General features: G+C 38.4%; 2 protein-coding genes across 9 annotated transcripts; one reads left to right on the plus strand and one right to left on the minus strand.

The window, feature by feature from the left end:
• The first annotated feature begins 147393 nt into the window (after positions 1-147393).
• Positions 147394-416106, plus strand: OXR1 (oxidation resistance 1). 8 transcript variants are annotated; one of them, XM_084509713.1, is made up of 17 exons: positions 147394-147456; positions 183675-183754; positions 279728-279924; positions 352234-352316; positions 359675-359782; positions 360898-361017; positions 365625-365777; positions 372300-372484; positions 375868-376658; positions 380005-380173; positions 383066-383228; positions 403212-403292; positions 406584-406709; positions 407428-407580; positions 412695-412790; positions 413366-413439; positions 414095-416106. In XM_084509713.1, exons 2-17 carry the CDS (start codon positions 183738-183740, stop codon positions 414228-414230), a joined length of 2652 nt encoding a protein of 883 aa, XP_084365839.1. In that variant the 5' UTR covers positions 147394-147456; positions 183675-183737; the 3' UTR covers positions 414231-416106. The 8 variants fall into 8 exon arrangements, with proteins under 8 accessions (XP_084365839.1, XP_084365838.1, XP_084365840.1 ...); XM_084509712.1 differs by lacking the exon at positions 147394-147456 and adding an exon at positions 273757-273922; XM_084509714.1 differs by lacking the exons at positions 147394-147456; positions 403212-403292 and adding an exon at positions 273757-273922.
• Positions 416107-420862: 4756 nt separating this feature from the next.
• On the minus strand, positions 420863-429856 carry ABRA (actin binding Rho activating protein; the record flags this gene model as incomplete). The annotated part of the gene is made up of 2 exons (XM_084509720.1): positions 420863-424475; positions 429105-429856. The coding sequence occupies 2 exons, from the start codon at positions 429854-429856 to the stop codon at positions 423998-424000; spliced, it is 1230 nt and encodes a 409-aa protein (XP_084365846.1). The 3' UTR covers positions 420863-423997.
• Positions 429857-576716: the final 146860 nt, after the last annotated feature.

Here is a 576716-nt window from a genome sequence, read left to right on the forward strand (position 1 = left end):
TTTTTTTCTTTTTGGTTCAATATTTCCCAACAGCTGTCTGGGAGGCACAATATGTGGTGTTCGTGGGAAGTGCTACCCAAGACTGAATGGCAGGGAGCTCCTATCCCGACAGCTCCTCTGCCATCAAAACAAGGCCAAAATATAAAAATTATGGGGCTGGTTGGACTCACCAGAGACTGTCTCATCCATCCTGCTGTCCCAGAATAAATCATCTTTCCTTGTGTTGTCTCTGACAGAAGTTTGCCTAAGAGATTTTTTAGTTATATAAAACACTGTGACCTTTCTTGACAGTCTGTTCCCATATCTTCACCCTTAGAAAACTTTTCCTAATATTTAGCTCTTTGTGTAATTCAGGCTAATTACTTTTTATCCTATTCATCATGATTTATTCCCTTTTACACTGAAGCAACCTCTGTGTACTTGTTAACCTGTTCCCATCAGTCTTCATTCATTCTTCATACTAAATACACCCAGTGTATTCAATGTTCAGTATTAGGTCACCTTTTCTAAATATTTAAATATCTGATTTCCGATTGTTACTTTTACTTTAAAAATTTTTCATTAAATTACACAGAATAATCCAGTTGAGGTCTTACCAGTGTTGAGGAGATCAAAAAGATTGACACAATGCACCTTGCAGTCTGTGCTCCTGTTTGTCATGCAAGATTTACAGGTTGCCTTTTCTACAGCATGTCGTTGTGGAGTTTCATTTTGATCCATTGTGTGGCCAAAACTTTTTATGAACTATCATGAAAGCAGGCATTTCTACTGTGCATTTGTGTAGGTGAACATCTGTGCCCAGCTATACCTTTTACTAATTCCTATTGAATTTCATCATTTTTACTGAAGTCTGTTTCTCCGGGGTTATGTGATCATGGAGGTGCCATGCTGAGCAGTAACAATGAGCAGAGGATATCATCCTGGAGAAAATCTGTACCTTGCAATGTGCACAACCACTGTTTCTCAGCTCAAGGCTCTTGTTAGGCCTGCTGCTCTTTGCTTTTGGAATAAAAACTGTAGTGAAAATCATTTCCTTCTATTCGCATTTGAAAAGTGAATCATTAATAGTTGGTTTGTCCTTCATGTCTGTTCCTATTTCCTGAATATTAGTCTATGTTATAAGAACTAATCAAAATTTTGTTCTTTCCAATTATAACTTGTCTTTGAGACAAAAATGTTTGTGGGAAAAAAAAAATAAAAAAAAATCTGTAAGGATTTTCCAGATCTTTGAATGACAAAAATTAAAGCTAAAATATATCCATAAGCATTTAAAAATATTTTGTGTTTTATTTTGTTTTGATTTTTCTAGTGAGAAAATCTGATTTGCTAATCAGGTGTAATTATGATTATTAAATATTTTGAAACTTAAAATTTAGGGTAACTCACTTTATACTCCTATTCTTTTTTTCTTTTTTTTTTTTTTTTTTTTTTTTTTTTGACATTTTACTCATTTTAATATGATACAATTATAATTTAATATAACAAAATCAATTGCCACCTATTTTAAAATTTTCTTCATTTGCATTTTACTATCTTGTAACTTTCAAAAAACTTTTGGTCTTTTGTAAAGTCTTGGTGAAATGCAATCTCTTGCTGATGAGTTGGCCTGTGAAGGAAAGGAGCAAGAGTGCTGTGGGGTGCCTGCCAGCAGCACTTGCTGGGCAGGGGCTTGTCAGAGGCTCAGCTTGCAGAGGCTGAGCCCCATCTTGTCAAGTGTTCCCTGAAGAGTGCTGCATATGGATGGCTTTGGGAGTGGGACAGGGGCCAGCTCACATTTGTTGCTGAGAAAGGTCAGCCAAGAAAAGTGTAGAATTGGTTTGGAGAGGAAAAGGGTTAAATGTTCCAGCTGTTAACAGCTGGGGATACTCAGACCCAAAAAACAAGTAAGAAGGAATTACAAAACAAACACCTGCCCAAAGGGGCTAGAAGCAAAAGTAGTGCAATTGTATTTGCATTTCTGGTACATGTTCCAATTTCTAATGACCCATATTGTCATGGCTTTGGGAATGACTGATTCACACAGAAGGGTCCCCATCATTGTCTAAAGACCCCAGACACTATTTCTGGCTGCTAGGATATTTCTGAATACCTTACAATTTGTGCCAGGCAGTACTTGTTTCCAATCCCCAGCCTGACTGAGCATGTCTGTCACTGAATGTGAGCTATCCCTTTTGGTTTTGGATGAGCTGTTCCTTGGTGAAGACTCCATCGCACTGTGGACAGCAAACACTGAATGAGCATATCAAGAATTACTGCCCAAAGCTCGTCTCAAGCACCCAGCATCTTCTTCACATCCTCTGAAGTCAGTGAGAATAAGCTGTTTTTGCTGCTTTGAGCTTAAATTGTGCATCCTCTCGAAGTTCATAAAATCTCTGTGCATAGGTAACCACTCGTGTGGCAAACCCCCTGCGACTGGGACGTCTCAGCTTCAGCGAGAGCGAGCCTTCAGCCACAGGAGGGCAGCAGTTCAACGCACTGCGCTGAAGCCAGCAAAATACGATGAAAGCAGCAAAAAAAGTGATATTGGCAAATATCAGCCACAATATCAGCCTTATTCCTTCTTCTTCCGCAGTGTCTGTTACTATAATGGGGTGCTCTGAATGTAGCACAGCATTGTTTTTAGAGAAGTTGCAGATTAACTTTTTTCCTGTGTTTCTCAAATTATATATATATTAATGTCAACTTCATAAAATGTTTTTTTTTTTTTTTTTCCTTTCTTGGTATGCCATGTGTAAGAGATGCACACACAATACTGTGGATGTGCTCCGTCAAGGTACATTTAGCACTGCTATTAATTTTATTTCTACTGATTCTCATGGTGTTGATGATGGGCATGTGACAATTTATATCTGTGTTTAAACACTGTTTTTATTGGTCTATACAGAATGAAAAATCTTACTGAAATGAATTTATTAAAACTAAAAAGTATTAAAATGAAGTCTTAGAAGCAAAAGGAAGGTTATGTTTACAGAATATTGCAGACAGAAGCAGGAACAGGGCAGGATGTGTTCCTTGATGTTCACTCTAGGGCTCCACCTGTAGCTCAGGTAAACTGCCCTCATCCCACACTGACGAATAGAAATCCCTGGAGAATAGAAATCCTGATGCCCTGGTGCAAATGAGGTCAGGCTGTTTAGGACACACATGATTTATTTTTTCCAGATGTAACTCCATGGGGCGTTGTTACTATGGATTATGTACCAAGCACATGGGCGTGCCTGTGTCTGAGCCACCAGCATGCAGCAAAACTGTGCTAAAATGTTGCAAGTAGTCAAGACTTTTTTTCCTCAGGTTCTTGTGAAAAGTACTCAAAGCCCACTCTTGATTAAAGGTTTGCTGCCAATTACTTGGCTTGACTTCTACACTTAAAAGTGTAAACATAGCTGGCAGTAGCTAAAAAACAAACAAAATAGTTTAAGAACAACACAAGAAAAATATTACTTTGTGTGTCTGTTCCATGAGAAGTAAAAATAGTAATTTTTACTTTGCATTTTTAGTATTAAAGGATTTTTTTCTATTCCTTAGTGTGGCATCATTGCAATGTCCCTGGAGTCCAAACTAATATTTTTATGGCTAACTAAGCCATGTCTAGTCTCTGTTTGTTGTTGTTGTTGATGATGATTATATATTTTTTAATTGCTAAATTGGGTTTTGGATAGTTTGTGAAGGAGTCCACCTCAGGAAGCCTCAACTGCATGCAGTTTTGCCCATCGGTGGGACGTTGTCCTGAGCAGACGTTGCCCAGTCACTGCTTGAATTGAGAAAACAGCCTGCTAGACGTTTTACTTCGCTGGTTTTACTACTGTAATTATTAAATGTACCCACGAGATGGTGCTGCTATCCTGCGGGTGAGTCTGTTGAACTTTGTAGCGAGGCTAGAAACAGGAAAAAGTAGAGGAGAGCTTGGGTCAGGAATATGTCAGAGAAGCTGAATATATTAACATTGCACAGCTGCTGTATTTTTTGACAATTATAAATAGATTTTAATTGCACTGAACAGAACCTTGGTAAAAATATCTTTGTGGCAGACAGTAGAGCATAATAGACCAGCATCAGTATCTAACACATCTACAGGGGAAGCCTAATAGCAATTTTTAAATATCAAATTCAACCTTTCAGTTTACAACAAAAGATTCCATTCTAACCAGATCTTATCTAGATTAAAACTGTCCATTGCTGACCCAGCAATAAAGAAATACTACTATTACAATGAGAGGATACAGTGCTTTTTTTTTATTGCTTGTTTGCCAATGGTCAGGAGGAAAGATGAAGTCACTTTGATGTAGAAACTAATGATCCACTGTTTTTCAAGAAGATTGAAAAACAACCAACCAAAAAAGACTACTCTCTTTCTGCCTTCCATATATGCAGCTTTGAGGTCATGGTTGTCTTCCTGTAATGTATCAAAAACTTCATAAATACAAATTTAATCCAGCAGAAAACAGTTGATTTAAACTGGAAGAGATTAACCTGGGCAAAGGATATGTGGGCAATGTCACCAGTGTGCTTTCATACCCAGCAGAGCTGCTGAAGCCTGCCAGTTCCTGCACCCTTTGTCAATCTCTTACCCAAAGAGTCTCCTCGTGCTGGTGGCCAGCACAGGTCAACAAGTTGTGCCTCTGTCCTAGTGGAGCAGAGGAGATCACAATTTCACAGCCTGTGGCTCAGTATTAAGTGCCACCTCCTGGAAGCTCTCAGAAGGGGGAGAAATGAGCTTGTGCCCTAAGCAGGGAATGGTTGCCAACCTGCCCCTCCCAGACTCATCAAGGCAGAAATTTGGCAGGATGATTGACCTTGGTATGGAAATGTCTGAGAACTTCAGCCACAAAGAAAAGGAACAGAATGGGGGCACTTCAGTAATTCATATAGTGAGAAATGTCTTTACTATTTAAATGCATAAGGGAGCCTAAAGCAAACAATGGCATAAATTACAACAGCCCAAACAGCAACAAAAATCCTTTATCTACTCAGTGAGGTGGCTGAATTCACAACCGCTGTGCAAGGGTCACCATGCTATGAAAGAGGTACAAATCCCATGCCAGTCACTGTGGGCAATCTGCTACAGAGAGATGGACAGGAGCACACATTTTGTTTTGTTTCTGAACATACAAATGAATGCAAGTATTAGACATGCTAGAGGCCTATGAGCCATACTCTGCCTTGTGCAGTGAGTAGTGCCAGAAAATTGTTTGCATATGTTAGCTTCAGCCTACAGAAATTAACGCTAAAATCTTGCCCAGTGTGCCCTGGATAAATAGGATAAGGTAACCTCAATATTTGCAGTGTTGTGAGTTGGTTTCACACTCATCTTGGGCAGTATATAGAGAGCTAAAAATATCAAGATTGTTTTACTTCATGATATAATGTATATAATTTCTTTCACAGGCAACCAGAGAAGTAAAAAGATATCTGGTACCTAAAAATGTACTTCATCCAAACTCCAAGAATCAAGAGGTTGCAAAGCCTACAGGACCCTTCTGTGTGAACTTTGTGAGCAGACTTACAATATAGAGTGCAAATGCTCACATGGGAATGACTGAAGTTGTTTATCTGTTTTGGTTATTTCAATACAATGTCCTGATTTTTTAAGTCCTGAAGACCTCTCAGGTATCAAAGGAATCTACAGAAGCTTTAAACCCCTGAATGGAGATATGTAAAAATTGCTTCATAACCTTTATGTTTCTTACTAGAAGTAACACGTTTGTTTTCTGGTCTTGTAGCTCAGCTACTGCACTTTGGGAGTGGGGAGGAGGATGCACGAGGGGGTGTTGTTGTAGTTTTCTTCTCAGAGCACAATCTTCCTAGTAATTAAAATCATGTAAAGTAAAATTTGTCAGTGTATCAACTACACAAAGTAAGTTCTAGGCTATTTGTGCAGACTTTATCTTGATTAGGAAATCTTTGATCAATAACTTAGCATAACAAACTCCAAAAGAGAATGAGTAAATTTACAATTCTGCTCAGTGTGCTAATTTTATCAAAACCAGGTAAGGATCTTCTTTTGTGGATACATCTGTGGTGCTCTGAGGTTTCTCAGTGATCTGACTGTGCCCCCTAATCACTCCTCTTGACCTATAACTCACCTGGTACAAAGTTGGTGCCATTTCCCTTGAAGTGGCCAGGACATACTGACAGCTGTGGGATTTGTTTCATGTGTGGCTGCTGCCAGGTGATTGCACTGCACCATCATAGCCTTCTGCAGAGAAGCACAGCTACGTCCTTGCCTTGCCTGATGCATCCAAACTGTACAGCTGCTATTCCCTCCCACCTCCCAAGATGGACTTTGAGGGACAGAAGAACCTGAGGATGTGGTTCAGGAGAAGGTCAGTAGTACTACCTTTACTGTGTGCAGGTTGAGGATCTTGAAAACTCTTAGTGCTAGACCAGCACTATTTAGTCCACTATTATTTTACTATTATTTACTCCACTGCACTGGCACTTGTGTAACTGTGGTAGTAGCAGGACCTAAAAACAAGTTTTTTTTTTTTGTTTTTTTTTTTTTTTTTTTTTGGTTTTTAAATTCTTCCCTAAGTCATTAGCTCTGACGTTTATTAGGTTATTTTCTCAAAAAATAATTCCTCAATGTAGGTTTATGTTTCACAGTATGCTAGTCATTAACCTTTGTGGTAATGTGCAGAGTTTGAATTTCTAGGATATATCTCTCCAATGGAAAAAGGTGGCAAATTCGTGTTGGTATTTTCCCAGTATATCTCATGAAGTAATTACATTGCTTCTCATGTTTCTGAACAAGAATGGACGATCTCAAGGTTTCAATGTTATACTCAGTTGACAGTTTGGCATTTTATTTTTCTGAAAGTCATCCTGAGCTTCAGTACAAACTTGTATATGTTTACCCACATTCAAACCTACTGAAAGCCTTTCCTTAGAATGGCTGTCAGGTCTTTCACACTAAAAAGTCTGTTATCCCACCTGCAGGCAGCTGATCTTGGGCTGCCTGAATCACAAGGAAGGAAAGATTTTAAGGTACTAATCACAGAATTATAGAATGACTTGGGTTGGAAGGGACCTCAGAGATCACCCAGCTACACCCCCCTGCCATGTGCAGGGACACTTCCCACCAGACTAGGTTGCCCAAAGCCCCCTCCAGCCTGGCCTTGAACACCTCCAGGAATGAGGCATCCACAGCTTCTCTGGGCAGCCTGTGTGACTGCCTCACCACCCTATGAGAGAAAAATTTCCTCCTAACATCTATTCTTAATTTCCCCTCTTTTAGTTTAAAACCATTCCCTCTTGTCCTTTCATTATTTGACTAAGCAAAAAGTTGCTCTTCATCCTTTTATAAGTCCCCTTTAAATACTGTAAAGCTGCAATAAGGTCTTCTCCTCAGGTTGAATAGCTTTCTCAGCCTGTCTTCATAGGAGAGGTGCTCCAGCCGTTTGATCAACTTTGTGGCCCTCCTCTGGACATAGAGACTAATGAAGACCCAAAGACTAATGAAGTCTTTTAACTTCTGTGGGGTTTTCTGCAGACCACTGAGAATGATCTTGCACATTACCACACAGATTAAAAGTTACATGTCCCTTCTTGAAGACTGGTTATAGGGAAAAGCATTTCATATTGAGGGTCCTGGGTAGGGGCAGACCTTCCTGTCCTGTTGAGCAGGCAGACCACCTTGCAGTCAGTAGAGCCTGCTGCTCTACACCCAGAGAGATGCTGTTCCATCAAGGTTATGGCAAGTGCTGAGCCTCAGGTGGCCTTTTGGTAGAGATGCAGACAGAATTTTTCTAAAGCTCCTTCCTCTCTCTTTCTCTCTCTCTTTTTTTTTTTTTTTTTTTTTTGACTCTTATGTTCCCTCCACATATTCAGAATCTTATAAGAAGTGCTTTTGTCCAGCAAAGCCACCTAAAATTGAAGGGTTGGTTCCTCAGGGAGAGCACAGATTTTGGCTCTCCTAACCTATGGGATAAGTACTGTAAACATGAGCCTAGTAGTATTATCTGGACAACATTTCTATTCTTCAAACAACGAAGTCTGAAAACATGACAGCAAACCCTGCTTACTTCTTTGAGTAGGTAGACTTAATCATCTTATTGCTCTGTGAGCACTGCAGCTCTAGGAGCAGTTGTGGCTAGAGGTTTCTGCTGTATCTTCAACTGATGAAGATCCAGTCTGAGGAGAGAGAAAATTCTAATCCTACTTTCTGATTACTGCTTGCTTTTGACTAGAATCTCTGTTAAGCACTGTCGTCTTTGAGTGCCCCTTCTGGGTAGGAGCCCTGTAAGCCTAACTCAAGTCAAGGTGTCTACATGCAGGCAGCCTGTGGGCACTTAAGCTTTCGCTCTTGTCCTAGAGCCAGCTGAGCACAGCTCTTGGAACATTGGAGCCCCAGGGTCTGCTCCCAACAATAAATCAAGGAAGGTATGGGCTTGAACTAGTATTTCCTCCTTCCAGGCAAGTTTTGTAACCACTGTGGCATTAGTTAAGCAGGAGAGTGACTCATACTCTTTTGCTTTCCCTTTGCTTATAACTTTGCTAAAAATTTTGAAAGGTCTCGGTGTTGTTATGCGGTGGATTGAAAACAAATTATGAGTTCTGGAAAATTTTCAGAAAACAGAATCTGTTTTCCTAGGAGCATTCTTATGAGAGCCTTTGTACTGATATCAATTTAAACACATTTTGAGTTTTATTTCTTATCACAGCCTTTTCTCCCCTTGGGAATGACAGCAAGAATTGTAAACTTCTAGTTCTTAAAAATGGAAGAATTCCTTCTTTTCTCATGTTGATACTACCAAACTATGACACACATGCTCTTCATGGATGTTGCTCTGTGCTGCTGAGATTCAGAGGCAAGTGCAAACCCATGGATTTTGGTGGAGTTATTCTGTATTTACAAGAGTTTGTCATTTATCTGTTTTTATGTGCCTGCTTACTCATGAAAGAGACATTCACTGAGAATAATGCAATAATTCTCCAACTTGCTATTAGGAAAATGCATTTAATGATGCCCACAGAATTCATAGCTCCCCTTTCATATAGCTTTAAGCACTGTGGTTTGTTGATTGTTTGTTTTGCTTTGTTTGTTTTCTTTCATAGAATCACAGGGTCACAGAATGATTTGGGTTGGAAGGGACCTTAAAGCCCACCCAGTTCCAAACCCCTGCCATGGGCAGGGGCGCATCCCGGTAGGCCAAGTTGCTTAAAGCCCCATCCAGCCTGGCCTTTCATCCACAGCTTCTCTGAGCAACCTGTGCCAGTGCCTCACCACCCTCTGAGTGAAGAATTTCTTCCAAATATTTAATCTAAATCTCCCCTCTCTTATCTTAAAGCCATTACTCCTTGTCCTATCACTACACCCCCTGACAGAGTCCCTCCCCAGCTTTCCTGTAGGCCCCCTTTAGGCACTGGAAGGCCACTGTAACGTCTGCCCGGGGCCTTCTCTTCTTCAGGCTGAACAACCCCCACCTCCCTCAGCTTGCCTTTATAGGAGAGGTGCTCCAGCCCTTCAGTCATCCTCATGGCCCTCCTCTGGACTAGTTCTTTCACGTACTTCTTGTGCTGGTGGCCCTAGACCTGACACAGTGTTCCAGGTGGGGTCTCAAGAGAGTGGAGTAGAGGGAGGAAGATCACCTCCCTCAACTTGCTGGTCGTGCTTCTGTCACTTATACCAATGGTTACCACCAAGAAGAAAGGTAATTAAGGTAGTTGGAACAAGCACACCATATAACCATATCTAAAAAAAAAAAAAAAAAAAAAAAAAAAGTATTTCACACTGTAAACAGGATGTCTGAAAATTGAAATACACTGATAGTATTTGCCAGGAAGAAGTTTTTTTTCAGACAGTGCAAAACAACGGTGTATTGGTGTCAGTCAGGACTTCAGCATGCTATTGTGAGATATGGAAACACTTCATTATTTAGTAAGCTAAAGGCAGGATGCTAAAAGAGAAATATGTAGCATGCCAAAGTATAGAAAGGCACAAGGATTACTCTAATAATAGTTGTGGTCCTTTGTCTGGCTCAGCTTGGTAGCTCAAATCCACAAACTCCTCCACAAGGAAGATCTGAAATCCTTTCTTAGCACCTAGTTAGTGTTCATTAGTCTGCATGAAATGAATTTGTGATTTCAGTTCCTTTATAAGTAGGTGGGAGTTGTAGCCTGTGAATCTGTGGGCTAACAGGTATGTCTGACTCAGGCTCTCTCTTCCACAGCTTCCCATACTGTTGGATATCCAATGCTTATTTATTGGGCCACTGTCAGCAGCAGCTTATAAATGAGTGCTATCCACCCACAATGAGGCATAAATGTTAGAGAAAGACGTGAGGGAAAGCATATATTTCCATGGCACAGGATTACCTTTAACAACCAAGCTGCAAATGCAGCTTCACTGGCTTTCCTCTGTTGAACACATCACAGATTTGCCAACCAAATGCGTAGACAAATGGCATCCCAGCATGTGAAACTAGTTCTGTGCTATGCTGCAGATTTATAAATTGTATTTTGTGGCCAAAAGGCTGTGTTTCAAACTGCAGGTGTGAGTGCTCCTCCAGGACCATAGGCAGTCTACAGCAGGGCTCAGAGTAAAGGATCCCACCACAGGCAGCACACATCACCAGGGCCTGCTGCTTTCCAGGGCTGACACCTTTCCATCACCTTTAACTTCACTGCAAGAAATTAAAAATCAAAGTAGCAAAGCATATCATGTATGTTAACTGTCCTTTGCAATATCTGCAGAACATGACTTGTATTCAACAAGCACGTGAAGTGCCAGGCAACACACAGCTGTAGATATAGCTTGGTCATTACATTTTGCAGGAGACAAGACAGACACAGATGATAAGCTCTCATTTAGAGCCTTAAGTTAATTATCATTTAACTTCTCTGCATCATGTTCTACATCAACTAAAAGGGCAAAACAAAAGTGAAATAACACTGAAGCATAAAAAAAAAAAAAAAAAAAAAAAAAGTGGTATTTTGTTGAATATTTTCCCAGGGAAGTGGTAATAGCACTGAGCCTGCCAGAGTTCAAGAACCATTTGAACAACTCTTTCAGACACATGGTCTGATTTTTTGGGTGGTCCTTTGGGGATCCAGGAGTTGAACTTGATGATCCTTCTGGGTCCCTTCCAACTCATATATTCTATGATTCTATGATAATAATTTCACCATGGTTCAGAATAAGGTGATACTTCAGTTTTTATCTATAGCTGATCATAGACATTAAATAAGTAGATGTACATGAAAACCTATTTTTCCTGTAGCCATATTCTAGCAATATTCTAGGTGAGTTTTTTTCACTGTTGCACTACTTGCACTGGTAAATAAATTACATTTCTTCAGTTAAACTCAAGTGAGTATCAGTACTATATTTAAGGTTGCCTGTATTGGCAGACTGTACCATGAACCAATGGGACCTGATAATATGGTATCATTTTCCACTATAAATTCTGTGATCCTTTATAACGCCAAGGAAATCGGATGAGTAGCTGGGTCAAAGAGATAATACATTTCATGCCTAAGGAACCATACACCTACATAGATTTAATAAAATTTTAGACAAAAATGATGAATCATCTAATATACCCAGAATATTTTAGTGTTTCTTCTTCATTTTTCATTTCTATTTAGTTTTTGACTTGATGCAGTCAAAATTCTCAAAAATGATCAATATTTTAGCAACTGAAACTCTGAAAAGGTAAGATGCAGTGAAGATTGTAATCACATGAAGAAGCCATATGTTAGAAGCCATATTTGTGAAGCAACTGAGATTAATTATTAGTAAACCTTATGCCATGTTCATCATTGCACAAAATTTAAATTGCCTCAGTAACTTGTTGCAAGCAATAAAACCTTAAAATTCCACTAAGTTAAATGTATGTTTAACTGGGCCTGTTCAGCCTGGAGAAGAGGAGGCTGAGAGGGGACCTCATCGCGGTCTACAACTTCCTCGCAAGGGGGAGTGGAGAGGCAGGTGACCTATTCTCTGTAAACACCAGTGATAGGATCCACGGGAATGGTGTTAAGCCGAGGCAGGGGAGGTTTAGGCTTGACATCAGGAAGAGGTTCTTCACTGAGAGGGTGGTTGCACACTGGAACAGGCTCCCCAGGGACATAGTCACTGCACCAAGCCTGTCTGAATTTAAGAAGCGATTGGACTCTGCACTTAGTCACATGATCTAAACTTTTGGGTAGACCTGTGTGGTGCCAGGAGTTGGACTTGATGATCCTTATGGGTCCCTTCCAACTCGGGATATTCTATGATTCTATGATTCTATGTTAACTGAAAGACACCTTCATGCAAGTGTTGGTAAGGGTGCTAGAGAAAAAGAAGTGTGCAGTCCCAGATATGTGGGGGACTAATATAGCTGTGTTGCAGTTTTAGTTTAGGCTTCTGAGGTCCACTTAAATTATATTTTAGGTACTTAAACTCCTCTGAAATTCCTGGTTTAACAGAGTTGTTACACATTGGAACTAGGCCAAAATATGTTTTTGGCATCCCACTATATTAATGAGGGTCATCGCAGTGAGACCAGTAATTTTTCACCCACTTGATCTGGAAGGAAAAATCCAATTCACTGAATTAATTAATAGTTCCCAACCTTTTTGAAATACAACAGTTAAAGTATCTCTGACAGCAATTGATATATAATTATATTTAATTAAATGTTGTTCTGTTGATCAGTGATGCTGCATGTTAAGTATATCAACATGCTCATTAGACAGGTTTTATCGAAGAGGTTTATTGTTAGTATTGTGGTTTTTTTTTTTGTTTGTTTGATTTTTTCTTGTCTCCTGGATACATTTAAATTAAGGACTCCATAAGGCAAGGCTGCTGCATACAGTGAGACCACAGCTTTCAGTCTAAGTCCTATCTTTTACTCTCTTCTTAACAGGTGAACAAACTGAGTGTATGGAGCACAGGATGACATATTAATCAAATTCACAGATGAACTAACTGGGAAATGCTGTAAAGCAAATGTATATATGGAAATCTCTGGAGCTTGGAGTGATTTACTGTAAATTACAAAAATATATTAGTCTTAGCAGACTGTAGCTAGCTAGAAATAATAAAGCATGCAGAAATGTACACATCCCAGAAAGAGACGATAGTAGAAAGCAGCTCCTCAAAACTACCCCTGGCAAGACTGGGTAATGTAAATACCGCATGCTGGGGAAAAAAACTAAAAAACTAAAAAAAAAAAAAATAATCTTGAATTGTCTTTGAAGAAGCGTAATTTCAAAACAGAAGAAAAAGAGTTATCTCTATACATATGTCGTGGTTTAACCCGGCTGGCAGCTAAACACCACGCAGCCGTTCGCTCACCCTCCCCCCTCCCTCTCTGGGACGGGGGAGAGAAATGGAAAGTGAAGCTCGTGAGTTGAGATGAAGACAGTTTAATAAGACAGGAAAATAATAATAATAATAATAATAATAATAATACAATGATGATAATAGTACTACTACTAATAATATGTACAAACAAGTGATGCACAATGCAATTGCTCACCACCCGCTGACCGATGCCCAGCTTAACCCCGAGCAGTCCGGCCCCCTCCCCCCGGCTAGCCACCCCTATATATTGTTTAGCATGACGTCAGATGGTATGGAATACCCCTTTGGCTAGTTTGGGTCACCTGTCCTGGGTCTGTCCCCTCCCAGCTCTTACTGCACCCCCCCAGCCTGCCCGTTGGCAGGACAGAGCAAAGGCTGAGATGTCCTTGGCTTAGTATAAGCACTGCTCTGCAACAATTAAAGCATCGGGGTGTTATCAGCACTCTTCTCATTCTAAGCCAAAACACAGCATTCCACCAGCTACTAGGAAGAAAATTAATTCTGTGCTAACTGAAACCAGGACATCTATCCACCCCTTATTCCATACCATTTATGTCATGCTCAGGTTACACTCTTTTCCATACATTCTAATTAGTCACCTATAGTAATCATGGTAGTGATAACATACAGTATAATATACTATTTAACATGGTGCAATTCAGTTCATGGGCTATTCTCACCCAGTATTAAATCTCCTTGAGGTACACACCGGACCTCTCCATTCTTTTGCATCACCCACCAAGTATATCCAGGTCCCTGAGCGAAAACAATTCCACGAATAGGTTTGCCTTTTCCTGAGGCAGGAGTAGCCCAGACTGTTTTACCCAGCATATTTTTTACATGCACTACAGGAACTTTATCCCCATCTACAGTACGTAACAGGTTTGATTGGGCAGGTCCAGCTCGGTTGGTAGATCCCCTAGTATTGACTAACCAGGTGGCCTTTGCCAAATGCGTATCCCAGTTTTTGAACGTCCCAGCGCCCATTGCTTTCAAGGTAGTCTTTAACAGGCCATTGTATCGTTCAACTTTCCCGGAGGCTGGTGCATGATAGGGGATGTGATACACCCATTCAATACCATGTTCTTTGGCCCAAGTGTCTATAAGGTTGTTTCGGAAGTGAGTCCCATTGTCTGATTCTATTCTTTCTGGGGTGCCATGTCGCCATAGGACTTGCTTTTCAAGGCCCAGGATGGTGTTCCGGGCGGTAGCATGAGGCACAGGATATGTTTCCAGCCATCCGGTGGTTGCTTCCACCATTGTAAGTACGTGGCGCTTGCCATTGCGAGTTTGAGGGAGTGTGATGTAATCAATCTGCCAGGCCTCTCCATATTTATATTTCAGCCATCGTCCTCCATACCAAAGAGGCTTTGACCGTTTGGCTTGCTTGATTGCAGCACATGTTTCACAGTCATGAATAACCTGTGCTATAGCGTCCATGGTCAAGTCCACCCCTCGATCACGAGCCCATCTGTATGTTGCATCTCTACCTTGATGGCCTGAGGTGTCATGGGCCCATCGGGCTATAAATAATTCACCTTTATGCTGCCAATCCAGGTCCACCTGAGCTACTTCAATCTTAGCAGCCTGATCCACCTGCTGGTTGTTTTGATGTTCTTCAGTAGCCCGATTCTTGGGCACATGAGCATCTACGTGGCGTACTTTCACAGCCAGGTTCTCTACCCGAGCAGCAATATCTTGCCACAATGCAGCAGCCCAGATAGGTTTGCCCCTACGCTGCCAGTTGTTTTGCTTCCATTGCTGTAACCATCCCCACAGGGCATTTGCTACCATCCATGAATCGGTGTAGAGATAGAGAACTGGCCATTTTTCTCGTTCAGCAATGTCTAAAGCCAGCTGAATGGCTTTCACTTCTGCAAACTGACTCGATTCACCTTCTCCCTCAGCAGCTTCTGCAACTCGTCGCGTAGGACTCCATACAGCAGCCTTCCATCTCCGATGCTTCCCCACAATACGACAGGACCCATCAGTGAACAGGGCATATTTCTTTTCATTCTCTGGCAACTGGTTGTACAGTGGGGCTTCTTCAGCACGACCCACCTCCTCCTCTGATGATATCCCAAAGTATTTGCCTTCTGGCCAGTCCATGATCACTTCCAATATTCCTGGGCGACTGGGGTTTCCTATTCGAGCCTGCTGAGTAATCAGTGCAACCCACTTGCTCCATGTAGCATCAGTTGCATGATGCGTAGAGGGGACCCTTCCCTTGAACATCCAGCCTAGTACCGGTAATCGGGGTGCTAGGAGGAGCTGCGCTTCAGTACCGACCACCTCCGAAGCAGATCGAACTCCTTCATATGCTGCCAATATCTCCTTTTCAGTTGGAGTATAGCGGGCCTCAGATCCTCTGTATCCCCGACTCCAAAACCCCAGAGGCCGACCTCGAGTTTCCCCAGGTTCTTTCTGCCAGAGGCTCCAGGTGGGGCCGTTCTCCCCGGCTGCAGTGTAGAGCACATTCTTTACATCTGGTCCTGTTCGAACTGGCCCAAGGGCTACTGCATGGACTATTTCCTGCTTGATTTGTTCAAAGGCTTGTCGTTGTTCAGGGCCCCATTCAAACTCATTCTTCTTACGAGTTACTTGGTAGAGTGGGTTTACAATCAGACTGTAATTTGGGATGTGCATTCTCCAAAACCCCACAACACCTAGGAAAGTCTGTGTTTCTTTTTTGTTAGTTGGTGGAGACATAGCTGTTATTTTGTTGATCACATCCATTGGGATTTGACGACGTCCATCTTGCCATTTTATTCCTAAAAACTGGATCTCCCGTGCAGGTCCTTTGACTTTATTTTGTTTTATGGCAAAACCGGCTTTCAGAAGGATTTGGACTATTTTCTTCCCTTTCTCGAAAACTTCCTCTGCTGTGTCACCCCACACAATAATGTCATCGATGTACTGCAGGTGTTCAGGAGCTTCCCCCTGCTCTAGTGCAGACTGGATCAGCCCATGGCAAATGGTAGGGCTGTGTTTCCACCCCTGGGGCAGCCTATTCCAAGTATATTGGACTCCCCTCCAAGTGAAGGCAAATTGTGGCCTGCACTCTGCTGCTAGAGGGATGGAGAAAAATGCATTAGCGATATCAATTGTGGCGTACCACTTGGCTGCCTTCGATTCAAGTTCATACTGAAGTTCCAGCATGTCCGGCACTGCAGCACTCAGTGGTGGCGTGACTTCGTTCAGGCCGCGATAGTCCACTGTTAGTCTCCACTCGCCATTAGACTTTCGCACTGGCCATATGGGACTATTGAAAGGTGAATGAGTCTTGCTGATCACTCCTTGGCTCTCCAATTGACGAATTAGCTTATGGATGGGAATCAGGGAGTCTCGGTTGGTGCGATATTGCCGCCGGTGCACAGTTGTGGTAGCAATTGGCAGAAGACTCTCTGCGTTCTAAACGACTTGAATTTCTATACCATATTTTCACCTTCTCTACAGGGGCAGCTTGCACTGCTACTGCTCGTTTCTCTGACTTTGTTACAGGGTCTGCCACAGGGGTTGGAATGCCCTCTGCAGGGTCAACTTGCACTGCTACAGCTCGTTTCTCTGACACGGCCACAGGAGCTGGAGCGGCTACAGGAGCTGGAGTTGGAGCTGGAGCAGTTGCAGGAGCTGGGACTGGAGCAGCAGTAGGAGCTGGAGCTGGAGCGGCTTCAGGAGCTGGAGCTGGAGCGGCTTCAGGAGCTGGGACTGGAGCAGTTGCAGGAACTGGGACTGGAGTAGCGGCCGGAGCTGGAACTGGAGCGACTGCAGGAACTGGGACTGGAGCAGCTGCAGGAGCTGGAGCTGGAGCAGCTTCAGGAGCTGGGACTGGAGCAGTTGCAGGAGCTGGAGCTGGAGCGGCTGCAGGAGCTGGGACTGGAGCGGCTGCAGGAGCTGGGACTGGAGCGGCTGCAGGAGCTGGGACTGGAGCGGCTGCAGGAGCTGGGACTGGAGCGGCTGCAGGAACTGGGACTGGAGCGGCTGCAGAATCCACCGTAGGGGTCACAGTGGCCGTTGGATCTGTCACAGGGTTTGGAGTGGCCGCAGGGTCTGTCACTAAGTTGACAGCAGTATCAATGGCAGCTCGATAGGCATGAGCCAGGCCCCAGCACGTTACAATGATTTGTGTTACTTTGGAACTGCCAGAATCATTACACCTTTTTTTCAAGCATTCTGCCAGTTTTTGAGGATTTTGCCATTGTTCAGGGGTGAATTTCCAACACACTGGGGGTGCCAACTGCTCTAGATGCCTGCCCATATCCACCCATACTCCCTGCCACCCACAACTATACTGCCTCCGGGCAGATCTCCGGATGAGCTTCCTAAGAAGTTGTTTAACTTTAAGCAGAACTTGAAGTGCATTCAGGAGGCAGAACAACAGGACTATGCTGGTCTGAGTATCCCAAGGATATTCAATATCTTGGAGAGCTATTGTAATAAACTCGGAGGATAAGAGGGTGGTGAAGGAGGAAGGGAGAGTGATCAAGGAGGGTACAGGGGTGGTGAAGGAGAAAGGGAGAGTGATTAAGTAAGAAAAATTATCTTCCCCTTTCCCCTCCACAGATTGACTCCCTAATGAAAAAAGGCAACAGATACAATTGCTAATAGTTTCCAAAATACAGTTTCCAAAGTATAGAATCGAAGATGTTACTGAGTACAAATACCAGGTTAGAGTCATGGCCAGATATTTCATCATCTCATAAGCCACTGATACAACACACAGTACCATAACGGTCTGAAACCAGGGCCCGGAGAGGATAAACAACATGACAGAGAGCACATACGGAAAATAACGTGCTATAATACTCAATTTGGAAAACAGGCGCAGCACAGTTGAGATTAAAGCAATCAGCATTATGACAAGTGACTATTAAGCAGGTCTAATACTTATACCAATTTTAGTTTAACACACTCTGGTCAGATCTGCCGTTATCTCAACCTTTCGAGCCCCACGTTGGGCGCCAAAAAGACTGTCGTGGTTTAACCCGGCTGGCAGCTAAACACCACGCAGCCGTTCGCTCACCCTCCCCCCTCCCTCTCTGGGACGGGGGAGAGAAATGGAAAGTGAAGCTCGTGAGTTGAGATGAAGACAGTTTAATAAGACAGGAAAATAATAATAATAATAATAATAATAATAATACAATGATGATAATAGTACTACTACTAATAATATGTACAAACAAGTGATGCACAATGCAATTGCTCACCACCCGCTGACCGATGCCCAGCTTAACCCCGAGCAGTCCGGCCCCCTCCCCCCGGCTAGCCACCCCTATATATTGTTTAGCATGACGTCAGATGGTATGGAATACCCCTTTGGCTAGTTTGGGTCACCTGTCCTGGGTCTGTCCCCTCCCAGCTCTTACTGCACCCCCCCAGCCTGCCCGTTGGCAGGACAGAGCAAAGGCTGAGATGTCCTTGGCTTAGTATAAGCACTGCTCTGCAACAATTAAAGCATCGGGGTGTTATCAGCACTCTTCTCATTCTAAGCCAAAACACAGCATTCCACCAGCTACTAGGAAGAAAATTAATTCTGTGCTAACTGAAACCAGGACAACATATTACTTGATTTGGCTGTCTTTGAAGGCAGACCCATGGAAGCAAGCTGACAACCAGGTGAAATGGTGGAAAAAGCTCTAAGAGAATAGGCCTCTGGGTATAACAGTTCTGAAGACCATGACTGAAATTTATCCCAGCTGACGTCTGAAGTGAAATCTTCGCTGGGAGGAGGAGAAGTAAACTAAGACAACTTAAAAAAAAAATAGCTTGTAAAGGATGAATTCAGTCAAAAGGAAAAGCTATACTGCTATCAGAGACTGAATCCCTTGATTCCTCTGTCTGTTGAAAATTGCCTGTCAATTAGCTTTAATCACAATCTTTATTCACAGCCTGTGCTGCACACATTTTGACAGTTCATGTAGTCCTTATGGCCTTTTCAGTTTCCTATTGCAACTTGAACCATTAGCATTTTTCTGATAGAAATACTGCATTTTACATCCTCTCTGAACTCGCTGTTCTATTTTTAGTGGTGATGCAGTCGCACATTCATGCTTTTGTTCTATATTCAAGCATTTTGTTCTATGCTTTATTATCTTGTATGAGTGTAAGTCATATATTCTCTACTGTCAATAGGATCCATGTTTTCCTGTTTCCATGTTTTCCATGTTTTCCTCTCTTAAGTAAGGTGATGTTTCCAAAAGACAAAGACCACAGGGCCACAATGATGGCCTGAGGGAAAATTCCCCATGCAGTTCTGTGAAACTTTCAATTTCCTGTTGCAGAAATTGGCCAGTAAAGCCCATATTCAGCCTGTGTTTAATCTGGACCTGTGTCTTGCATCTGTGATGTATTTTTTGCATGTGGGAAAACTCCGGGTCCATTCAACAAGTGAGATGAGCTGAAACAGTCTCACTCCATATTTGCATTCTCTGTTCTGAAATGGAACCATTTGGTGTGCACTTTATGCCTACCCACTTCTGAACTGGACAGGGCAACCTTTACCTTGTCACTAACAAGTTCTTCTCAGCCCTCTTACAAGAATGAAGCCCTAATGTTCCCACCTCTTCAATTACTCACACATACGAGAGCTAATCATAGGGACAGGCAGTGAAATGACAAGGTGGTCATAAGAGTTCAAAAAGGATGAGATTTTTGGCATGGCTAATCACAATGTGCTGGTAAAGGCTATTAAAAGGTGAAAGGTCATGCATCAGGGTGATATCTCTAATATGGGGGTTGAGAAGACCTCATACCATAGTGCAGTTTATTCCACATTTCCTTTTTGCTGAGGAAAGGAGATTGAGTTGATCTGGTCTGATCTATTATCTCCATTCCTCTGTAACAGGATAAACTGAATAGCCTCAAGCCTGCCTATGTCAGCAAAGGGAGAAAAGGATTTTACTTCGCAGCCAGTTATCTGAAGAGCTGTAACTAAGGCTGGATATCTGTGTCCCCTCATGCCACATTATTGACGCATTATCTTTCTTAACAGGTGAGTGTTTGTTTGTGACAATGAGGTTCCAACAGCTACTGCAATGTGATCTTACCCTGGAGAGCTGCGTACTCTGGTGGGAGATGTGCTTTGAGAGAGAACAAGTATAAAGCAGTAATGATTGGCTTGGTCTGGATAAATAGAGGTTTCACACTTTAAACTAGATGTACACTGAAGAAGTGTCATTGTGGAGCCTAATTGGATTGAACAACACTTTGTCCTCTCCAGGGAGATAGTATTGGATGATGACTTCCACCAAAACATCATGGTACCCCATGAAGTCAGAGGCTGGTCTCAAAATCTGTGATGCTGAGATTCTGTTCTGGGCTACCTGGGAAAACGCTTTCCAATTATGAAGTTGCTGGATATCCTAAAGGCCTAAAGGACACCTACTCCAAGGAGATGGCCAGATAACAATAGGTGCAACCAGTATTTTGACCACAGTTTTAAAGTAGTTCTAAAATTTCATTACTTTATTTAAGACCCCCAGCTAAAGCAAGATTTATCAGTCTGCAGTGAGCAGCAGGTTCTCATAAGAGCTCAGCAGTAAGCAGACAGCAAACTGCATTACTTGAATGAAAAACTAAAGTGTCATATAAGCTCTACTCTATTGGAAATGGATTAAAACAGAGCCTGTGGCCTTCTCACTAAATCACAAAAGAGACGTACTTCTGTGAATACTATTTTTCCCCAGTTTTTCAAAGGAACAGCTCCTACTAAAAAAAAAAAAAATTGATTCCTTCTTTCTCCACATAGCTTTCTTCCATATGAGACAAAAGTGTCTCCAGGGGACAGAGAGGCCCAGGAAAGAGCTCTTGTTCATGCCTGGGGATTCAGGATCAAGAAGGCTGTGCCCTCTTTCCAAGCAATGATGCCTGTTGAATATTCTCCGTTGTGAGTATAATCCCCAAAGCTAAGGGAGTACTGACGCCATTTCTCCCCTCTCTGCCCTCAGCAAGACTGAACCTCTGGAGAGGATATACAGTCATTATGTTGGTCATGCTAATGTAGTGCCTGCAAGAGGAAACATTCTCTTGAAACATTAGTAAAGCTTGCAGAATGGTGATCAGCAAGTGAAATGTTGGAGAACAACACTTCCTGACTCACCAGCAGTGCTAATGCAATCTGATGAACATCTACATTTTAAAAGACAAAAATAGTTTACAGACTCTTTTGAAGTCTACAGGCTTCCAACCACAAACACAGAAACACCCCTTTAATGTATCTTTATCAGTTTTGCCAGCTGAATGGTGAGATGATACTGGGCAATACAGCCAATAGAAAACTGTAGCCAGGTCTTCAATGACTGTTCCATCACAGTACTAAAGTCTCAGTTAAAGTGTAAAGTTCAAAGGTGATATGACTGCATCTTTGTGAGATCTTTCATGGGAAAGGGATGTGCTTGATAGTGTTTTGTCTTACATGCTCTCTCACTGCTTAGCTGCAAAAGTAGCTGGTAGTTCAGGTATTATTTTTCTGCATATGGATTGCATCAGATTTTTCTGATCTCTTTGGCTCTCATCCAGATGGATGAGTTTTGAAATGGATTTTTCTGGCCTGCATGATTTCATCTTGAGCTGAATGAAAAGGTACAAATATCATTGAACAAACCCGGTTCTCGTTGCTTCCCTTATCTCCAGATTATGATGGCTTTTAGACTTTGTCAGGGTCAGGCCTGTATTCTGTCTGTGGCCCAGCAGTCTTAATTTCAAACTAAGTGGATAACAAATCAAAAAATAATGTCGTATGAAACAATAAGTGATAGCAAAATCCCCCATTGAAAATCAAACTTTTGCTTATGATGTTTAAATCTCAGAGCTGAAACAGACATTTACCCCATTCTCTTTTCTGTCCTGAGTATACATATTATCCTTCAGCTGAGATTTTTTTTATTGATGAAAGTTTATTTAAAAAGACTGGATTCTGAAGAAAGTCCAATTTATAAGATAAGTCATATTCAAGCTCTAAAAATATTGACAATATTTGATTCTGATTTTGATTTTAATCATATGTTTCCTCTGTATTCTGTTAGTGAACCATGTCAACATATATTGATTTACATATGAAAAAGCAAAGTACTGATTCATGGTAAAGGTCAACAATGTTGAAATAGGTCTTACTAGCATGCAAACCTAATAGTTACTGTGAGTAGACTGTAGCACATTTAACAGGGTGAAGAACATGAGAACATGTATCTAATCTGCTGGTTTTGCCCTATCTCTCTGTCTGCAGTAACTGAACAAACAAATAAATGATAAAAATCACACCAAAATGTTCATCTACTAGCAAACAGAGTGAACGTCTAGTTCCAGAAGAAAATACTACTCAACCAGTAAGGTCTTAAAAGATAACATGTAAAGAAAAACAATAAAGAAAAATTAATTTTGAAATGGATGTATTTCCTTACGTGACAGGGCATGCTCTAAGGGATAATATGGGGAGCAGAATTTGACTATTATAAAATTTCCTACACAGTCCCGCTTGACAGTCCTACCTTGAACCAGAGCGTGGTCTGGCTGGAAGCACAGCTACATGGACATGGTCGGTTGGAAAGCTGCTCTCAGAAGTTTGCTGTCAAAAAGGCATCTCAATGGGGTCCCAGGGGAATACATCTGGAGACAGAACTATTTGATGTTTTCATTAGCCACCTGGATGATGGAAGAGAAAGTATGCTTATGAAATTTGCTGACAGCTCCAAGCTAGGAGAGATGACAAGCGGTATGAAGGATGGGATCTGAATTCAAAATGATCTTAATGCACAGGAGAGAGGGAGAGAACACAGAGAGAGAGAGAGTGGGAGAGGCAAGAGCAAAGATCTACATTTAAAGAAGAGAAAGAAAGTGAATAAATACAAAATGAAGACTAAGTGGTTAGACATTATCCTGGCAGGAAAAGATATGGAGCTAGCAGTGGATTGCAAACTGGCTGCAGATCTGTCTGCGTTATCATTCTGTCACAGAAGTGGCAAGTTATAGACTGGGTGCTATTAATGGTAGAGACAAATAAAACTGAAGGAAATCAGTTATTATTACTCATGTTAATATCTCAAAAAGATTCTTCTAAATACAGGTGAAAGGTTATCTGAAGATTATTCAGTTACAGCTTTCTGCATCTCAGCCAGCCTTTTATACCTGAAACATCCCTATGGAAAAACAAGGATAAAATCCAGTGTTGTGTTTATGCTCAGTCCTGTGGAAGTGATGCTTCTAGCTTCCATTTTGGAGTCTAGTTTTCAAGAGTATATGCAGCTTGGAAATATAAAGAGAAAGTGGCACTGAGGTTAAAGAAGAGCTAGTTTGCCTGGCATACTTCTTCTCTTCTGATTTTTGAATCCTTTCATTCCTGCCACCCCCACACCTGCCACTGTCAGTACTTTAAACGCTGCTTTATTGCAGCTGCGTCATCTCTTCATCCCTAGCAGTCCTGATTTAACCTGCTTTAACATAATAGGGCAAATATTTAAAGCTAGTTTAGACTTGAAGAAATACTACTGAAGTCCCTTCAGTACTTCCGTTAAGAAGAATGTAACTCTGCTTTTAACATGAATATAATTGCTTTATTATTGTGTTCTTTTCCCAGAAACAGACATGTTCAAATCTTCTCAGTGTCCCATTAATCTCTAGGTGCTGCTCATCTTGTCTTTGTCATTCAGAAACTGGGAGTCGATATGTACTTGATAGTGACATTCATATTCATTGTGGCAGTTGAGAAAAACACATCACTGCACTATATGGCTAGGTCAATTTATTCTCTGTATCACTAAAAAGGTATAAAGCAACATTTATAACCTTTCTGCCTTCTCTTGTCTACAAAATGGGCCTTGGAGATAATTATGAATCTAGGGCAGGTAAGGCATCCTGTTTTTCACCATTTTAATACTATATGCAGAAGAAATTATACCTTCATCTATTATCTAGTGTCCCTGTGTGCAGAAGCTGAGAGGTCAGTATGCCTGACTCATCACAAGGAATACGCCTTACTGTTTTTGTATAGAACTGCAACAATTTATTTAATCTATAAAGAGCTTGCGCTTAAGAAGCTCTCAGCTTGGCACTTGTGCTTGGAGTAAGCATGTATTTATTTTGTATTCTTGATTATTTACTGGCTTAAACATTGATGTGCAGAAATGGTAGAATTTGATGTATTACTAGATATTATTGATCATGCTATAACTTGAGAAGGGTCAACAACCCGTGGTAAAACAGAACACAAATACCTAGATAATTCAGTCTGAGCCATAATATTTTTTCACATGAGTTCAAAGTACCTTCCTAGCCTTTTCTAATTTTCAAAGGGACAGAAGGCAGGCCAAGAGTCTATGAGGTCAAGACACTTACCCTACCAAAAGTCAGGGAGGCTGATAAACTGAACTTGTAAGGGAATGTAATAAATGGCTCAGTCTTCAAAATAGGACTATAATTACAGTTTATAATTTATTAAAGGAATAGAGGTAAGCAAACAGCACTGGATGTGCCGGGAGTCTCTGCTCCACCAAGACGCACACCAGTTACATCAAGCAGCTGATTTTTATGCTCCTAGGCTAATACATATTCATTACTACTTCTAAAAAAAAACAAGGTTATTATAATTAGTTTCCGGAATCCAAACCCTCCTACTGGAGCATGCGTATCAGTCTCTGGTGGTCCCTCTGGGGGTCTCTCGTGCTGAAGGCTCATAGTCTTCCTCCCTCTTGTCCTTCTCCTTTGTCCAACTTGGCTGTATGTCAGAGACTTGTGCAACATCCCCTGCAAGCTTTGTCTTTTAGTTGTTCTTCAGCTGTCCCCGTCTCCTTAATCTCCTGGCCAGATATCAGAGACTTGCATAGCGTCCCATGCACTAGTCATAAGAGTTTGCAGTTATTCTGAACTCCCCCAGATATCAGAGACTTCAAGGAAAAGCCTACAAATACATTTCCCTTCAAGCTCTCTATTGACATTAATTGCTAAAACATTCCTCTGCAAGATACAAGAATTATGTACATTAACCACTCTGTTTTTCTTAGACTTGTGGTTATAAAAGAGTATGTAAGACAGAAGGTCACATTCACCATACCATGCGGCCCTAGCACTGTTCCATACTGACACGAATCCGATGAACATATCTCACAAGAAGAACCTATATAAGAATATAAAACCTCTAAGTAAGGTGTTTGTCTTCATGCTGTATCTGGAGATGGTCCTCTCCTAGTAATCTATAAGTACATACAGGTAAGTACTGTCATAATACTGGGGCAGAGTTAGCATACTGTGTGAAAATTATTCCATAAAAGTTGTTCTTACAGTTTCATTTTCTGACTTACAGGATTATGCTCTGAGCACAGGACAGCACACTGTGTAATTTACAAACAAGCTGTCCAGCCTTTGTATGAAGTGGTCCTTTCATTGTGTCAAGGGTCCTCATGAAGTGGAGGACTTTAGAAGAAACACATGCAAAGTAGGTGAGACTGAAAGAAGTATGTGCAGTTCCAGCTCAGATCATTCTTTGTCTGTATATACATATCAATATATCAATTTATATGAAATATCCTTGCCTTTTCATCTATAGATTTATTATTTTGAAGGAAAGGCATGCCACACTTCCCTGTCAGTACCCTGTTCTGTCACATTGAGTGACATTTTTTTTAGAGATCACAAATATGTGTTCAGGTTCTGTGGCAGACCATCATATTCCTGAAAAAAAGAAAATACAAGAAACCGTGGTTATGATAGTTTTACTGGTGAGCAGCAGCAGCAACTCCTGGCTCAAATCTTAACAAAATAGTAGCACTTCTCTTTCATTCTCTTTCACCTGTCTCCTAATATCACTGGCCAAAGTTATCGTGTTTTTTAATCATCATTTCTGACTCATGGCTGTCAGATTTATCTGTTTGCTTGGCTGGTGTCTTTGAATAATGGATCTGGAAAAATGGGTAAAACATGTTTCTCATTCTGTAATGTACATTATGTGAAAGACCTCTTTAATTTTAGGTAACCTGCTGTCCAAAAGTAATGAAATGACCTTATCTGTCAGTTGTGTATGTTTTGTCTCACAGAATATTTTCTTCAAGCACAGAAGTGATGGATATATTTACAATGTCATCACAAGAATTGATGCACAGAATTTGTTTTGACTTTTCCGGAAGGTCTTGAGAAGGATGATGCATTAGAAATCCACTGAAATCCACTAAGTTTAGTAGGTGATAAAGATGAGAAAAAAAAAAAAAAAGAAAAAATTTTTTTCCATCACAGACATGATTATGCTGTGGAAAGTGCTCCATCCTCTATGAGTTGGTCTTACACATGTAAGCAATGGGTCTTGCTTGAGTTGAAGTTTTGTATGGGTTGTCCATCAATAATAATGATCCTTTCGGTATTTGTGGCTATTTTTACTTTTCCTCTTAATGTACACTTAAGTGGAGACATACCTTTCCATGAAAAGCATATGCTAAGGTACTGACTCCACACATTTAGGTTAGTAATAGAGAGTAATTGAACAGAATTAAGAAAGTTCTTATTTTCTGCACTGCCCAAAGCAGAGTCCTTAGAGGAGCTGGAAGGCACTGACATTAAGATGAATGCTTCTGAAGCCCATTTCTCAGTCCTGAAAGAAAATTGTATGATGACCTAGATAACCTGGCTCAAAAATTCATAATTATGGAAACTTCTGCAAATCCACTTACCTAAGCGACTTTAAATCCCTGTACACTAGTTAAGAATCTGCATATCATTTGTGGAGCTATTTTTCCTTCACAATTGAGTTTAAAATTCAGTGTCTTCCCTAGTTCTTCATCCATTTCTTCTATGCATATGACAGACAATAGCAGAGCTCCTTGTCTTTGGCCTTGCTTTCTGCACAGTCCTTGTCCATAAAGGGTTTATTCTTTGAACCTACACCCTGACAAAGGCTGTACTCAGATAAATTTCCTCATAACTAGCTGAAATATTACAGAAATTACAATAGAGAAAAATTCACAGCAAGCAATGAGGACTTTTATATTACAGCCTTCCCAAGGAAGAAATTCATGCTGCACACAAGAGTTAAAATTGCTCTTAAACAATGTTTGCTAACCTCCCTTAAAGAGTGTACAGAGGGAGAGTTATGGTATTGTAAAAACATCCTTCATATTGTGAAAACAATCCTTCTGTCTGCCAGATCAAATTTTATCACAGCTCCCCCTTGCAAATAAATCAAAGCTATTCTCCAGTAAAAATAAGAGGTCTAAATACAACTTAAAGGATGCTACTCATAATTACAAGCTGCCATATTTGGATTCAGGGAATTGATTGTTTTGTCAAAGTAGGATCTGCTGCTTTTCTTACTTATTTGCTGAAGTGGCAACAGCTCTTAACTGATAGACCAGTATATTTCAGACACCTACAGAAAATAAATCTTAAAGTTTTAAAACTAGGAAGTACTTTACCCAAAATGCTCTCCAAATCATCCAACACAATCCCAACAAAAAACACAAATCAACTATCAAGAATAACATTGAGGAAAATATTTTAAAAACATCTTTTAAAGGCTAAACAATAAAATCCACAAACAAGAATATTTAACAACCTTTTTCTATCTCAACTGAGTTGTTTTTTGTTTGTTTGCTTGTTTTTTTTTTTTTTTTTTTTTTTTTTTTTAAATATTGTTACTATGTTTGAGCAAAATTAAAGCTAAGCAACTGAAGCAATATTATGTGACTCTTCAGAATCAGTTCTTTTTTGGTTTACATCTAGGAAAATACAAAAATAACTAATGGAAGATACTGCCTACAACATTTTCAGTTTCTCTGTGTAGGCAGCACAGATCTTCTCAATACAACAACTATTTCAATAGTTACCTATATACCTAGCCCTGTATATAAATTCATATTTAACTACTGAGAATGCCATAACTTGGACCCTTACCCAGAATCAGAATTTCAGTATGAACTCTGTCCTAAATGCCTGATGATGCAACATTTTTTTTTTTCCTTGTTCTGCTAGACAAGTCAGCTCTCCAGGTTCATGTTCTAACAGGAAAATGTAGGGAAACCTACACTAGGTTTCTGAAACTGCTTCTTTTTTCTGTAGAACAATTCATTTTCCCAGTCTCTTCCAGGTGTCTCATGTTTCTTCTGGGTTCCCAGCAGTACATCTAGAATGCTGTGTTACTCTATAGACAATAAGTTTCACACAAATAATAAAATGCTGATCGTACCAACTTCATACTGTCCTGAAAAATGAGAAGTGGAGGAGAAAACAAGAGCCGGCCATCAGAGAAGAGCAGGACAAGTGGTGAAAATGCTACTTATCACAAAGGATCACAATAAAAAACAATAATATTTTTTTTTTTTTTTAAAGTTTTGATAGAAACATTGCTGACATTTGGTTTTGGTAAGAAATAGTTTGTCTGATACACACCTGGACAAATATATCTGAAAAAGACCTGAAAGATAGCATATTAAAAGATAGAGATAATGGATTTCAATGTAGGCAGTGGGAAAACTCTCTTACTAAAATATGTTTAGAATATGTTTAATTAACTCAGGGCTAGAATTTAATTCAATCAGTGTGTCAGAGTGGGATTTGCATCTCTCTATAGAACTCATAGCTAGAAGCTGATCAGTGGGCTAAAAGGTCATAGGGAACCCCGGGAAAAATATGAAGATGGTCTTTGGATGGTTTTACAGAATCATTGAACAGCTTCGGTTGGAAGGGACCTTAAAGATCATCTCATTCCAACACCAGTGCCATGGTCAGGGACACCTCCCACCAGACCAGGTTGCCCAAAGCTCCATTCAGCCTGGGGCATCCAGGGATGAGGCATCCACAGCTTCTCTGGGCAGCCTGTGCCAGGGCCTCACCACCCTCTGCGTGAAGAATTTCCTCCTAACATCTAATCTAAAACTCCCCTCTTTTACTTTAAAACTATTCCCCCTTGTCCTATCACCATCTGCCCAGGTAAAAAGTTCTTCATCTTTTTATAAGCTCCCTTTATGTACTGAAGGTCTGCAATAAGGTCTCCCTGGAGCCTTCTCTTCTCCAGGCTGAATATCCTCAGCTCTCTCAGCCTTTCTTCATAGGAAAGGTGTTCCAGCTCTCTGAGCATTTACACAACCCTCCTCTGGACCTACCTGAACAGATTCGCATCCTTCTTGTGCTGGGGACCCCAGTCCTGGATGCAGCACTCCAAGTGGGGCATCACAAGGGCAGAGCATAGGGGGACAATCACCTCCTTTGTACCTGCTGGCTGTTCTTCTGTTGATGCATCCCAGGATGCAGTTGACCTCCTGTGCTATAAGTGTGCACTGCTGACTCAAGTTAAGCCTTTCACCCACCAGAACCCTCAAGTCTTCCTTTTCAGGGCTGCTCTCAATGAGTTCTTCTTCCAGTTTGTGCTCATGTCTGCACCCCAACCCAGGTGCAGTACTTTGCACTTGATCTTGTTAAATCTCATTAGGTTCATGTGGGCCCACTTTGAATGGCATCCCTTCCTTCTGGTGTGCTGACTGCACCACTCAGCTTGGTGTCATCTGCAAACTTGCTGAGAGTGCTCTAGATCCCACTATCACATTGATAAAGATATTAAACAGCACTGGTCCCAAGACAGACCCCTAAGGAACACCACTCCATCACAGGCCTCTACCTGGACATAGAGACATTGAATACTACTCAGTGAGGCCCTTAAGCCAATTTCTTATCCACTGAATGGTCCGTTCTTCAAACCCATCTCTCTCCAGTCTGGAGACCAGGATGTCACATAGCATCATGTCAAAGGCCCTGCAGAAATCCAAGTGGATGACATCAGTCAGCCTTCCCTTGTCATGTGAAACAGTCACTCCATCACAGAAGGCCACCAGATTGGTCACGCACAATTTGCCCCTGGTGAAGCTGGACTGGCTGTCTCGGGTCATCTCCAGGAGGATCTGTTCCATGATCTTGTCAGGCACAGAGGTGAGGCTCACTGGTCTGTAGTTGCCCATGTCCTTCTTTCTACCCGTTTTAAAAATTGGAGTGATGTTTCCCTTTTTCCAGTCATCAGGGACTTCACCTGACTGCCAGGACTTTTCAAATATAATGGAGAGAGACTTGGCAACTACATTATCCAGTTCCCTCAGGATGCTGAGCTGCATGGCATCGAGTCCCATAGACTTGAACCTGTTCAGTTTCATCTGGTGGTCCTAAACCTGCTCTTTGCTTCCAGTGGGAGGGACTTTGCTCCCCCAGCCCTCATCTTAACGTTCAGGGAAATGAGAGATGTGGGAAGCCTGACTGGTACTGAAGACTGAGGCAAAGAAGTTGTTGAGTACCTCAGCCTTCTCCATCTCTGTTGTTACCAGTTCTTCCTTCTCATTTATCAGAGAGAGTACACTCTCTTTAGCCTTTCTGTTCTGGCCAATGTACCTTATGTGTTTACAGCATTAGGATTCTCTAGATGATAGAAGACAAATTGGATACCAAATTAACAAATCTCACCAACTTCATAATTTTGGAAGAACTACAGTACTTACTCAGACTATGTTGATTTTTGGCCCTTGTGGTTTCTTGCCTCCCCACCTGCATGGAATTGTATCTTTTTAATCATCACTCAGATTGCGATTTTGTTCACAGAATGGTTACTTGAGAAATGACTCCCACCAAGAGAGGTTATTTCTGAGTATCAGATTCCATGCCGTGAGTGAAAGTAAGATTCATACATATTTAGCTTACTGAACAAATGTACCTTTCTATGTAATGAGTAGTTTGAAAGTTAAAATAAAACCATATTTTAACCATTTTATAAAACCAACTTATAAATCCTGAAAAGAGTCAACAGATAAATTTACATAAAAGGTATCTTTCATGTGTATCACCTATTTTAGAGGGAAAGATGCTACTTTGCATTTTACTATCACAAGATAATCAATATTAAATAGTAAAGTTCAAAACACTTGAAAGCCTGAGAGATTTCCCAGTTGTGAACCAGACATGGGATCCACAAAATCTATACAACTTCAGAGTTGCTTGGACATTCCTTTTATCTGTTCTTTGATAGCATTATGTTGAGGAATGGGGGAATGACGAAATCTGTACACTGGGATTAATTTTGATACTTGAACCTGGAGTAGCTATTTAAATAGTGTTGATAGAAAAAAGAAATGGTCATTCTACTCCTTTGTGATATTTCCCCTTTGTCCTATTTATATATTGTAGTCCTGTCTCTGTGCACAAATGAAGTGTGGCGGTGATAAGACTGATGTAACACTGATGTTAGAAAGCAATCTGGAAGACTTCCAACAGATTCAGGTAATCAGGATGCAGCACTTCACGTGTCAGTTTGCAAAGCCTAATTCTGCTTTTCCTACAGTGTATACACAGTGTACAGGATGATGCGTAAAAGTGCTGTGGAGAACCCAAGGGTGGCTGATGCTGTGCAAGTGTGTTCATTTAAGTAATGTACAAGTAGAGTTGTTGCCTGGTCCTTGTGCCTCTTTATAAGTGGAGTGTGGATATTTACAGCAGCCCTCTGATGGGTAGTATAGCTGTGAAAAAAATATATATTTCACTGGTTAGGCATAGGCCTGGTTTTGTAAGCTCAGTACTAATACTTCTACATGAAGGACTTTGGTTTTCTTACTGACATCTCAGTCACACTGATTCTTGGCTGCTATGCCTGCCATTTTCCCTTGTGCTACAGATCACGTACTTGTCAGCTGTGCCTTTTGACTCCAACAACATTTGTGAAAAGTTGCTCATGTAGGATGTCAGGTACAAAACTCAATGACTTTTGATTCACTGCACTGCCATGCTGCTGATGTTGGTTCTGAGTGTGCAACCCAAGAAAGACACTTGATTATTAACAGCTTTTCAACTGGATTTCTGCTCCACTGACCACGTGGTTGAACCTACTGGAGAAATAAATGTTGGGTTAGCCTTAATCTTTAATTGTATCTGCCGTTTCTCCTGCAGCTTTGCTGGAGGTACACCTTTCTCACAGGGGGCTGCAGGGGTATGGTGCTTCAAGATTTTGCCTGTTCTGTGGACATATTGACAGTGTGTGCTGTCTCCCTATGCAGTAAATCACATCGGACAGCAACACAAATCACCACTAAAACTGAAAATAATTCTTACTCTAATAACAATAAATAAATAAATAAATAGTTATTTCAAAGCCTTTTCAAAAACCTTTCTGAAAAGGCTATCTTTGGATATCCCTACACAGCACAGAGGTAAAGCTGGAGGGCCAACTTGTCAGTGTTTCTAAAGAAACCCTACAGTGAAACTTCACATCTCACTGTGTAGCCAAGCTTGTTTGATTATTTGCCATTTAAAAGAGAATTGAACTCAGTCCCAGTAAATGACTCAAAATAAGTTCCTCTGCATCTAGCATTCAAGGAAGTGATTTAACAGTGAGTTGTAGCATGCCAAGTTGGCTCCATCCTCACACTGATTGAGAACAAATCCAGTGCAACAAGAAGGCCCCATGCCCTGGGACAGCCATGAGGTGACAGGCACCACACAGGCTGCTGGCCTGCTGGCCCTTCCCAGTCCATGGCTGTCAGCAGCTGGTCTCACACACAGGTGGATAAAAGCTGACTTTCAGATGTTGGGTCTGGCTGATATGATGGCCTCAAGTCCTCTGGTGTTTTATATAAATACATCATAGCTTGCTAGCATTAAGGTGACAAGTCCCAGCTTTAAGTTGGGTTGGTTTTTGTTTGGTATCTCCTAATCAAGGGTTATTCCTGCATCTGATTCTGTCATCAAGATGGTTTACTTCAGTTTTTAGACTAATTCATATTTCCCTAAATTTCATTACCCTTGACTGTAATTTTTCAAGCTGATGTTGAAACAGCAATCAAAATGCAGTAGATGTCTTTACAGGTCAAGGCTTATTTGTGAAGTGTCTGTTTAAGTCATGCTCCAATGCCATCTTGATTAGCTAATTAGAGACAAAGTATCTTACAAAATATATTTCATTACTATTAATTACATCATTGTATTAAGATGCAACTGATCCATACGACAGTGCTCAAAGATGATTAATTTCTGTGTTAATCATATGAAAGCTGCTTAACAAAGATCCATATGAACTATCATCTCCCTTTTCATTAAAGTTGTCAAATTCAATTATATCTCAGAAACATTATTATTTATAACTGTCTACAAAATAGCTAAGACATTGTAAATCCAAATATCTTATAAAACCAAAATACTGAAGAGGCTCTAAGTCATTATTTCATTAGGATGGAGACACTATCATTAGGTTCTTTCAGTCTAATTCTGTGTTTGGGGGAATCAGTGTAATTTTTATTCCTTTTGTTTAAACATAAAGCCTTGAAATTGATCAGGGGAACAGAAAGTCTTTCAGATGAGAGGAGCCTAATAGAACTTGGGTTATTTAGGTCAGTAAATAGAAGGCTGCAATGGGATATCATCGCTATTTATACGAGGGAAATGCAGACCACAGAAAGAAAACAATTTAATCTAATGGACGATGTTGGCAGAAAAACAAATGTATGTAGACAGGCCAGTATTACAGCTAGGATGGAAATCAGAACATAATTTCTAAATTCAAAGCATCAGGGGTTTGAAATAACTTTCTAACCACTTCAGTAACCAAAAAAGCCTTACTTCTAAGATGGAACTTAATTTATGGAGATAATTATCTGATGTTATTGCTAGTGATAGGAGAGTAGACTTCGGAATTTGGAGATGTTTTCCAGTTCTGTGCACTAGATTTTCATATGAAAAGATAATGAGATTAACCACAGAGACTAGGTGACGACCAGAAGAACAGTGACAGGCCAACAAGGACAAGAAACGAGCAGGGAGCACACCCAATCGGCACCAAAAGAGAAGGATCAGACCAACCATGGTGCTGGTTTAAAAAATTTAAAAAAATCAAAGAAAGAATCCCTCTCCAGAATGCTATGTGGACTAAGTGCATGATCATTGCAGTTGAACCTATTCTTATTCAATGTTATTTCCTAACTTTTAGAATAGAATAGGTCATTTGGAAGGGACTTCTAAAGTTCATCAGGTCCTACTACCTGACACCTTCAGGACTAACCAACAGTTAAAACATATTATTAAGGGTACTATCTAAGGTACTATCTATACTCTTCACTGTCAGGCATGGGGCATGCACCCATTCTGAGCATAGTCTGGGCTTCTGGAGAAGCTGGCTTCTGGGCCAGCTTCTGTGGAGACCAGTGGATAGTGTCTGAGTGTGTTCAGTGCTAGAAAATGTCAAAGTGGATGGAGAGTGGGAAAAAAGAGAGCTGTGAAAGAGGTTTGATCCATGGAACCAGGATCAAGACCAATGTTATGTGTCAGTACAGGGCTTGTGTGTGTGTGCACGTGCATGCATGTGTGGTTGACACTAGGCCTTGCTATGGGCTTGACCCACACATTGTATACCTTACACTCTACAGGATTCACCTACCTCTAACACCACCTTTCCATAGTCTAGTTAGGTTCCTTAGGGTTTGTTATCATTGTTGTCATTGGTTTACTACATTAACTTTATTTTGTTTGCCACAACATTAAATTCCTTTTTCTTTTTTTTTCTTATATCTCACTGACAAAATGTGGATGGTTTTCGTAGCATTTTGCTTAGGCTTATGCTTCATCATCCTTTTATTCTACTGTCAGTGGTTGCTACAATCCATGTCAGGAAATGATGAGAAAACATTTTTAATGAGAAGGTCCTTGTTTTTGTTAAGAAAGCTAAAAACTTTCTCTTTCCTTCCAGTGCTGGTAATACTTTTCATTATTTTTTATTTACGTTATATTGTTTTAAAATCTCTGAAACTTCTTAGAGAATATAATCTTTAAGAAGAGTATTTAAGAAGAAAATTTTTTCCATTGAAAAACACTGACCCAAGTATCATAATCCTCTTGGGTATCTCTTAGAGGAAGTATCGATGGACTTGTTTGACTCCTTAGAAGAAGTGAGATATTATATATTACTAATTATGCACATTGGAACTGCAGAATGAAGCCTGTCCTTTAACTTGCAGACTCACACATGATGTTTTCATATATCAAAGTGAATGGTAAGCATGGATTCTCTTCTTCCAGTATTTTCATCCCACTTTTATCATTTAGTCTTGGAGTTTTATCTTTATATAAGACTGACTGAAACTCTTACCTAAGTGTAAATGGGGCAGATCTCTAGTTTCATCAACATGGTTTCCTTTTCATTTTCTCTAATAAGGTCTTCATCATTCTGGGAACCAATGCACCAAATACTGTTTAATATTATGTTTGCTTATCTTTGCCTTCTGGAAAGAAATTCTGGGATAGTGGCTCAGCTTGAGTAAACCACCCCAACTGACTGATGTGAGTTAGCCAGTTGATTTGAACCAGGCGAGTAGCTAATGATCCAAGTTTCAACAACATGCAGACAGAGCTATCTACTGAAAGAAGTGTATCTGTTATCTTTGATGTCTGAAGACACTTTTGTCTCTCTTCCTCTGCCATGTTTCACTACCACACCAGTAAGGACAGTCTTCCTTATGGTATTCTGTGATTCTCTCCTACACTTTTGTAGAAGAATTAGCCCATCTCTCTATTTTCTTCTCACAAGATGTCATTTGTTATTAAATAACAGCCTTGATATCCACAATAAATAAAGCCCTGTGTTTCAGACATAGGGGAAAAAAAAATTGATCAAACAAACAAAAACATTTAACAGAGACTAGTAAAAGAAAGATTTATTCTACTTCTCTGTCAGCCTCCAGCTAGGGATCCCGAGGTTGCAGCTGCCACTTACAGTTTACTCCCACTGAGAATAATGATAAAAGTCTTCTTTAAAACTGACTTGGAAAGTAAAACTTCAGCTGCTTCTTTTTCATAATATACTGAAAAAGTCTGATATACTCAGATATTTGTCACTGAGTCTACCAGATTTGAAAAGTGTGGTAATTACAAGAGAAAACCTAGAAAACTGGGTGAACACATCTAATGTCTTCATACATTAAAAAGATGCATTTAAAAAAGTACTGAGTTTGAGTTCAGCCAGGAGACTAAAAAACCTATCTGTATAATCAGTCTGCTATTGTCTGTACCTGCAGACAACCTTATTAGTAACTCAGTCATTCAGAATGAATATTCAGAATTTTCCCTTTGATTTGATTTTAACGTAGAATGTAACCTTTCCATATTTCTTTCCTCATATATTTCATCAATGAACAAAAGAATAAGGCATCATTTTTAAATACCAGAGGCAAATTTAAAAAAATCAAATTTCTTTCAGCTTAATAGTCTGTCTATAAATAACTCCTGTCTTTCTCTTAATGCCTTCCTTCCAGACTGGTCTTTGTTCCAGGTATTGCAACTGGACATAACAACACAACACCACTTAGTGTTTAGAAATACAGTTAGAAGAGGCACTGACAGAGACAGAGGACAGAGAAAGAGAAATGAGACAACAAGATTATGAAGGATGTTGAAAATAAAATGACTCAAGTTTATTCTGACAAGACAAAATCTGATGTGTAAACTCTAGACTGATTTATCTTGGTCAGAACCCTGACTAGGTACCATACACATGGCATATATATCTGTACTTATGGTCAACACTTCGTGAGTTTATACAGAACATGTATTTAGGGTATACCACCAACCCTACAGGAATTTTCCTTGTGAGTGTTCACATCATTTGTAATGGGGTAAACATCTCACATGACATTCTTCTAGACAAATTGCCCAGCTGTGAGATAAACAGGTTCACGCTATCCTGAATGAGGAAGTGGCTCAATGGTAGAGATCAAATGGTTGCAGTGAATGGGGCTACACCTGGATGGCAGTCACTAGTGGTGTGCCCCAGAGCTCAATTGCAGGCCCTGCTCTGTTCAACACTTTTATCAGTGATCTGGATGCATGAATTAAATGCATCCTCCATGAGTTTGCTGACAATGATAAATTGGGAGGTGCTGTTGACTCCCTGGAGGGATGAGAAACCTTACAGAGGGATCTAGATTGGAGCACCAGGCAATAAGCAATAACATGAAGTTTAACAATGGTAAATCCTGGGATCTGCACCTGGGATAGAGTAATGCTGAACACAGGTACACAGTGGGAGACGAGTAGCTGGGGAGCAATTCTGCATGAGTCAGCAGTGTGCTGTGGCAGCCAAGAGGGCAAATCACATTTTGGGATGCAGTAGCCAGCTGGTCAAAAGAGGTGATTATCCTGTTATATTTAACAACATGGAATCATAGAATCACAGAATGGTTTGGGTTGGAAGGGACCTTAAAGCTCATCCGGTTCCAACTCCCATCCAGGGGCAGGGACACCTCCCACCAGAACAGGTTGCTCAAAGCCCCATCCAGCCTGGCACCTCCAGGGATGGGGCATCCACAGCTTCTCTGGGCAACCCATGCTGGTGCCTCGCCATCTTCAGAGCAGAGGCTCACAGACAACCTCACCGTTCTCTACAAATTCCTGAAGAGGTGAAGTGCAGAGGGAAGTGGCAGTCTGATAAGTTACTCCCTGGTAACTGATTACAGGATGCACAGGGAAAGGCACAAAGCTGCACTAGGGGAGGTTCGGACTGGAGATAAGGAAAAATTCTTTACCATGAGGGTGGTCAAATTCTAGAACAGGCTTCCTAGCAAGGTAGTTGATGCCTGTTCAAGAGACATTGGAAAATGCCCTCAATAATATACTTTAACTTGTGTTTAGCCCTAAAATGGTAAGGCATAACTAGATGATCTTTGAAGGTCCCTTCCAACTGAACTATTGTATTGTATTGTATTCTGTTCTGTTCTGTTCTATTCCATTCTGTTCCATTCTGTTCCACACATGCTGCAGGTTAAGAGCCTGAAAATAAAGAAATTCACACATGATTTGATGCCTTGAGTAGTTAATACAAAAATGATGTGTAGACAGCACCTCTGGATTAGGCAGTCCCTCAGTTGCAAAAAATTGGGTATAAGAAGACTGTGGAAGAAGCACTGCATTTTTCTCTGCTCCAATAGCCTCTGGCAACAGCCCTGGCTGCAGCCTGGGCACTGGACTGCAGCGACAGGTATGAACAGTGCTTACCTGCTATGTCTGCTTACCTGCACACCCCAACAGAGAATGCACAAAATGCTTCTTCACTGGAAAGGAGAAGAAAAATGTCCTACAGATTATGGATGATTATGTTGAACAAATGGTATTCTTCCAAATTTAAGGCAATTTACTGAATACTTAACTTTCTAAAAAAGAGAATGCCACTGACCTTTCCCTTTTAATATATGAGGCCCCCAACCATGTCTGAGCTTCTTAAAATTTAATTGCACTAGGGACCTCATTATTATATTACATTCCAGCATTGGTGGACTCTGACATTAACTCAAGAGAATGATTTTTCAAGCCATAAGATCTGTGAGAATAATATCTTCATGTTGGGAATGGAAAGAATTGAGAGAGCAGCTTAATCACATACCTCCAAATAATCAGTTTTGATTTTTTTTTCTTTTTCAAAAAGCCTGTCCTTGTTAAGAGTTTTTGCTGTACAAACTAATATGAATTGTGGCAAGATTTTTTTTTTTTTTTTTTTTTTTTTTTTAATATATGTAGGTACTTTCAATAGTACCTATCATCTTTTATTATATATTCTTCAAGGATACTATCATATTGAAAATTCTCTTCTTATAGATTTAGGTAAGATAGCTTTGATTCTAAGTACCTAATATATCTCTTCTAAAAATGTAGAGAAACAGACTGAACTTAAAATAGGTTCTAGTTCCTCAATAAAATAAACACCTTGCACAGACAAGTAACAGATGAATAAGTTTGTCGTTATGGCAGACTTTTTCCATTTAATTATTTGTATGAATATCATTTCATGTTCTGAATAACATTAAAATAAAATATGCACAATAGCAATTGTTATTTTTCCTATTTACCTCATGCATTCCTGATATACAAGAAGAAGACAAAAAAATCATCATTTAGAGGTGATAGAACAAATTGTCTAAGAATTATCCATAAAATGATATATCAAGACAGGAAGCAAAAGAACATTTCATTTTAAAAGTGTTGTTGTTGTTGTTGTTGTTGTTTGTTTGTTTTTGTGTGTGTTTTTTTTTTTTTTTTTTTTTTTTTTTTGGGGGGAGGGGTTGTTTGTTTGTTTGTTTGTTTGTTTTTCCTGTGCCTTCAAAGTTGATTGGAAAGCTTCCCATTGAAAACTGACATTTTGCTTTCTCACATAACCTTGCAATTATATTTCTTAAAAAATAACTCTTTTCATTCATTTCTTATTTGCAAACGAACTAGATTATTTACCCCAGCAAACACAGCATGTTGCATTCAGTTGTCATCCTACGTCTCCTCCTGCAGGCTGTTCCCCTCATTTTCACCAAACATATTTTTGAAGTGCATATATTTACAAACTCTTATATCTTCAGTTGGCATTAGATACCACCTAAGATTGTTGATAATTCTTCTAGTGTTTACTGTCTGATTTCCTTCTGCACTTCACATGAGAAGCAACACTAACTCTTAAATCAATGAGCCAGCACGGATGATGTGGTCTATTCAGTGTTACAGTGTTGTTAAAAATATATTCCCAGAGGAAATACTACAAGTAATATTTTTTCTTGTGCTTTGATTGCTTTTTAATTATGTGACTAGTACTCAATAAGCCAAATTTTACAAAGATTAATTTCTCTGTATTTACTGCAACCAAAATTTTTCTTGGTAGCCTGCAATTTGCCTATCAAATGCTTTAGATGTGTTCACATTAACGTGAAGCAGTAAATTATTATTAAAATAAGTGTAATTACAAGAGAACACCAGCATTAAACTTTATTAACTGTATACAGTTTTGCTCCATAAGCTAGTAGATGCCAGCAATCAAAGTCTGAGATGTTCTGATATGTTTTTCCTCATTTCCATGCCAAGACTACTGAACAAAAGAAACTAATGAGATTTGCTAGCCATAATTTCAGCTGTAATGTTTGTTTTCAGAAATATATCTTGCCATTAAATAATTTTATGTATATTTAAATAACTGAATTAAGAAAAAAAAATCTTTTCAAGGTAATGTTGTTTTGTGTGTGGATCCCCAAACTTGATTAAGGAAGGCACATTTGATGCCTTCCATCTATCACTGATTTGCACCTGCCATCAGCAGGCGCAGGAGCTTGCAGGCAGCTGCCTGGAATTGGCTCTCTCATATTTCAAACAGCAGGAATCTTCTGGCATTTGGCCATAGACTCACCTTTGTAATGACTGAAAATCCACATGCAGTCCTACTGCCAAGATGCCTCTGCCCATGACTTTCACTTCAAGTCTCTCCAGAGTAGAGGAAGAGTGAGAAGCCTTTTTGTATTTCCTAGGTAAGAGATGATGAATGGAAAATACCAAACAGGTATTCAGAATTGTACCAATATCCAGAAGAAAAAGCCTGGTGATAGTGGAAACTGAGCTGAGCAGTTGAAAAAGGTTGGAAAATGTACTTGTTGTTATACAGATACTTTCCCAAAATAGAAAATATCATGAAAATATCTTCTGTGTTAACCAGAATCGTGCTGCTTTCATTGTCTGCAAGGAGTTTACCTGGCACATGAAGCAGCTCACTTGCTGAACTGATCATTGACACTGCTTTTTTCTGTTAGGAAATATTGTTTGGCACTCGTTTTGGCACTTGTTTTGGCACTAACTGGGAAAATATCAATTGTACTACATATTGAAAAATCCCCAACTTGCACTGAATCTCAAATTCTTCCCTTTGAATCAAAGAACTCCCAAGTAAGATATATACAGTCAGGAAATTTAAAGCAACTATTAGAATTGTGTACGTCACTAGACTGTGACTGATAAATCAAGTATGACTGCAGTGACCTCCTCAGAGCTTCTCCTGGATACTATCTTTCTCACTACTAGAGCCATTAATCAAAGATGTGACGCACATATCTCTGCATAAAACTAGAAATGAGTCAGCCACTATAGATATATATGACTCTTTGCAGATGCTCTGCCACCACTGAGTCGTGACTTGAACAACCAACTGATTCAAAGCTGCACATTATTTGAAGTATTCTTTCGTTGAAGAAATCAGTAGGAACCTTGTTCCTAGTTTAGTTCCATTATATAACATGTGTCGGGTGCCACATATTGCGGCACACAGATACTGCAAGGATGAAAATATGAATATGTGATTTTGCTTTTCTTTCTCCTCCTATTTGCAGATGAGATAATTATATATGTAAATTTTAGATGTCTCTGACAATGAGAATTTCAAGCTGTTGTTAAAAAGCACTTGATTCTTACAATGATAAGTTTTTCTTTTTTATCTCTCAGTGTCTTCATTAATAGTGGATACATTGTTAATAAAGACATTGAAAAAATGGAAATTTTGGCTATGGGATATAAAGGCTTTCACACACTGATCAGATATTTTATATGCAAAAGAGGTTATCAAAGGCTAAAAAGTGGTACTCAGTCATATTACTTTAACTTTCTAACAGTTCAAGTTGGACATTCAGGATCTTTCCATAATCAGAGGCAAGGTATCCCATGGAAACCCAGTGAGCAATTTACTCATTACGCTTATTTTAAAATTAAATGAAATACCCATGGATGTATCTCTCAGTTGATTATAACTTTCTCTAGACTAGACACTTCATTTTTGGACAGCTAAAATTAGTTGCCACGAATCCTAGCATAGAAATTACAGAATATTCAACCAATGCACTTACTTGGAATAGAGAGTTAGCTATGCAAACAGGAATACTGTTTTCTATATACTAATATTTTATCATCTAGAATGAACAGAGAAATTCTAAGGTTTTTAATAGTGTCATCACTGATTAGACATAAAGACGGGTACAACATAGGATTCAAAATAAACACAGATGCTCAATAGGACGTACTTTCACTACATTCAGGGAAGTATCAGTGCTATTAGACAAGCTAGTTAGTATAGTGCGTATAAAATACTCCATAGAACTCTGGTCCAGAAAGACAAATCCCATTGAAAAAGAGGACTGGTATGACTGGGGAAGGTAAGAACTGGTGTAAGGAAAGTATGCTAGAAAATATTTATTAGTTTAGCAAGTTCAAGGCTGCCTATGCTATCTTAACTAAGAGACAAAGTTGGCATATAAATTTATGCATTTATTTAAGCTGAAAATTGAAAGACTCATTAACCACCTATATATTTGAACAGGTCTATAGAAGTAGTTGTTGGGACCTAGCAATATTACCTGTTTTAAATGCAGCTAGAAAAGCCAATGGAAAAGAACTCATGAGGCAGCTGTGTGAAGTAGCAGGGGACATGATCTAATGACCCTGCTAACCTGCATTCCTCTTACTTATCTTTTGAACACATTGGACTTTTCCTCACTTTCATGTATTATTAGGTATTCTGTGTTTCAGAGAGATCAATGAAGAACAGCTGCTTTGTTCTCTGCAGTGAAGTTTTTTTGTGGCATAAAATTCCACAGACAGAACACCCATAGTGAGACTGCATGCTGTTAATAAAAGATGTTACGTATCTAACATTTTGTTGTCATAACTACATCTAGAAGTCAGGATGCTTTTGCTGCTTTCTCATTTTTATCTTTTATTATTATTATTATTATTATTATTATTATTGATCCAAAAACTAGAATTTGCATTTATTTTTTCATTTCTGAAAGTTATCAATATTTTCTCTTTTCTCACATGAAAACAAACAAACAAACAAACAAACAAACAAAAAAAAAAACACAGGATTTTTAAGGATTCACTCATCTTTCAGGAACACAGGCATGTTCTTACTTCCCAGCATGCCCATATTTCCTTATGTCTTGTTTTCCTCTGTTTAGGATGATGCAAGTTTTATAGGACTCCTATTCTTTATTTTTAACTTAAATTCTATATCTAAGGTATCAAACAGTAGACCACATGGTTAACTCAAAAAAGATATGTAGATTCACAGTCTTCAGGTATATAATAATTCAGGTTAGTTCTGGAGTATCAAAGCCACAGCAAATGAAATTTGAGGTGGCCCCGTCTAAATGAAAATGCAGTTCCTTCTTCCCATGAAGACCACAACCCATGTTATCAACAATCTATTCATTTATTTTTCTCCATGAGGAAAGAGTAATCTTCCAAGAGGCAGCTTGCTGAGAAATTTACCTGAGGTATTTTTACTTTTTTCTTACATGGCATGATGCCTGGAAGTCTGGCAATGAAATGTGAGTTTAAACTAATAAAGACAAACTGACCAAGTGTTTTTAATACATGCACAATAATCTCTGCTCAACAGATGAAGCTTGGTTGTTTGTTTCTTACTGTACAGGACAGTGCAGGTTGGTTTGCAATTGATTTTTGAGCTCTATTTCCAGATGCTGCCATAAGTGCAACATTTAGGCATGGGCAAATCACTGTCATTCCACTTTCCTCTTCGCTCACAGGTGCACGGCTCTCTGAGGACAGAGTTCTGGTGAGGTCTGGCAGGTTATTAAAAATTAAGGCCCTAAATTGATGAAGAAAACATCTCAGACATGGGCTGTTGGCACTGATGAGGTTTGTAGCAAGCCAAAATGAAATGGTAAATAAGGAACAATTTGTTCTTTTCCTACCTTTAGTGTCAGTCAAGGAATTGCATTAGTTCTGAAGGTGATAACTGAATGCCCTGGAAGTGCAGAAGCAGCATTTATTTATTTAACTATTTACTTATTTATTTATTTGGCAAGGGTGAAGTATATCTTTTGCACTGTTTTATAGACAATTCCTTAACATGTGATCCTAAAATTAAAAGTCTTGCATATACTGCTCTTAATTTATCTAAATAGCATATGTTCTGAACATGTTCAGCTACTCCAGAGAAATAGGTCCTTTTTTTTTTGTTTGTTTTTTATATATGTTTTAAAACTAGTTTTATATAATTAAACTGCAGAAACACAATCCAAATGAATGGTGATATGTATTTTAACATCAAAGATTTGCAGATCTTTTCCGTTGACCTTCTCTTTAATTACTTTGTCCTTTGGTAATAAAGTTAGCCAGAACTTTTTATTGCAGAATATTTGTACAAGATTAAAAAAATCCCCAGGAACTTATACACTGTCAAGAGTAAATTAATATTCTCCTTCTCCTTCTGTAACTGGAAACATGGCAACTGAGTCAAATATTAGTCTGTAACATTGTGACTTTCAGTAACAGACTTTAAATGTAATTAGTGTGCTTCAAGAATCCTGCAGAAGATCTTACTTCTAAATTTTAATAAAATTCAGAGAAATATAGGTGATGTGGGCATTACACATAACTTTTTGTGGACATGACTCTCTGGTATTCTTTCACCTTTAACACAAAAAAAACATACAGTCACAGAGTATATATATACAAAAGAAATGCACAGTAATGAGAAATTTTAAAATGTTAGAATAAAATATGTGAATATGAATGGAAATCAAGAAACATTTTAATTTTCTTGCTATATCTATAATACTGCCTATAAAAATCCTTGACTAAGTCTCGCTCAGTTGCAAGCTGTAATACTATCTGTCAACTAGTCCTGTCTTACTCTCCTGGGATCTAAAAGTTTTAGGCAGTTCCCTGCTTGTCCTGATACACATTTCTTCCCGTGAAACTTTGCAGTGATCCACTTGTAGGTTGAGCACTCACTAGGTCCTGTGAGAATTGGTATGATGAGGAACGGGAATGATCTGACAGCAACCACTGAGATATAGCTTTGGTACAGTAGCATAGGGGCTAGCAAACTTCTTAACAGGAAATGAGGATTTGTGGTGTTGACATCACTAAGGGGAGAGGTTTGGCATGCACATTGCAGGAACACACCCTAGTCACCAACCAGGGCACAAAATGAGCAAAAGCCTCTTGGACACCTCCTCTAACTGAGCAGCTTGGGTTCATAAGGCCAAACAAAAATGTCCTGAAAAAGATCCCTACCTATCTAGGGATTCAGTCATTGAGAGGTAGTTGGTTTTAAGTCGGTTTTTACTTGGTTTCCTGGTGAATGCTGGGGTCTCTTAATGTCTATTCATCTATTCCCCAAACTCACTAAGTATGATGGGAGAACATGCAGTCAGGGAATGGAAGAGTGGGTTTTGCTCTCCATTTCAAAAAATGTAGTTTGTCTTCACAACTTTATTTTAGCTGCCACTGTCATAGTCTTTTAAGATAAGACTACTTGTTCTACATCATTCCTATTTCATTTGCCCTACATATGTACTGGAGAGCAAAACATTTTGTTCTGGAAACTTTGGTTTAGGACCCTGGAAACCTGGATTCTATTCCTACTTTTCTGTAGTAGTGGGCATGATTATGTCACGATGCACAAACAAGGGGGCTACAGCTAGATTTATCTGTTCAATCAGAGATTCTGCACTTCTTAGTATATAATTTGGATACTGTAACATGCTTGTATATACTACAGCTCATAGTTTGAAGGAGTTACGGTTAGCTTCTTTGCTTTATTTTTTTGTGTCCAACTTTCTATTCATAGTTCATGAAGGATTTAGAATTTGTAGGTAAGAAAAGTTAAAAAATTGATTAATAATCTTGTACTTAGTCCAAATATATCTATTTGAATCATATATAAAAATGTTTAGGTCGTAACCTGTATTAATTTAAAGAATTGGTGCAGTAAATTGTATCTACCATAAAAACAACATAGGTTACTCACACAAGGATATTTACATAAACGTATTTGATGTTTATTCCAAAAAACACCAAGGAATATTTATTAGAGTGGCATTTTTAGCCATATCTATGAAAGTCTCATAAAAAAAAAGAAAAAGAAAAAAATGCATTATTCCACTGATGTTACTGTTAATATGTTCTTCAGACAAAGGCATAGTTACACCCTTTTCAGCTGCATTTGTTTAACCTTAATTTGCAATAACATTAAAATAAAATAAAATAAAATAAAATAAAATAAAATAAAATAAAATAAAATAAAATAAAATAAATAACCTTTCTTTGATAAAATTATAAAATTCCTATCTTCCAGCCAGAGGATCATTTCCTGTTCAATCAACAGCAACAGGCTCACAGTCAAGATTCTATTATGCATTTTTCAAGGGCTTTTCCTTGAAGATTACATGTAAGTAGAAGCTTTTATAAATTTGTCAGTTAGTATCAGAGCAGTGTTCCACATTAATTGTCTTTGGAAAAGAAAATTTATGTCTATGAATACATAAATTATAGCTGCCCTATCAAACACACAATTTGAATCTGACAAATAGAGCACGGTGTTGTGTTTTAACCCAGAAGGCAGCTAAGCACCACACAGTCATATGAGGACAGGTTGAGGGAGCTGGGGTTGTTCAGCCTAGAAAAGAGAAGGCTCCAGGGAGACCTTACAGCGGCCTTCCAGAACCTAAAGGGGGCTACAGGAAAGCTGTGGAGGGACTCTTGATCAGGGAGTGTAGGGATAGGACTGTCAGGGAATGACTTTAAACTAAAAGAGGGCAGATTTAGATTAGATCTAAGGAATAAATTCTTTTTTCTTTACTCTGAGGGTGGTGAGGCACTGAAAGAGGCTGCCTGGAGGTGCTTAAGGCCAGGCTGGATGGGGTTTTGGGCAACCTGTTCTGGTGGGAGGTGTCCCTGCCCCTGGCTGGGAGTTGGAACTGAATGGGTTTTAAGGTCCCTTCCAACCCAAACCAATCTATGATTTATGAATCTATGGTCACAAAAACTTTGCTGGTTAATCATAGTTTTACAAGGGGAAGACTCTTACATAACTGTAATAAAAACTTGTGATCACTAAATCATCAAAGAACATAGCTGAATCCCTTCAAACAGAAGGGATTCATCTTGTTCTTATTCCAAGATAACATTATAATATTAAATTCTAAGAAATATTTTCAATATTAAATACTACCCAGGCTTACGTAATACAACCCATGTTGAGATTATTGCTGTTTTCCTTAAAAGAGACACAGTAAAAAATCTTCAGTGAGCTGACATTGCATTTGAAGTAGGATCATAGTGAAATGATTTATGGCAAGATTTGTTTGAAATATTGGAGCTGAATACTCTTAAAATGTTGTGGTAAAGTTAAGAGTTTGCTCACGTTATTGTTTAGTTTTTAAAAAGCAGAGGAAGATAAAAAAAAAAACAGTATTGTGATTAACACATCAGACTGCAATTTGGGAGATTGGAGCTTGACTTAGGTGTTAGTTATTGCCTCTGTTCTGGATTCTTTGTTAGGGCCTTTCTCTAACCCTTTTTGTGTCATACCCATTTTAGTTGTAAACTCTTAAGAACAAAGATACTTTCTTGCTGTGTGTGTGTAAATTAGAGTTTGTAATAAAGCTCTCATCCTGACTGGTCCCACCAACACTAGGATGTCACAAGAATGTGTAATAATTTTGTTACCATTAGTCTGAGTTTCGTGTTTTCAGTGTCATATTTCATATTTTTATTTGTATTTTCTATTGATCTATTACTTGCAGTACCCTGTTTCTTACTTGGAGTTCTTTCTATAGGTCTTGTCAGGAGCCTTCTCAATTTACCAGGTCTCACAGACTAATGGCCTGGGATTTAGGCTGCAATGGGAAGATGTAGAGGTACCACAGCCACTGGTTCTGGAGTTTGAATTATCTTGTCTGTGTTCGCTGCAGAGCTTGTGTAGTCAGATATTCATCTGAAGGGAGTCCCTGAAAAATCTGAGATTATTGCAGGAAGTACTTCTGAGGTGAGATGGGGATAGAAATCAGAAGCACACATAAGTATTCACAGTTCAGAAGTGATTGCACAGGGACAATCAAAGCAAACTATTATTTTAAAACAGCTCTAGGGATGTTAAAATATTAGAAATAAGACGATTTGACCTTAGTGCAGTGAAACTCTGAAATGCAGTTTTAAGGAATAAGAACTTTCCAAGAAATGAGGTCTGACAAGACATCTAATCTCCTGTGAATTGATACCATATTAATCTAAGAAATGCAGCATATTTCAGCGGAGGTAATAGCACTTACCTTTTCAGAATGCTTCTCACATTGGGTCTGAGCCAAAGGTCCTTTGAAGTCAATGGAAGTTTTCCATTTTTAAAACTATGTATTATTAAAAAGTATGTATTATGAAATAGGCAGAACTAAGTGAAATAATAGATACAGATTGTGACATTAAACTTACAATTCCTGCTTTTGGTAAACCTCAAAGCACTTAATTCTAACTTTATATTACTCCTCCCTGAATAATAACACTTCCATGCAATTTATTTGCAGAGATTAAGACTGGAACCTCTTGATCTGAAACATAAGCTTCTATTGCCTGAGCTGGCAATTCAGAATTGCTGCATTTCTGACACAGACAATTGCAATCTCTTAAGTTATCCAACTCACTAGATGTACTTGAGCCAGGGCCATGTATACAAGGAGAATGGCAGGAAAAAAGAAAAAAAAGAAAAAAACAAACAAACCAAACCAAACCAAACAAAACAAAACGAAAAAAACAAACAAACAACAACAACAACAAAAAAAAAAACAGAGATCTATACCTGTCCAAAGGATCTCTTTCTGCCCATCAGATCATGGCTGCACCTGGTATGACATGGGTCACATACATTATCCATGTTAGTTACATGTTGTACTGCACAGGTTGTTTTGGCAGATAAATTTGCTTTACATTAACACCTTGGTAGCCACATGGTATACCCTCAGGTGCACCACTGTTTTGCTTAAAGCAGGTTCCTTCCTGATGGGACCACAGTTGAAGCTGAAACCTCTGGAGAAACAGATATACACCTGTAGTGTTCAAGGAGACCTACAGAAAATAAGTTTCTGTTTGTCTTTTGACCTCAATTAAATGTTCTTCTTAAGGATAGCATTGCACATTTGTTTCCTTACTTTGAGATTTGAGATAATTCTGCCTGATTCCCTAATTAGCTAAGCTGAATGTATGAAGTAGCAGTCCAGAGGGGAACTACCTGTTAAAATCATTAAAATTATTTCAGAAAGTTTTTCACAAGAAAAATAAATGTAAGAGAAAACACTAACTTTTGTTCAAAGCATAGACCATATACTTAAAAGCTAAGGAATTATTTATAATACCTGCAAAAGACTAGACTGAAAGAAATATAAGAACTCTGTTTTTGCAGCATTCACAATGTATGTAGGAAGAACTTTTCCATGCAGTAGCTCAGGATTTTAAATATAAACCTAAGTAAAACTACTAGTAAAAACCTAACTAAAGTTACCTATAAAAGCCATCTTTTTTTCTTTTTTTTTTTTTTGAAATTGTTTTCTCTAATAAGAGTGACTGCTCATGAAGACAGAAAGCAATATTTTAATGAGGATAGGTTTGAATATTAATAATTAAATTTATCACCTTCCACAGGGTTTTTTGTTTGTTTGGTTGATTGGTTGTTGTTGATTTTTGGTGACTTTCAAGGATCACAAATTTCATGTAATGGAAAACAAATCACACCCATCTTCTTCCATGTCTTGTGTAGCTCTAGGTACCAGTAACTATGAAAATTTTCTTTGCTTCTCATTATCATATGTAAGACTTCCTGTTGCATATACCATAGCTCTTGGAAGTGGTAGCAAAAGAATCCCTATGTTAGGAACATGAGTGGGGCTTCATATCCTGGCAAAGTATCACATTGGATGACATTTCACTGTGATGATAGGAAGAGTGTGAAGTCTCTCTGTCACTACACTGACCTGAATACTTACAGTACAGTGTGTGCTTAATTGCAGTAAATGAACTTGCATGCATGCTCTGTCTCTATATTGTCTTACTTCTATTGGAGAACTAACATTTTCTTAAGAGAAAAAATGTAAATATGTTGTAGAGGTTTGATTTGTCTTAGGTAATTTTTGTAGACTTTATTTAGGTCTTCATGTTTCAGTAAGAGCAGAACTCCGGAAAAGCAGAGGAGTGAATGCAGATGGAGCTGTGATAATCCTTTCACCCAATTCTGAGACTTTTTAAAGAAACAGTGGGAGAAAAAACTGTGTTCCTGCTGTCCAATGGTGAGAGGACTGTAGCTGAAAGGGCTGGCAAGCCATCAGCTTTCACAAGCCCTAAAGTCATCAAGCTTTAAAGACAAGCAATATTGCATGTTAGTTAGTGGGCGATGTCCAGTTAGATAAATCAACCTTGCGTCTGGAGAGTTAGAAACACTCTGTCATAACAGTTATTTTTAAGTGGCTACATCAAGCTACTGGCAGTATGACTTGCATATAGTCATTGCACATAAAGGCCAAAGCCCCAGCTGAGCCTGACTCCAATAGCAAAAGAATTTTAAAAACGACATATCATATCTCCCCATACAGGAAGACTAAGCTAAAATCTGAGAGACTTTTCCACCTTCTCCTTTAGATATTTCTACAGATGATATTTGAAGGAAGGATTCTAATCCAGCAGAACCAAAGCTTAAAGACCTAGCTATCATTTAATCCAGAATCCAGTAGTTCTTACATCAGTTGAACACTTTCTTAGTGTAAGAAATGTTGATGTTATTTCATTTAAACTGTCAGCAGATACTAAGGCTATGTTGATAAACGCATTGTGTTTTTTAGTTTTCAGCAATACTATTCCTCATGATGATGTTCCTATTATACTGCCCTTGTGTCATATTCTCTTCAGACTGGCATCGTAGCAATGACCATCCAAAATGACAAAGAGAAATCTTCAAACTAGTGGGTAGCAAAACTTGTATCAGGAAGATTTGTGTTCAGCTATGTGGCCTCTAATTTAGTTTATATCCTTCCATATGTATCTAACCTCTCAGGATATGTGCTTTATATTACAACTAACACTTATGCCAGGCATCCTAGACCACAAAAAGACTTTAATGAAGGACAGAATTAATTTGCCTCCAGCATACCACTAATTTGACTTTAACTTGAATTGTCTTGTGGGAATTCTGCTTGCCTGGATAAAGTCTGAATTTGTTTTGCCTCCTTAAGAATATAGCATAAAGAAAAAGTGCTACATTATATAATATCAAACAGCTTAACTACTACATCTAATTATATTAAAGACTAGACTACTGGAAGTAATAACACTTCAAATATAATTATAAACATGAAAGCAAATGAGAAGCAGCAACAGTGCTTTAGACTGTGCTGTAAATACCCTTGAAAAACCCATTCAGGCTACATTTTGTAGGTCATACTATAAATCATACGTGGAGCAAACCTCCCCGGAGAAAACTGTCAGAAGTGCCTTTAGCAATTGTTGTTGCCTTTAGCAGCAGTACTGCCAGTTTTCAAACAGAATAGAAGTCTGAGTTTCCTTCCTTCCCAGTTCAGGGAGGAAAGTTTGTCTAAGTCCCCTGCAGTCTAGTTTGAAACGTTCAGTTCTTCACAAGGAAAATTATTACAAAATTTGAAAGATGAAGTTTGAATCTTAAAGATTCAGATCTTCAGATGTGAAGATTAAGAAAAACTACCAAGTAGGCTGAATCTTTCAGTAGACTAAGTATTGCACTTGCGTAGTAGAGATAAAAAATCTACAGTTCAGCAGCTGTAGCTGTGTGGGCATAAATACCCCCAAGTGATGGAGAGACTGAAGTCTTGCAATACCTGCCTGGCTTCTTTAAGAAGAGGCTTAATTCAAAGAGAAGCAGAACTACCAGAAATAAAATAAATAAATAATAAATAAATATATATTTAAAGTTTTATTAGAATTTATTCCACCAAAAAAAGTGGCAAAATGTGCTAATACATGATACATATCTAGTAAGAGGTGGGACTTGAACTTGATATAGAAATATCTGGTGTATGTTGAATTTCTGGAGTGTGTACAAATTTAATTAGAGATGTAGTAAAAGCATAACACATGGTACGTAAATGGTCTGGAGGAGGAAAAGAAAATAAACATGAATTAGAAGTTGAAATAATTCTTCTCAGATTTTATTCTCTTATAATCATCCATTCTATATCTTATTTTTTCCCTAGAATTTCATTTCTACAGGTATTTACTGTCACGCAGTTTTCACTGAAGCCACTTGCAGTCTGTATTGGTTCTGTTTATTTCTGTGTGTTCTTCACAGGTGTTCCCAGGAGTCTTTCATTCATCATCATGGTCTGTGACATGCATTCACTTTGCTGCATTTCTATTTTCACAGCCTTTCCTTGTTGTACAAGGAAAGAAGCAGTTGGTGTCTTGCCTGTTTGCCTGAACTCTTCACATGATATTTCACACTGCAAACAGGGCATCTGAGGGTACAGTCAGGTTGAGCAGGGATGGGGCTCCTGCTCCTCCAAGCTCTTGAGCCTGCCTCAGACCCAAGCATGGATTTGTGAACAGGCAGCATGACACTAGCCAAGCCAGGCAGGAATTGAAGTTCCACTGCAGGCCTATGCACTGTGTAGACACATCAGTTTAGATGTGAGAGTACTGGAATTTATATGACCTGTATACTAGGCTACACCAATAAAAAAATTATATCTATCCGTGTTAATTTGGTATCATTTTTAAGGGATTAAATGAAGATGCATAACTGTTCTGACAGACAGCTATTTCAGCATCGAACAAGTTGCCATATCAGTGAGATAAATATTTATTTAATTTGTCAGTCTCAGTGAGAACAGTCATTGTCAGCAATTTCAGAGAGAAACCTATGAGTATCGTGCACAAGGATAAATATCTTCCTTGCAGAAGAGATGTATTTTTTCCATAGGTTTTATGAAATTCTGAGTGTAGCTGAATTTGGGTGACAGGTGTAATATTATAGTCACTGTGATATATGAATGTAATTGGAAACAAATATAAATATTTCATTTAGATATTGTTTTATTCCTTTTAAATCAGTCTTTTTTCTTTTTCTTTTTTTTTTTTTTTTTTTGGCAGTTACTCAGTATAACTGTCTGCATTTGAACACATGGATATGTGCTGTATCTATATACATTTTAATAAATATGCTGCTTTTGTGTTCCTTTGTTCCTGAATTATAAAAGATAAATATCACTGCTGAATTAACATTGTTTGTAGGATTAAAAGAATGTGACCTTTTTTGCACAATGTTTTGCTTTCTGCCATTTTTTTCTTCAATATTGATCCCTTTCCTATGCAAACAACTACCAAATTTGGAATGATTTTAACAAAATATTTAACAGCAAATATTAACTCAGTGCAGAAATAATAAGAAAAGAATTAGTTCAAACCACAGATGTTTAAAAACTGAGTTGACATTATTTTATTTTATTTTCAAACTCCTAGTGTAGTATGCACACTTAGAGAACCATTCCCAGCTACCATCCATTAGGTGAAAACTTTGTGAAATTTTAATCACTGATTCCTGTTATTCCCACTATTGTGAAATATTACTGATTCACTTTGAATCATCTTTTGCATTGGTTAGGTACAGTGACCAAAAGGAAGAGAATTTATTGAAGAAAAAGAGCTGCAAAATTTTTAGCAAAGCTTTTATTCAGGAATTAGAAAGAATTAAGTTGTTCCCTTAACGTACCAGGAGAACAGAAGTTGTTCTTCAAGCATTAGATGTTCTTCTGTATTTAATCACAGGTATAGAAGAAAGACATAATCATGGCTTTACAGAGATAAGGTTACTTGGAAGTGGTCTTATTTTGCTAATTCCTCACATATAAGAACTCAGCCGACTCCTTCCCAGTTCTGAGCCAGTGTGTGGCAGATTGCCTGGTGTAGAAACAATATCGGGGCATAAGGCTTTATATCTCCAATTTGCTGCTGGTTTACACCAGGAGAAGATCTAACCTGCTCAGGAAATGTGACCTGGCAGAGGTGACTGATAGCTGCAGTTCAGCTCTTTCAGAGGACTGCAGCAACAGAGGGACAATGGTTTACTACTTTAGAAGTTTTATAACAGCCTGGCTTTATATGTTTGTCTTGCAGTTTCACAGTGAAAATATTATTGACATCTGTTTCCTTTACATAAAAAGTGTTCTCCCATCATGGCTACAAAAGACAAAAAATGAATCAGTTCCCCAGGTAACCATCAGCTAAAGCTTACATGTCGAATTTATTCCCAGTAGTTTTGCAGGGGTGTTGCTGTGTTAAATTCCATGTTGCTGTGTTAATTTCCTGCTTTATTTTCATATACACAGATGAGAATCTAATACCCAGAAATAATTTATTTATAATAATTTCATTTATTTCTTAATATTTAAGAAAACAAATGATTATGAGTCACATAAAATGAGATGTCATTAAAAATATTTTGTGTCAAAGCTACTGTGCTAAAGCAGACATGTTTATGTTTATATCTTTTCAAACACTTACATGTATTTTAAACTCAAAACTAATTTCATAACACTGAACTTCTAATAACAAGAAGTGTGACTAAATAAATTTGCATGCTATTTTAGTTGCTAAAAATCTCTGATGTTCTTTTAGATATTATAGGTACCACCAACAATATAAAAGCAGAGTTTCTGAAACTGTTCATCTGTTCAACTGTTTCCATTAAGAACTGTCTGCCTGTTTCTAGCAAGAAAAAATATTTGTGTATTGATTATTGGTCTAATATAAAATGTAACTGAATCAAAAAAATAATTTGGTAAGAAGTGTGTGTCCAGAGGGAAGTAATTACACAAATACATTTGTACAAATCCCCTAAATCAAAGCAGAGTCAGAATTTAGCAGCATTTCTCTCCCTTGTTTTCCTGTCTCTACTATCATATTGGGTTGTTATCCTCAGATTCTCTCATATAAGCTCTCATATAATTGGGATACACTGCTTTCTATCAGCAGGAATCCATTTGGTCTAATTGATCTATGAGTCAGTGAACTTTACATAGACACTGAAAATACGGAAAAGTCATGAGACAGTGTATGTGAATAGCAAGAAAGGATACAGAACTCTGGTCACAAATAAATTGGACAATAATAATGTGGTGGTGTTTTTTTTTTTCTTATCATTTATTCCTGCTGAGTTTCCTATTAAACTTTAATGTCTTATTAAGGAAACTTCAACTGTAAAACCTAAAGTTAAAAATAGTTACTAAAATAAAGCTTACAAAAATGGCAAGACGTTTAAGACTACTTTTATTTCACTTCAACATATAGTATGAAAATAATTATTCAACATAATTGTGTCTCCTTAAGTGGAGAGCAGTGTTTATGTTACAGTATATGATTAATTAAATTTGTTCTAAGATCTGTTTTATCTATATTGACAGATATAGATACTTTCACAAAACAGATGTACAGAGATTGGCCTTGAAAAGGTTCAGATTCTACTTTTCATCATTTTGTTGTACTTTTCAGACTTGGTTTAAGAAATAGTGAACTGCTGCACAGACCTAAGTTCTTACCTTCTCGTTATCTTCAAAACAGCAGTACTGAAGAGTTCAATTATTTTGTCAGGATGTCTACATTAAAGAGTATGATTAAATTTTTCATTTAAAGATCTATGGATGTTCTTTAGACATTTGACTGAAGACACGTTTTTCCAATTTTTATTTAGAAAAGGAAGATGAAGAAAATAGCCAGAAGAGGAAAGACATAGGGTCTGTCGTACTCATTATTGCATGTTTTCATATATCACAGTTGAGTTCACATAAGAGATCCTAACATACCACGACAAATAAAGTAACATTTTTATAAATTCAAAGCTATCAGATGATGTATGGATTTAATAACAAAACAACAAGACTTCCTTTTGTCTTCATGTCAGGAATTATGCAAAAGTATGAGGTATGTTCAGATTCTGGCTCTCCTGACGAAAAAGGAATATTAACCCAAACTTGCAGTCTCCTCCTAAATACCACTGCTCATTTTCCCCAAATGTAACAGCAGGTCAAGCTGAATATTAGCTAGAACTCTAGTCAAAATGATTTTTAGTGACAAAAATCTGTGTAAGTTTCCTTTTAATCTATTTTCTCTTGTTTGCAGTAAACCTAGATTTGAGAGAAATGTGATCATTCAAAAGTCAAGAGATACTACACCCTCCTGATATTTTAATTTTGGGGAAGGGCTTCACACTCACTTCTTTAATGAGGATACTTTGCAATTTATAGTGTTTTTCCAGCTTCCTACAGTGATAATTTTAAACAAAGTTTCAGGTGAGGTAGGGTTACCTTTAATACATGAAAATGTGTTAATGATGGTGGATACAGAGTCTGAGCTTCTATTATTCTGTTCCAGCATCCTGGGAAATTTTCAGCTGCTCTGAGAAAGTGTCTGTGAACAACTAGTGATTAATCATTGTTTCTCACAGACATACATCTAGGAGGCTCACAGAAAAGCACTGTAGCAAAGCCAGAGGAGGAATACACAGTATGTGTCTTTGATTCAGGTCTTCTGGGGAGCTCCCTGGTTCCCAGATTGTCTTGCCAGTTAATTTTCTTCCTAGTAGCTCGTAGAATGCTATGTTTTGGCTTACAATGAGAAGAGTGCTGATAACACCCCGATGTTTTAATTGTTGTAGAGCAGTGCTTACACCAAGCCAAGGACGTCTCAGCTTCTTGCTCTGTCCTGCCAATGGGCAGGCTGGAGGTGCAGTAAGAGCTGGGAGGGGACAGACCCAGGACAGGTGACCCAAACTAGCCAAAGGGGTATTCCATGCCATCTGATGTCATGCTAAACAATATATAGGGGTGGCTAGCTGGGGGAGGGGGGCCAGGACTGCGTGGGGTTAGGCTGGGCATCGGTCAGCAGGTGGTGAGCAATTGCATTGTGCATCACTTGTTTGTACACATTATTAGTAGTAGTACTATTATCATCATTGTTGTTATTATTATTATTGTTATTATTATTATTGTTATTATTATCCTGTCTTAATAAACTGTCTTTATCTCAACTCACGGGCTTTACTTTCCTGTTTCTCTCCCCCATCCCAGAGAGGGAGAGGGGAGGGTGAGTGAACGGCTGTGTGGTGTTTAGCTGCAGGCTGGGTTAAACCACGACACAGATTTACCTCTCCCAACCCTTCAACCAAGAATACTCTCTAGTGCCAGAGCTTGGAGGGGGCTTGCAGGGCTGTGCAGGCATATGGACAAGGCAGGCATGTGGGGAAAGTGTTTTACAAGCACTTTCCCGGGTACTGCAAAGATGGGTGGAATACCTGAGGGTGCACAATGCAATGTGCAGGGATCTTGGGCAGTCCAACTCCCCCAGATGCTCCCAGTTTGGGTGGAAAGCCCCAGCCTGGGGTGCCTTCAGTGGCCCAGTCCTCCCTGGAGGATGCACCATGGAGAAAGCAACACCTGCTTCAGGCTCACTCTCTCTGCCATAGGAGTCACTGCTCCAACCCAAACAACAAATCAGGGTGATGATCAACTTAGCTACGGTGAAATAGTCCTCCACTTGCTGCATCATACTCAGATGGAGAAGGGACAAACCATATTATAAAGCAGGTCCTAGTGCCATCGAAGTTTGAATGTATATCTCTTGCAGTATCACAGCTGTCTGGACACATCCTCTCATGCTTTCTAGCAGATTTCTGTAAAAGTAAAGGTGGGAGACAACTCAGATGCTTTGAAGGACACCTATTTGTCACTATTTGTCATTTAGAGCTATTTGTATGTTTATGCTGACACCAAGTATTGGCATATTTCAAGTGCACAGACAATACGTACTGCCTTAGCCCCTACTTTTCTGACTGCTGAAGCTGAAATTCAGGGCATACAGAGATCACTTGCTGCAACATTGTTGTTAGGCATTGGAACGGGCTGCCCAGGGAAGTGGTGGAGTCACCATCCCTGGAGGTCTTTAAAAGACGTTTAGATGGAGAGCTTAGTGATATGGTTTAGTGGAGGACTGTTAGGGTTAGGTCAGAGGTTGGACTCGATGATCTTGAGGTCTCTTCCAACCTAGAAATTCTGAGATTCTGTGATTCTGTGATAACATGCCAAGCACTAATTTCTGAAATGCATCTGACAGCAGGAAAAAGTGTTTTCCTCATTTTTATGTGTACGCATGGGTTTCAAATTACAGACCTTTTGTCTTGTGTTAGTAGGACCACAGAAAGCAGGGGTATTGCAAAGAAAGTATTTCAACCACCCTGGTAGCCTGGGGCTAGTCATAGAGGTGCAAGATGCATCTTCCTCCCACTTACAGGAAAAATATTGATTCAATAAATAAATAAATAAATAAATAAATATGATACACCTCAGGGGAAAAACAGAAAAAATATCCGTTCATAAAGTACCTGTTCCAGCTGAACCAAAATAATCAATCTCATAGGTGCCCTATCCCACAGCCTGCTGGGACTGTGGATGAAAGGAGACAGTTTTTAAGTTAATCTGAAACTAAAATGAGTAAGTGTTAAATAATGCTCTAGTTCCTCTTGGCTTGTTTCAGAGACAAATTCCATTTTAAACAGTTAAATGATTACAAGCTTTGAAATTAAATTTCAGGATGAATAATTAAGTAGCACACTCCAAGTGAGAGTCTGTGAGAAATCACATTCCCTGCTCTAGAAACACTTAGAGTAATAGATACAGGAGTAGATTGGTAACACACTTCTTATTAAATTTAGTCTGTGTAGAATGACTTCTCATATATTACAGTCAACAGCACACTGAAGTCAGCTGCATGTTTTATATAATTTAGGCTAAGATTAATGACTCATAAGGATAAAAAAAACTTCAAAACACCATTTGAAAATTAAGTAAAAGATTTCTATGGGAAGTAGACAAAAGTATGACCATTTATATCTGAAGTGTATTTTTATCTGAGCTATATGAATAATCTAGGTCTTTTTTCTTTGACTAGAAAGCTGGAAAAATCAATGGAAAGAATTATTTACATGTTCAATTTACATGCAAAATTGTTCCAGTTTAAGAGAACTTTTTATTTTTTATTTTATTTTTTTTTTTTCCTCATGGTAAAATTCACACTATTTAATCACGGAAGTTTAAATAAAAGCAGAAAAAAGGTGTAAATCAAGAGTTACCTTCCATCTGTTCCCTTTAATGTCACTCTTTTCACCTGTGATATGAGAGAGTATGTTTCAAATTCCTCTTCAGTAAATACAGAACATGGTATTTCTGGGAATATGCTATATATTATATATACATATATCCTTGCTATATAGATGACTCTCCATTTCTTCCAACATTGCTCCCTGTAGTGGTAAATATTCCCAGAGTTAGAGAAGTTTTGGAGGCAGAAGACTTGTAGTCTAGTCCACATTTGGAGAAGGAAGGAAGGAAGGAAGGAAGGAAGGAAGGAAGGAAGGAAGGAAGGAAGGAAGGAAGGAAGGAAGGAAGGAAGGAAGGAAGGAAGGAAGGAAGGAAGGAAGGAAGGAAGGAAGGAAGGAAGGAAGGAAGGAAGGAAGGAAGGAAGGAAGGGAGGAAGGAAGGGGGGGAGGGAGGAAGGAAGGAAGGAAGGAAGGAAGGAAGGAAGGAAGGAAGGAAGGAAGGAAGGAAGGAAGGAAGGAAGGAAGGAAGGAAGGAAGGAAGGAAGGAAGGAAGGAAGGAAGGAAGGAAGGAAGGAAGGAAGGAAGGAAGGAAGGAAGGAAGGAAGGAAGGAAGATTTGCTGAAAAGACTTTTACCTTGTTCTAAAATGGAAATGATTAATCCATAATAAAGCAAATACTGAGCACTGCAGGCATTTTTGCAAATTGTCTAATAGATTTTTGTGTGATTTCAGTAGAATTTTGGCACAGGAAGATGAATTTAAACCAAAGAGTTTAAAATTTAACCTTTCAAAAGGATGTTGGGCAACAAGAAAAATTAATAGAATTTAAGTATATATATATATATTAAATATTTAGTAATTGATGTTTGATGCCAAGAATTTGCTTTTTTTCATGTGCATACTTTACTTAAACTTTGGAAAGTAGTTTCCATGAAACAATGTACTTGCCAAAAGATATATTCTCACATGATGCAACCATGCAAACTACCAAGAAATTTTTGGTTTTCACACGTTAAAGTTATTTGTTTTATCCTTGCCTTAAATCACATAGATATTTCCAAAACTCCCAGTGATCAGCCACATTCCAACAAACCACCAAACATTGTGTTAAGTCTTTTGGGACTACTACTTGATATTACTACACCTGCAGTCCTACTACTGCATCTAGTAAGCTTTCAAAAAGGAGTGCCTGAGAGAGCAAGACAATGAGCATTGTTAAGGTGAATAAATTTAACTAAGAGCCATATACATTTCCCTTAGATGCTAAAGAGTTACATGTTATTATAGCAATGATGCATATCTAAATAAGCAGCCAAGCCTATAATTCCTAGTGCCATAAAATAGAAAATCTAAGACCTCATAAAAGGCCAGAGAAACACTGTCATTCAAAACACATTTCTTTAAGGTAATTTCTGCAAAAGCAATTCCTTTTGCTACAGTAATTCTGCAGTCTGCAGAGAAAGTCATACTGAAGATCTCTCTTCCAGGCTTAAAAATCTATAAACACCATGAAACACCCTAGTGCCAGGTAGCAGATGCTCAGGAAAGTATCCGTAGCTGGAATTATTCTGTGTTGTTCCATAGAGCAATATACTCTATGTTTGGTGGCACCAGGTCAGCTGGTGATTAAAATTTATTCAGTATGTGTAACTCTTTCTTGGCATCATTATCAGTCAAGAAAATTTTCACTGCTTGTCACTGGCTTTACATGAGAACTGTGTATGATGACTGAAACATAGTAGAAGAAACAAACATGAGGGCATAAGTAAAGCATATTTCTCATAATTCATACGTTTATTGTCTTAAGTGTTTTCATGAAATGCAGTAGTCTTTCTGAACCCATGCTGTAAAAACAAACAAAAACAAAAAAACTTATTTGCAAATACAAAACAAAACAAACAAAACAAACAAACAAACAAAATTACCTTTGGTCTTCCATACTGGAAACCACACTACCCAATAAACCTTTTCAGTGGACCAGTAGGATACTGACCTTTTCTTCTATCTTTTTCTTTTTTTTTACAAGGTCCCATAATCATGAGTTTCAGAACTATGTCAACCCATCCGGAAATTAAAGTTGAATGTTTTTGACCCAGAGATTACTGAGTTCAGTGACTTTTATTGGTTTTGGATTGCACTCAGATCCAAGGAGCAGAAGGATCTCATTATGTGGTCCAGATTTTCAAAAGCTCACCTCTCATTAAAAATTAAAAACAGTAATGAAGTTTTCAAAAGAGTTTAGCATCTTATCTACTGAGCTGTTTAATTAGTCTGACCATAAGTGTCACAATGGGAGCTTCTGGGCGCAGAACAGATTTCAAAACTGGACTTTAAATTATGATCATATGTCAGTGTATTTCCCTGCACATTTATTGGAATGAATAACCTATATCATCTCTGCTTGTCTCTGAAGCAGAGCATTTGTTCCCATGCTTGATTAGAATTCAGCAAATATTGCTCCCTTCAGTCACTATAAAGAAAATAGGAGCAGACTTTTTATTCTGGTGTAATATTCTTGCATATGAGATTCATAATCCAATAGAAGTTTTCCAGTTTCAGTGGCCCATTATTGGATATGTACAGTTTTTCAATAATATAAAGGTAACACATTGAACAGATAGTTACTCTTTCAGTCATTAGGCAGATAATGCCACTATGTCTATTCTACATTTTTTTCATTTCTACAAAGTGTTTACTTTCATGTATGTATGCAATGCACGACTTCCAGAAGGTAACCACTAATTTTGTTTAATCGAAAAATAAGACTAGACCCCAATTCCTGTCATAGAACAAGAATGTGTTTCAGAAATAGAGCAAATTACTTAGTTCAGGTAGTAATCCAGTTATGAAAAATTCTCAAAGGAAATGAAAGCTTGGTTTCATGCTGACAGTCCACTAAAGATGGAAGACAGTATTTTTTTATAATGCACTGGAGAGTGTTTAGCAGGGAAAGCATGTTAAATAATGTCAAAACTATTTATTATTTCAGAGTGTCATTAATTAAGAAAATTGATTCACATCCTACTAAAAAAAAAAAAAAATCCCAGAAAATGTAAATGAAAAACTGAACTCTAATATGTGAGTGCAGCCCTGCCAGTGAGCAGCAGCATGAGCCAACAAATCAGGGCAGAAACACGAGACTACAAACTATGTAAGGTACATCTTAAACCAAAATGGCTCGTAGGGCTACTACAGTAAAGGCCTTTATTTTCCACAGACAAAAATACACAAAGGCACGATACAGTAAGTATTCAATTTATTAAACCAATGAATCACACCTCTTCAACTCCGGCTTCAACATGAGTTAAAAGCTAAAATTCACAACTACAGATCTACAGTTGAATTCCTTAATGACTCTCTGCCATGACACCCTGGAAGGTCTTGTTGTACTAATTGACACACTAATTTGTAAAATAAATGCAAAAGGCTGTTTTCCTATTAAGACTTTGCAGACATAGGCAGATGTTCACGCATCAGAAGTAATTCCACTGATGGTTTATGTTTGCTGCCAAAATTAAATTCCATTACAGTTAAATTTTTAGGCATTGAATTTTTTTCCCATTTGTGACTATTTTCCTATAGCATATTTGCTTTAGTTTGCATCAGCAGAAAACCCTGCATATTGTTTGTATACCTAATAAAACTAAAATCTGTTATTGTTGGCATTAAATGTGTTTTCTGACTTCATAAAAATAGCGATAATTTATGTTACAAGTGAATTCCATTTCTACATTGCAAAATTAAAAAACAAACAAACAACAACAACAAAAAAAACTGTTACCAAAGACTGTTACCAAAATATAATTTGCTTAGCTTTTCATTATTGTGGAAATAGCTTAATGCAGTCAGACATTTTAGGACTAACATAACATTTACAGACAAAACAAACTTTTTACAGAATAAATGCATTATTGTTGATATTTTTTAATACGTTTTTCACTATGAATGTTAATCATTTCAGTTGCAGATTTCTAAATCTTAAGTTCAGCTAAAATATCAGGCTTCGATTATCAATAGCAAATGCAAATCCCTACCTGAGAAGCCGCTTCAAAAAGCAACAACAGACTGAGTTTTAGGCTTCCGTTCAACATAGTTCAATAGAACTTAAAAATACTTAATTTCAAAAAATTACTGTCCAGCTTGCTTGTGCTATGTTCTTATTGTCTACATCTTAAGACTTAGAAGACAGAGGTACTCATCGCTACCATACACTTCTGAAAGTAAAATCAGCCTTGATCAGCATCAATCTAGAACCACTCTTTTTCCAAGTAACAAGTCTACAGTGTAAACAGGGCAGGACGCACTGTGCAGACAGTACAGCATGCAGCACTTCCACAAGAGCCATGCCCAGAATTCTGTACATAGTGAAGGCCACCCTTCCTGGAACTTCTCAAGGTCTGGAGCATCCACCTGACCAGAGGAGAAGGGTATCATCTCTTCACAATTTGCTCATCAATATCTACAGAGGGGGATTTATTTACGGAAGTATAATGCTCAGAATCCCTCTTGCAAGGAATTGAAGAGCATCTGTACCTATAGACAGCGTTCATTGCAGACTAGCAGTGATTTTCAAGTTAGTAATTTTGATTGGCTAAGTGCACATATTCTGGATAATGAAGCAATTATCTATAATCTTGATTGATCCCCACCACAAGTTCAGTAGTTACTATCTATCAATCAACTTGTTGCTTTAGGGAATCTTTGCGCATCAGTTTTCTGGACTCTACAATTAGCAAGGAATGGCAACCTAGAAATGCATAAATCACTTAGATACTGTTGTAAAACCAGCAATCATTTCAAAGACACTAATAAAAAAAATCCCAATGTAGCCATGCTTAGATTATATAAGTGTCTGGCTCAGATATGCAGCTGCTCTGAGAAGAATACTCTATTTTTACCAGCAGTGTGTGTTCCGCAAACAATGACATTCTGTCATGGAAATAGATTAGTCTTTCAACACAGATTTTATATACAAACTTAAAAAGCAGAAAAGTCTTCCTTGTCATCTCAAGTTCTGACATACCAATAATCAGAGGGATATTTATATCATATTATTTTTATTATATTATGTTTGTTTGTTATGTTATGTTTATGATATGTTATGTTATGTTATTATGTTATGTTAAAACTTACACTAAAAATTAACATCCCCCAAATGGTCACAGTGTGTTCTCCTTCAGACAGTTATCTAAACTCTCAGACTTCTATACGAAGGAAGACTTCTTCAAACCAGTAACCTAAATGGAAGTAGAATGTCAAAGCAGCAAACGTAATTTGCAAACACATCCCAAACACATCTACAACTTCCTCGTAAGGGGGAGTCGAGAGGCAGGAGACCTTTTCTCCATTAACACCAGTGACAGGACCCGCGGGAACGGGGTTAAGCTGAGGCAGGGGAAATTTAGGCTTGACATCAGGAGGGGGTTCTTCACAGAGAGGGTGGTTGCACACTGGAACAGGCTCCCCAGGGAAGTAATCACTGCACCGAGCCTGTCTGAATTTAAGAAGAGATTGGACTGTTCACTTAGTCACATGGTCTGAACTTTTGGGAAGACCTGTGCGGTGTCAAGAGTTGGACTTGATGATCCTTAAGGGTCCCTTTCAACTCAGGATATTCTATGATTTTATGATTCTATGATCCCCTCATCTACTACAGTAAAAACTACCCACACAAAATCATTTACATTATAAAACCTACACATGAATTCTACAATTGGATTTTTTTCTTCTTGCACCAAATACTGTCATGGAAACTCTCCAAATAAAATCAAACAATCCTCAAGCAATAAAATGAGTTCTCACAAATACAGTTACAGCAAACAAACTCCCCAACTCTCAAAAAAGCAGCCAAACCACCTCCAGTCTCTCAGTATTGATCCTCAGGAGAAACCCACAGAATATAGAGAAGTTTGACTTCTAAAGACAGTTTTTCCAGTTGAATCTCATTAGACTGGAGGAAACATTTTTCTATGGCACATATAGGATTTTCCAAACCCTTTTTGTGACAAATCTCACGTTGTTCCAAAGACACAATCCCAAAATCCAAAGAACACCAAGTCCTATCTTTTCTCCAGAGATATTCTCAACCTGTCATTTCTCCTCTCTGTAATTTTACAGTATATTTGCAATTATCTCAAACCTTAATAAGCTTGATGTTTGCATCGGATATTTTGTATGTCTAAAAGCTTTTGTTTGCCTTTTTCCATTAAAAATATTACCATCTCCCTAATAGCTTCACTTCTGCTTCATACAGCTAGTAACTAATTATTGTCTCACTTTTTGTAACAGACCTCCTATGTTTTAGCATAATTTCCTGTTTTAAAGAGAATTCAGAGGGACTCTCTTCAGAGCCAGGATTTTAAATCTTTCTCACTGCAGGCTGCAGAAGATGTCACACACAATATCTTTCTGTACCTTAATAGCATTTTCAGCTAATCCATTAATGACTGCCATGATTAAGTTTTTGTAACTCAGACCAATTCAATTTACAACCCATGTTTTACCAAGTAAAGAAACACTTTTTCTTCTGGCTTATTAGAAGGGGTCTACAGAACTCTAAATGGTGCTGGAAATTTGTAAATCTGAAGGGAGGCTGGGATGGCTCACAAGAATAACTGTCGCAGACACATTAAATTCTGCTCAGTTCAGTCAATTGAGTTTGATACAACTCTCAAAACCCTTTCATGACATTAAATACATGATCCTTGTTTATAAACAAAATCTGATCTAAGCATTTACTACTGACTGCATGAACACTGTAATCACAGACCAATGAATTTACTCCTACATTCATCTTATTTGAGAAAGTGTGAGGAGAAATCACATGAGAAGAAATCACAAAGCCCCACACTTCCAGTCATCTGGGGAAGCCAGGCTGATCTTCTGACTGGACACAAGATGGCAGAGCTTGCCAGTGGAAGTAGCAAAGCCCTTTCGAAGTTTTGGTTATGCCTTCTATATGATTTTGGAGGTTTGTCATCCGCCTCTGCAATGATTCATGGGAATATGAGTGGCCTTTAGTGACTTACTGTGAAATCAGATTTTTGTTGCCACATCTGTGCACCTAATCTAAAGAAAATTGTTTTATAAGCCAATTTCTCAACCACTCATCTATTCAGATCTGATATCAGAATTGTTTCCATCAACCAACCAACTGATGCTTTAGACAGTTAAAAGGCAGCAGGAAAAGAGGAAATTTTCTTATATCTAATATGATCTTTTCCCTTTTCAAAAAAAAAAAAAAAAATAATAATAATAACTCAACCCACTTCTTTGATTTCTTAATAAAAGTACCTGTTTCATTTAACTGCCTTTACAATTTCTCCAGTTGCAACAGCATACAAACTTTATAAAGTATCAAAAGGTGAGATCCAAGAGATGAAGATTTTATTCCTAATTTCGTCAACGACTTGCTAAAAGGACTGACACCTTTTCCAGGTGAGCAGTTTGCTCATTTTAGAAACACCACTATATAAAACAATTGGAGGCTTACTAACATGAAATGCTGTGTAAATAATTATTATATTGGCCAAAGCATGTGTGATAAAAGTAGTTGAATGATTCATTCTATAAAAATCCTAGTGATAGCAATTTTACTTTAAGATGAATAAATTGACTTAATGCTCTAATGAGTTTAAATGTTTAAAACTCCTAATGAGTTTTAAACATTTAAAACTCATTATTTCAGATGTATCATATTCTAACATGATACATTTCAATATTAATTCTTTTGATTCTGGAAGACATTTTCCAAAAAGCCTAAGATATCCCTGATTATTTTGCCAATCTAGCTTTGGACATCCTCAGGGGTAAAGATTTATAGATCACATATCAATTGACAATCCTATTCAGGTAGAGGATGATTACCAGAAGGAAAAGTATATTGCATAGGCAAAATTCCAAGTTTGTGTTCATTAAATTCTTCTCTGTGAATTTGTTACTCAGAGTTGAATGAGATCAAAATTAGAATGTTCATTAAAATTTATCAGATTTTTCAAACTAAAAGAAACAGTGATGCTGTAAGAGAAAAATCGATTAATGGATAGAAGAAGGATACAGAAGAAAATATAATTGCTTTCTTAAATCAGAATTCTCAGCATGAAGATGGTAATATGTACGGTGCACTTTTACCAGGGAGCATAAACATTGTAAGGAGCTAATTACATAAAAGACAAAAAAAGAAACTTGTAGTATACCGTATGTACATTTTTAATGTATATGTGGTATAAGTAGAAATACCAACTTTTAAGAAGATAAAAGATTACGCAGTCTTGATGATGCTAGACCAGACAAAAAAAATGTCTTTTACTACAACAAAGCAATTTAGACAAAAAGGTAAACATTTTATTCCCTTTACTTACCTGTATTTTCTTGTTTGCTTGTTGTTACAGCTATTGAAGCTTACAAAAGAATCTTACCTTGTTTTGAACTCATCCATGTGAGCAGACTATCAACAGATAATGACAAGATGTGTGTGAAGAAACATCATGCAATTCAGATAATTTGTTTTTGTGAACTTGGTAGAGAGATTGGGAAATTGGAATGATGTTCGATCCCTCATGGAATCCTTTCAACATAGTGCAGGGATTAACTACCCTAATTTCTTCTGTCTTCCTCATTTGCTCAAAAAAGAAATATTTGGTTGTTTCTGACTGTGATGACAATATTGACATGGATATGTACCAAACCTGGAGACTAACCAAACAAAAAAGAGTTATAAATCATCTGCTTCTTTCAAAAAGAAAAGTTCAGTGGTTCAAATTAGCAGGCTTGAACAGCTAGTTTACATGCATTTTGTTATACCTTTATACCTTTATCATCTTCTTCTAGTCCGAGGTTGTCTTTCTTTTTTTTTTTTTTTTTTTTTTTTGAGAAAGCTATTTTACCCCTAAGAGGTACATTAAGCACACTCTCAGTTAACTCTGTAGCAAATGCTCTTCTGCAGACCTTCAAACCAGTCTCATCCAGGAGAGGGATTTTCCGGTTCAAGGAAGGAAGTAATTCTGTGGCTCTTCAGGAGCTTTCAGTCTGATATTAATAAAATTAAAGCCATTACAGGATTGAACTAAGTGTTTTTTCAGGTTTTCTTGGCAGAATTGCATTTGACATAGCATAAATATTGACATCCAGACATGACATTTCTCTGAGAAATCTCTAAGCTTTCAAAGATGTATACAGAATATAAAATTTATACTCCACACACAGTTCTAATGTTTCTCAGAAAATATATCTGGTACTAGGATACCTCATTTCAAGCAGAATTTGCTTTGTCTTTACAACTCACATATTTAATCTTCAGTTCTGCCAGTTTATGAAATTGCATTAGATTGGCTAGTAATTCCCAGAGAAAGTTTGCTGCTGGAGTCCCAGGATATATGAAAAATTCCTCTTGTTAAACTATCTTCATAAATGAGGGAGACAAAATAAGTTTTATTGCACCAGTAAATAAATACATATGAACCCATCCTCTAAAAGATAAATAAATAAATTCAGCATCATATTAAATAGGAAACTTCTTGGAGAAATTCCATTGCAAGTGTTCAACTTAAAGAACATAGAGAATGAGATTTTATTAGAAGGTTTCTACAATACTTCTTAAATGAAAAGATGAGTGGACCATGGAAACACTGATTTTTTTTTTATTCATTCACAATGTTGAAGAAGGGACGGCTTTTTCCCCCCAGTGTCTGCCCTCTGAGGTGGTGTTAAATATTTTGGATGGCCTCAAAACAATCAGGTCTGTAGTAGCCTTTATTAAATACACTATAACCTCTCAGTTCAACTTTTGCCTGTCAATAATTCTTTGTTTCGTGTTTTTCATTGATCTCTATTCTTCCAGACCACAAAGTCTCTGCCACTATTAATGGAAACCTTATGTGCTTGGGAGCTGGTTGCATTTGCAAAGTCCCCCATAGCCTACTGAGATCATTTTTGTTAAGTTCTGTAAGTCATCAAGTCTGTATTATTTCTTCTCCAAATAAACATACAATGAAATCACCCTCTTCAGACTGTATTGTTTCTAAATATCGAACTAAAACTTCCACAGGTATAATTGACTCAAGAACTTGATCCCATGCTCATGTGATGGTACCACTTGCTTCCCTTACAGAGCACATATTGTTAGGAAGAAATCTGCCTGAATATTGCTCAGTTACTTTATTAATTTCCAAAGGGAAGGCTGCTTTTTCCTTGGAGAAGCAAACAAATGTGGAAGAATTTGGCCTACCCTTCTAGATAAAAATAATACAGTCGAATAGTTTATTTTAACAGGTATGATGACCACAACCACATTAGGAAAACCGCTAAGTGATATTGCATACATTAAACTGCCATTAGCAGTGACTTTAAAATAAAATAAAATAAAATAAAATAAAATAAAATAAAATAAAATAAAATAAAATAAAATAAAATAAAATAAAATAAAATAAAATAAAATAAAATAAAATAAAATAAAATAAAATAAAAGGAGGAAGAAACATGACAGTAACACTGTTGTTAGTTCCCCTTGTTGGTAGCACAGTTTGCACTGAATTGGTTATCACAATTTCAGGAATGAGTGTAAAGACTTTTTCTCCATTCTGCCTATAAAAATGACATTCACTCATGTAATTACTGGCTTCTAAATGAAGCTGTTTTAATCTAATACAAAAGTGAAATATAAAACATGGGCCACCAGGAGTATCTGTGTGAGACTGAATGTGAGCTGTAATTGGAATGTGATTGCACAGCTGCTGAATAGGGCTCCTTGTTTCTTTGAAATGTAAATATAATGTAGAATGTTGATTACATTACAATTACAAAAAGAGGACAAGTGATAATCCTAGCATTTGGCTTTTAGTGATTATTTCAAAGACTCTCTTTTCTCACTGGAAATTGTAACATGCTTCATTGTGTGTAGGAACATATTCTATGGATGATGAATAACTCAAGCAGTGTAAGAATTTCTATCACAGCTACCTGTATATATGCACACACACACACACACACGTATGTAGTAAGTTCTAAATTCATTAGTAGTAGAGATGGCAATGCAAATGCTTCGGAATTTATCAATAAAGTAAAGTATTTCATGATGTTTCTGGGAAAGCAATCTTCAAGAGATTCTTTCCTCTCTAGCAAGAGCATTCGTTTTCCAAAATTTCCCGGAGTCTATTCCTATTGAAATCCACTCAAGGGCACTAGAGGATACAGGTAGAAAATCAATTTTGTGGAATAGATACATCTAAATGACAGCTGAATCACTGCTTTTCATCACTTCATATTATCTCCACCATTGTGGAACAATTCACATACCCAAATTACTAATGAGAAATAATCTCTAAAGAGCATTGCCTGTATATGTGCCTCTAAGAAACATGATATAGATTGAGCTAAAATGTGTTATTGCTTACCTTCAAAACATAAGCATAATACTCTACTTGAGCAATTTGATTTGGGTGTCTTTTACTACATGCAGAGTTTCTGAGAACAAGATCATACACTATTTATGAGTATATAACAATCATTTACACAGTAGATAGGCAAGACTATGATGATATAAGGCTAAGCATCAGTTTCTTCACCACCCTGAAAGAAGCACTTGAGGAATGCTTACTGATGACTGATGGCTGATGAGTCAGCAGGGAACTGTTGGCTTCCATCACTTTTTTTTTTTTTTTTTTCCTTATGATATGATTTTATAACTTTTCTTTACTCACATTTTACCTGAGTTCCTGGCTTAATAATATTAGCTCAATAATCACTTCTTCTTTGTTTCTAGTTTCCTTCTCTCTTACATGACTTTAACTTACAGATACAGCTCAGAAATATTTTCCTATTAACAGCTTCAGGTAATTCACGGAACTGAAAAAGATTAACACAAATCGTACACATTCAACTATGCATTTTTCTGATACTGATAAGAGTTTTGTAAGCTACTGGGTGGATACTTGATATATCTACCATGCTTCAGCTGCAGATGACAGCTACCACCTTTGACGTTATAATACAATCAATGTCTACATACAGAAATGAAAATGCAACATGACTCCTACGAAGGCCATTAGGCTGTTAGAAGCAGGCCTCTGAAAATTCTATTCTACTGCAATAGTGAACATGGTCCACTGAAGATTAACATGTAATACAAAATTTACATCTGTATTAGACATACAGATTTCATGTATAGGCAATGAGTTATGTGATACACTTATATTACATTCCTGCATCACAGCAAAGGTTAACTTGCAGTTACCAGGAGAACAGGAAAGGAAAGCATGCTAGTTCAATGAATCACTTTAAGGATAAAAATATATGCTTTAAAAAGTACATATGGCTTTCAGATGACAGAAATGTCCAGGAAAAAGAGTTAATGGTATAAGTGAGACAGCACCAGCTGCATCAGAGCCCTGTAGCTAGAAAGTAACATTTGGATTGGCATAATTTATAAAGAAAAAAAAAACGGCATGAACATTTGATAGACTTTCTGGTGCTATAAACAAGGATGAGAACTACTGAAATATATATATATTAATTTGCCCTGGAATACTATACTGTGGGTAGGAAGCAATTCTGAAATGGTAATTATTATAATTACAGAATATTCGTTTGACATGATACCCACTGTACTTTGTGCCAGTTTTTCTATTGCTACTAAACTCAAATACAGTTTCTACAGAGCAGCTTTCTGAAGGTAAGGTATTAACTGCAACTGAGGGCTTTATTGTGCCTAAACAGAATCAAGCTATGTTTCTTAACATGGGCATGCACTACCAACAGAAGTGGTAAACCGCCCTAACTCAGGAGATTTCTACAGTTGGAGAGAGGGCAGCTCCAGAGAGCTCCTCTTTGGCCCTATTGCTCAAGAGGACCTATCTGAACAGTATGGCAGAATAAGCAAATCAAAAAATCAAACATCCTTGAGAATACACTGGACATAACTCTTGCATGAACAGGTGCAGCATTTGAGAAGACAGAAGAAAAAATCTGGATTTTTGAAGGATCTGTGTCTTCAGTGCCTGAAAAGCCTAATGCAACTGTGGGATATATGAAGAGGCAACAGCCTAGAACCTAAGGGTACCTACACTGCATTTCAGCAGCATATGGCACTGTTGACGTCATTGCTGGAAGACTGCTTTCTGTTAAGCTGTCAGCACTTCGGAAGGGATATTACAAAAGTAAATGACGTTCTCAAGACAGCTACAAGGATTATTAGAAGAATGGATAATTTGCTTATCAATTCCTTTCCCTTTTCCTATTCCTTTCGCTTTCCATTTCCTACACAAATGAGGAAAAAGATGCAGTTACTAGAAGCTGAAGTCAAGCAAATCCAGGCCAGGAATAGTAGTGATTATCAGTTGGTATAACTTCTCCATACACATGATCATTCTTTTGACGTATGAAATCTTGAAATAGAACTTAGATTCACCCCACCTACTACCTCAATAACTGAAGTGCTTAATTTAGGAGTTTTATAGTAAGTAAAGAGGAGTAATTATCTCCAAAGGACAAATCAGATGTTAGAAAGCCTGAATCACTAACATTTTTTTCTCAATTTATCAAAAGTTCTTAAACTGAGAATCTTAGATGCTTAAAATTCAGTAAGATAAATCAGGGTTTCACTCTCACAAGTTAACTTGCACAACTAAGTGAATTAAGTTAACTAAGTAAAGAAGAAATTAGATGAAAACAAAGAGAAGAACAGGAAACAAATGGCTATGAAGAGAAATAGAAAGGAGGAAATATATTTATAGTAAATATACTGCACTGCTGCCACCTTCTTCTAAAAAAAACAAAACCAAACTTGCCTCAGAAATGATAATGATTGCTCTTGAGAGTCAGTGGACTCACGAATGGAAAGTTATTTATTGGATAAAATATTGTACATTTAAGTAAATAAGTAACCTGGAATGCATCATTTAGTACAAAGCAGAAGAGAAGATTATATTTTTACAGATATCTGAAAACCAATTATTGCTATCTTTACACTCATGATTGGCTATATGATGCCAATTGATTTCAATGGGTGTGAGTATCATTGAATAAATGACTGCATTTTTTATATAAGGCTGTCTAAATGAGGTCCCGAACCAGTTAAAAGAGCAGATGAGCAGATGCATGATGGAAGCCAGGCTTTGGAGCAGAAAATATAGCTTGGAGTGGGGAGTGGGGAGGAGGAGGGAAGATATGGTAAAGAAAATGAAATGCAAGGAAAGAAAATGTAGTCTTGCAAAACTGAGTTGATGCTGATCCTCAACACAATAAAAAGATGTTATTTTTACCCCATAAAATGGGGAGGCAAAATGGAAGCAAAAACTGTTTAGAGTGCATTCATAGATATTCTGTACATCAGTGTCTTTAGCATGTATTTGAAAGACTAAAGCTAACTATTCCTCCAGTATTGACATTCACCAGAAAGTTGGTCTGTTCAAAGCAAAATGAAACACTATTTCTCAGCAACTAAAAAAGAGAAAGAGAATTAAGTAGATAATCAGATCTAATGGACATGAAAATAAATTAAGATATCAGGAATCCAAAAGAAACATCAAGAAGTGTACATGCTGCACTGCATAGCCAGAAGGAAAAAAAAAAAAAATAGTAGGGAAATCACATGCTTTCAGTGCTAGAAGATGCACAAATTCGTCCAAGAGAGATAAAGCACATTGTAAACACCTGACCATTTCAATTATGCAAATCTTTGAAAATAAACAGCTTTCAGAAGGTATTTATATAGCTGTGGAGGTGATGATAATGGTAGGTATCAATGATGGGCAACAGACTTGTGTATTTCACCAAAATTTCATCTACAGTCTTAAAGACAGGCTCATCTGACCTGAAAAGTAATTAAGGGTTTCTGCACTACTAAGCATATACATATTTTCATGACTGTGAGGAGGATGTTATGTATGTAAATGATCATATTCATTTGAAATTTCCCATTAAAAAAAAAAAAAAAAATCATTCAAATATGGAATTGGTAAAACCAGCTGGCATAAAATTCAACATTTTCTTTATATTGACATAGCTACCTGAGTAGAATTTGCTGTGCTAAGAACTAGATGTTGCATACCATCTCCAAAACAGTTGCACTTTAAAGACATTGTATAGATTTATTTGATACCATACTTTGGAGTGTATTATAACTATGTAAACTATTGCAAAATATTCAGTGGTAGCCTGAACTCCCCATTTGTTCTCACAGCAGTTTTATAGGCTGTTACAGAGTCTGATTCTCTATCTTATGTCAAATAAGAAATGATTATGCTTGCACATCTATGGAGACAAATATTGAAATGTCATGACAAATTTATAGTCTTGTGCACAGTCCTTACAATGTGCTCACTTGTGATGTCCAGTTGCACATTTAGGGAACTGTTTCTACAGTTATGGGAGAATGATCATACACTGAATTCCTTTGCTGTTACCTATACTGTGTTGCAAACAACTGGGATGCAAATCTGAATTTGGAGAGGTCTCCTTACTCTGGATTACTCTGAATCTCTGTTTCAGGTTTCTCACACTGACAGCCTGTTGCAGACTATGCAGTAAACACAATTCACATCCCTAACACTAATTAGGTAATTCTATCATGCTCTCCTAAATGCAAAAATAATAGCATCTGAAAATACACTTTAAAAAGTGCTCCTGATTTTAGGATTTAGCTGATAACATAGCAAAGAGTCCCACTCCTAGGAACAGTTCCCTGTGCTTTTCTCTTTTCTGGTGTGGTTAAAGAAATTTGTCTCTGCTTCCTGGCTTGTACTTACCATTAATTTGTTCTGATCACTTCAAATATGCCAGTGTTATTGTGTATCAGCCAATGTCTAAATTTCTAATTTGTCCATAGACACAGGGTTTTCATATGCATACAGAATTTTATACAAGATAGTTTCCCCACTGCAGTTTCAGAAAGATGCTGTGTCATGCAAAAGCTGTAGAAAACTGTATTCAGAAGAAGAAGGTTTTAGTTGTGGAGGACAGAAAAGAAAAAATACTCTATCTCAGTATTACATTGTTAATATTCATATTCTGTCTAGGCACATTCTTATTAGCCCATGATAAAAATAGAATAAATATAAATGTGTTAGGACATATATCTCTTCTGGTAAATTCAGAGTAATGGTAGCATTAAGTTGTTATTTGTGAAGAACGCTAAGTGCTAAACCAACAAAGGATATGTTTGCTGTGTTTCTACAGATCCAGTCTCAAATTAACTTTTTGGACAAGTAGACTTTTAACTTAAAACTCTTCATGTGATCCAAAGTCAAAGAAGACCCTGCCTGCGTGAGGTTTAATTCACACTTTGAGTCCGAAGTAGAAATTCACACCTGTAAGGAAGCAAGGGGGGGGGCGGTTCTTGTAAACTACCCATAACTGAGAGTATGAATGCTCATCCATGTGAGCCCTGAAATATACGGAGAACACTTCCATCAGCAAGTTTCAACTGGAAGACAGCAATGAACACAATAGGGGCTGTTTATGAAATTGCTTTTAGCACTTCTCAGTTGTTACTGCTTTCCAGATGAAGTATCTTATCCCCACTACTGAACACAGGAAGCAAATCAAGAAATCACTGGTCTAAATCATCCAAGGTAGAATTAGCTACAAAACATTAACTCCTATGTTAGTTTATATATTCCTATATGAAAGACATACAAATATGTACATTAAAAATATATATACATGTATTTTACGTGTGTGATATAAACATTATGGTATACACTATAAAGATCTCAAGAATTAAGTAAAGAAGTTGTCTTTGCAACACAAAAATAAAATTATAATGCTTTCCCTTTTACATCTCCAAAATCTGGTTAACTCCTTAAAATTGTCATTAAAACACAAAAGCCCTTATCACAAATGCCTAAAAGCATCCCTTCTATCTAGCCTGTTGACTGCACCACAAAGCTTGGTGTCATCAGCAAACCTGGGGAGGGTGCACTCAATCTCACTGTCCATGTCACTAACTAATAACTAATAACTAATAATATTACATAGTGCCAGTCTCAGTACTGACTCCTGAGGAATACCACTTGTTATTGATCTCCCCCTGGACATTGAGACATTGACTGCAACTCTTTGAATGCGACCATCCAGCAAATTTCTTACCCACTGAGTGGTCCATCCATCAAATCCATGTCTCTCCAATTTAGGGACAAAGATATCATGCAGAACAGTGTTGGATGCTTTGCACAAGTCCAGGTAGATGATGTTGGTTGCTCTTCCCTTATCTACCAGTGCTATAACCCCACTGTTGAAGGCCAGATTTGTCAGGTATGATCTGCCCTTAGTGAAGTCATGTTGGCTGTCACCAAACAAGTCTTTATTTTCAATGTGTCTTCGTGTAGTTTCCAGGAGGATCTGCTCCATGATCTCTCCAGGCACAGAGGTAAGACTGACTAGCCTGTAGTTTCCTGGGTCTTTCTTTTTTCCCTTTTTAAAAATGGGAGTTATGTTTCCCCTCTTTCAGTCAGTGGGAGCTTCACTGGACTGCCATGACTTCTCAAATACGATGGACAGTGACTTAGTACTTCATCCTTTGATTCCCTCAGAACCCACAGATAGGACCATCAGGTTCCATGGACTTGTGTACTTTCAGGTTCCTTTGACAGTCTCAAACCTGAAGTACAGATGTTCAGGAAGAGAAAGGACTGGTGAGCTCACTGGTGCTGGCAGGAGCCAGCTGCATTTCCAAGTCCAGTCACTCCCCAAGTCCAGTCACTCATCTTTGGTGAATAACTCAGTCTGCTTTCCTCCATCACTAGGCAAACTGGGGAGCAAAGAAAAAGCATTCATGTCAAAATGAAATGTGTTTTTGTTGGTGGTGTTTTTTTTTTTTTTTTTTTTGTTTGTTTCTTTGTTTTTCATTCTTTCTTTGTATATAAAAGAAGGTTTCGTCATACTTTTAAAACTTACACTTTTAATATTTATACCCTTTTAAAAACTGAAAATGACCCTTCCATTTCAATGATGGAATAATTCTTTTGCAAATAAAAAAATTCAACTGGCTAAGTATAAAGAAATTATATCATAGCTGTTACTGAATGAAAATCAATGTCTGTACAGGGTGTTCAGCAGCCTAATAAACAAACTCTCCAGCTAGTTTGTGCTGCAGTTAAATGATTTGAAGTAGGTGGTTAAATAACAAGCAAATTGGAAAAATGTGATTTATTTTTTTTAATACAGTGCTGTGACATATACCTCTGAGTATGTTGATTCAGATTTGTAATGTATGCACCTATACAGGCAACACAGAAAATGAACAAATTAATCAACATACACACCGAGTGCTTCCCAGTGAGATGCACTGGAATTCATTAGTTTAAGGATATTTTGATGAAATTATACTGTGTTCAGCAGGTTAGAAAGAAAAAAAAAAAGCTCATGCCTTGTTTAATTGTTGGAGTGTAGGATGTCTGTCTGTTGGCACATTTTCAGTCATAACAATTAACTTTCCAGGTAACTTTTCCTTTTATTTCTTTTAGAAGATGATAATTTGAGGCTGGGAAATAAGTAATTTCATGCTTCAAGTGTAACAATATATTGAGACTTCTTATCCTCTCCTCACACTAGGAAATGTGCTGTTATTATCAGACATGGTGCAGGTAATGCTTATTCACAGTCTACTCCTGCTTATTCACAGTCTACTCCTGCTAACTTATAAAGACAATTTCCCTGATGTCACTAGGTTTTGACATTTAAAACCACGATTTTTTCATTCCATTGCAAGGTGACTGATAACATTAGGATGGATAGCAAATGTCTCAAGTGAAATGAATGTTTTGTAAACTGCAGCATTAGTTTAACCATGTCTTTGATATTATACAATTAATCCATATTAAAAAGAAAGCCACAGCCTTTGCCTGCCTAATCATAATGATTTGCTTCTCAAAAATGATTAATAGCATTTTAGCTCCTGGAATAATAAAACTGAAAATAAGACTAGATTTTTATTTCATTTATAGTAATTGTATAACAGAATATTGTTATGAAAAAAGCAAACAAACAAACAAACAGACATTTCTACAACAGAGAAATAAAATAATTCTTCTTTGAGTATATTTCCCCTGAACCACTGATTTTGTCTGATTCTCTTTCCTTCCAAAATATCAAATATTATTTTCATTTCAAAATATCAGAACAATAGGCATGAGAAGAAACAGGTGTCATCAATGTGCAATCCACCTGTTTGCTGACATCTGTGGCATCACATTATTATATTACTTGCTGTGACAAAGTCTATGTAGGCAACATCATATGATGCTCAAAGTAGAGAAGAAAGAAAGAAAAAACAAAACTTTTGATTTGTTCCTATATTATACTTTTACCCAGAAAGAAAATGTTCCTGTGTTTATACATATAGTGTATATAAATAAATACAACTTGCTGCACTGCTGGGAAAGTGCAAGGGATTCTCCCCCCTCCCAAATTAAAAGAACATTTTGAGAAACATAATCTGTGTAGCAAAGCAGTTGTGTTAAGCACAGGGAGTCTGCTGCAATGCAGTGAATCAAGCGTAGCTGACAGATCGGTGGAAGCACAAACAAACAGTTGGTTGTGTTGACATTCTTTCTCTAATGTGACTGTTTTTTTCTGCCTGTTAATATTTTAGCTGTGTAATGTTCAGATCACAGCAATCAGGAATATGTGCCCTCTCTAAGTATTTAGCAAAAGTCTTCATTTCATGTTTAGTCATGTATTTAACTTGTTCGTTTGCACTAAATTAAAAGAGAGAGAGAGAGAGCTATAATAGTAGTCTACTAGTTCAATGCTTTGGGTCAAGGTTTCAGTAGCTTTTTCATGCAAGACTCTGCTTATTGCTGGGACACCTTCTAAGAAGAATCACGGTTTGAAGTCAACGTTTATTTAGTGTTAGGGCCCTGACCCCAGAAAAGGGGACTGCAGTATGTTTTGGAGTTCAAAGATCAATACTATGTCAGTAGACCAATTTTACCTATTCCCCTGTATCACATAATAACACTGACTTTTTGATAGTCATGTAGGAACGTGAACCCATTTGTCATGACTGCTGAGCATTATAGCTGATTTTTTGTGTATGTATCAAGTGAAATTCCTTCTCTCTACATGAAAAACAAGTGCCTGCATTTCTCCTGCTTGTGACATATCACAAGTGACATGCCAAGGTGGTAGGGACATTGACATTTTTGCCCTCAACATAACTGTGTGTGTAAAACACCAGTTAAGTCGCTATCCTCTCAGATCTGTTGTCATCAACCATAAGCCTAGAGTTCAAAGCCATCATCAGCAAGGAGAGGGGTGACAGTCAGTGTCATGACTGCAGATTGTGCAACCTCTGTGTGCTCTTACATATCACATAAATCTGTCAATCTGTTGGAAAGGCTTGATGTTATTCCTTCTTTCTCTACTTCCTGACTTTGTTGTTGTTGTTGTTTTAAGAACATCAGAAAGGGTTATGTTTCAAAAGGGCAACTTCTATGGAACAATCTGGTTTATATCTTTCTTAAAAAAAAAAAAAAAAAAAAAAAAAAAAAAAAAAAAAAGGATAACTATACTACTATACTACCAGTTTCTCCTACTGTAAAATTATACTGCTGAGTTACATTTTGTTCACAGACACAAGAAGAACAGCAGAACAGTATGCTGTATGAAAAGATCAAATTCATCACAGTTTCCATACTACCACAAACCTAGAGATAAATCTAACTGCAGCTGTAAGCATAAGCCTAAAAAAAACCATTATACTAGTCAAGACACCTCTGGCTCAGTACCTGCAGTGCTTCATCACTAAAAAAGGGATTGAAAGGTCAAGGAGATGAGGAAGATCTTGTTATGTCAGATGCACTAGATCTTCAAAGCCTCACTTTATCTGTAAGAGTGCAGTAATAAGACATATCAGTTGTTCTACCTGATCTTTCCTCGGACATTTCTGGAAACTGTCTTTATACTGGCAACTTAAAGTTTTTCATCTCTTATTTTGGCTGGTTTTAACCAATGCGTTTTGTAGGCATTTCTCCTAGAGCGACTTTTAGTCATTTTTAATCTTTGAAATTTCTGTGTTATTTTTGGAGCTTTATAGCTCAATTTTGTTTCCATTTTTACCTCTATTCAGGCTAGATGATGAAATGTTTACTTCCAGCTTCAGAAAATCCATTAACCAAGGTTCTTCACCTTGAATACAAACTTCTGGAGTTGAGGCCATGCTTTCTGTTCAGTCCACTACAACACTCATTCTACCTCCCCGCATTTCACTCATAACACCACGAGCCTTGATCTTGGCCATTTTCCTGGAATAACAATTCAATTCTGCCTTCATTATGGACAATTCTTGATTTGGAGAGTGTTTTGTAAGGTAACCTCACAATGCATTATAAAATATTTGGCCTGGCCAATGTGCCCTGTGAGTTAAGGCCTGGAACCAGATACATTCCAAACTTACTGACACATATAGCCACAAGTGAACAGTGTAGTAAAACTCTGAAGCATCACTCAGCCTCTTCTCTTATGATTGCAATTAGCAATTGTCCCCAAAAGAAGGCAGACCATAGTATGACCATAGACAGAGTATGTACCAGATTTTTCAAGCCATCAAGATCACTTTGGCCTATTTATGCTGTAGAAAGTGAACCTGCAGCACACTATGATTCATATATTCAGAATTCAGAAGCAACACAGATGTTGTAGCTTCAGTTCTGTGCAGTTGTGAACAATATACTACATTAAATAAACCAGTAGCCTAATGAAACCTGGGATTTCTTGTGTCTATTTTTGTTGATTCCCACATGATATCCTTGTCTCTAAACTGGAGACACATAGATTTGACAGATGGACAACTCATTGGGTAAGGAATTGGCTGGACAGTTGTCCTCAAAGAGTTGCGGTCAACAGCTCAAGGTCCAGGTGGAAATCAGTGACAAGTAGTGTTCTTTAGGGGTCAATATTGGGACTGGCACTATTTAACATCATTGTTAGTGACATGGACAGTGAGACTGAGTGCAATCTTTGTGAGTTTGCTGGCACCATGCTGTGTGGTGCAGTCAACACTCTGGAGGGAAGGGAGGCCTTCCAGAGAGGCTTGGGCAGGCCTGAGAGGTAGGCCTGTGTGAACCTCATGAAGTTCAACAAAGCCAAGTGCAAAGTTCTGCATCTGGGCTGGGGCAAACCCAAACACAAATACAGGCTGGGCGGAGCATGGATTAAGAGCATCCCTGAGGAGAAGGACCTGGGGGTCTTGGTTGACAAGAAGCTTGACATAAGCCAGCAATGTGCACTTGCAGCCTGTGTTGGGTCTGTCTGAGCTGGAGTCACCTTTTCCCTGCAGCAGCCCACACAGTGCTGTACTCTGCACTCGTAGCTGGAACAGCACTGATATCACTCCAGTGTTGTGTCTATTGCTGCATAGTGCTGGCACAGCATCAGGACTCCTTCCAAGCCCCCAAGAGCCAGCGGGCTGGGGGTGGGCAAGTGATGGGGAGGGGACATTGCTGGGGCAGCTGACCTAAACCAACCAAAGGGATATTCCATAACACCTGATGTCACACTCAGCAATAAAAGGGGAGGCTCTCGTGGCGGAGGGGGCTGTTCCTCCTGAACAACCACTACGCATTTGAGGCCCTGCTTCCCAGGACGTGGCCGAACACCGCTCGCTGATGGGAAGTAGAGAATAATTTTTCCTCTCTCTGTGCTTCCACGCGGACTGATTGCTTCTTTTGTCTCTGTTTTTTCCTCCCATTCCCTTTCCCTTTAATTAAACCTTTCTCATCTCAAACCTCGAGTTCTCTGTGTTGTATTTTCTCCCCCTTCCTCTTTGAGGAGAGGGGGAGTGAGAGAGCGGTTGTGGTGGAGCTCGGCTGCCCACCTGAGTAAAACCACCACACAGCCCAGAAAGCCAACCATATCCTGGGCTGCATCAAAAGCAGCTTTGCCAGCAGGGTGAGGGAGGTGATTGTCTCTCTCTGCTTTTCTCTTGTGGAACTCCACCTGGAGTGTTGGGGCCACCAGCAGAAGAAGGACATGGAAGTATTAGAATGTGTCCAGAGGAGGTCCACAAAGATGATCACGGGGTTGGAGCCCCTGTCCTATGAAGATAGGCTGAGAGAGTTGAGTTTGTTCAGCCTGGAGAAGAGAAGGCTCTGGGGAGACCTTAGAGCGGCCTTCCGGCGCCTAAAGGGGGCTACAGGAAAGCTGGGGAGAAACTCTTGGTCAGGGAGTGTAGGGATAGGATTTTCAGGGAATGACTTTAAACTTAAAGAGATTTAGATTAGATATAAGGAAGAAATTCTTTACTCAGAGGGTGGTGAGGCACTGGCACAGGTTGCCCAAAGAATTTGCAGATGCCCCATCCCTGGAAGCATTAAAAGCCAGGTAGGATGTGGCTTTGGGCAAGTGGGAGGTGACCCTGCCTATGGTAGAGGGATTGGAACTTGTTGATGTTTAAGGTCCTTTCCAACTGAAACCATTCTATGATTCTATGATTTTAGGATTCTATTATTCAAGAAATCAAAAAAAAAAAAAAAAAAAAAAAGACATATAGCTCTCTGTTCACCTTTGTAGACCTTGTAAATGTACATTCACTATTCCCCAAATCCATGACAGAGAAGAATTAATAGGAGATAGGATATCACTAAACTGATGCTGTAGAATTTTCAAGCATAACAAATAATGCTAGCCTTCAGAGGTCCTTGTGAGGAAAAAAAAAAAAAAAGTGATCCTTTACCATTATCACAGAAGCTATTAGCCCATTTTACAAATATTTGTACTTTTTTTCCTCACAGTCATGCCAACGAACACATTATATCACTAGCTTTACTGTGTTCAACACCTTCTAAACTCCCACTAATGACTATGGTAAAAGTCACGCTTCAGGGTGTAAATTAATCACCTACATTTAGAGACTGAGAGAGAATCAATAAAAACCTGTAGTACTGTCTACTTTAACAAATTTATTTCTAAACACATCTCAGCTCATTTTGGCTGGCTCTAATGAAAATTTTCACTTAAAGTTTGCAGCTTCTTTTCCCCAGACCCTTTTTCCCTTGCCTTTTTTTCCCTAGGGCCCTGAGTGTACCCCTGGTCCCAGGAGCACAGCTGGTGAGCAATGTGCCAAGCCCAAGGCCATCTCCTTTGCTCAACAGGAGGTAGCTGTATCTCCACCATATTTACGTTCAGATTGTGAGTCAAGAGGTGGGAGAGCAGCTCCACGGAAAGGGAGGCAGGGGTTCTGGTTGATGGCAAGTTGAATACAAGTCAACAGTGTTCCCTGACAGTCAAAAGGGCCAACCATATCCTGGGGTGCATCAGGCTCAGCACTGCTAGCCAGCTGAGGGAAGCAATTGTCCTGCTCTGCTCTGCACTGATGTGGCCTCAGCTCTGGTACTGTGTGCAGTCTTGGGCACCACAGTATAAGAAGGACAAAAAACTATTAGAGAGCAGCCAAAGGAGGGCAACAAAGATGGTGAAGGGTCTAAAGGGCAAGACATATGAGAAGCAGCTGAGGTCACTTGTTTTATTCAGCTTAGAGATGGCTGAGGGGAGGCCTCTTGGCAGCCTAGAGATTCCTCACAAGGGGAGCAGAGGGGCAGGTGCTGAACTCTGCTTTCTGGTGATAGTGATAGGACTGAAAGGAACGGCATGGAGCTGCAACAGGGGAAGTTCAGGATGGGCATCTGAAAGAGGTTATTTACCAAGAGAGTCATGGGGCACTAGAGCAGGCTCCCCAAGGAAATGGTCACAGCACCAAGCCTGTCGGATTTCAATAAGTATTTGGACAACGCTCTCAGATATATGGTTTGATTTTTGTGTGGTATTGTGTGGAGCCAAGACTGTGGCTCAATGATCATTGTGGATTCCTTTCAACATAGGATTTTTTATAATTTTGTGGTTCTATGATTCCTTGATTCTCTGATTCTGTCACTGGCCTGGACCTGCTCTCTAGGCTTCACACTGTAGCCTTGGAGCATCCCCCTCACTGTAGACTGGCTGGATGATCAGCAGGGTCATAGTATATAGTATTTTTCTATATGGGGAGAAAATATTAGAAACTATGAGGTAAATTATTAATCCACACACATCAACAATTCTAAAAGTCAGAGTTCTAAAAGAGTTCAGTCAGTGATATAACTACCTCAGCTTTCTCCTTCTGTTTTGTCAGATGCTAGAAGAAAAGCTAGTGAACTGTCATCCTTAAAATGAGTCTTCTTTTTTACTCCTTCTTTTGAAAAGCTTATTCACTATTTCAGTCAGTAGTATTCAAATGGATAAGAAACACAATCCTTGCAACACCTTTATGATCTGCTGAAGTATTACAGTTCCTATGCTAAAAGTGAAGAAGTGAAATAACAAAATCTAAGTCTTCACAAATACTTGGAAAGTTTTGGTGATGTTATGAAATTTAGTCTAGTGCTTGAATAAGGCAATTCCTACTTTTTCTTGAACAGCCTGCATGTTTCAGCATGCAGTGTGAGCCAGTAGATCACCAGAGGCCAGGCCCTTTGGGGTGCCCTTGGGGCAGGAGGGTAAAGCCAGACAGGGCTCATCCCAGTCCCAGATAGGAGCAGGGCAGCTGGGGACAGCTCCAAGCTTGAGCTTTCAGGCACCTCCCTGGGGACAGGGACACGCTGAGGCCATGAGAGGCCACGGGGCCAGCTCAGCAGGGCCCATGTCTGGGAAGGGCAGGGCTGTGGAGGAGCTCTGCTGCAACCTCCCTGGGACAGTGACTTATGGGCCCAAGGGCTAGCGTGGGATCCTGGGATCTAATGAGCAAGGCTGGGGAGCCCCGAGGGGTGGGCAGAGACAGTAAAGCTTATTAGTGCCTTTAGGACTCTGACACAATGATTAATTAGTATAGGCTCACCTTTTAAATATAGTTCACTTTCCCTCGAGTTGTATGGAATTTACTAAAAGGAATTAAACACTTTTAAACTGAAGTGCAATTGATCTTTTTATCTGAAACTGCTGATAATTCTTTTTCTACCAGATGTTGGCATATTAAAGATTTTTAACAACCTTTTGCTAAAGGAAATATTTTGAAGGCTTTCTTTAGCACAGATTTTTAATTTTTTTTTATTTTTATTTTTTTTTCTGTTTGGAGTATTTCAATTTATGTTTCTGGAAGGCATTCTGAAAAGTTCACAATTTAAATATTAATAGTTTTCTTTTTCTTTTTCTTTTCTGAAAATTCCCACACATTTTTTGGTTTCAGGTACTAAACTGACTGTTCCACTGGATGGTGGTTAATAATCATTTCAGCATACACAAACCAGCCACACAGATGGATTCTTTCTGAGTTCTGCATTAACAGAGATAGAGAAGCAGTGGATGGCTGGTCTTTCTGAGTTCTGCATTACATACTAGCTTGTTATTTAATTTACAGGTATTTCTAGAAAACTGTTTTGCATCAGCCATGCTGAAGTATTAAGTCATTTTTTTTTTTGTTTACTGGTGTTTTTTGGAATTCAAATCACAGCATCAGGAATCACAGATTTCTGGGCATCTCATGCAACCAAATGGGAACTAGACAAAAAAAAAAAAAAAAAAAGACATGGTGAATGAGAATAGAAAAGCAAACTGCTACGGGCCCAGTGCAGGAAGTAAAACTGGATTTGCAGTTCAACTTCACAGGATGTAATTACCATCTTTTCTCCAATATTTTTGCCTATTTCCTCAGGCTAGAGGAATTATGCTAATTCCTCTTCAATGTTTTTATAAGTGATTTGGATGTAGGACTAGAAGGTGTTCTGAGCAAATTTGCCGATGACACCAAACTTGGAGTGTGGACTCAGATGAGGGTGGAAAGGCTTTGCAGAGAGACCTGGACAGATCGGAGAGCTGGGCAATCACCAGCCACATGAAGTTTAACAAGAGCAAGTGCTGGGTCCTGCACCTGGGATGGGGCAACCCTGGTAATACGTACAGACTGGGCAACAAGATTCTGGAGAGCAGCCCCACAGAGAGGGATCTGGGGGTTGTGGTTGACAGCAGGTTGAATATGAGCCAGCAGTGTGCCCTGGCAGCCAGGAGGGCAAGCCATATGCTGGGATGCATCAAACACAGCATTGCTAGTCAGTTGAGGGAGGTGATTATCCCACTCTACCCTGTGCTGGTGTGGCCTCACTGCGAGTACTTTGTGCAGTTCTGGGCACCACAGTACAAAAAGGACATGAAACTGTTGGAGAGTGTCCAGAGGAGGGCAACAAAGATGGTGAAGGGCTTAGGGGGAAAGACATGAGGAGTGGCTGAGGTCACTGGGCATGTTCAGCCTGGAGAAGAGGAGGCTGAGGGGGGACCTCATTGCGGTCTACAACTTCCTAGCAAGGGGGAGTAGAGAGGCAGGTGACCTATTCTCTGTAAACACCTGCGGGAATGGTGTTAAGCAGAGGCAGGAGAAGTTTAGGCTTGACATCAGGAAGAGGTTCTTCACTGAGAGGGTGGTTGCACACTGAAACAGGCTCCCCAGTGAAGTAGTCACTGCACCAAGCCTGTCTGAATTTAAAAAGCGATTGGACTGTGCACTTAGTTGCATGGTCTAAACTTTTGGGCAGACCTGTGCAGTGCCAGGAGTTGGACTTGATGATCCTTATGGGTCCCTTCGAACTCGGAATATTCTATGATTCTATGATTCTATGAAATTATATTACCTGACTACATGACAGTGCACTGTTCCGTCATGGTGACCTGGAATTCAGATCCTTGTAAACAAAGCACTGTCCTCTGTTTCTCTTACATAGTGCTTATTATCAAAGTCTTGTAGAGCTCACATTGCTGTTTCAAGGACATTTTGATATGTACTGATAGTATTGATAGTTTTGATAGTATTGCTCCGCTTCAGATTCAGAACTAAACACTGAACTGATTGAATTGGCTGTAAATAAAACCTGTATTTGGGGGACAGTATTCCCCAAAATCTCTTTGCATTTTTTGCCATTAGCCTTGGAAAGATTGTCTGTTGATGAGCACACAGAGCCAAGCCCAAGTCACAGTACCCTGTTAATAGACAAAGAGGCTGTCTGATCATGCGTAAACCCATCATTGTTGTCTCACATAATGACTGGTGCCTTCAGTTTAACAAATCTGTGACTGTCTCTGTCTTAGCTAGTCATAGTAAGGTCTTGTTCTTTTTTCTCTTTTTTGGGCAACACCTAAGTTTCTTTATTTGCAAGTGTTTCAACATTTAGGAGGCAAATAGTAGGTTTAATTTCATTAGTTGACAGAACAGAATGTCAGAGAAAAATATAGGGAAAAAATCAATAACAATAAATTATCCTTGTGTTCAGAAGATGCAAGAGGTGAGTGAGTACATTCAGCATAATTTCACAATGATATTTTCATTACAGCTATAGGTTTCATAACTACACTGCTCAGAGAACCTGGACCAGAAATAACTCCAAGTAAAAGAAGATAATTTTGGTTTGTTTTTGGGTTTTGTCCAGATCAAAATTTGCTTTGCTCCTCCAGTTATTTTTTACCAAAATTCAGTTCTGGCTTCTGTGGCAATGATTCGCTTTTCCCTCCTCAGTACTGTTCTTCCGTTCTGCTTCTTGTGTTTAAACTCACTGATTGTCATCCTATGCATCCTTCTTCTTGACTCCATGACCTCAGTGATCTTTTCTGCAGAAGCCAGTTTGGTGGCTCAGCTGATATACATCTCTGTCTCACATCCTATAGTTAGACACAGTTGTCACTGTGGGCTCACCTAGACGTAGGCAGAGACAGGGTGTGTAGAAAGCTAGATCTTTTCTGCTGTGATTCTATCATTTTCATTGGAACTACAGCACAACATCATTTAGTTTTTGTGGTCCATACAGAATCAAAGAATCATAGAACGATTTGGGTTGGAAAGGACCATAAGGACCATCTAGTTCCAAACCCCCTGCCATGGGCAGAAACATCTTCCACTAGACCAGGTTGCTCAAAGCCCCATCCAACCTTGAACACTTCCAGCGATGGGGCATCCACAGCTTCTCTGGGCAACCTCTTCCAGTGCCTCACCACCCTCAGAGTAAAGAATTTCTTCCTTATATCTAATCTAAATCTCCCCTCTTTAAGTTTAAAATCATTCCCTGACAGTTCTATCACTATACTCCCTGACCAAGAGTCCCTCCCCAGTTTTTCTGTAGGCCTTTAAGGTACTGGAAGGCAGCTATAAGGTCTCCCCAGAGCCTTTTCTTCTCCAGGCTGAACAACTCTGGACTTGCTCCAACAAGTCCATCTCCTTCCTCTGTTGGGGGCTCCAGAGCTGAATAAACCAAGGAAGTCTCAGATAGGACAGATTTTGTGCATGCCAGTTGGCTCAGTAGTTCTGAGGCCTTTCCCACCCATCTTCAATATTAATTTCCGAAAAGAATAAATACATACAGATCTATAACGTCTTATTTCTATATTGCATTCATTGTTACTGTACCTGAATTTTTCACTGTGCTTTTAATAGTTCTGTGTGGTAAAGAAGTAGTGTTCTGTTGTTCCCAGTACTGTATCAGTGAAAAAAGTACAGAAAAGTAAAGGGAGGTTTGTTCAGGTATTCAAACAGGGAATTAGTCCCTGCAGAGAGATGGACTTCTTTACAGGGAGTTTCAGACAGACCAGGCTAGGTTCCTCTATAATTCCTCCTCCTGACCTAAAGAGCTTCACATCAATGTTTTCACTGTTTTGAGAAGAACCTCTAAGGCACTTCAAATACTAATTCTTTACATCCCAGGTCAGGCATCTAGATTGCCAACAGAATATTAAGGGAATACTACACAATAACCTTATGTAAATTAGGCACAAGAAGAGCTTAAAAAAGGTGTGTGGTTTGGATGTACCCAGAGGACTTGGGTACTTTCTATCCATTGGATTTCTTAGTGAGCAGCCAGGGATTTTAAGTTTTCTGTTTGTGGTTTAAAGAGGACATTTCAAGTACTATGCAGGGACTTATTAACAGGGGATAGCCAAGCCCAGAGATTTTGCTTCCCTTTAAAATGCCTTTAAAACAGGCACAGAAAAGTAAATCATTGTGTCATCTGCTACAGAATTGTGAATCCAAGCTTGAAATTTTAAAAAATAAGTATACAGTGGAAAGAATCAACAGGAGGAAAAGCTGAGCTTATTTGATTATCTAACTGTTAAGTTCAAAAGCTACAAGAGTCTATCCAAGAATTGTGTTCTTGTAAAGTATTAGAAGGAAGCAAAAGGGAATCTGCCCTTCTCATAAATATGAACAGGAAAAGCAATTTACCTTCATACTAAAAAGATATTGGGTTAGTATTTATTTCTCTTTCTCTAGACTTTTAATGATATAAGATCTTTTCCTAGGGTTATTTTTAAATATGATCTGCTTGAAGGCAATGTGCTCAGTCCCTGGGTGGGAAATCTGCTTCATTTAAGTCAACAGCAATCTGTACTGCTGATTAAAAAACAAGTGCTGATGGGCTTTACAGGGAGTCTTATCCATCTTGCCTTAGCTAAGAAGTTGTTAGAGAAAAGGGTGCTGGGAGGAGGGGAAGGATAGTGGACAGTGCTTTATGAAACACTGAACAACAGCAACAACAACAAAAATCATCATTTCTGTGTACTTAAAAGTTGTATCAGTGTGGAAAACTGGCTCTGACAAGAGGATTTCAAACTATTTGATGATTGCATATCCTGGTAATTCAAATGAACTTTGTCACCACTGCCAGTTTCAATGGAGTCTCCAGCAAAGCACAGATGGTATTTCTGAATGAACAGATGATTATGCCAAGAGAATATTATGCTTGGAAACACATTTTATTGATATATGTGTAAAGCTCTTAGAAGGACAGCTATGGAAAAGAAGACCTGTCTCTTTATGGAGCACATGAGAAGAATGAGAATTCAAAGAGTATCTAAAAGCTAAAGAACATTCTTCAGTCCTACTTACTGGGAATTAATTGGAAAAATATCCAGAAGTACTAAAGATTAAAATGGTACTGTAATTAATGAGAACCACAGGAAGATGTGTGAACAACAATTATTCTGTAATCTGTATTTATCTAAGCCAAAAAGAGATTGTGCACTAGCTATTGGATTTCTGAACAGCACGAGTGTGGAGTCATTAGGACAGGGGCCAAATTCCACTTTGATTCTGAGTATAAAATGATTTCAGTGAAGCAAAAAAATAGTTATGCTTGTGGATGTTTACAGAATCACAAGCCCAAACATATGTCCCTCACTGTGCTGTAAATTAATGGGTTTACAGTTGTATAAATGCATTGACTCAAATCGAGTTCCTTCTGATTAAACAGCTGATGTGGGTTCACTGACTTTAGTAGAAATGCCGTGACTGTAAACCAAGGATGATCTGATTTGATGAGAAATCAGAAAAAGAGGTTCATGAACTTTTGGATTATTAGGTTTGAAAATGTTCACTTGGTACTTGATATGGCTACTTCAGTGTAAGGCTGATAACAACTGATTTGGATTCTATGACAGTTTTTAAACCAAAGTAGCTCCTGCGAGCTCAGCTGGCACCTTCTGGTGACTTCAAGATGTTTTATGTAAAGGGTGAAATGTATTGCAAGATTTTTCTCTGAAATGAGATATTCAACAGTGTATCTGGCAGGGCCAAATCACAGGTGTCAGCCTCAGATTTTTATATACATTTGCTTGATCATAGAGATGAAGCCTTGTATGCAGATGACCTTAGTGTAACAGCACATTCTCTGTCGCTTAAAGGAAACTATATTCATCATCAACATAAGAGCTAAAATAATACATGTCACTCAGACAACACTTACCCTGATGCCAGTAATGAAAAGGTACAAGAGGTTACCTGAACTATTTACAAAGTTCTTATGTGTTCAGTTTCCAAATGATTTATGAAATCTAGAATAAGCAAGAGAATTGGATTATAGTAAGAAATAAAAAAAAAATAAAATAAAAGGTTTTATGTTTCTTTTCCAATGAGAGACAAATGCATATTCTAGTAACATAGAAGGAAAAGAAGAGGTTAGAGGAATCTCTTCTTCACACAGATGCTCCAGGTTCTGCACTTTAATTTTTTTGTGTTATTAAATGGAATGCATGGGTCAGATTCCAACTCCATTTCTGCAATTCAATCTCAATGCCAATAAAGTCATATTTGTGCAAAGCAGTGAGACATCATCCACAATCCCATTTTGTATGTGTGAGATGAATACATTAGCCTCTCAGCAGATGTCTGTGAATTCTTCCAGACAGAGCATGTCTTGGGCTTTCAGGAACCATTTATCAAAAGAAACTCTGAATTGTCTTCAGTTCTGTAGCAATCACTCCAGGGGAGCAAGTGCTAAATGGTTTAAAGATAGGAGGGAATTGTAATGCAATCTATCCCCAGCTCCAAGTACAGTGCCCACTGGTTTATGTAGCACATTGCTTAGGACTTCCTGTCACTTATTCCTTGCTGCTTTACAATGCCAGACACGTGTATTTTTACATATTATTTTAGAAAATATTCTTTTGAGGCAGTAGGAAAAAGAAGGCGTGGAAATTGTATTTTCAATATCCAGAATTATTCAGTAGCTCTATTTCTTATGTTACTTCTCTGAATTCTACCATTTTGAAGTGAGAACAGACAATGGAAGTTAAGAAAAGGGAGATCTGCATTATGGAAACAAGGAAATGTTTCATAGGGTTCTAACTAGAACTTTTTAATGAAGTATACAGAAAACTATGAGGTAAGAGGTTATTAGAGTTCAGATAGAGAGATTCTGTATAATATTGGTGAAATAATAGGTTTATAATTTGTGGGTTTAGAACACCTCCCACTGAATAATATCAGAGCAATGTGCATACCTAAACTCGTGAGGCCTCCCAGCAGTCTAGTGCTGTAGATAGCAAACCTAATGGGCTATGTTTCTCCTGCTGATGTAGGATAAAGGCACACAAGTCAATGAAGAGGTGAGTGCTGAAGCTCACAGAAGAAAACAGAAACAAAGAAGCAGAGAATGCCCTGAGTTGGAAGGGACCCACAAGAATAGAGTACAAGCCCTGGGTCCACAGAGGACCACCTAAAAATCAAACAACGTGTCAGAGTGCATTGTCCAAAAAAAAAAAAAAAAAAAAAGTCAGACAAATTGAACAAGTAGCAATATTCTTACTGTGGATTTTCATGGAGACAGAACATTTTCTAAGTGGCTGATAATAGTGCTATATTTTACTCTTTAGAGATACCATTGCAAAAACAGTATGTGGGGAATGTATAGTGAGCCATCAGAAAAATTGAAGCCTGTAGATATCTGGAGGGCTCTGGTCATATTTATTGGCAGTCATTTAGAGAATAAGAGACAGCTGCTATAGTACAAAGTGAAATTTCAGTATCTTTCAATCAATATATTTTAAATAAACGAGGAATGTATAAAGTCTGAAACAGAACAAAAAGGCAAGTTCCTTCCCTAATCCTTATCAGTTCTGTCTCAGGACTGTCACAACCACATTTCTTAGGTATTTGGTGAACATGGCAGACATCAACTTCTAATGGTACAAGTAACAGTCATAGTTTATTTTTACTGTGTACATTGTTTGACAAAGATAAGACAAAAATAATCTAAGAATGGCATTGCCAGGCAAAGTTGTACATCCATATACTCAGAAATGTGCATTATATGGAAATGTCAGGAAGGCTGTCATTCAGAGAACTATAGCCTGTACCCAGTCCTTTCCAGTGTCTTTTTTACCCATTTTCCAGTGCAAGTTCACAGCATCAACTGATTTTGGTGACAGTCATAGAATTAGTGTTGATTTTGTTGTGAACAAATAAATAGTAAATCAAATTTTTTTGTCACTTTATAAAATTAATGTTAATGCAATATGAAATAATAGCAATTTCTTCTGTAGATGTATCTTACTGTTTACATACATAATTTCATATAGATAATTAACATATATCTCTGAATTTTAAAAATAAATTTGTTCACAGAAAAAGTTACAGAATCACAGAATCATCTAGGTTGGAAGAGACCTCCAAGATCACCTAGTCCAACCTCTGACCTAACACTAACAAGTCCTCCACTAAACCATATCACTAAGCTCATATCACTAAACGTCTTTTAAAAACCTCCAGGGATGGTGACTCAATCACTTCCCTGGGCAGCCCATTCCAATGCCTAACAATTCTTTCAGTAAAGAAATTTTACCTAGTATCCAACCTAAACCTCCCCTAGTGCAACTTTAGGCCATTCCCCCTCGTCCTGTCACCAGGCACGTGGCACAGACCAACCCCCATCTTGCTACAGCTTCCTTTAAGGTACCTGTAGAGTGCAATAAGGTTGCCACTGAGCCTTCTCTTTTTCAGGCTGAACAATCCCAGCTCCCTCAGCCGCTTCTTGTAAGACTTTTTCTCCAGACCCCTCACCAGCTTCGTCGCTCTTCTCTGGACTCGCTTGAGCATCTCGATGTCCTTCTTGTAGCGAGGGGCCCAAAACTGAACACAGTACTCGAGGTGCAGCCTCACCAGAGCCGAGTGCAGCCAATCACTTCTCTAGCCCTGCTGGCCACACTGCTTCTCATACAAGCCAGGATGCTGTTGGCCTTCTTGGCCACCTGAGCACACTGCTAGCTCATATTCAGCCGACTGTCAACCATCACTCTCAGGTCCTTCTCTGCCAGGCAGCTTTCCAACCACTCATCTCCCAGACTGTAGCTCTGCTTGGGGTTGTTGTGCCCCAGGTGTAGGACCCAGCACTTGGCCTTGTTGAACTTCATACAGTTGGTCTCAGCCCATCGGTCCAGCCCATCTAGATTGTCCTGCAGAGCCTTTCTACCCTTGAGCAGATTGACACACACACCTACCTATGCTTAAGTAACTACCAGGGGAAGACAATATCACAAGTAATTTAAAAATATTGCTAGTACCAAGGACTAGTGTCCTAATAAAATATCTGAAACAAGAGTCAACTCATCTGAAGGATAGTGATCCCAGTTATTTTCCACAGTTTTATATGTAATTTTTTTAACACAGAAAAACATTTAATCTGTACACTTTTAGGTGTTGTAGTAGACAAATGTAGCCTAAGGGCAGATATTTTCTGTATAAGAACAATATAAGAACATCGTTTAATTTATTTTCTGACCAATCCTGTCTCTTTTGTGGTCTGGAGGAGACACAAAACAAAACCTGTTTATTTTACACCAACTTATTAAGGAGATTGGGAGCAAAAAGGTCTGAATCCTTCATCCAAAGTTTGTATGAAGTATAAAGAACCATCCTATAGAGAAGGAAAAATAACAAACTGTCTTTGCTTAGTGAAGAGGAGAGAATCGACAGTTCCTCTAATAAACTTGTCAGAAATGAAGAAGATAAAATTTTCTTACAATGTAGTTTCTGCTAATATTGAGTGGAGTATCTGTGAAAATGGATGTCAGCACTTGCTGTAATCATAAATTAGTTGTTTACTTTTTTGTTATTGGTGGTACTTTATTCTTTTTGTTTGTTTGTTTGTTACGTTGCTGTTTGTTCAAAAAATGGAGATGAAGGCAAGGAAGGGTTGAAAAGCCATTATCATCAGGTCTAGCACTAGTTGTGCTCAAGTTCTAGTGAGCTCATGTGGTGCTGATAGGTCAGAAGAATGTCAGTGCATAAGAAGACTTCTAAGAACAAGGTCTCTATTTAGGAAGCTCACCAAATCTAATTGATCTGGACATGTTTGTTTGGAATTTTAGTTGATTAAAATAATAATAAATAAATAAATAAATAAATAAAATATTAATAATATATATAAATAATAATAATAAAATGTACCTATGAGGTACAAAAAATAACAACACATTATTTTCTTAGGAAATTAACATATTAGTTCAATTTAGTAGGACCCACTCTGATTATTACCTTATGTGTTTTTTTTCCTGAATTCCTATTTCCTATTTCAACCTCACGTCAAGAAAACTGATATTAATTTATAATTAATTGATATGAATTATTGGAAAGCTAGGCTGTAAATCAAACAATATTAAAATATAATATCTGGTCAAAAGGTCTAAAGTGAAATCCCACTTTCTGATTTTTCTCGCATCAACGAAGTAGTGTACTAAAATGTTGACTAAGCAAAACACCTTCAGAATTCAAATGCAGAGGATACTGTTTATATATTTGGAGAGAATGAAGCTATGACTGGCGTTAGATTTTTTTAAAAAATAAATAAAATTAAAAAAAAAGCTCTCTAAAGTGAAGAAGGTAGATGTTGTATATTGTTGCAGTAGTGTTTACCCAGTTTTAACAGTGACCTAAATATAAATTTGGGACTTGACAGTAGATTCTTTGCTTTCCATGAACTCTTCTTAAATGTGATCAGCAATCAACTTAATCAATGAAGCATTGATTTCACAAGCAATAGATTACTTAGATTCTCAGATAATGTAGTGATTGGGGATTATATTTATTTCATCAATTTGTGTTTGTGCTAGAGAAGTTTGTGCTTCATTTCCACTGTATTGTGAAAATATACCAAATACCTCAGGTTATATATATAAAAATGATGTAAGTGTATCAAGTTGTAACTTTGGCAGTCCAGACTTACTGAAAAAAATATTTTCATGGTGCACTTAGCTACACGTAAATCTCGAAAACATACATAAGATATCCTTCCAGAAGTCTTTGTGCAATTTGATTTTAAGAGATTAATGATCTGCTGAATATGCTGCAAATATTTATTATTAGCAAACTAACATTAACCAAGGAAATAGATGTTTGAAAATGCATACTGTTATTTTATAATTTTAAAAAGCAGGGCTCCCAGTTAGAATTAAATAATTAAAAATGAAGGATGGGTTTCCTTACTTGTTTGCAAGACCAGGACTTTTCTCATGACAAATAATAAAACAAAAGCACTGAAACAAAACTAACTGTTAAGAGTTTGAGTTGTTCATCCTTTGTGGAGGATCACAAGCAGGTGATTACATGTAAGTATGAAAAATGGGAAAACAAAGCTACAGTTTTAGAAGCTCATGGAAGGAGAACAATCACCCCTATTAGTACCTCTGGACACAAGAGTTATGTCACTAAAGTAGTACTGGCAGAGCAATATGCTGGAAATATTAGGAAGTAATTTTAGAAAGGAGCAGTATGATTTAGGTCCATTGACCTCTTTTTTTTTTTTTTTCCGTATCTTAGCTTTGATATGTTCTCTGTTTTTCATGGTTAATATTCAAGAGCCATTTATGATTTATATCAAATTACACCACACCTTCACACCTCTCCCTCCTTCTCCCTCCTCCCTCCCCCCCCCCTTTCTTTTTTTAATTCATCTTTGTCATATTCTAGCCTGGTTTAGTAACATTTATGCAATCATTCAAACATTTCTTTTTTTTGTTTGTTTGTACTTTTCAAAAACTTTTAAAGTAGTTGATCGTATTGATCTTGAGGTAGTATAAAACCTATATATATTCACTAGCATAAAACCATCACATTTCAAATAAGAATACAAATGTCAAAGGATTTTGCATTGCAGAATGTTGTTAATCAACAATAGAATAAGACTGAAATTTTCAAGAAGAAGGGCTGCACTATTCTCAGAAATACCAGTTCTGGACAAAACTGTAATTTAGGGAGAAAACTTATGTTTCACACACACAGCTCATGATAGCAAAATTTAGAGTTGCTTATTGCAACAAGTTCTGCTCATTTATATTCCCTGAAGCCTTTATACTGACTTAGGTAGTGGTGAATCAAGCCTTGTAGTGACTCAGGGAACAAAGCTGACACTAATAAATAAGAATTGCTTGTTCTTTCTTTAAGTAAATCTTTCACTGTTTCTCTTGAATGTTCACAATGAAAGGTTCTATGGATCTATGAGCCTGATTCATTGGTAAATTATGTCAGTTTAAATCAGGAACACCAGTATTTCAGGAATAATAATAGTAAAACTAAAGTAAAAGAAGGAATGTCATCTTGGCTTAAACTTAGAGAAGTTTGTAAAACATAATACAAGGGCAAAAATACCATTTTAACTTTGAGGCCCTTCTTAAACTAATGACAGAAATAGATCAGCCACTTTGGCCTCATTTATTTTTTCCTATAGGACAAAAAATAGATCTCAGACAATAAGTTATTATTATCTTATCTTTATTTCTTTTCTGTTGAATGTATTAATTAAACCATTTTGTTTTGTCTCAGAATTATCTCTTTCCCTCTGTGGTCAATAGTTGCTATATTCTTATGTAATCATCTGTAACTGGGCAGTTTACATTATTCACTACATAAAATTAGCTCTATCTGGGCAAAAATTCTGGCAAAATTGACACTCTCAAGACATTGAATGCTGTGTCTGTGATTTCAAGATATTTCTAGATATTTCTTAGAAGTAATATTTAAAAAGATCAGACATAACAGTTCTGTGAACTCATGACAGATCTGTACTGAGGCCTTGTAGCTGGCTCAAGGGCATTCGTACTAATTAGTCTGATGAGGCTTTTAGCATCCCCAGTGCTGTTGCTGAAGATAAGAAGCATTAATCATCAAGCCAGATGACCTGTTCTTGTTTAAGAGGTAAGAATGACTAATACACATAACTAAGCAGAAGAGACAAAGAAAAATGACACAATAACTATCTAAAGACAGAACAGCAAAATTATGTTTTTGTGTGAAACGGACCAGAAATATTCAAGTAATACCTGCCTGAATTTTTAATATAATTTTGAATAATTATTTGATCCCTCCCAAAGTCTAATTGCATGACAAGTGAATATTAGAGGAAATGGAGGTGGGATCTTGATCTCAGGAGTAGGAGTCAGCATTTTAACCCAAATATGTTTGTAGATTCTAAATAATGTTCGGTAGCTGTTAAAAGTGCTGTTCATTTTTCTGCTAAAAATTTCCAATCACTGAAACACAATGATGCTATTTGACTGATGTGAATCTTGCCACATTTGACCATGCCATTTATTTGAACTAAAGAAAATAATGCTGGGAGGAACTATGAAAGGTCATCTAATCCATCTTTTTACTCCAGTGTTCCTTTTATCCTGGACAGTTTCCCAGTCTACATGACTAATTCCTGATTTTACCAGTTTATTATTTATGTGAAATAACAAAACTAAATTAAAGAAAATCTAACATCCTTTTCAAAACTCTGGTTATTTCTACTCCTATGTCTTTATATTTTTTACAGATAATAGAGAGTTTCCAAATTGAAGCAGTCAAGACCCTGGAAGAATTAAGAGGTAAAAAAATAAACAATTTAAAATGCTGTTTTTTAGTCTGGGTTTTACAGACTAAAACCCAGGTGGGGGCATGGTGGTTAGTTGTACCAAACAGAGAAACTAGTTGCACAGAATAATTGAACCATTTTGGGAAAGAAAAAAAAAAATCACTTCCTCTGATGGTTCAGATTTCATACATCCTTTAAAACATGTTGCAGTGAGGTTATAAAATCAGAATATATCTTTTAAACAGGACTGAAAAGAAATGAGTCTGTGCTTTTTGAGCTTTGTGAACTTCTGCAGTGTTCCCATCTACATTTACTGGGCACAATTCAGCATTTGTACGTGTTCAAACATTTGAGATGCCCTAAGTATCTCAGCTGGTTTCCAGCTACATCTTAGGCAGAGTACCAGTCTCTGTACCAGGTCCAGCATCATTTCTGCCAGCTCCATGCAGATGTCTTAAAAAGCCAATGGTATCTCAAATGGCTGTAGACTGAATCCTACCTACTGTGTTTAGTTGCAGCTATAAACCACAACTCATGTTAGAATGAAAAATGGCCACCGGGTGTCACTGGAAGTGTATGGACAGCACATACTACTTCAAGCTTTTTGCCATTCTTAAGGTAGGAGTTATGGAGATATTTCACATTTGTCTTATGTGTGGTCAAGGTTTGACAATATTTTCAGTAGCGAGGAGATCTGATCCTTCTCTCTATATATATATCCTTCTATACAATACTTTAGTTTAGGAAAATTCTCTGAAGTTCAAAGATTGACAGCCTCCTTCTCATGTCTTCTCTTTGACCCATAGTTGCTCAGGTAGATGGACTCCCAACAGTAGTGTCATAATTTTGTTTCATCACCGTGTGTAAAATAACAGTGATCCCACAGCAGCCTGACAGTACTTTACTCAGTGCTCACCCTTAATTGCAGGAGGTTTTTGCATCCAACTTGCTTCCCTGTATGCTACAGCTTTCTAGGAACTTTGTTCCAGGAATACAAAGAGATTTTGTGTGTAGTCTGAAAGGCTTTGAAGACAAATGTCCTTTACATATCCCTCATAATATTTTTAGGTACCTATGTGTCTTTTCAATACACAGTTATATATGATATATATATGAATAACTGACAATTATTGTATAGTCGATTGGTATGACTGAGTCATACCAATAAACATATATCAGGAAAAGTGGCATTCATCAGTAAATCATGAACGATCTTTGGGCTAGTGTAAATGAAACAGTACAGAAGTATGCAGCAGTTCAGACCACCAATGCATAGAAAAGTCTCTCTTCAACTCTAGGAGTTAGCTCCTTGCCTTTATTAATTTTAAGAGTAAAAACATATGGTTTTGTTCTTGCATGAGGCAGATTCTATACAAAACCCTCTTCTATACAAAACCCTCAATGTAGGGGCTGTTGAAGTCTTTTCAATTACATGATTAGCTCCTCAATGATCCGTGGCTAATAAAGTCTTTTAGAATCCCTCTTGACTGGTTAAATCTCAAAAGTCCTTGTGTCTGCTTTAAAAAAAATCCACAATTAAGTATATATATAATCATTATAAAAAATATTCCTGTACATATATATATATGTATATATATGTACATATATAAACAACAAAGACGGCAAGAAAAAGAATTAGGTCTCATGCTGTGGTTAATATGGCGTGAAAAAAGTAATAGATAGTCCTACCCTTCACTGAACCCATTTTCATTTGGATTACAGTTTGCCTTGCTCACCATTCTGGCTGATAAACTCAGAAGTACTGACCTACTGCTTAAAAGACCAATGAAAGATGAGAGGTGAAGAATATAGAAATACGAAGTGATAGTAAGTAGGCAAAGGTTGAATTTCAGTGTAATTGCACACACAAGGCAAGATTTTGTTTTCCTTGTGCTTATTCTTGCTCTTAAATCTCTCTATATGTTTCCGTCAGTGAATATTCTGTAAGTAGTGTGGCAGATATCTAGGTAACCTATAGAATAAATGCAGTTATGTTCTTAAGGTTAGGTTGTTTGGACTGCTGCCAGTCATGTGGCATGTAATGCATGCTGACTCAGGTGACACAAATGAATATAAGTTACAGCCCTCTAGCCTTTCTGGTTAGGTCCTCTGCTGACCATATTTTCCATAACTCTTTCTTCCAAGACTTGAAATAAGAACCCCTGACTGAAGTTCTTGTCTCAGTTTGCCAGTGTCAATATATTAGTGTCCAAATGTACTAAGTAAACCCACATAAATGTGGGATACATAATACCATCTTATCTGGGGTACAGATTTCTGCTTTGGTAAATTAGCTTTACATTTGGTTTATTGCCTCTGCAATGTAAAGTGAGTGTTCCTCTTTAAATAGAGTGTATTTAGAAACCATGGGTATAATCTGTTGTTTTACAAGCTGACTCTATTGGGGAGGTCTGCTTTCTGAAGGGCAATGTATAATTAATTCTCTGTTTTATAAAAAGGATTATTTTAACTGAAAAATAATGTATTTTATATAAATGATTCAGCTTCTGAGAGCAGAATCAAATTAATCTAAAGGAGGGTCAGGAGTCCTGCTTTCCTTCTGTATGTCTATATATTTTCATACAGTTTTCCTTTCAAAAATAGTGAAAGGTTCAATCTGGGTTAAATGGCATAAAACTGGATTTTTCCAGACTTCTTGGTACACTGTAGCTTTACAGGCATGCTCTGCAACTATGAAGTTTTGATTCCAATAATAGTAATTCCGTAGATCATCTGCAGTTTGTGCACCATTTAATATGCTTCAACAGACTCTTCTCTTCTTCTGTAAGTTTTCAAGTAGAAGAAGGAAAAGGCAGAACCTCTACCTTAGGACAGTTCCTGGTCTGTCTTTCTCCTTATGGTTTTCAATTTAGGAGGCTGCCGCACCTCTGCCAGTCATTTCCAATGTTAAGGTCATCTCTAAGGTAACCAGAAAAAAAGGAAATAGAGCAAAACAGAAAAGAGAGAAGGACCGACAACTGGGAACTTGTGTAGAAAACTCTTGTTAACATAGAATATCTCTTGCATTAACAGCTACACAAATTTATTTGTGCTCATGTTCCATTAAAACATGTTAAGGAAGTCTAAAGGGGACAATTCTCTTTGTGTTCTGCTGTAAATGAAGAGTTACTCTACAAAAACAACATCCTCATGAGGGGGAGTGGGGAGGCAGGTGACCTATTCTCTGTAAACACCAGTGATAGGACCCGCGGGAATGGTGTTAAACTGAGGCAGGGGAAGTTTAGACTGGACATCAGGAAGAGGTTCTTCACTGAGAGGGTTGTTTCACACTGGAACAGGCTCCCCAGTGAAGTAGTCACTGCACCAAGCCTGTCTGAATTTAAGAAACGATTGGACTGTGCACATGGTCTAAACTTTTGGATAGACCTGTGTGGTGCAAGGAGTTGGACTTGATGATCCTTACGGGTCCCTTCCAACTCTGGATATCCTATGATTCTATGAAAATATAAAGACTCAGCTGGTATAGTTAGGCATAGTATCAGTCACAAGGAAGTTTCTCAAGAAAAAAAAAAAAAAAAAGCTGAAAATGAAACATTTTAATTCCTTCCAGATTATTTTTTATGTGAACTGCCCAATAGTGGTTTGTAGTTTTTCTTAAAAAAAAAATAAAAAAAGAAAGTTAATATTCCTAAGAAATCTTTGAATACCAAAGGCAGCCCCCTCCCCTCCTTCCCACCCCCCCAGCTTGGAAGGCTGTATTTCTATTGGTTTGCTAGTGGGCTCCTTCAATAAACATTTTACTTCATTGGAGATGAATGGGAAAGGTCCTTTGATCCTAAATTATCACCAATTTTGAACTCTTTTCATGTGCTATGTCTTATTCAGGAGTAAAAAAGAAAAAATAAACATATCCAGGATAGACAACACCTTAAGTTCATAGCATACTGACTTTCCTCACTATACAGTGCTCTAAGGATAATGGCCACCATGATGAAATACTTGTCATCAGCTGTAGGGGTAATACAATCAAGGAAATGCAGAATTCACATCCCAATGATAGCTGAGGCTTATTCTAGTGAAGTGGCCCACAAGAGTAATTTTTTTCAGAGGTCAGGCAAACCTGTGTGATCGAATTTGTATAATTCAGATCACGGACCTGAAATCACATCCTGTGTCAGTCTCCTAACCAAAATATTTGAAACACTAAACCAGGCAACTGCCAGTTTCAGCTAAGCAGTTTGTTGTCTTATGCATATTTATTGCACCATTGCTCCCCCCTCCCCACCCCCCCCACACACATACGTCATTAATTGATGTTTTAACTAGTAAGACACAACCTCTTACTTCCACTCCTTTCTCATTTCCTCCCTTTCTGCCGCACATGTAATTGTTACCTATACAAAGCAGAACAGGCTGAATGGGCAGAAGAGAAAATGGTCCTGCTTAGCACAACCAGTTCTCTTGGGTTATGGGAAATTGAGGCTCAAATTCTCTTTCTGAAAATGGATTTGGACCTGTATCTCCAGTGTTGTGGGTGACTGCTTAGATTATTCAAAGAAGCATGCCTACAATGTGCTAACACATCCAGCATAGTCATACAGGTCTGAGCTATGGGTTAGAAATGTCTGCCCTACTTACTGAAGCTGTGATGCTGAAAAATCTTGCAAAAACCTGCACACACATAAAATGAAGACATGGAGTAAATGGTAGTCTTTTCTGATAGTGTGTAAGAGAAGAAATAGAATGATTATTTATTTATTTATTTAGATGTAATTGTTATATCACTACTGGTTACACCTAATCATGTGTTTAGTAAAGTTAAGAAGCAATGTCAGTGGTCTACAGGAAGTAAATATGTGTGTTCAACTATGTAAGACATATAAATAAAGTTGTGTGCTTCAAATCCATCTGAAACACAAGAATATGCCAAAAGAGCTCTGAAGAGCCTTGTTACCCAAGGCAGGGAGGACATCGACCAGTAGAAACAATGATTATTAATATAACTGATTAAGTAGTTCTGCTGCTGGTTGTCCTGTTCCCACCCATCTACTAAATAAACCCCTGACTTGAAAGGCAGGCTGTGAGCTGGGCTCTCTTGAAGTTCATGTGATTATAGCTAAACTTATCACTAGAAGAATGAGATTGGGTGTTAATTAAATTTTAAACCAGTTAAATAAGCAAGAGAATGCCTATTTTGAGAAAACTCTTTTGGACTTCTGAGGTTTCACTGTGAGCCATGGCTCTGAGGAGCTTGTAAGGTAGCATTTCAGTAGCATGTTAACAGCCTGAACCTAAGCTAACAGCCAAATGTAAGAAAAAATCCATGCATCTTCCTCCTTTATCTTTGTTTTCTTGAGTCAAAAAAGGCAAAAAAGAAAATAAATCAAATGCTGCAGTACAACACGTGACTTACATAAGGAATGGGTAAGAACAGCAGAAGATTTGAACAGCACAGGACAGATGTGAAGAATTCTGAATGAATTATAATTAATAATTGAATATAATTAAATTATTTATAAAGTAAATGGATGATTTACTTGTGTGTAAACTTGAGTGACTTGTAAAAGGAAGGTGTTAACTATTACAGAATCTCCAGGAAGTAAGGAAAAAAAAAAAAAAAAAAAAAAAAAGGTTGGTTGGTAGGTTGTGTGGTTTTTTTTGTTTGTTTGGTTTTTTTGTTTTTGTTTTTTTGTTTTTGTTTTTTCCAATGAAATGTTACTCTTTTTGGAAGAAAGTTTTTTCAAAGGAGTCTATCATCTTGAATCTGTCATTCAGAATGAGAGATAATTAACACATAACATTTAAGGAGGGATATCCTGGAAAATAAATCAAGTTGAAGCAGAGCTGTATGCATGTTCAGAAATGCATTGCTATGCTAGAATGTTATCAAATCAACCCAGCTACTTGTACAGTAAGACTTCCATTCAGTGTTGTGCCAGCCTGTTGCATACCATAGCAGTACATAAGGTAAGTCAGATAAGTGCAAGATGGAGGCAGGAGAGCTGAAAATTCCGAATTCATAAAACAGGTGTCATTTAAGAAGTTTTTGTTTGGAGTGTACAGGGAACACCACTTCCTTATTGGTGTTCCCTCAGCTCTGATTGCAAATAGATAGTAATAACTGTAGAGCATTTTCAATTCAGCACTGAAGAGTGCCATTTCAGAATGCATTTGGGAATAACCTTTTCTCACTTTAATCCTTTTTGAATCCTTTCTATCTTTTTCTATTTGATCTACCTCAGGCTTTTTTTTTTTTTTTTTTTTTTTTTTTTTTTCCTTATAAGTGCTTAGGAACACACAAAGATATAACTCAGTTACAGAAAAAGATTTTCACTCAATACCCAGTAGGTAGCTATGCCAGTTTCATAATACTTGTCCATGGAGGTGATCCAATCCAAATGTAAGATGGAAAAGGCATTTTAATTATTTAAAAAAAAAAGGAAAAAAAAAAAAAAAGCTGCCTGATAAGCACAGACAAAAAATATAAAGTAAAATAGAGATTTATAGGTCAGGAACAGACCCATCCTCAGAAATAACTCTTTGCTAATTTGATGTCTTGAGTAATTTCACTGATGATGTATCAATATTACCATTAGCGTAAGATGTTAACATTAGCACAATGCTACAATTGTATTGCTATCTGAATCTGATTTAACTTTCGTTGAAGTCAATGGTAAGCTTTTCCTTAAGCTCACACAAGCTATTGTATGAACAAGCTATTGTATTCTATATTGTAGAAGAAGTTGAGTAAGCTGTTTGAATTGGATTCACCTAACCTAATTCTAGAAACCTAAAAGTTCAGCATCATATAAGCAGCATGCCTATGCTTTACTGTAATGAATGGACAAATGCTATTGAAGCTCCAGAGCATGCTTCATTATATATCACCTTCTGCTGCTTTCGAGCTCAGTGTCTAGGAGAAGTGGGAGGAATCACCCACTCTTCTTCCCTTGACTACAGTGAACCCTCAATAATCACTGTCTTGAATTTCTGCCTAAGTTTTAGATGACTAAAGCAATACAACCATGTCATTGTAACAGTACTTTTTTTTTTCTTTCTTTTTTTTTTTTTTCCTTTTGGACAGCAGAAGAGATAGACAAACAGTTTTCATATTCTCTTTGGCTTGTCCAGCTACAAGAGATGAACAGTATGAAGTGGCAGAGAGGCTGGCATTAGAAAAGCAACCAATAGTAAGACTAATGTTATGGATTCTAATGACTTTTTATTATTATTATTATTTATTTACTAAGATGAAGATCATCAGATAATCTCTTTCTTGGCTGCCAGTGGTACCACTTACCTAAAATTTGTGATGATATATAATGTAGAGTTATCTCCATATATCTCACATCCATTACTCATGGTAAAGCTCTGTGTAACACAAAGAGAAGGTTGGTAATAAGTCAAGTTAGTAACGTCATATCAATAGTACGCCTCTAATTAACAAGTGAATGACTGCCAAACTCTGCAAATGGAGTCGACAACAAATGGATCTCGCCATCTCTCTCCACTTATTTTATTACCGGATGGAGCTATCATAATGCATTTCCCTGCAACTCTACAGTCATGATAAAGGCCAAAGTAAAAGTGAAGGAAAGCCTAAAAAGGGATATTAGAGGTTTACTTGGAATAGAAAATCTTAGCAATTTTTCTGCCAGACATATGCCAAAGTAAAGTGCTGTGATCAAGAGGTGATTTATAAGGGACTTTTGTAACAGATGTATAGATTCAACTATAAAGTTTTAAAACAATATTATTAATGCTTTATATGTCCCTAGGGCAAGTCTTTCCTTAAGTCTGAAATGAACATCATTTAAAGCACACAGTGGAAAGGATAGCAGCATGGAGGTGTGAGACAGTAGGGGCTGTAATGCCAGGATTATCACAGTCGGCTTTGCTTTCCTCCACCAGACCCTAAACAGGCAGAGCCATACATGAAGCTGAAAACAGACAATAGATGTTTTACTGCAAAGATAATGTAGGAGCTTACATTAGAAGCTCCCTTAGTCATAGAACATACTGAAAAGAACCTTAAATCCAGGCAAATTTGGATGTGCTGAAAGATTGAAACACTGTAATACCAAGATAATTAAAAATATTTCCCAGTCATTGCTTGAAACTTTTCTGGTAATAATCAGTGATGTCCTAGATCTGATGGAAAAGGTAAACCATCAACAGGAGACAGGGATCGTATTTTCTCCCCATTCCTCTTTGAGGAGGGGGAGTGACAGAGCGGCTGTGGTAGAGCTCGGCTGCCCACTTGAGCAGAACCACCACAATTGGATACATGGCAGAGAAAATTAAATAGTGTATTTTCTTCAACTCAAATATTTTTAATGTGTAAAACACAAGGTTTCAACACTAGATGTAGTCAAATTCAGCCTTATCTTCTTTATACCCATTGCACCCCCAGCATAAACTAGTATCAGTACTGATACTTCTTTAAAATTTCTGTTTTGTATTTTTCCACTTAGTAGACATCCCTTTTTACTGTAGTTTTATATTTCCAAAACCTATCAGGGCTTCTGCTCAATATTGTGAAACTGATCTGTAAATCTTTATTCTGGTTTTGAGTACTGTGCAACAGTAAGCTGAAGACTTTCAAGTACAGCATTCTTCACCCAAGTCCCAAGGGATAAATATGCTTAATACATGATCAAAATCTTGTGCTATTTTTTTTCAGTGTGCTTCTGGCTTTTGATTTAATCTACAGAGAGAGCAGGCTTTTAGAAATGATGCAAGCTGACAATTGATGTCTAGCTTATTGACATTTAGAAGGGTAATAGTTTGCTGGCAGCTTGTCCAGAAGAAGTTTCCAAAGCCTGCCAGTGCAAACATCACCCAAAACTGAAGGCCAGTCCTCAAATGTCACTGGTAGAACATAAGCAGATGAAAGGTTATCCTAATTAAAGCTGTGTTGGGATAGTTCAAGACTGTTAAAAGGAGGAAAAGAAATATTGCAAAAACAGTCTAAATAAAATCTCTGATAAGAAAGGTGTCATATTTTTTTTTCATTGTTTGGAAACAAAGAATTAAAGACATATGTTTTCCCTTTTATTTTCACGTACATTTCTTTGAACCTGTATTTATTGGCACACTAAAAAGCTCTTTCTAAGTTATTGAAGGCATAGAGTATTTTTCCTTTCAGAAAAATAATTTCCATTTGGGAAATTCTTGGCAGGTCTTGCAATAATAAGCAAATATTGGCATTATAGAGAGCACCAGAAGAGACTGCATAAAAAGGCTGTGTGCAGGATTAGTGCAACGCCAAAAAGAGGACTGACAGCCTCTCTCCCTATTTACTGTTGTGTTGGATCCCTTTTCTGTGTTGAAATAAAATCTTACTATTGTATATAGAATCATCTGCCTCATCATTCCCATCTTCTTGTAAATAATTCTCTTCAGCCTCCAGAAAACTGTGTGAATGAAGCTGTTCTGACATTACAGTATGAGGGTACTGTTTAAAAATTGTGCCAACTTCAAAAATTCAGCATCAGTCTAATGATCTAAAGAGCCATGGCCTAAACAGCAAATAAACATTAGGGAAAATCCTGCCTTGGTGGATGCATCAGCCCATGAGTTCCCCACTGTGGACAAAGATATTTGGCTACTTTCCCCATGTTTCTGAACTCTACAGAAGGGAGAGAGGAAACACCCTATAGACTTCTGTTGCCTCTTTTGAAATCTTGTGTTATGAAGAGCTATGAGTCACCATTAAATATGTGAGCTGTGCAAGATGAGAGACATCTTTTCATGGCAGCCCCTTTTCCTCCTCCCCAGCACAGCTCCCATGTGAGTTTCTGTAACTTCCACCACATACTGTTACACTTACAAAGAGCTGCCACTGCAAGAATCGAAGTTTTCTCTGCTGTCAGGTAACTGGCATGTTGGGATGAGCTCCAGATAGGTCATAGAAGAAGTGAAGTTCACAGGATAATGAATAGTAAAAAAGCAGGAGCTCAAAAAGGGAACAGAGATGATTGAACACTCTCTGCACCAACAGTTTTCACATACTAGTAGTTGCTGTCAAGCCCTCGGTATGAATGAATGGTGTAGCAGCAGCATTCAGAATAATTAGAAACATAAAAATATGTGGTTTTGCATTCATATAGCATGATTAGATAAAAAGGAGCAGTTAAGAAACATTTTAGCAGAGTGTAGACTAATTAATTCCTCACCACTTCTTCTCACCATGTAGTGAGTATGCAGGAAATTCTTTCTGAATCATACCCATTTCACTCAGGGAGAGAAGAATAGTAGAGCATTGCTCTGTGTAGGGTTTGAGTACTGATTACAAATCTATGTGCCATTTCTGCTGGTATTTTAGGTCTTAAATAGATTTTTCAATGCATACCAGTCTGGAACAAGTGACTCCAAAGTTACAGAAGCCCCAAAAATGATACCTGAAATGTCCTGAATTTAACCTCTGAAACTTTTATATTCCATTTTAAAGCTCTAGCTGTATTCTCAAGAAAGTGTTATTGACATCCACAGAGGAGCTGTTTCCAACCTTCAGTTAACTTTTAAGCATATCTGCAGTGTGTAACACACTGTTCTTCCCATTTCCAGTGTGTTTCACCATGAGCAAACATGACGATTCTTACTTCCCCTCTGTTTCTCTGTCTGTGTCCTATCAAGTTTTCCTTTTCCAGAATTTTCACCCACCTCCTGCCAGATCCATTTCCTCAGTCTTTTCCACCTGCTGTGAATGGGGTCTCCCACAGCTTCACCTCTGCTCAATGACAGAAAGCTGCAGTGAGTCCCTTCTCACTTTCCACAAACCATACCTAAGTGCCAATGGTGTCCTTATCCAGCATGCTATTGAACAGAGGGAACTGGCCTTTTGGTTCCTTACCTTGCTGCTCGTGGAATCTGACGCTGCTTCTATGTCATATGCTATATGAGAATATATTATAAGAAAATACGTTATATTTTCTTCAGAAGCCCCTCATCACTTGGTCAGCCACCTGCAGCATCAAGGCAGAGAGCACTCAGCAGCAAGAGTAGCACACCATAGCTCTGTGGAGTATCCCCAGACCTTTCCATTGTTCTCTCAGTCTTCCTAAAATCTTTTGCTTATTCACAAAATCCTTCTTCATTTATGAGGATGGCATCCATGGAGTTAAGAAAACATGAATTTTACATGTTACAACATTTTACACCAGACCTGCTTTGAAGATATTAGAAGTGCAATTTGATTCCAGAGCTTTGTCTTCCTGCCAAAATTCCACCTTCTTCCTCGCCCCCAAAATCCGGAGTTGCTTCAGACCTCACAGTTATATTTTTATGGACCTTTCTATATCCTGTTTTGGATCAGGGATTCACAGCACATTTTTGTCAAATATAGGTCTGCTGCCTACACAGTGACAAAACATTTGGATATTTGTCATAAGAGTCATTATAGGAAGGTGCTTAAAAAGACTATGAAATTAGGACAGAAAAATATTGCCAACAAAACCTGTTCATGTAATTTGGAATATCAAGCTGTATGGGATTAGACAGCCAACAATGAAGATAAATTGCTCATTCATTGGCTTTTACTTCCATTTAAAGATAGTATAAATACAAGACAAATTCTGAGCTTTTGGATGAATGACCCACTCGCAACAAATGTAAGCCAGAACCCCTGCACCCTTTACTTAGAAAAGATGAAGGAACTAGAGAGGTCATTTATGTGATAAGCAACAAAATTAGTTCACAGCAGGCTAGCAGCATGATCTCTCTGTGGATTTTGCCATGAGCCTGAATTAAAGCAGACTGTTCCTATTGTCACATTATTTGGCTATTTTTTTCCCCCTCTCAGAACTTGATCCAAAGATATTTGCAATTACTTTTGCAGAACAATCCAACTCCATCCCTTTGGAATTCACTCTTTCTTTCTTCATACATTGTAAGAACAGTTTAGGGCCTGACTCCAGACCTATTTAAAACAACAACCAGTTTCCATCTCATATCAAAAGGATCCAGGTAAGTATAGAAAGATTTGTTTCAAAATATATGTTGCTATTATTTTTATGAGAAACTAAAATCCTCCCTTAATACCCAACCAAATTGGAATGACAGCTATTTCATACATTATACGGAAGAGCTGGAAGTATACCAAAGGACAGAGAAGTTTATTTTTCAAAAATACTTTCTTGCATGTCCTTTCTTCTGTCAGTTCAGAATAAATTAGAAAGTGGAAAGGCAGTAGATAGGTCTACAGTACTATTGAAAAACTAGGAATAGAAGGGATCAATGAAATGGTGGGATAATGAATATGAATGTCATCTGTATTTAATTTGCAAAATTAATAATATAATTAATAATTTATATGAATTTATTCTTTGGTGATACTTCCCAGAAAATATTTATTCTGCACCTGATAAAAGCTGTCACCTACACAACTTCACCTAAATCCATATTGTGAAGGAAAATAATCTATTTTCTCATAAAAAAGCTGGTAATATTTATTAAGGTTGCCTGACAATTTCCATTAAAAGCCCCTTTCTCCAACTGCTTATAACTTTGTCAGACTCTCAGCAGTTGCCTGCCAGGTGCTACTTCAAGATTCAGCATTCTTAGAATGTTTCATTCAACATAGCTCGGTCAATTATGAAATTAAGATTGTGAACGAACACCGATTTCCTACATGGAAAGTTTTATAACAATACTGTTCTAGGAATTGCTTTAGATGAAATTTAAGATGGAAGAAAGTATTTCAGTACTGGAGGGGATTTGCATGCAAATTCGATGGAGCCAGTCTGATATTACCACTTAGGTGCTACTGCAGTGACAGGTAATTTCTTAAAACCACGGCTTTGCTTCTAGAAAAGATTGGGCTGTCAGAAGTAAAACAAGTGGTCTGCAATGATCTTTTTCTTTCCTTTTTTTTTTTTTTTTTTTTTTTTTTTTTTTTTTTTGTCCCCATAGATCACATTCCATGACCTTTTTTATTCTTTTCATTTTACAGTGATCTGCCCCTCCCTGTGTGGATATAATGAGAGCGATCTAGACAGACTGACAGAGCTGTAGCTCTTGCATCCACATTGGGTGTTTGGCTTTCAGATGAGTTCCTTTCCTCAGGGACACCACAGGGCCCTGTCCCAGCCTCTTTAGCTGAGAATTGAACACATCATTGCTAAGCAATCCAAATTTAACTCACACATAGCTGCATATGAATCTGGTCAACAGGCAAAAATTACAGGGCTTTGTACATGTGGACGTGCTACAGCCTGCTTCTGAAGCCCTTAGTGCCTCTTTCATCAGTCAGCCCAAACCGACCTACTGGAGTTCGTAATTGTGCTTCCTGTGGTCAACTTATATGCACTCACAAGCACAAAGATAGAGAAAAAACTATGGAAATGATTCCTATTGGAATACTGAGCATTCTTACAGGTGTATACCTCCTCTCATTCCGCCTCTCCAAGATACCTGTATTTGCAGGTCTAGGCCTAGCACACTGCTTGGCCTTACCAGCCCTTGAGCTGCACTTGTTTTTCTCTACATGTGTCACAAGCTATGCAAAGCCCACCTTGACTGGCAGGCTGGGCTGGCAAGGGATGACTTTGTGAGCAGGAAGGAAGAGCAAGGAAGGATTGTCCCTGGCTTCACACTGAGGAGATCTGCATTATCTCCTTCCTAATCACCAACTCCTGCCCAGTGGAGCAGTGTTCTGCAGGGAGCTGTGGGCAGCTTCAAGAAAGGCTGGTCAAACTGAGGTCATCCAAAAGCTGATGTGAAAGGCAAGGGAGGAGGAAGATGTCTGATCGGCTGGGGCAGGTGAAGGGGCACCATTTGGCCATGCTGACCAGCTGGGGCTTGGTGCTTAACAAAGGTTACTTGGGGATCACATATGAATACTGTGTGTGTGTGTGTTGGGAGGGGGAGGGTTACACCTATGATCAAACGTGCTTACCTGTGCTAGACTGATCAAAAATCAAGTAATCATGTTTCCACTATTGGGAGCTTAATGGCATCATTATTGATTGTCCTGTCACATGTGCATGTGGTAAGGTGATCTATCAGACCTGTGAATCCTGAAACTGTAAACTGATCCTCATCATGAGACAAGTTACCTGCTGTGAAATGATGTAGGTTAACACAGGTAACCAAGAGAAAACTGTCCATGGGCAGAGGTAGATGGCTCCTGTCAAGTAACCAGACTGGGTGATGCCTCCCTCTTATCCTCCAGAAGCAGCAGGGCACCAGGAAGGAGAGCTGGGGCCTGCCTGCCCATCTTTCATTTTCTGGCTTTGGGCCATGCCAGAACACTAGTACATCAGGTATCCAAGTACAAAGCTGAGAGGAAAAGAGGTTGCTGTGTCTTTTTGGTGAGAAACGTATGCTCTCATGGTAGTTGTTTCAGCTGTACCGTCAAAATAAAAAGGGAAGAGAGAATATGTGTCAAGACTGGAGAAACTGCAACATGGGCAATGTCACTTTAAAAGCTACCTTTTCATGTTGCCCCCTGAAGCCATTTATTCTTCTGATATGTTGTTTTACACGCTTTATAGAGAGTACATATATGAATTTCAATACTCAAATAAAAAGAAGTGCCAGAGAAACTGCTTCTTAAAGCAACCTTATTCCTGCTATTTTTGTTTCTTTGCTTTCTCTTTCTTTAGACTATGTAATTTTGATTTGTGTGGGATGTTTTTTTTCACTGCTTTCAGGTATCTGCCTTTTATTACATGCATTATGCTACCCGTGTACAGTGCAGAAAATAAGTATGTTCAAAGTCTAGTCATCCTGTCACAACAAGGACTATCTGTTACGCAAACAGCTCCAACCAGTTGCACTTGAAGGCAACCCGGTCAGATGGCTGGTATTTGTAGTGCTGTCAGAACCACAGTACTGGGCTTACATTCAAGCCAGCTTAATTGCGTGAAGTAATTAGCTGGGATTGTAAGTGTAAGCAGAAGTTGGAAACTAATTGTTTAACAGGTCTCCAGAACCTTTTATTAGAGGAACCAACAGATGTTAAAACAGTCCTATACCTAATATTGATTTGTTTTTCCAGCTGGTTCTTACTTAACCGTGTCTTATGATACATCAGTGAGTCAGCAATATATTATTTATGAAAGCAGGATGCATTTAAGTTATATTTAGAATGCAAGCATATCTTACTAGAAATATAATATTTAACAGCTCGTGCAAGGAATACAGAGCAGAGCAATTACTGCTTATGAGCCTTGTTCGTACAAGGTGAAAGAGAGGGTAGTCACTTATATGCTTGCATAGAGAATGTAAACTACTGCCAGAGTGAAGAGGAAAGACTTTTTTTTTATCTTCCTTGGTGTTTGTGGCTACAGAAAATACACAAATTAAGAATTTTTGTTTTATAAATGACTAGTAATGAAATGAGATCTTTGTCATTGCTGTTGATGAAATAAAACCTGAGAGCAGAAATCTTGCAGAAAATATTTCTGTAATTAAAACCTCTAGAGGTGCTCAGCAATACAATTGCATCTTCCTACTTGTGAACATTACCTAGAGCTGGCAGGGATTATTCGACATCAAGGGTAATACCTTCAAGCTGTTTCTTGCTGCTTAGAGGAATGTTGGTGTGGATGAATGAGATCTGGTCTGGCAAGTGCTGTATGGGGCAATGCAAATGCATCTTTCCTTCTAAGAGAATTCTTCTGAAAAGATTATAGACAGAGGGAATCTTCGTTATCTTTGGAACCTATATGTTCCTGTATGTTTCTGTTAAGACAATCTCAACATTTAATGCCTATTTTAAACGTGTGTATTGGAGAGTTAAATATATATTTTCCTGATATGTGTCAAGAAATTCCATTATTGAAAATAAAAGACAATGCTATATACGGATTTCAAAGCAGCCAGTTACTGGAAATGATCAGCGTCTAGTAAATTCCAGCATGAATTATTCACTAAAATAATACCTATGTAAAGTAACTTTACATACTGCTTCTACTGATCGATGTAGTTTAAAATTAGTTTTACAAGAGTACAATTAGTTACTCATTAAACAGATCACTGATGCTTTGAGAGAGGATTAAATACAGGATAGCAATTCTTTAAAGTAGAGTCTTCGATAATTAGAAGGCACGCTGTAGAAGTATCTGTTCAAATTAATAACATGGTAAGTTATATCTCAGGAACACGCCCTCCTGAGGGGAGACTGCAAACGGGATGGAGCCATTTTATTTTCACTGGTGCCCAGTGCCAGGACAGGATGCAATGGGCACAAACTGAAGTTTATGAAATAACACAAGAGGTTCCCCCTGAGCACCAGGAGCACTTCTGTGCTGTGCGGGTGATGGAGCCCTGGCGCAGGCTTCCCAGAGGCTGTGGGGTCTCCTCCTTGGAGCCCTTCAGAAGCCACCTGGACGTGGTGCTGGGCACCCTGCTCTGGATGTGGTGTCCCTGCTTGGGCACGGGTGGAACCAGATGGCTTCCAGGGGTCCCTGTCAAACTTAAAACAATTCTGTGATATTATCCTAGGCTTTACAACAGTAGTTCTTTCTTTGTACCTTTTATCAAAATTTAACTTTGGTCTGACACAATATACTAAAATTTGGGGTAGAGGAGTAGTTTTATTTTTAATTAAGAAAATGTACCCATTGTTGGACAGAAGCCAAGTGAGACAAGTGAAAAATGTTGTTGTTTTTCTTGTAATTAAATAAATCTGTCTGTAGAATTTCAAAATGGACCTGAAAATTGTCACAACAACCTTTGCATCAAAAATGTGCCTTTGAAAATTAGTCCAAACCTATTCTAGTTACAAACCATTTTTGTACCTCCAATATGCTCAGACTGACAGAGCTACCTATAAATTGTCTGGGAATTTAATATCACCAGTCACACTCTAAAAGCAACTGACAATACTAAACTTCTGAGATTTAGAGTTCTTGGAGCTATCATCTATTCTGACTTCAGAAGGGCAACTGGGAGCAAGAGACTCTTTCCCCAGGACACTACTCATCTCTTCTAACCAGATCAAGAATCACCTTGAAGAATGATGTCTTATATAAGTGTAAACAAGGTAAGACTAGTAACTAGGAGTAAAGGGGCAAATGTAGGATATAGAAGTATCATAGACTTAACATGTGAGAACCTCTCCTAGAGATAAAGCCTTTTGAGGGGGTGGAAAAACTGACAAAAATGGTGTTCTCTCATCTCTTGCATGTAAATGAAATGGAAGTTTTTCTCTTCTTGAAGGAAAGATATGTGTGTGCATATACACACACACACACATATACACACACAAATCCTGTGAAATACTATTTATCAGTATTTCATGCGAGGTGCTTTTCTGTAGACACTCTAGGGAAAAAATAAATAAATAAAAATAAAACTTTTAGGCTGACACTTTTTTTAACATACATGAAAAGTTGAAACAAAATTTGTCACTAAGGAGGTGGTCATAGGGTAGATCAGTTGTTTCAATCAGTGCTGGATTTGGGAATGTGTTGGGTATTTTGAAAATATCTGTACTGAGGAAGGGGAGAGAGACTTTCAGAATTTACTCTGAGACCCTACTAAATAATGCAGAGGATTAGATTCATGCTTCAAGTCTGTGATCAACTTCACATAAGTCATGGCAAAAGTACAGATTTGCGTGAAATGTGTCAGGTATTGAGAACTTAGCTTTAAAATAGGTGCTAGATAAATTTACTAGCGTAACTACTGTAAAGATGCTCTGAACTAGGCATCTGTACTTGTATTTTGATAGCATTAACAGAATTTTAACTTCCTGTAAATATCAAGTTCATACTAATGCACTTTATTGTCAAAATATAGCTTATTACTATGCAAGGTTAATACTTGTGCTACAAAGCTTACCAGGCTTTTAAAAGTAAAAGTGTCATCCTGACAGCAATGTAAATACAATCTTCCCAAGTCTGACTCTGAAATGTTAGTTTTGCAGTGTCTGTTCTCATATTTTAGTTGTGCTTGATGGAGCTGAATGGTAGTGGATAAACTGCTGATCTTTCATCTTTGGTTCACTGATTCAAGCTCATGAGTTGCTGAGTAAAGTGAAGGGTTTTTAAGGTCAGGCCCTATTGTGTAACAAAGAAAAGTTGCTTGTGCACAAATGTCTGCACATAAACTGTCTCCAGACAGAATAAACACAAGGGGTCCCTACAGATTTTGTCTTCTGGATACTGGTCAGTACTGAAACTCCGTTATCCCTGCTCCTTCAATGCTGTTCTCTGCAGTGTGTGCCAAAGCTATAGCAAGTATGTTGACTCTGCTGCAGTCATACTTGCTTCCTGCTGTAACCCTATCATTAAGTTATATCTATATTTTCTTTGGTAGCAGTGTTTGAGTTCTTAGCCAAAGGACTTTTTTTTTTTTTTATTTTTATTTTTTTATCTGTAGAGTTAAAGCTTTGGGGGAACCTGAAATCATATCAGATATGCTTTTGCTGAAAGTCAGCATCAAGACAAAATGAAGCATAAGAATTCCTCAATGTACATTTGCAACTGGACAGCATAGCATCTCACAAACATGATGCACATCCTGCCATCCCTCAGTCTGACCCAAACCACTCTCAGGATGCCCTCCACGGCTCTTCAGTTCCAGTTCTTAGCTCCTGCTCCATAGCAATACTGTTGCCTTTCTATTAAGCAAGCCTAGGTGAAGAAGGAAACAGTGCCTTCATCTCCTACTCCACTGTTGCTTGAAAAATTAACTACTTCTTCCTTCCCAGTTAAACTACAGGGTTAGAGAAAGGCTTGAGCCAGAATACTGGGTATAAAGTAGGTGTTTTGAAGGAGGGAGATGAGTGATCAAAGCAAGATGTGTGTTGTACACAGTGCTTTCAGACCATGGGGACAAGTAAAAGCTGGCTGTGGAGGGTCATACTTAGGGCCTTCTGCCAAGGCCCTTGCCTTGCAGGAACAGCCTCTCCTCTCTAAGTCCAGATGTGCAGCCACCAGGTGTTAGATTTTGCCTATGCAAAACTTTGCCTGAACAGTCATTTGAGACAGGGAAATTCACCATCAGATCAGATTTGCACACTTTTGTTCTACCTGCTATATTCTGTGCTGTCCTAGGCAGTCAGTAATGCTGGCATTCCTTCAGCCAGTGGAGATGGGACCAGGGTGACCAGCAAAATACATATGCCTAAAATTCATTCCACTGCATCTTTACAATTTGTTGCTAATGCATGTCTCCCTAGGTCAATCACAGGGAGATCTGGACAAATAAATATACAATGTTTTTCTGTTTGCTGTCTTGGATGGTTTAGGTGCTCCACCTCCTCACAAGCAAGAAGTTAGTAACATAAAATAGTGAACATTTATCTATGCTGATGGAACTTATCCTCTGTAGGACTTTATCATCCCTATTCAGTAAACTGCAGACCACACAGAAGTTCTAATAAAGGGCCAAAAAAAAAAAAAAAAAAAAAAAAAAAAGAGCAGTGAAGCATCTGGACTCTAGATTTCACCTAGGGAAAGTCTTGACAACTTCTGCTTTAGTGGAGTCTTGTGGGAACAGATCTAATAGCAGTTCTGCTGAAGCTAAGAGACCCCCACAGTGTGTTTTGCATTATACTATGCAAATCACTATATGATAGTTCTTCAACAGGAGCTGTACAGAATTGTTAGGGATATGAGAAGGAAAGGAAACAAAGACAGTTCACCTAGGGTGCCTAAGTAAACACACAGATTCCAGCTTGTTCCCATTTCTTTGCAAGAACAGCAGACTTGTTCATCCCCACCTATGCTCTTCAAGGAGTTTGTGTGACCCGTAAATATCTTGGAGCCTTCAGTCTTCTCTCTGATGGGAAGAAGGGAGCAAAAAGTTTGTCCTGTTTGTCCCTTCAAAAGGAAAAGAAGGAAGGTGGTGATAGGAAGACACTCTGCAGGACAGCTGTGCCCTTTGCTTCTGCCGCAGCCACCAGGTTGGGTGTAGTTGTTCCAGCAGAGCACAACTCAAGCAAGTGTCACTTTGACTCCCCTGGCTAGGGAAGGGGTTTGTTATGGAGTTCTGTTGAAAATTGATGCTGCCCAGTGTCACCATCATTCATGGAGAATCATCACCTCCTCAATTGATGGTCTCGTATCATAAATACAGCTTCAGTCAGGCAGCATGTTGATGCAGTCACAAAGTGTTTTTCATTGAAAAGTGCTACATTAAGTGTATGATGTATCACTGTGGTTGAAGAGCCATGTGTGCATGTCCCAGGCAAGCTTCACACAGATGTGGTTGTGCATATGAACATAAGTTAATAGACCTTCTGCCTGCACACCACCCTCCACTCCAGCAGAAAACATGGTGCCACTTCCAAAAATGTTATAGTACACATAAAGCACACATCTCACAGTAAAGCATGTGGATATTTTCTACCAGAGCACCTATGTGGATCATAGACTGTGTTAGCAGTAGTCAAATCTGTCAGCCCAATGGAAGTAAGGCAGCTGCAGCTTCATGACTCCAGGTCTAGCCAGTAACAAGGCTGACCATATTTATTTCTCTCCTCCCATATTATTCTCATGCTCTTCTCAGAAGTGTGCTTCCTGTTCAAGGTGCAAATGCATCAAGCAGAGGGGAGGGAGGGATTTGCACACAAATCTGTCCATTACTTAGATGCATTCGCACGCCAGCCCTTAGGAGCAATAGCTCAGGAAAAGAAGAAACTTAGAAAAAATACCTCTACTGAATTAAGCTTTTAGCCCCTCTCTTCTCTAAATTTCATGAACATTGCAACAGAGGTATCATTTTTCTTTTTCTGTGCTCTTGTGCAGCAAATGCCCGAGGCTAAAAAAGCACAGGACTTACAGAGTACACATTGAAAGCATATTACAGCACAAAATAGTGTGAATAAGAGATTTCCCACATAAAGGTTCCAACTATTTAGATTGATTTTCTTTAAATCTATTTTGCTATTTTTTTAAACCACATTGACATATATGTTTATTCTTTGATATCACACCTTACTCCATTCCCTAAATTAATGCTGGCAAGCTAACACTTGAATGGAAACTCTGTCTTCCAAGCTGCACTGAAAGAATTCTCAGGAAAAAAAGAAAAAAAGGAAAAAAAAAAAAAAGAAAAAAAAAAGAAACTAAAAAAAAAAAGAAAACTAACCAATGTGACAGAAACCTCCAAGAAGGACACAATGCATGAGAGAAGACTCAGAAAGTTACAGACCTGTTAGTCTAACCTTGATCACTGGAAAGTTATGGAGAAGATAATCCTGGATGTTACTGAAAAACATAGCTCTATTTTTTAAATAAGAACAAAGCTAATATCAGGCTGAGTCAACACGAGGTCATCAAGGAAAGTCCTGTCTTAGTAATTTCATCTCCTTCTACACACAGTCACCTGCTTAGAGGGTGATGGGATGGTGGTGGATGTAATCTTTGTGGATTGTAACAAGGCATTTAATACTGGCATCCTTCTGGACAAAAAGTCCAAGTGTGAGTTGAATAGGTTTGTGCTATGCTGGGTGATGGACTGGCTGAACAGTAGAGCTCAAAGTGTCATAGTGAATGGGGCTACCTCCGAATGGGCTCAGTTCTAGGGAAGGCTCTGTTCAAGACTTTTATCAGTGATCTGGATGCAGGAGTGGAATGCATCCTTCATGAGTTTGCTGATGATACTAAACTGGGAGGTGTTGTTGATTTCCTTGAGGATTAAGGGGCCTTGCAGAGGGATCTAGACAGATTGGAGCTTTGGGCTATCAGCAATGGCATGAAAGTTTCTTTACTGTGAGGGTGGTAAAATACTGTAACAGGCTTTTCCTAGAGAGGTGGTTGTTGCCCAATGCTTGTCAGTGTTCATTTGGACGATGCCGTCTTTAATATGCTTTAACCTTTGTTTAGCCCTGAAATGGCCAGGCAATTGGACTTGATAGTCTTTGAAGGTTCCTTCCAACTGAACTATTCTAATTTTAATTCTAACTCAAATTCTAGTTTTAAGTGTAATACTCTGTTGGTTATTGTTGCTGCTTATTACTTGCCATTATGAAAACCTTTGTGTCATTCATAAATAGTTTGTGACATTTTTTCTTCCTTTCTTCTCCACAGAAATGCTAAATAGTATAGATCTCAGATCATAATCCCTGTAGGAAACCTTTAGACACATTACCACATAAGCATTTTCTCTTTACAACTGCAGTTTAAAAGCCATTAGTTAGCAAGTTTTGAATCCATTTAGTGTTTTCAGGCAAAGTTTATAATTGTGATTCTAGTTTCCTAATAAAAATATGAGATGCTAGGGCAAATGCCTTACAAGATTTAAAAAAAATAACACACTACTGATATTATTTGTCAGCTAGATCTATACTCTAAGAAAAACATCAAATATTTTTGAAAATATTTATTTTTCATACAATGAAGTTGGTATTAGTAGAGGGGAATAAAATGATTTATTAATGATGTTGTCCAACATTGTATTATTTGCCTAGGACTGAGTCTTCATAGGTTGTTTGCCCTTTTAAAATGATGCCTTAAGATATGTATTTTTCCTGTTTTAAACATTATTGATAATCAACCTACATAGCCAAGAAAGCTTATTCGCAGATAGTTTTCAGTGGCTACAAATGCATGTGTTTGAGACCTTCTGGTTTAAATACATACATATATATATAAAAGAAATAAATAAAAGCAAATCAAGCAGTCTACTGATTTACTAGCTGCTGTTTTCACATTTTTCAGATGGTTGGAATGGAACTTCTCACTTCCACTCTTTAATCAGCTTAGGTTTCCTTCCTAGATGTTCATTACTGGGTATGCTTATTAAAATCCACTCTACTTCTTGTCTGTTATTACAAATCTTTCATCCACCAATATATTCAGATATCATATCATACATCACATTCATATTTGGCTTTCTGAAACAAACACATCATGTACAATTATTTGTGTCTGTGTTTCTGTGCACAGATATGTGTAATAACATATTGCATTATTAGTAAGGACATAGAATCATAGAATCATAGAATATCCTGAGTTGGAAGGGACCCTTAAGGATCATCAAGTCCAACTCTTGACACCGCACAGGTCTACCCAAAAGTTCAGACCATGTGACTAAGTGAACAGTCCAATCTCTTCTTAAATTCAGACAGGCTCGGTGCAGTGACCACTTCCCTGGGGAGCCTGTTCCAGTGTGCAACCACCCTCTCTGTGAAGAACCCCCTCCTGATGTCAAGCCTAAATTTCCCCTGCCTCAGCTTAACCCCGTTCCCGTGGGTCCTGTCACTGGTGTTAATGGAGAAAAGGTCTCCTGCCTCTCGACTCCCCCTTACGAGGAAGTTGTAGATTGTGATGAGGTCTCCCCTCAGCCTCCTCTTCTCCAGGCTGAACAGGCCCAGTGACCTCAGCCGTTCCTCGTACGTCTTCCCCTCCAGGCCTTTCACCATCTTCGTAGCCCTCCTCTGGACACTCTCCAACAGTTTCATGTCCTTTTTATACTGTGGTGCCCAGAACTGCACACAGTACTCGAGGTGAGGCCGCACCAGCGCAGAGTAGAGCGGGACAATCACCTCCCTTGACCTACTAGCGATGCCGTGCTTGATGCACCCCAGGACACCGTTGGCCCTCCTGGCTGCCAGGGCACACTGCTGGCTCATATTCAACTTGCTGTCTACCACGACCCCCAGATCCCTCTCTTCTAGGCTGCTCTCCAGCGTCTCGTCGCCCAGTCTGTATGTGCAGCCAGGGTTTCCCCGTCCCAGGTGCAGGACCCGGCACTTGCTCTTATTGAACTTCATGCGGTTGGTGATCGCCCAGCTCTCCAACCTATCCAGATCCCTCTGCAAGGCCTTTCCACCCTCATTTGAGTCCACAACTCCTCCAAGTTTGGTGTCATCAGCAAACTTGCTCAAAATACATTCTATTCCTACATCCAGATCGTTTATAAAAATATTGAAAAGTACCGGCCCTAAAATGGAGCCTTGAGGGACCCCACTGGTGACCGCCCGCCAGCCTGACACAGCCCCATTTACCATAACCCTTTGGGCCCTGCCCGTTAGCCAATTGCTCACCCATCGTATGATGTTTTTATTTAGCTGTATGGTGGACATTTTGTCCAGTAGGATCCTATGGGAAACTGTGTCAAAAGCCTTGCTGAAGTCCAAAAAAATCACATCAGCTGGTTTCCCTTGGTCCACCATACATCTTATCATAAAAGGAAATCAGGTTAGTTAGGCAGGACCTACCCTTCACAAACCCATGCTGGCTGGGACCAATGACTGCTTTGTCCCCCAGGTGCGCCTCAATAAGTTCGAGAACCGTCTTCTCCGTGATTTTACCAGGCACTGATGTGAGACTGACAGGCCTGTAATTGCTAGGGTCTTCTTTCTGACCCTTCTTGAAAATCGGCACAACATTTGCCAGCTTCCAGTCTACCGGGACCTCTCCAAATTCCCAGGATCGTTGAAAAATAATTGAGAGAGGTTCTGCGATGACGTCCGCCAGCTCTTTCAGCACCCGGGGATGAATCCCATCCAGACCCATGGACTTGTAGGGATCCAGGTGGAGTAGCAAATCCCGCACACGTTCAGGGTCGGTTGGGAGTTTGTCATCCCCACCGTCCCGGTCCTCCAGCTCAGGGCACCCTGGGTCCCGAAGCCCATCATCGGCATTGAAGACAGAGGCAAAGAAGGCGTTAAGCGTCTCTGCTTTGCCTATGTCATTGTCTGTGAGGAGACCTTCCCTATCAAGGAGCGGCCCTATGTATTCTTTAGTTCTCTTTTTTCCATTCACATATCTAAAAAAATCATTCTGTTTGTGTACAACATACATCATCAAGGCACGATGGCTTGCCCATAAGCTCTGCTGAAGTTTTGTTCTGCGATCAATTCCTCTTCATTTCGTAGTGCTTTGAAGTGGCACTCCAATATAGCCCGTTGGCTCGAGGAGGCCCAGGTGCTGCAGGCAGGGTGCTGAGTGCCTCATTAGTAAGAGAGGTAGAGCAAGCAGCACACTGTCACTGAGAAGTAAGCACTTGTGCTAGACCTTCCACTGCAGCTCCTAACACAGTCATGGGCTTGGTCACTGTAGAGCTGTAAAAGCATGATTTAGATGACAAGATATCAAAAATATAGGCCTAAAAAGGCCCAAAATAATATTGCAAGAATATTCCAAAACAGATTAATATTAATTCCTAAAAATAGATTATTTTGTGCTATTATTGAGTTATTTTCTACAAGCAAAAATATGCAGCTTTAAATTGCAATAGCTGATGGGCAATGTATTTAAGTTGCTATTTCCTTATTTTGACAGCAAGTCTGACTTTTACCTACAGTATTTAAAAAGAGAAAATGATTGGCTGAGGAGATGAAAGAGGACTATGCAACACTGCAAACTTAAACACACTTACAAACGGGCAATGGAAGCTTTCCCTTTTATGTCTGGATTTAGAAGAATTGTAGGCAAACAGCTGAACACTTCACTTGCCTTTGAGCATTTGAAAGCCTACCCTGTAGGATTCAAATAGATACGATAAAAAAGGCTCTTCTGAGTAAAAACTAAAGATTTTGTCTTTGTCACACCATTATGCAAAATGTTGCCTCCCTTATGCTGCTTTTAAAAATATATAACTTCATTCATCAGGCTGGGTTTCTTTGTTTGTTTGTATACATGTATATGCTATTGTTGCATTTTTGATTGTTTTTGTTTGCTTGTTTCCAAAAGAAAGTATGAACTGTGGCCAACTACATTTTTATTTAAAATATATATATATATATCTATTTTACTCCAGACAAACACACATAATGAATAGCATACCAAAACTACTGGTACAGTAATTTATACAGAAATCAAATATACCACCATTACATTATTTCATACATCAGAGGTTTCATCATTTTTATTTGAACAGACAAAAATATCATTAAAGAATACATTTCTGTATTCCAGAAAAGAAATAAGGCTCAATTTATTTATTTTTTTAAAGGGGAAGCACAGAGGTCTTAGAGTAGCCATGAAAAGGGAAATATTCTGTATATTAGCCGAAACAAAACAAACAAACAAAAAACCAAATAAAAACCAAAAACAAACAAACAAGCAAACAAACAAAAATACCCACAGATGATCCCTCTTAGATAAATTTCACACCTAAATCTGAACTCCTTTATTAGACAGTGTGACACCAAATCTGGAGACTTTCCTGCATCTTTCTCTGTTCTCTGTCTAACTTCCCACTGAATTGGTACATCCAGATTACAACACTGGAAAGTGACAGCTTGCTGAAATGCAGTGTTATTAACTCTTCCTGCACGTGCATCAGTCACACAAATCAGCATGACCTGTACCTTCTATTATATGCTTTAATTTGGAGGCATGCTGCTGAGCTCCATCTTTCACTGCATTTCATACCCAGGTTTCAGATAAAACAATCTAATCAGCTAAACAAGATTATATGGTTACTGTAGCCATAAAACATGAACATTTGATCCCTACAGGATTTCTCTATTAAACTTGTTTCTCTCATTAATCTTATTGAAGACTGTTCTACAATAAAGAAAGGATGTAATCTGCCACTGACAAATTGCTTCAGACTCTTCAATCCCCATCTCTTTGTTTTCATAAGGCATTTTCCTCCATGTTTTTCCTGGTTACTTAAAAACAATCTGAGGGAAAATAGGTTTTCTAGATCTTTTCACAAGCTTGCATAAAACTGCAATGAAGGCAATTAAAGTACTTTTCACATATTCTCAGTTATGTCTTTTGAGCTTTTAATTTCCAAGTTATACACTTCCCTTAATTCTATATATTTTGGTTCTGCTGGTAACTTCTTCAACATAGATTCATAGAATCATCTACATTGGAAAAGACCTTCAAGATCACCAAGTCCAACCATCAGCCTGACCTACTGAGTCCCATCACTAAACCTCGTCCCTTACTGCCACATCCATACATTTCTTAAATATCTCCAGGGACGGTGGAGATATTTAAGAATTATACAGAATTAAGAATTATGGGCTGCTTCCTAGGCAACCCATTCCAATGCTTGACCACCCTCTCCATGAAGAAATTCTTCCTAATGTCCAATCTAATACTCCCTTGGTGCATCTTGAGACCATTTCCTCGTATCCTATCACTTGTAGCTTCAGAAAAGAGACCCACACCCTCACTGCAACCTCTTGTTCTTTTTTATTATCCGTGTTTGCTGATAACAAGACAACTTCCAAATAGCAAGTTTTTAGTCACTTGGCTTTTAAAAAAGCTGAAGTGCTGAGCTGGGAAAAGTCAGAGGAGAGTAGAATCTATTGAGTCCAACATGCTCATAGAGATTTGTTTGAAATAGCCAAGGACAAGAAATACCTAATGTCTCTGTTGAATGCTCTTCTGTATGCTCATCACTTTCTGAGTAGATTCAGAGCCTCTTTCCCATCTCTCAGCAGAGTGCCCTGAGCACCAGGGACGCTATGATGTTCTGTGGTAGGACTCCCCTGCAGGACTATTTCACTTGCAGGCAGTAATTAGATACCCATCTGGTGTATGTTGAAGAGAGCAAGTCAAAGTGAGCTTTACTCCTCAGCCTGCTGATAAGGATTTTTTTTGCAGAAATGGGAGAAACTTGTGTTGTGCATTCTGCTCCAATACTCGCTCAATCTGAAATACTTGTGGATTCATTAGATACAAGTATTTCCCTTCCCAGATGAATACTGTTGTTAGAGCAGTGAGTGACGTACACACTTTCACTGAATAGTCCATTGAGCTGTTGATTATTCCATGCAAAATAAAACAGCTTCTGCAAAAGAGACAAACACAGTACTTCACCTTAGAATACCCAGGAGCCTGATTGCTGGATGTGCTGCAGGGAAGTGGGAGGTGGGGATTCAAGGGCTTTCAGGCAGATGAGGCAATTAGACCTTAGATTTTTGGGTGAGTGCTCAAGCTGCTTGAAGAAAGGAGAGATGACATCTCCTCTTCTAGCTGTATTCTTGTGTAAAGCCCAATCTGTTAAGTTTTTAAACCCTCCCTTCCCCAAATAAAAGAAACATTCATGTCTGTGAATTCTGACAGGACTTGTGTAAGGTAAACTCGTTGCATTGGCTGGAATATACTTATGGTCATTGCCAGAACTGATCTGCATGTATAAGGAACTCTGCTATGAAAAGGCATTGGAATGGGCTGCCCAGGGAAGTGGTTGAGTCACCATCCCTGGAGGTCTTTAAAAGATGTTTAGATGGAGAGCTTAGTGATATGGTTTAGTGGAGGACTGGTTAGTGTTAGGTCAGAGGTTGGACTAGGTGATCTTGGAAGTCTTTTCCAACCTAGACGATTCTGTGTGATTCTGTGATTCTGTGAAAAACTCAGGTAATTATGGAGTTCAGACATTGCCAGAATATGGCAGTAGCATGGTGAAAATCATTAAGAACAATTTTTTCCACTTGGTGAATGCTTTTATTAGAAGCCTTCCTTCATTTCACATTACTCTAAGTTCTAAACTAAGAAATAAGGTAGTAAAATGCTATTTATTCCTACAAGGTTATTGTAAAGCACTGAAATATTATAATCATCCAGATTCCATAATACATATGATAAATATAAATTTCTAGTTCAGAACCATTCCTTGTTGAGAACCATATGTTTATTTGAAAGTTTTCTCAAGGAATTTGTATTGATACCTTCTAAACCTTTGGTTTGATTTTTCTCGTTTTTGTTAATTTCAAATACTCAAGAATGCTTTATCTAAATATCAACATGTCTATATCTCTTTACGTATACATATACAAATAAATATATTCCAAATGAAGTTCAACCAAATGTGTTACTAAACATCTGAAACAATTTCATAGGCTTCTGACTAGAGTAGTAACAAACAATTATACCTCTATGAATCCGTGCCCAACGGAAGCGGCTGCTGAGAATGATGCTCAGAAAAACAATTTCAGAAGTTTACAAAATCATATATTGTGCTAGCACATTCTTAACACATCTTAAATGTGTAATCTTCCTCTTGCAATCTGTTGGTGTGTTGTGGGGGAACCAGATAATTGTGCTTCAGCTATCAGACCACCTCACCAGTCTCCACTTACCAGCCACAGGTTATTCTCCTTCTTAGTAGTGAGGATACCCTGCTACAGCCAAGAGTGCAGCACAGGGTGAAAACAGTTCATGTGGCCATATTCTTTCTTCACACTGCTGAGGGGATGCTGCAGCTCAGAGCTCTAAAATGTTTTGTCAGCCTAACTGCAGAAAGCATCTCTGCACTGTCTGGCTTCAATTAAATTTCTTTGAAAGGAAGCTTTCTTCAAAACTTCCAAATCAGAAAAGTGCAGACGTACATTAAAGGTAGTTGTCAAAATAAATGTAAAGTAAAAGGTGACCTTATCCTTACTGTGATACATCTTCTTATATAGCATTCATCTTTGCTCCATCAAGTGTCTGATTCACATTCCTGCAGTGGATGGCACTTGCTAACTGCAGTGTTCCAGACAGCTGAGTGAACAGATTCACTATTCCCATCAGTCACAGGGAGATGTTCTCCTGAAGCACAGACTTTTTGTCAGAAATACACTGGGTTTTGTTAGCAATCTGATTAGTTGTCATTGACTACATTCAACGGAATATGTTATCTATACAATGTGGTGTTTTGTCCCCTTTGAAAGCCAACATCTTTCTCTTGAGAAGCAGCAAAGAGTGTAGTGTGGAAATGGAAAAAAGGACTCTCTTTTATTCTCTGGTTCCATGAAACTCCTTAGTGGGGATTTTTATCTTCACTTGAATGATAGGGTAATGGATCATCTTCAGGCATATTTCCTATTTTATCAGTTCTCCGTGGGCAAGATATCTACATTGTCACAGCAATTCAACACATATAAAGGAGTTAAAATTATATTTCAGCTACAGGGATAAATGTTCAGATGTCCTTGTGTTTCCTCTGAGTTTCTTATGTAAGTGAAATTTATGCAATTGTGACCTTGTTCTGTCCATTTCTTTCTGTCTATGCTTTTTGATAATTTCTAAGGCAGGGAGATGGCACCAGTTTAAGAAAGGTGAGTTTTATGTCACAGTCAAGCAAAAAGACAAAGGACAAAAAAAAATGTCTGTAGAGTCGCATGATTCTCTGACAAATGCCAGAGAATCCAGAAAGGAGAGTATAGTTATAAATTCTGCAAATGACAGCAACTTTTTCATTTGGAAACTCATTCTTTAGTTCACAGTAGAGAATCTGACCAACAGACACAAATCCATGGGAAATCAGGTTTTGTATTCTACTTCTGGACTATTTGATTAATTTATTTTGAACATTTATGGAAGAGTATCATTAAAAAAAAAAAAAAAAAAAAAAAAAAGATATTTAAAGAAGGTTGGAAAATAAATGACAAAAGCAAACAAACCAACAAACAGTAATTTCCATTTTGGTTTTGTCTGAATGTTATAACAAAGAAGTGTTAATATTAAATTTGTACTTTTTTGGTTCTTCATTGTTATGTACACTCTGTTTATGGCCTGCTTGGATCTAGCTGTCTAGGACTAGATTATCTTTTACACAATTGAAAGTTTTTACATAAATTGGCTGTAGTGTTTATTAGTGTTTACATAGTGTTTATTAACTGAATTTGAACAGTGCTGAGAAAACATTGGTGCAAAGAACTCTGGAGTCACTAAAACACATAGACAATAAGATAACTACTGAATCTGTGTTCCAGTAATATCAAACAATGAACTGAAAATTATGATAGAGAGCCATTGCTGAGTGAAGGCCTAGTATGTAACAACAAAGGTTTGGGTTTTGTTTTTTCCCTGAGTTTAACACTGCCCAAGTAACACTAATTTGACATGCCTGAAACAATACCAGCTTTTGCCTTCATAAGTATATTGATATACAGCACAATTATGCTTTTTCCCCTATAAATTTCCCGTACAAATGTTCTGATGTCCAAACACAACAGTCCCCCAGATAACATTAGCACTCAACCATAAGCACTGCAATAGTGCAACAGTGCCTCAACAGCATGGTAATAGCAGGAGCTACCTGCCCTAGCCTTCTAATGCCAGTATCCAAAGCCTTCTGCCCACATGGTGTCTTTTAAGGAGGACACTGGTAAAAGTAATATCACATGCTTGTAGAATGACAAAATGGTATAGGTTGGAAGCAACCAGAAAGATCATCCAGTACCAACGCCCCTGCCATGAGCAGGGGCACCTCCCACCAGACCAGGTTGCTCAAAGCCGCATCCAGCCTGGTCTCGAACACTTCCAGGGATGGGGCATCCACAGCTTCTCTAGGCAAACTTTGTACTCCTAGCATATCAATCTTAGTGGTAACTGACATTTCTTGCAGTGAAATTTCTGGCATTGCCTGTGTTTAGATGACCAGAAGACCTCTCTCTATTTGGGAGCACCATCTCAGTTTTGAATGAAGTATCCTGTTGTCCTAGAACCAGATTGCAATCCACCTTTCATTCCAGAATTAAAATATAAACCTTGAAAGCTTCTTTCTTTCAGTAGGCCTGGATATTTACAGCTCTCAATAGTTCACTGCATATGATTGCTCTAAAACAACTAATTAGAAGCCCATTTTACATGTATATACAAAAACGGAGAAATGAATGCTATTCTTACACAGAATTTGCTTAGGAAAAAAATGCAGGCTTTCATTCATGACAGTCTACATTAAAGCATTTCTTCTTTGCTTTTGCTTGTGTTTAGAGATCTCATTGTCTCTTCATCCACACTGTGTTTGCATGTTTTGTTTGTTTGTTTACATGTTCTACAGAAGGAAAGCCTTATCTACTATGTAGTGAATCTTCTTGTTAAAAATATATAAGAACATAACACCACTACACTGGGATCTTACAAAGGTTCATTTGAAAATTCCTCCTAAAGAGATTGCCCAACTTCACATAAGTCTGTGGCTGAGTTGGTAGTAGACCTCCAATTCAGAGCTTGAGGCTGTGAGACCTGGCAATGCTCTCATACCTTCCGTTTGCATGACACAAACTTCTGCACATAAAATGCTAGGCCATTCTGCAGTTTATTGAAAATTTGCCCTTTCATTGTATTAATTCAGTGAGATGGGTATTTTAGATTTTTTATTTTGTACTATGCTGTACACCAGGGGAAAAATGCCTGTTCCTGAGAACGTCTGTCTGTTGGTTCAACAGAGCAAATGTTAAAGCAAACATCCTAAGCCTTCATCTCTAGAGAATATCTAACACAACTGTAGGCTATAATTAAAATTTGCAGCAATGTTCTTAGGAGATAATATTTCCCCATCAATTAATATACTACAAAAAAAAAAAAAAAAAAAAAAAAAAAAAAGTTAATCGGACAACGAAGTATTCATACAATTGTGCATCTGTGCTCACATTGCCGCAGTCTATTTATCTTCCGATAGCTCTTGTAGGAACCCTGCTCTACAGTACACAAGTGCCTTGTCATTAGTTACATATCACAGAATCACAGAATCACAGAATTTTCTAGGTTGGAAGAGACCTCAAGGTCATCGAGTCCAACCTCCAACCTAACGCTAACAGCCCTCCACTAAACCATATCCCTAAGCTCTACATCTAAACGTCTTTTGAAGACTTCCAAGGATGGTGACTCCACCACTTCCCTGGGCAGCCTGTTCCAGTGCCTCACAACCCTTTCAGTGAAGAAGTTCTTCCTAACATCTAGCCTAAAACTCCCCTGGCTCAACTTAAACCCATTCCCCCTCGTCCTGTCACCAGGCACGTGGGAGAACAGGCCAACCCCCACCTCGCTACAGCCTCCCTTGAGGTACCTAAAAAGAGCGATAAGGTCGCCCCTGAGCCTCCTCTTCTCCAGGCTGAACAAGCCCAGCTCCCTCAGCCGCTCCTCGTAGGACTTGTTCTCCAGGCCCCTCACCAGCTTCGTCGCCCTTCTCTGCACCCGCTCAAGCACCTCGATGTCCTTCTTGTAGCGAGGGGCCCAAAACTGAACACAGTACTCGAGGTGCGGCCTCACCAGAGCTGAGTACAGGGGGACGATCACCTCCCTAGCCCTGCTGGTCACGCTGTTCCTAATACAAGCCAGGATGCCGTTGGCCTTCTTGGCCACCTGAGCACACTGCTGGCTCATATTCAGCCGACTGTCCACCATCACTCCCAGGTAATTCATCCATCCTGTCCATGCAGTTGGGAAGCTGTGCTGTTTCACAAGAACAGTATAGATGTCTAACTCAAGGAAAACAAGACAGGCTCCTTTAGCATATGTGTGTGGTGGTTTTACCTTGATATCCAGCTGAACTCCACACTACTGATCTCTCATTCCCCCTCCTCAAAGGAAAAAAGGGGAGAAAATACGATGGAAAGGACTCAAGGGTTGAGATAAGGACAGGGAGATCGCTCAACAATTATTTCACAGGTAAGACAGACTCAGCGTAGGGAGATTAATATAATTTATTGCCCATCACTAGCAGATTAGAGCAGTGAGAAACTAAAAGTAAACTAAGAACGCCTTCCCCCCATCCACCCTCTTCTACCTCCTCCTCCCCAAGTGGCACAGGGGAACAGGGAATGGAGGCTGCAGTCAGTCCCTGACACTTCGTCTCCGCTGCTCCTTCACGGTCCCTCTCTGCCTCTGCTCCCCGTGGGGTCCCTCCCATGGGATGCCGTCCTTCCCAAACTGAGCCTGCGGGGGCTGCCCACAGGCAGCAGCTCTTCAAGCACTCCTCCCACACGACTCTGTCCCACGGGGTCCATCCCCTAGGAGCAAACTGCTCCAGCACGGGTCCCACATGGGTAGGAGGCAGGTTCCCCCCAGACCCCCTGCTCCTGTGTGGGCTCCTCTTTATGGGCTGCAGCTCCAACCCGGGGCCTGCTCCACCGGGGGCTCCTCCATGGGCTGCAGTGTGGAGATCTGCTCTATGTGGGACCCATGGGCTGCAGGGGAACAGCCTGCTCCACCAGGGGCCTCTCCACAGGCCACAGGGGAACTGCTACTGCGTGCCTGGAGCACCTCCTGCCCTCCTGCTGCACTGACCTTGGGGGCTGCAGGGATGGTTCTCACTCCTCTCTCCCAGCTGCTGTGCAGGGCTTTTTTCCTTTCTTCAATCTGCTCTCCCAGAGGCCCAACCAGCATTGCTTACTGGTTTGGCTCTGGCCAGCAGCAGGTCCCTTTGGAGCCAGCTGGAGCTATCACTGCTCTGACATGGGGCAGTTGCTGGGCTCTGCACACAGAGGCCACCCCTGCAGGCCCCCTGCTACCAAGCCATTGTCATGTAAACCCAAGACAATATCTTAAACCTGTAACAGCAAAATGTGGGTATGTCTAAAGTGATGCAAAGCTCAGTTCAAGCCTCCTCTTCAGCAGGATTTTGAAGCCCACCATCCACCAATGCAACTCGTTCCAGTAGGAGCTTCCAGTGCCCCAGAAACCAAGAGGTTTTTGTACTGTCACACACTTCAGCTGTCTATGAGGGTTTCTCCTATTTCCTTTCTGTTGATAGTGAAGTATTAGGAGAGGGACTGTGAAGTAACTTTCCTGGGGGATCTGCAGCAGGGGAGGTGCCCACTGGAATGCCCATTTATTTGGTTCAAAGGGAGCTAAGACACTGGTTGCAGCTCCACAGCAGTGGACAAACTTTGAAGTCACAGTCCCTTTGGTTAGTGTGAACAAGAGATATGGTAACTGCTACATTTAAATTCCAACCTTCAAATTTTCACTGACAAGAAAAAAGCTCTGAGCTCTTTCCTCTATCTAGCATTAAAAACCATCCTAGGCTTATAGCCTTTTTCTTCATCTGAGCTTGATTCATTAGCCCCAAGACAGGGGATGCCAGCCAGCCCTATTCCCCTCAAACACTTTGTTTTTGTAGGATTTTTAGCTTGAACACAACACCATTTGACTGCAGCTTGCTTGCATTCAGATGGCTTGGGACATGAGTAGATAAAGGGCAGATCTATACAAGTCCTGTGCAGAGAACTACTTCTTGAATAAACATGCTTGAGTAAAAGCTGTGAAGGAAAAATAAACCACTTAAATATTGTGTTAGCAGAGGATATTTTCCTTCTGCTAGAAAGCACTGAGCTTAGCCATTGTCTTAAATACCTCATCCCAGAGGAGGGTTCATTCATTATTCTGCACAGCATTAAATTTTAGCTTACCTTTCAGGAACACAGCTCCTTTATACCTCTCCCTGGCATTTCTCACTGGTTTGCTTAAGTGTTTCCCTGCATTACTAATATCATCCTCAGGCTGCAAGTGAAAAACTGGCTGCTTCCAGTGAAAAACTTCTTACGGGAAGGATGAGCACCTAACACAGGGCTATGAATTCTGGTAGGCACCTTAAGAATGTGCATGTCCCACGTACACATGTTGAAATACTCCTCAGCAGCTTAGCTGAGGAAGTATAGGAAACCCATATTGGAAAAAGGAATTTAACTTTAGGTCATGTGAATCCCAACTAAAGCCCTGAACTAAAGCCAACTAAAGCCTCCCCCCCCTTTATTTATTTTTTTTCTGTCAGCCTATTATATTCCAATCCATCTGACCAAGAAAATATGTGTACAAATATCACAGAATATGTAAAGTCTTACAGCAGTCCTCCTAATCAGGGTTGCCAAAACTGTTTGCTTCTCCAGACCTGCTTCAGACTGCGTGAGATGATGTGGTCACCTGCTCAGCTCCCAGGTTAGGTCCCCAGGTGCTAACAAAAGCAAAACTCTCCTTTCTGCTACATGCCTAGAAAACTGCAGCAAGGCCTACGTTTTCCCAAAACTTTCCCAACACTGTAAGAAAACAGTCAAAAATCTCATCTCTTGTAATATGGCTGTAAATAAGGAAAGAAACATTAGTCATAAAGCATCTTTCTGTCTCTTGCCAGTAAACTTGATTCTTGCTTTTTTTTTTTTCTTTCCCATTTTTTTTCTCTCATACTCTTTGTAGTATGCCTTTTTTATCCTTCAGAAAGTTCTAATCTTAGTTTTCTACCTTTGAAAGTTTTGAAAACTGAAATTATCCTCTTCATTGTATCAATAAAGCATTAACTTCACAGGCTGACTTAATGGGATGAAGTCTGTGTAACGTTTACTAACCATATAGCATAGAGAGACAGTGAGCCTTTCTCTTCAAATTCTTTAGCAGGAAAAAAAAATAGTTTCAACCTCTTCAAAAGTGATTTAATCTTAAATGACCCTGAAATAAGGTTGACCTAGTATTTAGTTGTGCTTTTCACATCTTTACCTGTGCAGCTTGGCATAGATATCTAAGACCACCCAACAAAATCAGAAAAAAAAAGGTGGCAAAGAAAAACTCAGGTTTAACAAAATCCAATGAGTGATGATATGTGATATTAAAAATGTAGACATAATGAAGAGGAGAGCCGGGAAGGGCTCATGTTATACAATTAAAAATTGACAGAATTTGTTATTCATTTGTCTTGAATGAATTTCTTTTCTGCTAATAAATGTCAGTATTGATGCTCACAAACTTAGTTAGGAATTCAGTGTGTCAGCCTGTGCCCAGATGAAAAATGCTTATTGCATTTACCCTTCTACTGACTTCCCTAAAAGGATCTGAAATAACCATTTTCAATTACAGTTATGGCCAAGTCTGCACAGGTGTGTTTTACTTTTTTCGTTTCATGAGTTCTGTTAAAGAACAGTTTTAGCTTGCTGTAAGATTATAATTTTAGAAGACTAATATATATATATATATATATATATATATATATATATATATATATATATATACAGGAGCACATAAGAGATTCACAGTTTAGCACAGAGATCCAACAATGGATATTTGAATTCCACCTACTCATCTTTGCCTCTCTTCTGTTTCCCTAGGTCTCTTTTTTGAGAGAACAATGTATTGTAATTGTTTAGTGTGTGTATTGGAAGAGACAAGAATACTACTAGGAGAAAGGTTCTAATTGCATCGAAAATTTGAAATTTTGAAAATGAAACTAATTTGATAATTATGTCAAAATAACATGGGAACACTTGGAATTTTTGTAAAAAAAAATGCTCCTGTCTTATTTTTATCAACTTTTACTGTAAAATATCATTACTGTTTCTAAAAGGTTAACCAGCTTTGATATATTACTTGCCTTTGTGCAAAATGAATTCCTAAGGCAAACAGTGACTGGAGCTTTAGAAGTGCAACTTTGGAAAAAAGTTTTTATCACAAATACTGTTCCCTCACCATTTTATTGGTTTCAAATTCCAGACGGTTCTGGGTGCACTATTTGGGAGAAGACAGCTGACTGACAATTTTCACTTTTCTGAAGCATTCACCATTTGGGGAAAAACAAACAAACAAGCAAATGAATACCTAGACCTTAGATTTATCCTTATACAACAAAGTGCTTTAATTCTTTGTTAAATTTGTCTATGTCTACATTAACAAGTAACTTTGCACAGTGTGGGTAGATAAAAATGACTGGTGCTATGGTTTCTCCCAGCTCCATTATGTGTAGTTTGGGGTTCACTTCAGGTTGGGTAGTTGGGCTTTACATGGTGCTCAGAGCTTTTGGAGGAGCAGGTATCCCACAGACTTTGGCTCCCTTGACTGGGATCATTCTAGGAAATCTCCTTCCCCCTTTTTTGTCTGTTATGCAGAAAATAGTCACACATCTGTGTCCACATCAAAACTGATGCCATCCCCTCCATCTCTCTTTGTGCTACTTGTGAGCCATTCTGTGGTACCTGATGTTCTGTCCTTCTGAGTTTGGACAACATGTACTGGCTGCAGTGCACTAGGAGGGAGGGATGGCAGACTTTAAAATGCAATATCTGTACAGGGGAGTTAATGTGTATGAACTGGCTCCTATACCTCCTGCACCTCTTTTTCACTTTGAAAAAAGGAAAGGAGTAGAAAAAGTGTCAAAGTGGTAAATAAGTTTTTCAAGACCACACCAAATTCTTATTTCTTGCACATGTGATTCATCAGTTAAATCATCCAGGCCTTTGACCTCTCTGGGTTCTCAAACTATGAAGAGGCTGAGAGCCACGTTCAGCTACATTTACCAGCTCCAAGGACATAATCTGCAAGGACAGCTACTCTGGATCATTGAGACAAATTTATGGACATTCTGGCAGGCTTTGCCTGAAGGATCTATGATACTCTTCTGCAATTCTGGCTTTGAGCCTGATATGGAAACTGTTATTTTTGTTTGTTTTTTTGTTTTTGTTTTGTTTTGTTTTGTTTTTCAAAGGAGAGGAGCATTCGCAACATTTGGGTGCCCATGTACATGGTGGGAGATGCAACACACTTTCTGCTTCATTAGGGCAGGAGGCTTTTGCCTAACATTTATTATATTCAAATTTACCAAGTCCTTAATAACATTCAGAGCCTTGCAAGGGAGACCCTCAGCTTTCAAGACAGACAAGAACTTTCCTTTTTTAGGTTTTCAGGAGAAATCATCTGTCTATGAAGTGCACACGTTTTTGGCTGAAATACTGTATTTAGATGGGAAACATGTCTTTGCCACCTCCTGACTTTCAGTCTTTCTTGTTTAAGTGAGGTTAAAAACCCTTCAAACCTATTTAGTGTCACCCACCTGTGAAGTGGGATACTCAGCTCCCACCTGCATTAACTGGCCAAAAGAACAGCTAGTAGGAATATCCCATGCTGGAATATACAGCCAGGGTATTTACTGACTTAAAATGATGAGGATTTCACTTCAGTTTTCTGTGCACTACTGTGGTGGTTTTCATCAGCTGGACAGCCAAGCTCCACCACAACTGCTCTCTCACTCCCCCTCCTCAAAGGGAAAGAGGGAGAAAATACAATGCAAAGAGCTCGAGGGTTGAGATAAGGACAGGGAGATCACTCAACAATTATTGTCACGGGCAAAACAGACTCAGCATAGGGAGATTAATATAATTTATTGTCTATCACTAGCAGGCTACAGCAGTAAGAAACTAAAAGCAAACTAAGAACACCTTCCTCCCATCCACCCTCTTCTACCTTCTCCCCCGAGTGGTGCAGGGGAACGGGGAGGCCACCCGCAGAGGCCAACCCTGCAGGATCCCTACTACCAAAACCTGGCTATGTAAGCCCAATACAAGTACCAATAGATAACACAGGAACTACCACCTAGGTATTTTATCAGCAAATATAACAATTTGAGGTTAAATTTGTAAATAGTGTTAGGATGGTAAATAAATTGCTTAAAATAATAATAACAATAATAACAATTATAATAATGTCACCACTTTGATGTAGTGCAAGCTTGTTTTGAACCTTTTGCAAAGCTCACAGGTTCTTTTGAGACTGCACATTCTTGCATCTTCTTAACAGAGAAGCAGAAAACCAAAGTAACAAATTATATATGATTGGAATGCAGACGGAAAAACATAACTCTATTAAAGGCTATAACTTTAAGACAAAAATGTGCAGCGAGATTCCAGTATGCTTTATAATTTATAAGAATGAAACTCTTGATTTATGGTGTTGGTATTGTATATAAAAGTTTAATCACAAAAGCATTTCATTCCCAATTCTTTCCCAGAGTTGATAAATCTCTCAGAAACTACAGTAATACAATTCCTGAACACAGCTGCCAAAAAGGTCAGAAACACAGAACAGGAAAGTCCTCTTTGTTCAGTGGGTTCAGACCCTGATAGTATAAGCAATCAGGTCTCATAATCCCTTCCGTGAAATTTCCTGAATGTTATTGCTTTGTCATCTTCTTCTCATTTGCATTGTGTATGTATTAATAGATAATTTCTAGACATTTGCTCCTCTGCTAACTTTTGCCTTCAGAGAATGAAGTTTATCTTTCCATTGTCAATAACCATTCGTGCTAGGTATCTAGGGAGAGTGATAGCCTCTCAGCCTCAGTTGTACAAGGCTAAAGAAGTCAAGCTGTTCTTTTGGCAATGTGAACTCTCCATGTCCCTGGTAAAACTTTGCAATATCTGTCCCACTTTAAATCACTTGCTCTTGTCAATGGGTGAGTTGGTTATAGGACTCTCATCTGTGATTGTAGGCGAGAATACCTGTTAAGTGACTATTTCCATCACTCTTCATTTCAGACTTTCGTCCCCTGATATATTTCCTACAAATATGTCTGTTCCAAAGTAACTCTGAGCATGAGAATTCTTAAAAGAAAAGGAATATACCAGAAATAACATGTTATCTGGAATACTTGCCGGTGGTCATCAAATCATGCATAAAAATAGCACTCTGCATTGGACCTCACAAGTAAGCAAGTATTGAACACAACTCTAAAATGAGTTGACATTTTTATAAGAGGTTTAAAAATCTTATAGATTCTACACTTAACTTTGACCATAACAGCAAAAGTTACACCTCAGCTTCTTGTATATAAACATTGTTTGAGTCAACAGTAAATAGTGTGTAAAGTTTTAAAAGATAAACAAGCACTGCATTACCTCAGGTATGTATTTTATGAAATCTCATGAATTTCCTATCAGCTCTATAATCACCATTCTTGGAATTTACAACACTCTAATTGGTAATTGGGTATTACACATCCAAAAACACAATTAAAGGGTTTTTATTTAATATTAATATTTACCTAACACAGGTAAATAATATACCATTAAAGATACAAGCTTAATGCTACAAGAATCAGATGTGTATTGAAGACATTTCATAGATTAACTTATTTGACAAAGGATCTAAACTCAAATAAGCACAAAGATCAAACCACTATCAAAATAATTTCCATCTAGTAAATGTAGCAGAAAGAGTGGTTAAAAGCACAGCTAAAAATATCAACTGTGACTCAGAACGTTTGAAAATCCACAATAAAAACAGCCAGTAACATGCACCTGTGCCCCTTTTACTTGTTGTAAATGCTTTGTCTTCATTTTTGAAAGAAACAATTTGCAATGCGGGATCTGAAAGTCTAAGCTGCCAGAAGTTTCTAACCTGCTGAGAAACAGCAGGTTTCTGCTGCAACAAACAAAGAAGCAAATGGAAAAACAATCAGAGATTCTGTTTGTATTGGCTTAAATATTGCTTAAGTATATGCTATAGTGCACCACTAGTAGCAGTCATTTGTCTGTGTCATTCGGCAGAGCAAATATGACGGGAACAAGTGTTCGCAGCAGCAGCAAACAGTGGGATGGCCGCTTAGCATGCGCACATTTGTTTTGAGGACTGTATCAAAAACACTGGTGTAGGACGAGAAAGAAACTTTTAAATTTGGGTTGAATGAAAGAAATTTCTGTATTTTTCTGTCTTTCTTTGCAACACAGAGCTGAAAAACTCCAACCCTTTGGAATTTTGAATCTTTTTTTTTCATATATAGACATTTTAAAAAATAATAATACCTATACTTATAAAAAAACAAACAAACAAAAACAGGTTCTGTAATGTCAAGATCAAAATTTAGAAGAGGCTTTTTTTCTGTTTTCAGATAAAAGAAAACAAAGGATTTTTTTTGCTAAAAATTTCCTGAATTTATTTTAGCTTTTATTTTATTTTATTTATTTTTTTTCTTCTTGTTAGATTTCATGTTTTCTTCCATCACTTCAAAGAAAAACATAGAAGATTTTATATTTTATTTGGGCTACTTCAGCATTTTTATAGTAGTGGGATAATTCATTTGTCAATTTATGCATTTTTCTAGTCTAGAATCAAATAGAACTGGAATAGAGCAAGAATTTTTCAGCATCTGGGACATATTTATATTTTTTGATGTCCATTTTGCAATCCAATTTTTTTAAATTTCTTTTCTTTTTTTTTTTTTTTTTAACCTTCAGACAGGAGTGCACTGGTATTATTATGCTGCCTTCACCAGATAAGGAGGACTATAATCCTCCTGATCCTCAAAATCTGTCTGGTGGTCTGTGGCATCAACAGCAAAAATCCCACCACCTTGGTGCATTGCCAGTAAGCTCCCAAGGACATCTATGAATTGCATAAAACACATACAAATAATTCTGCCTCCTTTTGGTGAAATTACCAAATCTCAAGCCAACTCTATCACAGTGATTCCAGGAGTGAAGTACTTATGGGGAACATCTGATCAGGTAGCCAGAATCCTTCATTTTCATTAATATATGAACAAACCATGAGACATACAAATGTTTCATGCACTTTTAATGCCTTCCTTGCCCTCTAACGACCTCCATGCTCCTTCACATTGCTGTTGCTGGGAACTAACACATCATGATGCCTAAATACAAATACTTGTAATGGAACTTCATGTCACATACCTTGACCAGCTATTTCAGGCAGCCTATGTATTGTTATACAACAGCACATATCCTATAGATGTGACTTGTGACTTGAATTTAAATTTTGCATGTATTATTAAACCAGTTTGGAAGTAGTTTACCTTTTAGCTTACTGCATCTTTTTTATTTTTCTTTCAGAGTTAAAAATGCAGAGATTGAATGTAATACTTAAGAAGTTTTGTTTGTTTGTTTGTTTTTATTATTATTATTATTATTAAGTGGGTTTTAGCTTGTTATTTTTGTCTTGTTTTCTTTTTAAATGGTTCAACCAGTTTTCTAGGTAGCTTAAAAAACATATTTCCCAGAGCTAATTGAAAATTCATAAGGCTTTAGCAAACACTTACATGTCTCCCTTTTAGGAGCATATAACTAATTATCCTCAGAATAGCATCTGTGAGTTATTGTTAGTGTCAGCAAGGTGGTTTGTTTGTTCGGTTGTTTTTTTGATGAAGGCTATTGAAGTCCTTTTTTTTTTTGGTTTTATTTTTTACTAATGGGTTTTGTTTCATAAATCTGCTTGGAAAATGCATGTAAAGAAAGTTCTTAATTAGTTGCAAATAATACTTTCAGCTTCACCCTTTGTCATAGTATATTGCCTGTTGTTTATTGGGATCATGCCTTTTTAAAACGCTTGTAGATGACTGCTGTTAATTTGAATTTTTATGGTGTAAGACATGTTATTTCTGTGAAATCACAGATGATCTCAGCACACTTCTGCTCTTAATACTGACTTAAAGAAGGCAGACAAAGGGTCAATCAAGCCAATGCAGGTCCCTGGCCTGGCTTTAGTGAGCACCAGAAACGTCACCTAATCTTCCTTTGTAAACACCATACAACTTGTTTCAGATTACTGAGAGCAGCCAAGGGGCTGTATTAGATTAAATATTGATCCTGAAGTAGTATCCTGCACTTCTCTTTTTTGTTTTTAATAGCAGCACTAATAGCACCCTGCTCTTACCGCTGCTCTCCAAGAGCCTGATGCTTCCGGCAGCTTGCTGGTGCAGAGTGCTCCACACACACACTTCTTCCCTCATTACAGATCTCCTATTCTCTACCTATCTGGGGTTTTACAGCATCTACTGCAGCTTGTATGCCCTACAATAATTAAATAATACAAGAGTTATATTTTTGTGTTTTGCAGAGGTTCACCTACACTGATGTTGAAAGAAAGCTAGAATTGATCTATGATTTTTTTACTATTGAAGAGTAAAAAATCTTTCTGAGGCATTTATTACATTTACATAGCAGTGTAAGCCTGTAACTGTGTTCATAACACATTGCTCAATTATTACCGTCTTTGAAAACAAAGCAAATTAATCTCACGTATACAAATCTGCATAATGTGTGAAAGTAATGCACGAGAAGAATGAGTTTCCTATACAGTACTGAAAACAGCATGCACACAACCTTACAGTACAATGTTTACCTCCAAGCCCCCAAATGCCTGGCAGAACTCTCAGTTAAAGAAGTCAGAGTTGGATATTTAAATGGCTATGGGAAAAACAAAAACAAAAAACTTCAAAGCCCACAGAGGACAGTAAAATGTAGATTACTGCAGACTGACTGGGAAAAAGCATTGATTACAGCAAAGAACATTTCTGAGGGGAACATGGCCAACAAATTAAAAATGCTGGAAATACTGATCTAAACTAAAAATACATTCTGTATTATTCCTAGGTTAGTATATAAGGTTATTTTCCTTTCACATTAATATGAAGTCAATATGAAACTCACTGTTTGAAATTCAGCTATATTTTGAGTTGCTTCTTATAACAATTCCATTTCTTACACACAAATCCTTTTTTAAAGGAAGATTTCAGAATCCTCCACTGGGCAAACCTTGCATTGTCAGGGCATTTTCTGGGTAGCACTGGCAGGATGAGCCCTCTCTGCTTTGCTCTGACTTAAGATCGTCCAACAGGAGGCTGTAGAAAATAGCTGGTTTGTTGTGTGCCTTCTTATTAAGGAAAAACTCCTGCTCAGATTGCCACAGACACAGAATGACCTGTTGGCAGCAGAATGGTTTTTATCCATGGTCATGGAAGAAAAAAAAAAAAAAAAGAGAGAAAAAAAAAAAAAGGATACCAGAAAGAGAATGAACTTGTAGAGACAGGTGGATATCTAAGGATTTCAAACTACTCATGTCCACTGGCCATTTTTTCTGGGCAGTCTGGTAGCAGAGCCCCTAGGATGGTAAATGGAGTGGCTAATCAATGGTGACAATCACCAGTAATTCAAGATCATGGGAAATGGTTAAATTCTTCTTTATAAATCTTCTAAATGTCCTTATCAAGATATCTGTGTGTTCAGGCCTCATATGGGAGATAATATTTTGATCACAATGAATTCCAGTGCAGAGAATGCTATTTTTACCATACCTCCAAAGGCCTTTGCCAGTCATGCTTAATGAATATTAATAGTGAAACTGGGATTTTTTATGTAACATCCTGGTTTATCAGGCTTTTTGCGGTGTTACCCTTAAATTCCTAACAGCACAGCAGCACAGCAGCACACCATTAGCTACCTCTATGATAAATGATGTGCCTTGTGGATCACATACAGTGTAATTTGCAACAAGTGAATCACAGGTATTATCTAGCCTGGTGCGCTGCCTCCAGCAGTGACAGAAGGAGACACTATTTGCAGACAGTATATCAGCCTAAGCTTTCTGTACTCTGTTCACCTAGTACAGAGTACAATATTTCACTCCAAACCCACAGCTTGTGCAATCCACGTGCTGACGGTGCACCCCAGCCTCTCCATTTCCTGCTTATATACCTGTTGTCTATGATTTTTTCTAATTGTTTTTGGAACCTGCTGATGAGGTCTGCTTACAGAGCCTCCCTGGGGGTAACAGTTTTCTGAAGGCTGCTACCTTCTGTGCTCAGGGAACAGGGCTGGAAAGTCCTTTATTTCAGCTGCTTTACCCTTGTGTTACTTTTACTGCTTTTCCCTAGGACTGTGGAATTTGGTGAATAATCATTCTCATTCAGCTTTTGCCTTACTCACTGCTTTCACAATGTTGTAAACCTCCGTCATGTGCCCCCTCATGCTTCTCTCTCCAAACTGAAGAGTCCAGGCCTTTTGGTGTTCTCCTCACAAGGCATTTGTCTGCTCTGTCACCTTTCTCTGTACCTTTTCTAGCTCTGTCTTCAGGCTTGCAAAGAGCAGCCAAGTGTTCCCTTCTGCTCCTGATGAAACCAACACTTCACGGGCTCTTTGACTACTGCTGCACACTGCTCTGCCATCTGCAGAGAATGCTCAACAGTGACTCCAAGAGCTCGTTGTGGCTGGGCTGTAGCTGCCAACTCTGGGTTCAGTTTCATGTACGCGTGGTTTAGACTACTTTCTTCAGATGCATTATCATATGCTTTGTGCCTCCTTCACAACTCAGATGTAGTTTTTGAAAATTATGACAGATACATCCTAATGCAACCTGATATACATTCTAAACCAGGGGAGGTTCAGGTAGGAAATGAGGAGACATTTCTTCTCAGAGAGAGCAGTCAGACCAGGGATGGGTTGCCCAGGGAGGTGGTGGAGTCACTGTCCCTGGGGGTGTTCAAGAAGAGGTTGGACGTGGTGCTTGGGGACATGGCTCAGTGGGTGACATTGGTGGTAGGGTCATGGCTGGATCAGATGATATTGGAGGTCTCTTCTAACCTTAATGATTCCACAATTCTGAACAGTATTTAAGACACTCCGTATTTTTCCTCCTAATTCTCCTAGTTGGGCTCATATTTCTCACTTTTCTCTCACAATTGTTTCTGAAGGAATTTAATTTCAGGGTCAATGTAAATGGATGGCAGGCAGGGAGGGAAGATATATTCTTGTTTAGAGACCTGAGATAGCATTGGGTCAAAACGAAGATGCCTCCTCACACACTGTGGAGAACCATTCATCCAGTCTTATTTTTTACTTCCTAACTGCAATCCGAAAGCAATGATTTGTAAAGTAAAACTGTTCTTCTTCCCTGGACCACAGCAGGATACACGCTGATCACACCAGCCGTTCTGCTACTCTGAGGCACATGTCCCTTTTGGGCCTCAGCCTGATAGCTGGATTCTCCCTGTGCATCTCTCCTTTCTTCTGTACCTAGTGACATGAGTTTTGATTTGGTGCCTACTCCCTGTAGTGTTTAATTTAAAAGGATGTACAAGAAATGGTCACATAAATGATCTTATACCTATGCATGTTTTTCATATCTTCACTAAACGTCCAAGTTATATACCTCAAAAAAAAATGTTTTTTTTCCTGTATTTTTTTGTAGTACAAAATCAAGCAGGAAAAAAAGAAATTAAAAAAAATTAAAAAAGCTTCTGTGCTTGACTACACTAAATTAACTATGGCAGTAAACTTGAGAGGTGGTAGTGCTGGACTGTAGCTGTGAGTAAAGAAGAGAGAATCTGAATGCTGCTCTCAGGGAGAATGAAAACAACAATGAAATCTGAGAGGACTGAGGTGAATGTATGAGAGCCAGAGCCAGCCTCTGGCATGTCAGTGTCTCAGACCATCAGCAAAGCAGAATTGTTGGAGATGTATCTGAAACACAAGGATTTTATTAGAGCATTCCCAAGTCATATGAAGAAAAATTTGTACAGTGCTGTGCTATTCATGGAAGCCAACGCTGTACATCCTCTGCATGCTGAGGAATTGTTCCTCTTCTGCTGCCTGATAGGGGCACAGCAGCACAGTAGATATTTAAATCTTTGTTGCTGTGTAGGAACAAAATGCAGCTCGATGGATATTTTTGCTGAGCAAAACTGGAAGAAGAAAGAAACAGCATCCAGCTTCAGATGGGTCTGCCTCGAAGTAATTCAGAGTTCACTGGTTGACACAGCAGCTTCTGCCACCACTCACTTGCTAATGTCCAATTTAGTAATTTGCATCTGGGTTGATAATGATGTCTTTTGAATGCTGAAGTTATAAGAACTTGTTAGCTCAGGGAATTTTTATTTTTATTGTATTTTTTTTTTTTTTTTACAATTTCATGCAATATGCTCATCTCCTCTCATAAAAGCAGTCAAATTTGATGCGTTCTGAAGAGGTTGCTGTAAAACACAGAGAGATGTACGAATGATAGCATAACTAGACCTGATGATAGACCTGAAGAAGATAATAAGACATATATATATATATTTTTTTTAAATCTATTTTTTTCACTATAGTTTTAACAGAGATGCTTGTTCCCATGATGGACAGTCTTCTGCTCTCCCTAGACAATAGCAGAGTCCCCAGCTGGAAGCTACTCTCCTGAGACTTGGGACATCTTTTGGTCTCCCAATTTATCTAGAGCTCTGAGACGGTGGTGAAGGTGCAAACAGTTTTAGGAAATTCTCCAGAGACTGCCTGCTGCTTCTGCAGAGCTCCAGCTGCAGCCAGAAGAACGTTAGCCCTCTTCTCCCAAATCTGAGCCTGCACTCAGAAAAATGCCTATTCTATGTCTCCTGCTGTTTATCTCAAGATCAATAGCTCCAGGATAAAGAACTACATAATATTTGTGCTTTTTTTTTTTTTTTTTTTTTTTTTTCATCATTTTGAACATGCTGCATAGCTTACAACTTTTTACAATATATAGCATGAAGGCTGCAGTTAGACATGGACTACAGAATAAAGTGTGCATCTCACTGCTTACAGAGAACACAGGAGGAAGAGACAATTAGTGGACATGATTCATTCCCTTCTAATACTATAATCTTCATGACATCATCTTTTGTTTCTTAAAGTACTGCAGCAGCGTTGCCTACACAATCTTGCCTAATAATCTATCCCATTGTATGTCAGTCTGTTAGGAAAATTACTTCCTTGCTGTCACTTTATTTGACATCACTGACAAGCAGTGCTTCCTTTCCTGATTATGCTCACCTACATGTAACTAAGCATTTTTTTTTCTGCAGTAGTTTTTACACATGGCTGTCTTAAGTTCTCTGAAACATTTCACATTAACTTCATGTGATTTCCTTATATGCTTAGGGAAATAAATTAGCTTTTTAACGTGGTAATCTTGACACACTTTTATAAGTGATGTTGTCAAAGTATCGAATCCTCATTTTGCTGTCCAATTCTTTCCTGAGTGAGAACTTGGCTTCAGTACTGTAAAGTTTTTGTGCAGTGCCACTTTTCCGCATCTGTAAAAGCAGAATTCAGCAAAAGTCTGAAGTTTAGCTAGGATATTATAATTTTAGGCTTTGTAGTATGTTTATAAATTTAAAACAATGTGGCGTTGTCATGGTTATGCTTTCTGGTCTTTTAGGAAGGCAGGAAATCGTAAACTGCAGCATCTCAAACACATCAGAAACTCCCATTCACAAATATTTGGTGGGCTTTTAATTTCTAACAATTATCTATGGGTGTTAGGCTTGAAACACATTTTTACTTGAGTGAGACCACCTCTCTTCTGAAACAAATCCTAGAAGGGGCCCCATCTTCGCTATTTAAGGGGAAGCTGCGTGCCTGGGACCTGTCACATTCTCACCCGACTGCTCTGGGCTTCACTGGAGAGCTGGCATGAGCTTGAACCTCACCCTAAAACCTAACACCTCGGGACGGGACGGGGATGTTTCCTGAGAAAAGCTGCGTGGAAACCCCCCCCGCAGCCTCTCCCGCACTTTCTAGACGCCGTTTCTGAACCCGCCGCTTCGCGGGGTGGCGCGACTGTGAGGTAAAACGCCTGGCCGTGAGGTAAAACGCCCGGCCGTGAGGTAAAAACGCCCGGCCGTGAGGTAAAACGCCCGGCCGTGAGGTAAAAACGCCTGGCCGTGAGGTAAAACGCCTGGCCGTGAGGTAAAAACGCCTGGCCGTGAGGTAAAAACGCCTGGCCGTGAGGTAAAAACGCCTGGCCGTGAGGTAAACGTGCCCAGCCGTGAGGTAAAACTGCCCGGCCCTGAGGTAAACGTGCCCGGCCGTAGCCGCGGCCCTAACCCGAGCAGCCCTACAGGCGATATCGTTGCGGGGCCAAACGCACCGCACCGCACCGCACCGGCGGCCCGTGGCCCCGCAGCCTCCTCAGCCATCACTAGTGCAAGCAGGTTCGCCTCTGCCCCTTTAAGCTCCGTCTGCTTTTTTTTTTTTTTTTTTTTTTTTTTTTTTTCAGCGCCTATTTTTAGCTCATCCTCTTGGTAGCATCCAGCTCTGCCCCCCCTGTTTCTCCGCTCTCCCCCCGCTCCTCATCCTCCTCCCTTCCTCCCTCCCTCATCCCCCCTCCCCTCCCTCGGTGGTAGGTTCCGCGCGGCAGACGGCGGCTCGGGCACTGAGCATGTCCGAACGCGCTCGGCAGCAGCAGCAGCAGCAGCAGCGGCCGCCGCGCCGGGGCTCGCGGGGCGGGAGGGAGAGCGCGCGCCGGGGGGCCGCGTGAGGGCTGGCGCGTGCAGCAGCAGCAGCAGCCTCAGCAGCAGCCGCCGCTGCCGCCACCTTGCAAGTAAGTTTCTGCGGGGCGGGAAAGGGGAACGCGCGCGCGCGCGCGGGGCGGCGGCGCGTGCCGCGGCGGTTGGGCGGTCGGGTGGGTGCCCGCCCAACCGCCGCGGCACGCGCCGCCGCCCCGCGCCCCTCAGAGCGGGGCTGAGGGGAAGGATGTGGGGTGGTGGTGGGGGGGGGGGTAGCGGCGTGTGTATGCGGGATATTTCAACCTGTCCGTCAATAACAAACACCTGACTGTGCCCCAAGTTTATTTATTTGCTTATTTCCCCCTATAAATAGCGTTTTCTCGTGCCTTTTAGAAACGCACGTCTTGCCCCCGTTCCGTTCACGCGCCGAGTCGGTCTGAGTGCTGTTTGATACTCGGGGGTATAAAGTTCCTCACTTGGTGTTGGAACAGGCGCGTTTTACTTCTTATTTCCTGCGTGCTGCATGGGAAAGGGCTCCAGAAACTGCTTTCCTGCTCACCGGAGGCTTGTTGTGGTTGTTCCCAAAGTTGTACGAAGGCAGCCATCCAATTAAAATGATTTAATCCTAGGAATGGGAATTTGAGGAGATTTCTGTGAAAATGAGCAACGTTTATGAGCCTTCTGCTTCTTGGCATGGAAAGGGCTTGACTTGAGTGAGGGCCACCAAGGTGCTCGCGGTGGACAGCCTGTGTTAATTTTCATTAGACCGTTCCGGGAGGTTTTCTGAGTTTAACAACCTGACTTCTGATGCTCTCGCAGGCATGGTGCTCTCTGCATGTTGATTTGGATTAGCTGGGATGCTCACAGCGATGAATATGCCCATAAACTGAAGTGTCTGCAGGTTAAAACTCGTCAAAATCTAGGTGTGTTTCAAAGTAGTTAAAGACCCGGAACCTGCCAGCCCTGCTGCGTTATCGTCTTGGTTCTGTTAATTAGTGTTATGGCAATGGAGCCAGGAAGACTGCTGTGTGATTGTTTCTGTGTGTCTGCAGCTCTTCCCCTCCCCCAAATGAATTAAAAATAAATCCCAAGGCAGCCCCCCGTAGCAGTAAGATGGGCATCGATCTGTGGGTTTTGGAAAGTCAGCGAGTGTGTGCGCCTGGGATCTGACTTGTGCACGAATAAGCTGCTGTCCTGTCTGCTGCCTTCTTATGAGTCTGCAATAACGGGGGGAAAAAAAGAATTCTTGAGTAGGTGCCTTTTGCCTGCTGCACAAAACCATAAGAGAATGCAGCAGGAAAGAACAGGCTGTGTTACCTGTGTTGGTGATGTTGTGAAAAATAAGGAGGGAAATTTTTGAATGTGGCAACCTGCCACCTTTTTCTTGGAATTAGATTTGAGCTGAATTAATAATAGTATGGATTTTAAAAATAAAATTGCTCAAAATGTCACTGAGCTTCAAAGTCTTTGGTTAAAAAATGGCTTTCCATATGCTTGTGCAGTAGTAATTTGTTTAGTAGGTGCCACTTGTGTTACATTTACTGTTCTGACATTTCAATACCTTTCGTTAGGGCTCCAGAGCTCATACAGATAATAGAATTATTTCAGCATCCTAAGCAGATAAGTATTCTCTGAAGTCAAAACATAGGCAGGTAGAGCATATAAGCGTATCCTTAGCATATACTCTGTGGTGTGATTCCTGTAGAGTCTCAGTTGATTCTTCATCTCTTGTCCAAGTTTGAGCCCAATTAATGGAAATGAGAAAATTATTTGAGTGGCAATGGGGTTGCATATTAATTGTTGGAGAATGGGAGAATGCCTAAGTAGCAGTTGCAGTGTTTGCACATAGTTATTTTTCCCTTCAGGCAGAAAAAAAAGTAGCTGTAGTTTTCTTTCTCAATGCACCTTTTCCCTTCAAAACTCTTATTTCCTTAGATTAAATGAATAACGGAAAAATATCTGTCTTTTTTTCTTTACTTTTTGTAATAAGGCATGTCATCTCACATTGCAGGTCATCTTATACACGTATTCCCCTAGGACTCTAAATAATAACAGAACCATGGAAAGTGATGTTATTTTTTTATTATTATTAATCTTGAATTTAATTACAAAATATTAATAATGCCATAGGAAATTTCATAGGCAATTAATTCCTCTCGGACTGTCAGCATTACCTTTCAGCCGTTAATTCTTGAGAGGGTCTCTCAGCTTCCCTTTTTGTTGACGAGTTACTTCAATTTCTTTCTTCTTCACCCTTTAGTGAGCTACTGTTGTTCCTTAAGTTACTATAGTGAAAATATTCAATGAAGCATGTTACTGGAATACACTGGGGAGGTGACAACCTTACAGAAGCAAACAATTATTGCTAACAAGTGTGGTTCAGTGTCAGGTTAACATGAGATTGCTGCATGTTCATGAATGGGTTGAATAAGAACATACCAAAATTTTTGTTTAGCAGAACTAAGTACTTAAATCCAGGATGCCTCCCTTGTCTACTATGACAGATATCCTTTAAGGTAACGTGCCTTTCTTTGATGTGTGAGCAGAGACTGTTAGAGGCAGAAGGCAGTTTTGGACAGGAGAAGAATTGCATGTTTGCCGAAGCTCATGGTGAAGACCTTCAAGTGTTCAAAAAAGCCATTGCTGCCTTCAGTTCATCGGTGTTGTTTTGTGCCAGGAGCAGATGCTCACGTGGTGGGTGCACTGCCGCAGCCAGCTGGAAGTCTTGCTTTTATTCTAGCATCTGCTCCTACCAGCTTTACTCAAGATTAAACGTAGATATAGGGAAGGTATCTCCTTGATATCTCAGAACATGATCCGGATGTGTCATACAGTTTTCATCCAAGATAGAAAGTTATTGAACCTTCAGGTCAAAATCTTTCAGACTGTGCAGAGCCCTTTGTCCCTGAGTGAACTGATCTGTGGCTGCAGCAGTACAATTAGCAAGTTCCTCCTGAACGTCAGGCTTCTGTCTGCATCTCTCAATTACACACTGAAGCAGGAGATCTTGGCCTCCTGGCCGTGCGTTCTTACAATGCACTAGCAAAACAGAGAGAGGAGTACTTGCTCCTTTTCTGTGTGTGTGTTACTTTGCTGCCTGTGAAAGGAAGGATTTGGCGAGGAAGAACAAGCTGGGGAGGAAAAAGGAAGGTAGAGAGGAAAACATGTAGATCTGTTAATTTTCCACAGCTTTTGAACTGAGAACAAACTGGAGTTTTGGCTCCTTAACTCTTCAGTGACACAAGAGGAAAGGACCTTTCGGCTTCTCTCTGTTCCTCCTCAGGAATGCACTGAGGTATCTTTACCATTTGATGCTGGAGATGGGAGCAAAGGGAAGAGAGGACAGCTGCCCGTGAGCTTCATATGTGTACATATATGAACAGAGCATATAACAACCCATTTGTCACAAAACAAGTGATTGTATCTTCTCTGGGGCCCGTGTAACAGTGTCCACGTAGTCCAGGGATGGCAACATAGAAAAAAAGGATTCTGAGCAGAAGGGTAGAAAGGTTCCCCAGCTGCTTCTTTATTTTCTCTTTGCTGGACCCATTGTTTTCAGTCTTGATGGGTGAGTCTAAGCCAACATGTACATTTCTGGTAAGTTTTTATTCTGGGAGGTGTTTAGTTCCATATGAGGGGTGTTTCCCTCATGGAGGGAATGGTTCATGAACTTTGGAAGCCTGTCTGACTGATTTTTAAAACAGAGTTTTAAAATAGAGTTGAACTTAAAACGGAGTTGAACTTAAAGCTTGTGTAGGAACAATAGGATTCCCCCAACACAACTGTAAGTATTATAAAACCAGAGGGACACGTGCAGTGACTTTCCCATGGAAAGTTAGTGCCCTAACAAAACAGAACATAATGTGCTTTTTAATGGTGAAGTAGGAGCAAGTTTTTTAATACTTTGCTATTAAATCTATCAGTGATCAAAAGTGAAAGATGGATGAAAGCGGAAATTCTGAACACCCTAAGCAAAGCATTATTTTCTTTCTTCATAAATCATTGTGATGCATGGCCCAGACCAGGCGCTGTGTACTTAGCTGCTGGGTAATATCAGCAGTAAGAAGCAGTCCTTACAAGATGCATCTCTAGTGTCCTCTGACCAGTCTTGAATAGCTTACCGAGTTGCTTATACAAGCCCAAACCAGAACTGCTTACTTCAGCAAAACTACCTTTGACATCGATAGAAATTTCCTGAACTTTGTGGGTTTTTTTTTGTTTGTTTGTTTGTTTGTTTTTTTCCTAGAAACTGCAAATTAACCCCTCTGTTTCTCCCCAGTATAATGTTATTTAAGCACCTGATGATGATTCACTTGCCATGAGTGAATACAAATGATGCTTTTTTTTTTGTGTTTCTGTTTTGGAAAAGCAGAAAACTAGACATTAGTCTGTATAGAGATGATAGTTATTAAAGGAAGACGTTTTATTTAGCTTTATGCAATATTTCATTTTTTTGGAACTGCCTGATGCCATAGTTGGATTTCAGTGGGGTTGTTGGCAGAGCTTAAGCTACGTTAGCTAAATCAAGACCTTTTTTTTTTGGTGGAGGATGGTAACCTTTTTAGTGTGTGAAGAAGAGCCTCAGTCATGTAAGATTCTCTTTATAGTTCACACATTCTTCTGTAATCAGTGGCCAGAGAGCAATGCTTTGGGTTTACCTGGGGTATATTCTGTTCATCTTTGAAGGCATAGTTGACATCTGTGCAATCATGGGTATGCAGTACTTCTTCCTGAGCATGGAAAGCAAATCCATGGCACTTCTGAAGCACAAAGTGTTACCCCCGTTAGTGTAGGTACCTGGTTCATTCAGCAGTACTGTTTGAGCAGACTTTCATTTTGAAATGTGGTTTGCCTTCATCATGCCCCAGGATACTCAAGAACCATCTTGTCTGCCTCCAGTGGGTGATCTCATCCATTAAAACTTGAGTCTGGGGATGTACATTCCTCTATGTATACAGTTCCCTTCCATTTCACTGTAAAGTTGAGCTCTTGAAACAGGAGGAAAGAATCAGCTATCTCCTTTGCACTTGTGTATAAAAAGCTTCTGAGACACATAATCATGAAACAAATTCATAGGTAAAACATAGTTCACTTAAATATTCCTACAGATAATAGGTATCAAGAAACCTTCATAAAATATGGCATGCACATGAAGATAAGACTTTGATACTATAAATATGGACTGAACAATTTTTTCTTAAGGCATAACACAGCCAGATTCCATCGAAGTATGTTCTAAAATAGTGGCAAACATATTATTTGTTATTCCTTAATCTACACTTAGCTGTAGAAATGCTTAGTAATCAATCTGAATATTTTATAAATGCTGTAAGAGCATACTAAAATGTTAGTATTTATAAGTCGCTTTGGTGAAATTGGATTCACTCGAGTCCTTATATTTACTTTGTGATTTTAAATTATTAATATTGTTATTTCAGAAATTGATATTTATATGCTGTTGATGTAAAAATCTGTTCAGTCATCTGCATGTCTGGTAGTTGAATTCCAAAGTGTCTTTCTTGTTTAGTCACACTGAAAGGTAGGACAGCCATCTTGTTGACACAAGCACGTTCCGAGATGATTAATCGGTGATTGATATATCACAGCTTCTCCAGCTTCTGAGAAGGAAAGCTGTAAAAGCTTTTAAATCCCCTTTAGAGAAGGAAACAGTTCTTATCCAGGACTACAAATAGTAATACAAAGGAAAAGAGTTATGTTAGGAACCAAAATAAGTTTGCCCGTTCAAGTTTTATTTCTCCTTTGGAATCTTATCGTTAGTCTCTGTGGGTTTTTTGATGTTTTTCTCTGGGATTATGGCTATATTTTTCTTTGTTTCTTTTTTTTTTGTTCTTCCCCCAAGAGTCAGTCTGAACACTGTCTGCACTGAAATGTTACTGCCAAAATACCAATAATAATTCATTAGTAATCTAATCTCACTCCTAGATCAAACTTCAAAACCCTTGTGGTACTTTCTGCTTGAATATTTTTTGAAGAGTTTCACTAATTTATAGTGTGGACTTAACCACCTGATGGAAGTCCCATACATGCATTCTGTTGATATTAGTATATGACCATAGCAAAAACAAACAAACAAATAATAAAAAACCCTCTATCTTTGCATGTATTTTTCATATGCTAGGAACGATGATAGTAGCAGGAATTGGCTGGTCCATGTGGAACACATGACTGTGAAACTCTTTTCCATATACAAGCTGGAATACCTATTTTTTTTTTTCTGCATTTTCTTTTTTCAGTAAGATCTCTCTCATCTGAAAGCTTTTAACATGATATGCTTCACTAGGAAGTCTTACCTGAAGCAGTGAATTAGACACTCCGAGAGTGGAAACAATCAAATAGTGATGTGAAAGAAATCATAAGGAAAGGTTTAAAGTGGAATTACCATTTATTAAAGCTCCAGTGCTCAGTTGATGGTCTGCTTACTGCTTCCTACTGTCTTGCTGTACGCTGTACACTGCAAGCTCTCTGCAGTGTAGCGTGCATCTGCTTGTAGAGGGCTGAGTACATTCAGCTGTTTGTACAGAAATAGGTTTATGCTTATCTTCAAAATAAAACTGTTAATACAAATCTATCAAATTCAAGGCCCTGGATGTGAGATTGTTTTTAGTGCATCGTCCATAATAGCTGCTTTGCATACTTTCCTGATGTAACCTTGCATGTTCTTTATTTTCAGGATGTATGTGAAGTGTTGGGTCTAAAGCAGCATCACTGTGCTGCGTCGCATCTGAGGCTCTACTGTGAGGCACAGCTTTCCATTCCAAGTGTCCTCGTGTTCAGTGATGCCAGAGGGCACAGACTGCTTTCATCGGTGGGCATGCACTCACACTAAAGAAGACAGGATAAAGCAAGACTTGCCCAGCATTTGCCTTTTCTTGTTGACAAGAGCTGCAGAAGTGTTGACTGAAAAGAGTGAAATACTGGAGATGGTTTTTGCGTCCTTAATGTCCATGCAGCATTGAGGCACTAGGATGTGCCTGGGGATCAGATAATGTTATGAGGAAGCATCCTGTCTAAAAGCAGGGGCAAAAAGAGCTGTCCTTGGAGATAAGAATCAGGAGAGACAGTGGGGCCTGACTCTTTTGAGCAGGTCTTGGGTTGGCTGCCTGGACGAAATCTTAGGGTTGGTTGCTGTGAAATCCAGAACTAGGATGAGGTTGATGGAGAGCAGTGCTGGTGGCTGGCATGCAGGGGACTGGGTGGGACCCATGGAAGATGAGAGTGGCACTGGGGAGGTGGGAAGAAGCGCAAGTGGTGGTCTGTGTCTTGTGACTATGCTGTTCTGAGAGAGCCCAAAGGAAATCCCAAGTTCCTGATGCTTCTGCCCTGTTGTTGTGATTCAGGGAAACTCATTGCTAAGGGTATTTCTCTTCAGTGTTCTACCTTCTCACAGCCCTCCTGCTTCTCCTATTTATTTATTTGTGGTGTAATTAAGTCTCACCAATTCAGAAGTACCAGAGCTAAAGCTGCTGTCCAAAATAAATAGACTTTTCCATTTAACTTGAGTCTCTATGGTTCAAGAGTGCATCTGTAAAATGAAGACAATACTAGCTGCACAGCATGGCATGATGTAGAAGGATGAATTTATTATTATTGCTGAAATACTCTGCTACTGTAGTGATGGTCAACTTGGAGATGAACATGAGGAAGTTGCTTGAGCTCTGTTAGGATGCCAGAAGTAGTGAAGTACCATACAGCCATGGGTTGGACACCTCTGGTCAGACCAGACACTGGATGTGGTAACTGCTTGCTCAGGAAATACCATCCCTCCTGGTCTCTGAGTGTTGCAGCAGTCTTGGGGGAAAGAAATCTTACATGAATGTACAGCTGAAAATTGTATAAAGCTGTTTATGCAATTTCTTTGACAATATTTAGATGCTTGCTGACCAGTGGTTCTTGATTTTTGTTTATATATAAATATAAACTATACATATATAGTATATATAGTCTTGACTTGACTTTGGAAATCAAGAAGCTGTGGATGCCTCATCCCTGGACGTGTTCAAGGCCAGGTTGGATGGGGCTTTGGGCAACCTGGTACGGTGGGAGGTGTCCCTGCCACTGGCAGGGGGTTGGAATTAGCTGATCTCTTAAGGTCCCTTCCAACCTAAACCGTTCTATGACTTTGTGAGAAAAAAAAAAAAAAAAAAAAAAAAAAAAGCAGTGAAAGCATGGGGAGCTGTTACTACCCCCAAGTCCTCATCAAACCAAAATCAGTATTTTTAATTAGGATGTCTTTGAACAGGGAAAAATTCTCCTTGCAGTGCCAGTGTGACCACAGGAAGATGGGTCTCTGTAACAGGCCTCACAGTCACTGCTACCTATAAACAGTGGGGAGTAGGTAGACACAGAAAGGAGCAAGGCAGAATGAAGATACCTACGTAAAAGCAGTCTTTGTTTTGGTGAGCATGATACTTTTCCTTACACTCCAAAAGGGGAAATAAGGCTTTATGCTTTGAAACTGTTACTTCTCTTCTGGAAGACTAATACCTACATTGTTTCTAACAGCACTAGCTAAAGGTATGGTGAACCTAGAACTTGCACAGCTGGAAGGAGCTCCTGGTGTTTGGAAGGAGACAGATGTGGTGTTGAAATCAGGGTCTACTTGTGTATCTAGTTGGCACAGGAATGCTGAACAATTTGGTGAACACCAAATTTTCTCCCTCTATTTCTGTCACCATCTCCTAATTTTGTCCTTAGCCTGTGTTGCAGTCAGTTTTGAGCAAGGTTTGGGTCGTATGTGGAGATCGAGCTTGACCTGAAGCTTTGAAGGGGAGTTACTCCAAATATACAGTTCCTTTAAGAAATACCAAGAAAGGATACTCTTGCTTCCCTTATGTATTTTCCCCTAATTTCCAATTCTGTTTTGCCAAATTTTCAGGGTCTTTTATAGAGATGTGCCCTAAAACTAAGGGCAGGCGCTGAGCTCTGCTCTCTGGGGACAGCGACAGGACCCAAGGGAACGGCATGGAGCTGGGACAGGGGAGGGTCAGGCTGGGGGTTAGGGAAAGGGTCTGCACCCAGAGGGTGGTCAGGTACTGGGACAGGATCCCCAGGGCAGTGGTCACAGAACCGAGCCTGCCAGAGTTCAAGAAGCATTTGTATAACGCTCTCAGACATGTGGACTGATTTTTGGGTGGTCCTGTGTGGAGCCAGGAGTTGGACTCAATGATCCTTGTGGGTCCCTTCCAACTCAGGATATCCTATGATTCTAACCATAGCAGAGGCAGAATGTAAACTTGTTACTGCTCTGTCCAGTCACTTTTAATTCCCTCAGTGACTTCAGATAATTTTTGTTTCTTGGGTATACCTAAAGTCAGAATTTTTATAGGATGATGTGGCAATGGACAGTAGAAATTAATTCCCCAAAGGAACAATTGCGTGCCATCCCATCTGACCTCCTTTGAGAAACATAGGGGACCACTGATTGGAACTCAGTGGGCTTTAATCAGCTGAAACAAATTAAGTTTAGAGGAAATCTGACAGTTGGCATTGACAGGGAGAAAATTATTCCATCTCCATAAAATGTGCAAAGGATCCTTGTCATATGTTTTAAATTTTTATAACAACTGCTAATTGTTTTCTACTTTCTAATTCTCCTTCCCAGGTATTTTAATCACAGCTCAGAATGGCAAGAGAACCTGTCTGTACTGCTGTCTGTGTTGATGAATCTCAGAGGAGGAAAAATAAAACATAAGAATTTTCTATTCCTTTATTTATTCCACTTTTTTACTTACATATTTATGAAGAAATAACTTTTTTTCTCTCAGAAATTCAACTTTCATTAGCATCTCATAGCTTCAACATTAATATGACTGAAGTGTGAATGATGAAGCAGAATTTTGTAATAAACTTTTAAAAATATGCTGGATATTTCAAATACTCATGCTCATTCTAAGACCTGAGTCTTTTCCTCCTTTATTTATTTATTTTTTTTTGTCTATGCCTTTGTTAGTTAGTCAGAATACATGTACAATCTTGTGGGTTGTTTGTTGTTGTTATTTAACCAGTGCTTTCTGTATTGTAATACCTAAGCATGTTATAAGTCAGTTTTCTGTCTTTAATTTTCCAAATGTGCACTTGTATGTAAACCTGTAGATTTTCAGCATTAACAATAAGAACAGCTTTAAATAATTCTGTTAAACACAGTATCTCTCTTTACAGACATTTAGGAAAAAAAAATGAGGTGAATTAATTGGTATTTGCCAAAATGAGCTAGATTTTATCCTGTGCAAGGACTGTAGCAGTCATCAATGTGCTTTAATGCATACGAGTCTCTTTGTGTAAGTGCATGGCTATTAAAAGAATTTGAAAGAGTAGTCTGACAAAAAAAATAGTAAAGGCAATAACTTTTTGAGGGGTAAATTAATATGAATTGTGCCAATTTGCAGAAATAGACTGGGATGGTGTGGAGCAGTGAAGCTGGTATAAGCAGCTTGTGGTTTTCCAGATGCTTATACCTGACATTTTATACCGAAGTGCTTGCACAGTAGCACGACACAAATTTCAGTGCACCAAGCATTCAGTTTCCATGCCAGGATTAAATTACTCAAGTTTGTTTGGAGTTCTGGACTGTTGCAATTGTAAACCACTACTGTTTTGTCATGTATCTTTGCTTAGGAAGATTCATGTTTCATCTAATAAAAATTGAATTCTGATAAATTAATGATTATGACCATTTCTGAGCTGCAGCACATCTGAAACCTGCAAATTTGTTAATACTTAAGATACACAACTGATTACCTTGAAGGACAGCTATTATTGCCTCTTCCACTCCATTCTTGGTGCACTGTTATCCATACACAAATAGTTGTCTAACAGATAAAGAAAGGTAAAATGGCAGCATTTCCTCCAAAGAACTCAAAATTAAATACCTGTTTTTCCATCCTAAGCAAGAAATGCAACACTATTTCTAAAAGGACTTCAGTCTATAACCCTCTAAGATGCTTTCTCCAAATGAAAGCTATTGAGCTGTGCAAGAACACTTTTAGGAGGAACACAAGAGGGTCTCAATTTAGCTAGCAGATCAGCATATCCAACACAAAACTACTACCATATTTTATTGATTATTCCTTAATGCTGACGCGTTAGAATTAGACATTTAGATAAAGGTACTGTTTGTTACTTAACTGTACTCTTCTGTATCACTTTTTGGGGATATTATTTTAGGCTCTTGGTTTCAAAATCAAGAGAAGATACAGATCCACAAAATGTATGTCTCTTTATATAAGCCAGAAGCTTGACTCTGTACAAATGAGCATTTGAATTTATACAGTACAATGATCAGTTCATCTATTTGTAACAGCACATGACTCCTAATTAGGAATCCCAACAAGGAATCTAATGTAACCAAGTGGCTCAGGTTTTATTTTTTCCCTGACAGTATCATCTACCCTGTCCCTCCATGCCTTACTTTTCTTAAATCTTCAGACCATTATGGATACAGTTTTAGTATTGCTAATCACTAATTACACTGTTTTACACATTTAAAAAAAAAAAAAGCTGCTGAGAAAAATTTGAGACCAGTAGCAGAATACTTTAAAAAATATAGAAATCTGTGGGCATAAAGCATGACGTGAGGATGATTGGTTAGGGATGTACTATAATAACAACATTTATTTTTTTTAATTAAGCTGTTAACCAGAGTTTGGGTGAGAATATCACAGAAACGCTGTGTGTTAAATGGAAATGTGTGCCTTAACTTTTTTTTTCCTCCACCTTCTAGCACAAGATACTCGTGTTTGGAAGTTCCAGTTGAGATCCTTACCTATTAAAGGAAGTCTTTACTATGTTAGAAGCTAAAAGGCTTTACTCTGGATTTATAACCTAAACCAAATAAAACCATACATAACAGTAGTAGTGTCTTGTTGAAACCCAAATATTTAACGTTTCCCTTAAAGAGTTACTTCTTTAGGATTTTGAGTCTAGAACTGCCATGGAAGATGGAATTGACTGACTGATTTTATTTTAACATACAGAAGATGCTGGATAATCTGCCTTTAATCAATTCCACAAATCAACAGGTGGTGAAAGAGGTTCTTCCCATGTTTTAGTGAAGGGTCAGATAGAGTGTATTGCAAACAGCTTTGAGCCATGTGTGGAGAATATTCCTACCTTCTGTTCATCGATAGGGAAGCAAACATTGCATGTTTGTATTTATATTTAATAAAATTAAATCCATATGTATTTTTTGTCCTCAACCTTCTGGCAAATTGGTAATGTGGAACTGAGCTGCAACGGATTGGACATGCATGCTAGCAAGGGTACTAATCTGTTTTTTTTTTTTTTTTTTTTTTTTTTTAATTTAACAGCACATATGACTTCTGATGGATCACTGCTGATTTTTACATGTGGCTGGTCACTAAACACTGTTTACCACAATGGATGGAATGAATGCAAATGTATTGTTGTAGATGGAGCAGTGAAAAGAGTCCTGGCCCTGTGGTACAAATCCTTGAGAACTTTAATTGCAGGATTAATAGGAACAAATGTTTTGTGTTTGTTCTTCTGCAGGGTGACAAGCTGGATGCAGGGAGAAAAATAACTTGCATAAATCAAGTTTTTACACAATAGTGTTTTGTGTTACTCCATTGTTTTGCAGATTTCAAGTAGCTCTCCTTGCTTGTTGCTAAAATAAACAGATCAGAAAAACAGCAAAAAAAACCTCTACTCTTCCAGTTAATTTGATTCCTGCTGAAATCCTGTTTATATTTGGAAATGAATGGTCTTGAAACATTCCAGTTCACAGTTCAAATCTGTTGGTTGATGATGTGGTGCATGGGATGACCTGAAAAAAATGAGTAGGTGGTAGATTTGTTGTTATTGTTGAATTGCTCATTATCTTTTTAAAGTGTTACTCTTTTCACTTTATTTTGAATAGAAAAAGTAAATTTAATATTGTGAAGACAATAACATTTCCAGTTCCGTGGTTGTAGTTCTTACATAATGCTCTCACATAATCACTTTTAGAGATGCTCTGCGTAGTGTATCAACATGGGCCAAATTTTCCTCAGTGACTCAGAAGCAGTTGTAATAATCCTGGTGCAGGCAAATGCACCTCTTACAAGGCTGTAGTAGCAATATGTAAGTTGTCTGTATGAATGGAAAATGCGTAAACCTGCACCAACGTTATATAAATAACCTCTGAGTAGTGTTGAAATTGTATTTTAATTATGTGACAGTGTTCTGCTTTTATCAGAGGTCTCTGCTGTTCTCAAACATCCCCAAATGGACTTTCATTCACAGGGTAATAAAGGTAATTTATGCCCCCATATATTCTGTTGGGACAATGGTGAAGTTGTCATTTTGGAAAGAAAACACTCTGCTACCCTCACTCCTCTTATGTCCTGAATCACTTTGCAGGTGCCACAGTTGAATATTGCTGGGAAAATGCCTAATGCAGATGGTCTGAGATTATGTGGAAATTTCTTGTAGTGGTCATGCTGCAATACCTGAAACAGAATAGACAGAGGAACCTATTTATGCACAAGCATATGAAGCTTGAATTATTCACCAGATGATGTGTGTGCATCCTGCCAGGCAGGAAAACCATTCACATTAGCTGTAGTTCAACAGAGTGTTATGGGTTTAAAGAACAACAACAACAACCAAACAAACAAACAAACAAAAGCTAGCCATGGGGTTAGTGATTTCACTGCATCGGTTTTACCTGATTTAAGAGAAAGGGAGCTAGTATTTTATATCAACAAAACGCACTAAGCCGAATGATGGAATCCTGTTAGATGTTTAAGAGGTGAAGGCACATGTGAGTGTCAGAGTTGTCTGTTTCCTGCTTGTTGCCTCTACCTTCTGGGATGATGCTTTCCTCCAGTTCTGTGTGGAGTTAACAGCTAAGAAGGGTAATAAGATAAGCCCCTCTTGGCTAAAAAAAGAACCATGGTGCTAAGCTTGAGGATGAAGCACACGTAACCTCCCCTTCGGACTTCTACCTGGAACTGCAAGAGTACATGAAAACTCCTCCGGCTCAGCTGATGAGATCCAGGGGCTCCCCATGCTGCTCACCTGCAGGTTGAAGCTGCTGAGGATAGCCCCAGCAAGCAGGTGTGTTTCTGACATTCATTCATTGATCTATCAATAAGTTTTGTACCATGGTGAAAGAAAATGAGAAGACCTTTCCTAGTTCAGAATGAATAACTAAGGATTTTTAAGTTGGTATTTAAGTGGAAATGGACAAGTAGGAAATAAGTTTCAATTTGTACAATTCTGATGTCATTCTCAAGTCTTGTAATCCAAAAAAGGAGACTTCTAAACACTGGACTGAATGTCTGGTGCCATTTTAATGGCATGTGAACAAACAGCATGGTTATTATTGACATCGTTTTATATACAGAGATAATTTTAATGTTAAAAAAGGAGTTTTTTTTTGTGTGTGTATGGAAACACAATTTTAGTTTCCATATTAATAATGACTCACCTAGAAAAAGTGAATTTAGAACATTAAGAGGCAACCAAATACTTGCTTCTTAGAAAAAAAGCGAGGAAAAATGTGAAGCAACTCAAAGTTAGAAAAATACTAACTGTATAATAGACTGTATTAAGGAAGTCATAATTAGATCCAATTTTATTCTGTTTCATAGTTGAAATGTCCTGTGTGAGGATTTATAAACCTTAAAACTGCAAATGGAAACTCTAGTACAGGAAGTATGTGTTTCATTTTTTTTGCTTTCTTCTTGATTTTAGGGTATTATCAACACTAACAAACAGATACTCCCAAATCCATTTTACAATTGAATTACTTCCCATTTTCATAATGTCTTCCCATGAGGTTTCTCTGAGATCTGTCTTTCCAATTACCACTTGCTGACTTTCAGCAATAATTTCACTTCAGTTTTATAATGCAAATGTCTCTGGATCCATCAAAGTTCATTTCAGTCCCTTTTCTATTTCCATGCAATTTTTAGTACCAAATAGCTTTGAAGATTCTTCTCAAATAACATGATTGGTAAAATATAGTGAAAAAATTAGATTGGTAAAATATAGTTTTTAAACCCTTTTTATAGGGTTTAAAAAGTAATAGTAGTCATCTGGTATTTGGAGTTCATAGTTTCAAGCTTTTCTGAAAAATCAAAATTCACAGAATTGCAGAATGGTTTGGGTTGGAAGGGACCTTAAAGCCCACCCAGTTCCACCCCAATGCCATGGGCAGGGACACCTCCCACCAGCCCAGGTTGCCCAAAGCCCCATCCAGCCTGGCCTTGAGCACCTCCAGGGATGGCGCATCCACAGCTTCTCTGGGCAGCCTGTGCCCAATCTGTGCAGCCAAGATTTCCCTTGAGCTTCATGTTCCCCACCAGCCTCTCCTTGTTGGTGAGAATGAGATTCAGCACAGTATCTCTCCTTGTCGGCTTCTCTATTACCAGGAGAAGGTCATCAGTGAACCGCCTGGATTGCCTGTGCTCTGCTGTGCTGTCCCTCCAGCAGATATCAGGATGGTTAAAGTCCATGAGGACCAAGGTTTGCAAACAGGAGGCTGCTTCTCTCTGTCTATAGAGGGCCTCATCTGCTTGATCTTCTTCATGAGGTGGCCTGTAGCAGACCCCCACCACAACATCCCCTGTTCCTGCCCTCCCTGTAATCCTGCTCTCCTCCAAGGAACTCCGTCAGCTCCTCACCCATCTCCAAGCTGAGCTCCACACACTCCAGCTGCTCTTTGACATTGTGGGCCTCCTCACCTCCCCTGCTGTCCTTCCTGCAGCCTGTATCCCTCCATCCCAACCCTCGAGCCATGGGACCTGTCCCACCATGTCTGTAATGCTAATGAGGTTGCAGCCCTGCAGGTGTGTGTACATCTCTAACTCCTCCTGTTTATTCCCCTTGCTACATGCATTAGCATCTAGACATTTGAGTTGGGCCCCTGATGAAACTGGCTTACTGGCTGGTGTGGCTGGGCTTCTTGTGCTGCACTTCAGGTGCTCTCCTGCTGACCTGTGGCCCTTCTCCAGGCTCTGGGCATCCATTGCTGACACTGGTATCAAGCTGGGAGGAGTGGGATGGAGTGAAGTCCCTCTGTCATGGTAACTCTACTCTAAAGCCCTCTTCAACAGCTCGGCAAAACTATGACCAAAGATCCTCTTCCCCTTCTCTGCCAGGACCCCGTCACCTCCCAGTAGACCATATACTTCAAAGGGAGTGAAACAATTTGATCATTTATCTTCTGAATTGTTGCTGGAATTAAAGTTTCACCAGATATTTTAAGAAACCAGAGCTTTAAAGACAATTTTCAGTATCATGGCATAAATTTTTTTTCGGAACAGGAACTAAAATACTGTTAGCAGCTGCAGTGATAATAGCAAACTGTGATGAGTTAAAAATGAGTGGCACTTCTAGATCCTGTCAAATTGGCCATAAAACAAACCAAAAGGAATACCACAGTACAAGATTTATATTTTTGGCTAGTCTCTTGCAATGTTATGGCCAAAGCCTATATAGGATGCCTATACTGGTGCTTTTTTACAGTTAAAGATCCTGGGGATGGAGTTTTCGATATTGGAGGGAAGCTAAGTGGAGTTGAATTCAGTGCTTGCTGCATTTGTTTTTTCAGCAGTGCTAAATTCCTACTGATTTTTGGAAGTTCAAAATGATTTGACTGTTGCTGAAGCCAGCAAGGGCTGTGCTTAGCACTGCTGAAAATCAAGCAGAAAGATGAGAGCCAGAGCACAGTGTTCATAAGCCTAATCTCTCAAGGCTCCATCATTTAATTTCTGTATTAGATAGCTAACAGCTAAATAAGACTCCTGCTTGTATGATTCTGTTTGCCTGTCTTTCTGTCCATGAACTGTAAGTATCTATTTGGGAGATTTCCTGGGAGATTACTTAAAATCTGACTTTGCAAATACTCTAGTTTGAAAACTTCAACTTCTGTTTTCAGGTTTTATAAAGGGCAATACAGGGATCTCAATTCTTTTACTGTATTTTTTCTTTCTTTTTTTTTTGAATGTACATGTTATAGGAAAATTAAAAGCAAAATGTCAACGCGAATCTCATGCTTCCATTTGATAGTGCTGTAGTTCTTACTCAATTACTTCCTTGTCAGCATGGATCATATTTTTTCTACAGTATCTTATTTGACAAAGTAAACCTGCATGCCGTTTTGTTACTGAAGCAGTGAATTTTAATTGGTTTTATAGTGTAATTTCTTCTTGGGAGTGACTTTATGACATCAGTTTTATGAGTCAAGAAGCTACCTCCTGTGAGATCAGTGAGCATTTTGTCTTTCAGCGAAATAAATTGCTGTGTACAAGATAAGTGCTGATCTGATTTTACAGCCTTTTGTTAGAAAGTTTGGTAGGTTTTTTCTTGGTCCTGCTCTGGCCTTGTGATACCAAATTTCTTAGTAGTTCTTTAGTCTGTTCTTCCGTGAATTGGCCAGTGTTAGTATCTTGAGTCATTCGTCATACCAAGTCTTTCCAAGTTAATCTTTGCAGGTGCTCAGGATGAAGAATGACTGTTTCAGGAGGAACAAGTATTGAGGTTGGTCGGTACAGCTGTCAGCGTTGTGCTCACTTCTGTGCTGCTTATGTAGTTTAGATTCGAGTGGGTCTACTTCTTGGCTGCAAGATTTTATGGTACTTGTCCTTTTTTAAGCTGAAATTCCATCCAGAGAAGATATAATAACCCCAAATGTTATTCTGGTGCAGCTTGTTTGGCAGTTTTGTTTTGGAGTGGGACTGATTTGACCAGAGGTATGTTAAATAAAGACTGACTTGCTTGGAAACCTTTTTTAGTATGTTTGGATATGGCCATGTACTTTCAGTATTCCATGTCCTATTTGATATATCACAGAATGCCACAGCTTGAGCCTGGCTGTGACTTTGGCTCTCTCAAACATGTTTATCTTGAGTGGATTAATCTATTTTTTTAACATTGCATTCTTTCATAAGGTCTAATAAAAAAAAAAAAATTGCTTTGACCTAGATTTCTTGCAAATTGTAGTTTAATATGAATGGGAAAGTTTTTGTTTGTTTGCTTTAAATTGCAGTTTAATTGTCAGATGAAGTATTGTGTCAGTCTTCCATATTCAAATTTTGAAAGTAGGTAAGTTAGAGTTGGGTAGCCTTTTGTGAGCAAATTCTTCCAGTATTTAATATTCTTGTCATATTACAGAGGATCAACCTAGAGTATTCTTGGAGGGAATAGTTTCTTCTGCTGTTGTTAGATTAGTCTTGAGCCCTTGTTTTCTAATTACCAAAAGAAACCCAGAGACATAACTTCATATAGGGGAAGAAAACGAGGAAAAAATGCATGGTCGAGATAAGGCAAAAAAGACAAGTTCCTCAGCAGCATCTTAGAGGTGGTTTAACGAGTTGCAGTTTTTCATTTTTGATTTTGTTGTTGTTGTTGTTGTTCTAACACATTTAGAAGAAGAAAAGATAAGGTAATGCCATTTTTTCAAAAAGAGTGATCTCTCCTACCCTTAGCCTTTCCCTGCATTTGGCTGCTACAAAATAGTGTGGTCAGAGGCATGTAGAAATAAATAAAAACATAATAATTATAAAAACTTTACGAGAGACAAAATCTGATACTCAGTAGACCCTGTGAATGACATGCCCCCTTTCATCCCAGTCTCAATGGGAGATGATTCAGAGTTCTGCTGTATAGTCTTTCTCTTTTCCAGAGGTTGTCCATCCCTTATTTTCTTTGTGCTTCTGGGAGATTGCAGTTTATGGCAGGGATGCCTGCTGCCAGGGGCCTCTAGGAGAAGATGTGGGCCTGGAGCATGCTCCTGCTGCTGTGGTTACAGGGTACATGCAGGTACCATTGCTTGCCATCCGGGCCATTTTGGTCTCTTACAGCTTATCTTTCTTTCATCTTTCTTGTGTAGCTCATCTTTCAAACATAACCAAAGCCAAGGTCCATATGCACTGATTTATTTTCTCTAATTTTTTTCTTTGTGTTTATTATTATTATTATTATTATTATTAATTTTTTTCTTTACCCCTTAGGGACAAGGTAGGAAATGTATTTTGTCATAAAGCAGCATGACTTGAAAAATGCTGGTTTGCATTCTGTAACCCAGGGACATACTAAAGACTTAGAAAAAATAGCTTGTATTTAGCTTATTCAAAAACAAAATAAGTAAATTAACAGTATTTCTCAATTTGTATACGCATAGGTACTAAGTATTTAATTTCTATCATCTTCTGCCCCCTTAATTTTAAGGCAGGGTCTCAGTTCTGTAAACCACATTCAGAGCTGCGCAAAGCAGCATTTGGCACAAAATCGAGTTTGTGATGGAAACAAACATGCATCCAGTGGATACTGCCACTGCTTCCTGAAAGAGATGTTGCAGGCTCATTGCAATACCCCATGGTAGGGTGATGGAAGAGGCAGTTGAAGCAGATCGCTTGTCTCACTGCATCTTGTTACATTCACTGAGTCCCGAGCCACTTACAGGGAAATGCTCCATAAAACCAACAAACCTGTATGCTTTGCTACATTTAAACATTTAAACATGAGGGTTCAATTAACTTAATTCGTTGCTGGGCAAAGGGTTCAACATAGGTAAAAGTGTAAATTCGCAATAAAAGTTATTAACTGTCTTTTGAAATCTCAACCTTTTGAAATACATTTTACCAGCAGATGAGATTGAAAATGATGTATCTGGATAGTTGAATTGTGAATCCTGTATGCTTTGTGTAGCAATATTGTGGGCATTTTACTGTAAATTCCGGAAATAAGCAGAAAGCTCTTTCTTAAACTTGCACCATCAAAAACAGGGAGCCATTTGTATTCTTTGGGCATGCTTTAGCTCTGTCAGAATGATAAACTGAAACTGCATGTTAATCTGACTCAGTAAGGAGCTTTCAGGATGGCAAGTTAGCAGATTCGTAATCTGACTGTTTGTAAACAGATACGGTCATTGACCTTGTTTTTTGCGGATGTGCTTCATCACTATAGCTTTAGAAGAGCATAATACATTTTCCCCATTACCTAAATTACACAAAAATGGAAAGCAGATCTTTCTGCCATACATTTTTCAAATAACTTCATTATGCGGGAGCTGACGACCTACTGCTGTTTTCATGTTCTTATGCAATGCTTTTAATCCTGTGTGATCGACGTCCTTTAAGAATTAGAACATCCAGTTTTTCACTGCTCTTATTTTCATGGACACTTATGCTGCTTAGAAACTCCTGGTATTAATAAATTGATTAATAGCAAGCTGTATTTGAGGGCTCCCCTGCTGGAACTGTTGTCTTTTTAATACTTTCTATCCTTGTTTTTATTATGCAAAATAAATTGTGTTCATCATTTAGCTGGCTAAGAAAAGATGAACACAAAACTCTTAAATTTTACCTCTTTAAAGTGCTGAATGTTAATTGGGTTTCTCATTAGAAACTGTCTTGAGAGGCAATAAGACTATAGTATAATTGCTTGAAAGCAAAACATCTGCAAGACTGAAGAAACATCAAGTGGGTTTGTTTTCTAATAAGGTACTTGAAAAGAATTAGAATGATTAATATTTTACATGCCACAGCAGTAATATTTTTCAATCCAGTGGCTTGAATCCTCCATTTTGCACACAAAAAGCACCAAATAGAAATTGGGGACTGTCTGAGAACTGGGAATACTTGAGACTTCTCCTCCTTTGAAGTCCACTCATACATTTTTTCCTTTCTGATACTAAGCTGGCAAAAAAAAAAAAAAAAGAAAAAAAAAGAAAAAAAAAGAAAAAAAAAATAGTGTCATGTTGAGTAATACAAATCCCATTTTTTCAAGAAAATAAGGCCAGATTTCACAGACTACATCTTTTTGCATTTTCCTAGACCTAGTTTCATGCCCTGTCAGCCCTGACTGTACTTGTGTCAACAGCGTTACACTCCATCAGGGCCGTGATGGTATTCCTGTTACATTTTGTACTGAAAGTTAGATGCCTGGGGGTGTTTTCATATTTCATGCCCATTCAGGGTACCAACACTCGATCTGTGTGTTGTGGCTGTGGAGCGAGGCTGTGCTGGCAGCTGTGGCTGCAGCATCTGATCTGCAGTATCTCGTTTTCCTTTGATATGGCCCTTTGATTTAAAAAAACAAAACAAACAAAAAAAAAAAGTCAAATCCAGAAACAAGTAGTTAGTCATTGTTTACTCCCCAGAATTGCTGGCTGCAGCCAGTTGCCACCACTTATAGAGAGGAAAACTGTTGGCAGTCTTTTATTTTATTTTATTTTTTTAACCAAAAGTATAACTTTCAGCAGAGGCTAAGTAGCAGATGACTGGGAAATCTTTTCATCTTTATCTCAAAAATTTTAGCTGACTTTATATTCATTGTGCTTTCTTTTTTCCTAGTTTCCACAGAGTTTGTTAGCTAAGTCATCCAAGTAGGGTATTAAGAATTTAAAGAAGGGGGGAGTGTATTTTCCAGTCTAGAGATTTTTGAAGTAGACTACTGAGTTGTCTCAAATTGCATTTTATTTGCAGGTTCACCTACTTCCATATAACACTTAAGTCACTGACAAATGACAGGCTCCAGTCTGGGTCTGCACCTTGAGTAAACCTTACCATAATCCCACTAAAATTTCAAGTTCGTGAATTCTCCCAAAGTCTTGCAGGAGCTGACATATTTTTTTTCATGCTTTATGGACTCAGAAGAGCTGACTGGGACTTCTGGAGTGCAACTACCAAGAAGGCATTTTGGATCTTGCCATCAGGTGCGTCAGTCACTCACTGAATCCATCCTTACTCAGTGGGGCTCAGTGCCCAGTGCTTCTGTGTAATTCATGCCAAATAGCGTCTTACTGCATTGAAGTGGATGAAACTACTTGTAAAAGTAATAACAAATCTGTGAGTTGTTTCAAAATCTGATTCAACATAGTCTGAGATAGATGTCATGAGAAATTGGAGAACAAGCATCTTGCAGACCACTGCCTTTTTAACATACCCATGACCCCATAGTGTTTCTGCTGGAAAATTTGCAGTCAGTTCCAATCTGACTTAAAATTCCCTGCTTCTGCCCACTATTCATAGGCAACCTTTGGATCCGAATGACCCTTTATGAAATTTTTGGATGTAAACCTTTTTGTCTTTTATTTTTCTTTACTCATCTAGTGGTAGTGACTACCTAACAATATTTCTAACAGTAGGGATTATCACTGATTATAGTTCAGCTTCACTGGCCATTTTAAATAAATTAACATAAAACAGAAGGTCAGTGACAGCGATGACTGGCCTGCCAATAAATACGGTATGGAACTGGGAAATAGTTTGCAGTGTGTTTTTCCCTGTCTTGGGGGGAAATCAGATGCCATAAAAGCCATTTTCAGAGAGATCTGTAGAAGAGAGGTAAGCAAATAGTGACCAAATAAAAAATGTGGTGGGAAGAAGCTGTTTTTGGTTCACTGAATGTGGATGACACAGAATGACATTTTTTTTTACCAAGACATTCTGCTTTCATCCCTTCTGCTGCTGCTGTAAACACTCACTTCTAGTCACCTCTCCCTAAAACAGTTTTGCAATTTTAGGTGTTATCTTACGTGTCATCTCTTGATTACGTGCTGCCTTCCCTGCTGAGAACCTATTACAACACGGTAGAGAATAAAGAGTGCCCACTGTGATGACTTCTGGCTACCCAAGGGCAATGACATCCTTCCTGACTTCACTTCTGGGTTGCTGACTGTGCCTCCCAGGAGACCTACATGAAAGATCTTAATAATAAATTGATTCTCTCTCTCTCTCTCTCTCTTTTTTTTTTTTTTTTTTTAATTGCTCTCAGCTTGTGGAATAAATTAAAAACCCTAAATAAAGGCGAAGTGTTATACTTTATTAATAGTTGTAGACAAAGTTACAGCTAACACAATTCATTTTGCTAACAGGTAAAAAGGACTGTTTGCCAATGTGGGTGAGTGGGGGAAAAATGTATATTCTTCCCTCTCCAGGTTGGTGATTTTTCCTGTGTCTTCAGAAAAAAATGTTTTAGTATGTAACTTGTTCACAGCTGCTTCAAGCTGCTCATAAATCCAAGCTGATCAAGACTTCTCATTGATCAGACTTTGATTTCCTGTCACAGGCAAAATAAACCCCAGAATGCTGTGTTTAGCTTCTTATAGGTGTATTCTTTTCATGTCTTTTGGCAACTACAGCGGTACAGTTTTAGCAGTTCTTGATAAAGCTGGAATTTCAAAGTATTTCTAAAGGTATGTTTGTTTCTGTTTTAGTTGTCTGATGCTTGACTTTTATTTCTCACATTTAGTTGCTGATTTGCCTTTTGTTCCTGGTGTCTTAAACTTAGTGACACAAACCATAGAATCAATTTGTTTCTGATTCTAAATATTTCATAACATTATGTTGGTTCAGACCATAAATCTTCTCTTGCAGCTTTGACAAAAGGATTTTCTGTCCTGTGGAGATTTGCTAATGGATCACACCAATAGCTGCCAAAAGGCATCTCTCTGTCTCGGGTGTTGTGTCTCAGAAGAGGACCAATTTCCTCATCTGATTTTGGCTAGTAAAATAGCCAATGCAAAGCTACTTCCATGCTCTTTTTTTTGGTGAGAAAAATTGTGAGAATTTTGGCATTGCTGAAGTGAAAAAAAAAAAAAAAAAACACAAAAAAACCTAATTACATACCTTAAAATTAAATTAAAGCTTCCTTCAGTGTCTTTTCATTGATTAGAACTTTTGTAGTCTCCTTGCTGTGGTGCTGTAACCTCTGCCAGGGATAGATGTGTCAGCTTTGGTGAGTCAGATCCTTCTTTTAAGCAGTAGACAGGCTCAAGCATTTGTATTAAGATCTATAATTCCCACATTTGTCTTTCTGCTGGGAGGGGTTAGATAACATGCATAATTTTCTTGGAACATAAAATACCAAAACCAAATGCCAGCATTTCAAATATGAAAATAATTTGCTTGTTATGTTACTAATAAACCACTTAGTTCAAGAAGTCTTACAAGCTGCTGATTCCAACAGCGCGTATGGTCTGAGAGGTATTTTTGTATGCTAAAGGGATCATATTAATACTCAGATTTAACTCGTGTCTAATTTTCTAACTCACTAATCAGTAAAATCAGTACTAAAATTTCTTCTGACTTATTAACACAAAGTTTTACATTAGCAAATCTGTTCTCCTGCTTTTTTTTTTTTTTTTTTCCAGCTCTAGCTCTTTTGTCCTTTTTTATTTTCTTATTTTCCCCAGTAGCTATCTTTGTTAGTTGTCCTGGTGGGGAAATGAGGCAAAGTTCTTTGGGACAGGTTGAAGTGGTTCCTGTTCTTGCTGTTGTGTGAGTCAGATCCTGTGTGTGGAGAAGAAAATGAGATGAACGCACAAAAATAGGGAAGGAAAAGAACAGTGAGAAATGAAATGCATCATCTGTTCCTCGTAGGGACGCCTACAGGGCTGCCAAAGAAAGGTAAGGATGACAAAGGTGCCAGTTCAGACCTTGGCAAACCTGGATCAGCTCAGGACTGTGCAAGAGCATGCTTTTAGCTGCCTGTCCGGTCAAAGGCTACAGGGCTGTTGCAAAGGATGAGGACCTGGCTATCTAGGTCTGTCTGTTTTCATTTATTTATTTATTTTTAAGTAAATTGAAAGCTAAAGGTAATGAAGAGATAAAGGAAAAAGAGTTTTGTGAAGGAAAAACTTAAGTTTTGCATTCTAGGTGATTTTCAGAGCTTGAAGATTTAAGAGACAGCAAAATTATTTCAATCTCTCATTCTCTGTCTTGTTTATTCCTACTATTGCTGAGCCTGAGGGCAGCAAAGGTATAACAATACTGAAGAATAACCTGTACTGCTGTAAGACAGTAAGCATGATGATGGTGCTAAAATACTCTGAATTCAGGCTGCCTCTTCTACCTTTAATGTCAAAGATCCTTCCACCCCACAGATAAATGATAGACTGGGTATTTTATAATTTTAAAATATTAGTCAAACCTTAAATTGTATGAACTTACTGATGTTTACACTGAAATAGATAGGAAACTGGCTAAAGCAATCACAAAACACATTAGTAGATTCTTTTTGAGAATTGTCATATATTGTTGAATTTCCAGAAATTACAAAACACGAGGCAGGGAGTGATGAGCTGTGTAGGAACTATAGAGAAAAAAATATCTGAGAGATGAACAGCAAAGTAAATGTTAGCCAATGATGTAGACTACTGAGGAAGAAAAAAGGGAATATTAAACTGGGATATAGAACCAGGATTGCCACATGTAACATAATAATAATAATAATAATAATAATAATAATAATAATAATAATAAACAGACAAACAAAAAAAAACACATCCTATTTTGCTTAGTTCTGCATGGAGTACTATCTCTATTTTTGGGCATCTACCTTTTAATACAGGAGGAAAGACAATCAGAAGCCAAGAAAACACGAACTCTAGGAAAAAGCAGATCCTAAGGGGATGTTTAACCTAGAAAAGAAACAGATGACTTGGGAACAGTGCTCGAGTTGTAAAAATGCTGTTGGGAGAAAAAGGATAAAGAACTGTTCTCTGTACCTGCTGGGAAAGCAACAAGAGCAATGAGCCTAAGTTGTGGCAAAGAATATTGTTTTCAAGAAAAGCATTTCAGATGTTTAGGATAGCAAAGCTATATTGCTATTACGTAATTACTATATTATATAATGTTACCGTGTTGTATAGCCTCCATTGTTTGAGATTTTTCAGAATAGGTCTATCAAACAGCCTTAAACTGTTGGGCACAACATCTGTAGAAGTTTTTAGTTCTGGGATAATCATCTTTTTCTTTTTAGTTTTAGCTGATTTCTTAATTTAATGGGGCTTCTGAGAGTTCAATGAAAGTTGAGATCATTCTGTAACAGTTACTGACTTTCAGCGAATCCTCTAAAACTTGTTGTGCTGGTCTGTCCAAGTTGAAAGTCACGATGTGACTGCAGCCCTCAGCCTTCAGGACAGGATGGGTGGGAGAGAAGCCGAGGAAGAATCACCTTTAGGGGCCACAGACACGTATAACCCTTTTCAGTTATGATCAAACCTCCTTGGTTTCAGCTGTACATGGTGGGATGAAAGCTGGGTATGGTATTTTCAAGTCTTGTGCCAAGAAATGAAACACTTCAGTTATTTACAAAAACTAAAGTGTGACCTTTGATTTAAAAGAACTCTTCGTCAGTTCTTACAGATCTTGTCCAAAAAGTTTTGGAGTGACAAAGCCTATACACTGCAGCACTCGGATCAGATTCCAGCTGAGAAGTCAGCTGGACCACTGTGTAGTCAGCTTTCATCTTGTAAAGGAGCAGGGCTGAAAAACAAGGTAACAATTGACACTAATTGTAGGATAACCCAACCGAAAGCCCCGGGACAAACGGACACAATGACCAACGTTCTGTGCCGTAAGCCAATTTATTGCTACGTGACAGTATCTTATATAGTGTTAAAACGTCCCACCCAGGAACCCAGGACCCCTCCCACTGTGCTCGCAGGCACCCCAGACCCCTCCTTTTGTGCACGCAGGCACAACCCAAAATAATCCCACAACTAATATATATATAAAATTGTGAAAGGGAAACAAGGGATTGCAAATATTATATATTGTCATTTTTGTATTTATGGCTTTCAAAAGACAAGATAAAAAAAACATGCCATTAAATGAACGGCAAGTGGGACAGCCATGGTTATGAATGAAAGTGTGGTGGTTTTTTTTTTTTGTATTGATAATTTAGGAATGAATAGGTAGCCTTGCCAGCTGATTAGGTGAGACTTTTAGTAAATGAACTGTCTGGAAAGAAGCATTTGTAATACAGTCAGGAAAATCTGCATTATCGCATCTTGGGCTACATTCTTCTGCAGACTAATGACTAAGCACAGCTGGCCTTCACATTGTACTGAATGAACGTCATTCTTCTTATTTTCCTCCTTTTGAATATCACAGACTAGATTAAGTAAAATTGCTTGACTGACTGTTTAATAAGAAATACTTATATTAAAATTACTATTTTATATCCTTCTGTATAGTTAAGTGACATCTTTAATTTTAGATACAAGTAATTATAAAGGGAAACCGTAGTTAAAATGAAAATCCGTGTTGTAGTGTTAGTTTAAAAGTTGAAGCATGAAAAGCAGAATTTCCATATATTTAAGATAAATCCATTACTTCTGTTTTCTGTAGTATCTGTGATAAGGTAGAAAAATACAAGACACCTCTTTTTATTGTGATAGCTAATAAATTCATGTTCTTGATATATTCTGGTTTGTCTGTTCAGGTCATACTCCCTTTTGAATTAGTCCAGCTAACTACAGCCAAAGCTCATCTCCACTTCTTCATCCTCCAAAGGTTTCTATTTTTGTTTTGGCTGATCAGAAACTCAGGTCTGCATAATTCTGTTCCCCACTTCTTGGCAGTAGTTGATCTCATTTAGCTGACCCTAGTTTATTCTGAGGAGAAGGACCTTTTCTCTTTCAATGCTTGTGAAATAGGGAATTGGGCTTAAAATACTACTGCATTCCATAATAGTGAAAAAAAAAAAAAAAAAAGAATAGGAAAGATATCAGTTCTGCTTTGGTCCCAGGAATTGTTCCATCTCTGCATCTCTATCTCTTGCCTGTGGAATTACATGCAATTCCTGCATGCCTCTGCTGCTGTAATTGATATAACTATGTTATATTTTGTCTGCAGCATTAGCAAATGAAATACAGAAATCTGATAGTGTCTCAAATGGGTTGTAATCAAACAGAAGTAAGACTTTCCTAAACTTTTGATTTTACTATTTTTTTTTTTGTCTGTGGGATATACAATCTGAGACATTACTTCTTTTCTGTGTAGATTAAGACCTGCATTCAGAATGCCGCTTAGAACTGATATTATGTAAGGTACAAACATTTCTTAAAAGTTTTAAATTATTTTTCATAATCATAATGAGAAGCTATGACCTGGATGTTGTCTTTTGGCTTTAAGTCTGCTTAAGAAACTACAGTTCTGGAGTTCACAGTTTGTGCTGGTGCAACCTGCACTGTAATGTACATCACTTAAATGATCAGGATTGTTAAAAAACAATAAAGTAAATACTGTTGTTTTGTGCAGGAGCTGGCTGGAGGGAGACAGGTCTTAATCTGAGTCATTTCGAATTTCTGGTAGTGTAATGCTGCTATATGCTGTTGTGTTTGTGCAACTGAAGGGACGCCAAACTGAGGGAAAGGAGGTAAAAACAAGGATGGACCTAAAGAGAATAGGATCTCATTTGACCCTAGAGCAAATTCCTCATCAAGCTGTATCTGAAAGCAGCAGCCTGCCTGCTGCAAGTGATGTTGGTTTCTTCAGCTTTAAGGAACATTAAGTTCATGATCTCTCATGTCTATCTGGGATATTCTTGATTTTTTAGGGTAGATAAATAGCACCATCTTCCCATCTCATAGCAGGTGCAAATGAACCATTGCATCTAACGTTTGCATCTCAGCAGATTCAATTTAATCATTAATGTTCATTGACTGTAGGTGAGCTTTTGGAAAGTTTTTCTTTTACCCTATTTAAGTTGTTTTTCATTCTGATTATTTTTAACTTCTACGGGCTTTGTAACTCTTTGTGAATAAAGGAAAACTAATGAAATCCTGGTCAGTACTGCTTACTCTATGTGAGTTTTCTCTGCATGCATGCTGTTTTCTGTTCATAGTCACATTCACTTCTTAATTAAAAATAAATAATTGATAATCCAGCAAGCGTGCCTAGAGAAGGAGAAAAAGACATGTTTTTCCCCCTCAGATTTTTGAGGATCTTAGGTTTTAAGATGATCTAGATGAGAAAAAGGAACGTTCCCATTAACCTGAAATCATAGGAAAGGAAGCTGTGTGTACTGTCTTCAAGGTGAAGGAGGGCTAAATGCTTAGGAGAAATGTTTGTTTTTATCTGCCTTATTTAAAAATTACTACATTCCTTTAGCGTGCTCACAGACAACATTCTAAGATATTTTTTTCCTCTCCTACTATAGTAGTTAGGATATGCCTTGAATTACCTGCAGACAAAGGTGGATGATCTAATGGAGAATGAGTGACAGAGCACAGATACATCACAGCATTGTATAGACTATGCAGATTTTGAGCTACCTTTAGCTAAGAAATGAAAAAGATGTGTATATGGTATTATATACAGTGTAGGAAAGGAAGAGAAAAGAAAATGAAATGTATTGTACTGTCAGATTTAGGGGATTGTATTGCTATTTTAAAGAATTAAAGATTGGGGTTTAAAAACAAAAGGTGAAAGAAAAATTATCTGATGAGCTCACCCAAACTGTTACTGAGATGAAGAAGCAAACTGGTAATTCTTCTTTGTTTTACTTGTCTTTAGACCAGAAATGCTTAACGTCATTTTGGAAGAAGGAAACATCTGTCATGGAAACTGTATGATTCAAGTGCAAAGCATACAGCGGTCATAATTTAATTAATTTGTAAAGAAAAAACTGGAAGTGTAAGAAGATTAAATTAACAGGATTACAAATGTAATCTTAACAGACAATAGTATTAGATCTTTGGCAACTATATGATTGCTGAAGCAGACTCTTGACAGATGAAATAATCACCATAGTCAAATATAGGCAGTTAATTTATATGTGCCTGAAATCCATTCCCTTGAGATATCCAAAGAAACATATTAATGCAAAAAATACAGAATTAATACTTCTGAATGGCCATAATGTTGGTTGCCCTCATGATTTACAATTGGCAAAATTAATTATTTTTTAAACTCTTTGTAGTAAACTGACCTTTGATCGACAACAGAAGGCAGTTGGGTTTATTTCACATAGCATAAAGATTGCTGTTGAAGATTTCATTTAAATTCCAAATAAATCAGTCTTTATGTTAGTAACTTTGTCTCCATTTGAATCATTTTATTGGCTCATTTGTTTTCATTTGTCATTTAGTTGCCTAAGGAGCCACTAATGAATTAGCTGTAAAGGCTGCCAAATTAAAACTTTGAATTTTAAAGCATTCTTTCTTCAAGTGTTCAAATTACACACACACAGAGTGAATTAACGCCTTGCGTCTTTGGTAGGTAAAGGTTTGATGAAATTATTTGATGTCATTTTGAAATGGTTGGTTGTGCAGTAAAGGCTGAGTAAGTGATCTGAGACAGAGCTTCGTAGAACTTAAGGCAAGAAGCAATCAATCTCATGCTTTGTATCTGCAGACCATTACATTTCTTCTGGTTAACCCTGTATGGTCCTATGGTCCTAGTGTCTTTGGCTAGACATGGCCTGTGTTTTTTGAAGGACAGCTTTTGGGGAGGTGTTGTGATCTTACATAGGTATCTGCTTACACTGCAAATGACTATTTGCTGTAAAAGCATTTCTCAGTGCTTTGTTCCTTTTTTTTTTTTTTTTCCCCTGTTGTACTTGAAAATTCAGATGACACTTTCTTGCCTTATATGTACTTGGATACATCTGCATATCACCCAGATCATTTTACTCTGAGCAGTTAGTCTCTTAGATTAAAATAGTCTATGCGGTTTCCTAAGTGTCAAAGAGGGCAAGAATCTGCAGGAGAAAGACACTTCCAAGTAAGAGGACAGGAGAAAAACACTGAACCACCAGAAATGTTCTCCTTTTCTTCAGTGTTTTTCCTTCCTTCCTTCCTTCCTTCCTTCCTTCCTTCCTTCCTTCCTTCCTTCCTTCCTTCCTTCCTTCCTTCCTTCCTTCCTTCCTTCCTTCCTTCCTTCCTTCCTTCCTTCCCTCCCTCCCTCCCTCCCTCCCTCCCTCCCTCCCTTCTTTTACACCTTTTGATATCTCTTAGGGTGTGGTGAGTTTATCAATTTTTTTTTTTTCTTTTAAGAAAAAAATACAAAAAACGTGAGCAAAAAGATAACTTTTCATAAGGTATGGAGTTTAAGCTTGATACTATGTTGCTGAGACACGCTGAATACTAAGGCTGCATGGTTTTGATCTTTGATGTCATTGGGTGGAATTACACAAAAAGCCCCATATGTACAGTACAGTATATATGGAAGTACAATTTAGTAAAATAAACGTTTTAGTGGAGGATTTATCTGAGAACAGGAAAGTGTAGGGGTAGTACTGTAATCTTTCAGTTGGGACCATCAGCACAGAGGTATTGTATTTGTTAAATATTGAATGGGCACTTTGATACATACCTACTTAAGAAGTTTAAATAATGTTAAAGGGTCTTAGATTCTTTTACATTATCAGTACCTTTTTTTTTTTTTTTTTAAAAAAAAGGGTGATTATAATTAGTAACTGGTAACCATCAGTAACTGTTTTTCCACTGATTGCTTTGTGGCAAGGATAGAATTAAGAATATTTCCAACTAACCTGATGCTTTGCTTGTTTGTTGATTTATTTCCCAGCAGTCCTTTTCCAGATATACCCTGAATTAAGTGACTGCCAAATCTTACTTATAATTTTTCTTTGCATTTTGCTGGAACCATAATACTTATATTGAGCCATCACATAGCCTTTAATGTAGCAGTATATCAAAGCTTTCCTGAAGTGCAGAAATTGTTTCATCCTCATTAGCTCTCATTGCCATTTCATCATACAAGAATTTAAGTAAGCATGACCTGTTCTGTGTAAATCCATGCTCATTTCTACTTGCCTAAGTACTGAACCAGGGTTCACTATGTCTCTCTCTTTCTCTCTCTCTCTCTCTCTTTTTTTTTTTTTTTTAATTTAATATTTTTCTTCTCCATCTTTTTGCATCTCCAAAAATTCTGTAGAACTGTGATGGTCCTAATAAACTTATTTTATTATCTAGGTAACCCCAATACTATAGGTGTAGGAGTCACTCCTTTCCATTCTTTTTTTTTTTTTTTCTTTTGTTCTTTTTTTTTTTTTTTTGAACTGATAAAATTCTATGTAACTTCAAGGTCTTTTCCGTTTATGTGCAGTTATTTTTATTTTAAAGGTAACAATTCTTAGAATCTTCCTTATATTCAGTTACTATTTTGCAACTCAGTGATTCCCATTTCCTATGGAAGATGTTTTGTTCTGCTTTTACTTTTCAAGGTTTACTGTGCCTTTTATTTCTAAGGTAATGTCTCACATACTTACTTTCTTCTCCAAGCTTTCAATATCCTTCAACTCATCTAAATCATGTTTATATTTTGATATATTTTGTTCCTGTTTGCTGCTTTCAGTCCTGTATATAAATATACAGGATTTAGTCTCTTCTGAGAATAATTAATATAGTTGGTTTTGTAATTTTTCTGTTTCAGAAAAGAAACTAAGTGTTCTCCTCATTATATTTCCTTAAAAATAGTCAGCAGTCATCCTGTCATCATACTTGCACCTGCATCTTAGTTTAATTATTCCAACTTCAGCCATCCTTCACATCTCCTTCCCTTTATATTTTTTTTTAATTTTCTGTCTTGGTACATGGGCTCACAGGGTTCACAGGATAATTGCTCTCAAAGCAGGGTCAGCTGTGAGATCAGGCCAGGCTGCTCAGGACTTCATTCAGAAGGGCTTTGAGAACCTTGATGGAGTGTGGCTGCACAACCTCTGTGGGCAAAGCATCCCACTGCTTAACTGTACTTGTGGTAAAAAACATCTCATTTCAGTTTGCACCTATTGTCTCTCAACCTCCCACCAAGCACCACTCAAGAATCGGGTTGCATCTTCCCAAAGATGTCCAAAATTGGACAAATAAAATGTCCAAAATCTGAATTAATGTTTTGTTTAATGTATTCAGTAACTGTATCAGTCTTGCTTTACAAAAAAGGAGATGTGCCTCAGGGAAAAGGAAGGTGATGCTGCCAGCAGAGTATCTGCTGAGATAGGTGCCAACACATCCAACACCTTGCTCTTCTGACTTTTGTAAGAGTCACCTTCAAGGGAGGATACTTTATCTGCTCGGCAATTTTATACCTGTTGGTTTTCTTTGAGTAGCTTGTCCTGTTTTCTGAGAAACTTCAGCACCTTATGCCGTCACTAACATTATTATATCCAAGAAGAGCCAAAAGGCATCAGAGCCTTTCAGTTAAAGTTCTTATCAACACAGAGGCGGTCCTACTTTCTAATGTAAGGTGCTTAAAATATAAGAAATACTTGTGAATGGTGCTCTTTTGTGGAAATAGAGATGATCATCAAATGATTGAATAAACTGGGGTGAAAATGTTAAGTGTCAAAGCTCCACTGACGTTCCTGGGATCATAAATGACTGTGTCATGTTTTTGTATAGGACCTGGACTTCCAGGTATTGACCTAGTTACTATTGAAAATTAAATTAAGGAACCTGAACTTTTCTACTTCTAAGAGAAAAGGAACCCCTTTTCTAAGCTCTCTTTAATGGACTTACAGATGGAGGCTCTACATTGTATAAGCAGCTATCTAAATGAGTAGAGATGCTTAATTGTGTACACTAGGGCAGAGGCTGAGTTGCAGTCCTTAATTTCAGCCATATTCAGTCTCTGAGGTATATATCTCACAGGCTAACTAGGATTGTAAATAGGGAACTGGAATGTGATTTCCCAAAGCATGTAGAGAATGCACTTGCCATTGATTTTTCAACTGGAGTTGGCCACTTGGCTTTCTTAGGGGCTTTTGAAATTCCCAATCAAGACAGCTAACTTCAAGCATGTGTTTGTTGTGCTCTCAATGTAATGATGGTAGTGAGTGGCAAGGAGGAGAACTGCATGGGAAGGAAGATGTACTTTAGGCTGATGATGCTCATGCCACTAACCCAGCTGTAAGGCTGTGCTTCTGGACTGAGAACATGGAAAGGAAGAGGGAGGCTCTATTCATATCTTCTTTGCAGCTGTACAATTGAATAAAGAGCCACACCAATATAAGACAAAAAGCATAAAAAAAAAAAAAAAAGGAAATGCTTTAAGAGCAATTGATAAAATTGGTAAGTTGAGACAAAAATGTCACTGTCCAAATCCATAATGAAATATGGTGCTTTTAAAATACCACTTTCTCACCTGGAGATAACAAAATATTTTACCGGATATCATTTTTTCTGGTGTGACATGGAGGTGTAAAGTCCCCTTGAGCACCTTACGAATTTAGGACAGAATTTGTAGCCCCAAATCCTCCTGTCAGTCAAGATCATGTAATCACAGCTTCATTCTGATTAACAAAATATTTGTGTTTAGATTGCACATTTACATTTAAAAAATCAGATAGGCTAGGATAGAAATTTTTATTTTGCAAGTTACAGAATCGTGCTTTGAATTGCACATTTGGGAGTAGGGCAGGAAAGTATCAGTATCATCAAAATGATGTGCTGTGACCCTATTGAGACTCCAGGTAAATAGTGGGATAGCCCTCAGGGTGGGCACAGGACACGGGCTGGAGATAAGGTGGGCAGGTCAGGAGGAGGCGTTGTGGGAAGGAACTCAAACAGAAAAGCAAAAAGGAAGGTCACACAAAGGTGGAAGTGGGGGCAGGCTGCTTGAGAGGAATATGAGATATGTAGGAAAACGTAATGACACAGTCAGGAAAGCTAGTGCTCAGCTGGAATTGAAACTAGTAGAGAAGGTTAAGGGTGAGAAGAAGGTTTCTGTAAGTACATCAGCAGCAGAAGGGAAGGCAAGGAGAGCGTGGGCCCATTGCTCAGTGTGGCCATATGGAAAGAAAGCTGAAGTACTCAATGCCTTTTTTTGCCACAGATTTCACTGCAGAGAATTGTCCTCAGTCCTCCCAGCTCCCTTGGCCTTCTAGCAGAGTCTGTGGGAGGGAAGCAGTATCTGCAGGAGAGGAAGACAACGAGTAACCCACTTGGATGTACATAAGTGCATGGGACCAGATGGGATGTGTTTGAGGGTGCTAAAAGAGGCTGCTCACTCATCTTGGACAAGTCATGGTCACTGGGGGAAAACAGCAAACATCGCACCCAGCTAGTAACTGGGTATGGCCCCTTGGGATTCAGTACTGATACCACTACTGCTTGGTGTCTTAATGACATCAGTGAGGGGACAGAGTACAATCTTAGCAAGTTTGTGGGCAGTGGTCAGCAGTGGGCTAAAGGGCAGTACAGCAGCCTAGGGACCTGAGAGAAATAGACTGACAGGAACATCACAAAAGTTCAGCAAAAGCAAATGCAAGGTCTTGCCTGTGGGATGGAATAACCCTTTGTAACAGAGTGGGCTGGGAGCAGACTGTCTGGGAAGCAGTGCTGTAGAAAGGGATCTGTGAATCCTGGGGAACAGCAATTCGAGCATGAGCCAGCGGTGTGCCCTTGCAGCAAAGAAAGTGACCCACATCCCTCAGCTTCATGAGTAAGAGCACAGGCAGCAGGTCAGGGAAATGATCCTTCCTCTCCATTTGGCATTTAGAAGACTGACTGTGCAGTACTGTGTCCAGTTCTGGGCTGCCCACTACAGGAAGGGTGTCAACATATGGAGACCAAACAAGGTGGTCAGGGGCTGCAACACATGGCATACAAGGTGAGGCTGAGAGAGCTGGATCAGCTCAGCCTTACGAAGAGATGGCAACGAGACTGCAGTGCTATGACCAAATACCTGGATGGTAGATACAGAGGAGATGGAGCCAGACTTGAAGGTTCACAGTGACAGGATAAGGGGCAGTGAACACAAGTAATATGGAATATTCCCATTAGGTATTAGCAAAAATGTTTATACAATGATAATGGTGAAGTACTGGAACTCATTGCCCAGTGAGGTCATGGAGGTATTCAGGACTCAGCTGGAAATATCCCTGAGCAACCTGATGTGATTAGACCTGATTTGAGCTAAGGATTGGACTAGGCAGTTCCTTCCAACCTATATTGCTCTTATATACTATAATATATATATATATTTGTTATATAAAAGTTGGCAATTCTTTTTGTTCATATAATAGGATTTTTGAAATTCATACTAATCACACTCCAGGAAATTTCTTATTCATATTAATGGTTTCTTTCTGAAAAAAAAAAAAAAAAAAAAAAAAAAAAAAAAAAAAAAGTGACTAATTTACTAAGATGGTCATTCAACAAACTAAGCACCAAAATGCAATTTAGATGTAAATTTATATGTCCATGTTCAGACCAGCAATTCATGATGGCCTTGTTTAGTTGATTTAAGGCACCTGAATTTCACTCAGGCAGATGAATTCCCCTTTCAGAGACGGGGGCTTTTAGATATTGCTCTATGAAATAGCACTATAGCTAAGTCATTTGTTCAGTAACCACCCTAACAGCCAAGTTTAAGCCGTACCAGTAGGAGTTGTTCTTAGATTTCTTAACCTTTATCTTTGTGTTTTGTTATTAATACTTACAATGTTTTGTGTTTGTTTTGCTAATCTATTCTTGTTTCCGTAAAACAGCCAGGTATTCTATGAAGCTGCACTGGAAGGTATTTTACTAATGTTCAGGATTTTAAAATCAAGGTCCTGAATTGCCTGGTCTAAAAATCTCTTTCTTCTCGTCCAGGTCAACAGAAACAGCCTGTGCAGAGAAGTGAATTCATAAATGTGAATCACGCTTCCCCCCATCATGTTTGGCACCAGGAGGTTAGTCCTTACCTTCATTATGCTTTTCATCCCCAAAACAATAGTATAGCTGATGGGACTCTAACCTCAAAATTTACCTGTTCTAAATGTCTTGTTATATAAAATATGTGAGCTGGATATATATATATATATATATATATTTTTTTTTTTTTTTCTATCATATTGGTTGGTTTTTCTTTGCTATACAAATCTGGTCTGCTTTAATTGGCAAGTATGTGGCATAAAGGCCATGTAGCACACAGGCAAGCAGCACCCTGTGCCATTATGGGTCACAGCAAGACTGCCAAAGAAGACACTGTGCTAGTGCTGGAGGGCATCCCTTCTGTTTTCTGGGTAGAGAAATAATACTGGGATCACAAAGCACTGGTTTCACATACATTATTTTCAGGAGTCCATATTGAATACAAGATAACCTCCATCTTTTATTCAGTGCCAGTTTATGTCATATCCCAAATGTCTCAAAAATCAACAGTTTTGAATCTGTGCTGTCTACATCCTGCACTCTTTGAGTGCTTCTTTTAAGCCTCATGTGGTGTAGTTCTGCTCCTGTATCCATAAGCAGACAGCATGGCCTTGCTTTCTGCATGGTTCCTGCAGCCCAAGTTGTGGTGGCACACTGAGCCACCTTTCTAAGTTATCATTTTCTGCACCTATGGGTATTCCACAGGCGAGTCCAATTTTTCCACAGAACAGACATACTCTAGGTCATCCACCCTCTGTGTGAACTCCCTGATTTTTATGCTTGTTGGAAGGCTTTTAGTTTTTTTATACAAGCTTATTTGCATCTCTGCTAGTGAAGGGCTTTGACATTTGTGCCCCTTGTAGCATGGCAGCCAAGTGAAACCTGTGTAGCAGCAGAGTACCTTTCATCATGTACCCATAGAAATAGCTCATCTTTTCTGAACTGTTGGAAAGGGTGGAGGCTGGCTTGCTGCTAAGAAGCAGCATGTATGAAGTAGCATCTTGCATGCCTGTGGGAATTAGGGGTGGCAAAGAGGAACTTGGTTTTCTGAGGCTTCATCTCCCACTCCAGCTTCAGAGTGAGCTGCAGCCCTGCCTGAGTCCGGGCCCTAGCAGAGGGCTGCCTGGGACTTCTGGTCCCCTGTGCTCCTGCAAATGCTGCTCACAGGTCAGCAAATTCAACCTGCTACTTCGTGTCTGTCTGAAGCACTACTGACTTCTGGTTCTGGACAATGTTACCTTAAATATGATCTGCAAATGAAAGATATTTTTTGAGTAACTTCAGGAAGGGCAACTTTGATCTTATTTGGATGAATACAGAGTATGCTGTTTTGGGAGTATGTTGTGTTTAAGGTAACTTTCTGAGGGTACAGTAACAGGATTGTGAACTTCCCACTTGAAGATTTGATTGTTTGACACTGCGGAGTATTAATGCTCAAGTTAATCAAAGACATTCTGCTAAGTGAAATAAATTATATTATAGTGAGCTGGCTCAGTTATTTTTGCCACTGTTCAATACTAATCTATAATCATAGAATCATTAAGGTTGGAAAAGACCTCTAATATATGTGGTCCAACTGTCCCCCTCCCATCAGTATTGCCCACTAAAGCATGTCCCAAAGTACCACATCTACCCTTTCCTTAAACACCTCCAGGAATGGTGACTCCACCACTTCCATGGTCAATTTGTTCCAATGTATAAGAACTCTTTCAGGACTAATTTTTTTTTTTTTTTTATCTCATGATTGTTTCTTAATTGTCTCTGTATCTCAACATTATAAGGAAATGGCAGAAGGAAGAATTGTCTAATTGGTAGCCTTGAAATTTGATTATTTATCTTTTTTTTTTTTTTTCTCCCAGACATTTCTCTCCTGATTACTATGCAAATGAAAATTCCTCTTGTAGAATAATACAAAAAATGGAAAATTCCATTTCATGTCTGCAAACAAGAGTTTTTATAATCTGGGAAATGGAAGTTCTCTGCCTGTTTATGTAAAACTGTACTATGTTTTGCTACTTCTCACTTTACTCAGACTGTTTTGAACCACTTATAAATAGAAGGTTTCCTGCTTCCAAGAGTGAAAAAGGCAGAGCACATTCCATAATAATAGGCTCCTATGTGCAAACTGAGAAATTATGTCAAATATTCTTGAGATTGGTATCATATTTTTATTAGGTAGTGATTGAGTACTTGTCAGATATTTTGTTCTCAGAATTGCAGTGCACTTTGAATTTATTTTGCACAGATAACAGTTAATTGTGAATAAGAAAAGCTTGAGTTTTCATTGATCACTTTTCAAAGTTATAAGCTCATGCAAATAGACTGCCCAAAATTGAGAATTTTTTAAAATCTTGATTTGATACGTTAATTCTCTTCCAAAAAAGAAAGTGTATTTACTTGGAAACATCATTAAGTACTAAGCTATTTTTTGTAGGAAAAATGATTGAAGGTTTATTTTCTTCTAAAATACATTTTGAATTAGTTCTAATAATATACTGCCAATTATAATCTTTACAAAACATTTAATAAAATTACATAACTGACTCAAAGACTGAACTGTCTCCTGCCACCAGATTGTTTGAAGTTGTCAGGTGTGTAGTAGTGGCCCAGGTCCTTTTTGTTTTTACCTTTTTACATGTTTTTATGTTTAATTATGTTATTATTTTTTTTTACGTTTAAATGTTTTTACATTTTACGTGTAACTTTATATTCAGTTAATAGACCTTTTTGAATTGACTGAATAATGAAGTCGATAAAAGTAACTGTACTATCAGAACTACTTTGATAAAATTTTTGTGAGGAAGATATTTCTGAACTGCTTCATAAGAAGCTGTATTGTCAATGTGAACTGATGGTGCCTACTGAGAGGTGCATTCCTCTTGATTTCAGTTTAATTTGAGATTTCATCCTGTGCTTTTAAATGCTGAACTGTTGTGATTTTCCTCTGTTGTTTTATATTCTGCTCTCATCTTTTTCTCTATTGTGGTAATTTTTCTCAAATTAATTAGATCTGCAATAGTCACCAGCATGGAAATAGCAGAGGTCAATATGCATACTAGTGAGTTTCTGATGTAATATATTACTCATGTTGTGTACTCATTTTTGTCTTGGAAGAGTGACTGTCTTCCTGTGGAAGGAAAAAGTATGCAAAGGACTGGAAGGTACTTTTATTTTGTAGGAACCTACCTTATGTGTGACAGAAATGAAATTTGCTCTGCAAAGAGATAGGCCCCGAATTATCACATGCTCAGGATTTGCAGTAGACATTGGCTGACTATCAACCTGAAACTGGCATCATGATTTTCAGGGGTACTATGGTTATACACATTCTTCAGTTTGGAAACCTTATGCTGTAAAAGTCAATTAAATTATGATGAAAAGATTTGGAACGACACATCCGCTTTTTAGTCACTGTCATCAGTTACTGACTCTGTATTCTTGTATCTGGTGTTCTGGTTAGAAAGTCAAGGAAACAGTGGTCACTTACGAGCTCCCGATAAGACCTGCATGCAGTGTTTTCAAGATAATATAAGCCTATTTCTTTTTACCCCTTGGCTAATTATTTTGTCCTGTTCAAATATGACCTAGAGAAAGGCAATGTTTGCATATGTTTTCTAAATTCTGTCAATGTTTTTCAATTGGCATTAATCTTAAACCATTCCTGTGTTTGTTCTGATACCTTTGGCCGGTTCTAAAACACGGCAGTGGATGGCCAGTTAACTCTGGCCATTTCTGTACAGAGCTTGTGCCAAAGAGTAGGTGTCAGACAGTGCTTTTCATTGGGATTTTTAAGTGTACAGAAGTAATTATCTGCTTTGGCCTAAATTCACACAGTACTTTTATGCCCTTTTTATTTTTAATTGGAAGTGGTATTACTTGAATAAAGCTATAGCATGCTTTACTTCTACTCTGTTACAGAATTAACTTTGTTACTGCTAAAATTTGTTACAGAAGTGGATTGCAAATATCTATTGACATGGACTCTCTTTAAGTTTGCTACCATTTCCCAAATACCAGCCTCAAATGTTTTGCACTGTTTTATTGCTTCGAGGCTTGGAGGCTGAATAATGGAAAATGATAAGGCAGCTGAGGGACTTGGTTTCTAATTTAACCAGAGCAAAGACAGTCTAGTATACAGATGTATATAGGGCAACAGTATGTGAGACACCCTATTTTGACTGTTTCTTTGTTCTCAAGTTTTATCTCTTTTGCAAATCTAGCCATCATATCTAGCCTGTACTATGCTTAACATTTATTAATGTTTATTATGCTTACTGTATCACATAACACTTCAGATGGGGTAACACAAGCCTTCAGTGCATATATATATATGGCTTCTCCACTGCAGAATTCATCCTTTCAACATGGAGTGCTTCTCTCTCTTCTGTTAGCTCACAGCTTCTCTCAGCAGCATTTGTTCCAGCTGGGGATAAACAAGAAGGAGTAGAAATGGAACTGAGCAGGTTGATCCTGTTATGAATGGTTGCTTGCTCACATCAGACAGTGTCAGGGGAAGACTTTTTTTCTTCACCTGCAGTGTTCACACTAACCCAGTGCCAACTGATCTAGGATGTATTTCTTGACAACCATGTATGCTTGTAGCTCCAGAACTTAACCATAAGCAGTGTTTCCTCTTTCAAGTCTTTCGTCTGCTTAGTTTTCTTCTTTCCATTGGATTTATTATTTGACACACACTACTTTCTCTGATCGCTTTCTGTTCAGTTTTGTTTTTTTCTGTTTCTACCTTATCTGAGCATCTGCTGTACATCTGCCTCTTGCATTCAGTTCACACACTTGGACTAATTTCACCAGAATTGTTAGTGACCTCTATGTCAGTCCATCCAGGACCTGGGTCTTTGTAACGTGGTACCTGCTTTAAATATGCAGTTCTAGAAAACGTGTCCTTTGTTAGCTTTCCTTTAGTCTCACTTCTCTGAACTGAGTTTTGATCTTTTCTGTTTTCTATGATAATTGTGAAACTAAACCCCAATGTAGCAATGTTTAGGTAATGAAGCAGTTAGATGAAAAAAATTGGATTTACAGTGATCCACAAAAAATATTTCAGAAGAGTTTATACATGTATGTGGTAGGCTGAGCTCAGCCAACCAACTGCACAGACGCTTGCTCATTCCTTGTTCCCATTGTATGGGGGGAGAAGAGAAGGAAAGTGAGAGGACTCAAGGACTGAGATAGCTTAACAAGTGAAGCAAAAGTATGCACAAGAAATTCATTCATTTCTTCCCACTGGCAGACAGATGTTTACCACTTTCTGGAAAGCATGGCCTCAGCATATTACTTCAGAAGACAAATTCCATAACCATGAGTGTCCCCACTTCCTTCTCCTTTTTGTTGACTTTTATTGCTGAGCACAGCATTACTTGGGTTTGGAGTATCCCTTTGGTCAGTTTGTGTCAGCTGTCCTGGCTGTGTCCTCCCAGTTCCTTGCTCACCCCCAGGCTATTTGCTGGGGAGGGAAAGGCAGAGTGAGAAAAAGAGAAAGCCTTGATGCTGTGCAAGCACAGTTTAGCAATAGCCAAAACATTGATGTGTTATCAACAGGGTTTTAATCATAAATCCAGAAGACAGCACCATGCGGGCTGCTGTGAAGAAAATAAACTTTATAGTGGCCAAACCCAGTACAATGTAAAAAGTTCAGTCAGTGTTCATGGAGCTTAAACACCAACAAAAGCTTTGGTTTCCTATATATACAAATAAAACCACACACACACACACACACACACACACAAAAGCTATTTTGGGCAGCTTTTAAAATTAAAAAGCTGCAACCCCAATTACACATTGTTTATGAATATTTGGATATAATCTGTTTTACAAATGAAAATACAAAAGAAGATTAAGTCTCTTTAATCTTAAATGGTTAACTTTTTCTCAGTTATATCTTTACAGAAGTCTGTTATCATAAGACTTTGCCTTGCCTTGTCTGGAGCCTTTCAAAGACATATACATGAGTTAGCCAACCAACTTCACATGTTTCTTTTTGCCACAGTAAATCATCTTCATTTCTGCAATGACTTTGTGCAGTAGCTGTAATACCCAGAATTATTTAATTCTGCTGTTGAATTTCTTTGATATATCTTGGAGTTTTTGTGAGAGTGTCTGATTACTGCCTGCATATTCTATAATTACAGGATTACACTTACACTTCAGTTATAATATTAATATTATGAGTTTATTCTTCAAAAGTGGCTGACACTTGAAATTACAAGTGAACCTAACATCTCAGTAACTGTTTTTTTTTGCCCTTTTCTTATTGGAATGCCAGAGTGCTTATTCACTTCTCCAGTGAAGTGAATTAATGCAATTCTCCTGCAATTAATTTGTGAGCAAAACTGCAGACACCTTTCTTGTGATTTCAGTTCCCTTATGCTTTAGAAGATTTAGGAGGCAAAGAGGTTCTGAGCAAGACCTTTAAGACACGTAGTATATGTGGCTGGGCACTTCGGTATACAGGGATGTACCGTTATACCCATTATACCTCTGTTTCTTTTACCTCTGCTGAAGAGCCAAACCTTGGCATTAATAAAGTCAGTTGAATTCTGTTGCTCTTGTAAAAATAAGGATCTCACTAGAATTTTCTAAAAACTGCTGTACAAAATGTATGTATAACTCTAAGATACACTTTGAATTAAATGACCACAAGGAAAGATGTGCTTATGCCCCCGTTCAGTCCTTTTCTTGCACAGGAAAGCAAGAAGATATTTCTCACATAAATTTTTTCTCATGCTCAGATTTCACAGTGAACTTGGGCCTCTTTGCCCTTCAGATATTTCCAGCTCTTGCTGTCTTTCCAGTCTTAGTAGAACTGCTCCTCTCAGATTCTGGCTGTAAAAATAACTGTGGGATATCTCTCATTTTCAGGAAATGAAATCTGTAGGTTAGAGGATTATCAGTGCTGCTGTGCATGAAACCTAGTCTCAATTTAAAACCGCTTGTGTTTAATTTCAACTTAAATGTGAAAGCTACACATACAATGATCAGCTACTAAGAGAGATAAGGGGCATCAGCTAGACTCTGCTGTATTTTTCACATATAGGAGTAGCTACACTGGTAGTTAAGAGTGCTTCTTCTCTCATGTGTTGTTTGCCAGATACCTACCTGAAGCCTTCTGTTAGTCTTCCAAAGCAGAGCTGGTACAAAATAATGATGTCTTAAAGACTTTTTCAAATGGTCCTGGCAATTACACAATTTCTTAGATGTTTCCCTTCCTAAAGTCCTGCCCATAGTCATAACACTGTATCAGAGGCTTTTGCTTTTTTCCCTGTATCTTTATTTGCTAACAAAAAATCAGACATCCTGATAAAAACCAAACCTCATTTCATGATGTGATATGTCTACATCCTGCTTGTATGTGTAAAGCCCTGGGGTTAAATTTTCAAAGTGGTGAATAGTAGATATCCTCACAAATCCTTTTGTCTGCTAATGGGATTTGTTCATGCTGGTCCCTGACACCTTTTTAAACGCTCATATTAGTGATTTATTTTATTATGGTGTTCTAGAAGCCACTTGGTAAAGCATGCTCTCATCCTGTGTTCAGCTACACGGACCGGTCTGAGGGAACAGGATCAGCTAAGTGGCTGTGTCTGCTCTGTGTTGCTGCAGATAGTGGTCATAGGTTGTTGGCTCTGTATTTATGTGGTCATAAATTGCCTGTTTTGCTGACACTCTAAAGTAAATGAAGGAAAGCATCAACACTGCTGGCTTTCTGGCAAAAAGCCTAAGAGTGACTTGGTATCCTTGTGTGTCTAGCTAATACCACTTCGATGGAAAGTTTTAATTAAGTGCATGTCTCTGCATGCAGAGTAGAAATCAAAGGCACTTGGGAAAAAGAAAGTGTATCTGCTCCAGACTCATTGAGGAGTAATTCGGTGAGAGCACTAAATGACTTTCAATTAATTGGAAAGTATTTTTTTTTAATTTTGCCAGAAAGTACATGAAAATCAGTCTGAAGGGAAGACTATAAAATTAGTCTCTCGATCAAATCCATTCGTTCCATACTTGTTGGAAGATGTCATGGTAGTACAGGTCAGAGTTAGGGATTGTGAAACTAATCTGATATGGTGGATTTAATTAGATCCCTAATTGCAATTATCAGAAGAACACTGGAAGCTGGCTTACCGAAGGTAATTATTTTTTGTTTGTAATTTCTGTAATGATTTCCAAACTTAAAATATCCAAAAATTCAATGTTAATACATATACAAATTTTATAGCAAATCTTCTATAACTAGGTACATAGTTTAAAATTCCAGCTGTTAAAATTAAATTTATTAGATGGAAAATTTAGCTCTGTTCCCTGGTTTCCTGGTTACAGGAAAGAAAATTCACTCAGTTCTTTTCAGACTGTCCAGAAGGACAGCTCTTTATGAAAAGAACAATGCTGAAGAGCAGGGATTATTCATTTACCAATAGATATGATGCATGATTAATTCTGGATAATGTTTGGTATATGGTTCATTGTTCTGCCTGCAATATAGCAAAGTGAAAACAGCCAGCCCTGCACCCAGATATGTACAGGACATGTTATATTTTATGGTATTTGCCTTGCACTGTAATGTTTTTATGGACTCAAAACGTAGCATGCATTCTGCCATTTTATCCATTTTAACCAATGTAGAAAACCTATTTTATTATTCACTCAATTTTGCTTCCTGAGGAAATGGATGGGGACATGAGGGGCTAGGGATGTCTGCTCAGTCTTTGCTTCTGTCCTTATTTCATCCTCCATCTTTAATATAACTCTCAGATATTCCTTGCATTAAATAACCACAATAAAAGAACAACACTGGTGACTTAAGCCTTATCGTGGTGAATTTTTTGTTCCATTGTATGACAAGTGACTGGGCAGCTCCTTCTATTCATCTTTCTTTAAATGCATATCCTCCTGTGAACTGCTCTGTCAGATGAAACCTTTGCTCATCCCCAAAGCCACGTTTTGTTTGTTTGCTATTTTCTGAACACAGAATTATGGGTTTGATTTCCTAGTATCTTTCTCTGTTTTGCTGGTGTTTATGAAAAAGAGAATCTGAAGCTGGAATAGATAAGGCTGTTTTCTTAGCATGAATTATCAGATGCCATTTGAAATGTCTACAGCAGATGGGGGAGTCTCATGGGAAGGGGAGAAATAAATGCAACAGATGCATTATAAGAGCAAAAAAGCTATTTGTGAGAGTAGTTCCAAGAACAGAAGATGCCATCAAAAGGTTATTTACCTTTTGGCAAATAATTGCATTTTGCCTAACTTTTTCTAATCTGAGAGATGAGAAATAGTTTGGCATTTATTATCAGAAACTGGTTATAAACAGAGTTATCTTGTCTCTCTGGGTATTATGGAGCAATGCTATATGCCTCCACTGCTCAGGACAAAGAAAGGCAAAGAAATGAATCAGTATGGACCACATGTAGGAAAGGACTCGAGAGCAAACTCCAGAATACCAAACCCAAATTATTTGAGAGTATTCCAATAAAAGTAATGAAAGCTGTGGCTTAAGACCTTTGCTGTTATTTTAAAATTTGTGTAAGAAGATTTTCCTTTCGGGACTTTACACTAAATTAGAACAGCGGTCCTAGAGAGAAGAGGCATGAGGAACAACAAGTCCCCTGTTGGACTTCCCTCCTTCATTGCCCAGGTTTTCCTGCAGCTCCTGGGGCAGTGCATAGGCAGGCTCTGGAGTCACAGAGTCACAGAATGGCTGAGGTTGGAAGGACCTCTGAAGATCATCCAGTCCAACCCCCTGCCGAGCAGGATCACCTAGAGCAGCACATAGCGCAGGATGGCCTCCAGGCGGGAGGCTGCTGCTCCATGCTGTGATGGCTCTGTCCTGCTGCCCGTCATCGCTCATTTCTCTCTCAGGGTTGTTCTTGGCCTCTCTCCAAGAGGATGCAGGGCTGGATCGACCCTCGGCCTGATCCAGTATGGATGCGCTTGTGTGTGTTAAGAGGATACCGGGCTAGACAGCAGATAAGGAGTAAGCCTGATTATGCAGGGGAGGCTATTTAGGAGAGGGGGATAAAGCAGAGCGGCTAGGCCTGCAGAGCACATAGGACAGCCCAGGGAGGAGTTATGAAATTTAGGTATCAGTTTCTCCTGCATGCGTTGTAACTCAGGGCTGGGATGCTGGAAATCTGGCTAAAGGCAGCATCCACAGCCTGATGCTCCCAGGCTGCTGATGGCACAGAGAAGCTGAGGAACAAGGCTCACGGGTGTCCTGTGCTTACCACTCCCTCGTGAAAATCCAGCACAGCATTCCTCTTAATTGTAAGCATGTTTAGTCCCGTTGCTGGGGACCTGACACTCTCCAAAGAGCTAAAGAAATTGGCATTTGTGACACTTGAGAGCTGGGCAGTTTTGATTTGTGTTATAACACTCAGTTTCACTCATTTAGCAGACAGGACTATTGCATTAAAGATTCACATCTTGTTAGGGTGTGTGCGGGGTTTGCCACAAGCTCTAAAGGCCACAATAGTTCCTTCCTCCAGGAGAAGGCAATAAAGGAAAGATTTGAGATTTGATACTTCTGAAGTTAGAAATGGAGCTGAAGCAAACTAAATTAAGAAAAATGGCAAAACAATGAAACCAAAGTTCCAAACACCAAAGAGTGCTCCTTCTTTGACTGTGAGTCCTGTCAGTTTCTTTATAAATAAACAGTTTGCTCTTCTAAACTGATGGGTGATGACTCAATAGCTCACCTTTCTTATTGTGTATTTTAGATATACAGACATCAGCATTTCCAAATCTGTGCTCTTTAGAGAAAAATAAGGCTTTAAACATCATCAGACATAGCCTGCCTTTCATCTGGTCGTTTACTTGCTTTGACTGGTGAATATAACTTTCTGAGCTCTATGTTTTGTTTTTGAACCTACTTGCCTACCTACATAACTTTCTTTATGCAGAGATTGTAATTTTCATTTTACCTTAACTACCATTAACTTGACACTACCATCGCTTGGGTATCCTGTGCTTTGCCCAGTGCTTATTGCCATAAGGCTGCGATTCAGCTCTGCTCCTAGTCTCAGGTAATGTGAAAGAAAGGTAGGAAAGCACGTGGTTGTGTTCTTGTAGAGACTGAAAAGGATAAAGCTTGTGGGCCCTCCCCTGTGAGGAGCCACTGCAGTACCTGGATGCTGCCTTTCAAAGGAGAGTGTGACTTTTGCAAGTGGAGCAAAACTGTAGCTTCCTGACAGACATACCTACAAATAAATACTGTTTGTTTGTTTGTTTGTTTGTTTGTTTTCCAGTCGTTCAGATGTGTTATGCAAAGCAGCAGCAACAAAAAGGATAACAAGATGCCCCATACTGTGATGATGTCTGCCCGTAGGAGATCCACATACAAGCTTGTCTTGCAGCAGCTGGATTTTTGCCTGGGCTATCAGAAGCATATTTGTGCCATCAGAAACAGCTGTGTGCTATTTTTCACATTCCTGGCACCCATGTTTTCTTCTGCCAGAGCTGCCCTTTGGGCCATGCCCCTCTGCAGTGTGGCTTATGCCAGTGGAGACCCAGAGCCCCTGAACTGAGTAAAGGGCTTCTGCATGCATCATCTTTAACATAAACATAGTGTTGCGTTGTCTGAATTGATTCCTGGTTCATAAAGCTGGCATTTAACTGACTTCAGTTAACCATCAATGTCCTCTGCAGAGTTAGTCCAGCTTTCATGTTTTAATAACTGTGAACAGCAGGGAGCCTCAGGTAGACTCCTTTCAAGGTAGATTTATTAGGGCAAAAAAAAGATCATTAGCTGCTAGTGATGGATTGTTTCTCAGTAAGAGAAAAGCAAATTCAAACATGCTTTGAACTGCAGTGTAGGCTTGTTGCGATGACAAAGGGAATAGGTGAGCCTTGGTATCCTGCTTATCCATTTAACTTATGATATTAAAAAAATCTTTGAAGACCGCAAGGTGTTGGAAATATACTGTCCTGTCCACTAACGAGCAGTAGAATTAATGAGAAATCTCAAAACTCCCTCAGTGTCCACCTACTTACACTATACTTATCTGAACTTTATCTAATTCTTTTCAAAGTGACGTGTGGATTTGGTGTCAGGATAGAAATCCTGGACATCCAGTTACCACCCGTTTCAGTTGTTCAGTCACTCATGCTGAGTGATAAGCGCTAATGAAATTTGGGTACCTATTATGCTTTATGATGAGCATATAATGAGATGATCTCTGCCTTGCTGTTTTCTACTCTAGTCTGTAGGTAAAATTCATAATGCCAGGATGAGAAAAGATTTGTAATAGCCATTAATTTGTTGGAGAAGTTTTTGTAGAAAAGAGAAAATACTGTGGCAATATCCTCTCATGTATGAAAGTGCAGTGGTGGTAATGGTACAAGGTTGGCTTGTCCATAAAGTTACCTGTTTTCCTAAATTTCTTTCAGGTCACATGGGACATAGTGATTGCCTCCTACAATCTCACTGCCCTTCTCATTGCCCGATAAGGGTTCTTCTCAGAGACAGTTCTGGCAGCAGCTTCTGCATAGGTTTATTATTCTGCATTGGTTTATTAAATGAGAGTTTGTATTTAATCAAAGTTTACAGGAAGAAGACTGCTCCTGTGGTAAAGCACATATTTCTGTGGCTTCTACTTACTGTTTGTGTCGGCATCCTGAACAACATGTGTTTGTTTGAAAAAGTGAGTAGTCTTCCTTTAGGAAAAAAAAAAAATAAAAAATTGTCATTTGCTGTGTCTTATTTACCAGAAGCACTCCCTTGTGTATCACTTCAGATAGATAAAAGACTCATGAGCTGCCTGTGGCTCTATAGTTCTTGTCCTGTGACATTTTCTCACATACATGTATTCACAGCATATATGAACACTAAGAGTTTAGTCTTAGTCTTTGTGACTGGCAATGACTAAGGCATATGCAATTTTAATCTCAGAAAAATCAATCATGTGCTTCCTTTAATAATGGAAGTTACTTAAGTCTAGCTAATATGATTTTTTTTTTTAAATTAACTAGTGAGTTGAACATTTTCATGTGAAGAATTCGAACTTAGCCCTACTAACCATGTTTAATATAAAAGAATGCAGGTGTTGACATTTGATTATGAAAGAGCTGGCATACTTAATGATACCTGAATAATAATATATATATATATTTGTTTTAGGCTTCTTTTACTCACATATGTCTTTAGATTCTCTAAAGTACATCTTGTGAAAGTTTCTGAAAGCCATTTTATAGGAAGAGACTGTCTTAAAAGAAATCTTTATTATCAGTTAATGTGTTTTACCAAAATTCTGTGCATATTCTTAATACTGACTTTAGGCATCATAACATATTACCAAAGGATTTGGCAGATATTTTGTTCAGTAAAGGCCATTAATTCAGAATAAATGATCTTCTAGATAACAAGGGATTAAGCTTTCTACAGGGATCTCTTGAAATCCTATGGTCTTTGTTGTTCATAATGGACATGGATTTAACCATCGCTCTTCCTCTTTTGTTTTGGCTGTTATTTTAGTCTGTGAACATAGAAGAGTTGACTTGGCAGAATATTGTATTTTATTTTTTAATTACATTGAAAATCCAAATGAAATCTCATCTGTTTACCTAATTCACCCAATATGATGTGCTAGTAGGAGGGAAACGCTGTTAACCACAAGCTGTGTGAAGCTCTTGCTGCAGACATTTTAACCTGTAGCTCTCTGCATCCTGTTATGTTGCTGCTATTTCATAGGCCCAGCAACTCCTGTGCAGCTGTATCCAAAATGAGGATTTGAAATGGGGTGAAGTCATAGAACCACTGAAGTAGGCTCCTACTGGAGTTAGTTTTGGCCTTGTCCCAACCGGTGGCTGAAACCCTTTGCATTTCTCCCTCTGTCTCTCTGTGCAAACCTCTCAACAGGATTAAAGTAGTATAAGGAAAGGACTGTAGAGAAAAGCTATGGTTCTGGAAAGGTGTTTGAATTCCTAATCTGATCAGTGAATGCCTTCTCACTAGTAGCTTCCTAGGATGCTTAAATCATCTCAAAAACCGTAGGCATATCTGTTCTAATGTATGTGGTGTCAGGATTCACATTATGATTGAAACAAAGTTAAGGAGGTTGTAGATCTCATAGTTTCTGAATTGCTTATGACAGATGAATGTTTCATGTTACATATATATATATCAATTTAATTTACATAGTTGCATCGCTTCCTCACCACACAGACATTAGGAAGAGTTTGCACCATCCGTTTGATCAAATAACTCATAATAATACTTGGATTGATGCCTCTATAAGGTAGATAATACAATATTATTGTAAATTACATTGTTAGGACTTGGAAGCATATAAATAATCAGGATGTTGATTTAAGGTTTCATCCAGAATGCATCACGCCAGGAGACCAATCAGCCCTGCACCCTGCAACTTTCAGTTATGGATTACTGCTTCAGGCAGCTGCATATGGATTTTTTTTGTTTGTTTGTTTATGTCTGGCAGACCCAAACATGCCAGACTTGCTGTACTTTCATAGCAGGCAAATGTACTGCTTTCAGAATTCCAACAGTGGTAGGATTTCTGCATGGAGCACGGAAATAAATATGGATTTAGCATTAACAGTTTAGGAGCTGGTAATCCTAACATTGCTTTCTGCAGGGATGTTCTGTAAAACATCCCTGTTTGGGCTGACAGGTTGAGTAGTAATTCTGCTTGACTAGTAAGAACTGGTGGGTTAACACCACCCCATGGGTTAAGGATCTGGATAAAAGCATGTGTATATTTTCTGTGCACAAGGCATGGTAAATAGATATTTTGAACAGGTAAGCAACTCTAGTCAAGGAATGTTTGGTAGCTTCTGCAGATGAAAAGCATTATTTATTTTTGTCTTTGTCTATGGTAATAGTAGGTAACTAAAACACAATCTGCTTCTTCCTCAGAATAATTAATTCATCCGTCTTTTTTAGCTGTAAATTTATAATGATCTACTGCCTTGTGTGTTCAGAAGTCATTACTGGGTGCCTGATGAGTGTTAGCAGTGCTGGATATTTAACATTTGCAGGCTGTGCTTCTAAAAATCGTAGTCTTCTGCTTCATTCATGGCAAGAGCATTTTTGTGCCTGGTGTTTGTGATCTTGTTTCAGAAATGCTTTGTATTCCAGAGTGTCACTTAATGTGTGCTTTAAATATGTAATGTGAAAGTTTAAGTCATTTACCAATTCATACATGATTTTGAGGTGTTTTAAAAATTTAACAGAACAAGAATATAATGCAATATCCAAAGCATTTGGAAGAAGAAGTTAAAAAAAAAAAAAAAAAAAAAAAAAAAGAAAAGAAAAAAAAAAAGCTAGTTTTCAGATAGAAGCTTTAGGAATCGTCTGGAACCAAAATAACAGCTCACCTCTGGCAAAAGGGGTAGGAAGGGAGGGAGGTTCTGTCTTCTCCCTCTCTTGCTCAGCTCTGCTCCCTCTGCATCTCTTTCCACTTCAGTAAGTGTCAGAGCTTTCCAGGTGATTGCGTGGCAGGTGGATCTGATGCCTGAAAGCAGCAGAAGACTGGCTTGGGGGAGTAACATCTTTTGCTACGGCAGTGAGTTACACAGGCTGACATCCAGCATCAGAGCTTGTGCAGGCACGGTGGCTGGTAGGAAGGAGGGGAACAGGAAGGGACCACCAGATTTTTTGGGGTTTGGATTCGGAATTGCTCTCTTCTCTATGCTGGCATAATTTAATCTCCCATTTTAAATACAGACCCCATTTTCTGTTGCTTCTGCTACTGTATAATTTGCATATATATATAGGTGTTTTCAATAATACTACATATTACTATTTTTTTTCACAGAGAGGATGTTCAAAAATATTCCAAACTAAAATGAATTTTGTGTTGAAACTGATGTAACCATGATAACTGATGTTAATTCGGTATATGCAGTTGTTTCATTCTGTACATACCTGAGTATTAGCATGTTGAGACAGAAACTGGGGCTGTTGCACATAAATTAGGTATGCCAGGTAGCAGAAGTTTGAAGGTGTGCAGAAATTAATAAAAATGCAGTATGTTGCACAAGGGCATTGCTTAAGGCTGATTTGTTTCCTGTAACGGGTATGAAAATCCCCTTGAGACAGGTACAAGTTATTCACGGTGAGAGTTCTCTGACATTTCAAAGGGGACCGTGACACTGAAACAAATTGTATGTCCCTGCGCTGCATTTTTATAAAAGGCATTTGTGTATTTGAAAGCAGTATCCAGAAAGATCTAAACATACACATTTTGATAGGATTTGGGAATATAAGGGGATATGAAATGCATATTGTTTGGGATCATCACCTTTAAAATCTAATGGCTCTGCTTGGAATATAAATTTAACAGAAAAATCAATTTTTAGTAGGACAACTAGAAAGTGATTGTCAGACATGGCATTTATACCACTGGCCCCAAAATGTAATTATTCCCTAGAACTGTAAGGAATTGAATTTTCCCTGTGTCCCCGCCCATGGCAGGGGGGTTGGAACTAGATGGGCTTTGAGGTCCCTTCCAACCCAAACCATTCTGTGATTCTCTGAAACCAAGGGCAGAAATGCTACAGTGCCCACTAAATTGGTCAGAAATCGATACTGATTTGGTAATGGTATGGAAGGAAATCAGTTGGTACTAATGGGAGAAACTGGTTCTTCTGGCTCCAGTTTGTCAATGCCTTTCTTGTACTGGGGAGCTCAAAACACTGGATCCAGTACTTTGATGCAGTCTCACTACTGCTGAGCAGAGGGAAATAATGGCTTGTTTTGATCTGCTGGCAATATCCTTCCTTGGAGATACTCAAGAGTATCTTACTCAAGTAAGTCCCTGTCTTGTCCTGACTTACACAGTTAGATATTTAGATCTGTTTTCAAATTTGGCCTTGTGTTGAGCAAGGGGTTAGAGCAGGTAAGTGCCAAAGTTACCTTCATGCCTATATTGTTCTGCAATTCTACAATTACATGCCATAATTCTGAACAATTTTGTATAACAGCACTCTTAGGAGTTGCTAGTAATAATGCTCTATCTTGGTATACAGTTAATGTGTCCTAAACCTTTTTTATTTTAAACTTTATGCTCATTCTAGAGCAACAAGTAGTCTTCTTTGAGGCCTAACTCCATGTAAGCCTTAGCCTATATAGCCAGTATTTTTTCAAGATACTGGAAATGCTATGCTTGTTGTGATGGTGGGAGACGGAAGGTATGCTGTACTGTGTTTCAGCATTCCAGTCTTGAAGAAAAAGCAGGCCTGGCTGACTTATTGGAAAGGCTTCTTTGATGGACAGAGGTGCAATTTTCCCAAGCTTAGAAATAATTTTAAAATTGCAGAGACAGAAACTTGGTACCGAAGGTCCTCAAAACTGTTTATACGGAGTTAGTGTTTTTGTCCAGAATCCTAGTCAATGGGCTGGTGGTGGTGTTTCTCTTTCCCCTTTCCTTCTTTCCCTTTCTCCTTCTCCTTCCCCTTCCCCTTCACCCTAGTGGAGTCAACAGAAACAGATTTATCTCAGTTTTGGTAAGTCTTCCTGCCCACTGTAGTAAAATAGACAGAGTCTGCTGAAGAGAAATACAGGTGGCAGAGGTATGGCCATCAAAGTCTTCCTGGCCGTAGTTCATATGCTAACTCCAGAATGAACTGAGGTTGCAACCTAGACCCTTTCTCCTATCAGCACACAGATGTTTGGGTCTTCAGCCAGCAGCTCCATATCCTCGTTTGCTACTTGACACAGAGATGATGTAAAGCTTATTAAATGTATCTTCGGTGTCTGGAAAAAAAGGAACTAAATAGGTTGTAATTTAAATCAAGTCTAAGTAATAAAGATAACATTGCCCATTGGGTTCCAGCCTCACAGATCACACAAGGAAGTCTATTCTTGCAGAGCTAAGTGTATACCAAACGTACACTGATACCAAAACGGATTATCAGCCTACTCTCTGGACAGCATCAGTCTGTTTTATCAGATTTTGGGTGTATTGCCCCCAAATCTGATGATCTGATTAAATTGCTGGTCAAAACATAATAGCATTTGCTCTGCAGAGAGTGGACTCAGCCCCAGTTGCTGCCCCATGATTCAATTTCTGTAGCACTTGCTACACTGACTGAATTGTGTTCTATTAAGTAAACTGGAAACCTCAATGAAAATTAAGTATTTATAAAGATGTATATACATCTTTTGATGGGATCCAGCAAATGTGTTCCTTTGTCACTGGAAAGAAGTGCTTAGGATGCAGGGGGAATCAGTATTACCATTGGAAGGTCACTGCTGCAGGTTCCTAAGTGCATGTTCTTGTGATGGCAGGTGAAGAACCTGGAACTCAGTACTGTTGGGTATCCTTACTGATATTCCCTCACAGATCTTTATTCTGCTGCTCAGCCTAAAATGTCAGTAAAAGCCTCCATTCTTTCTGGATTTGGAGAAAACGGGATTCCATTTTGTATTATCTGTCTATGTAACAAAAAGCAGTGCAGAATTTGAGTTCTGTTTTCAAAATACCTGACTACAGCCAGTTGTTCTAGAAGGTTCAACGAGATAATGGAAAATGCTGAAAAATAATTTTAATGTGCATAATAAAATCCTTCGTAATGACTTGTCTTCTGGAAGCACATTTGAAGAATCAAGTGAAGAATAATGCTAAGCCCATAGAATCTAATGTGAAAGTGTCGGCAATGATCACGCTGATCAATGGAGCTTCAAAGTGCTGTTCACATTAGAGGGAATTAATGGATTTAATCAGAGTAACAGGAAACATTTTTGGGAAAACAAAACAAAAAAAACACCCTTCCTCAAATAGAACTCAATAAAATACAAGGATTTGTCTTTTATTTGTACTTTTTCCCTTTGTGAATTTACAGATATTGTGCCTGCCTGTAGTAACAGTCTCTAAGTTTTATGATTTCACAGATGTTATACAGTGCTTCATAAAACTCTTCACAATTAGAGAGGGAAACGGTGTTTCTAAATCCTGATTTTATTTGGGAAAAGTTCACTTTGGGAAACAAGAGGTAAGAAGAAAGGGGCTTCCAAATTCACAAGGGTGCCAGACCCCGTGCTTGGATGTGGGCTTGCAGTTTTGTTCCAATTCCGCTCCAGCTCCTGGTTATCACTCCCTAAGCTCTTCTGGAAAAAGAGATTTAACCCAAGATCTTTTACAGCTGAGATGATGGGCAGAATGGTCAGCTAAGCTGGCAGGTCTTGGGGCTGTAACCCTCTGACCCAGCACAGGTGGGAAGAGAAAGTATTACATCCTTATTGTCTAAACTTACATCCATACAGCCCTGTAAAAAAAACAGTGCAGCAGCAGGGGTCTGAGTTGAGTGGTGCTGTGCAGTTATAATGCTGAACTTGAAATTGTTCTCATAGCTGTCGTGGCGAAGCTTACTGTGCTGTAGTGATTTACACTGACGTCAGCGTACAAAAGCAGTTGATCTATTTAAATGCTCCAGGTCCAGCGTCTCCAGCACTGGTATAAAAGGCATCGCAACATATGCATGAATGTCAAGTGCCTCTCTCCTACATTTTCTGTCACTTTTCTGTCACTTGACAACCTCTCTTTAGCCATTCTGAGGTTCTGTCCTGCTTTAAGAAAAACCACTCACAAAAGTGAGAGCATATTTTTTGTGCTGTTCTTGCTCTGAATAGGAGTGTTGTTTTCCTCCTTATGTTTCAGGGCTCTCGCTGTGGGCCCTGCAAGAAGTACTTACTAATTCAAAGGGAGTACTGAAACCTGGGTGGTCAATAAATCTCCTTCCAAAGAGCAAGAGGAGTAGGTTATATGTATGTAATGAGGTCAAATGTTGTTAAATGAAGATTTGCTTTAAAAATACAATCCTTTGTCAAAATTCTTCTAACTTAATATTTCGACCATGATTCTACAAATGCAAATTCGTTCTTTAAGGGAACTTCTAGTCCTGCTGTCAGACCTTTCTTGTTGCACAAACAGCAATGTAAAATGATGCAAAGACTCAAAATGTTGTCAGGAATCTGGTAAGCTTTCTTTCTGCTCCCTGTAATCTTTTGGGACTAGACTTACTCCTTTATATTAAAAATATATCTGCGTCAACAGCAGGAACAGATTGCAAGCTAGACAAAAGACTGCTGTTCATCAGATCCATGTTCTCTCAGCTGCCAGCTGTCTTTGCAGAACTTCAAGTCTTGCTGTGGTCACATGTAGGAATGGGCTTGACTAGGAATAAAGGCTGTGTCCTGGGCATATTCGAGCTTTTTAGTGGGAATTTGAGATTTGGGGGGGCAATTGAGGGGGAAAAAATATTTCTCTATTCATGCATGTCTAATTTATGAAAGAGCTGATCTTCAAAACATTTTATAAAGATGAATGCTCATAAATCATAAATCTCCTTTTGATTAAATAAATTCACTTAATTTCCAAAAATCAGTAAAATACACTTGAAGAGATAAAGCAGATAAAATATGTAACACCCTGTTGTGCATTGGAGATCAGGAATACCAGAGAAGCCTGGCATAGCATGTCAGTGATACTAGCCAAAATTGTCTCAGCAATACATGTTGTCAGCAGGATTCAGAAGAGATACAGCATCTCTGTACTTAGTATGTGGCAGGAGAGGGAGAAGAGAGAATCTATTTGATCCCCCTGAAAATGATGCAGGTATCACCTGTCTTTATTTCCTCCCGAGTCCTTATTTCATCATGAACTTGAGTACCAACTGGAAAACTTGTTGTTCTGTGATTACTGCCTATGTTACTGATTATTGCTTGATTATTGCCTATGTTCAGATTTGAAAAACAACACTGCTCATTAAAAAGATAAAACTCCCTTTATTTTCATGAGCACATCTGCTGGTCCTGAAAGCCGTGAGTATGGGTTTTTGTTTCGTTTGGGTATGGTATTAACAGCTGTGAGAAATAGCAAGCAGATTTCTTGTCCCCTTTAATGAGAACAAATTCAAATGAAGAACCTGATTCTGTCCTGTTCTTGACCTGTCCTGTTACTGTCCCGTAATCTTTCAACTCCCGTGGATATAAGTAGTTACATTTATGACTATAAATGTAGGGTGTGGGTGTGTATTTAACATGGCTGCAATAAAAGATAACTTGACAACTGACACCAGGGCAGAACTTGACCTGCAAAATCCCAATTACTAATTCATGAGTAAGCATTGAACCCGGCTTTCAGCTTGCAGCTCAAGTGTTCTAGCAATGAGAAGCATCCTTATGTTTGGGAAAGAAAAAAGTAGAATCTGTAAATCACTGAAAATCTAGCAAGCATGGAAACTCATACTGACAGAAGAACCACATTGTATTATTAACTGTGAATTCCTTTTAATTTTTAGATGATAGATTGCCAAAATGTATCAAACACAATTGCACATTAATAGTGTGCTAAGTTCTGTCCTTAGGTATAAAGGCAATAGTGGACAAAGTATTGAACCCAAAGGAGCTAAGAATTGCAGCCTTGTGGTAATTAACTGATGTTAAAGAATATGAAGACATTCCATTTCCCAGACTCTCAAGTGGAAGGACCAGGGATGAAAGTATCCATCCCCTAAACTGTGTTGGAGGCTCAATGTCCTCTCTCGTCGCTTTCCAGGCAGGCTCAGAGGTTTTAGCTTGAACAGGAAAGAACAAGTTTTTTTTTTGTTAGACTCAGCTGTGGAGAGATGGGTTTAAAAGAAAGATGGGGACTTAGTGAGAGGAACTCAAAAACGGCTTGCCTCCTGCTAGCTAGAGGAAGGAGAAACCGTATAGGATTATCTGGAGTATTTCAGGTGACTGGCTCTTCCAAGTTTTTGGAGGATAGTAAGCAACCTTTGAAAACAGGACTGTCAGCTGGCTGTGGCTTGGTTTCCATTTCCAGTGTGATAAAGCCACTTCTTACGTAGCAAAGCTCTATGAAAGCTGTAAATCCCGGTCCTGTTGGTACCTGCTTGCTAACAGTGACCAGTAACTCAACATTACATCCTCTCTGCCCTCTATGGAGGGAAAGGATGGGGTCTGTGGCCACATGCTCTTGGAGGCACAAGTGAGTGGTGCTACATAGGTGTAGATGACAGAAATACTGCGTTTGTTCTGCAGCACTGACCTTCTGCTGAGGTTAGATGGGCTTATTTGCCAATAAATAATGTGTTACAAGTGCAGTGCTGCTATTTGTCATACAGTGATGATAAATAATAACGATATTATGTATATGTAATAAAAAATACAAAAATAATAATGGTTAGCATATGATAAAGTGTGGAAGATGTCTCAAGACTTTTATGTACATAAGGTGGTGTTATTTAACGTAGCTGTCAATACTAGATTCTTGTGATTGTGTTATACACTATGTAAAAGAAATAAGCAATGTATTGAGCGCAAGATACCTAGCCCTTCATATTGTACAGAAATCAGTAACCCAGTAAATGGCAAATAGACTTTAGTTATCTCCTTATATTTCCCTTTTTTTCTAGAAGCCAGACCTTTATACTTTTGCTTCTCTTATCCCAAAGAGAGGTATTATATATATATATTTTTTCTTTTCCTCTAAAGACTTTCTCTTTGCATGATTAATATGTCCCTTGCATACTGTGAGGAGGGAATCTCTCCTTATCTCTGAGATCCATGCCAACTGCCCATCGTTTGCTGTCCAAACTAACCTAAGGACTATTTGTTTTTGCAGCAAAAAAAAATCATGCTGGCTCTGCACTCGGTTTCTTGATGTTTTAGAAACTGTTTCAGGCTCTTCTTAATATTTAGACAAACTAATAGGTTTGTTTTTTGTGGTGTTGCTGTTGACATTTCCTAAGGGAAAGATGTTAACTTATCAGTGCAGGCATGTTGTAATGGAATGGTTCTTTGCTTGTGCTCCTGGCACAAATTGCTCTTAACTGATTTTTTTCTGAAAGTAATGGAATTGTGATAAGTTATGTGAGTTGGAGTAAATGTGAATGAGTCCTGGCTATTTTGGGGAGTGTAAATAGCTGCTAAACACCTTAGTGTTTTGCTTCTTGCAGATAAAACAAGCAGAAGGTGCAGATTTATTGTGTGCACCAGAGCTGTGATGCTGCACAAACATCTACAGTGCAGAGAGGGAAGAAGGTTCGTGAGGAGCATTGGTAACTGGCTGAGCCTGTAGCTCAACCAGCAAGAATTGGTCAGTTAGAGGCTTGTCCAATTTTGCAGCTGGTAGCCATGAAGAACAATCATGTAGCAGAACTTGCCCTTATACGTGTAGTGCGTGCCCCAAGGGCACTGTAGGTTAGACACAGATTGATGTTATTGTAAGCTTGCTTTTTTAAGCCATGCATTTGAACCTGTGCACTGCCGTGTCTTTAATATCTGGTCAGCAAGAACAGCATGTAATTGCATTAGCAATTAACACAGGACTAGCCATGCAGAGAATTTATTTAATGTTTTATGTGTGACTGTTTTGAAGACTTGAGGCAGGTTGGATTTTGTTCTGGAATGAGGCTTTTACATGCAACCACACAGGCAGTTTAGCCCATGGTCTGTATGAAATTAAAAACTAAAAAAAAAAAAAAAAAAAAAAGGAAGAAAAAAAAAAACATGGTTTCTGTGGTTTTCTACAAGAATCAGCTACAGCTTACGATCTTTTAGCAATGCAGTATCATTTGCCGACTGGTTGCTGTGTACTGCAGCAATGGAACAAGTTTTCCTCAGAATGCATTCCTGTTTTAGGTTTTTGCAATTGGAAAAAAAATCTGTTTGTGGGGTTATCCTAACCACAGCTGTTATATCCTCTGTGTTTTCAGTGAAATTGTAGAAAATCTTGTTTGCAACCTGGTCTGCAGCAGCATTTTGGCCATGTTGTTTGTTACATTTCTCAGCCCCTAGGCGGGCAGAGGCTTGGTGAGAGGCAGTCTTTGTTGGGCTGCGGCTGTTTCTCTGCCTTGAAAAAGAACAAAAACTGTCAGGAAGAAAGATATTCATCCTAAGGGTAGACTCCAGTTACATTAAACAGAATAGCAGCCACTTGGAGATGGGACTGGAAGGCAGCCAAAAGGACACTGTGAAATTTTTCAATAGTCTGTCCCTATGTCTGTCTTCCAGTGATCGACAGAGAATGTAATTTCAACCTTCAAACTATTCACTATGACCAAAAGGAAGTGAATGCTGTTCAGACTCTATTTTAAACAGTGCTGTAACCTAGATGAGAAGATGCTCAAGTGTTGTTCTACTATTGCAGTAAATCATTGCAGATATTAGTACTTAGTAGCCTAAGTAAATTGTCTTCCTGACTGTCTTGTATATGCTTTGTAAATAAAAAAAAATATCCTTGACCAGTGGATCTAACTTAATTTCTGTGAATATCGTGATTAAGGGTTTCTCAGATGGTCATTGCTGCTTGTGGTGTCAGATGGAGGCGGACAGCCTGGAGTTGCCAAGTGAAGTCATGTTTTGAGGTGTTAGTGTGGTTACAAGATCCACAGGCCTTACTTGTAATGTCTGCAAATGGGTTTAAGTATATGCTGTAATTGCTTTTTTAAAATCTCTTAGATTTATGTATGTAAAGACAGATGGCCTGTGACTTACTGCAAGATCAGTCTCATGAATCTCCAGTAATTTGATGTGTTCCTTTGCAGTAATCTCTATTCCTGCCTACAGAGACATTTCTGTGGTCTCCTCACCTTGTACGTGAGGCATAACCCATTGAACCCAGTGGTGTTACAGGGGCTTTATCTCAGCGGAAGGGAGATCAGGGCCAGGTCTGTTACCATGTAGTTTCAGGCACTGCTGTTCTCTCTCCAGTGGGACCTGTAGGTAGGTCTTCTGAGGGAGAGGAGGAAGAGATGAGCCCTTTTTACTTTTCATTTGAGTGAAAGCAAGTGATAACAAGGATACATACATACATATATATATATATATATATATAAAACCAACAAAAACCAAAACCTAGATTGTTTCTTAATAAAAGATTAATTTCTATTGTCAAAGTATTTGAGATCTTCTCTGTTGAATGTATTCTTACATTTGTTTAGTGCACTGTTTGTGTTTTCTATCTTGTAGAAATATATAGTTTCATTTGTAATACCATATAAAAAAAAGGTAACACCCCCCACCCCTTCTTTGTAGATGTACCAGTGGCATAATAGTTGCTTCAGTAAATAGGAAAGCAAAGAGGAGTGAGGTTCCTTCTGAATATGTTGTGGATGTAAAGAAGGAAAGACGACATTCAGCTTCAGGAAGGTGAGCGAGCTGTGGATTCAGGAATTGAAAATCATAGGTACGGTAGCTGCAAATAAAGGTTCAGTTACCGCTAAATAGTCCTTTCTCAAAACTTTCGGTGTATTTTATTCTCAACCTTTCACAACGTAAGCTGCTGGGATTTACAGGTAGGCAACAAATTACAGAGAAGGTAATTGTAAATTAGGTAAGGTAAATTTGGGCAGTACATCTGCCCAAAGCCTCATGCTCCCGCCTAGCCCACGGACAATCCCTGAAAGTGCCAGTAAGTATGGCACTTAATGTGATATATATGGGGTGTTGCACCAACGTAGAGTCATGGCTGAAGTCCCCAGCTACCACAGCTTGTAATTATGAAGAGCAGCAGTTATCACCGTGAGTAGTCCATTAGCTTCAACAGAAGCTGTGTCGGTGCATTCAAGTGTAAAATATGTCCTTCCATTTTTTCATTAAATGTAGGTAGGGCTGCATTCTGTGGTGCTACAAATCTGCAGATTTATGATGTGTTGGCAGATGAAGTCCTCTTCAGGCCAGGTAGTTTTGCCAAACATGTAACAAATTTTGCTGGATAGATAGAGCCATTTACTACCCAGCTTTAATTTGGTATTAAAGGTGCTAGAATTTGATATTAAAGGTGCTAGAATCTCATGTTCTGGCTCAGGCTTCTCTCTTTCATTGTCCTTGTGCAGTCTGTTGCTTTAAATATCTATGAGATGAAAATAATGACAAAAAACTTCTGCAGCATGGTTAGTACATCGTGGTAGTGGGGGGCTCCTGGGCATCACTGTTGGCAGCGTCTGTCCCCAGGGATCCTTCAGGAAGGACTCAGGTGGAGCAGATGAATGAACTATCCGTAAAGTTTTTGTGTATAACTCCTTTCTGAAAACATTTAGTTGGTTATAAATACTTTGCTTTCCTTTTTATTTTCCTTCCTGTGCAAATTAAGTAATTAAAGAGGGCCAATGAAAAGATTGAGTGAATAAAGGGAGGAAGTGATCAGGATAGAAGTGAAAGAAGTGGTGGGAGTATGAGTAAATGAATGATAACAAGGGAAGGAGCTGAGAAAAAAAATGGAGTTACACGTGTATAGAGAAACAGTTTGATGGCTCTAGGAAAATGAATAGATTCTGGATTATAGATTTAGGAAGGAGGCAGCATGACAGAAATTAAAATGTTTTAAATATGACAAAAACTTTCCAAGTGTGTTACATCATAATTATAGTTTCTTCTAAAGCATTTAAGCATAGCAAATCAAATTGAAGCAAAAATAGGAGAAGGAAAAGTTGATAGACTGTGGAATAATGTAGAAGGTGGTCAGGGAAGGAAGAAGAACAGGCTGCTGAGTTTGCCAGGTCACTGCTTAGGGCCCGAAAAGTTTTCAGACTGCTCCAGAAATATATATATTTCTTTTGAGAAAGGGGACAGCTGTTAGCATACCAGAAAAAGAAAGGGCTGCTTGTACCTTTGAAATTTCAGTAGGTGGTTTCTCCAAGGTTTTTCAGGCCCAAGGCTGCATACTCCTTGTAGACCAGGGGCTCTGGCCTCCTGAACATTTAAAAATCTTCTCTATTGCTTAGCTTATTTGTTTATAATGTTTCATCACTTCTATTGAAATATTATTGATCTTATTTGAAAGAAACTTCAAACATTTTAGATAATTCTAAAACCATCCTTAGTATCTCTTCAGTCAAAGTTGGACTAGATAATAGTTGCCTTAGTATCACACGGTACCACTGTGATGCAACCTGCTTGGGTAGGAGAACACAAACAGCAACCCATAACAGAAGTCCTGCAAGGTCTTGCTGTGGAGACACAGTAGCACTTTTTGCAGGCGTATCATAAAGCCAACAATAAGTAGGTGCAATGCTTCCCAGAGTCAGAATCACAGAACCTATATGAGATGTCTGGGATGCCACTTAGAAGTCATCCCGCAAGCCTTCATACCTTATCCGATGAAAGCAGGAATTAAGGAGTTGCTTAGCACCTGACTCTCTTAAATTGTCTCTGCCTATCCCAAGCTGCTGAAACTATTTCCTCTGACACTTTGAATAATTCTGTAATATGTTTAGTAGATACCGCTTGTCCTTGATTTAGTGAGAATGCTTTCCTAAACTGAAACTCTGACGTTATACTCTCAAAACTGTATTTTTTTTTCCTTACAAGCGCAAGATTAATCTCCATGTTAGGCTTTTCTGGTTCTTAAATTTGTCTCCTGTCTGTAGCGATTTTCTCATTAATGTCTACTTTACACTATTTTGTGGTTCAATGTAAGTGGTATTTTAGTTAGAATGGCAAAAAATCCAGTGTGAAAAAGCTGATTCAATCATATGCCAAAAACCAACCACTTATTTCATTAGAAGCTTGTTTTGCCTTTTTCTAGAGGCAGTCTAATTTCAATCAGTAGTATTAAGAAAAGACAATAGAATAAGAATATAGGTCACTAATTACCTCATATACTCAGGGTAATATCAGTGGTATTGTCTGTCATGCACTATGGAAACGTGTGCCTGGTTGCCTTTATGCTGTGTTTGTATAGTGTTAGTTTCACAATAATTGTTTAATGTGGATGATCCTTATGCAGTGTTCAGGTTTTCAAAACAGCATATCTGTCTAATCCTCTGCTTCTGTCTGATCAGCTATGCCAATATATAAAATGCACATCTGGTTAGTGAATATTTTGTTGCCTGGGTCTGCTCTTCAATGCCAGTAGAGATAGCTGACCTATGTCTTTACAGGGAAAGCAAAGTCATGCTGGTTCTTGACGTTCACGATGTAGAAGAGGTCAGTGGGGAATATCCACAATGATATGTTTGTTTGAATCACCAGGAAATGGAACAGCAGGAAAAGGATAAGGTATAGAAAACACTGAGCAGCATTTGAAAAAATAATATAACATTCATACGACATTATATAAGGCAAAACATTGATTTAAAAGAATATCAAAGGTGATGGATGATTTTATGCCTACCAAAATATATGCCTTTTTTTTTTTTTTTTAGCACAAACTAATTTGTGGAAGTAATGCCAGAGGCCAAAGGACTAGTTGAGTTCAAAAAGTGTTTTGCATTCACTCAGTGGTAATGAAACACAATTTTGTTAAGATAGGATGTTTTTTTTTTTTTTTTTTTTTAATTTTATTTAAGGAATTCTAGAAAAATCCTCATTGCTCAGGGAATGAAACTGCTGGCCAACTGTAATCTGGAGGAAACTTCCCTTGGGTTCTGCTCATTAGTGTTGGCCTAGTGTTGGCCACTTGTCCATAATGGGACCCCTATTCTCATCTTGGATTTCTAGTCTTTTTTTTTTTTGTTATTGTTTTAATTCCCTGTGTATGATGGAACTAAATCTGGATACACAACTCATGACAAAAAAAAAAAAAAAAGTGGGAATACTGTGAAATATTATTCTAAAAGCTTTGTCTTCTGCCAAAGTTACTTCTAAGGTCATGGTCAAGCAAAGAAGAGAGTGCAGACCCCACAGCTAGGGTCCACCACTCCATTCACTTCATTCACTTCAGCTCTGCAGTGAAGGAAAGCATATTAGATGAAGGTCTAATGGGTCACACTGGCTGGCATTGCATCCCCCATAATAATGGACCACAGTCAAGTCACAATGATTCATATTTCTATGTGGTGCTTATGTCCAAATAAACTAAAATTCACTCACAAAATTGTGATGTGTTGCTCTTATTGCCTCTGTTGTGTTTGTTGTTGTTGTTGTTGTTCTAGTTTCCCTTGGAGCATGCTGAGGGTGTGGCTTTTTATTTCAACATAAAACTACTTTGTCTGCCAAGAGAATGGTTTTCATTTTTTTTTTTTTCCCCCTAATTACTTTTGTAATGTCATTAAACAATAGCTAAATGTTTGCTTTGCTGTACTAATGAAAAGCCACGTTTCAATGTTGAAGTGCTGCTTTATCACTGGTTACTGCATCTCTATCTCCATTATCTATTCATTTTTAAAATATCAATTCTTCTACTGTGTTGCTTTTACACATCTAAATGGATCAATAATACCATGAGGCTGAGTGGGCTTGTACCAGTCTTCTCCATTTCTTTTGTAAAAAAATTATTGGCTTTTAAACTGTCTTTCAGGGCATTGTAATAGCCTCTTATGATATATTCCAAAAAAATAAGAGCCTAGACTTTTAAGACTATTCCAAACAGGCATTAAAACAGATTGTCAGATTACTGTTCACTTGAAATGATCATAGTGATAGAGGCTTGAAAAGAAAATTTGCATACATTTTCCAAACAAAAAAGAAAAAGACAAGCTTGATATCGCTGTATCAAATATGCTGAAGGGTCTTTCATTCATTGTCGTACGCCTTCTTTTGGCCTGCTGGGGTAGGATGATAAGTCGTGCTGGACTCAGTGCTCTAGGTTCATATTTCCTTTTCTCATGTTAAACTTTTAAGCATGAAAATTCTCAGCTGGTGAGAGGATACTTGAATTGATCTGCTTGTTTGATGGTTGCAAACAAATGGTTACTTCAGAGGATGATTTAGAGCTATGCACTGTAATGAAACTACATTCAAGCAGTCAGAAAATTCTTGGATTAAATGTAAAGATAACGTCACTTCGGAAGAGTTTAATGCCTGATGCACTGCTATTGAGTCTTAAATTCACCGTGTAATAGAAAAACAAATAATATAGAAAAAATATATAGAAAAAAGAATAACGAGAGGAAGAGCTGCATTGCCTCCTGTAAGCCAGCTAACAGAGAAATTCTTCATCCTTCCCCACATTTTATACCTGGACTTAAAATACTCACATACGAAATATAGAAGTCATCAAATATTCTGTATACAAGACAGAATTCAAAATTTTCTGAGGGACATTCCTCAGAAAGTATTGTTGAGTATAGGATAGGAAGGTATAGGATAGGACGTGAAAACTGATAAACTGGTGAGAATTTGAAAGGGGAATGTGAAGAAGATGGATTAGCAAGTTATGGAGGTGATACACAGGAGAGGGTTTTGATCCATGAGAGCATAGTAATGCTTCTCTGTGATTATGGCCAGAGGATACTGAGTGTATATACTCTCCATATAGTCCCCACCTGTGCTTCACATGCGTCACTCAGTGCTTTTAAATAGTTACCCGGAGTTGACAGTGGGCTTTCTGGTCATAGTATTAGATTCTCATTTTTACGGTTACATGAGCTTCATGCTCCAAAAAGTTTTTGCTCCAACTCCAAAAGTTTTTGTGTAATACAGGGATGGAACTCGTTTTTCTGTGTAGAGGAAGGTTCATTGAATATATCTTAAAAAAAAAAGTAATGACTGGAAGAGAAAAAAAAAAAGATTCCCAGGAGAAATTGCTGGGACATCTAGATTGATAAAGAAGCTCCTATTTTTTTTAAGCACTGAATGTCATCCTGTAAAATTTCAGGGAATTTTGCTGCTGGTGTTAGCAGAAGGAGGTTCAATGCCTCGGTGATCTCTTTACTAATTAACATTAGTGTTAGGAATTATCTTCTTCTTTTAGCTGGAGCTCATTCTTTCTCCTGTGTTCTTTATCACAGTTTATGAGAGCAGAGAGGCACAGAAAAGATTATTAAGTCTGTTCCTCTGCCACTTAAAACTGTTACCATGTGCTATCTTTATAACAATTGCTTAAATGCCCCTCTCTGTCATCCTCCATTTCTAAGACTTCCAGCATGAAAATATAAAATAGTTCGAAGGGAATGCACAAACATATTAAGGGAAGCTTTTTTTCTCCTCCATATCTCCCAGAAGCCAGCCTCACTTCTGAAGCAGGAGCAGTACGATAATGTATCGCAGGCTTGTTATATTAATTAATCTACAATATATCACAAACTGCAAAGTTCTTGTTCTGCAATAAGGCTACCAGTTGTAACGACGCCATGAGGAGATTTAATAGCATTCATGCAGAACCTACTTTGTCATTGCTTTATAGTATGTGAGATAACAGTTCAATAAATATTCTGGGCCAGCCTAGATGAATTGAACATTGAGCATGAAATTTATAATAGTTCTCTGGTTTCTTGCCAAAGGTGTTGGGCACATACTGCATATTTGCAACCCCTGCATGATCAGGGTTTGTTTTTTGTTCCTTAGACAAAGGAGATAATCGTGTTGCTGCATTAACTGTATGTTGACAAATTACATGTATTTTGGCACAATTATTACCTTTGTTGGAGACAAGTTTGAAACCAACAAACATGTGACCATTTGTTAGTCATAGAATATGATTTATTAGAATAACTGGAATATGTTACAAACTTAAGTGTTCCAACTTCAAAGGAAAATGCACATTTAGGCGATTCTATAATATTTTCTCAAAGCCGAGCTAAGCTGATCCCACATGACAGCAGTCTTAATGAGGCTCAATAAACAGTACAGTTTGTAACCTCAGGCCAACTGCCAAGCAGAAGCTGAGAGCAGCGCTACAGCTTTGGTGAACCCATTACTGTGAAAGATGCTGGATCCTAGAGCAGCCTGAGTCACTCATTGCACAAGAGATGAAGCTCCAGTAAATACAAATGAATATCCAAGATGACGGGTGACAACTTTGTGCATACGTGATTTTCTCTGATTTGACAGTGCCTTGAGATGGTCTTAAGGCATGCGGCTTACTAGCAGCCATTTACATTTTTAGCCGTTGAAGCTTCTGTTTCCTTGCAGACATTAATATTTGCAGCTTGTGGATCCATGTAAGCCTTAAAAATTTCCTTTGCTTTCTTTTTGGGGCTATTTCTCAGTTTCTCAAGATGTAGAACAACCTCTGTAAATTGCTAATATATTCAGTAATGCTGAAATGTGTATGTTATTTCTGCCAAGTTATACTTATTTTCATTACATTCTTCTGAAGGTTAATTGAAATAGGAGCTTGCATCAGTCACTCAATGACAAGAAAGTCATCTTGAGCCATATCTCATCTGGAGCCATATCTTAAGCCCCATTCCAGGCCCATTCGTTCCTTTAAGTTGAAAACAAAGAGCAAATTACTCTACCTTGGTTTTTGATTTTGCAACTCCTGTAATTTTTCCTTTCCCTTTTAAAAAACATTTATTTTAAATAAAAATCTTGAATTTGTTGTTTAATTTGGAGGCTTAGGTACAAAGGAAAAATTATAATCACTTGCTGGAGTCAGGGATAATATTATCACGTGCTCCCTCCTCTAGCTGTAATGGAATACGAACTGGCTGACATTCTGTGGTATCTTGGGTAGAAATCACTAGAAGTACTGAATTATCATTAATTTCCCATGCGACTGCCTATTGAGGTATGTGATATGATTATCAACTCCTTCCATTTCTTGTTTTGCTTAGATTAAAATTTGAGTATGTTGAAACTCCCAGCCTTTTCCAGCGTGGAAGAAAGTATTCTGGGATTTTGACCCCCAGACAATTCGAGGCCAGTTTAACTCCACAGTCACCTTCTGAGCCTCACCTTCCCTGGTCCCACTGCGAGTTGTTCCCTAGCCCTGGGGCCTGATCGCAGCACAGGTGCTGGCCTGGAGCTCTGGGGGGGGGGTCCTGCAGAAGCAGCCTGCACCCCCTGAACAAGGTAAAGAAGTTGGTATTGTACAACAAAGTAGGCAGAGTATTGTTTACAATGGTGTGAATAACATAATGTGCTGGACTGTTTATTCATATTTTACTGGAAAAACAAAACAAAACAAAACAAAACAAAACGTTTAACTATGTATCCCAAGTTTCTTAAATACATTTTGCCTGTCAGCTTTACGAAGTTGCTGAACCAAGTGGTTAACTGTGAATTAAACACTTATAACAGGTTTACCATTTATGCTTTTGATCTTCAACCTAGTAAGATGGCAGAAAAAGATGTTAAAGTAATACAGAGCTCATACAAAAAGATTATGCAATCAGATGCCATTCCTCATTTAGTGCTGTTAAATTACAGAATGGCAACAACAAAGCATAAGTTGTCATCTGCTGACATTTAATTCAGTGGAAAACAGGAAGGATGCACTGTTAGAAAGTGGTATCAGAATCCCTAGGGAATTGCAGAGATACAGAGAGACAGATAAACACAGCAAAAATCAATATGGTTTGTGTCCTGGGCAATGTCACCACTTCACAAAATGACACAGTTTGTTTTTACGGCTGGGAATGATGTCCTTAAATAGTGCTGGTATTGCAGGGAATGGTCTGGTGACCACGCCGTATCATCACTCAGACTGTGAAGGGCCCAACCACAGTTCATTTAATCACTGTAAGAAGGGAAGTGAATGATCCTGGTACGTTGTTTTTCTTTAGAAGGTGTCAGACATGCCACGGTTCAGACTGAGATGTCAGAGCCAAGTCACAGAGTGCAAACAGAGCTTGGTAGGTGAAACGTTTGGAGATCCAGGCAGCAGCGTCAACAACCTTGAGATTAAACTAATTGGTTATTGGTATTTAACAACTGGTTATTGGTACTGTAAGTGCCTGTTCATCATTATTTTTGTAGGAACATAGTAAAGGTTCCCTTCCAAAGGAGACCAGCATGAAAGTAGTTGTGTTACATAGAAGCAGTTGTCTAGTGCCGTGTGCTGTGTGTCTCTGCTGGGTTACAGTGCAGATACTGAAGGAAGAAAGGTGTGGTCATCTTCCTTGCCTGTGATAAACCAGAGGTTTTATAGGCCCTACACGTAACTTGGGGAAATTTATTTCTTTGGAGTAAGGCTGTGTGCTTGAGGTCTCTAACTGCTAAACCATGAGTGACTTATGAGTATCTGTGTTGCCTTTTCTTTGATAAGTCTGCAGCTGTCTTTGTCACATGAATGTGAAGATATGGCTTTGTGAAGGTTGAAATGATCTTGCATTCTAAAGAAATCAGCACTGGATGGTTGGTCCAGTGCTGCTGGTTCTTCCCTCAGGATTACGTGATCACTGGCCCTGGGAAACAAGCAGGGAGCTGGACAAAACTCCAGAACTGTAGTTGTTCCACACTGCAGGCAACCAGCTTATTTATTGAGTCAGAATGTACTATTGTTCCCTATCTCTGTAGAAGTTTAAAAGAACAAAAGGCTAAAATGGCCTACAAATCCGTAAGTCAATATCTCATGAGACATAGTCAGCAGCTCCAATTTGCCTGTTGTACCTTGCAGTGCATTCCTGCTGCTGTGATGGCAAATCAAGGGGTGCAGTAACTGTGTTGTGACTGGAGATGGATGAGACACATGCCATAGTCCGTGCCAGCCCTCCCTCGGACATTTTATTACAGAGAAGGAGAAGCTCTCTCTCCTCCCCTCAAGTTTGTGGTGCCTGGGACGGATTTTGGGTGGGTGGGGGAAATGTCTTGGTCAGGGTCTCATTGCTCTGCACATGTGACAGTCGCAAACTCACTTCTGCATACTTCAGTTACTGAAAATTACATTCCAGTTTCCTAACTTCAGGCCACTGTGTTTCTGATTGAGTGCTGTAATACTTGTGATCCAAGCACTATTTTTTTTTTCCCCCAAAACAATATTCAAGCACTAGCAAATTGTTTCCATGCCCATTTAAGCTTCTTCTTTGTTCTGAATAACAGAGAATCAGTACCATAATCTGCTCTCTCTTTTTTTTTTTTTTTTTTTTTCTCAGATTAGTTTTGCTGTTTGATTGATACACTTATTAGAAAGTAATTCGTGAATGAAAGGTGGGGGCAGTGATATTCTGGAAAAATGTATCTACTTGCAGTTTGTGCTGGTTACATTTTTCTTGTTAGTAGGTCTTTTTGGCTTGAATAAATATCCTAAGCTACCACAAATCAGTAGCTGGGTCAAAAATTAGGGGTATTTTGTTAAATTGTCACTTGACTCTTTGTTATCATCATTATTATTTTGGTTACATACTCAGAACAAGTGGTTGTTACATAGTACAGCTGTTGTTCTGCTGCTGTTTTTTTTTTTTTTTTTTTTTTTTTTTTTTTTTTGTTTTGTTTTGTTTTGTTTTTTTTTTTTTTAATAAAAATGTCTAGCTATTTAGATCTTGATTTATACATGCAATAAGTGACAGACAGCTTTTACTTGTTGGTAACCACGGAACTTCAGAATCAGTTTGGATACTTGGAATTATTTTTAACATTGGAGGTTCCTTTTTAGCCACAAGGTAGAGGATGCTCACGTGGCATCTCCGGAGTGCAGGAGAGCCAAACTCGGAGCATTGCACCCAGAAGATGTAAGACCAGCACTGTTCATGGAAGGCAACACTACCCTGTTACAAACAAGAGCAATTTCAAATTGAACTTGCTGAGAATCCTGTCTAGGGTTTTTGCCTTAATTTAAATTTACTTTTGGAGTACTGGTGGGAAAGCCTATTTTATTCATGGATAATAATGACTTCATCAGAAACATTCAGTCCGATCATCAATTGTTAATTAAATTTCCAATTATTTCTAATAAGAATATAAAAAAGAAAAATGTCAAAGTAAAACCCCCTGTCATATTTTATTAAACAAGTAGACCCTCTAATTTTCATGTTTCTGCAAGAGCTATAAAAATGTCACTTCAAATTAGATAGCAGTTTATTGATGGTATGTGGAGGAAAGTAACCATTTCATTCCTTTTGTCTTAATACCACCATCTCCAGCTGCATCTAAACATCTTGATTAGCATTTCTCCTGCAGCTAAAGCAAAGCCTTTATCATCAGTCTCGGCACAGAGAGCCGATTTAGATTTAGGATTCAGAATTCCTTATGCACGAGAATTCATAACTGAGTCAGTGCAAGATTTCCTCTGCAGGAGGGAAAAGGTTCTTTTGCCCTGTCTGGGCAAGGAGAGAAGGAGCCGGGTGATGGAGGCAGCTCCAGCACAGCCAGCCTGTGGCTCCAACGTGGAACAGTTTGTCAGAGCCTTGCAAAGCCTCATCTGAGGAGTGTTGTGAGAGGTAATGTTCCACTAAAACCTGAAATAAAGAGCAGGGAGCAAGTGTAATAGAATAGTTAAGCTGGAAGGGAACTGCAGAGACCATGGAGACCACTGGCCTGACCACTGAAGGCCCAAACACCACTTGAAGCATGTTTGTGAGGGCACTGTCAAAAGGTCTCCTGAACACTGATCGGCCACCTCACTAGGAAGCCTCTTCCAAGGTGGCAGCTGTTGTACCTGCAAAGAGTTTAATTAATTAATTTATTTTTGAAGAGGAACTGAAGTTTTTGATATTTTATTTGAGGTTTTAAAATTGTTTTCTGTCTAAGTAATGGCTGTTGACAGGCAGCAGAGTAGCAGGAACAGCATGGCTAGAGGAGAGGGCAGCTTAGTGTGCAATGCATTTGTTACTCCTCAGTTTTCTGTTGCGAACCCATAAGTTATCATCAATAATGGGTGGGAATGCTGTCAGCCTGTGCCAGAGGCCAGCAGAAGCTTAGACTAAAGCAGCTGCTGCTATGAGAGCCTCTAAGATGTGGAGACAGTGGAGATGAAGTGGCATTGAAACAACATTGGCATTACCTGAAGACCATGAGGTATACACTGTAAACATTTAATGTACGATGACATGGAAACAACAGAAGCTCTTCTTAATTGTGCTGGTGAGATGGGTGACGGAGCCCTGGCACAGGCTGCCCAGAGGCTGTGGGGTCTCCTCCTTGGAGCCCTTCAGCAGCCGCCTGGACATGGTGCTGGGCACCCTGCTCTGGGTGTCCCTGCTTGGGCACGGGTGGCACCGGCTGGCTCCAGAGGGCCCTGCTGGCCTCAACCACTCTGGGATTCTATGAAATAAAGGCATGTATCACAGGCAAGGGGATTTTACTAATACTACTAACAATCATTGCTGGAGCTCTCAAGATTCACTTGATGGCAGTGGAAGGGGTGAGGTGAGGCAGAGCTGACCACAACAAGCCCAGGAACAAGCACAGCTACAGCAGTCAGGAAATGAGCAGCAGTAGCCAACAGAAGTGATGTAAAATGTGGGACAGGTTAGACATTTCAGTGCTGGCTTTATTGCCCGTTTTCCAACAGTGAGAGCTCCTGTGGACAGCCATTCCCTTCTCCCCTGCCAAACAACAGAATCTTTGGTGCTAGCAAAAGCCAAAGCTGCCACATTCCTTTATGAACGTCCTTCTTGACAGACATGGGCTTGGGGGAAAAAGCAAAACCAAGGAGCTGGTAAGGTGAAACAGTGTCACTGATAACACAAGTTACAAGATACAAGCTGTCCTCAAAAGTTCTGAGTCAGATACCTTCTCTGACTTCTATTATTAAAAATGTTGTTATTGTCATATATGCAGATTTGGGTTTTAAAGGTTAAAAATAAGCAGTAATACAGGAGCAGGTGCAGCAGTGGCAGGAAATATAAGCCACTTTGTGAATTCAATACATATTTTATGTTTCAATAGCATCTCTTGGCAATAGGAAGATCAAGACTGTGGGGAGCTGAAGAAGAGTGCAACGGAGTTTAGTGTCATCCAGACCTCATATTTTGTACAAGATATTGGGTATTCTGTTGAAGTGTATACACTTAAATATGTCAATTGTAGTTATTCCATGATATATGAAAGGACAGAGAAACTGTTTTGAAATAGGCTCCTTTTAGCACACTCGCTGTCAGGTTGTTTTTTTGCAGCAGTACCCTAAAAATACGTTGAGCTGTTGTAGTGAGTTTCATAAAGGTACATGGGGATATCATTTGAGTAAGAAGCCCTGCATGTGTTCTGGCAGGAAGGTGTTAAGGTGCTTAATGACCGCCGTTGCACACTGCTAATTTGGACTGGTATTTTTAGTTGTACTCCCAGTAGGAACGGCACTGGGTTTTTGACAGCATCTCACCGGCAGCTGTGACTGCTGGCTCCCAGGGGAAAGGGAGAACAGCTACAGAACAGCCACCCCATAGCTAAGCTTGATGCTTGCTTTACCTCTGATAAACCCAATTTTCAATTACATAAATTTTTCCAGAGACAAAACAACCTCTGAAAACTGCACAACCTGTTCTTTCCTCTGAGAAATTTGGTGGCTGTTCAGGCGAAGGGATTCTGGAGTTAATTTAAAGCTGTTTTTATAAATCTTAGCATATGTCCTACCAGCCGTAACCTACACATTCTTGATTGGTGTTATCTTGCTAGTCGTGATTGAAGATTGTGGTGTTTTTCTCCATCTCTTTTCCTTCTGTTTTTATATTGTTGGGTTGGGAAATGGGAAAGGTACTTCACAGGAACATTGCATTGCACAAAGAAGAATGGGACTTAAAAGGATATATTTTTAATTTTTCTAGGTTATTTTTTGTACTAAGATAATGCCATGGTAAACTATTTGCATATAAAAATGTCATGTGGAATAATTCTGCAGATCTCTAGTAATAAAGACATAAAGAATCAGGGAAAAAATGTAATTTCTGACACCAGAAATCGCATTTTTGTGAAACATTATATCTATAGGATGAAAAGAAAGCTATTTTTGGTATTCATAACCAGAATCGCTTGCCTGTGAGTGGCTGTGAAATAGTCCTGTTAGGCATACAAGGGTTCTTAAAGAGCAATTCTCAGAGTTTCTAACAAAAGACTTTGCTCATTTTGAATATCTGAGTTTCAGATAGACAGAGCCATTGTGATAAGTGCTGCTGTATGGCCTGTGGTGTCTAGCCTGTATGCTGTGTAGAGAGGAGGACCGCTGTGATGTATTGGTAGTGGATTGCTAGTGACATGCAGAGTACATGCTGGGATTGTTTTGAAAAGTGCATAGTTTTTTTTTTTTTTTTTTTTTTTTTTTTTTTTTACTGTGGTGTTTTGTTTTTAAAGCAACCAGTTTGTTTTGGGAGCAGTGAGGATACTGAATTTTTAAAGCATGATTTCAGGAGTCGTTATCAGTGGTACTGGGGCATTTTGTAATTGCATTTTTAGGGGAGGTGTGTTTTGAGCAACTAAAATACCCCCCAAATTGAGCACTATATTAATTTTTCTCCTGTAGTCTTTGTCATAAAAAATGCTTATACCACATCTCTGTTAGACAGTACAGTTTGGATATTAGCCTGTTTTCAGCGTCTACGGCATCGCATGACTTTTATTTCCAAAAAGTGCCCCCACTGGGGGCAGGTGTGGGGTATGACATACCCGCAGCAATGTGAAAGATGGCATGCTGTGTGCTGCTGGGAGGCAAAAGACAGAGTAAACAGTGGCTGGATGGTCTCAGAGGGCTGAACTGTGTATGGAAGAGCTGGAAGCTTTGAGCTAGATCACAGGTAGGTCACGAATTTCTGCACAGCTCTCCTCTAAAAATATTTTCTAGACCGGAAAGCACATGTGTTTTGCTTCAGACCTTTCTAACTCCTGCTGTGTTCAGTGCATCTTGCTTGATGAAAGCAGACCAGAAGCCACTGGGTGAAGAAACCAGGCTCCTTTCTGCGGGGACACATTCTGTGGAGGCACTCTAGGACAGGTGAATGTGCCGGGCAAACTCTGGGATTGTTCCGAAAAGTGCATGTTTTTGGAACACAGTGGGAATCTTCTCGGATAATGCATGCAGGCTGCTGCCAGAGATTGGGTGTTCAAAGACCGTGGGAGGCTAGAGGAGAGCGGTATGGGGGTGTCCTCAGTTTGGGGCTGCATGATAGCAATTTGTGCAAGTAGTCTATGGAGCCAAGAGTTTCCTCAGCAAAAGCACCCTTTATTCATTTTGGGTTTTGCCTACATTTGTGCTTTGCAATAAAGGGTAATTTGTGTCATCTGTGGATACCAAGAGCCTTTGGGTTTGGTGACACCTGTTTGATTTCCCTTCCCTGCCTCCAGTATAGGCAGACATATGGCAGTACCACATTGCAATACATGATTTTACTAAATGACAGTGCTTATGATCTGGTGACAGCCATTTATCACAAACACAGCACCACCAGGGAGGCACATTTGCTGGAGGGGAGGCCGGGTAGGCTGCCAGTGGGTCACCCCTTGGTAGGCTTGGTGGTGGTGGCCAGCATCAGCCCACATCCAGCGGTCACCCAGCAAGCAACCCCCTGGCATGGGGTCTGGATCAGCACATGCAAAGGCAGGCACAGGCATGGCTGCAAGGCCACTGCAGCACAGCTCACCCCTGCTGGAGGTAAGTTATTCCAAATTTTAATTTCCCTTTCTGTCAGGAAATTTAATCATTTTAAGGTTTCATTCGTCTAAGTTTCATTTATAGCTGTTGAATCTTATGCCTTTGTTTGCAAGACTGGAAAGTCATTTCCCTCTAAGCGTTTTCCATATGTAATCATATAAATTCGATGACAGTTCACCTGTCATCCTTCCCTTATGAGCTGAATAGATTGAACTTCTTTAATTTAGCATTACAAGACCTTTTCTTTTAGCTGCAGGATTACTTTTGTTCTCCTTCAAAGTTTTCAGGAAGGAAGTGGAAAAAAAATTATCATCAGAAATGTTGTTCTAATCTGGTCGTGATTTAATTCAACCAGCAGATATATGAAAAGGATTTAACTTCTTTTACTCCAGAGTTGGACCAAGACCTTTATTAGACGGCAGACATGGCTTTAGATAACCAAGTCTGTCTTCAAGCCTTTGAGCCACATTATCTTGGAGTAGAAAAAAAAAAAAAAAAAGGAAAAAAAATGCAAGTGACAAAACTTCTTTCAAAAAACCCATGTTGACTGGCATTAATTAGTTTTCTTGCATCTAATTATTTGTCACTGTGATGACAACACTGAAAAAAAATCTTTAGAGACCCTATTTTTTTCTGTGGATTGCAAGAATACCTTTAAATATCAGTAAATACTGTCACATTTTAATGTTGAGGAAAGATTTTGAAGTAGCTTACTTCTAAATAGGAAGATTTACAGTCAGTTTTAAAGTGTGGGAAGGGAAGGGACCTTTTAGCCTATGCTTCTCTAGAGCAATTGTTTATGTTGCTAGCAAAACATTTGAGCAAAATACTGTCAGACCTGATGCAATGTGCTCGTTCCTGTATTAGAGGTACTGTACAGAAAGCCTCTGTGGATGGATGGCGGGGGCTGGAAAGATGAGTTGGTGACTTTGACAGAATTACACAATAAAATTTATTGTTAACAAGAAATCAGATTCCTTAGTGCATGGCATTCAGTGACACATCTCTTCACATCCAGTTTGCTCAGTGATTCCTGGGCACTGTCACTGCCCTGTGCATCAAGACCCCTCTGGGGGCTGTCAGAGGAGAGGCGCTGGGCACTGCAGGGTGGTTCATTCCCAACTTTTCCACCATCTGCCTTCAGGAAATTGAGAGGGGAACGTCCCTGACCTTAGGGGTGGTTTTGCCTGAGGCTGCTGGATGATCTTTGGCAGCACCGAGCCCTGGCTCTGAGCTCTGCCTTCAGTCCCTTCTCCTCACTCCAGCTCCTGCAGTGAGCCCAAGGGAGCCTGAGCCATGAGACACTTGACAGCACATCCCTGCTGAGTACCATAAAATCAGTTAGAAAATGATAGAAATGGTAAATCAACCTCCTTATGCCCAGTGAAAACAAACCATAGAATCAAACTGGACATTTATTAATCAGAGTGAGCTGAGTACATGTCCCAGCTGCCCAGTCCTGTTGCTGGCACTGCATGTCTTGCTCTTTGGTCTGCAGGGAATGGCTAGAGGTGTTTTTTTTAACCCCCAAGATCCTTGCTAGAGGGCTGATCTCCTTCAAGGCTTACCAATTTCTGCCTTCTGCCCAGATCTCCTGGCCATGTAACTGAATTTTGATGAAAATAAACTATCTGTATTGCATAAACCCAAGTGCCCTTCCAGCTGGAGAAGGGAATTATTATCTTTGGGGTGGTCTCTTCTGCCTTTTTCTGTTGGGCACATAAGGCTGTCAGCAGGAGACCAAAATGGATTTGGGCTTTGTGCACATCTGCACTGCCCTTGCACTTGGAGGATTTATTTTTGACTTCTCCCATTGTGCTTGGAGTGCTTTGAGTGTCATTTGCAAAATCATTACTTGAAATGGAGGAATAATACTCATACCATTTGCAGAAATGGAGTAGGGAATAAAAGCCTTGTTCAGCAAATATTGCAGATGTCATATTGTGCTAAAGAAAATAGCAAAATGTTAGGAATGGTTTTAGTTTAATTTTAAGACCGCATAAAAATTAATGGCCAGTGGACATCTGAAACCTGTGAGTATTGTGAAAAAAAAATCCTTTAATGGTCTGTATGGTCTGTAGACATTTTGAGTAAGAGAATAGATTTGTAAATAAATATCTTAAATAATATTTTATGAGCTTTTAAATTAAGTTTTGTTCTTTTAAACAAGAAGGTTAAACAAGTGCTAGTGATGTTTGAGTATTAGCTTTTTACCATTTCCACTTGAAAAGGAGAAAAAAAGAAAAACCTGTCTGTATTTAAGATACTGGAACAAAATCTTTAGCCTTTGTTGTGAAAAAAAAAATATTTGTTTGATATTATAGGGACACATTCTAAAAGATATTTCAATCTCTTGTTTTATTTATTTAATTTTATTTTGAAAACTATATTATTTTCACTTGCATGTGGTGTAAATTTGCTGTGGATGATTTAGGGAACTGATCTTTGGAGCTGTTCTGTTAACACTGATGGATAAATAGGAGCCAAACAAGTAGTGGCAAAAGTTGAAGCCAAATACATTCCTCAATAAGTTATATCTTAATTGCTTTATATAATATTTCTTTTCTTTAAAGTCAGATTTTTATTATGTTAAGTGGTGGTCAGTATCCAAATAGCAACTCTGCCACCATAAAACTTCCACCCCAAAATAGAAACTTACTGTTATTAAAATACATTGTTTCTGCTGCAGTCACCATCATCATTAAATGATGCATTGAAAGAGTTTGATATTTGCAGTGCAATAGTATTTTTTAAGTTTGCATCTTTTTTTAGCATCTGAGCAAATTACTAGCCCTAGAGCACATGCCACTGTGTGAAATAATAGTTTAATTTGTGATTTTTCTCTAGTCTTTTGAGCGAAATGTAATAACCAGCAAAGATTTTGCATGATGCCTCAGTCTTTTAGCTCATCTGGAAGAAAAAAATGTGTTCTGCAGTTCACAAGTCTGACGAATATCCTTAGAAAAGGAAGTCTTTGACCGCTTTTATTGTCTGAAGGGTGTAAATATGTGTAAATGAAGTCACTGCAACAATTACTGGTTTCTGGTTCTCCCAGAGGCAGCCCTGCAGGACCTGGGCAGCTGCTGCTGCTCTGCAGCACAGAGCTAGCGTCCCCTTGTAACCCTCAAGCCTTCCCTGATTTCCATATTCCTTCCGTAAATATTAATGTGGTGTCTTGTTTGAATTTTAAGAATGATTTTTTTCCCATCAGAGTAATTTTCTGTAATTAACTATGCTATTACCTATTTCTGAAAGATTTTGCTAAAAAGCCATAAATTCCATCTGGGGATATAAGACAAGGCATGTTTTCCTCATTTGGAGTGAAGACTAAGAAACGAGAGAAATTGTTATTTATTAAAATATAAATAACTTACTTAGAATTCAGACAGCAATTCCTGTCTGTTTGGAGAAGTATTTGTTTCTCCTGAGAGGGCAGCTCCTGGTGCAGTTCGATACACTGGGTGCTTGTGCCAGTCCCACTTCATCTGAGATTCGAAAGGAAACAACAGCAAGTATTTGGGCAAAATCATCTTGTAAGCGAGAAAGAACCTGCAAGATACCTGGAAACTTCCACTGCCGTGGTATCCTCCTCATTAACAATTTCAAAGAGGTAGGGGTGGTCTCATTTCATCTCTCATTGCAGCCAAAGATTTTCACCCAGTAAAGCTCCCTTTGGTGCACAGAGAAGCCAAATGCTGCAGTAGCCAAGCCTTCCTTTAGGCATTTCATCTCTTCCTTCCCTGATGGACAGCGCCACAGACCTTTTCCCTGCTTCTCTTCCCCTCTTCTTTTCTTCTTCCCAGTCAACTCTTCAGGTTGTATGTCACTCAGTGTGCAAAATCTACTGATATTTTAGTATTTATCTTCATTTGGTCTTTCTGTGCTGTTTGGATTTGGCCAATGCAATAACAACTCTTGCACCCTTAGTTAAGGTACTGATAATTTGAAGCAGAGGCAGCATCCCCATAATTCTTACCGGGGAATCTCAGGGTCTGCTTCTCTCAGGAGGCAGGTGTCTACTTTGCCTAAAATAATGCACAATCCCTAGAAGAGATTATGTGATAATCAAACTGAATATTCACAATTTCTTTTGTTTTCATAGCACTCTAGGGGCAAAATAGGTTGTAGATGACATTAGCAGTGCTTCTGGGTTTGGGGTTTATTTTGATGTGTTTTATTTTATTTATTTTTATTTTATTTTTATTTTTCTCTGTATTGTACTAAAAATCTCTAGGCACTTGTTAGTAAGGCCCTATTTTCTGAGTGAAGAACCAAATAGCACTTGACAGTTTAGAAACTAGCAGAATATGCTTTTAAAGAGGAGAAGCCATTACTCAGGCAATGAGTGATGGCAGCCAGGATGATCCTGACACAGTGTGCCCGACCTTCACAAGCATAGTGTTGGTCCAGCTGTCACAGGTTCTTCTGTCCCTGACGGCTGGGGTCTAGCAGCAGCAACAGGAGCGAGAATCAGAAGGCCTGTGTTATCTTCTGCCGTCAGAGAGTTTAAAGTGTTGTCAGGGAAAACAAAGACGGGCCTGTTTGGAAAGGAAGGGAGTTGGAGACAAACCGAGTGGGGTTCCCACTCCGTTCTGCATGTGAATGGTGTGACACGGCAGCAACAATAGCATGAATGGGAAATCTTTATTTTTAGCTATGTTACAGCAGTTCTGTTCATTATTCTGAATGTAACTGCAGGCTTCTGTATCTGTGTGGGCAGTAGGAATGCACATTGAAAGAAAATGCACATTAGGAGCAGAGCTGGAGAGGTTTTTAGCAAGAACAGGCTAACCTAGACAAACTTATTTAAAATGTACTGATTATGTATTTCTGTGAGTCTTCTCATTATAAGCCCCAGTACGGTCATCTCCACTTGGGATGATGACAGCTGTCACCTTTTGTAACTCTCTCCAATTTATATTGCTGCTGTGAATAAGTTTCCACTGTGCTGAGGATTAAATCTCCTTATGTATCAGGTGTGCTAGAAATTCTGTAAGAAACAGTTATTTTATGTTTTTGCCATTCATGGTGCTTCTCAAACCTGTAACTACAGGGGAGGAATTTGGAAAGCACAAATTATAGGTCCTATGATTCCGGACAAAGCTATTAGTAAAATACTACTTCACTGGGGATGGATATTTATGATGCTACTGCTGAGGCTACTTCTCACCAGGAGAAGTTTTTTTTTTTTTTTTTTTTTTTTTTTTTTTTTTTTTCCTAGAGTGCAATATCAGAAAAAATATATGCAAACTTGAAATGAGTAGTATGGTATAAAATTATTCAAAGGATATTTGCAACTATATCTCCTGCTCCTTTGGACTAGGTGTATTTCTGTGCTGTGCAGGTTTGTGTGCCCAACCAATACTTTGCTCCAGATGCCAGCTGCTGACACCTCCCCTGCTGGGCTTTGGCTTCCTCTTTTTTTCCTCCTTGTCAGTGGTCCGTTCTGTTGGCCATGGATATTTTGTCCAGCTGTTATATGTGAAATCTCAGATGACAGTTGAAATTAACATCTTTTTATCCCTTTATAATTAAACTTTTTTTTTTTTTTTAATGCACTGGGTCATGCAGCAGGCTGTGACAGAAGGCTGTAACCAGCAAAAACATCATATTTTTTTCCTTGGGGAGACCCTTTGAACATGAGAAGCTTGTAGGAGACACATGGCAACCAGCTCTGCAGAGCATCAGAGCCTCTCCTGTTCTTCAAGGACATGTCAGTTGGGCAACTCCATGAGTTACATCTGATATGTGGAGTTTTGTAGGGGGAGGGATGCTACATTACAGCAATAAAATGCATGAATTGCCAGTGTCAAAAATGAGAGGGGAGGGCAGCAGCAGAGGTTAGTGTCACATACCTCAAATCTGACAGGTTTATGTAGTACAGACATAAGGTCCAGATATAGATCTCAAGATGGAGAAGAATCCATATGCACTGCTTGATGGTGAAGTGTGGAAATACAGCCTGCGTTTCTGGAGCATCGCTCTTAACGGTTGCCTGGGCCACACGGAAGCTGTCAGAACAGCTACAGCCTTTTAACTAACAGCCTCTGAAGGAATGTCTTCATGTTTGTTTCTAAATTAATAGGGTTTAAAAGAAGACCAACAATCTGCTGTGGAGCATGCAAATAAAAAGGTGCCTACGTCAATGTCTATATGCTTCCAGCCACAGAAATGCCAGGCTGGCACAGATCTAGGATTTCTGAGTTGAGCTTTCTGAACAATGGCAATTTCATTTTGCAATGTGTTTCTGGTCTGTGCTGGAACAGATCCAAACCCTTCAAATCAGTGTCACAAGACGAAATTGTGTGAAAGTATCTGCTTTCAGATTGGAAAGATTAATTTTTTTATTTGGCATCTCCCTTTGCAAGTGACAAAAATGTACCATGAACTACAGACACCTTTCCACTGAAATCAATACATCCCCATGGAACATTTCAGCCTTGATGGAACAGCATAATTCTGTGAAAAAAAAAAAAAAAAAAAAAAAAAAAAGAGAGAAAACAATCATTTTGTCAAGTTTTGATAACATCTAGTCTCTTTTCAGACCTGACTGACAATGACTTCAGGAAGTCTCAGAGCAAATGGATTAATTCAAGCTGTTTGCTTCTCTTTTTTATTTATAGGACTATTTTGCTGTAAAGATATTTTTGAAATATACCACAGCTTCCAGCCTTCTGACACAAGTATGCATCTAGCACTGCCTGCTAGGTGATACAAAAAATGACGAGCCTGGAACCAAATGTCTCACTGAAAACTAACACAAACAAAAATGTCAGTCAGGCTTACGAGTGATAGCTAGAAAAGCTAAAGGTCTCCCTAGGTGCCCTTATCATTTGTCTTTTTCTGATTTGGCAGCAGATGCTAGCAAAGTCTTTTTCCTCCTTTCTCTCAGACTGCAGACCTATGTATAGAAGAATGATTTGACAAAAGCATGCTTTAGTTCAAATGCAAACTGGGTAGTGGTACATAATTCCTAGACACAGGTGCTGTTCAGTGCTGTTCAGCCTCCAGTCCAGTGCTGTGGCTGTACAGTGCCCATGAAGAGCTGTAGACAGGCTCGTTTCCAAAGATGAAGAACACCCACCAAAAATAATCACCTATATCCTGCTACTCCCTCCCAACACACAATGTTTCTCTCTTATATGCTTACAAGGTTTGAATCAAATTTTGAAAGTCTCGTGATACAGAAATAAGTTTTTGAGTGTGTCTAGGTCAACTTTGATCTGCAGTAAATAAAAACTATATTTAGTGTTGACCAAGGGGAATACATTTTTATGACTTTCAAGATCAATAGGAGTAATATGCCACCTGACATAAAATTGCACTTGATTTAACAAAAGGCCAGTAAACCTACTCCAGTCTCAAATCCCTGCTAGGTTCCACAGAGCAGACAGCTGTCATTTGCCTTTGTTTGTGAGCTCCCACAAGACTGATTTTAACTCTTCAGCAAGTGTGGGCAGCAGCAAAAATCAGGTAAAACAATTCTTGAGACTGAATTGAGGATGACTCCTAGAAGTAATCTGAAGAAGGAAGCATGTTCCTCCAGGAACATGGGAGGGGGAACATTGGTTTTTATTAGCAAATGAGTGTTGCCTGTGCAAAGTGGAGCAGCAGACTACATCTTTCCCGCATGATATTAATGCTCTTCACTTCATGGGATCCTCCCAAAATTCTTAAGGCTTTCACTGAGATGGAGGCAGGACCAAGTACAATGTTGCAGGATAGACCTTGCTAGCAGAGGTGGATTCTGAGGAATAGAAGTAAATAATCCGTGTACATGCAATTCTATTAGCCCTTTAACTGCAGACTGTAGAACCTGTGATAGGTTTTGAAACGAACAAAGCATCTGCATACCCTTTCTCTAGATCTGTTTGAACAGAGCTACTCTCACTTAAGAGTTTCCAGCAACAGGTCTTAACATAGTCTGAACAAGGGAGATGTAGCACAGGTTACCTGAAGCCTGTGTGTTACTATGTGGATGTATTTCTATTTTCTTTGTTTATTTACAGATGTTTCTGTTACAGTCTTTCCCCTAAAGAGATAGTTATATAGGTTGAGTGGATGTTTCTCAGTCTCTGGTGGGGATTTGACTTCCTTTCAGGTGTGTACATATGAGGAAACGCTGAGCACTTGATGATGGTTTGGGGGATCAGATGCGTTGACATCCGCCATCTGTTGCACATATTATGGTCAAAATTACGTCGCAATTGATCCTTGCGTAACAGTAGGAGCAGTGCATGCTACACGCCTGTCCAACTGCTTAGTGTGCTTGTCAACTGGAAAATAAACTGCTGCTTTAATAATGCTGCATTGCCTCATTTGAAAGTATAAGGTGATACGTGCTTGGTAAGTATTATCACATATTTAAAAGAAAGAAGAAATCATGACGAGTCATGGGCAAACTGCAATGAGCCAGTTTCATTTGTACAGAAAACATACAAAAAACTAGAAGCCTTATGTGCAAAACTACAGATTTAATGTGGCTTTCATCAGTAATGCCAACTGGGTGTGAAGTCTAGTGTAGTCTAAAAGAAAATCTTTTTTGAAGGTATGGTGGCATGTGCCGATTCTGTTGGCTGATGCGTGTGGTGCTGATCGCCGGCTGCTGAGGACAAATTCTGCGGATGTAGGTGAGGGCCAGCCCGCTCTCTCCTCCTGCTACGTGCACGCGAAGGGCCTCTGAAGGGGCTGCCCTCTCCCCATGGCTCTGCACGCCTCCTCCAGGCCCATTTTTAGGGGCAGGGAGGTGGCGAGGCTGCGGGCTCAGGGATCGGGCTCATGGCCGCGGGGCCCCGCCGCGGCCGGGGCCTACCAGTAGGGGGCGGCCCCGCTCCGCCTCATGGCGGCCTCTGCCGCCGGCTGCGGGCGTGTTCGTGCTCCTGCGGCAGTTACACGTTGCCTGTTTTCGGCATAAATGCCTTAAAACGGGCTCGAGGTAGAAGAAATAACGCGGTCGGAGCGGGTGGGTGAGCGGTGGGACACCTCGTGTGTGCAGCCATGCAGCATGGAGAGCGAGGAGTTCCACCTGTGGTGGCAGGGGCTGGCCCGGGCTCTTCTGCTTTCCATGGGGAAAAAAGTGTATCTGGGATTGAGGGTTATTTTAAGTTATTTTTTATAACTTAAATTGCTCAGTAGCATGCGTGTCACTGCCGTGGTTTAACCCAGTAGCGCTGCACAGCTGCTTGCACATTGCCCCTCAGTGGGATAGGGGAGAGAATCAGAAAGGTAAAAGAGAAAACTTGCGAGTTGGGATAAAGGCAGATTATGAGGTAAAGCAAAAGCAAGAGAAGCAAAACGAGGAATACATTCTGTACTTACCATCGGCAGGCAGGTGTTCAGGCACTCCTAGGAAAGCAGGGCTCATCACATGTAATGTTTTTTTTGGGAAGACACCATCACTCTGGACATCCCCTTCCCCCCCCCCCCCCCCCCTTCCTCCTTTGCCCCAGCTTTTATTGCTGAGCATGACACCACATGGCACGGGACATCCCTTTGGTCAGTCTGGGCCAGTTGTCCTGGCTGTGTCCCCTCCAGCTCCTGCTGCACCCCCAGCCTCCTTGTTGGCAGGGCAGCACGAGGAGCTGGAAAGTCCCCGGCTCTGTGTAGGTACTGCTCTACAACAATTAAAATACTGGTGTGTTACTGGCGCTATTTTCATCACAAATCCAGAACACAGCACCATACCTACTACTACGAAGGAAATTAACTCTATCCCAAACAGAACCAGTACAATCACAAAGGAGTATTTGATTATCATAGGCCTATTGATAAGAAATAGCTTGCAATTTATTGAGTGTATGCCTATTTTTTTTAAGTTGCATTTTCTCCCTTCTTAAAGTGAAAATACATTTATTTATTAGCACTGTTCTGTATATAAAATTGAATAACATTTTATTAATTTGAAGTAGATGATTAACATACTCCTGGCTTGTGCGTGTATTGCACTGGTAATAGACTGAGAGCTTAATGAAAGATTAATATCCGAGAAGTATAATCACATTGTTTCACTTGCAAATTGCTTTCAGAGGATGATGACTCTTCTTGTGAAACCACACTTTTTAAAATAAACCTTAGAAAGCAAATAAGACCTGTGTTTCAGGCATCCAAACCTACATGGTGGAAAGTTATAGCCTTACAAAGCTCTGTTCTGTGAACAGCTCTTGGTTTGAATAATTATCCAACGTTTGCTTGTTCCTCTTGGCTTGAACAAAAAGTAGAATGTTCATAAGGCAAAAATGTTTCTACTTCTCTTGAGATATCTTTTTTCCATTCCTTTCTTTGAACTCCAACTTTGTGTCATAGACATCCTATGGTGCTTTCATTTTTTTTTTTTTTTCCTCAAAATACAGCTGAAGAAAACCTATGAGAGTACGCTTTTCAGAAAAATCTTTGTAGGATTTAGATACTATGTCTGTGTTTCATACCTGCGTGTATAATTCCTGATGGTTTTACATGTTTTTTTCACAGATCTCTGTGGAGTTCTCTGGACACATCCAAATTCTTTAAGTAACTTAGAGGAAGTGTAAATTTATGTGGTTATACAATCCTTGCTTAAAGTTGCAAACAAGATTCAAAAAACAGCTGGTAATGTGCCTTAAGCCAACCACAAACACTGTTTAGCTTCAGGTGCCATTAAGAAGACCGGATTTTAAAACAACGTTTTCGGAAGGGGTTAGAAGATTTAAAAAATAAAAGAAACAAACAAACAAAAAACACATCTGGCATCACTTTTGGTATCTAGACTCAACATGAAGCCTTTAACCCTTTTTTTTGTTTATATGGCATTCAAAACTTAAATTTTTCGGAGTGGAAAAAAATAAAATCACTGTGTTCTGCATGGTGCTTGTTCTGCTTATTGTTATATCCATTTAGAACCAGTCTTATATACTTTTTCATGACTTTGGCTCATTGGTTGTAAATAAACTGCTATGTTTCACGGCCCATTGCTTAAGTTCCCTCAAATACTGAAAAATACATTACTAAGACCTGGCACTATGTCCAATGCAAAAGTGCAAGTTGTCAGACCAGTTCATCGGAGCTGATCTTCACATCAAGCAATGAGAACATGTAGTCACTTCAGACCAACAATAATCCCATGCACTTGGATAAACTAAATGCAAAATATTTGTTTTAATGTAACACATTTTAATGTATTTTATACTTCCAGTTCTATAACATGATAAATTTTGGGAAGTTTCTCAGTTACTTGTGTTGATGCTTTGTTTTCTGTGTCTTTAGTGTTGAGAAATAGTTTCCCAAACACTCCTTGTAGGAAACTAAATAATGATTTAGTGACTGAGACAAACAGAATAAGTCTCTGCTCTGATTGCTGAACTGAGCATTTGGAAGAAATTATGCTGTTTAGAAATGTGTGTGTAACATCAAAGCCAGGATTTATTTCCACAAAATCCTATTACATTCTAGTGAGGCATCAAAGTGAAAAAAGCACATCCGTTGCCCTCAAAACAATTTTTTTCTTTATGTGATCCATATACAAGCAGTGGAGGCATTAGGAAAGAAGATATATATGCATATCATCATATGGATGGCACAGAGCCTAGCATCTATTAGCTATAGACTGTTAATTTTAGTTAAGGTGTTCTTACTTCTGTTCATTATGGATGTTTTCCTTTTTTCTGTCTGCTTTCCTCTGCCTTCTCCCTGTCCCAGAAAGCCAAATTTTAACTCAATGTTGCTTTATGGAGAAGGAAAATCCATGGAATATACTACATTGAAAATCAAGAAAGAAGAATACAAACAATAATATATGCTGTTTCTTCAGGTACATGTATTTGATCTTCTCCCATCCTCTAATTTTAATTTTGTCCAGAGAACTGCACGGTGCTCAGCACACAGTGCTGGATTCATTCGCACCACGCCTGTTTGGGACCTAGCTGCTGTCAAGCTTCCCTTGGCTCCCCCCTCATCAACAGAGAGATTAAATCACCATCAATCACTTAAAGACAAATTAATCAGTAGGCAGGTACTGCGACCCACCCTCCATTTCCCAACATTTAAACAAATGCACAGAGGCTAAGCTAGTCATGCCCTTTACAGGTTATAAACGTATACATGGATGACTTGATAACAAAATCCAGTTATCTCAGGAAGGATGTGAATTCCTAAAGTACAGACTTGGTGTTTGGGCACTGGAAAAAAATATGCTTTTGACAGAGAAAGAAGAGTTCTCCAACATGTGTTTGCTGTAGGAAAGTATTAATTTGTATTCTCCTAAGACATGAGGGTGAAGAAGGAGAGAAAATTAATATCAGCCTGACCCATTTTTTCCATGATTCCTGGAGCAAAAGGAATTATTTACTTGGACTTATTTCTAAATAGAAATTAAATCATTTTCCCTAAGTGACTTAAATTTATTTCTAATCCTCTAACAACCTTAATCAACATGAAAATAATCAACAAATTTAAAATGTTGTTTAAAAACTATTTAAGGATTATTACTTTGATCTTATTGCCAGTAATCCAATATTACAATTCTTGATGAAGCCATTGCATAGTAAGTTTGTTTATCCAAGAGCATGTAAGCGATATACATATATATATACGTGTTTTTTTTTCAGGGAATTTTTATCTGTTTGTTGTGTTTTTCCATGATATATTTGGTCTTTCTTTTCTGGGGGCCCTTTAATACCTCCCTGAAATTCATCAGAAGTGCCCATGCTGCAGCAGTACCAGGTACCCTTGAAGGGATATCCAGCTGTGAAGGTGCTTGCACCTTTTCCTGCATGCCCTGCCCCAGATAGCAGGTAGCTGTGTGTGTCCCAGGCCCTGGTGTCATGAGCCTGTAAGCATTTGTGCCTTTCTGCAGTCACCCTCCAGTGATAACCTGTAACTTGTCTGTGACTTATGCTCTGGGTTGGGAAGGGTGAGAGGGAGCATAAGCTGTGGTGGGGGCAGGCAGACACACCTCGGTGCTGTTGTATTGTCAGCCCTGACCCCAGGCAGAGACCTACAACAGCTGCCTGACAGGGCTCACCATCCTCAGCCCCCTTCAGGGAGTGTGAACCTGTTTGCTTTGAAGCTTTTCATGGTCACACCATGGTGGCCCCTTTGGTAAGAGAGCTCCCACTTGGTCAGAAGCGGCTGAGATCTCATCTGAGGACAGACGGCAGTACCCTGTTCTCCTGAGGATGCTGCCAGTAAGCAGAAGAGTGCAGGTGAAGCTTCCCATGACCAACTTGCCCCCTTCCCAGGAGAGACAGGCTGCTGTCCCACCTGACCCAGCATGGTGTTGGGTTATGGATATAAGAGCTGTGTGCCCTGCTGGTGTCAAGAATTTCTTTTATATGTGTAAAGGAGATGCAGTATGGTCGTGTGAGCCAGGCTGTTTGGATGTGCTTCAGCAGACCTGGAGTGATTTATACAGAGATGTTACAGTTTTTACAGCTTCTTGGTGGCAGCAGCAGGGAGGGCCCTCTCTTCTGTTTTTCCTTGGTCTGTTCTGAGCAGGTCTCAGAGGCTGCTACAGAAGTTAGACATTGTGAGGTGGAAGAACTAGTTCTCAGTGACACTTTGGGAGGCACAGCACCAGGCTGATCAAGATGCAAAACTGAAGGGCTTTCTGCTTCCAAGGGCTGCCTTGGACATATGTTGGAGCTTTGTGCTGTTGTATTTTCCTTAGCAGCTAAGCATGACTCATGGAAACTCGACTGCAGTAACAAGTCCCTGATAGCTTCTGTGTACTCCTCAGAAGTCCTGCCCTTTAGAAATGAATGGATTGCTATTTCAATTTACTGTGGTCTCAGTATACTTCTCAGTTGTATCTGTGTTATTCTGTGTTTGTTTGGTTGTATTTTTGTAATAGAAGTACCTGCTTTAAAAGGTTGGGCATGAAACCACAATTGAGATCTATATTTCTTGTTCCTGTTTGCCTGCAATTCTCCTTCTGCTCCAAGATCAAAAGGGGAATAAATCTGAAGTTAGGTCCCTTGATAATAGCAGAATTAAGTTCTCAGTGTGACTGCAGTTTTTTGTTGAGACTGAGTTCAGAAATGTATTTGTAGAAAGATTTTCTGTTGCTGAGGTGTTGATTCAAGTTTCCTTTCTGTAGATTCCAGTTATTAAATGTTAAAATGATAGTTCTGACCTCCTCGTATCTTATGTCTTCCAGATCTTACACCTGGGGACTTAGTGGTTCCCTGGCTGGGCTCATCTGAGCACATTTCACCTAATTACTACCCTGCTAGCAGAGGTGCCCCAGGCACTGGTAGCGTCTTGCTCATTCCTGTTGGCTATTTACCTTTTCAATTTTTCTTTTAGTGTCTTGAACTGGAATGTTTGAATTAAGTAATATCAAGCCTATAAGAAAAGAGTTCAAGAGAATTTTGATTAAAAAAAAAAAAAAAAAGAGGGACTTGCCTAATACTATTTTGTCTATTTGGCAAAATTCTGAGCTTTCTTTCCTTGAAAACAGGTTGTTTGGAAGGAAGAGAGGGCTTTTTCTGTATGCAAGACATGTTCTGCACATCTAGTTTTTCTCTAAAACCTGTAGATGCTACGTATTGGTCACAGAAGGGAAAGGTGGTGATGAAAACGCTCCTTAGAGTCCAGAAGCTCACTAAAGATTTTGTTTAGTTTGTAGTGGGTTAATGGCATGTCATCTATCTCTCTGGGGGTTGTTATTTCCCCTTGTTATGCCAGAAACACTGGGAAAAAGGAACAGTAAATAAGGTGTCTATCAATCCACCCATACTTGGAAAATGAACAATTTGGATGCCCATTTGCTAATCAGCCGAAGGGAAAATTCTATACTGTATCCTGAAAAGGGCAAATCATATGCTCCATGGTGACAGAAATGGCTCTTTCAAGCAGAAATATCAAGCCTTTGGGCACTCTTATACTGTATAAATTCAGCTGTAGTGGTTTGTCAACCAGCAGATAGATCCACCCTGTGTATATGCTTGAACACTGCAAAAGACTACAAACTGTATTATTGTTACTGTTGCTACAATTCAAAATCTTAATAATGATTTTTACCATGTCACTCAAATTGATCTTTTTTAATTTCAAATGATGTTTTCCTAAGGTAGCTTGATGTTCAAAGTACTTAATTCACTTGTATTTCTATGATTTATCATACTTGTTTTGAACGTGTATTCTAAAGTTGTGCTTTCCCGGGTTGTCAGCATATAGGAATATTAAAGCAAGCAAAATGAAATTACTTTGACTTGTTTTCTTGACTATTTCAGATACACAAACAATTCAGTAAACCTGAAAAGTTGGTGCAGTGCCAGCTTCATCTGTCTACACTGGTGGGGAAGATGTCCAAGCAGTTTTTCATGTTTGCTTTGGCAAGTGGTTACCAATGGAGATGGATGGTTGCTGGACATAGCGCAGTTTTGGCATTAGTTGGAGTTTTGTTTATTCAGTGTTTACCAGAAACAGGCAGAGAAGGGAGGGAAAGCTGCTCAGAGGTATGGCGTGGCCTCCCTGCAAGAGAAGAGTATGCAGGGGCTCTTCAGTTTGAGAGAGAGAAAAAATACAGAGATATGCAAAAGCCTGAACAGTGTGGAAAATGGAAGCTGATAATGTTTCTCATCGTATAATGTCTGTAGAGCATCCATTCAATGCAGCTGTCAATAGCTTTGAAACAGAGGAAGGTACTTTTTTCCCAAGCTGAATTAAATTGTGGAATTCATAGCCACAGGTTCCCATGAAGGCCAAAAATACAGCTGAGTTGAAAAAGGGATTAAACACGGTAGTCCAGATATAATCACTTCAATCTACTCAGCAAGTTCCTAAGCTACCAATTTTCAGAAGGATACATACAGAAGGGTAACATGTTTGCCCTTTTTCTTATGCTCTTTTGGTAAGTTCCAGTTTTTGGCTACTCTTGGGGATAGGAAGCGAAGGGGAGTCTTTCTGGCCAATGCGGCAGTTCTGGTGCTGTCACAGTTGTGCTTGGTAAGTACACTGCAGATGAAACAATACTTAAATAAATAAATAAAAAGAAAACAAAATTTATCTCTTCTGATATTACAGATGCATCTGCTTAGCCAGGCTGTGCCTGCTTGCTCCCTTCTAAGGCTCTGCATGAAATTAGAGAACTCCGTGTAATATTGATAAAACTGTGCGCTTATGGTGGTAAGAAACTCAGGATTGCTGCTGATGCTCTTTGACACCGTGATTTACAGGGACTTCCTGGAGAGTAAGACTGGCATTTTTGTAGCTATTATAAATTCTGCTGTGGTTTTGACTGCTCAGCTGCAAATGCTGGATCAAAACAAGGATTTAATAGCAAATACCTATTCACATGCTGTTTTATGTGTAGAATAGCAAACTGCCAATTACTGCTCAATATCAGTGTTTGGAGATGCCAATTCTGTTGAAGATGTCAGTGCATTTAAATGTTTTGCAAGTGGACAGTAAATTCCTCTCATAGTAAGGTGTGTGCCATATGTTGCAATTTGCCTGATTTGTGGCAACAAGGTCTATAATCATACTGTTATGAAACTTGCATTGTTTTTTTCTGCTCAGGAAACTGGGGATATGTGCAGTATCCATGAGCTTTTGTGTGTTTAGTTTGAAATCAAGTTAGACATAGATTTTAAGAGTGATTCAAAGTAATATCAAAGAGATTTATTGTATTTTCCTATAGTATCTTTTACATCAGGTTTGATAATTATTCACATGGTCTCATAATACTAGAAGTTACTTCTGCATCTTGTTGCCTAAACATTTTAATGTGTTTCCTTAGCAAATGATACCCCACAGAGAGAGTAGCAGTAAAGCAGGTGTAATGTGCTCTTGTAAATGTTTGGAATTAACAGTGCGTTCTGTGCATAATGTGCCAGAAATTGTGGGAACTGAAGTAATTGCTCTTTCTAAAGTTACTAATGCCAGTTAGCCTCTGATTTAGTGTGGAGAGAAGGAGAATTGCTGGTACTGAAAAGTCTATTAAAACGTAAAAGAACATCTCATGCTTCTGAGTGATTGTTTTCATAGCATGTTCTTGCTCTTCTGTCAAGGCACTGAAAATATTGCTATCCTAAACTGGTGACTCCACTGCATTAATTTTTTTTTTTTTTCTTTTAAGTTCAAGATATTTTTTTTTTCAGAATTACAGAACAAACAAAACAGTAAACAAGCGAACAAAAAACTTAGGGGTGAAGAAATGCTGCTAAAATGTTGCTAAAACAGATCTGTCCAAGACTTCCATTGCAGAACAGGAGACAAAGGCCAAGGAAAGCATGATGACTCTTAACCTTTTGTTTTCCAGTTTACCTCGGTGCAGGATCTGGCCCAAATAGCTCTCTGGGCCAGACCATTTAAGTCAGCTGTGGTCAAGGGAGCTGAATGGCAGCAGGTTTTGGAGCAGATGCGTGATGGAGATGAAAGCTCAGGAATACTTAGATTTTTAGTTTTTGGTTTTGTTTTGTTGTTTTTGTTGTTGTTGTGTTTTTTTTTTTGTTTGTTTGTTTTTTGTTTTTCTTTACTGCTTTTAGGACGGTATGTGCATTGTAATTTATGTATTGACCTTTTTGTAAAATTTCCTATAGTTCACACCTGTGAAATGCTTTTGTATTATTATTTTTTGTATGCATTCAGACCGCAAGTGTAAAATGAGGCTTCAGCATAAGTATCTTTAATTTCCAGTTCACATTAGTGCTGTGAACAATTCTACTTATATCTGTTCTGCAGTGTCTGGCTATGAAAATTTTCATGACTGCCTTCCTTGCTTTTCTGTATTTAACTGCAGGAAGAAAAGAAGGAAAGTTAAAGTAAGATAGAGTTTTTTTTTTTTCTTTTTTTTCTTCTTTTTTTATTCTGCCTAATTTAGAGTAAGAGATTGATTATTGCATATACCAGAGTTGATGTATTCATGCCCCAAGTTCTGAGAGTCACGCTTTGGGGATGGAAAGAATAAACAAGCAAAAACACTGGATAAAATCGGCTGTATTTTGGCTGCATGCCTAGTTTGTATATAAGGACAATTTTATGTACCATTAAATTTAAAATGGCAAGCTTTTATACTTACCCCAGAATTGTGCATCTAACATAGGAAAAGTGAACCCTTTCAGTTAGTTCTCTCGACGGGCTACAGTGAGGTTTAAACATAAAACGGGTGCTCAGTGCTTTTGATCAGGGTCATGCCCTTCACAGTAAATGTGTAGAGAAGGAGCAGAGAAAATCTGTGAGCTTTAAGTCTCTGAGCCAGGAGTGAAGGCAGCGCTGTGCAGGACATGGACACCCAAACAGTACTCAGGGTCCTCCTGTGCCTTCCACCCCCCTGCCTCACTCAGTTGTCCAAGGAGGACGGAGCCAGGCTGTGTCCGGTGGTGCCCAGTGCCAGGACAGGAGGCCCTGGGCACAACCTGGCTCCCAGGAGGCTCCCCTGAGCACCAGAAGCCCTTCTGTGCTGTGTGAGTGACGGAGCCCTGGCACAGACTGCCCAGAGGCTGTGGGGTCTCCTCCTTGGAGCCCTTCAGAAGCTGCCTGGACGTGGTGCTGGGCACCCTGCTCTGGGTGTCCCTGCTTGGGCACGGGTGGCACCGGGTGGCTCCAGAGGGCCCTGCTGGCCTCAGCCACTCTGGGATTTTGTGGTTCTGTGATATCAGTGTCACACATGAAGGACACTGCTTCCCACCTGATGAACAGTTAGGTATTTGTTTTCTTCCCACCACTGTTACAAAGTGCTTATATAAGGTGCTTATATAAGACATTACAGGCCTTAGAAAATGTTAGAAAGCCCAAGCCCTGTATAGTAACTAAGAAATAGACTATATGATCCTAAACAGTATTTCAGCATAGGGTAAAATGAAGCAGATAGTATTTTGGAGCTGACAATATTTTATTGTTCTGGATTCACCCTTCTGGACAAGGCTGACTTTACCAAATGCATGACTACAAGAAATCAGCACAGGATATTTACAAGAAGGAAAACTACAGCTTGGAGACAGGGATCATTTCCCAGATGCATTAGGAGAAAAAAACTCAATGTATTTTGTCATGTAAAAGTTTTAATGAGAAATTAATTCTTCCTTATTCCATGTGCTCCCTGAGACACACAGCTCCCGAAAGCCTAGGACCTCGTGCAGGTGGCACATTTTCTGAAGCCACATTTGCTTGATGGTGGCCAGAAAGTACTGCAGCATTGCTGCTTGCCTTCGGTGCCTCACCGAGTTTTTTATAGGCAGCCGTAGACTTGTGATTTTGAGTAACATGTTGGTGTGAGACAGCCTGCTGGCTGCAGGCAGAGAAGCGTGCAAACCGACCCGAATATCTGCGCTTCACAGAGATGGAGGAAGTGTCTCAGCAAACAGCATAAAGCATGGACTTTCAGTTTTGTGCAAGGGAGGCTGTGCTTAACTCCTTTTCTGCAGGAACTATGACTAACAGTTGCCTACTTCTGGAAGGAGGGGGAGGAAGGAGACATCTTGTGATCAGTAAGATAGGAAGGTTGGATTAAGGCAAAATGGGTGGAGTGCTTGACCTTGCTTCCCCTCCTGGCTTAGCAATAGATTTTTTTGCTTGATGTTTATTTGTTTAGGTTATCTGTGCCGCTTATCTACACCATCCACAGTAGAAATGGCCTGCAAGGCAGCACTTTGTGTAAATGCAGTTTTCAGGAGAAATGTCTGCTAATCCTAGATAGCCTTTATGACTGTGACACTGGATTCATCAAGGAAAATGTCTTGCTGTCCTGTCTATCATGTGTGTTCTATAGATTCATAGAATCACAGAATGGTTTGAATTGTAAAGGACCTTACAAACCATTTAGTTCCAGCCCTCCTGACATGGGCGGGGACACCTCCCACTAGACCAGGTTGCCCAAAGCCCCATCCAGCCTGGCCTTGAACACCTTCAGGGATGGGGCATCCACAGCTTTTCTGGGCAACCTGGGCCAGTACCTTACCACCCTCTGAGTACAGAATTTCTTCCACTTAGACTCTTAATCTCTTCCACTTAGACTCTTGTCTAATCTAAACCTACTCTCTTTTAGTTTAAAGACATTCCCCCTTCTCTTGTTACTACATCCCCTGACAAATAGTCCCTAACCCAGCTTTCCTGTAGCCCCCTTTTAGGTACTGGAAGGCTCCTGTAAGATCTGCTCAGGGCCTTCTCTTCTCCAGGCTGAACAACCCCAGCTCCCTCAGTCTGTCTTTGTAGGAGAGGTGCTCCAGCCTTTCAGTCATCCTTGTGGCCCTCCTTTGGACTCACTCTAACAGGCCCATGTCCTTCTTGTGCTGGGGGCCGCAGAGCTGAATGCAAGGCTTCAGGTGGAGTCTCACGAGAGCAGAGCAGAGGGGGACAATCCCTTCCCCATACAGTGTTGTCACCACAGAGCAGCATCACCTGGAATGTTACAGACTTGGCTGAGCAGCTGTGGTCCTGACCAGGCTCTGTGAATCCACATCTACAGACAAAGGAGCCACACTCCCAGATCTTCTCCCACTTCTCTTCTGAAGCTTGCACAGACCCCACAGCTGTGCGTGAGCTATGCACATATATCAATGTGGTTGATGTGGTTTGGATGTCAGTAGGAATGGGCTCAGGCAAAGGCTTTTTCTGCCTTGCATTTTAGGCTTAAATTTGTCTCAGATCTCAGTTTTGAAATCTAAGAGGGGACAAAAATAAAAGCCTTTACTGAGGAGAAGGCTCTCTAAAAGGCAGATTAGTGCTAATTTTTGTAAAATTGGATTCATATTACATTGAAAACAATGCTAAGGACCAGGTATGTGTGTGGTAATTGTACCACATCTACGATGGGACATGAAACCCCTCCATATGTAACAGGAGAAAAGACACCTCACTAGATTTTTTGTGTGTGGGAAGAAAGATATCTGTCATAATGTGTAAGAAACCCAAAGTAAGCTTAGATGGAGGAGCTGACAGCTGACCTGATTAGAGAAGGGCTGACTGTAATGAAGCATGCTCCAGCAAATTAACTAGTTTGTCCAAGCTAAAGGAGTCTCAGCTGAGTTAGGTTTTAAGGAGCGATTCTTTTCTGTGATATTACTTTAAGAACAGTTCTGGAAAATACAGATTTTAACAATGAATTTATTATTAGTATCAGTGTTATGTTCACACATCTGTCTTAGATAAAGTACAAGTTAGTATCAAAATAACTGTGAAGGCTGGGGTATTATTTATGTAAAATGTTGCTAGCCCTGGTTTATATTTTCATTTTTAGACACTGGATTAGATTTTGTCAGACATCCAGATTCAGCCCCTTTTCTGTTAATAGTAACAGGTTGCAATTAATTGTCCTTCTTATCACAGGTGCAAAAGCTTCCTCCAGTTTTCTTCTGTCTTTCTAGCATTGCTTGTTCAGTCAGCCATCATCTGACTTAAGCTCATTTTAGAATATACAAATCCTTTATTTTGACAGTTGCCAATAATACTGTCAGATTAGTGTCTGTTTATTAAAACAGGCTCTTGTTTTGAAATCCCTTGGCCTCAGATGTCAGTAGATTTGTGGTATAAACAGTTCCATGTAAAAGAATTTTTGGATTGAGAAACGTTGAGGTAGTAAGACTTGCTGTCATATTTTCAGTTCGCAGCATTTTTCAGTGTCTGGTTTTGATCATCTTTTAAAGACTTAACTTTTAACATACCAAACTAAGTAATGCATTATTAATACAGTGTTAGACTAGTGTATTCTTTCAGAGCAGAGCAAGAAGCATCATGAACAATTAGCATAAGGTACTAGTCCACAGTCATGTCACTGTAAAATGACCAAGGATAAATATATGGTCAGGATTTCAGGTTAGTCTTCCTAAAGGAAAGGTTAGTCAGATTTGCAGTAATGTAAGCATGTCTTGCTCCAGACACAGTAGCACAAAACTGTAGACCTTTAGGATATTAACACCATTCATCTTTCTCTAGTATTGAAATACTTTAAGGTGGGAAGAAAAAAAAATAAAATCTAAGCCCCTTCAGGCAATCCTGACTCCTCTTGACTGTGAGAGGTGACAAGCAAGCACTGCCATCACAGATATTTCTTTTTTAAGAGTTAGGTGTACTGGTTATCATGTAGCTCTTAAGTGTACTGTCTGGAATTCAGAGCAAAGCAAACTGATTTCCAAGTGTAATTCTCCATGACGGTGAACCAGGGAATATTCTTAAACCTGCCTCTCAAGCCTAAATAAGATCAGTGTTGCAGGAGTGAATGCCTCTGCACCTCTGCCTCAGACACAGTGTTTAGGAAGGCTAATCAGTCGTGGAAATTTTTATTTTGGTCATGGGGCAAACAATTCAAATGAAAGTTAAGGAGGTGGTCAGGACATTGTAGGGTGGGCACCAAGCAGTGACACAGGATCAGCTACTAGCCCAGTTAGCCAGGAGCCAGCAAGTCTTCATCAGAAAATTGTTCTCTTATGAGACAGTAGCTCAAGATATTGCAGTCCTCTCTGCTGAAAGAAATGAGTCTTCATGGCCTGTTTCAGTGGGAAGGAAGACAAATTAGTTTAACACAGATTAAGAGAGCTCTGTGGTGAATTTTCACATATCAGCAGCAGAGGAGCAGCTCCCTTAAATCATTGATGCTGCTTATAGGTGAACGTTTCACTACATCCCTATGTGTGACAAGGATTGCTGTGTTGAGTACATGCTTTTTGGACTTTTTTTTTTTTTTTTTTTTTTTTTTTTTTTTTTTCTAAATTGAAGCAAATGCTTGCATTCTTAGTTGCATGCATTCTTTGGGATGGAGGGGACCAGAGCCTGGTTTGCAGTTTCCCATTCTCCAAGGACGTTTAGTCCCATTTAAACCAGTGGGCACTGAGTTCAGTGCCCCAAATTCCAGCTCATATGTTGTGTGTCCCGGTAGAAAACTTGCTCAAATTAAAGTAGCTTAAATATTCATATGACCCATCTTTTTAGACTAATTACAGAGAAAATGAATTAAAATACATAATCAGATCCTTGCATGAAGCACTGAAAGAAAGCCTTGCAAAAATTCCCCTGAGAAGAAGAAGTCAAGAAAGGTTTGGCATAGTGCTTTCCAGTCCCTTTAATCTTGAGAAAAAGGTCTTTTACTTATAGTGACAAAATTGCGCAAATTGTAACTAATTAATGTCTGATTAGTTTGCCTTTATTCAGCTTTTATGAAGTGGTGGGGAGGGGAGATTTAGCTCAGGATGTGCTTTGCTTTGCCTCCTTTGGTGGGGGTAAAAGAGGAAGGTTTGCAGTCGGCCCCAGGTCATCCAGTGGGTGAAAAGTATGAGGGTCTGAGAACTGTGGCATGCAGACCACTCCCATGTGCCATTAAAAACATTTTTTTCTGTCTGTCTTACCTTCTGAGGCTAGTTCAGACCATGCTGAGTATAGAACAGCAGAGACCAAGAGCAGCTGTTAGTGGATGGTATGATTGCAACCTTCTTTTTCTGGCCTTTGTACCCAACCAAGTTAAGCTGAAGAACCAGAGACACTAATGAATGTATTGCTGTGTGTGGTAGATAAATTGTGCTCCTCTAATTATACTGTCAGGACTAAGAAACAACCTTCCTCTGGGTAATTTCAGCATAATTATGGCAATCATGTAGTCCTCTCCACCACAGTTGCATGTCTTTGCTGTAAAATGGCAGTGCTGAGGTGCCATTTTTTGGGGTGTAACATCAAGACAATCCAAATCAATTTTTTTATTTGTTTAAACAATGGAAGTTTCTTTACAAACTGCTTTATATTTAAAAGATCTTTGTTAGCAAGTGTTGTGCACTGGTAAAATGATGAAGGGAAAAGCCAAGTGACTTTGATTTTAATGCTCAACTAGCTGCTCTCAGAAATTAATACATTAGCTATCAGTTCACCGCACCTTCAAAGAACAGCATTTAAACCTTCCTGACATTTTTTCTAACGTCATCCTTAACTGCAGATAATTTATAAACCTCTAAACAAGGATGACTCATCCTGCTTTTAAACTCAGTGACTTCTGTGCTGAATAAATTGTGCTAGCCGAGAAAGGAAATTCAAAGAGAGGCCGAAAATGTTTTTAGATTTATGCTGTCATCCACTACCTCAGCAAAGCCAGGCTTACGTATGTACGTGCCCTAGATGTGTAATACAGTGTTTGAAGCATATGTATGTGTAAAACATTCGTCAGAAGAAAGATGCATGTACCTCCAAGGAGCAGGGCTGCATTAAGCCTTGTTGGTGTTGCTGAGGTTGGTTAGCACTGTTGTACTCTCATGGTGTCATCTTCAAATCCATCACAAACAACATTGCCACTTGTGCTTGAAGATATAACTCTGCATGTAAGACATATATTGTATTATTTATATCACCTGCTCTTCAGTTTTGAAGTCACTGACAATAGGTGGTGGAACAAACTGCAAGAGCCTACTGCTGAGCACAATGAGAAATTGGAACCTGAGCATTGTTCTTAAACATGCTCCCCTGTCCAGATATGCTACAGGGTTTTTAAATATGTTTGGTACCTTTTAATTAGGCAAGTCAGGCAGAGAAGGAACTAACAATGCTGAGGAACAAAGAACTAAGACCACGCACTAACATTCACTGTAGCCAGGTAATGTATCTTCCAGTGCCTCTCTCATCAGAGCTTGAAGCTCGCTGTTAACCTGAAAGCCCTTTTCTGAGCTGTCCAGCTGGACACATGACGTGAAGTGGCAGCAGATCTGTATCTACCTTTGCCTTCTCTCCCACAGCTGCCCTGAAGAACTCCAGCCTTGGGAAAGTTGTGTGGGGAGCAGCACAGAAGCACATTTTGTGTGGAGGGTTTCACTGGGTCAAACAGCATCCTGTTTAATATCCAAGATGTGTTAAAGGCTTGTGCTGTGCTGTAGTGTGTTCTTAGCAGCCTCTTCAGGTTTGAGATGACTTGTTACATTTAGGTGTATGTAGGAAAGATAAGTAGCAGGTATTTATTAATACTTTTTAATAGGAGAAACTACTTGCAAGGTTGTAAGAATGTGAATCACCTGACCACCCAAATTCTCTGGAATTTGCTTTATTGCTAGATAAAGTACGTTCGGGTCGATACCTGAGCTCATTTCTTGCCATTTTCAAGCAGTACTTTGTAGTTTTTTCACAGTTGCTTTCATGCCATTGAGAGCTCATCACATACTGTCAGACAGAAGGCTTCTTGACTGTGTCAGACTGAGTTGTCAAGTTACTGCAGTTTCCCACAATTATTCTTTGCTTTACGTGCAATAAATATCAAAAAGAGTTTCAAAATCAGTGCATTTTGCCATCCTTTGATCTTCTCCAAAACAACACTATGTGTTGTATGTAAATGCTGTGTGTGGCAGTGTCACATACGGCCTTTGAAATCCCCAAGAAGGCAGTAAAATAAGCTGAACAAATTACCTTGTTGAGCCTGAAAGCTTGCGGCAACCGAGCTTATGCAGGTGTGCAGAGAAGTATTTCACAGAAGTTTTGTTGGGCTTTTCCTTACCCTTTTAGATGATCTTAGGAAGCTGCAAAGATAAAATTGGAATAGCAAGGGGAGAATAAGAAGACCTGTTTAGAAGCTGTTTCTCAAAGCTTTCAGATTTTCTAAAGAGATACGAGAAACAGATGGCCACATCCATCAACTACATTTGTCCACTTCAGGATTCTTTTTCTGCTATTAACTATGTATTCAGCAAAAGAGGTATAAAAAAACTAAAAGCACTATATAGCTGGGTTGTAATGATGGAATAACAAATGAAGTCTCTTTCTCTCTTTAAACAAATTTTATCAGCAGAAGTCTAAGTGGAAGAATTTCTGGAAACTTTGTGTTCAGAGAAAAATGCTGATCCTTCTCCTGTTAAATGCCAATGCAATAACACATTCTAACTTCATTAATACTTTCTGAGAAATCCAGACATTTTAGGATTATACTGCTCCAGTTAGAAGCAATTGGTTGCAGAGTAATAACTTCCATCCTGGAAATATTTCAGAGTCTGTGGGATGCTGTATTTTGTGAGCATTTTATCTAAGAGAGGTATGGTGCTGCTGGTGCAAGTTTCCCGATTTTGCCTTCCTTTGAGTACTGAAGATCCAGATTTGCTCTTTTGGAAAACAGCGGACGTATTACCACTGACAGTAGGTGGTGTGGAATAAAACTGTGCCAAATTGCGAGTCTGTGTATATCTTGCATCATTTCTTAATTTGAGAAATCCTAGGAAATGGATTTTTATCTTAATTCTCATTTAACTTTTTATTACATCTTGTGAGATCTTTCTGTTGAAGTGTTCTTGCTAAGATTAACATTGTACATAGCTGAAAATATAGCTAGTATTTCAAAGGTACCATTCTTGCTTCCTATTTGTAATTTGGAGAGATCCACTGGGCTGTTGGAGTGCTGCATCCAGGTCTGGGGCCCCTAGCACAAAAAAGATGTGGATCTATTAGAACAGGTCCAGGGGAGGGGCATTGAGGGTGACTGAAGGGCTGGAGCACCTCTCCTATGCAGACAGGCTCAGGGAGCTGGGGTTGTTCAGCCTGGAGAAGAGAAGGCCTCGGGCAGACCTTACAGCAGCCTGCCAGTGCCTAAAGGGGGCTACAGGAAAGGTGGGGAGGGACTCTGTGTCAGGGGGTGCAGTGACAGGGCAAGGGGGAATGGCTTTAAACTAAAAGAGGGTAGGTTTAGAAATATGTGGAAGAAATTCTATACTCAGAGGGTGGTAAGGTACTGGCCCAGGTTGCCCAGAGAAGCTGTGGATGCCCCATCCCTGGAGGTGCTCAAGGCCAGGCTGGATGGGGCTTTGGTCAACCTGGTCTGGTGGGAGGTGTCCCTGCTATGGCAGGGTGTTGGAATGAGACGGGCTCTAAGGACCTTTCCAAACCAAGCCATTCTGTGATATGATATTCTATGATATACATTAGTATGATTTGTTTTTTCAGTGTGAAATCTGTCTTGACAAGTTGTAGATATCGAAATGATTATTTTTTTCTGTTGAAAAGCAAAACTATGGTGATTATTTTTACATTGATGAGATTCTGACCTCAGGCAACTTTTTGTGCAGAGGTAATTTGTCATTTTCAATTGACAATGAAGTCTGTTCAGGTTACCCTTCTTACCTATGGAGAATTTATTTAAAATATGGTTCTAAATTTGACCCTTGCTCACTGTTAGACCTGTCAATGATATGCGGATTGTGACAAGAAGACTAACAGGATTTTGAATGAGGGATGTTATTTCAGCAACGATGGTTTTTCCCTTTTGTTCAATACATTAAGATGGAGGTACCTTCAGCTTGTACCCTGCAGGTTCTTGTACAGCCCTAAGGATCCAGGACTAAGTAAGCAGAAAAAACAAACAAACAAACAAAAAGGCTTATGAATTACACAAAACAGGAAAGAATTTTGCAGAGGAAATTGGACTCTAGTGCAGAATATTGCTGCTGTTGAGCACTGGATTCCCAAGAATGAAGTAGCAAGAAAACCAAAGTACTACACTTTTTTTTTTTCTCTCACAGTAGCCATATGTTTCACTTTACTTCAAAACTGGCATGAGAGCTTCTGGAAGAGCCCAGATGTAATATATGGAATGGAAAACGCTGTATGTGCCAAAGCCACTAAAACAGGATGTTTTCTCCCTGACTAACCACTTTGCAGAAGTGCTTGCTGTGTTTTCCATTAGAATTGAGGAAAATAATACATCGAGAAAAATTAAATCACACACAGTGGTAATTATAAAAAGAAAATGGGCAGTGGTTACTACCAGCCACTAAAAAGAAGAAATTCAGGCTTTTTCAATAATTTCTGACTGTCACTGGACTATTTAATGCTTGATTTCTATTACTTGTATTACTTCTGCCAGTTTCTACCTCAGTGACAAACTATGAAATGAATACAGTCTTCTTTGGTTGCTTATCTCTTATATGTGAGAACTGCTAGGTTTAGGGCTTATGGAACAAATTTTAAAAATTATGCATTTTTCTCATTCTAATGTTATAAAGGTGGAATCCAGATAAGTGTTTTTTAGATAGGGGGGATGTGGAAGAAGTGAAATACACTTTTTTTGAATTTTTACTCTACCATGTGTAGTCATTCTAGATAAATGGAAGAGAAAGAATGTTAAGCAGTTCTTGTAATACTGACTTTCTGTTCATAAGCAAGGAAGTAATTATGATTCGACGGGCTGTATTTCTTATTATAACAGCTTTCTCAAGAAAAGAGTTTGTAAAATGTGATAGAGTTAAACATAGTTGCTTATAACTTCGGTAACAGTCACACTGAAGTCCATCATGTGTAACTCCATGCTGAGTTGCGTAGGCTCATTTTATTGTCCCCAGAGAGAGAAAAAATAATCTCCAGGGAGTGATTCTGCTATCCTAAGTCCTGCATTGCAGTCTGGAGATGTCTCTTTTTTTTCCCCCTTAAATGGGATATCTGTAGGATGACATTTCTAGTTTCAGTTGGGCAGGATGAATGCAGACCTACTAGTGTAATACAGATTTCTCTCTTAGGCAATTTGAGAATACGGGGTACGTGTCTCCTGGTTTCAGAACAATTTATGCCTGTTGGTGGTTCCTGGGTGTGTATGCTGTGAGCAGCAGGTAAAGGAGCAGATATTGTACCAACTCTTCCCAGCCTACAAGCCTGGTGGGGCTTCTCCCATTCAGTAGTGAGCTGAAGAGACTTAGGTTGTGATGCATTGAAGCCCACAACAGGGAGTGGCATGTTTTACACATCTGAACACCTGCAGCCAGGACAAAGCAGCCCTATCATAGTGTAATTAAGCCAATTAGACTGCAGACAAAGATCTTCTTTACTCTTATGTTAGGTTTACAAAAGTCTTTCCAACAGAGGTGTTTCTGTGAAAAGCCGCTGCCAACAGAGCCGTCATTTTAAGTTTCTTCTTGGGCACCATGCCAATGGGCTGCCAGGTCCAGTTCTGTTTTTTGCTACTTTTTTTTTTTGTAATGGAGTAAATTGAGAAGCAAGACGTCAATGCATGATGTAAAGCAGCAGAATGAGAAGAAAAACATCATCTGTATAATAAATTGTTGCATTTCTTTTTTTAACCTGGCCTTCTCCAGATTTTTATTAAGAAATGTTCCTGTTGTGACAGTAACGATACCCTGTTTCTGTGGGAAAGTGTGTTCCCACAAGATCCTTCTGGACTGTCATATAGGAAAGACATGCAACGAGTGCAGTAGTGACAGTCTGAGCGCTCCGAGCAGCCCACTGCTGCAGGCAGAATTCATCCCCGCTCACGTGCTGTTCTCTGACTGCTGATTATGCAACATTATGATGACAGGACATAAAAATGTTCCTGCGGAGAGAACAGAGGTTCGCAAAAAATTCATCAGTTCAGAGTTTTCTTTTTCTAAAGCATCCCTAAAATAGTACCAGTACATTGTAAAACTAAAGTTCTTGCAAACTTTCTTTCAGTCTGCTGCAAAGAGAAATAGGAAGAGAAATAATGTGGTAAAATAAAAGAGACAGGAGAATGGGGAGAACAAAGTCAAAAGTTATGAAGAAGTAGTCTTAAATATGTTGGAAAGAGACTGAAGAAAGAGATAATTTATTTTTCCATAAAGGGCCAGTATGATACTTGTGATTACTTAAAAACTGTGCAAAAAGCACAAAAAACTTTTAAAAGGAAGAAGCAAGGAAAAGATAGTGGGGAAAAACCACCACCAACAACAAAACACATAGAAAATGTATGATTCAAAGCATTAATTTCACGTAACCTTACATTCAACTGTATATAGCTTTTGTTCATACTTGCAGTGAAGTACAGAAGTATTTTTTCTCATGACATAAAGGTGTAGCATTAACTGTTTTGGGAATTTAAAGTACATAGACAGTATTCTTGACCAAAAGTAAACATGTTAAATAACTGGCCTGGGAGATTGTATTGGAGAGCAGAAAGGACAAGTTAGTTTAAAGAAAATCCAAAGTTTGCTCATTGCAAGCAGATGTGTCCTTACAATGTAAATGTTTGTTTTAAATTTAGACTTGTGGAATCTTTCTTCAAAATAACATGATTAGCTAGCTAGGGGCACGTTTTACCTAGTGGTGCCATACAATGAATGGCCACATCAATCTCCACATATCAAAAGGTAGTAAATAAATAAACCCCCAGTTGTCAGAGCTTTCCTCGGCTAATATTTCATTTTATCCCTCATTTTGTAAAGGCAGGTGTTTTATTACTTGCCCTATTTACTGCAATGCACATTTCTGTGTTCCCAGAGAGGCCAGCCTTGGTCAGAGCAGGTCATGGCCGCAGGGGAAATGGGCCACAATCTATGCTAGCACCACTGGCATCCAGCCTGTGAGCTCCTCTAGCTGAGCAGGCTTTTCGTATTCCTGTAGAAACACAAGCCTCAGTTCCAGTGTCATGAGTGTTGTGCCAGATCAGGAAAATGGCTTTGCTTCTTTTTACAGTGGTACAAGAATTTGGACTGGACAAGAATTACAAGAAAGTAGTCTTCATGTCATCATCCCTTAGCTGCACCAAAGGAACCCATACTGAGTTGACAAGCATGATTCTCCTTTATTGCCACAACAGGATCTTAATTTCTGTTGTTTTGTTTTGTTTTTCTAGCACCTTTCTTTATTGCTGCCAGTCATGGTTTCTTATAAAGCTTTTTTAAGATGGGAGACAGCTGCTGTAATTCGGGACTAATTCTTTTAAAATCACCTTTAAAAAGCATTAAAGTCATCTTTAAAAAGCATTTAAAATAGTATTTATTTATTTATTTGTTTGTTTTACTTTTTATCATTTGCACTGAGGATTTGGGAAATATATTAGCAGAGATACATCACTTGAGGTGTATTTAAGCCTTAACCACTGCCAGTCAGGCTTTGCTTACCTTCAGTATCTGTTATCCTGCAAGGCACAAGAGGATGCATAAAGACGGAAAGCGAGAAGAAAGAATATATACAAAATAGCGGTATGTTGACCATCATAGGTACAAAAACGGGGATACTTCTGTGGTATTCCTGTCTGCTCAAAGGAATGGAAGGTCAGATATACTGACATGAGGAGCTGTGTGGTACTTGCTCTCTTTTTGAAGGTCTTTGAGGATGCAATATTACTGAGATGTCACTGCTGCCCTTCCTTGGGAGCACTTGTGGAAGCTCCAGAAATTTCAGAGTTCCTGAGTCCTCCTCTATGCCACAGTGCCAGTTCTCCTTTTGTCTTCCAACCTTAATGATTCTGTGATTCTATGAAATACGGCCCTGAGTAAGAAGGGATCAGCTAGTGTCACTCTGCAGGGTCTTTCTTTCTGGATTGTGGAAGCGAACAGGCTCAAGGCTTGGGTTTACCTTTCAGCTGTGAGTGGTTGCCATGACACGAGGCTTTAGAGGACATTCCAGTGAACTGCTACTGGTTGGGAAGCTGTGGGTCAAGCATTAGGTTGGGAACACTGGAAGAGAGATTTTTGAAAAACAGTTCTGGGAAGTACAGCTCTGTGGAAATGGCTGTAAATGAAAGTGGCAGACTCTGAGTACAGACTGCTAAATACAGTTGTCACAGCTCAGCTTTGCTACAAGCACAGTTTGGGGGGCAGTGAGGAGAGACCTGGGTCCGTATGCCCTTGTACCTCCAGACAGCTTCTGTGAGGTCATGCTCCGTGTCCTGGGCTCCCAGCTCAATTTGTGTTAATTAGCGAGACTGGAAGCTGCATGGCTAGGGGTCCTTATTTAATGTCATAGATTTCCAGCAATAAAAATGAGTTTGTTACATCAGCTGTTAGGCTTCAGTCACAGAGAGACAATGTTTGCTCTAATTGCTGTGAATGTCAGAGTCCAGAGCAGCTCGGTGCCCTGATTAGCAGCCTTTATGTCGTACGGCTGGCAGCTCCTGTTTCATCCTGCCTTGTTTTACTTTTCTCCCTTTGTATTGGACAGCTACTGTGACCATGGAAGATACATGGCACTGGCAGATGCTATAGGTGTGCAGCACGGGCAGGTTTTGCACAGAAACCCTCCTGAACTCTGCTTGTTTCATTTCTGATTTCCAGGAGCCCTGCAGAATTAGCCCAGGAGCCTGCCCAGCAGGTTATGTCAGAAGCTGCCTCATAAAGATGAGTGTAATGTCGTTTGCTTTGTTTATGAACAAACTCAAATCCCAATTTTGGAGGTTAATGCTGGATTAATTATCTTGAATGCTGAAGTTAGACCCTTCATTCAGTGCAAAAAATTAAGTACTGTTTAGCTTTGTTTCAGTCTCACCAGGTGTTTCGGGGTGTTTGGTGGCTCTGAACATCAGGATGTTCCTCCAAATAGGGATACAGTTGTTTCAGTGTCAGTTCCTGCGTGCAGTGCAATCCATGGCCCGAAATAATAATTCCATTTTACCGCTCAGCATCTGGTTTCATTGTCTTTCAAAGCAGATAAATCTGCTGATGAGAAATATTTGTGCTGCAGAGAAAAGAAGACAACTTGTACTTTTTCAGTGGTCTGATTCTCAGTGTTCCTCCTGAACGCAGAGGAAACATGTCAATGTAAATAATGAGCAAAGAAGTACTGTACTTTATTGCATAACCGCTTTTTGTCTCCTGAAGTTGGAAAATACCTACCAGATCGGTATACTTGACAAAGATTTGCTTTCCAAAGTGCTGTGGATACAGCATGAGTGCTCATTTTCACAACAGGTTGATGCTAAAATTGTTGCTAAGACAAAATTAATCGGAGTGCCCACGCCTGGAATATCACATAGTACAGCACTTTTTCTCTTACTTGCTTATTTGAGCTTCTTACATTTTAAAGTGCTATCTCCTGTCCTAGCACATGAGGAGCTGCAGCTGGAACATCTGGGATTGAGCACAGTGGGCTCACCGTGTTTCAGAGCAAGGCATGGAACTTGGTGGCTGGAGGGGAGCGGAGGGTTGTTGTTAAAGTATTAGTTGCAAGCATGGAGAAGTGAGCCCGTAGCTTTTCAGAGAGAAGGATTCTGGTGATCCAGCATGTTCTCTAGTGGAAAGCTGTGTTTAGGCATTCTTGAATTAATAGAGAGAGGTGGTTTCTGTATCAGTTTGCTGCTGTGTCAACATTCGCCAGGAATTTTTACAGAGAATGTAAAATCCTCTCTCCTCTCCTCTCCTCTCCTCTCCTCTCCTCTCCTCTCCTCTCCTCTCCTCTCCTCTCCTCTCCTCTCCTCTCCTCTCCTCTCCTCTCCTCTCCTCTCCTCTCCTCTCCTCTCCTCTCCTCTCCTCTCCTCTCCTCTCCTCTCCTCTCCTCTCCTCTCCTCTCCTCTCCCTTATTTCTCTTCTTGTAGTTATTTCCTGTTCATTTACATTTTTTTAAAGTCCCTCAGATTCCATTTCTAGATGGAAAATTTAGACTACCAGTTAACCGTTTCCCAACTGCAACCTTTATTTCAAGATACAGATAAGAGGCCAAAACAATTAAAATCATCCCTGAATGTCACTGTTACAGCCTTTGGAATAAATGTTTTATTATAGGAGCTGGGAACCAAATAGAAACATAAATGCTGTCTTTCTGTGTGTGTTTATGAAGCTTTGTTTTATAAGACAGTTGCCATGAGGACAGATCGCTCTTACAAGATGTTAACCATAACAAGTTTAGGTGTTGTCAATGATGCATCATTTTATGGGGTAAATAACCAAAATTCGTTCATACTTTTATATTCTTTCTTCCTATAAATGACAGCTAAATGGCAATAAATTGCCTATTTGTTTCCAAATGTCACTTTTAGCCACCTGCTTTCCGAACTTCGGAGATGCTCACTAACAGCCCGGTATTGCTTTGCCTCCCTGTGCTATTTATAGCTAATGTCAGTGCAAGAAGTTGTTTATTTCTCAAACTGGTTTTCTTCTGGGAAATCAGAGATACAGACCTCCTTTCAGAATTGACCTTCAATATTTCTAATCTACCTAGGATGAGAAAAGGAAGCATATTGCAGTTCTCTGATTTCCAAAAGGATTAAAATCCTGTTGTTCTCTAACACTGCAAAGTGTATCCGGGGGTATGTAAGGGAGCGACCTCTTTAGCAAGTTTTCTTTCAGATTGCAGTTTGGCAAGCTTGTTATCGCTGGTAAGGTTTGCGGCCGTCTACCTTCTCACAATTCCTGTGTCGAGCTGGCTCTAAGAGCTAGTTAGCACATTCAGCACCTGCTGGTGAGAGCTTAGAGCCTGAAAACAAGATGTGACTTGCAGAAAAGTACTGTCCTTGTGGGGAGGGAAGGCAACTGGCTCCAGGAGAGTTGTCATTACCCCCTGTCCTGTGTGACCTATGTGGTAGGAGGGACAGAAAATTCAATGAGGGGTAGGGAAGAGCAATTACTTAAAGATGGTCCTTCTCCATGGAGTGTGTAGGGGGAAATAAACCAAACCAAAACCCTTTAGGAAAGATGTAGATCACTGATGAGTTTAAGAGCTTTGGTGAAGGGAATTGGCTCTGGAAGTGGCAACATTACTTCTTTGATGCTCTTGAATCAGGAGGTAGAAGAAGGTCAAGAGACTTGCACCTGGAGGAGGAGATGTGCAGACCTTTTTTTCTTAAGTTTGAGAATCTGAATTGATGCCCATTCCTAAAACACCCAGTTTCATAGCGAGCAGGCGGTGCTAGGTGTCTGAGGTCTTAGCAGTGATCGAACACCCTCCTGATTTGGCAGTCGTGAAGGCACCAGTAGTTCCTGAGCGACAGGAGATGAGCTCTGGTGGTGAGAAACAGGCACTGACCTGAGAAAGGGCTGACGTCAGTGTCACGGCAATTGGTTGCTGAGAAAGTTGCTTAGAAAATAGATTGCTTTTTGCCAAGGGTTGCTTGGATTAGAGTGATTCTGCAGAGAAATGATTTTTGAAAGCTGCTGTAATTTCTTAATGCAGGCCTTCTTCTGCTGAGTACAGGAATATGTTAAAAAACAGCTTTTCCTTTTGGTACGTGGTATCGGAAAGTACCCACAGCTTCTTAACTGAGTGAGCTTTTTGCAATGGCATTGGTGACAGCATCCCGACTGACAACAGTGTTTCTAACTTTGTGCTTTGGTTTTAAAGCTCTCTCCTCTTTTCATAGACAGTTTAATGGGAAAGAAGGTCCAGTTGTCTTACAAAGACACTTGCAGGTTAATACACTAACAGAGGGGATATAGGGGAGCAATGATCCTGTGAGATGCAACATGCAGCCAGCAATATGTTGGCTTCTTTGGGGATCTGGAGAGGCCAGGGGCATGCCTGCAGTGAGGGACTGCAGGACTTATACTTCAGGAAGCTCTGGTTCAGCATGAAGTGCGGCGTCTTCCAGGCTGAAATAATGGGAATGCTTCTCTGGAACCACCCTTAGGAGAAATGGGGAGGGAAGTGGGAGGAGTGAGAGGGCAGTTTTTGCCATATTGTGTCTCTTGTATTCTGTTGCTATCCAACAGTCATTCAGTTTTAGGATTTACCTGTATAATCATAAATCTTTCAAAATGACAGTGGAAATTCTGTCTCCTACAGACTTGTATTTTGTCATCCTAATTTTTCAGGCAGCCTGAATAAAGTGGTCATGCTGCAGAAACTAAAGCATACGGGCATATAAATAATCCGTTGCATTTTTATGTGTGTATAACACCTTGGTCTCCAGAAAGATAGAATCTGTCCTTTGGGTCCTGCTCTGCCTTGCATGCTGCTGGCACTCTATTTTTTCCTCCTGTTGCTCCAGCAGAATGGAGCAGATTCAGGTGGGGGTTCTTCAGTCAGGGCCATCAGAGGTTCAACCAGGAAAACCCTCCTAAATCTCAAGAGAGACAAAATGGGTACCCGTGTTCTGCAGTTTATTATTGCCTCAGAAGAGAAGAGAAAGAGAGGGAAGAAGAGAAGAGAAAAGAGGGGGAACTGAGGCAAGGCACACACGGCCCCCAGAATGGAGCTCTGGGGTTGGAGAAGAGTTGAAATGTCAAGCCAGGGATGTCCCAGCTCTGTAGGGCATATCTGTTGTGACAGAGCCCTGTCCTCCTGAGTGAAGGCTTCTGTCTGGGGGGAGGGAGGAGGTGGTAATTTCGAGCTGCTGCCAGGATGAAGGCTGAAGAAACGTAAAGGAAGTGATGTCTTATCCAAGAGAGTTGTGTGCAGCCAGTTTAAATGGATTTTGTATCCATTATTTGTAATCCTGATTGAAATGCACAGGCTACTATGTCTGCAGTAGTTCTCCTGACATTTCTGCTCTTGGAAGCTTTCCAGGATCTGATTGATTATATTATTTCTCCATCCATCTTTACTTCTTAAAAAAATAAATAAAAATCTCTCTCCCACAGAGAAGAGTCCATGTAAAAACAGTGTTGAAATCGCTTAGCTCAATTCCACTAATTTTCTTACCTGATTTTTTCTTATGTGCTTCCTTATTCCTGTGATCATGGTGGAAGTGGAGCAATATTAATGGTGAAATATTAGAGAGAAACAAGGAGATTAAGATGGGGGGATCTCTGGGGTCCTGCCATCTGCTTGACAGGAGAAGGAGGAGGCAGCTAAGCGTGGGAAGCAGGAGACTTGCTGTGTTTTTACTGAATGGTTTCATGTGGGAATGAAATTCAAAAGAAATGACAAGGTTCGGCCAGATGAAAGGCACAGCTTACTGTCTGCTGAGCTTAATTTCAAATCCTGAATCATGTGTCATTTGTGTGGCTGTGGGCACGGGGAGATGAAAAGAGATGCAGTGGGTTAACATTGCCTTTGTTTTGAAACTTTTTAGGTGCTTAGTGATACAGAGAGATGATAAATGAATTGCTGTTGTGTTTTTGCAGTTCTGATGTGCTCTGACTAAAGCTGGAAGCAGCACCTTGAATTTTTAGCTTTGTCACCTCTAGTGGGACACAGTTTTATCAATGACTGTTCCCTGAGTAGTGAGTGACTAAATAGTCTGTTTGTGTGAGTGGTGAACTAAAACACTGCATAAATAAGCTAGAATATCAACCATAAGAAGGTAACAAGATGGTTAAAGTGCTTCCTTTCAGTCTCCTGCAAGAAGCGTTAACATGTAAACTGAGGAATTAGTCTCAAAGAACGGTAAATCCCATTGTGCTCATGACTGGTGAACAAAATGAGAGGAGAGAGCAAATAATTGGACCAACATGTCTGTCTACAAATCTAGCCTCAAATATCTAGGAAAAGGTTTAAAATCTTACAATTTGACTGATGGTCTCATCCACAGCACAATTATGAACCTCATCTTAAAGCTTTGAAAATCCCTTCTCTGACAACCTTGGAAGCTTTATTTGTGGAAGAAGAAGCCCTCCAGGAATACAAGAGGTCATGCGATGCGTATTGAACGCATGTGTGCAAACATGTGTCTTGGCACAAAATTGATTTGTGCAGTCTCTGTCCCTGGAACCATTTAAAAAGACACTGAATTTTCCTTCTGATGTCTTGAAGATCTCAATTATGTATTTAATTGCTACCCAGAAGGCATCGCTGGGAGGAGGGTACAGTAAACACTTGGCTGTTTTAAAATGCAAAAGCTTGTTATTTCAAAAGAAGGAAACAAAGAAGGAAATCATATCATCAGATGGCAGTGGGAACTGTTTGGGAATTCTGCTTTTGGTTAGTTCTTTCCCAGGTATTGCAACTGTAGAACTTAACTGATAAGTTCTCAAACCTTTTAATTGTTTCTTAATAGTTATATCTTTGCTAGAAGCTGTATTTTAAAGAAATATATCCTGGCACTGTAGAAGATGAGAGTTCCAGTGCAGGAAACCCACAGAAGTAGCAATTTGCTGCATCACAATTTTCTCTCAAGGTACTGCTGCAGTTTCTCAGTCATTAAAATTCTGCTGTTTATGTTTGAATGGTGGGAAATCCTGAGATGGCCGAACAAAATGCAGTGAACATTTCTTTATCTTTATACTTCTAAAACATATTAAAAGTAATGCTTAGAATAATATATATATATTCTCATATATATTTTCGTGAAAGCAAGTTTAGCAAGTTCTAGGCTCACCTTGCAGCTGACCTGATCACTCTAAGACTATTGGTGAGACAGCTCTTTCTCTCCTGTTGGAAAGCATTGGGCAGCTAGGGAAAGCACATGTTTCTCCGCATTTCTGTGCTTAAGAGTCTCAACCTTGATTTTATAAGAGACCTGCTAGCCAAAATACCTGTAATTTGCTGATATTGATTGCCAAGAGTTGTATCCCTTGGCCTAATCCTCTGTGCAAAGATTTCCTTCTCTGGGTGTGGACAGCGCTGTCTTTTGTCTCCATGCTGTTGAGCAGCTCTCTAGTTTGCTTACAGAACTGGATCCAGAAACTGAGTTTCAGTGCCTAAACAAGTGAAGACCTTGGTCTGGTGGGCATCTTCAGGAGCTGCTTAATGCACTGCCTGCTTTGCCTCACAAAAAAAAAGGTGTCTGACATTTGTTTTACGTGGCAGGAGAGATGTAATTTCCCAACTTTGATAGCAATTCTCACTAAAGCTTATGACTCACTGAAGCTGAGACCAACTTTTGATGCGGACAGTGCATTTAACCTTGGCCATGTTACATTAGAGGCAGTGTCCCCCCAGAAGAAGCGAGGACGATTTTTGATACCCAAGTCCAGAACTACCTCCTTCAAAGTCCCTTTAAAACAGCTGACAGTTCTGAATGGATTCGTCTCTGTAACTTGGAGCTCCACAGGCTCCCTCTAGATTTTAGTTTTTTTCTTGGCTTGGTACTTCCCTGCCCTGTTGAAACTATGGCATTTTGCTGGGAGGAATTTAAGCTTGATTAGACCATGGAAGAGGTGCAGCTGATGCAGCTATGTGGTGAGTGAGCTGGTCACATTTAAATTTCGTTTTCAGTAATTTCCTATATTTTATCCAGTTGTTTTCTTCACATAAATTGTGTCAACCATTCTGAATTCCTGATTGTGCAATGCTGTCATTTTAATTTGGCTTCAGTTCAATGAATTCTCTTTTCATGTACTTTGGCCGTATTTTGCATTTGCTCATTTTTCTTCCATTATATGCATTTTACAGAAAATTTCTTCTTTGCTTTCCTCCTCTAAAATTTCACTCCCTTGTAAATACAAAAAATGAAAATTACCAGATTTTTTTTCCCCAGGTGGCCTATGTTTGAATGCATAAGAGATGAGATTGGTCAGTACAGGGAATAAAAAAAAGATCTGTTGTGTGGATTGCAAATGTTCCTGTATGGCTTCTGAGCCAGTAGGATTGTCTGTTACATTTTCACTTGCTGAGACAACTGGATATTAAAATAGATCTATTGACTCGGACTAACCTGCCTCCAATGAAAGATAGCTTTAAATTATATATATATATATTTATTTATTGATGGGACTGTTTTCCTTTAGAAAAGTAGAGACTGATCTAGGTAAGGCTGTGTTTCCTGCTTAAAAAGCATATACTTCCCTTCAAAAGTATATGAGAATTGTTTGGCTTCCTTATTCTTATTAAGCTCTATGTTTATTTTGTCTATGTCTTTGTCTTTATTATGTCTGTTATTTTACCTATTTACTATTTGACATAAAAAGAATCAAAATGATAAGTCATCAGAAGAATTTGTCTTTTTACTTCATCATAATAGCACCTTGAAATGATCTGGGATTATTCTGTTCCTTCTCTGCTCTGCCTGTCCCTCCACTTCCCTCCTACACATTCTTTTTCTTTAAAGTTGTATTGCTCATTCTTACTTAAAAATATACATATATATAGGTTATATTATGGGATGGAGATCTTGGTTCCTGAAAAGCTTTTTTTTTTCTTTCACATCCTGTAATTGATTTTCACACAAGGGGATTTAAAATGACACTGGCCCTATCAGCTTTTTACTGAGTTATATAATGTCTTGGCTTCTCAAAACTCTAAAAAGATGAAATACAGTCACTGCAGCACAGATGAAGAAGTCAGTTCTGATAGATAAAATACTGTCTACCCTTTTTCTACCTGTATGCTACATGCCCTGTATTTTTTATAGGAGCAGATGGCTAATTCCTACCATATTAAAATTAAAAGCTTTGTATTCTCAGAATATGTGTACTTTTATAAATTATTGAATTCTGAGCTGATTTTTTTTTTTCTGCAGTATATACTGCAGAATAAATTGAATGGAAGGTGGAGGAATTCAGTATTTTGTTCACCTAAATTATGAGAACTATGCTGTTCTAAATATATGTTATTTGAACACCCAATTATCTTGGAAAAGGTGTGGGACTGGATCTACAGGAGGTTGCTGTAATGATCAATACCAAGACAGACACTGGACTTGTTCATGTAATTCATATTCCTGCTGCAGAGTAGGAACAAGCTTTCTCTCTGATTTTAGGTATCTCCAAGCAAATCTTTTGCATTAGTCTGAAATATTTCTATAAAACTACAAACCCAGTATTAATCTTAGAGCCAAACTAAGTCAGTTCAATCTGGTTTTCATTTATCAAAAAATATACATTATTCTGGAGGAAGGTATTATTTTACAAAAAATTTGGAAAGCATTAAGAATTGCATAATCCAAAGGTTTACCTCTTCTGGGTTTTGACTTCAGTGGAAAGTTCATTTTTTAAGCCTGAACAATTCTGACAGTGGAAAGCTTGACCTTGACTGCATGAAACACTGGAGCTTTTGGGTGCTGTTGTGAAGATGCTGTGGTGAAGGAGCTATAGCTAGCTCCTAGCTCTACCCATAGCAAGGGGTATAGCTATAGGTTTTTATGCAGCTGGGATTTGAAAGAGAGGATCCTGCCTGGCACATGGAGCTGGAGCAGGGCCATTCATGCACCCCTGCAATAGCAGGAGTGTTTGGTGCCAGTTGGCCCTTTCCCATTTGCTTTCAATGAGTGTTGGCTCCAAGCAGAGCCTGCTTCAGTTTGGATCAACAGGGGAAACTCTGAGAAACTCTACCTTTTGCCTTTTCTGTTCTGCTGAGTTTGCTACAAAGACTTACACAGGTTTTAATAGTTTTCTTTTTTGTAAGGTGAAAGAAGTTAGCCTCAAATTTACTGTTGTCTGAATGGAGTATAGAAAAATGCAGAGGGCTATTGAAATACATGTAGAGAAATAAAGGATACATGTTTTTTCTTTTTATCCTGTTGATTTATGTTCCTAAATTCTTCCTATTCCTCACATTTTTCACATGTGAGTGAGACATTTTTACCTTTCCATTCAGAGGAGCAATTAGTAAGGCTTAGCCATAATATTTTGATATCCTAATGGTAACTTTTCATAGAGGATTAACCAAGGGAAAAAAATTATATATATATATATATATATATATATATATATATATATATATATATATATATCTTTAAACCCTGCCAATTCTTCATGAAAATAAGATGCAATTTACTGATTCCTATTTTACATTTAGACTAAAAGCCTCTGATTTATATAGCAGGACTTTTAAAATCTTGACAGTTTTACTGCATGCATCTGAAATCAGCTTCCGTGTTTCAGTTTGTATGCTGTTTCCTTACAAATTCTGATCAGGTCGTTGTTTAACAATTCTGCCTTGGAGCTGAGCTCTAGTTAGACAGCTAAATGCATAAATGCCTCTAAACTCACTTGCCTCATTTAACATACTGCAGCCTCATTTGTCATCTCGGTTCTGGTTTTGATCACTTCCAGCTGTGTTTAAATCTCTCCTTGGCTTCTCTTTCTCGTTTTGTCAGACATGGGCTCCTTGTCTATTCGTACCTGCCCTGCTCAGCTGCCTTGAGAGGCTGGTGTCTGATCATGGGGATCTTCACCTAGCAATGCCAGAACAGCCTTGAAGTGCTTTTTATTCTGAACCAAGGGGAAAAGAAGCCTTTGGAAAGTTATAATACAGTGCTTTTTGATCAGATTTTTTTTTAAATAATGCTATTTACTATGATGCCTATAGATTGCTAGTGTCTGGTAGTGGGTATATTGTAGTGCTTGTAACAATTCTGCTCTCTGGGCTTATTGATTTAAGAATAATAATATAAAATCCTGCAGGGCACCTGTGTTCTACAGTCTCTTGTTTCTATGTTTGCCCATCTCTGTTTTGTGTCATCATGAGTAAAAAAAAATCAGGAAAAGATTGTTGCTTGTTACAGGCATAAATCTAACTGGTGGTTCAAGGGAAAGGTCACCTATTTTCTCTAGCAGGGACATGTCTTCAGGATGAAGCTGACTTACGGTTTTAGACTGTCTACTTGAATTTCAGTTTCATCACATGCTGCCTCTAAGTCCCACCTGCACAAGAAAAAGGAGAAACAAGCAGTGCTGAGGCTCATAATACCATAGCAGGTATGAATTGTAGCACAAGCAGCAGAAGCTGATCACCATTATTGCAGCTGCAGAAACATGGGTTCCAGTCTGGTCCCCAGAATCCTTCTCAGGCCCATGACAGACAGTGTTGCTACTGAAGACACAAGAGCTCAAACAACCCTGACCCAGGAGAGTTACTTAATGTACAGTAGCACAGATGCAAGACACATGCTGAGAGGAAGTGAGGAAAAAGCTGAGAGAAATTGCTTTGCTTTAGTGTTATGCAGGAATATTTTGCTTACCAGGAGCTGAGCTTTAGGACAAGGGCCTTCCCAGTCCTGCACCATCATGGGCACTCACCTACCTCTCAGGCATCAATTGTTTTGTGCTTATTAAGGCAGTGGCTGATTTCTCACAAGGGCTCTAGATGGTCTGCAACATGAATAAGAATACTGTGTAAGTGTTTTTATGGTGTAGTGGTTTGGTAGATAACTACAGAAGAATGCTAGCTGTCTCCTCTCGAATCTCAACATGTGCATGTGCCTACTGAGCCAACTGGGCCTTAGAGCCATAGAATATCCTGTTTTGGAAGGGACCCAAAAGGATCATTGAGTCAAACTCCTGGCTCCACACAGGACCACTCAAAAATCAAACCATGTGTCTGAGAGCGTTGTCCAAATGCTTCTTGAATGCCATCAGGCTTGGTGCCATGACCACTTCCCTGGGGAGCCAGCTCCAGTACCTGACCACCCTCTCAGTGAAGAACCTTTTCCTCATATACAATCTGGACTTCCCCTGTCCCAGCTCCAGGCCGTTCCCTCGGGTCCTGTTGCTGTCACCAGAAAGCAGAGCTAAGCACTTGCCCCTCTCCTCCCCTTGTGAGGAAGCTATAAGCTGCCATGAGGCTTCCCCTCAGTTTCTTCTTCAATAAGCTGAAAAAAACAAGTGACTTCATCTGCTCCTCATACATCTTCCCCTCTAGATGCTTCACCATCTTTGTAACACTCCTTTGGATATTCTATAATATTTTTATGTCCTTATGTGGTGCCCAAAATTGCACAGAGTGCTCGAGGTGAGGCTGCACCACTGTAGAGCAGAGCATGACAATGACTTCCCTCTATCAGCTAGCAGTGCCATGATTGATGAACCCCAGGGTATGGGCGGCCCTTTTGGCTGCCAGGGCATGCTGTTGACTCGTACTCAACTTGCTGCCAACCAGACCCCCAGATCCCTTTCCACGGGGTTGCTCTCCAGCCTCTTGTCCCCCAGTCTTTACATATAAGCCAGAGTTGGCCCATCCCAGGTGCAGAATCCAGCACTTTATCTTGTTAAACTTCATGTGATTGGTTGTTTCTCAGCTCTAATTTGTCAAGATCTCTCTGCAAGGTCTGTCCACCCTTGAGGGAGTCAACAGCTCCTCCTCGTTTAGCGTCATATGCAAACTTACATAGTATATCTTCAAGTCCTGTATCTGAGTCATTTATGAAAGCTTTAAAGAGAACTGGTCCTAAAATGGAGCCCTGCAGAACCCTCTAGTGGCTGGCCACCATCCTGATGTAACCCCATTTACTATAACCCTTTGAGCCCAACCCACTAGCCAGCTGTTCACCCATCAAATTATGTTTTTGTCCATCACAACATCACAATATGTTTTTCTCTTTGGCCACCCATAACCTTCCTCCATAGATGGTGAAGGAGATACAGTTTTGATGTGCTGGGAGGCTGAAAAGCGTTTGCGTACCTTAATACCTGCAAATCTGATCCTTCTGATCCTTCTGTTTACTATTCAATTTCAAATTGTCAGCTGGAGATTTACATTGCACGTGTTAAAAAAAAAAAAAAAAAATGTTGGATGCTGTCTCAATATGACATGCTATGTGCATTGGTCTCCTTCCCAGGACAGAGACAGCTGTGTTGTTCCCATGGTCCTACGGGTCCTAAATATGCTGCTAAGTCTGGGCTTCAGAAATAAACAGCTAGTTTATTAAGAATGAAGAGTAACACACTTCATCATGCTGCTCTTTGTTTTAAGTTAATTGAATGGCAACACCTGTCTGAAGAAAGTTCATCTTCTGAGAAAATACTGACAAACCTGATAACTACAGCACTTGACTTCACGGTTGCTTTATTAATTACCAGCTTAAAAACAAACCCTTCAATCTATATTTAACCAAACTGTTAAACAGTTTTAAACAACTTTTTCAATATTTATTGTTACCATTAGTATGGATTTAAAATAAAAGACTCCTGTTCTCTTTTAAACTATTACCTTTCCTCATGTTAAATTTTTGCGTAATGGTGTAGAAAGAGGCTATTTATTTTTATGGTAGGAAAGACTGGAAAGTATCTTTTGTTATTTAAATATTAAATTTATAGAAATCATTTTTAATCATATGTTTGTTTGTTTGTTTTTAATCCCTACATCTTTATATAAATCTGAACTGCATAAGTACTGGACTATATGTTTATATTGTCTGTCATTCAGCTTTTTGCTCCAGCCATGTTGTCAGTGAAACGCCCACCCTATCTGCTTCAATCTCAGGCCACACAAATGTTTGTGCACCCCTACTAGCCCCAGTCCTGGAAGAGTGCACAAGATTCAGAGCACTTGCTGCAGTGTCCAGAAGGAGATCTGGTGGTGGCAACTTCTCGTGTAGTCTACAAGTGTCCTAATTCCAGTCAACAAGAAAAATCAAAGTGAATGCTGACAGGTTTTTAAAAGACAAATATTTTAAAACAGTGGAAGTCTGCTATCTAAATCTCCGGTGCCTTCCAACAGCCAGCAATATGCTTTGATCATTGTGGCACCAAAGAGCAGTGGCTTGATAACAGGGTGCCAGCAGAGAAGAAAACAGGATTACAAGGGAGGACCTGAAAGGCTGGACCAAGTTGGCTTAAAAGGCAAAGGGGCATTTCATTTGAAAAGAAAGCTGAAAAAAGAAATTGACTGTCATGATTCTTAGTTTAAAATGAAAGCTAAGAAGAGGAGAAAATTGCCCTGATGGGAATGAAGAGAGCCTTAACAGCCTTGATAAAGTTAGTAGGCATGGTCCGTTGTGAACCAACATCCAAGTAATATTTGCATAGTGTGGGATAAGTACCTCCTGCCTACAGCTGTGCTGACCTAGAAGTTACCAAGAGTGGAAATTTTTACTGTGATCACGACACATTGTTTTCTGTCCCTACAGTTAGGGTATTGTAGTCCTGTATGCCCCTATAGTAGTCCTGCATGTCCCTATAGTTAGAGCAATTAGTAGTGAAACATCAAACTTTCTCATGATGTAAAAATTTCATATTCATGAAGAGCTTTAGATTTCCTTCTTTTTATTTTTTATTTCTTTTTTCTTTTTTTCTTTTTTCTTTTACCATAGTTCATTGTGCACAGAATAAGTTTTCTTAGGTTCAGTTTGCCCCTATCTCTGTGCTTGCCTGAGCCCTTTCCTTCCCACTGAGGGCTGCTCATGCCCTCACTCCTGCAGTCCTTCTGCTCTTCCAACAGAGCTTCCCCAGGTTTGTGGTTGTTTGTGTGACCCAGTGGTGTATCAGGAGAAGGTTTTTATGGGCTGTGCTCAGAGGGTGCAGACATAAGGAAATGTCTTTACAACCTTTATGCTCTCGTGGGCCCAAAGCAAAAAGTTGTTAAAAATGTTCCTCCTACTACCACAGAAGTGAGAAATAAAACAGTCATGTGGGCTTTCTTTCACTTCCTTCCTTCCTTCCTTCCTTCCTTCCTTCCTTCCTTCCTTCCTTCCTTCCTTCCTTCCTTCCTTCCTTCCTTCTCTCTTTCTCTCTTTCTCTCTTTCTCTCTTTCTCTCTTTCTCTCTTTCTCTCTTTCTCTCTTGTTTGTTTTGGTTTTGTTCATTTGCTTGTTTTTATTTGGTTTAGTAGGTAGACCCAGTTCCACAATCTATTGTTCAGGTGTATGTTTCTTCTCATATAGAGGTTTGAGTAGTGTGGGTTGTTATTTATCAAATTACCTTGTGGCTTTGCTTACTTTTTGGGATGACATGACATGAAAATATAAATGCTCGAGAAAGCTTTTTCTCAATAGATGCAGTTAACAGTCTCATTTTCTAATTGCTTCTAATGAGACCTACACGTGGCTCTGGACCTCTGCCTACCATGTGGCTGAAGCATCCACATGAATACAGAATAGCCTCGGGTCCTCAGTCAGCCCTGCAGGCAGTTTTAGGGGCTGTAGATAAAATGCTGATAACGACTTTGCCATGTTCCTAACCTCGGGTGGACAGAGAGCGTGCTGTTCGGGGTTAGTCTGAGCTGAATACTTAGAGTAGGATGGTCTATTGATGGGAGGGTAGGAGAATACGTTTGTTGAACTATAAAATATTCCTGTATCTTTGATGACCTTTCTCTCCCATCTGGTATAACCTTGGCTAACTGAATTTGTGAATCAGAAATACAAGAACAAGACAAATATTTTTTCAAACTTTTATGGCTATTTCCCAGCAAAACTCTCTCAAGAAAAAAAAGTGGCTTGAATATAATAAGAATATAATAAGAAAGTCAGTATGTTTTCAGGGGAAAGTGTGTTAGATAGAATAGAGTAGTTTAGCCAGAAGAGACTTCCAGAGATCATTGAGTCCCACTGCCTGACCACTTCAGGGCTAAACAAAAGTTAAAGTATATCAATGAGGGCATTAATCAAACGCCTCTTGAACATTGACAAGCATGGGGCATCATCCACCTCTCTAGGAAGTCTGTCCCAGTGTTGGACCACCTTCACAGTAAATAATTTTTGCCTTATGTGCAGGCTGAACCTCCCTGGTTCAGTTTTATGCTTTTTCCTGAAATAATACCATTGTGTTCTGCCTAGCAAATAATAGTTAAGAGAAAGAAAAGGAGAAGGAGAAGGAGAAGGAGAAGGAGAAGGAGAAGGAGAAGGAGAAGGAGAAGGAGAAGGAGAAGGAGGAGAAGGAGAAGGAGAAGGAGAAGGAGAAGGAGAAGGAGAAGGAGAAGGAGAAGGAGAAGGAGAAGGAAATGATATCAAGCTCATTTTATACAATCTACACATTTACTGCACATTGCATTAAGGTGTTAAAATTATACTTACTATTCAAAATACTTGAATTATATATGAATTGAAAGGCCAAATCTGAATTCTCCTTTGGCTATGGTGATGAAAGATTTCTCATTTTGCCTAGCTTCTAACTTGTCTTTGACAAGTAAGGTGCTTCTGCAGAGATTTATCTGACATTATTAAATCCTGCAGAGTACTTTGAGAACCAGTTTATGTTTCCAGCAAGGAGAAATGCTAGATGTTTCATTCTCCTCAAGGAACAGCTTCTGTCCCTCTTCACTGTAACAAGCCTGTGCTTTGTGAGATGGTGTTAATTGCTTCATTTTATGAGCTGCTTTTTGTCATGTGAGGGCTTATGGAAAGATATATTATGCACAGATTGCAAATCTATGTAATATTTATTTCAAGACTAACCTATACTACAATACTATGAAAACATGGTATTTGTACAAATTGGGTAACTGAGGTGCCTCAGAATGGTGTTGTTTGGCTTGCAGTTCAAGTTTGTAGCCTTTGTCCAGTCTTGTCATTGCTCTTGACTCAGTGAAGTCAGGTGGGTGCTTCCAAAGACCTGTAGGTATTACATGTTTTTTCAGTCCTACATCTGTGTAATGTTCTTCACCGGGTTCTTAGAAAAGTGGAACAGCAATAACGCCTTCCACATGCATGCTTGTAGGCCCAGTGCCAGGTAGGACATGGATGGCTTTGGGCAAGGAGTGCCTTGAACCTCAGTGTGAGGAGCACTCTTATGGCTCTAGGAAAAGGAGAGGAGTCTCCATTTGGGAAGGACCACGAGGAGGGGTTGAGTGATTGCCTGTGAGGTGGGTGACTTCTGTCCTGGATTAACCCCGACAGTCTAGTGACAGCTCACGAAGTGTCAGTCTCTTCACTCTCTATACTGTGTCCAGTTGCTTAGGCTGAAGATGGTGGTTCTTGCCTGCTGCAGCTGGTCCCAGGACTGGTGGTCCCAGTTGGTTCCAGGCTGCCTGGCAGCCCTGTGTAACATGAGAGAGGGGTGTCACGGTCTGACAGCACAGGTGCCCAGGTGCAGGAGGGGGTGCCACCCTGAGGATGGGGAGGATGCAGAATCACTGGTCTCCAGTTGTCTGAAACCACTCCAGCTGATGGGCTATTACACAGCCATGCCCCTGGCTGGGTGTCACTCACAGTTTATTTATTTCCTTTTCCTCTTTTACAAAATACCTTAAAAACTTACCCAATGATTTTCAGTGAAGAAATCAGGATGTTTAATCCCATGTATGTTTTGTGGAATAAAAATAATAATAAATAAATTGGTTCTATATCTTGAAAGAAGTGTTTAAGTTGTTTCACTGTTTACATTTCAAGTTGCATGAGCTACTGAGCAAGGCAGAAGAATGAGCAGATTTGCATTTTTATGTCTTAGGACAAGCGTATCCACAGTATTTTCTTTTAACATGAGCAGCAGTTGCCTGCTGTGCTGATGCTTATTTGCTGAGATGGTAGAACTACAGTGCACAAATCTGTGCTGCTGTATGAGTGTTGTAACTTCCAACCTCCTTTTCTGCCTCTTTGAGAAGTTAAAAGGCCCTTTTCCTTCCAAATTTGACTACATAAATGTATGCACGTTATGATTACATATATTGTGGCAATGCTGGGAACATTAAGTGCCCAGGGGTATTGCTGCTGACTTGTAAACAACTTGGAAAACAGTCAAGCCTAAGGTTGGACTCAAAAAGAAATGCAAATGCAATTGCCTAAATAAAAGGCTATGGATAAAGCAGCTTTTTTAATGTATAAATTACTTACAGTTAACACAGAAAACAAGAGATTTTATGATAAAGTTTAATAAATTATACAGAAAAATGCTACAAGTTTATATGGCTTCAGTGTAGGTGAGGTATTCCATGCATCTCAGAGTATGTCAAGCTGCTTTCAGACCACTGTCTCCACATTTTTGAAAACTTTGTGAATTCTGTATTTGGGGGAAAGATGACAGTAGTACAGGATTTGGTCCTGCCAGCCTGAAAACCTCATGTTAATGGTCAGAAAAAAATGGGATCTGGGGCTGGTTGCATAGCCTGTAACAAAGAGATTTCAGAAATAGCTCATTCTAATCAGGTGAAGTAAAGTCTTTTCTCAGTGATACAGCCTTAAAATAGTTTGGACTGTTTGAATCCAGTCCTTATATACAAGGTTGCATTGGAAATAATGCTGCAGCATTAATGAGACAAACATGAATTAAGTGGAAATTGCCATTACTTTAAACCATTATGCAAAATTTTTCTGTGCAGAATATGACAGAGCTGGAAATTTCAAGACCCATGCAAATTTTACAAAAGTAGATTTGCATAAAGCATTGGAAGAGCTTTTGTGAAAATGGAACTAGTGGGAGTTATTTAAATAACAGTATAGCAGCTATTAACAAAATAGCAAGATCCAAAATAGTAATTTACTTTTCACATCTCTTCTAAAACATGTCCAGAGATAAGATATCTGTCAGCAAATAGTACAGTGTTGCAACCCACCCTCTCAAAATCCTAAAAGGAAAGATCAAGAAATTTTTATACCTGACAAAATACGCTGCCTAGTTGCTGAGCATATTATTTCCACCATGTAAAGCAGCTGTAAAATATTATACAGTCATGGTGAAGCCATATGATCTTGAGCTCTTAATCATTTCAAATGCTTACAAAGTAGAAAAATAATGATCTGTATACACTGTGACTATCTGAGTTATTGTGTATTTATCATGATTGCTGCCATCTTCTCCCCCATCATCATCATCATCACTGCCCTCTCCACTGCTGCCCTACCTCATCCTCCTGTGAATGCACATCTCCAGGACCATCTGTGGTGCATAGAGCGTGTTGAATCCTTTGCCAGCGGACTCACTAACGCTTCTCTCCCAGGCAGTGAGAATGCCTTGTCCCACTTGAGCCACAAGCGGATTCTGGATTCTCCTGCTTGGAGTAAATGGATGTAACCTGGCAGCAACCAATCTTTATGTCTTCTGTAAATGATCCTCCAAGGGTTTACCTGTAGCAGTGCTGTCATGCTCCCAGGAATAATCACAAGGTTTGTGTGCATTTTCGTAAATCTTTATTCTGTGGTGTGCCTTTGAAACCCATTAGGCACAAGCATTGTCTACAGAGCTTTGTTAAAAGGTCACATCATAAAAAATTGTTTTTCAACAGTTTGGGTATTCTTCATCTTTCCCCCTGACACCTTGTGGCAACTTGTGTTTTGGCATAGTCATTTGGTACGGAATGATGTATGGTGGTACTTTTCCTGCATGTACGGGACCACATCTCTGAGGCTGACTGGGAAGTGGAGAGAGGGTGGGCTGGGTTTGCTGTCTGGAGTTCTGGTGACTATCAACCCTTGTATTTGCATGGTAATGTTTGATAGTGTGTGTAAAGGAGCAAAAAAGAGTGTTTTATATTGCTCTGCATGCTCGAATACAGATGGTGGGGGGACATTGAGAAAAATATAGCTGTTGTGCCAACACTGTTTTCTTTCCTGAAGCTAAGCTGGATGTTGCATTGTTAATAAATACCTACTGCTTTGAATTGCTCTTTGGGCTGTGTAGGTGTGAATTAAATTCTAATCTTTTCATAATGCCACCTGTGCGAAGGTCTTCTTGTTTTCTGCCATCAAATGATCTCATAAGCTGCTTGCGTTATCAGAAAGCTCTGCTGCATGGTCAATACCTACGGTAATATTTTGAAGGGCTTTTCTCTTTTCTTGTTTACTGACAAGCATCCACTTCAGCGGTGTTGTATGTTCTAGCTGCTTTGTGTTGTTTGGTTTTGTTTCCCTCTGCAATTCGTAATGACCAATTCAGATTTGAATTGCAAGTGTGTCGCACTCAGCTGCGTGCAGTGCTTAGAGAGGAGTGGTACTCCGGGACAGTATCAGAGGCAGCGCATGTACTGAGTGGCTGTGAAACCCCTCTCTACCTTCCAGCCATCCTTGGTTCAAGGAATTTCCGAGCTGAAGGTTGCCTTTGTGTATCTGCATGCTTGATAGCCCATAATGGATGTTTCCTCCCTGACTTGTGTAATTCATTTTCGTACTGAGTGATACTCCCAGCCTGCACAATTATTGCCGTCATGCAATTATACACAGTTCAAAGAAGTACAACTGTTTGTTTATTTCAGACCTGCTGCTTGCTTTCATTTGGTGCTTCTTATATCTCCTGCTGTGAAAGTGGTGAAAAATCATTTCCTCCTGCTCGCCTGGTCCATTGCTGATGGCTGCGGAGATCCCTGCCCTGCTCCCAGCCATCGGCTCCTTCTTGCACTGAGCAGCCGCAGGCTGCTTCGTCTCTCTTTGTGAGCTTTGTGAGGAGCTGTCTCATCATCGCTGCTGTTGGGTTTCTTTTCTTTTTTCTTTTTTTTTTTTTTTTTTTCTCTGTATCATTCTAATTCTGCCATCTTCTCTTTGCGAGGGCATGGCCAGAGCTGCAGGTGGTATTCCAGAGCATTAAACAAACCATTTTCCAGCAGACTTACAAAGCATTGCCTTCTGCTGCAAGTGTGCTGAGGGAGCCTCACATGGAAAGTGGAGCCGGTCTGGAAGAGCTGAAGCAGGCCACAGGTCCTTTACCTGATGCATTGCAATTGCCATGGCAGTCCAAAGTGCCAGCCACCTGCAAATGCAGATTTGTGTGGAGGCTGGGCAGGATAACAGGGAAAAAAAGTAACAAATAACTTGTCTCAGGCATTCTTCTGTATATGAGTTGCCAGATCTTTTCAGTGGTGTGTTGAAAACAGAGGACAAAGTTTGTGTTTTCCAGGATCAGATAAAGCCTGGCTGTTGACATTGCTTTAAATCACATTTCTTGCTAGAAAGAAATCAGATTCATAACCAGCTTTTCTGGGCACTCAAAAATACCACATGAAGAATAAGCATCACTTTTCAAATGAATGATTTTGTTTCTCCTATTAACTGTGTGGTAAAATCTCTGGAATAGTCACAGAGAGCACAGGGACTTGTTTTGTATTCAGTAGGTAAAAACAAGTTAGGCTTTCCTCCAAATCTTTGTAAGACATTTTTACTTAGAAATTCTTAAATAACAAATTGTACAGATTTCCAGCCCCTGGGATGCTTTGTATGCTTGCTTGTTTCCACCATACATAGTTTAAAAGCATTATTTATTTATTATTTATTTATTTATTTTTCCCTTTGGATAGGACTGCCAGCCATGCTTGTTTCAAGATCTGTTTAGAGAATGATGCCTTATTTTTTCCATAATGCTTTACCAAAAAAAATCAGTTTGAAGTTATAAAAAGAAAACATGCATGGATTGCATTAGAAACCGAGGGAGTTTGTGACAGTGTCAGGACAAAATGCTAATGCTCTTAAAACCTATAGCAGACATCCCAGTAACTTCACCAGCCCCGGGATTTCTTGACTTTCCATATGTACTGACTGCCTAGAGCCCTCTGTGGTCAGTGCCTAACCACCTGACAGACTTTTTGCTTTTAGAGGGAAATGTTTAGAATCCGTTCAAAGTGACCTGTCACAGGAGGTACTGCTGGGGAGCGCGGGGAGCCAGCTGGCCAGGCAGAGGTAAAGCTGGAGCCATCTGTTGGGCTGTTCGTAAGCTGTGGTGGAAAACTTTGCATGGGGAGAATGGAAAGAGAAATAAAGAGGAAGTTCAAAAGCTGGTCAGTGTATACGTTATATCATGCAGCTTGGAGATGCACATCCCTCCTGGCTTAGCTAAATGAGCAGACCCTCTGCAATCAGGAACCGGCAGGATGCTGAGAGGCAGATCTGGGCGCTGTGCCGCTGCTGGGCAGGTCAGAGGCACCAAGGGGTGACTGTGCACAAGGTCTCTGATGGCTGGAGCTACTAGGGTGTGTGACATCTGTTCTGAGGAAAATACAGGGAGATATAAATGGAGAAAATGTTTTTTAATGGGTTATTAGTAATAGTGCAGTTGAATTACGCTGATAGATGTGTGAAACGTGTGTTGTGACAGGGCTGTCTAAAAATGAGGTGCTGCTCAGCCATTAAATCAGCCATGTACCAAACAAACACTGTACCTCCAGACCCAGTCAGTATCAGCTGAGTAATCCCTGCTATAGCCCTGTTTGAATGTCAGCCCAGGATGGGCTGTCTCAATTAATTGCCAGTAATTGGGCCTTCATACTCATTTGATGTTTCCATTGAACTTACAGATTTTGTTGTGAAGGTGCCTTAACACTGAAGTGAGACCACTGCCATACTTCACAGAAACCACCACTAGCAAAGGGGCGGCAGTAATGACCTCCCAGGGATTCCACACCTCAGAAAGACTGCAGATTTTACTTTTATTTGTTAATCATTCCCCCCCTTCCCCAGAACTTTTATAATTTAAGGATAGCTACAGAAAAAGAAATTTCTGACCTTTCTAATTCAGATCTCAGTGAAGTTAGAACTGTGCCCTTGCCACTGAATGTGCATTTCCAAGTCCTGCCCATGGAGTGCTGACTTTGAAATCCTTGCTGGCATTTTCTCTGCCGTCTGGCTGCAGCAGCGTCATTTGGGGTCACACCAAGCAATACTGCAAGACTTGTGTTGCCTGTTGTTGAAATCTTAGTTGAAGGCTGCTACGGAATACATGAAATAAAAGATAAAAACACTTTGCACAGCATTTCTTCTATCTTATATTTGTTTTTCTACAAGACAGCCTGAAATAAATCAGGAACAGGGAATGTGATCCTGAAGCATTTCACGTTCAGATTCCTTTCTGTCAGAGAATAAATCGTGTCTCAGCCAGTGCACCTTTAAATAATAAATAAATAAATAAATAGGGCAGGGGGAAGCAAGCATAGCACAAGGCCAGTAATAAAGCAGGGTGCTGGAAAAGGGTCAGCCTTACAAAGAATTAGTTTTCCTGGCTTCAAAACATACACAGAACTCAAGGTTTCTTTGCAAGGCATTGCAGTCCAGTGAAGATGCATTTCAAAGGCAGAGTAAGTGGCTCGTTTTTCTAAAGACATTCCTATAAACTTCTGTCCTCACTTGAACCTGTGTTCAGAGTAAATAACTACTTCTTTTTGCACATTAATTTGCTATAGGCATTTGAACCCAGTCCTTCATTAATCATGTCACCTAATAAAGGTCGTGTGGTCTTTTGCTGTTCAGGTGACAGGTATTATCCCTTTATTCCTTGTTGATTCCAGAAGAACAGACACAGTATATTTGTAGCAATCTGGTATTCCCCCCAGTGCAGCAATCTATTTTATTAATTGGACTGCCCTTCAGATGGCCTTGGTGGCCAAGAAAGTGCTCATTATATAGCTGAGAATGTATATCATAATGGTATTTTTCCACTTCTACCATTTATTTCAACGTGCCTGCCGTCTGTCTTCCTCTGAGGCAGAGTATTGGCACAGGCATAGAAATACATAATGCGGAACATATGTACACTTATTGATCTTTAGGTCTCACTTGTCTTGGTTTGAAATTATGGAGGTAATAAACACTTTGTAGCTTCTTTGCACACAACGTTTTTGCACAGCACGGAAGCAAGGCTCTGTAACCTACGGAAATAACAGTGGACGCTTGGGTCAGATGTAGAACATTATTTCTCAAAAACTAGTGATTTTCTTCTGCAAAGTCATCCTTTAAACCTCCAAGGGTTTCAAGTGGTAATGAATTATATATATATATATATATATATATATATATATATATATATATTTTATTATGAATATGGCATATTCAACAAGGTAGCAGATTTTAACATCATAATAGAATACCAAGTTAACCAATGAGTCAATTAAAAAATATATATATTGCCTTCATTTTAGGTAAATACCTTTGATCATCTGTGATCACATGTGCTCAAATACTACTCAAAAACTTCTCAAAACAAGATTTCTAGAGTGTCATTTCAAATAACAGTTTTCTTTTTTTTCTCATACCATGTTAGTCAGAGAGTTTGCCCTGCCCAGTCTTAGTTATGGCAGAACTGTGGTGATTTAGTGATGGGACTGTACTTAAAACTTCTTCAAAGTGGGATTTGAGAGTTTTTGTGTGTCTCTGTCCTGCAGAACCCTGAGGAAGTGTTTGGGGAGCAGACGTCATTTTCCTTGACTTCAGCAAGGCTTTTGACACCATCTACCAAAATATTCTTGTATCTGAGTTATGATGTTATGTCTGGATGTGTGGACAACCAGATGGGTAAAATAAATAAATAAATAAATATGGTCAGGTTCAGAGAATAGTGGTTAATAAGTCAAATTCTGCCTGGATGCCATTAATGAGCTGAGCAGCACTGATTTCTTCTGCAGGAGAGAGTATTTCTCTTCCTCTGCCCACTGCTGTTACAGCGCACAAAGTGGCATCAGAGGTTAGTGGGAGTCTTGAATTTATGTGAGAAACAACACATTAAAATTACTACAGAGTGAGAAATGCAGTTGTAGAGCTACATCTGAATTCAGATCGTAAGTCAGCTCCTTTCTCTTGGGGCTTTCAGCAACTTTGTGCAAATGATTTAATTTCTTTGTATTCCCCTTGTCTGTGGAAATTTAAGCCAAGCAAATGTAATGATAGGTTAATTGTATCAGCTCATCTTCTCTGGAATGGATTAGGGACTGATCCTACAAGCAGCTCAGCAGGCTGATCCGAGGGCAGTTCATTTGCAGCTACGTGTGAGCTGCAATAGGATGAGACGTAACTGCTGTAACTGATTTAGCAGGAGCTGAAAGGGGAAATTACTAAAAGGCCTAATTTACCACTGCTATTCTTCTGTGTTGTGCTGGGACATGCATGAATTGTGTACAGTGAATATGGTGGTGTTATTCTATATTAAATAAAGCAGATTATAAAATCTAGCTGTAGAACAAAGATTAATAATACCTTACTGCCTTAAATTGTCTTTAGATTAAAGAAAAAGTCACAGTCGGTGGATATTAGTGGGCCAGGATGCAACCCAGTGGCAGCTGAAGCTCAGACTCCTCAGCCCAGTAAATCTTTGCTTGCCACTAAGGCAACAACTTCTGAGGAGGAACAGAACAACACCACGAATACCCAAAGGCGCAACACACGGAGGAGTGAGTTGAAGAGATATTACACCATCGGTGAGTTTTCTTTCACAGAAAAAATCAAATATGCTCATTAAAATCGCAAGGATTTCCTATTTACCTGTGCTTTATTTCTTTTAGTTAATTGTGTTTGGCTGTTAAGGTTACAAATGCCCACAGCGAGCAATAAGATGTCATATCTTAATGCTGATGCCAAATTACCGTTAAGAATTAACCTGCTTTGTTTATCTTGCACAGTTTACAAGAATTCTTTCTTCAGCCTTTTTTTTTTTTTTTTTCCTAAGAACAATTATTGAAGAAAAGACAGAAGCAATTTGGGGAGGAATGTTATGGAAAGGATGTAATTGCCTTTGACAATTGATTGCATTAGAATTTAGGCAGAGATAATTTAGAATGCTCCTGCTTAGAAAGGATTTCCAGTTTGGAGAAGGCCTACTGAGCTTGGAGTACTTCTAGGAAAACGTAGCCAGGATTAATTAGGGGTTTCTGGATACCTTTTTCTGAATAATTTGGGTTTTTGGATATTCTCCTGAGATTTCAGTATCTACATGCTTCATAAAACTGTCTTACGCACCCTAGCAGGTGCTTCATAACTTGCTTCCCCATAAATCTTTTCAGGACTGGGCCTGACTGATTTCTTTGGTAAGATTTTTCGTCTTACCTGATTAAAACTGCACAAAGAGTAGCCTTCTAGTGTTTGTGCCTGGTACAGTAATGCTTCTGAGAGGCAGATATGCTAATGGGAGTTGTAAAAATAAGAGGGATGGATGCTAATGCTGTGCTTTGAACAGACAAAGAGTCAGCAGTTTTAAGAAAAAGAAGTTATGTATTTTAATTATGGGTTTGTTGGCTGTTGAATTACTGCAGAATAATGTGAGAATTTCATTCTGTTAAAAGTAAATATTTATGTGCCTTTAACTCATCTAAAAAGTAAAGAAAAATGTGTTGCATTAAACATTTCTCGTGTGTTACATCTGAATGCTTAAAATTGCCAATGTAGTTTCCTTCTTTAAAAACAATCTACACAACTTAATAATGAAGGATGTATTTTAAGTTGTCAATGGTTATATGTATTTGCAGTTTTTGATGTTCCTTGTTCAAAATGAGCTGTGGAATTGCCTTCCAAAAACTCATAGAAGCTTTGACTATCTGCTTCCACTCAATCCTGTCTACCTCAACATAAACAAAAATGAGGCAAAGTGAAGTCATTGATGAGTTCATTAGCATCTTGGACATAGATTCCAAAATTATATTTAATACTCTCAGGTTTCACAGTCCTTCTTTGAAGGATATTCTATCCTATTATGTGTGAGAATAGCACCCTAAAATGGAATCCTTTATACATTAGTCTAGAATGTGTTTTCTGAGAAAGCATAGTTAAATCAGTGTACTTGAGTGATTCTTTTTTTTTATACTTTTAAATGTGCTAGGAAATACTGCTCTATGACTTTTTTTCTCATTCCTCCCAATAATCTCAAAGGAGTATCAAAGATATGCTGAGATTGTTTCATGCCTAAAGCAGGGGATGGGATGGGGGAGTTATCCTCAAGAGTAGTAATGAATGTAAAGATCCACCATATCATCAAAATGAGTTCTTAATTTAACTCAAGATTAAAGCTGTTATTGGAAAATTTACCATCAACCATTAAATGTTCTTCTGCCATCAACCAAATCCCAGTATTTGTATGGAGGCACTGACTCAGGTTTGCATTTATCTCCTTGTTAAATTTGACTTACCTGCATTTTCTGTTATGAACCTTTAAAAAATCATTGTAATGTGAACTCTACCAATATTAAAAACCTAGAGATGCTTCTAGTGATCACAGATTCTGAACACTAAATGCTCGTGAACCGATCTCGGTGTTGGAATAACAGAATGTTGCTCACACATTAGCTTAATTTGTCAAACATTGTGCAACACTTCCTTCAACAGACTTATGGAAGTGTTGATTGGACCTCTGAAGACCTCTGAAGGTTAGATAGTCTGATCTCCTGTTGGAAGTAGGATTTCAGCCAACAATAGATCAGAACAGCCAAAGCATTGTCTTGCCAAGTCTTACAAGTCTCTAGGGGTGGATATTGCATGGCGTCTCTGTGTACCCTGTTGCAGTGCTGGAACACAGACAGCGCGTCCACAAACAGCAACATTCAACAGGCAGCTTATCTGTAAACAGATGCTAACATTTGTGAACATCAGTTGTAGACCCTGGGGAAGTATAAAGGGAACAGACCATAGAAAGTGGCCAAGCTTACATGTTTTTTTTTTAAACAACATCTTCTAAGTACTGGGCAAGGACCTACCCAGTATGGGAAAAAGGAAGTAAAAAGCTTGTGGGTTGAGATAAAGACAGTTTAATAGGACAGAAAAGGAAATGTAAAAATAGTAATAATAATAATAATAATAGTCGAATGTACAAAGCAAGTGATGCACAATGCAGTTGCTCACTGCCCACTAATCAATGCCCATCCCATCCCTGAGCAGTGATCCCCCCCAGCCTGACCAGAGAATCCATATTTATTGTTCAGCATGACACCGTATGGTATGGGACATCCCTTTGTCTGCTTTGGATCAGTTGTGCTGGTTCTGTCCCCTCCCAGCTTCTTGTGCACCCCCAGCCTCCCTGCTGGCAGGGCAGCATGAGGAGCTGGAAAGTCCTTGACGTAGTATAAGCACTGCTCTGCAACACAGAAACCATCAGAATGTTGTCAACATTGTTCTCATCCTAAATCCAAAACACAGCACAATACCAGCTGCTGGGAGGAAAATTAACTCCATCCTAGCTGAAATCAGGACAATATGGAACATGCCTAAATCACAAAGTGTCAGTACCAGCCAGTGTTACTTCATAGTACATAATGTTCAGATTTTACTGACAGGCAATCTGAAGAAATAAGAGTTTCTCTGTATCTTCACAAACATGTAATTATACATATTCCTGAATATTGTGAAAATGAAGGATTTCATCTTGGACAGCACAGTACTTTTATCAGATGAACATGTTTGCTGTACTGGCTAAATTGTTCTGGTATCGTCTTTGGACAGTATAATGTGAGAGAAACAATAGTTGTCTTCTTAAAGCTCCCATCAACTTCCTTGTCATTTAAGTTATGGCCTATGTGACCCCTTTGATTTAAACCTGCTTCAATTTCTTTGACGTGTCAAAAATTAATTTTAATACACAAAGTCTAAGCAAACAGTTTGTAGCTTTCTGAGGATGAAGGTAATGACACACCTGCAATGGGCAGGGAATCTGAAATAGGAAATACCAAATTCTAATGGTGTTTTGTGTACAGTTGGCTCTTAAATAGCTTAAACAAGCACATTAGACTTGTTGCTCACCTAATACAATTACACAGGGTTTTACCTTGTTTTGACCTTGTTTGCATGTTCTCTACTAAAAGCAATCAGTGTCCAAGATCAAGCAACATGAACTAATCATTACTGTGATAAATGGATTAAGAACATGTGTTGAAAATCTAATGATCTCAGATGGCTTTGCCTCTTTCATTTAAAAATTAGTATTCTGTTACATTAACCTCCAACCAAATTGTCAAATGACAGTATTAATGATAGTGACTAATGGAGCTTGAGTAAACTAATACCTGTTGTGTTTTGTGAAAAAACTCTCATTTTTCATGTTTGTTTTCAGTAACTATAATGATTTTCAAAGTACATTATAAATATAAGACCTGAGGTCAAATCTGGATATATAGAAGAAGTTTAGTATTCATATTTATGCATGTATTTATATACATTTTTTAATGGTTTAAGATGTAAATATCAGCATATCTTTGCCTGTTATACCTTTACTTCCAGGGTTGGCCTGATTTGTTAATGGCTGCCCATTGTATTTAATACATGCCAGCTGTGTAGCTTAATATTATGTGTAAAGAAATATGCAACCGGTTTTGCTTTACCAAGTTATGGAAAGAGTAAAATCAAAATTATTTATTTTTTTTTTTTTTTTTTGTTTGTTTGTTTTTGGATTTGCATGTGAAGAAAGCACTTCTCAGGTCTCTATATAAATCTCATTCTGCTTAACAGACCCACAGACACGTGGGCATTTACCTTGCACGCACATGCTTTGCAGAAGAAACTGTAGCAGCTTGTGTATGCTCTCATCTCAGTGAGCTGTTATAGCCAATTGTCTGACAGATTGTGTTTCTAAATATTCAGTAGCACCAGAGTTTGCTTCTCTCTTTCTCTCTCTTTCTCTCTCTTTCTCTCTCTGTCTTTCTCTCTTTCTTTCTTTCTCTCCTTCTTTTGTGTCACCTTATGCATACACAGATTTCCCTTGGACCTCTGGGAGTTGAATATGTATTGAGGAAGGAATATCCCGGCAATTCCAAGAAATTTTCAAATTTTATCAGCACTGCTCCTACTTGGTTCACAAGATACTGATTTTGCATTCCATCTTTCCCACAGGCAGCATCTCAGATGCTTTCCAAACTTTTTGAGTGCACTTCTAAAAAGTGGGGAACAAAATAGGTAAGAGAGGGGAGGAAGAAAAAGCAACAGGGAACAAGTTGTGTGCTTGGATGAAATGAAACAGAAAATGGAGAGTCAGTGAGGGGGAGAAATAACTCTTCCATATGGCAGGCTCAGCAGGCAGGAGGGCTCCTGCAGCTTCACTGCTGAACTGGTGTGAAGAAATTGAGTGGGAACTCCTAGATTAATAAGGCGAGTGTAGGAAAAACAGTCTGCATGGTGGGCTGGTTAAAGTTTTTCAGAGAACTCTAGAAACAGTACCAAAGACACTTAAAAATAAAAACCTAAAATTAGAGTTTTTAGATGCCTCTGGCACTTAAAAATTCAGGCCAATTTATTTCTGAAGTGCTTGTTGTGGAGCAACTCCCCCAAAAGAGAAGAAGTAGGTATCTGTCTGGGTCTTCACCATTCAAAAAAGTGGGCTGGAATACTTTACAATTCCATACAATTTTATGGGTAGCTGAATTCAAAGCAATAAGGCTGTATAAGCTTACTGCCATGTCCAGGCTACAAGTTGCTCTTCCTAGCTGGTGTGCAGTTAGCACGGGTGCAGCATCACAGCTGCGTTGCTTGCAGGACCATACTGCAGGTCTCTTCATGGCCTGATGCCTAAAATATATGTTCAGCAGCTTGTTAAGGAGACTTAAGTATCTAATATTGTTGCACTATAAAGACACATGCTTGAGGTGTATTACCTGATTCCCATTTAGCCATGAATACTGTGGTGTGTAGTGCTTACATGCCTCTAGAGGATGCTGCCTGTCTACCTGGTAACCCTGGTCTTGTAATGAAAAAGGCCTCCTTTTATTCTGTTAGCTATTACAATAAACCCACAATAGGTTAGATCAATTATATAGCATTATAATGGTTGCATAAAGATTTTTTCCTGACACCAGGATTTGGGCGAAAGAAATCACAAAGCAAAACAGTAGTTCAAAGTAGAAAATGTTGTTAGAGTACATGGCTGGGGGGAGGAGAAATAATGCAGCAATTTTTATTAGAACATAATTTTTTATAAAAGCTTTAATGCAAATGTTAATATGAAGACTTCTACTAGCACGCCTTGTTTCAAGTAGAAGATAACTATCAACTATCTCAGGAGACATCTTGTGTTGGCATAGCCTCTGTCTCCTATGGAAGGTATTGCTATTACAACTGCACACAGTGGTTCAGACAGAATGCATACACCTGTGTATGCACATGATATACAGAATGCTGACACTTGGGAAATATTAATTTCCAAGGTTCTCTTTGCTCCAGTTGTTCATTTGTTTTAAATTTATTACAAGTTCTACTTGAAAAAAATAGGAACAAAGTCTTTTCTTCGTCAACCTCTCTTGCAAATGAGATTGCCAGGAATCTTAATAAAGAATGTTTTTATGCTAGTTTGACATTACAATACTAGTACTCTTCTCTGCTGTAGGTATCTGTATTTATTTATTGAATATAGACATTGCCTATTCAGAGCAGTAGAAGAATGCTGATATAAAATCAGTGTGGAAGAGAAATGAAGCGTTTGGGTTGAGCAGCTCTGAATAAATACATGTTACTTGACTAAGTCTCCAAAACAAATCAATACTAATTAATGCCAAAGTGCTAAATAGGAAAAGGCAAGAATTTTTTGTGAGTTCCCACTCTTCTGTGTGAGGGACAATGTTACAGTGGGCAGTCACTTCAAATTTAGTTGGGATTAGTTTAGTCGCTACAACTAATTTAGTACTTCAAAATGTATTGTTCTTAAAAGAAGATGTATCTTCCAAATAATGTAATGGCCTATAAATGTAAGTAATGACTTGTCACAAGGGTTGTTATTAATGCACAAAACAATATAATTGAGATTTTATACAGTGATATGAGAATCTAAAACAAAACTTTATTCAAGTGAAAAATAAGTTATAGTTCTTCCTGTTTTGAAAAGAAAAAAAACAAACTGGAACTGATCAACTACTATTGATTGAATGTAACTATATATCTTACCCTTTTGATATGTGTTTTGGGTTGAGTCCAATTAGGTCATAAATTCTTGTCATGATTTGGAAGCATAAATAAATAGCATATTTGTTACATATGCAGTAGATACATTTTCTTTGTGCTTTCACATACATTCCAAGCTTCTTCCATAAATTTTGTATTTATTTTAAAATACGTCAAGGAAAACAGATAGTGTGATGAAGTGTAAATTTAGTAATAAATACTATAAACGTGGATGAATTCACACAATCTGTTGATATAAGATTCTTTGTTATGCAGTACATATTAGTACCTAATATGCCTGGACTGACTTTAGTTAGAGTGGTGATTTCTTATGTCATTTCATATGGTGGAGCTTCATCACCCATGAATGAGCCTAGCAATGGTGGAGAGCCTTGGACCAGAGACATCAAGCTGAATCTGCTATTGGGTTCAGAACTGGAGGAGAAAATTACTGCACCTGAAAATACGTGTTTCCTTTTATCCCAGCTGAGAGTCTAATGGGGCTTATCTCATGAGACTAATTTCTATTGCAGTTGCTACATAAAAACATAGGTGGCTTCCTCTTGCCTTTGTCCTCAAAAATAAATACAAACCTTCTTTGGAGGTCAGACATTGTGTTTGTTTCTTTTTTTTAGTGCTCAAATTCCTTTCTGCTCTTAGAGATCTTACTTGGGACTCTCTAGAAATATCTTATTGCCCAGAGAAGCTGTGGATGCCCCATCCCTTAAAGTGAGGCTGGATGGGACTTTGAGCAAGCTGGTCTGGTGGGAGCTGTCCCTGCCTATGGCAGGGGGGTTGGAACTGTGTGGTCTTTAAGGTCCCTTCCAACCTAAACCGTTCTATGATTCTATGATTATATCTTTTATGGGACTCATTCTGATAATAATTCATGTGTTTACTGTAGAGAGGTTCTCCTGCAAAGAATACTCCACTTTCTTTCCAAACATATAATTGAAGGTATCTTCCTATTGTTTAGAAGTTGAATATATTTGCCTGTTCTCCTCTGCAGAACAAAATGTGGTTCATGTCTGTAGCAGCCTTCAAATTTTTCCTCTTTTTCACACAATCACCTTTCTTCTTTGGTGCTAATTCTAGCAAAGCTTGGCACGTAGGTAGGTATATTAGAGTTTGTTAGATGAGTGGAGGAGTTTGGTGCCGTAGACGCTGTAAATTTGATCTGTGTCCGCTTGCTTTCAGAGGAAGACAGATGGGAGATGAAGCTGCCAACTCTCTCTCACAGGATCCAGATGCAGATCACACACATTTGCAGAGTCTGACACTGTCCCATTAAATGTACTTGCAAATTCCTTGTTGAATACTTGCTGCTTTTTGAGGAATATCATTCTGACTGCTTCCTTTCAAATACAATCTGAGAAACTTTTAGGAGAGGAGTCCATTTTCCAAGCACTTCATTACCTGTTTGTGAGTGATAAGGAAAAGGAAATAATTTGTGCAATGCGTGGCTAATAAGGGAAGTGGCTTTCATAGCAACAGTAACTATGCAAAGTTCTTATTCATTCACCTTTCATGAAAAATTGTGTTAGTGATTCAGATCACATAGCTACTCTGGATAAGCAAGCAAGCATTTGTTCATATCTTTGTTTTTCTTTTTTTTTTTTTTTCCTTTTTTTTTAACGATTTAAAACTTGGAGCCATTTAAAGCCAGTTTTTAATGCCGTGTCCTTCTTTTGTCCTTTATATAGTCATGTATCTTTTGAATATAAATGAGTTCTGAGCTATAGAGACAGCATCCACCAGAAGAGTGATGTTTTCATCTCAGCACGTCCTGTTTCTTAGCATCCTGGTTTTGTTTTTAATCACATAGGTTGCTATCATATTATCTGCTAAGTCATTTTGTGCAAGATGTATTTCAGGATTTCATAATTTCCCTGCTTTACATCAGGACAAAGCTGATATCTTTTATTGTTCTATAGGCAACCTATTCAACTTACAAGGTCAGCCAATAGTACATCCTCTTGGGACACTAAAATTTGAATCTGAGGGAGAGAACTATACAGAAAGACTGATCTGACATGTAAGCTCTGGGCTAATACAGGGTGAATCACCTTCGGTCTCTCATTGGAAGTCTTCTGTATAAGGGAAAAATAACTGAAGAAAGGACTTGATTTCTTACACCTCAAATGTGCCTTGAGCACTGGTCTTTTGAGTATTGTGAAGCAGTGGAATCTTCCTTCTAGCAGCAAAAGAATGAACAAAGAAAATGAACGAATGAAAAGAAATGTGGGCTCATTGCAGAAATAGCTGGGTGATTTTGTGGTAGTAGATGCAGATAAGACTGAGGCTTTAGAGCCTGGAGAGAGGGTTCAGGGAAGACAGTAATTACTAGCAGTGGGAGAGGACTGAGTCAGAGATCACTTGAAGAAAATCTCGATCCATAGAAATTCATGGACACAATGGGATACATGCAAAGGATGCTGAAGAAGCTGGCTGAGGTTGCTGTGAGGCTGCTCTCTATCATCTTTGCAATGTCACAGATTTCATGGGAGGTCTTTGATGATGGCAGAAAGTCAAATGCTACGTCTTTTGAAAGATGGCAATAAGCATTATCCAGGGAACTATAGGCTGTTCAGACTCACTTTTAGTTTCTAGGAAAATCATTGGGCAGGTCCTCTTTGAAGTTATTTCTGAACACATGGAGGAGAAGCCCATGTGGAATAGCCACTATGCCTTTACTATGGATAAATCATGCTTGTTGAACCTTATTGCCCTCTGGGATGAAATAGTGAGATCTGTGGATGGTGGGAGACATCACAGAGGGTGCCTACCATTACTTTAGCAAATACCACATTTTGTCAGAGTCATCATCTATGGGGTATTGTAGTCTAGGTGGTTGGACCACCCGATGGTAATATAAAATTATCATTTTATAAATAACAGCAACAAAAAAAATGTAATGAAAGGTAGCATTAATTTCTAATTTGTATGCAAAAATAAAATGTTATGTTTCAAGAAAGTTATTGGTAATGGCTTTTATTTGTGTTTTCATATAAACAAACTTTGAAATTCCAATAAGTGAATTTACCTGCAAAGTCTGAGGACTGTCCCTAGCTTCTGGCTTTCATCAGCAGAGAGTGTTCTCTTTAACCAATTATAAGTGCCCAATGTTTGCAGTCTTCAGCAAAGACTGCTAGGCTAAATTGATTTCCAGATATTTTATCTGGTAAGCATTGCTATGAGAAGAAGAAATATTACCGTATCAAAGCATCTATTTTGATTATTAATATTTTATTCATTCTGAAGTAAAATGTGAGGTTCACAGACAGCTTGGTAATTCTATCTAGCTAAAAAATGCACTGAAACAGGTTATAAAAATATTTTTTTTTAATTAAAAGGGAAAAAAATTAAAGTAGCTGAACTCATTATCTGTTCTTCAGATTGCCCACTCTAAATAAATAGAAATAAATGGAACGTTTCAAATTTCTTGTCTTAAAATATCATAGAAGATCAGCTAGTGCAAGAGGAGTATGGTATTTCTGTTTTAGGGATCATTTCTGTTTTCCTTGTCAGTATTATTAAAGCTATGATTTCTGGGTAATAACCAGAAGCTCAAGATTACTGATAATGCCAAATGACTTGGCAAGTGTTTTTTTTTATTTGTTGCCTTAAACTTTCTCTACATCCATAAAAAAGCCTGGAGGAGTGAAGAAAATAAATAAATAAATAAATCTGGTGTGGACCAAAACACAAGTACAGAAATACTGCAGTTTATCATTGCAGAATTGGAATTGACTTCCCTTACCTCTGAAGTTACCACTGAGATGGCAAAGCTGTCTCCCTTCCTTACAAGCAGGTTGTTTCCCTGTGAGTCTCACAGTGATCTAATCCCAGCCATACTGGGATTATACTGGGACAGGCACTACCAATGGATTAATATTTCTGGGTCCTGAATGTAAGGGATCCCAGATATCTCCATGCACATACTGGCCTTGAGACCAGCTGTTTGAAAAGCTTTTTCCTCTTCTGTTATTATTATTATTTTTTTTTAAACTAATTTTTGCTCTTTCTTGGCTTCAGGCTTTCTTGTTAGATTACTAGATAAATCAGAATGAGACAGTCTTCAGGAGACAGAGCTGCTGGGTTAAGTTTGTCTCCAGGGCAGCTTGCTATGAAGTTCCTTATGGATTTTAAGAAACTGGCTTGTTGTTATTCTCTTCCCACCCCAGAATCCTATGGGAACTGAGTGTTGTTGCCAAAACTTGATTTTTGTGTTGGACTATGAAGAACAGTTGGATTTTATCATGAAGTTATTGTACTGATGAGTGTTCCTCAATTACAGAGCATTAGTATGCACATAGGAATATGTAAAGACGTTACAAGCATAAAACATTCAACAATGAAAGAAGTCTTTTTATAAATTTAGATACTAATTGGCCAGATATGTTCATGAAAACTAAACAGTGGCAGCAATCCCACTATATTTCCAGTGAATCTCAATAATTAATATGCTTGAGAGATTCTCTTATTCTTTCAATTTGCAGAAGATAGAATTACTGTCTCTTTCCTCTGGCAGAGGAAATATGGCAAGCATGATTTGTTCAAAGAGCTGTTGATTTGCAGTTTCTCAGCCACCTTAGCTGAATATTTTGCTTAAAAACATGTGACCACTTGGGTATGTAATTAGATGCTTTTGTTATCTACCTACAGTTTAAATTATATTGTTCCCTTTTCATTTATGTGCAAGACAGTGCTGAGATTGGTTGTTCAGTAGTTTGCCAAGATACTGATATTTATTCTCTGAATAAGTCTGAGAGAAAACAGGGCCTGTGTATAGTCATTTCTGAAAACATGCAATTTAAATGTACTTAGAGAAACAAAGTTTGATGGAAAGTCTTAAGCTTATTCTACAAATCAAACTTCTTTTTTTTATTTTTTTAATTACTGTTATTATTTGACAAGAGGAAAGTTTTGTTTTAGTAAAACACAAGGCACAGATTGGCATAGGTCAAGACTTTCAAACCCAGCTGTTGTAGTTAACCATGTTAACCATGTGGTATTGACCACAGCTGGAATCTCAGAGAGAAACCAGGGTCACGGTGAATCCTGAGAAAATACTGAATACTCAGGGCACTGCCAGCCCTGAGATGACAGAAAGCGATCTGATGGTGTGGCCCAAACTCAGCTCTCGTGGAAGGATGTGAATCCCACTGGGGTCACATCTACATAATCTGTGGTGAGTCTGATCTGGTATTTTTATGTGAGGGAGAACAGACTTATGCTGTCTGGCATTGATCTAAACCTATACTGATTAGTTATGTGTTTTCTTCTTGATACTTACTATGTACATTCCGGACTTGTCAGACAGAAGAGGATATAGTATCAGTTGTAAAAGACAAACCTTATTTCTTATGAGCAAAGATTTTGTTGTCTGCTTGAAAACAAACCAAGCCAGGTGACACAAGGAGTTTGGCCTTTTTTTTTTTTTTTTTTTAACATATTTCATTTCTCTTGAAGGGTTACAGATAAGATTGCAACTCATCACAACTAAAAAGTATGAGAATTGAGAGGGCTGATATGAGAAGACCTAACACACCATTGCTGTCTCGTGCAAGACAATGTTTTCCCATGACAAGGTCACTCTGAGAGACTGTCTTTTTAAATGAGAATGCATCCAGCACATTCTTAAGAATACCATTTCTTTATTACACTTGATTGTAACTAACCTGCCAGAAAAAAAAAAAAAAAACTTTTTCCAAAAAGCTCCACTGATAAAGGTGGTTTGGGTTCAGTTCAGTGCCTCGGAATTCATTGAACAGGATTCCTGCATTTGATGGTCTTTTAGAAGTCCCATTTCCTTCCCAATTTCACTGCTATAAATACCATCAGATTGATTTTCTTATTTAATTTGCAGAGACAAAAATGCATAACTTCATTTTCTTTTGGATAGGTTGCCAATTTCTTCCTTGAAGCATTTTTTTTTCCCTACACTGACAAGAAAAACATGCTGCAAATAAGTTCTTTTGTAATGATTTAATTTTTGTATTCCTCTGTAAGGGTTTCCTAAATGACAATTAGTGGGAACTTGCAAATGGGATTTTTAATTTTAATTTTTTTTTTTTTAGTGTGAATAGTGAGTCTGCCTTAAATTAAGAAGGAACAAGAATTCTCTCTGAGAACTTGTATCTAAATTACGTAGAAAAAAACATATTTTATGTGTTTGAAATCATATGGCTGAGGGATCTGTAATTCATCTGCAAGTTTGTTTTTAATTTCACTTCAACTTGTTTGAAAGCTGAAGCAAAAAACATGAAAGCTACATGTGACTGAATTACTTATTTATTTTTAAACACAACATATTCGTTGTTGTGGATTCTCCATGAATTAAGAGCCAGATATTCTGCTGAAGGATGTTCCACTTCAATCAGAGGCCACAAGCGTTGTTGACTCAAATGACAAGGAGAAAATGAAACCCTGCTGTCACTCAGCCTAGACAATGGTGATTATGCCTCACTGCTACTACCAAGGTCTCCTTGGGTATTGGGAGAGATTTCTGATTGCAGAGGGGAAGATGTTGGATGGGAGACAGTGCAGATATGAAGTCAGCGAGACACCAATATAAAAAGTAAAAAGCAAAGAAGTAGGAGTGCAAGCAAATGAGAAAGGTGCCAAGAGAGTGAGAAGGAGAGAGCTTACAACAAAGTTCACTAGGGAAGAGCTTCAATAATGGCACAGTGTACCAAAAAGCCCTGTCTCATGCAATAGTCCCATGTTCTGTTAATAAAATCAGCCAGTTCATTTCTGATTCTTGTCCTGTTGAAGATGTTGTTGTCAATTGTATTTTTGTATTAAGCTATTTTTAACTTTAAAGAACTGGAAGAGAATTTCTAGCTCATTTACTTTATGTAAATATGATGATGAGAAATGCTCTTCTGCAACTGTATACTTGTGAAGTTCTCTTAGCATGTTTTAGGTACCCACATCCTCTCTAGTAGACTTAATATTTGCCCTTTTTCTACTGTCAGGATGACTTATGTATGAAAATAAGGTAAATATAAAGAGTAAAAATACTAAATATAATTTGACTTTGAGTTGCTAGAGATTTCAGTGAGATCATGATTTCATAACCAGCGCACATAGTATATGAATGCAAAACCATACGTAGTGATATCTAACCTCATACACTAAAGAGATGTTGGTTAACAGCACAAATGATTTGTCAATTTTGAATGTTTGTAAGCTAGCTGTAAATTAATATAGTGCCTCCATGCACTGGCAAATAATAGGTGCACAATGAGGCAAGGGTCTCATTGAACCCAGACTTGAACACCTCCAGGGACAGGGCACCCACAGTCTCTCTGGGCAATCTATTCCAGTGCCTCTGAGTGAAGAATTTCCTCTAAACTGTAATCAAAATCTCCCCCCTTTTAGTTAAAAATCATTCCCCCTTGTCCTATTACTATCTGCCCAAGTAAAAAGTTGTTCTCTATCTTTTTTTATAAGACGCCCTTTAAGTGTTGAAAAACTTCAATGAGGTGTGCCCAGAGCCTTCTCTTCTTGAGGTTAAACATCCCCAGCTCTCTCACCCTTTCTTCATAGGAGAGGTGCTCCAGCCCTTCAGTGATCACAATCTTCACCTGAACCCTTAAAACCACCTGTGGTAATACTGCAGCTTTCTTCTGATACTTACCCCATTAAAACCTCCTAGGCCTTCAGTTGCCTTATTATTTGGTTGTTTAAGGCAGAAGAATCAGAAACATGGAATGTGAGTGCAAATTGCTATTATTTATACCAACACCAGCTCTGAGGTGAAATGTAGGTATTTCTTTTTCCCCAAACACCAAGGCAGCAACACACCTGTTTGTGGAGGACTACTGTGTTTTACAGTCCAAAGAAAAAGACAGTGTCCAGGTCAGTTGGCTTCTTCCATCGTCAGCCTTCCCGTGGAGGGTCCATGTAGCCCCAGGGCAACAACAGCATGATGTGGCTTCCGTGGAGCTGCCTGCTGAACACAAAATTTAGACTGTGTAACAGTGCCACCAGGTGATAGCATGGATATAGGATTTACTGCCAGCATAATTCTGCTAAGCAACTATTTGCAGACTGACTATACTGTAAAGCATAACGCATAAAGCATAAATAAAATGCATAAAGCATAAAAAATTTCTTCACTAAGCAGGTGTATATAGATCTTTGGACAAAATTAGCTTATATTTGCTGTAAGATCCATGGTAGAGGGAGTGCATATGTATGGGGGTCTTATTGTTTTTTTATTTGTTTGGTTTTGTTTTGGTGGGGGCGAGAATATTTTGATTTGCTTTGGACAATTTTTGCAATTTTTGTAGGTTTTGGGGAAGCACCTTAAGGTTATGGCAGAAGGAGCAATCTCTCTGAGCTTGTTTACTTCTTGTATATTATGAATGAAAAAATAATCAGGACAGTATTCTGATGAATATTGGTCTAATGTTATTTATGTGAATCCCCAAGGCATATGGGATAAATATATTAATCGTTACTGATGCCAGTTTGAATCCAGCTTATTTAGTATTAAGTAATGTTATTCGGAAGCACTTTAAATTTATATGTGAAATCGGCGATGATCCTGCTGGAGAGAATTCTGTAAAAAAGCTTCTCAGAATGTGATCCCATCCTAGTAGAAAAAGCCATATTAATAAAAGAAGATATTTGCATCTCTGAGGAGTTCTGCTAACATTCAAGACCTTTTAGTATAATGGGAAAGTTGCTGTCATGCAGCCTACTGTCATAAACAGAAAATTAAATAAACAGGAGTCCCTAACAAGATAGAATATTCAGGAAACACTGATAAAGGTAATACAGAATGATTAACAATTTAAAACCTTTTCCTCTTTCACTATATTCATGTTTGTTGATTAAAAACTGGGTTTTCCATTAAAGTGTAATTGGAATTCATTGCTTGAAGCTGCCTGCCCCAGATGCATGTCCTAGTCAAGGAAATGCTGTGAGCTGCTGAGTTGCAACCAATGTGTTTTCCATTTAATGCTTGTACTCCCTCTGCCAGAGCTTGTGCTCTGCTAGGGTGTAAGGGTGTAAAGAAGCAGAGTAAAACTGCTCCCACTCTTTGTAGTTACTTTTCTTGTTCAAGAGAGGGAGGGAAGAAGAAATTTTATTTTATTTTTTGACTACCTTTAAATTCACAGTAAAGAACTGATGTAAGATTTCACTTAGTTTAATCTTCTATAAACTGTATAATTCCTGCTGTATACGAGGCTCCTTACTTGTCATTGTATTTCCTGTGAATTTTGGAGCAGATCTTTCTTCAGCTGAAAACTTGATTGTTTAAGGATTGTATTCATGATAAATTTTGAGAAATCTTCCTTGTTTCAGTAAACACAACTTTAATGGCATTAAACTAAAAGAGGGGAGATTTAGACTAGAGGTTAGGAGGAAAGTTTTCACTCAGAGGGTGGTGAGGCAGTGGCACGGGTTGCCCAGAGAAGCTGTGGATGCCCCATCCCTGGATGTGCTCAAGGCGAGGCTGGACGGGGCTTTGGGCAACCTGACCTGGTGAGAGGTGTCCCTGCCCATGGCAGGGGGGCTGGAATGAGATGGTCTCTGAGGTACTTTCCAACGCAAGCCATTCTATGAACTTGATAGAAGCATAATTTGTGAACTATGACTTAGTCAAAGCCATTTTGGTCTGTTGAGGCTATAACAGAGCAAGCAGTTGTAATCCCACTACTGCCCATAGCACACCGTCAGGTTCAGCCTCAGAACTGTTCAATATTGAACATCTCTTCTCAGTACGATTTCAAATTTTGTTTCAGATGATTTCGCTTCACTGATACAAGCAGGATCAATCAATTTGCCACCATGTTTCCTATCAGAACGCAACCTAAATGGCCGTTCAGATCAGTAACTCCATTTCTTTAGAAACCCAGTGCCTGTCTTCCAGTTCAGTAACGCTCTAAGTTTTGTGTGAAATACACACAAATTCCTGTTAAAGTAAACTGAGCTACTCACCTGAAACTCATATTTGGGCACAGTGGCCTGGGTTAAAGTAAATAGGTAGCTTTCTTCTTTTGTTTGAATGCTGACCCCCTTCATTTTCATAATGGCAGCAGTGCTGGTAGATAAATCACTTGTTTTGCAAGACAGATTATCTGCTCTGCTATTTTACAGTGTTCATTGTTCCCAGTTCTAGCTCACATTTCTGATTTTACTGTCTGTGAACAACTGTATGGATATGAGAGGGCAAACTGTACTATTCAGAGAAGTAAAATTTCATGGTAAATGGCATTACTGGCAGTCAGTTTGTACTAACTGGAAATCCCATCAAAGCTTACTGAAGTTGGTAAGAAACCACACCAGCTTCAGAGATTTCATGCATGCATTGTTACCAGCTAAAATAGTTTTTTATTGCATGTGGACTTTATAATAATTAAATATGGCACCAATCCAGTTATTAGTGTTTCTTAACAACAAGTGATTTAAGAGTTTTTCAAGTGTGGCAGATATTTATATACATGTATTGCTGCTGTTCTAGGGGAGGAGAGGGTAGTTAGTGCAATTCCACATCCCACAGGGAAATTAGCTGTTCCCCTCTTCAAAATAGTAATGCCTTCAAATCTGATTATCAAATTAGATTAAATGTCTTCTACTTAGCCATGCAGAATTTGGGAACACAGATAATTTAAAAACAAGAGAGCTTCATAAAACTTAAGGAGAGATACAAAAATGTGTATATACAGTACAATACATATATATACAAATATATATATGTATATACAAATGTGTATATACATATATACACAAATATGTATATACATATTTGTATATATATACAAATGTGTATATAAAGTACAATACAAATATAATCTACACTGCTACATTCAGTCATGATCTCTAGGCAAAGGTGTAAATCTGCATGAGCTCTCAGTGTTTGTAAAGTTTGCTCTGAGTTTGTTTCATCAAAGTTTTAAGCAGAATCTGATCCATCATTTCTGCAAGATGGTGTTCAGTAGGCTGTGTCGGGTAAGAGAGAAGTTGGCTTTGACTTACATAAAGGTGTTGTGTAAGGAATTTCTGTGATTCAAAGACAAGTATGGAATTACGTTGGCAGCAGGAGCAACTCAATGGCTCCCTGCCTTCCCAGCAGGGTGTGTGTGTGCACGTTGCATTGCTCATGCACAGAGAGACTGGGATGCAACTTGCATGTTTCTTCCCCCGCTTCTCACCCCAATAGATCTGCACCTACAGTGAAATAGTATGTTAGCCCCACTGAGTTCACAGTCTCAATCCAAGAAACAGATTTTCTCTTACAACTTGCATACTTTGCTAACTTAATTAGAAACATTAATTCTACTTTCTTTAGCAGTTGATCACTGTGTTGCCCAAATATTGTCCCCATCTGCTGTAGGACCCTACAAATGGTGATAATCTTCAATAATCAGGTTCTTTTTGATATCTTTTTGTGCATTGTGTTATTTTTTCTTTAAAAAAAAAAAAAATGAACTTGAGCAATGCTCAGGAAATAATTCAGCTAAACTACTTGGTGGTGTTAAAGCTGACCTATGAAGGATCTACTGTTTGCAGAGATAAAATGTGCTCCTTTTGGAGACCAGTGACCTCTTTTCAAATAAAAAACATGCAGTGAGAGTACCAGCTGTGAGTTTCTAATAACTTGGTGAGTCAGGATGCAATCACTGAAGTAAAAACTTCTTGGGGCACAAACTGGAGTGAAAATTTGGTTCTTGTTGCTGTGCAGAGTAAGCAAAGGCAGCAGCAAAGGCAACAAACATCCTCACTCCAGGTCTCTTGCACACAGTTCCACAGTTGTTGCACTTTGAAAGCCATCCATCCAAAACCATCTGTAGACATCTGTCCTGTGTCTACGTGTAATTGAATCAAAGAGATTTTAACTTCTGCAGTAACATAATTGTTGCAGCAAAAATACGTTCTCAAGATTTAAGTGTAAGTCTTCTGTTGCCATTCTTTGATGATCAACGATGTAAAAGTATAACTTGAGACAAGCTCTGTGTTTATCACATAAATAAATGCTGTGATTTTCTTAGCATTGATAAATATGAACAAAAACTAATCCTGTTATCTAGAAGAGGGATGTAAATGGCTCATTCCAAAGCCTAAAAATCATTCTCTGTGTTTCATTCTTAAACCTTCACCAATTTTGATTAAAAACATCTCTCTAAATACTGCACTAATGAGCATGTAATGAAGTTAACTACTGTCCTTATCATGCAAAGTTTCTCAGATATTGGACACTTACTGAGATTTGATAGCGAGGACACCTTGACATTGATAAAGTACATGATTTACTTCTGCTCTGGTTACAAGTTTTGACTGACTCAAACTAATTATAAGATAACTGTAATAAGCAATGACAATGTCCTCATGAATGCAGTGTTTTCCCAGTAGCTACAGGGAATAGTAGTGTAGCAAGAGATCAAAGTGTTAATCACTGGTGCACCTGGGACCCCACCAGTGAACCTCATGTGCTTGGTGCATTACAAGCAGGACAAAAGCCACCATCCCTGTTTCAAAGGATTGCCAGGCAGAGGTTGCTGAAGGGTGGCTTGGGGATGAGTGGCACAGAGGAGACAGTGAGAGTGCAAACACTGAGCTGGGGATGGCTCTGTGGTAGCTCGGGGCTGCACCAAAGACTGGGCTGAAGGCACCTGCCCCGCCTGTGAACATCCAGGTTTGCATGTGTCGTGGTTCCACTTGAGTGGGCAGCCGAGCTCCACCACAGCCACTCTCTCACTCCCCCTCCTCAAAGAGGAATGGGGAGAAAATATGTGAAAAGGGCTCAAAGGTTGAGATAAGGACGAGAAAATCACGCAATAATTATTGTAACGGGCAAAACAGACTCAGCATAAGGAGATAGTAAGATTTATTGCTTATTACTAACAAGCTAGAGAAGTGAGAAACAAAGGAAAGAAACCAAAAGCACCTTTCCCCCAATCCACCCTCTTCCACCTCTTCCCCCCGAGTGGCGCAGGGGAACGGGGGAATGGGGGTTATGGTCAGTCTACAGCGCTTCTTCTCTGCCTCTCCTTCTTGGTCACTCTCGTCCCCTGTGCTGTGGGGTCCCACCCATGGGATGCAGTCCTTGATGAACTGATCCAGCATGGGCTTCCCACAGGCAGCAGCTCTTCCAGAACTGCTCCAGATATGGGTCCATACCACGGGGTCCATTCCTCAGGAGCAAACTGCTCCAACCTGGCTCCCCCACAGGCAGCAGCTCCTGCCAGGTCACCTGCTCCTGCGTGGGCTCCTCTCCCCAGGATACAGGTCCGGCCCGGAATCTGCTCTGGCAGGGGTCTTCCACAGGCGGCAGCCTCTGTTGGTGCAGGGCCACCTGCTCCACCGTGGTCTCCTCCACGGGCTGCAGCGTGGAACCCTGCTCCACCGTGGTACTCCATGGGCTGCAGGGGGACATCCTGCTTCACCATGGTCCTCACCACAGGCCACAGGGGACTTCTGCTCTGGCACCTGGAGCACCTCTCCCCCTCCTTCTTTACTGACCTTGGCACTTGCAAGGCTGTTCCTCACTCCTCTCACTCTTCCAGCTGCTGTGTGGTGCAGCGTTTTTTTCCCTGTCTTAAATATGCTCTCACAGAGGCACAAAGCAACATCGCTTATTGGCTCAGCTCTGGAAAACAGTGGGGCCCTTACCAAACATGGGGCAGCTTCTAGATCCTTCTAGAAACCACCTTCACAGAAACCACCCCTATGGCCCCCTGCTACCAAAACCTTGCCACGTAAACCCACTACAGCATGTACGGTGATGAACTTGGCCATGGGGATCTGAGTGCAGTCACTGAGGTTCACGATCGTGCCTATGCAGCACTACAGCTCTCCTGCTTCCCCCTTGCCTTCTGTTTGCCTGCAGTGCTTTGCTATAGCATACAGGTTTACCAAAAGAGAGGAGAAAGAGCAAGAAGAGGTGCGCGCAGAGCTGCCTCCCTGCCAGGCGGGACACAGCCTACGCTTCTACAGCTCTGTGCACCAAGGGACCATGCAGCAGCTTATTGGAGTTTGGAAGTGTGCTAAAGTCCTTCCAAATGCTGAAATAACAAAAGTACTCGGGAATTAGAAGTAGTTAATTGAAGCTGGCCTACTTGGCATATCCAAGGCAGAAGCCAGTGTCCTCCAGCATGGGCATATGAGAGTCAGGAGGCAATAACTTGAAGGTTTTATACAGTATTCAGGACTAAGGAATGGATTGTAAAAGATTGTTACAAGTTTTGAGGATATTATTTTGCTCATTTTTATTTATTGATAGAAAATATCAATTAAACAGAAGAATTTTTGCTTTTTTACCTGCTTAAAACATTGAGTTATTGTGGGAAGGTAAGTTGCTTCGTCTGGATATCTAGATGCATCTGGAGTGTTTTTTTGTAGTGAGCTGAATAAGACCTTTAGTTGGCCTAAATACTGAAGTAATGAGATGGTAACTTGAACTGACAGTTTTGATGTTCTGACCTTGTAGACATTCATGATTTCTTAGGGTTTCTTTATTATTCATCTAATGTTTTTGTACTTCTCTGAAAAGTATTTAAAAATACCTGTTGTTAATATTTTGTACAACAGTGTTATGTTTCATATGAGATCTTCAAATTGGTGCAGACTAAGGAGTACGCTAGGAAAATGTTCTGCATCTGTCCTGCACTGTGAAATGACAAACAGCAATTCACTATATAATCTCATATAACATAGCCATGCAAATCTTCTAACATCATTCTTTCTTCTGAAATATTAAACTGCAGGACTTGTGACTTTTTTTCCCCGTTGTTTAATAATAATTCAGTGTTGTGATATTTTGAATTTACAGAAATACTATTTATCATTGAGAGGTCAAAAACTTCTCTGTGATTCTGTAGGGAATGTAACTGCCTTCACAACTCAACAATGAACATTACTAAAAACAAATACAAAAAAGGTAGAAGTTGGTAAAAATATTATTCCCCTTACGTGAGCTAATATGTTGCGATTATGCTACTAAGAGCTCATGGAATTAACAACATGTTATAAAGCTTTTCTGCTCTGGTCCAGCACTAATTTAGACTGGATGAGTTCTGTGGAGCAAACTGGTGATATGAAGATGGTTTCTACCGGTCAAATGTGTCATAAAAGACTGTCCCAATTAATGCTAATTACCTGCTGTAGTAGCAGTTCTAGTAGCAGCCATAGCTCAGAGGCCGAAAGGTGAAGAATCGTATAGTAAATATTAGTCTCCCACCTATGGAATGCTCTCTCCAGAGCTGTGTTTAATCTGATTTGTAAAGTGCTGGGAATACGCTTACACTGTGATAGTGTGGCCTATCTGCCATGTTAATAAAGCAAGCCCCAGTCTTCAGAGCTCCAGTCTCATGTATGTTGCAGGAAGCACGGCCAAAAGCACGACAGACACCAGTAGAGTCAGATCATGCTCCTCCACTTTATTGCCCGAATAGCCTAACTTTTATAGTGAACTTGACAGGGGCGGACAGTGTTTCACACAAGATTATTGGTCAAAAGCACTCAGACAAACAACTATAAGAAAACAACCCCACCTGCAAGAAAACAACCCCCCTTGTGATTAGCGGTCACGTAGACCTAGTCCTTGAGGCCAGCTGCTGGTAACAATATTTTTCTGAGTTCCTTAATTGGGCGATGTGGGAAGTATTGCCATGGGAGCTTCTCACAGTTACTCTGGCAGCTTGGTTTGCTCAACTACAGCAGGCCCTGAGATTTTCTAAGGCCTGCTTCTGGTTGCTTAAGGCAAGCTCAAATCGAACAATTGTTCCACGGGCACATGTCCACGTCCTGTATGCCAATTCCCAACATATGTATCCATCATTTCCACTACATTCAACTGCAAGTCATGGAGAAGAAGCTGCAAAACCAGTTCTCTGTGGCACAAGGAGACAGTTCAAGCAACGAAATCTGCAGATCAATTTGAAGAAGATTGCCTGTGCTGATACCTCAGAGAGATAACAGGCATAGTTGATGTTGGCCCAAAGTTTCAGTGTATAAACACCTTAAAAACAGGCAAAAACTTACACAACATGCCTTTTGTTCCCTTTTTCTAAATTCAGCTACAGTAGGTTTCACAGAAAGCATCTATGCTTTTATGAGATTGGACCTGGCGCTTAGGGACATGGTTTAGTGGGTGATGTTGGTAGGAGGGTGATGGTTGGACCAGATGATCTTGGAGGTCCCTTCCAATCTTAATGATTCTGTGATTCTATGTTTCTATGACTGTATGGTACATTAATTCATAAGTGATGCATCATTCATGCAGAGATGAATAATGGAAAGATGATTTAGAATTAAAAAAAAAAAATCTGTCATGTTTGTTACATGCATCTATGAAGCAGTCAAAGCTTGACTGGTTGGAAAAAGGTGCAGAACATGTCACTGGCTGAAAATATTTTTAGCCCTTAAAACTAACATACAAACATTCCATGTTTTTGTGAGTGATTCCTTGCTGGATGTTCTCATCCCACTTTCTCTTTTAGTTTTGTGCTTCTAATGAGATCCTTACTGTTGGCTTATGAAGTTCATATACCACAGGCAATTGCAGTAGTGAATTCTGGAAAAAAGAGAAAAAAAAAAAAAAAAGAAGAAAAAAAACTTTTATGGTGACTGATTCTTCCTGGAATAGCATTTTAAAGGGCACAATGTGTTCAGCAAGCTTTCGCCTTGACATATTAATGCGGATGACTTTCTCAGACACAGGACAGGCATAAATCCTGCTCTTTTGACATGGCACAGCCCCTAAACAGCATTAATGTCATATCTGCAAATACAACAGGGCCAATTTGCTAATAAAAATCGCTAGTGACATCTATCAACTGGATGGAATTAATCAGATCATTGCCGCTGTGGTAGAGAACATAATTACTCCATGGTGTGAGCTCTGGGCCCCCAGTTACATAACCAAAATGGCACTTACCCACAGAGGCTTCTTCAGATTTCGTTTGCACGCCTACATTCCTAGCTCTGCCTGATTTCTCTCCTTTCTGAGCAACGCTGTATGAATTGTGTGTCAAGCAGAGATTTGGCACTTCCAGTATGTTTTGGGGAGAGTTTATAAATACAGTGTTGTGCCTAAAATACAATGTTGTGACAGAGCTTTTCATTTGCTAAGTTTGTTTTACCATGTTAATCATTCAATTTTGTATGAGATCTTAGCAGTATAATAATTCTTACACAAGAGGAAACAATCATGTTGCAGTGTTTTAAATAAATCTATGGTTTAGACTTCTAGAAACATAGTAAATAATCTGCTGTTGTCTTTCTTTCAAAATCTGCCTACAGTAGTAGTATTTTACAATGAAACATGAATTGTTGAAAGTTGTATGGCTTGAGAATCTTGCAGTTTCACTACTCAGAACTACAAGTTTTTTGTTTGTTTGTCTACAGAATAAAGTACATGAGACAAAATCAGGAAAAATGGTTTGATCAAATGATCAAATTCATTTGATTTCTCACAGTAGTTTTATTTGGTTCTTTATTATATATTTTCTTGCATTGATAGACTGAGATGATTTTGAGCTTTCAGAGGACCATTGAACATTTTACTACTCCACTTTAGAGTAAGTCTGAGATTTTCTGTTCAAATATTGGCAAAAACAGGAGGTTCTGGAAGAACAAGGAGGAAAAAAGGAAATGAGCTTGACTCCAGAAAGCCAAGCGGCCTCTTCTGCCTGTCCAGCAAAGCAGCTGATTGAGGAGTGGGCTCCAACAGCCTGCTTTTATCTCCCAGGGAGGGGGAAGAGAGGAACCTGAGGTGTGTGGATAGTGGAGGACCTGGGTAGGAGGTGTGGCGCAAAGGCATGTGAGCAGAACCGGATGGGGCTTCTTGGGATGCAGCAGGAGCAGCCTGCCATCCTTGCCAAGCACAGCTTGGTTCTCACAGAGCCCTTTGGTATCTCTGCACTTTACTTCTCAGTGCTCCAGTTCTGGAAGACTCCGTTAGTTTGAATAGAGATGCACTCAGCTGGCTTGGATCCAGCTGAGAGAAGGCTGATGAAACTATGCATGCTGAGAAAATTTGTGGAAAAAAAATAAAAAATGATTCAGTTAGGCCTAGCAGAGCTAAGAAAATACCATTGGACTTAGCTGACTATGCATAGCCATTCATATCTGCGTGATATCCTGTTGTCTAGCGTGCCTTGGTTTTGCAGGATATGTGACCGTGCGTAACAAGAAGTGGTCTGGTTGTCCACAGACCCTGGAAGCAATTGTAGTCTGTTGCATTTGCAGAGCATTGCCCTGCAGTTAATCAGCTGTGCTCTCATGCACATTTATTTTTAGGCAGTTTCAGATACAGTTTAAGCTAATGGGTCTGCTGACTTCTCTTCTCCCTGGGTAAATGGAAGAACAAATTAAACTTTTTTTTTTTTTTTTTTTTTTTTTCCCAAATAAGATAGTTGGGGATATTAAAAGTATCGCCTTACTTAGGTTTTATCATGTGCATGATTGCCTTGGGCAGTAGCTTCTTTTGTCTCGTTATCTCAGTCTGTTGAAGTATTCAACTGCTGCTTTCATGTAGCCTGAATGAAGGCTGTTAGCATAGCCATTAAATTTAAGAACTGTCATTGCTTAGAGACAAGATCTAATATTGTCTAGAGATCAAAGGCTTGACTGATGGCAGCCATTAACACCATCTCACGTTAAAGATATCTTCATGTCCATGTAGTCTGTGCAGACCAGCAGATTCAATATCTTTTCAGTTAACCTATGTGATCCTGCTTCTGTATTCACCCCTGGATTGGGAAGATAGCTGAACTGTTTCATTAGCATTGTGGCTGATTTATACCAGGACTGTCAGCTGGGGCTCCACCAGCAGCACAAATGTCACTCATTCAGGCTCTGTCCTTTCATCTGCAGCAGTAAGATGCTTTGAAGTCAAGCTATGGTGTCCTGCTGTGGAGGAACAGGTGTCTATGGGCAAGGAAATGATTGAAGGATTCTCCATTATTTCTTTCTCTGTAGTTGTATATAAATATATAAAAGGCGTCTCATTAAAGTCCATAGATTTAGAGTTCTTTCAGTACTGTCATCTGAGCAAACTGATTGATTGCATCCTCTGGTGGGGATGGGGCTCACTGGATGAGGGGAAAGCAGTGGACATTTTGGAGTGACCTCCAGAGGTTCTTTGTGACCTAAATTATTCTGGATTTTTCAGTTTGAATAGTCCACAGACTCTTGTGGATCCATCCAATGCTCCTAAGATGCTCATTCAGCAGCTAAAGCCTTAAATCATATACCTGAGACTTGTTCTTCACCATGATATTGATCCTGGTCCACCAGTGAAATAAAAAGCTAGCATTGTGTTTTGTCTTCAGTTGAAACAAGTTTTGCAGTGAAACAGCTATATTTAAAACCCAATTCTTCTGTCATGTCCCCATCCTACTGTTGTGATTAGAGAATACCTTGTTGTGAAAAGCTGGTTGGTCACACTGAATTTTACTGGTGAGGACTGAAAATACTCAGTCTGCTGAATAAAGACAGCAAAACTGCAGGATTTTATGGCCTGGGACAGAGGATCCCAACACCTCCTGTTTGTAAAGGTGACTGTGCTCACAGTGACAAATCCAGAGTAACTTGAAGTCCTGTGGCTGCAGAGCTGGGACAAGACGAGACTTGGTGCCTGCAGAGACTTGGTCCTGCGTGGCTAAAGGGCATGGTGCGTTGTCCATATTATTCTAACTAGAAAGCTCTCAGCACTTCCTTACATCAGTGATTTCAGTGTCAGCACTTCCTCCTTCAGAAGGGGAGAAGGAGAAGGCTTTTCAGGGCTCATGATGAAAAGAGACCTGCCACTGAGGCTGGGAGCAGTCAGATTTTAAGGAGAGGGGTATCACATACTGGAGCTATCCAGCAAACAACACACGGTATTTTGGTCTCTCTTAATGATCCTGAATCTCATCGTTCATCTCGTGTTTTCAGGTGATAACTGCAGCTGGAAAATAGCAGAACTAGTGAAGCTTTAACTAAATAATGTGGGTAAATAAAAATTAATACTAGAAAGAGAATAGCATACAACCACAATACCCTCTCCCCAGGTGTTTTTTCAATAAAAAAATGTTTCTTACTCTTCCTTAATAATCTGGATTTTGAAGTTGGATTTTTACTTTATGACTTTCTTTTATCATGTTGTCTAATTTTACTCTGTTCCCAGATCTAAAGCCATCTCAAATTTTGTAGAAGAAATGAAACAGGAAAGTATGAATGCCCAGTGTTAAATAGTCCATTTAAAATTAAATACTTTCCTTCTTGTATTTCTTTTTTTAACCCCCCAAAAGACTCTCTAGAGATATGTGGCATATTAGTGCTTTTTTGTCAGGGAGGAAATGCTAACCTAGCGCATAAGAAAAACTTCTAAAAAGAGGAAGGACCAGCTCATTCCAGAAGGTTGGAGTTGTGCAAGTGAGATTTGTGCAATGTTTAAATGTTGGTTAGTGAGTTCACCTATGTTCCTTATATGTTGATTTAGATTGACTCTCAAGTGTACAGGATATAATTTGAGTATATAATGTGAAAATACGAAGTCTTTGGGGTTCCCTTCTTCATACTTTCCCAAGCAAATGAGAATCAAAAATATATATAAAAAAAGAATATTTTGGTCTATGTATAATACATGCTGTCTAGACAACCACTTTTATAAAAGGAATGTTTTCCTACATTTTTTTTTTCTTTTACCATACAGACAAAGTAGTTTTCTCCTGGGGCTAGTTGTTAAACAAGGGAACCAGGGCAGCACATGTGTAATCCCTGAAGCTGATATCACTTTGTCTGTAACTGATACTGGAGTGTAAGTAGGAAGCAGATTTTGGCATTCATTGCAGGGCTCAGTATGAATGCAGACTGATAATCATGTGCATGTAGAAGGGATGCAGTCTTGTTATAAATAAAAAAGGCAGACTTGTGTCTCTTTCTGTAGACTTCTGTGCTTTAAAATATGCCAGAAATGTTTGTGACCCTATTACTTTCTGGGGGAAAGTTTGCTATCATTCAGGTGATAAATGCAAGGGCATTACTGTAGCCCTCAAACTTAATTTAAGAGGGTTTTAAGGTGCACAGACCCTGTGTTAGATCACTGCAGAGGAGTGAATAATGTCTGTTCTCTTCAAAGTTTCAGGTTGAAATCCTGACCCCAATAAAATGGATAGAAAAATTCTGTTGATTTTCAGGAAACTGGGATTTCAACTTTTGAGTTCCATCATGTGCCCATCAAAGTGAATGAGTAATGCCATTGATTAGGGTGAGATCAAGAATGAGTCACTAAACCTCTGTAGCTACTAATGGTAAGATGTAGATGATATCTTTTTAGGACCTTTTAGGGTCTTTTTCACATCAGCTTCAAAGACTTGATTATAAATGTCTATGTGAATAACCTTGGTGGAGTCAGAAGAAAACAGTTTTCTGTCCTCATGAAAGTCTAGGGCAGATAGGACAGAGTTACTACTGAGCAGAATGTGAATTTGGCGGGGTCGATGGTGGGTGTTTTTTGTTGTTGTTGTTTTCTTTTTTTAATGAGCATCAGCTGTTTACTAAAGACTAATTAGAAGAAATTTGTCAGCATTTGTGGATTTGTTCCTTTCATGATTCAAGAGGTAAGCCTGCTTTGTTCTTTCTCTCTTCCTCTCTCTCTTTAATGAAGTGTTTCTTAATACACTACTAATTAAAATCTTCTGCACCCATGTTTGATGGCAGCTAATTTGGGAGAGAGAGCCCTGCTTACTCAATCTGCCCCTGCCATGAGGACATCTTATGAATGTATTGGCCAAAAGGATCCTGAGCATGTAATGCCAAAATCGATGCATGTTCTTGCGACACATCAGACAGGGATGAAGGGTCAGTGTCCAGCATCCAGGAGGCTCCCAAAACTGAGTCCTGGTGCTCACAGCCTCGGGAGGCTCCCCCAGCTGCTGCAGTCTTTGGGCACCTGAAAGCCCCTGCTCCAAGAGGCAGAGATCTCTGGCCCAAAACTTTTCGCTAAGGTGCAGAAAGGTATTTTCATGAGCATAGCAGTGCCTGCAGTTGACTCATTTTTGCACCATAATTATGTATTTCTGCAAGGAGAAGTGAATAGTTAATTTCCAGAAAAAGATTTCTGGAGCCACAGTGGGTCTTATTTAGGTGGGTGCCTTTCTGTCTAATTAGTGTGGCTGACTTTGCTTACAGCTGGCATGCCTTACCCAGAGGTGCTCAGACAAATAGCATGCTTTATACAGGAAAAAGATTTCTAGCCTTGATTTCATGAACTGAACCATTACTTGTATTTTGAGTGTTTACTTGTTGAAGATCTTATTTTTTGATTATTCCTGACTCGCATCCAGGAGTAGCCCAGTTGTGTTGGAGGGATTTGGTTCAGTGAAGCAAGTGAGCTTTCTGAATGTTTGTTATCCTCAGACAATGACCATCCTGGAATTTTTGCACAACAGGCAATGTGTACCCATGACAACCCAGGCTTTCCTCTACATGAATACACATCAAGTTTTGCTGCTTGAAGGCACAGTGTAGTGTTAGCACGGGAAGAAAGCTGGGTTCTTCCCCCTCTGTCATTGTTTGTATGACTGCTTCTGAAAAGTGAGAGGAGCTAGGGTCTTTTGCTTTGTAATTTGAGAGACTCAGGCCCATTCTCTGTGTTAGATGGTCACTACCAGGCTGGTGTTTCCAGTGTGCACAGGAGGTGATGAGGAGGGACATGCAACCCCTGTGGGGCTGCCACTGCCACCTCACAATGGTCGGATCCCTCCCAGCTCATTTAAAAAACATTGCCATGAGCTCTTTTCAAGCAGTTCTCCCATACATAAAGGTATAGATACATAAAGAAAGCAAGGGAAAATTACTTCATTTTAATTATGAATCTATGTTTCCTGATGTGCTGATACTGTTAGAGAACTGATTTAATGTAGCTCTGAGTATTTTCATTGGCTGCAGCGAAGAAATAAAAGTCTATTTTCTTTTCTTTTTGCATGATGCAAGAGAGCTTTAGGCTTTGATTTTCAAGGTAGATAAAATTGTTTTAAGCTAAGTTGGAATTTTTATTAATACCAAATAATTCCTTACTGTGCATACTCAATCTTCTCTTTTCCTGTTCAACCCCAGCCTTTAACTCAGCAAAATAACACAAATAATTACACCATTTTACAAAGCAGAGAGTGATTTTGATAACTCTGCAGTGAACTCGTGCACTGTGTGAGCCTACAAAAGCCATTTCTGCCTTGTTCCTCTGCTTTTATTTTAGTTTTAGGGAGGTAGGAGGGGGACAGAATGTCTGCTTTATATTGCAAAATTGGGAAAACAAGTCTAATACAAATAAGCAAATTAGCAGCCTAGACTACCCTCACAAAATATACACAGTTAAAGGAAAAATGTGGTGGCTCCTTTTGTACAAACTTTGTAACTCAAGATTGATACAAGAAATCCTGGAATGCTGACTGCAAGCCTACCTTTTAAATTCTTGAGAAGAATTCTAAGTCCAAGTTCAGTAAGTTGATTAAAATGGATGCTTTTGTCATACTTTTCAGTATGGACACCAAATTCCCATGTAAAGCAGGGCCTCTACTTTTCTTCATGCTTGTATACCACTGTCTATTTATTTTTCTGAGGTGGCCTCCAGAGCAGCCTGGCTCTGAGGTCCTCCCTCAAGCAGGGCCCTTCCCTTGTCTCTTCTTTCCACTGCGCTTTGGTCAAACTTCCTTCTTGGCCTGTACCCCTCCATGGGGTTGATGCCCAAGGGCTTATTTTGTCTCTCGAATATGTTGTAGATGTTAACCCAATGCGGTGAGAGAAGGTATCCATTAATTTTGCTATGTCCCTTCCCTCTTCTCTACCTGTTATAATCTCATGTCTTGTTCTCCTCCCTCCTCAGGACAAATGAGTGGGTCAGTCTGCTGTGGCTTTCTTCTCTGGCCTGGCAGCCAGACGGTTTTCTTTGTTGAAGGTGCTCTGGAGGATTAAATTTGGCTTTTGAACATGGCTTGAATTGATCATTGCTTATAAATATTATTCAGGCTGAGTAAGAGTGTCATAAGGGTTGCCTTTAACACAGATCTAATTTTAGGGAAGTGAAGTGTGAGTCGCAGGAAGAAGTTCAATGTCCATCAGCTGAGTGCAGACAAAATACTGTGGTTTCTATATTTTACAGGGAAACTTCCTTCTGCAGAAATATTCTTAGGAAAATAGGAAGAAATATCCTGGGTCAACTGTAATACTCACTACTTCTGTGTTTCTGCCTGGGCACGCTCATTTTGTTTACTGCTTCTAAAAAGCAGGGGTGTATGATTTTGGGTTTCACCTCCAGTGACATAGGTGGATGCATTAACAATACATTTGTAATGTCTAAGTGGCACTTAAAGGGAATTTAGGCAAGTCCTAGTTGGTGTGTAGTGCTATCTTGTCTGCCTCCTTAGACTACAGATGGTACCTACTTCTACAGCAAGAATAAATTTGGCAGTGAGGCAGAAGCCTAGCAGACAGTATATGTAGCTTCTCAGTTCCTCAGATAACGCAGACATTTTGTAAAAGTGTCTTGTCAAGACATCTTCTGCATGCTGCTGGCTGTTGGGTGGATCCCATTTCTTCAGCAGCTCCAGCCGTGTGGCTCATGGCCCGTTCCTCACCTCAGATGTGTGCTGAGGTGGCCACAGCCTCCATCCCTGCTGCATCCCCCGGGGGATGTGGTGGGGGCAGCTCCTTCCTCCCTGCACGTCCCTGTCACCGCCAGTGCGATGCCTGTGGCCTGGCAGGTGGCTCTGAGCGCTGGTGACTCTGTGCTCAGCTGCCATTTCCTGCCATGAGCATTCCCCCTGTGAGCATCTTGCTGCCTCTGATGTAGGATCTGAAATACAGGCCGAAGGGTTTTGCTGCTGTGGCTCTCCTGAGGCATGAATAGGCACTGAAAGCAGGGTGACAGAATCATGGGTTGTGCTCACGGCGTGCTGGTTGCCATCCACTGCAGCTGTTCCCTGCCACGAGACCAATGGATAGCAGATTTCTTCCTGTGTAGATGATACCAGCTCTTTTTAAAATTACTTGTTGATAACCCCTTTGTATCTGTTAACAACTGAAGTATCTCTAATTCAGCTAGACTGTTTTGACTTCTTGCTTATCCTAAATTTTTGTAACAACTACAGGAGTAGTACTGACATGTGCTGTGGTTAAACCTTGAGGGAATATGAACACTAAATATGAAGTGAATGACTTTCCCTGTATATTTCCAGGGTTTGAACTATCTGCCCCCTCATAGCATGTCTCTCTCATGCTCTGCCAGATTGTTTCTGATGCTACTTACTGATTTGTCTGGTGATTCTTGGTTTCATTGGAGATATTGTTATTTTAAGAGAACCATATCCCTTCAGATTAGTCACTTAGAATGTGCTGGATATGTATATATTTATATGTATGTATATAAGCTGGCATTTATATTTTTAACTATCTTCACAGGCAATACAGGGGAAAAAAATGAAAAAGTGTTTTGTAAAAGGCACAAAGAATGAATCATTAAGAAAAGTTACCACTGTTTTCATTCTAGAAAGTAAATAGGTACATGAAGGCAACATAACTTACCAGAAAAATAGTACAGGTCATCATATCAGGTGATGGCTAATGCCTTCAGATTCTAGGGTAATTCTAATTAACAAAAATTGCTGAACACTTAAGGATCCAATAAGATTTCATTATCATGTATCTATCACTCATTGAAATTTCTTTATGACTACATCTTTCAAACCTCTATCCTTTGCTTCAGGTCCTATATAAATTGGCAAATCCTGGTTGGGAGCCATTGTGTTCTGGTGTCTTCTGCTTCCCTCCATTTTGCTGGGTGTCCGGGAGGTGAAGTCAGTCAGCGCAGAATCAAGCCAAAGATGTGCTTACAGCAAAAATTAGTTCACATGACCCCTATAAGAATATGAACAAAATCAAATACAAACAGGGCTAACGTACCATGAGTAGGTGACACTCTAAGCAGTATTGGCACCTCTATGTTTTAGCCAGTAAGACATGCTTCAGAAATGAAGCACCGATGTTATGCCCTCCTCCTCTTGCTGAGTCATGTTCCTCTGGACATCATCTCCACCACTTTGTAGCCATCCCTCTCAACGTGCATTTGATTGCCCTGAGCTGGTGGCTGTTCCCTACCGCTTTGTCCAGACACAGGGAAAGACAGGCCAGCTGGAGGTCACTTCTCAGGAGGCAACCAGTGTTTCAGTCCTGGCTCTTAGTGTTTGCCCTGCAGCCTGCCATACGGCAGCCAGCAGTGCATGCGATGTTACAAGGAAACTGCTGCACTGAAAATACTTGTGCCATAAATAAGAGGTTTTCTTGTGATTCTGCTGCTGCTTCTTCATGCTGAGTGAGGAATATTGAAAACTCGTTGCTGCTACACGTGCATACACAGTGAATGGCTCGCCTGAGTTTTTGTCAGGAAGCAGCTAAGACCTAGCTGAGGTGCAGGAATTTGACATGTTTTAATCCCAGGCTGATGTTAAGCTTCTTCCCTCGGACAATATTTTAGTTGCAAAACCCAGAGTCTAGACAAAGAGTCACAAACATTTATCAGGGCTGCTCTTGTGCATAAACACTTTGCATTTTGTGGGCTAGCTGAGTTTAGGGACTTGTTTTGCTAAGAAGAGCTCACTGTGTGTCAGGAAAAAGCCTTCTAGAAACAGCTCTGTGATGTATGCTACACTGTGCAGGGCTTGGGAGCAATCTTTTCTTGTTCAGAAAAGGAAGAAAAAGCAGAACAGCACAATTTTTGTGGTGGCTTTATGCTGAAAGATGGAAAGATTAAAAAAAAAAAAAAAAAAAGACAATTTGATTAAGCTAAAAAAAGAACTAAGTGGGAAATTTCAGAGATTTGAATGTAATTTATCACTCAGTCGTCGGTGGGCAGGAGAGATGTATGTTTCTCCAGCAAAACTGCAAGAAGTGGCTGTCTTTATCAAGGACCTTTCTGGCTGAAGGAAGATAATATTATGCAACTTTCATTTAAAAAGTTGAGTTATGCATTTTCTTTATTTTTAGGTATTATAGCCAATTTTAGTATTTTACAGAATGTGCCAAACACACATTATCCTTCAAAAATCTGGAAATCATTCAGTATGTGCCCACAAAAGCAGTCTGCAGCCTGCTCTGCCAACAAGTCAGCAAGTCCACTAATGGCAAATTTAATGGCCTGTGAACAAAGATCAAACGACATTGTGATTGATTTATTATTGCTGGTTTTCTAGTCTTGTTAAACAAAACAAGACAATATCAGTTCAATACTGCTAACTTCATCCTCTATTTTTGTGCTTGTGTTTCACCTGGCTCAGCATCTGTTTCATTTCCAAGGCACAAAATACATTCTTTACTAATAACTCTGTGTATATATACAAGAAAGTGTGATTTTACCTTGTATTTCATGGAAAGGAGCATTGATTTTGCTGTTCAGTGAACTTGCCTATTCATTCTAAAACATATATTCCTTCATATGATTTTTAAATCTGGAAGTTCTCATCTTTGGGTGTGCAAGACATTTTGGCTACGGCAGCCACAGGTATTGCACGATGCTTGTGGAAATTACTCAGCTATGAGGAGAGGGGAAAGGATGTTATGTTGAGTTTGTTCTCTATGTGTGCATAATTGACCATCTTTCCTCACTGCCAGCGCAGTGCTGGTGCAGACCAGGGCACTGCAGTAGCTTCAGCAGGATTCTGCCTTCAGGGTAGTGAAGCTTTAATATCCCAGCACACTGGTCTGCTTGGAGTGCAGACCAGTGTGCTGGGATATTAAAGCTTCACTACCCTGAAGGACACTCGATTCTTTGCAGAATGAGTTTTCTTACATAAAGTGAAGGTTGTTTTTTATGCCTTCAGCTCCATAGACACCTATTTGGGCATGACAAGCTCCTTTACACAGTGTATACAACCAGGAAATATATGGTGTTTGTAATAGATTAGTTTCTTGTCAAACACATTGCTGTTATTTCATATCTTGATAACAAGAATTAAGTTCAGAATATCAAAGAGTGAATAGCTAATGCATAAACCTGTAAAAGAACTCAATTTAAATGTGTTAAATTGATTGGTTTTGATATAATTGTATATCAGTACTTTCAAGCCCCAAGGCATGTGATGCATGATGGAACAAAAAACAGTTACAAAGCAAGGCTCCCTGCTTTTGTGGTCCCTTCCCTTCCCTTCCCTTCCCTTCCCTTCCCTTCCCTTCCCTTCCCTTCCCTTCCCTTCCCTTCCCTTCCCTTCCCTTCCCGATGATGTTTTGTCCGAGATGGACCATGTCAATATGTTAAAGTGTTACAGATGACTATGAATTTTGGAAACACGTATGACAAAAGATAAAGGCACTGTAACTTTACATTGGATTCTACCTACAAGTCTCTTGTTCAGACCACAAAGACGATTTTAGAGAACACTTAAGTGCCTTGAGCCAGTGGTGAGGCATTCAGTAAAGAAAACATATCTTTTCCAAGCCCGCTTTAGATGCAATTCACCGTTCTGTATGTGACTCATCAGCAACACCAAGATCAGCCTCCTGCCCTGTGCAGAAGCCCTGCCTTTCCCACGAGGACATGAGAACGTGTTTGTGGCAGCAACTTTTGGCTGTGCCAGCACAGGGGCTGTCCAGAGAAAACCAGGCTGTACTTTTCCATCAGCCTCCACGTGAAGATTGAAGGGAGGGGAAGAGAAGCAGTGCGATGAGTCCCAGGCCCAGCCTTGCCAAGTGTGTGTGGCCAGTTCAGAAGCATCTATCCCAGCTCAAAACCAGGCTCTTTTAGGGCTAGCTTTTGAGATAGCCCAAAGCAAGCCAAACAAACTCTTTGTGATTAATACAGTGAAAAATTGTCTCAGCCAAAACTGATTCAAGGTGAAAGACTTGGGCCATTTCATTTTTTTCCAAGAACACCCCCTTGCAGGAAAGTTGGGCAGCCCTGAGGGAGCACAGGGTGGGTCATGGCATTTTGTAGGTCACTCCATAAAAGTGACCTAAGTCACTCTCACACCCAGACTTTTATATCAAGATGCCAATGAGTATCCAATAGAGAGTACTGCAAAGGATTAGCAGTCCTGGGGACTTCGTCCCTTATGTCTGTTATGACCTTCTGCTACTGAGAGCACCCCAAATCCATGCATAGCATAATATGGATGGCCAGGGATGTGACCTTGAGGGTGCCGCTGGGTGTCTGTAATTGAACTGGTGTGGGTGAAGACACAGACATAAGAGAGAACAACAAAAAAGCTGGCGATAACTTGGAGACAGTCAAAATAACAAAAGATAGTTTATAAAGCTAGACAAAATGCTGAGGGCATGTAATCATAAATTAAATAATAGTAGATCCCCACCATCCCCCCTCCAAGAAAACTGGGAGAACAGAAAGGATCAGAACAGTAGCTACTGAGCTTTAGCTGTTCCCAGCTGGTGGCAGGCACTCAAGGGGTATTCCCAGCAGGCACACTTCAGAATAGCTGTTTGATTACCATACACTGGGGCTTTTGATGAACCAGCCTTAGAATAATAAGGTAGCAGAGATTCAGATGACTGTGGATGTGTTTTAGAATTTAACCCTATTTTTTAAAGTGCCTAGCATATGCTTAATTTCTATAAAGGTCACTATGATAACCATAGCTTATTCTGGGACTGCCCTCAAGTTTTTCAAGAATATCGCTAGCATTTCAAAGTTTTGCACAGAGATTTTGTCTCCTACATAAAGCTATGTAGCTGTAAATTCCCCTCTCCCCCCCCCAAAAAAAAAAAAAAAAAAAAGAAGAAATTGAAATCATTGTTTCCAGCACACCAGGTATTACAAAAGATTAGCACCAAAAGAGTTTAGTGCTTAAAATATTTTATTAGTATAATTAGCAACAATCTGCTACAGGAATAAAATAAAAAAGATTAAAATATGAATCATTCTGCATGAGTGTATAATAACCTCACCATAAATTATTATAATAGTCAGTTATAAATGATACCTGAAATGGCAAAGAAGGTCTTGAGGCAGAAGGAGGCTTTAATGAATTCTTGTTTAAGTTTCTTAATTACAAGTAGGAAACGTTTCTCTTCTAAATCTTCTTCATTCTTTCCCATGAGGAAGTGTTTATTTTGTTCCTCAAACAACCATGATGTACTATCTATGCTTCTTTATTATGTTCCAGTATGAGTAAGTTTCCTTGAAAAATGATTGCGATGCCTGTATACATTATATTTTGGGGGCATTTCCAATCTGGGATAGTCTGGGGTAGATGGCCATCATCTAGAGGCATTTTCAATCTCTTTGGCTACTGGCAGCACGTCTCAGTCTTAGTGCCATGTATTAGAAGGAATTCTTCAGAACAACAGAACTTTCAAATATGAAATCCAACTGTATGGAAATATTATCTGGAAATTCTTTTCCTAAGACAACAAGAGAATGAAAATGGCCTAGTTATAAAAGTTCAGGCAGGTCCAGCATTCTAATATACAAGTCTCAATCAGGATTTTCTTTCTCATTCCTTTGCACATCTAGGAAGTACATTTTCACTGGAGAAGTATTCAGTTTACCTTTTAAGAATTACAATGTAACTTGGGGTTTACTGAGGTATCTTTTTTGCAAAAAAAAAAAATATAAATAAATAAATAAATAATTGCCATCTACTGAATCACCAGGAATGAGGATGTCAGCTTTATAAATATGAATTAAGGATTACATTGCTACTGGTATCACAAATATCTGTCAGTATATAGTCACTCCAGAAAAAGCAGTTTGATTGTAATGTGTAATTAGAAAAGTTGTACTTGTGCCTTTTAATTCCTCACCTGTATATAGATGTTTTCCTACAAGTCTCTATTCTTATGTTCTTCATTTTATATGCCCAGAATATTTGGATTTAATTAGGATGTCAGCAGTGCTACATTCTGTTACAGAAGGAAGTCTGAGGTCGAGTTTGAATATTGGAGTTTCGGCTAGTTAATGGAATTGATGTGCTTTCTGGAAAGTACAGTTGAGATTCCCTTGAAAGCAAGCCTAAATCTAAAATTTCCAATAAAGGATGTAATTCTTGAAGCCAGAAGAAGAACAAACCTACCATCTGTGGAGCTGAAATGCAGTTTTGTGGTATTTGCAGTACACACACTAAGGTCACGAGAAGAGTCTGCATACTGTCAGAAGTCCAATGAGGGGAATCTGAGGCTGAGCTTGATGGCAAACTAGTGCTCGCCTCAGTGTTTCTCACACAGTTCCTACATTGCCTGCAGCTTTTATCTTGTATTTTCGTGTAGCTCCAAGGTCTGGCCAACCTTGGAGATTAAAACATGCTTTGCTTCAACTGACTTTGTCCTGATATTCATCCCTTCACATCAGTAATGTGCCCATGAACAATTCGCTTGCAAATTTTACAGCTTTTATGCAGAATATCTCTGAATCACAGAATGGTTGAGGTTGGAAGAGACCTCTGGAGGCTGTCTGGAGGCTGTCTAAAGCAGCTTGCCAGGACCATGTCCAGGCGGCTTCTGAAGAGCTCCAAGGAGGAGACCCCACAGCCTCTGGGCAGCCTGTGCCAGGGCTCCGTCACCCGCACAGCACAGAAGGGCTCCTGGTGTTCAGGGGGAGCCTCCTGGGTGCCAGATTGTGCCCAGTGCTTCCTGTCCTGGCACTGGGCACCACTGAACACAACCTGGCTCTGTCGTCCCTGCACCCTCCCCTCAGGGATTTACAGACAGTGATGAGATCTCCCCTGAGCCTCCTCTTCTCCAGGCTGAGCAGTCCCAGCTCTCTCAGATTCTGAATATATGTCAGGCACACCAATCCCTTCATCATCTTCATGGCTCTATGTTGAACTCTCCAATACGTCCATGTCTCTCTTGGACTGGGTGGCCCAGATTTGGACATAGTACTCCAGAGTACTTGAAAGTCATTGTTGGAACCAGAGTTACACCAGCATCACAGGGTCAGCTTGCTCTCGCTGTTTTATTATAGGTTCTGTTGCACTGTTTCATCTGTTATGGGAAAAGGATTCAATTACCTTTGTATCATCTCTAATGAAAATGACAAGTCAATTAAAATGAATACGGTGTTTTCTTTTAATGCCAACTTAAATCTGGGGCTTGGAAAGTTATCAAAAAAAGTTGCTTGTTGCTTTTATTTAAGATCATAGTTGATAGAGGGGAAAAAACAGCTTCTGTTTTACAGTGTGCTTTCTTCTTGTAGTTCTGCATACCCTTTGCCTTCTAATGCTATGAAATATTTTGTTAACAAATTACTATTTAAAGGAAAAAAAAACAAAACACACAATATGATCATAGAGAAAGTAAATACATACTGTTAAACACTCTTCTTGAGAACTCATGAGTTACTTTTCATCCTGGTAAAGCAATGAAGTTAAGATTTGAAAATCTCCAAACAAAGAGAAGCTGTTGCACTCGGGCAGTTTCTGTGGACTCCTGAATGTCATTTTTCAACTACTGGCAAATACAGGCCTCATCTGTAGGCATATGGTTGTAATGCTGAACTTTAAGGGAAGTAACATCAAAAGGATCACCTGTAGACTCAGCCTACTCTGAAGAGTTCTTGTCTGGAAGGTAATAGGGAAGGGAGCAAGGAAATTAATGCCCTTCTCAAAAGCCTCTTTGAAGGTTTGTGTATTTGCTTACTGACAAAATCTCAGGAAGAACATAGCTGGTATAGCTTGTGATTCGTTTCTTTATGTAGAACTGCAATTGTTATGGGATACTCCTTAAAAGACTCTGAAGTTGTATTGGGCTTAAGTGACAAGGTTTAGATTTTGGTAGCAGGGGCTGCAGGGGTGGCTGCTGTGAGCAGAGTCCAGCAGCTGTCCCATGTCAGATCAGAGACAGTTCGAGATGGCTCCAAAAGAGACCTGCTGCTGGCCAGGGCCAAGCCAGTGAGTGATGCTGGGTGGGCCTCTGGTAGAGCAGAGTTAAGAATGGGAAAAAACACCATGCAACAGCAGCTGGGAGAAAGGAGTGAGATCCAGCCCTGCAGCCCCCAGGTCAGTGCAGCAGGAGGGCAGGAGGTGCTCCAGGCAGGTAGCAGCAGTTCCCCTGTGGCCTGTGCAGGGAGAGGCCCCTGGTGGAGCAGGCTGTCCCCCTGCAGCCCATGGGTCCCACATGGAGCAGATCTCCACGCTGTAGCCCGTAGAGGAGCCCCTCATGGAGCAGGTGGATGTGTCCTGGAGGGGCCTGTTTTGCCTGTGAGGATAATTGTTGAGTGATCTTCCTGTCCTTATCTCAACCTGTGAGGCCCCCCACCCCTCTGCCTTCAGGTTTCCTTTTCATCATATTTTCTTCCCCTTTCCCTTTGAGGAGGTGAGTGAGAGAGTGGTTGCGGCGGAGTTCAGCTTCCCAGCTGGGTAACACCACCACAGAACTCCAGAAAACCTTGGTGCCATGTCATTCCTGAAGGATTTACCTGTGCTGGATCAGAAATTTCTACAATAACAGACTGAAGCCAGAATTTATGAGATTCAGACCGTTAAATCGAAGTGGAGTCAGAGATGTTTGCCAGCTCCTGCCTGTGTGGCAGGAATACTTATCTGCGCCCTTTACTAAGGAAATCAGAGAGCATTCTTTCTGAAGCACAGTAAATGAGAACATTATGTCCTTAGAATACACTTAGACTTTGATAAGTGATTGCTACCTCAAAGCCAAGAGGAGAACAAATATATAACTTCTGCTTTACAAGGTGTTTGTGTGTGTTTGTGTAATACTGTCTTGTATATACAAACACCCTTCATGTTTTTACCCTCATTCTTGTCTGATTTTGGAACATACCTCATGCAGGGCTTTGGCTTCAGGGTCTTCTCCTTTTCTTCAGAAGATTAGAGACATGATTAGAATCTGAAGGCTTCATTCTTTTTGAAGCTGATTGCAAGCAATATAATTTGCTGGTCTTCGAGGAAGAAAAAATAATTAAAAAAAGAGGGATCACTAGTTAATGTATTTTGAGGACAAATGAAAGGACACTGCATAGGCCTGTACTGCATATGTGTCCCTGAATAAAATAATATGCACTTCAAGACTTTGTGACCTATACAGTAGGGCATGAAGGAAAAATGGAAACACTTCCAGAAAAATGGTATTTGATTTACTTTACCCTTTGTTTACTATGTATCCCAGTGTCCAGACCTATTACAAACTCCACACTAAATGAGATATTAGTGGAACTACTTTTTGGAGGCTGTGAAAAAAAAATAAAAATAATGCACTGTGGAAATGAGGGCAGGTGAGGTCTATGATTTTTCTCCAAGTACAGACTTTCCACTATAACATGGATTCAACTTTCTTCATTGCAGTTAGAAGGGACAGAGGATTTTTCCTTCCCACTGAGACTCAGGGGGCTTCCGAGGTTTCTCATCTGTTGTTTTAAAAGCCATGGACTGGCAGCCCCCACGGTGTGGCTTAGAGTCTCAGGGATTTCTAAGAAATTCCTTCAGACTTCATGCCTCTAACTGAAAGAAGCTTCTAGCTGGGCCTCTGTGGTCCCCACCCTTCACAGCTGGGTGGGGACCTCAGCTGGGCACTGGCTGGAACGTGACATGGCAGAAGATTTCTCAAAGTACATCTCAGCATAGCCACTTTTCCTTAGGGCTGGCATCCTGGGGTCTCTTCTCTTTGCTCATTCATTTCTCAGAGGATAAAAGAGCATCTCTTCTGAAGGCTAAAATTATTGTTGAGCATTTTTAAAGATAAAAACTTTCCGTCCAGTAAATAAATATTTTGTTAACTTTTTAAAAAAATTCTCTGCAAGGTCTGTTGCAAAGTGAGAACCATATGTATGTATGACCTGCTTGGAAATGCAGAATCCTGGATGGTTCTTCCTGAGGGGTTCTTCATTTCAAGTTCAGAGCAAGATCTGGTCTGTCTCTGATATGGCTGCAAGGAAAGATGCTCAAATGTGGAAATGACCTAGAGGAAACATCTCTGGAACATCCAGAATCCTTTGTACTTTTTCAGTTCATGATCATACATGTTTATGGGTACTGGAGAGATTTCCCTGTATATTCATCCAAGCAATCTTTCCCAAAATATGGGGACAATGCTGTACTACCTGTAGGTTGAAGAGTTAGCCAGGATTACAGTCAGTTTCATGACAAAAGACGGGGAAAAAAACAAAACAAAACAAAACAACTGAGCACGGTCAGCTAAACACCACTGAGTTTTCACAGTTGAAACTGTCAAAGCCTGAGCCATGGGATGACTTGCAGGTTTGCTAAGTGCTGGTACGTACTAATTTAAGTGATGTGCTAGCATTTTTCTTTTCAGGTCGTGCTATTGTTTCCGTGTGTGACAGGTTTCTGGTAACCCATGTGGATGGAGGCTGTGACTCCCTCCACAAAGGTCAGCCCCCTGCAAGTCTCAGTGTAGGACTTCCAAAGAGGAGCAGGATCCTCTGAGAATGAGTTTGGTGCCAAGGGTCAGATCAGGGGTCTTCCTAAACATTTCTTGCAATATTGGCTGAAGGAAACTTTCAATTCAGTTTCTGTCCTTGCTTTCCAATTCCCCTGCTATTAACAAGTGCTGGTGGAAGGCAGGAGGAAGCCCCCCTTTTCCTCCTCCCTCCCTCCTTTATGGTTATGGATACTTAATTTTATCATTGCTATATTGAAACCCAGGTTGTATCTCCAGCTTTGTTTGGTTGCTGCAAAGAAAAGTAGTAGAGTCTTTGTCATAGAGTGCAAAAGTCATCATACCTACTCCTAAGTATTTTAAAATCTAAAATCTCATCTTAAAATTTAAGATGCCATGAAATGCACTATTATGGTTCATCACTGCTGAGATTTCTTCTCTGTCTTTATCTCTTTATCATTTTTGTGTTGTTATCATTTGCTCATTCTCATTCCAATAGGCATGTACTGTATCACAGCAATGCCTGAAGAGCTGTTTATGCAATGTGAACAAAAACCTGCTCCAGGGAATATGTAGCTTTAGAAGAAAACCAGAAAACACAGAGAGGAAAAAGAAAGTGTTTTCTAGGTACTCTGATGAAACAGAGTACGTGCCTGTGGTCATAGAGGAAGAGTAAAAGGCTGTACTGAGAGCTCCAATGAAGTGTGAACAATCACAGTTGGTCTTCCTGCAGGAGGTGGTATTTGTCAGGAGATCCTGACCTGCTGGTTACTCCCTCTGTGCTGTTTCCCAGAGGTCACCTTCTCCTGCTCAGGGGGTGCCATTAAAAACAGAAGTTAGGAGAGAGAATGAAGTGCCATGGGTGAATTCTTTCTTTGCACTAAGTAAAACCTTCCAAGTAAGTAATAAACATTGCGTGGACATGCTTCCTCCCTCCTTTGTCAGTAACTGTGCCAGTGCCTTCACTACCCCCTACAGGATTTCATGATATTGTGAAATCTTGTTTATAATGAGGAAACTCATGTTGTTGAAAGCACAGACTGCTAGAGAAAGTGGTCTTTTCCGTAGTTCTACTTTTTTTTTTTTTTTTTTTTTTTTTTTTTTTAACTTGAAACTCTGCATCTTTGTTATTTGTGATTTCAATGCAGTGGATTTTTAGACACTGAATTTCCATGCCTCAGAGATTTGCTACATTCTCCTTTTTGCCTGTCCACTATAAGGTTTTCCTCCTTCTGCATAAGCAGATGTTTGTGAGTTGTGGGTTAGAATACACCAGGGAAAAGCTCTGGAAATAAAGTAGTTAACTGGACTTCTGGTGCCTCTCAAGGACATAGATCTGTATGCATCACAGAAGAGGAACCAGTGAGTAAACAAAAATGAAGAAACAAAATAGTAAGTCCTCCTGCTCCCCAGACTATGACAATGTTAAATACGAGCCTAAGGTCCACTGTGTGCCTGTTTGTGAGACAATCAGCCCATTCTAATAGCCCCACGCTAGTATTATTTACATACAAAATCCCCATTAATTAAATGGTTTGCCTAGGAGCAAGTAGCAAGGTATAGTTTTGAAAAGATACCCATTGGAACATTCTTTTAAACAAAGTTTGGCAAAAGGTACTATATTTAGACTTGTACTTTTCCACTGTCAAAACCTTACATCTCAAATCTCTGCAGAATACCCTCGGGGAGACACACATCTCAGTAGTAAGGAGGCAAGAAAAGGTGTGTCTGGCATTAACAAATCTTGGTCAAGTGCTTCAGTTTAATTCTCCTGTGTGCTGGGTTTGCTCTGAAAACAGTTAACAAGGAGAGGATATTTCACTGTCAGTTTTATCTTGATTAACCTTATGCTAGTCAGTTTATTAATGTTTAGAAATAAAATTTTATTTTATATAAATAAAGAGTAAGAGAAGCAAATTGCAGGACTTGCAGTAATGCCAGAGGCATTCTGCTGTAAAATCTCATGGATCCCTGCTCAGTGCTTTCCAAACACCCCACTCTGTGCTCTTCAGACAACCTCCCTCTTGACCCAAAAGCAAGGCTGAGATGAAAGCATGACCTAAGAAGCCAGAAGGAACTGGCCTAAGCATCTCTTTCATTTTGACTGTGCACATTCATTAAATTCATGTGCCTTGGAGTTAAGGCATTACACCAGTGCCCTCTCTGATCAAGTACTTCTGTACTGGAGGACCATACTGGCATGATACTGCCCTTCAGAGGAATTACAAGGATATGACTCATAAAGACTCACTGGAGATTGTGCCTTCTTAGAGGTCAGCAATGCAAGATTTTTTCCTGTAAGGAATTCTTTTAGAGCATGTGAATCGTGATACCATATCCCTTGTGTGGAAAATCATGTCAAATATGGTAAATAATTGCTTCCCTTTTAAATTTCGTCCTGCAGCACAATAGCCATGGATTGTAATGGCAGTTGCAACCTTAAATGTTCATACTCTTTGTCGAACCTTTTTGACAGTAAAAAAGGCCACAGAACTCCTTTTCTTTCTGAACAAGTTTGTGATCAGAGCAGTTCTTAGCTTCTTTCCCCCAGCATCCCCACTGAACTAGCCAGTACACAGACCTTAATATTAAAAGTGAGGCTTATTAATATTAAAAGTGAGGCTTAGCATTTAAGCAAAGCAACCATTAGAGATGGTATCTGATACTAAGCTAATGTACACTTTCTGAAGTGTCTCTTCAATGCAGCTTCAGGCACTTTATGCATATCTATATCATCAGCTGTACCAAACTACTAGTAGTAGTTCAGAGCGGTTACAGAGGAAAAGAGACTCTTCTCATCAACACAGACATAAAAGATAAGGGAGAAAAAAAAATAGTAATGCTGTTTTTAGTAGCAACCTTATTTTCAAAGGTTTTTTGTTGTTGTTTGTACACTTTCTTTTCAGTATTTTGTTCACTGGTTATGTAAAGAATAAAATTCCCAAGCAGGCAGTTTGCAATTTGTTTATTGCCATACATGCAAATATCTTACTTTGTCATTTACAGTTTTCTGCTGACTTCTTGCTGTGATAGCTTGATCAGTTTTTAGAGAAATAAATGTTCTCTCCCCAGCAGTGCAAGAGCTCCATCTCAGCTTGTGTGATGCCCTCTTTTCACGGAGTGCACTACATTACAGAACCAGGCCACTGAACATTCAAAAACTTAGTTTAGAGAAGTACAACAGCATTAGTTAAAATCCTTCATATGTTTTATAAAATTAAATCATGAAAGAGGAAAAATACTTCAGAGGAATGGAAATTAGCAAAGTGTAACAGAGTCGATTGCATGCTACTTTGTTGTAAGCAATGAAATAGCTCACAGGATCATTCAACTGCTAACTAATGGAAGGAGAATTTATTGTTCTTACTGATTGCTGTTTGCTGAAATTCACTTTTATTTTCCACTCCTAAATCATTACACTATCTATAACAGATAGTAAATGTAAAGAGAAGTATCTCAAATAAGCTTGGGTGTGGTTGTGTGACTGCCAATACAAAAGAAAGAAAAGAAAAGAATAAAATGATTTGGAGATCATTCCTATAGATCTATGTGCAGTTAGCCTTACACTACTGTTTGGATTTTCTTCTTGAAGGATGAGTTTTTCTGGAAAACAAGAATCAAACAAAGTGCTCTCAAACACTGGTGATAAGTCAGAACATTCTGATATTAAGGAAATCCAGCTTCCTGCCTTCAAGATGTTGATGGCAATAAGATTATTTTTATTTTTTCTTATGGAGTGCCTTTTGATGGCAGGGCTGACTGGCCAGTGTGAACCATCATTGCCTCAGATGCTCTGCTAGATGCTGCTTGATAATAAGTCCAAAAGAAGTGTTGGAGGAACATCTAATATAGAGGGGAGGGACCTAGAATGTGGTGATCATCTGCTTGTAAGAACATTTTTGTTAAGAAACTAGAAATATTTTGGGGGAGGAAAGGACAATATTGCTGTGCAATACAAGCAACAACAGCTCTCCTTTTTAATATTTATAAGATTTGTAACCCTCAAATGATGCAAAATGCCCTGGTAAAATGCAAGAGGCATAGCAGACCACAAAATTGTGCAAGATTTTCCTATCTGCAATATGCTATGGCAGTCTGCCCTCTAAGGTCTATAATTACCTCTTTCAAAAGACTGATGTGATTGTGCAAGTCGCACACAAATTCTGTTCCTGACTAATTCTTTTCCTTTTGGGTAATAATGCTGATACTTGAAGAAACATCTTGCTATTCAAACAAATGGAAAAGCATTTAAACAGTCAAAACACTGCTGCAGATAAGAAACATATCATAAATTGTATTTTGAAGCACAGACTATCATCCAAGCTAACCAACCAGCATTGCTGCTTTGTTGCCTGACACACCATTTCCCTGAGTCAGACTGGCTTACAAAATGGAAAGACAGCTTCCACATCCAGACCTTTTTGGTTGTACTTTGTCACGGTAGCACTTAACTACGGTGAACACAGACCATTACATTGGTCCTGAAGTCTCCATAACATCATCACTAGAGGCTTACTCTCCTGTGCTAATTCATTCAGCACAAATATTTTCTGCGCGTCTGCCAAACCACTCAGCCAGTGCCCTGCAGCAATGGCAAGCTTGTTTTGCAGGCTTACGTGCAGTCCGTGTAGGAGGGGTGGGGAATATTTACAGTACCAGCAAGTCCTTGTGGCATCCAGTCTGAATAACCTTGGAAAGGGAATGTTGTAGCTCATGCTTCCCTTATGTCATCACTCCTATTAAAAGTAATATTCAGTGCTGAGTCTGTGGAGAAATACTGATTTTTAATATGCTGGATACAGGTTCTGATTGACCTCAACATTTATGTTCACATCACTGCATGCATAAAAAGCACAATGCACCACACTTCTTAAAATCAGAGTTTTTGCTACCTTGTTTTCTACCTGCTAGCTTCAATATGTAAAGGCAAAACAATTAATTTTCATAGAAATTAAGCAAAGGCTGATAGTATACAATATCACGTTTACTACATATCTCATTTGAAACAATACTATTTTTCTGTGACTTATAAAACAAAGTACATCAGAGACTATAAGAATAGTAGCTTGAAATAAAAATTTAATGCCAGGAGAGGTGTTGAGCTTGATGTCCTTATGCAGAGATTACTGCATAATTACTGCAAACAAATTACACTGTAAAAAGCATTGGAGATTTTATGGTATTGAGGCTAAAAATTTATAAGAGGAGCATATCTTAATTTAAGAATTGCTCATTACATGTAAATTAAGCATATGTCACGTATGAGAACAAGTGGTACACTTATATTAAATATAATTATGTATATATTTATTTAGGTTTCTGACAGTCAAATTTCACATACACAGAGGAAAATACAAATTAATGAAAAATAAAAAGTCAATCAGTCAAATAAAGAAGGACATATAGAATAGTAACGTAGAACCCTTTAATGCAGAGGTCAAGGGAAGCATGGAAGATAATAAGAATTTGAAGTATTTGTAAGTAAGTGGACATTATGCAACTACTCAATCATACCCACTTCCTTTGTCTATATTCACCTTTTAAGCAAAATCATTCCATCAGAAAGGACTTCAGCATCAGGAAGCCAGCTTTTTTTTGTTTAGGTTATGCATTGTTTGGGGCACTGGTGTGTTTTTTATGTGTATTCTAAAGACCTGAGGATAATCTCAGTGCCCAACAAGTCCAAATTATCTGCTTCCCTTCACTTTTCCTAGACTTTTGTAAACAAAAGTCAGAATAATTAGGGTATTTAAAAAAATGCTTTACTCAGAGAGTAAACTGAAAGGCAATTTCTCAAAGTGCTGAGCAATCAGAGCACCTGGGTATTGGTAGTTTAACTCACAAGTGTTCATAGATGTTTGGCATAAAGTCCTCAGAAATCACTCAGTTTGGGCATAGGCACAGGTTTTTGGAACAAAGAAACACACATGGTCGTGCTTGTAGGCTGTGCTTGGCCAAGGGAAACAAAGTAATTGATCTTAGGGCTTTGTGCTGTGTGTCAACAGTAAAATTATTCTTTCCCTCTGGTTGCATTTTAAAGTATTTTAGCTCAATCCTGTACATTTTGTAGTTAGAATTTCTATGGCTTATTAGAGGACTGACTCTGACACAGGTGTAAGACTTTGGCAAGCAAATCTTGGGTATTGCTGCTGCTGAGAAGTTAGACCATGATATCTGACGATAGACTGTTTCCAGGTTCATTTTTAAAGAGATGAAATATTCTCACTGGGTTATTTTGGGCTCTTCTCAGTAACGCTCTCACTGTAATCCACTTAATCTCTCAATTGTAACAGTTCTTCCATTCCTGACGGTAACTTTGCATGAGAGTAAATCATTTGGACTACAAACAAACGAAAAATAAATAAAAAAGGATTAATCCTCCTAAAAGCCTCGAATCCTAAAGGTTCAGTTTAATTTCTTCAAAACTAAAGAATCACCTACCATACATGGAGGAGCAGTGCTATAACTCCTGTGCCAACTATTTGTATTACAGAGGGCAAAGCAGCATCTGCAGAGTCAGGGTGTGGGCAGGCTCCTCTTCCTGGCTGCCAGCAAACATGGCAGTGCAGCTGCACCAGCACAGAGGGATATTTGTTAGCTAAATCGAAAGCTGCTGTAAGATACATTCTCTGTCCTTTCAGAGTTCTTCTCATGCTGGTCTACAGCCCCTATAATATACCTAGGATGTCTGACAGAATCTGACCGTTGCTCATCAGTTCTTTATTTTTTTCCACATTTGCTTTCCTGTCTAGACCATAACTTCAGAGCCCTTAGTGCTTAGACATTTTAAAATTTCCTGTATTTGGATTATTTTCCCTGTAGGTTCCTGACTGCTATCCCATACTCTTTTTGACTCCTCTCTAAATGAAGTTACTGACATTGGCAGTGGGCGACATTCCCAATTTTCTGCATATGGCAACTGAAGAGAAGCCACACCAACTTCAGTTCACGACACTCAGGGAGAAAAATTAAGTTTTTATCCTATGTGCTTCAAGATCTGTAGCAATTGAGGTGTCTTGTATCTCTCTGAGCCTCCAGACTGGTTCTTGTGAGCTTCCTCAGTATGTATAGGTTGCCCAACTCTGCAACGTAAATGACTGAAGGAAAGAACGTGTGGAGGACCCCTCCTGGTTCCAGAGTAAGGGAACTGGGGCAGTGTTATGGCATCAGAACAGCTGGGCAGGATGAGGTCAGTGCTTTAGCTCACATCTGGCTCAGTATCCTGTTTGCCACAGTGCCCAGAAGCAGGTAATTAGAGAAAAAATACAGAAGAGAACAAGTATGGAATGACACTTTGCTGGTATTTCCTCTGAGCTTTAGGGAGTCTGTGGCATAGGGACTTCCAAAAGCCAGAGTTTGCATCTGCATTTTCATGCATGATGGTTCTTGATAGACTTTCTATGAATTTTTCTAATTACTTTCTGAATCATTCATAGTTTTGGCATATACAACATCCTGTGGTAACGAATTCTGTGATTCATTTATGTTGTATAACAAAATATTTCATTTTCTTTAAATCATCTACCAATTAATTTTATTAGGTGCCCTTCTTATTATGAGAAACAGTGGGTAGCTTTTTTATTTTTATTTTTTATTTTTTCCTGAGTTATTTTCTACTTATCTACATTGTATTTTTCTTTTGCTTTCCTAGAGGGAAGCAGCTTGATACCTGTGTTACTCTGTTCAGTACATTTTCTGGATACATTACATCCTTTTTGAGACAGGATGACCATCGGTACAATCTATATTCATGAAAAAATATATATTTGATAAATATTTTTTCTAATAGTTTTTTAATATATAGTTCATATTTATTTTTCTTTTCAGGTGTCTGTTGACTGACATCTTCATAAGTCCCTTTATTGAACGGTAATAGTTCATTTAAAGTTCATCGCCATGTGTATAAATAAACATAGTTGTGCACATGGGAAAAGAAAAGGCTTTACTCTGCATTTATCAACAGCGAATTTCAACCACCATTTTACTTATGATCTGTATTATAAAATACTTTTAATTACTTTCAGTAGATTTGACTTTCCTGCATAACTGTGTATCACCGGCAAAAACCATCACCTTTCTGTTCGCACCTCCTTGCCTAATAATCCAGTAAATTGAAAAGCATGAATCTCTGTTGGGCTACCCTGATAATTTTTCATCCTCTGTTGTGTAATCCAACCTCTTTCTTACTGTACTTTAGAGGATATTAAACGATGAGCCCTCTCATCCTACAATGTCTTTTCTTCCTTGGCAAGGGACTTCGTGAAAAGCTTTTTTGAAATATGAATATGTTGCTATCAACTGATTATTCTTATCCATATGTGTTATTGACTCCTTCAAAGAAAAGCACTAAATTTACAAAACCAGGATCTAAAACGTTTTTTAATACTTTGTTATTGTACTTATCCAGATGTCTTTTAATTCTATTGTTACAATTAAATGTCTTCACAAAGTTTGGAGTAACACCAGGGACCCTTTACTACTACCAAGTCTACCAAAGCTTTTTCTGCAAGAAAGGAAAATTACTGGGGATCTGTAACAAGTCTAAAATACTAGTTTTAGTGCAAAATTGGTTCAGGCTCCTAATAAAGATGATATTTAATTACAGCAATAAAGAATATGTCAGCACTACTGAACTTCAAAATGAACAGCTGTAATTTTAGTGCTTGAAGAGACAGATAAGAAAGAACCCAGTGGCACATTTAATACTCTATATTTAAGAAAAATTGAGCTTTTATAATCAGACAGTATTATGGAAGGTTACTAACAAAAATTAAGCAATTGCATTTTATGCAGAGTGAATCTTACTTATATGGGCCTGGTTTCCTGCAACACTATCAGCATCTCAGCACTCAATACTACTATCTCATTTCTGCACCAGTGCATTGTGCGTTGAGCCCAACTGATTAACTGGGATAGTTACTCAAATTTCTGGAACAAAAATGAGAATGTTGCACTACACTAGTTAGGGTACTCTGATACTAGATGTCACACCTTACTTCAGTGACCTTCAGCTATGAGACATATCCAGCGTGTGACTTCAACATCATATCAGCAGCAACTTAGGAGGCAAGTTCCATCAGTGCTCAAATATGTGAATTTATCCTTTTGTATTTAACAAGAAAACAGATCAAAGCTAGACAATAGATTTTTTACCCCTTCTGTTGTCAGCATCACATTTCCATTCACTGAGGTTCATTGGCCCTGCTAAGATTCATGGCCAAAAAAGTAATCTTTATATATTTCTAGCCTTGAACTAGGCTAGAATTCATTAATATTATGAACTACAGTTGGAAGAAATAAGCTTTTGACTTCTACAAAAGAAAGCAACCTGTTTCCTTGACAAGAAGCACGCCAATAGCACTTCACATTTAACTTCTGTGAGCCAAATAACTTACCAGTTTTGAGTCTTCATCCTAAGTAAAGGTAAAAAAGTAAAAAAAAAAACCCTTGACAGATAATTATTACTTACCTATCAAAATAAATATGTTTCCTTGTTGTTATTTTTTTTTTTTACATAGTATATGTATACAATATTTCATCCCCACATGAAAAAAAAGGAAGACAGAGAGATATTCCATTAGGCATTCTGTATGAAGGCTGCAGAAGAGTCTATCTAAACAAAGAGAAGTAAGTGAATTGGAGGAAAATATAGGATCTTTAAAGCTGTGTATGTGCATAGGTTCTCAGTGGTGTATACAGCATTGCAGCTAAATGTGGCTGAATGCAAGAGAGAAAACATTGCACATGATCTCTGAGGAAAGCCATGATGGTAATCAAAGACAAGATACTAAAATGTGAGGGAGAGGAGAGTACTGTAAAGCTGAGAAATGTTAGGTGAAAAAAAATAACATATATATCTGATAGTTTCTTAATGCAGCGATAACACAGTAATGGATAGCCTTCAAATGTTTTAGCTAGCTAGAAGCAATGTATCTAATATTTCAGGATAAATTGTAGTAATTAATCCCAAAAGGACAGAGTGACTAACCTCCATGGGTTTTATACATGATTTTATGGGAGCAAATGAATCAGGCATATGCTTGTGATGTGGTGCCAGTGGGGGAGGGAAGGAGAAAAAGAGCAGATGTTCCTTAAGAAGGAAGATTTAACAAGAAGGAAAAAGCAGAACTTCCTCCTAATAATCAACATACTCCTTCTTGGTTTTCATTCAAAAGGAAATTTCAGGAATGTCCCACACAGATTTATACATCTCAGGAAAAGGTACGTAAAAAAGGCTTTCACTTACTTACTCTATGTAAAGAAAAGAGCGACAACAACAAAGAAGCAGGTAGCAAAGAACGGAACAGAATTCAGACTTTTTCATCTAATCCTTAATTCTCGAATGCACTGCCTAAGCAGGAGCAAGTAAAAAAGAAAATCAGTAACTCTTATTACAAGAAGAAAATTGCAGCCAGGATCAATTGTTGCCATTAGCCTTTTATTCAGGCTCCTGGTAAATTCTGATGATATTTTTGGCCCATTTATCTCAATAACATCATTCTTCTTCAGATGGCATTCCTAGAACTGGCATTATGAGGCTGCTCATCAGCTGTTCTTAACTCTGCTTTTTCCAGGTGTCTGAGTAGAATAATTTTGTTCAGAACCATGAGAATGATCCTTCTATCTTCATGTCTGAAAGCTGCAACTAAATCTCAAAACCTAGAACTAAAAGCCAAAATCCTTTCTGAACTAGTAACTTGATTTGGTGCCAACTGAATATGATGTGAGCATGTGACAAGCAGTCGATTATGTCTTCAAACAGATAGAACCTTTTCATCACTTCAGCTACTAATGTGAGGTTTTCATCCCAAGACAGGCTTTCTAAAGTATTTGAACCTTGCTCTGAATATGTGGAATACAGATGGTCAGGAGGTGACAAGACATTGATCATAAAGCAGATATTTTTTATGTTAATGATCTGAATCAGTGATTTGGTGTGAAATCTCAGTTATATCATGATTGCTTAGTCTTCATAAATGGTATACTACAGAATGGAGCTTCTACAATGGTAAGTATCCTACCAGAGGGACATTTTATGTTATTATGAACCAATCTGGCAATGCAAAAAAAGTCTATGGCGAGTTGGAATCTGGTTCTATCATTTCTGAGCAAGTTTCTGTAACCTCCTTAGGGGGATACAGTACATTAAAAATATGATAAGTATTTAATATGATAAAAATATGATAAGCATTTAAGAGTGTTAAGGAAAGAATTGTTATAGTTGTACTGCAAAAAGGAAAAAAAAAAAAGAGAGAAGACTGTATAGGATTCAAATACACGATGAATAATCAATTTTCTGATCTGCTTTCATAGGCAGTATTTATCTTTTGTATAAATTATGTCTGTGGAGAATGGGATTAGCTAGTAAATACTACAGTTACCAATTACATTGTCAGTGTTTTCCACACTGAGTTTCAAAACTTATGATGAAAGAACAAAATGCCAGTACGATGATGACATAAAGACAGGGACACATCTGTGCCTACTGAAAATTAACTTTGTTCCACTATTATTCTACCTATCGAGCATCATTAAACTGCATGGGTGTCTGTATATGCATGCCTGTGCATGCGTATCCCTTAGGGTCTAAATTAATTTTCAGAAAATTTCCTGGACAGAACAGAATGTTCCCTTCATAATAAGCTATTATTATTATTAAATAAGTATGAACTGAAGACCTGGAGGTTATTTCATGTTTATTTGATAATGTAGACTATATATACAGCTGTGTAATTGCACTGGAAACTGAAGTTCTGCCATAAACATGGAAAAGTCACAGCAAGATATGTGTTTGTCTTCAGGGACAAATTTGAAAACCTCCATGTTTGTATCTTTGGTATTATAACAAATGCTGATATATGTTATTGTAGTGCAGAACAGATATTATAACAAATGCTGTTGTATGTTATTGTAGTGTGGAACATTTCTACATCTAAGCATCCATAATATTCCTTGGGAAAATAAGGAAAATACAGATTTAGTTTTAGAATATACATTTTAGTTACACTAATTCTGTCACTTTTTATTTTGAAAAATACTTTTAGCATAGATGAGAGTTGGATAGTGACTACAGGATATCATTTTTCAGGGAAGGTAGGTAACTGAAGGAAACAAAGGTTGTTATCTACCTAATTGCTCTAAAAAAAAACAGGCCACATGCAGCTGAAAATTTGTGCTTCCAGAAGTGTCAAAAATTGTGGCATGCTTTTGAAATCTGAATTATTTTGAAAGATGAGACTACACTTATATTATGGAGTAAAATACACTCACTTTAGATTCACTTCTGTTGAGTTTCAGATGCTTAATATACATTTTCATGACTATGTCACGTGTCAGCACAGGAAACTTATTAATTCTGCCCTTTTTCTATTTCAGTAATGTCTTAGATTTGATTGTATGTTGTATTTGTATGGTGTTTCTACCTTTACTATCTAACTGAAGTTATGGCATCAAGATTTTAAAAATCTATCTAGAAAAACAAAAATTGCTTTCTCCTCAGAGGTTACTGTAATTAGTCAAAAGGATTTGTTGGGCTGTCCTAAATAGTCTGACTTGGATTAGGATAGATACCAACCTAACAAACAAAAACATAAAATTGATGTAACCGCAACCTTTATCAGAACAGACAAAGCACAAACAGGTCAGGTGTTGCAGCAGCATCTGACAGGAATGACTTGTCTTCTTTAAACTTCTTAATTTGATAAGACAAAAACTAAACACAACAAATGTTATAGTACTTAAATATTATGAAATTAAACCTAAAAGGAGCAGTGCTTAGGACTGTGTACTTTCATGTTTAAATGCATTTTAGGGGGAGACTGAGGTACCTAGGTCCAAGACAGCTATCCAAATGTTTACCTCAGCCTGGAGAAACCTAATGTGCAGTTGTCTAGACATGTTTTGTTTTTTTGTTTTCTACAAAAAGAAATTAAAGATTTATTGAGCCAAGTTTCAAATACAAATAAAATAGGTGTTTGACTCAGTTTTGTACTGAGAAAGCCACTATCCTAAGAGAGGCTGTAATGGGGTCCTGTCTTTTTCAATGCTATTTCAAGAATAATCAAATACACAAGCTATACTGGAAGTATTGCAGCCCACAACAAAGGAATGCCAAAGTCCCTTGTTCCCAATGTTTATTCTGTCTTGTCCTTTCAGTGCTACATATTCTAAGGAAGAGTGATCAGCTTCAATGGCTGAGATGGAGACTCATCCCCATTTCATTCTAATCTGATAAGGAGCTGATTATGAAAAACTAAACTATATCCCTACCTGTTGAAGCCTGAGACTCCAGGTTTACCATTTCTGAAGCTATTATGTAGATGCTGGTAGCTTCCTTCTTGCTCAGTGTCTAATCTGAGAAGAGCATGTAGCATTGTGAAACCCCATATGGACAGACACACCTAACCCACGGTTCTCAGTAAAGAACCTGTTTTCATCATGCCCATTTACTCAGTGTCACCTTATCAACTTCTCCCGAGTTTATAGGGACACTGAACTTTGGAACTATTTGAACATTCTAAAAAATTGATTTGTGTAACCACTTTTGCTTCTAGAACTATGTAGTTCCATACTTCATCATTCAAACTAGTGGGTTAACAGGGAAATGTGCCTGAGAATGTGGGAGTTCTGCATGCCTCAGTTCTGGTTCCTCCTTCAGGGACCGCATATGCATTCCGCATTGTACTTGTCTTTTACTGAAATAGCATTGGAAACAGACTGCAGTCCATGATTTTCTGTCTGAAGAGTTTATCCTTTTCATTAGGAAAGAAAAAAAAAATAAATCTTGAATTACTTGACATTAATTTTTAATGAAATCTATTTTAGTAAGAGAGAGGCAAAATTTTTATGCATGTTCTAATTCAAATCCCTATTTTAGCCACTCATTACAGGTTTTGCAACCATGTAAATGGGTAGGGTCTTGACCAGATATGGTAATTTAGAATACTTAACAAAGGCAAACAGCATCATCATAGCATCAAATGAGAGCAGGTGCCTCCAGAATGAGAAATAAAGCTTAAATGAGGCATTTGGTTCAGACTGTCAAAATTACATAGTTGCATATAGGTTGCTTATATACAAATGAACACTAATTCTGACTGATTGCCAAATTACTAAAGTCAAGCTTTTCTCCTCAGAAAGCATGCATAAACCTTGTTTCTCACAAGATAAAATAGGGGTTTTGTGTTAGAGCCTAGTGTCATTTTGTCTGCAGCTTGGTGGCACTGTAAATTTGGCAAGATGAACAGCAAGAGGCCCATATCCTATACACCAGGCTTGTGAACTGTCTGAGACCCAAGGAAATTTGCACAGCATCTGCTGGCATTTTGCCTGGAATTAGTTGCTGCAATTAGCACTTATTTTCGCAAGCAACAGATCTGTCCCCAAAGAAATTATAGGTCACTACCACTTGCTGTTACACAGTTTTATCTTTTTTTTTTTTTTTCTTGTTTAAAATATTTTTATATATAATTCTATGTTCACACCTTAAAAACATTTCTTTCCTCATTGTGTTATTTTCTATTGGATCAAAACTGATCCTTGTTCTCTCTTCCCTACACCATCAGTTCTTTTAGTATGCAGCTCAAGAAGCTTTCTGCCTGCTCTCACTGTGAATCTAGTTTGGGACTTTGGAAAATGAGATCTAGCTACAAGACCAGTTGTACCTTTATTTACAGAAATAGATTAGCATACTACATTATTAGGTGTTGCATCATAAATATAAACATATTCTGTAAGACATTTCTGTAGTTAATGAAGGAATTTTTCTGCATAATACTGACACGAAGGTATCACCACTCATGCCATACTTTCACTATCACTTTGAGCTAACAAACACTGACACTGAAGAGAGAGTGGCCTGCAACTTCCTCCCTCCCCTTGTTATCTTCCGGCCTCTTCTAGTTACTCTTACATTACATTATAACTTGTGATTCCACAGGTGTTTACACATAGTTGCAGGATGAAACAGATCTGGAGATCTAGCTGGTGATAATATTAACCCTGAAAAAAAAATATTTATATATATGCTTAGTTACTTTTGACTAAACTAAAAGATACTTCTAAGTGGATCTGTTTTACTGTACAATTCATTCACTGGCCAAATGAACACTGGTGCTCACATTGTAGTGTGGTAACAAGCACAAGCAATTAAGAGCAGGTAGGACCAGCTCTTACTTTTGGAGGGCCAGTTTCAAATGATTGTTGAGCTACAGAGATACATGTTCTGTGCCAATACCACAGGCTAGAAAATAATCCTTGGGGGAAAGATCCTTTTTGCACACCTAGAGATCATATACAAACTCATTAGTCCTTTTCAGCAGAATTCTGTTATTTCTAGACATTTAGAACATAAAGATATAAAGGAGCGTTATTCTGTAAAGATGTTCAAAATCAATCTAAGTGTAAAAATTATCAAAAATACCATGGAAAATATTTATTTGCTTTAGCTTAATGGCACACATTGCCTATATAATATAATAAGTCAATATATGTCATATATAACAGAGGTGCATATGTGGCTAGACCACTGGTAAACAAGCCAGCTCAGTTTCAAAAGGGCTGAGCACCACAGTTGTAAGCTTATTCCTGGTGCAAAACATAGGTGAATTTTCTTTAAAATAGAATCAACATGGAAAAAGACCAACCATAGTTTCTTCAAAGCAGACAGTAAAAACACTGAAATGAAATGAAAACTAATTACAGTGTTTAGGGCAAGACAGATCTGGTAGGCAGGATAGTTTATATACTAAACACCTGGTGGTACTTGGACCATGTAGTAACTCTGTAGTTCCTTATTTATTCATTAGTACTGGAACAGACAGATTACATGTTCATCTCTACTGGCAGGTTCTATGGTGAGGGGAAGAGGGTAGAGGGAAGGAAAGCAAATTCTGCTGCAAATTTCTTGTTTTAGTGAAAAAGTCTTATTTGGGGGAAAAAAAATAATAAAAAAGTCTTGAACATCAATATGAACATCGTTATCTCCTGAGAAAGAACTGATTTAAGTAGTAAGTAGAAGGGTTGATTTGAGTGCACTATTTACATCAAGTAACTCTCAGAAATCAGCACTCCAAAATGCTGACATTAAACTCTGATTTAATTGAGCAGCTGCTACAAGTGAATAGGAGTTGAGATAGCTCAGCACTTTGTTCCTCTGTTCTGCATGTACACAATAGTTTTGGCTCAACAAGAGCATTTTTTATTAAACAATGCTTTCATTTGCAGCTATAATTACATCATACTCTGATTGGAACTGAAGCACATTAACTTACAGTTCTGTGTTCTTAGGGTCTATGGCACAGGTAGTAAATATAATGATCTTACTGTTCTTCTGGCCTTGACATCTGCAGGATGCACATCTTAAGCCCTACGTCAACCATCAGATACAATGTCTAGAGATATCTTTATCTACAAAAACGTTGGAGTATGTTCTAACCGTTTTTACTTCTTCAGACCCTAAAAGTCCCAAGAAGTGCAAGCACAAAGAATGCAAGAGTCAGATGAACACGACAAACCAAGACATTTTCAAAAAGAAAGAAACATTTGTGCATTTATTAAGTTCTGCTAGAAGACTGAAGTGGCTTGCTGAGTTCAAAGGCTGAGTGGGGGTATTGCAGTTAGCTGCCACTTGAAGGGGAAAAGGGTGAGGGTGACAGGGCACTGGAACAGGTTGCCCAGAGAGGTTGTGGAGTCTCCTTCTGTGGAGATATTCAATCCCACCTGGACACCATCCTGTGCAATGTGCTCCGGGTGATCCTGCTCGGCTGGGTGATGGGACCAGATGATCTTCAGAGGGCCCTTCCAGCCTTGGCCATCGTGTGATTCTGGGACCTGGCTGGCCTAGCACAATGAGGAAAGTGGTTCCCAGGCAATAGGAAGGTGATTAGAGTATCAAAAGCAAAACAGCAAAACCCGATAGCGTCACAGCTGCAGTGCTAAAGTACCCTAACGTCCACAACTGTCACAAGATGTAAGGGACTGCCTTGGTTCACGGGTTTTGTGCTTCCTAGTGAAGGGAAGCAGAGACACGAAAGTTTTGAGTAAACAGAAAGCTTCCTGGCACAACACCGTAAAGCAGCAGGTTTGCACAAAATATAACTAACTCCCCAAACTGCAGATAAGTTCATAAATATGTGTAGGTGGCGGTAAGTCAGCTTGAGACCCCCAGGAAGTAAGGTCCCAATCGTTCTGGCAGCGGGACAGGGAGGGAGCTGCCGGCACCGCTCCGCCTGTGGCTGCCGGGGGCCGGCAGCAGCGCGGGCCTTGCCGGGCACCAGGCAGCACAGAAAAGAGCCCCCACACTCCCCCTGTCCACCTCCTGCGGGAAAAAAAAATAATGAAGAAACCCTGAAGCATGGTGGGGGGATAAACCCACTTTGTATCTCCCCTTACAGCTCCGTGCCGTCCGTACTCCCCCCCCGCAAATGGCGGCGCCTTTAAATGGAGGCGGGGCCGGGCCCCGAAGTTTGCCCAAGTTGTGGAGCGGGGCCGGCGGAGCTGCGTGTTCAGCCCGGCCCGGCCATGGGCCCCCCCGGCCGGTAGGAGCCCCGGCGCCATGGACTACCTCACCGCCATCACCGGCAAGGGCAGCCGCCTGCTGCGCGGCACCGCCGGCCGCCTCTGGGGGGTCGTGCCCGGCGGCCTCCGCCAGGTCCGCTTCCAGGACGGCCTCGGCCGCGGGGCTCCGCACCCCGCCTCGGAGCCGCCGCCAGGTAGCGGGGGGACGGGGGCTGAAGCGGGGGGCCAGGGGTGGCTGCCGAGCTCCGTGAGGAGGAGGAAGGAGGAGAGGGCCGCGTGGTGCCGGCGGTGTCCCCCCGCCAGGCAGGGGGAGGCCCCTTGCCCTCAGGGAGGGGGGCGGTGAGACCAATGCCCCCGGGTTTGGGGGCGTTGCTGCGGTGTTTGTGTTCCCGTGTGTCTGCCTGGTACTTTTATTAAGTGTGTGTGTGGTGGTGGGGGTGACTGGGGAAAAGTTGCTTGGTTTGAGCTCTCCCGGGTGTGTGTAAAGTGGTTTCTGTCTTCCAGGTGGTCCTGGAGAACTTGCAGCACTTGGAAGCAGTTGGGGTGCTGCTGAGGGCAGAAATAGTGCGTCTGCCTTTTGGTGGTTAGGTGGGGTGGGCAGGGCTTTTCTTTGGTCCTGTGTCACCCCAATCTTGATAATGCTGTCTGCTGTCACTGTGGGACGGTAACTCCCTCGTGGGAGGTGGGCAGGGGGCTGGCAAGAAACACTACAAAGACCCAAGAGGGGTGGGCAGTGGGTGGGCACTGCTCGCCTGGTCCTCCTCTGCCTCCACCACGAGGGCACTAGGGAAGTAATGCTGCCAGCTGGAGCAAAGAAACAAGCCTTGCCTCGACTAGTAAAAGTAGCACACTCTAGGGACTGCTGGGGAAGAAAGCCACATGAAGCTGAGCTTGTGAAAATGCTTCCTAAAAATCTGAGGAGCAGTATTCAGGGAACAGTAAATCTGTTTGTGCTTTCTGTCCTCAGCAGCCCTGCCCTAAGTGGGTGATCACTTTTGCCATAGTCTGTAGGTAAGTGTGAAGTCAGGCCTCTAGTGAAAAGTAATGCTAAAGTAATGCCGAAGTTTTATTGTTCTCTTCCTTCAGGTTATTTGGAGTAAGTAAAATAACTTTTTTATCAGAAGCAAGTTCTGCTACCTACTGTAATAGGCAAGGGAAGTGCCCATGCAGCATGAGATGTGAAGATAACATCTCCTTGTATGCCTTGGATCATGCCTTTTATACAGAAAGGGTAATACCTGACCACTGATGTTTGCAGTGCTACCTTGTCTTTCTTTGGGGGCCCTCTCTGGCCCCCAGCCTAAAGGTGTAACAGGGTGTGAAAGAGACAGCAACCTGTTTCAGCAGTGAGATAAAGTACCTCCAATAAGGTATCTACAAAATGTTAAGGGCTTGTTAACGGAGGCTATTGTTCTTTCACAGAATCAAAATGACAGTGAAACACTTCAGACATATTTTGATCTTCAGTCAGTTACAAGGCCAGGTGTTCAGCTGCTGATTCATGTGAAGACTTGGAGGAGGAAGCTTTCTATGGCTATTTTTTCCTCCTGCTCTGGCACAAAAGATTAATTTGGACTGCATGATATTGTTCATTTCCACCCCCCCCACCCTGTCTTTTAGCAGAAAGTGTATTTCCTCATTCTTTTATAATATAATATTTAAAGTTAGCATCAGTGAGAGTATGGTTCTAGAATGTGAGATGGATTTCTTCAGATACAGAATCTGATGTGTCTTTCTGACAGAACCATACTTTGGGTTAATTCTAGGCCAAGACTACTGCTGAAGGTATTAGATCTTGGCTCTGTACTTTCCCTTCACAGGGTTTCAGTTGCTCATAGGCAGAAACAAACTCTTGTGGAATTCAGAAGTCTTCCTGTGGCAAGCACTTGCTGGGTTCCACAGACTGCCTGTGTTATGGTGGTAGGTGCTATGGAAGCTGTGACAATGATTACAACACTTAAAATAGAGGTTGGATTTAAATTTAATTAGAGATGGGTCCCATGACACTAACTCAAACTGTAATGGCAAACACTAACTACTCCAAATGTTCAGTCTGTATGCAGTGCTCTGGAGTCAGACTTATTACTCTAGCATTTTTCCCCCCACCTGTGACTTTTAGAAGGATCTTTTTGGTTATTTTCTTTACATGGTTCACTAATGACTCTGTTATTTCTTAGAATAGTTCTTCTATAAATATGCTTATTCATACTTCCTTGTGAAATGTGAAAACTCTAATTTTGGAAACAAACCAACCTTTTAAAATAATTAAAAACTATTTTTATTTTTACATCTTAAAGTATCTCAATTTTGTTCTTGTAATATTAGTAATTCTACAGCTTTTTTTGTTTGGTTGGCTTCTGAAGCAGTTTAATAGCTGCAGTGCACTGTAAGGTTTCTAAGTTCTGGGAAGTTATCCTGGCTGAACGCTGTACCTCAAATCACTGCTGCAAGCCTTCTGCAGGTATGTGCTGAACAGTTTGCTCTTTCTTAGAAGGGAGGAAGGAGAGGTTGGGAGGCTGAATAGTGCCGTGGGAGGCTGTAAACCTGTCTGACCAGTTGGTTGTTTGTGTCAGCCATGCTGGTGGAATAACTTGATGAAGGCATTCTGTCTCTTAATGAGTGTCGTGGAGGATAAAAATGTAAGGAGAAACGCAAGTGCTGGAGAAAGCATCCAGCTCTAACAAAGGTGCTACCAATAATTTGAGTCTGTAATTACTTTAAGGAAAAAGTCATGTAAGCTTTAAAATGCCACTTCTAAAGGTAGTTGATAATAGTAATTGATAACTTCTAGAAGAAGCCAGTTTATGCGTATGGCCTGGATTTACTGGGAAGCTTTAGAACAGAATCAGTCACAGAATGGTTTGGGTTGGAGGGAACCTTTAAAGCCTGTACAGTTCCAGCCCCCTGCCATGGGCAGGGACACCTCCCACCAGACCAGGTTGCCCAGGGCCCATCCAACCTGGCCTTGAGCACCCCTAGGTATGGGACATCCATAGCTTATCTGGGTAATGTGTGCCAGTGCCTCGCTACCCTCTGAGAGAGGACTTTCTTCCTTATATCTAATCTATAGATATAGATCAGATAATTTAAAACAACTGCTGCTTGTCCTGTCATTCCACTCCCTGACCAAGAATCCCTCTCCAGCTTTCCTTTAGCCCCCTTTAGGTACTGGAAGGCCACTATAGGGTCTGCCCCAAGACTTTTCTTCTTGAGGCTGAACGACCCCAACTCCCTCAGCCTGTCTTCATAGGAGAGGTGTTACTTGATCACTTTTGTGGCCTCCTTCTATACTTGCTCCAACAGGTCTGTGTCTTCCTTGTGCTGGGGGCTCCAGAGCTCAATGCAGCTCTCCAGGTGGGTTCTCATGAGAGCAGAGTAGAGCAGGAGAATCAGCTCCCTCACCTGTTGGCCATGCTGTTTTTGTAGCTCAGAAAACCAAACGTATCTTGGGGTGTAAGCATGCACATTGCCAACTTATGTTGAGTCTTTCAACAACCACCACCCCCAGGTCCTTTTCTTCAGGGCTGCTCTCCACCTGTTCTCCACCCAGCCTGTATTTCTGCTTGGGATTATCCTGGCTCAGGTGCAAGACCTTGCACTTGGCTTTGTTGAACCTCATGAGGTTCATGCAGGCCCACCTTTCAAGCCTGTCCAGGTCCCTCTGGATGGCATCCCTGCTGTCCAGCCACGTCAACCACATCACACAGCATGGTAGCTGTGTATCTTTTTTGTCTTGTTTATTGGTGTATATATTGCAGGTGTTAGTGTGCTGAAATTGCATGTGTTTTTCTTTGCTTTAAGATGCAACTCAGGGCTTTAGGAAATGTGTGATTAAGGGTAATCCTCAATGCAGAATTAACTTGAGCATCCAGTTTAATTTGAGTCTCAACCATACAAACATTACTTAAATGAGCCAACAGCATGTCCCATAGCTTAGTATGCTGTTTCCTTTATCTGCTGTGAAAGGGAGAGCATTGCTCAAAGAGTTATTTTGCTTCCTTTCTGTAGCACTGGTGAGATTGTATGCAGACTCCTGTTTTGTGCAGCAAAGTTCAAGAGGCTGCTGAGGAACTTCAGAGGGTACAGCAGAAGAGTGCCAGTATATTTAGGGGTATAGGATATACAACCTGTGTGGGGCTGAGGGAGCTGGCCTTTAGCCTTGCAAATCATCAGGGTGGTTTAGGGGCAGTCTGAGAGTGACATACATCTGCTTAAAGGGCCATGCTCTTCTCAGTTGTAACAGATGATAAAGGAAGGCACAACAGCCACAAGTTTGGGCTTAGGAGGTTCAATCTGGACATAACAAGAACTTCACAAGGAGGGTGGAACGTCACTGGGACAGATTACAGGGTAATTTACGTAACTCAGAAATCTTACTGGCTTGCCTCCACCAAGCCCTAGCTGACCTGATCTGATGTTGACAGTAGTCCTGCTGTAAAGTGGAGGTTGGAATAGATGTACTTCAGATTTCTTCCAGGTAACACTTTGATCCTGAGTGCAGGCTTCTACACCTGGAGTCCTTCTCAAGACATCCTCACCTCGCTTCTCTCTGCAGTCAGTTCATGGAGGGAGAAGGTGAACTGCACATGCAGCTTTCCTGCAATATATCTTTTAAGTACAGAAGTTAAAGAAATGAAAATCAGTCACTCAGAACATCCTCTTAGTTTGTCAGAAATTGTTCTAGTTGCCTTCTATTTAGAGATTGTGATTATTTCCTCTTTCACCCAGGCTGAATTTGATAGTTCGTTTTTTCAACCATGTGGCCTGTGGGTTTATTTACACTTCTTGTCGTATCAGCTCTTGACTGATAACAATATGCAGTATTTCCAGTAAGCCATGTATCCTGTAGGTGCTCTGTACTATAGTGAAGGTAACAGCAGTGCAAGTAGAAAGAAATATTCAGGGCCAAGTTACAGCGCATTTCTGAAGTCCTGCTGTGAAACTTAGTATCTAACTTATTAAATCTCAGATTAAAGCCCTAAAAATAATAGAGTAAGTTATTTTTTCACTTAGTCTTTTAAAAGTTAAATGTTTAATAGGGATAAAGATTAACAGATATATGATAAAGCATGATAGAAGCTTCAAAGTGGAGAGTTTGACACAGTTCTTGTGTTTTCTTGTACACACTGATCCAGATGAAGCACATGTAAAATGCACCAGCACCCTTTACAAATACATTAATGTTTCTCTATCATGTCTGAAAATACTTCAGTTGATACATTCAGAGATTACATTTTCTTATGCCTGTGTTGGGCTGGTGACTCAGTCATCTTGTGATATTTTAATATATGCACAATCTTCCAACTGTGCTCTACTAGTTTATATCAGAAATTCTTCAGTGTTCAGTGGATATGTGATGTTAAATGTTCTTTCACTTCACCTTATGCTTTGTACTGCTACATTTCACCTTGCTTCTTTTCTCCAGGATTTGGGACTACAGAATTCCTAATGTTATTTTGACTTTTGTTATTGACTTGCTGTTGGCTTCCAATTTTGTTTGCTGATATGTGATTGAGTTGCTTTTAAGGCTAGTCTATTGGGACCTCATAAGTATATCCCTCCATTCTGCTAGTTTCTGTTTCACTTTCCTGTTTAACTAGTTTTTGGCATAGGTAATAATTCTTAATTGAGTTGTTACTACTCATTAGGGTTCTGATATATTAGTTGTTTTACTAAAGTTTTGTTTCTATTTCAGTTACCTGCTAGATTAGTTTATAATATGGGTACAATTTATTCTATTAATTATATCCTTTGATTGTATTGCATTTTTCTGTTTTATTGTGTCATGTTGCATTGCTATCTTTCTGATCAATTCCAATTTCTAACATTAGAACTGTTCTGCTGAGGTCAGCCCTTCAGTGCCAGCCTTTATAACACAAGGGACTCCTTCCTCCCACATAGAGGACTGTTGTCCAGTTGAATTTCATAAGGTTCCTTTCAGCCTGTTCCTCCAGCTTGTCTGTGCCCCTCTGAATGGCAGTCCAACCCTCTAATATGTTGACTGGTCCCCCCAGTTGGATGCCATTTGCAAGCCTAATGCAATAAACTTGTACAATACAGTATTTACAGAAGCACTGATTATAACTTCACATGCACAGTAGATCTATTTCCATGATTGCAGAGCAGTTTTAGAGCACGTCATTTTACAGCACATCATCTGCTGCATCATTAGGATATGCTAACTGATTCTGAGCTCCTGAAAAAAGTAAGCACCATTGTCTTAAATATGACAAGGTGAAGTGTAAAATCATGAAGATGTGAGCTAAGGTTAACTGGATTTATTGCTTGCCCTTCAAGCTGTGTATTTGCTGTTGTGTTGATGTACAACTAAACAGTTTTAAATGTCTGAAATTAAAAGACTATTGTCAGAAATGCTTGTAAGTTAACTTCCTTTTCAATCTGAGTATCATTTTCTGACTTGCATGTTTTCATTATTACATACATGTACATTTATTTGGCCTGCTAAAAGGTTCTACAGTAAGTGGAGATTGCAGCTGGTTAGGCTCTGACATATTAAACTCCATATGTATATATTTAGGTGAAACATTGGAGGAAATTTACTGTTATTAACACATTCTGTGGCATAATCAGAAAACTTGGTGAAGTATTCCTGTTTACCCTGAATATGAAACATTTTTTTTTTTAGAAAAAGCCAGTGTGATGTAGGTAGTAGGAGTGTCATGCATGGAGCAGGCTCTGTCTTCTAACCATTTCAGGAAGTGGCCTGCCAATACAGGATACCTTAAATCTTATTCTACTGATTCTTCTTCTGTCCTGAAATCATGTAGTTAATTATTTCTGCCTATGTGCTATACAGCTGACTAGAGGGTCCTATGTTATGAGGATCACAAAATGAACTTAAATCATGGTTGAATCCATGTTGCAGGAAAAAGTTATTTAGATATGTTAATAACTGCAACATCATTCTGAGGTCTCGTGCATTTAGTTTGGGCCTGTGCATTTAAGAAAAATGAACAAAATGGTCATGAGATTTATCATTTATCTCAGTGGTTTCAAGAACATGACTTACTAGGAAAGACTGAACCACACAGTGGCAAGCAGTTGCTTAGCATAGGGAAGAAGATGAAAGGGGGCATTGTTTATGGTGCTGCCTTGGCCAGAACTGCTAAAACTTCAGCTAGAAAGCTGTAGACTAACATCTTGTAGGCTACTGTTTGTCTCTTGTTCTTCACCCCCTCACTCTCTCCAGCTTCCTAAAATTTTAGGATATAACTGAAAATAATAGTTCATACTTAACTGCAGGAGGAGGAGAAGGGTCAATGAGACAACTGCTCTGCTGAGATGTAGCCCCTGCTGTTAGGAGCTCAGGGGGTGGGGAGAAGGAACATGTCACCAAGCCTTCTGGAATACAGAGATTTCCTATTTTAATCTTTTTGGCTCTTTATAAATAGATTACAAAGATCTAATTGCTACTGAGCAGAACTAATCTAATAAAAATGTAGCATCTATTCTTCTGTTTTATCAATTAGGAAATTGTTTCATGTGGTGCTAAATAGTAACTTATTAGGTAATCTTTCAAGGGAGGGTTACTTTCCTTCCTTACTTCCTCATGCGATTCATTTTTTAAAATTTCTACCACATGCTGTTTGCTTTTTTAATATTCTCTAAAAAGATTTTCCTCGATAAACACTTAACAAGTCTGCTGCCTCTTTCTTAAATGCATACGTATCTGTTGTGTAATGCACAGTTCTTGTTTGCAAAAAAAAAAAAAAAACACTCCACCTTTTTATTACATCTTCTTGACCATAATAAGCTCAGTGACTAACTGCAAGTAATTTGAATTAATTGTTGACTTGTTCAGCTTGTTTCCTTTTTTAAAGGATTCTTGTTTAGCTTATAAATTCTTCTGGAAAAAGTTGTTTGTGTAATTGTTGATAACAATGACATTAGTAAAAGAATAAAGTTTGGATATCATTGAAAGCTATTTAATATTTTAAAGTTTGTGTTTTAGATATTACAGAAAAACAGTGGAGTAAAGAAAGATTAATACATTTTACTCCATGGAAAATTTGAAGATATTTGTAAGCAGTTCTACTTTGGTGTATTTCACTGCATTGTTTCTTGGTTCAAATCTTGTTCTCTTTATCAGCACTTACTGCAAGAAGTCTAAAGGATGTGCTAGAAGCATGAAAACTGAAAATGGGAAGTTTGCAAGCCAGGGCAGATGGTTTAAGAAATGAGAAATGCCACCCTTGTCATACTGATTTGAAATGGTGCCACATGGAAAGTACTTTTAGTCAACCAGAATTCAATGGTGAGGGGCCTTACAGAGGCAATTAGTAGAAGCCACCTGTAAATGTTGGAATTCAACTGAAGTTGTCTTCAAATATCATATGAGTGATGCTACTATTACATATTTTAAGACTCAAGTTACCTTATCTGAAGCTCTGTTCCTAAAAACCCCTTTCCTAATTTGTATAAGTAAGTTAGAAAGCAGGACTCTTATTCTAGTTCTGTTGATGATGAGGTAGCAGTTCTTATGCTTGTGGTGGTCTTATTCAGGTGTGCAGGTAAGCTCAACCACAACTCTCTCACTTACCCTTCTCAAAGGGAAAAGTGGAGAAAATACAATGGAAAGCACTCAAGGCTTGAGATAAAGACAAGGTCATCACTCAACTCTTGTTATGGGCAAAACAGACTCAGCATAGGGAGATTAGCAACACTTACTGCCAGTTACTAACAAGCTAGAGAAGTGAGAAGGAGAGAAAATAATCTAAAAACACACCTTCCCATCCACTCTCTTCTATCTCCTCACCACCTTGAGTGGTGCACAGGAATGGGGGCTGGGGTCCCTCTCTGCCCCTGCTCCCCGTGGGGTCCCTCCCATGGGATGCCGTCCTTCCCAAACTGAGACTGCAGGGGCTGCCCACAGGCAGCAGCTCTTCAAGCACTGCTCCCACATGGCTCTGTCCCACGGGGTCCATCCCCCGGGGGCATACTGCTCGAGCACAGGTCCCCCACAGGTGGCAACTCCCCCCAGACCTCCTGCTCCTGCGTGGGCTCCTCTTCATGGGCTGCAGCTCCGGCCCAGGGCCTGCTCCTGCGGGGCTCTCCATGGGCTGTAGCCTCCTCCAGGCCACATCCACCTGCTCCACTGGGGGCTCCTCCACAGGCTGCAGCGTGGAGATCTGCTCCATGTGGGACCCATGGGCTGCAGGGGAACAGCCTGCTCCACCAGGGGCCTCTCCACAGGCCGCAGGGGAACTGCTGCTGCCTGCCTGGAGCACCTCCTGCTGCACTGACCTTGGGGCCTGCAGGGATGGTTCTCACTCCTCACTCTCACAGCTGCTGTGGCACAACAGTTTTGTTTTGTTTTTTCTTAAATCTGTTCTCACAGAAGAGCAAATATCACTCATTGGCCTGGCTCTAGGAAGTGGTGGATCCCCTTTGGAGCTGACTGGAACTGGCCCTTACCTACCATGGGGCGGCTTCTGGATTTTTCTCTCAGAGGCTACCCCTGCAGCCCTCTGTTACTAAAACCTTGCCACGTAACCCCACTACAATGCTTCACTGAACTCGTCGGTTTCTCTATACTTGCATCCATCATTCAGACAAAATATTGTTTTGGTGTTATTTTAAATGCTGTCTTCTATACCTATCTGTCTTCTAGTTGCAGTCTTTTAAGTTGTACACAGTTCAAGTATTCTGTTGTTACTTATGGCTCTGATGCGTGTACTCTTTCTCTTCAGGGTATCAAGCTGTTGTAGAGACCCAGTCCTACTAACTGGTAGTTCAGAATTAAATAATCAATTTAGATGTTACACAGTGTCATCTTGTTTGTCTGAAACAGCATGGCTACAGACCTGCTAACATAGCACCACAAAGCCACTTGTTAAACATGTTTAGGCTGACTCTTGAGGTCCCATGTGATGCAGCACGATCAGTAGTCTCAGTCTCTTCTTATACCTGTGGTCAGAGAACACGAAGTATTCACGTAAGTAAAATGAGTGATTCCCACTGCTGCTGAGGTCTTCTCAGACCACTGCATCCTATGCTGACAGCTGTGTTGGCTTTCCCATGTCTCGTATCACACTAGGAATACAAGGATGGCTGGAAGATGAGTTTACTTTCATTCAGCAAGATCGCTGGAGGCTTTATAGCGTACCACCAGGGAACTAGAACGCATGTCCCTGCTACTCTGACCCATTTTCACAATTAAAATACTGCCCGGTTTTGCTTCTGATGCTCTTGGTGACATGCACAAATTCTCAAAGATCAGACAGCTCAAGTGCTTGGTGTGGGCAGAGGCTGGGAGTTTGATGGTGATGTCCTGTGCTTGTCTGGCTGGGTGGGGGGCGCACATGTAGCCCAGTGCTGCCTGCATCCATCGCTTCTAGACCCAGGGGACTTGGGTCAAAGTAGGATGTGAAGCGTTTGCATCCTGTATCCACGTAACGAGGAGGAAATAATGCTATCAGAGGGAAAGAATCAAAGTGGGCACTGATGGATGGGAAGGGGTTACTGCATTAGACATGGAAGGGGACATAAAAATTGTAGATCATGAGCTTTTGGGTGCCTAGTGGTGGGAGTTCTCCTGGGATCTGCTTTCCTTACATGTGCCTTCAATAGGCTCCTTCCCTCCCCCTGGTTGCCAGTATTTTCCTGAAATGTTGTGAATATAATGCACAGTAGATCCATCTGCTCTGGAAAGGAATTGCCTTTCTGCTTTATTTCTGGCAAAAGGAACAGAGCTCGTTATCTGAGCAAGGCTATATTCTTCTATTCCCTTGCCAGAAGGGTAGAGAATAACTTAACTTGACCTCCTGAGGGGTACCTGTTTGGAAATTCTTTAGACACTTGCATGCACAAGCTAGAAAGAAGAGAAAGGAAACCTAATTTTGGCGGGGAGGTATATACAAATGTAGTATGTATATAAGTTACAGTATGGGATTTCTGTATTTCTAGCTAATGATGGGGGCTGAGAGAATTTGCTTGTTCTAATAGAGGCCTGTTCCATGTATAGGTTAAGGCCTGTATGGGATCCTAAATGACTTCAGCCTGTCTTCCAGTGTTTCTTTTGACTTGTGTAAGAGTATTTGAACCAGCCTTCTGTGGCAAGAAATGATTAGGCTGCTGGCAAAGTTTTGATAAGATTGGAAAATATAGCACAGCCATAATTGTAATGGCCTTGCAGTCTTCAGCAGCTTGACAAGGAAGCATGTGTTGTATTGCAAGGTTGGGTAGAAACTTTGGCAACAAAATATTTTATGTGGAAGAGGAAAATGTTGTATGCTGTCATTGTAGGTGCAACTTCCAGTGTATTTTACTCATTACTGGTTGACTCAACTTCCCTTGGAAATATTTGTGACATCTTTAAAAGTTTTTAATATCATCAGTAATGAAGGCTTCTTTTAGGTATTTTTTTAATTTTTAAATCTACAATTAGTAAATTAGGGAAGAAATGTCTTTTAATGTCTTGGATGAAGATGGCAGGATGCAGAGCTACAATTTTCAGACTCAGAATTTCTAGAGGATGTTTAAAAATCAGCTTAACATCTTGATTATTGTTTATAGCTATTAAAGCTTATCATAATATAATCTATATATCAAACTTCATCATGTGGGCACTCTTGTACAGACTTGCTTTTTAATATATATAAAAATGTAGAATTAGTCCAATGTATATTTCCTTGTAGGAAGAACACCCCAGGAAAGTACTTATGTTGTTGGCTAGAAATCACTTTTATTATTGCCTTCTACAGCTTGCCCAGTGTTGCAATGTAAGATAATTGCTGAGGTGTTAGATCTTGGATGTTTATTTTTTCCTCACTGCAGAACTTTCTATGTAACTTGTGTATTATTTTTTTTTCTCATGTCTTGATAGTTTCAGCTACCTATGCAGAAATTTGTGGGGCTGGGAGATGAAATTCATACAAGCATTCTTCTAATCTTTTTTCTTGTGTTGCTGTCAGGATACTAATTAAAAGTTGTGTTATGTAGAAGCTGCTGTAAGTTTGTAGCAAGCTTACATATTACCTCAGCTTATGTAAACATAAAGCATGCTTTCTGCTCTCAATTTTTGCATGTGAAGCTGTTTTAAAAGAATATATTTTGTAAAGTTTTTCTTATGTCCAATTTGGTTTGAAATATTCAACTGAATATATTCAGTTATAGTACCAGCAGTTTGTATCAAAACAACAGTAACTAATGCCAGTGTGGTGTGGAAACATAACGTCTCGTGTAAATATTTTGGGTTTCTTAATAGCAGATATTCAACTGTTGAAGGTGGAGACCTTGTGACAAAGTTGTAAGTTAAGGGATTTGTTTCAAGACTTGTTCATAGATGGATATATTAAAAATTCTTTTTAAAGACATAGTATTGAATGCGTCTTATTGAATCATGTGATTACACTCTTACACTGTTTTTATCATAAGTATATCAAGCAGATTATTCAAAAAATACAAGGTACTTAGGTACAAATTGTTGATTAGCTTACAAAATGGAGGTCATCAAAATAAGATGTGTCAATAGAAAGAACAGTTCTTAACATGTGTTATATAGAATCCTGCTATTTATGCATAGGGTGTACATACTTCACATGTTTGCCACAAACAGGATAATTCTGAAGTTAAGTATGAATTCCCTTTGTTTTACGTAGAAACTTTAAATACTCTGTACTTACCAAACACCATTTAGCTTAAAAAAGCTGATTAGTTCATACACACGGGGAATGCTAGATCATCTCCCCTCTCGACAAAAGCAGACTGGGTGCAATAGAAAACCAATTAAAAACAGCAGTTCCAGAAATGTTGCTTGCCTGATAGGGTAGGTCACCTATTTAGCCTTCCTTCATTAATAGCTTCCTGGTTACTAGCAAGTACTTACGCAGTTAATTGATTCTCAGTTATCAGTGGTTTATATTGGTCAGATTCTTAAAGCATTGCAGGGGAATGAAGTCGTTATTCTAGCAGCTGGCTGGCTGTTCGAGAGCAAGCTGTGTAACTGGTGAATTAGATGTCTGCCCACGGGGCTGTAGTCAGCAGCCTGTGACAGTACTGAGAGAAGAAAATGAATTTAACACGCACGTTGCCTCAATTTTTTTCAGACACTGGCCAGAAGAAGACCCCAGACAAGAAAGATGGGCGACGAATGTCTTTTCAAAAGCCTAAAGGGACTATTGAATATTCTGTAAGTTGCTGTTTGATTATTAGAATGTCATTGCAAAGCAAGCGCAGACTTACTTTCAGTACTAAATATAAGCAAAACAGCGATGTGCATTACCTTTAATCTTATAATTTGGTATATCTGGCTTATTTTAACAGAAATTAAATCAGCAATTAGACAGCTAGTAGTACTTGACTAATGCTTTTATAATACTTCTTTAAGTTGCCTGCTTTCTTCAAAAATAAAACAAGACAAAACTAAAAATAATACTACTATCAAGCTAATGAATGTGGTGAATGATTCAGTTTTATGTAACTAGTTAGAAGCAGTAAATAGCATTAATTATAAAATCATGTGCAAGCTGCCTGCTTTCAGCATTGCTAATAAACTGTTGACACTAGGATTAAAAACAGGATGCAGGAATGGGGGAGGGTTGGCTATATCTTGATACTGACCTTCCAGCCGCCTTCTAATAATTTTCATAGATCTATACCTTCTACAGTATGGATCTGTTCTTCCAGCAGTATCTGAAAATGGAGCCTTTCTCTGCCTGTTCTGTTCTTGAAATGACCCTCAAACTGTGCTGCAGTCAGCTTTTCACATTTATGGTTACTAAGGGAAACTGAAGTGAGAAGTATCTGTCTTGTGCTATATAGTGGAAATATAATTAAGCCTTTAAATAATGCTTATAAGGTTAACATCAAAACAGAGGAAGTTATTTTTGAATGCTTTTGAAGCTGGACAGGATAAAATAAAAATAAGAACTTCTATAAATGTCTGTACTTGATCTCTTGGTGTTCTTATTTCAAGAATTAAAGATGGGGAAGACTTAACTCTTAATGTTACATTAAGCTAAATGGCTTAACTGCTAAGAAGGCTGTGATACTAATCTGGGGAGAGGCACAGGATATGTGTAGTGAAGCAAGATGAATTTCATTAGCTTGCCTCTTACTGAGAACTGAATTCTAGCCTATAATAAAGGCTTTCTTGAAGCTGAAATTCAGAACAAATTTATGCTGTTTGAATTCCAGCCGCTGAAAAATTGTAAAGTAAATGTTGATTTGGTTTGTTCAGCTCTCTGGGGGATTAAGGATGTGTTCCTCTCCTGAAATAACAGATAAGTGTACGTGGTCCAGATCATGAGAAGAACCTGCTACCAATAAATGAATTCCATGCAAATCTATAGTAGAGCAGAGTCTTAAGACAGGGTCTTCAGCTGGAGTTCTCACCACTGAACTGTCACACTTCTGAAGTGATCATTTCCCAGTTACTTAGTGCGAAGTCCAATCTCTAGATATTCTTTACTTTGGTTTGTTTTAGTTAGAAACCAGTTGGACTGTATGCTGAGAAAAAAACTGCAGTGGCATATGAAGTCTGCTTCTTAAGGTAAAATTAGGAGGAAATTCTGATCCTTTCTTAGCTCAAGGGTTGTGGGTGGCAAGTGCTTTTATGGTGACCATCAAACAGATGCAAGTTTGTTAGGCTTAAATTCCAAGTATTAATGTAGGTTTAATTGCTGTAATGATTTGATGAATGTGCTTATTTTGAGAGTAGAGTAGTGGTCAGTGTGTGCTAATACCTTTCAAGAGTAATTGTGGATTGTGCTTTCAGTTCTGGGATAGCTGTGAATGGTCAAGGTTGTCTTTTCTGAGGCAGCTATTTTATTGCTATCATAAGCCTTTACATCCTGTTTAGACTCCTACATATGTAGGAATTTTTGTGCTTTTATTTATTTATTTATTTTCTCGTGATGCTTCATTTCAAGGCTAGGGTTATGTTCTCATCTGACCTCTCTTTACTTGCTGCTGTCATAGTCTTTTTCCCAATCTGGGGGGATTTAGAAAATGTACATCATAATGTGTTACTTCATCTGTTGTATGTTCTGACTAACTTTAAAATGATGTTTGAAGTTGTTCTTACCTTATTGATAAGTTCCACTTTCCTGATGTTACATCTTACAGCAATTAGGCCTATTAAAACTTAGTTGATCTGATATTGCCAAAAGTTTGGGTACAACACCAGTCAAAGTTGTTGTGTCCTCTTCTCTCCTTTGTCCTCACCCCTCTTCCTGGTCTTCCTGTCTCTACTTTTGTTAGTTCCTTCTAATATTCTTAAACTATTGTTTTGCTTTCTGGTTCTCAGACAACTAGCCCTGAAATACTGCATAAAACAAATTTTTGCACTCTGATTCATATATATTAAATGTATAACGTTAATGGAAGAACAAACAAACTTCAGTTGTAGAAATGCAATGACAGTTAAGTTCATTCAAATATCAGTAGATTATCTGATTTTAAATAAGGCTTTTAAGTAAATTTGCTAACAATTTTGCCAAACGGTTAAAATGAAAGAAGGTAGAACCTTAGTCAGGGGTGACTGAAGCCATTTGTCTACTGGTGCATGTGTGGCAAACGTGAATACAAGTGGTGCTCTGTAATGGGAGGTACCTCTGCTCAAATGGGGCAGGATGATTTGGAGAGTGTTTCGATTGGGCTGTTACTGGAGAAGTGAAATGGACTACTCGGATCTTCAGTGTCTCTTGCTGTATCTAGTCATATCTGTAAACTTTTTTTTTTTTTTTTTTTTTTTTTTTTGTATGTAAGTGACTGCATAAGGCAGAAGAAACTGCAGAAAAAGGGCTTTTGTTGTATAACTTCATAGAGAGTTGATGATTAGAAGCCTTGCTGCTGGCCATAGGAGAGCTACTTACACTTTAAAAAAGACCTTTAATAGCAAAAGTTATTGTATGAAACAGGGTTTGTGTGTGTTCAGCCTCATGCATCCCAAATAAATGATTCTTGGGTTTGGATTTTCATTAATCAGTACCTTTCAGTCTTTATACCTGAATCTATATATTGAAGGAACAACTCTAATTCCTATGCACTGAACCACTTCAAGGCGCCAGCTAGCCTGCTCAATTCCCTTTCAGACTGTTTGTAGGGGAAAAATGTTTTAATGTGTCACGTAGTTGTTGGTTTTTATCAGGGTTCTATTTGTATTTGAACAAATCTTGCTGTTCAGTGAAAATCATGAAACAACTTAACCATTGTTCGTCTTCCCTTAGAAGGAGAAACTTTCCCATGAAGATGAAGCATAGGACTTTAAGTATGCTTATGGAAATATTTTAATATTAATATTCAGAATAGTGTTTGAATAGCTAGGCACAATGTACAGAAAGCTTTTTATTTATTTATTTATTTTTTCTCCTGGGAAAGGAGGAATTTGTTTTTTTTTTTTCCCCTTTCTTCCAGTATTGATTTAAGAGGGAGGGCAAAAAAGGATTAAAAAAACTTAAGGGTGGCTGTGGCATGCCGTGGGGAGTTTCTTCTTTGCCTGTTAGTTATTCTGGTGGTTTTACCCTGCTGGGCAGCTGAGCTTCTACACAACCGTTCTCTCATTCCCCCTCCTTAAAAGAAGAGGTGGGAGGAGAAAGTATGCTGGAAAGAAAAATGCTCACGGGTTGAGATAAGGATAATTTAATTAAAGGGAAGAGAAAGAGGGGAGGAACCACATAGAAGCAGAGGCTGTGTTGGAAGCAAAGAGGAAAAAACAATTACTCCCTACTTCCCATCAACGACTCATGTTTTGTCACGTCCTGGGAAGCAGGGCCTTAGTACGTGAAGCGGTTGTTTGGGAGGACAGACATCTTCACGAGAGCCCCCCTCCTCCTTCCCCTTTTCCACTTTTTATTGCTGAGTGTGACACCTTATGCTGAGGAATATCCCTTTGGTTGGTTTAGGCCAGCTGCCCTGGTGATGTTCCTTCCTCACCTCTTGCCTACCCCCAGCCCGCTGGCTCTGGAGGGGTTGGAGGGAGTCCTGATGCGGTGCCAGCACTGCTCAGCAGCAGACACAACACTGGTGTGATACCACTGCTGTTCTAGCTCCAAGTGCAGAGCACAGCGCTGTATGGGCTGCTGCACGGAAAGTTAACTCCATCCCAGCCAGACCCAGAACATTTTTTAAACTACTCTTACCCACAGTTACTCTTTATGCTTTTAGATGTTATGTTTTTTATTATTTATTTATTTATTTTATGGCAGAAAGCCCGAGAATTGGAGAACTAGACGGAAGTTCAGGCACCAGCACTGATAAACTTAATGTAGCATTTAGATTCACCTGTGCAAACCTTAGAACCAGATAAGAAAAGGAAGCTTGGTTATGTTTGCCTTTCTCATGATCATGATTTGAAGATCACCTTCACTTGCTCAGTGATCTCACCAGCCGGTCTGATCTCTGAAAGCTGAGAAGAATGAATGCACTCTTAGCAGGCTTAAGTGTTGTTTTGAAACTGAACACTTTTGACTTATTAATGTTAGTCTAAAATTTCAAATATTTTCATTACGTGATACCCATGGAATATCTACTTAACAACTGAGTCTTCCTCCAACACTGACGTGAAAGCAAACTTCTGAATTAGGCAAAGTTTTGAATCTCATTTAGCAGTTTCAGCAAACTTGTCAAATGTAGAACTTCTGATGGAAACACTGCTATACTTTGTAATTTGGCTGTCCGTTTTGTTGTAGTCTATGGAATAAGTAGTAAATATATGGTCTGGTTAGGTTTTTCTTTTGCTTTCTGCCTTAGTACCAACTAAAAGTCGCATATGAGAATTTTGTGACTTATCCATAACTATGTGATCATCTGGTACTGAATTGCTGTGGTACAGTGGTCTTTTCAGGCATGAAATATACCAGTAGAGAGGTGTTTGGGGCTCTGTGTACCTTAATGGCTTCCTATACAAAGAATTGTCCTAACGCAGAAGTTATTCCAAAATAGTTAACTGCCATTTCTTTGGCAATAACTACCCATTTTAGTGAATTTAGGCTGACATGCACATTTACAAAAAATAATGTCAGTATTCTTCTAGTATTCCAGTAGTATTTGACTCCCATTTGTGAGTGTTAAATATATTAGTATCCCAAACTGACCTCTGTTTTCACTTGAAGCATGATAGTCTGCAAAGTACATGATGTTTCTAGCACTTGTTACAGGACAACTTGCTTCCCTATTTAAGGGATATATTTTGTTCCTTTTTATCTGTCAGTTATGCTTTTTTAATTCCTGTACTGTCAACATGTGTTTGCTAACATGATGTAACTTTAAAAAGTTAAGAACTTGAAAAATACCCTTTATTTTGGGATTAGTGTTCTGTTCAGTTTTAAGCTCTGGAACATTCAACGGGGAAATGTCTTTTGAGGAACAATTAGTTAACAGTTTACATGCTGCTTTTGCTTTGCAGCAGATAGGATATGTATTTACCAGCTATTCTCACAACGTAAAATGTATGTGTTAGTATTGGGGGATTAAATATTTAACACTAAATTATGTACGCTTGCATTCTGGCAGAATGTTTACAGCTTCTGTGAAGAATGGATGTGTCCTGTGATACTTTACTGGTTACCATTAAACATTATGTTATGCTATGTAGAATATGTTAATTTAACTGGAACAGTCCAAACTAGACTATGGTTGGAAGCAGGCTAACCTAATGTATTGTGTTCTACTTACGTACTTGTTCAGCCTGGAGAAGAGAAGGCTCTGGGGAGACCTTATGGTGGCCTTCCAGTACCTAAAGGGGGCTACAGGGAAGCTGGCGAGGGAATTTTTGTCAGGGAGTGTAGTGATAGGACAAGGAGGGATGGCTTTAAACTAAAATAAGGGAGGTTTAGGTTATATGTTATGAGGAAATTCAGTGCCTCACCACCCTCTGAATGAAGAAAGAGGTTGCCCGGAGAAGCTGTGGATGCCCCATCCCTGGAGGTGCTCAAGGCCAGGCTGGATGGGGCGTTGGGCAACCTGGGCTGGTGGGAGGTATCCCTGCCCATGGCAGGGGGGTGGAACTGGGTGGGCTTTCAGGTCCCCTCCAGTCCAAACCATTCTGTGATTCTATGATACGCTGCAGTATGGTTACTGAAATAGAGTGCTTTGGTCTTTCAATTCCAAACACGTTTTCCTGTGTGATTGTGTATAGGGTGGAGCTACTGTCAAACCAAAAGCTATTATCATGTATATTATCTATGACCTTTCCTTCATACTCATCCCCAGTTTTTCTGCCCCAGCTCATTCATTCAAGCAGAAGTGAAGGATATTTACCTTTTAGATCTAGCAGCAGTTGATGGGACATGCAAGACATGGTGCTCTTCATGTCTTTAAGGAAGAGCGTGAAGAGCAGGAGATGAATATGCAGTCAGCTAACAATATACATGTGCTTTTTCAAAACAGTTGTGTATAGAACATAGTAGAAAGAAAAAGGTAGTTTTGTCTTCCCCACCTTTACCTTCTTCCCCTTTGATTTTTTTTTTTTTTAAGAGAACTTAGAGGAGAAAGCATTCTTTTCCATAGCTGTCAAGATAATTTAAACTTCAGTGAATAGACTGAAAATGGAAGGAAAGCTTAGCCTGTGAATAATTAATCCATATAAATAGTGAGTATTAGAGGTATATATCATGCAGATGTAAGCTGAGGGACAAATGAGAAGACATTAAGATTCTGTTAGTGGAGTTTTCCTAGTTATACTCTGTGTTTAGACCCACAAATATGTCTTTGCATAAATTGCTTTATCTTTTCTTAACCGATAGGAGATTAGTTCCCTGATACAGTGGTTATGAAACCCAGTGTCATTGAGACTTTTTACTTCTTTGCTTTCTTGTCATATGATTATCACTGTTCTTAAACGCTTCCTATAAATTCTTTAATTCATGGATAGATTTCAAAATCAACTTCTCCCCTCGCTTTCTTCTAATTAGTTCATATTGAATATGTTTTGGGAGATGGGGAGGAGGTGTAGGAGTGAGAAGAAGAGCTTGCAAAAATCCTTACTCAGAAATCACCTACTCCATAAAGCGTATATTCCATCTGTTGTCATACTAGTTGACCTGTTTTTCTTTATTTTTGATCTAAGTGATGATTTTTAACTTGAAAACCAGATTAACAGAATTTTGTTCCAATAGGAGAATAGTACTAACATTTATGGAGATTTGTTTTAACTTTTCTGTAAGTGAGGAATGGAGAAATGAAGCTGAAGAGGGAGGCTGTGAGGTTCTGTGAAATGAGTTGATCGTGTATATGACCAATGGTACCCAGCAATGAATTTATAGACCAGGAGTTCTGGTGCAATGTCTGAGCTGCAGCCCAACATGTGTGACCAACTCTTTTGACCACCTGGAAACTGGGTGGGAAGGCAGGTGTCTTTATACAGGTTTGCAGTAGATAAATATTAATGAGATAGTTATCTTTTGGGGCAAAGATATAAAGACTTTGTTTATGAAAATCTCTGTAAACCTACATATGATTAAAATTTATAAACCACTATTTGAACTAACTGCTTACAGGTTTGTTTTTGTTTTTCTTTTTTTTTTTTTTTTTCCCCAATTGATACAGGTGGAATCAAGAGATACTTTAAACAGTATTGCCTTGAAATTTGATACAACACCCAATGAACTGGTTCAGTTAAATAAGCTTTTCGCCAGAGCAGTCGTTCCTGGACAGGTACTATTATATTATGTAATACTTACTTAATAATACTTACTCAGCAAATACTTTTTTCCCCGTATTTCTCATCTTTATCAGAGACGGTGTTAAATTACTTCTCTTTCTGGTTTTCATCTTGGCTTTGTAAAAGGCTTCTTCATTTGGTGGTTTGGATTAGATTATCTTTAAGTTACCTTCCCACCCAAACCATACTGTGATTTTTCTGTAGTTTGTGAGTTCCATCTGATTATTAATAGCTTCCAAAAAAAGGATCAACTATTGAAACTACCTCTCTTCTAATTATATTGAGGGACTTTAAAAAACAAACAAAAAACCTAAATATGCGTAATGATACAATGATACTTGGGTAGAAGCTAAATTGCTACTTTGCAAATATAGTAGGCTGTTTACAATCTCTTGCTCAGAGGTTGAATTCAGAGTACAGCTTGCAAAGAGTATTTCTGACTGCATGATACTGCCTGTAAGTCACTTAATAAATTGAGTAATGTTTCCATGCCACCCTTAGAACTTTCTGTCTTTTTACTGGGGGTACATGAACTATTGTTATTTCTTTATTTATTTATTTCTAGGTTACTGTTGCTTATAGCTTTTTATTTATTTATATTTACTTTTCCCCTAGCCTTTCCTTCTCCCTTCTTTCAAAGACAGGCCTGGAAAGAAGTGGTAGGTTAGCTGATGACACCAATTGGTATCAGCCCTGTATTTGAAAGAATCCTAGAACATGTCCATAAGCTTCTTCAGAAGTCTGTCTCTTGATTGCTCAGATAGTAGAATGATAGCAAGAGAAGTCAGGCAGGCTTTCCTTAAATACTTTATTGGGCATTTCTGACATGCTGTATATTTCTAAAGCTTTCTATCTGAATATTTTCTCAGCTATAACTAAATATCACTCATATTCTAAGATGATAGTATTTTAAAATTTTTAAACCTAAAATTGAGACTTATTTTGTGTTGCTTTGTTTATTCCCTGAATTTATAATTTCTCTTAAAATTAGCTGGTGCGAAAATAACTCTGTTTAGCTTGTTTTGAGAAAGCGTGACAAATAGATTTCTCATTATTTCAGTTAAACTTTGAAAGCATAACTTCTAACTACATTATATCTTCTTTATAGATTTTGTATGTTCCTGACCCAGACTACATTTCTAGTGTGGACAGCTCCCCCTCTCTAAGCCCTATAAGTCCCCTATCACCTACATCTTCAGAAGCAGAGTTTGACAAGGCTACAATAAATGTAGGTATACCTGATGTCCTTGAAAATAAATAATTTTCCCTTATGAGATAAATGTTACAAATGTTATGCTTTCTTCTTAAAGTATTCGCTCGTTTTGGGAGAAAGTACTTTACAGAACCTGGAGTTGAAAGCAGAATAATACCTTTTATAAATAAAAAAAAAAAATATTAAATAAATAGAAGAAAATATCAACGCTGCACTGTAATTAAGCTTGAGTGTAGATTTTGGCAATGAAATAGCTTTATAAAAGTAAGTCTTTCCAGGAATGCTGTTTTGCTTTTGAGAAAATTTCATGGGCAGAAATCAAATCAGAAAGTTGCTGTATTAGACCCTCAGCTTCTCCGCAATATACACAATTCTTACCCTATTCAGATATTTCCTAACATGTCGCTACTGATCTTTTCCTGTTATCTTTTATCTCAAATAACTTCCTGATAGTGTGCAGTCATGCTGTCAAATGACTACTCCAGGATTCTGTGTGCTAAAAGCTTAGGTAGGCTTGAGACTTAAAGCATTTATTTACTTCCTTGCATGGCTTGATCCAGTGAAATTTAAATAGAAGTTACAGCTTCATTACTGAAGAGGTTCCTAAACTGCATCAGGCTACAGTGCTGCTTGTAGTGAATTTTTTTTTTCTGTTATTCCTTTGCCCAGCTTCCTATGGCTATTGTCTTGGGATGTTTACTGTCCGTTGTAGTAAATAAATCTACATTTACATTTTATGGCAAAGTGGTGGTGGTGTAGTATTCTTGCAGACTAATCTAGTGTATTTACTTTACTTTCTTCCTTATCACTCTTAGAATGACTGTAAATGCTAGGATAGATCTACCCATACAGAGTAAATGTTGATTTCTCCCTTGGGTAACTTTTCATTAATTTTACTAATAGAAGTCAGTGCTCTTCCTGTAATACACTAGATAAGGTGTTTTTCCTGATACAACATGTTTTTAATCTTGTGAATCATTTTTGTATATGCTTGTTTGCATGTAGTAGATATGTGGGCTAAGTAGTATATGCTACTGTATGTTCACTATGTGCAAGTAATCAGTTGAAAAAAAAAACACAAAAGCTTGTGTTCAAAAAAAAAGTCAAAGAAGAAACAGAATGGATTTAAAAAAAAATGAAGTTAAAATCCTCTTATATGAAGGGTTATTTTGCTTAGTGTAGGCAACTCAACGTTGGCAACATCTTGTGAGTTAAACTGTACTTGACATACTGCATTGTTGCAGAACAGTTTTGTGCATTTCATTACGTGTCATGGATCACCACAAACAGTTTTTAGTTTGACTTTTCTTGAAGTGTTTATGTGACAATATATAATTGTTCACAGAAGCTTTCGTTTCTGAGCTTTTTTGAGGCATGTGTAAGGAGGGGATGTTCTTGGATGACTTTTGTGAAATAAAAATGAAGAACAACAGAAGTCACTTGTGCTTGTCAGCGTGGACTGTGCATGTGTGGCTTTTTTTGTGGTTGGTTTTTATTTAACTAGCAAGTAGTACATGACTTCTCTGTGAAGATAAGGCTGGCAGGTTTTGTTCTCTGATAACACCTGTTTTCCATGCTTTTTTTCCTTTCTGCCATTCCTTTGGTAATAGTCCTGTCATTCATGCATTCTCTAATGCTCTGTATTGATGTCTGTCTTCTACAACTCCACAGTTTTGAATCAGCAGTTGCAGGTGAAATTTTAGCACATCTAAAGTTAAAGAGGATATGTTATTCTGCCTTTATAATGTAAAGGGATCATCTCTTTGTGGTATCATCATTGAAATGGATCACTTCTTGCCTGAAATTGAATGAGGCTACCATATTTTGCCTAAGCAAAGGTTAGGAGTTAATTAGATGATGACTGTACCGTGTTTGTGCTTTTGCTTCTGTTTAAGATTAGTTTAACACTACCGTGACTAAATACAAGTCAGCATGTGGCCAATACAAGGCCTTTATAATCCTGTTTTCTTACCTTGCTATTCTTAAGGTAACATTTTGGTGCGTATTTCAGTAAGCTTGTTAGTGTCAGGCTTTTTATATAAAAGCTTGGCTTAGATTTTTATGCCTTTCTTACACTACTGTTTTTCTTTTTCTTTTTTTTTCTTCGAGTGTTTCTTCATCTAGCAGCCTTATGCACAAATTTAGGAAGATCAGTAAATTTTACTACCTGTAAAACTTAAAAATACACTTCAAAAATATGTAGTGACAAGGTTGTTACTAAATTTGAAATTCTGCCATCAGTATTAGTCCTGCTGAATGCAAAACAGCTGGCTTATAAATGTGGACTTAGATATCAACTAGGGACTGTTACAACCACATATAAAATTACATGCAGTCACAAAAGTGACCACATAATTTTAGGAGAAAGTCAGAGATGGAAGGAGAACTCATCCTGAGGAAGCTTGCCTTTTAATTGTATCTCTTACCTCTTTCTGCAAAATCCAGTTCAATATTCAGAACTGGACTTTGGTTCTCTAACCTTTATGTGCATCTTTCAATTTTATTTAAAGTAGTGGCAAAGACATGATGAACTGAACACAGTTGTAAGTACTGTCTTTAAGTAAGACTAAAAGCAGTTAGCTGCAACTTGTGCTAGTGAATAAAACTGAACAGAACAGCAGAAACCCAAAGGGAACATAGAAGTTCACATTTTTATAAGTTGTAGTAGTTTATTGATAGCAATCATGCATGAAATGGAACTCCCTAAATGTTGATTAAATTCCCAAATGGATCATCTGAGACTATAAAATAGGCTTTGGAGCACTCTTTTCTACATGTGTAATTTTTATTTGTAAACTTTTTTTCCCCTCTGTCCTGTTCCTCGTAAGGTTCTGTGTTCGTATAGTAATTACCTTGTTGGATATATAGTGAGACAGCAAGATAGAAACTAATATCTGCCTGGGCAGGTGATGAAGGAATTCTTCTGGAAGCTATATCAAGGCAGACGAAAGATGAAGATGTTAGGGAACAGCCAGAGTGTTGGTATCATGCCTGACCAAACTGACAGCTTTCTGTCAGATAATGACACGAGTGGCTCAGCAGATGAGAGAAGAAACATAGATATTATTTACCTTGACTAAAGCTAGACGCTTGACACTCTCCCAGAGCAGCTTTGTTACAAAGCTAGGGAAATATGAATTGAATGGAAGGGCTACAAGAGATGTGGAAAAGTTGGTAGGATCTTTGGGCTCAAAGTGATTCAGTGTCTCTGCATGCAGTTGGTTATTTTCTCCTGCTTTCTGGAGAGTGGGCTGTTGCAAATATTTGGGGCTTCCCATGAAGGCTAATATTAGTTAATCTGCTTTGCAGTGCCCAAAGTGTTGGGACAGAATGCACCCTCAGCAAGCTTAGGAAGGACCAAACTCTAGGGAAAGTCCTCAATACACTGGAGGGAAGGGCAAGGGCTGCTAATGAGGGACATCAGGTGGTTTCTGTTGCTTCATCTCTCCAGCTGCTTGAAGTTGAGTAGCAGCAAAGACCCACCTGGACCAGAACAGCCCCATGTGGCAGTACAGGCTGGGGGCTGGCTGACTAGACAGCAGCTTTGCAGGAAAGGAGTAAGGGCCCAGGGGAGGTGGGATCTGGTGTCCCGGTAGGCAGAGTGTTTAACAGTGGCTGCTTGTGAAGATGCGGGCTAATCGTGTTCCAGGTGGCAAATGAAAGAGCAACGCCAAAAGGTTAAGAAAGATGATTACTCCCGGGTCAGGGGAGCTTGTGGACCTGCATGTGCTGTGCTGTGCCTACTTCTGTCTTCTTCAGCCCAAGACAGGTGAACGTACTGCACAGAGCCCACTGGGGGGAAAATTAGGGAATGGAAACATGATGCACAAGGACTGTCTGAGAGAGACAGTTTGCATAGCCTCGAGGAAAAAATGCTAATGGAGAACGTGATTTCTGTGTGCTACCACAGATAGAGAGGTTGGAGGGAGGAAAACAAACATTGGGAACTTCATCGATTCATAGTGAAAGGTTAGGCAGCAACAGGTGCATGTTGCTGTGTAAGAGTTCCTGGTTAAATAATACAAAAATGTTTTTCATGATAAGGGTGGCTAATATTGGAATGGGTTTCTTGGAGAGGCTATGGAATCTTTTGCCTCTAAGACTTAAACTCAACTGAAAATGCCATGAGCAACCTGATCAGGTGTAGGCTTAAGCCTGCTTTCAACACAGTATTTGATTATCTGACCTTCAGAGGGCCCTTCCAACATACCATATAATATTATGGAAGGATAACGGAAGACTTAATGAGGCTTTTATTTGTTGAAGTTGGAAAATAATCCTTTCCATTAACTGCCAGTTTCTCAAGTTTTGGATGTGAAAGCACATCAGATGATCTCCATATGTGAGTTCTGATGGTTATTTTGTTGTTTGTTCTCAGGTTGATTTTGAATACGCCTTCCTACTTGTGTTTCTTACCATGTGCTAGTTAAGCTGTGCCTTACTAGTGTTATATATATGCTCAGATCAAAGTTTTTCTTTAAACTGCAGTGGATTTGGAATCCTATTTTCACCTTTTCTTTCATTTCTACAGCAAAAATTACACAACGAAAGATCTCAGTATTGAAAAAGGCAAAGCTGATAATTTTTTTTTTTTTTTTTTTTTTTTTAATATTCCCTTCTAGGATCCAGATGGAGTGCAACGGAAGGAGTCAGCTGCTTCACCAGCACATGCATGTGTTCGTCCTACAAGAGTGGTATCATCCACCTCCGAAGAGGAAGAAGCATTTACGGAGAAGTTTCTAAAAATTAACTGCAAGTACATCACCAATGGCAAGGTACTTAACGTTTGCATTTTTCATCTACTGTATGGAATGTTAAAAAAAAAAAAAAAAAAAAAAAAAAAAAAAAATACATATAAATCATAAACATGGACTTGAAACCATACGTACTGGCAAAAGCAATGTGTTAGAAGTTAGTAACAAGTTTTGTTTTAAACTTTGTAGTTAGCTTGCTTCACGTTTTTCACTCCTCCCCTAAGTGATTTTTTTAGGTTGATCCTAAACAAGGTTCTATTTCCAGGTTTTAAATGCTCTAGAACACTGGTGTGTAGGAAATAAGAACTGTCAGCCTCAGTAGAAACTTTGCTATACAGGAGAACTTTAAGCAAGGATTTAAATTTACTAGCATACTAGTTATGTGCTATAGTTCCTTGTCAGAATAATATGGAAAGTGTTCACAGCATTTGTCTTTGGCTCACATCTCTACAGACTATTTTATAAAACTTCAAGGAGAATGCTGGTTCTGAAGTTATATAATCCAACGCAGTATCAAACCCATATGGGGTGGGGACTGAATGCTAAACTGTTCAGACTTGAGTGTTGATTTCTGAAGCTTAGTGTGTTATTTAGCCTTTGTCACATGGTAGGAACAGCTTCTGGTGTCTTGTCCTCTCTCCTTGATATACTCCCTGATGATGAAAGATGATGATTCTTTAAAGCTTTTCTGAAGAAAACTTGAGATTCATCTTCTGCTTTCCACTCTAAGTGATTTTGAACCTCATGGTTAATGTTTTATAGGCCACAGATGTGAAATAACAGACTGTTCTTAAACTAAACCCTAGTGAAAGCCTATTTTTTCAACATACTGAATTCCACATGTGCAAGGACTCATGTTAAGATAAAACTGTCACTTTTTTCTCTTTGAAAAACTGTTTATTCTGTATGTTTGGTGACTTGCTAAGGATGCAGCAATTCTTTGATGTAGTGGTTGGAACCTGGAAGCATTTGCCCTGTTACAGTTCTCCTTAGACATCTAAGGCCACTGTTGGAGAAAAGCATGTTGGGCACAGTTAAAGCATTGTGAATATGCTACATCATGGTCAGAGAAGAAGTCAATGTATAGTAACTGACTGTTGCACTGTAGGGTTGCGCCATCACTCACTGTTTATGGTGTAGGTAGACTTGCTCTTTCTAGCAGTCATATTTCTTGCTTCTTCCACAACAGGCTATGGAGGTTAAAATCTTTTTGGTATTTGTTTTGAAGACAAGTATGCTCTGGGTTTTGGTTCTTTTCACTGTTCGTTGGGAGGGAAAAAGGTATCTTAAAGAGTCTACTTTATTGAAAGTGAAACTAATAGAAGAGCTTTAAAATTCATTGGTCTTTATTATGCCTGCTAGTTTACTTGTCTTGTTTAGAAAAGTAGTAGTTAAAGGTGAATTAGCAACACTGAGGCTTTAAAAACAAATCCCTCTCAAGTTGGGTACAAAAATCAGTGTTTGTAAGGTGAAAAGGAGAATACTGACAAGGTTAAAGACTTCGACAAGAAATGAAGAAAGAACTAACAAAATGGTTATCTTCATGTTTCACAAATTCTGAACTATTTTTTGTTCTACTGTGTGTATTCAATAAAATAATGGAATAATTTAGAGGCAACTTCTGGACAAAAACTGCTTGATAGTAATCTTCTCAAACCTCCTAAAAGCACAGTTTACTGAACTGCCTAATCTTAATATTTGGACTCAGCTATGTCATAAAGTTTGGATCTAATCCTCCCTTATCTTGCTTGTTCAGAATTTTGTACCTCAGATATCGTTGAGGATTTAACCCCAATGCTTACTGAGACATAACACTTCAATAGAAAGAAGTTAAAATCTATTCAGATCTTAGTATCTATGTACAGGTGCAATTTAATCGTCTTTATGTAAGTTTTTACTTACATGGATTACCTTTTTTTCTGAACCAGTTTTAAGACTAAAGTGTTCTGTTTTTAACAACTTAGTGTGTCCAGATGGTTTTCAAAAAAAGTGGCTCACTGCTTCTTGAAGCTGTTAAACTCGAAGTTCACTTGAATATGAATTCATTTTGTACCTTTAGCGTCTTTCCTACATACAGGAGAAACTTGACTTCAAGTGATATTTTTAAGTTTTGGTCAAACACCATACTTCATATAACAGTATCAGATTGAACTACTGAATAGCTATATGCAGACTCTCATTTTCACTTCAGTTTGATAGTTTTATATCCTCTTCTACAATAACTACTTAGATGTATGGTCCAAAGGAGGCAAGCCTCCTTTGGATTATTTGGTCCCTTTTTTTTCTTCACTTTTTTTTTTTTTCTTTTTCCCCTGTAGGGCTAGAAGGAAATGGTTGCAGCATACAGGAGCACTGTAGGAGCTCAGTGTGCCAGCCATTGCCCAATCTTTGCTTATGCTGTTGCTCTGATTTGTTTATCTTATTTTTTGACACATCATTGGTACAAATAATTTTTTGAAAATAATTGTCAAGTCTGATTTGAATAAAATATTGTCTGAGCTGTTCATAAAAAGTTCAACAAATATTTGCCTTTGAAGGGACTTGTGCTCAAGCACGTAACAGAGTACTACCATAAGGGAGAAGCTAGGCTGTCACTCCCTGTGTTGGTATGGGTAGGTGAGGGCGTAGGGAGGATTTTATGTAAGTGAGCCCTTACACTGTTCTTCAGTTTGAAGAATATATTAACACTGAAAATATTCCAAGCAGCTTATTCAGGTCAGAGAGGGAGCTTTGGAACTTCCTTTACCCACTCTAAAAACAAAGAATCAAGATAATTATATGGGGCTTGAGTCTTGACGCTATCAGCCTTCTTCAATGACTTTAAAATAATGGATGAGGTTAGATTATTGAAACACAGACAAAAGACAGTAGGTTATTGGTTTTATCCCTACATCAGTGTTACCCATTTCTGGGCACTTTTGTAGAATAGTTGTGACTTGTTCTGTCATAGTATATACATGTAAATGTGTGAGTAACCAGAAAAGTCATTCTAGAACCTAAAATGAATTCATAGTACTAAAATGCTCAAAAATTAATCACTAACTTACAGTTGAGATGATAGTTCTGAGCTGTATGTATTGTAGGAATGCTGATACAGAAGTCTGTCTGATCCATTACAGCAAACTGACAAGGAAATAGAAGTTTCAGGTTGTATCTTTTATCTATGTCTATACAGAACTAGTCCACTCTCAAAAGCAGGAGCTGCTTCAGCTTCCATCATCTGGGGAGGACTAGCATAGTACAATTCTTGACCAGTGGTTGATTAAATGCATGTGTACTGTTCTATATTTTGTTCTGATACTGCCCATATTTTTCTCACAGTAGCATTTGATTTGCTCTCTATGCTGTGGAAACACAAACAATTGAGTAATGCATAATCCACAGGCTTCAAGGAAGCCTTTCTCCTCCAAACAAGTTTGAAGGCAGGAAAGACAAATTATTTCTTAGCCACAGATGTAGCTGAAGTGGTAGTAACACATGTTTGAAGGGAAAAAAAAGGTTATTGTTTATCTGGGTGTTACTTGAACTTGACCTAGCTACCTAGGCTAGCAAACAGTAACTACTGTTAATAACAATGATGGAAGTATTAGTGATGTTTGTGTTATTAATAATCTAATTTCCAGCCCATAAATTTGGGGCAGCTGTTATTTTCTAGAAAAGCACACTCTGAAGTGTTTGTATAGTAACTGTGGATCATGTCAAGTAACTTGAGCCAGAAATGTTGACTTTATATATGGATAACAAAGAAATAGGTCTTCTCTTCTTGAGGAGGTATTAAGCCAGTGTTTTCAAGATACCAGTATGTATTTTTCTACTGCTTTTTGTCATTTCAGGTGCTTGAGCAGCTTCTTAGTCAAGTATGCAAAAAGCCCAGTAGCTTCAATGGTTTAATTCTCTATTTCTCCAAATACAATAAACTTTTAATCTGAAAGTGTATTTCCATTTATTTCTCTACTGAGTATTTACCTATTGGAGTCAAGGTTTTCTTCTAAGGTGAAGATTGATAGCAGCTGAAAAGCTTGCTTATGTGTTCAATTGAGGTTGCTGAGGTAGGCTTTAGAATCTTCCATACTTAACAACTGCCTGATGTGCAGGTTAGTTTTTTTGTTGTTGTTTGTTTGTTTTTCTACCAGAAGTAGAAACAGTCTGACTGTTCTATAAAGCTTCCACTTAAAATAGAAGGTCATTTAAACTTGTTTTTGTTATTTAGTCAGTCTTGCACACTTCTTTGCCTGGACATTTGCATGCAGATGATTAGCTATCTACTGTTCCTCAGTGTCTGATGTGTCTGAATTAACTGGATGTTGTGTTTAGACACATTCCCTTATTGTCCTGGAAACAGACTTTTTTTTTTATAATCCTGAATATGATGACATTTTGTTAGGATATTTATTGACTTGCCAGACCAGTAGGAGCTGGGCGTTTGTGTTGGGGTGGTGGTGGTATTTTTCTGAACTACTACAGGAAAGCTGGAAGCAATATAATTGAAACTAGGATAAAATATGAAAATTCCTTCATACATATTATGTGACGCTAGTCTCCAGATCACTTAAAATGTGTTTGTGGACTTTCTTTGTCTTTAATATACTTATCCGATACAATCTCTTATTCTTCAATATAAGTTAAGTGCCTTTCCCCATATCTTCAATAAGTTTCTACAGTTAAGTTGAGCCCTCTTAATTTCATACCTACTGTTATCATAATGATGTACTCTGTCATTAAAAATGGTTATGGCCTTGGCTTCTGTAGGTCAGAACTGGAGAATATTATTAAAATTCAATTTTGTGTTCTTTAATGGCCATACGTAATTTAGGAATGATGCTGCTTTTTGCTTTGCATTTTTAATTTATAGAGGCCATATCTGTTTAAAGAGAAACAATTGTTCTTATGATTACAATTACAGATTTTTGCAGTCATGCTATATTTTTTTCTAGACTACAGTGAGGAGAACCAAATTCAAAAGGATGACTGTCAACAAAAGTTGGGAATTCCTTTTCGCACCCTGAAAGCTTACTTCCAGAATCCATGCATGCTTGGAGGAAATACTAGCGATTGTTTCAGTGTCTTAAACATCTTGAAATTATGTAAATATGTTCTGACTTCTGAAGTCCTTAGGATGTTCTTTGTACTCTGGCACATGTGAAACCTGACTAGGCACTGAACTACTCAGGACTTACATGTAGACACTTGAGCTGCTTTTGAGACTGTTTCCTTTTTTCATAATGGTGATATCGTTGGTCATTGCTGTAGGCTTTAATTCTTCTTTTGGCTCATTTTCTAGTAGTCTATAATTTCCTGTTCAATATAAGGTATCTTTGTATTTCTACTATGAAGATCATCAGTCATCAAAGTGCTAGGGACAGATTTCTGTCAATGGAAAGAAAGGTAGTTCTATTTTATGCTGTGCTGGTATGTGTTCCTAAAACTACAGAGCAACAATTCTTCTCCAATCTAATATGCAGTCTTGTTGGTCACTGTGAACAACTTAAAAGGAGTCGAATAAAAACCAAGTTCACTCTAAGTTTCAGCAGCGAATAAAGCAACTTTTTTTTTGTGATTTTGCACAAAAGTTTTCAGTGTGTTCTTTAATTTGTAAAGCTCTTAGGATTCACAATCTATAACTGAAGGATCACTGTGATCCTGCTTCAGGTTGTATTTCTTCTAGTTCGTAAATTAAGCTTAAACTTTATTAATCTGACATGAACTGAACGGAATGAATTCCCATAGTAAGCAGCTGTAGTGTTAGCAGTTGCACCGCTTTCTAAGTTGGGTGGGGAGTTCAGAGAATCCTACCACTTATGAATATTAACTTCTTAAGCTTTTCAACATTAAAAGTTCAAAATCTACTTGTATTAATGTCCTGTGGTGGTATCATTTGTGATAAAACTCATCTAAAGGTGCATCTTAGTGCAGCTGTATCTTTTTTAAAAGAAAGTCTTTCTAGAATGAAACTAGACCAAAAATATTAAACACTTGTCCAGTCAATCAACAGGTCAATTAAGTTGGAATGAGTTGTATCGAATACTGCTGTCACTTTTGTGTGAGAAAATGGAGACAAATTTCTGCTTATGAGACTTTTTTTCTTGAAAAGAGGAAAAATAAGAAGAGTTAAGAGTTAGGTTTTATGAAAAAAATGCTTGAAGCTTCCTACCAAAATAGCAAAAAGCCCTATGGTTGTCTAGAAAAGATAAATCTTTATCTCAGAGGAGCCTCCTAGCATATTCTGTAGGTTGGAAGAAACGTGTTTTTTCTCCTTAAACTAATCATTAGATAATTGTTAAGAATGAATAGGGACAAAACTAGTTGGTGTTTTTTTTTTTTTTTTTTTTTAGGAAGTAAGGGGTCATTAATTTTCTTCCCCACGACAAGTGTTAGGTTTCCAGGTAACTGTAAGAAAACAAACTGTATAAAGTTGCTTAAAGATTTAAAAAAAAAAAAAAAAAAAAAAAAAAAAAATTTAGAAAACACTTTTCCCTACAAAAAAGTGAATAAGCTGAAATATAAAGGAGAAAATTTACCACTTTTTTTTTCCTCTCATTTTAGGGTACAGTCAATGGTGTGCTGCTAGTGACGCCAAATAATATAATGTTTGATCCTCATAAAATGGATCCTCTGGTCCAAGAGAACGGCTGTGAAGAGTATGGCATCATGTGTCCCATGGAAGAAGTGATGTCAGCTGCTTTGTATAAGGAAATTGTGGACAGCAAAATTAAGGATTCATTAAGCATGTAAGATAGAATAGTATTTATGAAGCTTTGAGTAAATATATGGCTGACCATGCAAAACTAGCACAAACACATTCTTTTTTTCTGTTTTCCTTTATGAGAATGTCCAAGATTGGCTTGGAGAAAACATGGAGAAAGCTTGCTTTGTTTTAAGCTCTCACATTCATTAATACTTTGAGAATATCTCCTCTTCTATATATGTGTATTTTCCTTTTATAGTCTCTTTAAAAAAAAAAAAATAAAAATAAAAATGGGGGAGAGGGTACCATAGCACTTCCTCTTCCCCTTTTCCACCATGTAACAGATAAACCTGAATCTTTGAAAATGTGGAAACTGCACAAAATAGAAAAGCTCAGCTTAAACAACTTTAGGTACAAAACTTTGTGTACCACTTTCTACTTGCTTCTCAAACTGGCTTCCTATACCTTCTTTTTGTTCTGCTAAAAAAAAAAAAAAAAATTAAGACTAATTTTCAGAGGTTTGTGTATATTTTTATGGCATTAGGAATTTACTTTTTTCCTTTTTGACTGGGAGAAAAACTGTGTTCCTAACCCTAATCTAGAATTGTTTAAAGTGAATAGAATGGTTGGCAACTCTTAATAGCCGGTGCTTTTTGTGGTAGGCATTTAAAACTGACTTTAAACAGCAGCGTGAAAAAAAATATCTTTGTTCCATTCTGTCTTTTTCCTAATTTTATATGATCCTCAGGAATAGTATGCATTCTAATATTAAATCAAAAGAGACTTTTAAAAATAGTAAAATAAAAATCATGCTATCTGTCACTGTCCATACAGCATAAACATTTGCAGACTACCTTTAATCATCTAACTGCAGGGAAGTATACAACTGTAACCAAGGTATTTTCCTAGGCAGAGCTCATATATACATGTATATATTTGAGTAAAGCTGTTTTCCTGATGTATAACTTTTTCTAAATATGCAACCATCTTCTGTAAGGAGGTGCTAGTTGTCCTATACTGAGGCCTAAGTTACGAACCCATTCAGTAGCTATGAAAAATGCTCTTTTAAACTTCTTACAGGTAGCGTGCCATTATATTTCTCGATAATCATAAATACTTTGACACCTAGAAGAAGTAACTCTTACATCTCTTTTTTTTATGTGCAGATTCAACAGAGACCTAGTAATAGGTTGAGGCCATATTGACATGGCCTTGTTTGCTCTCTGAAGTCATGTGTTTCCTGAAAGTAACTAATGTATGTCTTGCTACATTAGTACTTTTGGGGTTTTTGATGTACAGTGATGCCATTGGTTTGACTTCTGGGAGTTTAAAAACTCCATCTGGAAAACAGTCATCTAATTTTCATAATTTCATTACCTGCACTAGGAACTACAAGGATTTTTTTTTAATCTACCTTTTTCAATCATAATATTGCAGTTGCAAAAAAAGTCTTTCCCAGCATGTTTAGCATTTCAATGATTCAACTTTGACTTACAAATTTATCTTCAATATTCTATAGATTTTTGTGCTTTTATAGCACATGCATTTGTTTTTATTTTTGCCTCTAATATATACGCATGTGGAATGAAAACATACCTGATAAGAAAAGGTTACACAGCATTTGAAGTCTTGGATGTCTGGTTTGTTTCATCTTTCTTGTCCAACTTCTATAAACTATGCATGGTAACTTTTAACATTTTCTTTGGTCCCAGCACTTTTATGCTTCAAAATCTGAGGCATGTTTGTGAACTTTTGGTAAAACACAATGCAAATTCCTGAAGTTTGTAACCAAAACTCTTAACAGCTACAGCTAAATCAGACAAGACCTTCTGTGTGTCTTAAAGTATTTGAGACTTCTTGTGTTTCTATATTTTTTTCTAAATATTTCACTGCTATGGTTAACTCTTTTACCAACTGTAAAACCAAAAACAAATTTGGAAAAGCAACACGAATACTGAAAGTAATCTTATTGGCGTAATGGAAACATATCATAAAACTGATGCGTTCTTTAGTTATTAAATGTCATGCTGTAAGGTTTTTATATATAAACAACAATCCATACTGAAATTGCACATTTTCAGATATATTTTTCCACTTTTTCTCATATTTCTGGTACCTTAGATTGTTATCAATGTAATCTTGAAAAATTGGAAATAGCCCAATCTAACAAGCGATAAATCCTAAACTCTATTCCTCAAGCTTTGTAAGCAAAATTACTATGTTAGCACAATCTTAGCATCAACCTCATATTGACATTTGAGTAAGAGGATGTATGTTTTTGCAAACATCCTGGATTTTAATGATGTCTAAGTGACGTTAGTAACTGAATAAAAAGTTTTGTAGAAATGCAGACTGGAATTATCCCTTTTCAGTGTGGGAGATTAAGGTACAAACTTCTTAAAGGTACTTGATACTAGGTAATAGAAGTTCTCTTGTGGTAACTGGTCTTCATTTCACAACTCTAGTCAAGAGTAAGCTTAAGCATGAGAAACTCCTAATTAAGGTTGTACAACACTAAATTTCTTTGAAAATACTGATACAAGCCTGAGTCATATTGGTATAGTTGAACATATTCACAGTCACCTCAAATTAAACAAGTTTTAGGAAACCTTTATCTTATTTCTAAAGGCAGGTTTTAAATAATGTAATGTAATGTCACGGAGAAAGCAAGTTCGTTTTTTATGCCTGCTTTTATTTTTTCATGTGTTATTTATCAACATTTGATGTCTGTTCTTTCAAATGTTCTGTTGTACCAAGTAGTTTAGGATTTATTTATCTTAACAGTGGTAAAATGTCATACCTGACTGGTGAGCACACTGTTGGATATTTTCCAGAATAGTAAGATCTTGATACAAATCTACCTTGATGGTTCCTATTGTTCTGTATTGACTTGCTTAGCCACGATTAGACCAGGTGATTTAATGCTGATATATTACCAGTGAGCTAGATTGCAACTTTATAATAAATGGGACAGATCTATGAAATTATACTGGCCTCTTTGGTAGACAAAACTTAAAAGATTGTGGAGGACTTCAGCCATTGGATTTTAGGGTTGCTTGTAGCTCTTTGTTTTTTTTCTTTCTTGTGTTTTTTACTTCATTTTCTACTTTAAGCATCTGAAGCAGTTTTGATGGTTTCATAAGAATTTCTGCTTGCAAAAATAAGGTGAGATTGGGAGGTCACATCTATGTCATATAGCCAAAAGGTATGCTGTAAGCTTACTGCTACAGAGATGCATTATGTAAACATATTGGTGCTTGCTTCTACTTGCTGATACTCTACAGGATTAAGAGGGATGGGGTGGGCATGGGAGGAGTTTATTTTTAAGACTAAAAGAAGTAATTCTTTTAGCATTAAACTTACTAAAGAAAAAGGCTCTGCAATAAAGGGCACCTGTTATTGTAATTACTCTTATTTGCTCAACAGAGACATAGAACAGCTGTCTGTAAGGGAACTTGGCCACTCCAAGAAAGCTGCAAAGAGCAATACAGATGAAATGGATTCAAGGATCCGGGATACAGGCAATGACAGCGCTAGCACTGCCCCAAGGAGTACGGAGGAGTCTCTTTCAGAAGACGTGTTCACAGAATCAGAACTCTCTCCAATACGTGAGGAACTTGTTTCCTCGGATGAGCTTCGACAAGGCAAATCTTCTGGAGCATCATCAGAATCTGTCCAAACAATAAACCAAACGAGTGCAGAATGTTTAACAATAATTTCGGACTCGAAAGAAGCTGACAGTGACTTAAAACTCAGTGCTGAAATGGTTGTAAATGTTAAACAGTTTAGTACCCACAGTTTAGGTTCAGAAAGCGCAGAGATGGCTGTAAAGGGGGTACAGGAATCTAGTGAAAATACTGGGAATGTGCTCCAGCAGTCGAGGCAAGACCCACATGGTAGCAAAGAACAGAACAAAGAGACAAAAATGGACCAAGGTCAAGATTCTACGCAAGCAAAAGAGCCAGAAATACAGAGTAAGACAGAAGAAAGTCCACATTGTGAAGATACCACAGACTCTCCAAAGAAAGCGACTACTAGCAAAGGAAAAGTAGTGAAAGAGCGAACTCAAGACTCCGAGACAGAAGTTGAGGAACTTCGCAAACTCTGGAAGACCCATACTATGCAACAAACCAAACAACAAAGAGAAAACATGCATCAGGATTCACAAAAAGAAATCAGTCAAAAAACTGTGGCTGCAGGAGAAGGGCAACCAGAAGGTGAGTCAGTATTTATGGATGGTGTTAGCCTTCAGACTTGCAATGCATTTCTCTTCAGCTCTTGAGAATTTTCTGTTTTCTGCTCTGCAGAACACATCGTCATGTATTGTTTATTTCTCACTGCCTTGAAGATCTACTTAAGCTATACTTATTTAAACCAGTGGGAAAATTTTGCTCAGGAAATTGAAAACGTAAATACCTTTGTGACTGATACTTTTCTTCGTTGAAATTGTTTAAGATCATATTAAAATTCGCAGTATATTTGTAGGGGACACTTCAATGAACCTGTATGATTAGATTCTTGATACATTGGTCTCTGTAGAGCTCAAAATCAAAAGTGTTCCTTAGCAGTCAGCTAACTGTTGCTTAAATTTTGCTCCTGTGTATGAATAAATTTCAGGGAATGAATTTAATTTCATTTATGGTACATACATGTATACCTTGTGGTTAAGGTTCATGATGTGAGCAGCAAACATTGGAGGCTTAATATAAGACTGAAACTTAAAACGGTTTTCAGACCATTCACTTACAACTTGTAATACTTTCATGCTGACCAGATCAAGCTTGAACATATGAAAAGTACTTCTCAGGGCAAATAAGAGCTAGATGGTAAAACTAATGCTATGAATGTGGGGAATATGTAGATTTACAAAGGAGTATCCTTACTCCTCTGTAAGATCAGGCTATAGGATTATTATTTAGAAGCTATTTTGAAAGTCTGAAGTTATTCAATTCATATATTTAAAAAAAAATAAATGTCATATTTAAATAGCTTAGATGTTTCTGAATATACTTCATTATGCTTTACAAAAACTTTTTAGGTCACTTTCTGATACCCCACTATCTTACTAATGGAGATAAACTAGTCATTTCAATTGTGCAGTATTTGGAGGTGGCTATAAAGAAAGCCTAACTTTAATGCCTGCCACATACTGATAGAGTATGTATGAAATGCATTTGATGGTTGTATTGTTTTCTTTTAGTAACTAGAAGCTGAGGTTATATTGAATAAAAATAAATTCTTTAGCAGAAATTGTTACATTTGAGGTTCTGAAATGATTCAGATTTTTTGTTTCTTCTCCTGTTAAGCAAGTAGCTTAATTTCAAAATCTGGAACAGGCTAATAGTTGCATCACTCTGAGAAGTTTGGTTTTTACATCTTAATACTTAAGACAATCCTCTGGCAAAGATGTCAGTTGACATAAGTTGCTCTTTATGGCTTTAAAAAAAAATAATAATGCAAGCACAAGTATTCTCTGCCACTGTAGCTGTTCTCCTAACAATTGAATGTTACCTGTAATTTAGCTATATCGAATACTTATTTTTTTCTGGTTTTACTAAAGATTCTTATTTAGTAATACTAAGTTTTTTCCATGCAAGATGAACTGTACAGTCACAGAGTATACATATATATAATCAGCCTCTCACTCAGAGGGATACAAGCTAGAAGCTTGCTTTTTGGAGACTTGTGCTAATGGCTTCACTCAAAATAGTACATTTTTTACTAGCATTTGAGTTGTATTAACAATTTCTGCTGATTTTATTTGTGTTCATGAATATTTCAGTCTAGACAGATGTAATGAAACATATACTGGCTTCATCTATAGGCAAACTTAAATAGAGCCAAGGTAGAAGTATAGATCTATTCCTTGACTTCTGAAGATCACCAAAGACTACATTTAAGACAGGTCTACTAGCGATAGATCACATCTCATGGGAAGAGTGAGATGCTATAAAAACTTCTGTGTTCTGTCTATTGTACTCCTTAAAAGTGTCTGTTTACCACTTAGCTGGATATTGGTAAAAAGGAAACAAAGCATAAGAGCCAATAACCACTACTAGAATCTTATTTTTCTGTATTTAGTTTTTTTTTTTTTGTATTAAATACAGAAATTAGGAGAATACACACACACACACACAAAGAGAATTGCAAAATTGCAAATAGCCCCTTTGACATTTTGGGGTAGGGACAGATTATTAATTTTGGTTCTCTCATCTAGATGAATATAAATCTTACTGATTTTTCTAATTTAAGGGACTATACAAATCCCATTTCTTAGGGCTCTAGATCAGATGTAGCAGTGTAAAACTTCTAAAGGACCAAAATACAAATGTCAGATTGTTTTGAGTTTCTTCTCTTAAGCTGCCAGAAAATTCACATGCCAGTGCTGTGGAACTGGGGAAAACCCCACTATGAAGTGGGGTTTTGTTTGTCGTCTTTTTAAAATCTGACAATTTATCTTACAGTTTATAGGCTTATAAAATATTTCTGGATCACACGTGCTATAACTATTCTACCATACCATATACTGTAGGTATAATCCTAAAATATAAGTGTAATGTCAGTACCCATTTAGATACTTACTGGAAAAAAGCATACAAACAAAAAACATTATTTTATGAAACAATACAATTCTAAACTTTGTGTTGAAAACTAGATTCAAAGCATACAGTAGAGATATTTATAGATGAAGAAGGTGATATTTGCTCATGTGCTCATTGTATTGGTAGTCTGCATGGTCACACTGATGGTAAGCTTCAGCTGTAACCAACAGATGAGTCTCCTAGAAAGCTGAAACATGTCTGTACGTACCTTTAACAACAGAGACAGGCTAAATCCTTTGTGACGATCAGAACTCTGAAAACTTGCACTTTCCTTCCTGCTTTAAAAAGTCTCTTGTGGCTGTAGCTCATGTTCTAGGATTTGAACAATTATTCTGGCAAAGAAATAATTCTGAGAAGGCTTCTTCCGTAACCCTGTGCTGACTTGACAATCCAGACCTTGAGGGTAATCATTTAATTTTGCTTGTTCAATTAAATACAGTACTGGCAGGAAAAGCCCCATACTGCAACATCTGGTATACTTTATCATGAAGTGGTGTTCATACCTTTGAAGTGTTTGAAATATCTAACAAATTAAAACTTATCTTAGTTGTCTATTAGCAGTACTGGTAATTTTCTTCTTTAAAGGAAAAGTAATTACTGAGCAGCTTTTACATCTGTAAAGTACTTATTTAAGTGTCTTTTGCATGTGTGTGGAGGCTTTTTAAGTGTGGTGTCTGAATCAGTGTTGAGGGATATGCATTGAGAACATCTTCTGAAAGCCTTTCAGGCATGGCTGAAGGATTGAAGGTCAACTGGGGTTGGAAGTAAAAATGTAGAGCGCAACATATTTGAATATTAAGTTAATTCTGCTAATGGTATAATTTAGCACAACTTTTTTTGTGTTTAACTGACCTTATGTCAGGTAAACATCTTATCTAGTTATTTCCTATTACAAAAGTGGTCAATCATTCTATTAAATCCTATTGTATGTTGTGGATAGCTTATTTTTCTTTACTAATAGGTTCTTCCCATGTGAAAGAGAAACGAAGACATCGATCTCACAAGTTTTTGCTTCTCAAGGTTGGAAAACCTATGAGAAAAACATTCGTTTCACAAGCAAGTGCATCAATGCAACAGTATGCTCAGAGAGATAAAAAACATGAGTACTGGTTTGCTGTTCCACAAGAAAGGTAAGAAAGGTAGACTAGAAAAAAAAATATGAAAGTTTCCTCTGTGTATTTTGGGTTTTTCCCTACCCCATTCTTTTGGTGTCTGTCTATAAAGAAATAGAGCCCAGGATATTGATGATTGGCTTTACTTAATGCCTGAATACCTCATTACCATATTGAAGTTTTCCTTCGTTATTTGCAGGTTCAGTCAATAGTCTCTCATTATTTGGGCTTTTGTAGCAAGTAAAAATCAAACATTCATGTAAATGGGGTCTGATGAAAGAAGTGAGTTCTGCAGGGAAGGATATATTTATTTTTTTTTAATTGCCGTTATCTGTGCTTCCCATTGCTTGGAAAAAATATTTCTCTCTAGAGCTCTGAGTTGAATAGAATTAGCTGGGGTACTTCTGTTTTATCGTTATGGAACAAAAATATTTTCTAGGAAGCAACTTAAACACATCTACTGGAAAAAATGTCTAAATTAGCTGCAGTGACATGAGATGTCCATGCTTACTAGTAAAGTCTTGCATTTCTTAAATGATCTTTGCTACTAGTAAACTGTGACTTATTTTCAACTTGAAAATGTGATTTTTTTCCTAAGGTATTGGAGTTTATTATGACAGAAGAGATAAATAAATAAATAAAAAGCAACCCAAACAAAAAGCAATTATCAGATGTCATCTTGTATAAATACCTACACACAATGATGAAGTCACTTTTCCATCTTTTCTTTTGAGCTGAATGGCATAGAATGTCCAGTTGGGGCACTGCAGTTGAGGACAGATATCGATCAATTGGAGAGAGTCCAGAGGAAAGCAGCAAGACTAATTAATGCCTAGAAAGTGTAACATATAAGGAAAATTAGAAGTAAGTGGGGTTCTTTAATCTAAAGGAGAAAAGATTGATTACAAACACAAAAATCATTTCATACTTAAAAGTTGTCTGCAATGAGAAAGGCAGTAGTCTTTCTTCATGTCCATTGTGAATGGAGACATGTAACACACTGAAATGACGTCAAAATACTTGAGTTTTTCAGCAGAGAGAACTGAGTCTAGCACATTACTAATCTGGTTTTAAAATCACCCTCACTACCCTCAAGTGGTATAGATTTTTTCCATTTCTTGACAGCTGGTAAAAATATGTCTTTGGTTTATTTTCTAATGTAACAGTGCAAGTACTTACTTTCAGGAGAAAGCAGAATGTGTCACCTATTTCAGAAGTAGTTCTTAGCTGACAGTCTCTGACCTCCTTGGTAATGACTCCACCCATACGTGGTTTCTCTCTCTAACTGTATGGCAGATCAGTGATTTGTTTTTTATCCATACAGTGTGTACAATGTACACTAAAATGTACACATGTAAATGTACACATCTGCATGTGGGCAGATTTTTTCAGTGCTTAACTTGTTTAGTGCTACTCTGCATAGGTCAAACTATTTAGTGTCAAGATAGGTGAAAGAAAACTAGTGATAAGAAATAATGCAGGATTGTGAGATAACTACTTTTCTATTTCATTGTTCGTAATCTCAAGTAAGCCTATCAGGGAAGGAATGTTCTGGATTTTCTTAAACGTTATTTTTTTTTAATTATTATTTTTTAACTGCTGTTACTATGAATTTAAAGCTGTTTTAATAGCAGAAGGCCTTGCTTTCATTTTTTATTTTTCCTACTTCTTGTAGGACATTTGAAATGGATACATCAGTGCATGAGGAACCTGAAGCTTCCCTTTCTGACTTTGTCATAGAATTTGTTAAGCCTTATGCATCTGAAATGTTTTCTCTTTTACTGTCAGAGAACAATTTATCTTTTTCCTTTTATCAGTGTTATCTGGAAACCTTTAATTTTAACAAGAGAGCTGTCTTTGAATAACTGACCATGTTCAGAGGCTTTTAATACGTACCCATGTTACACATCCTTTTAGACGGCTGCACAGGCAAATTATAGCTGCATTTTTTGAGGCTTTGCTGCCATGTATTTTTTGCTATTCCAGTTTTATAGGTCTTTAGTAAGAAAGGAGGGGGAAAATGTCCAAAGACTTTTCTTCACACTAATCCAGTGTGCAGACCAACTGTAACAAATACCTCTGAAGAGAGACATGGGAATACCCAAACTCTAGAATTTGTGTCACTGGTCACTTAGCTCTAAAGCTGTCTCTTCCACGATGAGATAAGTGCAATGAATCCAGTAGTTCTTTTTTCTAAATGCTCTGTGTCCATTTGGGAAATAATTAAGCAACATAGACTGGCACCTGTCTAAAGAACTTTCTTCTGGGAATTTGTGCATTTTGTTTTTCCAAACTGGAAAACCATACCATTTGTGGTAGGTAACTTAAAGGGAGGTAACTTAAAGATTGGGTATTTACTGCAGTGCTACAGACCAGGTAGCCTCTAGCTTCATCTAGTTATGTATATGCACATTTTCAGCCTTACTTTCTCACATAAGTAGAGATTCTCAGTCTATGTGACTTTGGTTACATTTCTAGAAGTCTTAAGCTCTTTGAGGGTAGAGAAAACAGACATACAGACTTCTTTTAAAATCCTGTTTGTGTTTATATTTCATGTACTTTTAAAATAATATGAAAAATATCTTAAAACTTTATTTTGGAAGTTATTTCAACTGGAATACTGTTTCCAATTGGATGGTAATGGTTGGAAGGTCTGTGCTCTTATATGAGAACAGCTAGTCACTTGCCAGTTTTTCATTTTCCTCCAGTGTGAGCTTCTTATAATTAATATAAAAACCAAAGCCCCCGCACTATTATAATGGCTAGCTTTTTTCAAATGTATTTCTAGTATTTAATAAAATGTGAAATTGTAAGTATTTTTATTTTAACCCCAGGTATTTCATATTATATGATACAGCCGAAATGTTTACCATGTTTTTTCTTCTCTGTATCATTACTTGACTTCTCTAGGACAGATCACTTGTATGTCTTCTTTATCCAGTGGAGTCCAGAGCTATATGCAGAGGATACTGGGGAGTCTCTTCGAGAGCCTGGATTTATAGTGGTAAAAAAGAAGGAAGAGCCTGAAACAAGTGAAGAATCTACTACTGAAGATGCTGCTAAAGAGTGGGAGGTAAGGAAGAATGGTGTCACTCTTAATATTTTCATAGGAATATTATTAAGATTAGTTTTAAATATTTTCTCAATAAACGAACAAAGTTTAGTCTGCTTACTGTAATCATGGTTGCTTAATTTATGCCATCCTGATGCTTTGCTCTGACATCAGTTCAGGCAACATTTCACAATTAGAAGTCCGTTTTGTTTGGAGCAAATTGTAAGTTAAAACTTGACTTGAATATGAGTAAAGCAGAGAAGCTTAACTTTGAAGCAGACTATTTGCAGTCAAGAAACTTTTTGATTTTCTATCATGCCTGTGTATATAATGTTGAATATTCATTGGTAAGACTCATAACAAGGATAAGAAAAAAAAAAAAAAGGAAAATTAATCTATTAATGAAATGTTTTTTCTAATAATCCGATAAATAACTTTCAATTATAATATTTTCATACATAACTTTGCTGTTGCATGGATTTTAGTAATATGCTGCAACTGAAACTATCTTTTTATTTTTTATGATGAACACCTTACTCTCATGTGAATCTGTGTCCACTGTGTTTCTATGGACACATCTTTACATGTCTGTGGTTTTGTTTTTTAGTGTGCATACAACTAAAACCTTGTAGTCTTGTGCATTCAAGTGTCAGTCAAATTTGATTCTTGTCATATATTGTAAAAGTATCCCATCAGCACTGTTTAACTTGAATCTCAGGACAGCAATTGCAGTATATATCTTGATTTTTATTTTTTTCTTTGGTGGAACATGCCAAAATTGAGGAAGTCTATATTTGTGTTCTCTGAAACATTTTTGTATAGTATGAAAGATGAAAAATAAAATAAAAAAAAATGCAGTAGCGTTAGTTTTCTTCTACTAAAATTTAAACTTTTGGGACTAAGAATTCTGTTTTCAAGCTGTCACTTACTTAGCTGATGTATTAGGCTAGTGCTAAAGAACACTACCTCTGCAGCTAAATAATTGTGTGGAGGAGTTTGCTGATAAATTAATATCATGCATGCCTTCTAAATCTTAAGTTTTTCAGTGTGTATATTGCTCAAGTATTGACACCACTAACTTATTTTGGTATTGGCTCTTGTTCAAAGGCTTTTGATATCTTAAAACCTTGCCTTCTGGAGCACAGAAAACAGACTATCAAGTGATCAATTTTATGGTTCAAGGCACAACATACGTCTTTTAGTGAACTATTCATTTACTCTGTTTTACCCATTTGTACAGAACCATTTTCACAGGAAGTAGCACAATGATTTCTTCAGGATGAAACTTTTTAGGAGTTCTTTCTGAAGATAGCGGAGGCAGTCCTTTTCTTAAATGTGTTAGTTATTTGCTTAAAACAAAACAAAACAAAAAAAATAATTATTTGAGCCTTTATTTACATTTAGCTGGAAACAGTTGTAGAAGACATTTCAAAAGTAGTTATTTCCATCTGTGTTGCATGAAATTATTTTAAGTTTGTTTTTCATAATCTAATCCAGAATTTTTTAATGAAGTTATACATCATACTAACTTTTATATTAAGCAAAGTTGTGCACATACAAGAAATATGCTGGTGTCATCTTCTAGGCATTTTAATTTGCGTAGTAAGACTTCTCTTACTCGACTTACAGCACAAATCTGAAAGCTGTTTAGAAATTAACTTTCCTAATCGGAAATGCTTGACAGTATCAGAGTTACAGTGTTTTTTAACACACGTGCTAGAAAATCTCAGCAGACACAGAATTGTAGCTGTTGTCATGCCCATTATTCCCATTGAATTTCATTGTTTTCAGTCAATGCACTTCCTTTAACCCAGGAAGCTTTTACTGTCAACTCTTCATCCAGATTTCATGCAAGATAGCAGGTAAACAGCATCACTGAAACTTTTTGATTTTACTGCAAGTTTTGGAGGACAATAGGATGAAAAATAGACTGCCTTGTTCAGAACATACTGGTGAGAAAACTCAGGGTGGAACAGAAATGAAAAACAAAATCTTGATTTATACATGTATGGCAAGGAACTCTTGATTTACTAGAAGAGAAAGCTGGTGGAATAGCTTGCTTTTCCAAAAAGTGTACATTCTTTCTGCTTTTGCTGTCCAATATGATAAGACTAGAGAAGCAGGGAAGAGGAGTAGTTGTTAACCCAGGTGTTGTGCTCTGAGATGGTCATCAGCTTTTGCTTCTATGCCTGGTAGTCCTATATTCACACATTCAGCTGCGGCTTTTTATCAAGAGACTTTAAGTACTGTGATTTCTTTGGAAAAAGAATTTCGGGAAGAAAAGGATAAAGTGAAAGCGAAGACCAATACCATAAAAAAAAGTGCATAAAAAAGCATGTGCTTTCCTCTACTTTCCTCTATCTGCACATAGTTTTTTGTATCAACCTTTTCCCTGAAGTAATTTAGTAGGTACAATCTCTGATCTAGCAGCAAGAAAGTCAAGACTCCTGCAATCAGATAAAACATGTTTTTATCAGATAACTACATTGCATGAAGTATTCAAAAGAAAAACACTTCAGAAATTACACTGTTGGGTTCTTGATTGGTGTTATCCCCATCAACTTACCTCAAGTCTCTTTTTTAACTTTCTTGAATTCAAGTGAATGTGTATATTCATCAGGGAAGAGGGTGTTGGTTTTTTTTGGTTTTTTTTTTTTTTTTTTTGGTGGGGGATAGGGGAGGATATTCTATCTGTACTGAGCCATGGAGATTTAAGGCTGTATTTATCATGTCAATATTTTTTTATTTTTTGTTTAGAGTGTAGTGATTCAAGTGCTAGTGGTTCTCTCCATCTGTTAGCACAAAGAATTATTACTATTTGGAAGACTGTTGATAAACAAAGTTTTTTTCCAAAATGCATTTTGTTCTTACATCTAAACGTAACCAGCTTTGAAAGCAAACTGAGCATTTCTGTTGAGCTGCAACTCAGAAGCAACTTCTGTTGGTACTTAATGGTGTATTTGTTTTGTTTTCTTTTTAAGTTTTATATAATGTTGTTGTGGTTTATCCCGGCTGGCAGCTAAGCAGGACAAATATAAATATGTATAGGAATTAATGAAGTAGTAATGAATTAAGGTACTTGCTCTTACTTGCTGATGCCTAGTATCATTTTGGTGCCAATAATAGTGCTGTAAATGTTAAGGACTGGTCTTAAGCTTGAAGAATCTAGAGATGAGTGGAGAGGAAAAATTGTTTGAAATGTGCAGTCTCCAAAGCCTGGCTCAGAAATGAGTTTTCAAGTCGTGCAACTACTTTGTTATTTCTATTAAAAAAAAAAAAAAAAACAAAAAAACTGCTAATAGTTTCATATGGCTGCGTGAGAGCTTGTCTTCCTGAAAGATGTGTTGTTGACATTCATTGTAAAGAATAATAAATGTTTTTTTTTAACATTGTGTATACAATTCATTAAAAAAAAAAAAACGGAGTGCGTGTTACAGTCTATATTTGGTCTTATAATCTTCGCTCAAGTTGTTTTAAGATGTACATTACCTACTATACATCATATCTGTAAGTTTTCTTGAGGATTTCTGCAACTTTTCTGATTTGGCAGTCTGATTCTTGTATGCCAGAAACTCCAGTTCTACTATCTGTTACCTAGCATGGGTTTTAAAATCTTGACAGATTTGTTTCTACTGCTGCATTTCCTATATGAAATGGCAGGCAGCAGTTTGAAGTTGACTGGAGGAAAAAGACTTGGAAAACAAGTATGCATGTAAAATATTTTTAACCATATTAGGATTCTAGTGCAGAATTGGAGTGCTTACATTCCACTGAACTTGTATGCATTTCAAGATGCTGCTTGTGAAAGTTGCTGATAAACTCAAATATTTTTCTTTGAAAGTGAGGCATAAATAAGGCCCCATCTGCCGAGACCTTTAAGGGATCAATGAATCATATTTGGAGAGAACAGTCAACTGAAGCTAACTTTCAAGAAAAGGTTTTAACGCCTCTGGTATTGCTAGATAAAAAGAAAATCCCTATGTTTTTAGAACATAGAGCAAGGAGGAAGGCATTCGAAGGGAAACGACTGAAATGATTATTTGAGTAAGAAGGGGTGCATAAAGGAGAAATTACGTGATTTGTGTTTTCCTGTGTGCAGTTTTTACTATACAATTTTTGTACGTTTTCTTTATATCTAACTAAAAGACTAATTGATCTCTTCAGAGGTTTCTAGATTTGATTCTGGAACAGTATATATGTGAGGTACCACAATTAAGTGCCTGTCATTATGCAATATTGGAAATACAGGACTTATGCTGAAAAATCAGATCTCTGGTCATCAACCAGAGTACGGACACAAAATAAAATTACTACAGACAGAGATGAATATTTGTGAGATGTTGAAGACACTTCATTTTATGCAGTTGTGAAGAAATCACTTAAGGAAACTGGTTCCTGTTTAAGTCTTAGATCCATTAAGTAAACAGAAGAATTACTCTATAATAGAACAGTGGATTGGATAAAGTGTTGATTTCCTTCACATATTTCCCCCTGTTATCAGGTGTCATTAATTGCTATTATCCAAGATAGTCATGCTTCAGATCTATATAAATCTAAATACTAAATAAGAATCCTGAAAACAGGAAGCTCGTTGTCAGAGAACTTGAAAGCTCTTCTTACAGTAGTTGGTAACTGGCTCAGTTTTAGAAAATACAGAAAGCCCGTCTGATTTGAAGCCGTCTAGATGTCAGCTTTCAAAGTGAAGCATGAGTTGACAGATGTTTGCAGCCAGTTTTCCCAGTTTCCTGATTGTTTTGGATGTGTTCTAGTCTTGCATTTCACAATCATTACCTCTAAATGGAGTGTTCAGAAATTCTGTTTGTGTTTTTGTAGAAGAATGATGATCACAAATAGTGATTGTCCCTGGGTCAGACAATAGATTTTCAGTATTTTCAGGTTTGGAATATTGGATATAGGTGCTTAAGTTTTCTACTGGATCTGGACTGTACCCTATAACACTACTATACTAAAATGAATCTTTCTCTTTCTGTGTGCATTGCTCTTTCCTTAAATAGGGCTTACATTTTTGTATACTTAATAGTATTTTTCCTATAAATTTGTTTTAGCTCCCTGCCCTATATTTTGAGTGAAATAGCTGCCTGCTATGTCTTACATTTTAAAATGTGGTGTGATCATATGATGCCTGCCACTAACAGTCCTCAAAATAGGAGTATTTTCGCAATATTTCTTGAAATGCTGTCTCTTAGTCATCTAACTACTATACACAATACACTCTCATAGTGTGGTTTTATGTTATGTGTTGTCTGTTTGGAAATTACAGGTATGTCACTATGCATGAGTCACTAAAAAGCATATTTAATAGGCTTTGCACTTGGTCTGGACAATGAGATTCTTACGAACTTCTGCAGTTGTGCAATACTAAAAGTGTTGAATTATTTTTTGTGATTGAAGAGGCTGGTGGCCATAAACATAATGTGATGCCTTTCCGAAGGACAAGTAGCTCTTGTTCTTGCTTTTGCAATTAGCTTGAATAAATATTGTAAAAATCTCAACTTCATGCTTAGGACACTTTTTTTTTCCTTACAATTTATATTCTCTAATCTATTCTGAAACCCCTTATAATTTGTAAGGGAAAATTTGGATGTAATTCAGTACATAAAACTGTCCTTCAGTAATTGGAATCATTTATGTGGAATTGTAACTGATAGTTATTTCATGTATCTGTTAGAAAGAACTAGGATAGTCTCTCTTCTGAGACGTGAAGCAGAATCATGCAACTAAAAATCTTGTGCTTTTGTGACTCTGGCTTTCAGAGTGCCTCTGGAAATCCAGAGGAAATCTTTGGATGGGGAAATGCCTTCTTATTTTTTCCTAAGCTGTTGAAAGGAAACAAGGGATAACTTCTTAAATTAGACTTCCTTTCTTAAGAAAACACTATCAGCCAACTAAGAAGCTGTGCCATTCCTTGTTGTGCAGGATACCACCAAAGCTGGCTATTGTGTTGTTTGGTGTGTTTTGTGTAGGCAGAAAGGGAGAAAAATCAGACCTCAGTTAACCATAATCCCATATCAGCTTTACATGTTAGTTCATGCACTGAAACACCTTTGTTGCCATAACTTTTTGCAAAGATCTGCTTGTTCTAGAACAAAAGTAGTTATTTTACTTAGGTATTTACCAATACCTGCTTTATTTTTTTAATGGCACTAACTTCATTGTTTCTGAACTCAGGACAGTTTCTGCAGTCATCTGATAGGCTTTTTTTTTTTTTTGTACAAAGTAGAACCTGCCTACCTCCTATTAAAGAAGATAAATCAGACCTCTTAATTCAGCTATATTCTGTATGTCTTCTATTATGAAAATTGTAAACTGCCTTTCTTTCACCTAGCAGAATCTCTGCAAAAGATCAAGCAACTGAGTTAGGTGCCTTTGTAATTCTGAAGTTCTTGAACACTTGTGCATAAAAACTGTAATCATTGAAATACACCTGTTTGATGTTAGTAAGTAGCAACCCCATCTCTTTAATATATACATATAAAAGTAGATATGTCACTGAAAGTGAAATTAATGTCATTGTTTATTGATTTTTGTTTTTGTTCCCAGACAAGGCAATACAACATCATAAAAACAAGCTTTCAGCTCGTCAGTCAGAAATGCAAATGACTTGTGCATTGCATTGAGGCACTTAAAGTCATCCAGTCTGGTTCCTGTGATTTGTATGTTTTGCTCAATTTTCAGGATTGCTTCTGGAATTAAAGTATTAAATTCTAGAAACAATCTTATTTCATGGGTATGCCTCATATAATCTTCCCAGGAATTGCTTGGGGATGTTTAGCTTATCTTCAGGGTAACACACGTGTGGCTTTTCATCATGAAACATGGTCCCCTACAAAGCAGCATACTGTGGAAATTAACAGGAATTGCTAAAACAAGCAATTCCTTCCCAAAAAAATGCTCCCCAGTATCTCTCAGGACTAACCTTGTTCACTTAAGAGGAGTCTTTTTTACTAATGTAATATTGATTAAAAAATGTGTGCATGTTAAATACAGGGATTGTGAAATTCAACATCTCAACTTTTCTGTCTCTTCGGTAGTAAGAGGTTGTGCTAGCTACAGAGAGAAACAGAATGACGCCATCTAGCCAGACTGCAATGATGTTTCACACCCTGTATCCTGTTTTTTTCCTACACAAGTTTATGAGGAGTTGCTGTAGTTGTTATCCTGTTTCTAGATTATGAGATCTTGTAAATTGGTAACTTTAAATGTGATATGGCAAAGCTATAAACTGACCTGGAGTGAGAATAAGACATTTCATAAATGGTGTTGGTTTATACTCACATTTTTCTGTTACTTTTTAATTTAGGACAGATTGGTTTATTAGGAAAACCAGCATTGTGTACAACAATTGCTGAAAGGCCTATTTGCTTCTGGCTTGAACGTTGATTGTATAGAGATGTTTGGCTTAGTTACAAACTAACAATGACAATAACAAGATTAATATTCAGTGTAATTAGATGCACTTTGTTTTGTTCTGTTGTCTAGGTAGCAAATAGACCTGCTCTTAAATGCGTGCTGCTGTTCTGCAGTTATGTTAGGTCTGAGTTAAAATTCCATCTGTCTGGAATCTTATTAATTATGAACTTATGAAGGAATGTATTAACAAGATGAGTTTCTGATTCAATTTATCAGATCAGCAGTATAACCCACAAATGCAGAAAAGAATAAAAGGAAAGTTTATTTTTGTCTTTAATTAGGAGATGCTCTGAGGTTCTGAGATCCCTGGATGGCCTTTTTTTTTTGTCTAACATAAATTTGTCTTCCACCAGTCTGGAAAAAGTGTTAAGGGGCTGGGTGGAGATCAAGAATCACAAGAGAAAGCTTTGGTCACTCTTATTACTGTTTCATGATGATGATGCTATCCTGACCTGCCTTCCCCCTCCAACAGATACTCTCAGCTACAGGGCAGCTCCCAGTTTGGGAGTTGCTGCTGCTGCTGGAAGCCTGAACAACAAAACAGATGGGCAGGAGGTCTGATTTGAAAAAGTTACTACTGCATTTATTCTCATTAAACTTTGCAAATATAATTAGGTGGAAAAAACAGGTTTTCAGATCTCACCAAGCAAGTTTATGGCTCTCCTCTTTTGAGCAAATCTTAAAAATCCTTCTGAGAAGCTCTGGGTGGGAGCCACTTTAACTAGAAGCTGGAAGCATCCTAGTAAGTTGAGTTAAGATTTAAAATATATATTCAGTGTACTAGAATAAAAAATTATATGATAGCCTAAATTCCTAGGTAATTCCTCCCCCCCTTCCCCAGTTTTGGAGAAGCTGTGTGTTGGCTACTGTTTGGGAAGAACTTGGGTTTCTTTTTTTTATTTATTTTAATTTTTGGGGGGAGGGAGGAGGGAAGGGAGGAAAACAATGCTAAAATAAGCTGAGGGGGAGTTAGTTATGTGGTTAGCTTTCTCTTTTGGTTCAGAAGATGCATCTCAACAGTTTGAAATAGATTTTCTGCATACTTTCCATTCCTTTGAGTTTGGCCTGGCTGATTTATTTTTGTAGCTGTTCTTGTATTTATTGCAATTATCTCATCTGAAGCAGTTTTAATTAAGTCTATGCAGTGCGTTTGTTGCTTTACTTCAGTATTGGCTCTTATTGATTTTAAAAACATAATAAATGGGTGTATGGTTTGTTTGAATCTTACACTAGATACACAGTCAGTATGTTATTGTATGAGTTTCCCAATTTTAAGTTTTGAATGGGCCACTGATAAAAATGTTCATAAGAGAATTGCTAAGAAGAAAGCTAAGTCAGAACAAATTGATTTTCAGAGTTACCAGCTCCTAAGAAAGCTTTTATGGAGAAGAAACACTTTATCATTCTGAATTACATTGTTAGACACTAGAGCAAGGTGAGGAATTTCAGTGGAGTTTGCTGTGTACTTGAGCTCTGCTGCTGGTTTCCTCTGCTTAGGCATCTTGGTTTTTAGATCGGTGCAATAGCAGAAGTGATCAGTGTTTAATGTTATGCTGCTGCTTGTCACTACCTCTGCTTATTCAATATTTTAATCTATAACTAGGAGCACTGGGTGTTTTGGGGAGGGGGAATAAAGCCTGCAAGTGCTACTACAAGGAAGTTCTCAAAGGGGTGCATGCTGCACATATTACTGCTGAACACACCTGATTAGATAAACGTTCCTTCCTTAAGGAAAAAAGAAATAAAACATGATTCTGAGAAATGTGGAGAGTATTGCATCCTGAATGCTTTAACCTTTAATATATTACATATACACACACATTTATGGATTACTGACCATTATTTAACCAGTCCTGGACTCTAAGAAAAAAAAATGAGTCTATACAGACTTATGAGCAAAAGAAAGACAAACTTATTTTACTATGGAGTGCAAATTTGTTAATGAATATTAGAATAACAATTTCACAAGCAGCTCTTTATTTTGTATTTTTAAGTACTGCATACAAAAAAAAAATGAAGTTCTGTATCTTTAAATATTCTAGCCTTTTCAACAAACTCCTGCTCTGCAACCACCCTTGAATACAGGAAACCTTTCTTCTTCTCTACCGTCATCATTTGGGATGCAACCCCCCTACTGTACACTTGTTCATTTGTTCCCAGCCACGTCAGTCAAATCTGTGCCTCTAGCAGCCTATCCTGTCACCATTGTGGGGCTCTGTCTGTGCCTGGAACTGACAGCAGGTAGAGAGAATGCTTTCAAACAGCCTTGAATGATTTTTAGTCTCGTTTTATTTTTAGAAGGGAAATGTCTCGGCTCTGGTATGGGAAGAAGGGAGGAAAGCATCAGCCAGTTAATCATAAATATGCTCTGGTAATTTTCAGCACAGTATGTTCATTTCTGGTATTGCATTCTCTTAACGGTATGGTGCATAGGCAGTTTCTGGAAGTTTAAATTTTGAATGTGTGAACAGGATGCTAAGTCAGATTTTTGCAGTTTTCATGTACATAATTTAATTCCTCATATTTCATCGGTACTAGTTAAGAGAAACTACTTTGAAGGTTACAGAATTTTAGTAGTTTGAGTGTTATTGGTTTTTATTTTTTCCCCTTTTGGAGTAATTCATCTTATTTCAGCAACGATTTGCTTTATAGCTAAATATATTGAACAGTAGATTCCATTGACATTTACTTAGAAAGCTATAAATCCAAGCTGCTATTTGGTTATAGCTTCTCAGAAGTCATTCAACCATATGAAGATCTTCTAACAGTTCTGAATTGATGGAGAAAAGTGCTGTAGTCCCATGACCCTCTCATACATTTATAAAAAAAAAAAAAAAAGGGGAGTGAGGACATGCCACTGTTTTTACAGTTCACTAAATCTATGGAATTAACTATTTGTACTGCATTGTTTACCCCAGAAAGGCTTAAATTTGTATAATAATAATAAAATAGTTCTCAGTGAGACTTGCAAAACAGTAGCAACTTGGGAATAGGGAGGAAGTGATCTTGACAATATGCTTGTGCTTTACCAGACAGCAGATCTGGAGATACATAATTCAGATTCTGATAAGCTTTTCACCTTCTTTGTAAGAGTTGCAGATCTCTGGTTTCTGGTGCATGTGTCTTTTGGAGGTGCTATTGACTTCGCTTTTTTATTTTTATTTTTGTCTTTATTTGTAATCAGGTTACTTGCAGAATATTAAATCATGTCAAATGGCAATGATTGTTTCTCTAAATGCATTCCTGACTAAGAAAATTTTTCTGAAAGAATAGGCTCTTACTTTTCTATAGAATAGAGGTACAATAGCTGAATTAATTCAAACGTAATTCAAGCATACCTTTTACACTGCTGCAGGGTATCTGGAGGTTAACAAGGGTATTAAATATAGATATGGATGCTTCTTGCCCAGCTTACTTAAAAAAAAAAAAAAAAAAAAAAAAGTTTTATTCTTTGTTACAAGTATTTCCTTTAGGACCAACGTTTCATGTTAGCCAGAGTCCAACTACTCTAACAACTACTCTAAAGCAATAGTAACTGACTTGTATGGAGAGGTTAAACTTTGAGAACCTTTCCTATGGAGAGGTTTACAATATAAGGAGAATTTTTCTTTGCTAGAAAACAATTTTTTTCATGTATAAAACAAGTCTGATCAGAAAAAGGGGTGTAGAAATAACTACAGAATGAATATATCTTACAAATCTTATTATATCAACAAGTTACTCTGTATTTTTTTCCCTTCAATGAATGATCATAAAGCTAATGTGCCAGTGTAACCTTCGTATGGAAAAGAGAGGAGGAGTGTTGGAACCATTACTTGTGTTATGTGAGACAGTGGGAAGCATGTTAGACTGGCAGCAAATATGAAGTATAGGTTTTTGACTAAATGTTTTGTTTGTTCATCTGAAATTCAGATGAAGACACAGCTGACGTGAAATAACATATCATTCTGTTTGGTCCAGCAACTATAATAAAAGTATGAATTAGGTATAAGTCATCTGGGTTTATTTACCTACAAGGTCTTTAGTATACATGATAGAGTAAACTTAGACCAGGCATTTAAGGCATCTCATGCTTTCCTAGGGTAAGAAATCAGTCTTAATGACCAAACAAAGCATCATGCTCCCACTTCAAAATATGCTTCCCAATTTTTAGTAAATCTCTTTGGTACTAACTCTTCATTGTACTGCAATAGAAGCTATGATGGTAAGTTTCTAGAATGTTAGAAATGTAGGCAGCCATTCTTCTGTCAAAGCACTTCAGACAAAGGACACCAGGCGATACAAGAGAACAAAAGGTGAATTTGCTGCCTTTGGGAAATGCCTGTCATGGCTGGAATGCTTTGCAGTGTTTCTATAGGGGATGCAGCCAAAGGGGATAAAACCACTAAAACCTTACCTTTGTCTTTTATATTCTGAAAATACAATGCAAAGGGCATTAAAATAATTCTGGTTTTAATGGTTTGAATGTCTTGACTTGCACAAATTCTGAGATTCTTCATAGAATCATAGAATACCCCCAGTTTGAAGGGACCCACAAGGATCCAACTCCTGGCTCCACAGAATGTCTACCAAAAATTCAGACCATATGACTGAGAACATTGTCCAAACACTTCTTAAACTCCAGCAGGCTTGGTGTGTTCTTGATGTGTTAGCAATAAGTTGCTAAGCTGATGGTGTAGTTCTTTGGCTATGTTTAGGTTCTGGGGATGTGTTAATAAGAGTATACACGTGAAAGATGAGAAGTAGTGCTCACCGCTATGGGTACCAGAACCAGATTGCATTAATCCAATAATACTGCTACAAAGATCTTCAGAAGGCAGTTTTCCATGCTCAGTTTTATTAGTTATAGTAGTGAACTGATCTGAGTATATTGGGGAAAAAAAAAAAAAAAAGAGTGCAATCCAGTACTTTCTTATAGTGATTATTGCCTTGAACCTTGTCCTGATCAGGTGTGTGCCATACCCAGTGTCCTAACTTAGAGTACGTGTATTAATACTTGTGAAATATGTGATTTATCTGCTACTGAACTCACTACAAGTGCAGTTCAGTAGCAGATAAAGATTTGAAAAGGTTGTTTGTAAATTGAAAGAAAAAAAGTGGGTATTAGAGGCTTATATTTTGTGTGCATTTAATGGTCTATGCAATCCAAAGTTGATTCCATAGCTTTTCTGATGAAAAAGGGCAAAGCTTTCCACAACTAGGGTGGGATTCAGTTATCTACTTCTAAGCATGTATGACACGTTATAATACACTTTGTTCTCACACCTGAGAGGATATCTCCATGGCGTGATCAGATTTTATATTTATACTTGGGGGTCAGTTTTGTGACTGGCACTGTTTGTCATCTTTGTTGGTGATGTGGATGGTGAGATCGAGTGCACTCTCAGCAAGTTTAGAGATGACACCACACTGCGTGGTGCGGTTGACATGCAGGAGGGATGGGATGCCATCCAGAGGGGTCTGGGCAGGCCTGAGAGGTTGGGCCTGTGTGAGCCTCTGAGGTTCACACAGGCCCACAAAGGTCCTGCACCTGGGTTTGGGCAATCCCAAGCACAAATACAGGCTGGGTGGAGTATGGGTTGAGAGCAGCCCTGAGGAGAAGGACCTGGGGGTGTGTTGGTTGGTGAGCTCAGCATGAGCTGGCAATGTGTGCTTACAGCTCAGGAAGCCAACCATACCCTGGGCTGCACCAAAAGCAGCGTGGCCAGCAGAGCGAGGAAGGTGATTGTTCCCCTCTGCTCTGCTCTTCTGAGACCCCACCTGGAGCCCTGCGTTCAGCCCTGGGGCCCTCAGCACAAGGAAGAAATGGGCCTAGAAAAGCAGGTAGACTTAGAATAGCTGTTAGGAAGAAATTCTTCACTCAGAGGGTGGTGAGGCACTGGACCAGGTTGCCCAGAGAAGCTGTGGATGCCCCATCCCTGGAAGTTTTCAAGACCAGGCTGGATGGGACTTTGGGCAACCTGGTCTGGTGGGAGATGTCCCTGCCCAAGGCAGGGAGGTTAGAGCTGGATGATCTTCAAGGTTTCTTCCAACCAAAACCCTTCTACAGTTCTGGAATGGCAGCTTGAGGTCAGGTACTGGGTGCTTTGGTTTAGATAACTGAAACTCTGGTTTCTTTTACTTGCTAGTTCTGAAACTTCCTTCAATTATTTGCAAGATAAATCAACTGGGTCAGAAGGTCTAGGTTTTGTTGGTAATAATGCTAATTTCTTTTCTTAAATTTTAGATTCTTTGACAAAACGAGTCAACTTGCATGACATCTCTAATATTCATAAATCTGATTCTTAACTCTTTGTACAGACATCCTAAGGTTTATTTAACGTTTTCCTATTAAGTTTAACTCTTGCTGGCATTATCTTTCTCAAAGTAATTATTTCTAATATCTTAAGTAGTTTGTCATAAAGGCTTTGAGAGTTGCTGTAAGCACTGTGTGCTTAAGGCTTTGATTGCATTCTTCTCAAGTGAATTTATTAATTCTGATTATTGTGAAACTTTTAATTTTTCTTCAATACATGTTTATTATGTCAAAGCAGATACTTAACAGTCTGTCCCGTGGTGCTGTGGAGACTGTACTGATCACAAGGCAAACGCTGTTGTCTTGTAAGATACTAAGCTCTTCTGTCACAGCTATGGAAAATATCCTGGTATGCAGAACAGCTCTGAGAGACTGCCAGTTTTAAAGAGAACAGCAGTGCCTGAGAGTTTAGTGGACTGCTGCTATTCTCTGATCCCTCTCCTTTGCCTAAAATGGCTAGCTGTTCCTCTTTATCAGCAGTGACAGGAAGCTGGTTTGGCTGAAAACCACTCCGATGGGTTCACTCTGCAGCCACACTTGCTTCCTGAGCTGACTTGCATGGCCATAGGCAGGTCCAGAGCCATGGTTCTCAATAGCTCTCAAATATCTGTCCAAAATATTCCAATAGCTCTCAAAAGCTATCGGAATTCAATTTTTTTTTCAATTTATCTGTTTTCTAAACTTTTCCTTTAGCAAAGGGCTTAACTTGCATCTACAGTCATTTCCATCTGTGATCTATATTATGGGTCCTACCTCAGAAGATATATAGGAACGCTTCTGATGGTATGAGCAGGTAAACAGTCTGATAGATGCAGCTAAATTTTTGATATTAGCCTCGGTTTAGTGAAATAGGTACATATATCTGCAAGGAGGCACGTGGAAACATTTATGCAAGGATTTTTTTCTCATTAACATAAATTTGCCTTAGATATTTTTTTTTTTTCAGAATGATACTTAATGTTTATCTAATGTAGTAATTGTTATGTATTAATACATTATTTTAATGCAGTTAATATATCATAAACACTCCTTTTTGTAACAGAAGACTGCTTCAATATTGCTTCCTTTCAGGCAGTATCTAAGAATTTTGAGAGGATGCTAAATTTGTCTGAAAAAAGGAACACGAAGTTTTTCTCTTAAAATATTCCCTAACAGCATTTGGTTCATGAATGTACCTTTTATTATCATTGTAACCTATTTGCAGCCTTTATAAAGGGTTTGATACTTTCTTACCTTTCTCTAGTTACTAATGAATTAGTAGTAGACTGATAGTTTGGAGTAACTTGTAAAGGGTTTAATAAAATTACATTGATTTCATTTTTATTTTAATCAAATAACTTGGCACAATTTGTGAAGCATTCTGGAGTCTGATCACAAAGAAGCTTTCAGTTCACCTGGTTTTGAGCAGATGTACTAAGGTTCAGAATGTAATTGTTCAGCTTTCATTCTCTTTCATATTCAGTTAATCATGAGAGTATAGATAACTGATGCTGAAGAAAACTGCTTAGGACTTTTACACCTTCTCCATTCTTACCTTTCAGAAGCACTGTTCAGCTCTGATAAGACAGAGGACATCGTTTCAGCTATTTGTTAGCTCCGAAAGTTCAGCTGTACTTGGTTTGAGAGCAGCAGTTAGACAGTGGTATTAGCAAACGCATCAGGTGCATGTGTTGGTCACTTTACTTCATTAAACTGGTAGAGGTTTCCCTCCTTGATGTAAACAGTGTGCTTTTTTACAGCACTATATTGCAGCTGTATGGAACCAGTGGCTGGAAGTGTTGATGTGTCACTATGCATGTGGCAAACTGTCCTTCAAGGGCATTCAAACAATTGTAACTGGATATTCATGTGGATTGCTAATGGACTAATAAATTCCATATTAGGATCTATCATTTGTGCTTTGCTTTTTGGGTATGCCAGCATATCTTGCAAGAGGAGGTCCTCTGACATACTTTCAGAAAAGCAGTGTTGCAAAACATGAGTTTCTCTAGAAGGACAATCCTAAGTCCTCTGCTAAGTTGGACAGTTAGCATGTAAACCCTCTTTTTGACTTAACAGCATTAAATATTCAAACTCCTGTATGTTTTACTGAGTGGTTAACTCATAACTGGTATGAAGTCAAGCTGAAAAGCATTCGCACTGGTCATACAACTTATCCCATATTTTCTCAGCAGTATTGGTTTAGAATAGAGGCTACAGAATCTCTTTTGTCCTGAAACACTAACTTCCCAGTTGTACATTTTCTTTGCTTCAGTCTATACCAACCAGTGCCCAATTTAACCATGAGAGATTTAGCTGTCCTTGTCTCTGCCTTAATTCTTTTTGAAACAGTATATAGCTAGAGAGTCGGCAGAGGGTTCTTCAGGAACACTTTCTGACCCTCAAAGTAAATTTAAGTGTTCAGTAATCTGGATGCTGGCATAGTGAAGAGTGCAGTAAATCACACAGCAATTTCACATAGGTAGGTCTGCACTTTAATCCTGGGCAGAGTACCTAGATCAAGACAATTTGGGGCATACTGGCAACTTCTGTGTAAGGACGTGGTCTGTACTGGAATTTTGATAGCTTTATCCTTTCAAGCTTAATGACTTGAATGCAGAAGAACTTATCTAAATTTTCTCTGGACTTTGCTCAGTATTTGAAAGCCAGCAAGGATGGAGATACTGTGATTTTCCTTGGAACCCTGTGTCAGTCAGTCAATCATCTCCACTGTGGAGAATTATTTCTTTCATCTGATAAGAATTCGCCTTGTTGTGCCTTGTAACTAATGCCTTCCATCCTTTTAGTGCCCAGATTGGAAGCACAACAAAGGAATCAAGTTATTTGTTAGTATTGTCTCTCTTGCAGGCTACACAAACCAGCTCTCTCAGACAGTCCTTGTGTATCATGTTTCCACCCCTAATCATCCCCCCCAGTGGGCTCTGTGCAGTGTGTCAATCTGTCTTGGACTGAAGGGGACAGAAGTAGTCACAACATTGCATGTGCAGCTTCACAAGCTCCCCTGACCCGGGAGTAATCATCTCTCTTAACCTTTTGGCGTTGCTCTTTCATTTGCCACCTGGAACACGATTAGCCCGCATCTTCACAAGCAGCCACTGTTAAACACTCTGCCTACCGGGACACCAGATCCCACCTCCCCTGGGCCCTTACTCCTTTCCTGCAAAGCTGCTGTCTAGTCAGCCAGCCCCCAGCCTGTACTGCCACATGGGGCTGTTCTGGACAAAGGTGGGTCTTTGCTGCTACTCAACTTCAAGCATCTGGAGAGATGAGGGATGTCAGGAGATTTCTGTTGCGTCATTATCAGCTCTTGCCCTTCCTTCTAGTGTATTGAGGACTTTCCCTAGAGTTTGGTCCTTCCTAAGCTTGCTGAGGGTGCATTTTCAGTGCTACTGAGCAGATTAAACAATACAGAATACTAGTGACTCCTATGGCTTATCAGTGGTTAAACTTTGAATCACTAGCATCAGCCCTTTGAGCCCAGCAATCCAGGCAATTTTTCGGTTTTGTCTTCATATGCTCAAGACGTAACTGATTTGACTGCAAGGCAGCACAGTGTTAAAAGCCTTTGTGAAATACAGATAAATGGCATCCACTACTGTCTGCCCAAAATGAAAGAATTTTAGTACAAAGAAACATTCTGTACTGAAGACCAGAGTGCAGTATGATGCATATGAAACTGCCCTTGTCTTTCATGGTTTCCATGTATTTCTAACAGTGTGTGAGTGAGAAAGTGAAAGCTCAAAGTGGAATGAGGTAGGAAGTATCTTCTGCAATGATCAGGATAGTAGACAGCCAGTACAGAGGCATGGGGAAGAGAAGAAATAACCAATTTATTTGATGTGGTGAAACTGAATGGAGGACTAATATGGCTATAAAAAAGGAAAATGAAGAAATCTTGATGGAATAGGACACTGCATAAGCAGAGTATAGATAAAACCAAATGTAAAGCACAGGAAGCTTCTAACTAATTAGACTACTACCATTTCAAAACAGCCCTCAGACCTAGCAGAGACAAAATGGTAGCAGTTTTCAAGATACATCTCACTTTATGGATGAACTAGTAGAAGGTAGTTGCCAGTAAGCTTAAAGATGTATCCGATTGCATGACTAAATGAGCTACAGAATCCAGAAATACGTAGTTTTGTCCACTCTAAAGCAAAAATAAATGATGGTGACCTGAACCATAAGCATTTTGTAGGTCATGCACTATAGCTGAACTATTGAGCTACTTTAACATACTCATTTCAAGCCCAGTTCCCATCTACTGAAACGCATAATGATGAATAGCTAACCTTGAAACATTTGCCCTTTTGGCTTACTCAGAATGCTAGTATGGACTGTATGCTTAAAATAAATACTAGACTTGAGAGGGTGGATCCCTCTATTCCAGGCCTCTAATTTTCTTGTTTGTAGTTTGAAATTCTGTGACATGATTTTTGTGGTGATTGTCACTGCATAGTCACAGACTGTGGTATGCAGGCTTTTGTCCACAAGGCAGATATGAAGGTCCAAGTGTAATGTGACGGTGCATAATGTGTTCAGGATGACGAGATGTTATTATGGATACTTACTCAAATAAATATATGTTTCTTCTAGGTAAGAAATCTGTCAGAATACCTTGTGTGCACTGTTTGAGGTTGTAGGCTTCCCTATGGCATATGAACAGACACGTCAGACTTGCTGACACTCTTGCTTAGTGATCTAAGGATTTCGCAAATGAAGGGTTGTGATAGAGTATTCATTTGACAAGTTGAAGGCAAGATGTCATTGCCTATAAAATTGTCAACATTACAGTATGTGAAATGGCATCTATATAATGGTTTCAGGCACTATGAGATTTTTTGGGGGGGCAAGAGTCTCCTTAAGTAACCAGGTACTCACAGACTATTTGAAGTTAAACATCTTATGTGGTAGGGACTGTGCTTGAAGAAGTGGTAAGACTTACAAGTCCTTACTGTCATCATGAAAAGCAAGAAGTTTATAAGTTGATGGGAAGAATGATGTAAAGATGTAACAAACTGTCACAGCAAATAAATTGATCCAGCTACGCTATCATTTGTATGCTTGGGGAATACTTCTAAAGCTTTACATGTAACTACTTGACTCTGAGAATGCACAAAATACAATCTATTCTTTATCTTTTATAAGAGAACAATGGAAAGTAGTGGACATAAAATGAGTGCTAGTAGTTTAGTTTATTCAGTTATAAAACTGGATGTTACAAATATTCCTTTTTCCTTGCCTTGCAGTTGCATGGGTAGAGTGAACCATCACTACTCAAGAGCCAGTCATGTGTGACTGGGCTCTGTACTCAGGACAGTGGCGAGTATCTGGCCAAACTCCTTGTAGTAGGGGCAGGTAGATGGGGAGCTGCTGGACTTGTGGTTATCTTCCTTTGCATTGTGGTAGGATCTCTAGAAATTTTTAATATGCTCTTACTACATGGGACATCCATTTAATCTCTTCACCAGCTGTTTTAAGATGCTTTCATATAAATGATGATTTTGAGTCTTTCTCAAAATCACATCATCTGCTGTAGTTACATCCAAATGACTGTTGTAGTCCTTTAGCCAGCTTGTTGCACCCAGAGCAGCATGTTCTAGAGCTTTCTGACTAAAGGCTTTCTGTCTGTACACCTCCTGCAAAAATGGAGGTGGCATTTGGAGTGAATGTGTTGATGCGCAGCTGTGTGATGGACAAGCAGCTCCTGAAGCTTTGGAAGTGAATGGAAAGTACAGGATAAAGATATTGCGGGGGTTACTGGCCTGTAGTCCTGCTACCTTGTTTTTTACTATCTTTACTGACAGATAGAAGAGTTGAACCTATTAAGAAATCTGAGGTTTGCTTCTAGTTATTCTGCTTCTGAAAGCAAACCAGGTTCAAAGGATTCATTTAATCTGGATGTAAAGAAGGTTTGAGAGGACTTTGGGGGTGTAGAGTGTGGGTTAAGGCATGCAACTCAGATTGATTTATAACTTAGCATCCTGATACTGGTAACTTTGTGCTTCTTTATCAGTTCTACATTCATCCTAGAACACTAAGATGCATCAGACTGCTAGTGCCATTGGTGTTTAATGTGTAAGTTTGCTATGTCTACTCATAAGTCTAAAATCGCCTACGTGTGCATTGTCCTTGCCAAAACAAACATCTTTTAGCACTTCTTGCTTGTTATCATTGCCCGTTTTTCCTTCATTATTCTCCTCCACTTTTTTCTTTCTTACCTTTTTACTTTTCTTCAACTGTCAGTGGAATTATTGTCTTCCTGTCTCCATATTCAGGTAGTGTCAGTGGCTGAGTATCACCGCAGGATCGATGCTCTAAATAGCGAAGAACTGCGCACACTCTGCAGACGTCTCCAGGTGCACTCTTCAGTAGTTTAAAACCCATCTCCAGATACTAAAGACATCTTTCTTTGTAGTGTCTTTGATCAGGGCAAGCCCCATATTAAGTGGGTTTGTCTTGTCTACAACACTACAAGGATCCAGCAGAAAATTCCTTTGTTTTGGATGTATTTAATTGTACAATGCTATGATGGAATGCAGTAACTTTATGATGAAGTTATTACTTCCAACTCTTTCAAACAGGAATTTTCTGTCAGAATTTGAAAACTTGTTCTCAGTACTGCTTGGAGTGATGTGTTTTAACTTCCATTTTAGACTGGTGTGTTGTGTTAGATAGAAACTTTCCTAAAAAGAATGCAAAACAGGTGAAGAATCTAAAAACTGTTGCATAGTTGCATGGATGTTTAATTTTATATAGGGATTATTCATCAAGAATCTCTTAGTATTTGGCAAGTATGAAGCTTCACTTCTGTGGAATAGGTAAGTATTTATTTCATTATACAAGCAGGTAACTGAGGCAGTTCAAAATGTCAAAGGTTATACAAATGGAGCTGATAACGGAACTTCCTTTATCAAAACCAGTATTTTATTTTGGATTTTTGAAGGCTTACTGATGTGGACTGGAACTGATACTTGCATTCTCTTTAGGTGTTCCTTAGTTTGATAGTTGTACATCTCAATTCAAAGTTTTATATCATATCTAACTTACTGATGGAAAGCATAACACAGAACTCTTAAGAGCTCAGTTGTTTTTTCCTGTAGTAATTGGCTGCTGAAACTTTAGAAAGTTCATTTCATGTTTATTTTTTTTACTTTAATCTTGGCTTTTTAAACCATTATATAATTATGCAATCTCTTCTTAGTTCTTTTATTTCAATTTATTTAATACTTAGTAATTTGCTACGTAAGCATTTTATTAATAGCAAGGTTGTGTAAATTGATAGTGAGCATAAACCCAGAAGTTGCACTTCTACAGGAAAATCAAAAATTCTGCAGAGAAGGTAAATTCCCATTTGAGAACAAAACAGTTGTCTCTGACAAGTATTGGTGGGGAATCTTTGTATTAATATCCTGGAAATGCAACAGTTCTTTTCAAATAACTCTCACCTGGGATGCCCCAACTCAAGATTTAAGCTGACTTGAAAAAGCTGATGTGATGGCCACAGCCTGGAAGCTGTGCGTGCTCCAGACTCTGCTCTGAGGCTGTTTTTTTGGTTTGTGGTGTAGACAGCCTGACAGTTACTAACTGCAGTAGCCCCTGGAATGTGCACATAGGTCAGTCTGCTTAATGGAAATTGAGCAGGAAATACATGTGCAGGAGCTGCACTTGGTTCTGTCAGATAGATAGCCTTCTACGTCTGCTTCTACAAAGCAGTATTTTTCCTAGAAAGTTGCTCTACTGTTTTCATACAAAAACAAGTCTTTAATACAAATTATTCATGTTTGCGTGGTGTGCTTTAATCAATATTGAAGAATAACAGGGAATAAACTTTCTGCTGTACTCTTGAACATTGCTGAGGCTTTTACAGAGGTGAAGCAGTATAAGATGTATGAGAGGTATGTAAGGTAGAAAAGATTGGGCTACTAAATAACATCTTCTATAGATAGCACAAATGCAATATGTGTGTCATCTTTGTATGTGAGAAGTGCAGATACTTTTTTTCCTCAGGACACAGAAATTAGTGCATAGTTGACACTAGAAACAGTTGTCACCCTCCACTGAAAAATGGAAGGCCTGAGTTTTTTGCTTACTTGATTGTTGCTTTTTAAGTGTACCTTTCCTGGAGCTTAGAATTAATGTTGCAATTAAGTTATTGCACGCATATACTTAGAGTGTGTATATATACAACTATTTTTAAGTAACAGGAGTTCATGATAGGAACTTTTTTCATAGCTCTTAAGGGAAAGAAAGGTGATAACATGGGGTTGGATTTCTTGCTGTGGTTTTCTTGCCTTCCTCCCAGGTGGTATATTTGTTTAAATACTCCTATGTGTATTCCAGTGTTTTCTTTTATCTAGCTTTTCTCTAGTTAACTAAGAAAGTTCTTTCTGAAAGGCTTGGCAAAGTTTATCACAGTGGTACATGAAATACTGTAGTTTTCATGTATGTTTTTAATATAAGCTATATGGCAAACACAGGTGTTTTTTGTTTGCTTGCTTTTTTTTTTTTTTTTTTTCTGGAAATGGCAGGTATTTTCTTAAAATTTGCAGGATTCAGGCTTTGAATATTTCAGTCTGACCTTTACTGAAACTTAATTGAGGCTGCTAAATTTTTCAGGTGTACTCGTTCTTGTTAAGGCTTCTTTATTTATTAAATCTCTGTTATAATAAGTCTTGCTGCAGTGGTTTATGTTGCTAACTTCCTTAACTTTCAGTCCTGCACTTTTGTCAGATTAAGCTATTCCCACAATAAGCTTTAACTACTTCTGTAGCAAGATTTATAAAAGGAAAACTGGTTCTTAGTTGGTCTAGTTTTTGTTGCATGGCATTTTAGCTTGAAAGTGCTAATGAATGCCGACTAAGCTAAACAACTGCTGTGATCTATGAAATCTGATGCATTTTGTGGCCTTCTGCCATCTCCAGCAAATGGTGGTCATCAACTGATTAGGGTAGGTGTATGGGCAGGGGATTTTAAACTACTGCAGGAGAATTGAATAATGCATCTCTGCCAGATCTCCCAAGATCAATACGCAGCATTAAGTGTTACTGCTTTCTTCTCCCCACCCCTCTCAGCTGTCAAATCTTTCTTCTTTTTCCCATAAGTACTCTAGCAGATCAGCTCATAAAGTAGCAATGTTCCTAGAGCTCAATTCAGATGCTTTACTCAAGGTGTTTGACAGCAGTCTTTTCAGATACATAGTAGAGATGTGGAAACTTTCACAGGTACTCTTAAAATTGATACAGAAACTGCTGAGATTTTTTTATTAATATTTTGAAGTTTAAATTCCTTTTCTGAGCTCTTTAAATTATATTTAATGTGAATGATACAATGGAATTAAAATGCAAGTGTGTGCCTTGACCTCAGAAAAGCATTTGACTCCTTCACCTGTCTGAAGGATTTATTTTAGCATAAAACCGTGGCTTCTTTCTGAGTAGGTAACTGTGTAATTTAATATTAATATATTGTTGAATATTGGCTTGCTATTGGAAACAGTGACAATCTTGCTTAGATCAAATTAATGGATTTTTTTAACTTTCAAAGGAGCTGCATAACTGTAAATTGGTAACTGCATGGTTTTAAACATGCAAATTGTATCTTCCCTGCTGATGGTATTGCAAATACTTATTTTTCTGTGATTCTTTTTGTAGATAACAACAAGAGAAGATACAAATTCAAAACAGGCAACAAACATAAAAACAGACCTGGAGCCTGAAGCATTCCGGCCAAATCTTAGTGATCCCAGTGAATTACTCCAGCCAGAACAAATAGAAAAGGTATTTACTTACTTACAGGATTTTTTTAGTGTTGTATGTTGATGCTTCACAAATGATATGGCATAGTGTAAAACACACCAAATAATTTAAGGCCTTGTGTGGTACAAATGCATAAGTCAACACTTTCGTAGCAAAAATTTTAGTTTTCTCCTATCACACTTTTAATATATCTTGCTAACATTAGTCTCTTTGCCTCTGTTTCATTCTTTTTGACAACAGTGTGGTGATCACTGCAGTTCTCACTGTCCAGTCCAAACTCATCACACTATATATGGTTATTGAAGGTTTGCATCAAGGGTTATGTTCAAAGGCATGGGAACAGGAGAGCAAGCATCTTTTATTCTTCAGTTTGTTACCTGTTGACTTGAGTAATATACATGTAGTATACCAGTACTGAGATGTAGTATTGCTATGCAAGAATAACTACATGCCTTTACTGTCTTTAGATAACTTCGAGACTTTACCAAACATGTACTCATTTGGTGAAACCATTCTTCTCCTGTAGATCACTGGTAGAGCTGGGAGAATAAACTTCCTTGAGAGACCAAGGATAGAAAATGTGGGTGAAACTTGTAGGCTGACTGGAGTTTCTTAAATTAGCTGTTAAGATTGCTTGTAGTAGCTCAGAAGAATATTATCAGCCTTTACTGGTATGCAGTATGTTTTTACAAATAGTAAAAATAAATAAGTAAAAGGATTGTCATTATCCTCTTAACAGCTTACAAAGTCTCTTCCACCGCGGACTATTGGATATCCATGGACTCTTGCCTACAGTACTGCCAAGCATGGCATGAGTTTGAAGACTCTGTATCGAACTATGCTGGGATTAGATACACCTGTGTTGTTGGTTATCAAGGACAGTGATGGACAGGTAGGAAACTGTGTGAAAGTTGGAACCTGCAAAATTGATTCCCAATTTTGGGAATTATAAAGGAAAGGAGGAAAACTTATGTGTATCAAAATGGTTTCCTTCTTAGTAGTTACAATAGAGGCTTTTTAAAAAAAAATGTGATTCACCATCAAGGAGTACTCTGACATACTGTAGTTCTGGGAAATACTATAACGATACTAGTTCACTGTCAAACTGTGACTCTTATAATATTATTGAATTTACTCTTACTATTCTTTTTGTAACATACTTATAACACTAGAAATGATCTCTAAACTTCTGATGCCAGAAGGTCACGTTGAGTTGGAATGTCTTTGCCAGCTACTGCTAGTACATTCTGTGTCTGCAGCCAACATCTCTCTCCCATTCAAGGGCTATGGGATCTTTACTGCATGACGTTATATTCCTTGATTCTCTCTCTGTGGTGTAAATTTGAGAAACTGGATCACATCTTGCCATTTGAGTAGCAAGCATGCTCTCTTGAGGATTCTAATAAAAGATAAACATTACAGGCAGCATGAGACTTTGATTCTTTCTTACTGAATGTCCTGTGCTCTCTCGTGCAAGTGACACAGCCACTGCAAAAGCTAACATTTACTTTACTTACCTGTCCCACTTTGGTAACCACTGTTTTTATTTTCAGGAAGCATGGGCTCATATCACCTCATATCATTCAGGGGGGCTGAAAACTGTAAATAAAGGGTATGTTTTCTAATTCGAGTCCCAACTCATGTTTGTTTTTTTTTTTTTTTTTTTTCCATTCTGTTTCCTGCCTCATGGATTCCCTTATTTAAAAAAGAAAAATTTCTTCTAAACCTCTGTGCTAATACAACATTTTTTTTCAACATAAATTCTTTAAAAGAGAACTTTTCATTACTTCTTAATCTTGAAGATAAAAACTATTCAGTAGACTTCATGTCTCAAGAGACCCGTCAGCCTCTTCAAATGTACTTTGGTAACTTTTCTTCTCTAATTCTGTTATTAGCTTCTCAAGATTAATTTCTGCATCCTACAAGTTACCTGCTTCCTGGTACCAGATTATCTGGCCCAGAGCCAAAATGTTCTGTTTCAGAACATTCAGACTGTCCTACCACCACCATGTAGTATTGCAATGCTGTTGAAACTATTCAGATAACTTTTCATAAGTATCTCAACTTGCATGTTGAAAAAGCACCCTGTTTGCCCAACTGAAACAGGGAATTCATAACTATGACAATTTTTTTATTTTTTTTTCTTGTTGTTGAAGCAAGCCATGACTAGTGTTCTCAATTTACAGGCTCTAGTCTGGGAAAATTGATGAAAGTGTTTGGACTTTTGAGTCAAGTAGGCACCAGAACTTAACACTTTTCATAGTACTCAAAGCTTGACTGGATGAGACCCTGATCCAAGCCAATATAGCTTCAGAATTAGTCTTCCTTTGAGCAGAAAACTGTACAAGATAACTATCTGATGTCCATTACAATTTAGGTTATTCTAATCCTATATAAATTATTCCTGTATTTATAATGAAGCAAGCTTTAAAGTATCTCAGTCAAAAATCTGTAAAGTTCTCCATTTGGTTTGGAGGTGTGCTAGTTTTGTATTTTACAGGTATACAAATAACAGCACTGAGATGATCTGATACGGACACAAATAAATGCTTTGTGAAAAGTTCATATCTGTGTAGAGTCTGGACTAAGATGTTTTAAGATTGGCCAAACTCTTTACATTATTTTAACTGTTAATTCCTGAGAAGGAGCATCAGTTTTTAATTAAATCTCATATTTACTTCAGAGCAGGATGTAAAGTTAGTCCTGAATGGACTAACTTGATGTGAACTAAATTGACTAAATTGATGTGAACTAAGTCATGCACTAGCTTACTTGTTTCTTGTGACACTGAGGTAACAAATGAAACCCTAGAAGAAGGTTATGTTACTAAAGAAACGTATTGCTGGAAACTAGGTATTTGGTTACTCTAATCTTCTAGTATTTAAAGATTATCTCTGATATTTGGCCAGTAGTCTCTGAAGGACAATGAACCAATACTTCTTAAAGTTCTGATGGAAGACCTGATTTTTATAAAGAATTAAGCCAGTAAACGCCTTTAGCCAAAACTAAATAAAGCATGTAGAAAAGAATCCTTTTTCCAGCCTTTACTCAGAGTTTTCAGTAATACCCAAAGTACCAATTTAGAATGATTGACTACTGTAAATTTAAAATATCATTATCTAATCTGAATCGTGTGTTAGGTGAGGAGATATCATAGACTCAAACTAAGCTGACTATTTTTAGAAAAAGGATTTTAGAGTTTGTGGTCTTTATAGTAAGATATCACTTAATTCTGAAATCAAACAGCAATTTTAACTACTTTTTCTGTAACTTAATTTTAGCATTCTTCACAAAATTGCAGAGGGAAAGTTTTGCATGTCTTTGTAGCAGTCGACTGAGTGACTCTAATTGATTAAGCCAGCTGATTTTCCACTAATATGAAACAACAATTTCATTTTTATCTATTTAATTTTTATTTCTTTCTGTATTGATGATGATCACTTCCTCAGCCATCATGCCATAATTGAGAGATGCACTTCTCTGATCTCCTTCTGTTTTTAATCTTGTTGCTGCTGCTTGAGCATATGATCACTTAATATTCTGCCCACAACTTACTGTATGTAACACCTGCATCGGATGTTATACTTGGACAGTTCTCATATGAACTTTCTCTGACCTAGGAGGCTATCAAGCCAGTAATGGGCTAACAACAACAAAAAGCTGTAGGTTGTAAAAATATTGGGAATATATAATTTCAAGTATAATTTTAATAATTTCAAATTAAAAATAACCAACCAAACAATATTTTCTGGAAAGTAACAGGAAACTTTTTTTTTCTTTAGTGTTCCTTCATTTTGGTCTAATTTGGTTGATTTCCCCAGAAAGTAAAATGTATATATCCATTTCTTTATCTCATACAGCTGTTTTGTTCATGCTTAAACTGTGGGATAACAAAGAAAAATGTCTTTACATTATTTGTTCCTGTATGTTCAATGAAATAACTATCTATGCAAAAGAAGTATTGACATAGTTCTTCTGTGATCTTGGATTAAAACTTCCTTCCACATTCTTGAACAGCAAAAAATCCAACTCAGTTATAGAAAATTGTACTTCAGTGATTGAAACTTGACGTTTTTAGACTGAATTTGCTGTTTAACAATGCATTTGAAATGTGAAAAGTGAACACCTTTAGCTGACTATAATATTTTTTCCTCTGCTTGTTAAGTAAGCTTAAAAACAAACAAACAAAAAAAAACACTACAAAGAATCTGATTTTAGTGTAAATATTTGTCAAAAGTATGATCCAAGGTAAAGTATCTTGTCAATGTAGTGATGTTCTTAATAAATTAAAAATAAAGTAGTAAGGAAACCTCGTCAGGTATTATGGTTTAGAGGAAATTCAGTGTGTAAATCCTCTCTTCTGCTCCATAATAATAAGTTGAGGGTCTCAAAATTGACTTTTAAAAGTGTGTAGTACTACCTGCACCAAAGTAATTTTGTTTGCTGTTTTGCATAATTCCTTCAAAATTATTAAAAGTTTATTGTAGGAAATTAGTATTTGAATTCAATAAAAATGTTTCAGAAAGTGTGCTATTGACATGATTGTTCTCAGTTACACTTTTAAGACATAATCTTATGTGCGTTATCAGGACCTTTGAAAATTATCCCTAATAATCTCCTGAAGAACAGTAAATGATGTCTTGGGTGTCTCATAACCAGTCGAAGGTTATGTATCAAGGGGAGGAAGATGCTTTATTTTATAATAAGCACATCATTCCCTTACATTATTCTCCTTTAAAGCTTGCTGCCTTTTATTTCAACTAGAAGTTTGAAGTTTCTGAACAAGAAACTTTCCAGACCACAAAAAAATCCTGAGAAGTACAGAATTCTATAACAGCAGTTGTTCTGAACTGGTATAAAAACCAAGCCAACTTTAAAACAGTCTTTGCACAGAGCTATCAAATATATAATCTTTGAGTTCCTGGTCTGAAAGTTGTGACTTGAAGGAGCTTGAACTAGTTTCATATATATTAATGGCTACTACAGACCTCAACATGGAATGTAATGGTTGGAAAACCTACCTATGGCTATGGAGCTTCTTAGGATGGGCAGAAGAAAATACCTTGATTTATATCCCAAACACTGGATGTCAGGACATGAGCTTTAGTGCCTCACTCTCATGTGTCATGAGATTTACTGTTTAACGTGAATAAAAAAAAAAAATCTTTTTTTTTTTTTTCTTATACAGGCAAATAAGAAAGTGCTAGTGGACTGCTTTGATATTTGCATCTAACTCTGCTTTTGCAGATGCCGAAACAAGTTTTCTACTAGCAACAGAAACACTAATTTTGTGCTCCATGTTGTGCACTTGATTTTGCATAATTATGTAGGGTGTTTTTCTAATTCTAGTTCCTGAGAAATTGATACTATTTAAGTCCAATTTTAAAATTTGGTAATGAGTCCTCCGACATTTAACTACTGCTGAAATGTTCTTATTACTGAATATATATTCAGAAATATACATACTGAATATACATACTGAAAATACTCTTACTACACAAAAAAAAGGTTTAGATTAAGTCTGTCCCTACTGTAAGACAGGGTAACTGGTGCTTACCTGCTGGAAAGAATAAATCCTATGGAAAAAAAAAAGGTACAGCTAGGAACTTGCTGATAATAGTGTAGTTGAAGAACAAGAAATGCATATATAGAACCTTATGATTTGAAAATATGTAAATCATTTCTGAGAATTTCCTAAGTTTAGTTTCTATCCTTTGATTTAAAAAAAAAATGTTTTTTATTTTTATTATTTTTTTTTGGTATTGACTTAGTGAGGGAGAGTCCTCTTACGTTCTTTTGTTTATTGTATCACAAAGCACCACAACATAAATTAGTGCGCTCAGGACCATGATAATGTTTAAAGTTTATAATCCTGTAATGAATTCAAAATCTGGCAATGTTTACAACATGACTGATGTGCTTATTAGTTAATACCAATCATCATTGACTCTCAGATGCTGTGCAGTTTTTCCTCAAGTATTTTCTTTTGTGTTTTTATTGTTACAGATTTTTGGTGCACTAGCATCTGAACCATTTAAAGTGAGCGATGGATTTTATGGCACTGGGGAGACCTTTTTGTTCACTTTTTCTCCAGATTTTGAGGTAAGAAGATATACCTTGGTATGGCTTAACTTTCCCCTTTCCCCCATGTGCATTATCTCCTAAAATACTGAATAAGTATAACAGTAAATAATAATAATAAAAAAAAAAATCTAGGATTTGGCACAAAAAAACAGCATACTAGCTTTTCCACAGAATCAGTAGGTGCTCAGTAAAATGGTAGTGTTTGCATAGTGAAAAGCTTCCTTAAGCTGACTCATTATCCGCAAGATTTTTCTGCTATTTAAAATTCTGCTACATTTATCTAAAAAAATCAGAAATGATGACATCATTTTAAAGGCTGTATCATCTAACCTCTGTGTGATTTCTTGGCATTTTTCATTGTGTAGAAGCCTTATTGCTCAAGGAAGAGATAGTCTAGTGTAGTGTTGTTTTAAAATAGTATAAAAAATAGACTTTGTTCTGCTTCTGTGTCTGCATTTATCTGTTCCCAGAGTTTTTGTGTGAATTTGGTAACCTTATTAAATTAGCATATACCATGTTTATTATTGTTTGATTTTCCTCAACCCAAACAAAGTTGACATATTCTAATTTGCTAGTCTGTTTTTTTTCATTAGGTTTTCAAATGGACAGGAGACAACATGTTCTTCATTAAAGGTGACATGGACTCCCTTGCTTTTGGTGGAGGAGGGTAAGTTAAAACTCATTTATCATTAGGAGGAATATTAACTGTCTATGTGTATCTTCATACTTTTGAAAAGCAAGCTTAGAATTTGACATACGAGCTTTCAATAGTTATCAAATGTGAATGATTGGTAAACTTAGAAGGTTTGTCTTCAGTGTAGTGTGACATCAAGTTACTTGCATGAGTCTTGATATATTCCAAATGGACACAAGATAGTTGCTTCTTAAGGCATGTAAATATGAAAAATAACCACAACTACAAAAGCCCTGCATTTAAATGGTACCATTCCAAGATATGCTAGTGTCTTTAGAAACTGTTCTATTCCTTTTTTTCCCCCGTGGAAGTACGTAAGCTTATAGGATATTTCCTATATTCATTATCTGTATTCTTCTCACATATAAAAGTAGTGGTATACCTTTTTCTTAATGCAAATGGAAGGGGTTGATTACTGTGGAAATCCGGTTATTTTTTTTATTGCTATTTCAGAATGCTAAAAATTAATGAGGAAAAGTCCTTTGCAGCTTTAAATTTATCAACAGAAGTACTTGTGTTGAAAAAGAGTTCTATAGTTCTTGTTCCCAAATTCTGAATTAAAAGTAAAATCAAACATTTAATATTAACCTCCTCAATCTTTCATATTAATACATTGTCTGTCTTGCAGTGGGGAGTTTGCTCTTTGGCTCGATGGTGATCTCTACCATGGAAGAAGTCATTCGTGTAAAACATTTGGGAATCATACACTTTCTAAGAGAGAAGACTTCATTATTCAAGACATAGAAATTTGGGCTTTTGAATGAGTATATAACTATTTCTACAGGGTATTGTCCCAAACCTGAAATTAATCAGTGCAGCTCAAAGTCCTTATGAGCAATATAATGAACCTGTTTACCTTTTTTTTGTAAGTTTTCAGCATGACCATCAAGTTGTTATTTTGCAGTAGCAGACTTTTTTTATGCTTTCATGTGTGTAATATACTGTCCTACTTTTTCTAAGCTGTAGACACTTTTACAAAACACTGACTGTAGACTAAAAAAAGAAATCAGTTACTTCGAACCTTGCAGCCTACAAACTTTATCATCCTTTTTACAGTTGCCTCCCATGTTTCCCACACACATCTTTCTGTAATCCTGCTAGGGGGCTGCTTCATTGAGTATAGTTTATTATTTTTGTATTCAAATTATATCTGTGAATGAAGTTGCCCTCTGTGAACCTACATAAGAAGAAAGCTGTGTGTGGGTATTTGGCAGTAGTATTACAGTGATTGGTCTGGACCAATGATGGGTAAATTTGTATGGTGCCACAAACAGACAAGATGCCTAGCATTCCTTCTTAACACATACCAGGACGCATATGATCGAGTTAAGATATTCAAAGTCAACAGTGCCACTTGTCTTGTTTTTTTGTTCATGTTTAGAAAAAAGTCAGTTAAACAATGTGTTCTAGCTGCATGCTGATTGTATTAAAGAGTGATTTGCACATGCTGTTAATGATATGCAGGTTTGGGACAATTACTGACAATATTGAGCTACATGGCAAAGATCTTTAAAATAGCAGGGTAACATAAGAATGTGATAGTTCCACAAAATTAAAAGGCTAAAGCAAGTAAAACTCAGACAACTTGTAGCTATAGTAGGGCATTAAAAGTACAAAGATTATGAAACAGATGCATCTTTCTTCAACATAGTCAGATATATACTGTTATACTGTTGTAGCCGTGTAGCACATCAACTCCAAGAATATAGCTTATTCCTGTCCAAAGAAAAAATAGTTGTGATGTTTTTTTGAGTGGGTCTATGTTGTAAATTTACAGTTAGCACCAGCTCTGATTAAGATGAGACAATGTACTATAGGTAGACAATATCGTAATTCAGTAGACTTGTGGAATATGCAAACTTACTGTCATGTGACCTCAAAAAAATGACAGGCTAGTATACAGTTCCAGTAGCTCTTGTCCACTTTTGTAGGAAAATTGATAAGCCATTGTGGCAATAACAGCTCAACAAAACTGTTTGTTTCAAAGCTTTTATTCTATGTTCTGCAAAAAAAAAAAAAAAAAAAAAAAAAAAACACAAAACAAAAAAATTGCTGTTAAGTGTGACAGTGACTGACTTTGTGCTGAAATTTCAGCTATTTCAGATAAACATTGTATATTATCTTGTAAATTAATGTTTAAAGTAGTTTTGTTATAGAAAAGTGTTGATTGACGGGTTGCTTATAGCACTTTAAATTATTCTAGAAATGGAATAAAAGCCAAGTGGGTTGGCTTAAGTATATGTAGTTGTATAATTCAAAATAATTAGATCTTTGGGAAGTTTTAAAAACTTATTTGAAGACAGCTTACTGCTATGGTAATGAGAAAGGGCAGATGGTTCATCTTATAATATGCTAATGCTCAATATGAATAGAAATACAGGGCTTTGTTTCCTGTGTCTATGTATAGCTCTCTATCCTTATTAGAACTTAGTACAATGTGTAGACTAAATGTTTACAAAATAAGGAACTGTAAATAAATTAAAATGGCTTTTCTTCCCTTTGGTCTTCCACAGCAGTATTATTGTCTTTGTGGAGTTAAGACTAATTATTGCAAAAAAAATAAATCCTGTAATGGATTTTAAGTACTCTAAGGTCACAGTGATGTATAGCAAATAAATCTAAATATATGTAAAAAATAAACTTGAGTTGGAGTTTATTTAGAAGTTGGAGTTTACTTAGAAGCACAAATGTAGGTTATTGCTGTTAGTTCAAAAACTTCACTAAATATATAGTACTCATATACTCATCCTTAACTTCTTACTCTTTTGATGTGTGATAGGTATTTAGAAAATGCCTGGAGAATTTCTATAAGAGTGTGGAAGAAGAGGGAACAAAAATAAAAGTGCAAGGGGCTTGGGACTTGTTTAATTGGAATTACGTGCCTGCTTTGAATTCCTTTCTCCTAATAACATTGAATGATAAATGGCTAGTAATAGCATACTGAAGTGTCACACAGCTTTTAGAATTTCTTTGGTCCTGCTTTGTCAAATATGTATATAATTAGCAACATACATATTTCTTTAAGAGTACTAAAAACAATTAAAATAAGAAACTGCTTAAGTCTACCTTTTTGTCCCCCCTCCCCTCCACTATACACACACCCTACCCCTCTCCAAATGAAGAACTAGAACAAGTCGGGATGTCAGTGCTTTCCATAGAAAGTAAAATGTAAAAATGAAATACCGGATTGTTTTGATTTGAAATACGTAATGCGACACCTAACCGAGGTTCGTTCTGTTCTTGAGACTTCAAACTGCATACAGTATCTACCTTTTTTCCCCTCTCTCTTCAGCTTGTGGACCATGTTTACTTCTTGAATTCTAACTGTGAATTTTAGTATAGATACTTGGCTTAACTGTGGGAGTAAATAGTAACTGTAGTAGTAATTGTGTGTGTAATAAACTTTCCTGTCAGTTATTTAACATCAAGGTAAAATTCCTCCAGGGAAGAGTATATTCACGTCAACATGGGAAAATTCCCAAATGTTAAACATTTGAGTAGAGAGGAGCAGTTGGTACTCTGGAGAGAAGAGATAATATTCAGAAGAAGCTTCTCAAGCTGAAAGAATGAGGTAACAAACCTCCTGAAGTTCTTTGAAGACAAATGTGAAACGTGGCAGGGATGGAATAGCAGACTGAGGACTGTTGAAAAGGGAGCTTTTGCAGAAAAGGACCAAGGTATGGGATGAGACTGGGACAAGTTGAAAATGTCAGCCAGGAGAAAGCCAACTACATACTGGGCTGCAGCAGAAAGAGCAATAACGGGTCGAGGGAGGTGGTTTTCCCTACTCTTATTGTTAGTGAATCTACATCCAGAGTATTGTCTCCAATTCTCGTGCACTTAGTGCAAGAGAGATTGGCAAACTGGTGTAAATCCAGAGGAGAGCATCTGAAATGAGTGGAAGACTGGAGCATGCATCCTTCAAGAAGAAGCCAGGTTTGCCTAGCCTGGAAAGGAGAAAACTAAAGGAAGTTCTAAGTGCTATTTTCAATTACATAATGGGGATTTGAAGAGAAGGTTTTCTTGGACTTCTTAGGATCTTGGAAGTGTGCAGTGAAAGGAGGAGAGGCAACAACCACAAGCTGCAGCAGGGGAAATTTTCACCTAAACAAAAGTAATTTGTTTTGTTTTGTTTTTCTCCCCACAGTGAGGACAAATAAGCACTGGAACAGGTTTCCAAAGAAGCTGTAAAATATCCTTGGAGGTTTTCAAATTTAACAGCATAAGGTCTTAAATTGCAATTACTGAGCTAAGTAATACTGTCAACACAAGTACTTCTTGTGTTCACTCTGTGCTTCTGCAAATAAGTGTGAGGTAATACTGATAGCTCTTCAGCTAAGAACCAGAGATCTTCTCTCCATGCGTGGGATGCTGCAGGCTCATCTATCATATGAAATCTTGTGTATAACATACCTGAAGGGAAGACTTTCAGAATTCTCCAACTTTGTGAATTTTGTTTTGAAAGCCCAATGGGAAGTGGTGAGAGTGAAATACACTATTGTCAGTATTTTCCAAAACAAACAAACAAAAACAAACAAAAAAAAGTGTCTTACATTATCCTTGCTGGCAAAAATCCTTTAATTCAAGTGCTTAGTCTTTATCTGAATCACATATTGCAAATAAACCCTACATTAGATTTTAAAAGCCATTATGAAGAACTCTTTAAAGAATTACTGTTACTCTGAAGGATTATACAAAAGCACAGCAACCCCTTAATATCTAAAATACCTTTGAATCTTGGAAAAAGGCACATAGTAATGGGAATCAAGAACAGTATAGTAAACAGTACAATAATAATATTTGTGTAAATACTAAATTAAAGGAGCAGAAACTAATTTGAGTTGATGTATAAACGACAATGGTTATACTCAATAATGTGACCATATGAAGAATCCACAAAGAGTAATGCTGCATGTCTGTTAATGAAAGTCCATGAGTTTTGTTAATCAAAGAGCAGTTATAAGTTAACTTCTGTATGATACATATGAAAGATTGTATAGGTAAGATCAAGAGCACTATCATTTTACCTTCTGCTTTTGATTCAAGAGGAATTTTTAGCAATATATTTCCTTTACGTCTTTCCTGGCAAGATTTGCTTCTGTTACTGTCAAGAGCTGAGCTTTGAAATATGCTGAAGGGCATATGAGCTACATTTTGAAAGAGTTTGGTGCTCGGAAACTGAGTCTCTGTCGCTCAGCATGCTACTCTTGGATTTATTCATTAACTAACTTGATGTTTTGCTGAAATACCTGGATTATTACTACATCATCTTTCAGGTCTAAATCCTGTTTGTGTTAGATTATACAAATGAAGTAATTAAACTACAAAAGACCATGATTTCTCACATGTGGCTTGTACTTACATCCTACTGCACACCTATGTATACTTAGATTAGGTTTAATCTGTTTATGCAGGAGTTAGCATATCTGCATAAAATCCTGTGTTTGAAGAGGAGTAAAAACACTTGCTACTTAATATTTGAACTTAAATTTTATTTATTTTAAATCTCAAATCTTAAATCTCTCTTATGTTCTTCCTTTGTAAATGAGCACACTTCATGGGGTGATTGGTTATTGCCATGGCAATGGGGAACTCAAGGGTGTAATCTTCTCTTCTCTCACCATGAGAATGCATGCTACTGCAATATGAAATAGAGCTGCACTGTGGTACCTGGAACATGCATATATATGTGTGTGTATGTGTGTTATATATAAGACCAGCTGATTGAATGGTGTACACTTATTCTTACTGTAGTAGGATCAAAGTGGTTTTGAAGTTGACGACTTAGGCCCTATTGGCTGTCCCACTGCAGTGTCACATCTGTTTAAGCTCTGCTTTCCACTGTCATGCTTATGGCAAGGCTTGCAGTTCTTGTTGAGTCCATTTTGCAATGGTTGTGCTGCTAGTAGTACACATGCTTTTGAACACTAAACTTTCAGTGTGCCCTGTGGTGGCAGGGCACACAACATCTAACTTAGATGTTGATATGGTGCAATGTATGCATAGCAGCTCAGTAGCTGTGGCAACAGAGCTTGCCAACATTTGTTCTGTGGTCAATGACAACTAAACATCTCACCACAAATGTTATTTTCAGCTACAGCTAACCTAATTTTATTTCAGTAGCCTTGCCTTACTTTAAAAGTGAGCTGTAATAGTGAACTCTGGCTGTTGAGAAATTTTTTAAAGAAGGAATTACTGCATTGGAGGAGGAAGCTAACTTGAAATAGATGGGATATGCATCCAGTGAATGATCCATGCACTTAAAACAACTGCAGCAACTGCTGTAAGAAAAAACAGAGGTGTGAAAGTGAAATTTCTGTTTAAATTGAATCTGTATTAGAATACATGGAAGCTACGTTCAGAAGATGGAAAATGTACCTGAGAGTTTCTACAGAAGAGGAGGTGAAGTTTTTTGATTCCAAGGAAGGAACTTTGCTTTCTTAGCATACTGCACAACATTTTCAACAGCAAAACAAGCCTCAAACAGGAAAAGGGAGGAGATGTACCTATCAGGAAATGTTCTTTATCAGAAATAATCAAGGGTGATTAAAGTCTTTAGGAAAATAATGTGCAACTGTAAGCTACTATAACAGTAGCTGTGTTGTTTACTCTATCTGAAAGGCTGATTGTTTTGTAAACATACAGTGTTGCTTAGCCCCTTTGAAAAACTATTTTAAGCAAGTCAGAAATAGGAAATCAGGTCTTAAAATCTACAAAGACTGCTTTAATCAAGCTGTCTCTGACTTTCGTCTTGCTATCTGGAGTTTAAGTAGAATATTTAAATTCAGCAAAGGTCATGCTAGTTTCACAGGAAAGGAACAGAGTTAAAATGGAGAATTTATGGAGTACTTTACATTTTATTCATTTATTTATTATGGAGTACTAAACACTTTATTCACTGTTTTTTAATGAATTTGGATTTATTTTCTTCATCTGCTTTGCACAGAAACTTGCCACATCTTTACTTCATGTAAAAGATCTTTTAATGAAACATATAATCTGTATGAAACACTTCTATATATCATAAACTATATCAATACTTACACTTTTTGTGCAAGAGATATTAAATACTTTGTTTTAGCAGGCTTGCATGTTGCCTCCTATTTAAAGGTAAATGGAAGAACAGCATAAGACAAATCATTAGTCATTACATGTGTTATTTTTTTTATCCAATTGGAAATAAATATTTTGAGTGGAAAAATTAAAGTGAAGGTCTTTCTTGTTGCAAAAAGCTGTTAACATCACCTTTGGGATGACTGTGAACGTGGGAAGCTTAAGAAGTTACTTGCTGTGAGCTCTAGTTTTATGCTGGATGGTAGTGATTGTGTTGTTACAAAGTTGATCTAAGAATACAAAGGTGAGAGTTTTGAAGAGGGCTTTTGAGCTTGAAGACTAGGTTTTTTTTTTTTTTTCTTCATGCAAATTGTTTTAATGTTACTGTTCTCAACAAATCTTGTTTTTATCCCATATGATAAGTAGAAATGCACATATTTGATGCTATAATATGCAAGAAGATACCAACTAAATGAAATGCTGAGGTTCAAGAAAAAATGTAGAATGCCACTGGTCTTTTCTGTTGCTGAAGATGTATGAAAATAGAGGAGTTCAATTCTCTGCTACATTCCACAAAGATGACAGGAAGGTTCCCCATCTCCCTCCTTGGTCAATGCAAATTACAGATCAGCTGAGAAGCTTTTTCCTGCAGCTTAGTCAGTCCTTGCTTTTCCTGCCTCCACTAGTTTATGTATTATATGAAACTGTTAAAATATGAGCTTGTCCATTATGATTTCTGGCCATAGAGGAGCCTGTAGAGAAGTCAAACAATTTATAATCTGTTGCTCTCATGTTTAGGTGGGTAAAACTTTCGAATCTCATTGCCAACATACATGGAGACATGTTTAAGTTTCAGACATTAAGACTGGATCGTGAGCAACTGTTACCTTCAGGATAAACACTTAATGTGCTGTAATTAACTTTGATGAAGAAGGCTGGATTTGAGAATGCCAGCACTTAGTCCAAGTCAGGTGTCTGCCCACCCTTCATTGTACAGGACAAGAGCAGTAAAAGGTCAGAGATGTGCATCTGGTTGTGATCCAGTCAACCTAGCCTCTTTTTTCAGTTGGAATAGCAAGGCAGAGGTGGCTGCTGTGTGAATGAAAATTGTTGGCAACAATTGCCTTCTTTAAAGTAACAATTGCTTTGTTAGAAGCAGCATTCATCAAGTGGAAGGTACAGTAGAGGAGATACTCCAACTTCCTCATCCCTATCAAACAGGGAGAGGTGAAAAAAATAACTTTGCAGTTTCTACAGACTGTCTTTTATGTATGCTGGATGGCTTAAAATAAAAGCTATATTTTCTGTTTGCTATTTAAGCAGTACACCTGGTTGTATTCCAGCTGTTTTCCTGAACATGAAGTTGCAGATGGCTTAGACTTCATAGCAAAGCACAAGTTCTTACTGTGTGCTGTAAACATGCATGATATTGAAATTCACCTTTTGGTGGAATACCGTGTTTGAGTGTTTCAGTACAGAAATACATTGTTCCTACTGTCTAAGGACACCGAATGAAAAATGTATATAATTCCTATAATTCCTCATATAATGGTGAAGTATTCTTGGCCTTTAAATCAGCCATGAAGATAACACCAAAAAAAGTATCTGTGTGAACCTAATCTCTGCTGTGTTGTCCAATAATAGGATGAGAGTTCTTGTGAGCAGAAATATGATATAATTCACCTAACATTTCACAGAATTGCAGGATGCTTTAGGTTGGAAGGGTCCTCTGGAGATTGTCTGGTCCAACCCCCTGCTCAAACAGGACCACCCAGAGCAGGGTGCCCAGGACCACATCCAGGTGGGTTTTAGAGATCTCCAAAGTGGGAGACTACAGCCTCTCTGAGTAGCCTGTTCTGCCTTTAGGGTGTGTTCTTTGTACAGATATTTAGTATGCTGTTTAATTTCCATATACTTTGAAATCTTGTTCTGGTGTTTTGGACAGAGAAACCTTCACTTCCTTCAGTACCTGTGAACAGGACAAGGTACTTGTATTTCAAAACAACTTAGTGATTTTATTTACTTCCAAGAAAAGGAACAAATGTATTTTTTTCTAGTGTGTGGGAGAAAGAACCAAAAAAAAATAATTGTTTATTTACAACTCATATATTCCTTTGACAAGCAACTTAGGCAGCTGTAAGTCATTATATAAAGATGTAAAGAATCAGGGAAGAATATTCAAGTAAACATTCTGATACATAAATATCACATTTAGAGGTCAGTTTTACAGATCTATTAAAGTAGTCTGAGAGATCTCAAGAAAACACTAATGTTAAATAAGTGCTATTGAATCCAAGTGGTAATACAATTTTTTCTTCCTTAGATTCACAACATATAACTGTGCCCAAAATACTGTTTTCCATCAACTTACAAAAGACACATAATAACCACTTCTTGTATCACTTGCTTATAAAAGATATAATTTATATATTCATTGGAGGATCAAACTGGAGTACCTGTACTCTTGTGATATGGTAGCAGTACTTCTTTTATCACAGAGGCAAGGTGTTCACACACCCTTTTCTTCTGTAAGAAGATTTTTTTCTTTCACTTTGAAAGAATCTTATGAGGGGAAGCAACATTGTTTTTTCATTATGCAAATTACTTGCCCAGGCATCTTGATCTGAATGTTACATGTTACTTTCCCCTATATTTATAAGAAAGATGCATAGATCTTCAGATGATGTATTGCACAATGTTGCATAAGAGATTTTTCTCTGTGGCTATTTATTCAAAACTTCTTGTGTATTATATTCTCTTTGGTGTTTTCTGTTCATCAGCCATAACTCTAAAAATGAAACAATAAATTATATAAATACATTAAATAAAAAAAAAATCATAAAAGACTTTTATCTTAGTTTCTGTGATATGTATGAGAAAATTATCAGTAGTTGCCACAAGATAAAACTGCAATAGTATTTGTTTATACTGTTTATAACAAACAAACTTGGCATCCTTGATTGTGTTTAAATAAACCCTTTTTGCATGCATTTGAATGATTAGTTAGGAAATATGCACACAAGATCGTTTTCACAGATCAAAAACTTGGCCTGAGTTTAGATCATCATTCAGCTTCTGCTCTGGCATGGTTTGTATTTGTGATATCACAGTTTAAATAGTCAAGAGGATCCTGAATGTAAGGATAAGTGAAAATTTGAAATTATTTGTAGCTGTTTGTATTATTATGATTTTCTATGTTCAATATATTTTTGCTTATTGTTCAATATATTTTTTTCTTTAATTATCTTTTGGTATAGTCATTAACTGAAGTGTCCTGCAAGCCCTCCTGGTACAGAGAAAAATCCATTTGGATGCTTGAGTTATCATGCACTAGTTATAAAGCTTCTATTTAGAAAAATGCTCAATGTCTTTTCTTGTCCAGGGGGTGGAAAAATATTGTATTCCAAATGTGCAAAAACTAACAGCAAGGACAAACAGAGGTTTTCCAAGGCAAGTTGCCCTTGTCCTCCTAGCATGCCTATTTTAATAATGTAATTATGACATTGTCATCCCTTCCTTGCCATAACATTTCTCCTTCAAAGTCTACCAGTCCATGTTTCCTGGCTCTCATGAGAATCCCAACAACCTTATCTGAAATACGAACGTATCTCTCAAAGAGCTCCCCAAAAGTGACTTGGATCTTGCCGTCACGCCGTGGTTTAGCCATTGACTCAATGATGAAGCACAAGTCCCTGATCTCCCGGTGAATGTGGGCCTCAGCTCTCTTGGCCCTTTCAGCAGTTTTGGTTCCTTCCTTTGGACGGCCATACCCTTCGTCTCCTTTGTGCAGGCGTGTGGACATGGCCAGGTCGTGGTCAAATTCTTCGCTGAAGGGATTCAGCTTCTGTGATGTGATGTGCTGGTCTGCCCATTCCTGCCACCTGTCCTTCAGGCTATTAACGGGGCTGTATTTCCTGTGAGCCTTAGTGCTTCTTTCCTCACTGAGCTTGCTTGCGCTGGAAGAAACAAAAACACTATTTGAGTTTTGCATTTCATCATTTAATTACAGTCCTGGTACTAGTCTTAATACTAACATGTACTGTGTTTTTCCAGACCAGATGCTAACCACCAGGTGGCATGTTTTCACCAGTTCTAAACTAGTACTTTGAGGGTTTTTAGTCCACATTTCAGATGGCATTCAAAAACAAATTCACTGACAACAGCTTGATTTCATCTATGCTACCACCTTCTAGCTTAGTTTTGAACCCATTTTGGCTGAATTCTGTAGGGATATGAGACAGTATGCTGCTGATTGCCTGCACCTTCATTCAGTCACATAGCTCCCCATTTTTGTCTGCACTGCAGAGCCTGAAATCTGCCTGACTTAATGTTACAGGTGACAGTAACTGCAAGTGTACAGACTGGGGCCTCACCTATTTTTGACTGAAGCACAGAGGGCAGTGTCTGGAAAAATCTGTTCCTTCTAATAGGTGTTGAATTCAGAAAAAAATAAAAAATAATAAAATAATAAAAAAAGACAAAAGTACAGTAGCTCTGCCTATACATATTTTATCTATGATTCTGAACAATTTTTGAAGTACAAAATTCATGTTCCTTTAGGCAGGTGTATGAGGCTAGAAGAAACTTAAGGCTACTGAAATTTGTGTCAAGGTCAAAGGATGAAGAGATCTTAACAGATCTCGTGCATGTTCATGTTTGTAGCAGCATTTTATTACTGGATGGCTGCAGGCAGACAGATTCTTGATGCTCTTTCCTCTAGTGACCAATTTCACATGTTGCGGGGGAGTTATAGATAGTCTGAGCTAGTCTTTGTGCTGTCCACATCCTGTCACTGCATCTGTATAGAGCTTGCCTAGGGAGTATGTTGTGCTGTGGCTATGCTGAAGTAATTTGTTTTCTAATACTTTTAGTCCCCAGAAGGCTGCTCTGAAACCACCCCAGTAATATCTGCTGAATATTAACAGGAACAGTCAGAACAAAACTACAGTTAGCAAAACAGTACAGAAGACTACAAACCTGCTGCCTGCTGCCCATTGCTTTGTTTCCTACTAAGCTTGTTGAAAGGAGAAGACAACCAAGTGAGATGGCGTGCTCTAAAGGCTTTGTTGTTCTTGTGTGTTGTTTTTTTTTTTTTTTCTTGATTTTTTTTTTTTTTTTAATTAAACTGTCTAACAAGTACTCTCATCTTTTCTTTCTGAAGCCTATATTTCTTTTATAGCTGAATACTATTATCCTTATCACCTTTTCAGTGGTTGAGGAAAACATCGTATCTATCCTTTTGCTTTTATGATGCCCTAAGTGGATTTGGAAGTTCCATATTGTTAACTACCTTTTTTTAAATGCATCTTCCAGTTCTGATTCCCAAAGTGCAATTTTCCTTATTGTTTAGCTTGTTGATGAGCTAACACAGAAAGCTGTCATAGACCTAGAATCCTTTTTTGCCATGTCTGTACAGTGCCTAATACAATGGATTGTGAATCCAAAATGAGGATTGTGAGCTTAACCCAATGTAACAAGTCTGTTACCTGTAAGAGTCAAAGAAGTTTACCTGCTAACCAAAGTGATAACCAAATTGCATTCTGAACTTGTATGACAGTGTTGCCCATGCCCTGTGTTCCCTACTGTCCTGTCTCTAGGGAAAATGCATGAATCCTTTCGTAATGTTTTGAATTTCATCTCTCTGCTGTGCCCCTTTGGCTCCTAAACAGAAATGAAATAGTATTTCTAGGCCTGTAGAAGTTAACATTCACTCTACTAAGGAAGCAGCCTGAGTGCAGTAAATGTTGCAGCTGGAGGTCACGAAGGTGCTGATGTGAGGGAAAAAATGCTGGCACTGATCCTTTTTTTTTCCTGGGACATAGTGAGGAAAATAAGAGATGTGCTTTAAAAAGTCCATATACTTATGGACTTTTTGAAGAAGATTAAGCCAAACTGGAAAGTTCATAAAAACAGCAGGCTAAAATAATGTATTTTGAGGCTATAAAAAATAAATACATAATAATGGGTAGTTTAAAAAAATAAAATAAATCCAGTCCTGATAATAGCACTATAAATGTAGAAAAAGATTCCTGACAGAAATCTGTGGAAGAGATGTCTGTAAGTAATAGAGAGGGTGTTATTTCTATCATTTGCACCTCAGTAAATATGGCTAATCTATTTTTCCCTAGGTAGCAGCCCTAAAACGAGACATATGGAGAAAACATATGTAAGGTTTAAAGGAAAGATAGCTGCTTTGCCTCTACTATCAATTTTTTAGTGAGCAATTTATTTTAATTGGCATCATTTTCAGGTAAAATGGTGCTCTTTTCCTAATGTGTGAAATCTGTGTTTTGACAGTTCGTTTTTCTGCTAATTTCTGTCAAAGGACAGTGCATGCAGTCCCTCCCAAAATTAGGGACCAGAGACTTTCAACCTCTGGGTTATTGGAGAACTTTTTCAGATTGACTTAACCATTTGTTCCTTGTGGGTGATGGCTGGTCAGTTATACAGCAAAGCATTGTTTAGTAACCAGTCTGAGTAGTTAAAATAGCTACCTGTGTTCAGGTATCTGTGCTGGAATTTACTGTGTGGTTGACGTAGTCCTGGTTTTAATGGTGGCCATGGTAACTGCTTGCTGGCAGTGGGGTACAAAACCTGACTAGTTAGTGGGACTGGCAGAGTCTGTCATTCGCTGTCTGCAGAATGACCAGGAAGCCAGTTTTGATGTTCTCATTTGTGCTGGTTCCAGTTTCTGGTTTCTGAAATGGTGGTTAGGATACAGTATCGAGCGTATAGGCCCTGGCCCTCTGATTCCTGCTGTCCTGCTGGTCTTTCCCACACGGGCTAAGCGAGCGGGTGACACGCCTGCCTTCTCGTCTCAAACAGCCTCGTGCTCATCTCACACGCATGCAAAGCAGAGCAGAAGATGGCAGAGACTCAGACCCCACCACACCGTGGCCTTGACATGAAGGCCTTGGCACCAGCCTCTTCCCAGGGCTCTGCTCTGTGAGGGGAGCTCTGCCAGACCCTGCCCCAGCCAAATTTAGGCCCCGGCTGCCATCCCTGTCCCAGAGAAGCCTTAGCACACCCTGGTCCCAGAGGCAGTGCTTTCCTTCATCACGAATTTAAAGTTAGATGTGAAGTTTTGTGCTGGAACAGTTCAGGCTCAGCCGCACGTTCATGCCTGCTGGAACATTACAGAGAACTGGAGCAAATAACGTGCTATGTCTCTAACAGCTGCCTACAGCTTCCCCTCTCGCAGTTGGACATGTGGACCTTCTCATCTGTTCCTGAGAAGGGAGCGATGAGTGGGTTTGGCAACTATCTTCTGGCAAGTCTGGCAACAGCACAACTCTTTGTAGCCATCTTCTGAAAAGTTTGTTCTGCTGGAGGGGTCTGGGAAAGCAAACTGGGGAATTCCTACCAGCTTCTGCTATTCCTCTGCAGTTCTGGGAGGTTTCCCCAGGACTGCCTGTCTGTGGCTGAACCTTACTTGTTTACTACCTGGACTCTAAATTTAATATGCAGCTGCTGTAGTGTAGTAATCTTCAAGCACAATCCTCTTACTGAAAGAAGCCTTACTCAAAACCATCTGATACTATAATTTTGCTACTTAATTCTCTCTCTTTTTTTTTAGAACCTGTAATAACTACATCAGTAAGTAATATTTTTTTCTCCTTCTTTTCTGTTCACACCAGTTACAGGCATAAGAAAGTCTGTATGTCTGAAAGTTCCACAACAGACTCCGTGAGCATACTTAGAGAGAGAGAGAGTGTGTGTGTGTACCCACAGAGAGGCGCTGAATTTGAAAAATGAATTGATGATTCAAATGTTCTTTTTGTCAAATGACTTATAACATGGTTTAGAAATGATTTATAGCATGATTCAAATCACTCTTTCAGAAGTGAGGCAGGCTAATATCTCAGGAACTGGGACCCTAAACAGAGAAGTTCCATCCTTTGACTTAATGAATTCCAAATCCATAAGGAAAGCTTCCAAAGAGAATCAGTGCACCCAGATTTTGTTAAGATGTACCTAGAAGTGATTTCCTCAATACCTGTTTTTGGACATTCTGCGTAAATCACTCCCAAGATTATTCACAATTTTTGCAAAGCAAAATAATGAATAAATATGTTGAAATATTATTTGCTCAGGTGTGTTGCTTTAGACTTAGTATTTGCTGAAATCATCATATCATTCAGGTTATAAAAGACCTCTAAGATCATCTGAATAGCTGTGGGTTCCTGAGGAACAAAAAGATGTTAATCTGAAATGTGGACTAAAATATTGAGAGGTAAGTAGTGATTTAGATGAACCAATAAACCTAGTGTCAAAATTAAATGGAATAACATTTCCCAAATATAACTTCCTATGTCTCTTATGCATATAGTACTTGAGATGCAAGACTGTAGTCAGAAGTTACTGACTAACCACTTAAGCATAGAGAGTTATGTGAAAGGTTTTCTGGATTTTATTATTATTATAATTGTTTTGCTTTTTCTTTAGGAATAATTATTTCTCTTTGACCATTTCCTATGTTTGTTTGTTTTTTCCTGATCTCATTTCACTTATTTGTTGTGGAAGCTTGTTCCCGTTTCAGGGTCTGCTGACCATTTGTGATACTGTAACAAAGGTGTTTTACTTACAAAGATGGCACAGGTCGTTTAATCCTCACAGCCGTCACCTCTCGGTCACTGTCCTCTGGCTCAAGTCTGTCCTCTGCTTCCCCATAGCCACTGTCCTCTGCATCCATGCTGTCATCGTGGCTGTTAAGCAGCAGTTCTTCCTTAGTCCCCACTTTGTCCTCTTGTTCCATCTGCTTCCAGCCCTTGGTCAGCTCTGATACCGTGTTTGAACACTTTCTCCTTATTGTGGGTGATAATTTGGCGCTAAGAATTTTGTCAATAGCATTTGATTCTTCTTTGAGCTTGATCATCTCTGAGCTGCCATTGTTGTTCTCGTATCTGTCACTGAGGAGGCTAACATCACCTCCTCGTTCATAGGCTTTGCTTACAACTGTCTTGGTCACCTCTTTGCTTCTAATGTTGAACTTTTTGAGGGCTTCATCCGATACCCTGGATTTTTTTTCAGCATCTCTTATTGTAGTTGATTCATTTACTGAGGATTTTTCATTGTCTTTTCCTTGGTCCCTCTTGGTGGATGGAATTGGCCATTTTTCAAAGGGTCTTTCTTGCACTGGCTGAGTTGATGAGTCCACTGCACTGGGGACCCACCCGCTGGGTTCTTGAGCTTGCTTTACGTTGTGATCAGTTGCCCACTGCTGCCAACCTCGCGCCAAGCTGAAGACTAGGGTGGCTGTTCGGATCTTGTGGACAGCCCTTTTTGCAGGAGTTGTGCTCGCCTTCTTTTCGAGAGCCATGCTGCTGTCTGCTGCCATGCTGGTGCTTTGCCCTCTTATGTTAAGCACCTCCTCAATGAGCTTCCTTAAGCGAGTAATGTCCAGCAAAGAGAGCTGCAGAGATTTAAATAGATGTGGGAGCAGTTTGTGCCCATGGAAAATATGTGAAACACTTTGCACAAAGATAGAGTATCCTCACTATTACGGAGTTCTTTTTTTAAAACGTGGGATTGCATTTCATCACAGCAGATGAATGATGCGTGATGTAAACAGGATGACACAGACCTGTACTGGGAATAGTGAGAAATTCACAGCACTCTTCCCAGGGACTGCTCAATCCCCAATTTGTTGGCAAGTGCAGAATTTGGGTTAAAGATATTGAACAGAGTGTCTGAAATGGCTAAATGTTAGGTGCTGTCAGTTGTTGACAGAGCAGAGACTACTCATCATCACAGGCAAAACTTGCCCCTAGTTACGGAGTGTAAAGCCAGAAGCAGATTATGAATGAGAAATGTTTAGATGTATTTTGTAAAAATATGCTAGGTGATGTCATTTTATTGCTCACATATCCAAGAATATCCAGGTATGTTAATTTTTAAAAGGTATTTATGTGCTCTATTCCAAGTTATTCCCCAGTTATGTCTGTTTACAGTGTACCTTTAGGGGGTTTTAGGAACAATATTGCATTTGGTGTCAGTGCTAAGAATGAGTGAATCACTATCTCTAGTCTGAAGATAAATATAGTAAGTCTGACTTGATTGGATGGATGAATGGTCTCCTAATTTTTATTTAGGATTTTGAAAAAAAAAAAAAAGTTAAGTGTGACCATTTCTGACTGCTTTTTCAAGGAAGTTATCTATATAAACTAGTGTTTAGTTGTATGTTATTTACACCATAATTATGTTCAACATTTACAGTATATAAAAAAATAGTTTTCTAGGAAAAATCATAATTTCCTCATTCCAGAGGACTTCCTGGAGAGTGGTTATATTTGAATTTATATTTTTTTTTGGTGGGTTTTATCAGTTGTTACATAATAACAAACAGACGTTTTCTGAGTTACAGTCCTATAGTGTCTTATTTCTTAGTATATTGTTTCCTAAACAGGAAAGGAAACTGGCATTGCTTTTTCCATCTATCATACCTCACAGCTTAGCAGATGACTTGCCATACTCGCCATGTGGCAGTCAGGCAAACTGAACTTCAGGGTATTCTGTTGGCTTCATTGGTGTTATACCAGAGATAAATATGGACTCTTACTACTCTGCCTTTTATGATTCTCTCTATTAAAGGCTGGGCTTTTTCAAGTAGGTTTGATTATATCTAGCTCTTGTTTAATAACAAAGCTTTATCATACCTTTGACTTCTAGGCAGAATTCCTCATTAATCTGTGGGGTCATTTCCTCTTCAAAACTGATGACATAACGTAGGTTAGTGTTGCTATTTGATATTTAATCACACTTTTATTTTAGAAAGAAATGTATGACCTCAGCATACTGTACAATCGTGGCTATTACCAGCTTCATCGTAACTCTGAAATGCCATTATGAAGTGTACTGGTGTAACCTGATTAAGAAGCATGTGTTACTGAACGTTTATTTTGGTACTGCTTAAAGGCTAATCAGGAATGGGAGCTTCTTGTGTTTAAAAGTACGCATGTGCAGTCATGTATGCAGGATGGTGCATGTTCTGTAACAGCTAAGAAAGATGGAGATGAAAGAAGATAATAATGCTTGTGCAACATAGGAGTGCGATACCAGCTCATTATATCATTTCTTATGATTTCTTGAGGATAGGGGAGGCCAAGACTTTAGGAATGAATTGTTATTAAATTGCAATCTGAATTGTTCCGATATATTTTTTTTAATTATTATTTGGCATGATCAAACTGATTTTTAATGCCTGTTCCAAAGTTCTTGCAACTTCAGTCATATTTCCTAAATGTACTGTCTGATCCTTGTTTAGAAAAATAAGTGAAAATTGCAGGGAAGTATGAAGGAGAACCTGTTAGCGAGCACACTGTTTGATGGATAGCTATTGCTATTTGTTTTATGTGATTTTTCCAGTTAATTTTGTACTATTCCAATTTTGCATATGAGATAAAAAACAAAAAACCTGACCAACATAGCATCTGCTGCTCTTGTTCATCCTTCAAAGGTGGCTGCTTTGCAAAAAAAAAAAAAAAGAACTTAGATCTTCTTAACAAAATTTGTCAAATCAAAATTGTGTGAACCTTGTTAAAAGGTTCTGCTAGGTTTACTACTGCAATTCCTGTTGAGGTTCTTGGATATTTTTATTCTCCTCCCATCTTTGCAAGTGGCTGTATTGAAATTTGTGGTCTCAAGAAAGAATTATACTCCTTCTGAAGGCTTGGAAATTACAGCCCATTTCAAAGAATTTCTTAATAAAGATATATATATATATTTTTTTTTTCCTGATGGGCTTGACTTTAATGTATTAATCATTGTCCCACAGACTTAAGGCTTACAGAGTTTAGATAAATGGCAACAAAAAGTCACATTAAATTAAATTGAATACCAAAATTATAGTTCTAAAGTACTATTAAATCCATGTTGCATGACAATATGTTAAACAAATGTTTAGTTTAAACTGGTCACTATTTTAAGCTGAAGTTGTAATACCATAGGTGTGTTCAAAGTTCCAGTGAAACTTTAATGTAATTATTCCAAGACAGCTGAATTTATTATGCTTAATTTTAGGGTGTACAATCATGTCTTGAAAATGTTGAATGATGCCTTATTTTACATTGTGATGTTGCCAGTGAGAAGTCTGTCATGAGAAAAGTATAAATAATGTTTGAGTCATCCAGTCAGATTCATACATTGTCCATTGCTTAGTTAATTTATGTTTTGCTCCAGTAAGATATTTTTATTTTTATTTTTATTTTTTTAATTTTTATTCTTAGTGGCCAAAGCTAGTGTCTAATCTCTCTATTGGCACTTCTGAAAGCCAATAGCCAACTATTGTCTGGGATCACATTTCCTATATGACTTAAATATCTCACAGGATGTGCTCCAATGGATTTTCCAAGAATTCTGCTTGAATTCAGTCTTGAGGGATAATTTATTGTAGGAGGTATATGGGAGTAATAGCATCTGGAGCAGATAAATAGATGAGTAGACATGATGTAGATGGAAGCTGTGAACTCCTTTTTTCCTTAGCCCTGACTGCATGCAGTTCTAGGATGCAATCTCTTTGACGTCTTGAGGCAAGTCTGTTGTTCCTATAACTTTGTTGCTCCTTTTGGATTGCTGCATTACACATAATACTTCTGATTTCCTGAATCTACAGTCATAAAAGACCATCTAAGAGGTTGCCACTGTTAACATTTAAAGTTGTTTATGGGTTGTTTTGTTTGTTTGTTTTCCCTAGATGAAATATTCTCTGTAGTTTCACTGTTTTTAAAAACAATTTTATTTTCTGTCCCATTATGTGGAATATTAACAGTCACTGAGGGGGACTGGTTCGTCTTCCTTTCTCCCTTCTCCTTTCCTTTCCATGCTTAATTTTAAAAGTAGGATTTATCCTTCATTCTTTTACCTTGTCAGACATTGTATGTAAGTTATTCAGTGTTTTTGATGCCTTAAAACAAGGAATTTCATTTTCATCCAGTTGTAAGCTTATAAAAGATGCTGTTTTTCTCCTCAGAGTTAGTGATGAATAATGAGAACAATCTGTGTTTCATGGTTAAATATAACCAGCTGCCATTATCAATAAGGAATCTCAAGACTGAGTTTTCTTTTCATCATGACACTGTTAGAGTATGTTGTGTCAGAGCACTATACATTGCCAGTGATCACAGAAAGCCTTGGTGTAATGGGTTAGAGTTCTGGTTTTCCTTATTTTTAGAGTTCACGTCAAACATATCACTTCTAGCCATAGTAATGAGCAACTCTGCCTCATTCAGTGTGCAGTCTTGTGTATAGTGCAGGTGTCCACTCTTAGAAATGGACCACTCCTGTGCCTTTGGACTGGATCCTCTCTTTCTGTTAACAGAAAACAGTCTACACATTCATTGGTGCATTTTTTATTTTTTTTATGTTTTCATCCTTTTATGTTTGCATTTAACCACAATCTTTTTTTTTTTTTTTTTTTTTTTTTTTAATTAAAAAAACAAACAAACAAACAAAAAAGCCTGTTGTACTGAGTCAGCTCCTCTGTAATTAACAGGGAATCTTGAATCTGCATTTGATTATGTGTAATTTCAGAATTCAGCTATATGAGAGATCAGGGTTTATCCATGACCTATGATGACAGCTCTACTTTGTGAAAAAAAATACACCCAACAAACTTCCAAGAAAACCCTGTTTAGAACCAGATCTGAAAGAATCTTCATTATGGCAGGGTGCCAGGCGTAGAGAGGGTAGGCCCACCATCCAGCAGCAGCAACCATAGCTAACGAGTTGTAGTGTATATCCCCAAAGCTCATCTCGTTCTACGTGAAGTAGATTTAAATGTGAATCAGTCTAACGATAGAAAACAGCTCTGTGTAATCTGAACTGGGTAACGATGAGCATTCAGCATGATAGAGAGACCTGGGTGTTACGGCTCAGAGAAACCCAGCTCTGAGGTGTCTCCGTATATCTTCAAGATCCTATAGATGCACAGCTACTGAAATGGCAATGCATTTAATATACATGTATTCTTCCTCTAAAGGTGCCTTTGCTTTTACAGAAAACAAGAAAATAATTTTAGGATATAGAGCTGTAAATCACTTTGACACTCTCTTCCTACTTCTGCATAGAGTGCCCACTGTTTTCAATGGGGGTTAGATATCCAAGTACCCACAAGGAATCTGTGCAGTTTAATCAAATCTATACAGGAAAAGAAAGAGAAGGTAAGCTCAGATCCTTTTAATACCATTGTGCTTTCAAGCATAAATACATCTTTTATCTGAGTATCTGTGGGGAGTAAACAAACAAGGAGCAAACAGTAACGAAGCAAATTCATTTGAAAGTGTAAATAAACATTTGCAGAAAGGCATTTGCATTCAATTCTGTTTCCAGTATGAAGGAATTTTTGAAAATCATGAAACCAAGAAAGGCTTTAAAAGATACCTGAAAATATGCTGCTCTTCAAGGTTATCTTGGTCATATCTCTTTGTCAGTGAATAATCTTTTTTTTTTTTTTTTTTTCTGATAAGAAAATTATATAATACTATATTATGAGCAGTTTAACTTTGTGGTTCTAAATAGCTGACATATCTTAGTTTACAGTTTACCAAGAAATAGTTTTATGGCTTTGGGAATATGAAATTATTGGCTGCTACTGAAACCTGTCCCTGAACAGAACATTAGATACAAGGAATTTAAAGTCTTCACATAACTTTGCAACATGAGATGAATGGGAGCCATGCCAGAATAAGGAGAACCAGAAATCAGACACCTAGTTGTAATACGATAGAAGATAAATGTATTTTAAACATCTACAAGAAAGAAATAACAAATTTAAGAAAATAAAACCACCCGAGATAAGAGGTATAGTCAAATCACTGTCAACTATTAATAAGGCAGTTTTAATAAAGCATTATGGCTTTTTTTTTTGTCATTGTTTTGTTTTGTTTTCCTGTTAAAAATAACTGCACATCTCTGTATATTGGTGTTTCTCAGATTTCAGAGTGACAAATGTGGGAGGAAAAAAGAATTTTCACAATTTTTGAAAAAAAAAACTCCTTTCAGAGCTCTTGTTTAGAGCAGTATGCTTTAGAGCAGAACTGAATGGATATTTTTATTTGTATACTTTATCATTGGTCTGTTCAAAGAATATTTACCTCCATTTATTACTGGATATGCATCACTTTGTTCTCCTGTATTATCTTTAATAATATCAGGTATATTTAAAGGTATATCAAGCATGTTTAAAATTTGACAATACAGATTACAAAATGGACAAAACAAACAAACAAACAAACAAAAAAAACAGACATAAATGTGCCTTTTCCATGTTACATCCAAAGATGCATATAGTCAACCTACCACAGGGTTTTGTAGGATCTTTGAAAATGTACATTTAGCTTCTAACAGAGTTGCTAGTTATTGATTGTCATTATATGCCAAAACTTGCAACTTTTTCTTCTCTCTCCTCTCAGGTTTGAAATCATGGTTTGAGGAAGGAGCAGAAAACAAACTGAAAGTTTTAGAAAACATGTTTTAAGTTCTTCAAACAAAGAAAAGCCTACACATATCAGGAAAGGAAAGTCACAGAAAAAAAAAAATAGATAAAATCCAATACTTCAGTGTTTTCACTCAGGACCACACTCATAGCTGAGAAAACAGGCCTATCTCAATATTTATCTATAGTACTTAAAAAAAAAAAAAAAATGTGCTTTTTTGTTTGTTTTTAATAATTACTGAAGGAAATGCCTTGAATTAGACAAAAATTGTCTAATTGTTTTTTACTCTCTCAACTGGCTAAAGCAATTAGTTTATTTTTGGTGCTCCAGTCAAATTACACTTCTCTATTGTTATCCTTAAAGGTCCTGAAACAAATTCCCTTTTCCTTGTGAAAAGGGAATTCTAGGAATGTTTTTGTTGATTTATTTTTGAGCCCAAATCTGTGTACATATGTTGTCAAGGAAGTTGTAAAATAGGAACTGAATTTGGTGCCTTTTGTCAGGGAAAAACATTCTCTGCATAAAGCCAAAATCTGTTCATTCAAGGAGGGAAAATTTGGCATTTTCCTTTCACCCAGCCTGGTGAGAAGTGGGATGTTTTGTTGCAGATTTGGAGGAATCCATGGTAGAAAGCAGAAATCCTCCCAATAAATTCATCATGATGATTCTCATTTAAAAAAGCAATACTGATATACTCAGGCTTTAAACTGCAACTGTGGTTCTTGACCTTTGGGTAACACAAATGAAATCTCTTGAGTGCTGTTGGCTCTGTCCGCTCTCCCACTATCACATTCCACTGCACTAGGCAGGACACAACATTATTTATTATTTCTCACTTAACCACCAACTGCTTTAACAGCATGCAGCTGTGTTTTTGTTAGTAGAGGTAGACCCCTAACTCCGCGTGTCCTGAGCTGAGTGAACGTCCCGTGGCCAGTCTACTATGGAACGGCTGCCCCGTGGAGTTACTTGCATGAGCCCAGCTGACATCAGGTGTCAAGAAGTGAGCGATGGGAACTCCCAGGAGACCAGCTGGTATTTGCAATGCTGCACGAGTATTTCCATGGCTCGCGCCTGGTCTTCAATTGCCAGGGAAGTTAGAGCAGATATTCCCAAGGCTTTCTGGGGTTAGTTTTGATCAAAGACTTTGAGAACAAGTTAGATTAAGTTACATGGCTACCTCCTTTTTAAACTACTCTTAAGTTTGTCTTATTTGTTACTAAATGTAATGGTAATTAATAGCCTGATTTAGACTCAAAACTCTTCGCAAGAAAGAAATGAGTTGGATCTTGAGGACTATTCCTTGTGGGTGTTACTTAAAACTGTCCGTCATTAGACCGTAGAAAGGGAGAAAGCTATGTTTTCCCCTTGGATATAAGGATAGGTAATTGTTGGTAGCAGCATACACAAACTGGGATGAACTGTTCTGTGAGGATCGTGGGCACTTCAATTTCTCTTCAGTTTGGCACACAGACAGGTATGCTGATTAATCCAGTGGGTGATTTAAAATATAGGTCAGTGTATTAATAGAAATATAGAGGAGAAAATTGACACCCCGCACCCTTTTCTTGACTGAATCAGCATTTTTGCTGATTCACCAGTAACTTTAGCCTGCTTAACATAGAAGATTCGAGTAGATGGTGAATTTTCAAGAGTTGCATCTGATTTTGGAAAGTGTGTGGTTGGTTGGCCTGAGGTGGTTTGCTACTTGGACATGTATACTGTCCTCAGCTCTCACTGCACTAGACCTTTCTAGCTCCTTCCCTGAATCATTACTCATTGCTGACTTAGGCTAGATCACCTCAGGAGATGATCAGAAGATGAATGTGGAATGGGATTTGACTGAACAACAACAAACTCAGCATTATTTAACAGCCCCACAATACTGCTTCAGCTTTTCTAGCTCCTTTCTTAAAATAATCAAAGCACAATGAGTTTTTTACATAATGAGAAAATAAAGAGAAAAGAGAAGCACATGTTTATGTTTGAAAAGTGTTATATTACTCACATGACTTGACTGGATATGGTAATTTTGGAGCTACTGCATTCATCTTTTTTTTCTCTGTGGAGGCTGTTAAGGTTTGTGGCAGAGGCCATTGAATCTGTCCCTCAGGGCTTAACAGGTTTTCCAATGTAATAACAATGACTGAAACTTCAGTCAGACAGAAGTAATCTGTTTTTGCTCTTTCTTAGGCAGATGATTGCCAATAAATATTTTTGCTGAAATTGCTGCACTATACCAATATTGAACTTTATTTGTCTCTTGGTATTTATCTTTGCATGTGATTTATAAAGTTCAAACTTTACTCAGGAAAGACAGAGAAAATGACTGGGAGATTTTGAATGGTCGGAGAGAACTAATAAAGATAAAAGCTTTCTTGTCATACATTTTGAAAACCACTGGGAATTACATAAGAGGCACTTCTGTGACTGGAATTCACAGGCAAAGACTGGCACCAGGAAACACATTGATCCAGCATCCCTGCTATAAGGCTGCCTTTTAACTCCCCTTGTTGACAGTTGAATAGTCACAAAGGCAAGGTTTAGTTGAGCCCCAGGGCTACAATATTGCACATATTTGGCAACCATCTTAGGAAAAAATCCACAGGAAATATGTCTACTGTATATATATTAAAAGTACAATAAAAATAGTTGAACGTAGGAAGAAAATTTCTCATTGTCATTGTTTTGGACTTGTTTGTTATAAGCCTTCAAGGGCACCTTCTTATGAGTTTAATCTGACTTAATCTGCACCATTCATGGGATTTATGTTGCAGAAATGTGAGAAAGGTCTTGTGCAGTGACGGATGCTTAGTGCAGCTCCTATCTCTCCAACCCAGTTATTCCTTCCCCTCAACCCTGAAGGTCTTCCAGGAGCATCATGGAAAGAGTTAGGTACCCAGAGCATGGGTTCACAGAAACTTGTCAACCAGTGAGCTCAGGAGGTAAATGGGAGGAAGACCTTCTGCTGGTTATTAATGAGAAATGTTGGTTCTTAGTTTGTTACTAGGAAAAGTACTTAACAATAAAGGAGGTTAATGCAGACTTCTAAGGGAAGATTTGATTTCTATGACTGAATTTATTTGGTCATAGAATCTATTAAAATTGCTGAAAGAAAGCAGAAAGATTTGTCTGGCTTGAGGACTGTATTTCTCTACAAGCTTTCAAAATTAATAGTTGCTCTTACATTTTTCCCTGGCAAAAGAAAAATACTCTAGTAATTCTCAGCCTGCCTCTTAGATGTTCTGTCCTCAAGCTCCTATAAGCTCTAAATATTTCATATTTATGTCTTAATATTCTGATCTATTAATTTTTATTTTTATTTATGTATTTATTTTTTTCCCACTGAGACTGTCCGATAAAGAAATGACAAACTAGCTTTTTGCTAGTTCAGTCATTCTTCTGTTCCTAAGGTCTCAGAAGCCATCTGGTTTTCCTCTCTGTTTTGTGGAAGAAGCTGAAATTGTCTCCTCTTCTTTTAGTAAGCCTGCATTTGTTGATTAATGCCTTGGAGGAGGAGTAAGCAGCAGTTGCAAGAAAGTTTTGTGTATATTCCCATTTACCAGTGCAGCTGCCACTTGCTTCTTGTTTAATTTTGACAATGGGCCTGCACCCATGGGCTCCAGTCTTTAAAAGATAAATGTGGTCAGAGAGCATGGACTATGCTCATTATGGGCCAGTGATCCAGCAGGTCACTATCAAGAGTGCTACTCCAATTTAGTAGTGCCAAATTAGATTTCACATTAGGTTCTTCAGCGTTTAAAAGCACTACTGAAGCTGAAATGGTTCAAAGAAACATCTCTGGCTTACCAGGAGAGACCTCAGTCACCAACGGCTAGGAGGAAGGAATACCTCTTCACATCCCTCACGTTCTGTCAAAACTCTAACTCAAAATGTCCAGTGTTCAAGAGGTGAAGGAGAGAGTGAAGAATAACCTCCAAAAACCTGTACTATAAGGGAATGTTTGCACTGGAATGGGCAACTCTGGGTTTTCCTCCATGTCTGATTTCACTAGTGCATTTTGTCCAATCGCTCCTCAGTGTAGTGTCCCAAACAAAAAAAAAAAAAAAAATTGTCTTCAAGAACCTGTTGTGCTTTCCATCAACTTGAATGGACACAACCCAAATGAACTAAAGTCACAGCAACTCAGTGCCAGACTTGGCTAGCAGCCTGCAGAAAGCACTGTTATCACCTGTACACTGTAAAGGATGTACTGACTGCTAAGGTACTCTCTCTGGATCTCCAAGGATGTCTATTAGTCATGATTGTAGTCCCTATATAAGACTCTACAGAGATCACAGTGAGAGCTGCTTGCCTTGCCTACTGCCAGAAAGTTCCAACCAAATGTTCAAGGAAATGCTGCAACACTGGAGAAATATAATCTATTAAAAACTCTTTATTCCGTTGTCTACTATAGAAAAACTAAACCTAAGTTAAGGAATATAAATGCCCGGAGCACTCTTCTTTCCACTACTTTTTGCTAGTAATATATTTTCCTTACAGGAAGTCTATAGCTTATTTTTCAAGTAATTATTGGTGATTCTGAAACTTTAGTGATTAGTTTATCCTGTTTGGACGTGAGTTGCATAAGAAAATTTGGTATGTACTAAATATATCCAAACATTATTTTATTTCATCTTTAGTAAAACATTATTCTGAGCCATTGCATTTCCTGTGTTTGGGCTATTGCCTCTGTTTTCATATGGTTTCTTGATATTTATTAAAAATAGACCAGAGATCAAGGTCCAGCTGTGAAACAGTGCTTTTAAGAAACTCAGTATTAGGCACAGACCAATATACTGTAGCTCTCAGTTAAAGAATATTGTGTTTTTTCTACATACAAATAACTTCAGATGTCTTATTTCATTCATATTTAATGTTTTAATACAAGAGGTAGCTCATATCTCTTGAGATTTGTAAGGGTAAAATTCTGATACCTATTGCTGCTGAGCTGTGATACTCAGGTATTCCAGATGATAATATGGAATCTTCTATATTAATTTCAGGAAAGTGCTCCTCCAGTTCACTAATTTAAAAATATTTGAGGATAAAAATGGCAAGTGTTTTAAAAGTACCTTTGTGGCACAGAAAATCAGAGGAGTAATAATGTATGTTGAGTTATTTTTGGAGATATCTTTGGAGGTTATGTGAGTTAGCTCCTGCTCACTTAATTTTCACAAAAAAATTAATTTGTCTATCTTTACTGCCATGAGCAATTTCCACACTATCCCGAACATTTGATATAGTGCAGTTAAATACTTGCCTAACTCTAGGGGCAATTTAGTCTTTCATCAAAATGAAGCTTTTGATCTGAGGTTGCTCAGGTACCTCTGTAAGGAAAATGTAGTAGCTTTCTTTGGACAGAATTTGTAGGAAGCATGTGGAGCTTTGAAGCAATATCCAGCATATGTCTCTGCCAAATGCATCCCTGATTTCACTTTAGGAGGTTTGCATCTTCTGTGATTCTGGGACAGAACAAGCAGGAATTACATGGGGCCCTCTTGCTGGACAGAACCAGTTAGGAATGTCCACCCATTCATGAGCGGTGTGGGTGACTTCCTAGCTGGTATCGTACTGCCTGTTCATTCTCATGGTTGGTATGTTCTGAGTACAACTGAACTCTAATCTAAACTTCACCTGCCTTCTTGAGCAAAAGGATTTTCATAGGCTCATAAGGACTAGCTCATATAACTGCATGACTGCAGTAATTGTTACTTTCAACACTTTTCATAATCTTCTGATTTGCTCAAATTCTGGATGACAAATTCACAGGTTAGATTTCTTTGTATTAACTGTCCTACATCTTCATTTTAGACCATTACAACATCCAAAAAGAACAGATAATACCCTACTAAGTGTGACTGTCTTTAAAAAAAGATGCTGACCTCCAAGACAGAGTAAATAGATCATTTATGGAAATAAATAAATTACTGTCGGAGTCAAGCTTGTCCTGAATTTTTCCATGAGTGGTGAGTTGGACATAATTGAGAGATCAAGAGTCATGAGGTTAATGAGGTCACACTGCCAAGGTTTCATCTGGGTTTACTATAACATGAAAGACTCAGCTCTGATCCTGACTGGCATGTTCAGTTAGCAGCAATACCATCCCAGCCCCAATCATTTCAGAAACACAAAACCATCTTTAGTGAGCTGTCATCTTGCTGCATGACGCTGTCAGAAGAGATATGTTCCTCTGCACGTAAAATCACTTAGACCATCTCCCTCCCTGCTTGTTGTAAACATGTTTGTTAAGCAGAAAGATTCACTGATAGAGCTCCATTTTTTTTTATTTTTTTATTTTATTTTTTTTTTATACTGTGGAGGGGCTGTACAGTCCATCCAAAAGGATTATCAAATTTCTAGCAAAAGATGTTTGGGAAATCTTACTTAATTTTCCACTTAGCTGTCAATCAGCTCTATTCAAACTATGTAAAATGCCGTACTTTGCATTGCACCTTAGAAAGTGTTCTTACAGTTGATACCTTACCTGAGGAATGGGAATGATGTGCCTACTACTGCTACTACTGCCGAAGGTTTTATAAGAACTGACTTATATCAGTAGATGGCTGCCATGAGCATTTTCTCATTGATGATGTTCTCTTTGTAGTGTGTGGTAACAAATCTCAGATAACAAAAATAAAATATAATGGCTTGTTACAAAGCACTTTCTGTCCTGTACAGGGAATGAGGGGAGGTTTCTGTGTGGGGTAAGATGGGACAAAGATTTTGGGTTGAGACAAATTCCTGGGGCAGAGATACAGAAGCAGCATGTCTTTTACTGTTGTGAAGTACTCCTAATACTGATCTTGACTGCACAACTTCAACAAAAGCCATTATTTCCATGTCACACTTTTCTGAGAGTGCTGGAAAAATTTCCACAGGGAAATTTCTCTAATAGAATATAAAATTACCTCAAAATCAAATGTTTCTTGAAAACATCTCTGTTTCAAAATAAAATAATAAAAATAAATAAATCTGACAGAACATCAGGAATCTTCAAAACTTCATCTTTTGCTGCCAGATCAGAAGGATGCCCTCCACCTGTTCACCTTAAACCCTCAGTTTTTGTAAGGAAAAAATTAAAATGTTTTTTAAAATTTCAGTGTTTCCTATTCAGTGCTTAAAAATGAAAAATATAGTATTTCATTTTCTAGTATTTTGTTTCAGTATTTACTATATGTAATGTTACATGTAACCTCACATCTGCAGTGAAACAAAAAACAGCACCCAACCACACCCACACCCTTTTTTGAATAATTAATAAAATACTTCTCCTTCCTCTCTCAGTTTTTCATATTGGAAGTAAAGCAGAAGACTTTATTTTTTCTACACCTAACAAGGAAATTGCTTATTTTCTCCCTCTGCTCTGCCACGTATCTCCCAATGTGGCCGCTGAACTAAGTTACTGCAGTGGTTACAGGACTCGCTGCCAACCCCTTGACTGTCATGACCACACTGGCCAGTATTTGTCTTGCCAAAACAAAGCTAATGAGACTTCAGCATCTCTGCAGTTTCCTTGAAACTCTGGAAACAGCCTATTAATGTGTTTCTAGGACAACATAGCAGGACTTCATTTCCACACACATCTCCAGCCTTTGTCTTTTCCATCTTGACATGGTCTAATCCAGCTCTGTGAACACAAATGGTTGTGACACTGAACTTAGGCTGCTCTATTATTATGTAGACTAAGGGGTTGTTGTTGTTGTTGTCTTTTTCATGTCTTATTGACTAGATGGGATGGTTTTTCACCATTCTTGAATTAGTCTTAGAGTACCTTAAACTTCACAGTTCAGTGTTTATAGTGCTGTAATAGTTAATTAGATTTTATAAAGTGCTATGGTCAAGTTTGATATTGATTTTTTATTTTATTGCACCTTGCTGGTTCCCTCTATGTTTTTTACTGGCAATTTCATTTGATATAGTGTATCTCTGGACCGTTCTGCAACTTTGAGCAAAGATGATAGCATAAAAAGTTTATAGAAAGAATCAGCATCTAATATAAGGGGGAAATATTTTTGTTTTGTGTAAGTAGAACTTTCAGCTTTAAATTTCCTACCAAATACATCAGATTGTAAATGTTAAGCATCAGCACATTTCTTAATTGCATTTTACTCATAAAGGAAACTGGTCCTACTGTCTTCTGAATGCACAAAGCATTTTTTAAAGCAAACGCTATGTAACACGATGAAGACTATCTTAACGTCACCTTGACCCAAACCTTGTGACTCTGTTCCATGATCTTTCAGGTAATGGGAGAATCATGGAGAACTGCTGCCACATTTAATTAAAATAAGCACAACGACAGTCAGGGGGAACTTTCCTGTTGCTGTTGCTTACACATCATAATGGGACCAACACTGAAGAAATGCCACCTAGCACTGCTATGAAGTTCTACATCTTCCATTCCCCAGCAGTCACAAAGAAAACGCTAAGATCATTTACAAGTTTCTCTAATTGAAGGTAGCACTTAGATCAGTCACAACATGGATTCAGGCCATGACAAGGAATGGAAATAATTTTAGAGTCAGTGATGGATGGTCCCCTGTTGGAAACAGATGCTGTGCAGGAACTGATCCTCAGCTCTTAGACCTCTCTGCAGACCACAGAAAAACAGTAAGACCTAAGAAATGTACTAAAATCTGATAGATTCTTCTTGGGGGTCCCCAAAAGGTTAAGAAAGGAATGTCTGCCATTAGGCCTTGTCTTCTTCCTACTGCCATATTCTGTAAGTCTCTCTCTCTTTTTTTCTCCCAGAGGCTACCAAAGTGTGTATGAATCTGTGAGCTAAATGGATGAAGGCAATAGCTGCATGTTGGCAGCTGAAGGCTACGAAAACCATGGCTGGTGTTGGCTGTCATGTAATCATTCCCCCTCTTGTCCCATAGCTGTTTATCGCCATACTGGGGAAAGCAACTTGTGAAGGCTCCTTAAACAATAAAAACCTCCTCTCTCAGCTTGTATAAAATAACTTCTACCACTTGTCTTCTAGTGTGATGAACACATTTTTTTCCTCAGTTAAGCCTCTATGCTTATTTATGAGCTAGATGACATTAATGGACATGTACAACAACGCATATTTAGGAAGCTTTAGCCAGCGGAAAGCAATGCTGCACAGCTTACCAACACCAAATGTTTTTGCAAGCACCTCAAATCTCTCCTCTTTCTTCACAGTGACTTTCCACAGAAAAGAAGTAACATTGGAGATGTCGTTCTTATCTTGGTAAAACATTTGTTGTTGTTTTTGTTGTTTCTTGTTTTTTAAAAGATCCCAGTAAACTCTAGGATGAAGATCACCACTGAAAAAATCATTTCATTGGTACAAGGAAAACTTCTGTGGTAGTAATGATGTGAAGAATTTCCCGGGGCTATTCTGTCTGTGAAACAGACTTCCAGAAGAGCAAAGGATAAGCCTTGTTACCTTCCCCCTCAAATGACTTTGTGTTTTGCTGTCTCATATACAGTGCCAGCTCACCTAAACTGCTTTCCTAAGCAGCCTTTAAAGTTTAAAAAGCACAAGTCAAGGAAGCATGATCAATTTTGTGGAACCGTCAACACTGATTTGCAACTAAGGGCAGAACTTGGCCAACTAGCAATCACCCAGGGCTGTTAAAAGTGAAAAACATCTCAATGTGCTTCCTTGGAGAAGACATCAATTGTTGTTTTGCTGAAGGCAGGGAATGACTTCACCTCTTGTGATGACTGTGAAATTGTACCCCTGGGCAGATTTGGGCATGGCCATGCTACCTTAATGGTACTTGTTGCTTCATTGCTGTTTTCAGCGACTGAAGCTGGTGGCTGGAACAAGCTGCTCTTACTCCATTAGTGGCACATAACTCAGCACTGAGAGCACCAGCTGCAGCCTATCCTTTCTAGTTCTAACATCCTGAAATCATATTAAGGCTGAAGATTTGAGGACTGAGGCAATTTGACATCAACAGCAAGGTCAAATACTCAGCTGGTACCACCTGACTGCCTTCCTAAGCTGCAGACTGATCCTTAGAACTGCTCTTTTTACACTTTTGAAGACTTTTTTTTTTTCCCATGAGTTTTTTTTTTTTTTTTCCCCAAAAAAGCTAGGGCTCTGGTCTCTCTTTTCAGGCATCAGATTTGATCTTTGTCTAATTTTCAGAGAGAGAGGGCATGTGCAGCTACAGGAACTTCTCTTGAAAGAAGCTTCAAACAGATCAATGAGGATCTTGCAATTTGTGTAGTACTTGTTTCTTCATACTGGCTCCCACTGAGCATAACCAAAAAGAGTTTGATAAAATGTCACAGCTGAAGACAGTTGCCCAGGAGGTATTAGCTGCACCCCCTCCAGCTTGATTAATAGCACTGGATTACTAACGTGAAAATACATAGAGTCACTTGTTCCTTGCTGTGGCAGTTTTCACTTTCCTGCATTTTATCAAGAGGCTGGCAGTTGCAGAGGGGATATTTCACCAGCAACATGACAATCGATGTTGTCAGCTCTCAACCAGGGTAGTGGAGGATGCCCTACGGACAGAGGGAGTCTCCTGTGGCTGAGGCAGGTGGCTGATGCTGAGCATAATCTAGTTTATATTAAGCATCTTCACAGTTCCCTGAGGGAAGGGGCAGTAAATTTGCCAGATTACTTTAAAATCACTCTTTATGTGAAAAAAAGACTAGAAAAGCTGTTTAATTTATAAAACATGGAATGGAGATCCTAAATTGATCAAGAGACAAACAGGCTACAAATACAATAAATGTCTCAATAAATACTTGATAATTTGTCACAATTTTAGATTCTTCTTTTATGTTTTATTCAGCTGGAGGAGCTGAGCACCAAGACTGATTAACACGAGCCACCTTACATGTGCCACAGGTGGTCTCTGGTTCCTAAACAAGTCACATTCTTTCAGCACTGTCTTTGCAGATAATGATTAGAGGCATAGTTAGGATGTGTACCACTGCTCTGTGATAATATTCTCTTTGTACATCTCAAATGGTAGGGGAAAGTCTAGTGTATTATTTAGTACAGAAATGTGGTTCCCTGTAGAAAGAACTTGCTCCTGTCATTTGGGCAGGGAGTAGGCTGGATCCTGCTCATTTCCTTCTGAAGTTGTTCACACTTGGAAGGTATGCAATAATTTTTGAAAGCTCTTAATTGATGGCCTGTGACTTTCCAGAAGTTTTTCAGCTAGCAAACTATGCCAGTCGTCTGATGAGAATTCAGGTGAAGGGGAACGTGAATAAATTTGGGGCTATAAATATTAGGAATGGAAAACCGGAAAAGGTCACACCACTAGCAGTGCCTCTCTGTGCAAACTGTGCTGCCAAGCATTTCACCCTGCTGTGGCGTGCTTGGCAATGGCTTCCCTGGGATATTGCCTGTTAAATGCTCAGCAGTAGCAAGGAGAGCTGCTGGTCAGGGGCCAGGGCTTGTGCTGGCTTGGCGGTGGCATCCAGGGCAGCCTCACGACTGGGCAGCAGGGCATGGCTGCCTTCCCTCCCTCCATGGGCACACGGGGCACCCTGCTGAAATACTGAGTGGGAACCTGAAGCCCCTCGCCATCTTCTCTTATTATTAGCTTTGGTGTCCCAGAAATGGCTACCCAGGGTACTTGCATGTAGATTTACATGTCTTCGTTCAACAACAGGGCACTTCTGAAGATGGCTACCTAGCGCAGCTCCTGCAATGCTGCCTTGGCTAGCAGGGCTTGAGGAGGAAAACATGCAGTGTGCAGTCTCTCTTGTTTCTCAGAAGCAGCCAAAACAGTTTTTGGCACATATCACTAACTGCAGCAAACAGTAATGATAAAAGCAACAGCAACAACTACCAGCTCCAGCTTTTGATTTCCAGCAGAACTTAGAATGATGAAATATTTCATCTTTAGGGTTACTGATGTGTGACTGCTTGCCTATTCTTATTTTTCCTTCTTTCTGCAAAACCTTTTAACTAACTTTCTGGAGTAATTTTCCATTCCCATTTATTTTCTTCCCTGGGCACATTCATTGTGCAGTTTAATGTCCTCAGCTGTTGCCAGGGAAACAGAATTTTGAACCTGGCTTGTCAAGTAAATGAAGGAGCAATTATTTTTGAAGTATTTTTTTTTTTTTTTTTTTTTTTTTTTTTTTTAGGTAGTGTTGGTAGCACTCTTTTATATCATTATATGATTACTCAACATTTCCAGTGGTAACCCCCTGTTTGGTATGACATTTCTTTTGCGTGCCTTATTTGGAAAGTCCCAGCAAACCCAATCCAGCTGTCTGCAAGGAAAGAGAAGGAAAGAGGCTCAATAGCTGGGGGAAATGGGGAGGAAACCTTCAGAGTGGTGAGCCACTTGGGAGTTAGGGAGAAAGCCTTGCTGGACGCAGAACCCCGAAGACCCAGAAGCAATGGTATCAGGCACTCCTGTCTCCAAAATATTTGAAAACTCTCCCACAAATATCTTGTGTGCCATCCTGCCACACAAAAAACAGAGGCACATATAATTTTTTCTTTGGCTGGGTTCTCTTACCAAGGGAAGGAAAAGCTGGGTAGCATGGTCACATTGTCTTAGCATCCAGGAAGACTCAAAACCAGCAGACGCAAGAGTGAAACAGAGGTGTGGGCACTTCAGGTTGCTGCAGAGGTGGGCTGCAGCCCATGCAGTGTCTCAGGCTTGTTGAGACTCTTTTGGGAATGTGCAACATCCCTGAGATCAAGGGGTATTTTCAGCTTCTCTTTGAGTCCCTGCACATTTCCATACTGACTGCATGACCTTCTCCAGAAGTAGCAGGCTTGTGTTTCTAATTCGTAATGTTGCTATTTATAGTCTTCAACTCTAGCATTAAAACAAAGAAACAAACAAACAAACAAATCAAACAAATCATGTTACCTTAAACTTCATACAGTTATCTCGGGAAATGGATCTTAACACACTCTAAGACAGATATTTAAATGAAAACTGCCTGCACCATTTCTACAAGAACTTTCTTGTATTTTAAGATATTTATGTTAATTCCATGAGGATTTTTTTCCCCACCAGATTACTATTTGTCAATGAAAACCATTATGCACTCAGAACTTCATCCTACTAGCAGAGTTACTAAATTTTATAGACATTATTTTTTTTTTACTATTTGGTGACAAACAAAAGTTTCTGTAAAACAATGAAAAAGGGTAAAAATATATATATGCATAGACTGTCAATAACTTACGATTTGGTTAAAGTAGTTGATATAAGGAAACACTTTTCCTTTCCCAAAGCAATTAAACAAGTTGTGGGACATTTTTCCCCAAGCCCTGGTTACAGGATACATATGGAGTCAGACTGGCTCACCAGCATCCTGGGAATCCTAATGAGAAGTGATGTGGCACCACTTGCACTCTACCCCTACTCAGTCTTCTAAAAGAGCTTCTGGGAAATCTCATTATACTTACCCTCTTCTAACATGAAAAGTTAATCCCTAAATGTCAGCTCAAAATGTTTCAGGAAAAACATTTTTATTTCTGTGTTCATAACCTAAGATTTTTGTTACAGAAATGTTTTTGTCATTCTTGTGCTTTTCCCAAACTTTCCTTGAGATGTAATTTTAGACTACTTACTTACATGCTTACAGTAAAGCTAAACATGTGTTTTGGGTGGTTGAGATCCAAGTTAATAGCAATTTTTTTTTTTTGTATTTTTTGTATTTTTTTACTTAAAGTGATTGCACTGCTGCCTTCCTATATTTCTATATAGAATAATGAAAAAAAAAAAAAAGAGAGAGAAAAAAAATAAGAAAACAAATCAAAATTATTAATGATCAAAAGAAAGACCTGATTTAAATTAGAGTAAGAATTTTGGGAGGTACTGAGATTGATTTTCACATGATGAACTACTAATACACTGCAGTTGCTGGAGGGGAACACCACTGCTTTGTGGTGCTGAGGCACCCATAGGATCTTTCCCCAGTTTGGAACAAAAAATGAACCCCTTTTTGTTACTTGTTACTAGTTTATACCTTTGAAAGCTTGCTTACGTAAAGCATTGTATTAAGAATGCCTGGATCACATGCCTTTTCCTGAAAATATCTGAAACTGTGTTTATTCATAATTCAGTATTCAATATGTACTAGGCTATTTCTAGCAATCAATAGTCAAATACTCCAAATTAGAAAATTGTTTATTACTAAAGGCCCTTTCTGATCCTGTTGTGAGAATTAATTTTTGAAGTAGCTCAAGTGTTAATTTTGTTCAGTACTGTTCTTTACTTTCAGTGCTTGCAGAAGTGAGAGCTGTGGTGCGGGACTCATGCAGAGGGTTGATGACAGACAGCTAACCTAAAAGGGCAGTAACTGTTGAGTCTTTCCAGCCAGACTTGTCAGGGTTTTCTCTAGGAAGGCAGAAATTTAAATAAAGACTTTGATATCTAAAAAGAGTTATCAGTTAAAGTCCTTTTTCCACCTGTGAGCAGGTTTTGCCTCTCTTGGAGTCCTGGGGCTGTGAGGAGCCATCCTATTCCCAAGGTCTTGCTGACACCTGCTGGTCTCCTGCTCTCACAGAATTCGGGGTACTGGGGGAAATTGGGGTGGAGAGGGTGGACTAGCCCTGTTGTCATGCCTCTGCTGCTGCTTTTTAGCCTCTGTGTTGTTGAGCCTCTAGAGTAACTTTTGAATAAATATTTATTGGATGAAGTCTACATCCCTCCAGGTTCATGGTGAAAAACTAGAGGATGTCTCTGCTCAGCACACTTGAGGGACCATAAGTAGGATCTTTGGTGCTTCAGCAACTCTTGGAGGCACTTAAAGAGGGACAGGCCGTGCCGCAGAAGATGGAACAATGATCCACACCCTCAGCACCAGCCAGTGGGGCTGCTCACTGCAAGTGAGGGCTGTATCCTACAGCCTACCCTAGGTGCCAAGACCATCAACAGTGCAGAAGTTGTACATTTAAATTGATTCATCATTTTCTTTTGAAATGAAACAACTACTGGTACTGGCAATTTGGCATTCTTAATGACAGGTAATTACTAACCATTAATTGTTAGATCCACTTAATAGTTTCTGAGCGTACAGAGGCATTTGTACACTGTGCCAAGTTCCTTGTTGTCTTGTCTGAAATACTCCCACATTTTTAGTGTCCTAAAACAAACGTGGTATGGAAATAACTTTGCACTTCTCCAAATGACACTACAGCCAGGGTGCCAAAAGTTTCATCATAGATTTACATATATTTAAGTGCATGTGAATAGTCTGTAAACTGAACTGAAACAAGAGTGTTTGTGTTTTTTCCATTTACATGGCAGTTTCAAGCCTCAAAAACTCTAAAATGCCATGCAAACCAATTACAAACTTACTGGAACAATAAAAAATGAAGTATTCAGTAAAATATTGCTGCTTGTGACAAACTGCACTGTACTGTATGAAATGTTGTTTTGGAAGTGACTGATGTGGTCCTAGTTTGGTTACACTTGTGTTGCATAAGTACTTGCAGTATCAGGGTGAAAGGCAGATGCTTTGTGTGTGCTAAGGAACAGATAGCCAGAAGGAAAGAAGAGCTGCCATCTTGTGTGGAGAACTGAGACTGCACTAAAGAAGGCTAACATTTTAAGAAGTTTTCAAGTATTGTGTCTTCAGAAACTCTTTAGTAAAGATAATTTTCTTTGTAGTTACTACTTCCATTCTTTCTTTTCATTTGTTTTTCACTAATGTAAATGAGTCACTTGTCCATGAAATGTGTTTTTCTTGCTTTGGCAGTGCTGCAAGTTTGTTGAGAGGATGCCAAGGCAGTGGGAGCGGTTCTTTGTCTCTGTACCAGCTACCAGGGCTGACTGACAAGGAATAGGATATCTTGCACCCAGAACACCAGCCCTGCACACACACACACACACACAATATATATATATTATTAATATAAAAAAATTATAACCACAAAAAAGGTTAAGCTGTGTTACATGATGCTAATGAATCAGATATTAGAAGGAGTCTTCCTCTTAGGCCTCATGGTAGGTTCTTTGTAAGAGCTGGATTCTCTTTCTTTTGTTAAGGTTATATTACGATGCTAAGCACAACCAGGAAAAGGAATGTCTTTGCCAGTATGGAAAGCACATGAATGCTTCTTCACCCCCGCCTGCCTTCCCCACCCTTTCCTTCCTGAATACCACAAGCAGGATTGAATATGGAAGCTAGAGTCACAATTTATGAGTACATCCAGATGAACAAGAGTGTAGGCAAAACTCTCACCTGCCCTCCTGGTTACCTCAGACATGGAAAGCAGGATGCTCTGTTTTTGGAGTCCTGCTATGGGCAGGCAGGTACTGTCCATCATCGCATCATCCACAGAGTAATTGACCCTGTGTGCACTAGCACTGGCTGCATTCCCTGTCTGCACCAGTGAACACAGTGAGATATACAGTGACACCAAAAGAGGCTATCCCAGATGTTCTGTCCAGAATTTATTACATCCATACAGATCTCAGATGAGAGATGATATCAGCATTGTCACTGACATGTAAGAGAAAATATTCCTGATTTGTTTAGCCAAGGATCTTCCCCTGCTACATTGCACAGGAATGAAACTGGCATCTTTTCCAGCCACTGAGGCAGCAGCAGGAAGTATAGCAATATCCTTACTTTAGCTTTTGTTATTAGAGAGTTATCAGTTATAACCAAACTCAAGGACAGGAAGACTTTGTGAGAAAATGGAGCGTATGTAACACCCAAGCAGAAGAAAACTTTATCATGGGGCAGGCTAATGGAGTCTCTGATCATAAGCAGAGAGATAAAGGATGGTAGACCCACCTGGATTAAGGTTGGATCCTTACCGCAGAACTCTGGATAAAAATAAGGCAAGGTGCATGTCAACACCAGTATTTTTATTCCTAGATGGAAGATTTTGTCTTGCAAAGCAAAATATCATCTTAAGTGAGAACACAGACCATGGTAGAAAGGTGAGCTTTGTGTCTGAGTTTGTCAGAAAACCCCCACTACTATTTGAAGCTTGCTATTTTAAATACAAAACTGAGTATTACAAATGGATATGGAGATGACATTCATCTGAGTATTTCATGCCTGTATGTTCCTTATAGATATTCAGATTTGGTACAAATAATTGGCATGGTTTTGGCTGTGACAGAGTTAATTTCCTTTGTAGAAGTTCACTCAATGCAGTGCTTTGGACTTTTCATGAAAACGGTGGTGACAACACACCAATTTCAGTTGTTGCAGAGCAGTGCTCACACAGAGCCAAGGACTTTTCTTGTACTGCCCTGCCAGTGAAGAGGCTGGGGTGCACCAGGAGTTGCAGGAGACTGTGGTGTTTTTATTCAGCCAGGCATCTGAGCTCCACCACAGCTGCTCTCTCCCACTCTCTTCTCAAATGGAAAGGGGGAGAAAATGATGATGAAAAGGGCTCAAGGGTTGAGATAAAGACAGAGAGATCACAACAATTATCGTTATGGGCAAAACAAACTCAGCATAGGGAGATTAATATAATTTATTACACTACTAACATGCTAGAGCAGAGAGAAATTAAAAACAAAAACAAAACAAAACAACAACAACAACAAAAAAAGCTCTTTCCACACATCCACTGTCTTCTACCTCACCAACTGGCGCAGGGGAATTGGCAATGGGGGCTGTGGTCAGTCTATAGCACTTTATCTCCACTGCTCCTTCTCAGTCACTCTGTTCCCCTGCTCCACTTGGGGTCCCTCCCACAGGATGCCGTCCTTCCCGAACTGAGCCTGCGGGGGCTGCCCACAGGCAGCAGCTCTTCAAGCACTGCTCCCACACAGCTCCGTCCCACGGGGTCCATCCCCCAGGAGCAAACTGCTCCAGCACGGGTCCTCCACGGGTGGGTGGCAGCTCCCCCCAGCCCCCCTGCTCCTCTCCACGGGCTGCAGCTCCAACCCGGGGTCTGCTCCTGCGGGGGCTCTCTGTGGGCCGCAGCCTCCTCCAGGCCACATCCACCTGCTCCACCGGGGGCTCCTCCACAGGCTGCAGCGTGGAGATCTGCTCCATGTGGGACCCATGGGCTGCAGGGGGACAGCCTGCTCCACCAGGGGCCTCTCCACAGGCTGCAGGGGAACTGCTGCTGCGTGCCTGGAGCACCTCCTGCCCTCCTGTACTGACCTTGGGGTCTGCAGGTTCTCACTCCTCACTCTTCCAGCTACTGTGGCATGACAGTTGTTTGTTGTTGTTGTTTTTCTTTTTCTTTTTTTCCTCAAATCTGCTCTCACAGAGGTGCAAACAACATTACTCATTGGCCTGGCTCTGGGCAGTGGCAGACCCCTTACCTAACGTGGGGCGGCTTCTGGATTCTTCTCACTGAAGCACCCCTGCAGCCACCTGCTTCCAAAACCTTGCCATGTAAACCCAGTACAGGGACACAGCCAGGACAGCTGACCCAGCCTGACCAAAGGGATGTCCTATGCCGTATGGCATCACACTCAGCAATAATAGCTGCGTTAAAGAAGAAAGAAGGGGGGTGGGTTGAGGATGGGGACTTGTTGTCCAGAGCAATGGTGTTTATCTTCCCAAGAAACCATCACACGTGGTGAGCCCTGCTTTCCTCGGAGTTCCTGAACACCTGTGTGCTGATGGGAATCAGCGAATTAATTCTTTGCTTTGCTTGTGCACATCGCTCTTGTGGTCCCTCCCACGGGATGCCGTCCTTCCTAGTAAACTAGTACCTCGTAAACCATCTTTATCTCAAGCCTTGACTTCTCTCACTTTTACCTGTCCAATTCTCTTTGCCATCCCACCTGGGGAGAGTGAGAGAGCAGCTGTGTGGTGCTGAACTGCCTGCTGGGGCTAAACCACAACACAATTTTTTGTCATGAGCAGACTATGCTGTCTTCTGGTTACAAGCATATCTATGAGGTCTATAAACATCAGAAAAATAAGAGCTGTAATAGTTAATAGAAGACATTAGAAACTTTACTGGTGGGCACTGACATTTGAAAAACAGTATTTTTAAAGGTTAGCTCTACGGTCTTACTGCTTAAGGAGATTGAGGGAAAAGCCTTACTTCAGTTTCTGGTTAAATCCTAACCTATGCAGCTGGGCGTCTAACTCAGCTACCTCTTGTGGAATCACATTGCTTTTAGTAGTTTGAAGTTTAAGCATGATACTTATGGTAGTCTTTGTCCTTACCCAACTGCCTGTGTTGCAACTGAAAAAATTGTCCCTTATTCTTGGGCTTGTGGAAACCATTCCAGCTGTCTGCTGTTAAAGTGGGAGGACATCCAGCTGAGTTAGGGACTTAAGGTGTCTCTTATTTCTTGTTAAAATTGACCTTTCTGAAAATCTTACCCTGAGTAATTATGGACATTCTAGAACGTAGTCATCTCAACTCACAATGAGACATGATGTTTCTTCTAAGACTGCTGAGAAAAAGACTAGAGAGGAACCACTGGTACTGTTCTTCTGGCCTTGCTTTCATCAGTGATGGTTTGACTTTTCTACACCTCCTTTCTAACAAATGATAAGCAGAAAAGAGAATCAAACTTCCTACCTTTGCCTTGTAATTTCCTGTAATTCTGCTGAGACCCACAACTGTCTCAGTACAAGCAAATAACTATCTTCAGTAAATCCTACATGTATTAATGAGAACTCTGGACACCAGCCACCTCAACCATGTAAAATATAATTAACTATGATAACTTTTTACAAAGAAACTTTGTTTTGCTAGGCAGACAACAGCACATTGGGAAAGGACCCAGTTTCTCTGTGCCTTACAAAGAGGCTCTATGCAGCCCTAGCTAGAATCTGCTCTTTCTGTCTATTCAGGGCTTGCAAGAATTTATCCTCCTGTCAGACAGAGTTGCCCTTCACATCTCATCGGTACCTTATGAAATGGCATTAATGAACCCTCTGTTGGAAAAAAATTGCCTGAAATCTATGTCGGAAGTTCACATTTAGAGTATAAAATTTGAAAACACTTACTCATGTTATCATTGCCTGACAGTGTCTCACTGCATCTCATTTCATACAGTAAAACTGTCCCAGTTTTTACCTGAAGTTTTTACCAGTCTTTATGTACATCAGCATGGACCCAGTCCCGAGTACTGTTCCTCGCAACCATACAATGCTAGTGATCACTAGTTCTTATATGATATTTTGATCTCTTTCAATGTTGCTTTCCAACTAGATGTCATTTACAAGTGTTACTAGCACACTACTTTTTGTGCCAAAATCTTTAGTAAAACTCCTCACAGAACAAAGCCTTGTAGGGCTGCATTGTAGTTCCTTTTCTTCTCCATGACTGATATTTCAGCTTTCAACACTACCTACAGCTGTTTTCAGCCTTTCATAACTCTTTTATTAGTTTCCATTTTTAATTGTCTTTTAATGTCTCATGTCATACTGTATCATATTCACTGAAATTCTGATAGATTAGATTTTTGCATTTTCTTTGCCAAGAAAATCAGCAAAGAAAGATACAGGTGCAATGTGGCACTGTCAGTCCTCAATGAACTTGTGCATGTTAACGCCTTTATTTCTTTTATTATTAATCTCCAAAAGTTTTTTCTTTTTCGGTAAGAGAACACATTCAGACACAACTGCTTTTGGGGATAGGAAAATGAGGTCTGCTTTCTCCTTTTTAATCACATATATTGGACTTGTTCTTCTTACCATCTTTAGATAAATATATTAATAATCCTTGCTAGTCTGTGATTCCATTTTCTGATTTCTTCAGTGTTATAGGAATGGAACTCGTGTCTCAGTTTCCAAATGTAAGGTTAACAGAGTATGTTACCCTTAGTGTGGGCATTAAAGAAATATTTCAGGCTAGAACTAAAAGTAATTTCTACTGTATTATTAGGCAATTATTACATTGCTTTGCTCAAAGTGACCTGTACTCAAAACCATAGAGAAGCTCTCAGCATGCAGACAAACACAAATCTGCTTTATGTCTGTATATTACTCCATTTTCTTTTATGCTAATTCTTACACACATGAATCAAGGAACACTCTAATTGCAATCCTGACCACATACCAGAAACATCTACACTTTTAAACGTAAAGTATGTGTAATCAACCTATGCTATTTAAATTCAGTTCTAGAAGCAGATGTAGCTGGTCTATCTGAGTTTATGGAATGCTGTTAACCAGTCTCAATATCTTCACTTGCATGTCTGGAAGAGAATAAAGGAAATTTATTTAGACTCACTTAAATATTTGTGTCTTTTTGTGAAGTTCCCTCCATGGATCAGAAGAGCCTAGCCAGCAGGAACAACCTATTGTTATAAACTCCAACCTGAACTTTGTGTTGTAATCTGTGACAAGTTTTCAAGTGCTCTACATTCATATTATGTGCCATTTGAAGAAAGGCAGATGAATGGACAAAAACAAAACAAAAAGAACAACCAACCAACCAACCAAAAAAAACAACCTCCTCCTCCCCCCACCCCACCCAAAAAACCACCAAACCTTTCACTACTGAAGAAACCACTATGACCATTATGAACAGGAATACATATAAGCAGAAAATGCTTTCAAAACATGAATGAATGAAGTCTTCTATGTAATAATAGGCAAAGTAGCAAGCATTAAAATAAGGAATGTGAGAAGGTAGAAAGATCTAGCAGTGTCTATCACATTCCTAGTCGAGAAACAATATCTGGGGTTGTAATTTTTTGTCCAGATCTTTCAAAATAATGAAAACCTTACAATTTTCTCTCTTCCCTGATAACCTTGTATCGTGGTTCCGCTCGAGTGGGCAGCCGAGCTCCACCACAGCCGCTCTCTCACTCCCCCTCCTCAAAGAGGAATGGGGAGAAAATATGTGAAAAGGGCTCAAGGGTTGAGATAAGGACGAGAAAATCACGCAATAATTATTGTAACGGGCAAAACAGACTCAGCATAAGAAGATAGTAAGATTTGTTGCCTATTACTAACAAGCTAGAGAAGTGAGAAACAAAGGAAAGAAACAAAAAGCACCTTCCCCCCCCATCCACCCTCTTCCACCTCTTCCCCCCGAGCAGTGCAGGGGAACGGGGGAATGGGGGTTACGGTCAGTCTACAGCACTTCTTCTCTGCCGCTCCTTCTTGGTCACTCTCGTCCCCTGTGCTGTGGGGTCCCACACACGGGATGCAGTCCTTGATGAACCAGCGTGGGCTTCCCACAGGCAGCAGCTCTTCCAGAACTGCTCCAGATATGGGTCCGTACCACGGGGTCCATCCCTCAGGAGAAAACTGCTCCAACCTGGCTCCCCCACAGGCAGCAGCTCCTGCCAGGTCACCTGCTCCTGCGTGGGCTCCTCTCCATGGGCTACAGGTCCGGCCTGGAATCTGCTCCGGCAGGGGTCTTCCACAGGTGGCAGCCTCCTTCAGTGCAGGGCCACCTGCTCCACTGTGGTCTCCTCCACGGGCTGCAGCATGGAACCCTGCTCCACCGTGGCACTCCATGGGCTGCAGGGGGACATCCTGCTTCACCATGGTCCTCACCACAGGCCGCAGGGGACTTCTGCTGCAGCGCCTGGAGCACCTCTCCCCCTCCTTCTACACTGACCTTGGCACCTGTAAGGCTTTTTCTCACTCCCTTCACTCTCCCTGCTGCTGTGTGGCACAGCGTTTTTTTCCCTGTCTTAAATATGCTCTCACAGAGGCGCAAAGCAACATCGCTTATTGGCTCAGCTCTGGAAAACAATGGGGCCCTTCCCAAACATGGGGCAGCTTCTAGATCTTTCTCACAGAAACCACCCCTATGGCCCCCTGCTACCAAAACCTTGCCATGTAAACCCACTACACCTTGCAGTTTCCCAAGGTCCATAATAATTTTTATTCTTCCCTTTCCAGAACTAAGCTTTCAACATGTTTTAGAAAGCACTCGCATAAAGCATGAGCTGGAAAAAGGGACAAGTAGCTCAGCAGGACATATATTATTATATTAGTAATCAAAAGATAAAGTTTCCTCATGGTGACATTTAGAATTCTGCTGTCAAGTATAATTTTAAGATGAGATGTATGGACTTTTCAACAAATATTAAAGCCACTAAGTCATGCTGGCCTTATTTTCAAAGAGCCTGAGCACTTAAAATACTCCTGACTTCAGCTCAGTGGGTATCTACTCAGTACTTCGAGTCTTCTCTCCATTTATTCCCTGATATGCTCTACTAAAATGGAACAAATTGCTCTGTGATCTCTTACACTGGCAAAGATATGTGCTCGACTTTTTTGGGTGGAGGCAGTGATGCTGAATCACTAAGTTGATGACGAGATAAATTGGGAAGATGGAGTCTCCTAGTATATCTCTGTTTGTTTCAGTGCTGTTTTTATACACACAAGTTAGAGTGATGTTTCATAGGGAATCTCTAGAAAGGCTTAATGCACTTTCTTCAAAGCAATTAATGCTACCTTTGTCAGCTCATAACATTTCTGTGGCATAAATCAAGATTATTCATCCTACCCCAGATCATGTTATTTAGCTTCTACCAACCCTGGGATTTGGATGTGTGTCCTTGTTTGCAGCAAATAATTTTCTTAAGCTGCAGAGTTGTCTCTTTGTGAGCATAGTTTTGAAAATGTGAATGCAATGGATTGTGTTTCCCATGGGATCAAAATAACATGCAATCCTAATTTATTGCAAGCATGCAAAAAATATGTTCTTCTTTAAGTATTCAAATTGTTATTTATCTGCTCTTTCAAGACTGAATCTAGTATCCTTCTAGAAGGCTGGAGAAAAATCCTTCATTAATTATCACACATGGCATTATTACTACCTGTACACAGCTGGCAGAAAAAAAAGAAAAAAAGAAAAAAAGAAAAAAATATTCATGTTTCTTTGTTGTAATTATTATTTCTGTCTTGGCAGAAAATGTACTCATTGTTCCTCAAGTTTCATGAGGCCAACCAGCACTGCCACCATGTACAGAGTTCTGTACAAACCTCAGATTTCTATGGAGATCACATCCCTTTGAGTGTAGCATTTATTCCATTTGGTGAGAGGAACAGAGGACATATTAGACAAGATGGGTCAGGATTATTTTCCTTTTAAGTTGAGGCTGCAGTGCAGACTGCAGCTGGGTGCTGAACAGACTAGTGTCAGTGTGGTTAAATCACAGCCGTAGCTGCAGTGGAGAATTATGTTTCTTACTGCAAAGTATTCTGTGGCCCCAATGAGGTGTTTTCAATAAACATCTCTTATGACTGCCGGCATTATTTGGTTTAATCCTAGAAAACTCATTTTAAATTCTTTCTTTGGCTTCCTTCATTTTTTTTTTTTATTTTATTTTTTTAAGGTTTTTACACGTTGCTCATAATGAATGTATCTGTCTTGCTCTGAGCAGCTTCAACAAGAGATATCCAAATTCATGCATTTAATATGCTAAGATCTTGCACTTTTGCTACAATGGCATGACAAATTCGAAATAACTGGAACTGGAATATTTTATAGTTCTTATAATTCATTATGGAATGCTTGCAAAAATCTCAGTGCAAAGTATTTCACTACTGTTACTAGTTGTATTATTCTTCTCAGCTATAGATTATTTCATTACAGTTTCTTAGATACTCCCCTATGATTGTTTGGAGAGGCAGTTCCGTTTAACAAACTTTTAATAGTGCTTGGGCAGTACAGGTATGTTGCTGTAGGTTGTGTAAAAATTACTGTTTTCTTTCAGAAATCACCTAAATTTACAGTACAGCAGGGCATGCCCAGAATGAAGATAACAAAATGTCACCCTCCTTTACATTCAGAGCCCAATGTCTACTGCTACTGTCAGTAGACTTGACTGTCTTAACTATGTGGTGCATTTTTTGTCTAAGTTTTCATAACCTTAGTTATTTAGGAGCTTCAGTTTTTCTCTTTGTCTCCATTTCTGGCTGTGTCTTGATAAAAAGACATATCTTTCATAATTAATCTCTTTAATAATTGTATGGAAAGGTTAAAAATTATTCTTGAATATTATTCATAAAGTCTGAAGAACAATGGAAGATGTTTAGAAGGTATGGTCCATGTGGGCATAGCCAAAGCTTTGTTTGCTGGCAGAAAAATTGAAATGAGATGGTAATTTGAATTTTAAAACTATATTTAGCTATTTTTCATTTTTTCTCATAACAAAAAGAGTAGGATAATGGAAGGAGCTCAGTGCTGCTCCTTGCACAGAATGGTGAAGGGAAAAATGAAGCCGGTGACACCCTCTAAATAATGCACAGTTACAAAGATGTAGGAGAACTCAGCTTTTGTACAAATAATAAGTCCATGGACATTTTTAACATGCATATGTGTTTCCCTCAAAAAATAATAGGCATACATATGAGATTTGCGGTTTTCATAAGGAAACAGTTTAGGACAGAAGGTGCTGATCTTTCAAGAGTTCTAAGATAAGTTTAAAAGCAGGGCAGGAGTCTGGACTTGCCAGTAGACTTTTCTGGGATCGCCAGAGGTATAAGAGGGCTGGAGTTGGCCAGGCTTCTCTGGGTTACTTGGGGGTTGGCAGATGTGAGAGCTTCTGGAAAAGGAAACTCACGTTTCTTAGGACCTGAGGCCATGAAGATTGTTTACATAGACTGATAATTGTATTTTGAAGGAAGGATACACTAAAAGCAGAACAAGAAAAGGAATTCTTCCTTCCTTCTTTCTTCAATTGTGTGGAGTAGGAAGTGAAAATCTTTGAAGTTAGGATTTGGTGGTGTATACATGTGTATCTGTTTTTTTTTCCAAGCGCATCCCTGAGGGGATATGCCATGTGCCTTTGCCTTCCAGGTTGAAATCCCATGGTTCTCCTACCCTTACACTAGGGTACTACAGTATTTTTGTGTTTGACCTGTGTTCATCCAGAAGATCAAACAGGTTATTTTTGTTCATTTAGGAGCTTTTATTAGTTTGGGAGTATGAGGAGCCACTTTAAACAAAGTGCTGTTTACTCTTGCTGTGACATAAAATGACAAAGTACTTTTTAAAAAATCTAAAGTTACAAATGAATACATAAATGCCTACCTGACTGGAGCTTTTCACTTCTGTGGGCTGCATGCCAATTTATTGCATAGTCATTTCTGTTGCTTACTCAGCATCTTTATAGCTCACCAAAGACACTTCCACATCTTGGCTGAGCCATATGAACTAGTTCAATAACACTCAGAAAGCATAAAAATAAATAAATAAATAAATAAAAGAAAAACTAGTGACATTAACTGCATTAGTTTGACATATTGGCTAAAAACCTGTTATCTGATTGTTGCCTTTTTCCTTATTTCTGCTTTCATTTCCTTCCAGTCCTACTATTGAGTTAATGTTGCCTAGGCCTCTAGTAAACATCCTAAAAGACAGATCATAGCATTCTGATGCATTATTATGGAAAAACTGTCACAGGAGGAGGTGAACTGGAACTGATTTTAGGTTCCCATTCAATTTCACAAGAATGCAAGGAAAAGAAAAGCAAGGAAGGGGGCCCTTAAGGGCAGAAAGACTTTAAATAGTATTCTTGACATTTTGAAATGATGATCATTGGCACCAATGCCAAGAAGTTTATAAACCACTGCCTTATGTGGATTACAGAAGTAAAAAGGCAAGCTCCTTGTTAGACAGAGTACTTTGCAGTGGTACCTCAGTTTTGGGAATTAAGATGGATTTCAATTGGTTTACATCTCCTAACCAGCCTATGACTACCAGTCACACATCTGGGCCACCTGCAAGGTTAAAAAAAAGTCATCTGTCTGGTTGTAACCCCGGCCCAGCACTCACAGCTGAAAATGTTGCTTTTCTTGGGCTGTTATCTACATATATCCTTTACTATATGAAGTAATGTGGATTATAGCAGAACTGGAGAGTAGTGGGAACACTGAGAGGTTAGTCTGGAGCTCTTAGCAGTGCAGAAGAATACGGATATAAGCAAAATTGCTTCCTGTGTGAGGCATTGGAACAGGTTGCCCAGAGAAGCTGTGGATGCCCCATCCCTGGAACTATTCAAGGCCAGGCTGGATGGGGCTTTGGGCAACCTGATCTAGTGGAAGGTGTCCCTGCCCATGACAGGAGGGCTGGAACCACATGGTCACAGAATCATGTTGAGGCTGGAAGGGCCCTCTGAAGATCATCCAGTCCAACACCCCTGCTGAGCAGGGTCCCCTACAGCATATTGTGCAGGATGGCATCCAGATAGGTTTTGAGTATCTCCAGAGAAGGAGACTTCACAGACTCTCTGGGCACCCTGTTTCAAATCTCTGTCACTCCCACAGCAGAGAAGTGCTTTCTCCCATTCAGATGGAGTGATCTCTAAGGTCCCTTCCAACCCAAACTCTTCTATGATTCTGTGATTCCTTTAGTTTTTTCTCTTCTGCTCTAATATTCAAAAATCTCCAAGTTGCCCTTGATTTCTGTGATTTTTTTTCGAACACCTTTCAATAAGCTTTTGAATTACCAAAGAATTACACCTCTTACTCGCAGTGCCAGTCAGGATGTCTTCTCTTCTAGCAGGCCAATTATGGAAGCACTGGTGGGAGTGTAGTCAGCCACCGGCTTTGCAAGGATACAAAGCCCTGTCACAACAAAATATTTCTCACTGTGTGTAGGAGAGCTGTATATAGACATAGGAACTGACCTGACAGGGGGAAGATATGCATCTACAATGAGAACATGGATCTGACTGAAGGTGTTTTGCCTGCATGTAATTATAAATTCTGCCAGGGACCAAGTGCTGAACTTGCCAAAGTCTCAGAAGAATTTGCAAGGATGCTTGGTAGATTGATGCCCTGGGCAGGAGAGCACTGTCCATAATGGACAGTCACAGGGGTGGTGGTGGTAGCTCTGGAATATGTGGACATCAGGCTACTGGGGCTGTGCTCCTTGGGGGGTTACAAACAGCCCTCGTGGTGTGGAGGTTTGGGCCACCTGGTGCTGTCAACTCAGCCCCAGGTACAAAGCCCTGTGTCATTCCTGAGCACCTAATGCTGGATTCGGAAGAGCCAAAGTAGAAAATAACGCACAGGGTGAAGTTCAGTAGTGCACAGGACTTGGCCAACACTGGTTTAGGAAACCCTTTCCTTCTGCCTCCTTGTCCTCATCCTTGGTCCTTGATTCCCATTCTGTATCACAGCTCACTCTCCCCTCAGCTGTGCTGCAAAAATTGCTGTTGAACAAACTGTAAACCTGTACTATACACCAGGATGTCTCCTTTTTGAAGTTTTCCCATCAGCTTTCCACAGCCTGTGCTCACAGATTGTTTGCACAAGCTAACACATTAAAGAAAAAGATCTGATGTATATTAATTTTCATCCTCAGTTCACCCCCAGCTGTTGGTTCTGCACCTGCCTTAGCTTCCTTCTCCTCCAGTTATGCCTTTCGTAAAAAACACAATAATTTTGCTATCAATCTGGTTCATTAAATGGTCAAATGATACTTCCTGCTGGCATGACAGAAGAAGAATAGAAGGAATGAGCATTATGGGACAGTCCAGAGACTGGAATGATTAAATCTGTACCCAATGCAATGGCTCTTAAAGCCACAGCCTGAGAAACAAGGTAGTCCCACCTGAAACTCTTAAGAAATGCAGTAACTTTATTGGAAAGACCCTGTAACAGAAGATGATGCAAAAAGAAAATAGCTGGTGTAGCAAGTCCTCACTCTGTGAACAATAGGAAACAGCAAAGGGGATATCTGACTCCCAGACCTCCTGCCAGGCTCATCTTCTGGAAAGTATCAGTGCATGGAAATGTCAAACCCACATGGTTTCCTTCACAGGTTAGTTGCTCATTAGTTCTTTCTGTGTTGGGATGATAAAACAGCAGTATCCAGAAATGGAAGGATAAATCAGTTTTAGTACCATTAGCTTTATGGTATGAACTTCTCTGTAAATTTTCATAGTGTGAGCTTTTCTGAGTTGGACATGACTGAAGCAGACCTCTTTTCTGCTCCTTGATGCTGAGTGATTAGGTGGACCCTGGACTTTTTGTTTCATCCCAACGGAAAATTGGTTTTGTGCAGACTCACCAAGGCAAGTATGGCTGGGGAGAACTAGACTTGTGTAAAAGCATAATTACACAAAAGACTCAGACAAGGTGGTTTACCTTAACCTGGAATGAAGAGCCGACATCTGACCCGAAGCAGCTTGCATGTTGGTATTATTTCTTTCAAATAGCTATATCTGAAAGTAGCTATATAGCTATATAGCTTTATTGGGCTTTGAAATAAAAGTCACTGCGGCTATGGAAGTCCAGTTAAGAAATAAATAATTCATTTCTTCTCTGCTATGTTATCCACGTAAGATTAAACAATGATGTTTCCTAGGTTGGGTTCATGTCTAGGAGAGTTTAAAAGCAATTGGCACAATATCAAAGGAGAGATCAGATGGGAAATTGTTCTCCTTTTCCATGGGAAAAAAATGCTTTGCCCAAAGGAATGGGCTTTTTAATGAAATAGTGGCAGACACTTTTCAATCTTCTTGTCTATTACAGGTAAATGAAACCAGGGATCTTGTTCACTTGTCAGACCAATCTGCAGTAGAACAGTACTATCCAGTGGGATATTGGACCACAATATAACAGATAAGTAATGTTAGCAGAAGAAAACTTAATTTCATCTTTTCTGAAGGTGACTTTTGAACTGGTTAACAGTTCCCTCTAGGCAATTTTTGAACTGTGTTTTGCTCCTTCCAAAGGATTCAAAAGTGTTTTTTTTTGTGTGTGTGTTTTCTTTCTTTTTTCTTTTTCTTTTTTTTTTTTTTTTGTTTTGTTTTGTTTTGTTTTCTCAAATCCCTTAAAATATTGAGATATCTGTCTCAGAAACAGACTTGAGGAAATTTAATACTATTTTGATACTAATAAGCATGAAGATTTATTTAGAACTTCTGACCTGAAGCTCTAGAATAAAATGCATGCTTAGAGATAATGTTTCCCTGCCATTGCCTCAGTATGGGTTTGGCATGAGTTGACTTTTTTACTTGAGTTGAGATACTTAAGGCTGTAACATGTAATGTCTATCTGGCCATAAATGAACAAGACCTCTTTGCTAGGAAGAGTGGGGGGGGGTATGTGAATGATTAGGTAGGAGGTGAGAGGGAGAATTCCTTGAGGGGAAGCAATCAATGGATTAAGTGCAGTACCTGTGGGATCGTGTTTTCTACAACTGAAGTCCAGACCAGCTTTTTAAATTACAACAATATTTTTTCCCTCTTCTGTGAAAAACATCTGCAACTGCAAAGTGGTTTGCAAAGTAGTGGTGTTTGTTTTCCTTAGATGTAAGGGAAAAAACATATTTTCCCTTGTTCCACTTCAGATTTGCCATGCAGTTTTTGCTGTGAGCTTTTTAATAGAATTCAATAAGTCTTAACTGAGTGAAGTTATCAGGAGTGGCTGTCAGATATAGATGAAATTCCTAGAACTGAAAAAGAACAAGTTACCAGAAATAAGTTGACATCCCTCTCAAATGAAAGATGGGAAGTCCATCAATCCCTTAATAGCAAATTATGAAATGTTGTGTTATCTCATTAGAAATCCGTGGTAGGTTTGGACCATATTTGCAGTGCATATTTATAGTTTCAATTAGTTTGCGGTTAAAGACTGTGGTGTGATCATGGTGTTCATGTTGGGAAAAACTAAGTCAACATACGGAAGTTGTTCACCCACTTGGATGTGTAAGAACTGTTTCTTCTGGAATTTACTGTATTTGTTCTATAAATATTTTAGATCAGAAAAGTTTGTGACAATCCCAAAGTTTAAAAAAGTCAGTAGTTAGGGTGTGAAAACCATTTTTCTTCAGTTGTAGAGTTTTTGTATGTGAACAAAGAGAAGAAACTTCCTTCCATTTACCTACAAAGTCTTTTGATTTATTAAGCATATATATATATATTGTATTGGACCTTTGACTGCTCTTTCACTTGTATTACAATTTGACTAGAAAAGAAGCACCTGCTTTTAAGCAACATGGTGTGTTAAAAATGAAGCTCTGGAAAAGCTGAGGGAATTGCAGAAGTCAGGAGTCTATTGCTTAAAGCTGAGCAAGAGCAAACTTAATCAGTTCTGCCTTCCAAAAGCAGATACAACTTGAAAAGATAGATATAGAAGGCCTACAATAGTACTCTGAGATAAAAAAACGTTTCTTCTTTTCTTTGCATTGGCTTTGATCAATATCCATGCAGTAGAATTATAGATTAAAGCCTTTCAGATGCTTGGAGATGTTGCTCACTGGCCATCACCAAGCCAGTTTTGATTTTACATATGATGTTTTGATTTTACATATAACTGTTAATAAAGCTCATGTGGATAAGCTTTAGTGTTAATGATAACTGTAAATAGTTTAAATTTAATCTCAAGTTCAAAAGATTTTATAATTTATTATTTTTATTTTTTTAAATCTGTATCTGTACAGTGCACACAGATAGACCATGGCTGAAAATCAATGCTGAACGTAGAAACATGTCTTCTACTAGCTTCTTTTTCCTATATTGTGATTTGTCTCCCATGTTTTCGTAATAGAAATGCCCAGATGGACAGCTGGAGTAGCAGTAGTAGATGCAACTGTGTTCTAATGATAAATACACCATATCCTGTCTGAGAAAGTGCACCCTGATCATGCTACCCAGGAAGAAGACTTCAAGGGAAGTATCTGTATTTATACATTCAGTAATTATGTCTCAGAACCTAGATGCAAAAGCATAGTTAAATTGTTATGCTTCTGAGGGTATCGCTGGAAGTCTCTTTTAGCAAGTATTGGCACAATGGAATGGCAAGTCTCCTTACCCAACAGATCAGATCCTTGAGACTTGGAAGTGGACTGAATGCCCTGTGGTGAAGCCTTCACAAGGGAAAAACAACAGTCTCTTTCTCCTGACACTGGGTTAGTGGATGAGTTCAGCTGAGGAGGTTGGGCAATCATCCAAATCAGAGCTAAGATATAAATATTAGCAGAACATTCTCATGGGAGGTCCACAGAATTTAAAATTGGCTTCCTTGATTGGTCTCAGAGCTTGGCAGACCGATATATTTTCTCAGGCATTAAGTGAGCATGGCTTGGATTATTTCCTTCAATGTTTTCTTTCTTTTTGGTGAAGTATAAAAATTGTGAAATGACTTTAAAAAATAAATAAAATAAAAGAAAGAAAGAAAGAAAGAAAGAAAGAAAGAAAGAAAGAAAGAAAGAAAAAGAAAAAAAGAAAGAAAGAGAAAGAAAGAAAGAAAGAAAGAAAGAAAGAAAGAAAGAAAGAAAGAAAGAAAGAAAGAAAGAAAGAAAGAAAGAAAGAAGGAAGGAAAGAAAGAAGGAAAGAAAGAAGGAAAGAAAGAAAGAAAAAGAAATGGAAAATGTCTTTCCTGGGCCTGTATTTATCACAGAAGAAAGGGCTAGGAAAGATCTCAAAAGGTCACCTAGTCCATTTTCCTATCCCAAGGCAGGATTAATGATACATGAAGCAAAGTTCCCACGCTGTGGTACAATGGTGATGCATGAACCCCTTTAAAGTGAGTGTAGCAGTGCTGCATAGAGTTACAGCATTCTGGGGCAAACCTTCAGTGTACAGGAAATACTATTTTCAGGACATCATTTGGGATACGCTTGTTCAGGCTGCAGTAAAGGAAGGGAAGCCTGTAATTGATTGAGGTTGTTCAGCCTTGGAGGAAAGTGAGAGCAGCTGAGAGTGCTGAATGCAGCAGGATGCATCCCTGTCTCCTGGTGTTCAGTTGGATTTCTGCCCATGGCAGCTTTCCTGGCTTGCTTCCCTCAGCTTGAGCTATAGCTGTAGTCCATGGGTTTCTCAGCTACACTAACTACATCACTACAAATACATTAAATGTGTCCATGTCCATTGGCTGGCACTATAAATGTCTGGCACACAAAAGCCTTTGTCCTTACTATTATACTCTGCCATCTTCCAAAATAAGGTGGCTGCTTGCAGGGCAACTGCCTGCTGGGAGTGACCCATGAGGACTCCCATGCTGTGCAAAGAAGTCGGAAAAGCATGTTCTTTGGGAGGCCAAAAAGGGACCAAGAACCATTCTAATGATTTAGCAGAAAAGGTACTTGAGTCGCCATGCCTGGGCACATTCCCTGCTGCAACTAAGTTTTCTTGGATAGATGTAGCCCCTGTAAGTGCAGGTCCTCCTAGTACCTCCTTGCAGATTTCCTTTATGCATATGAAGTCATTTTGTTATCCTGGAAAAGCAACATCCTCATCTGCATGGGGCTTTTCATTTTAGGAGTAGATTTTTATCTAGCAGTTTTCTATATGCTCTAGTCTGTGGCTTCTTGTTATGTTTAGGACTCTACCCCAAATCTGGGATGACCTGCACTACAGAGTGATGCACACAAGCAGTTATTGCAGATGGTGATATTCAGTGCTGTTTACTTGACTGTCGATAAGTTGCTGCTGTGATCTATAACATATTCTGCTCATACTGTCTGATCTCGGGACTCCCCTCCCCCCCAAGTCCTGTGCTTCACATCTCCCTCAGAGACATGGGTCAGGGGCAATGCAGGTTAAGCCAAAGATCACAGTTTTTGTGAAAAGGGGCTTGCTTTTGCTAGTCAACTGAAGAGGACATGGTGAGAGTTTGTGAAAAGCAAGTAATTTTTTGGAGGTAGATGCAGAGTGATGTGGAGTGAGGTCTCCACCTGAGGAAAGGATGTAGGAGGTGATGGGCTAAAAGTCTCATGGTTGTTAACTGATTCATAACAGTCACTGACATGGATGGTCAAGAAAAATGATTTGTACAGCACTTGAGGTAACATACAGAGCTGCTAGATCATCAGGGTGCCAATGACCAGTGTTGCTGCAGGCATATAGTCTTGGCATTTGGGTAGGAGGGGCAGGCTGTGCTGTCAGATTGCACAGGATGGCACATTACCCTGTCCTGTGATAGCCACATATTCCATACCAATGCTCAATAGCTGACAAAAGAAGAACTTTTGAAAAGAAGGTCTGCTGTACCTGGTATCTTTAACTATCCTCAGAAAAGTATTTGATGGAGGTTCAACCTCTTTTGTAGCTGCTGAAGGAGGCAGGTAAGGGATAAAGGCACCTCTAAGATCATGTCTCGTATTGACAGATGCAAATGTTTCTTGTGGAAAAAAAAAAAAAACAAAACAAAAAACAGCTGACAGCTTTCACTGTTGTGAAGTGGGTGTGTGCTGGTTTATGGCTTGGACAGAGTTAATCTTCTTCATAGTACTGTGTATGGTGCTATGTTTTGTATTTTTGATGAAAGCAGTGTTGATAACATACCAGTGTTTTAGTTATTGCAGAGCAGTGCTTGCACAGCACCAAGGAATTTTCAGCTCCTCGTGCTGCCCTGCCAGTGAGGAGGCGGGGTGCTCAAGGAGCTGGAGGGGACACAGCCAGGACAGGTGAACCAAATGGACTGAAGGGGTGTCCCATACCACATGATGTTGAGTTCAGCAATAAAAGCTTGGGGAAAGGAGGAAGAGAGAATGTGTGCTTGGAGTGATGGCATTTGTCTTCCCAAGTTAGTGTTATATGAGAAGGAGCCCTGGTTTCCTGGAAATGGAAAATCCACCTGCCAATGGGAAGAAGTGAATGATTTCCTTTTTTTTGCTTAGCTTACATGCACAGCTTTTGCTCTACCTAGGTAACTGTCTTTATCTCAGTCCATGAGTTTTGTCACTTTTCTCTCCCCCATCCAACTGGGGAGAGTGACTGAGTGGTGCTTAGAGGCCAGTTGGGGTTAACTCACAACAGAGAGTCAGGGAGTCACTTCGAAAAGCACAATACCTTATGCTAGCACCTTAATATTATAGTAAGATTGAAGATATAAATTTATAACCTTAGCCTTTGATAGCAACTATTTGTTGTACTTTGTAAAAATAAAAACAAAAATAAAAACACGAGGTAACAAGACCTAACTAACACTAGCAACCAGAAACCTTCAGGTTAACAGCTTCTGGATCCAGACCATCATCATTACTTCTGACTTTACTTCCACAAAGCAGTGCTGGATTTTCACCTCTGTTGCAAAAGACAAGAGATTTACACCAAAGGCTGTTGTTGCTCAGTGATCTGTTACATATTTTTCTTGTGAGGTGCAAAACTAACAGAAGCAGAGCTGTTTTTGGCTAGCACTTGACTGACCCTACAATGATGTCCTTCAGTCTGACATAGACTTTCTTTCACTTGTCCTTTCCATTGTTGCATATTGTGATCTGACAGAACATTTTGGCAACCTGATCTCTCATCTAGCTTAACATTGTGATGTTCAGAAGACAAGTGATCCTCTGAGAAATGCACTTTGTGTGCTATTAGGAAATACTGTAATTAATGGCTGCTGAAATGTTAACATTGAAATGTAATATATAATAATTCCCTGCTCTGAATTTCTGAACCACAGCAGATTGCATCATACTTTATAAAATGCTCAAGGTAATAAAGTATTTACAGACATAAAAAAGATAAATTATTTCCTAAATTTTATATTGAAAGATTCAGGGAAAAAAAATGTACCTTTCGAATTATTAAGATATTTTAATATAAAGGTGGACTATCTCCCAGCTTGTGAACAGTTCTTCCGACATTGTCACCAACTGCCAGGGAATCCAGCTGTTCAGAAACAGCATCATACTTCTTGTACTGGCTTTCTTCCTGCTGTGTTCCTCTTATATTGCTATTTGACTGTTAGAGAGCTGTCACTTTCTAGACTCTCGGCCAAATAAATAATGAATATGACTTCATCTACCTATTGAGATATTCACATCTATAAAAGTTAGCTCTTTTCCAGTAACTTTGGAAGAATTGTGTGCTGACTGAAAACCTTGAGACTGAGGAATAGCTTCATTATGTTTGTGGTTGTAATGTAAGACTACAGCACAGCTAAATAGTTTCAACATAGAAATTGCTTTTATATTAAAAACTGACCACACTTCAATGATGTTCTTATAATCTGTCTAGCACAAGTTGTTGTTAGGGAGGAATACATTTGTATATATGGGTTGAATTTCATTATTAAAACAACTACCCAAAGTTTGGTGTGAGACTGTGAATTATATTTTTGGAGGAACTGACAAATATCACTAACTCAGCACTGAACCCACTTTTCTCTCCAAACACAAGGAAAAATTCTTTGATCTTTTTGACTTTAAAATTAATTTATTGAATTTCATCAAGTACTGTTAGGAAAACAAAATGCAAGTCTAAGTATTCCAGAAAGAGATGTGAATAATTATGAGAAGAAAGTGAACAAGCAGCTAAGTTATGATTGGAAGCATCTATGATGATCATTGCATCAAATAATAGTACAACTTTGGCTTTTAAAAAGAATGTTCTTCAGTGTTTCTGGAAAAACTGCAAAATACAGTACCTTATTCTAGTTAACTACAGTCCTTAACTACAAAAAAAAAATTAATTTGTACTGAGTATTTTTCTTCCAAGCCCAGTATAGTTTCAGATGGGAATATGGTGTTATGTTTTTAACAGAGCCCAAACACATTGTAATGTGTTTCACAATCCTTTTGCAAAAATCTTAATAGAGTGCCCCAGAGTCTACTAAGGTCCCAAAAACTTCCCTTTCCCTCCTCCACTACTTATCTCTCTGTCCCTTTGGTCACTTCTTAGCAGAGTTCAGTCTTTGTGAAGATGGGATACAAGGAAATAACCTTGGCATTAGTCAGCAGTTTAAGCAAATACAGTCACAGGAAGGAGATGTCTGTATCCCACAGGCTTAGGCTCTAGGTTTTCAGCCCAAAACCCACATCCTTCAGCCTCATGTGGGAAAACTCTTTCACCTGCATGGAGCCACTTGAATGCATGGGACATTTGAAGAGAAAGAAATCAATGGTCTGGAAAATATTATCTAAGCTGGAAAATTGTAATGACATGCTGGCAATAACTCAGCTGCGTAAGCACTAGGAACGCTGTCATGAACATCTGTTGAAAGCACACAAACCTTGTCTGTGCTATATGTTTGGCACCCATGCAGCTGAGCTGCTGTTGAAATCTGGGTACGAGATGTCAGAGGAGAGAATAAGACAGATCTGCTTAGATGCAACTTTGCCTTTTATCATGGTTCCTAGACTTCAGGATACTATTAAGTATCTAAACCCCCCCAAAATAAGACTTTAACTGAAAATATCATTCTGAGACAACCTTCAATTCTGTAAGTAGGTTGTTGGCTATAAAGTGTAAATTACAACTAGAAGCAGACAGCACCAGGAGCCACAGACCAAATACTTTTTTTTTTTTCTTTTTTTAATTTATTTTATTTTGTGGAAGTGGGTGTTGCTTCATCTACTTCTGTTTTATTTAGGACTGAAGCTCATTAGGTGCTCAACTACTGGGAAGATATGACTGAAGATCTTGAATTAGAAAATTGTCTTGTCTACTCTCCCAACTAAGAGAGCTCTCAGCAGCCATGCCTGAACTGACATATGACCAAAGTGTTTGGGAAATGGAGGGCAAGTAAGCTAAATATTTTATAATGACAGCTGTACATTCCTTCCTGCAAAGCTATGTTATAGATGACGCAGATTGTATTGACAGATAGGTGATTACTGCCATTGAGGGATATGGAAGCCATAGGACTTTTCCAGATGGAAGACTTACAAACTTGTCTATAACTCTATATCTCATTAAATGCTTTCATGCAAATATTACGTATGGAAAATTGAATGCATTTAAATATGTATATTCATATGTTTTTATAGGCTTATTATACCTTGTTGTTTTCTCAGTGATTCTGGGTTCAATAGGAACTGGATACCTGCATTTCTTTGAAAATCTGATTCTCAGTGTTTTATTGTTCTTGACGACATAAGAAGTTACACATCTATTTTCTACATGGGATATAGAGTTTTCTTCTAGATTTACCAATATACTTTTCCTCTTAAGGAGACCTTCCTTCTTTCGTAATATATAACAACTACAAATATATAACAACTTTAAGAACTACTGTGTAAAACTTTTTTTTTTCTTTGCCAAATGACATCCAAATGATCAAAGATCTTCAGACATAAAAGCCATACTGTTACCTCATATCATTATTTGAAAAATGTTTAGTACTCTGAGCCTTAGCTGACTTAGCTATATTTGCCATAGCTGACTTCTAGTTATTTAAATAGTAATAAGCAGTTACTGGTAATTGCATACATGTCATGGAATCAAGGCTTTATTGCATTTATTTTTGGAGAGAGGATGTGATTTTTCAAGATTGACCAATAAAAAGAGAAAAGTAAGATAACCTAGTTGTGACTGAGATGTTCTTGACTTGCCTAACAGTTCATCTCCATTAACTTTCTGTGGCAGGAATCAGCCTGTAGATGTCCCCCAACACATGTTGTGCTATGTCCAGTAGTTCAGTTCTGTTGAAAGCAGCTATCACATTCATAAATTACCAACAGCTCAAGCTAAAGAGAGACAGAGAGATGAAAAGCTGCCCAGGAATGGCTATTCTGTGGGAGGACACTGAAGGTAATGACAGAGTGAAGAGCATCTCAGACCAAGAGAAACATGAGCTAAGCAAGACTCGATAAGAGAAATAGGAATAAGAGTCTTGCAGAAGTCTCAAGACATCAGAAAAAGGGAGCCAAAAATGACACACTTCACTGTGGCTCTTAGATATGGAAATGATAGATTTCCCTCTGGCTTAGTGAACCAGAACTGACCTTAGCACTGTAATACATGATGAAAAGAATGCTGCACTTCCATAAAGTGATAAACTTGTGAGTACATAACGTCTGCTATTAAACCAGCAGGTTAGTGTGAGAAAATATATTTCAGCCCCTAATCATTCTAATGAGATGATGTATATTGGTGACCTTTACCTGTGTTTTGCTAGTGTAATTCAATGCTGAACAGCGTCTGCACCAATGGTGAACTGCCTGCATATGATATGGTAGAGCTGTTTGAACTCTGAATACAGTTTGCAATCATGAGTGGAATCCTAAATAGTTGTTTGCTTAAAGTATTTTACAACCCTTCCCAATAAACAGACTGGTTTCTTTTCATGGAAAAATTTGATAGATGATTTCTATTTGTATCAATACCCATATTCACATGCAAACAAGCACATTTGTCAAAGAGAAAGAGTATTCACTAGTCACAATATATTATTTGCTCTGTTATTTGTCATTTTGATCATTATTCTTCTTCTTTCAAAACTATCCATTGAGGACCTGGAAGAATACTTAGTAACCTTTCCCTCAATAAGCAATGAAGGGTCAAAGAAAATGGTAATGAATGACCTTGAGATGAAAAATTCTAATTCTATAGAGACCTTCAGAGCACTTATATGGTAAATAGAAATTCAGCAGTATTCATTTTACAGATGAGGAATATAGTACCACAGAATCTGGAGCAAACCTTTTACAGCATGGTAGATTCAAGTCTACCTGTGTCACTGCTAACAGCTACATTATAAACAGCCCTTAAAACCTCCAGTAGTGGACTCTCCCAAGCCTCTCTCCAGGCAAGCTACTCTGATGTTTCATTACAGTTAACTTTAGAAAAGTTTTGACTAACTTTCTCAATCTTTGCTTCATCATCTATTCCTGACCACTGTGGCCATAACTAGTGATAGAACCTTCAATGATATAATTGCTTCTCATGTAATGATGATGATCTGCATACCAGACATACAGTGGAATATGTACCATTCTCCTCTTCCTTAGGTTCAGCAATCTTATCCCTTTCAGTCCCTCCTCACTGAAGATTTTTTTGAGATTCTGTTTGTAGTTGTTACTCTTCTTGGAAGTCTCTCCAGCTGTTCTACATCTTTCTGGAAGGAACAATGTGATATCTATGTGGTCTACCTTGACTTCAGCAAGGCTTTTGACACCGTCTCCCACAGCATTCTCCTCAAGAAACTGGCTGCTCTTGGCTTGGACTGGCGCACGCTTCGTTGGGTTAGAAACTGGCTGGATAGCCGGGCCCAAAGAGTCGTGGTGAATGGAGCCAAGTCCAGTTGGAGGCCAGTCACTAGTGGTGTCCCCCAGGGCTCGGTGCTGGGGCCGGTCCTCTTTAATATCTTCATCGATGATCTGGATGAGGGCATCGAGTGCACCCTCAGTAAGTTCGCAGATGACACCAAGTTAGGTGCGTGTGTCGATTTGCTTGAGGGTAGGAAAGCTCTGCAGGAGGATCTGGATAGGCTGCACCGATGGGCTGAGGTCAACTGCATGAAGTTCAACAAGGCCAAGTGCCGGGTCCTGCACCTGGGGCGCAATAACCCCAAGCAGAGCTACAGACTGGGAGAGGAATGGTTGGAGAGCTGCCAGGCAGAGAAGGACCTGGGAGTGATGGTGGATAGTCGGCTGAATATGAGCCAGCAGTGTGCTCAGGTGGCCAAGAAGGCCAACGGCATCCTGGCTTGTATCAGGAACAGCGTGACCAGCAGGGCTAGGGAGGTGATCGTCCCCCTGTACTCAGCTCTGGTGAGGCCGCACCTCGAGTACTGTGTTCAGTTTTGGGCCCCTCGCTACAAGAAGGACATTGAGGTGCTTGAGCGGGTGCAGAGAAGGGCGACGAAGCTGGTGAGGGGCCTGGAGAACAAGTCCTACGAGGAGCGGCTGAGGGAGCTGGGCTTGTTCACCCTGGAGAAAAGGAGGCTCAGGGGAGACCTTATCGCTCTCTATGGGTACCTCAAGGGAGGCTGTAGCGAGGTGGGGGTTGGCCTGTTCTCCCATGTGCCTGGTGACAGGACGAGGGGGAATGGGCTTAAGTTGAGCCAGGGGAGTTTTAGGTTAGATGTTAGGAAGAACTTCTTCACTGAAAGGGTTGTGAGGCACTGGAACAGGCTGCCCAGGGAAGTGGTGGAGTCACCATCCCTGAAAGTCTTCAAAAGACGTTTAGATCTAGAGCTTAGGGAAATGGTTTAGTGGGGACTGTTAGCGTTAAGTCAGAGGTTGGACTCGATGACCTTGAGGTCTCTTCCAACCTAGAAAATTCTGTGATTCTGTGATCAACTGGTCATGTTCAACTTGTACTTCACCATAACATCCATAACTGTTTCTTCAGACCTATCACATACTTTCAATTTTTTTTCTTCATTATTTCTGCCTAAACTGAAATGATATGAGAAATCATCATTGTCTATATTCAATACTATTGTCTATACATTATACATATAGACAATACATATATGTATTGTCTATACATATATGTATAGATATGTATACATATAGACAATACATTGTCTATATTCAATACATTGTCTACATTCAATATTCAATATTTTTTTTTCAACCCTGTTTCAGTAGTTTCCTGAACATATTTATTATTCAAGATCTGGAATTGTTAAATTGATGAAATTTCTGTCTATAAGGGTAGAAAATAGCCTTACAGATACAGAAAATAAATAAGCAATAAGATATCTTTATTTCAGTAGGACTTTGGACACAGTTCATGAGGAATCCTTTCTGACTGTTATTCAACTGTTACTCATTTGTTACTACTCAGAATGACTTTCCCAAATTCACACAGAAAACATTCTGATGTAACTAATGTAGTAGTTGTAAGTTTATGCAGCCCATAAACTGAGATCACATTCTGACCAATTCATAAACAGAAAAATAATTAAATCCTGAAATAACTAAAATGCAAAAGCCATTAATTATTTCTAAAAAATACATTTTTTAAATGGATAAACCACAGTAAGTTGTTATTATTATTATTGTTATTGTTGTTATTATTATTATTATTATTATTATTATTATTTCTTTGTGTATGTGTTTGTGAAAGGTACTATTTTAATTTCTTAAGGTATAAAAGACGTCTACAAAAAAATTCTGCTAATTCCTACAGGATTTTTTTTTTCAAACAAACAAACAAGCTAAAACCTCCACAGAAGGAAGTGTGTATCAGACAACATAGCTGTTCTGCATGCCAAGGTTTTGTTGCACAGGTTCTTCAATAACCTTTTTCTCATTCCATGGATGAACTAAGATGAATAAATTTCTGTAGGCCTACTGCTTCTGACCTGTAAGAGGAAGTGTAAATGAGCTCTTTCACTTGTAAAGTGAACTCTGGTCTAAAAGAATGTAAAAAAATGCATCTGAGCTTTCAAGAAACAAGTTACACACAGGGGACTTAATGTGAAAGAGCTGTTGAAATGTAAGGTGCTAAGACTTTTATAGCAAGGTAACCACATACATTGAGCCTTCAGTATGATTGATTGTGTTTTGGGTAGGAGTTACTTTTTTTTGGTGTACTTTTTTTTTTTTTTCTTTTTCTTTTTTTTTTTTTTTTCTTTTTTCTTTCTTTGCAATGGTGATGTATTGTATTTTGTGTTGTTTTCTGAGACTAACCTGTAGGTAGATTGCAGGAGAGAGGGAAAAAGAGACAGCTTGAACTGCCTCTGTGAGACTGAGGGTAAAAGGAGCATCTCATATTTCATCTTCACTCCAAATATCAACCGGGGAGTGGGGATTGAGGAAAACAGATGAGAATCAGGTTTGGCTGAGCAGTACAATTAGTCAGTGAAAATTATGAGTAAAGTGCTAACCAATATTTTTTCTGGATTACTACCCTGTCAAATCATTCTCTCAAAGCCAGAGCAGGTGTATGAGAGCTGTATTTTGTAAAGATTGATTCTACACAGTTAATCAGGGATGCTGAAAAAAAATATTTCACATCAGATTGATGTACCCTAGTAAGTCAGCTTTCTTGGCTGCAGTGCTGTCAGAAAAGCTGGGAAATTTTCCCAAGTTTCAATTTTTTCCTGTACCTTTTATGCTTGCCTGGTGCCCTTTTGCCACTTGCCCTTAGAATAGTATATTCTATCCCAGTGGTATGTCCATAAATTAAATGAATCTACTTCTCTCATTGGCACTCTGGAGTTTACACATTTCTTTCACCTAAGGAGGTGGAACAAACAACAACAACAACAAAAAGTAAGTTTATCCTTTTTTAATTTTCTTTCATTTATTTATTTATTTATTTATTTTTCCAAATTTATTTTTCACTGTATCAGTCAGCTGCTCCATACTTCCAGTTCACAGAATCACAGAATCACAGAATTTCTAGGTTGGAAGAGACCTCAAGATCATCGAGTCCAACCTCTGACCTAACGCTAGCAGTCCTCACTAAACCATATCCCTAAGCTCTACATCTAAACGTCTTTTAAAGACTTCCAGGGATGGTGACTCCACCACTTCCCTGGGCAGCCTGTTCCAATGCCTCACAACCCTTTCAGTAAAGAAGTTCTTCCTAACATCTAACCTAAAACTCCCCTGGCTCAACTTTAGCCCATTCCCCCTTGTCCTGTCACCAGGCACATGGGAGAACAGGCCAACCCCCACCTCGCTACAGCCTCCCTTGAGGTACCTATAGAGAGCGATAAGGTCTCCCCTGAGCCTCCTCTTCTCCAGGCTGAACAAGCCCAGCTCCCTCAGCCGCTCAGTTGACATTAGCACTGGAATTTTTCTCTCCAGTTGTATGAGAATGCAAAAAATCATTTATTTCTCTGACCCCAGCCATACACGGAAACCACAGGAGTCTCAGTATGCTGAGACCAGACATCAAGGGGAGATGGGGAAGACAGCCATGCTGCATCAACATTGCGTTCCTTCTTCTGACTTCAGTACAGGGTTGTTTTCTGTTGGAGTCTCAGTACAGGGTCATTCTCTGTCCCTTTTCTTTATAATTTAATCAAATTATATTGATCTGGTTACCCTGACATCAGAACTAATTCTTTGTTTTTATACAGGGAGAAATACAGAAAAATCACAGATTTAGTTTTTAACAGCTCTCTCTGTAGAATAAAACAGAGCCAAAATACCTAATTTAGAAGGATGCATTTAAATGGCACATTTAAAAAAAAACATGTCAAATTTGTATGGAATCAAACTCTGGTATTAATTTTGATAAAGTAAATGGACCCAGGGGCACAAAATTGTTAGCTTGAACATATCATTGTATAACAATTATAAGTAGCTCAGGGAATCCAGTACAGAGGCTTGGATTGCTGCATTGCTTGGATTGCTTGTGGTAAGCAGTAGCATATAGGAGAGAAGAGGCTGTGGTATGACCTCCATTCCCTTCCAAGGTGTACAGTTATGTAGTGCTGTGATCCTGCAGGTGGTTAGTTGGTTATCCCTGCAGGTGGGATAACTGTCTGCTGTTCCAGGCATAGAGCTTAGAGACCTCCTGGTCATCTGGTGGGATGTAAGTGAAGCAGGGGATGTAAGTGAAGCAATTTTTAATAATCCATTAGATATCTCCTATTTGAACTGGTTCTATAAAGTCAGCCTACTTGAGCTCCTTCTGCCCAGCATAGTCTATGCCCATGTAGTTGTGTATGTAGCCTATAGTAGTTGCGTATGCTGTTTGTAGGACTTATTTAAGAGACTTACAATGGAAGGTAGCCATGGAAGATTCCCATCATTGTAAATTCAGAAGTAGTGTTTAGGATCTTTCTTAAAAGAGTATATTTCCATTGTCTTGCAGAGTTTTTGCCCTTCAAAGCTGCTAGAGAATATGTTGTATCCTCATAGAGCAAGACGATGCAGTTCACATTTCATTTCTCAGTTCTGGTTTGTTACTGGTATCCCCTTTGTTCTGACTGAAAGCCCAGGTGAAAACTGGGATATCATCTTCCCACATACTTTAGGTTTCATTTGAAGACAACCTATGGATGTGGACAGGGTGTGCAATGATATGATTGAGGTGTGCAATCATATCTTCCCAGCCAGAGTATTCATGGGACTGGGGTTGTGGGGTGCACACAAGTGCATTGCTGCTATAGCTGGGTCATCTCCATGAATCCTCTTCTCGGCACTGAGAACAGCACTGATATCCCCAGGAAGGACAGACCTTGACAGTGTCTGTAGGGACGTCACCTGCCTGTGGAGTGGAAGAAGCAGTGGAGCAAAGCTTCACATGTCCCCACCACAGGGCAGGAGCACACCTCTCTTATTATTGCTTCCACAGTTAATGCTGACTCCTTCCTGGGCACCTTTCTTTTGTCCAGAAAGCAGAGTTCTTTCTAAGGGACTGTATTACATCCTCTCTGCACCCTGTCAAGCAAGCTTAAGGCAGGTAAGGCCTGGAAAGTATCTTTACTTCAACTGGATGGTTAAACAAGATCTTTGTTGATATAAATGCAATACATGTTGATTTCAAACTTGATGACTTTTCAAAAATGAGATTTCTATTTTTTTATATGAAAAAAAAAAAAAAGAAAAGGAAGGAAGACGGAGAGAAGTTGAAAGAAGAAAAGTCCACAACTTGTGATTATACACAACCCCTTTTATCTCCATTTTTCACCATGGTGACATGACAGAAAGTTTTAATAATTAACTAAAATGGTATTGTTCATGACAATCAAGTTATACAACTTTGTTGGCCACTTTCTGTAAACATTACACTACAGATTCTGAGGGGAAGCTGAAACATAAGCAGCACTTTTTTTTTTACATAAACATTCACCAAGAGTCTTGCTATTTTTTTTTTTTATTATTTTTTTTTTTAAGACTCCACACCAGCACTTGATTGAGAACCTAAATTAAATTGTTTGAAGACTGGGGACTGGGTTTAACTTTTTTTTTTTTTCTTTTTTTCTTTGTGTGTTTTTTTTTTTTTTTTTTTTTTTTTTCAGTACAGATAAACACTATACTTAAAAGTAAACACTGTTAAACGATATGTGCAACCTTAGGAATATACCATCTTAATCATTACTGCTGACACTGCTTGTTTATCCTTGGTATAACATCATTAACTGAAGTAAAATTACCTTTGACTATACTAATACAAATGGGCAAATTAAAATTCTTAATTTATAATATTTATACAGCTAAGATTCATGTGGCCCTTCTGAAGATAGGAGGTGTTATTAAATGCCAGTATCATGTTTATGTCTAGATGATGAAGAAACCAAATGCTTAGGGTTATTTTATGTGTTAAAGGAGAAGGTGGTCTGAGACTCCCTGTATTTAAAAATGTTTAATATCTTCTTGTGTGTGTTGCTATAAGTTCCTTGTGCCTGTAAGTTTCTATGGCTGCTTGCTCTCTACAACCATGTTATAACCTCAAGGCAATAATTCTCCAACAATATGGGTAGACAGCCCCCGGTCTGCCATGGGCAACCTTCTTGGATACCCATTTAATAGCTGTTTTGTTGCTGGTATTTACTGCAAAGCCTGAGATGAAGCACCCACGTTCCCACTCAAAAAATATTGCTGTTTAGTTGTTGCCTAATCTAAACTAAAATAATCTAAGATAACATTATTCTGATTGCAAAATATCTGTATATTCCTCATGTCTGGAAGAGTGCAGCACTCTAGTAGTGTAAATGACTGTCACTGGTCTATCCTGAAAAAACAGTATCACAGCATGTTGTGTGTTGTGCCTCTGTCCTCCCACTCTGCTCTCCTAAAGAGGCTTTTTATAACAAGTGTTGTAAAACAGAAGCCAGTGCGAAACATGCTTCTGAGTAGAGTAACTGTGTGAAACAGAAAGTTAGAACCAGAGAACAAAAGGTTAGTTTTGCTGTAGAAAAGATAACAGCTTGAACCTCTCTCCCTCTTCTCTCCCCACATTAGAAGAGGGTGCACTAGAGAGGTTAAGTCAGCACACATATGTTTTAAATTAGTGGTTTCTAAACAAGGAAGTGACAATTATTTGTTATGATTATTTGTCAAATAATCACATCTGTACTTAATTACTACATATATTCCACTGTTTGCGTTTCTCAGTAGGCTGAATTCAATGAGAATAGCTCTAGATGGTAAATTGTAGGCCCGCATTTTAATGGGCACAAAAATTTAACTCGGTATACATTGTGTTAAAAGTTATAAATGAAAATGCTGTGTAGCCCTAATCAGTCTCACTCCTTTCTTTTCATTTGCCATGTTTACAAAACACAGCAATGGATCTGACATAGGCTCTGTGGTGTGGGTTTCTCTCATTCTCAAAGCCTTGTTTATCAGGTAAACGTTAGTCTTATTTTTTAATGACCAAACACCATTCTGTCTTTGTTAATATATACAAAATGTTAATATATACAAAACCTCACTAAATCACAGTCAAGCTACTTTTTTTCAATATTTTTCTAATTTATATTTCTTTCTTCTATCATTGTATGTAGCCCATTCATCTACCAACATAGATTTTCACTGATGGTTTAATTCCCAAGGTCAGCTGTAGTCTTATTTTAAGTGTCACAAACTGAGCTTTTGAATACCGAAGAAAAGATATTTTAATGCTCAATTCAATAAAATTTGAGATTTTTTTTTTTAAACATTGTTCACCATCTCCTTTAGAAATTCTTATCTCAGATTCCATCCAAAAGTATATTTGGGGAAAGGGAAATTGTAAGTATGCATTTATATGAGTGTTTGTTTGCCCCAGAGGTGTTTGTGCTGTCATCTCTTTAAGTGCTTTGGTTTAGGAGTCACTCGGGGTCCAGGAAAACATAACACGTGCTTGAATTATTCCAAGGCTTTGGACTGAATCCTTGGAGTATGTGCAATATTGTCTTCCGTGGTCTGAAAGAACACTTTCCCAGCTGTGTTGGGGGTTTTAACACCCCGTTATGTCATTCCTCCATGTCTTACGGGGAGGCGGGAGATGTGTATCACAGTCCTGTTGTGGTCATAAAGCATGTCTGTGACAGACACAGATGGGGAGACTCGGTGGGAGTCCCTGGCTGGAAGAATGCCTCCGTGTTTCAGGCTTGTCTTGCCGTGCTGTGTTTCCATGTGAGGTCACAATCTGGCAGTGTCACACTGCCTAGCATGCTGGGAAATTTGGAGTATTGCTGGTCAGCCCCAACCATGTACTTTTGGTCTCTTTTGATATCTTTAAATGAACTCCTGCAAGGGGCAATATTTTGGCCTCTTTGTCTCAGACCCCAGTCTCTAAATGCTTCTAGTCCTGTGCTGCAAGCTACAGCCAAGTGGGCAACAGGGTATTACAACAGCTGTAAAAATTTTAGCATAATATATTGTGTTTCTGTGGAATTAGTAACCACCCTAGAAAACTGTGATATTCATCATCTATAATGGAGTAACCCCACATTCATTACACATTCCTCACCCCTTTTTTTAAGATAAACCAAGGCACATGGGGATGATACCACATGCGAGAGTTATGTGCCAATCTTACTCCAATGACTAGGAGAACAAAATCAGCATTGATCCTTGAACTACCTGGAGTCAAGATCCTCTTGATTAAGTCTTTGGCTTCTCAATTATCGTATCTCTGGCTTTAAATGGTACTGTCCCAGCCTTAAAATTGAAACTGGGATATTTCTAGCCTGGCAGTTGCCATCTCACTCTTTGAAAAATGTATTCAAACTACCTAAGGCTAAGATGAATGTAAAATCCTCTGAGCAAGTGCTCTCTTGAGTAGATCACTGCTTCTAGGTAAACATCTGTGTTCCTCTGCATGCTGTTTTCTAATCTAAGTTTATGAGTTTTGCATTGGACCCAGTCTGTCCAAGGGAGCTAGAATTTTCAGCATACGTCCAGGATTGTTCTGCAGTGGGAATTTAGATTAAATTCAACTATCTTTCATCAGAGGTTAGACATGCTCCCCAGTGTAAAGCACTACATGATCCCATTTAAGAAACTCTGCTATGGCCCCAGAAGTCATTACTTAATAAATTTAGATGGTTGAGAACAGATGATCTGAATTCTGAAATTTATAAGCCTGAATTCACCCTCAGTTTGAGCCTTGATGGAATTTATGTGGTCTGAATCCATTCACAGCTCAGCAGAAACAAGATCACCCTTTCCAGAGGGAACAAATTGATGCATAAGGCAGAAAAGTGTTACGCTGACAGCAAAAAAGAAGGGTCAAATTTGTCTTGTAGTGTTAATTAGATATCATGAGAAGACTTGTGTGACTAAAATATTAAAAACCATGTGCTCTGACCTACTGGGGAAGAGGAAAGATACATTGTCTTCTTTCCTTTCACTGACTACTCGGGATGAGCATTTCAACACATAGCACATAATATGGTCATTTAGGTGGCTGATTATATTATTCAGCAAATTATACCTGAAGACAGAGCTACACGGTGAACATAAAACCTACAGTATCATGGTGGAATTCAGTCTGAGTAGATACTTGTGCTATCTTGTTGGCTATATTAGAACTTCACAATTTTTGGAAATGGTAAATGATGTTTTTTTAAATGAAACACTTGCAGTTTATATGGGAAGTTCTATTACTTCCTATGTTGTCAGATAGGAATGAATCAATAACAAAGTTAAAATTTAGTGGATATTTAGTTTATAATGATTGTGAAAGTATTGAAGCAAATGACTTCATATAAATAAATATGTAATGCCTTAAGGGACTTTAATTTCACAAAGCTGAAATTAATTATGAGTCAAATCATGCAAAAGAAAATTTAAACAGAATAATATGGTTTATAACTGAAAATGTAAAAGAAAGCTTTACTGAAGTTCTCAGAAACCTAAATCTGGAACAACAACAACAACAAAAAAATCAATCCTAAGTTAATTTTAAAAACCAAAAACTCATATGCGTAATGACCTGATGCAAAGAGGAAATGGAATTATCTAAGTTCACTTTGATAACAATGGTTACAAATGAAGAGTCAGGTTTTGGAAAAAAATTATTTTACTTTTGTGAAACACATACTGCTTCACATATTTTTGTGAAGCACATACATTTTCTTTTTGTGAAGCACATACTTTTGTGAAGCTCATAGTTTCATACATATGAAACTAATGAAAAAATCAAAAAAAAAAAAAGGTGAAAATTAGCAAAGTAAAACAGAATTTAAAGGAATTTTCATACAGTATGTTAGAAACAAGTAATAAAAAAAAAATAATATTAGATTGAATATTAATGCAGAAAAATTTAAAGTGTTAATTCAATTATTATTTACTTTATCTTTATGATAAAAAAATGGGACTGTATCATATAATGATACATTATAATAGCTTACATGACTTTCTTTCATGACTTTCTTTTGCACTAGAGCCTTAGCAAGATCTCATATGGCAATTACTAAATTTAAGGTATTTTTAAAATTATTGCTCAAATACATTGTGTCCAAGAAATTTAAAAGATACAGCTTGGGATCTTTCTCAGTAATTCATATTTATTTTCAGTAAACCAGGGAACACAGAGAAAAATCAAAACTAAACGCATGTCAAGCCATAAATGAGATATGGAAAAATCTGAATAATTAATAGACCTGTCATCATAACTTTGATAAATGATGGTATGGTAGTCAATTAATAAAGAATTAAAGGGGTGGGGGAGGATAAAATTAACAAAAGTCAACACTGGCATGTGAAAATTAGATCTATTAATATTGACATTATATAATATCTTTGATAAATAAAATATTAATGATACAGTATATTTAAAGTTCTACTAATATTTAAATTACTACTACATCATTGTGGTTTCATTTAGGAAAAGTGTTAAAAGTAATATATTTTAAATAGATTAAACCCTGACTAAATGTATGTGTAAACTGGAATTTATTACTGTCATAGAAGAGAAGCTTAGGTTAAAATGCATTTTGTTTTTCTTGGTCTCAGGATTTAAAAATCATCATTAATGACTTGCAAGAAACATGAAAGCATCACTGATTTTAGTTACATATTATTCCAGGCTTACATGAGAAATAAAGCAACCGATGAGAGTAATCTAGATCACTTTGTAAATGAAAGCTAGCCTATGGTACACAACTCTATTTCATAGCCAAAGGAGAAATGTTTACTCACAGGAACCAAAAAAGTTGGTCATGGTTACAATATTGATGACTTTTAGAGCAGGAAAGACTAAATGGACTTGGTCATGGCAGATAAGCAATCAGTTCAATGTAGTCTTGGAGCTTTCCTCTGAATGAAGATTCTAATGTAATCTTTGTTTTAAATACAAAGCTAAGTATTACAAAGGAGTAGGGAGATGACAGTCAGCTTAGTATTTCATGCTTCTGCACTCTTCATAGATACTCAGATTTGGTACACATATCTGTCATGGATTTGGCTTCAACAGAGTTATTTTTCTTTGTAGAGACTCACATAATGCTGATATTTTATTTTATTTTATTTTATTTTATTTTATTTTATTTTATTTTATTTTATTTTGTTTTATTTTATTATTTTATTTTATTTATTTATTTATTTATTTTTAATGAAAACAGTGGTGACAACACATCAGTGATTTAGTTGTTGCAGAGCGGTGCTTACACAGAACCAAGAACTTTCCGGCTCCTTGTGCTGCCCTTCCAGCGAGCAGCCTGGGGGTGCACCAGGAGCTGGAGGGGACACAGCCAGGACAACTGGCCCAGACTGAACAAAGGGATGTCCCATGCCATATGGTATCATGCTCAGCAATAAAAGCTGGGGTAAAGAAGTTTATGGCTGTGTGGTGTTGAGCTGTCTGCTGGGGCTAAATTGTAACAATAATTTAAGAAATATATTGAAATACTGCTTAAGGGTCCAAAAATGATTCAGAGAGCACTTGTTTGAAAAGTTGGGGTTTATAGTGAGAGATTGAAAGATGTCTGTCTACTTTATAAGGAGAAAATTCCACAGTGATTGATCATTGGTTTTAAGTACTCTATATAAAAACCTTTTATTTCACAAGTGGATGCCAGCAGTATATCATGAAAATATACTGTACAGCCCAATGGAGAGAACTCAAAAATAGGCAAATTCACTCTAAAATAAAACATCAATATGTATGATTAATAAGAAAGTCTGAATATTTATGCTAATATAAGAGCAATATGATACTGTGATTCAATACTATAGAAGTAATATCATATTTAGATATGATAACAGAAAAATTAAAAAATAATGGAAAATTATTAAAGCTTATAAAAACATCTCTCTCTGGACATTTTAAAATAGTATTGTATGTCAGCAAGTTCCAGCTACAATACATCTTCATGAAGTCATGTGGTCAAGATAATAGGTTATTTTTCATACTTACAGTAGGCTATGTACTTTCTTTTCATCCTTGACTTTGTGAAACCAAGGCCTTGGTCAGACTAATCAAATCAGAAAAGAACTTGTCTTTCATGAGAAAAAGACTTGCTGATAGTCACTAAAGTTACTAATGCGGACTAAAAAATCTCTGGTGCTCTTCAGAAATAACACACGACTCTAAACTGAACACATCTCGCTTAACTGCCTGCTAGTGTTCCTGTTAAAATATGTGCTAGTCCTTTATATGATCTGAAATTTAATTGCAACTTCTTTTAGGGAAAAAGCCTGCAATTTTTTAACTGCATTACAATTTTAAACACATTATAACTTCTTAAAACTGAAATTGTATATTGTGCAGTCTTGTTTTCTTCATGTCTACACAACTTCACCCAGCAACTGTGGTCTAAGCACAATTACTCTAATCACACAGTTTCTGATGTGTCCTGGCTTTTCCTCTGTGTGCCATATATTAGTTCTGATGACACGAGGGGCATTGGATTTAGTTTGTGAAAGACCTCTTGAGTGTTTTAAAGCTTTCACGTTGGTACAGTGGTTGTCATTGCAAAATGGTTCCTAATATATTACTCCCTCACTATACTTCCAACAGAAAATAACTGTGTGTATTTTTTGGCAGATGTTGATTTCTTAATTGCTCCCAATGGCACTTCCTTCATGTAACACAATTTTAGGGCCAAAATTTGCCCTTAGATGAACTTGTCTTCTGTGGTTTTCATCCTGCAATTGGCTTCCAAAGATAAACACTATGCCTGTATTTGGAGTTCTCTTTCAGTCTTGGAAGATAAAAGAGCATGCTCTGTCTTGGTGCAAGTGTGTACCAGTCACTGGCCTAGGTCAATTGTAGACAGGGCCAATTAGTACACTAAAGACAATGGAATGACTTTACAGGCATGTGGGGAAGCATACTCAAAAGCAGCCCCCTCATGCTTTTTACTGATGTACTAGAGGTTCCTGAAGGACTGCTTAGAAAGACATTGCCAGAAATATTTCTAAGGAGGTAGATGACTTTCTGCTGTGTCAGTGTCATTGCTGGTCCTAGCTAGATATGAAGGCTACTGATGACTCTGCAGGAATGTGTCGGCCCCATCGTCCTAACAAGGACGCTCTCAGCTCACATTCTTCAAGTAAATAGCTTTCTAGGCCACTTCCCTGTGCCATGTTCTTAAGAAGGCAGGCAACCTAGGAGTGGAGGCATCGTGACATTGCAGATGTGCAGGTCCTGAGAGCAGCAGCCTGTTCAGTTACAGAAAGAGGAAACAAACAAACAAACAAACAAATCAACAACTAGAAAGCAAAGAAAAGGAATAAAAAATAATTATAGCTCTCCCAGAATGGAGATTTCCAGAATTCTCATTTCCCTCCAGTTTACTCTTTTCATAGTTTGAACAAAAGCAAGCACACAAGCAAGCAAGAAAAAACTCTGGAAAAAAAATCAATTATACAGCCAGCTTTAATTATGCTGCCACTTGCTCCCAGTGACTGTATATTCGTGATGAATTGCATCAGTGTATCGTGCACTATTTTTACACAGTTTCTCCTTGAGTGTGACTGTATTCTGAAAGAGATTCTTCTGAAGGGTGTGGATGATTTTAAGGGTTGGAAATCTCCCTTGGGAAAGTTTTCATGTGAGCTGAGAAATCTGTAGAAGTATACAAGTGTTCTGAATTAGTTTCTACATAGGCATATGCATGCACAACCCTGATTACTGTATCTAATTCTCTCTTTCTCTCTTTTTCTTTTGATTTCAGGCGTTACAATAATTTTTGCTAGCAGAATTCTGCAAATACTTCCAAGTTCAAATCTTTGAGATTATTGTTCTTCCCCCCAAAACAAAACAAAACAAACAAACAAAAAACCACCACCAATGCCAACAGTTTATGAATGACTGGATGCTATTAAAGTTGGAATTTATCATTTTTATGATAATACTGACAGTTTAATATTAAAAATTGAAAAGTACTCTTTTAATTTCTCTATTTTTGATCTACCTGTTTTAACTTTACCAGTTTTCATTGCTGCTGGACGTATCTTTTTCTGCGTTAATCTTTGTTAAAATGAAAGGAGAATTTATTCCATGTTCCAGTATAAAGGGCTGCCTGGTTATTATCTTGGTAATTGTTTTTGCAAGTTTACAGTATTCTCTCAATTCTGAAAGGTGATTACATGAAGAGAGCATTTGTGTGGCACATCGTGCTTTAGACCAAATCCCAGTTCATACTTCTCTCATTTCCATCTTCCAGTCCATCAAGTCTTTGTATAGAACATGCACGTTACAATTGCTGTTTTAAATTTCCTTAACAGAGATCTTCATACTGCAACAGTCTTCCTTCAAACCAGGATACTAACATAACTTCTGTTAACTAACTGCAAACACCTCTGACAGCTTCTTGGCTCATTGCCAGCAATATTGCTGCAGGAGGTTCCTTCTTACAAGTTAGGCCAGCTTTCTGCACTCTGCCACCTGCTAGTGATGGCTCCTTGCACGCCTGGGTCTGTTGTCCCTTATGCCATCCTCGGGAGATGACAGGGCTGAGCATAATGATGTGGTGCCAACCATTCGGTGTTTTCATTTTTGTGATAATACCATTCCATAAAGCGGAACTGTTAAGTCTCCTGAGTTTAACATCAGTAAAGAAACAAGGCAGCTCCCTCACTAGAAAAAAAAAAATAGAGCTAAGAAAAGCATTTTGGCTATGTTACAGTGTTGCTACTAACCTTAGCACTGAATATATTGCTTCAGACCTCCTGTCTTCAGTTCATTAGCCAAAACTCTTCTGACATGAGCATGATTTTGGTATGTTTCTATCTCGCAGCTCTTGTTTCTGTCAGTTTTGATGTTGTTGCTACGTATAAAATCAAACTGAGTTTTATTTTACAATCCCAGTGTTGTCTGAGGAATCTGAGCAGTGCAAGAGCTCCATTAGAATTGTTATTCTTCACTATGGTCACTGTTTCACTCAATTTAGTTCCAGTTTTATTTTTGCCATAAACCAGCATTCTTGGTCACAGTAATTCTGTTACCACAACGATCTGAGAACCAGTAAAAGACATTAATGAATTAATAAGAAGTATGTGGCTTAGTTTACAATCTCCAGAGGATGCTTCGCCTGAGGTGGGATGACTGCAGGCTGTATCCATAAGTGTCAAGCCCTGGGGTTAACCACAGCTCAGTGGGCTGCCTGAGAGTGGGCTGCTTTGACTGGGCATTGACTCACGGGCTGTCAGGGGCTGGCAGTCCTGAAGCAACAGCAGAACAGAAAAGACTCTTTGTTCAAAGGACTGTGGGAAGGAAAGGCAGGCTGGACTTTGTTGGTAAGAAGAGCTCTATCAAAAAGAGAAGCTTTAGGATAAAGCAGTTCCCCAATCCCCAGTAAAATACACTTTCCAAATGTTATAAAACAGATTGATTGAAAACATATGCTCATGGCCATCTATCTGTCCCTCTAGTCACAGATGAACACTGTTCTCCATGAGAGTCCAGCAGTTTATTATGCCTCTATGAGAAGATTATCATCTTACTGACCACCAAAGGGTATGCATCCTGTCCTCTTAGCTGTCTCTGGCTGCCTCTTAGCGGAGCTCTTGGGTGCTCTGGCTCTTTGAATCCCCTTTTGCTTGCAGTAGAATGAGAAGAGCAAGAATGTCTTGGCATTTGACCAGGGTGCTGGCTGAAATTAATGATGGCTCAGAGACTGATATGGTAGAAAATTCCTTTTTATAGCTTGTCTTCACCAAGGAGAATAAAAAGGAGTTGGTACAATGAGATGAAAGGACTGCATTGTAAAAGCCAGGTTTTAAATGACTTCTATGATCTGCTATTATATTGCTGGGCCTAAGAGTAAGACCTGCATAAGTATATGGTCAGTTGATCTTCCTATAGGATCGGTAATGACAAGGACAGAAATAAAAGACAAATAAAAACTGAAGCTCCTACTTTTCTTTTTATGTATATATATAAAATGCATGCAATTTAAAAACTTCTTACAAATAGTGCATTAGAGGATACACTATCAATACGACAAACTGTCAGTAAAGGCTTAACTGTGCTATTCATTGTGCAAGGAGAGGACAAGTAATCAATTCCAGCTTTAAAAGCATTATAGCTTGGTATAAAACAAAGCATTACATGGGGGAGCCGAAGAGTAGACAAGGCAGCTTTAGTGCAAGGCAAGCGGTCATTATAACCTACCTCCAGCCCTCTTCTTCATAAGGCTTCCATAAGAGGGAATTGTGGAAGAATGAGTGAAAGTGCATGATTTGTCTAGTAAGTTAATCTAGTAAATTCATTCTGTATTTCTTTTTTTTGGAGAACAGAACTTCTAATACCGTTTTGTTGGTGCCTTCATGTCGATGCCTTATCTCTGCTGTGAAACTGCTTGTACTTGATCAGGATTGCTTTTTCTACACAACACCAGTAGAAGAGTTCACAAGCTAACTGAGCCTTTGTATTCATTTTGTCCCTTACTATTTCTACCCAAGAAAACCATACCTGGTGTTCTTACTCAGGTTTTGGCAGTGGGTTGGTCTCCAGGAGTGGTTGTTGTGAGAAGAGACCCAGGGATGCTCTGTGCTGGTTCCAGATGGTTCCTCAATGGACCCACCACAGGACACAGCTGATCCCATCAGCCACACTTGTTGGTGCCTCTGGGAGAACATAAGTAGTAAAGAACAAAACCACTGGACAGGTGGAGTAAGGGAAAAATAAATGACAAACACCATTGTCAAACACCAGAGGTGCGAACACCAAAGTCAGAGAGGGAGGAACAGTAGGGAGCAGTCCATGCACCGGAGCAGAGATTTGGAGGCCTTGGTCTATCAGGTGGCTATTTCCAGAAGGAAGTGCAGCCCACGCTGGAGCAGGTTTGTCCTGAAGGACTGCAGCCTGTGGAAGGACCCACTCCAGAGCACAGGAAAAGAGTGAGGAGGAAGGAGAGGCAGAGAGGGACTCTTATGGACTGACCTGAGCCCCATCATTCCTCATCCTCTTGTACTGAAAATAGTTGGGAAAAAAGAGTGAAGTTAAACCTGGCTAAGGGTGGGGGAAGATTTATTTATGTTTTCTCTTTGTTTCCTATTGTCTAAATCTGTCCGAACTGTCAATAAATTATTATTATTATTATTATTATTTTTTTTTTTTTTTCTGAAGCTGAGTCTGTTTTTTATCATGGCAGTAACTGTTAGCCATTTTCCCAATCTTTATTTTAAGCCACAAGTTTTTTTCATCCTACTTTCTCTTCCCATCCTATTGAGGAGGGTGAGTGAATGGCTAGGTGGGCTTCCAGCTGCTATCCAAGGTCAACCTACCACAGAATACAATACATTATATTCTGTGAATTTTCAAACTGTTCTATTCCATCCTACCACAATTTCCTGGCTTTTGTTCTAAAATTTTGCCCTCCTCCTGAGATACTGCAAAGATTTAACAAACCCTTTATCCAAGAATCCATCATCCTTCCAAATTTTCTCTTATTTCTTCTCTGTTTTTCAAGTTTAAGTCTAAAATTGCATTATTCCTTGTTTGTTTCTTTAGTTTCTTGAAAAAAAGATCCTTTTCCACATTAGTATGTGTTTGAAGTTTCATTGCTGTGTAGGAGTGTTTATATGTGTTTACCTCTTCAGGCCAGAGGATTTGTATGTCAAATCTCTATGTAATCACTGTTGTGGCACTTGAAAAGACTAATGAGTGCTTCAATTCAACTACCTATCTGCCTACTGGTGTACAGGAGAACTGGAGAGATGAGAAAGGACTCTTTACACATTACTTCAGTGATCTTCTCATTTGCTGACATGAAATGACTACTCTTGTGTTATCAGCTCTGACTATAAGATGCATTTGAAACTCAACAAGAGATCCTAATGACTTTAGCTAATATTAATAATACTAATTACTAATTAAAATTATCAATAATTATATTAATAATAACATTAATATTATTATTTTTGTTTCATATTTACTAGATCTTAAGTTGAATAATTCATGCTATGTTCTTAATGTAAGGCTTAGTCTTCATGAGCTAATTCAAGCAGGATAGGATAAAGTTTTGCTTCATCTTCATTCTTTCACTGAAGGTGAACTGAAGGACACAGCTTTTCTGACTTGTAGACCTTCAAGGACCAGAGCATCTGATCTGTTAGCCCTTATAAGGGTTTTTAACTATGGGAATACATTTCTGGAGACATGCTAGTAGTTTAAAACATTCTGTCCTTTTCCACAGATTTTGGACTAGGAGAATTGGCAATAAAACTAAATGTTAAGAGCTTGATATACGGAACATGAAGATAGAGTGCTTACTTCTCCAGATTTGAGGAGATAGACTTGGCAGTTGTGTATTCTGTAAGCCGAAGAGGTCGCACTGATGAATGCGAAAACTGAATTTGCAAATTCATAGTCAACTCCAATTCTTGCTATAGACATCCTTTGAAGGTTTGTTTAACTCGGTGATCAGTCCCTCTCTGCTTCTCAATTGTCCACCAGTAAAATAATTCACTCACACTGTTCTTTTGGTCTGTAGCATCTTCAAGGGGTACAGTTATCATAAGTGGTCAAATGTCATTTAAGACAGGAGATGCTTTAGGCAACAGAGTGATACTACTTCCTCTTTTCCATTCTGCAAGCACCAATAAAAAATATAAATAAGTCCCCAAACAGACATATTTCAGAATCTAGAAATCCTATAATTAATATTTCTGTATTACATTATACATTATAATGCAATTTTAATTATGTAATCTTACATTATACATTATAATGCTATTTTTAATTATGTAATCTTTCCTTAATCCTCACCTATGCAATGGAAGTCAGTGTCTGAAAATGAAATTCTATTAACAAGGTGTCTGTGGCTTCATCAGTTGTAAAAAATAGAAAAGTATATAATCTGTTGGAGAAACGAAGCACTTTTATAAAGAGATCTGAATCACAGTGAAAGGATCCAAAGACTATCAAAATGTGTTTTGTTTGTTTGTTTTTTGTTTTGTTTTTCTGCAACATATAAATGGATAGAATCATAGAATATCCTGAGTTGGAAGGGACTGGAGAAGTACTTCCAAAAGCTAATTCACTGCTTCCAACTTAAACGGGAACCTTAAGGTGAATCATTTGGTGGATGTGTCTGTGTCTCTGTATGACTGCAGAAGAAACCTAAAGATTACCTTTGATTAGATACATAGCTTTGAGATGAACATTACCTGAAATGGCTAAGGTCAGAAAATGTATTGATAGTACAATGTGAACATACATTTTACAGAAAACATTTTATACAGAAGACCATTCTTCAACTCCCATGTTCCTTATGCCAAGCAACATTTTTATTTTAATCTGTGGAGTTCTCAGCACATTTTAGACATTATACTGATGAATGAACAATAACAAAACCATGGTTCTTTTCCTTGTGAGTTACTATTAGCATAAAATAGTAGTATTTCATGGTAGGTGAATTGTTTTTTCTGCTGTATAATCAGATGGTACTCAAACTTGACAAGAACCACCGTGAGCTGCAAGTTTCAGAACCAAGTTATAACTGCTTTTTTTTTTTTTTTTTTTTTTTTTTTTTTTTTTTTTTTCTGAAAAAGAATTTTTCTTCTCTGTTGTTCTGGAGAATATGAATAAAATTACTCAGTGCAGGAATTCTCAACAGATGGTTACCATTTCAGCCTCAAATGGCAGAAAGCCCTAGAACCAAGCAATTACAGAGTTCTTTGATGCAGAACCAGCTGAACAGATTTTAATAATTTCTTCCAAATTGGAGACACCTGGCCCCCCAGAAAATGCTGCAAGCTGGGTGATGGAGGTGTGCAATAGAAATATGTTCCTCATGTCACTGGCAAACTTTTGGTGACAAAATGATACCAATAGGAAAACGACCTTTTTTTTTTTTTTTCTTAATTTATTTTTTTTTTCCTAAAATACAATCAAACATTAAAATGAACCAATAAAATAATTTTAAAAAATACTGAGTCTAGATTATATTTTTTGTTTCTTATTACTGAAAATGTTTTACCTCCCTTCAAAGAACATTGTACAGGATATGGATATTCAACAGTACCAGCTTTTATTGCTCACCTTTATAAAGCTCCTGGGCCTAATTCAGAAAGGATCAGGAAGCACATGTAAAATGTTACTTTGTCTTACTTACTCTTATTCTATTTTCTTGGTGTAACTCCTGGCTTTGGAAGATTTAAAAATGTTCCCCTGGTTGCAATATGTGCCTAAAAGAAGGCATCCAGCCAAAACCACTAGTATGACACTTCAGTGACAGCTATACTTCAGGAGAAGAGGGGAAAGGGACAGCCTAAGTTATTGCTCAGATTTAGCTTCATGTGAGTTACTGCCAAATTCTTTCATTCTTTTCTCACTCATTCAACTCTGTCTCTGTTATTATAAGGTCACATCTATCTCATGCTCAGCAAAACACTGCCACAATCCTGTCCTTGTTTCTGGTGCAAGTGTGTTGTAGGCAAACTACATGCATGGATTTGGCATGTGGTGTTAGGTCCATGAGTGGTACAAGTACCATGCAGGTCATCTGGTACATCCATCAGCTCTGCTAGCTAACAGCTGTGGACTAATGTTCTAATAATATTTGATATAGTGGAAAGTTAAAAAGGAATTTTATAGTATGGTTTCTGGACTTCAAATACAGGAGTTCACCTTCATTCCTGTGGTCCAGTTTTAGTTAAAATTTCTGAATTTCTTTGTATAGGAGCATAAGAGTGAACGTACAAAATGTTAAATACTCCAAGTGAATCTGGTGAATTAATTTCTCTGAGTTCATAAATTTAAGTGTGACCACTGAATGCATCTTTTGTGAACTTATAATTCTATATATGTTAAAGAAACCATTATTTTATGGATAATTTACCCTCCTCCAGCAACACAGTAGCAGTGCTGAAGAACTCATATTTTCTGAAAAGGATCAAAAAAACACAAATAAAATAAATTTGATTTTCTCACTTGACAGATATTTTGGGAGATGGGGTGAGTAGAAGTGAAGAAGAAGTATTTTGGTCCTCTTTATGGAGAGGCACCTCTTAATTCAAACTGAACATTGCTAAAGCTTGCATCCTAGGGCAGTCTCTACATGCATAGTGTGTCTGAGATAAAACATTTTCTAAGTTGGTTACTGTTATTTGTTCAGAATCAAATTTCAGATTCATGAAAATCAAAATCAGAAGAGCTCCCTGTACATGAAAGACATAAACAGTACAGACTTCACACATCCTTCTGGTTTTCTTTGTCCAAATTGTATTTGACTGATTTATGTTATGTTATCATATACAATAGTTTTTTACAATGCATATCTGGCAACGGTATCTATAAAAGTGAATACAATAAACATTATAATGCAATAATTTAGTTTTGGTTTGAGAGCTGGGAGTTGTGATGCTTATCACATGTGATTCCTTATCACAATACTTTCCATTCAATTGTATGCTTTTTCTGTTCATTGCAACACAATAGTAGTACAATAACACAATAGTAACTTCTTTTTTTTTTTTTTTTTCCTACAAAAAGTAGTCAGTAGAATCAAATGTATTTGTGACCATTTTTGCTGTCATTACAAACTACAAAGCAAGTCAGCCATTTTGGGATGTGATTAAGTACCATGATACTGCAGAAGCAGGGATTTAAAGGGTGTACTTCCTGATGCAGAAGGTAGTGTTTTTGAAAGAAAAGCATTTGGAAATCCTCAGTAAGACAGAAAGGATTATGAAGGAATTGGTGATTCTTCTGTGAATGAGGTGCAGTTAATGGTGCATATAAATGGAAATACTGCACAGACTTTAACTTCCTACTTGAAACATAGCTTCCCCCAAAAAGAAGGTGAGGAAGGAAAGGGTTGAAAAAGAAACTGATTTGCTCCTTTGCAACACCTCAGATTGGTATTGATGGGGAATGGTAGTTCCAGAGAGGTGTCAGGCACGGTGGGGAAGATTTATATTGTTATTAGGAAATAGCTTTGCTGTTGTCATTACACAATGAAAGACAGTTGCTATGAAAATAAAAGCAGCTACTGTTTGAGAAATCTAACAGTAATGTGACTCCAAACTGGAGCAAAAAAATAAGTGAAAACTAGGTAGGGTTAAGGCTACTTGCCTTTTGCATGTGATATTTTCTAACAGACACTGACTGGCAAATGTAGTTAATTATGATTTTATTTCTGTTCTTCTTTCAAAGAACTAAACTAATTATTAAAGAATATAAGTCAGATCACATTATATTATGGGCTAATCGATGGTATGTTTAGTTCTAGGACAACATTTATATAAAGTCTTAATGTGAGCTACTAAACTACACAATTAATGGCTTGTTTAATTCCCCCCTTCTGTGATCATAGTGATTTTTATTTTCCATCAGCAATACCATCATTATTGCTAAACTCTATACACTTCTCTAAAACAATTTTTGTTGCTTTAGAGATTCATTGGATTCATGCCTTGTAATTGTTGACCTTTGATTGAAGTAGCTGCATTACCTAGCATAAATACCATAAATACCATAAATACCATAGGACCTTCTTGAAGACAGAGAATATACTCTCCCTCCCTCTGCATTTTGAAGAAAGCATTTTCAAAGTAGATGTAGCCATGGTCTGTTTCCTGATTCTGCCTAATAGTCCTGCAAATGGTGTGCAGTTGTCATGGGAAGATCTCTGTATGACTCCAGGGATTCATGTATGACATTACGGAATTCATTAGGCTGTGACCTTGATAATGATCATTAGTGCCAAAGAGGGGATATAATCTTTCACAGTGCTTGATACAAGTGAAATTAAAATTATGGTAGCTGGTGCTTCTAGGAACTTTGTAGTGAGTGCACATTCATCAGTACAGTAAGAATGAAATGAAGTGGTACTGGTCAAGCAGTGTTTTTGTTTGTTTGCTTCTTTGTTTTTATTGTGGTGATTTTATTGTGATATCTGTCATGGTTCACAAAACCTTTTCTGAGTCTCTTTTCATCTTCTGTTTCCTGTATAAAACCAACACGAAATGACTGTTTAAACTGTTTAGTATTTAGCTTTCCTAGCTGGCTTTTCTGAATTACAGCACTGTTTCAGTTGTTGCCATTATTTATCAGAAGGGAAGTCAATCTTCTGTGGCAGAATGAATATTTACATTAAAATCTCTTACAAGATCATACAGACCCTCATTCTGACTACAGGAATGATTGATTTTAGAGTCAGGCAAGGGTCAAGTCTCATCTCACTTATAGGAGCTCTTCAGTCATTCAGGCATTTATGTACATGTATGTAGGTTCAGCCTTCTATGTGGTTATGATATATGACTGGGAAATACGTTCCTACCATATGTTTTTTGTTCCCTTTGTTTTCTATGTCCTTTGCTGGAACTGGTCTTCTTTCTTCATTCTTTTTCATGATTCCTAATTGCCAAGCACCAAGAGGAGAGATTGAAGTGCCAAGACAGTCCATCGACTCCACCTCCACCAACTCTCTGTCCTTTATTAAGGCCAAAACCAGATGTCTCAGAAGCAATTTAAGAACAGAGAAAACATACAGTGATATACTTGGTGATGTAGTCATTCCAAAATATTCTTCCAGTCTCCAAAATTTTGTGGTTCAAGAAGTTACTGAGTCTGCAGCTGTGTCTCTGAATACAATGATAATTGAAAAAGAAGGGGAAATGCAATATTAACTCTGCCCAGTAACATTACAATAAGACAACACTGCCAAAATGTAAGAATATTACATGTGCCCTTAAGATATGCTTACATAGATAAATCTAGCCATGGTGGTAAAGGTGATGGAAGGCTATTGGTGTGTACCCTGATCTGCTGCTGTAAATTAGTGGCACCATGGCAAAGATGGCAGAACAGAAGGTATTCAATACCACTCTTGGTACTCTGCTAGCATCTTTTCTTAAGCTGCCATTTGATTTAACTATGAGCTGTAACAGCTGAGGAGGGGGCAGACTGAAGGGCAGACCTATCTATTATTACTGGGATGATTTTCAGAACAGGATCAGTTAGGACATCTGAGGGTGATGATGATTTAACACTGCTGTCTAACCCAAGGAAGACCTAACTTCCAAAGTAACTCAGTCACAAAATTGTTCTTGATACGAGCTTCTGCATCCAACTTGAGCTAAGCTGAGTGAAAGAAAAAACATCTGGGTTCTCACTCCTATGAGCTGAAGCCTCTTGGAGACCTCTATTCACCTTATGAAATTTTCAGCAGCCCAAACAGTGGTGATAAACTTCAGTAAAAACATATCTGTTACTTATTGGCATTTAAAACAGCTAGGGAGCGTTATTTGGCAGTAAATCTACTGTGTTTGAACAGTAAACATACTTTAGTAAATAACACATGCTTGTAAAACATCTGTGTATTACAGAAATTTACAGGCTAACAGAGCTGTTAAAAATAGGCATGGACTTAATAAAAACATTTTATGTCCAAATCCCTAATTAAATTGCTGTAGCCAATTTAACATAAGTTCAAACTCTTCCTGCCATGCCTTCATTTATAACTGTATCACATTCCACCATAAAAGGAAGGACTCTGTTGATAATGTTTGATATTCTTTAGCCTACTGGAGCCAACCATAACTAAATCATATTTTCATTATATTTCATATTCTGCTTACTAATATTTGTACTATGTGACTAAGTTTCACTAGAAAAACAGACAGTGTACTCAGCAACACAAGTAGAATGGAAAAGAACAAGTAGAATTTAAAAGCTTGTTTCAATAGTATAATTTATATAGACTATAGCAATGTAAATCTTAGACTGCCATGCCCTTCCTGGTTTCTCAGAAGAGCACCTACGGGTGTCAGCTGCAGGACAAAATGATAATATTTGTATAGGTTTCTTTAACTCTGGCCTTAGCTATAAGTATTTCAATAAATTTTCATTTAAAATACATTTATAGCTTTCATGTCTTGTTTCCATGACCTTCCCAAATCGGTCACTTTTTTCTCCTCTTTATAAAAATGCCTTGTGTCATTTGCTTATTTTAATCTGTATAGAATAATTCTATCTCAGCCTATTCCTATAGAGCTGAAATTTAAGAGTAAACTGATCTATAAATACTTAATGGAACCAAGAGTGAGACAGCAGTTGGTACAAAATGATTCTGCCTACTTCTGTTGCCAGGTGGTACTTTGAATCCCCCAATATGTTTAGCCATTTATTCCTTGAAGATTTTTAAAAACAGTTGAGAGTATTTAGAATTCCATTGTGGACATTTCGATTGGATAGGGTAAATCTAGGACATGCTTGGCATTTTTTCAAATGGTTTTATAATCTGAACAAGCGTTTGTTGGGACAGGCAGTAGATATGTTTGTTCTTGTCCTGGTACTGTCAAAGATTTTTTTATTTCTATTATTATTACTTTTTGTCTGCCTTGGCTTTAAAAACAAAAACAAGTGAATGATCAAACAATAAAACAAAACAAAACAAACAAAAAAGTCCACTGTCATCAGGCTTGGGACTGTCACAATCTAGTAGACTGAAGTACCTTGCATAATCTTGTCCCAGTCCTCATACAGAATCAGCAATACTCCTGCAGTACCATATATACACATCTGGGAATTCTCAAAATTAAACTTTGTGGATCCAAAAATATTAAAAATTGTTTTTCCAGTCAGTCACTCTGAACTACTTTTTTCTCGGGAATTTTCAAAGTATATTTATTATATTAGAGCACAGTACCCAGTTATCATAACATCCACAAAATGTCAGTCGTAAACACAAAAAAAAGTTCCTTCTTCATGACCAAATCCTCAAGAGAAGGATCTCTAAGGCTTATATTAAGTGTGTGTATGTGTGGGCAGGGAGGGAGAGGGAGGAAGGTAGTCAACAGGAAAATATACTCACAGACTAGGAATACACATGGTGCTAAATTTTGGATAATTCATCATACTAAGCATTATACTTGCTCACAGAATTGACTAGGTCAACATCTTAGGAAAAGGCAGTACCTCAGATGTGACTGTGACATTTTCATATCCAAATGGATGTATCAAGTGCCAGCTGAAGCAAAAATACACATCCCCAATCCTTTGTCAAGATCTTGCTGTTCATCAAGCAATACTGAATGGGGAACAGATATACAAAAGAAAGGGAAGCCTTTGTTAGATGGAAAGATTATGAAATGGAACAGGTTTTAATGACATTTTCAGACAGCTCTTCAAAAATGTTTGTCTGGTTCAAAATGAGTTCCCAGCTGAGTACAACTCTAAAGTTGTATAAAATAACAGAGTGTGTGCCTCAGTAGACTTAATGACTGCTTACCACTCATTACACTTGGACTGAAAAAACTGCTAGTTTTTTAAAGAATTTATGCCCTCCCCCCCAAAAAAAAGAAAGGAAAGAAAGAAAGGAAAGAAAGGAAAGAAAGGAAAGAAAGGAAAGAAAGGAAAGAAAGAAAGAAAGAAAGAAAGAAAGAAAGGAAGGAAGGAAGGAAGGAAGGAAGGAAGGAAGGAAGGAAGGAAGGAAGGAAGGAAGGAAGGAAGGAAGGAAGGAAGGAAGGAAGGAAGGAAGGAAGGAAGGGAGAAAGGAAGGAAGGACTAAACTCAGATTTATTTTCCCCTCTGAACTGCTTTAAATAACTCCCTTAAATTTTCCAGAAGACAAGTGAGATGGCTGTTGCTCTCCCAGGACAAAGCCTGTCACTTTTATTGAAATGAGTTGCTATTGATGGAGCACGGAGAAAACACTTTAGTGATCTTAGCAGTGATTTCATTAACCATTCAGTTCTCTGAAAGAAAGATACTAAGCTAAATTTAGTGGAAAAGGATGGTTTATGCCTAAGAGAATACAATAACCTATAGAGCCATTTTCATGCTTTTCTTTAGCTTTATAAACACCCTTATGCTTAAAAGAGCAACTTCAGGTAGGAGGACTCTGAGGTGTTTGTCACGAAAGGTGATGGGCACTATAAAATCCCATTTTGCAAATGGCTTCAAAAACCTGGAAAAAGGAATGACATTCAAACCTGTTTATCTTGCTTCTCAATATGATGTTTCAGCTCACTGGGACTCCTGGGCCTCGGAGCACTTGGTAGATATTTGGATGTTTGGGTAGCTGTGTTGGTAGAACTTCAGCATGTAGGAAATGCAAGCACTCCCCAGCACATCAGCAGTGGAGACACCTGGTTTTGAATGATTTAAATATTGGGCTTAGAAATCTGTGTTTCACCTTAGGTCCAGCCTTCGTGTGCTCTACTACAGGAAACACTTGAGAAGTGGAGGCTGAGACCAGTTTGACATCTGTCCAGAATTCCCTGTGCTAATAATTTTTTATTACATTTTAGGGAACTTGCAGCAAGGTTCCTGGTACATAACTGCTGGGAACAGGTGGACACCAGACTGCAATAATGTACTACTATACATTTTTTAATAAATTGGATCCTATATGATAGCTATTACATTTTAATTACTATGATTACTTTACAGGTATTTCAAACATAAATTGTGTTATCAGAACTGTGTTACTTATTGTTTAATTGAAATAAAAATGCCTTAAATATTTTTCTATTTTGGAAGAAAAATTTCCCCCATGCTCCCCTAAAATTTGCACACTGTTTATATAGAAATTACTACTCACAGTGGAATTGTAGCCTAAAAGATTAGCCAGCTGGCTACATCTGAGCTCTTGTCAGTGTTAGAGAAAAAACAGTGATTCAAATGGAAGCACATTGTTACTGTAGACTAGATTTAAAACTTAACTTTTGCTTTTCATTTATCACTGTACGAGGAAAAAACACTACTATTATAAGGTATTATGACACTCAAATAATAATATAATTGATTTTTACCAGAAACATGCTCTTTTTATTGATTGTTCTAAGTAAAATGTAATGATTTGTTTACTAATATACCATATGTAATATTACTAGAATTCATTGCCTATTGCAGGAAAGAATAACATAAGGAAATCTTATACTTGTTAACTCTGTTTTGATGCCTACACGGTCTACTACCCGAACTGGTGAGATTACTTGTGTTATGTATACTTATTTCAAATTATAAAATGACAATAGTCATAACCTGCTTTGACAGCAACAGTTTACTAGAAGAGAACAAGAAATGTTAAGTACAAGAGATGAAATATCTTAGGAATACAGGCAAATATTATGTTATGGCATTTTATACTGAAAAGTAGCATGCAAATGTTTTTTCTGCATATTTGGAAGACATCAGAGTGGGGTTGGTAAGTATCCCAGCAGGTTTGCATGTGATGTGACTGCTAATATGTGTGTTCCCTTTGAGGCAGAGGGTTTGCATTATAAGGAGATGCTTAAGTAAGTCATTGAATGCTATTCCTTCACATTTGTTTGCTAGTAACACTTATTCAAAACTACCTGAGATAGTTAGGCATACTCAGACTTTGAGAGCTTGTACCTGAAGTAGAAACATCATATTATATTGCTTTTGGTTTTAAGCAAATGTTGCTGTTCCAGAATCACTATTGTACATACTTGGAGTTTCAGATAGATAACCTTAGCTGGAAAGTACCAACCTAGCAACAACAACATGTTAGAGTGTATAGCCAGATTTCAAATGAACAGCACCAATGAAGACATTTTTTTCACATTATTTAAAGTTGAGCATGATTATAAAAGGTTTGCTGTAACAAGGATTTAATTTACTGCCAACCATATTTCTAAAAATATTACTGAACTTTTCTAGTCCTTACCTCTTTTATTAAAGGCACCTAATTCTTAAAAAGACTTCCTGTATGAAGATCTAGCAAGAGTTTTTGGCTGTTACATACAAAAGGCTTTCATTTTCTTAGTTATTTAATGACCTCTAATGATCAAGCCAGAAATTTGTCTCCCTTATTTTTTTAACCTGTTAATATAGTTTTCATATACAATTGCTGTTGCTTTTTTTTTTTTTTTTTTTTTTTTTTTTTGGTATGTTTGTACTGGGTATCTTAGAAAAAATACAGCGACTAGAGACTTCTATTTAAGACAACTTAAAATTCAAATCAAGAGTTCTTTATATTAAGCATAAGGAAACAAATTTCTACTCATAGGTATGTGCACTTATGATTTGATAGCAGGTGAATTTCCAACACTAAAGGAAAATAAAAATGCTTTTCTTACTGGTTATAACATTATAATAGTTCCAGAAATGGAAAAGCACTGGAACAGCTATGCTACATTCCTTTGTTAGAGATACAAAAGCCACATTCACACTTCTGTGTTCACTTTTCTCCATGTTTACAAGGTATATATTAATACAGACTTAAATGATAGAAGATTTTTATCACTGAGATACAGTCTTTTTGATTTTTCTTCAGAATTCCAGAATATCACAAGCAGCCAGTGACAAAACTTCACTATCTTCTTAATGTTGGTGTGTTATGCAACCCAGGTTCATCCTGAAATATGATCAGAGAATTGTCAGAATTGAATTGATCATATTTGTGTTTACACATGCACATGAATTTACTAAATATTTTTTGCCTATATGGACATACGGGAGTTCATTGGTGTCTATGTGCATATTTCCTTAAAAACAATTTTTACTTTTTTGTTTGTTTGTTTGGTTGGTTGGTTTGGTTTGGTTTGGTTTGGTTTGGTTTTGGTTGCTTTTATTTTTTCATGTAAAGGATTTTTTTGCACTCATGTCCACATGAGTATAATTAAAAAATAAAACCCAAAAATGAGAGTGTAACTCAAGAGCTCAGAAGAAAACAACTAGATGGAAATTAATACTAAGACAAGTTTGAAAAATTGGATACACATGTTAGAAGATTCTAAACTGTTAATATCAAACCTTGTTTTTACACTTGACATATTTTAATTAACGATTTTTTGATTATGTTTTATCTGAAAATTATTATTATTAATTTTACATTAAGAATACTTAATTATATATTACTGCTACTAGTCTGGGCACAGACTGAACCTGACACTGAACCCGACACCATACAGCAATGAAGGCACAGTATTTTCTGCCAAGAGGTCTTTCTTAGTCTACATTATTTTTCCGAAATTCTAAAAAAAATAAATGTGATAGACAAAAATGGCAATTTTAAAGAAAACTAAGAAAGAAAAGAAAGGATAGAAATAATATGGAAACAACTCTTCAAGGCAAATACCGCAACTACCAAATCGTTGACCCTGGGGCAATATTAGGTTCAATAACGTGTAGAACGATTTAACATTTTAAAGGCCTTACCCTACTGAAATCAACAGAAAGAATTTCAAAGAATTTTGAGAGCTTTGAGTAAGATCCCAAAGTAAACCGACACCCTTGGGGGATCATTCTTGGGGGATCATTTTTGCATACCTCCTTTGGATTGTTGAACACTGCTGTTGAAGATGTCATCTACCTTAGTATTAATTTAAAGAACTATTAGGGAGCATGCAGCAACCAGAAATATTATATTACAACAATTATTACAGAAAAAAAAAATGCTTTTCAGGTACTTATTCCCTTTCTTATTCCCTTTGTATATTTAATAACAGCTGACCTTGCAACATGTAGTAGACTAAAATCTTTGCATGGGCTTCTCTCAAACACATCTAGAAAGTAACAATAGCTTTTTATTTAGAGGTATTTTCCTTTAGAAATGAGCTTTTAATTGTTTGCTGTTTTAGGCTTAAAGTCTACAAATAGAATAGAATATAATCTGAGCTTCTGGTCTTTTATCTGCACTGATGGGGATCATACTGAAGATTGTTTTATTACTGAACTTGTAGTCTTGTTTGGTAAAGATTGTTATCAACCTTAATGTTACACTTGGGTCACTAACAGAAGAGCTTTGCTGACTGAAGGTCTCAGATTTGTTTTCTTCAAACCAAGAATGTTCTTGGAAACATTTTTATGTTACCATTATGTGCACTGTAAATCATCATCCCACAGCTTTAGTTTAAAAGCTGAAATGTTTGCATTTTGAAGCTGTCACAGTTTCTCCACTGCCTTCTTGCTCACGATGGTTCACAATTCTAGTCTCTGTACAGGAAAGGTCAAGCTTTCCGTGCTGATGTAAATTAAATTATTCCATGAAAATCAAAGTACTGCCCCACTCTACTTCCCTAACATTAGGCACGTGCAGTCACCAGCAGATTGTCTGCTGTCTGGTTTCCAGCAGATATAAACCTCTAGTAGACTGTATGCAGGTGAAGCTATTTAGAACAGGCATATCGCTCTGCTCATGCTCAGCCAAGCCAGTCATGAGAGGAACTATTATTTACTGTTGAGTCTTAATTTCTCTATTCCCGCTGTGCTGGGTTTCCTTCTTAATGGAAGAAGGGAATCACGCTTCTTTTGCCCTGTAGGTTGTACATGGGTGATCTAGAGGGAAAGATTTAAGGCACGCCTCCTTAAAGACTACCAGAAGAATTGGATAACTGAGGTGCTGGTGTCCCTATTTCTTCCCTGTTATAACAGAACATATTCAATAACTTTGGCTTCAGAGTTGCACAATACAGTTTAAGGAATTTATTTTCAGAGCCATAACTCAGTGCATGTTTTCATCCTGAAATACTCTTCCTCAAGGCCAGCAACAATGGCAATCTTGCCTTGAATGATGCTGTGGCAATTTTTTCATTAGTAAACTGGATATAAAACCTAGATATCAAACCCATATTTTTAACTTCAGCATTGTTTTTAGTTTTTGGTAAAATTTGAAGATAGATTTATTTTCTGAAATACAAAGAGAGATAAAAATCACTGGTTAATATTCAAAGGAGTAATTTGAAATGGCAATGCACACATCAGTGATATTATTTCCTTCTAAAAAAACAGATTAGAATTTCATATTGACTCCACTCACAAAAAAGTTCAGTAATTCATACATTATCTGCAGTTTTAATTTGTGCTGTATTTAAGATTTTTTCACGCATTGCAAAACTAAAATAGTTGCAGAATGTTAAATCTTTAACTTTCTGATTTCTGTTTTATTTATTTTTTAATGATAAGAGGTGGCTTTTATGTTCAAATTAAATGTTTCTAAATAAAGCCTGTGTTCTGTATGTCTTAGAACAGAGCAGTGAATATTGAAATTATTACTGAAATATCTCAAAACCTTGTAAAAATATTTTAGTGTACAAAGACTAATTTAAAATAGTCATGAGATAAAAAACACTTTTTAAATTATGAAAATAAATTTTAAAAACAGTCTAAAAATCTAAATCAATTTGTAGTGTGATTGAGATATTTACATAGCTCTACAAATACCTGTATTCTCAGGAGCCTGTCATCTTGTTAGTTGATAGCTAAAACTTGTCAGTAGGAACACTAAAAATGTTTTTAGATTTATCCAGGTTATCTTGAATCTTCTCCTTTCTACTGTCAATTTGTCAATATACCTGAGTATGCATCTTGCACAATAAGAACAGCATAAGAAGATTGATACTCAGTTGTGGTATTACCTGAATTTATGTTCTGATGTTTGTTCAGTTCAAATATATTAAATATCAGAAGAAATGTTACAAACAAATGGGTGAGAAATTTGGAAACAGATGTTCTTGTGCAACCCTCTAATCAATATACATTGCCATAACCTTGAAAGAAAAACTTGACTGAAATCAGTCTCAGATGGTGGATAAAACATGAGGCTTTCAGGAAGCCTTGGAAATATTTGACATGGAGGACAGTCCCAGAAATTATTTAAAAATGAAGTTCACGAAGTGCTATTCTGAATAGACAAAGATTTTTTTTCTGGCTGGCACATTACTGATGTTAATCATGAGACTGTTGGTGCAACTGCTCTCCCTGTGATTAACCAGCACTGAACATACACTTGACGCATCTGAGATTTGTATCTCTCTGGGGAAGATGGGGGTAATGTGAGCCTTATGTTCTCACTCTGACTGAGGCCGGCTATTGGCAAGTGCTGATTCTTACACGATCTAAAGTTGACATGCTCCAATACTATTAATCTAATTCATCTGTGTTTGCCTTTCATATACACTCAAACGCATCCTGAGGAAGAAGGACATGTTTTTTTAAAAAGCAGAATATACTAGCCTGAGGGATGATCTATTTTGATAGCGGTCCCTCTATTTGCCATACCAAAGAAGAAAATGATTTACTGTATCAGGCCAAAAATGTTTTGCATTTCCAGCCTTTCCCAGTAAAATATTATGCTTAATGCTCTCACTACTTTTGGAGGCATGGTCAATAAAGCTGATGCTTGACAGGTTCTTGACTCATAAAACTGTTTTTCTTTGGCCAGGATCTGCAAAATAAGATAACAAATGTGTTAACAATAATGTCCTGATATTCTTTAAACAAATGTATAATTTTCAAATGGTTTGAAGATAATAAGTTAACACTAATTTTTAGAGGTGATTTAGACACTTAGACACTAAATTCTATCAGCATTTCATTGAAATTTACGTAGAGGAATCAATTTAGTTTCTTTTCTAAATGACTTAATTCCAGCTAGGCATAGAGCAGGGTAGTGCCCAGCTCCTGTATACTGTCTGACCTAAGGGAACTAATTCGAAAAGGATTGGGGGAGGCGGATGGAGAGGTCCCTAAAGAAGGTATCCTCAAAAACATTTAGGTAGGAAGTGGGAAGGGGTAGTTGGGGGGACAGATGCTGCCTATTGCTTTGACCATGAAAAGTCATAAGTGTATCCTGTTTTCCAGTTGCCTAGTTTAATTATCAGATTACAGGCTGTTCTGGATCAGGATGCTGTCAGTCTTTCTTCACAGAGCTGTTCTACTTGGTATAACTAACTAAATGTTTACCAGGCCAGAGATACTGTGCTTGACTTGTGACTCTTCTCTGAAATGTGAGTTAATTAATAATTTAGAATTTGCTGTCACAGGGCCTGATCCATCATGGACTTTTCTATGTGTTGCTCTGTAGCTAGCTGGACAGTCCTGTTTTACTCAACAACTAAAGTTAAACAAGCATATCAACTTCTGTAGGGCTGGAGCCGAAAAGAATGAGAACAATGTTTGTTAAAATAGATACTTCTCCTTTGTTATGAATCTCAGAGTTCATTAACATGCCAAAGCTAGTTAATTGAGTATTTCCTGGGCTTCCTTGGATATATTAATTAGAGGTCTTAGCAAAATTCAGCATGTTATAATAGCATTTTTCGACTCTAGACACAAGTTCTCCATATCTGAGTAAGCTTGACTACCTGACTGACCAATTTGTTATGCAATAATAAAATCTATATCTAAAGAATTACATATCTTCCTCATTGCCTCCAGGCACTGGTAAGATCAGAGCCAAATTTTGCTCATAAACAGGATCCTGATTCAGCAGTATGCTCTTTTTGGTCCTTCCTGTCATATGGTGGCAGCAAGGCCTGTCTCTGTCCATGCCACCCAGCTCCCAGCAGCCAGCCACGGGATGAGCTGTGACTGTGCAGTTGCTAGACCATCTTTCACAGCACTGTTTCCTTTAAACTCTGATCAACATACACTTTATCATAAATGGGAGATTTAATTGGAGCATTTTTTTTTTCTTTCTTTTTTTTTTTTTTTTTTTTTTATAATAACATTTCAAAACATGATAAAACCCCCACTTAGGGCTACTTTGCTCATTGCACTTGGTTGAGAACATAGGCAGGCTCACCTAGGCATACTGAATACATTTCAGTTGCCTAACATTTCCTAAATGTGATCATTTACCTCAGCTGTAAAGTATATTTCCAGAAAAAAAAAAAAAAAAAGTCCCAAGCCTGTTACTTGGAACTGCTTAAATTTCCCTATCCTTGGGGCATCATTTCCTCTTCCCAGTCTCTATCAGAGGTATAACTGATCCTGTAGGAGATGCCCTTTAATCTCTAATTGATGTGTCTCCTCCACCCATCCTCTCCCTTGGACCACAGACCATCTGACAAGAGGAAGTTATAGATAACATTCATTCACTGGCTAAAAGATGATAAGTTTGATTTTAACACTGAGATTATAGACATAAAAGTAATTAGGATGTCAGGCAGTTACTAATTTCATGCAGAATATTTTAAAAAGACAAAAATAAAAAAGATATATTCTGACAGTCAAGCCAAGAGCCTGCATCAGTCAGCACAAAAATATTATCTACTTTGAAAATAAATATTGAAGACTGTTTTGTTTTGATTTATTTTATTTTATTTATTATTTTATTTTATCTTTTTTATTTTTTTTATTTATTTATTTTTTCTAACTTCTTTCCACATAATTTATTTGTCTTTAAGGACTACTGGTTAATTATTTTACATTTTCCTCACTGCAGGAATAACATTCTGTATTACTTGACATTTCAGCATCTGATAAAGACATATAGGTTGTCCAGGGTTAACACTGAGAATACACATTATCACCCTGAAAGCATCTAGTGCTAAAGGGGTTATAGAAGTTACAACTGTATCACAAGATACTTATCAGTAAATTCTTTAGATTATCTGGTGATTGTGCCACAAAAGCAGGATTCCCATTACTGAAATTTTGACTCATTCTAAGACTCATTCATTTGACTCATTCATTTCAGTGGCAAATTGAATGAGTTTCTGTCTCAACAAAATTCATTATACAACATATTCTCTGCTCCCTGACATCTCATCGAACAGCTGAATTTGTTTTTGAGCTAGCTGGCATCTTTTTTTTTTTTTTTTTTTTTTTTTCTTCTCATTACTTGTATTGGCAGTATAACAATAAAACCAAAATCTGTCTATCTCAGCTCAGCCTAGAGCATAGGAAATCAGGCACTGCTAGAAGCCAACATCCTGTCACGCGCCAGGATATGGCTGTGGCATGAAAGGCAGATAATTCATTCATTGGACTAGATCGTAATTTACTTTGTCCTTTCGCCAGGACTGCTGTGATTCACACTGTATGTTGCATGCATTGAAAGCAGACTTGCTCAGTTTCCCTTTCCAGAAATCATGACCCACCTACATCGATCAAGATTTATTTGTCTCCCCACCACCTGCTACTGACTTAGCTTTAGTATGAGGTTTAGAAGGCCAGTTCTACCTTACTGCCTTGGTCTGGGGGAATTTTAGATAACTCTGCTGACCATACTGCAGCTACTGCTAAGTTGAAGTGTCACTTGTCTAAGTTGAAGAGCTGCTCCCAGGATGCAGACCCAGACCAAAGCCAAGGAGCTGCATTCTTATTGCAGTAGCCATAGAAAGCTGGTTAAAATGTTGTGTCTCAGAAGCTACATCATTTCCCTTGTAGAAGATTTCCAAGCTGCATGAAGCAACACATGAAGGCCAAATTTCCTTCACCAGCGGCTAGAATTACTAACAGAAGAAAACATAGACCCATGCAGTGCACCAGTCAGCTAAACAGAAAGACATGAAAATGGTCAGCATGTTGTTGCTGTGAGAAATGGAAACCCAATGGGAGAAAATATTCTAGTAATTAGTTTTGTTTGTTATTTTTCAGTATACTAACAGAGATAAACCCACATCTCTGCATGAAGCTATTAACCCTGTTCTCAATTAGTGAAACGCTAAGTAGATATGAATATATTCATAGATGACTAAAGAAAAGTAAAACAGAGAGATACTAAAGTTATATGGTAAAACTTAGGTGTAGTTATTTCAACTACAGTAATCTCAACTTTGAAAATACAAGTGACTTCTCTAATATGATTTATTACTATAGATTTTAGAAAGAATTTTAATTGAAAGATTAATGTTCTTGTTCTTCATTTGAGGCTGTAACTCCATGTAACCAAGGGAATCGTGTACTCCATCTACTACAGAGTTGTATGTATAGTTTTTTGTATGCATAATTTATTTTTTTTTTTTGAAACTTTGAATCATTTCACATAATGACTGTTTTCTCAGGATGATTACAATATTATGGTTTTTACACACAGATTATTAATATTTGAGTGTTCATGGGACATTTTTTGGGACTCACAAAAGACACTGGAGAAAACATACATGGTCTTTTAGGCCTAAATAGGGATATACTGGGATCTAGATTTGTTTTGAGCCTGCATATTGGTATACCTGCTATAGCATATGCACTGATAAAAAAAAGGCAGGCGTAGCATGTTGGAAGCCAGAATTCTAATGATGTGTTTGGACTGCAGACATGAGATAATAATTCCAGTTTGATCTGAGGCAACTGGGCAATGCTAGGTTAGTGATTTTGTAAGTATGTCCATTTCCTTATGTTCAAATATAGCTCCCTTTTCCCATATTCATCCCACCCAGCCTTGGACACTTAACTAAGGCAGCTAAGACAGAAATAGTCAGTAGCACTAAATCTAAGCATCTAGAGCCATTAGTTTTCTCCAAAATCTGCCTTAAAATTCCCTATCCGATAACTTTTTGTCTGAGCACAAGACATTTAGATGAACAAAAGCAGTATGACATCTATCCTATTACTAGTTTATTAATCATACAAAATAAATAAATAAATAATACAATTATCCCCCAGCAAATTTACTGCTTTACTCAGTATGTGAGAGGGATAAGAGAATCACAGAATCACAGAATTTCTAGGTTGGAAGAGACCTCAAGATCATCGTGTCCAACCTCTGACCTAACGCTAGCAGTCCCCACTAAACCATATCCCTAAGCTCTACATCTAAACATCTTTTGAAGACTTCCAGGGATGGTGACTCCACCACTTCCCTGGGCAGCCTGCTCCAATGCCTAACAACACTTTCAGTGAAGAAGTTCTTCCTAACATCTAACCTAAAACTCCCCTGGCTCAACTTAAGCCCATTCCCCCTCGTCCTGTCACCAGGCACGTGGGAGAACAGACCAACCCCCACCTCGCTACAGCCTCCCTTGAGGTACCTGTAGAGAGCGATAAGGTCGCCCCTGAGCTTCCTCTTCTCCAGGCTGAACAAGCCAGGCTCCCTCAGCCGCTCCTTGTAGGACTTGTTCTCCAGACCCCTCACCAGCTTCGTCGCCCTTCTCTGCACCCGCTCAAGGACCTCGATGTCCTTCTTGTAGCGAAGGACCCAAAACTGAACACAGTACTCGAGGTGCGGCCTCACCAGAGCTGAGTACAGGGGGACGATCACCTCCCTAGTCCTGCTGGTCACACTGTTTCTTATGCAAGCCAGGATGCCGTTGGCCTTCTTGGCCACCTGAGCACACTGCTGGCTCATATTCAGCTGACTATCCACCATCACTCCCAGGTCCTTCTCTGCCTGGCAGCTCTCCAACCACTCATCTCCCAGCCTGTAGCTCTGCTTGGGGTTATTGCGCCCCAGGTGCAGGACCCGGCACTTGGCCTTGTTGAACTTCATGCAGTTGACCTCAGCCCATCGGTGCAGCCTATCCAGATCCTCCTGCAGAGCTTTCCTACCCTCAAGCAGATTGACACACGCTCGTAACTTGGTGTCTTCTGCAAACTTACTGAGGGTGCACTCGATGCCCTCGTCCAGATCATCGATGAAGATATTAAAGAGGACCGGCCCCAGCACCGAGCCCTGGGGGACGCCACTAGTGACTGGCCTCCAACTGGACTTGACTCCATTCACCACGACTCTTTGGGCCCGGCTATCCAGCCAGTTTCTAACCCAACGAAGCGTGCGCCAGTCCAAGCCAAGAGCAGCCAGTTTCTTGAGGAGAATGCTGTGGGAGACGGTGTCAAAAGCCTTGCTGAAGTCAAGGTAGACCACATCCACAGCCTTTCCCTCGTCCACCCAGCGCGTCACTTTGTCATAGAAGGAGATCAGGTTCGTCAAGCAGGATCTGCCTTTCATAAACCCATGCTGACTGAATTACCAGACAGTTGAAAGAAGAGGATAAATTTTCCTTTTCTGTTTCTGAAATTACTGTGTTGTGTCATGCTGTCATTCTGACTTTCCAAGCTTAAAGAGATTAACTTATTTTATGAGTACTACTTAACATAGTGTATATAGTGAGAGTTTATCAGTGAACTACTTTCTCAGAAGTCCTGAATGTATGTTTCCAGGTATATTTTATCAGGATCTTTCATTTGAGATAAATGACAATTAAGGTCTTGCTTTATTGACCCCTTTTCTCTTTGCAGAAAAAAGATGTACATTTTGCAAAAAGAAAGCAATGTCCATTGTTTGTAGTAAAATGTTTTCATATGAATTAAAGTATGTGAATTTAAATGCCAATTTATTTTTTTTTTGTTTGTTTGTCTTTTTATTGACATGTTCCTTGAGTTTATTTCCACGTGTTTCAGTTTCATTTAATAATTTCTTTCTTACAACATGAAGATTTCTGGTGACAATATAATCTAAGACATCTATCTTTGACAATTTTTACTGTTAGCTTCAATAAACAATTAATGATTGTAATATTGATATTACTATTGAAATAAAGATGCAATTAATTTCTATATACTTGGCAATATAGTCTGAGATTTTTTGTGTTTATATGGAAAATTGGAATTATAGCCCAGTCCTGTCATTCTTATGATTTGTAAACTCCAAAGGTAATATTGTAGAACCATATAATTATTCCAATGAGAAGAACCTGCTGGAAGTCATCCAGTCCAACCTGCTGCTCAAAGTAGAATTTACACTGAGTTCAGAGCCACCTTCAAAATTAGATCAGTTGTAGCTTATGTTGAAAAAGCATTGCCCTTTTAATTCCTCCATTTTTTTCCCCACTTTTCTGCACTCTACTGTAAACACCTTTTTTACTGTTGACACTGGAAACTCTTGCTAGAGTAACTGGCAAAGTATGAAGAGAATGACCTTGGCAGCATTGTAACTTTGCCATCTAAATGCTTGATTTGTGATTCTTCTGTTTTAGGTATCTTCAGAGCATGATTCATTCCATCTGAAAAAAAGTAAGTCTAAACTATGTGGTACACATTTACTTCTTCTCACAGACTAAAAAATGATATTGGTAAACCAACTTCAAACAAATTTTGACTCAGAGAGAGCCAATTTTAGGTAAAAATTGTTCCACGTCTGTAGCACTCACAGGCAGATGAGAGAAGCAAGCTGGGCCCTGGAAACAGAATTTGCAATGGGAAGGAGGTGCAATTCCTTTTGTCTGGGTATGGCTGTGCTTAGCTTAAAAAGAGCTCGCTGAGATAAAGCATGAATTCTCTCCAGTGAAAATGGAAGCAAAATCAGCCTCTTGGTAATTGTTTTTCATGCTGGAATGCGATATTTATTTTATATCTACCCTCTCTTCTGCGAAAAAGTGACTTGGTGACAGCCAAAAAGGCTTAGGACAGATTAGACCCAGACTTGTGACAAAAAACATTTATTTTCAGCTGGAGATTCAAAATGTTCTATTCAGCAGACATTAAAATAACTCAAAATGTTTTTTTTTTGTTTTTTTTTTTTTTTTTTCCCCAATGTCTTTGATGTAGGAAGCCTGAAAAAAATGTGGCTGCCAACTTTATCAGATTGCTGAATCTTTATGGTCTGATACATTCTAGGATGCAGAGTTCAAAAGATGTTTGCTTTAGAGTATATAGGTAACCTAGGAATTGTCAGACTTCAGCAGACCAGTTGCCTATTATCCTCTTTCCAAGGGTGGAAAGTATTAGCTGCTCAAGGGAAAGGTGCCAGAGGTCATCAGTAGGGAGAGAATTGCATACTGCGTATAACTCATCCTACAGTCTTGTTGCCATCTATTTCTCTATCCATGTCAATTGGCCACTGAAGAATTATACTGTATATGAACAAATAATTTCCTGAAAAGTTCTTTTCCTTCACAAATTCCTATGATAACATTTTTTATATTTAATTCACCCATTACAAGGGAAACAAGTTTCATTTTCTCAATTTAGAAAATGTGTATTCATTTCATTGTATGTTCCATTCTTAAACTAACAAGAAGCAGCTGCAACTTTGAGATACTGAGCCAAAGCATAGAGAACTTCGACATGGATGCAACTCTTCATGAACCAAATATGTTCTTTGGTTGTTTCTTTGCTTTCTTATTCAGGTCCAGTTAATCAATGTGATCAAGCTAAAAAGAGGAAAATCTGAACTTGGAAAGACAAAATAATCTCTATTTCTTGTTTCTTCCTACTATATTCCCTCTGTCTCTGTTCTATCCTTTCTATAAAACTTCTGTTGAGTCAGATGGTAAGATGTGATGTGATGAACTACAATATGGAGATACATATATTCAAAGATAATTTGCTCTTTTCATTCATCCTTTTTTCCTCATTCATTTTCCAAAACCTTAAATTAATCTAAAACATTTTCAATAGTATTTGATGTGTTCAGAAGGTCAAACCAGTGTCACTGAAGTTTTTCATTACCATAGGCATTTTCCCCCCTTATCTTGCTTTTTATTACGTGTGTGTTCTCCCAGCCCTCCCTCCTTTTGTTATCAAGCTTTAATATTTCTCTTTTTCATCAGTTACCTGCACCATTCTCTGCTTTTAGGTGAGATCACTTGTCCTTGGGTTTCAATGTTGCAAAAAAAAAACTAAGTTCATGTATTTTTTTTTCCCATGAATGACTTTTCCCAGCCATGAAAATGATACAGACTGTTGAATCAGTGACAGGTTTAACAGGACTAGAAATGAGACACTAATATGATTAGAAAATGAGAATTACCCTTGGAATAAGTTAATACTTTTGTTTAATTCTAATCTTGGAAAAACACTAGATAATACTTTTTGAAGTTGTTGTATTTGTGAAAAACAAAACAAAACAAAAAAAAAACAAACCTACTTTGGATAAGTTAGCTATTTAGCTATTTTTTTGTTTTGCTCTGTTTAGAGCAGGGTAGGAAGTACACCAGTTACACATTATGTGACTCTCAGATTTAATGCCAAAGCTCTCTATGGATGCCAAGCTACAACTGGCACTTAATTCAATTTACTTGCCTAAGTTATTGTAACTCAGCTCTGAAGGTTCATGTAACCATTGTACATTAATACAAACTGGAGCTTTATTTCAGAAATGAGGGAAAATCAATGAAATGACTACTAAAATCTCTGGAAATTGGAACAATCCCATTGCAATTCTGTGCTCATCAGCATCAATGGATGGGCTGTATTGACATTGCTTGGTAGTGCCAAGCTTGCATACAATGAAAAGCATAGAAATTGTCCCCAGGCAGCAGTAGGCAGCTATCTATAGAGTCAGGCTAAGACTTCACAGCAGTGGCAAAAGGCTCTTCTCTGACTTGGAGGTGGCCTGTTTTTTCTCTCTCCTCAAAATATTTCACTGTATTTAGTTTGAGAGACCTTCTAACGGCTGCTCTCTGAAATATTTTTATTCCTTGGGAAAGCTAATATCTGACATCCAACCCAGTCTTATTTCTCAGGAAATGCTGAACTATATTGACCTGAATCTTCTTGAAAGATTGCAATTTGAATCAGATACCTTGGTGGCTCAAAGTGTAAGTGACTGAAAGACGGGGCTTATGATAGGTCTTGTGCAAATGTAGTGACTGATAGCATTGAAAATTCAGTATAAAATGGCATATAAACTAATCTAGCTTGTCCAGCTCAATTGTATTTTAAAAAATATGGTATGTATTTCCATTTCTTTATTCTTTTTCTCTTTTTTTTTTTCTCTTTCTCTCTTTCTGCTTTTGTTTTGTTTTGTTTCTCTTGTTTTATTTTAATAAGTGGGTTAAATCTAACTCATATCTATTTAAAGAACTTCCACTTTTAAGGTGTGGGAAGCTGAATCTGACTTTGGTCAAAAACTAAGAACATTTTATATGTAACTTTAGTTGTTGAGCATCTGCGTCTGATCACACTGAACCTGTGTTAAAAGGAACACATTTGATGAATCCCAGATGTTTTAATATGGCACTGCCTCCCAGACTAACTGGATCATGATGGGAAACAAATGAAAGGTAAATGCTTTAAAATTAAAGACCTACGTGGGTTCAAATGTAGGCAGCCCAAAGGTGATGGAGATGGTGGCACTGTGTCCAAGTATCTGTGGGGTCTCTACATTTTCTCCATTTGGTTGTGTTTCAGGGTTGGAATCTCACACACAGATTAAACTAAAATACTGAGAAATAAGTTTAATGTTGCCAGTGAAGATGGTCTTTGGATCTAGTCTCTCTGACTGGTACCTGTGCTTCAGCCCTGCTTTGTTTTGCAATTGGGCATGCTAACAGTTTTCTAGCAACCTTCATTGAAAACTAATAGACACAGTAAATCCAAGGATAAAAGACACCACCACCACCACCAAACAAACAAAACCAACCAACCAAAGAAAAATAAATAAAGACAAACCAAAAACAAAACAAAACAAGCAAACAAACAAAAAACAAAGCAGAAGTGGTATTCAGATGAAGACATGGTAATAAATTTTTACTTTTATGTATGTAGCATAATATGAGACAGGACAGCTAATCAGTAAAAGGCACGCTGTAGGTTTGCTAACTTTTTCCTACAATTGACACATGCAAGCATAGTAATGTTTTTGTATGACTTTTATCTTTTGGACTATTTTCTTATATACGATTTTGTCCAGGCCAGGCATTTCAGAGTTTCATAAAATAATCTGGCATTTAATCTTCCTATCATTTAATCTGCTCTCCTACCTCCAGACCACTTAAAGTATGAGAAAATAAGTTTATGCAGTAAGAAATATATTGTTACTGTAAGCAAGAGAGTTGTCCATACTTTTTCCTACCACAACAAACAGGGAGGGGGGAAACGTCTTTTGTTTTATTGTAGGAGATGATGAGCAAAAGTGAAATTGTTACCTTGCTCTATTAGCTGTGTTGGCATAAATAAACAGCACTCATATTTTGAGACCTGTGATTAAGCCAGGTAGAGTTAACAAAAATAATGAAGAAAGAATAACAGCATTGATTAAATATTGCAATTTAGGCCAAATGGAAAAGGAACCTGAAATTTATTGAAATAAAGGTAATTTCCCATTGTCTGTTCTTAAGAAGTAATAATTTTAGCTAGAATGTCAAGTAGAATTTATCCATAAATTCTGGTAAGTCAATTAAAGGTAACACAATTTTTCTGTTCCTTTTCATTAGGGGTAGCATAGTTTAGGATGATGACATGTAAATCTGACAAATTATTAAAATATTTCCTCAAAGTAACCTACAGTTAATTCTGTTTGTTCCATTCTTATACAGGAGTTGACAGCTATTAATCCAGGGCATTCTGGCCACTAGTATCTTGATTGTCCATATCACTTTTATTTTATTTATTTTCTTCTTGGCTTGTTTGAATCTTTTATTTATTTATTTATTTATTATAAAGGAAAATTATTTCTGTACTGTCCTCTAAGTGTGTGCATGTGTGTGCACACACTTGATATCTTGCAGAGCAGTACTGAAGAGAGATTTTTAACATTCTATGAGTCAGTTTTACTGTAAATGTATGTGCTGCATGGAGAAATAGAGTGTTTCATTTACTTGGATGGGAATATCCTGGGAATATACAGGCTATCTTAAAGCCTGTACTTACAGAAATAAATGAAAGCATTTTTTTCAGGGCACAATATTTTATTCTGAGACAAAGTAGTTAATTTTGGAACTTATTTTTTAAAATTTAAATTTTAAAATTTAAAATACCTTTAAAATGTTTAAAGTATCAAAGTATCTAAAATACAAAAGTATATGTACAGTCAAAACAACTACTAAGGTAAAGTTATGATCTAATGATTAAATCATTAAATTATTTTAATTGCATTTAAAAATATGAAAAGTATGTAGTAAAATACTAAAATATACTAAATATATTATTAATACATTATTATATATAATATATACTAATACACTAAATACTAAAATACTAAAAATGCTAATACTAACATTTCCAGCTACATAAATTACTTGATCAATATTCTAAGAAATGTAAAACCAGTTAAAACCTATAAATCAATAATAACAACACAAATACAATAGGAAGACTTTTTTTTTTAATATTTTAAAACTAATATTACTTTAGAAGAAACATTAATATCTAAGCAGAACTGATAGAGGCAAAATAAATCATAGATAAGGTTGTTCCTTTTAACATGGGATGTCACAGGTACAATAGAGTAAGTACTGCCTGGGAATTTCTTTGTTACGTGGATCCAAACCATGGGTTCTTCTATTCATCTAGCCCAAGATCTTGTCTCTGACACTGTCAGTAGCAGATGTACCAGGAAAGGGAATTAAAATAGAGTAAGTATAAAGTGATAGTTCCCATGGCACTCCTAGCTGCTGTCAACTTGTGATTTAGGGAAATCCTGAGCCAGATGTTGCACTTTCATCCACTTTTAATAACATGCCATGAACTTTATCATGATAGCTTTTTGAACCATTTATACTTTTTGGCATTCTGTACACCTTATGGTAGCAAGCTTCATAGTGAAAGTAGGTATTTTGTGAACAACTGTCTTAAACCTGACTCCTGATTACACACTTGTTTCTTGTTCATTCTCTTAATATGAGGAACAGTAAATATTCATTAACTGTTCATCTTCTTGTTATTATCATACTATCTCTAATCTTACCTAATCTTAGTTGTCTTTTCTGCTGATTTTCTGAATTTTTACTAAACTTGCTTTCCAAAAAACAAACTGTGTCTCTTAAAAATGGGTTAATCCTGCTTAGCCTTCAGAAGTGACCTGAGTAGTTGAAGTTAGGATCTTGATCACTTTTAATTCCTGATGAGCACCTCAGACAGTGATCAAGTTTAGATGAGGTTAAGCCAAGTCTCAAGATCATAATTGCAAACTATACTCAAAGACTGAGAAAGCAGATGTTGTACTTTCACAGCTCCTGACAAAACACAGTATGATGAACACAAGCATTGTGTTTTCTTCAGTATCGATGAATGAAAACTCTGCAACATTTGCTATTTTAAGCTAAAGGGTATGTTGGACACGTGTTTCTTCTGTGTCACATTGTTCTTGTGAGAAGGGACCTCAAATTTATTTTGAGTGGCGAATCTGTTCTGATTCAATGAGATCGGTCCCCAAAGAAAGGGCACATGAGTTGCAGATGTTCTTCAAAGGAATGTTTTTAATTTTGTTTACTCAGATAACTGGGTGTCACTTTATAGAAATTAGTGGAACAGTATAATTTACATCAGCCAACCTTTTTGTTTGTTTATGTAGCTATTATAATATGATAACGAAATGTTCAGCTGGCCAGCAACATATTAGGTACTCCAGTATTCTAGGACAGGTATTAGAAAAAATAACTGTTTTATCAGACTGCTGCAGAACTAGCACATTTAAGAAGCGCCCAGAGGCTGAGGTACAAATCCAAGTGTCAAATGTCAACTGTAAATACGTGGGCTGTTACAGAAGAAGGTCCTCATACTGTTTTCTTTGAACCATATGAGGTAAAAAGAAGCCTGGGCTCTCTGTTTGTTCAATGGAAAATGGTAGGCCTCTTGGTCAGGCAAATTAGAACACAGGCAAATTAGAAAACAAAATCGAGGAGTTCTATTTACATTATGAGGAACTTAAATACTAGGATGGGTAACTAGACTTGTATGATACATGTACATATATCCTATGAGAAGCAGCTGAGGGAGCTGGGGTGGTTGGGCTCGGAGAAAAGGAGGCTCAGGGGAGCTCTTATTGTACTTTACAATAACCTTAAAGGAGGTTGTAGCAAGGTCGGGCTCTTCTCCCAAGCGCGAAGTGATAAGATAAAGGGAAATGGCCTGAAGTTGCACCAGGGGTAGTTTAGATTGGATATTAGGAGTAATTTATTTATTAAAAGGGTTGTGTGGCATTGGAACAGGCTGCCCAGGGAAGTGGTTGAGTCACCATCCCTGAAGCTCTTCAAGATAAGTAGATGGCTTAATGGTAGACTTGTCAGTACTAGGTTAAAGGTTGGAGTAGATGATCTTAGAGATCTTTTCCAACCTGAATTATTCTATGATTCTACATAAATATTTCTCCAGCATATTTAAATATATCAATGTGATACCACTGCTGTTCTGGCTACAAGTGCAGAGCACAGCACTGTATGTGCTGCTGCAGGGAAAGTTAACATTACAGCCAGACCCAGTACATCAATTTGAATCAGAAGGGTTAGAATTTCTATTTTTATGTGGCACAGCATGAACAAAAAGCCTGTCTTCTTCTAGCGCTATTGACATATGCTATCTTTAGAAGAGAAAGGCCCTTAACCATTTGATTTTTTTATTTTTTTTTATGACATCGGTGCATGAAATCTGAAACCTAGTGCAAAAATCAACAGTGATGATGAAAACACTGATGTTGTTAAAATAAATGACAGATAACCAAGCTAAAACAACCCAGGAGTTTATCACTACCTTGTAAACAATCTATTTTAATACCTGGAAAACTAGATAATTCTTCAGTAAATGATCTAATTGGAAATAACTAACTGCATGCAGTATTCAGTTGCATACTGAACAAAATTACTGTTGTTTAGATTCAGCAAAATGGCATGCACCATATGCACTATTCATTTACTAAATAAATGACACAATTGAATGAGAGCCACATGGATGGAATATATTGTCATAATTAGGATGAAGGAGATGTGAGATATGTCATCATTTATAAAAAGAGTGAAAAAATGCAAAACCAAGTACAAACTTTGGGAGTGAGAAGTTAAAGTAATAAGGATAATTCATTACCATTATTTTAGCAATGTTAAGTCATTTTGTCTCTGAGTTAGAATACTGGGTTTGGGTATGATAAAATCAGAAGCAGGAATGTATTCAAGTAGATTTATGCAGAAGCAAACATTCAAATTTTAAGAAGCACAGAAGTGCCATGGGGCCAGTCTGCATCCCAGCAAGTAGATATAGAGCACGAAACACAGGCTTTTCCCAGGAGTACACAGCTGCTGGGCTCTGCTCCATCGTGCAAGGACCACTGCAAGCATAGCGTTGAAAGTGTTAGAGAAATACTAAAACCATTTGCCTTCTAGATGCCTGTTCTTCCAAATTAATATTGCAAACTGGCATTTAAGTCTTGTTTTATGATAACTGGGAATTGGCAAAGCATTGTAAAAAGATATCAGAAGCAGGCCATGTGATCTTGTTGTTGTGTAAAGTTAGGGCCCTTCATTATTTTTGTCAAATGCTCAAAGTGCCTTTGGTGTTATTTTAAAACTAACTATCTATTCTTATGAATGTTAGATAGTTCACCTGGGAGAGGTACCTACATCTGTAGGTCTCCAAATAAGCCTAAACTGGAAGGTCACCCCTCTTCATAGGAACTGTGCTCACCTCTGAGCACACTGAGCACACAAAACTGCGTTTTGCCCCTAAAGCTAGCATATAGGGCTATAAGGTGGCTGTGCTGAAGAAGGTATTTCTGCACTCAGGAGAGTTTCATAGTGTTAAAGGATGGCATCCTATTTATCCATTGTTTCAACACTTAGAAAAAGGGATGAATAAGTTGTTGTTTTCCTCAGGCTAGGGTCTCTACATACAAGCAGCAGAAAAGTACCCTAATAACCAGGCTATACAACTTGGCTTTGCATTTAATGCATTACTTTCAAATGTGAAATGTTCCTTGGAACAGGAATTTAAATGTTGGACTCAAAAGGGAGGTTGGCTTCAAAGCCTGCCTTTATCATGCTCCCAGCTAATCCAAAAGAGTCCAAGTCTCCTGATTCTCATGTTAATGCTCCGATATTTAATGTGTATATATAATATATATATATGCTTATATATAATAAATATTTATATATGCACACACAGTACACAAATACATGTATACATATAAATAAATATAAATAAATATAAATAAATATAAATAAATATAAATAAATATAAATAAATATAAATAAATATAAATAAAAGGGCACAATGTCATCAGTGTCATCCTCTCCCTTCACTACATATTCTTAATTTATATGACTTAATTTATATTCTTAATTTATATTCAAACATGAATACAGTGGTTAAAATTAGGCAAGCCAGTCTTTTCAGGGTCATGTTCTTAAAAATGTTTCCAAACCTTGCATTTGTATATTTTCTGTTCATAAACAATATAAAAATATTGTTATGCTTAGAGTATGTCCTCAAACTCACACATTTTGTAATGAAAGATAAGCACAGATTAGTTTCTACAGGGAAAGTTGCACTGTTTCCACTAGATCCTGTCAAAATAAAGTAAAGCCAAACCACTAAAAAGCACAATGTACTAATCAGATTAGTACAGTGTCAAGCTTTTGGTGTAAAACTACACATAAAATCAGAACAATGTGGTGATAATGTGATAGTACTGCTGCTGTTACAAGCAGACGTATACTGCTGGTGCCATAAGAACATTCTATACAATGAAGGGCTGCCAATGCAGTCATGACCTTAAAATGTGAAGGTTTCATTAATGTGTTCCTTGAATCTGTAACTCTATCCCTCAGGAATTATCTTTCACTGACTGGAATACTGGCTTTCCATATGTCTGATTTCTTTCATTATTTATTTTAACTTAGCTTACCTTGAAAATAAAGATGAGAAAGTATTCCTGCCATACTCTTCTTAATTATAATAAGTGGTTATTTGACAACACTATGCCAATAGCGAAGCATTTTGTTACAATACAGATTTTGTCATCTTCGCTAAAACTTTAAAGTGCCAAGATAATTTTTCACCCTTAATCTCCAAATGTCAGGTACTCTGGGTAAAAATCCTAGTTCTGGTCAGCTGATCAGAAGAGCTAGACTTTATAGCAAAATATAACTTATTTTTAATGAGTTTTGGCTTCCATGAATACTTGGAGGAGTGAACTTTGCCTAGACTTCCATGTTCACTATTATTCACTATAAAAAAAAAAATGAAATCACGCTGAATTTTGGAAACAACTTTAAACTTGCATTTGTTGTCTTGACTGATGACTTTCCTCTGGATTGCCCTTTAAATGTACTGCTATGGAACCACTTCAGGGAGGAAATACTTAAAAGAAATAATGCAAAGGATTCTTTAGATTTACATTTATCAGTCTGTTAAATTAATAGCATTATTTACTTTTACTGAAGTGGGCTAAATAATATCATTATTATAATGTGGAAGAAAGGGGTAAGTTTAAGCTGGGAATAAAGTTGCACAGTTTCTTATCAGCCGTATTTATGAAAGTATTAATATTATATCAGGGGAAAAAAAAAGGAGAAGTGATCTGAAATGATAAATTTCCATAAACCATTGACACCAAGCAGTCTTATCATTTGGCACAACTGATTTCTCTCTGAAATCCTGTTTATGGCACAAGAACAAAAAATGCATGAACCATAGTTTCTCCTTGTTCTCAGATTTCTTTAGTATAATGGATATATTTATGACATATGACTGCACATATGTGAAGATGAATGCTTAAATAACTACAGAGAAAATTAGTTTATTCAGTATTTTAATCTTTAACTTGATCTGATGATGTGTCTATGAAAAACTATCCAAAGATTTTTCAAGTACAAAAATTATTGTACTTGTCCTTTATTTCATCTTTTTGAAAAGAAAACTGAAATTCAGAGAAAAATAGAGATATTTTAGCAGTAATCTGTCTGGTGAATTATATGAGTTTTTGTTATTTGTTTAAGAATGAGTAGTGTAGTATGCCTAGTTACAGAGACTGTAATTGTATGATCATATAAATATAATATAAATATAATCATATTTACATTGACGAAAAATAGAAGCAAAATTAATTTACATTTCAATACCAAATTTTCCAAGTACGTCTGGTATTAGAGGTAGGTTTATGGTGCATGTTAAGGTATTTCAGTCTACTTTTGTCATACCTCTAATATGTTGTATTTAAAATTCTGAACGATGTTGCTTTGTTTTTTGAACAGAAGTCAGGATTTTATATCAGAAGTCAGGTTTGTGAAAAAATAGACATTTGATAGTGAAAATTTAGAAGAAACTACTATCTTCAGTGCAGATCTTGCAGACAGTGTAATTGTGACACTCTAATACTGAGGACCAATAATAATTCAGCAGAAAAACAAACAAACAAATAAAACTAACAAAAACAATCAATAAAAATCATAACAGCAATAACTACCTAGTGCCGTGCACTTAGAAATTAAATCGGAACACATAATCATCACACATAATCACATAATCATAAAATTATCAGAGTTGGAAGGGACCCACAAGGATCATTGAGTCCAACTCCTGGGTCCCCAAAGGACAACCCCCCACCAAAAAAAATAATAAAATAAAATCATGTTTCTGACAGCTTTGTCCAAATATTTCTTGAACTCTGTCAGGCTCGGTGCTATGACCACTTCCATGGGGAGCCTGTTCCAGCGCCTGACCACCCCCTTGGTGAAAAACCTTTTCCTGATATCCAGCCTGACCCTCCCCTGTCCCAGCTCCGTGTTATTCACTTGGGTCCTGTTGTTGTCCTCAGAGAGCAGAGAGCTCAGTGCCTGCCCCTCTGCTCTCCTCATAAGGAATCTGCAGCCTGCCATGAGGCCTCCCCTCGGTCTCCTCTTCTCCGGGCTGAACAATCCAAATGACTTCAGCCACTCCTCACACATCTTGCCCTCCAGCCCCCTCACCATCTCTGTAGCCCTCCTTTGGACACTCTCTAGCAGTTTTATACCTTTCTTATACCGTGGTGCCCAGAACTGCACACAGTACTCAAGGTGAGGCTGCACCAGCACAGAGTAGAATAGGACAATCCCTTCCCTGAACTGGCTAGCAATGACATGCTTGGTGCACCTCAGGGTATGGTTCGCTCTCCAAGGCACGCTGCTGGCTTGTATTCAGCTTGCTATCAACCCCAATGCCACTCCCCAGCCCTCCCCCCTGATGCCTTTCTGTGGGGCTGCTCTCCAGCATCTTCTTCCCCAGTCTGTATGTATAACCTGGGTTGCCCCTTCCATAAGAGAAAATGTTTTGAAGGTTGAGAATAGAGAGGTATATAATTTACACTTAAGATCTTTCTCATAATTTCGTTAATTTCCATTGCTCTTAACTTTGTCATGTTCTCTATATCAAGCCTTAGCAAAACAAACAAACAAACAAAAAAAAACAAACAAAAAACAACAGCATAACTAGGAGAAAATATGGAAGGAATATACAATTTATGGAATATATTACTTTTAAAAATCAACCAGCTATAACACCCTGATAATTATCAGAAAGGTTAGCTAGAAATGCAAAATTAAGTTTTTTAATCTCAGTTGAGGAACCTGAAAGATGTCTCCTCCCCATTCCAGACACATATCAATACACACTAAGTATATAGACACTTGTGTTCTGTGACTTTGGTTTACCTCTGTTTTTAATTCCACATTCCTAACCATTTTATGGAAATTGCCAGTGTCTTTCAGGTGAATGTGTCAGCTCCTTTGAGAAGGTGCTTATCACTTCCTAACTTGGTGCCATAAAAGGTCTATTCACAGCCATACCAGCTTTTACACTGTTTCACTTTTCATTGCCTTTTCATTTTTGCCTAAATCTTCTTCTTTGTGTTTGTTTTGCACATTTTTTCTTCCAGTGAAAGTGTTTATTCATCTTCAGTTGAAGTCGTATCTGATATGACTAGACAATACTTCTGGAGACAAATTCTGAACATATTTCTGTTGGAGATAGTTACTGCTGTCTAATTAAGAGATGTACTCATTGATCCCGCTCTACTCTGCGCTGGTGCGGCCTCACCTCGAGTACTGTGTGCAGTTCTGGGCACCACAGTATAAAAAGGACATGAAACTGTTGGAAAGTGTCCAGAGGAGGGCTACGAAGATGGTGAAAGGCCTGGAGGGGAAGACGTACGAGGAACGGCTGAGGTCACTGGGCCTGTTCAGCCTGGAGAAGAGGAGGCTGAGGGGAGACCTCATCACAGTCTACAACTTCCTCGTAAGGGGTTGTCAAGAGGCAGGTGACCTTTTCTCCATTAACACTAGTGACAGGACCCGCGGGAACGGGGTTAAGCTGAGGCAGGGGAAATTTAGGCTGGACGTCAGGAGGAGGTTCTTCACAGAGAGGGTGGTTGCACACTGGAACAGGCTCCCCAGGGAAGTGGTCACTGCACCGAGCCTGTCTGAATTTAAGAAGAGATTGGACTGTGAACTTAGGCACATGGTCTGAACTTTTGGGTAGACCTGTGCGGTGTCAAGAGTTGGACTTGATGATCCTTAAGGGTCCCTTCCAACTCAGGATATTCTATGATTCTATGATTCTATGACTGAAAATGTTAGCTGTAATTTGTTTCTAAGAATGTTACTTTCCTGTTAAATGAAAACTATCTATAAAGTAAATAAATTCATTAGCTTTCACATTATTATTACAATGGACTGGAAGACACATGTTCTGGAAATCATGTTTAAAAGGAAATGTGAAAGATTAAAATGTTCACTGTTTTCTGTCCAGCTGGAATTATTAACTGTCATTTGTGGTAACCACAATGTATTTTGCAGGGAAAAAAAAAAGTTTCCGTACAAGATATCTTGGCATACATGGTTGACAATTCAAAGTTCTAAAAAAAAAAAATCTGAAATATTTTATGTACAGGCTAATGAAATAGATTGGAAGGTCAAGCAGAGAAAGCTGAAATGGGTTTCTCCCATTGCACTACTTGACTAAGGGTATTAATGGAGTAAAACCAAGATACAAGATACACAAAGCTTTTGTATATCAAAACATCTCATTCTAATTCCTGTAAAAAAAAAAAAATACACATTGTGCCCATATTACCTTCTGAAAAGGGAATTAACATTTCAGTCATGAAAGAATCTGTCATTCTAGGATTGGAGGCTCTTTAATCCAGATATGAGAAGGTTTGGGGGATCTTAAAAATGCCTACATAAAGACCCGATGAGGAGAGTAAAGAATATGGAGCCAGACTCTTCTCAGTGATGTCCAGGACAGAAAATTCCATTTAAACATAACAAAAAGCTTCTGTGTTTTGAAAGTGACCAAATATGAGCAGGTTGTCCAGAGAAGTTGTGGAGTCTTCATTCTTGAAGTTATGCAAAACTGAACTAGACACAGCCCTGACCAACTTGCTTTGACTGATGCTGCTCAAAGCCGGAGTGGCACTGGCCAAGCTCCAGAGGGACCAGCAGTCTCAGCTCCATTTGGTGATGCTGGATGGCAAAGTGTCTTTGTAACAACTTGTTAAAATTCAGCTGAGGTAGCCTGTGGTTACAGATGCATAAGAAAAATCTTTCACAATGAGTTTGTGAAATTAAGAATCTCTGTTGCTGTCATGTTACTTGATGTTACTCTTTGTTCTATTTCTGATCATGTATCTTAACATGTATCTTACACTTCTGGTTTTATATTTTTACTGGTAGTAATAAGAAAATTGGTTTATTAAAAGAATTTAACATCTTAAAAATGATTTAAGAAAGAAAATCTTAAAGAGAAAATCTTTTTTAAGTTACAGTCTTGTTTGGTATAAATTTGAGTGTGTGAGGGGTTGGGGATCAGAGCTGCTGAGCATGCGCCACAGTTGTTTACCCACACCACCTAAGAGACCCAGGGGCAGCAGTTTTAAACTGAAAGGGTGGACTCAGGTTAGCTATAAGGAAGAAAATTTTCTCACTGAGGCACTGGTGCAGGTTGCCTAGAGAAACTGTGGGTTTATATTCCAATATTTCCTTATTGGAAATATCCAAGGTCAGGTTTTATGGACTTTCACAAAGTGAAAGATGAAAGGTGAAAGATGTCCCTGGTCTGGATGATCTCTGTCCCTTGGTCTGGATGATCTCTGTAGGTCTCCTCCAACCCAAACCACCCTGTGAAATTAAAAAAGCTTTTGTTGATGCAAAAGAAGAATTCTTGGAATGTTTCCTTTCCCAAGAACAGCTCAAGACAAGATAATCAGACTGAGAAATCAATCTGTAATAATTATTGAGAAATAAATTGAATATTAGCAGTTTAAAGTGAATGTAGCAGTTTATAAAACTGCTACAAACTGTTATTTCATGAAATAAGTATTATTTAAAAAGTCATACAAGGTGGGAAGGTGGGAGGATGAAAAGAATGGGATTTGCAGTATAATTTATATTACTGTAATATTTCCTCCTAAAAAAACAACAACAAAACAAACAAACAAACAAACAAACAAACAAAAAAACAGTTTAAAAGCTCATTTGTCACATGAGAATCATATTCATATCTTATATACAAAAGGCCAGAAAGGATTTTCATATCTGAAATGTGATTCATTCCATATCAGGCCTTGTTTCCATAGTAAAAATATATTGTATAAGAGAGGTCATATAGTTTTTGCTACAGTTCTCTTTACAATATGTTCATTTTAGATTCTTTAGAAGAGTGTTACAGAAGGATATTTTAAATTAATAGATGTAGTAGATTGCAAAGAAAATAATGCTGTTAGTTCATACCAGTGTATAGAAAGTGTAGAGAACATCAAATACATTCTAAAAGGAGACCAGCCATGCATGTCCCTCTAACCTCACACTGTCCAGATCCAGAAAAGTGCCTGAATTATTATTTTTTTTATTCTTGACCATTAACGTTGGATAGTTGCAAAGCATATGCTCCATGCATGTTATTTCTTTCCATGTTATAACTTTAATAAGATAGAGCCTTCCAGAAGATGAGATTGAATACCATACATTATTTAGAACTCTATTTGAAAAATTCCTGTTAGAGTAATACACTACAGAGTATTCCCATTTTTTAGGCCATGGTAGTATGTGCAGGAAATATAACACTTCACTGAGTTCCTTGATTCTAGTGATCTATATTAGTAGAAGTGATCCTCAGATATTAGTAGAAAAGATCCCTGCATGTGTGACTGCATCCTATGCAGTCACACATATCTTTTAATGTTTTCTCAATATTTGATGGTGCAAATTGTACTGGCATTGATCACTAAAAGTAATAGAAAAATATATATCATGAACGATCTTATTGATGGGAGATATGATCTCATATTTCAATTTACATTCTTCCTGCTGATCCTGTTGTCAGATGAGAATCCAGCACCTTGCCTTGACTAATGTTTTCTTTAATTTTAGCTAATGTATGTCACAGCTTGCGTATTGAGTTATATACTGGTTTGCTCTTGTAAGAGCGAGCACTGCTGTTATGCTGTCAACACCAGGTTTCAGAAGGAATTCCTTTGGTGAGTCTGTCTTCAGTGCTATGCCCCTCAAATTTGCAGTTCAGCCCTGCAGAGGGTTGTCTTGCTGGTTCAATGTCTGTACTTAAAGCATGACTTTGATTTCAGTTGTTTTCCTAATGCCTTCCACTTACTGAATTACTGTTTTCTTTAGGGAGTACCTTGGGAGGCCTTTTGAAATGATACATTTTTAATAAACATGTGTCTTGGGAGAGGGAGAGGGAGGTAGACAGATTCTGTATACAGGTATTTAAACTATTTTGTGTGTGTGTTTGTCTGTGTGTCCTATAGTACCTTTGAAGATACTTCAGAAAATAACATTTTGTATGCTCTTGTTCCATGGCATGCATTTAAAACTAAAACAATAAAGAAACCAACATTTTAGGAAAAGTACTACACTACTATCTCCTCAAATAATATTACCATACATTTGTTACTGATTTTTCCATAATGATCAAAAATAGTTTCATTGTTGTAAATGAGAATTTACAGTGTATTCTGGACTTATTACAAGAACTGCTAAAGGGAGGTATTGGGATGACCCGAACCATTTTCTTGAAGCTTTACTACTATTGAGTAACTCAGTTTTCTCACTTGAGTGCCAATAGAGCTTTTGTGCCAATCCACACCATGCTATCAAGTTATTTTTCCCTCCCACATCTAATCTACTTTTCAACACCTGTACCAAAGCCAAACTGTCATGATGAGAGTCTAAAGGTTGGAAAGTGAGGGGGGTGAAAATTACTTAAGCATGAGAATATTTGGCACAAAGGTGGTAAGATAGGTCTTTGTGAGAAGCATACCAAAAATGCAGGTCATATAGAAGAGACTGGGACAAATTCTGCTTTCATATACTAACTAAACTGTGCTATAACTGGTAGGTTTCTTTGTGTAAGTGAGAGGAGGACTTGGCTGAGAATTTATCTAATAGGTTAAATGTAAACACAGTCCAGTAGAGAACTGCGTTTTCCAGACTAATCTGAAGTGCTGCTGAGAGTTAAGATATGTGTCCCTTTCTTACATTAAAGAAAATGTAATCTAATCATTTGCTGATATTTCTTAGAGGTGGGAGTAGGAAGAGGCTTTAGGTTTCTTCAGCTATTTATTCTACTTTATTTTTCTTCTGAACATGATTCTGTCTTCTCAGAAATACTGCTGTTTTGGATGCAGTCTTACTGAACCTCTGCCCAGTGCTTAAACCTAACTGAATCTGAATCTTTCCAGATGACTGGGAGGGGAAGTGAAGATTGTTTAAAACTAAAATAATAAGAAAGAAAGAAAGAAAGAAAGAAAGAAAGAAAGAAAGAAAGAAAGAAAGAAAGAAAGAAAGAAAGAAAGAAAGAAAGAAAGAAAGAAAGAAAGAAACATTGTTTCTGCACTGCTTCTTAAATTAGGATCTGAACTCAGGTCAGATGGCCATCCTACCACACCTCCTGAGAGGACACAGCAAGGAAAGGCTCGTTCTTCTGTCGATGGAGATAGAAGATGGAGATAGAAGTGGTCTTGACACCAGATTAGTTGATCTCTCTCCCTAGGTTTGGAGGAACAGTCAAGTTTGGAAGAAACTGTTTGGAACAGTCAGGTTTGGAAGAAACATCTATTACGGCAGGGTCAGAGAAGGGGTCTCTGGATAGGCTTCCTGCCCCACAGTGGGGCCATCAAAATGGGGCCTCCGCCCATCAGCAGAGGGTTGGCATTTCCTACAAGAAGGATTGCAAGATTAGCTAAAATGGAACAAAACCAATATCTGATGAGTCTTTTTCAGATGCACAGGATGAGATAGGAGGCACAGAGGATTAATCAAAGCTTCATCATCAGCTAGAACAGACTAACAAAATACGTGTTAAAGCAGAAAAGCCGTTTAATTGCTCAAAGATATAGTGTGGCCTGTAAGTATGAACTGATTTAGCACAGTATCCATTTGCAAAATTGTAGCACTAGTGTGTTTTTGTTGTTGTTGTTCACTGTTTTACTTTGCCAATATTTTAGCTTAGATATATAAAAATGGTTAAATTAGTCTAGAAGGGTATTGTACCCATTTTCTTAAAACTTAAATGCAAAATGTTTGCTAATAGCATATTTTTTTTTTACAATTATTTATGGCTGACAAATCTAACATGACTTAGAAAGAGTACTTATATTCTAACCTGCCTTGTAAACTTCATTTTCACTTTCATTTATGCTGCCCATATGAAGATAGGATGATTGTGATTGAACAGAGACATGTTTTGGCAGGATTTGACCTATGAAAAATATTTATTTATGATGAACAGCCTCTTTTTGATACTCCTTGGTGTATTTATAAGGTTTTTTTTTTTTGTTTGTTTGTTTGTTTTCCTTTTTTTTTCCTTTTTTTTTTTTTTCCTTTTTTTCCATACCTCCACCACTGCTGCCTATTATTATTTACTTGTGGTAGCAGTAACAAGAAGCAGAGCTTTCCCTGGGCACTGAAGAAGTGCTATATGGGCTCTCTGTCAGGACAATGAAATGCTGAAAGATGGAGGAGATAGGCAAACAAGATTTCTGTGATGTATTCCATTATAATCTGTGTAAAACAGTAAACATGCAGGTGTTAGCTGGATATTTTATGGAGGACACTACATAAGTTCTCATTCTGCTCTGCTTGTAGAAACACTTTCCAAATTTCACTGTATTTTAAAGTTCTATATGTTTTTTTTTTTTTTTTTTTTTTGTGTGTGTGTGTGTGTGCCTTTTCCTTTTCTTCCTTTTTTCCCTTTTTCCCTTTTTTTTTTCCCTTTCCCTTTTCCCCTTCACTTCTTTTTTTTCTTTTTCTTTTTCTTTTTCTTTTTCTTTTTCTTTTTCTTTTTCTTTTTCTTTTTCTTTTTCTTTTTCTTTTTCTTTTTCTTCTTCTTCTTCTCCTTTTCCTTTTCCTTTTCCTTTTCCTTTTCCTTTTCCTTTTCCTTTTCCTCTTTCTCTTTCTCTTTCTCTTTCTCTTTCTCTTTCTCTTTCTCTTTCTCTTTCTCTTTCTCTTTCTCTTTCTCTTTCTCTTTCTCTTTCTCTTTCTCTTTCTCTTTCTCTTTCTCTTTCTCTTTCTCTTTCTCTTTCTCTTTCTCTTTCTCTTTCTCTTTCTTTTTTTCTTTCTCCTGATTAGTGAGCTGGATAAATCACATTCAAGTTCAGAGACAGAGTTCCTGAGAACCAAGGTTGTGCAATTAATTAGAAGTTGAAGAAACTTATCTAGAATATTGATTGATGAGTCAATTCTGGACAGCAGGAGAGATTAATAAAACATTCAGGCTGATAACTAGAACTAACTAATGAATTGAAAGAGACTATTCAAATGTTTAAGCGTAAGCATTCTTTCCTACTCCCACCTTCATATCTTTTTAATACATTCATATTCCTCAGCTAAATTAGTGAATTACAAGAAAGTGTCATTCATATGTACGTTTTTATCAACGGTGAATGATATCATTTTACTTTATTTTACTTTTTTTGCTCTTATCCCTTATTGTGTTTCAGTTACACTTAAATCTGTTTAGTGTCTAAGATCATTCTTATCCACTATTTTAGTTGATAACACAAAACATTAAATATATTTTCAATGCTTTCAGCATTGTTTTCAAAGTCTGGTTTAGAAGAAGTTCCATCTTCAGAAAGAACATTTAAGCCTCTAAAGAAACAGAACACAACTGCTCTTCTATTCTGATCTCTTTCTATCTTCTCTTCTGCCCACTTCTGCAAACATGAATCTGCAGGCATCTGGAGGAATCTTTCTTTATGTTTCTGTACTGAGTCCCTTTCCATCTGCTTCTGGGGAGTACAATGACTAAATAATTACATCTCAGAATACTTTGACTTCAAATGAATTAGCTTCTATCTCTCATTGGTCTCAGCATCTGGGCAAATTTATTAGTGCTAGAGAGCTAATTACCAATGCATTAAAGAATAAAACCTAGAACTCCTAAGTTTTAGTTTTGATTTTGAAATGAAGGTGACTTTGTACTTCTATTTTAATTCAAAGTTCATTTTTTTGACAGTAAATTACCAAAAGGAGGAACCATATTTCTTGATCTTACTATAGATCATGAAGGTCATATGAGATCAAAAAATTGGTGGAAACAATTGGATTTTGAAGATTTAACATATAAAATGTGTTAAAACAATTGAATAATAGAATCATAGAATGTCTCAGGTTGGAAGGGACCTCAAAGATCACCTAGTTCCACCCCCCTACCATAGGCAGGAATGCTACCCACTAGATCAGGTTGCTTAGGGCCTCAGCTAACCTGGTCTTGAACACCTCCAGGGATGGGGCATCCACAACCTCTCTGGGCAACCTGTTCCAGTGCCCCACCACCCTCTGTGTGAGAGAATGAAAACCAGCTCCAGTATCAAGTACTTATATCTCAGCCTGTGACTGAGAGATAATAGCACCAAAATAGAGCAGTACCTTAGCACTACCTGTCAGTGAATACTGTGAGTTGTAGAGCTAAACTAAGATGTATCTGTTTTACATAACATACAGTAACAATGCTTCATATGGAAATAATTAAATTTTCTTTTTATCCTTTTAGGTGACTACACACATTATGCAAACTAGTTTTCATTGTAAATGAAGGTTGTTCAATTTTACCTAGGTTCTTTTAGGTGAATTTTTATGTTATGCACCTGCCATCCATTTACATGTCAATGTAAATTCTTGATAAGTTCAGCACTTATAAGCAATTCTGTCTATCTCATAAATAGCTTGTGATGGTAAGTTTGTTGTCCACACTTAGGAACGTTCTTAATGCTGGCTCTCTTGTTACTATATACTTAATACATACAATAGCATACTGTTAAGACACAGCTTCTGAAAAAGACACCTACTGTGCTACCTTATTTTGTGTCTACATTTTTAAAATTTGTATATGGACTGTTTACTCCCTTCAGATGAATCAACTATTGATCTCTGGTTTGGAGCTTATGCTGTCCAAGAGGGACTTGTAACTTTATCCATAATGGGCAAAAGAGAATGAAAAAAGGGGTATGTTTCTCATTTTACATGCATTAGGGGTTGGATGGAAGCACAAGAAGTTGTATAGCATGTAAAGAGTATTGCTCATATCTATAGATTCATACATATGGTATTATTCAGATCCTTTTCATGATGAAAATGGTTCCAAATTTTATTGAATTTCTAAATGAGTTCTCCTCTATCTCTAGATGGTATTGAAATCTCTATCAGAACCAGAACAAGCTTCCCCTTTTTCCCCGATCTAACTCACTTCAAAAGACATTGCCAAGAATGCTTTCTTCCAGAATGCAAATGTGTTCATTCTACTAGGACAGATCTCATTTTTCCTCTTCATGGTACCATTCCACTTTAAGTGTGTTTTTTCCTGATTCACTACTATCAAGCAAAATGACTCTCTTAATTTCACATACAATTTAAACACTATTTTGTTCATGTCTAGATGTGGAGGTCTACTGTCATATACAGATTACCAAGTACAACATCTTTGGAAAGGCAGTTCACAGAAGTAATCCCTTATCTCTGAAATGCTCTGTTTCCAAGCTAAAAAGGTGTAAAATGAGACATTGAGAACTATCTGTCTTTGGGAAGTCTGGTGTTCCCCAAACAGAGAACACACAGTGCAGTGTATGTTCTAGGAGGTGCATGCATGTCCTGACTACTCTGCACAGACCTCTTCCTCCCATCTCAAAAAATAAAAGAGTGCTGGAGAAGGGTCAGAGAAGGATGTCTGAAAGTGTAGAAGAACGTCCATACAAAGAACAGCTTTGGTAGATTAGGACTTGTCAAGCTGTGAAAGAGATGACTGAGGGGGTCAAGGAGAGGCCTGTAAAACCGGGAGAAGAAGAGAGAGGAAGTTACTATCTTCTCCAGTACAGGATCAAATGAAACTAGCATATGATAGGCTAAAACTTAACAAAATCAGGTATTTTATATACTAAGTCAATTTACAGAACTATTCGCCAGAAGTTATCCTGTATCTTTTACATGGAAAAAACCATGAGGTGTGATCTGCAAAGAGACCCGTCCCCTTCCCCCGTCCCGCACCCCCCCCCCAAGGAAGTCTGTACAACAGCTTGCTGGAGACTATGAGGGAAAAAAATGAGGAAACATATTTTATGTTCTTGCCCTATTATATTTTTTCAAACTTTTTTTTTTTTTTTTTTTTTTTTTCATTTGCCACTGTCAGGGGTCAGATGTTGGACTAACGGGACATGTTATCTGAACCCTTTTGGCTTTCATGGAACCATGAAACATCTGAATATGTCAGGCACCTCTGGAAACCACCTGGTCAGACCCAGGGCTGAAAGTCTGTGGCTGAAGCTGTAAACTGTGGTGCTTGTTCACAGGTTGGGGTGAATAAATACATACATGTACCTAGGCCCAGGGTATTGGGGCATTTTAAGGTGATTTTACTCCAGTCATTAATTAATTAATTATTAATTAATTTGATGTTTATGATCATCTATAGAGGTGATTTTCTGAAATAGATCTGGTCATGTCTCCCATTTAGTGAATATCCTTCCACTGCTGTGGTCTCTGCAGCAATATTGCATAGTTCTTCATTGAGAGCTGTTTTGCTCTAATGCTAGAACAGCAGAGCACCTTTACAAAACCTGGGTTTCAGATAGAGCTTGCATATTGTCGCTTACTGAGACAAGGGATGTTATTATAGATAAAAAATAGAATAAACTCATTAAAGCTTGAAATAGAGATTTATTTTCCTTTCTTTCTTTCTTTCTTTCTTTCGTTCTTTCGTTCTTTCGTTCTTTCATTCTTTCTATTTCTTTCTTTCCTTCTTTCTTTCTTTCTGCCTCTATCAATTATATCATTTGGTGAAAATATTACATAAAATTAACTTGTTAGTCTTTTATATCAGCAACTAAATGCTAATGTTACAGGATATATGTCCATTTTTTTTAATCACAGTCTTTCTTTTAATACTTTCATTCATCTTCTGGCACTATTTTATCCAACACACATCTATGGGTGATGCCTTCTGCATGGATGTAAGAGAATCTGTTGACATGAGATCTTCATTCCTTGCTAGTGAGATAAACCTCTCTCTGGAAAGCAGTGTGGTTGAAGGTGAAATTCATATTTTTCTTGTTTTTCCACAGGAATTCTCTCTTCTTTACAGAAGGGAGATTTCCCTTGAGATCTTCCAGTTTAATTAAAGATAAGCATGTGCATATGCAGTGGTAAATTAAAATGCCTGGAAGAGATTTTAAGTTTAGGTACACTGATATAAATTGACAATATTAAATTTACTAAACCAAATAGTCCCTACATTGTGAAAAATGTACCAGTAACAACAGAACATCTTTTGTCTGTGTCTCTCAATTTTAAGTGCCATAACAAAATATTATCTAAGTATAGCAAACAAGGCATACTGTTAACCTTTCTACATCTCTTTAAGCAGCTTCACTGATATTCTGAAACCACTCTTTAAAATTGTAGATAAGTGATTTTTTTTTTGTCTCTACTAACAGTTTTTCTAATCATTGCACTGACAAGACAGTTATCAAATTCACTATGGTATAAGATCTTTCAAAATGTTTCAAGTTGTTTAATGAACTGACTTGGATTTCCATGAGCATTAAAATGAGAGAAGATGTAAACACCTTTCTGTTCAATCTCCATCAAAACAAAATAAAACAATACAAAACAAAAAAAAAATACTTCATGAATAATTCTTTCTGATGAGCTTTGCCAAAACCAGATTGGAAAATGGACGAAAAATTATGTTCTGGGATGTGTAAACCTATGGCAACATTAAGAAACATTGTGTCTAACATCTGAATAGAGGTGAAATACCATTATTTATACACAGTATTAAGGCAATACTACATATCGTATTTTAGTTCTTGTCACTGGCATAAATTTGAGTTATGTAGAGATGTATATGGTGAACTTGCTGTCAGTTTTGCTTTCCTCCTACTTCAGGATCCTTGTTACTCTCCACTGAAATTTTGATTAGCCTGTTGTCTACTATACACAATCTAGTGCCCTTTCCTGGGCCATTTTTCTTGCAGCCTTCAGTTGTAGTTTCCACAGAAAAGTATTCTACTTTGCTTTTTAAAAATACATTTAAAACACAGGGTGGGGTTTGCTCTAAAATGATGATAATGTGTTGATAATTTTTACATTTTCTGCACTACTTAACACAGTTCATTAATGCTGTCAATAGCTTAGTAGAGAATAACATTAATGCTTTGGACTGCAGGGTTCTGAGCTCCAGTTTTTAAGTTTTAGTGTGTTTCCAGCTTGTAATGGTGTATTGCAAAGAAAAACAATACAGTAAAAATAGATAGCTATTGTAGCCAGCAACAACAAGTAAGTTTCCAATTTTTCTGGACCTAAGTGTCTATTTAATTTTATTCTAGCCAGATGATTTGATCCTTCATTCTCCAAATTCTGACAAATGTAAAGAAATACATGAGAATAAGGTCACTGAGATAATGTACATTACCAGTAGAGATGGTCTAATTTGAGAAAAGTCTAAGCCTATGAAGAAAATGTATGCCAAGTCCAGGAGTGAGAAAACATTTTCATTAGCAATAAAAATATAGTCCCACTGTCTATCTGTTATTTCTCCATTGAAAAAATAGGATAGTATCTAATCTTAGTGATAAAAGCACATCTTCATATGGTGTAAATATGTTGGTAAGTCTGATTATTAAAACCAGATGAATATTTAGTCGCATATCTTGTTCTCTTCAAGTGCTCTGAAATGAAGTGTCTACAGTAATCATTGCCTCAACTCTGAAATGTTCTTTATGTCCCTCCCATTTCAAACCTTGGATGAATTTAGTGTCCAGAAAAGCAAAGCAAAAATCATCTCTGTCTCGTATTTAGTGCCCATGCAGGTGTCATGCAACCTTTATCTCAGTGTCTATCCAACTTTGGCTTGTATTGACCCACTAGTTAAAAATAACACTAGCAAAGTAAAAGGTGAGTCTGAAATGTTGGCAATAGCTAAAAATTGTGATGATACCATTGGGACATTATATAACTTATCTTTGGATGTCTGGTAAAAAGATAAGCTAAATAGACTCTTTGTTTCAGGCTACATATAAAAGGCTTATTGTCCAATACATTCCCTAAACTGAGCTCACCCCCAGCAGCTGTCTGCTAGCCATTGTTGACTGATAAAGTCCTCCACCTGGATAGGTCAATGCATTGGTTACTAAGAGGCTCCTGGCATTTTCAGGATCTCTTAGTAGAAATCGATTCTTTTGAAACTTGAATAAGATCTTACCAGATAAATATATGTTTCCAGAAGGAACATACAAAATCAATAGTCAGTGAAACAAGGGGTACTGTTTAAAGTAGTCATAGAAATATTCTAATCTGGGTAAAATAATGTACTGTAGGCTACAGATTAAATCATTTGGAAGTAAATGCATCGTTCATCCTTCAGTGTTCTATCATATTACAACCAATAGTGACAGCATGAGATCATGAACCATTAAAAATACAACTTTAAAATCAAGAATGTGTTTACATTGCTGTAGTTGTGCATTCAGAGTGAACGCAATGCAGCAACTTGAAGCTATGTAACGTAATTTGTTAACATCCTCCCAAATCCAGACAGGTAGCCCTGCTGATGACCATAACAGGAATTCAGATTTACTTTCCTTGACAAGGACTTAGTGACAAGTACTGGGGCAACTGAGGGTTTCAGATGTTGTAGATGTAAACCTTTTGCAAAAGAAAATATTTAGACATCACTCCCAGCCGCTCAGGAAAGGCAAGAGGGTTAATGTGCTTTTTTGACTGCTACTAATGCAAATTTAATATCTTTTCTGATTACATATGTCCACAGGAATTTTGAATAGCTCTATCCCACGACATTATTAAGAAGCTGAATAGAGAAATGGCTACAAGAGCAGCCCCTTGTAGTCAGAATTAAAGATCAAACAGAAGAGGAGAAGGAGAGCTCTTAAGCAAGTGAAAGTTAATTCCCCAAAATGTGAACTTGCAGTATATTGTACCTAACAGGAAATGAAGGTAATGACTCATAGTCTAAATCTAATTTTAGTTACCTATGGTTGCATTTCAGAAATACTGAGCATCTAAGCAAATTATATCTTGTTTCAAATATGAATTAGATTTGAAACTCTGAGATTTTTCTTACCACCTTAAACAATTTCTTCCAGAATACTTGTGTACCAAATCCAACTCAAAAATAAATAAATAAATAACCTTACCTATGTGTATTAGAAAACAAAACAAAACAATAAATAAGAACACACGCACAAGACAAATCTCTAAAAAAAAGACACACTAAAAAGAAAAAGTGAGGTAAATTTTCTTGTTCCAGCAGAACTGACATTGCTTCTGTGGATTAGGTAGTGTCATTTTCTATACCCTCACAGTAGAACCCACTAGAGAATTGTTCACTATCAAAGCTAGTGTCATTCTACTCCTTTACAAGCTTTCACTGTGTGAGAGGAAGAGTGGTTCTACCTCATTACAAAGCTTTAGGGTCCCAGCAGCCCTGCTTAATTCTGTGCTCACAAGGAGTGATTTAGATTTGCTTTGAAGTTATAGCAGAACCCCATAATAGGAGCTGAGACAACCAGCTATCATTATAGATTGGGAAAACAACTTTTATCCTAAAACAAGCCATCTTTCTTGTAATACTACACAAAGATAACAAAACTTTAAGAAAAAAAGCCTCATTCAGATTTTATCGAAGTCATATAAAAGCAGAAGGTGACCTTTCGTTTTTGGCTTTCTTTTCTTCTCCTAGCTCTTCCCTGAAGCTATAGTTTGAAGGATCAAATAATTCAACAGCAATAATAACTAGACCACTCATCTGAACTCTTTGACCCATGACACAGCTTCCATTTTGTGAGTGCTGACACAGTTGTCTAAGTCCATCATGTGGTCATGGAAATCAACTGGGTGTTGCTTTCTGTTTTTGTTTTAAATCAGAGCAAAAGGATTTTTAACTATGTATCTGATAGTAAAGTTTAAGCCAGGGGAAATGCATGGGCTATTTGTTGATACTTCTGAGAGAAATACATGTTGGCTTCATTCCAAAATGAGATTCTCATTTTTATTGGGTGCTTCTTTTCCTTTGGCTTCTTAGCTACATTTTACTAGCAATACAAAATCAAGTGCTGCTTTTATTTTCAGTAGGACTAGGGTTTTACCTCAAGTTCAACTCTCTAAAAAAGAATACTAGCAAACCTTTGGAAAAAAAACAGCTCTGAAATGTCTTGATGGACTATTGCAAGCCTGGCAAGGGAAAAATGAATTTAAGAAAATGAGAGAACATTAAGACAAATTGAAACTTGCATTCATATAATAATATAACCTCACTTCCAGGGTGCTGAATAACCAGGATGCCCGATGTACAATTAGAATGTCAAGTATTTGCTACCTTTTGAAAATTAAGCAGGAAAGATATTTTTGCCATATACTTTACAGGCCTTTCATGCACTACAGCAAAACTAGATACAGACCAGCACTTTAACTCACTGCAATATTTTCAGTACAATATTGAAACACTTCAGTGTATCAGAAGCAAAAATACTGAGCCTCTGAAAGCCAGGGGCCTTTCCATCAGATGAGGTGACAGTAATAAACCCAGGTCTGGCTTTCAACCCTGCCTTAAATAATGAGCAAAATCAAGCAATAGGTCACCTCAAATGCTTTCCAGAACTAAACTGCAGAGATATGCTGTAAATCTGAAAATGTAAAGAATTTCACTGTTTTATTACCATTGACAGTTTATAAAATGAAATAGTATTTGAAATAGCATTGTTATAGTAGTACAATATAGCAGTTTATGGTTGAAAGATTAAAAGCAATATCTTTTCCCCTCATTTTTGACAGTAACACCTATTTCCATTAGGAACAACTCTATGTGGCTATTTTTATCTTTGTTGATAAATTCAAAATCAGCTTCTTTCCTTAACAACTAAACCGTTTTGAATTTCATAAATAGAAAAAAATGCAACTGAGTGAATTTTAAATATGTTCATATAGTTGAATTCTTTTTTTTTTTTTTTTTCTCAGATAAATGTTATTTTCTCATTAAATCAGTGATACAAGATGAAGCATTACTTACATAAATTAGGTTTTTAAGCATGGCTGAAGGATGAAAATATATACTATGCACATAATAGCGAGGGGAAATCTCAAAGCTAGCCAATCATCTTAAGTTAAAGTTAAAGAAAGTTAAGTTAACTTAAGTTAAGTTAAAGAAAAAAACACTCCTTCAAAAACTGTTGTTCAGTGCCCCAGCAGAATTTGTTTGATATGTTTTTTTTTTTTTTAATATTCATATATTCAAGTAAAGAAATCTTTACTCCACTATAGGAAGTAATTCCACGAAGATACTTTTTTTTTTTTTTTTTTTTTTGAATGATGTCTTTAGGTGTTGCAAACTAGCTAATGGTTGAATTCCATGTGTCAATATCAGTTTTAAATATCTATGATTTTGTGTGTTTTGACAAACAATAAAAGCAGTATCTGGTGACTTTGCTTAAGAAAACTGAGCTTCTCTGCAAGATAATTTCTGACTTAGTATCATTTTCCATAGAATTTTAGAATATATTTTAAGATAATGTAATTTATGTGGACATTTTGCACTTGATAATCTAAAATATTTTAGGGTAAGACAGACTATAGTGCAATTAACTTAGAGCAAACAACTGGAGTTCTTGTACTCAAGCTTTATTTATATCTTAACAGAAATATATGGCTCCATAGCTTGGCAATGCTAGTAACATGCAGATGGGTAAGAAGAAGAGGTTGCCGAGCCCACTAAGTGAAATATATTTTTTTTGCAGTTGTACCAATGACATTGCATAGTCATTAATAAAGTATAATCAAGGACCGTTACAAACTAGAACAGGGAAACACTGTAAGACAAAACCTTAGATAAGTGGCTGAATTAGTAATGTCACATACACACACAAAAAAACAGAAACAAACAAACAAAAATAAACACACACATACACAAAAGCAGAAATTTGAGGGTTACTCTTTTTATATGGTTTCAGTACTATTTCTCACTGATGAAAGATCAATCAAATCAAAAGAAAAAAATGACTTATCAGTAGTAAAAATAATATGTAATGAGCTGTTGCAGTTCAAAGTAAAATTGAAGATATATAGGAAGATACCACATTCTTTCCTTTCTTCATTATTGTAACCTTAGATGTTTTCTAAAATATTCAAAAGTTTACAAATCAATAAATATTTAAATATATATTTTTAATTTCTTTTTGTTTTTACCCACCCTATGTTTTAACTGAGAAAATAGTAGATAAAAATCTGTTTGAATCTTGTTTTCTATGTTATCTTTTTCAATCATATTTTGACTTTTTTTACAGTTTCAAGCCTTATAAGTTTGAAAATTGAACAACATGCACAGTTAGAACCAAAGACAAAAATAAAAATCAAATAACTCTCTACATCTGAGTCAAGAAATCATAATTAGGTTGTCATCATAAAGAGGAGGTGTCTGAGACGATGTAGTACATACAAACTATGTAAATAAAAATATTTGTCACATCATTTAAAAACTATGTTAATGTGGACTGAGAATATAGTTTCTTAGTTTAAGGTACATTAGAGGATGCAATTTCTATCTAAGGTCACCAAATAGATTTAAAAATATGCAGGTTAATTAAACACACACACACACACAAATCTGTGTTTAAAACCATGATATTAACACACTCTTTTGAGGAATACTTTTATGAAGTATTTTTAAGGGTTTCTTCATTTAAGAGTAATTGCCAACTAAAATGGTTTTGGATTTATCCAGTTAAAAACAAATACTTATCACAGAATATAAAGTTTAGCCAAATAAAGCACAATCAAGAGAACATTGGTATGAAATAAATCTTCTTTTTAATAAAACAACCCTTCAGTTAGGATTTTGGCCCTAATTCTGTCCTTGTTAAGACCAGTGGCAAATATCCCATTGCTTTTACTATAAAAAAGACTATAAAGTGTTTATGACATTCTGGTAATGCTAGAAATGAAAGTAATCACCCTAGAATCTCGCTGACTGATAATAAGGAACATAAATGCACTGAATTTGTCTTATGATGCTCAAAAACATTATCAGTTCTCAGTGAAAAAGAAATATAAGTAATTAAGCTTGCCTTTTATGTGCTGAGAGTCCAGTATGTCTCTGGCAGTGACACAGAGAAGGTGAGAGATCTTGGAGATCTTTTGTCCTAGTAAGCTCATACTAACTGTCCAGTAACAAATGTAGGCTTCATAATCACTTACTGGGTGATGAGGTGGTGTCCATGACATACAACAGTAGAAGATTTCTTGATTTTTATTCTTTCAAAGTATCTGAAAATGTGACAAGAGGGCTGGAAAACTTGTGAACTTAAATCCAGGAGGTTGGAGGCCAGACAAGCTGACAGTCTGTGCTCTTTGTTGCCTGCTGAATAGGAATTAGAGCAAGTTCCTGATGGAGGAAGCCCCTTTGTACTTGGCCTTGGAATATGGAGTCTTAAGGACACTATGGGGTGTGTAAGCACAACTGAGGTTGCGCTCTGTCTGGCTGCTCTGTTAACAGTTTTTCAGCTGGAAAATTTGGATTGGGTTTAACACCCCACCTCTGAGTTTGCAGAGCAGACTGTAGGTCACATCTGGCTAGTGCTGACTGTAGGCAAACTGAGCTGCGCTCACCTGCGCAGGGCATGCATGGCCTTTGCCTTCCACAACAGCCGGTGGTAGCTGAAGCAAATTGAATAATCTTTAACTTTCTAAATGAAACAAACAAATGCAAGGAGGAAGACAAGAAACAGAACAGTGTTGTATTTTTTTGTTGTTGTTGTTTTTGCCCTAGACCATATTATGACTATAGATGACCTTAGCAAAAAAACATGTTGATTCATGTTAGTAAAACCTAACACAAAGACTTATTATTGAAGTTGTTTCTTATGAAGAGTAAGCAAGTCTATTCTTATCTATTTTAAGATGAATTTATATTCAAACTATGCTGTTAGGAAAAGGAAACATTTTTCCCAGTCTGTTTTAAAGTGCTCATGAGTTATTGCTTTGATATAGATGAGAGAAAATCCTTTTAATTTTGGGCTAAGTTGGGGATGCTCATGAAATCTACATCTATTATACAGAAAAGTTTGTGAAAATATTTCAGCTTGACCACTTCTCTATGGAATTGACAATGTGTAAATCTACACTTGTAGCCATGGGGTAGAATGTTATAAATGAGCTCTGACAATGCGACTTGAAAACTGAAATGTCTGAGTCTGTACATGAGTCTGTACATGTTGTTTAATCCCAGAGTTTATAGCATTAGTCTTAAGTGGTAATAAAAAACTTGTCTAATATCCTTCTTGCCTGATCAACTCCTTGTGGTAAAGAACACAGATAGGAGGTTATGCATAAGAACATCTCAGAATCATCATAAATCAAATGAATAAGTTGGGAAGTAGGTAACCTGAGCTTTTTTACTACCACACTTAATTCTGATTACATTTAATTCAGAAGCTCTACATGCCTAGAACAGACATATTAAAAGATATATTTTATTTTTTTATTTTTTTTTTTTTTTTTGTGATCATTGGAATGGAGTGGTTTTATTTTTATAATGAGCAGCTAACTTAATGGAACACATAGAAAAATAAATGGTTGGAGTGACTTTTACAAAGAAGCTGCATAACTACATGTAATGAATTTACTTTAATTCCTTAGCTGAAGTAAATCTCATTACAAAAATCAAATGAGCTGTTTGCTGGATAAGGTGACATAGGTGACAAACAGTACAGCTTTTAAAAAACTGTTGCTAACAAACTTCTAAAACCTCTAAAAATGTCAAATTGATGTTTGCATTGAAATAAAAACAGTATTTTTTAACTTTTTTTGTTGTTGTTGTTTATTACTGTATTTTTTTAACGTTAACGAACATTGAAATATAATATTTGTTGTTATCTTGTTACTTTCTGGTTTGCATTCACAGACTTGGGATGTGCCTGTAAGCTTAAGAAGTTAAAACAAGCCACCCCTATCAGAGTTTGATAGTGACTGCTCAAAGTATATTAATCCACTTTGGTAGCCACTGCTGCTCCAGCCATATAAAATTCAAAGTTGCTCACATAAGCAAATTAAACAGGTTTTAATTATCCCATGGAAATTACTTTTTTGTCTCTGGCACAATTACTTCTGTACAGTAATGATTTCAGGGTAATGATTTTAGTGTGCCAAAGAGACTTCCAGTAAAGTCTGAGGAAAAGAGGCCACTGAAGTCAATAAGCCCTGCATTAGGGCCTTGGATTTGGTTCATCTCTTATCCCATGGGTAATATAACAGTACTTCAAAAATAAATAAGTGGAAGTTATCTTTTAAATTAGAACAAAGGGTCAAGACAAATCTTTGGTTCTGTGGTAATGAATGTATAAAGTTCACTCAAAGATCTACTGTAGGAATAAAGATTAACAGTTTTCCGATAAAGTCTACTTTGTTTATCATAAGTTATAAGCAAATGTGCGCAGTCATTGTGATCGCCTCCATGTCAGCTCTTTTTTTTTTGTCTTAGTAGTCTAAAATTTCTTGTTCTTATGACGGAGATTTTGCATCTATGGAGGCAAAGGTGAGAAAGTGGCATAAAAAATGCTGATATCTAGAACCCTCTTACATTTTCTTCCTTTTGCTGTTTTTCAGAAAACACTGTGTGCTCAAGAGAATATATAAGGCCCTAAGGCTAAAAGTCTGAAAGAAAATAATAATTTTTTGTTTATTCATTAGGGATATGGTTTAGTGGGGACTGTTAGCGTTAGGTCAGAGGTTGGACTCGATGATCTTGAGGTCTCTTCCAACCAAGAAATTCTGTGAAAACAATATGTCACAGTAAATTCAGAAAGTGGTGCAGATCTGGGATCTGTTCAGACTCATGGGGTGCTTTGTGGCTTTCAAGAGCACGCTGTGAGCCTGTGAGTTAGTTACATGCATTGAGGATGCATAGGGTCATGACTATAGGAGATGGGCAGCATATGAGCCCATTCTCCTATCCCACCCCTTCTCATGGATTTCCCACTCAGAACTCCTGTTTTCTCCTGAACAACTTAAGGCCTGCTAGAAAAACCTGCCATAATGTTGGTAGCCTCAAATTCAAATGTTTAATTCATATGGACATCTTCAAACAATAAGAGGCTTTCAAATTTAATAATTAAATGCAGCTGCATTGACTATTTAAAGAAAGAATGCGGATGACTTGCCATCAACATGGGTTCTTAGTATATTAGCAGTCCTAATGATGGAAACAGTGACTTCTGTAGCAAAAGGCCAAAAAAAATCACTACTTCCTCTTTATATGAAACATCCCTGCAAATTAACATGAGAAGTTACTTGTGTTCAGAGAATGTTTAGAAATACAGTTTTGAAATCATTATCCCAGAGAATCCTTTTGAAAAGAATGAATCTTAAAACCCTTTCAGCTATTCATCTTAGAACTGTCAGTCTTTATTAACTTACAGATGCCTTGGCCCAATATGTGGATGATAATCATCTGGGGTTAGTGTCTTTACCTGGAGTCCTGAGAATCCTTAACCTGAATATTAAGATGAAAGAAATATATGTGTATTCACTATGACAGTAATTCTGAATAGCATTTCCATCTCTCTGATATTCTTTCTCTACTGAGATGATGACTGAGCTCTGGCCTAATAGAATGCTCACTGTAGGTTTTGGATTAAGCATGTCAGAATGGAAAATCAAAAAAAATAATACATATATTTTGGCTAATTTGATTTATTCCGTCGTCGATTTTTTTTAAACTATTTGTGTCCAGATATGACTTTTCTCTGGTGGTTGAACATGCCTTCCAGTATTTCTGTATTATGTGGATTTATACATGTAAATATGACAGAATCACAGAATGGAAGAGGTTGGAAGGTACCTCCGGAGATCATCTAGTCCAACCCCTCGGCCAATCAAGATCACCTAGACCACGTAGTGCAGGATGGCATCCAGGAAGATTTTGGATAGCTCCAGAGAAGGAGACTCCAAAACCTCTCTGTGAAACCTGTTCCAGTGCTCTGTCGCCCTCACAGTAAATAAATGCTCTCTCATATTCAGCTGAAACTTCCTGTGCTTTGGTCTGTGCCTGTTGCCTCTTGTCCTGTCGCTGGGCACAACTAAAAAGGGACTGACACCCTCCCTTCAGATATTTATATGCATTGATGAGATCTCCCCTCAGTCTTCTCTTTTCCAGGCTAAAAAGGGCCAGTAGTCTCAGCCTGTCCTCGTGCAGGTGTTCAAATCTCTCATCATCTCAGTAGCCCTGCTCTGGAGTTGCTCCTATAGCTCCATGTCCCTCTTGTACTGGAGAGATCAGAACTGGACACAGTGCTCCAGCTGTGTCCTCACCAGGCCTGAGCAGAGGTGGAGGATCACCTCCCTTGGACTGCTGGCAACACTTCTAAATGCAGCCCAGGATACTGTTGGCCTTCTTGGCCATAAGGGCACACTGCTGGCTCATGGTCAGCCTGCTGTCCACCAGGACTCTCAAGTCCCTTTCTGCAGAGCTGCACTCCAGCAGTTCACCCCCTCGTCTGTACTGGTGTTTAGGATTATTCCTCCCTAGGTGCAGGACCCTGTACTTGCCTTTGCTGAACTCCATGAGCTTCCTCTCTCCAGCTTGTCGCGGTCTATGGCAGCACAGGCCTCTGGGGTATAAGGCACTCCTCCTAACTTTGCGTCATCTGCAAACTTGCTGAGGGTGCACTCTGTTCCATTGTTCAGGTCATTGACTGAATAACACTGAATAACCGTTGAATAACACCGGACCCAGTACTGACCCCTGGGGGACACCGCTAGCTATCATCCTCCAACTAGATTCCACACCACTAAGCACAACCCTCTGAGCTCTGCCACCCAGCCAATTATCAACCTACCTCACTGTGCATTCATGTATACATATGTATGCGTATATATATATGTATGTATATATGTATGTATATATGTACCTATATGTATACATATATATGTATACATTTGTGCATGTAATATATATTTGTGTATCATTATTGATAATCTCTACTTGACTTAGTTATATAAAAATTGTTCCACAATTCAGTTCTGTTTTCTGTTTAGTTTTCTGAAGAAAGAAGCACCAACAATCTAGCTGTCTGCAAATTTACCATGTGGTTTTCACACACCTCTTTCTTGATTTCTTGTTCCCTATATAGCCCACGTTAACCAAAAAACTATTTAATATTAGCAATATATAATGTAGGAGGAGAATCTGAATCAGAGCAGATCCAAATTAATAACCCCTCAGCCCTAGAGCTTTTGAGTCTGTACCTGCATAGGGAAATGAGCTGAAAGTATTCCCTTCCCTTCCCTTCCCTTCCCTTCCCTTCCCTTCCCTTCCCTTCCCTTCCCTTCCCTTCCCTTCCCTTCCCTTCCCTTCCCTTCCCTTCCCTTCCCTTCCCTTCCCTTCCCTTCCCTTCCCTTCCCTTCCCTTCCCTTCCCTTCCCTTCCCTTCCCTTCCCTTCCCTTCCCTTCCCTTCCCTTTTTCTTTTTTTGTTTCTTTTCTTAGTTTTATTTTCTTATCAGCCATAGAAAGTAGAGACTTCTGTCTGGAAATGGAAGATGAGATGATAAAATCATTTTCATGTGTCTGCAGCTTTTTACTTTCCTTGTGCTGCCACAATTTTGGGGCAGCATTGTTTTTCTCCTATAAAACCAATAAGAAAAGAACATATGGGAAATGTAATACATCTTGGACTTCCTGATGAAGATCATGGAAACAGCCTGGGGAATTAGAAGATGTACTTGCTACAAACAACACTCTAGAAAATACAGGTAATTGCAGTAACATAGTTTGAGACTGAATTGAAAGTGGATATTTTTTCTTATCTATCCATGGTACAGCCATGTGAAACAGTAACATACGGCGAGCAACCACTACTTTCAGATCAGAAAAAATCTGCATTCAAATACTTTCTTTAAATATAAAGGTTGTCCTTCTGGGTGAAGATAACACACTGTTGATAAAGAAACAGGAGGAAAATGAATAGTATGATGTTAATAAATTTTCTGATGAGGAAAAATAGGGTTTCTCTTTCTGAAAAAGGTAAAATATGTTTCAGAAGCTTAGAATTAAACTTAGAAAAAAATATTGCATTGTACTGTTGTTCTTCCTCTAAAATCTAGAAGCTTTGTTGTGGGACAAACTTCCAGCTGTTAACAGATAGTATGAAAGCTGTATGTCTGACTAGTGATGGAAGGATTAAAAATATGTGTTTTAAGTGATTTATTTATTATTATTATTATTATTTTCTCTCTGTCTTTTTTGTTTGGTTTATCTCATTTATTGTCTTTTCTGAAAACATTACTTTTTTTATGTTTTATTTGTCACCCTCTTAAAAGGTCAGTTGTGTTCCCAGGAAGCACTTCTTCAAGAAGTACTTCCTTTTCAAGAAGCACTTCTTTACTGTGTGGGTGACAGAACACTGGAATAAGCTTCTCAGAGAGGTTATGGAGTCTCCTTCTCGGAGATAATCAGAAGACATCTAGACATAGTCCTGTGCACCCTGCTCTGGGTGGCCCTGCTTGAGCAGGAGGGACTGGACCAGATGGCCTCCAGAGGTCCCTGCCAACCTTAACTGTTCTGTGATTCTGTGATTTAAGAGCCTGGCCTTCCTTAGACAGGGCAATAATCGGCTACAGATGGAGGATTCATACTCATGATATGAAGATATGTCCTTGATTTTCCATTTATTTGCTTTTGTATTTTGTGCCTTTTCAGAAAGCTTAAATTTTTTTTTTTGTAAATATGAGGATCTCGGCTTTAATTTACAACATAACAGTACCATGGTTCTGTCAAAAAACAAAAGCATGACAGCATATCACAAGCTTTAAAAAAAATAATCAAATTTAAAAGATCCAGTATGTGTATATATATACATACACATATACACACACAGATATTTACATACACTGAAGTTTGGGGACATGTTTCATTATGTATGAATGCTTGGGCTTGGCAGTACTAGATATGAATCAAATCAAATGGAATCGAACACTTCAGTTGGAAGGCACCTTCAAAAATTGTCATGTCCAACTGCCTGACCAGTTCAGATCTAACCAAAATTTAAAGCTTATTATTAAGGGCATTACTAAATGCCTCTTGAACACTGGCAGGTGTGGGGCATCAACCTCCTCTCTAGGAAAAGCCTGTTCCAGTGTTTGACCACCCTTACGGTAAAGAAACGTATCCTAATATCCAGTCTGAACCTTCCCTGGCTCAGCTCTGTGCTGTTCCTGCACGTCCTGTCATCAGTTCCCAGGGAGCAGAGACTGGCACCTTGCTCTGCTTCCCCTACTCAGGAGGTTGCAGAGAGCAGCGAGGTTGCCTCTTGGGCTCCTCTTCTCCAGGCCAGACAACCCAACCGTCCTCAGCCCCTCCTCATAGGACATGCCTTCCAGCACTTTAATCAGCTTTGTTATACTCCTCTGGATGCATTCAAACTTAATTGTTTTCATACTGTGCGGCTCAGAACTGCACACAATATTCAAGGTGAGGCTGCACCAGTGCTAAATATAGTGGAAGAATCACCTGTTTTGACCTGCTGGCTATTCTTGTCTAGCTTTGCTTCAATTTGTGTGGTTTTCAGATCACTTCAGATATCTTAGAAAACATAATATATTACATGTACAAACTGAAAAAAAAAAAAAGTAAGACATTCTGCAGATGTGAAAGGTACTTTAAACATTGCTTTCCAACAATTTAAGATGGAGTTTGTTGGTCAGAGGGTAATAGAAATTCCATTTGTCACTAAAAAAATGCTATTATTCTATTTAATATATCCACAGTTTTCAATCATTTAGAATATGTAATCTTAGGGCACTAAGAGGTCAGAAAACATGCACCATAAGCAAAGTAGTTATTTTGGCTGATACTACCTTAATTTGACAGAGCATACTTTTTGTTTTGTTTTGTTTTGTTTTGTTTTTCCCCTGTTCCTTCATTGCAGTGATTCATCTTCTTTGGTGATTAAAAAAAATGTAACTTACTATTTTTGTTGTACTGAAGATGATTCTATTCTAACAGACAGACTGTCAAAAGCAAATAGCTTTGGCAGATATGGAAAATACATCATTTGCAAAGAATCCTAAGCAGAGGTGTTGATAAATATGTCAGTATTTGGCCTTCTTTCCAACACCTGTCCAGAGATTAAACAGAATGTAGTTTGTGCTTTGTCACTTACACTACAGTTGAATTGGGCCTTCGAGTGTAACTCAATAACCTTAAAATACACAGTAGATAAACACTAAATACCAGGCTATCAACAATTTTATTCTTAAATGGGTTACAAGACAGGATGCCAATATGACAATCAAGCCATCACTAAGACTGGTTATTTTATTTCCAAAGTAACAATTGGATATAATTAAAAACTATGATTCTCTCTTCTGTCACATCTAGTCAGTTTTTAGGTCTCAGTTGAGTAATAGTGCTTCTCGCACCTCATCTTCTAGGTAGCTATTAGAAGTATGCCACTTTCAATTGCCAGATGTTCCCGTCATCAGCCTGACCCTGCAAAAAAAACTGTAAACTGAAAGCTGTCTCTTGTGATTTCTTCTTTTTCCTATGCAGTAGAAATGAGAGAGAGTGATGAGTGTTTTATGGGTCTGAACATATGAAGATTGTCAATTTATGACTACTATTTTCATTTGAAATTTGCAGCCTGTCCTGGAGTTAGGTATTGCTGTTAACATTTCCCAAAACCGTAGGTATCTGTCCAATTTCTGCTCCAGCTCAGACTCTGATAGGAGTCTGTAGGAAGGACTCATGTTTTTCTGAGTGCAGAAACCCAGTACAGGTGCCTTTGCTCATCACCAGATCTCCTTACAGTCAGTACAGGTCAGTAAGCACAGTGATACAGAGCACCTGAGTCAGGAGCCCAACCCTCTGATCTTACTGCAAGTCATTGCCTACTTCCCATCTTTCCATTAGAAACTTCTACCAATGAAATTGTGAAGAATGACTGAGGTTAAAATCTAACACAATCTTTGGTTTAGTTGAGATTTTATAAGGTCAGGAAAAAAAACACTAGTGACAACTTGAATGTTCAGTTATGTTAACAACAGGCTCTCTGTCTCCCTCTCCTTCTTCTGTCTCTATAATCTTCTCTCTTTTAATATATATAGGTAACTGTCATATAAATATATATGTATGTGTGTATAAAAGGACAATTTTCATGGTTCTTTCTGCACATGAACAGTGTTCTTATGCACTTTAAAAATCATCAGAAAACTTCTTTATAACTGTGATGTAAGTGGTCAAATCTCACCTGCAGTATTTTAAAATAATGAAATGATTCATTCTGAATATCCAAATTCAATAATATTTTCCAGGGATATGTGCAGCGAACATTTTATTATTATTATTATTTTTTTTTTTTTCCTGGAGGGATTTTTTTCTGATTCTTTTATGCGATTTGTACCTATTTCTTGTCTAGCACTGAATAAATTAACAGCTTGGTTCATTAGACTCTCTGGCAGTTCAGATCCACTTTCTCCTTACTATGGTCTGCACCTCTCAGATATGCTAATATACCACCCTAATTGGGGTTAGTAGCTTTAGTGTAAATTGCAGTCAATGGAGCTCTAACAGCTGAACATCTGCTCACAGCTACTTTATGAAATAGCTGTAAAAGATAAACTTTAATTGACTGGAAGCATAAAATAAGTCTGAAAAATATTCACAATAAAAAAGGAGTTATTAAAAAAATGATTTAATTTGTGCCATAAATACTGGATTTTGGAGTATGATTATAAGAATTCAGCTCATTTTATGAAGTAGCATAGACAAGGACTGAACATTGCCCAGAAATCTGGCTAACCTCCATAACTGTCAGAAATCTTGTGATGTTTTCAGAGGAAATTTTAGGAAAGCAGATATTGCCTGCTTTTAGTTACATAGCTTCTCTCTTATCCATACCACTTAATGTACATATACTGACATGATAGAAGAAACACTTCAATTGAAATGTATTGCAAACCATTATATGTAATATAACATATTTTACAGACTATAATAGATATACAGGAACGGTATATAACTGTTATACTCTATATACTAACAGTATACTCTATACAGTATACAGTACCTATACAGTAACAGTATAGTTACTCTATATACTAACAATATATCTATAGACTGGAAAAGTGAGTTTTTGTTCCTGAAAAAACAACCAACCAACCAACAACAACAAAAACAAAAAAGAAACTTTTTTTAATGCTTAATATGGAAATTATAGTCAAAACATATGTGTGGTTCTCAAAATAGTAGTACATTATTCTTATTTTCCAGTAGAACATTAAAACATGATGAAAATATTTGTAATCGAGAAGTATTTGACTGAGAAGAAGTATCTTCAAAAGATAATAAAGTTCTACCAGATAATATGTTTTAGTAGCCTCAGGATTCAACTTGTGATTTTGTGTTTTCTTTTAGCATAGATTCTAAAATTAAATACAAGTTCAAGAGATACTCCATATAGTGATTTTACTGCAAAATGCACATGCATGTCTGGTTTAGCCCAGTAAGTATGATGCCAAAGACAATTATTCCCTTTCTGGAAGACACAGTAATGTGTGTTTTCAGGTTAAAATACTGTCAAAGGTTCACAAAATACAAAAATAAAAATAATATAAAAAAGTAGCAGACCCACTTCAGAAATGCTTTAAAGGAAAGGAGCACAAGAAATTTGACTGGATGCATTACCACTTCTCAGTCCCCAGACTTACGATACATTTGGCACTGGTGAAATCTTCTGCACAAAAGTTGTTATTTGCTGTGTGTGACATTTCTTTAGCTAGACATATTAAAAATATTTTCATAAAGAATATAGACAAACTCTGACTGCATTTTCTGTCCTTACTGAATTGGAATTAGTTTTGGAAGAGTCGGCTAGTGTAGAAACCCTTGTAACAAATATGCATAGCTAATGTAAAGACAAAGTGATGTTTTATAGCCTGGCAGTGCATGTTATTCTAGTGGTTATGATTACTAACATGCTCAAAGTCTTGAATACTTCTCACAATGACAGCTTGGAAAGAGTCACTTTAGAAGTATAGAACTGACATCAACATTGAACATAAACATTTCAAAAATATTTACATATACATGTCAGTGCTTAAGAAATGAAGAAATCACATATGTTAATAAATATAAAATATCTTTAAAAAGATATTATTTAAACTTGCAAGAGATTTTATATATGCAAGAGCACCTTACCTTTCTTACATAAAACAGAGCAAGCAAAGTTTCTGTTTTCTTCCCCCCTGCCCCCCACATTTATTTATTTATTTATTTATTTATTTTATTTTTGTAGTGATAGGCAGAAGTTGTCTTGAGGTGGTCTACAAATACTTAAATATGAGTATTGAGTGAGATGCAGAGAATTAGCATTTCATGGAGCACAGTGGGCATGAGAAAGCAGTGGCTATTCTATTGTATGTAAGGTTTTATTATTTTCTTTCCTCACTGTATTACTTATTTACTATCTAATCACTGCCTTCAGGGCACCTAGCATTTTATAACCAAACAAAAGCATGTAGCGTTTCTGGTGAAACAGAAATAAAGATTACTCAAGAATGCAAAACTGGATGTCACACAAAGAAGACCTTCATGGAAGACCTTCATGAAACCTGAAAATGAGACAGCCAGATTTCCTGGCATCCATGGTCCTTTTCCCCAGATAAAGATATTTGATAGTTATTTCCAGAATGTAAGTCTTCAGTGTAAAACTGCCTTCAAATCTGCTAAATTTCTACTGTCAATATTACTTTTCTTTTTGTATTGGCTTTTTTTTTTTTTTTAGTTCCCTGCAGATGTGATTTTTCTGACTAGTTTCTGCAGTGAGATTTATTTTTTGGCCACCTGCATACTCATGGCTGTCAATCTGGCTTTTTCTTAGCAAGTTTGCTCTACAGTTGAATAAAGAATTGGTATAGATTTAGTTGAAAATTACATTATTGCTTTCTTTGTAATTTTAAGTGCAACATTATCTACCTCAGTATTTTTATTCAAAAGATTTGAAACATGTGATTGCAATTTACAGCAATAAAGTCGTTTGAACATCTCTGGCTCAGGTTATTGTCATCTGTTAGGGTGATATTGTGTAGATAAAACTTATGGAAACAGCTGATTTAATGTACACTATTTATAGGTTGCCATTGCTGCCTTTTAATTTTAATCCTGCTCCCTAGTTCTTACTTCATCTGGCTTTTTATTATTACTATTGATGTTTTCTGTGCTTAACCACTTAAATAAAGACCTTAAAAAGAAAATCTGGTTCTCTCAACAAGTCTAAAAATGTTAACATTAAGTATTATTATACCTATATAAAAAACAGGAAAGTGCAAGAAATGCATTTCAATAATTCACATAACATTTCTATAACTTCACATTACCATTTGCAATAAAACCTGTTCATGCTGTCTACTACTGCTTTCTATTACCAACGGTTCTAGTCACCATCTACATGGTACACTAGAAAAATCAGAGCTAAGGAAAGGGAAAATACATTCCCAGCAGTATGCATCCACCTCTCCACCCACAAGTAAGCATATAATTTTCAAAATTTATAAACAGCATTGAAAAAAATCTGTGCTAAGTATGGAAATTCTTCCATATCACAGAATTTCTAGGTTGGAAGAGACCTCAAGATCATCGAGTCCAACCTCTGACCTAACACTAGCAGTCCCCACTAAACCATATCCCTAAGCTCTACATCTAAACGTCTTTTAAAGACTTCCAGGGATGGTAACTCCACCACCTCCCTGGGCAGCCTGTTCCAATGCCTAACAACCCTTTCAGTAAAGAAGTTCTTCCTAACATCCAACCTAAACCTCCCCTGGCTCAACTTAAGCCCATTCCCCCTCGTCCTGTCACCAGGCACGTGGGAGAACAGACCAATCCCCACCTCACTACAGCCTCCCTTGAGGTACCTATAGAGAGCGATAAGGTCGCCCCTGAGCCTCCTTTTCTCCAGGGTGAACAACCCCAACTCCCTCAGCCGCTCCTCACAGGACTTGTTCTCCAGACCCCTCACCAGCTTTGTCGCCCTTCTCTGGACCCGCTCAAGCACCTCGATGTCCTTCTTGTAGCGAGGGGCCCAAAACTGAACACAGTACTCGAGGTGCAGCCTCACCAGAGCCGAGTACAGGGGGACGATCACCTCCCTAGCCCTGCTGGTCACACTGTTTCTTATACAAGCCAGGATGCCGTTGGCCTTCTTGGCCACCTGAGCACACTGCTGGCTCATATTCAGCCAACTGTCAACCATCACTCCCAGGTCCTTCTCTGCCTGGCAGCTCTCCAACCACTCATCTCCCAGCCTGTAGCTCTGCTTGGGGTTATTGCGCCCCAGGTGCAGGACCCGGCACTTGGCTTTGTTGAACTTCATGTAGTTGACCTCAGCCCATCGGTGCAGCCTATCCAGATCCTCCTGCAGAGCCTTCCTACCCTCAAGCAGATCGACACGCTCATAGCTTGGTGTCATCTGCAAACTTACTGAGGGTGCACTCGATGCCCTCATCCAGATCATCAATGAAGATATTAAAGAGGACTGGCCCCAGCACCGAGTCCCGGTGAACGCCACTAGTGACTGGCCTCCAACTGGACTTGGCTCCATTTACCACGACTCTTTGGTCCCGGCTATCCAGCCAGTTTCTAACCCAACGAAGCGTGCGCCAGTCCAAGTCAAGAGCAGCCAGTTTCTTGAGGAGAATGCTGTGGGAGACGGTGTCAAAAGCCTTGCTGAAGTCAAGGTAGACCACATCCACAGCCTTTCCCTCATCCACCCAGCATGTCACTTTGTCATAGAAGATCAGGTTCGTCAAGCAGGATCTGCCTTTCATAAACCCATGCTGACTGGGCCTGATCGCCTGCTTGCCCTGCAAGTGCTGCATGATGACTTTCAAGAGAATCTGCTCCATGAGCTTTCCTGGCACTGAGGTCAAACTGACAGGCCTGTAGTTTCCCGGGTCAGTCCTCCGGCCCTTATTGAAGACAGGCATCACGTTTGCTAGCTGCCAGTCAACTGGGACCTCCCCCGATAGCCAGGACTGTTGATAAATGATGGACAGTGGCTTGGCCAGCTCCTCTTCCAGTTCTCTCAGTACCCTTGGGTGGATCCCATCCGGCCCCATCGACTTGTGCACATCCAAGTGCCGTACCAGGTCACCAACCAGTTCTTCATGGATAGTGAGTGCCACCTCCTGCTCCCCATCCCCTTCCACCAGCTCAGGGTACTGGGTATTCAGAGAACAACCGGTATTGCCGCTAAAGACTGAGGCGAAGAAGGCATTAAGCACCTCCGCCTTTTCCTCATATCTTGTAAATAAGTTTCCCCCCGCATCTGGTACAGGATGGAGATTCTCCTTAGTCCTCCTTTTTGTGTTTGTATTTATAAAAACATTTTTTGTTATCTTTAAGGGCAGTAAACTCCATGATAACTCCATGAGTCTGAAAAGTGTTGGGAAACCATAGGTCAGGAATGAGAACTACTGCATTAAGTGGAGGGATAGCTCTGAAATCCATAGGGCTGAATTTAGATATTGGCATAATCAACAGCTTTTAGGCTACTCATTTTTTCTAATGTCTCTGAGAAGGATATTGCTACAGTGGGTGATCGGCAGAAGGCCAGCTGACCACAAGCTGAGTTATTTTATAAATCCAAGGAGCGATCATGTCATATATCATGACCCACTGTAGTGGGTTTACATGGCAAGGTTTTGGTAGTAGGGGGCCATCAGGGTGGTTTCTGTGAGAAGGATCTAGAAGCTGCCCCATGTTTAGTAAGGGCCCCGCTGCTGACCAGAGCCAAGCCAATAAGCGATGTTGTTTTGCGCCTCTGTGAGAGCATATTTAAGAGAGGGAAAAAAATGCTGCACCTCACAGCAGCTGGGAGAGTGAGAGGAGTGAGGAACAGCCTTGCAGGAGGGGGAGATGTGCTCCAGGTGCCGGAGCAGAAGTCCCCTACGGCCTGTGGTGAGGACCATGGTGAAGCAGGATGTCCCCCTGCAGCCCATGGAGTACCACGGTGGAGCAGGGCTCCATGCTGCAGCCCGTGAAGGAGACCATGGTGGAGCAGGTGGACCTGCACCGATGGAGGCTGCCGCCTGCAGAAGACCCCTGCCGGAGCAGATTCCAGGCCGGACCTGTATCCCGTGGAGAGGAGACCACCAGGTGACCTGGCAGGAGATGCTGCCTGTGGGGGACCTAGGTTGGAGCAGTTTTCTCCTGAGGGATGGACCCCATGGTACGGACCCATATCTGGAGCAGTTCTGGAAGAGCTGCTGCCTGTGGGAAGTCCATGCTGGATCAGTTCATAAAGGACTGCATCTCGTGGGAGGGACCCCACAGCACAGGGAACGAGAGTGACCAAGAAGGAGCGTCAGAGAAGAAGCACTGTAGACTGACCATAAACCCCAGTCTGTTTTGCCCATTACAATAATTACTGCGTGATCTTCTTGTCTTTATCTCAACCTTTGAGCCCTTTTCTTCATATTTTCTCCCCGTTCCTCTTTGAGGAGGGGGAGTGAGAGAGTGGCTGTGGTGGAGTTCGGCTGCCCACTCGAGCGGAACCACAACACCCACTTCCTCCTCTTTCCATATCTCCTCATACATGCCTTTTTCCCTGTCCTCTGCCCCTGTTGACTTGTTTGCATGCCTGTGATTGAATAGTAAAATCCCAGTCAGGGAGGCTATAGAACTCTCTTGGAAGCTTTACAGCATTAAAGACCTAGGCCATGAGACAGCATTCCCCAGTGAATACATGCAAACATTAAATTAAATTTTCTTTGTATTGTGTGAGTGGAAATTACCAAAGGGTAAGAAATACCCTGGTGAGTAATGTATTTGGGAGTATTTATTGGAACAGCCATTCTCCTGCCTTAGGTGCTCACATGCTGATGGGCCTGATGATGTAGTTGATAGCATTGCTGGTGACCATTTTTGCTGATAAAGTAACAGGATTTGAGGCATTTGTGCTTTCTCTGAGATTAACATTTGTGTATTAGAGCATGAGTGATGGATCCCATGCCACTGGGAGAGTTCACCCGGCCTGTAGTATGCTCCTGGGACCAGCTCCCCTCTCTTGCACATCCCACCCCCACTCTACCACTGCATGTGAGCAGGGATTGAGCATTTGCCCTTACATGGTATGGAGGTGCCAGGCCAGGACGAGGGATGTTTACGTAGGTCATGTGACTCCAAAGCTGATACCCAACTTCCCTCGCACTCCTGTGATTAGTGGTTTTTTTTTTTTTTTTTTTTTTTTTTTTTTTTTTTTCCACACTCTTGCAGTCTTTTACAGGGGGTGTAAAAACACGACAACATTTCTATATGTTGCAACATCATGATGTGACCTAGACTCAAATTTTGAGTTCACACTTTATGGCAAAACTTACATCATGTAATGATTTTTCCTGTTTTTAGCACAACAGGTCACTATATAACAGATGATTAATTCTGGAATGATACTTGCGGTTATCAAACCAGTCACTAAAGCAGGACAGATATTTCCTAACCTTATGTCTCACTCTAAGGTAGTTTTGAAGAGCAGTTTACACATCTGAAAGGAAGGGAGAGATAGAAATTGCCATTGGCAAACATGAGTTATTCAATATATTTTAAAGGAGTGGGCTGCACCATGAAAAAAAAAAAAAAAGAAAAGTGGCTCTGCATAGGTCTGTCATAGGAACTATCATTCTCTGTCAGTTACAGTTGTTTTCAGAATTATACAAGTGTTGATCCTGAAAATACACTGCGAGAGGTAAAAGTGTCAACAGCTTCTTGTGTTTGGCCCTAGATATCACATGGACTTGCGCTTGTTATTTCTTCACTTCTTCACATACTGATGTTTGCTCATATCTAGATGCTCAGCAGGACAGGAACAGAAGTCAGATCCCAAAAGGAAAAGGATTGTGACTGTCAACTTCAGAAATATCCCTGCAATGATTTCAGCTCACCTTCCTTCTTACTGAAGTCTGTTGCACTTCTCTTTGTCATGTGTTAGCTGTTAGTAGACACTAACCAGAGAGACTGTACAAATCTGAAATGCAGTGAAACGATACAATGGTTCTTGTAGATTGTTAGTGTGAATAGTGTAACTAGAACTTGTAACTTTATCATATAAACCACACAGTTTTTATTTTATTTTATTTTATTTTATTTTATTTTATTTTATTTTATTTTATTTTATTTTATTTTATTACTATTGCCAGTGGTGTGTATATTTTTACAATTATCTAAGATCATCTTCATGTTCAAAGGCTCAGTCAGGATTAAGACCATAATGTGGTGAGCAGTGCTAAGGCACAGCATAATCTGTATATATGAGTATTCACACGGTCCTAGTGCCTTTCCTGAAGAACAACCTTTCCACCTGGAACGTCTCCTCTCTAAAAATAAATATGCAATTCTAAGTAAAAATAAAGTACTGATTCTTCCAGTATCAAACATTTAAACTTAAAGGTCTCAAAACTTTAAAATTGTATAGTCAACTTTTTAAAAATACTGGGTGTTCACTTTACACATACAAGGCATTTATATACTTTCCCTAACCTACTTTTTTCAAGAACTTTTTTTTTTTTTTAACATTTCAGATTATGTAAAGTCTAACTTATTTTGTTGAATTTACAGATTCTTAGCATGGCAACAGCTAAAGAAAAATTAAAGCTTATTTTTAAGATGTATAGTATGTTTTCCTTCTCTATTTGGCCAAGGGGAGATTTTCAAATGATTATCTGTACTGAAGAAGAATCTATGATAGTGGCTTGATTACTGTACAGTAATCTATAGGTAATCAAAGAATCACAGAAAGGTTTGGATTGGAAGGGATCATCTAATTCCAAGACCCTGGTGAGGGACACCTACCACTAGACCAGGTTGCCCAAAGCCCCATCCAGCCTTGTCTTCAACACTTCCAGGGATGGGGCATCCACAGCTTCTCTGGGCAGCCTGTGCCAGTGCCTCACCACCTTCTGAGTAAAGAATTTCTTCTGAATATCTAATATAAATCTACTCTCTTTTAATTTAAAGCCATTCCCCCTTGTCCTGTCACTACCTTGTCCTGTCACTACCTCCCAGCTTTTCTGTAGGCCCCCTTTAGGTATTAGAGGGCCACTATAAGGTCTCCCCGGAGCCTTCTCTTTTCCAGGCTGAACAACCTCAATGCCCTCAGCCTGTGTTCACAGGAGAGGTGCTCCAGACCCTTGATCATGGCCATCCTCTGGAGTCATTTCAATAAGTCCATGTCATTCTTGTGCTGAGGGCCCCAGAGATGAATGCAGGGCTCCAAGTGGGGTCTCATGAGAGCAGAGTAGAGGGGGAGAGAATCACCTGCCTCAGCCTGGTGGTCAAGCTTCTTTTGATGTAGACCACAATATAGTTAACTTTGTGGGCTGCAAGTGTATATTGCCAGCTCATGGTGAGCTTCTCAACATCCCCAGGTCCTTCTCCTCAGGGATCTTCTCTCTCTGTTCTCTGCCCAGTCTTTATTCGTGCTTGAGATTGCTCCAGCTCAGGTGCAGGACCTTGCACTTGGCCTTGTTGAACTTCATGAGGTTTGAACAGGCCACTCAAGCCTGTCCAGGTCCCTCCAGATAGCATGCTTTCCCTCCAGAATGTTGACTGCACCACACAGCTTGGTGTCATCAGCATACGTGCTGAAGGTGCACTTGATCCCACTGTCCATGTTGCCAATAAAGATGTTAAACAGCACAAGTTCAATGAGTGGTCCGTCAGTGAAATCCACATCTCTCCAATTTAGAGACAAGGATATCATGCAGTAGACAGTGTCAGATGCTTTACACAAGTCCAAGTAGGTGATGTCAGTTGCTCTTCCCTTGGCCATCAGGGCTGTAACTGTATCATAAAAGGTCACCAGATTTGTCAGGCATGATATGCCCTTAGTGAAGCTATGTTGGCTGTCACCAACCACCTCCTTATTTTCCATGTGCCTTAGTAGTTTCCAGGAGGATCTACTCCATGATGTCTCCAGGCACAGAGGTGAGACTAACTAGCCTGTAGTTCTCCGGGTCTTCCTTTTTAAAAATGGAGGGTTATGTTTCCCCTCTTCCAGACAGTAGAAACTTCACCACACTGTCACCACTCCTCAAATATGATGGATAGTGGCTTAGCAACTTCACCCACCAATTCCCTCCAGACCAGCAGGTGCTTCTAAAGATGTCAGATCCCATGGACTTGTGCACATTCATGTTCCTTAGATGGTCTCAAACCTGATCTTATCCTGCAGTGGGCAGTTCGTCATTCTCCCAGTCCCTGCCTTTGCCTTCTGGGACTTGGGCTATGCGGCTAGAGCTCTAGCCAATGAAGACAGGTAAAAAAGTCATGGACTACCTCAGCCTTCTCCATATCCTGTGTGAGCAGATCTACCATTTCCTTCTGGAGAGAGCCCCCAGTTTCACTAGTCTTCCTTGTGTCACTGACACACCTATGGAAACCTTTCTTATTGCTGTTGACATCCCTGACCAAATTTAATCCTCTTAGGTGTATGTTCAGGGTATAACATATTGAAGCAATATTTGCAGTGGTTATCACATCAAATTTAAAAGGAAATTTGATATCTTGAGTCTGCAAAGTTTTAGAAAGGGCCATGCTGCCTTGGAAGCATTGTGGTTCAGGACAGGAGCTGATTAGGAATTTTGTGTCACAAATTGAACAAAATATTTTGGTGTCACAAACTGAAGAAGAAGCAGCAGATTTCCTATGTGCTCCAACTCAAATTTGAAGTTGTATTCTGGCACTTGTCTTCATGTGAAGTAACTCCACAGATCTAACTGCGTTGCAGTTTTCAGTACAGATCCCCATGTATGTAGAGGAACAGACAATTATTGCTAGTGCTCCAGTAAGGTAGAGGCAGCTCTTTACACAGATCAACTGTAGTTCAAAATGTTACTCAACAAGCAGTATCGTTCCTTTCAGGCAGACTCAGGAGTGACTCAGCTGTAGATACAGTATTAAATATTAATGTTTCTTTAGAATTGCTTTATATTGTAAAATATTGGATCTTCTAGAGCTCTTATTGATAGTATTCAATGATATTATTTAAATATGGCAAGCTAAATTACTCTGAAGTTAATTTATTTGCAGTTTTCAAAAATATATCAGCTTCCTTTATTATTTTCTCTACAATTTCACTTTTTTCCCTTATGTTTGTCTTAGATATGTGGTTTTGATTTATTGCCTTTCCTCTTAAAAATAAAGTATTTCCTTGTTCACATTTAAGTCTCCATTTATCAATAAAATATAAATGTATTCATGACATTTTAATTTTATTTTTAGTGGGATATAGTTTATAGCTTTATATAGTTTTTTTTTTATATAGTTTAAATCTTTTAATTTATTTCTCTTGGTCTTTTTCATCCTGCTTAATCAACATAGTTTCATAGTGAATTTCAGTCTTTGTTGTAAGATAGCTTCTAATAGGTTTGATTTTCCATATATTTTTTTTCTGTTTAATTTATTTTTTTTGCTTATCAAGTATTTTATAGGCTCTACACCAATGCTGATATTGTATTTGTTTTGGCTTAGAAGTTTCTAGTAATTTAAAGTCCCACTGGTAGGTCTCTAGGAGTAGACTTGTTTGGGCTTTCATGTCCAAGAGATGTAATCCATACTGCCTTCCTGCAGGCTTACTATCTCACAGATATATGACAGATGACAGAACTTCTTTGAAGATTCTCTGAGAAATTTCTTGGATTTGGATGTATGATGTAAGCCTAGTTTTGATTCATGTTTGTCATGTGAACTGAAAGCATTTCTTTTTGCATTCTACTTCCAGTAGTTAAGATAGTTTACCTGAAGTCATCATCCTTTACTTAGTTTGAAGTCAATCTATAAATAAGCTCAGGGTAGCTTGAAAGTTGGCCCAGACTCAGCCTGTGTTTTCAAAAAACACAAGTGAGCAAAGTTTGACATTCAGAGAAATTGACTGAACCTGTGAAGCATTTATCTTATTTTCCCAGAATCCAGAAACCTTGTAAAGTCTAGAATTCTAGGATGGTGCTGTACCTGGGTCAGGGAAATCCCAGACAGTAGTACAGTCTGGGAGAGGAACACATTGAAAGCAGCCCTGCAGAGAGAGACTTGGGGGTTCTGGTGAATGAGAGGCTCAACATGAGCCAGATATGTGCGTTTGCAGCCCAGAAGGCCAACTGCATCCTGGGCTGCATCTCAAGAGAGGTGATTGTCCTCCTCTATTATGCCCTCATGATGCTCCACCTGGAGTGCTGCGTCCAGGTCTGGGGCCCTCAGCACACGAAAGATGTGGACCTGTTAGAGTGAGTCCAGAGGAGGGCCACAGATCAGAAGCCTGGAGCTCCTCTTCTACGAAGAAAGGCTGAGAGAGCTGGTGATGTTCAGCCTGGAGAAGAGAAGACTCCAGGAAGACCTCGTTGCAACCTTTCAGTACTTAAAGGAGTCTTATAAAAAGGATGGAGAAGGACTCTTTACTTAGGTAGATAATAAATGTACAAGGGAGAATGGTCTTAAACTAAAAGAGGGTAGGTTTAGACTAGACATTAGAAGGAAATTCTTCACGGTAAAAGTGGTGAGGCACTGGAACAGGTTGTCCAGAGAACTTGTGGATGACCCATCCCTGGAGGTGTTCAAGGCCAGGCTGGATGGGGCCATGGCCAGCCTGATCTAGTGTGTGGCATCCCTGCCCATGGCAGGGGGATTGGAACTAGGTGATCTTTAAGATCCCTTCCAACCCAAGTCATTCTATGATTCTTTGATTTTACATCACTTTCTTTTTTCTTTATGTATTGTATTTTAAAGAACAAAAGGGAGTTGTTAATCATGGTTATGCTCCTGGCCCGGCATGAGCCATTTTCCATTGAGTAGCCCAATATGCAAACACTACCTTTTTTTTGTTTTTTATCCAGAACTTGCAAATGCAGATGTCATTTATGTTCAGTGTTACATCTTAAGTGTCTTCACAGGTGCATGCATTTGTGTGAAATGGCTGAAACCTACTGTTATTCCCAAACTATTAATTTTAAAATATTTTGAATCCTTATTCTTCATAAGTCCATGAGAACACCAGATGACTACTACATCTGAAAAACAATCTTTTAAATTCAATTTTGGATCACTGACATTTAGCAGTTATTAAATCTTAATCTTGTCAAAATAAAATAATACAAATGTGATATTGAATACTCTTTTATTTATTTATTTTACTTTCATTGCGTTTCCCTTTTAAAATAGAATTTAAATGGAATTTTCCAGTTTGCTAAAATCCAGTTTGAAATTTAAAAGGGCTACAATCTTAATGTTCTCAAAAATAATTTTTCTTTCCATATGAATTATAGTGCATGTCTTTGGGTTGTACCCATTCATTTTAACATTGGTTGAGCAGCACATCTTTTAACAATGACCGAAATATTTAATACATTATAACAGTATTTTACAAACGAAGTTTTGTAAACTCCAGAATTTACAGGAATTCCTTCTTTCAAAGTATGCTCTTATGCAGGATGTGTGAATAGTACTATCTTCAGTTTCTTCTGAGAAACCTTTTTGGTAAGTTGTCTGTTCCTTAACTTAGACAGCCAGTGGAACAAAATACAATGTTTGGTTTATATATATTATAAAATATAGCTTTAGTTTCCTTAAGTGTCAGAAATGATGAACCTATATGGATCCACTTCTGAGAATATATCAGAGATGTTGTATTTTAAGTACTATTTTATCTTTCATCTATCAGACATTCAGAATTGCTGAATGCAGGGGACAAAAATTCACCCACAAAATTTGATACTTTTAAACATCCCTAGTTCTTCTGAGTGGTTAATACTATTCTGAAGAGTTTTCCTTATTATATTATCTGATTTTGTGTTTTCTTTTGATTTTTTGTTCTTATTGTTAACAAGGCTAAAATATTGTCCATTCCTCCTGATACAGTGGAAGAAAATGTAATGGATGGTACATAAAACTAAACACATTTACCTACACACATAACTAGTCTTTTTTTTTTTTTTTTTTTTCCCGTACATTTAGTTCTATTTTCTCTGTTCTTCATGCTAGGATTTTCTCACTTTTCTATCAGAACAATTGACTTAAATGTGTTGAAACAACAAAAAGCTCCATAAATAACATGAGCCATCAGATCGCTACGTGCACTTTGAGTTTAAGCTTTGCTGAAATAAGAGAGATGATCTCCGCTCTCTCTCACCTTTTTTCTTCCTGTTCTTTCCCATTAACTGAAATTAAGGTAATTCTCTTATCTCTTTGCAAATAAAGTCCACAGAAAGAAATATTTGGTTACAAACCATGCAGAAGGTATCTCTCTCCCTAGATTTGAACATGTCTTATATGATGTCACAGATCAGAAGTTTCTCTGAGAGCTGTGAATCACAGTAGTATTGAATTAAGAGCTGCCAGGTACTGCTCCCAGGCTCAGCATCAAATTCCACAGAATTGCTGGAATTGTCTCTGGCACAGCCTTGGCCATGACCAACAAGTTCCAGACACAGTTTAGGTCTCAGTACAGTCCAGGAACCATTCCCAGTGGGCAGTTTAAGTACAGCCAACTATGTTTCGAAGGGAAACAGAATTTTAGTATGGACATGGCTATTCCATGCCAGCTGGTCCAGAGTACATTTAGTCTACAGAGATAGCTGTTTTAGGAAAATACAGGATGTTTCTAATGAAAACCAGACTCTTTTAACAGTTGTACTTTGTGTTCCTATTATGCAGATATTAATATTTTGCAAATGCTCCTTTCTGTTCTGTGATGTCTGATAACAGGATCAAGCCTGTATTTGTATATGCATGCCAGTTACCTGCAGGTGAGATTTTGCAACACCCACAGGACCAGAAATCTCACTAATCTCAAGTTTAGAGCAATAGTTTAACAAGCAATGAGGAGACTGGAGGTATCCACCTTTCTGCACATATAAAGAAGCACAGTAAAACTGTGTTAGCTAATAACTGCATTTCCACCTGTTGAAGATGTGTTTGTGACACAGACTTGCTTATTTTTTGTGGAGTGTGGACTGTATTACCATGTAATACCACATGAGAGACAATGTTATTTTACTATATTTACTGTAACAGTTTAAATGGGAACAGACTTTAGGCAATATGAGTTACTCTTTGAAGAATGACATTAGTGATTTTCATTAATTTCTAAGGAACAAATGTTACCTGAATGATACTTTGGCCAGATGACCGATTCAATGCCAAAATACTACAGGTGATATTACTGTAGGTCAATATGTCAATGTTAGAAATGAATTTTCAGGAATAATTTGAACATTAATATCATAAATATCACTAATATCATTAATATCATGAATATATATTAAAATTATAACAAACTATTAACTTAAAATTAAATACTGTATTTAATATTACACAGCAATTTCATATTGAATACTGAAATTTAACAGAATCCTGATATTATGACACTGAAGTCACAGAAAACACTGCCACTATAACATACAAACAAACAAACAAACAAAAAACAACAAACAAAGCCTATCTTAATTTCAGCTCTCATGTAGGAATACACAATTCTTACCGTGAACTAGGTTTAACTGCAGAGTTTTGTACAGCATCTTCATGAATTTGCAGATTTCTCACAGATCACTGCTTGCAATATGTTTTACAATTGTGTAAGTTTTGTTTGTAAAGAGTCAGGTACATTATATTACATTGTCATTATTTTACATTGTTTGGCATTACCCACAGTTGTCACTGCTCATGTCTCAGATGACATATTTGGAATAGTATTGATGCAAACAACCCATGTAGACAATGCAGGAGACCACCACATATACTTCAGAAATGATTATAAACATTAAGAATAACGTCTTGTGCAAAGAAAGAAGCGTCTTTATTATATGGACCACAGGATAAAGATTTTCCTGTTTCCCAGGATCCAAACCCCAAAAAAATGCTTAGGAAACAGAGAACTGGAGTCAGAGCAAATCATAGAATCACAGAATGGTTCCAGTTGATAGGAACCTTAAAGATCACTTAATTCCATTCCCCCAACCCCGCCATGGGCAGAGACACATACCACTAGACTAGGTTCATCATTCTCCCAGTCTCCACCTTTGTCTTCTGGGACTTAGGCTAGTGGCTACTACTTAGGATACTTCTAGCCAATGAAGACCAGGGTAAAAAAGTCATGGAGTCCCTCATCCTCCTCCATATCACACGTGATCAGGTCTCCTGATTCCATCTGAAGAGGGCCTGCGGTTTCTTTCATCTTTCATTTGTCAATCAGTTATCTATAAAAGCCTTTCTTTTTGCTCTTGACATCCCTGGACAGATTTAATTCTAATAGGGCTTTAGCTTTTCTAACCTTATTCCTGGATGCTCAGATAATTTCTCTGTGTTCCTCCCAGTCTACCTGATATAATGATATAGTCCTTTGTGATAAATGGTATAGTCCTTCATGATCTGTGGCATGATTGTGATTTATATGATATAAACACTAAACAGATGATGTGTGGTTACATGTTGTGATTATTTTTTTTATCTTTACCTGTCAGACGAACAGGTGAATAAGTTGAAGTTAATTACTTCTTATTTCATGAAAATTAAAGGCAAAATTGACACATTGCTCATAACAACAGCATCAAGGAATTGCTGGAACAAGGCATTAAGTTTACATTACTGTCCAGAATTCATACCACAGCCAAAACTTTTCTAAATGCTGTTTTCTACTTATCATGTTGTAACAGTGATTCATGTACTGTCCTTGCCACCTCTCTCTTTTTTCTTATTGTCATCAGAAAATCTGCACCTGACAGTGTCAGTGTCATCAGATCAAGCACCAGGGCCACAGCTGCTCATCTGTCACTCTGAGACACTACTGTGATTAGAAGTCTAAAGTAACATTTATACCAAAGGTCACTTCTGCTGCAATAATCATGTTCCTGCCAACTGCTCTCTAAGAAACCAAAAAGAATTACTATTTGACAATGGGTCACATTTCACCTTGTTAGAAAGTGAAATCTTCCTGATAAGTAGAAACAATTGACCTGGCAGATTGCCAGTGTGTTATCCTTAAGGTAACGAGGAAACAGATATTTGGAAATTTAGTTATAAATGGGTAAGCTGGGACACAAACCACCATAACTCTTTACAGTGCACTTCCTCTGGGCATGTTGAGCTAAGTACCATGGACTAGTTCCAAAGCTGACTGCTGATTTGCTGAACAAGAAAGAGATAAATGAGTAGCTAAATGTTGCTTGCTGGAATACAGATGCTTGCACTGCCAAGATAACAGGTGCCAAGATGACTGAATGGAAACCCAACAGCCAAAAAGGAAAAGGAAAAAAATATTTTAAGCTTTTTGCTTAACAACAACAGAAACAATTAATGTTCTGAAATCTTAAGTGTGACTTTGTTATGAGAATTCAAACACCTGGAATTCTGCAGAAAAGGCAATCCATGCAGGAGTTAAATTAAAGATGGCTGATCAAGAACTGTTTATTCAGTAGTTTAATCTTATGTCTCTTCACCAAAAGTGGAATGGAATTATTTAGGGACATCAGCAACAACGACTACTTTCACTTCATCTGGCCTACAAGTTACAAAGTTTAACAGATCTGACAATGGACTCTCTGAATGGACTAGCAACTCTTAAATAAAAAATGATATTTACACCAAACTTGTAAATCCTAAACATAGCTGCCTATTCCCTCATTACAGACAATATATTTCTTGATTTCAAAACACAAGATTTAACTTGTTAGTGTGGGCAACATGTCAGAGTATTTGAGCTCAAAAGTAGAAGATAATATTTCATTCTGTTTAACACAAGAGTGCCACTTCTGGATGCTGTTGGCGTCTTAATGAGTATTGTTGCCTACTGTTGTTACTATCTTTTACTACCTTGCCATTTTTGCTTGAGGGATGGACTTGAACTTACTTTAACCTGTCTTTTTTAGCTTCACTGCACCATACGTTCTTGGCTGTTCTGACTTTGTGTTACTCCTGGTATGTGAAGGCAAGTAGCTTATGGTATTTTATGGCTGTGCAGTACAAATGCTAACTCAAAGTGAATAAAAGTTCATTCATGCATTGCTCCTTCAGAACTTTCTTTAGGCATAACTTCGGAGTAAATTCCCATAGGTTCATCTGGAAGTAAAACTACTTCTACAAACTAGTCCATTTTAAATTTCTTCATTTCTAACACTCATATTTGAAATGACAAGAGACTAATTTTAGTCAAAAGGCCCAATTATTGTCTTAAGTAATTTTTAAAAAGTGGAATAAATGCTGGATTTTTATTTTTATTTTTATTTTTATTTTTATTTTTATTTTTATTTTTATTTTTATTTTTTTTATTTTTATTTTTATTTTTATTTTTATTTTTATTTTTATTTTTATTTTTATTTTTATTTTTATTTTTATTTTTATTTTTATTTTTATTTTTATTAATTTGCCTAGCTATATTACAAGGGAATCAAATAAGTTTTAAATAGCAACTTTTTTGAAAAAACCCTGAAAAGCAGAAATCCACTGAGTTTTGATTGTTGAAAGCTAAACGCTTTTGTGGTCTTTAACATAAGATCGTATTCATAACCCAGAGTTAATTTTACTCTTAAAGAGCTGGAAAGCTCCTAAGCACATAGTAAATGTTTCTGTGGAACAGGTCAGGCTACAGGTAATTTCACCCTGTGACAGTACAGAATTCTGAAGCAATCATCTAACTTTACCAGCCAGAAACTAAAGAGGGTTTGAGCAGTGATTATGTGTAGATGATATTTCTATCTTTTAATTTCTTATAATTCAATAATTTGACACTTTTCTGAATTCAACATAAAAAAGAACACTTTCTCCAAATGAAGATACCATAATACATATCCATAACTTTATGGTCATACAAAATTAAAAATTATAAAAATGAGTCTTCTTTTCATAGATATCAGATTTTGTATAGTGTCCTCTTGTTTCATCCTTAGTGGAAATGGCAGGGTGTTTTTTTAATGTATCTGGGCTGTAGACCCGTTTCTTTTGATTCTTTCCTCAGCAATTTTGCCCAGTACAGCCTAGTCCAAACCTTTCACTTATACCATATTAAATTTGACCTTTGATCATTTTTAACCAAGCAATGCATATTTAAGTATTTCAAAAAGCATTGAGATGTCCTAGCTGACTTTGTATTTGACTTCAAGAGTCTTAATGCAATGATTCCTGGGAAAGTGGCTGTAGGGGGCCCTGCTTTAGCAGGTGGTTTAGACCAGATGACCTCCCAAGGTGCCTTCTTACCTCAGTCATGCTCTGGCTCTGTGATAGGACCTAGAACTGATCCAAGATTGCTTCTGAGTTCTTTCATGCTCAAATGTTTTCTCATCTGTCATACATTTGTTTGTTTGTTTGTTTGTTTTGTTTTGTTTTGTTTTGTTTTGTTTTGCTTTTGCTTTTGTTTTTTAACTAGTGATAGGTAGTAACTTGTATCATGTATACATACTGTGTTACTTCCTCTCTGGACTAATCAAAACTCTAGGACCCCAGTAAGTCTGCTCTCTAAAAAGTGTGGTGCCTAGAAATGTGAACTGGGAAATAAGAGTCACTCTCTTACACATTGTAGAAGGGATGTAGGTGTAAACAATAACTGTGAGAATTTTTAAATAGGAAAGAGGTGGTTTGTGAAAGAGCCAAATACAATAAATGTTGAGGTACAAATGTCAAGGCACACAATTTATATAATGGAAAAAGGTATTTGGAAGATATTACAGATGAAGATCTTGTGGGAAAGACATACTTAGTTTTGTCCTCCAAACTTCTCAGAGGAAATTCTGACAAATATTTCAGAAGAAAGTTTTAAGATAGTCTGCAGCTATTCCCCAAAGTCTTATACAAGCCTCACAAGGTTAGGTAAAGAATTAAGACTTATTCAACTATTGCCAGTTGTCATTTTAGTGTAATTGATTCAGTGTGCAAACAGAGCCTGTACCTCATCTTATCAATAGCTGAAGTAACTTCAAGCTGCATGGGCTTTTATCTCAATCTCACTATCATCTAATAGCTTCTACAACAGCTATTCTTTTCTGCGTAACTTTTTTTTTTTTTTTAATAACAGATTACTGAAAAAGATACCATCGAATAGAAAGTAACTTTCTTGAGGCATGTAAATTTTCTACTGTTTGAAAAAGAAAATGAACATATATAGCAGCTGCAATTCATTTGAAAAGGGAAATTCAACGATCTGTTGAAAAATGCAAGAAAAGGTTGTTTGATACATTTTTATTGTTTACAAATTATTTAATATTTTGTTGCTCACTTGATATCTTAATATCCTTGAGGAAATTAATAACTTTTATTGCCTGTGCTGCTTATTATGAACCATGTTTCAAAAGAACACAATTTTCAAATGATAAATATAGAAAAATGGTGTATGGCTACAAACATATGCATTTTTATAAGATGTAATAAGTCTAAAATGTCATCTTTATAAATGCAATGAAACTGTCAGTAGACATTTTATGTATTTATGTATTTTTCCTTCTCCCATGATTTGTGACCTAACTGATGGTTGCTGTTTGAAGGGAATTCACATGTATCATGAAAGATGACTTTGGAATAAGCTTCTACTTGTTTTGTTCTTATAAAATCAGACATGAATTTATATACTTGGTTTTTTACTTCTACTACAAAAGAACCCATATCCATTTGTTTTTAGTATTTTATCTAGACTAATCTCAGGGCTTTATGTAAGGGAACATGAACTAGTAATCGTACTTGTAACACTAAATGTGCTGTGTGTTTTTCTCAATTTAAAATTATTTGGTTTGCTTTTTGTTTGTTTTGGCTTTTGTTTTTAATATATATCCCCTTCTTTTGTGTAAATCTCAATGTTCTCTCATGACTTGGATGCCACACCTCCAAATAATCATCCCCAGCAATAAGTACCTATTCTTGTTAGTACATGTTCCAGGTGATCAGAGTGTGATGAATTGATATCCCAAAAGATCACAAGAAAACTCTTACTGACTACAGAAGGACTAAGCGTTAGGTAATAGTAGTATTTCTACAGGCAACTGTATTCAGTAACATGAGGGTCTGTGTCATGGCTGCCTATCCTAAAAAGCTGAAATTGCTCAAGAAGAACATATCTGATGGTCAGGAACCTGGATTACTCCTAGCTGAATCAAAGAATTCCTTGAACACAGAACCCTTGTAAATGTCACTTAATTTTTTATAGCACAGATCAGTGACAAGATGTTATGACTTTACATTTACATCTACAGAAATTTATGGAATTTATGTTCATTTAACATATAGTTAATTGTGGGAACAAGCAGGAATCCAACTAGGATTCAAGTGATCTGGGCTCAGCCCCAGGATATGTCACAAACTACCTCTGTGATATTAAGTGTTTCAATCTTTCTGTGGCTCAGTTCTCTATCTATAAATGTCAGCAATAAAGATATTTCCATCTATTCTCCACGGTCCTTGTTAACTCTGGAATTTTGGGGATATATAGTGATATACTCCTCATTTTACTTAGGTACCTTGTCAAGAATAATGTAGCACAGTTGTACACTGGAGCCTCTATCTATATACTATTGTGCTCTATTACAATAACAATAACAATAATATTTTGTTAGATTTCTTTTGGCTTTCTATTATTGGTTTAAAAGTCATGAAAAAAAAAAAAAGGAAGGAAGGAAGGAAGGAAGGAAGGAAGGAAGGAAGGAAGGAAGGAAGGAAGGAAGGAAGGAAGGAAGGAAGGAAGGAAGGAAGGAAGAAAGGAAGGAAGGAAGGGAGGGAGGGAGGAAGGAAGGAAGGAATAGGAAAATCATACAAATTTAGCTTGTATCATATAAACAAACCAGGAGAGTATTATTAATATTATTTTCAAGACTCACAAGATGTTTTCATTCTTGAGTTAAAGAAAAACAGATGTGTAAAAACAGGCATTTTTATTTCACAAAAACTCTCTAAACAGTGATTTTCACAGACGAGCAAAGGAATCCTACATGACAATCTATGTATTAGTCTGCCTGGTTCTATGTGCATAAAATATCTGGAATGGAGCAAGTAGTAAATAAAACAGGCTGAAGTTTTCCATCTTGTGTAGCTGAACTGACTTCTGCAGAAGCATTCAGAAATTCTGCAAGTCCTTCTAGTCTAAACACAGGGCATCACTGAAAATTTTGGTTACAATTTGTAGAAGATAAGCAGTAAGACATGAAAGATGAGAGAGAAAGAA

Source organism: Aythya ferina, assembly GCF_964211825.1.
Source record: "Aythya ferina genome assembly, chromosome: 2".
NCBI lineage: Eukaryota > Metazoa > Chordata > Aves > Anseriformes > Anatidae > Aythya > Aythya ferina.

Excerpts from the sequence above, each read along its gene's own strand:
- OXR1 (XM_084509712.1), top strand. The coding sequence starts at position 273,864 with ATGATCCTCCAAGGGTTTACCTGTAGCAGTGCTGTCATGCTCCCAGGA. Across the intron at positions 279,925-352,233 it reads GAAGAGATATTACACCATCG|ACACTGGCCAGAAGAAGACC; the intron begins GTGAGTTTTCTT and ends AATTTTTTTCAG. Across the intron at positions 365,778-372,299 it reads AGTACATCACCAATGGCAAG|GGTACAGTCAATGGTGTGCT; the intron begins GTACTTAACGTT and ends CTCTCATTTTAG.